We start from the raw sequence: 576,716 nt of genomic DNA, 5'->3' as shown, positions 1-576,716 counted from the left end.
CCAAGGAAAATATAAAAATCAGTGAGCCTTGCGTATGTATGGATACACACTTGAGACTCCTATAGCCTTAAGTGAGATGTGTGTTTGTGAATATCTGAAGCCATAATAAGATCCTTCAGTTATTGTGAGATGAGCTTGTACTGCAGAGCTTTAATCCAGAGTCAGATTTGGATGCAAACTCTCAAATTATGCAAATCCAAGAGTTTTCTTTTGGCTTATTACACCACTAGAAGGCTACTAGAAGGTTTCCAAAATCTGGAGGTGTTTGAGGCAAGGAGCTGCTTACTTCGATACTGGCGACATTGAAGAAGGAAGGGAGAGCTTTGTTTTTGAATGCCTGTGTACTTTCCATTTTACCTGTGACTGGAAGCAGAAATGCTGTGCCGTGCTGCAAAAACATTCTTCGCATTCAATTCCATCTCAAGATGGGATACAGCACCCCCTCAAAACACAGAGAAAAAGGCAACCACACATTTTCAACTCCCTAAAGACTTCCAGGTTCAGTTCAAGGCTTTGACAAAGACTTTGGGTCACTTCTGATTTTATCCAACTCTATTTGCCCAGCCCTAATTGCAACAGCACATCTGGAAATGCTACAGCTAAGGCCCTGCCAGTACTTTCATTATAAACCCTCCTGTTTTCAGGGTTTTGTAACTTCTCCTGAAAAAAAAAAAAAAATGCAACAGCAGTAGAGCTGAAACTTGATATAAGAAGTTCTCAGCTGGGGAGCAATTTTTTGTGTGTGTTGCAATATTTCAAGGAAATCAAATCAAACCATTTTGAAAATGAGAAAAGAATTTGTAGAAAATGGTGGGAAGGTGGAAGAGCATTTTCTTGCATTTGCTTTTTTCTTTATTTGAAGCACACAGGGCAAAAATATTGCCGCTATAAACCATTTCTCAACTCTGACCTGTGGCTTGACTTTGGATAACTCTTTCAAAGGACCACAAAGATAGCAAAGAAAAAGAAATTTTGCCCACAACACCTGCTTGGAAATGGCTCTGAGGGGCAAGAAGCATCAGTATGTCCCTATCCTTTGATGCAAGGCAATGAGAGAATGGCTGGAAACTCTGGGAGCATCCGGGACCTCTACTGCTTAATAAAGAATGTGGGCTTGCTTGGAAGTACTGCTTGACAGAGAAATCCCTAGATTAAGCTCCCTCCAGGTATGGAGAGAAGCACAGAGGTCTGTTCCCAGACAATGCTTCCTGGGTTTTACTCCAAAGCCCCTGGCTGAGTGTAGCTCTCAATCACTCACATAAAAGCAGAGCAAGGTCTGTTTGCGATAAACACTGAGTATATCCACAGGGTAAGACTAATTCTGAGGTTAAGATAAATACAAACACCTATGAGTAGGTCTCTAAGATCATATTATAGGTAACAGAGATCTATTCCACAGCGTGAAATGCCTTGGCTAGCCAAGAGAAACACACAAGGGCTGCTGAACAGGACACGGGTCCTGCTGGACCAGCAGCTGAGATACTTCACGATGGCACTACTGAGATACTGTAGGATACCTCAGGTGGCACTAGGCAGCTGAATCCCATAATACGTATATATTTACTACAAGCTGAAGCACTTACTGGACTCCATTGGTTACACTGACCACATCAACTTTGTGTCCTCTAACTACAGTGGGAACTCAGACACCTACATGTAGATACCTACAAGTATCCAGTCTCCATCCAGCATGCTGCATCAGTAACCACGTTGTCAAAGAGCACTTTTCATCACTTGGTCTCAAAAAACAGTGGAAAGGAGCACAGTATTTTGCCTGTAGACACTACCTAGACACAGCACGTGTTCAAAATACTTGAAAAAGTTATTACTGCAGCAGACCTCTGATCAATATATCAGGTTCAGCTCCACCAAAACCACGTGAACATGTATCTGAATTATTGCATTGTACCAAGTTATGGGGCAGATTCTAACCCAGGTGTCTGAAGATAAAAGTGGTATGTTATCTGCAAGTGACCCTCTCTCTCTATTGACTACCAAGATAGCGTACCTGACTAGTAGACAAGGGTCCAGCTGAATACAGTGTCTACTCCATCTCTCCATGATTGACCAGACGCACATTGACTGTAACAGAAACTTGGATATATATGAGCACTAAATTTGGGTGTCTTAGTCTGGAGCTTATTAAAGTTAGTAATTTTGTGTAGATGACTTCCAATCCTCATCTGCAGCATTCAACAGCTTCTGCAGCAGATTCAACCTCTTTCACTGCAAGCTAGACTGTGTTGCATTAGATCACATTTACATCAAATAGAGTCAACTGTGGCAGCTCAGCTGGCACATGGTAGCTTGCGAAAGCATGGTAACTTGTTTGTGTCCCTAAGCCATAACTCTTAAACCGTTCAGATGCAAACACGCAATTTGCATTCTAGCCAAATCAAAGGCAAAGACACTTAAATCCTAATGTAGACTGATGAGAACTTGATGGAAGAGGATAGTTTTTATTACAGTTTTTTGAGCCTGTCTCTCATCTATATGGAGCTGAAAGCACTCTGGAAACATACTGGGAATTGTTTTCATTACACAAACCAGCCTGGCTAAAATCAGAATCTTTTTGACATGTCTTCAGTTGGTTGAACCAAATTGGAAACTGTAGGCTTGGTGACTACAATTGCACAGGTGCAAAACTATTCACTTCTGGAATAGTAGTCACATTTCAGCTCACCTGTGATCACGAAAGATGAACTGGAAATAAGGATGGTGCAGAGAAGAGCACTGGGATCATCTAAGAAATGTGGAGCTTCATACATGAGAGAAGGGGCTTGTTTTAAGTATCAGAACAGAAGCTGAAAGATTATAAGACTATTTAAACTACAGGATGATTTTGGCATAAGGACAAATAGGTATTAACTGGCCATGAATAAATTTCAGATGGACATTAGAAGATAGTTTCAAACTGTCACAAAAGTGAGGTTTTGAAGCAGCCTTCCCATAGGAGCAGTTATGGCAAGAAATCTGACCACTTTTATGAAGGAGCACACTAAATTTATGAACAGATTATGTTACATGGGAGGCTGAAGTAACATGTGGCTGGATTTGATGATCCACAAGACTACTTTCAGGCTACTTCAGAGAAAATTTTAAAATTTAATTTTCAGATGCCCTTTATACTTTCTTTATGTAATCCTGAAAACATTCTCACTCTGCAGCTGTCTTTTTTTTTGTGTTATTTCCACCCTGAACAAATAAAGGAAGTAATTAGAAAACCACAGGAAAAGCTGATTTTGTGACATTACAGACACTAAAATGAACAGATAAGGTAAAAGAAATCAGTCCATGTGCCTCCGTGGGCTGATTAACATCCTTTGCAAGGTTTTAGTATTAGACCCTCAGGAACACCTATTTTCATTTTGTCTTACTAGAACCTGACCAATATGTGCCAGACTTACATGCTATATACAGAGAACGAGCACAAGAATTAATGCACAATTCAAAGCATGTCAGTGCTAGGCAAAGTAGCAAAGAGAAGAAATATCTGGGAAATAATCAAATGAGCTAGGTCCAGAAATGAAGGTATTATAGCTGTATTAGGCCAGGGTTGAGTCCAGGACAGCTGGCTAGCTGAGAAGCAGAGCTAGTCATCCTCAGATGAAATCCAGTTGACTTAAATCCCACTTTTGTAACAGACAACAAACCAGTCCATATATTTTCTTGGATTGCTCATTATACAGGCCCATAAGTTCATTAAATGCACCTTTCTTTCATCAGAAATTTTTCTGGACACTTAAATGTACCAGTCAAACTCTGCTGTAATCAAAGTTCTAGCCTTTCCTAAGCCTCCACCACTTTGTCTCCACCTAAGTCTTCTAGAAAGGGCTTTAAAGTCAGAAGTAGTGAGGACAATGATGTGGCAGTATGTGCCTTCCTCCTAAGAGTCTAAAAGCCGTAGAAACTTGAAGGTACTGTCTCCAGGGAAAGTAAACTCACATTTTCTACAATGTTTTGACCAGTACACCGCAAACTATTTTTTTTTCCAGTCAATTGTTGAGCAGGAGGCAGACATAAAAAAAAAAAAAGACAAGACTCTAGCGGTTAGAGAAAGAGCAGGGATGTCAGATCCTGCTCCTTGTGACATACTGTGACTGGTGTATTCCAGGACACACAGTAGTTTAGGTTCATGGAGGAAAGGGAGACTGCACTATGCCTGGCCTTGACTTTGTGATTAGGGAACCGTTGTGGGCAATGGAGAGACAAACATCCTCAAGGCTGTGTAGACCCCAGGACCAGGGTCTTGGGGAGACTGTCAGACATGATGCCATTATTATATAAAACCTGGGCACATGGCTCCTCTTCATTTTGCATTCCTCATGCAAACATGTTGGGTGGACTGGATCCTACACAGTTGCCATCCCCTATAGCTTACTCCTACTTCTTTGCACTCTCAGGGGAAGAGATACACACTTAAGTAAAATGAGTTGTCCTCTGTAGGCCTTTAGAAGTGGTTATGTCTCCCCATTAGCTATGCAGGAATTACAGACAGTTATTTCATGTACACCTCTTGGCGGCAGGTACCTGAATTTTTCATCAGGCTGAGCTGACTGAATTTTGGGCTCCATACCACCCAGGTCCTACAGGATCCTGGATCTGAGCTATTTTCTCTACATAACTAAGCAGCTCTTTCTCCACAACTAAGCAGCCAGCTGCTGCCTGTGGTGTAAACCGCTTTCAGGCTCCTTAGAGACCTCAACTCAAAGCAACAGACTGTCCTAGGCCTGAGCAGCAAGAATATTTACACCTGTTCGAAATATGAAGGAAAAGGCAACTGGCTAATTCAAAAACATGAAAAAATAGAATGGAAAAGACCATTCAGTCAGTGATTTGGCCTCTAATTATTGCTCCTCAGTTTTAGTCTGTCAGCTTTAGTACCTGAGCATTATTCAGGAACAAGATCCAGCATAGTCAAACTAAGTTGTTCCATAAACAACTCTTTCTTTTCAATCTGTCACTTTTGCCATTTTGGTCTGCTCTTGGTCACTGCGTAAGACTTTTATTTATTTAATGAAGATGTGCACCACCATTCAACACACATAGTTTTATACATTGGCTGGCAAATTGCTAAGGACCTTCATGAAATGCGAGGCACTTACAACTCACCATGTCATTTCTCATCTGCCCTCTGTTTTGCCTCCAAAAATTCCACTAGGTTTGTCAGATGTGATTTTCTGTTCCAGAAACTATCCTGATTCCTTTATATCAGCTCATATTTTTCCAGATGTTTTGTGATCTCATCCTCTACTAATGTCTCCAAGACTTTGCCTACTGTCAAAATCAAACTTTATTGCAAACCGGTAACTCCCTGATTTCACCTTAGTCCTCTTTGTATGGAATGGGTTTACATTTGCATTGTTCTTGTCCCTTAGTACTCCTTCCTGTTACAATAAGCTAGTCAGTACTCTTTAGTTGACCAGTATCCTCTTCCATCATCTCTTTCATGAGATTCAGGTGTGACCAGCTGAGCTCTACAGCTGTCTCCTCTTTCCAGTGATTTTTTTTTTAAGATTGATCCTCAAATTGCTTTGGCTTTCAGAATCTTTTGTTTTAATTTCTGGCACTGTATTTGGTTTCTTCCTGGAGACCTACTTATCACTGATGGTAGAGGACTAAGGCTGAAGTAATGATGATACATTAGCTAAGACAATCCACAGACTGACCATTGTTTATAGAGCTTTTTATGTCCAGACAAGACTGGTAGTGATAAAAGATAATGAACATCAGGTGTCTTCTTGCTGCTTTACATGCCAGTGAAAAACTGTTCAATTTACTGAAATTTTTATCTGGAATATTGGATATGGCAAATTGTTCAGAAGTTCAGTTGTCATGGTGTGATAGAGGAATATGTTAAAACAGATGAGATGATCACAACTAAGGGATACAGTAGCTGCAAATCAGCTAGTTTGTCTGCCATGAATGTGTCCAGACACCATAACGGATTTGCATTGAGACATTCCTCTTCTCATCCCAGAGATGAAAAGCCTTGGGCCAGTCCTGGGGCTAGAGGGGTGATTTGAGTCCAGGCATCTTACAGTCCTCTAGTATCCCCAAAAGATGCCACTTACTTTGGAAACATCTTGCAGAATATAGTAATAACTAAAGGCATCAGGACTAGGTAATTTCTTCAAAAACTTTTAGCATTCAACAAATTGTAAGGCCCATTTGTAATCCATCCTGTCAAATTTTGTGGACAAGGTATAATTCCATTTTAAGGTTATGTGCAGTATTAAGATGCATAGCTGTAGATATATAAAAGTTATACATGTTTGGTTTTTTTTTTTCTATAGAGAAAAAAAAATCGCACTTTAAAGCCAAAAGCAACAGTCTAGTTGCTGGGGGCTGGCCAGACTGAGGTCCTGCACAAAGCTCTTGTTTGCTCTGTCCCTTTTCTTTGACTAACTGTGGGGTTTAGTTCTTCATGGTCTCACTTTAGTGTCTTACACATGGTTCCAAAGAGGTGTAAGCTAAAGGTGGGGAGATTACCTTACAATGAGGAAGCATAAAAGTTTCTAATATTCAGGTATTCAATTTACTTCACAAAGCCTGAATTCCTCCCTCCAAGCCCTTTGTGACACATGGGTGGTTATCACTGTCTTTGTCATTGCTTTGTCCTCTCAGGAGAAGAAGAGGTATTGGGGTCATATGGAGTCTGATAATGCAGATTCAAGTCTACTTGGCCACGACTTGAACAATTCACATGGATGGAGATCCTACACCAGGGGATAGGAGATTTAAGGATCTCGACTCTTAGAGATGTAGGACTATTCTCAATTCATTGCTGCTCTGTTTTGTAGGAAATTTCCACAAGGACTTGCACAAGGGCTTTTTTTATTTGTTTATTTGTTTATATTCCTCTTCTCCTCTCCACCCAACCAGCATGAGGTTCCTAATATAGCTCTGAGGTTCCTAATATAGCTTTGACTCTCTCAGCTTCATATTCCACCTGAAAAATGGGGATAATAGCACTATCCTTTATAGGTGTGATTTAAAAAAAAAATGCACTGAGGTCTGTAAACTACCACTTAAGCTAATGGGAGATGATGGCAATTCGGTACCATAGACATAAATAACCAGCAGATGAGACCCCACAGACTTTAAGTTTTTAGTAAATTATTTGGACAGTTTAGATTATTCTACCACTCGAATCAGTGACAAAGCTTCCTTGGTTGGCAGTAGGATAAGAATTGTGTTATAGATAAGTGTCCTTGAATAAGAGCCCCATATATCTCCAAACTTCAGTCATTTTTAGCACGTGAACTATACAGAGAGTTGAAACCAGTGATAACTTCCCTTCTTGCTGAGTTTGTGCAAACATTTCCTGAAGCTTTCAATTTTACCACAATAGAAGCCTTTTAAAGCTTAAATAGGGGTAACTTGAATTATTAGCATCAGTCCCCTAGCCCAACCACAAGCATGTCTGAAGCAGCTCTTGCTGATAACACACTGGAACAACTACATTTTCCTCACACATATCCACAAAATAAGCTGCTACTCATGATTACCACCGAGTAGGAAACCACTGGGTTGCTGGGACTATTGCCCCCAAAATAACCTTTCAGTTTCTTTCCTGCATTTTTTGCCTGACCATTTCAACATACAACTCAAACAATTTCTCAGTGAAACCACAGGTCAGACACTTTGCTAACAGATATTGATGGCACCCTACTGAAGTCAGTGGCTCTCTGCAATGACTAACAGCAGCAGGTTTGGTCCTTTGCGACTGAACTACAGATGTGAGGGCTTCCTCACTTACACTTCTGGCATGCAAGAGTGGCTTTGGAAGCCAACCCATTGGTTTCACCCTCACCTTCAGCACTGCGCAGCCAAAGGGACCTCACAAGTACAGGAGCATAGACTGTAAAACAAAGATCTTGTTTCCTTCCATACATGAGCAGAGCAGTACACCATCCCAGCTGAAGCCCAGCAGCATGTTTATAACTCAGTGAACTTTATATTTCCTTACCTGCTACTGTCAACAGTTTCAAAATACATCTTTTGATCACATCTCCCCTCTTTGCTACAACAGAGAGGAGTTGTAGTTGATGTCCTCAGTCACCCCATGAATGGATAACAGTGTTGGTCTTCATTTCTCCTTCCTTCTCCCATGGAAAGTCTGCAGCTTCCAGCAGAGCTCATGTTAGCAGGTGATCTTGCATTTTGTACTGTCACCTATTTTCTGCTGATTTTTGGTTCATATCTGCCTCCACACTGACAATTCTCCTGTTTCTATCAGTGACCAGCTGTGGCATTCTCCTCCCATCTGTATACAGGCCATTAGGAAATGCTGACTAGTCCTTAAGGCACCTCACTGCTAAACTGCCTCCTGGCCCAACAGTTCCCTTTTTGGTACTCAGTTATCTCCCATTCACTTTTCCTGTCCAAATTTCCATCTTCTCCACCTAAGCTTGCATATGTTCACATAACATAATATGAAAGATGTCAATGAAGACTTGGCAGATTTCTCAGTCTAGGCTTGAGCCAAGCACAGATATCTGGTCAAGGAGCCAGCCACTGTAGATTTATATGCACCTCTGTGTCCAGGCAGCTGAGAACATCAGAACCATGTTGTAGCCACATATGTCACCCATGATTAGTCATTCGTTTTCCAGAGGTTTCCACGTATCTTCCTAGATTTGCCACAAGTTGGACACCAACATCCTGCAATGCACAGCTCCGACCTTGTTAGTCCCACATTTTATCAGCTTCCTCCATTAACAGAATAGTCAACAAAGGAGCATTCCTTCAGCTCTCACCCATCAGATCTCATTACAGGTTTTATATTTGCAACTGGCTGCCTCCAGTGGCTTTATAATGCACAGGTGAATGTGTGGTATGGATCGTCTTTCAATGATGAATGATGAGGACTAAGGCAATGAGCACCCACAGTGAAATGTCTGTGCTTTAGCTATACAAGGTCAAAGCTAAGAAGGTCCCAACTCTGTACTTAGTGCGTTAGCTGGCACTTTCCACTAAACATTTCTTCACGTCCCAAGCCCTTATTTTCTCTAGAGGTTACTTCTTTCGCATACTCACTTTGCATCACATAGTTTCCTTTATGCTTTGCTGCTATGTTGTGCCCATGCAACTTTACATTTGAAGGGGGAAGACATAAACAATTTAGGCTCACATGTCCAGAAGACCTTAGCAAGAAGTTTTCTCCCGTGGGGTCAAATGGAGGTGGTAACTGTGATTCTTTAACATGCTTTACCAAGCTCAGCTCTTGCTGTGGCAATTAGGTCACCATGCTAAATCTTTTGCAGTCATATGCAGAGGGTAGCTAAAACACACTGTGGTAAACTAGCTCGTTTCAGCCAGATCAAGCCTCATTAAACCATTAATTGCTGCTCCTGGGGATTCTTAATTAGCCACTTACATCTTCTTCTATAGCTTTGACAGGAGTTTGGATTTTGATAAGCCACTGCATATTTTTAAAAAAGTCTTATGGAAGGCTGTGCTTTGTTGTTTCCATACTACGTGAGTGGTCCTAACATCCCAAATTCCTTATGTGCTTCAGGAGAGCAAAGTGGCACTGGTTTTTGGTGGGTTTAGGACATAACTGAAGTCTTGATAACTAGGTTTTCAAAAGCAAAGTAAATGATGCCATTGTAAAGTCTTTTTCTATTTGTATACTAGGGAATGGAAAACTGTCTTTCATTTCAACTGAGAAAAATAAGAGAGGGTTTTACTTGAACATTTTACCTTTTCTTTCTTCTCCAACGGAAGAAATAAGGTGTATTTTTCAAGATTTTTCTAAAAAATATTTCCTTCTTTTTTTTTTTTTTCCAACTAGACCCTCTAATAATCATTTCTGTTATGAGCATTTCCTTTCTGTCTTAAAGAATGGTGGATAATGTTGCATTTAAAAATTTCTGGAGAACTGCTATGAAAGCAGTGGGGCTAACAGGAAGGATGGAATACATTTAAGTCTCAGCAGGACACCACATCCATGATGCAAAAAAGCAAGGAAAAACTTACCTACCACTGTAATATTTAACTTTAAGAATGGAACCACTTCAAAATGAGGAGGTCAGGTTTTTTTAAGAAATTGAAAGGCACAGCTAAAAGGATCAAATGACTGCAGTTGCTATGGAGACTTTTAAAGATGAGATACTATGATAATTTACAATATTGATCAATTAAAATTCTCCCTAAAATTTCCCCAGATTTTATCCCCTTTTAAAAGGTCAGAAATTTTTTATAAAGGAAGGAAAAAGAGAAGAGCATACAGTGTTAGGTTAAATATGAAACATTAATAAAGCAGGTCAAGAAATAATTTGAGGAACTCCATGCCAAAACCATTAAAAAATACCTCAATAGAAACATTTCAAATACTTTTCTTTGAAAATCAGCCTGCCAGAGAGTTCAAAGAAGTAACAGTTGATTCAAAGAAAAGCCAGTTCTTAGGCAAGATAAGACCACAGCAGAAAAGCTAAATACATTTTTTTGAGAGGCGGTGAGAGGTTCTTGCAACAAAACTTTCCTCTGTGGCAGATTAAGCTCGCGAACTGTGTCAGGATGAAGTGTTATTAGCAGAAATTTTAGAACAAGCCAATAAAATTTAACAGTAAGAAACAGCCAAGATCAGATGTCATTCACTCACGAGTTCTGGAAAAATTCACTCACAAAGCAGCAAACCTACCAACTGTGGTGTGGGACCTATCACTTACGTAGAACCTTGTACTAGATGAGAAGAAGACAACAACTATAAAATCATCTTTTTCTTTAAACCTCCAAACACCATCTTGGGAATGCCAGATACTATTCTAACTTCTCTTTAATGCAAATTGGTAGACATTGTATTAAATAGTAGAACTAGTAGTCAGAGATAGATCTGATATAAGGAGACAGCATCACATTTCTTACAAGTCAGGAGTCATAAGTTTATTAGAAACCTTTGAAGTAGTAAAAGGGGATGTAGAGTATGGGAATCCAGTCAGACTACCTGGACTTTTCAAAAGCTGTCAAAAAAACCTCACAGCAAAGTATTTTTGAGAAATTAACCTTTCATGGTGTAAGAGCAAGTATCTTGACATGGATTAATGGTTGAAAGGTTGGAAACAAGTTAAGGACTGAAATAAATGGCTGGCTTTAATAATGATACCCAACAGAGAGATGAGTTAAGACTTGCGCTGTTCAACTTATTTGCAGATGATCTAGGAGAAGATTGAGGTGACCAAGTAATGGTTTATCCAAGGTCATCAAAACTGAAATGTATTCATGAAAGAGAGTGACCACATAATAAAGTAACAAATGAAATGCAATGTCAATAAAAAAAGATTAGGCGCACATAGAAAAATATTTCTGAGTTATATCCAATAATGGAGTATAAATTAACTTTTACCACCTAGGAATGACATCTGAGTCATCATGGTTAGTCTCTGTAAGTCACATCTATGATACATCATGTCAGATAAAATGCATATTAGGAATTCTTAGGAAAAGAAATGCCAAAAAAGCAGAAAGATGATTACACAATTGTATATATCTACATTTGGCAACATCTTGAACATAGATTTAGTTGCTTCATTTGCATTTTCTTTTTGAGGGAGATGAGTGGTGATGAATTTTGCTACATTTGGGGCACAGGAGCCTGATGTCTGACAGGCACAAAATAGCAATGCTGACCTTTTCTCTATGGACCCCTCTTTTACTTTGGCAAACCAGAAAATGCCAAGGGATGTACCAGCTTCGGAGGTGCTCCTTTGCCATTTGCCTGGGCTCATAGGTATGACGGCTGTTATTATTATTATTTTATGAGGAAGGAATTTCATCATGTGGTTAAAATAAGAAGCCATCTGAATCTTGTTCCTTGTTTTGCCACTCCTTTAACATCAGATTTGTTTAAATTGCTCTGTGCCTTAGTTTCAGGATACAAAATGGGGAGAATATTTCTTCCCTTTTCTATGGGACTCCTAGGATGCTTGTCTAATTGCTCATTGCAAAGCTGTTGGAAGCCTGAATATTAAAAGTGCAAAGAATTAGAGGTCATTAATATTAGCTAATGCTGCCCTTGCCCCACGTAACAATTTAACTTTGAAAAGTCAAGTCTCCATAAAAGAGAAACCCTTCTTTGTACTTGGTGGGGATGGATTATGATCATTCTAGGACTCTAGCTATATTTGTTGGCATAAACTTAGAGAAGTTTCAAACAGCCAAAGTAAAAATAAATCTTATTATTGTACATTTATACTAAGCAGGGTTCACAGTTTCCTCTTTATTTTTTTTAGATTGCTATTTTGATGTTTTCCCCTGAAAAACAAATACTGGAATATAATGTTATTTTAACTTTGAAATTTATGGTCTTCCTGACAACAGGTAGTCACAGTTGCATTCTTGCAAAAGAAAACAAAATTAAAAATATAGACACAGGAAATAAAATTAATTTTAAAATATATGAAAACATTTATTCTGTGCATCAGCCCAAGTGAACAGACAAGTCTCTGACTGATACCCACCACAGACTGCAGTTTCTTGAATTGATTGATTAATAGGACAGAAATGAGGAGGTGTGAATTTATTTTGGACTTCAACAGGGTTGAAAAAGGTTTGGCACAGTTCAGCTGGGCTTAATCTGCATTTTAAAGTCTATGAACAGTGACCACCTACTGGCACCCTTCAATGTGTTAGGTCCCATAGAAAGGAAACATTTTGCACTAGACTTCATTTCAGCTAATGTTCCTGGATTCATAAAGGTACTAAAAAGGCAACAGCAATCCTATTTCAAACTAACAAAATACCCCTTTTCCCCTAGCGGGATCGAAACTCAACAGAAGAGTCAAGGAAGGAGGAGGAAAGTAGGTGGGATCGGAGAAACAATTTCTCATTGTTTGGAAGTAGATTGTTCGTGAGGGCGATGTTACCCTTATAATAAAATTAAATTCCTTTGGGGTGTTTTCACCATTAAGCGTCAAGATTTTCATTTAACTGCGTGAAAGGTAGTAAAGAAGTAATAAATAACAATTCAAATGGGAAAAAGCTGCAGAGGAGAAAAAAAAAAGTGCTAAAATGCCTAGAATTTTATCTGAGCTAAAAAAATGGAAACAGAAAGATCTCACTGTATGCTGCAGCAAGGATAATTAAAAACAAAGCCGTCTTTTAAGACAGAGCAAACATTCCCCACCATCTCTTTTTTCTGGCAAAGCCAGGAAACACCCTCTGAAGTAAAATAACCATAACAAGAAAAGACATCTTCTTGAAGAAATTTTGACTCATAGTTTACTGCTTTATAAGCAGTTCAATAGAAAGATGTTCCACGCCAAGGCAACAAGTCAAGAATCCACATTTTTAATGCTAGTTTAGTCTTCTATGTGATTATTTTTACAACATCTGCAATTAAAGACAGATTTTTCAGCTCCCTGATTGTGACCGAATAGAAAAGGGTTTGATGTGCACACACACACACACAGAGGGAAGGAAAACGCCACCTCTCCCTGTAATGGTCTTCATTAAAAACAGCTTTGCCCAGCTTCTGTTTTATTTCATTTTATTTCATTTTGAAATTTTCCTTGCCTAGTAATAGGTGGTATTTTTTAGTTCCTTACACTTCACTGGTCCAAAGGAAAAATCTGATAGTCCAAACTCCAGCGTTTTCAGTCATTTAGTCAGAAAGGGGTTGTCATGTATTCAGAGGAAGGATGGGGCTGGAGGGAAAGGAGAAAGGGAAAACTCAAAAAACTCAGAAATCACTGTTCAAACCCCAGGTCATTAACACTCACACAGCTGTTGGGGGAGTTTAATGCAGCTCCCAGAGGTACCACAGACTTGTGGTGGTAAAACCAGTCACCCTTTTGCACCTTATTGCACCTGCTGGGGAGTAAATGGCTCAAGGCACGAGTTTGCCTTTCAGGCTTGCTTAGCTGCCCACAAGCTTTTCTTACACTAATCTGCAAACTTTGTCCGTGTATTTTTCTTAGCTCTCCAGCATGATTTTGAAATAAAAGTAAGTCACTGATCAGGAAACTGCCTAGTGCGCCCTTCATTGCTTCGGCACTTGAGTTACCACAAGTTGCATCTGCCTTTGCAAATAAAAATTGCCCTTGTACAAGAAAAACCACAGAAAAAAATCCAGGAATTATTCTGTCAATTCACTATAGCATTTTTATAGGCATTGACTCGGTTCCAGGTAAAATATGACCTTACGAGAAATTATCATTACTATTGAACTACTCTCCAGGTCGAATTTTCTGTGAATCCATCTCTTTCAAGGGAGACTCTGGAGATAAATTTGTTTCCCTATGATCTAAAAGAGAGGGACCCATAAAAATCATATAGCATTGAAGGTAAATGTTCCTTCTTTCATTTCCCTTTCTGGACAAATCTGACTCTATTCAAGGGATGTGTTTATCCCAATGCTGAACTGGCATGGACAGGAGCCCGGCTTCAATCCTGTTGGAAACATCCATGTCATTTCAAGGTGATTCAAGGTGGACAAATATATGGCAGGGGCATTTGGGGCTGCCGTCCCATTTGCTTGCTAGATGGGAATACCCCAGAGGTTTGGCAGCATGTCAGGTGGGAATGAGGATTTTGGGGCTGTGCTGGGTTAGGTGGCGTGGACACAGGCAGAAAACCTCCAGTTTTGGGCTCCAGCATCCCCTGGTGCCACCAAAGAGGAGCTCATCAGGGCATTGCATTTTTATGAGCTGCCTCAGGATCTCCCAGTGCCTTTAACTTGCTGGGGTGGCCCAAACCTCAGTGTTCAAGAGTTTAGGTGTTTTTTGTTTTTTTTTTTTAAATAAACCCGAAACACCAGTTTTCCCCTTGTTCCTTTGATGCCGAAGCCTCGGAGCCGTGGGCAGCATGAAGAAGGAATGCCACGCTGCCCAAACCTTCTTCCTTGGGATGGGTTTGCTTTTATAACTTGCTAAACCATGCCCCGACGGGAACGTGGGAGGCTCCACGCCGAAGCCATCCACGTTTGCCTCTGTGTGTGTGCATGCACGTATGCGGGAAGTGCTGGAGCTCGTGGGGCTCTCCAGGACTCTTTGGAGGGAAATACAGACCTGGAGACAAAAAAGAAGGTAGCATTCATGCCCAAGCACACAGTGGGGTAAACATATTTTGTAAATGGAAGTTTGTTATTCACATTGTATGATGGGAGTTGCTGTTTACCCACCGCTGGTCGGATGCCGACGTTGCCAGAGGCTGAACGATTCAGCGGCGATCGCTTATAAATAGTGCTGACCAGAAACAGGAACAGTGAAGAGTTTTCATTAAAAAAAAAAAAAAGCCTTGAATATTTTTTTCTTTTTATTTTAAGGGAAGAGTTCAAGCTTTACATGTTTTCATTGATATTTTCTTTTTTTCTCTCTCCTCTCTACTTTCTTGTATCCCTCTTCTACTTCATTTTCTTATGTTTTGGGTTTTAATTTCAATTTTTTATTTTATTTTTATATTATTTTATGTTTTATTTTACTTTGTTTCACCACTGCAACAAGTAGCAAGGACAAGAGAAAATAGAAGAAAAAAAGAAATAAAGAAATGCAGGAAAATCTTAGCATTTGGGCATATGTTGAAATCCCAAACTCCCATTTTTTAATTAATACAAGTTTTAAATGAAAACTCCCATTTTGCCAGAGACAGATTTTTGTTATTAAAAAAAAAAATGCTTTGAGAATCCCTGATAATAATAATTTATCAGTGTTTAGGGCCCACTGGTAGATACAAAATCTAATGCCCCTTTGCCCTGGGGAGATGGAGGAGCTCAGGAAAGTTAAAACTTACCAGGAAAAAGGTAGGATAATCCCTCCATGCCGTGAACCTTTTCTGAGCACCTCCCTTAAATTCCCCACTCTGCAGATTAGCCCTGGATACTATTAAGAGAAAGAAAGAGGGCAAACGTGTCAGGAGTCTGGATTTTGCTCTTCGGCCAGTATGCACGATATGGCAGCCGTGCATGGTGATACTAGTTTGCATCCTCCTGCCGCATGCAGTCAAATCTCTCCGTCATGTAGTTCCAAGCTGAAATTAAATACTGCAAATTCCAGGTCAGGCACTCACTCTTTTTGAAAGCTAAAGTGATCGTTTCCCTGTGCCCAGTTTTGATTTCCTGAGCATAAAAGTAATGTGTGTTCTCCAAAACGTTGGCCCACACAAGCTGGGCACGTACCCACAGGTTTTGAAGGTTTCTTTTATGAATCTCATGGAGAAGTGTGGCTTCAGAAACCAGACAAAAGTCTGCCCTAAGTCAATGGGAGCTTTGCTTGTGCAAGGACTGCAGGACTAAAGTGCATAAAAGCTAGGTGGTCTTTCTTTTTGCTTTTTACAGGACGATAATCCATAGCCTTTTATGAAAATGATGGGTTTTAATTGCAAGATAATGGGCGAGTCACCACTCCCTCAGAAGGAAAGGAAAAAACATACAATGGGTGCAGGGGTTGGGAAATAAAAAGAAGGAAATCAAAGACGATATACTTAATTTTGCGAATGAGCAGTGGACGAACGCACGCCTTGATCACGGCTCCTTCCCCGCACAACCTCAGCCCTTGGGCTGGGTGCTGCGAAAGGGCCCCCTCCCTCCCAACGCACAGGACTTTTCTTTCAAATTTGGCACTAAGTACAAGGAGTGAAAGGTAATAATTTTTTTTTCCCCCCTGAATGAACAGAGCTGATTTCTCTTCCACAAGGTGGCAACATCGCTTCAGAGCTCACAGCATTCTGTAAGGCACAGAGACAGTTAGAAACTTCGTATCTTTTAAGCTATTTCAAACACGCTCTTTTGGATGATTTAAAATTAAGGGGGCAAAAAGCCATTGTTCTCATTTTGACTATTTTTGTGTTTTCTAAACATGTGATTTAAAATTATATCTACCATCTTTTGTACATTTTACTGTGTGTACTACCTGTATGATCCCGTTTGCTGCAGCTCTTTCTGTACAGCCCAGCACAGGGAAAGGTTGGTTTAATAGCCAACAGTTTTTCACTGGGTGGATGCTCACATCTAAAATCAAAGTGGCCAAAATAAGAAATATAACCAGAGCTGAGCCTTGATCTTCCGGGTTGATCAGAAACCAAATTTTTATTTAGCATTTGTAGATAGAGCTTAACTTTACTTTTAAGTAACTTTTTAAGCTAAACTTTCTGCCTCATGGACTGTCCCTTCATACCTTTCTTCTCTATGTTCCTGACTCCTATTTCTTACCCTAAACAATTATGCAGTCATTCTCCTCTCTTAAACAACACTTCTGCTTTTCACTAATGGCTGCATGGCTATTTCTTCTGTGGAAGTTGAAGGGAAATGAAAGAACCCCACCTTCCTAAAAACCTTAACTCAGCCACTCTGCTTGGCCTGCACAGTAATAAAGACATAGAAGTATGACAGATATTAAAAATAAACCACTTCAGAAAAGAATACAGATGCTGTGAAGTTAATGGCAAATGCAAGGCCCTTCATTTCCCACTCCGGATCATGCAGGCTCTGATATTGTAAAAGGTGTGAATAATTTGTTATGTGTACCTAACAGAATATCAGGCTCTGCACATCAGAATGCAAATGCTTCATGGCCGTGCTGGGCAACATCAGTGGGCAAAGAGCAGAAGAATCAGTCCAAGGATCCTACCAGCATGAAAGACTTCACCATGTTGTATCTACTTGAGCTGTGAATCCAAGTGATGTTCCTGTAACATTACAGCAACGCACACCACCTGCTTCAGCAGCGGCTTTGTCTTCTATGAGTTCTTTGATCTCGTCAGGTATGCCTGCATTAGAGCAGCCCAAGGAATGTGCAATGGCCATGCTACCCTGCTGTGGATACTCCATTCCTGCAGGGCATCTTCATGGCCAACTTTGGGATATCTGTGGAGCCAAGTGAATGTGCAACTTTGTGTTAGCTGCGTTTCTCCCAGCTGCCCTTGCAATGATGGTATCAGGCAGACTGCGGAACAGGTTTCCCCAAAATAACACAATGTCCTTTGCTACAAAGGCAAATGGGACCAATGTGCAAACAAAACTCAGGTTGCCTTCAGGCTGCCCATGAGGGCAACACGGTGTGTGGCACCGGCTCTCCAGAGCAATGTGCCAAAAATATACATAATGCACGCGGAGATGAGGTTTATTATGGATATAGGCATCATGTCTGGGAACAACTCTTCCAAAGTACACAACCAGGCATGTTTCAAAGGTCTGTTAGCAATATCAAGCCTAGTGTTGGTGAAATGTTTCTGCCTCTATGTAGATCAGTGCTGGCTGGAGCAGACTCACTGCCAATACACTCCCAAGATAACAGCTGAGTGCAGACAGTGTCTTTCATTAACCCCTCTATAATCACCAAATCTCCTGCTGGGAGTGAGGGGCTTTCTGTTGGCTTTGTCTGTCTCTGCCCAAGCCAAGCTTTTCCAGTGCTCCATGGGTAACATCCATATGTTTGTTTTTAAATGGGCCACAAGGCCCAGAGATGCTCTGATAACGGACACTCAGTTGACTTATGTAGAAATGAATAACTAGAGAGGGCGACTCAGCTCTTCTTTTTTACAACCTTAACTTTTCTGAGGAAACCTTGGGCATTGCTTTTGGTTAACAGCAGAGATTTGAGCTAGGAGTGGCGAATACAAAGCTGCTCCCGTGTTAGAAGCTGAGCAGGCTTTAACTTTTCCTTTTTCCCCCCTCCTCCCCCCTATTTTTTCCATTGTAACTCAGAGTGCATTTTTGCAAGATATCTCTGAAATTACTATTACTACATCGCAATATTAGATCAATGCAGTGGTAACACACTCCAGATTGTTATGGCATTTGCATCTTGATGCCTTCCATACTATCTTGTGGAATCTAACCTAATACCACGATTAAAATGCCTTTTCCATTTCTCTAAAGCACGCTGCCTGCTGCCATTACATAAATGTCTGCCTATCTAGGGTTTTATACTGGCACCCATCACCAGGGTATTTGGGAGTTTAATGAAAAGAACCTCTGCTCATTCAAGGGACATGAAGGTTCTTGCCAAAGCCTGGGATTAAGTTAGAGTCCGTTAGGTTTCTCTTCTCACTGACGTCATTATGAATCGGGAAAAACACTCCATTCAAGTGAGTTGCGTTGCAGCAGTGTAAAGCCACCGTGAGTTCAGAATCAAGCCCTTTCATTTTAACACCAGCCTACCTCCGTTTTCTCTGGCAGCTTTTTCCCACTCTGCAACTCAACCACTGAAAATAGCAGCCCTCAGTGTGATACATCTCCTTCTCATGGTCAAACATTAAGCTCCAGAGGGAGAAATGTTTCAGAAGTCACCCACAGGTGGGATGGGAGAGGGAAAAAAAAAATACCAAAAGGAAGAAAAAAAGAAAAGGAGACAGCTGGCCTCCCACAGACTCTGTGTCACAGTCTTTGAAAGTACCAGAAAGTACACTGGTTGCTGTGAAAAAGAAGAGTGGGGCTTCAGATATTGTGCGACCTTGGGGTGACTGCAGAATGAGAAACAGCAGCCCATCTCTTGTTGGGAGCTGCAGCCTGAGTCCTGCCCTCCTTCACACCCCTCTGAGGACTCAGAAAAGACAGACAGACGCATAGGGAGAAGTACCATCCACACCACCAGATTTTCCAAGCCTCCTCTCCAAAGGGCTGTACTCACAGTCACCTGGGAGTTGTCATCCTTACCCCATCATGAAGGCAGATGCGAGCAGCTAGCAGACCTTTGATTTCCCACTGTCCTCAGGGCTAAGAATAAACTTGCCGTGAGATTAAATGCCCAGTGGGAGCGATGCCTCAGTAGTCCAGGCATGGCATGGACAGACTTGAAAGGGGAGTCTGACACTATGTTGTTGAAGAAGCTCGCTGGTTCCCACCACGTGGAGAACCAAGGATGGGAGAAGGAAACCCTTAATGACAGCCCAACAGGTCTTAAATCTGTTTCCCACAAATGGGAAGCTATTGGCTTCAGTGGGATCCCACAACACAGTTAGCATTTAACTGTGATGTCTATGTTGGAGGTATAATCCCAAGGATTCCTGCATCGTCAATGAAGAAAAATAAATACTTTCAAGGGGCAATTTGGGTCTTAGGTGGGAAAAATGGGTTGTTCCAGAGGGATGGCATGAATCTGGGCAAGGAGAACAAGCCACTTGGGGAACCAAACTGAATTTAAAAGAGCTGTCCATTAAAATATGTCTGTGTTTGTCCACAGATGTTGAAAAAGCCCTTCCAAAGGGTCATACTATCATTCCACACAACAGCACAACAGCAATCCTGTACCATTTTCACTTTGAAGCTGAAAAAAACACCTGATTTTCAGGATTCCCTCTAGGATTTCTCCTGTCTGCTCTTCTGACATTATTAAACCTGGTCAGATCTTTTCTTGATTAAGGGAAGATTTCTGGGAGAATTTTCAGATTGAGGGATGTTTGTACATCTGGTACTTACGGCAGCAGTGCCGGCTCGTGAAAACTTGAATTGCTGATTAAACTACAGCGTGGTTTACCAAGTGGAGGTTTGTGTTAGGGCATTTGGTAGTATTCTCAGAGCGTAACAAAATGGAACAGGGCACTCCCCTGCTTTAAATGCCTGTGAAACCTGGAGTGGCACAGAATATGTTTAATTTGTTTTAGAGCAAACTGAAGCACTGGGGCTTACTTGTGCATTGAAGTTACTCCCAGGCTGGGCGCTAGTGATGAGCTCTGTCCCTGTGATACGGATGTTAGTACCAATGTCTCTTGTAGACCCATGTGAAAAGCCATGAGATCCAGTGTGAAAAACAGGCGAAAAAATCATTGCAGTGATTATAATTATTTATTACTGTTAGCTATAAAGGAAAATTAATACATCTGCATAAAATGAACTGATTTAATGAAATAGATCTGTGAAGTCCATGTGCAAGCATTGCTATGTCTCTCTTTTTTGAGATAAATGAAATTGTTTTGTTAGTTAGGAGACTTAACAAAATGCTCTCATAACCACAGTAATAATAATATCAATAATAATAATAATAATAATAATAATAATAATAATAATAATAATAGTAATAATTCTATTGCATCTGACATTAAGGAAACAACTAGCCAAATTGTCAGCAAATTCTTCTCACTGACAACCTGTGAGGAAAGCTGCTGGCTAAAGTCTTAGTGGAATTAAATCCTGGTGATATCTTGAGTCACTATGGGATGTTAACATCTTGTCCTTAGAAATTAAGCATGTAGAAGAGAGAAGCTATTCTTGGCATCACCCACAAGCTGCACGGAAGCACTTGGACACACCAGTAAGTCAAGGGCAGCGCAAGTCTAAGATATGTTGTAAATTCATTAGGCAGAGGACGAAACTGAGGCAGAGATGAGTTATGCATCGTAATCACACTGCAAATCCACAGCGCCCAGACCTGCACGTTCTCCAATACCAGCCCTTACAACACAAGCATCACTCCTCATGCACAGTAGTATTTCCAAGTAAAAGTGAGAGATCAAAAGCAAAAGACAGCCTTTCAGATATTCCATTTCATCTGTAAAGGCAAGTGTAAGAAGATTGAAATGAATTTTTTTTTTTTTTTCCCATTCGATTAACATATGTTTGTCTGTGTTTCGGTATTGTACCACATATTTATATGAAATCCTTCTGCCTGTTTTTTTTCTTGGCCTCTCACAGGCTTTCACTCATGCTAGACAACTCTGAGAAATTTGCCCACAGTACACCATCCTTGTCCATGCAACCCTGAACCAGTTCCTACCCCTCAGTCGTGTAGCATCCAAGTGCATCTTGGTTGTCTCCAAGAGGAGCAGATGCTTCTACTTTAAACAACTCCCAGACAATCCCCAATCTACTCAATGAGTTCAGGAGTGTCAGAAAGCATGTACCACTCAGATCAAAAGTGAACCCAATTACAACCATGCCACTGCCTTTTTTCCCCCTTGGGAAGGTGGAGTGAGTCACAGCAGACGATGCTCGATTCTTCTGGTTAGCTTTCAGGATTGTGGTTTCCAGTGATAAATTCAGCCCCTGGGCAATTTACTGAGGAATTACATAGTGTGGTATAGGCATCCTTCCACCAGTATTCAAGCCCCAGGATCTGATGAGGTTCAGTGCAGAGCATTCAGATTTGGTTTCTTTTTAATAACACTTACTGAACGTGAACGGCTTTAATAATCCCCAGCAGTCATTAAAAGCTTTTCATCTTCAAAGTGCTCTACATATGCTAATTAATGCTCACAACGATCCTGTGATGGTATTATTATCCCCATGTGGCAGCAAGGGAAATGGAAGCAATGAGGTTAAGTAATTTTCCTGAGGTCAGAGGGAGCTGATGATGAAGCCACAAGCAGAACACCTCATCCTCTGCTCCACTATGCATCTTCCTCCTGCAGCACTGTCATCTGGTGCCCAAAGCCCTGGCTCTGTTTTGTCTTATGTAAGCATGGGACAGGTACCAAGAAAGGGGTGAAAAATCACATTTTGCCTTGCATCCCCACAAGCTCTGGCTATGCCACCAAGCCTACATGTGTGCCAGCCTACATGCCACATTACTGATGCATAAAAAATAGCATAGGCCAATTTTCGGGATAAAATTCCTGCTGCAGCTCCATATACCAGCACAGGCCCAAGCCCTCCCTTCATGTCCCTCAGACTGAGTAGCTACAACCTCAGGCATCCCACAGCTCAACCAACCAGCAAATATCCCAAGGCTGCATCTTTCTAACCACTTTATGGACATTTTGACTACATCAGTGCTAATAACTAAACAGTGCTAGGTCCCATTCCCCACCATTGGGATCAACTGGGACAGTGTGGCCATACCTTTGCTCCAAGTCTCAACTCCCTAAGTCTCCCAAACAGGGTGACCATATCCAAAATGCCTATGGGGAGCAGTCCCTGGCCTGGGCTAACTCCCTGACCATGGAGGGAAATTGCTAATAGCACTTTTGGTCTGGGCCAAAAGTTTGCCAGAGACAATTCCAACAATTTAATGGCACAAACAACCAAATGGCAGTGCTCAGGCCAAGGCTTGATACCATTTGATTTTTCTAGTCCAGATTTATCCCCTGTGGTCAAATTACAGCTAGAGGCAGCAATGTGGATACCTTGTCCTCAAGAATTTTCAAAGACAAGCATCACTGTCTCTCAACTGACGCTATACAGAAAAAAAGAATATTGAGAGTCATGACTTACTCAGGATCATGCACTATGTCAGTGTCACAAACATGAGTATCACTTTGGTCCTCTGTCTCTAAAGTCAATACCTTATTATTTGGTCAGCTTTGCCTTTCCAAAATACAGATACCTGACCATTAACCCAAGCACACTGGCTTGTTTCACAGCCAGCCCCATCACATTGGGTTCGGCTGCCAAAGATTCACTTTTAACCCACATGATTAGGAGCTGATGAACTTCTCCTTCTATTTTCTACCCATTCAAATAAACACTGAGCTGTGTTTTATTTTTAAAATAAACAAAGGCAGGCTGGACTGAAACCATGCTAGGAATCGCCCTAATTCTGTTCCTGGCTGATCTGCTACTCATAGAAGGTTGTACTACGCTTATAGGGAGAAATGACTTATTACTATTAGAATAATAAACTCCTTCCTTTTATGCTTCAAATCAAACTGCAATCTGGTCTGTGCAGAACACGTTTCCCACTCCTCCTCATTCTCTTCTTCCTCTACCATGGGCTTCAAACACAGAATCCAGATGCAAGCTATTTTTCCCCCAGCCGAAGGATCTGACTTTTTGGCAAGCTGTGCAAGCTGTTGTGTGGGTGGTTTAAAACTTCCCTCTGGGCCTGTCATGTGGTTAGGGCTGTCTGGGTTGCTCTGAACTTCTGGACACCATTTTCCTTTGACTCACCTTTTATTCAGCGGAAGCCGGGACCAAGTGTGCCTAGCAAACGGGACTACACAGAATTGCATTTTGGAGCCAGGACTTTGACGCTTTTTTTCACTCATGTTAAGTCCTTTGGCTGGGTTCATGAGACAATACTGTCAGAAGGCAATCCCTGCAAATAGCTGTCTCCCTGACTTTGTTTTGAGCTACTTCCTACTCATTTTCTGAACAGCTATTCTGTGAAAATTCCTGCTCTGTCATGTGTTACTAGTTATGTCAGCAGCAGAGTCTATTCCGAGTCTATCAGGAAGGCCTAATCCCAGCCATCAGGGTTGCAGCACTGCCTTTCCTCTGCTGCCAAGCTGCCTTTCTTTAGATGATGTGCAAGCAGTGTTTTGCTTCTGCATCTTGAAACGTATGCAGGTACGGCCTCAGTGTTTCCAGAGCACCATGAGTAAGATAAACATGCCAGAATTTTCCCCTTTTCCTTTTTTCTAATTTAAATGAGAATAGTGTTTTGCATCTTCCTGGTTAAGAGAAGATACAACTCTGGTAAAGCAGCCACATCTGCCTGAGTCTGCAAGCAGTGTGCTCCAAGTTGAGTGAAACACCTCATTTATCTCATCTGGACTTCATTTAACATTGGCAAGCCAAAACACCAGGTAGGTCCACATCAATACCATTTCATCAAAGACCCCTGAGTGCATATTGTGTGTATGGATTCCTTAGCTGCTGTCTTCCTATCACAGCATTACAAAGACAGGCTGTACAAAACAGTCTCTCTACACTCAGGGTCATCTCCTCTTTAAGTCTAACTGCTTCTGAAAGTGGAAGAGATTATTTCTGTGTGCATAACCTTTGCTCTTTCCCAAAGAAAAACCACTGGATAACCCAGGAGTGCAATGATAGGATGAACGGCACTGCCCAGGGAAGTTGCCCTGCACCCTGAGACAGGGATGGGAATTGTGATCCAATGCAGGGTTGCAAGTGCTGATATGTTTACTATATCTATAAATGGATCACTGACTCAGCAGTGAGAGTATTACAGGCAGATGAAAGTAGGCACAGATTGTATTTCATGAAATACCTCGCCCCTACAATGTCCTGCCTCTAGACCCTCACAAACCTCTTCAGAAGTAAGCATAGGCTCTTCTGAGGGCACTTCAAGCTCTCAATTGGTTTTGGTCCAAAATGATCAGAGCTGGTCCTTGTGGTGCTTCCTATGGGGAAAAGACTTGGTTTAAAACCTCAAAACCAGAACCACAAGTGTTATATACCACCAAGGGAGCAATATCTACCTGAGCCTGCAAGCAGCATGTTTGGATAGGGTGTCCAATCCACACATTTGAAATTCATTAAGTACAATCTTGCCTGGCAGCCTCACAAAAGAGTTGAGACAGACATTATAAATATGACAATAGTGAAATGTTTAATTCCTTGAAATGGATTAGTCCCTTCATATGGAGACAGCTGATTTTCTGAGAGAGGCTGACAACATGCACTACAGAAATGAAAGAATCAAATTTACCAGATCATACAATCATTATAACATGAAGAAACATTGTAAATATGGGCAAACAGGCCATGACAAGTTATTCCTGTAACATGCAAGAGCAGGAAAAGTTATTGTGCTTTGGAGTATCTCAGAAATCAGGGAGGTCAATTCAGGACATGAAATACAGAAATGAGGAGCTTTGACTCAAGTCATATTCAAGTGAAATAGATAACTAACCTCAAATCTTTGCCCAGGGCTACTTAACTGGTGCCAAAACCATTTTTTAGAGCTCTGAAAATATTTTGATTAACTTCCCCTGGTCTTCAGAAAATACACTGATGTCTACTCTGCCTATCCATGAGCTTTGGGCTTCCAGGAAGATGGTTCTTCCCAGGGTATTTCTATGCAGTTCAGAAGCAAGGTGGGCTTCCAAGGGGATTTTTATTTCATGAAAGAGGCTTTCGTGGTTTACAGAACATTCAAACATACATCTGTATGTTAGGATTAAACTGTTCAGTGTCCAGTGCTTGCCTCCACTGGCTGCACAGCTTTCGTGTAAGAGCCCAGGCCAAAGTTTTCAGAAATAGGTTGCTCAACAGGGAGTCTGGGTTTGGAGAGCACTAAGCACACAGACATTCCCTTCATATCAGCATGACCTGGTAGATTGTGAAAGCTTATTTCAATGCCTTGTTTTGGACTTAGAAGCTTAACTGGAGGCATTCAGATTTGAAATCTGGCCTCAGCTCCTTCAGTACTTCCATTTCATCACCTATAAAATGGAGGATACCATTTCCCTACAGGTGTTTTATAAGGCTTAACTCATTCATGCGTGCAAAGTGTTGAGATACTTGAATGAGCAGCACCGTACCAGAACAATGTCTTATTTTGTGAATGTAACCTCCAAAACTTTTCACACCCTCTTAGGCCTTCCAATACTTCCTGCTTCCCACCAGGCTGGGACAACTCCTTTTAGGACACTTTTGTGCCCTATCCTGGCTGTGGAAACAGCAGGTGGTGAAAGGAACAAAAATGAATAGAGGTGGGAGGAAAAGTTATCCAAATACAGTGGAACCTCAGAAAAAGTTTCAGCCAGGGGTGGAGCAAGATTGCAGAGGGTTTTTCTTTTTTTTCACCCCCTCAAAGCTGTTTACCAGTTCCCATTGACAGCAGTGGCATCCCATTCCCTGTTGACTGTGCCACTTTACAATGTGCCTTGGAGCGAGGTGTGTTGCAAGAATAGTCATCAGGGACTGTCACCGCATCTCAGAACGTGGGGGAAGAGGGGCTGCAGAGCAGCTGAGATGATTTTGTGCCTCTGGTCCCTCCCGGAGGCACCAGGGGGAAGAGGGAGGTAGCAGCTGAGGCCCTCCTGCTGCAAGTCTCTCTAGCTGTTTTAAAGCTGCGTTAGCTGGTGGAAGGCTAAAGCAGCCAAAGGACAGATGGGGAATTTGAGAGGCACAAATATGGTTTTAATCTGGTTTGTCCTTTTTGCTTGTCTTGCACTAAATGTTTCTGGGGCACAAGAGCAGCATCCCCCTAATGCCTCCCCTTGCCCAGACAACTTCTGCTCCTTCTTTCCCTTCAAACAATGTACGAGCAAGTCCAGAGTGGGAGACAGTGAGTGAATATAAGTACTTTCCCTCACCCCCCTTCCCAGCCCTGACATAATAACAAACAGCTCTCCAAAAAGCACTTAAATTTACGAACAGTTTATAAATTCACAGACGTTGATTTATAGATGTTGGCTTGACCCAATATTAGACACTTTGGTTTCTTTTCTGTTTTCAAAGTGCTGCTGTTATGGCTTGGGTTCTGAGTGCCGTCGCACACCAGAAACAGACTCCAGGTCCTCCCCGTGGGCTTCGTTTCACCCGCAAGGACGGGCTGGGGCTGGGGCTGGGCTCCCACTCTCTTCGAGGGGCTCTTTCCCTTGCTCAGCAGGACAGCTTCCAGCTGGTTAGCAAGCCGTGATGACAGGCTTTCTAGGCAGCTTCGTTTTGGCTTCCTTGTCTGCAGGAATGGTGCATGAGGAGGAGCCTGTGCCTGTGTGTGTGGTATTCCCTGCCTACAAGCCCCCAGTAGAAGAACTGAATTAACCAGAAAAAAAAAACAAAACACCACCAACAAAAGAAAAACACCAAACCCTGCCTAGAGCCAGCATTAATTGGCTAAAAGAAATACAAACGAGCCAATTTGAACTCGAGGAATGTCAAAATTCCACCCTGAAAAACCGTGGAGCTGATGTGTCCAGGCTTGTCATCCTACGGCCACGCAGTGTGAACAGAAAACCCCACATTGCAGACCATGCCAACAGGTGAGATGAGGGTTACGGCTAACTGCTTTCCATTCTGTGGAACTTCGTGGTCACGTCTGGCTTGGAAACTCAAAATTCCTGGTAACATACAGAGCTGTGGCTTTGATGGGAGCCATGAAAGCCTGGCTGGGGGACCACAACATGTTACAGGGAAACTGCGACCAATTCCTCTACATTCACACACACACACAAATAAAAGATGTGTTATATACCAGCCACTTCCATTTGCTCTTTTTCTGCCTCTGGGCAAATCACCCAAGTTTCTCCAGCTGTGAAAAAAGAAGTGATGGTTCAGCTTGCAACCTGATCTCAGAGCTACTGAACAAGTAAAGACGATTGCCCTCTTCGGAGAGAAGGCACTGGGCTTGCAGGAAATCCTAGTGCTGGATAAAGTGTCTGCCAGAGTCAAGCAAAGGAATAGTGCACTACCTTTGGTTCCTCATGTAAACAGACATTTGCTAAAACAATGTCCCAGTGATGACCGGGTATATGAGACATCAGCCCTTAATGCCTCACACTACTGGTGAGTCTCTTTTCTAAAGCTGCACCAGCAGCCAGCAGAAGATATGCAGAGTGAGGGCACTAATAACTTTGCAGTCAGGCTTTGTAGGCTTTTCCTTGGGGTCTGCCATTTTCATAGAATGATAGAATCCTAGAATGCTTTGGGATGGAAGGGACCTTTAAAGGCCATCTAGTCCAACCCCCCTGCAATTGGCAGGGACATCTTCAACCAGATCAGGTTGCTCAGAGCCCCATCCAGCCTGGCCTTGAATGTTTCCAAGGATGGGGCACCTACCACCTCTCTGGGCAACCCATGCCAGTGTTTCACCACCCTCATCGTGAAAAATTTTTTACTTGCGTTTAGTCTAAATCTACCCTCCTTTAGTGTAAAACCATTACCCCTTGTCCTGTCCCAGCAGGCCTTGCTAAAAAGTCTGTCCCCATCTTTCTCGTAGGCCCCCTTTAAGTATTGAAAGGCTGCAATAAGGTCTCCCCGCAGCCTTCTCTTCTCCGCGCTGAACAATCCCAGCTCTTTCAGCCTTTCCTCATAGAAGAATAGAATAGAACCATAGAATCGTTTAGATTGGAAAAGACCTTTAAGATCATCAAGTCCAACCGTAAACCTAGTACTGCCAAGTCCACCACTAAACCATGTCCCTACGCACCACATCTACACGTCTTTTAAATGCCTCCAGGGATGGGGACTCAACAACTTTCCTGGGCAGCCTGTTCCAATGCTTGACAACCTTTTCAGTGAAAAAGTTTTTCCTAATGTCCATTCTAAACCTCCCCTGGTTTTTTGCCCATTTCCTCTTGTCCTATTGCTTGTTACCTGGGAGAAGAGACCGACCCCCACCTCGCTACAGCCTCCTTTCAGGTAGTTGTAGAGAGCAATAAGGTCTCCCCTGAGCCTCCTCTTCTCCAGGCTAAACAACCCCAGCTCCCTCAGTCGCTCCTCACAAGACTTGTGCTCTAGACCCTTCACCAGCTTCGTTGCCTTTCTCTGGACACGCTCCAACACCTCAATGTCCTTCTTGGAGTGAGGGGCCCAAAACTGAACACAGGATTCAAGGTGCGGCCTCACCAGTGCCGAGTACAGGGGGACGATCACTTCCCTGATCCTGCTGGCCACACTATTCCTGAGACAAGCCAGGATTCTATTGGCCCTCTTGGCCACCTGGGCACACTGCTGGCTCATGTTCCGGTGGCTGTTGACCGACACCCCCAGGTCCTTTTCTGTCGGGCAGCTTTACCCTGCTCCTTACAGTACCTCAAGCTGTTCACCTTGATAAGCATTCCCTCATTCACCCACCAACAGACGCTTTGCCATGAAGAGGAAACTCTGGTGGAGTCACTTGGAGAGGTAGTGCTGTACCATTTCATAACTTTATCTTTGAGTATGGGATCTGTATTACTTTATTTTGATTTTTTTTCTCTTACAGATCTTTTACAAAAGACTTTCACTAATAATAATTATTCCAAATGTATAAAAGCCTGGTGTTTGCCATCAAAAGAAAATTTTGCCATCAAAATAAAATTTAAATTAAGAAACCAGTCTAAATTCTTCTTTGAGAAATGCACAGGTTTTTTTAGGAATGGAATGAAAGTGATGATAATTCTTTTTTGTTTTGCTTTTAATGGAACAAAAGACTGGTTCTCACCAGGTCTTCTATATCTTAGGGACCTTTTTTCCCTTAAGAAAAAACTACTGGGGAAACTGAACAGTTAAGAACACTTCTTAAGTTAGTCCTGTACAGGCATGAGTTGTTTGCAGGCAATTCTGCCTCTGCATAGCCCTTCTCCATTGCTAATCCAGCCCTAGCTCTGTTGTAAAGACAGTCTGCCATCATGCTGCAGTTTTGTAACTGTTAACTAGAGAGTAGGCACCAGCCACCCAATGCATCTTAACTTGTGATTTAATACAGGATCTGAACTCCAGGCCACAGTTTCCTCAAGAGTCAACAGGCTTGAAACCTTCATGTTCATGGGCTTTGCCAACCAGAATTTAAATCAAATATCATCCAGCCCACCTCAGGAACAGGATGATGGATCTGTGGCCAAGACAACGGACTGGGATCCAAGAGACCTGAAGGTTAAATCCAAATGTGCCAGCTCTTTCAGACTAAATTTTAGACCTGCTTGAGCCCTGAGGAAACCAGCCATTGGGAAGCCCAGTCCTGCCTTAACATTTATTCTGTGTGGAGAAGATGGTGGATTTACTAACGGAGCAGCATCCAATTCAGCGCTCTCTGGAGATCCAGCAGACCCACAGCGAAGAGGTGCAGACACCAGCAGGCAGGGGCAGAGGGGTTCACCCCAACGCTTATTCAGGTGGTGTGCACCCATGTGCCTTCCAGAAGGAAAAAAAAATGCTTGTGAAAAAGTGCACGTAAAATAAATTACAGCAGTCCCCATTCCTAATTGAAATAACTCAGCTCTTCTTTTCATGTGTGCCTGTGTTTAAAGAGAAACCTGAAAGGCACAAGTTCACATTATGGACTAATAGCCTGGAAAATTTCAGTCTGAAAAACAAAGCTGGCTTTGAGTTACACAGGAGAGGCCTGAAAAAAGCATCTGAAACCACTAACTTCTATTTTTTCCTGCACTTTTTACAACATAATATGGCTGAACAGATTTTATTTTATTTTATTTTATTTTAAAAACTTGCTTTAAAAAAATAATCAACACAAAAATCCTCTCTCCGGCCTTCATGTGCCAAGTTTCAGCCCAGGGCCAATTTTTTACAGCTGAATTATACACCCTGAAAAATAAGGGGCTTATAATGACAACATTGAGAGTCCCCTAACTATAGTGGTATGAATGGGGAGGGAGGTATAATAAGAATGGTCCATAGTGTGTAGCAGCAGCAATAAGTGAAGGAGCCCTTACTCAGCATGAGGAATTCTATATATCTTGGAAGACTTTCATGAACCTAAACATTATTGCTAAGAAAGGAATAAACAGTTTGAACTGCTGTTGCCATTCATCCAGCGCTCACACACTGAGGAATACACAGAGTTGTTCTCTCAAAGATGGAGTGAAATATTCCAGACATAACTCTTTCTTGCTTCGGGGCTGGAGAGGATTTCAAGCCGCTGTTTGAAGGCAAGTTGGAGAAACACTCTTGTTCTGCGAGATTTTTTTTTTTTTTATAGCAATGATGATAATTGACTGCGTGCCTACAGCTCTCAGAGCTGAGTTTGTGCTCGCTGATATGAGTGGCGTCAGCTGAGGACACAAAGGATCATTATTGGCTGGGGGTGGTATCTGTAGGTGAAGTGAAACCAAACTAAGGAGGTTAGCAAAATGACGGCTTGCTTAGGGTGATTCAGTCTTGAAGGTGGACCAAATCTGGTGGCCCAGAAAAGGTATGGAAAACAGTGCCATTTTAAAAACTGCTACTTCTAAAATCAGATCATCCAGCAAGTTGGAGGCAGAAGTGGGATTCAGGCAGACACAGGAACCAGGGTGCCTATGCCATCAGAGCCTGGGCATCTCCTTTCAAACTGAGATCAAATGTCAAAATTTCCACAGGGAGCAAATCCCTTCTCTGCATCACCATTTTCCCTTCTCCCCTCTAAATACATCAGGTCAATCAAAGCATTGGGCTTCTGTCATTCCATAAATATTTCATATTACTTTCAGCACATCTATGTATGAACAGGCACACAAAATCGCACTTATAAACAGCTGTACCTACACATATCTATATATTACGCATCTCCCCATTGTATTTTTATTTTCTATTACTTCACATTTTCTGTATGAAGAATGGTATCAACATTAACAACAGAAATTTGCCATTTTCTGCAAGGAAAATTCAGTTGAAAAATTTTCAACCAGCTCAGTTGCTCTGGTCCTATTTGACCAAAGGACATGACTTTAGCAGATGATTCTCATCTGAAAGTGGGCATCTAAAACAGGTTGAAGGAATCACGTCTTAAAAATGCACTTCCATTGCTACTGATTTCCCAAGAGCCTATGCATTACTAGCTCAGCTCTACATGTCTACTTTGTAGCCACCTAACATTAAATGAGAAAATTTCCACTCCAAAATGCCTTACTATCGTGCCCATACACCAATACTGCTGCTAGCTTTCCCCTCTCCCTGATTAAAGGCCACAATTATCAGTAATTGCTGGATCAAAGGACTGATCTGGACTTCACAACATTTTCATACCAGTACAATACAATTTCAGAGTTGTCAAGACTATAATGTAGGTTAAACTTGTGTCTGTTAGTACAGAAATTAAGATTACATAAATTTTCAACCTCTCTACTATACTTCTTTCTGTATTAGTTAATGGATCATTTCTTTTTTTAATTACTTCTGTTGTAAATCAAGCCCATGAGCATAAATTGAACTTGCAAATAAGAATTTTAACAGAGAAAGTAGTTCATAATCTTAAATTCACACTACTCAAGTAAACCCAGTCTTTAATCTCTGGAACGCATCTTGGACAAACGTTTCTAGAGTAAGTGTCAAGTTTCTGGCAGTAAATTTGGAATAACAAACAAAAACCTCAGGTGAAGAAACTTTCTAAGTCCCAAAACTGCATGAGTTACAAAGTTAATGTTATTAAGAAGAATTCCTGAGCATGATATTTTTTCCATACCTGTGAAAGGACTGAAGTCTAATGAGTTTGCAAAAAGTCTGGACATGGAAATTAATAAAAATTACACATGTGTATAATCCTAAAAGTTTGGACATGGAAATTAGTAAAAATGACATTAGTGAAAAATCCTAAAAGTAACTTCCTTGAAAGAGCAGTGAAAGAGCAGCCAAGTATTTCATTCTTAATTTTGAGATTTAACAAGACACTGGAAACCTAAAAAAACAACACATCTTTCTTGAACGTTTTGGGGTTTACTTTGTGCCTTGTATCTCCCCACAAGACTGTTAAAAGAAAATAGGACCAGAGGGGGGGAAAGGAACTTTTTATGCACTATCGAAGTCTTTTTCTTTTTATTTCATATAAACAAGTACCTTCTTTTTTCATCCAGCAACATGGAGAGGTGTACCTCTGACATTATAGTCCACTGTAAAGTTATTTCAGTATAAATTATTTTGTATTTATATCTGTGCAGTAAGCAGAAGATGTGTGGCTATGAAATTATGCTATAACACTGAAAGTCTGATCTTGTAGACTTATGCTGCATTGTTCATCTTCAAAATACTGGGAACTTTTAGTGGTAGAAATTTTGGGTTGAAATTTATATTTTTAATCAAAAATATGGGGATTTTGCTTCTAAATGAAGTGGAGGGGGTCATATCTGCTTTGGCAAGATGTTCCAGGTTATATATAAAACAAAAACACTTTCAAAGCTTTTCAGTGAGGCCAAAATATTTTGCCTGAATATCTGAAAAATCTTAGGAAGATATTTTGGGGGAAGGAGACATTGTGAATGAAATCCTGAAGAATGCTTAGAAAGATGTGATGAACAGTACCCTGTCCATGTAAAGGCAAATGTCTTTGTGGAAGCTCAAGTGGAGCCCTCCGCTGCCTGCAAGGACAGTTGGGCTGCAAAGAGGCTCCATGTCTGCAAGGCAAGAGCTGCCCAAAACCTCTCACAGCTTTCTCTGTATTACTCTGTATTGCAGTCTAACAAATCCCTATTGCAATGATTTCTTCAAGCTGGTACCCAGGTCAAACTGTCCATCTTCCCCAGGCCTCCCTGAGTGATGGGTTCCCTCTAACAAGACTCCAGAAAGACAGCCAGCAGATCAAAGTCAGCTTTCATTCATCCATAGCAATAGGATGGAAAAGGGAGGTAAAATACACATAACTGAGTGTGTCAACAATGAAATGTCATTTTGCTAAAAGTCGTCCATCTGGCCTTTGTGTCACAAACACTGTTATTTTGGTTGTCCACTTTGCCCTGCTTTTTACAAGGTGCTGAACATCCAGTCCCTAAAGATCAGGTCTTCTCCAAGCCACCGCAAGTTAAGCACCCAAAGGCAGTGATCCTTTTTCACAGTCTTGGCCTCATTTTGTAGCGCTGCACGTCCACAGTAGCTCACAGGAGCTCCTCAGTTTTGTTCAGCTCCTTTTCTTTACATAAGGACTTTGACTAGTCTCCTTCCTCTCCTTCACAAGAAAAGTGATTTTTCTAACGACACAGGCTAGACAGATGACAGATTGTCAGGACACACAGCACATGTTTTCTTTAAGTGAGATTTTTATTTGTTATTTTAAGGTTATTTCCAGATCCCTGACACTTATTCCAAAAACTCAGGTAACCAAGACGGAGCTCAGAAACTGAAGTTATTCTTAGACTAATCAGCCAGTGATCTAAATCCACAACACTAATCTCATAATTTAGCATCACAAAGCTTAACCAGTCACATCTGGATAAGGTACTCCATGCTACCAGCCATATTTAGCCTCGCTGTGTTCAACACTGGGAAGTAAAACACTCAGGCTGTTTTATTTTGAGCTCACATTAGTGGGGGTTCTGGTCAATGGCAAGTTGAACGGTGTGCCCTGGCAGCCAAGAGGCCCAACCACGTCCTGGGGTGCATCAAGCACTGTATTGCCAGCTGGTCGAGGGAGGTGATTGTCCTGCTCTACTCTCCACTGGTGCAGACTCATCTTGAGTACTGTGTGCAGTTTTGGTAGTACAAAGCTACTAGAGAGTGTCCAGAGGAGAGCCACAAAGATGGTGAAGGGTTTAGAGGGGAAGCTGTACGAGGAGTGGCTGAAGGCACTTGGTCTGTTCAGCCTGGAGAAGAGGACACTGAGGGGAGACCTCATCGCGGTCTATAGCTTCCTCACAAGGGGAAGAGGAGGGGCAGGACCTGATCTCTTCTCCCTGAAGACCAATAATAGGACCTGAGGGAACAGCAAGAAGATATGCCAGGGGAGGTTTAAGTTGGACATTAGGAAAAGGTTCTTCACCCAGAGGGTGGTGGAGCACTGGAACAGGCTCCCCCGGGATGTAGTCATGCTGTCAAGCCTGACAATATTTAAGAAGCATTTGGACAACACCCTAAGATATATGGTGTGAATTTTGGGGTTGTCTTATGCAGGGACAGGAGTTGGACTCAGTGATCCTTGTAGGTCCCTTCCAACTCAGGACATTCTATGATTCTATGACTTACTTCGGTGGAGAGAAGGATAATAGTGACACTCAACAAGATAGTACTGAAGTCATAGATGCCCTAAGAGCACACAGCTCCATACAGTTTTGTAGCTCCATGCTATTTTGTACAATTTTGTAGATTACACTCATGGCTTACAACCTCTTACGCCCTGCAATGAGGTGTTAAAAGACACAACTTGTATCCAACAACCTCTGTTGGGTTCTCAGGTTCAGCAGAGCTGTGCATGACGGTGTCACCAATGGGGTCCCATGGCAGAAGAAAGGAAGCTCGTCCTTTTGATTGCACCCACTGAAGACCCTAAAAGAAACCCCTTTATACCGCCCGCTCTGTTCTTTCAACACATAATCTTGAGGGAAAACATTATTACTATTATTGTTACCATTACAGTAGAGCAAGAAGGCTGTGTTGAGACCAGGTCCCAGTTGTGCTAAGTGCTGTACAAACAAACACGTGGTGCATTCATGCTCTAGGCAGCATGACAGACAAAGGCAATATTATTATCATGCCCATGAACTGAGGCACACTGAGATTATCCAACTTGCCCAAGGTCACGCAGGAAGTAAGTGGCAGAGCTGGAAATTGAACCCAGATTTCTTGAATTGCAAGCCAGGATTTTAACCACAAGGCCATCTTTCGTCTCTCTTTTTTTTTTTTTTTTCCCTCCGATCTTTCTATTTTAGCACACTTTTGAAAAAAATTACTCTTAAAAATCCATTCGGCAATACTTTAGGTATGCTGTGGCCTCCACAACTGTATTTAGCACAATTATAGGCTAAAAGGAACTCTTGCAAATTATGTGCAAATAGATACGTCTTTATGTAAATCCAAGTTCTTGGAACATAAATCTACAGCCAAAAAAATACAAAGGTTTAAGCCAGGGAGGAATTAAGCTCCAAATTTTTTCCTCTTCGAAGGCTGGTAACTGAGGTACAACACTCCCCAGCTAAAGAAAGGAGAATACAGACTAGATGCCTGGGGAGTAGTTACGCCAGCTCTAATAAACCTATGATTTCACCTACAGAAACGTGAAGGTAGCAGACACTTGGTCATTGTTTTAGAGGACTCTGTCACATATATGACTGTTTTTATATACACGTGTATTTTCTAAACCAGTTACTACACCATGAGTGCAATACTGAATGCCAGGCAACTTTCTGATAGTGCACAACCCCACAGCAGATACAGTAGCCTGAGCATAGGAGGGTAATTTGGTGTTTGGCTACGGATGTTGTACAAGTTTAACCATCCAGGGAGATTGTCCATCTACTGAAATAAATGTGCAGGCAGAGCTAGGATCCTCTCTCCCAGGTGTGCCAAATGCCTGGTTGCTCCCAGGCCAAAATATGGCAGCTTCTTTGCTGCTGTAATCCCAGGCACAGACCAGGAGACAAACTACCACGTTGCTCGGCACAAATGCAAGAAACAGAGCCAGATTAAGCTTATTCACCACAATACACAAAGGTGATCTCTGAATCCCATGACAAAGACATCATAGCTCAGGTGAAACAAAAGAGAGCTGGGTTTCATGTTCCTGCTGCCAAGGGGAGAGTGCTCACTCTGAGTGCCACAGTCAATGCATGGTTGTGCCTTGGCTGCAGTCCTGCCTTGGATCTGCAGCTCTGGGTACCACACTAGTATTGTGTAGGCAGTTATTTATAAGGTTAAAATTAGGCACAGAACCCAAATTTTTCTTAAGGAAAGCCTCACAGATTTTGTCATGAACTTGATCGGATAGATTTGGTTAAAATGATGTAACATCTCTTCTTCCCTCCTCGAGAATTTAAAAGGGAATGAACTTCTTTCTATGGATATATTGTGCTATTCTACATAATATGGTAAAAGGAATATGAATCTATACAATTTTTCTATAAGAATAAAAGCTAGGCAAACTGTTCTGGGATGTACACTCTTTCATTTATTGTATAGCTAGAGACACAAACAGTAAACAAACAGATCTGTTCTTGAGTTTGGAGTCTAACGAGCACTGCCTAGGCACATCTATGCTATTCAGCTTTTTTTTTTTTTCTCAAACAGGACAGCCACGTCCAAACTACATATCAGGAACAGTCTCTGGCTTGTGCAAACTTCAGGAGGTGTTAGGTGTCACCTACAGGTGCCAGGGACGGCACCTGAGTCACCGCGCCTGAACCTCTGTCTCGGCAGTGTTAGATTTACTAGCTAGAAAGGAAACTTCTCCAAGACTATATTTAAATTCAATGTCTTCTACTCAAAATCCTCAAGCTTTGAGTGGAAAGGCTGGGCCCCTTAGTCCAAATACTGGCCCCCCTCAGCCTCCCAGAATGGATTCATTCATTTGTCTAAACAGAGCTGGGTATTGTTGGGGTGGCACCAAGGACAACTGGGGAGGAGAAAAACCATGAGGTTAAATGGGGTATCTATTAAGTAGAAGGCAAAGATGGAGGGGCCAATGGCTCATCCCCTGCCCAGGGCACTTTTAATGCTAGACCTATACTTGAATATACATATGCTTTTCTAGGGCATGTTGGAAACTAAATGAACAGAGGGTAAGTCTTGGGGGCAATTTTATTTCATTATCACTTGTTGGGGCCAACACCGTTGTGATCAGCACCTGTATATGCTACGGAGTGGATACACAATTACCAGCTTTCCCAGTTACATAGCCAGTTCACCTGAGCGTCATGAACCATGTTATCACTCACTACAACTACCTAAAAGGAGGCTGTAGCAAGGTGGAGGTCGGTCTCTTTTCCCAAATAACGAGCGATGAGATGAAACGGCCTCAAGTTGCCCCAGGGGAAGTTTGCATTGAATATTACGAAGAATTTCTTCACTGAAAGGGTAGTCAGGCACTGGAACAAGCTGCCCACGGAAGTGGTTGAGTCTCCATCCCTGGAGGTATTGAAAAGACATGTAGATGTAGTGCTTAGGGACATGGTTTAGTGGCGGGCTTGGCAGTGTTGGGTTAACGGTTGGACTTGATAATCTTAAAGGTCTTTTCCAACCTAAATGATTCTATGATTCCATGTTTCTGAAGGGAGAAGCACATGCTATTCTGTGCATGCTGCGCGAGGCACCTGCAAAAGGGACCAAGCAAGCAATATCCCGTTCTCTTCATAATGGGCATCATTCAGGAATGTCACCAGTGGCTTTAGTAGAGCAGTCTAACCCTGTAATATGATAACCATTGGCAGTACTTGGCCTCTGTGTGAACAGAGGAAAATGCTGCTGAGTTTCATGTCAGACTAAGCCGGCAAAAGGCAGGAGCACCAGCGGTGCTGGCTCAGCACTTCCACCAGTACTGGTGCAACTCGCTATAACTCACTCCTTCTGGGCTCTTTTTTAAAGTGCCATCTGGGACTGTGCTGCTAAGCTGTCCTCCGTACAACAACACTGTTGATAATAATAACAATATTCAGGTCTTACATAGTATTTTTCACCTTTAGATCTCAAAGTGATTTACTACGGAAGGCTTTGGAGGGCTTTAAGAACAGATTATACAGACATCTGTCAGGAATAAACCAGATTTCCTGACCCTGCCACAAAGCAGGGGAATAGTTCAATGTTCTTTCTAGTCCAGAATTTCTATGATTTACCCCCATTTTGTACAAAGAAGACTTTGACTCATGGAGTAGCAAGATGACCTCGGTGGATCACACAGCTACTGCTTTGAAGACCCCATGGCAGCCCAAGACATTACAAATGATAAAATAAAAGAAGTGAAGCTCTCCCCATCCTAACATTGTGACCAGCAGTTGTGGGTGGTCTCTGTGGAAATACGCCAGTATACCTCAGATTGGGTAATAATAAAAAGTGTTACATAGTTAACATTTCCAATGGTAGGAAACCATATGTTGCACTGAAGCCTTGAAGAAGGCCATAAATCAATGGTAAAGACAGGATTCATCCTTCACGATGGGGATGAGTAGCCCTCCATCTCCCTCCACTGACAGAGGGGAGCTGGAGCAAGTAACTAGACTAGACACTTGACTTTTTGGTTGCTGATGTTAGATGAGAGACATTGCAGCCAGCCTGGCATCAGGGAGCAGGATATTCTCATGGTTTCTTTGCAGAAAGAGAGCTCCCATGAGCACCCACGCATCTCAAAGGGCTCATTTCAAAGTCAGGCTTAAACGAGACTGGAACAACACTTTGTCTGCAGCCTCATAAACATCAGGACAGACTAAAACTGCTGTCACATAAATTAATTAGAAAAAGAGTTTATAAAAATGCATCTTGGTAATGGCAGAGTGGAGAGCATGACAGCAGCCTATGCATTGCTTGTGACAATTTTGTCAGAGTGACACCCTGATGGTCTTCAGCTGCAACTGGAATAAAAGAACCAGATCTCAGTGCACTGTGGAAAACTACACCTTCCAGGTAGGGGCAGCTGGGCTGACCTTTAGCTGCTGAGAAAGGGCCCCAGGGATCCAGTAAATTCGTAACAGTGAAGAGGCCAGTGTCGGATTTAAATGCTTATAATATTCTGCTGAAGTTTTGCTTCCTTTTTTGTAACCAAGAACTTAAGTCTTTTGCTTAACTACAGCAAAACCTGACTCTGGTTTAAGTTTATCTGGTGTCTAAAGTGGTCTCAAGTACATGACACAGCCACTGAGCCTCCTCAGGAGCAAGAGATCCAAGCACACTGGAGGTGCAAACCTGCCCTGTGGAGACTCTGCAACGCCATACATATTTAGTGACCCTCAGGGACTGGAATTTCTTTGCAAACATCAGTCTAAGAAGCAAAATCAGCAAGTGCCAAGAAAAAGAGGAGTCATCCTCAAGCCAGGCACGACCTCATGTTATTTTGCAAGGGACACGGAAAAGCGAAGAAAAATTAGAACATTCTGAACTGCAGGAATAAACTCCTCATTGTCACAGTTCACGGTTGGAGTTTAGTCATCATAAATGCACTTTCATACCTGTATTCATAGAGCAGCACCTAACAGGCCCCTGGAAGAGGCAAACAGCAGCATAGACCTTAGCTGAATGGCTGCCCCTTGCAGATGCTACAATTTTAAGAACTGTTTTATGAAATGGAAATTAATATTTTAAATTATTTTTTCTTATGAGTATTTTTATTAACTTTTAAATTTTCATTTGAATTTGCGATGCTTTCTTTTCTTGTTTTCTCATTACAGGAAATATCAAAACAAGAAATCTCAGCCTATGCAGTTCTGCAGACCCTTCCTCTAGCTTTGGAAAATTTTTTGATAGAAACATTCAGTGCTGGTGAACATTGTGTGGTTTGGTGAACTTTTAAAATTTTTTTCCAGGGAAAAATCTTCATTTGTGAAAAAAGCCCACCTTTTGTGGAAATCACATTTTGGTGGAAAATTTTGACCACCTGCAGAAATGAAAGCTGTGAACACCATGTAATTCAGGAGTCGGCTGAAGATAAAGTCAATGGACTGATTTTTAGTTTCTCATGTTTCGGAGTGAGGCAGGGATCCAGGTTCCACCATGCCAGCACGGCCGCAGGGTTGGACGCTTATCAAAGCGGTTGCCTTCGGGGCTCTCACGAGATCAGGCTTTTACTCAGTGAGAGCTCCAGGTCTTCAGAGGGAGCAGCAACACCACAGGCACAGCCTCATTTCAGCATTCACCCCAAGGAAAAACAAGAATATGGAGGGACTTAAGAATTTTAAGAAACAGCAAACACAAAACTGGTCCCGATTTTCCCCACACATGCAGGAGAAAGATGTTCAGGCATAGTTTAAAGTTTTATACCAGTTTAAAAAAAAAAAAAAACAATCCACGTGAACTTGTTCACTCATCACCCTGAATAAAAAAGGGCAAACTCTCCCCATTCCATGAAGCTATTCTTGGCCACTGTGAGCTAAAAAGCAGGGAGGGCAGTTTAAAGGGGGCAAATACAATTAATGTTCCTGCTTTTGCCATATTTCTGGGCCCAGGGGACAAATCAGGAAACTTTATGTCAGCAGGAATGTGAACAATAAAGGCAAAGTGGGTTGCATGTTAGAAAACCGTTTCACTCCCTTTTTATATTTTTTTATTTTATTTTTTTGCCCAGCAGTATGATGTGTTAACAATTTTGTTGGTTTAACAGTTCACACTTCCAGCACATTTATCCATTGGCACATGGGGGTTTTATGCATTTAACAGTTTTCTTCATTAAAGTGGGTTCCACTGTGTCTTAAAAATTGTTTTCCTTAGACTGTGTGTTTGTTATTTTATATGGTGTGACTGAAAAGCAGGCCAAAATTTTGGCCTTGGAAAATGCACGCTGCAGAGAGGAGCCCAGTGCAGGCAGCAGAATTAGCCTCCCTCAAAGCCCAGCACATATTCTTTTAAGAACTGCTGATTGCACTTTGAAGATTTCTCCCCTAATTGCTGGGAGATTCTTAATTTGTCCTGAGCTTGGGAAAACGAATTGCAGATGTATGTGCTGCAATCAAAACCCTCTCTGCGCAGGAGTTTTGCTTGCTGTTGTTGAGATGGCCTTCATCCCCTTCCGCAGCGCCCTCGAACCACCTGTTTTTTACAAAAACAGTGCCAGCATTTTAATTTTTTTTTTTATTTTGAAGGGACAGCAGGAGCTGGGGGAAGGGAGAGGGTGACGGTTATTTCTACAGAAGCGGGACTGGTTCTTAGAGGCATAAGAGACACCCAGGTGTTTTCACAGTGAGCCCTGTGCAGGGCCCTTTTGGAGCCGAACTCGATTCCTGTTTGCCAAACTACACTTTCAAGAGGTGTCAGATATCGAGAACCTGTTTCAAACGCCAAGCCAAGCAATGGAGGGGAAAAAAAAACCAAGGGGAGGGAGGAGGGGAGGAGGGGAGAAGGGGGACGTGGGGAAAAAGGAAAAGGGGAAAATGTTCCTCCTCGAAGAAAAAGGTAGTTGTTCCAACTTGGCTGTTTCTTTTTAAAATAATTAGTTAAGCAGAGCATAAAAACAGGTAAGTCTGTTCTGCATTGCTCATAGCCTTGGCAGGCCCCGTCCTTCCCTGCATTAGAGGAATTTCTGTGAACCACCGCTGCACAGGAGAAGGGAGGGGAATTGTATCATCGTGACCTAAGGCAACCCAGCTTGTAAGGTTAACCATAATTTTTTAAACTAACATGACCTCTGTTAACCCCTCCACTCCAATCTTAAAAAAAAAGAAAGAAAGGAAGAGTGAGAAACATGTTTACAAAAACACTAGAAGGAGGAAGGGGGCAAGATACCAAGAGTCTTGTTCCTTCGCTCTCCCCTCTATCCCTCCATCCATCCCTCACCTGCTCCTTTGTCCCCGAGTGTCCACACCAGTAACTGGTGTTTACTGGGTCTTGATGCAGCACGTCTAGGGACTTTGCTTTCTCTAATGAGTCACAGAATCATAAAATTAAGCCATTCTGGGAAGCCAAAAAAATTTGGTGCCATGTGTGCATTTGGGGCTTTGCAGGAATGTTCATGTCTGGATGTCTGAGTCACATGCTCTCACGGTAAACGTGATACATCCTCTTTTTAATGACACCATTGGCTTGCTTTATTTATTTTATTTCACTCTACTCATCCCTCTCTCCTTATTCTGCAGAGGAACGCAGGCCATTTCCTCCAGCTGGGATGCCAGGTTAACCCACCTCAGGCACCCTTTGCCCTTCCCTCTTCTATAGCCGTCTTAAATCAAGTAACCAAAGCCAATGCCAGGACGGCCCCGGGCCAGCTGGAGATGGCATCGGGCCACGGTATATGGTGTAGTCAGCTTTCGTGTCAACATTTGGATGCTGAGTTCATCTTAACCAGAATGTGCCAAGCTCAAAGGAATCTGAGTCTCCCTCAGAAAATACATATGCAATACGCAGCCCACACAAAGACACTGGCTCAGGGAGGAGACTTACTTATTTCTGGTCTCAAAATTTTCCCTATAGCTTACTCCCCCCTACACTCATTTCTGGTCACTCAGATACAGATGTGGTGTGGGCAAAAAGGGTGTAGGTATGATATGTAAAGACTTGACCTCATCTCCCACTGATGCACAGGCTGCAAATACTGCCTAACTGATCTTGAATACCCCGTGTTCCGTGCCCCGTCAGCTCACGCAGTAGACACAAACCTCTTTTGATTTTATATGGGACTGCAGTTAGGCCATTCTTAAAATGTCTTTTCTTTGAAACAGTTCCTTCCCTGCTTAAACAAGCATAAACAAACACTCCTGCTTATATATTTATAATTATTAAGCGTGGAAAATCTACCAATTAAGTAAAGTTAATGTAGAAAATAAGGAGCAAAGGGCCAGATTCTCAAGTGGTATGAGCTGGCAGAGGTTCAAGACTTCATTGGAAAAACAGGCCTGAACTACCATTCATCTAAAATATAGTCCAGCCTTCCATCCTAGAATGAGCTCATGTACAATTAATTGTTTATATACATATATATTTGCAGTCCTGTTTGGATGCAGTGAGCATGGGAAATACCAGATCTACCACAGACCACTCACCAGCAGATGCACTGAGCTCAGCTTTCCCCAGACCCACTGTATGGGCAGTATTTATACGGCACAGTATAAAATGGCTACCTTAGCTGTCTATTCTGGGTAGTTGTCCTTCCTAAATGGTCCCTATAGTCCGTGAGAAGACACCCTACTTCCAAGGATGAAGCTGAGCATCCAGTTTCAGCACCTGCCCTGAACAGTGCTTTCTGGAAGTAACTCCGTCTCCACTAAATAGCAAGGAGACCTGTTATCCTTATGAAGGCACTTAATTAAACAATTTAAACATATTCCACTCACCTAGCAACTACAGCCAGTGACATAAGAGGGAAGTGCACATCTGAGAGCCTGCTTTTCAGCCAAGTGGAAATAGGTTTTAGGTGTGATCTCAATATGTTGAGCTATGAGGACCCATGGGCTTCAAGGAAGGGAGGTGGATTGTAAAGGCCTTGTAAATATCGTCACTATACTTCTTCTGTATGTACTAAGATGGACCCATACTGGATGGCTGAACAATCTGAAAGCAACTGTGGTTAGACATAGAGCAGGCAGCTGGGAGAGACTTTGTCAAGTCTTAAGCTGTGTCTTGGGAATTGTCTGGGTAACAGTTGGCCTAAGCCCTGCTGGGACTCTCCTAATAATTTAGCAGTATAACTAGTCAAGCCTTAGTGAAAAGGGCTAGGCCTTAATACAGAAGTAGAGTATCAGGTCACAGCTAAAATGAACCACCTGGTAAGACAGTTCCAAGGATGGAGGTCCAGCCTGCTCATCTGTACTTGCATGTCAGCAACTCTTTTCATTGACCATGTGCTTATGATTTAATTGTCTGATTTCTGGAATAATATAAAACATTGGAGACTCATTTCCTAAACTAAGCAAGAGGAATTAAAACAGCTGATGGAGAAAGGCAAATGTTTCATGCTGAGGACCCCAGTTCCTCTAAAAAGGCATCACTGGCACATGTGTATTTGTGTAGGTCTTTCTATTCCCACCCTTCCTCCAACCTGCTTCTTCCTGTGCTAAAGCTGTTTGGAAAATACTGTAATTCTGATTGTTCACAAATTTGTAGTGTCTTGGAGTTTGAATGAATCTCTGCTGCTTTTACAAATTTGCTTTGAGTTGAAGAAACATAAACAAATTAGTAACTTTTTTCTACCTCATTCCAAGAGTTGCCATCTAAGATTCACTCACAATGTTGATTTGAGGTGGTCTTCTGCAGTGGGGAGTTGACTTCTTAACTGATGATGAATAACAAGGCATCTCCGAGGCATCTATGTTAACAGAGAAAAGAGTTTTTCAGGCCATCTATGATCCAAAAAACAAGCCAGACCCTGGCTTCAGATGCAGTTAATGGAAAGAACACTAAAGTTCAGCATCTACTTGAATATGGCTCCCTCATTTCCTCGAAAATAAAAGTTCTGCTAACGAAGTTTCACCCAGATCTACCCAGATTTGCACTGGTTTTCAATGTTTATTTTTTAGTTATTCCAAAACACTATTCACAGTCCTATCCTATAGTTTGTGGGCTCCATAAGAACTGGTGACTGAAGGAATGAAAGTGATGTGCACCAAGCAAGGGGCTGGGAGAGCTGAGAACAGAACTAGGGGTCAGATTCCCATTTTTCGGCCACGTCCCCTACCACACTGTCTTCTGCCTTCTAACTTTCTCCTAAAATTTCTACTTAATTCACATTCTTGTTTCTTGACATCATATTTTGAGAAGGTTTTCTGAGCCAGAACAGAGAGCAGTGCATGTAAGGGATTCATTTGGTCTTAAAACTATTGCTGTAATGAAAAAAAAATCTTCTTTTCCTCCCTGGCCTGGAACACCTTGAGATTACATCAGTCACAAGGGAAATGAGGAAGATTTGGGTCATCTTTCCTCATTCTCCCTTTTTCAAGTTTTCTGGCTGATGAGTCGGAGGCCTGATTTAGGTGAAGCATCCAATATGAATGGGAATATGTTGGGATTCTCATACTTATCCTCAGGCTCCAAATTGACAAGCAGAGTACTGTAATTTGTTCTAGGCCTTGATTTGGATTGGTACCGCATGCATGTGCACATTTTGTAATTTCTTTTGTTCACTAAAAGAACATAAAATAAAATTTAGGTAACTTTAAAAGTACCCAAAACGTTAACTATTCAAAACTTTAAAAGATTTTCTGAAGCTGCTGAAATGATTTTAAACTCCTAATACAATTTAAATTGGCCTCCTGTAATACTTGCAAAAGTAGGCCACAGATACCAGTAACTGGCCATCTGAAATGGTGGTCTAATTTGAGGCAGGTTTTTCTTTGCCCCAGTTTCTTCCCTGTCTTCACAGAAACATTGTAAAGACCTTAGAGTACTTTAATGTTAATGAAATATTTGGTTCCCGGTGTGATGGATACCACGGAAGGGACTATAAGAGTGTGAAGTGTTCACTCTCTGACTCTGAAATAAATAAAACCTGATGTTATACATCAGAGGAAACCAATCAGCTGCAGCAGCTGTAGCACACAGAATAATTCAGGGACAATTATATCCATCACAGAGCTTTGTTTTCCTCTATAACACCAAGCATAGAGCCTTCTACTGACCCCATCAGACTTCTTCACCCTGGCCACCCCCACCTTCTCTGGTTGCCACTCTTATCTCAAAGCCTGGAGCTCCATCCTGCTGTACTCCACACAACTTTTCTATGAGTCCTGCAAGCCCTTCTTCAGTCTCTTCCTTCATTATGTTGGCAGGATCCTCACCATCAGATTAAGGCGAATTGCTGAGGCTGCTTCCTTCCCCTGTGCTCTGTATGGTACTAGGATGGTGAGTATTTAAAGCATAGTAATTACAATCTTTCAGCTCTTCCACATGTCATGGAAATGGAGTCCATATGGGAGGTGCAACTGGTGAGGAAATCATGGTCTTCCATTGTAGCTCTGGGCTGGATTATGGTGGTCAGTGCAGAGGCACTCTGGAAAAACCAAGCACCTCAATCCTAATAAGTCTTTACTGAATAGCTGAGCAGCCCCCAAATGAGATTTTCAGACGTTTGCCAAACTTGGATGGATTTTCACCAAAACTGCCAAAGCCAAACTCTGACTTCAGGGCATTCCAATCCTCCCGTTCCAAATCTTTGCTTCACAGACAAGTCTGCTAGAGGTTCAACAAAATAGCTGTTTAGATTTTTTTTTTTTCAAGACAGCATGTCCTTTTCCTCTGACATTACTCTAGGAATATTTTTGGCTAAAATTTTGCAAAGCAGCTCTGCTTATGGAGAGAAACCAGTGATGCTATGTATACCACCAAGGGCAGGGTATCGTGTTAGATCGTGTCAATCAAACTAAACTTGGCCAATATTTACATTTGAGTTTTGTTCAGTTCATACTTCACATTGCTGGATCAAAATGCTTTAAATCTGAAATTTATCCACAGACACAAGAAAGGCTAAGGCCAGGTGTCACACTGAGACTTGGAAAATATCCAGTGGGAAGCTGTGCAGCAGACTTTCTGGGTGACGTTGGGTATATAAGACAATCCAGGTCTCTGTGTCTGCCTGTATTAAGGAGGATGTACTACTTTTTTCCTATTTCATATCTGCCTTTTCTTTTGAAATTCTAATTTCTGAAGCAGAAACTGTCTCTTTCATTCTGTTGCCCTGTGAATACAGAGTTTCCAATCCCATCTGAGGTCCCAAGATGCTGCTGTTAAAGAACTGGGAATAATAAAAATTCACACTGAATTAAGTGATGGCAGGAGGAAGCAGCCCCTATGAAAAACTAATAAAAATCAAGTTCTGATTCGTCAGAACAGAACTCCAATTTATGAAAAATGCGAAGGAAGGACATTGATCCCCCTGCACAGGAAAGGCAATTGGCAAAACCAAACAATTTCAGCTCACATTCAGCAGAAGCAAAGAAATAAATCTGCATACCCACTAATGTGATTCCTCTGAATGAACTTGAGCCCAACAGTAGCATATAGGCAGAAGCCTACATCCAAAAATAGAAACCTCTTGGAATCCACAGCTCATCTGGACAGGATTAGGGAAACGCTCCCTGAATTAGTGAGTGACATGTCAGAAAAGAATTGAACCAATTTACAGCAGTCCTGGAACGTCCCAAGCACAGTAGCTCTGAAAACAATGGGATAAGAAGGAATTCATTGTCCACTGAAGCATAAAGCAACTATTTCAGGCAACAATATCAGTGACATTAATGACTGCAACCCTATCTTTGGGTAGCTCTGAAGGCTGTTAAAAACTGTGGTTGGCCCATGGGTACAATGCTGAAATTGTACCCAACTGAAATTTTTTTCACTGATTTCACAGTTTCAGGGGAGATTAGTCAGATTTGCCTCTGACTTGTTTTTTGGTCACCCTGAAGCAGAACAATGCATAACATGTTGACAGAGAGGTTTGCTGTGGGGAAATTAGGGTTTTCTTTCAATGGGGTAGCTGGAGAGGAAAGGAGAGAGAACTGTCAATACGTCTGAGTATTTTGAGTCAAAAAGCTCCTGAAAAAGCCACTCAAATATGTTGGGGCCAATATTTAAACACTGAGATAGACCAAAGTAGCCAGTGCCTGGAAAGAATCATAGAATTTGCCCTCTTTCCAAGGCGTAATGGAAGCTCACCACCCAAATCCTAGCTGACATGAATCAGGGAAAGTGCTTGGAGAAGCAGCACCGCACAATCTGGTAGAGAAATGCTGTTATATCAGTGTTATTCTTTCAGAAATTATCTTCTGTTTAAGTCGAGCATACATGAAAAAGGTATTTTTCTTATGATATAAGTATTATTTCAACAAGGTGTTATTTGGCAGCTCTGTATCAAAATGAAATAATAAACTTCAACCCCTCTGTCCTCCAACCTCTGTCTCCAAGAGAAAGGCAAGCATCACAGCCTTGCTTTTGAAGGAAACAAAACACAAAAACACACAGGACCCACATTAGCAGCACTCAGGTCACTGGGAATGAATGTTGTGTAAATGCTTAGAACAGATGAAAATATCTGGGATATATTTGATCCCAAGTGGTAAAATAACCTTCCAGATCACACCAAGTGGCCAGCCTGGGTTCTTAAGCCTCCACCTCCATACTACTGGAGACGTTACAACCACTCTGCCTCGATCCCAATTAAAATCTGTCCAGTTTTATCTTGGTCCTTGGTATTTTTAGATTGTGTGTTCTTACCAAGAAGTCTTTGAAATAGATGTTGAACAGTTACTCCTGGCTTATGTCAAAGCAGGGAAGATTCATTCCCCTAAGAGATCCTCTTGCTCTTTTAAGCTTGTTTTGTGTAGGCTCTGGACAAGGAGCCAAATGCAGTGCGACCAAGAGTTTAGCATGATAAAGAGAATATCCAGAGTTTTCATAACGGGGATTAAGAGCAACCAGAGACTTTTTAAGGGGATAGAATTCATTTAATTAGTAAAAGGGGTGAGGGCTGACACATTTCAGATACCAAAAAGAAAACTGAAGTGCAAGGCAGCACTATGTGTGAGCCTCCACCTCAAAACGAGGGCTTGGATCCAGGTACCTACAATTGCAGTAACAATCTTCCAGACGTGGACCTACCAAGCTGCAAAATGTCATCACTAATTCCATGAGAATTTTTCTCAGACAAAAACAATCCTTCCTTAGGGAAAGAGGCTCACTCAGACATACTGAGTCATTGTCTATGTTTCCCTACCTGACAATCTGCACATTGAGTTTTTTTAACATTTAAACAAAACTTTACAGCAACTTAGAGGTTTTAAATGTATTGCATTCTTTTAATTTTTAAAAATAAAAATAGGTGGCTAAGTGGAGAAGGAAAGGCCTCTTAATTCTCCCAAAGAAGAAAAGACTGCATTGTGAGCCCAGCTTTTATTAGATACTTGAGACTCCTTGTAGAGGACAGTAGATATAGATATGCCAACTGTGCAAAGGCTTCAGCCACTGTTCCTGACTTAGAAGCCATCAGAAAACCTATATCCTACATGACTGTTTTGTTGTAGTATGGATTCTCTGATGTCTAATGCAGGATTAGTTCACATGCATCCTCAGTGCAATTGAGTTTAAAAGTCAATCAACATGAGATACAAACCCTTTGGAAACCAGGCTTAACTAGTGCAGGTACTAGTGGAGTGACTAGTCTTAATGCAAATTATTGGACAAATAGATGCAGGTTATTGTTCCTAGAAGGTTATCAGAAATTCCAAAAAAGACCATCCAGTATACAGCAGAAGAAATAACATCTTCAATCAAGCAAGATGCTTTTCAGGAATATATATTTCAATTACTGAACTCAATTACAGGGGTAAATGCCACAGCTGATCTTATACCTACTAACCCAAATACCCTTAAAATATACAAATATGACTATAAAGTCAACATAATTCCACTGAATCACTATGAGACTTTTAAGATAAACGTAAGTCTCTGATGAGCCAGATAAAGCAGCCACAGCAAACACAAAAGATCATTACAAACACATCAGAGCTTTGAGTAATCGCTTCCTCCCTAGCATGAATGAGAGGTCACTAGATATCCACACAAAAGGTGCAATGCATCATTTCTCCCATGGAAGAAAGGCAGCCACCTCAGGGCTTATGCATAACACTATTTGACAAACAGTTGAAATATTTTGAAGTATAGTGTTTCTATGCAAAAATTTCAAGAGAGATGTTTTTATCTTCTTATTCTTTGCAGTAAGCTTAGAATTCAGAGTGGGAAAAATATAACCTTCAGCAGAGACTGCAGGTTTGATACAAATGACTAGTGCAATGGATTATTTGTTACAGTTTTGCTTCATTTCCAAAGATCTTCTGTGATTAGTGGACAAACCCTCAGATGTACACTGTATGGGGAAGGTATGCCTCTTGTCAAAAAAAAAACCTTACTCTGGTATTGATTTTGAGGGGGAGATTTAGTTTCCAAGTTACAAGTACATACTTTAGTATCCCAGTCCCAGCAGGTCTTCAGCTGACCGGGCCCTACAATGCTTAGCTTGCAAAATGTGATTTTTGCTCAAAAAATGGCACTCCGGAGATGGTCTCATCTTGGGACTTTCCATGTATCCTCTGCTCTAAGATTCACATGAGCAACTGTTTGTTTTAAGATGAATCATGTCATGTTTTTATGTTTTCTGACATTTAAAAATATTTTGTTTCCGCCTGGTGGTGAAGTCAGCCACTTACTATTATTAAACGTCATGCTGTGTTATTCCCCCTTTTGGGTGATGATCTCAGTGGAGCCCTTAGCAAATCCAGCTTTACACTCTCAGATCTTACATAGATGCTACTGGTACGTCTCCCGTTTGTAACATCCCTGGTTAACAGCTGCAGTTGAAAGTCTATGCTAATATGTTGGATTTACTTGTCCTCTCTAGCTGATTCCAGCCTTGTGGTTTATGGGTTGCCTTTGTGGTCTGCTAAAGGTCAGGCCCTGGATGGCTCTAAATTTTCTTAAGTGGAATTCAAACACCACAGATGAGTATGTGTTCAAAGTAGTTCTCTTGGGTGGTATGGATTCAGATTTGGTTATTTGCGCTCAGGATTGAAGCCTCTCCTCTTCTTTGGTGCAATGATCAGACATAGGTGTCCCCACCCCTCAGTGCACTGTCCTCTACCACCTTTTGTTCAGATCCCAACTGTCTCCAAAATTTCAGGCTCATGCTAGACCCCAAGTTGCATTTCGAATTGCACACCCTCCACCCCCACCACTTCCCCAAGCTGATGCCAAGATGCTGATCCCTGCCTTTGGCTTGACTCAATAACTGTAATTCTCACTCTCTTTTTGCTGGCTTGCAGGCAGAGACTGCATCAGCCATAATTCAAAATTGTGAACAGATGACTAGATTACTTACTTGAACGGTACTCAATCATTACATCACCCTTGTACTGAAAATCACAGCACTGGCTCCCCATATGATTTTGCATCCACTTTAGGGTTTGGCTCCAGAGCTACTGGACTTACTCACTTGCTCCAGCTTACCTAAAAGAGCTGCTTGTGCCTCATAGACATCCTCAGACTCTGAGATCAGTCGGTGCCGACTTATTGATCATTCCAATGGTCTGACTAAAAACTGCTGGTGTTGAAGTCTTGGCTCCTCCAAACGCATTTTGTGGAAATCCCTGCAACTTTCATCCAAGGAGGGGAAGGGAAAGAAGGGGGAAATAAATCTGTTAAACTGCCCAAACACAAAGAGAAAACATTTTCTTTAAGCTGACAACAGCTTGGCCTCAACAAAGGAAGAGCTCAGATTTTTTTTTTCTTTCTTTCATGAAACCCTTTAGGTGTAATCTTTGCACTCAGAAATTTTCCTGACTCAGGCACTGCTGTGGCTGCTAGCCAGGGTGTAGATAAGAGCAGCGAGGAGCCACAGGACCACGACAGGCAAGTCAGCATGCCCAGCCATGCAGATAAGCCCCCAGGATGCCTGGTGTGGCTCCTGCCTCCCCATGACAGCCAGCTCCCAGCTAGGATGCTCAGACCCTCTTGGCATCTCCAGCAGAACCGAGACTCGGTGCTGGGTAGATTTTGCAGCAATCAAAACTCTGTTGGAGGTGCTGACCTTTCACCACAGCAGAGCCAGTGCTGGCTGACTTAATTTGTCCCGCTGTCTGTCAGCAGCTCTTTCGCTGCTCTTCACCCTGCGGTTGTCAGAGTGTTGGCCATGGTCCCTGCCTGCCCTTCTCACCCTTGTGATGATGTTTGGAAGTGGAGCCTAAGCTACATTAAGCAACACGTTTCCTCTCCCTTGGCGGAAAGCAGCTCAGGACAAGCTCAAGTTTGTGCAAACCATGAGTCAGGGAACCAGCAAGGGCTTTCCAGCACTGTCATTGATGCATAGCCATCCCTGCTGCAGTGACGGAGCACTGCTGCCCACTCAATACCGGGTGAAATTATCCTGTGAAATGCTATGAGTTGGGTCTTATTTCAAAAGAAGAAATATTCACATAATGAAAGCCCGCATTTATGACTAACTGGCCTCTTGCTAAGCCGGCTCACTAGCTGGGTCAAGGTCTGCATGTGCAGGCACTGAGAAAGAGACAATTTCTCTGTCTGCAAGTCAGGTCAGGTCAGTTCAGGCCAATGGGTCAGCATCTCATACGGTCATCTCTTACTGTCAGAGTCACATGCCATAAATCCTACAGCTTAAAGACCACTAAGTTCAATAGAATAAAATGAACTAAACTAAACTAAAACAAAACAAAACAAAACAAAACAAAATAAAATAAAATAAAATAACAAACATGGAACAGATTGCTTTGATGGGCAGATCTGAAAACAGTCCCCAACCTTTTCTTTCCAGATTCCCACCCCAAAAGAGGTGTCTTTCAGCTTTGTAGTTGCAGTCAAGATTTTCTCTTTAGAAAAGATTATGAAAAGTACTTCTGTACACCATCGAATTCAGGAAAGGACACTGACATGCTGAAGAAGAACGGCGTCATTGCCTGTGTGTAGCAATTCAGGCCAAACCCAGAAATTTCCTCTTGCAGTTGAGTGGTGCTGTCCTTTTGCCTAATATATTAGATGTAAAAGGAGGAACCAAGCATGCCTCCCTAGATGGAAACAGCTTCAAAGGGAAACAACATTGCAGCCGCTTCTCTCACTCAAATGCCCACCTACCATCTTTCCTGATCCCCGTGAGCAACATATGGCTGGCAGCCACGGGACATATACCCATACATCAGAGAGCTGAGGGGGAGAGCCCTCTGGCAGCAGTTCACAGGCAGGGGATGGTGTTGGCTTCCTAGTCATCATCTCACCACCCCCTGGGGACAAGGCTCAGCTGGGTCCTTGGTGGGGTCAGCCCCAGCAGCTTCATCAGCCCACCCCTTGCCTTGCTTCTTCCCAGGTGGGGTTTTGGGGCTTGCCAGCACCCTATAGCAGCATGGTATAGCTTTGGAACAAGCTGCATGTGTCTCTGGACCTGAAGGTTGTCCACTGCATTATTAGCTCTTCCCTCTTCTAAGCACTGCCACATGTCTTTTTTTATTCTCCCTTGAAGCTCATAATCACAGTAGGGCTATGGTGAAGCCTCAGGAATGGCTTCATAAGCTCAAGATGACGGACAATAAATGCCAAATGTTATTATCAAATGCAACTCATAGACACATGCTGGATTGGCAGAGGTGCTTAACTTTAGGCAGGGCCCCCAAACACGCTCTAGAGATGTTTGGCTACAAGGCTCCAACACTACTTCACACAATCCTTGCAAAAACTGCAATCTGTCTCAACTGATCCAGGGGAAGGCAGGTTTAGAGTTAACTGCTCGGGGCCTGCTGTGAGCGTTCATGTGATCCCCAGCCCATCCAGATGTAGCTCTGTTCATTCCTACTTTACAGATGGCCAGAGCAATCCACTCCCTGTCATGTGTAATGAAGGGCAGGAAGGAGAGAGGATTTTTGACATGTTTAAATATTATCCAAAACAAAGAAATTGCTCAAAAACCAGGGATGCATTTAAATAAATTAAAGCTGCCAGCAAAATCCCGTATTTGTTACAGTTCATTCCATTTCATCCTCAGAGCCATCCCTCTGCAAAACATGGCAGCTCCTGTAGTTTGGTGTCCAGATGTTCCCCGTCATACACTCTGCACTGCATCATGCTTTTTTTCCTGATGTGACTCCTCAAAAACAGTGAACTCGGATTCCAGGACAACCTGAGTACACTTTTCCATAATGAGGGGCGATTGAAAAAACACGGTTGTTGACTTGGCCAGTGAAACACGGGCCTTTTTGTTCTTCTCTTCATCACTCTCTCTCCCTCTCCTTTTTAATTCTCCAGCTGGCTAGTAATCCAGCATCATCAACATCTTTTTGCATTTTATTCCTTAAGCCATTCATATTATACACATTCCAGTTTTTAAAATACAGATTTTAGGAGTGATTTGATGTGGCTTGGAATAGCGACATGCTTACACATTTATAAAAAATTCATTAACTTGGGGGGAGGAAAAGAAAAGATTGCATCTTTTATTTTCTTTCCTTCCCTTCCCTTTTCTTAATTTCCAGCATATGAAATTATTTGCCGGTCATTTAGGAACCGCAATGTCAAAATGTGGTTGCCCCATAGGGTGGAAAAAAGACAGTTCATCCTTGCAGTTTTCAAGTCAATTGTTAAGAAGTAGCTTTGGCAAAAGCCAAAGCCAAATTGATGTTTGCGCTGTGATGTTTAAAGGCTATGTTAGCAGTTCTACTCACTGTTATTGAGAACACCTCTTCCCACAGTCCTTAAATCTGCCAAACCATAACCAAAAGATGATGCTGTACAGTGCCTTTGTTCCAACCTTGTGAAATCTCAGTCTCCAAGTTACTATGGCCAATTACTCCTGTCTCTAGGCTCGGTCATTCTTGGACCTCTGGTGAGATCAGCAAAAAAAATGCCAATTTGGAACTCTTCTCAAGAACACTGAAATATCTAATTTATCTAAACTATAAGGTGATAACTTGGTGTCCAATCTACAGAGGGATTTAAACGGCTAAACTCTCACTGAACTCAGATGGAGTTTAGGCGCTTGAAGGGGAAAACTGTAATGTAGAAGAGAGTTGCAAAGTCCTATGCTCTTATGTAAAAGTTCTGCACAATTTTCTTTTAAAATGTCATACTACATCTGTCTACCATCTCTCTCCTTGCACTAAGTTGTGCCTTATATGCAAATATGACAAAGTAGTATTTATGTTGGGTTTTTTTTTGGTTCAGAGACACTTTACAAATTGGCCACTATTTACCTTGAAACAAAAAAGCAGTTCTGCTTAGAAGCCAAAACAATGAGTTCTGTTCAAATTATAATGTATGTAGACCTCTAGCAAAGATGTGGGCCCATTTTCAGTACCAGTGGTGAAAACCCCATTCTAAGTTGCTGATTTCTACGTAAAAGCTTTTAGCAGCTTATCTTATTACCACTATATTAAGCTCTGTTCTCTCAGAACTACATACAAAGTAAGTATAAATTAGTCCTCTCCCACAGCAGAGGAAATTGCTCTGATCTTGGAAGCAATGAGTGATGGAATCTTCTGCTCGTTTCTTGATATGAAAATAATTTTTTATGTTCCAGGCTAATTCCATCTTCAGACAAAAAGCCCTAAATTCCAGATTTTGTCCTCTAGAAATATTAGAATCTGACAAATATTTTTAATTAAGAGTATTTTATTTCGTTATGACATAATTGCAAATCCCACAAGAGATTCATATTTCTATCCAGAATTATATTGAAAAGACAATCCATAGGACAAAAAAGAAATGCCATCTGACTTTTCCTGTTATTTAGTCTCTTTTATTGCATTCCCTCTATCTCGACTTGTCATGACACTGGATTCAAGGAGCAGTGAAGCAGAAATTCAACCTCATCTCATTTTGATAATATGCTGCCTACAAGTCTGGGGTACAAGCTTATGAGGAAGGGACTTAAATATGACTGCTTTCATACTAACATCAATTCAGAAGGCCAGGCAGACCATCACATTTAATAAAATACTTAAGCACATGCTTCTGTTGAGACCTCAGGATCTCTAGATCATCCTGGTCTTCAACAAGACTTTAGCACATGCTTCAGTTCTTTAACAAATAATATAGCATGGGTAAAATGTTCCTTTTTCTCCTGCCTGCATAGCAATCAAAATCAAAGGATGAAATATTACACTGTTCTGCAAGAGCTGGAACTTTCCAGATTCAGACCTGAACCAATGTTTTAAGATCTGATATACAAGAGTTTGTCTTTAAAATTACAGGGATATTGCATGGAATACAACTTGCAGTCAACCAGTATTAAAGCTGCAAAAAAGAATACAAAACAGTCCTAAAGTCTTATCCTTTTCATTTGCACACAAGTCAGGATTTTCAGCAACCAGTTAGCATTAAAGTGTATAATGTAATATCCCGTATGTGTAATGATTTCAAGCTAACCTGAACTACCAGAATCTGTCATTCACTATCTTTGAGCCCCCCAGTGTAGTGGGAAGAGTCCATTGATTTGCTTCCAGACATGATCTGTGGTTGTCTCACGCCTGTCTTAGACTGTTCACAAGATGACAGTCTAACACCATAAGATTTTAATCTTTGAACTATCAAAAATGTGGAGCTGTCGATTTTTGTTTCAGCCTAAAATTGCCTTTGAGATTTTTATTTTTCAGTCCATCCAAAGATGACTTTGAAGATCACATGAAAGGGAAACAGAAAGGACCAACTTTGATCAGGATAATACAATGAAGCTATTAAGGACTGTGGACTGGGTGAATGACTCACATGCCCTGTAGTAGCAGTAACTAATAAAAACAATTAATAATAATAAAGTCAGAGAGTCATACAGCCAGTCAGTGGCTCAGTGACCTCACATATGAGCAATCATCTACTGGATTGATATTTTGGGCTGACTGGAGTATAAAGGCTGAAAGAAGATTATCACTAGATTCTTATAATTGTTTTATGAACCCCCTGGTGAATGCAAACAGGGACTAAATAAGAGCCTTTCTTACATAAGTTGACAATTAAAGCCTTGGCAGGCCAAACAGTAGTTTCTAGTCTTTCAGCAATGAAGTTTAATGCTCAAAGCAGATCTCTTTTTTTCACTATTTTGTCATGTTTTCTCCAGCTGGTAAACATGAGTCAGGAACAAAGTCTGGGGGAGGGGAGAACTGGCTGCTAAGAAACCAATTCACTCTAAAATGGGACCTCTCCATGCACATAAATGTCAAGGCAAGCTCAGTTCATGTTAGCTGATGTTACCTCTGACTTTGCAGTGCAGCTGGTCCTGGAATGGGATGCAAACAGTCACCATCAGGCCAGCTCTGACAGCAATCAAGTAACACCCCCAATGGTGACTTTTTCCACCTGATTATCTCAGATGCTTGCAGCTGCTGGAGCCTGGACTCCATTGTGGACCACCCACCTACAGGAAAACCACCCCATCCCACCCCACCTCCCTATTTCCAACAAATAGGAGACTGGAATTGCAGTGGGAACTGCATATGCTTCCTTTTTCTTCACCTTCCTCCAAGTGAAGCACCTAAACACTGAGCTTTTCTAATATGAAGCCTTTACTAACATGGTCTTACCTCATGGCTGACCCTGCTTTGAGGACACCTCTTGAGGTCCCTTCCAACTGGAATTATTCTATGCTACTATGATATTAAGCTCATTTGGCCTGGATAGGCCTTTTGTTTTGCTGTGTTAGACTAGAGAATACAATACCCACCATGAACTCCTGACTTTCTTCCTGTAACTATTACACACCTTTCTTACAACATCATAGGAGAAATGAGCACTTAGGCAGCATCTGAAATAGAAGAAGGTGATGTCTTTGTGATATAGCCATACCACTTTAAGGGTCATCTGTTTGCCAGACAACTTAAACCTTTCTGTGTTCCCAAGGAACAGAGTCAGGCCCTTCTGAAGGTTTCAGAGAAGGAGTTTGGCTTAGGGATGGTCCCTCAGCCCTTGGAGGAGTTTTCTTTCTTCATTAACTGTAGAAGCAGTATGGAAAGACCTGTTGGCTGACTTGGGAGACTAAAGTTGGACAGGGTAAACACCCTACTTGATTAAGTGTGCTGAGATTCATTCCCAAACATTATCTGCAGGAAGGAAGAAGTGCTCAGAGGCAGCAGTGGGAGAAGGAAATGAAAAAATGTCTGAATAGGACAGCTGATGGAGGGAGGCTGTGGAAAGCTATAACAAGAAAAGATATGGGAGATACATAGATAAGAACCAGAGCTATGAGAGAGCAGATGGTGAGGTTGCTTATTTTCTTGAAGCAGGGGAAAGTTTTGGAAGATTAGCTGCTCCAGGCTCTTGAATGGTGGATGACACATTCTGGGGGAAATTTCAAGTAAGAGAAGGAAGCCTGAGACATCTCGCATTTGCTAGGCTCTCCTAGATGAAGAGGGGATCTGAGGATCTGCATCTTCTCCTGATCTGGTAAAACTCACATTTGTACCACTGTGTTAACATGAGCACCAACGCAGAGAATGGCCAAGAGGACACCTCACCTATTGGGTCAGCATCTCAAGACAAAGTCCACTGGTGGACCAGAAACATGAGAGGGACTGGGAACAACTACAGTCTACCCGGAAAAAAAAAAAGAGAGGGAACAAAACCCAGCCTCACTGGGAGAAGAGGACTGTAACAGGGCAGGTTTGACCTTTCAAGAGGGAGAGAAGACTGTCTAGGAGAGGACCAAGTCCTGCTTCTCATGCAGGTGCCAGATTAATGAAAACATCTGGTCAAGGAAGAAGGGAGTTTTAAATTCTTGCCACTCAGACAGCTCTGTCTCCAAAGGGACAGGTGGCTTTTGTGTCTGTTAATTGGGTGGAGTTGCTCTGCTCTTTTATTGGATTGAAAATGAGATGGATTAAGAGGCTTTTACCCCAGCATGCCTGTGGCACTCTTTGTCCTTCTCAGCAGGGAATGCAACTGGCTTGCAGGGAATTGGCAGGGAATGAGCATCTTTCTTGTCATTAGTTTTGTAAGCAGAACTGCAACTGATATAAACGCCCTAAGAGTGAGGCAACCTGGGGCAGAGTTACAGGAGGAAGGTGAATGCAGACACCTGCGAGGGAACTTTCCTGTTGCTCATTAATTACAGGAGCTGAAGATACTGAGTTTTTCTCTTTCACTGAATGCTGAGTTACCAAAGCAGACTGAAAAAACATTGCAAGGGCTTAGCCTGAAGCAAGTGTTGGGGCAGGAGTAAGGGAATGAAGCACACTACAAAACTAACAAGTTTATGCACCCACCATTTCATCATGTAATGTTCAAGTATTAACCAGGTACCAAAAACGCTGGTCACTTACAGCCTTTCTCCAGCTATGATCACTCCAAGAAGCATTCAGTTAAGCTGAGCCGAACAAAAACCTTCATTCATTACAACCCGGTAGGATGCAAACAACTTCACAACTTGATAATCCCTTTCAGCCCTTATTAAATCAGCAACACACTGCAGGTGGGAAGTCAGCTTGGAAAGGAGAGACAGCCCTTTACGCATTTTGCAATAAAGCATGGTTTTAGTCACCAAAAAAGGTTTCCAGGGCTTTCCCTGCCTGCCTCTCCTCCCAGGAGGCAAATTCCCAGTGTCCCGCAGCAGATTACAAGAGCATCGTGTTTGCATTATGTGGTGGTGATGATGTGTTTGTTCTTGGCACCAAGGGGCTCTGACTCCGCAGAGCTCTAGCAATGACAGTGGAAATCTTTCAAGCCTTGAGCTGGATTTGCAGCTTCCCCCTCCCCGTTGCAATTCAGGCTCACAGCACAGAACACAAGACTCTTTTGTGGGGGGGGGAAGAAAGAAACCCGCTGAGATTTGTTTTCCAACAAAAAAGAATGGATTTACAGCCCTCAGGACATGGCCCTGCTTTTCAAACACAGGCCCCAAGCAGTGATCGGATGCTCGTATCAGAAGTTAGGCATGTATAGGCTGACTTTATGTCCACATTTGTGGATTTGATGTTCCATTAATGAGCCCAACATATGGGAAAGTAGGAAAAGAACAGCCCATGGCCAGTTTTATTGACAGTGCAACTTTTCCCCAGTGCGGTGCAGCCCCTGGAGCCACCTACACAGTATTGCCAGCCCCGTCAGATGTGGCCAGATATTCTACAGTTTGATCAAAATATGGCAATTATTTTTAATTGAAGATATCATCATTTTAACATAAGCTTTTTTTTTTTTAATTTTCCCCACAAAGGTTTTCTAAGTTGATTCTACTTACTGCCTTTTAGTCTTTTCTTCCTTCCCAATTAAAAACTCTAAGAAAAATAAGCAGGTTCTTTTAAAAACTAAAGTTTAAAGGGAAATATTTCATTTGAAAAAAATCTCAAACAGGTTTTTGGTCTAAAGCCAGAATTTTTAGCGAGGGCTGGTTTTTACTTTTTTTTTTTCTAAAATAAACAAAATTTCAGATCAAATTAAAAATTTCCATTCTGGTTGAAAAGCCAGTCCTTTTCTGTTGGAAAAATACTTTGATACATTAAAAGAAAAAGCCTTTTGAAAAACACCTGACTTCTATTTAGATGAAAACTACCCAGCTGAAAAATCTCAAAGCCCCAAAGCATAAGATACTAAAGGTATGTGCAGTTTGCATTCACACTGGCAGGCTGCAATATCTTTTTCTTCCAAAATGCCTTCAGCTTTCTGTCTGTTTGCAGACTTTCCTGCATATGGATTTAAGTTTCAGGGTTCCTAATTTATATATATACATACATACATACATACATGTGTCTATGTATATATAAAAGTCACTGTGGCTTCATACCCTCAGACTGTACGTAACTGTCTCCTCTCTTGTTCCCGGCCTTGATACTTAGGCCTTATTTGTATGGGGACATTGAGAAAAGTAGCTGGAACGAATTTGCCATAAAGTATCTTGGGGCCTACAAACAACTACATATGTTTAAACTTGAATTATTTGTCATCTTAGGTCCAAAGAGGTAGCTCTGTCTGGAACAGAAGCAACTCTGTTTCTGAATTGAAAAGGCACATTTGCACACCTTGTCGTTAATGTACCATGTTTAGTAAAGTTTATGTTTCATGAGGTAAATCAGGAAACAATGACATTTCAAAGTCTACAGAGATTTGGAGAAGTGCTCGTGTGCCCCAAAACTCTTTTTCTCCCTCCTCACAACTTTATCAGCTGAAATCAGCTAATAGAAGATATTACCCTTTCCTGCAAACTTTGCAGTCACTGAGATTTTAAGGGCATTATGAAAGGATTTGGCTTTAAAGCAATTGCTTTAGCTTTCTATTACTGTTGTAGCCTGTTTTCTCCCAACCTTCAGATGTCATAAAAGAGAAGATAAAGCAAAACCACTACTCTTTTAACAGCGACAATGCAAGGTGAAACAGCTCTTATGGGTCTCCCGCATCAGGGACCTTGTCTTTCCTTTTTCACACCAACACAGGCAGGACACAGGTGTCTGTATTCCCAGTTTGCCTTTGGCCTTTTCAAACAGAGCATTTTTGAAATCATCCTTTTCTTTGTGACCATGATTCAGATGCAGACAAGGTAGGTGAGGCAGAGGCAGAAGGAATCAAGTTGGAGGCTGATGTAGGTATTGGCAGGAGTAGCTTGCCTTATGTCTGATGAGAGAGAAAAAACTAATATTGATAATACCAAGATTACCAGATAGGAAATGAAAATTGGGAAAGAATAACTAAAAGTCTACCAGCAAGTAAAAAAATTACGGGCAACTCTAGTTGCAAGACTGAGTGTCTTGCTCCAGTGTGAAGACCTCAGTGGGTTCTGCCTCTGAGAACTAAGGGCAATGCTCTTGCAGCCACCACCGTGGCCCTGCTCAGTGACAGCTCCAACACAAACTGAAATGAGATGCAGCTTCACTGAAGCTCCAGTACCTGCTGGGACGTTCCTACTTTCCTGGATCAGACCTCCCACATTTGTTCTTCATGCTAGAGGAAATAACTGGGGGTGGGGGGGTGTGTGTGTGTGCTGTTATGTCATTGACTTCTAGTTTCTCTCCCTCCATCTCTGATCTTCATGATAAGCAAAAGGGAATGAACTTTCCACTACTGCAACACCGGTGCTGAGTCATGGAGAAGTTATTCTGCTCAGAGTTTTTAGGAAGAAGCCTTTTCACGCACTTTGCTCTCACACAAAAGCAGCGTGCATAAAATGAAGACTTATAGTCCCCATCTTGTCTGAGCTGCAATGGTCAAACTGTTTCTCGAGCCCCATGGACGGCTCTCAAGCTGTGACCGAGGCTCTTCAGCTGGCATGGGAGCTGCTGTGTAATCCAGATCACTGGCTGGGGAGAAAGCAAACAGCACGGGTCGTCCTCCAGTATGCAATGATAGGATCAAACTTGTCAGTGAGCCCCTTCTCAAGCCACCCATTACTCTCAGATGTCCAAGGTCATAGAATCATAGAATCACAGAATAGTTTGAATTGGAAGGGACCTTTAAAGGTCATCTAGTCCAATGCCCCCTGCAATGATCAGGGACATCTTCAATTAGATCAGGTTGCTCAGAGCCCTGTTCAGCCTGACCTTGAATGTTTCCAGGTCTTATGGCTGTGGTTCTCCATTGTGTCGTTTTGGCATTTGGACCATGTGGGGCATCATGGTGTGAGATGATCCCCCATCAACAAGTATTGATATTAGTCTTACTCCAGCTGCTGCAGGGGAAGATTCCATGAGTAGTTCAGACTGGATGCCCACGTTTTATTTGGTTATAACTGGGTGAGGCAAGAGTCAGTTCCAGACATGGTGGTGATTCGGCTGGCATAAAATAGGGCAATGCTGACTTCTTACAGATGCTGCTCATGGTTTTTTTTAGGCTGCCTAGGAGATTATTATAAAATTAATGAATTTAGTTTTGGTTATCAGTTTGCTTGGTTTTTTTAAATTGTCTTTTTCTTGAAAATTCCATCTCCTCTGTTCTCAGCCAGCACCAGGTTTGTGCATCTGTTGCCTCAGAAAGGTTGAAGCTAACTGGATGGATGCTGAAACAAAGCTTTAGTCCTTTCTGTTTGTTCTCAGTTGGAAGAGAAGTTACATTAATATTGACAAGATTTTGTAAAAAAAACAATGCTTAGAGAATTGGGGTAGGGATTTTTTCAGCTGTTTTCTGCCTCTACTGCCTTTCTGAGGCTTTCCCCAGGGAGCTTAGGACATTTTGCCCACTGAGGTTTGAACTTCTCTTGCTGCTGTTGGGAGCCTCTCAGATGCCATTGCCCCTAGGCTCTTTGCTTAGAGCACTGAGTCAAGTTACTAGGAAAATGAAAGGCAGAGCCTGTACTTTTGCTGAATTTTAGATGACGATGGGCTGATTTTGTATCTGTATAAAACTTTTGCTCTGTTCCCCAGAAATAAATATTTAATTTTGTCAGATTGGAGGAGTACATTTATAAGTACATGCTGCACAAAAGAAGAAACAATGAAATTCAGCCATTCCTCTAATAACTTGGGGGAGAATTTCTCCCATGCATAACCAGCTTAGCAAGTCTGTCTACAAAAAATATGGTACGATTATGTTCAGTGTTTACAGCACTGCTGCATGGATCCGGAGCTGGTCAGAGCAGCAGAGAGCCCTCTTCAAATGTATTGAGCAAGGCAGATATACACCAGCCGAGGACCTGTCCTGCTTTATTCTCTTCCCCCATACAGATTTTATTGGTACGAGCTAAACCAGAGTAATTGGAAAAGGCATTTACAGTGGGAAGCAGAATGGAAAAATTCAAACTGGGGCCAACCAAGGGAGGAAAAAATCACCTGCCAATAGAATTGACACACAATGGGAATAATTGCAAGGTTGGGGAGAAAAATACATTCTCACTCTGTTCTCCACAGCATGGTATCTTCTCTTAGAGCAGAATGAGTGAATTTATTGAGGTCATTCATCCCCTGGTAATTTGGCTACTGTAATATATTTCACAAGTGAGAGGGAAACAGCCTGAGGAGACAGCATGCGAGAATCCAGAGCACTGGGGGAGGAGGTTTATCCAAATTTATAGCTGCCAGTAAGGATGTAGCTTTATAATTCACAGTCACTCTCTCTCCCCTTAGCATCGAGAAATCTGTTCTGTTAATGGCCTGCACTAAACATCCCAGTGCAAATTCAAATCTCGGTGATGCTGGTGTAAAATCCTCTGAGACTGATGGACTCAGTCTGGACTAAAACCATAACCTTCTCTATATTCAAAAGCTGTTGTGGGTGAGCTTGAGCTTTCACAGACTGTGATGCTTTCTCAGAAATACCTAGAATATGAATGGGTATGGATTAATCTAATCTGAACACGGACTAGCTCACATTTGGATGAGTTGCTCCATGTAGAGAAGCAGGTATGGAAGCAATTTAGATGACCCATTCTGCTTCTGACTCTCCCCCCAGGGCTGGCCCACACTGCAATGCTCACACCAAGGTCTGTCTCTTTTGGCTGTCTTTGCCTTCTGCTTCTCTGTGGGTCCTGAGATGGGATTTCTCTTCTCCACTTGAAACTTGGTATAAATGAATCATTGTCCTTCTATTTCTAGCTCTTGACACAAGCTGGTCTGCCATTCAACTTCCATGTGTGACAGAGGACCTTCTGCTGAAATTCTGTTTTCTCTTCAGTCCTGGGAGGAGAACCTGCCTTACTGCCACACCAGACATCGTGATGGCAAGACATTCTTGAGATTAAGAGGTGCCACCACTCCCAAGACCCAGGCCAAGGCTAACACAAATCAAATGAGCTAGGATATCTATAAAAATGTTTGAGACAATAACAAAACTGATGGCAGAGATAATAATTTTAGCAGTATTTAATGTAGGTTGCAAGAGTTCCATGGTGTCAACATGTGACATTTTCTTTGCCCCAGGTTGAGAATATTCTTTTTAAAGTTGGAGTCAATAACGGAAAAAAAATGAAGAAGATGGAAGTCTAAGCCCTACAGAGCATTCAGTCTTTGGGGTTTAGAAGACACTTGGAGCAGAAAATGAAAACGGAAGCCAATCAAGTGCACATAAATTGGATTTTGCAAAATAAACCACTCAAAGCTTTCTTGTTAAAATTATTACCAAAAAATATCACGTGAATAACACCTTCCCAGTAAATCTACTTTTTTTTTTAGTTGAAAAGGTCTACCTCTGGTATCAATTACACAGGAAGTCAGACAAAATTACCCAGTGGTGCGTTTTGGTCTTAAAATATCTAGTTATTAAAGCTTTGATTTCCAGCCTGCACATCCCTCCTGCATGGCAACCTCTGTTTGATAAGATTATAACTATTAATTAAGTCATGCTAATGAGGACAGCAAGAAAGGGTTTTCCCATCTGTCCCACTATATTTCAAATGCTGCCAATGCCAGCTCTCCCTTATATCTGCCTCCAGCTTTGCTGTCTGCTATGTTTCTTTGGTAGGGGGAGGAGGGTTTAAAGCAGCAGGTCATAAATCGCCAGACATTCTCATTTTAACAGGATGATCCCCTGTTAGAAGAGGATTTCCCCTCATCTTGTGAGTGGGAGTAATTGTTCTGCAACTCCTGGTTTCTCTTTGAAGCACGTGGGCGAGGAGCATCCTCTTTTGAAGCCCAGCTGTGTTACAGGACCAACGGCAGAGGAGGGAGATGCTCAGTGGTGATGCTGGCCTGTGGCGGGGAAGCTGCGTGGGAGAGCCCTGGCTGTCTGGTCTGTTGCTCCTCTCCTTGGACATCACCACTCCAAAAAAAAAAAAAAAAAGGAGGGGGGCAAAAAGATGGCCTGCAGTCCTTCTGGAAAGGAGATTTAATGGGACAAAAAACAAGTAAACATCTAGTCATAAAACATGTGCCTCAGTTTCCCCAAAATTTCTAGGGCAACAGCATGGTCTAATGAGCCGCTCATTGAACCAAAAACCACAAGGTCTGGCTTCATCCTGTTCCTTTCTCTGCTCTGTGATAGCAGGATAATCATTGCATTTTTCTGTTTTTCTGCCCTGTATTGCTACCCTGAGCCTGTCTGTTCAGTTTGGGTTTGAGGCTCCTTGGACCAGCTCTCATTTCTCTTTGGAAATGTGTGATGTAACTGCCAGCTCCATCAGGGCCTCTAGGTGCTGTAACACTACCAATATGTATATACAAGTTCCCTTTTTTTTTAGGTAGTCTGGTGGTCTGAGGTTTAATTCATTAATAAAAGAAACCTGAATTGCAGCAATGGCAGGGCAGCAAACCCTGTCCCTGTGGCAGGAAGCAAAGCGCACTTTTCCTTTCAAAAACAAACAAGCAAAACTGCGGAGAAAATTCTCCTCAGCAGCGTCCCTGGGCAGCGGTGGAACATTTGAGCAAGGTCTGCGGGGATTGCTGTCTCCAGGCCTGAAGGGTGGAAATGCTCTGAGGACTTTCTGCTCTATTTTTCCCTGTTCTGGCCAACTTCCTATGTATAGGACAAAAATAAGCCCTGAGTCCTCCTCCTTCCGTCCACTTCATTAGAGACATCCCTCTGTGCAATAACAAAACAGGCCCAGAGGAAGCGACACAGACCAAACTACAAGAACGATAATTTTCCTAACACAAATAAGCAGGCAGAGGAACTCATCTAAGGAAACAAGTGAGTGAAGGCAAAGCCACAGATGAGCAAACGATGGAGCCAAGAGCTATGCTTAGGCGATGCAAGCCTGCCTCCAGCACGTCTCCTGAGCCGTCACTGCCTGGGAAAGGCTGAGCGGTTGTCTCATGTGGACCTCCCTGCAAGGGGCTAACCCCACACCCCATGAGCACTCAGACCAGGAGCAATCCTCACCCCAGTTCTGGGCAATGCGACAATAGGAAGAGTCTGCTTTTACTCCATGGGGACCCGGATTGACTTAACCAGCTCTAACCATGTCTTTCACAGTGCTTCAGAAACACTGAGCAAAGCCACGAAACAGAGAAGCACAGGTTAACAGGGGGGATAGCAGAAGTCCTCCAACTCCAGAAAAACATGGCTGGGATCTGTTCACTCGATTATTTGCCATTTGGAGGCACTGAGACTGCTGTTCTTCCAAAATAACCTCGTCCCAAATGTTTATTTATCTAGAAATTCATCGTGGATATTTGCCGTGTGTTGTAGTTCTGTTTGAAAAGCTTCAATCATCAAATCAAGGAGAGGGAAAACAAAAGCAGATCTCTCAGCTGGCCGGTCCCCCACTGCAAAAAGGAAGCAAAGAAAACAAACCATTTGTGAACAGACTGGAGGCTGAATGTTTCTTGCTGTAAATGATCAGTGAATATCTCTGAACGTTAACTCAATCCAAGGAAGCCAAGATCAGTTTGTGAATGACTTGTTAAGTTAAAAAGAACCATATTCATAATAAATAGTATTTGAAATCATTCTTTCATGCACACTCCATTTTCACAAAGTCGTTTTTATAGGTAAACAGCCAAGCCCTCACTACCCAGGAAGTCAATGGCAGAGATAAGAAGGAGACTCAAGGCTATGTCTATTTTAGAAAATTAAACACGGCCGGGACCACTCTCTAGCTTGGAGGCCAACTGGCACAGAAACGCCTGCATCCATTCATTAAACTCTCCTGCTTTCCAAAACAGAGCGGCTATATCCAAGCTGCCAACTGGGAATGGTCCCTGGCTGTGCCGGTTGCCGAACTGTGCCTGGAAACTGTTTGGAGGGGATGCTAGTGAGCCGAGGCCAAAAGTGTGCAAGGGACCTGTCTGAGGATTAAAAGCAAATTAAAGCACCTGGGAATGCTCCTTTGCAATGTACAATTCTGTAGCGTAGACATTGCCTAAGATTTTGATGTCATGCCTTGAAGCAGTATCACTGGATCCATGTTATTTAGCCAGACAGCTTTGCTCCTTCATTCATATCTTGACTCCATATCTCCACTTTGGGAGGTGTGGAGAAAGTGGTTAGAGCTTGACATGTCTGAAGGCTTCAGGGCCTCTTTCACATCTGTATTTTCCTTTACCATTGTCCCCACTACCGAAAAGGGACAGCTGGGACATGAGTGTTTGCAGACAGGGGTTCAAACCTCACCTGTGCTCGAAAGCAAAATTTATAATGCTTGAAAACCACAAAAATTTAGGCACCCCTTCTGGGAATCTAAATCTGATGTCTCATCCTTGTTAGCCAGCATGTCAACAGGCAACAAAGCTCATACTTCACATTAATGGTTCTCTTAAGGAACGTTCTCTCAGTGGCACAACCACCTATTAACAGGGGAAAGAAAAGGAGGGGAATCAAAATGCTTAACATCTACACAAGCATTTCCCACAACGATCATTAAATTAAGCCATTGAAAAGCCCCTCTGGGGCTGGCCGGGGCTTCAGCACACTTTGTGAGATTCCCCGTTTCCTCCAGCTTAATGAATTATGCAAGTCAAGAGGGGCTGGACAGAAAGGTGTGAATAAGAAGCCTACTAATTCCCCACAGTAATCACCTGCAAAAGTGTTTAGGAACAACATCTATCAGGCACTAAAAAGTAAGAAAGGAGCCTACAAGAGTAAAATATCTACAGCTCTTCAGTAAGAGAAAAGGGGAGAGCTGAGCCAGGGAAGTGTCACCTTGACATGAATCTACTCCGGGCACTGAGCACACAGCAGTCATCAAATTGCTTGCTCACAGTCCCAGGGTTTCTTCTGCTCATATGGCATGCACCTGCGCTTTGCTGGAAACTCGTTTCAATGCATGTGAGAGAGTTCCAGCTTCAAAGCAAGCCTTGTGATTTTTGGTTCCTGTGGGTGAGAAGGGTATTAATAAATGTTGTATTAATAGATCATCCGCTTACAGTTCCCGTCTTAAATAAAGAAGATATTGGGTCAACCCCCTTTTCCCAGTACCTTCAGGCTTCTTGGATGTTTGCAGTGTGAGGCAAAGGCAAGACGGCAATAGCAGAAATGGATTTTGTAATCCAAATAAATAGAAACTCAGACCTTAATGCAAAGAGAGTTTGGAGACCAGTTCATAACTGAATTACAGAACATGGATGGATAATTGCTCTCTAAACTAGCTGAATCCAAGCTCAAAATTGAATATTCATCCTTGCAGTTTATGGAAGCTGTGAATCAGAGCCAAGATTTGTTACTCCTCTGGCTTGGGTTAACTCACCTCCTAAGCTGTTTCAGTAGGGTGGGAAAACTTCCTCCCTTCCTATTTTGATAAACAGGCATCTGTCCTTATCACTCTCCACATGATACCTCCAGAGGACGGGAGACAAGCAGTGTCCCAAAAACTGGATCCAGTCATGTCTCCATGGATGATATTCTCTTCTTTCTGCCATCTGCTGAAAAGCTAGTGATCGGCTTTTCCAATATCCCCCTTTTTTTATGAAGCTTTGTATGAATAGATTGAATAAGGATGGCACTGGACACTTTAACTTCATTTTATCATCCAGCCCTTATCTGCAATGCTGAACTCCTTCTGTTGATGCTGTCTTTGCTTTAAGACTCCACAGGACATTACTGTGAATGATTTTAGCGTAAATACTAGAGTTGGTCGGAAATTTTTAAACCATTTTTCATAGGAAAAACACAATTCGTAGTAACCAAAACACTACGGAAAAACACTAGTTTCAGTTAATCTCCTGATTCAAAGTATGTTGAAAAAAGAAATTACTGAAATGCCATATTGTGAAATAAAAGAAAAATTAAGGTCATTGTTTTGTGAAAATTAGACTAATGTTAAAAAAAAAAATTGAAAATTGCTAAAATAAAGTTTCATAATTACTGACATCAAATGTTTCACTTGGTGCAAATCAAACTTTAAAATATGAGTTTTAGTTTCTCAGGATTTAGGTGTTTTTTTAAATCTTGGGTGTTTGTATTTGTGTACCAGGGGGCTGTACTGCAGTATGTCAAATATGATAACAGAACAGCAAAATTATTTTCTGCCCAGCTGTAACACGGACTGACTCTAGGGCAATGCTACCAACTCTGCTTATAACTACACCTCATGGGAAAGTACAAAGAAGGCTTCAATATAAAGAAAAAATGGGCTCAGAGAAAATAAATCTGTTTAGCTGGCATGTGGCAGCACAATCAGGGCTGTCTCACATTGAGGGAAACTGCAATTGTCATAACATGCTGACTTTGGGGGCTTATTTCTGTGCCTTGCCAGGAGGTCTAGCATCTTTTGAAGTCAGCCGGCTTTCTCTAATGTAGTAAAATTCACCACTAATCACAGATACGCGTGTCCTGCTGGCATCTTTGATCTTCAACTTTTCTATCCATTTTGCTCTCTCTGTTTGTTGGTCATAATGAGTTATGGCAGCTGTATGCTACATATTGTCCAAAACTCTTTAGCCGTCCAGCACATCATGGAAAGTTCCCAGGAAAGCTCCCTAGCTGAAAAGTAACAACTCTGCAACGTAACTCTCAGCGCCATGTGCAGTAATTCATCAATAACACTTCTTCTGTAGAAACCAATGGACAGATCAGTTACAAGAGCAGAGCTGTAATGTGACCTGCCAGATAGATGGAGATCCCCATGGAGAATTCACTGACTGCACAAAAGAGAATAGAAACTCCTCTAGTGTTTCTGCAAAGAGGAAGAGCGTAGCGGTTGGATTAGTCTGGGCTGAGCATAAGTGAGTCCCACTCCACTCCGCACCAGTCTGTTGTATAACCAGAGTTCCTAGAAATAAATGAGAAACAAAATGAAATAAAATTATAAAAAAAAGCCAGCTTTCCTTTAGGAATTCCAGTGACATATTAAAAGAAATAATTTACACACGGCTGCTCCATGCCTTAGGTTTGTCTGTGCAATTAATCTTGGTGCTGTGCTAACAAGAGGCTACTTTGTAACAGGGGAGTCTAGCCAGGATACAGCCTGACATCTGCCTGAGGATCTTTCTGCAATAACACCCAGGACCCAGCTTTTGGTTTATTTGTGCATTCTCTGCCCAGTATGCATGAATATTTTGCTGAAAAATCATGTCAATACTCCCTATTTTTATTACAAGTCTTCATTTTAGAGGACTTCTCTATTTTTTTTTTTACTTTTTTTACTTTTTTACTTCGCACTGTCACATCTTGAATTTTAACAGATTTAGGCTGTGGCGTGATGTGGCTGTGATGCCCAAGCCTACTTGGTAAGGAGATACTTGCACTGATCCCAAAGTCATGATTAAGAGAGGTACTTGAGAAACGTAGGACTTCTTTCTAATACTTTTGTTCTTATGATTTCCCAGTCGTGAGGCTGAAGCCAGATATGCAGAAGGAGGTCATAGTTCACATCTTGTAAGGCATTTTGAAGGAAACAATGTTATATTAATATGGGTTAATGCAGTGTACTCACATTACAAAAGGCTTAAAAAGAAACCGAGATCTCATCTCTCCCACTTAATAACTAGCTAAAAAGATACAGAATGAAGAGTCAGTTTACGTAACAGAGGGAGGTCACATGAAGTTCCACATAGATGAGTCTTGTTCAACATATTCATAAAGTCTGGGAAACAGTGACTCATGAAATAACAGAGTTTACAGATTGATAGGATCTCATTAGGATCTCATGACACTGAGTGATACTCATTGTTGATGAGATCTCATGGCACTGAAAGAAATTCAGTGTTGAGAGATGCAAAGTAATGAATATGGGATAAAAATAACCCTAATTATGCATACGTTACACTAGACTCATAATTAGCTATGACTGTTCACAGAGGTACTGGGGTTTGTGGATAGTTCTCTGAAAACATTAATGCAGTGCTCAACAGTTATCACAAAGGCTGATAAAACACAAGGGATTATTAGGAAAAGAACAGAGAACAAACCAGAAAACCTCATTATCTCATAGTAGAAATCTGTGTTTATCCCTGTTCGTCTTGGCTAAGGCATGCCTTCTAGACGGACCTCCTTGGAAGTATACAAAACAACTGGAAATTGTGCATAGAAAGAAGTGAAGCAAATGCACTCTCTCACTGGCCAGTTCTGCCTCTCTTTTTCTGCGCTGGTTTAACAGGACAACAGGGCTCCCTGCACACAGTTCTGGACCGAAATTGGGCAGAGACACCAGAAAAAACAGGAGGTCTTAGGATGTTAACTCTGATGCCCTCCTCCCCCAACACCTCTTGTTATCAGCAGCCTTTGCAGGACACATTCCCCTGCCATGCAACATAGCCAGGTCCACCCCAAGTGTAGGTCCCACACTCAGTCACAACACTGGGGTTCACAAGGTTTGGGATTTCAGCTGACAACTTACATGACTTCTTTACTCTGTGTTAGTATTTCTGCTGTGCTGGGACCACAATATGCACCCATCACTCCACAGGACACAGCAGAAAAAGCGACAAAATTTTGTGGCTACTGGTTGTTATTTTTCAGCAGACTGCCTGGCTGGTGTAAGACCGCCACTCTCTCCCCCAAAGCTGAATAATTTCTTGAGAAAGCAGAATATTTTATAAAATGAAGAGCAGGTAAAGAATAGAATAGGATTTCAGAGCCAAAGGGTAGAGCTGCATAAAGGGGAAATGTGAGATTTAAAAAGAAAAATGTGAATGGGGAAAGTTGCTGAAAAACATTTGCCAGATGATGGAACTAGTGGAAAGCAGATAAAGACTTTCATATAAACAAAAATGTTCACAAAAATGTTCATTATTTTTCCAATGGCCTTCACAGAAATCTTTTTTTCTTATAGTAAAAATCTCCAGATTTTTCAAATTAGCACATTTCTTCCATTCTGCTCCTTGCCATGATTCTCCTTTACGCTGAATATGGTAGACACTGAGGGCTTGTTAGTGTAAAAATATCTTTAGTTAAAAATTTTGCCGACATTGGGTATAGAGAAATATTCTCTTCATCCAGTTAATCGTGTAGCTCTTGCACCCAGACAAGGAACACTGTACGCATATGTAAAACTTGCTTCCAATGAGTTCTTGCTTCCAACAAGTTTTGTGCTGGATTTGCCGTATTTCAAGGGATTTTTGGTAAATGCATCAGGACTGCATTAAAATCCAGAAGCAAAAGATGCTGCAGAAGATGTACATTCCTAAAAATCTTTAACATATGGTGAGAGAGAGAGAGAGTAGGAAAGGGGAAATATATCAGAGCACTCTATGCAATTAGGAATGAGAAAAAAATGAAAGGGATGCTTTCTCAGGGATGCTTTGAACCCTTCAGGGGTGAATGCCAAGACCAGAATTAACACTTGTGAGATCGTCTTTGGCACACTGCACTTGAAGAAGAAATGTTCAAGTGGATCTGGCATGAGTCTGGTGATGAGAAGGCTCATCAGTCCATGACATGCCCATCATCAATGAGAGCTCCCAAAGTTCACAAGTAGGCTGTTAGCTTTGTGGCCACATCCCACCAGTGGAACTGGTGCTACTGTAGGGTCCCAATCAGTGTGACCCCACTGGCAGCGCCAGGCTGACCACACAATCTTTGGGTACCATTTTCTACTCTCTGGTGCAACCTGTCCTACCAGGGCAATCCTACAGAAGTAAGGGCAGTGTGCTAAGCCATCCATCGTCTCCAGCGGAGTCATGCTTGCAGCTTGCACAGATCACTCCAGAACACATGGGACAGGTTTCTGCCTGCATTCTGCTGCTCAGAGCAGCAGAGGAATATTCAGATTAACAGAAAATTTTGCAGTCAACATATTTCAACAATGATTTTCCTCCAGGGAAGCATGTGGTCCAGTTCAGGGAAATGAGAAAGAGAGCAATTTTTTTTTCTTTAATTTTACATTTCAAGTATTAACATTTTTCTGGCTTCTTGTGCAGATCACTAACCATGCTCCCCAGTGAAAAATGTTAGCAGTTCCCACATCTCTGACTCACTTGACTGTAATACAACCTGAGGCAAAAAAGCTCTAAGTCCTGAGGTGCATTTGTACTACGGCCTCTTTTTGCTGTTCCAGTAGTATGAACTAGCCTTACTGCAGGCTTCAGTGTCAAAGCTTGCACAGTGTAAAGGGATGTGAGTGTAAATAAGATCCAGCTTTATCAATGTGTATATCATCACTGTGGGAAAGGACAGGAGAATATTGACTTTGGGTAAAAACAGCAAGACCTGTAAGGCGATAGAGGCAGAGAGGAGAATTGGGAGTAGGCAGAAATAAATCAATGCCAAAGCAGAGCTAGAACGTATATGTTCCTGAGGGCACAGGACTGAAATCCTGATTTAAGATTAGCACAATGCAATATCAGTAGAGCATAAAGAGAGTGACTTAGGGACTGGCTGATTGACAGCAGCAGAAAGGGGTCCTCACTCTATGGGGGGACCCACTGAGGCTTTGTAGGGAGAGGTCCAAGGTTTGGAACATTTCAGCATTTCTGACAGTGAGCTCTGGAAATAAATTTAGCATCACTACTAAGAAAATGCATTTAAGGATCAGTGGAGGGCTAACTAAGAGGAGAACAGGAGTATGACCAATAACTCAGTTGATAAACCAGGTCAGTTCAGGGAAAATGTTCAAAAATTGTCTGAATGTGAAAGCACGGGTTCAGGAACAAAGAATACAGACCATATTTGTAAATAGGGATCGTGTCCTGCCCCAGGTAAAGGCTTCATTAAGATACTGCCTGCAGGAATTGCAGGTGTTTTGCTCCTGGGCAGGGAGTGATGGTGAATATCATCATGGCCTCAATTTCAAATGTGGTTGGGATGGAAAGACCTACATTCCACTGAGCACCTGCAAGGAGTTATCCAGTCTGATTGCCTTTTATGCCTTGGTCTACCAGTGACATCAGGAATTTAAGCACTTTGCTCTGCTTAAGCTAAGTGCCAAGCTTTTCTACTTTCAGCATAGACACCCAGGAGGAAATGTAAGGCACAACTGCTCAGTTCTGCTCTGGGCAAGCAACAGCAGAGCATGAAAAGCTCTCAGTGAGAACTGGAGGCCTTTCTCAGCCCAAGGCTTTTAGGAAAATAATCAGTCAAAGATCCTTGTATGGATAATGGTAGGAGGAATAGATATGGATGGATATGAGGAAACGGTAGGAATTTTCACCGGGGAGGAGTGTAACCAGCAAGTGCCATAGAGACCTGTGATGGCAACAGATTCATAAATGATCTTGAAAAGGAAATTAATAGTGAGGTGGTCACATTCACTGATGACACAGTATTTCAGAACAGACAAGCTTGTCTGTGAAGAACTGCAGAACGAGTTTATTGCACTGAGAGGCCTGGTGTTAAACTAGCAGGTGAAACTGAACACAGATAAAGGCAGTGATGCGCAATGGGGAAAAAATACTCTAACTTCACACATAAAATTATGGGCTTGGACCTGGCCATTACCGTTCAGAAATGAGATCAGAAATTAACCCCGTTAGACAGCTCAGACGGCTGCTGAATTCTTAGTAACATATGAAAAAGTAAATGGAATGTTAGGAATTGTTAGGAGTAGAGAAATATTATTGCCTGACTCTGCTATAACACTAATACAAATCCATGACACACCTTCATCTTGAATAGTGTGTGCAGTTCTCAAACAGATGATAACAGATGAGAGGACGATGGCAAGCAGGATCAAAGAATATGAGGAATCTTCAAACTTCGGCAACTGAGGGGAGATTTAGACAGTTGTATAAAATGAGTGACATGGAGAAAGTGAATGGGCTTAATTGTTCCCTGTCTCTTCCAATACAAAAATGATGGAATATCAAAGTTAACAGTTGGCAAATCAAAAGAAAGAAGATGAGGTCTTTTTTTCAGAGGACATACAGCTAAGCTGTAGGACTTGCCAACAGGATTCTGTGGATGCTGAAATTCACATCAAGGAGAGATTGCACAATTTCATGGAAAAGAAATCCCATTTGCATTATGAAAAAAAAAAAGACAGCAACTTTTTGAGCCATAAATTGCTGGATTTTGGAAGAGTTACCTAGGGAAGTGTCAGTATGTGCTTAGCACAGTGTGCTCTGCTTGCTCTCTGCCTGACCATGCTCCCATCAAGAGAGGAACATTTACACTTGAGCTCCTCAATCATGGGAGATGAGTTTTAGTCCCCTCAAGCCAAGCATCCAGGTTTTCCATTTTTAAAAGGTATGCACTTTGCCCCTTAAACTGCTGTGCCAAAGGTGGGCACCAATCTCATATTTAACTGTTTTGAACTTCTCCAGCAGAGTATAGCAATCCCACTGGTTAAACCTGGCGTGGTGCCACATGTCAGAGCAGGCACTTCTGAGCATATGTGTGACTGAAGTTTTGAAGAAACTCCAAGACAAACACAGAGATGCCTTCAACATTAGACGCCACGGAACCAATCCACTTGGAGTGAATTCCACCCCAAGAGCCCAAGCTGTTGATCTCAGTGACAATGAGACTGAAAGAGATGATATGATTGTAGCACATTAATACCTCTGAGTGAAGAAATACCAGATACTAAAAGGCTCTGTAGTCAAAAATGAAAAAGCACAACAAGACCTGAAAGCCAGGGAAATTCCAATTAGAAATAAGGTACAAATTTCTAACAGTGATTGTGGTTAACCACTGGAAGAAACTACCAAGGGAAGTGGTGGATTCTCCATCTCTTAATGTCTTCAAACCAAAAGAGGATGCCTTCCTGGAAGACCTGATTTAGTGAAACACAATATATTGGGCTCAATGCAGTAGATCTGGATGCAATTCAAGGCCTTCAGATATCCCAAAACTCAGGTTAAATGATCTTATTGTCCTTTCAGGCCTTTACCTTTACCAACTTTAACTCCTGCAGGAGTCTGTTTTATGCAGAGGGACTACAGAGTGAGCTGAAGGGGCTAAGGTATGAACAGGGCTGGGTTTAGTAGCCCTTCTCTACGAAACTCCCCATAAAAATATCTCAGAGAAAGTTAAGCTTTCAAAGACCAACCTATCAAAAAGTAATCGTAATAAAACACTTTAGAACATTACACTGGCAAATCAGTTTATAGACATAGAAACACAGTTAATATTCCTCTAACGCCCATAGCTCTGGAGCCATTTGTCCCCAACACTTTTACAGCAAACCAGAGAACTGCGATTTCATGTGCCGTATTCACTTCCAAAGCAAATGGGAAAAATACAGATAGCTTATACATGGCTAGGAAACCACTTCCCACCTTTTGCTTTCAGTCCACTAACCAACACAAGTGCCTTTCCTCAAGACTGTGGTGCCACAACTCGCTGCTTCTCTCTCCTCTTAGATATTTCACAGCAGTGCTCTGTTGGGTTTTTTCCATTGCAGATGTCACCACAAAACACATAGCTACCACCTTTCAAACCATGCCAGAGCAGCACCACCTACAAGTAGCTCTTGTGCTCACCTTAGAGAAGGCTTCTCACTGTTCAGGCTAAAGGATTTACTGTAATTATATCTATGGTAAAGGTCTGTGATGAATTATGCAATCCTTGTACCTACAGATGAATCACAGTAATGGAACAGAAGGATGTGGGGGTCAGAGTCAAGCTTGGAAGTGGAAAATGCATACTCCAGTGTTTTAAAACGTTTAGGTTTATGCAGCCAAGATTTCAGAATTTCAAGTATTTTTTTAATCTTTGTTTAAGCCCAGATTTGGGGAGGGGATTGGTTTTGGTATTTAGATTATTATTTTTGCTGTAACAGGATTATTCTTTTCAGTAACTGTTAAGTCGCCACAAGCTTGTTGCCTTTTCTGTGCAGGAATCAGTTAAGCATCACAGATAGGGAAATATTATTATAACTGCTTTACAGCCCATTTTGGCCAAGAATAGGACAAGGAATGCTGACTCTCAGTCACCTGCTTTCGCAGCTAAGCTAATAAATGAGGTAGAAAGCTAATAAATGAAGGCACTGTGTCCTTAACCCTCATATAATAGTACTTATCCCATGCTTGTGTTATATGCAGGAGGTCAGAGGAGATGATCAGAGCAGTCCCTTCTGGCCACAAAGCCAATGAACCTATTTTTAAACATGAGGCAACATTCAATAACCTGCATCAGCTTTGATTAACTGTTCTGCAAGACTGAAAGCAACACAAGCAGAACTAACGTGCGCTGTGGGCAAAAAAGACGTCAAAGCACAGCTCATGGTGGCAAGGTTTTTAGTACATAAATACTGGATGAGAATCTTGGCTGTATGGTTCATGCTGACCCTTTTGGAGCAGTTCATCATGTCCCCAGACCATTTTGGCTAAGGCTCTTATAGAAAGGCAGTGACAACTGGGCACTGTAGCTTCCTTCAAGCCTTTAGCTAACCCCAGTCTCTACCTCTTAAATATATAAATACACATATACATAATCAGATAGTATATATGAGCTGCTATTAAGCAACCAACTTTTTTAAACATGCAAACAAACTTAGTATAAGCTCCATAAAACAGCTCTGCTTTTTCTGGTATTGATTTTGCTTATTTTGAAGTTAAGCGTATCCATAAATATGCTCTATGGTCCCTTGAGGTAAGTCTCATAAGGTATATTAAAAAAAAAAAAGGAGGAGGAGGAATTTTTTGGCAGCAATTACCATCTCAGATAACCTGCCTGGGGTTGGGAAAGTGTGCCAGCAATCTGCTCAGAAATAGCTTTCATTTGGGCTGTTTATTTTCATATGCTTTGTCTGACACTTTACTGCTGTGGCTGGGTACTTAACTGTCAGCTTCCATTAAACGCTTTGTCAGCTGTTCCCACTCCAGGCAGAAACCAAAATTATCGTTAATCTCCCATTATTCATTAAAGTCAACCCACTGGCAGGAAGCAAGCAGGATGACAAAGGAAATCATCCTTGTGCCAAATGGTGAGATTTCTTCAGGCTCCTTCACTCCAGTGCCCCTCCAGTTCCTTGTCCCTTCCTTCTCTTGACTGCCCCAGTCATCTGTCTTACTCACGTCAGATAAGTGCGGACTTGAGGGCAGCCGTTCCACTTTAAAGCAAAGTTGGGGGGACTGAACTCCTCTGCAGCAGCTCAAAAAATTTGAGATATTCTGAAAGAGAATGTTTGCTTCACATTAGTTTGGACTGTCAGAGCATAACCATATGGGTGAGTACCTCTTCCTGTGGCAAGATAGAGTATGAGATATACATGGGGTGCTAATAAAATAGCTTTGGGAGTATTTATTACATGATTTCTTGTTTTGCTGTTTTAGGGTGTGTGGAAGGGTTAATTTTAAAAATTATTTATAACAAGTTTTCCAAGTTCCAATATACAAAGAGGAAGAAAAAGGGTTTAAGCAATTCCAGAAAAGGCAAAACATGTCATTTCAGGTCAAGTGAAACATTTTAAGATGACCCAGACTGATCCTCCCTCTTCCAAATTTGGTCCTATCCAAACCAATGCCCCTGTCTCCCCAACACTTTAGTTCACCCTTTGAACCAGAGAATCCATTGCATATATTGCTCTAATTATAGTATGGTTTCTTTTAATAAGCAGATGTGGAACACTATAATCGTAGCCCCAGGCTACTGAAATGGTGGACTCCAGTCTGGATCTGGACCTCACATAAATTTGCCCCGTGCCTTGCCAAGGTCCCAGACATATGAAGTCTCACACATTCCTGAAGGAGATCCCATGTTTTTTACCACTCTTTGTAGTTTCACAGCAAGCAGCTGCAAGGCCCTGCCAGGACTTCCAGCCACAGAGGTGGCGTGCACCACCAAGCTGGCCCAGCACAGGTAAAACCAGCGTACAGCTCCCTGCTGACTAGCCCCTGGTAAGAATTAGCAGACCTCAATAAAATTACCCAGTGGGCCTTTATTAAAAATTGAGACCCTATTGCTCAAGATTGCAAAGTGCTTGCCTCTTGTGCAACAAAAGCCCCCCCCAAACAAAAACAAATGTTCCTCAACAGACGATCTCTATTGCTGTTCTTCTTCCCAAAGAAAAACATCCAGTCTTAACATATTTGTTCCCACTCATGCTCCTGGGATTTTCAATGAAAGTCTTGAAGCTGTCCAAGTAACCCATAAACCAGAACCCCTTTCTGATTCAAGTGTGCCCTCCTGTTCAGATTTTGGGAAATAGAATGATTAATTGATTTCCATCATTGGTCTCCCCATAAGTCACAAGCCAAGCTGCTATTTCAACTTTCCATTGACAAAGATTTCATTATAAGAAGCCATAATTTTTAACCAGTGCTGTGCAAACTTTTTAGTCTTCAACCTGAATTAGGCCCATATGTTTCAGAAAAATGCGGTGAGAGCAAGTTGGGGGGGTGAAGTGGTGAGCGGAGGGGAAAGGAGCAACTGGTCTATCTCAGTGGCTGAACAAACTTCCACCCACATCACAGCATAAAGGGGCTCTGAATTGGTCGCCTTAACCCTTATCTAAACAAAATAAATCAAAAATACAATTTTCCGATTGACGCTGAAGGATTTGCTTTCTTAGCCAAAAAGCAATTTTAAACTCCCTTGCTGAGTAAGCTCTGCCCAGATACTGAACTCCACTGAGAGCTCCTGGAGTCCAAGGTGGTATCGCTTAATTCGCCTTCTCATGTTCTGCTGCTGGGATAGAAATGCCCTCAAATAGCACCTGCCACAGGATGCAGTTGAAACCACAGCTAAGTGTTGTATGTATACCTGATGAGTGGGAGACCCTTCCTCCAGAGGGCTTGACAAGTCAGTTGAAAAGACAGGAAAAATGGGAGAAAAGCAGTGTTGCAATCCTTATTTCACAGAGTCAACCAGGCAAGATGTATTCCAGTAAATAAAATAGTGCCAAGCTACAACCTCAAGAACCTGCCAAGATCATCTACATATTGTTTAAAATGGTAGCATAGTCCATGGCCATGAGCAAGGGACTATTAATAGTAACAATTTTGTCATAGCCACCTTGTTGAACTGGCTCTAGCAGGGAGCAGGATGGACATGAAGATGCAAAGCACGTCCACCTGACCTGTTTTACTTAGCTACATAGACAGTGTCTTCAGCAGATCAGAGGCCTCATCTGCATTGTAGCTCCAAATCAGAGATCTGGAGATAGGCAGATCTGGAAACTGAGCACCACCCCCTGGCATGATAGAGAAGGTCTACTTGCACAACACTATTGCTGCATCCCAAAATGACCTCTTCCCTATCATCATGTATGCTTGAGTCCTTTGGCAATGTCAGATCTGTTGTTGCCTAATGGGATGGGAATCCACTAGGTGACGGGGCTGGGGAACAGCAAGATCACTGTGAGGATGAACCAGAGATAACAAGGTGGTATTTTAAGAAGTTAACACTAAGCTGTGTGACTGTGTGATATGGCTAAACCAAAAACTACTGGACATAGAGGTAGGAACTGATAAGACTGTTTCAGTCTCTCATTCTCTTTGCTTTGCAATATGGCCTTGGACAAATCACTGCAACTTGGTTTTGTCCCCTGCAAAACAGGGATAAGTAACATCAACCTGCCTAAAACGTTCTCTGAGATGTAAACAGAACCTGATGTACAAGTGTTAGCTAGTAACATTCTTGCAGCTTGTCATCTAGAATGCCAGGGCAGCACCTTGGCACAGCGCTGTCTCACAGGAAGGCTACAACACGCAACAGCTAGGGAATCCAAATATTACATTCCTATAACAGTTGTTTCCAGCATGACTGAACTATGGCAACTGCACAAGTCATGTTAGGATCTGGAAGAGCCAAAGGTTCATTTGAAATTTCCCCAGACAAAGAAAAATACTTAGCAGTCATTGAACACAAGCAACAATTTAATTGTCTTCTCTGCCTCTGAAAGATAAATTTAATCAGAGCTCCAGGTCTTTCCTTCTTTTATTTTCTTTCTTTCCTTTTAGCTGACCCTAGCTCAGCTGGAAACCCTGGTTCTAGCACAGATTCCTGTGCTGTGAGGAATTTGTCTCAAATCAGGTTGAATTGGTCAAACAGATGATGTTGCAATAACGTAGTGGTAGACGAAGAGTAATATCCCCATCTAACTTGTTTCCTCTCCTTGCTGAGATTTTGCAGCCTGTGCACCCAGTTCTTGTCCTAGCAGCCTGTCGTTTGTTGCCAAATCTCTAGCTATTCTCATTTCAGTTCTGTCATGGTAGTGATATATTAGATGATGTCACAAAAATGTCATCAGCTTCAGTGGCCTCAGAGTCTTTTGCATAAATTGAGGCAAGTTGGACAACAGAAGAGCAGAGAGTTTTGGTACCCTCAGGATTTCAGAGAGCGTAAAAGGTGGAGAAATAACATCCTTCACACACAGGTTTTGATAAGAAATGTCTGGCTTATGTCTTTCAGGCTTCAGAAAGAGCAGTAAATCCATATACTATTTACTTAACACAGACCCTTAAAGATGACCCGCCACTCATCTTGCTGTGACTTCAATGCCTTGTGCTCAAGCACACCATTTTTATCAGGATGACACACAGTCCTGATTAAAAGGACCAAAGAGATGAAAAATCCCCCACTCGCCTTGATAGTTGTTCCTAGTGATTAATCATCCCAACAGTTAAAAATGTGGGCCTTGTTTCTTGTCAGGATGAGTTCAGGTGCAGCTTTTGTTACCAACTTTTGTTATGTCTCTGTGTACTTGACCAGGGATCTTCAGCACTGCTATTTTATCTCTATGAAGATAATTAATCCAGCATAATCAAACCACCTCACAACCTTGCTTTTCACAAACTTAACAGACCAAGCTCTTTTAAGTCTTCCACTGCAACGCATTTTCTCTGGCCCTTAAATTATTTTTGTGTCACTTTTTGTACCTTGCCTATGCTTCTTAAAATCAAAGGCATGCCTGAAATGTGATCTCCTGTCTTGCAGCAAGGCACAAGCTGCTGCGCAGATCCATGATCTTGGGGACATTCAGCTCAAGGTGCCAGTTCACATCCCATCTCATAGTTCAGATGTGGACCTGAGGAGGAGGACATGGTTTAGTGGTGGACTTGGTAGTGATAGGTTAACAGTTGGACTCGATGATCTTAAGGGTCTTTTCCAACCCTAAAGATTCTATGATTCTATGATTCTGTGATCTGTGGTCTCCAGATCATGCTGACATAGGAATTGTGCTCAGACCAGCTTCTCCAAATTGAACTTTTCTCCAGGTTTCCCTCAGGTTTCTCTTGAATTTTAGTTCATGGGTAGTTTCATCTAAAGGCACATCTGAGCCCAGGGTTCAGAAGCCTGATCTCGGCAGACTCTGCAGTGATGTCTAAGTCTTAGGAATTGCAGTCAGTCAGTAGCAAGAGGTGAATTCAGCCAACCCTTTCAATTCTGGAGGCTGACCTTACAGGACAAATCTCCACGGAGCTGTTTTTGCATCTCCGGTGCTGGCACACAGACATGTAATGTAGTATATGCCCTTCCCTATGGGACACTCCTCCATGAGTTCATTCCTGGCTTAGTTGGAGGAGCTGGATTTTACATTATTAGGTATTGAGTTGCAACATGAAATTACCAAAAATGTAAACCATGGGAAAACATACTGTAAATCACTTATTGGCAGGTCTCTCACCTCTTTACAAGTGCACAACTGGATACATTCGAGTCTTTTGGAATTTCCAAATTAGAGCCCAGAAGACCTTCCCGAAGAAAGGTATTTTCTACTGGCACCAAAACAATTTTATCTGAGCTAAACAACAGAGTTAATGTTTCAGCATTCACACAGCCTTTTGCAGGCTACAAATCCAAACTTAATTTCACCTCCTTGTTGTACTGTAGCCCTATTATTATTACTTTTTTAATAAATGTTATTTTTCTTGTAACTCTCCTGCTTTGGATTTTCAAAAGAAATATACAGAGACCCAAGGGACTGGCAGTGAGAATGCAGAACCTTTCACCTTCAGGTGAAAACACTGATATCTTTAATGGACTTATCAGGAAGTGAATGTACCTAAACGGAGTAAACATATGTTCTTACTACTGTGACCTCCAGCTTTTCTGTCCCCACTGCTTGCTACCCTCAGCTTGTGGTGACAAAGGATGCTCTGATGTGAGGAAGGGGGGATTTTGTGGTTAAGGCACTAAACTGGGAATCAGACTTCTGTGATTTATTCCTGGCTCTGCCACAGTCTGCCTGTATGCCGGTCACTTAATCCTTCTATGCCTCAGTTTCCCAACTTTAAAATATTTTTTTTTCATTCCCTTGCCATTCTTGTCTCTGGGACAAGAAAGATCGGTCAACAGGGCCACAAAACAGTTGAGTGTAAACTGTATTACATGGTTGTGTTTGAATGTCCAAGGGATTGGGTCATGCCTTTGGTTAGCTCAGGCTTTCAGATGGGCAGGGGAGAGGCATATTTTTTGTTTCAGAATTTGTCCAAGACATGTCATCGTGCTTCATCTGTAAAGACTGGGTCACAAACTGAAGAGTAGTTCCTGAGAAAAAGGAACGTTTAGATTTAGGATCAGAAACCCTAGACTAAGGGTTCAGAAAGCAGAAGTAAATAAATAACCTGCACTCATAATATCCTTCAGATAACTGATCCCAAAATGCACCTGACTTGGGGTCCAACCCGACACCTGTTGCATGGAAGGAGTTCAGGGAGACTCTACCAAGAGCCAGCAGTCCACATGCACACAATGAGCAGTCTTGGACCCTAAACCAAAATACCTCCATCTGCAAATTTACTCACCAAGACCCAGGGCAGGTCACAGCAGGACACACAGCAACATTTACCTGAGATAAGGAGTGAAGGCGTCACCAGGAAAGCCCCCCAAAAGCCACAGCATGGCTTGCCCTTTTGTGTGCAAAGGCTGCAGCTCAGAACAGATAAGACAGAACAGATTTGTCAAATGCAACTTCTGCCATGTGTGGAGACAGGGTTTGAAACTGCCACCTAGCACAGAGCATTGAAAGTGCCCATATTGGTAATGACACTTCATAACCCATGGAAATGATAGGGAACTCCAGCCTCCCACATTTTCATTTATCTGGACATCAGTTTAATTTTTCTCTACTTCTCTTACTCTTAGAATTTGTGGAGTTGGTGGCATGCAACCTAGGTGTGAGTTCTTACATTCCTGTTTTCTACTCTCAATGTGTCAAAGATCCCTCATGAGCACGCTTTTCCTGTAGGGAGGAATTGGCTTACAGGGCATCTAGAGAGAGGGGCTGCAAAATAACAATGAACACAGCCTGCTGGAAAGAGGTGGCAAATATCCATTACCATGATCTACACCTTTCAAATCTGATCATCCCCAATAGCTACTAATTTTAAATTAGTAGATTTTTTTAAAGAAATAAGGTTATTTAAAATAAAAGGAGTTACCAGATATCTGCATAGAGCTGGTTGCTTTCTTGCTGTCGCTACGACCAGTTATTTTCTCCCTAAGCAAGAGAGACATATCTGCTGGCCTTGCAGAGAGCACATCAGGTTCCCTGGATTAGCAGGTCTTTCCATGGATAACGTGACCTGAGGCTGGTGTCTCACAGGATCTCCCAGATCACAGTACTCATTATGGAGAACGCTGCACTTTAGTGCTCCACTTGGATGATGCTCCGGGAGATAAAATACAAAGTTATCCATAAACCATCAAATGTGTCAGACCTTTCAGAATACTATTCGCTGATTCCCTCAGAAATTTATTAGCTCTACCAATATTTTCTTTCTTAGTTTTGTAAAGCAAGCTCCAAGTCAGCTAGTACTGACTATGCAGAGCCCTGAAACCACATGTTTATTTTCCTAAGTTATAAAAAGTTTATAAGGGTAGCTGGTATCCTTATGGGCCACTGTACAGTGATTTGCTACTGCATTCCACACTGATACAGAAGAGCTCTGTGTTTTATACCAGAGGGAAATCCTTGTGATACAGCTGTCCAGCAGCCAACAAGAGTACAGACACCTTCAAAAATATAACCCTGATAAAAAATGAATAGCTGAAAAGGCAGAAAACATCCCTTCTGAGGAAAATTCAGTTTGAACAGTGCGATGACCTTGGGCATCGCAAGATCTGTATTGCGATACCCCAGTGAACATAACCAACAAAGTCCTTTCATCCCAGCCATAGTTCTTTTTTTAACTACATCACCATTTCTACCTGAAAATGCTGTATGTTCACAATAATTTTTAGAAGTACTATGCAATGGCTACCTTTTCTCTTTGCAGCTAACGTCTAGCCTCAGGCTTTCAGTTTTCACAACTTCAAGTTCCTTCATTGACATGAAGAGGCTTTGGTCAATTTACACCAGAGAATGGACAGACTGTTATTCATTTGTCTCTTAAAATAGTGAGTACACAGCTGCACAACCTGAAGAATTAGGTCAATATGTTGCTATGACTGTCCTGGAAGGAGAAATTCAGAGCAAACAAGGTAGATTTCAGAAGAGAGCCTGGAATGTGTGAAGAGTTAGCAAAATTGACATAGATGCAATAGCAAAAATAAGTAATTTTGCAAATCCCTAAACCACAATGGTTGGATTAGGGCCCTCGTCATACAATTCTTGGGCATATGAACAATCCCTTTTTCACTTGAGTTCATTTCATTAGCTTCTCTCAGCTATATAAATACTCATACTCTCAGTGGGACTACTCACATCAATAAAGTTCCTCAAGCGAGCAGGGATTGCAACCCAATTTTAGTGGAACAAACCCAACCTCTGACTTTGATTGCATCCCTCACTTTTCTAAAAAAAACTTTATTTCCAGCTAGAATGAGCCCACAATCCCTGTGGAGCTTTCTTTCGCCACTTCCAAGCACAATCCCAGTTATTTGTCTTGTCAAATATGAAGGCAAACAGGACTCTTCCAATCTCCCCAACTTCACCTCCCTTCATAAAAACACTGCTGGGCCTCAAGCAGGCCAACTTGGATGTCTTTTGGAACTCCTGGGCATTGCTCTGCTTTGATTGATAGATCCCCAATGGAGTTATCATGCTCACATCAAATCCTGACATGCCTCAGCCAGCCAGCAACCCTCTAAAGTCAAAATACTGCTCAGTGCAATATCATGAGTAATGACAGTAGTATCACAGCAATAATTGCTCTGCTTTATTACTCAGCTGTAAATTGTTTTCTGATGCGGCTTTTAGCCAATGATCTTTGACACTGTTGCACAGTGTTGACTGTGATTGATTCACTTATAGTTAGTACGAATGTCATGGAAAATTGCCCCTTTACCTATCAGTTCCAATCATAATTCTGACGGAGTTCTGATTTTAAGGTTTGCTGTGCAGGAGACAGGATGGGCAGTGCTGGAGGGAGAAGTGCATTGCACTGCTAGTGGAAGACCATTGATAGCAGCAAAACAGAACATTTTTGCCCCCAGCTGGCAGCAACAACCACTGGGATCCCTAAGTACAAAGGACAGATATTGAGTTAGCTGCTTCCTGCATATTTTGCAAGCAGGTTTTTATTCAGCTCCATTCTGCACAAAGCATGGGAGGAATTTCTCTTTTGCCTCCAACTCTCTCTGTTCATCCGAGAATACACGTTAACAGCTGAACATAGCAACAAGCAGAATTGAAACCAATAAATCTGCTTAAAACCAAAACAGCATTGGATATCAAATAGGATTTCTCCAGCAACACATTTTCTTATAATTTGATGCACCTTTGAACTAGGGAAGACAGTATAGGCTGTGGGTGAGACAGAGGACCACATCCTGAAAGCAACTGAGCAACCTACTGAATCTTACAAACATTTTTACTAAAAGTACACAACATGTGTTTTTAAGCCATGCTTAAATGTATCAATTTTTCATTGTAAATTCAGCCATTTTTATCCCAAGACACAGAAAGATATGCATTTTATTATCTTTTTTTTTTTTTTTAATTTACAAAAATGCACACATATAGAAACAAATATAAACCCTCTACAAGAGCTGAAACAGTTTGGCCTGATTTTCATGACATGGCTACTGTGAATATGCTCAGGTCTCATGCGGTTCATCTCCTCCCAGCCCCCGTCCTACTACAGGGAGAACAGTTTGAGTGACACTTCTCCCCAAGGAGAGGACCCAAAAAGTTGAATTCAACACAAACCATCCCTGGCCTGGCCAAACTGTCATTTGCACTGAACACTTTCTGCTTTTCTATGAGGTATCTGAAACTTCTTAATCTAAAGAGTGGATAATAGTTTGGTTTGTAAAATCTTATCTGAAAGGGTTACACAGAAAATTGCAGAGAGAAAGGTTAAAGTAAATTGGTCTGGGAAGGATTAGATCAGAGGACACAACTATTTTAGCCTGATGCTTCAATTACTGGCTTTTTATGTCAGTATTTGTCATCTTATCCAAGAACATATAATAAAATCAGGACATCTAAACTCAGCCATTTCCTCTCAGGACTTGAAAACTCTGCTGACGTGCATTGCTTCCACAAATACCCACCAGATATGACACATATCAGGTAAAGACTATGTAGTGGGAGGCATGAACTCTTCATTTAGTGTCCTCTCTTCCCCTCAAGGTGAAAAAAAGAAGTGAGAAGACAATGAGGAAGAAGTTGAAACAAGATCAACTCCTCCCTCCTCTGCCATTATGTTCAAGGACTATAAGGTATCTCCGAAGAGCTCTACAAAGACTGTCATAGAAAATAAATACACAAAGCTATTTCTGTTCCAGTGTTACCAGCTACAAACCAGTAAATAAACTCTTACTCCTACAAAGAGAGACAGATGGCGAGACCTGGTCTCTAAGTGCAGTTGTGTTGCAGCAAGTACAGGTTGCTGCAAGTAATAGCAGGGTTTGCAAAATGTGGGAAGATAAGACTTGGTAAAGTAGAATAGGCAATGGATTAGGGGTTTTTCTGTTGTTTTTTAAGTACAGTGACAGAAACATATAAAAATGTTTTCATGGAACAAAGGGACAAGGACACCTGGAGTACTGAGAACCCTGACTCACTGATTCCCTCAACAGGACTCAAGTTCAGCATTAAAGCATTCATTTCAGTGAAAACTCCAGAGCTAGGAGTCACAGAAACCATCTGCAGGGTAAGAAAATTCTAGTAACATCCAAAACAACTTGCTCTCCAAGATCCTGTGTATGTACAGGCTTGTTGTACATGAGTATATGAATGTTAAGATTGTGTTTTCTAGGGAAAGGGAGAAACCTTTTACATTGTACTATAAATGTAGTGAAATGTAATATAATATATATAAATACGAAACCAGTCTCTGCTGCAACTTCCTTACACAGAACAGCATCTTACCATTCATACATTCAGATACATATGCAGCATATATATATATTCACATACATAAGCACACTGTATTATTTAACTTAAAGCATAAACATGTGCTTAAGAGACACAAGTCTGACAGCCCAAAGACCTAATCTTGCCATTAGCAGCCTTCCATCTCTATTACCTTGTCTCACTGGATTTCCTTCTGTGTCCCAGTGAGAATGGCTTTTGCAGCAGAACAAGCAGAAGAGCACTGAGATTTACATAAAGACCATGCTTGATGTATCAAGATGCAGCCATGCCGTCGGCCAAGGGATGGTTTTCTCATACAGGAGGAATCTCAGCTGTAATCATCAGCCTTTTCATAACAGATTGCTAGAAGTTTTTTACTTCCTTCACTTGCAATTTGTCCAGCTCAGAGATTTACATGAAAGGGCTGAATTAAATATTGAACTTCACGTGAAAGTGTGTTGCAGGATCTGGAAAACAAGAGGTATCTCTGGAGTGAAACAATTTTGCACATGGCAAAAGCACGACATCCTTTTCTCCAGCCAAAATGCCATGTATAAGAATGCCACTTAAGTGATTTGCCACTATGATATCTTGTTCTTCGTCCCATATTTACTTCAAATGCCTTTAGGACAATTAATATAAATGGTACTTTAAACATTTTAGGAAGCACTATGCTAACTAATACAGAGGTCCCATTAGTGGATTCTGCTCCACTGAGTTTCATTGTCAGTACTGAAAACTGAATTGCATTGTCAGGACTGAAATTAGATCATCAGCCTTGACTATTAGGAGTTAATAGACTGCTTGCAAGGAACAGGACAGAGTGCCAGTAGCTGTAGATAAGCAATCAAGTAATGCAGGAATAAAGTGAGAACTGGAAGTGAGACATGGGTCATCTCGAACAATTAATAGTGCAAATAATAGAAATGTTTTTCTTTAGCCACATGGATGAAAAGAGAAAAATGATAGATGAAGTAGAGCCAATATGAGGTACCTTCAGGCCTGAGAATGACTGAAGAAGTTAGGATTTTCTTTTTGTTTTCAATGAGGATGATGAAGAACATTCTTGGACCCCACAACAGCAGCAGCAGCCCAGGCTGCTGCACAACCATTGCGGGTGAAATCAAAGTCTTACCTGGGCCTTGCACCTTGCAGCTTGGCAAAAGGTTGGAGACTATAGCAAGTTTGGGATTCTGCAAGTTTTCATACAGACTTTCAATGCATTTTCATCCTTGACACAAAGGTCAGTCTGTTTGCCGGACGTCAAGCCCTTCCTGCAAAGTACAGGAGGCAAAAGAGCAATTCACATAAAGGTTGTCAGAATTTTTATGCATTTTTCTGATTTTGGCTGACATTTTCTAAAATTATCCAGCCTGAGGCAGAGACTCAGCATGAAGAATTTAAATCCAAATGGTTAAAGCTTGGCAAAGCTCTGAGCAACTGAAAACAGAGTCTTGTAATGGGAAGTGTCAGACAACCTCAATAATAGGCAACCAGCCCCGTCTGTAGTACGCGTTGTAATACACTGATGATTGATGATACCAGACTTGAAATTTCACAGTTAAGTAGCAGCAGTACTGTTAATCCTCCCTCGTGAAGAAGATCGGTGTTATAGTCCATCTGGTATGTATGTACAATGTAAGATTATGCTCCGCAAGAAACGTAAGATTATGCCCATCACAATAAAATGAATTAAGAATGGAATTCACCTTACTTTTTAAAGTAAGGAGTAAAATTTGGACATCAGTGATTGAGCTGACATTGCATACTTTGGTTCAATGACAAGTATGGGGTATGGCAGCTTCCACATATATATAAGTTACTGAGTTTTGGATTTTTTTTTCATTAAGTGAATATTTGTTACAATTGACTTCTCAGTTAATTGGGTTCAGCTTCCATCTGGACATTCCTGTGATTGAACTTCACAGGCATATATGTACCAGGACAGAACATTTCAGGTTTGAATGGAAGAGCGTCAAGAGGAACAGAATCTTAAAGGTGTGCATCTGGATATTTGTACTGGAAGTGGTTGCAGCAATATTTCAATGAAGTGAGCAGGAATAGCACCATGTAGTCACCACCAGTCTTGACCAACATGTCTTAAATTTTGTTATTCATGAAAAAGCCAGAGAGCAAAAAAGTTCATAATGATACTTGTCCAAGCAAGTACTGTGTAGGAATCTGCACTTAGCTCAGAGCTATTCCCCCAGCAGGAAAAAAGGCTACATTTGAATAAATTATTTGTGGTGAATTATTCCATTAGCTGTAGTCATCATAATTCTATCCTGATTTTTATGTAGCATACATAAGAAATTTCTCCTTTCCATATTGTATCTTCACTTAATTTGTTGTGGCTGGAAACAACAATTAAACATTGCTTTTAACGAATCTGATTGTCTGACAAACACATACCTTAGCTAATGTTTGCTAGAGAGATGCTGCAAAAAAAAGCAAAATTCACAATGAACTTGAATAATGAAAAAGATTTCCAAATTTATGCATGAACAGATCTGTGGACAAAACTAGAAATACTAGGAGTAGCACTATGCTGAGTGAGGATCATCATTGTTCGGAGTTTTGATTTGTTATTTTGTGAAATAGAAGGACTTCTTAAATTAGCATCAGTCTGCAGCAGTTTTGTTTCTGAGTTTTCTAGAGAAGGCTTGTGTGAAAGTTTAGACACAAATGACTTTGTCTTGTGCTGGCACCAGCAATGTTGGGAGAGTGTGAGAGCATTCCTGCAGCTTACGGCTACGTGACTGTGTGGGACCAGAATCAAACTCTCAAGTGCTACGAAGATCAGAGCAGCAATGTGAGGAAAAACAGACACATGGACAGAGAAAAATGAAACTCAAAAAGCTACTTCATCTCTGGAGAAGATGGTTGTATGCTTTTATCCTAGTCAATGAAACATCAAAGTAGGGAAAACTCCTAGGCACAATCAGGAAAAGAGCCGAGTGCCTCTGCAGCACCACTGGCCACTGCGGGACTCTGAAGACCCAAGCTGCTGGGAGGTGAGGCATGGAGTAACTCACCCAACTGTGCAGGTTCAGGTTGTGGGCACTCAAGTGAATCACTTCTTTTGCTTTGGTTTGTGTGGCCTTATCCCCTTCTGAGTTTTGATTGCCTACAAGCTCCATAACTCAAAGCAAAGCCGGCCAAAACCAATGTGTTTTGCCTGGTTGCAGGTTGAAATCACTCCGTTCCGCACAGTGTTCATCTGTAACCATAAACCGGCCCAGGTGCACTCAAATCTTGGCCTACATCTGTTTAAAAAAAAATTACAATTTTTTCATCACAGCAGACCCAAATGTCTGGGATTGCTACAGCCCCCCCAAACCAGATCATAATAGGTTCGTCACAAGGGGAATAATTGGAAACAGCATGTCCATTACCTTGGCACTGAGAACGGCTGCCATAGTCTGCTAGAGAGAAAGGTACAACAGGTCTGCCCTATACACACAGTTGGATGCAGTCGCAATTTGGGAAAATCTACCTCATATTACAGGGTAGAATTATCCCTAGTTTCTTCTGCACAAACCTGGATGTCTAGAAGGGAGGAATCAATCTGGTGATGACCCTTGGTTAATGCCAAGGGTTTACTCTTCCCCCCACTCTTCATTCCCACCATTCATCATTCTTCTTATGACTATGATGATAATGCCCCTGGATGAAAAATCCTATAAATTATAAAATGGTTGCAGATGTAATATACTTCTTCTATTTGGTAACATATTGACTTCACAACCTCCTTCATGAGTACTGGCTCTGTGAAACAAATCTTATGAGTAGGGGGATGGGGATTTTTATTTTTTTCAGATTTTTTTCCTTTTTTTTTTTAATTTTAGCATTAATACCAAATCATATTAGGCAAGGAAAGATGAAAAAAACATGATTGAAAACCCAGATTTTCTAGTGTGGGTGCCCAGGTGGACTCCTGAATCAATCTTTACACATGCAAATGAGCAACATATTTATCCAACGTGCTCAATGCCCATTGGTCTCAGAGGGAGTTGTGGGATGCTCTGCGTTATAAAAAAGTGAGGTGTCTTTCCTTGGGATGGATTTAGTCCCATGTGACTTTACAGGTTTATATATCAACTGTAGAATTAAATTTTAGTCATTCTGGGCTCCCTCCTGTAGTCAATAGTCAACTAAGCTATTTCAGGTATTTGCCATTATGTGGGATAGATTCCACCTTAAAACAACTCTACCTATTTGCTCTGACTATGAAGAGATTCTAGACATCCAGGTTACACATAGACATTCATCATGTCAGATGCATCCCATCATAAATAAATTTAAATATGGCTTGAAGGGCAGCATTCATCTGATCAAGTGCAGACAGCTGCAATGTTGACAACTACATTTACTCTCCTTTTGTACTCAGTTCAAAGAAACAGGTATCTTTAGGGTGCAATTCATCTAATATTAAAGCAGACAATTAAAATAGGTCAGACTGATCACTCCTTAAAAGCATCTGTTTCTCTTCACTGGCTGGAAGTCTGTGACAAGGAGCTGAGGTGTGAATGCTGGGTGGGATGAACTCTACACTAAAAGTTCACCTATAGCCTCATTTTGGCTGCAGTAAGAAAACAGAAGTAGCCAAAAGTTAGAAAGCTCATGATGTGACCAAACCTGAGCAATGTGGGACAACCAAACTTTCCAAGATTTCTTGGGAAAACACAGGTGCACGTGAACTCGCTTAGCACAAACCCCTCTACTTCTGCAGTAATATCACCTTACTCGGGGATCAGTATACAACCATTAGCTAAAGCTAATAAAATAAACTCTTATATTTTGTTAGGTAGGTAAGAATGTGTAGTCGTCATAGCCGTAACGAGGAATAAACGAATAATAGCTAATTCTGTATGATATGAATCTGAGGAAATTAATCCAGCTAGAAGTGATTAAAAATATTAAAGGCCCAAACCCTCATGGGATCATAGTATTAGGCAATTCCTTAGCAGGGTATACATCACCCAAAGCTTATGAAAATATTTTCGGAAAGAACGACAGGAAGTATTACATCACTGAAGACACAACAGCGCAGAACCCAACAAGTCAGGAAATATGATTCTGTGCCCATCTCAGCCTGGTGCCTGTGCCCTGCCTGCCTGCAACCAGACAATTTATCTCCTGTTCCTCTTCCACTCTTCACTTGACTTGCCCGGGTAGGACTGTGAGCTCCTCTCTCTCGTGTCTATCTAGAGCTGTGCTCTGTGACAGTACCCCTCATAAAAAATGTCAGACTGCAGATCAACACAGATTGACCAGCTGTCCTCCTCGGACAAAAAAATCTCAGCATGCTATTATTATCTTAGTTGGTCAAAAGATATACTAGGGACACACTGAAGGCATTTCATTTTTATACCCGTAAGAGATTCAGATTGTGGCAGGCAAATTGGTAAGGAAGCGTAAATAACCATACCACAGCTGCCAAACCCTTGTTGGTTTCTGCAACCAGACACATTCTCTGCAATGCACTGTTAATTATTTTGCCAAATTATCTTTTTACATCTTTTTTCTGAACTGTAAGTTTCTCTCGTGCTGTGTTTGAATATAGGGAACGCTGTGAGAAAGGCAGTCGTGCCTCCTTGTTGCAGCTTCATAGCCTGTGGCAGGGAGGGGGGAGCCAGAATTAAGATTTCCAGATCAGTTTCTCAAATTTAAGAGTCACTCCAGAGAGTGAGACCTCCAGTGAAGAGCCACAACCAGCTTGAATTTGAGTCCCTCAATGGAAAACACAGTCTTATAATCACAGGCTCAGATTCTAAGTAAGCCAACATCTATTATGGCCAGTGCTTCACCTTCACAGTGCAGGTTTTTTTCTGTCTCATCCACAGTTTAGACTGGAAAGGAGTTTCTGTTAGGTTTTAAAAACAAAAAAAAAATCTACAAAGATACATGACCAGGTAAGTCATGTATCACAAAAACCATAATCTCCCATCTCCTTTTCCAAATTTCCCTATTATTTCCAATTACGTCCCCTTAAGTATTCAGTCTCCTGGAGCCCTTAGGTCTCCAGATGGACTGCAGATTTTGCCATGACAAAGATATCAGACAAAGTCATGACTCAGACTCCTGATTCAGACAAGTGTGATTCCAGTGAAAATCTGGGTTCAACATTTGTCATGAAAGAAAGCAGTAAAAATTAACCCAGACTTCAATACTAGGCCTTAACGTGCCGGAGCCTCATAACTATGGGCTTGGTTTAATCACAAAATAAGTATATTTCAATACACCACTGAGAAAATTGTTTCATGTTTTTGTTAAGCAAAACGTATAGGTGGAAACAAAAAGTCAGCGAGGTTTAAATACCACCTGTTTTCTGCTCCAACATAGGACCAGCAAAGGACCAGGGCTTGAGCCGAGGCAGGGCTTTCTTGCCAGTGACAGGGATATTCTGAACTGTCACTGTTTAAAGAGTATCTAGGAAGGTGCAGATGTGCCTCAGTGGCTTGTCCACAAACTAGGAAAGATCTAGCATCAAAACTACTCTTTTAGCTTAAATAGTAGCAATGATCCTTTTTAGCACTGAGGATTGCAAGTTCAAACCCTACAAGCAGTGTAAGCGGGATAGATTAGGCACAAATTTGCACTTATTGGGTCACTTGTTCTCCCTAGATTTATAGCCGCAGCGCAAGCATTTTATATCCCCCAATGTACATTTATAGTCTGTTACCATTACCCTACCATTATTCATCATTATTTTTAACTTCAGTTTTGTCTTTTCCAAGAAGTTTCAATATTTTTAATTGATTTTTTTTTTTTTTTAATAAACATCACGGGATAAGCCTATGTATGCCATGCCTACAAGTGTGGACTTGGCAGAGGAATGAAAAGCTCCTTTGCAATTTTAGCTGTGGAGCCCCTGGAGCTTATTGCAGGCTAGTGGATGTTCTGATAAATTTGCCATTGGCATTGTGAAAGATATATATGAATGCAATGCAAAAATACAGAGGAAAGACTTTGTGTCCCACTGGAAGTTAACCAAAGATTTAATGTGTAAGATGAACTTCTAACCTTTTAGTTTTGCTCTGATTGCAGGTAGTGCCTTGACAGCTTGGTACCAATGGCTATTTCAAGGGATAAAATGTGCTTCAGCCTCAGCCTGCCTTACAAAAATTTCTTTTCAGATGCACATTCATGGTACCCAACTAAAGAAATGAAAAAGGTTTGAAAACAAACCACTTATTTTTTATGCTCTGGTGTGAAGGATCTCATGACCATCAGATTCAATCTTTATCTTTAAAGAATTTTAAATAATGTGCTTTTAGTCTGGAGCTTTTATAAAGTTTCTTATAACTCAAAAAATGAGAGATGAAGAAATGTTGAACAAAGAATATCTTTCTTTAGACCTCTATGAATGCATTGCTATTCCTCACAGGAGTACAAACACACCAATCTGTAAGCAGTAAAAAAGGTTTCATTGCAGGGTCATACAAGAAATACCCTGGGTACCAAAATCCACCTATTTTTCTTAAGTGGGGGAAAAAGAACTATAGTGAAGCAGGATGTTGCCTTTCTTTGGTTCACAATCTTCGCGTGTCTCCCATTGCCAATCCACTTTGGAGCGAAGAAACCGCTTTTAGTGTCTGGATAAATCAGAAGGTAGGGGAATAAATGATCTGAAGGCATCTCTCTTCTAGACATTATCCGGTCCTTTGGAATAATGAACCTACCCCAGATTTCAGCTCTACTGTTAAGCAAAGACTGAAGGAAAACTCATCCTCTGCAGAAGGCCAGCTCTGGACCTCAGCATTCCTTACATCCGAGCTGCAGAAGATAAGCAGACATATTGCTGCTTAGTCTCTTTGCTGGCCTTCTGCACCAAAAAAGTTTTAGTCACTGAAGCACCTATGAGCAAGTAATCACATGAAGCCTCGGATTGCCACTATTGTGGTTTAGGGCTTTTTTTTTTTTTTAAAGGAAGTAACCAGGACACCATAGAGACTTAAATGCTTGATATACTAGATTTGCTCCTAGTCAAGCCAGCTAGGAGTTAAGTTCTACTATTTTTTAGAAAATATAGTTAATTTAACTTGTTTTAACACTGACAGTAATTATTATTTTATTAATATTTATTTAAAAAAGAGTATGCTGATTTGTGCACATATTGCATATATATATTCATATCTATGTGTATGTACAAATGTGCATACCTACCTTTTTATCTTGTAGCTGTGCACACAGCTATATCGTCTTCATAAATGTAACTATATACACCTAGGGATGAACTACATACATAGAAACATATGTGTGGTATACATCACAAAGAACAATTTGGGAACTCGTCTGGTCCAGAGCCCATTTCTAAGAGGCAATTTAGGTATGTCCATGCTGTTTGGCAGACTGAAAAGTCAATGGCATTGATGTGGCTGTATTGCATCTGGTGGCCTCCAAGGATGACCCCCACCATTGCTTACCACTACCCACAAAGCCAATGAGACTCTCAAGGCCAAGCGATGGCCAAGGTATATGCAAACCAACCCTTGACTATACAAACATTATGTACCACTAAGGAAGGGATGTTACCATTGCCCATGGTATGAGTGAGAGTGCTTTTGGAAAGCTACATCCAGTTCTGCTGATCACACTTTTTTTAAAAGTGCTGATGAAATTGGAAGAGCTCACAGATTTCTGACAATTAACTTAAGTCTGGAAAATCTGTCTTGGACTAGAGGAATATAGTCTTTTATTTATTTAAGAAATGGTTAAGAAACAATTTAATTACAGGTTATATGCATAGAATATTTATGGTACTGGGATAGGGGGAGATAACTCATTTATCACTCAAAATTGACATAATTCAATGGTGGAGAAATGAGGATAAAACATAGTTGACTAAAAATAAGGTGTAAATTTTGTACTGCTGCTTAGCACTAAAATGATTTATCCAGGGATGAAGTAGTACTCTTTGAAGACCTTATGCCAAGATTAAGGTGTCTATTATCCCATGAGAAGTCATGGATGGAGGAAGAATCATAGAGTTAGAGCTAAAACTAGAGCTATATGTTTGATCAGAGGAAATTCCCATAATTCTGTCCACCAATCTTAAACCTAACACAATAAAACTTTTATCTACAGGTATGTCATCTTTTTTTGCATCTTCCACACTTTATTCTTTATCTTTTAAGTGAAAGAGAACAGCATTCTCTCTCTCTCCTTCCTCCTTTGGAGTATTTCCTTTTCATCATTTTCATTTCCTTTCAAACCAAGTTTGACACTTGCTGCTCTAACATTAATGTTGCTTTTGGCCTGCTCTCCTTCTCTAGTGTCTAGTCCCGTTATAAGAAGGGCTGAAACCCCTGTTACGGGATGCAGGCAATAAGGCTGCCAGAGAGATCTTGTGTGTTTTCCTCTTCCCCTGCAGAGCCTACGGCCAAGAGTTGGCGATAAAGATGATGCTTCGGGCCTCGAGTCTGCCACAACCCATGGAGGAGCAGTATTAAGGACTCAATTCTATAAAGCATTGGACCCCATGCCGCTTGCATACCGTACTAGATGGCAGTTTGTCTAGTAAAGAACGGAGATGGAATAAATTCTTGAGAGGTTACAGCTCTGCAGAAAACACACATAAAACCTGCACAGGGCTGTCATGGGCCAGCAGCCCTCCGAAATGATTTTTTTATCTCCATACACTGACCTTTCAGTCACTTCCCAGGGACAAATTTAGCCCTGTACCTCACTTGCTCCTATTGCTTATTTAACACACGATTGCTACCGCAAGACTCCTGCATCTCCCATCTTTTGAATAGCATCGGCATCATTGCTAAACTCAGACAACGCTAACCATATTTAAGGAATCACTGGTCTTTCTCATTAGGATCCTATAGGATTTGGTTTTCCACAACTACAGCCTCTCCATAGCCACGTTAAAAATAGGCTTGGTAATACTTTTCACATTTGTAGGCTGTCACAAACGGTTAGCAGGGAAGAAGTCATTCAAACGCACATGACTTTATAATTAAGGCACCTAACTCTTATAAAACCCATTTTTCACAGAAGCAGTGACTTTTAATAAAGTGCAGTGGAGCTGTGGGGGATTCTGTGGTTTCTGTGTGCAGGCCTTGTGCGAACATTTCGACCCTCAGCCCTGACCACAGAGACCACAGTCATCAGGAGGAATATTTATTTCCACTCCAGCACTTGTCTGGTCCGGTGGACAAGCCTCTGAGCACGCAGCCACGAGGCCGAGGGCATGGTGCCTTGCGGGAAGCTAACAGTAGTCATTTCCCTTTGCTGGGCCTCAGTTTCTCCATCCATAAAATCAGGATGATGATTTCTCCTTCTTTTGAAAGCTGCTTTGGGAGCTAGGGATGAACTGAGCAAGATGTTATTATTTTTTCAGATGGGGTCACTGAGGCATGCAGAGGTGATGGTAACACTGATGAAGTTGGAGAGAGCTGGAAATTAAGTTCAGGAATCATGAGTCCCATTCCCATGCTCGCTCCAAGGGATGAAGCTCCTTTTATTTCATGGCCTTGTGAGGAGTAGGATGCAGGAAATTAAAACCTGGAAATTAAACTGATGAAGCTCTTTTATCCAGATCAGTTGGAGGATCACACGGATGCGAGCACTCTGGCTCTCCCCATGTATGTGGTAACAACACACTCAAAGCTGGAAAACCCAGATAAAATTAAAAGAACCATTAGATAATCACTAGAAATTAAATCACCTTCACTGTAAAGGATATTAATTTCAGTTCACCTGCTGAGCGAAGTCAGGGGAAAATACCTGATTATCAGCGTGATGACAACAGGTCATTCACACTGTAAATCAGAAGAGCAGACCTTGCAACTGCTGCCCATCAGCATTCACCGATCTGTCACAGGGCCACCGGTATTGGTGTGAAGACACTACATGGTGAGAGCATGGGATTTTGGAGAGACGCGGTCCACCTCTTGCTGGTGATGCCCATCTGGCTGCAGGTTAGGGTGCCCCTCACCAGGACTCTGGCACCTCAACCCTTCTGTCGCCTGGTTCACCAACAGGTTGAATAATCCCCACTTTTAACTAATCCTTTGTCTGCTCTTGAGTATGCAAAGTGTAACTTTTGGTGTCCATTTGAACTCTTGTTGTGGGATCGCTGTGACAGGTAACAAGCCTTACTGCAAAGGAAAAACCGATAGATTCATCACTGGCACTTGCAGGCTTCTGACACTGTCTCATATTCACTTTCCTAATCAGGTGAGGGAAACATGGGTCTAGATAAAACTGCTAGAGACTGGGGACAAGGCTGTGGATATATGCACCCAGAGAGCAATTATCAATGGCTCATTGTCAAAACAGAAAGCGGTCCTGGAAATCCAGAAAACACAACCTGGGGGGACAGATTGATCGAGTTATATTTATTAGCCAAAAGAGAGAGTCTTGGTGGGATATAACTGCCTTTGAGTACAGAAAAGGCTGTTACAAAGTGCACTAGTACAATCTATCCTCACTGGTAGGATAAGAAATGTCTTTACTTTGCGGCAAAGAAAAATTCAAACCAGTTAGGGAAAAAATTTATGAGGATCAAGAACATCAGTAGATTCAAGACTGTGAAATCTCCATCCTTGGGGGTCTTTAAACACAGGCTGAATAAACTTTTGCCAGGAAAAACAAGTATAAGGGACCCTGCTTAAGATAGGCGACTCTGCTACAGGCTTTCTGTGTGCGCTTGAATGATGTCCTGAAGCCTGATGTGCTTCTGGCCAGGCTTTGTTCATCGGCATCACTTGGGTATGCGCTGCTGGTAGCTTACTGCAGCATACGGAGCTAATCCACTCCCAAGATGCCTAAAAAATATGAGCTGATTTTACGGCAGGCAAGACTGGGGCTTTTCTAGGAGATACTGTGGCTGTGCAATGCTACTGAAAGCGCAGAAGGGAAAAAAGTAGCAGTTAAGCCAAGTGCACAAGGCCGGGTCATGTGCAGACCTTAGTCTTTTCTCTGTGCTTTCCCCAAGGTCATCTCAAACCAGCTCTGGAGCAAGGACTTGTACCTAAGCTGTGTGGACACGAGGCATGAAGTGCTGGAAAACCAAGTAGCATGGTGTCAGATATTGCAACTCACCCTGTGGCTGATGCCACATTCCTGACCCAGCCCCTCGGCTTTCAGCATTTGCCATTTGAGCTGATGTGGATTTCCCAAAAAGAATGATTTTGACATTTGCTGGGCTGCAACAGGAAAGTAAGCTGGGTCTTTGGCTTACTGGGGCTGAGTGTAAAGCCCAGCAAAGTTAACAGCATTTGAGAGTGGGAAAGTAAAATCCCCCAAAGAAACACGTGGAGGGGAGGCGCCACAGAGATGGTTTGGGGGTTCTCAGCAAGGGCGTTACATGGGTGATCTTGGGGTTTTAGGAGTCATCTGGGACAGACTGAAGTCAGTCCACTGCCTTCACACACAAACACAAAACATACAAGCCACAGAGACGGAATCTCTGGCTGCTAAGTCTAATGTGTGACCAGGACTCCCGAACCTTGCACTGGCAGAGGGGAGCCCAATTAGGAGGAATATGAGCCCGTGCCTGCTCATCCCGGCGGGACGCAGGGGTGGTGCTTGCAGGAATAGGTGCTGCTTCGGGACAAGCCCAGGGAACACAGAGGAAACATTGTGGGCTCTTACATAGCTCTTGAGAGTTGTGCAGTCCACTAAATAGTGAATTCACTACAAATACAGCAGTATTAGTTATTGGGTTCACACATCACATAATAGGTATAATTCACTCTAAATTCAAAATGCAATGTAAAATAGATTTAAATATAAAATACACATAAAAATGTAATTTATTTGGTCTCTGCTTCAGTGATTATATGGTAGTAGCTGACATCTTCGGGGAAGGTGCTTTGCAGGGATTAGCAGCCAGGTGGGGTTAATAGGCCACAGCTGCACTATGATCCCTAACTCCACCCCAAATTAATGATCTTCTGAGGACATATCCTTAAATTAGAGGAAATGACAGGTTTAAATTGGCATGTGCCACACACAGTGCAGTGGCAAGCCCAACAGTTAGTATAATTTTTAATATGGCCATAGAAAACACCTTTTTATACTAATAGAATAAATCATGTTCTCAACACCTGGAGTTTACACTAGCCAATCTGTAATACCGTATTAATGCATAGCAGTTGCACATCCTGTTACAGAGCAGCAATAAAATGGTGAGGGACCCAAGGGTAAGGGCATTAGCTCTAGCTAGCAAGACTCACCGGTGGCTGTAGATCACCACTCTCCGAGTGCAGCTGATTACTTTCAGTATCACACAACAGACCATTAACTTATTTTCCTTCCTAGATGTCCATGGGCTTTTCATTTTTTTTCTTCTTTTCTGATCATGTAGACTTCAATTCAGGAAAACACTCCTATTTACAGTCTTCATTTAAGAGTGTGCTCTAATTACACCAACTATCAAGTCAGCTTCATGCCGGATGGGGCGTAGATGCTGCCCCTTCCCTTAAGGGGAACACCATGTGTTTCTGATCCTTGCAAACGCACTGATGGTGGCAAGGCAGCAAATACTTGCATCTGCAATGTAAGGGTGCTCCTGAGTAGGGTTCAAGGAGAAGTAGGTGTTTGCTAATACCTTGTTGAGAAACATGGATTACTTTCTTCCTCTCAGAGGTATTCTTCCAAGCTGCCAACAGCACCAGGCAGACCTCAGTAAACTGGTTATGTGCAGGTCCCATTTCCAAGCGGTGCTCTGAAAGCAGGAGGGCTGCTTTCTTCCTTTCTTAAATGAAAACCTGAAATTCTGATTTCAGCCATGTAGTTGGTGCTTTCATGGGGAGGTGGTTGTAGATTTACAAATAACATCAGTCAGAAAAACTCAAATATTACCTTATGTACGGTACCTTTACTGTCCAGCAACAAATCACAGGTCTGAAGAGATTAAATCAAGCCTGCTTTGATAACTATGGAGGGTTTACATAAGATCACGCTTTAAGTTTTTCGCTTTCTATTGTATAGAACATAGGAATTGTGTTCAAACCGCAGGGGAACTCTGAGCCAGTAACTGCCTTTATCAAGGCTCAGTGCATTTCTGAGGCACGAAAATATTTGGGGTTTCCAAATCAGAAGAAACAAACACTTGAGGAAGCAGCGACTCTGCTGCATTCGTCCTCATCTGTGCAAGAGGAAAACAGGTTTTGCAAAGCTGTGGTGGTCAGTTTTTAAGTCCCAGAGTTACTGCAGCTTCCAAAACGCCATCTTTTCATTTAAATTTTGGGGCCTGCAGGCTTCTCATTATTATCATTATTATTTTAAAAAGACTGGATCCACAAATTCATTCCCATGATACAGCTATAATTAATTAATGAGAGGTCTGGATGGGAGTTCGAGTCTCCAGAAGCCCATTTCAGTGCCTTCACCTTCAGCATGTCTTGGTAAGGGGGGAAAAAAGCATCTGCTTTCCTTAAAAAATAAATAAATGAATCAGTAGATGTGCCAAGCCTGATGTGATGCAAAAACAATATAATACCAAATGGAGCAGCAGGCAGCTAGGAAAGGCAGCAAACCCCTTATTTCTAGACTTGGCGTGACATCACCAATGACGCCTTTGACAAGGAAATAAACAGGAAAAGCTGAGCTGGCTGAAAGGCTGTAAGAAACAGGGAGGGAAAGGTCCATGTTTACCACATGGAAAAGGACAGACAAAGGCAGCACAGAACTGAATGTTATTTTCAACATTCCCAAAAGAGGATGAGACAGAAGAGAGGGTAAAGACACAACAACACTTAAAAAAGACTTTAAACAAGTACTTACTAGTGTTTCTTTCTGAATGGATTTAGACTCTGGTTCGCTCTGTCTGCACAAGGCAAGGAAAGAAAGCACAGCCGGGCCATGGGTATTGCTGCAGTTGAAAACTTGGACAGGTTTTGTCTGTTTTCTTATCCCCATACCAAACTTCTATCCAGCCAGAGAGTGCTCTGATGCATCTCTGAAGATAAACTTCCAAAGACCCATACTTACATTTACTGTTTCCACAATTTGACAGTTTGCCCCCTCCTGAAACACATTAAGGTTGCTGTCTTCATAGTTATATAGACATTCACTGAATTTGGTGAAACATTCAATCAGGAACGGACAGAAAGAGGGAGATTTATTGGTTCTCTAGGATCCAGTTCTGCAATCAAGATCAATATGAAGTCATTGGTAACATGACAGTTACTGGAGCACGGCAGCAGGGTCCTGCATGGTATCCATGAAAAACTGTCATTATACAAAACTTAGAGAATCTACTGCTTCTGAGCAGAACCCGTGCTTCCTATAGTTCTATAACCTTAGCGACTTGACCAGAGAGTTCACATATTGCTTTATCTGCTGGCTGTCAAATCAAAACTGGGACTGCAAGATAGTCTTGGTCGCAACGGCTTGTACTGCAGAACCCGTGCTCCATACACACAGCAAGGAGCCAGCTGCCTTCTCCCAAATCGAAAGCGTTAAAAAATGTAACCTCTGACTGGATTTCGCGGTTCCCACTTGACAAGGAATTCTTTCTACCATGACAGCAACAAGACACTGACCTGGGTGAGCAGAAAACCTACCCTTTGAGTTACGAAAGGGTATGACCCGTCCCACCAACATCAAGTAAACTCCTAAGCTCTGCACCGACAGGTTAACAGTTGCTGATCTGGAAAACGCTCAGTTGGGGTTCACTGCTCTTCCCACCTAAGCCTCAGGAGCCATCATTTAATCCAGTGGAAATAAGGCTTGACCTTATAATATGAGCACTTTTTTGAAAGAAAAAAATGATACCTTCTTTTCTGAGGTAAGTGTGTATCACTACAAGATTCAAAACGTACGAGATGACTTTTTAACTTTTTTTCCTTATATATTGCACGCAAATTGAGGGACTATCTCTGACCTTCCCAGCAAAGTTTAATAGTAATGTTTTTAGTACCCATAAATTTTTGGGTGTCACTTGCTAGTAAAAAGTTGGATAGGAAAAACAGGGGGGAATAGCCTATCCATATGAAAACAATAATCATGTAATATTTATTGTCTGGGATTGAAATGTTTCAAATATTCAAAGCAATAAAACGTCAGGAAAAGCTAGACTTCCTGACGTAAAAAGGCCATAAATTTCTTCCTTCATAAGACACAAGGAGGGGGGAAAAATCAATGTGATATTTTACACAAAAGAGAGAAAGAGAGAAAGAGAGAAAGAGAGAGAGAGAGAGAAAGAAAAAAAAATGAAAGACAGAAAGAAGGGAAGGAAGGAAGGAAGGAAGGAAGGAAGGAAGGAAGAAAGAAAGAAAAGAAGAAAAAACCCCACCACTCTTAAATCTAAGTTAAAGCAGTAGAGAGCCCCCAGAGGGCACAATCCACTTACCTTTGGGAGTCTGAAGGAAGGAAATGGCAGCCAAGAGCACAACTCATGTATTACAAAATATAAATAAATTTCAGACACAATTTAAGGGAGCAATGAGGTATCTCTGCAGTGGCCAGCTCTGACAACTCCCTTCAACATTCAAGCACTATAAAAATACCTGCTGTTGCTCTCAATGCATAAACTAGGGGCTTATTCCCAGCCTTTTGAGATCTCTCCCTCTCAAACAATATTCTCTTGGACTTAAAAAACCAAACCAAACAAACACCCTAAAAACAAAAAAACAACCCCACCTCCAGATTCAAAAATGGAGTATGGCCTTTTTCATACAGGAGGTCAAAGATGATTTTTCTAAAACTTCATGAGGCTTCACAATCTTTTAAAGATCCACAGTGTGACATTAAACTTTGTGCAAGAGAAAGATGAGTAATACAGACAGAAAAGAAACCAAAGGTTGGAATCAAATTATTTTCACAAAGTAAAAATCTGTATCTTTATAAGAATAACTCTACTTTCATTGCAGAGAGAGGGAGGTATCAAAACAGAGTCGTTTGCTTTTGGATTTGTAAAAGCAGAGCTGTTTTTTGGTATTCAGTCTTCTTGAAAAAATATGAATATATATATTCATATTTTTTAATATATATGCATATAAATAAATACATTTTCTATGCCTCTCCTGCTCACCTATGAATAAAGTTTTAATAACTGCCTCTTTAAGTGCTGCATTAATTTTGCCGTGCCTTTAGGACCACCAGAGAAACCAACTAAGATGCAAAAATCCCTTCAGAGTGTGCACCACAAATACATACCAAAGTGCAAGTAAAACAAGCCTCAACAAAATAAAAATGAACTGAGCATCATCTACAAGCCCAACTTCAACACCGTAAAAAACACATATAAAAACTAGCCGTGGCAAAAACTGGGAAGGTTTGGACTTTGGCCAAAAATTCAAAAGTTTGGCTGCTTATCCTAAATTTTATCTTCACTACCATAACATTGGGAAGACTGTGACCTGCAAGCATGGCCACACCTCCTCTCACAGTCCATAGCCAAGCCTTTCCTTCTCCTCATTTAGTTTGACAGTAGCGTACATCTGATCCCAAGGCAATGTTAATTCCCTACCTAAGCCCCATTCACAGACATGAGGATACAGTCCCCTGCTTCACAGACACCTGTCCAAAGAGGTTTAACGGGGGATTGGAGCATACAGACTAACATATTTAAACTCCAGAGTCCTGGTGGAATAATCTTCATACTGTTCCCATTAACCCGTGTGTGGATGGAGCTTTGGCCATTTCTTGGATGATTTCATTGCAGAGACAATATTCACACACTCTCTCTTCTGTCACACCAGCAGAGCAATGTGGACTAGCTTAGATAGCTACACCTGTTCAAGTACCATGAATAAAAGTAACCGACTCAGACTCTGCTCCAAAATACATTTGCCCTTAAGATGTGAAAGGCTCTTAACCCACTAGTCAAAAACAACAGCTGCAGAAAGAAAGACAGAGCTGTTTACCATCGTATTGACTCTGAAACCTGACCACATATGAGAAATAACTATTCTTAACTATTTCACTGCCAAACACGAGGACAAAGTTCTGATCACCAAAGTGTGGAAATAATCATGAAGTAACTGTCAAATAGGAAAAAATAAAAAGATTTTCTCAGCTGACATTTAGCTCAGTCCAGTCAGACCAAGGTTATTTTATTTTGTCTTACCTTGGAATATTCAGCGTTGTGGTTCTTGATCTTCCAGTGGAAGAATCTGTCATGTTTTTCCTCTTGGGCTTGTGTCTAATTTGCGCAGTAAGGAGACAAGTGGGATGCATATGAGTTTGAGGGAGACCTCAAGGTTGACCTCAACTGTTAGTTGTACAAGTTCAAGCCCTACAGAAGCCATGCATCAATTTTGCCACCATCCCAGAGAGGATGAGTAAGAGCAGCGCCTTCCATGAGGAAGCTTCCATTTCAAAGACACCCTTTCCCAGGTACTAAAGGCACCCCTTAATAATTGCTTCGGTATATTTCTGCTGCGTCTACATCAAATTCTGCTGAACAGTAAAAATTTAAGACTAGCAAAATGTTGATAACATTCCAAAACAGAGGAATATATATTATTTTAATAGTAACGTAAGGCCAAGGTGACATGGAGAACACTAGACAGATCATGTCTAATTTACTGAAATTTACTTGAAGGTACAAAAAAACCTGTGCATGCACAGCAGATTTCAGCACTGATGGTCAGCAGATACACAACGATCTGAGCAAGGGAGCCCAGGGAGAGAAGCTCAGCTGGAGCCTTGCTCCTAGAAAAGCCTTCTTTCTCCTTCCACAGCGGTGTTTCAGATTTGTTTTCACCTAGGCTTGACACAGAGTTGCTGCCATTTCATTTTCAGATCTGAAGAAATCATGTCAGTACAAGAAATGCATTAGTTTATTTGGGTTTTTTTATTTTGCAGATTAATTAAATACTTATGGAAATGAGAGCTAAACAGAACTGGTTTGAGCCAACTTGCTTTATTGACTCTTGACTATCGGAATCCCGCTATGGCTTCAGGTATCTTACACCTTCTCTTCTTCCAGGTCTAGTTATAGGCTGAACATCAGCCACCACACTTTATTAGATTCAGACCCACTTCATTTATTAAAAGTCAGCATTTTACTTTATCTTTGTGAACACCCATTGCGGCTGTTGCCCCATTTAAAAGAGGGCATTTACATTTCTTAATTGTGTTTCTCCTATTATTTCTTGCAGCTCTGATGCACTAAGCAAAGGCAGGTTGGGAGGAGATCAAGGTAAGAACACTCTGGCACTGCCAAAGTAGGATTCTTTCATGAGTAAGTCCTTCGTGGTGATTCCTGATGCAGAAATCCAGCAGAGTGTGGAGGAGGGAAAGTGTCCCACAGTCCGTGTTTTGGTGGAAATGTAACATCTATGTTTCTGCACGAGGTCACTAAGCGGCCGTGGCACATTTCAGCCGGAAGGTTTTAAAGCATTGAGTCCTGGATTGGATCCAAAATGAGTGATTGCAGTCTTCCTCCCCAAATCCCTCTTGTAGATCCAGTTGGATGCTGCTTTTGCCACTTTCTCTCCTAACCTGCGGGGCTGGGTTATGTGCTTTCTGATATACCTATCATTTTCCCTGCGGAGAGAAGATGACTCAGAGCTGAGAGTATGGATTTGGGAAATCCAGGTTTTCTGAACCATCCCAGGTTTCCCAACATGGGCCCAGTTATTTAGCCTTTCCGTGCCTCAGAAGAAACGGAGACAACACCACATTATTATTTCAAAGTGGTGCTGCAGGCATAAATACATGGAAGACTGTGAGGCACTCAGATATTACAGTAATCAAAGTCATACAAGTACCAAAGATTGACAGATCACATCTTCACAAAATCAGTAACAAAATCTGCAAAGCATCTGGATGAAGGCTAGTCCAGAAATACACAGATATTGGTATAAGACTCTTGTGCCAATATTTCTGTCTGATAGGAATTAAGATGAATTATCAATCACAAATATAGAAAAGAGCTATGAAATGTAAAATGAAACTGCATTATTATAATTTTAGTTCTTGATTTTCCTTATTTATCTTTCCAGCTCTCTTCCACTACTAATCTATCTTGTTTAGGAAAAATAGTATATAAGTATAGTGGAGCTTGATTACTGAGAATGGCTATTAATGTAGTGTCTCAGAGTGCTCTCTAGACAGTTAAAAGGCTTTTAACAGTAAAATATGAAGGTTTCCTTCAAATTTGCAGTCATTTGCCTTCTAAAAGTTTGTTTCAGTTGCCAACATTTCAGTGATTTATAGAAGTCAAAGTATCTGATTTTTGTCTCCCCACAATAGATGAGAGCTATTTTTTCTTATTATTTTGTAAAGGCAACATCATCATCTTAAGCAGAAAAAAAAAAGTTAAAAGCTACATTAAAGACACAGCTTTCAAAATAATTTTTTAAGGCATCTGGCCTTATTTAAACCATCAAATTTACATTCAATTCCTTCAGGGATGGCTCCGGTGCTTTGCGCTGGCTCTGTGCCCTCTGAATAAAGCCCTGGATTTAATGCACGCCACCACTGTGTTTTGCTAGCTGCACCGCCGCTCAGTGTAGATATATAGTAGAGGTATAAAAAGCCTAACTTTGGACAAGATGATTCACTTAGGCAAAAAAATACCCTGTAACAATGTATGTTTCAACCAGAGGTTAGGCTTGTGACTAATGTCACTATCTATTTATTCTTAAATTATTAGTAGAAGTGTTTATGTACTATGAAATGTTCTGTATGAGCTAGACGGGAAGCTATAAAACATTTTATGAGATCTACACACGGCTGATGGCAGAACGTTAATACAACGCTAAGTTTCATCTAAATTCAAGAATTGCCAGAAAAAAGTTCTTTTTCCCCCCAGTGAGATCTTCACTTGACAAAGAGAAGGGTACTCTGAAAACCCAGGGGGCCAAATTCTGCAAGGTCCTGAGTGTCTCCGGAGAAATATGGAGCACTGTCAGCTTCTCCCGATTTCCAGACAAAGGCAAGAGCCTTTTAAAGGGCTTTATTTTCTCCGAAGAAAGCCTGAGGAAGGACAGGTCAGGAAATGAGATGAAGCCCCATTAGAAATGTGCGTCGTGCCTCCCTCACCTCTGACAATTTTCAAGCTGAATTATTAATTATCCCCGTTTTGTGGATGGCTGGACTAGGGAAACCAAAAAAACCTAGGTAACAAACCACACAGCAAGGCAGACGTTGAACTGTGAGAAAATCGCATATTCCTTTAAATATTATGCAGTCTTATTCCTACTGAAATTGTTACTATTTCCCTTCTTCAGGTAACCAATAACGTGTTAAATAATCAGCATAACCTGATTCACTTACTATAAATCCTTGTTAAGAATCAAAATGATTTGCAAGTTGAAATTACACAAGCACAAAGCTATTCGTATGCAGCTATTAACTGAATCTCAAACTGGTTTTTATACATATAATAAAGAAAAAAGTTTAAGATAAAATGTGAAGCACCAGTTTAAACAAATATCTCTGCTTCTGCAGCACGTAAAGTGGTGCCAAGACACGCTCTGTACGCAGCACAAGTCTTAGTGGTCTCATTTTTGTTTGAAACAGTTAAAGAAAACTCTGGAGATGAGAAAAAAGCAATTACTTCCCAAAATAAGAATAAACTGGGTTAGTCCAAGATAGGGAGACATAACCTACCTTGTTGTACTTTAAATTCAGCTCACTGCCTTATGTAGAGAAGTGAAAGGTTATTATATGGGTTTACTGGGCAAACCCAGATTTTATAAATAATTGCCTGTCAGACTGTTCAAGATAGACAAACATACAGCAGACCAACAAAAACATGATCTGTCATATTTCTGAGAGAAATGTATGTTGAGTCTTCATTCTCTGGGACTTTAAGTAGACCAGTAAAAAATAAGTGCCAGTATTTTTCCTGCTTATGCATATTTTAAAATGTAAAATCTGGGAGAGATACAGCTACGGAAGGAATTTTGATTCCAGTACCCAGTGCCTGAAATGGTTTCTTCTGTCTATATCCCTGCAGATCGAAACCAAATACAATAAATGCTGGTGTCCTTTTAAAAAGTCTGGATGTTTACAGCAAGCATATAATTTTCCATGATTAAGGACGCCAACAAAAATAAGAGTGATGATAAAAAGAAAAGTTTAATCATATATTTCAAAAAGCACAGATGGAACATCAGAAAACTTCCCCCCCTCCCGTTTAATACACTGCATTGTACACATTACTTTTAGTCCTTTATACACAATTAATTCCAGAAAACAGAAGTGTAAGCAGGTAAAAGAAAAAAGCAGTTTATGAATGGCAGTAATATTTGATGTACAAAGTTCACTTCTACAATATTTTGGTTGCAAAGAGAAAAGACATTTTTCTGTTTATTTAAAATATATATATATATATATATATTTGAAGGTTTTGCAAGCAGGTCCAGGAAAGCAGGGCAACAAAACCACTTACAAATGACCACAAGAGCATACAGTGGGAGTAAAAGTTGAGACCTCACATACTAAGCACAAAGGAGGAGGACGGCTGCACTATATAAAAGTAATATTTTGCTGATCTCCTCTCAATCTTTTGAGTGCTTTGTCTTAATTTGAGGTTTAAGTTAGATTTCAAGCCTGGGCTAAGAGCGGCTGAAGCAGACCCCTGGGCCAAGGGGGTACCACAGGGACACGAGCAGTACATGCCTGTAAATCCTGAGGATGGGCTGAAGCATGAGCCCTTTTCTCTGGTCAAGCATCCTCGTGGTTAGCTCTATATTTGTACAGTTTTTATGGGAAGAAATGAATGTGTTTGTGAGGCCAGCAAAGGCTGGAGGAGCAGGGGACGGGAAGAAGCATAGAGGGAGGGACTGAGATTTAAAAAAATAAATCGGAAAACAAACAACATGAACTAAAATATAAAAAAGGCAAAAAAGAGCCCATTTCTTCTTCAACCAAATCCAACAGTAACACTGCTTTTGTCAACACCAGAGACAACATCTGCTTCCTGCAGCAAACGCTGAGCAAGTACATAACATTAAGCCTTTGCCTAGAACCACTGAGAGACAGTTATTTAAATACTTTAGGATATATTTTTCTGAATAGGGGCCCAATCCAGTGCCAAATCACTGCAAAGGCTTTCCTTGATTTCAGAGAGCGATGGCTCGAGCCCTAGCAGAGGAATGGAATAAAAACAGAGATGGCAATCTTGAGAATTTGGGGCTAAGCACTTAGCCTGTCCTTGGGTCTGCAAAAAGACATGTCTCTAACTGGTAAAGTACCATTTACCTGAACTTTTCTCTGAGTATCTTTGGATCTGAACTTGCTATCACTGTCACCAAAAAGCCCCTTACTGGATTAAACTGGGTTGCGCTGTCTGAACACTTAAAAATTATTTGAGAGAAATCAGTGGAGAATAGTGGAAAACAGTTTTTCTTTTTGTAAAAATCACAAGGAAAACCTACATAACCTTTATATAACCTACATAATCCTATATAACCCGGTCTATCTCTGGCCTCTTTCTGCCCCATCCTGCTTTACAAAAAAACATCCCTAGGAGACGATACAGACTTCCAAACACTTAAATAAAAATGACATTGCATTTCAGAAAGAGGCTTACAGCAGCAAGTCCCCTGCAAACTTCAGCATTGTCTGATCTGCATTCTTGTCCACCTACACACTATCCCAAACATCCTGCCATTAATTAGCTAAATGTTCCAGCTAGTAAACAAGAATAACGATTGAGGGGGCTGGAAAAAGAGACCGAGTCAGCCAGCAGATAGTCACAACAAACCAGCCCACTCACTGGTACACGGAGACATTGGAGCTTGTATTTTTTTTTCTTCCATGGAGGGGAAAAGAAAATCACCTTAATAGAACACTGCCTTTCCTGTTGCTGCAGCCACATCCATATTAGCAGGCGAGAAAAGTCATCCCGTTTCTGCGGTAGGCACTCTGTCAAAGAAAGAGAAAATCTGTAATGAATTATCACATCAACTTAAACAAGGGAAGAAGGCAGAGAGAAAGGCAAGGCTTTCTTCCTGTTTTGTAGCCTATTCTGGCTGCAATCTAATAGTGTGCTTAATCTGAACATTTCTGGTGGGGAAGCTATAAGCAACCACTTTGTCTATTAAAAAATCAGTGTGGTTAACAAGTGGTTAGTGACTCTATTTCAGGAGAGCGAGAGATATGCAAAAATGTAACATCCTATTTCGTTAATTGCCTGCAAAATAGATGGGGCCAAAAATACACTATTATGCTGAATCTGTTTGTCCTTTATAAGCATGTGTTCTCTATTCGCTATGTTCAAGCATCATTTCTAACCTATCTTAATAGTCTATAAATTACTGAATAATTACAGTTTTCCAAACCTAATTTATAGTCTGAGTCTAAAGCTATGTAAACAGACACTGGTATAATCCTCACCCTCCAAAACCAAATTAATCTTAAAGACCCTCTGGTCAATACAAAATAATTTGATAGCCCATATATTGTAACCTGGGATCAAGTGTTTCCAATGGTAAAGAAACACAAGAGTTAAATAGCATTTGAGAAGAGAATTTTAAAAGATCCTGTGACACTGTCTTACTAAAATACCTTTCATGCATTTTTAACATCTCTTTCTGAATCAATATAGGAAACTATGCCTTTTTACCCCAGACACCCTGGAAACCCTATATCTTAAGGGGGTGTTCTCAGTTTTAAAAGGTATAGTGCTTTTTTTGTGTGATATTAATGATCTTCAAAAAGGAAGGGAGTTTAAATACTTTTGCTTTATTTGGTTCACCTTCAGCAGTCATTCAGTTTTGAAAGTGAAAATATAGTCATCTACTTCACGACAGTTAGTGCTTCGTCAGATTTATTTTGTAGCTCTTAAATTCAAGCACTTAGGAACTGCCATATATAACTACTGTTTTTAGTGGCTCTACCAATTTCCTAATTAATTTCAGTGAGATCAATTTCTCCTCTCTTAAACCAGAATTAGAAGAGTATCATTAAGAGCAAAGGATAACCTCAAACAACTTTGTATATCAATAGTATTTATACTGAACTGTAAGGAAATAGTTTCAAAAACAGCAAGCGTGTATTCAGAGACATTACAGACACTGAATATGCAAAAGGAAATATGTACAAGATGTTCATTACAGCATCCTTTACATTAATACCATATTTCAATAGAGGTCTAGCAGCATATGGCATTAAAGTCAAAGAGCAGAATATTAGCTCTGGGATAGATACCAGTCATCAGACACGACAGTATCACCGCAAACAAACAAAAAAAAAAATCCAAAGACTCTATACCCAAACATGAAATGCACAATAACAGACCAGCCAATAATTTTGAAAGGATCCAATATATTCCCACAACCACAAGCAACAAGTCCAAGGGAGTTTGGATCTGCAGCTTGCCCAAACCATTATGGCTGGCACTTTGAAGTAGATGCAAAAGTAATGTTTTTAGCTCCTTGACCCTGATATTTTTACAGAGCTTTATAACCCAAGTGACAACCTTTAACATATAAACGCAAAATATTCAGGGCTATTGTGCAGTTTGCTTGAAGATAAATGAACCCGAGTATAAAGCTGGATCCACATGAAAGACAAAAGGTTGAATTTTGCGAAAGGAATTTTGGTTGCAGAGCAAAGTTGGGCTTGGCTGGGCTCACCTGGGAAATAATGAAGTTTAACATTTTCCAACATGGGCACTATTATATGGTTAGTTATATCCCTGAAAAGGTCATTTTAGAAGCAAGTTTCAGAGGAGGGAGGATAACACCTTCAGAAAGTTGGACACACCCACCAGTCTATATTTAGCAATATATTATAACTAGTGTGGCTATAGTTAGGATTGAAAACTATTTCCCACTTAACTCCCTGTTTCACATACTTTAAACTTTCTGAAACATTTGCCCTTGGGCTGAAATTTCCTCTGCTTTAATCTCTGCCTGAAGTTCAGTTTCTTTGGAAAGGACCAACAAAATTCCTCAAGCCATTTTGAAGTTCAGCAATAATGAAAACAACACATTTTTCCTTCCCAAGCCAGAGAAAGTGGTTCTGATATATGCATATTTTATTATGGAATTTAGACATAAATTGAAGCATTTTACCCAGAAACAATCTTTACCTTCAACCTCAGCTTAAAGGTAACTGTTTTGCAAATCGGCATTTCAGAGGAGGGAGTTTGATTCATCCCGTTCCATAACAAGATAACACTTCGTTCTTATTTTGATACATTACTAAATAAAGGTTAACCTCTGCGATGCTTTTATGCATAGCTGAACTATTTTACAGTCATTGTTCTGAGGTATACCACATATCTTTAAGATATATACAGCTGAATTCGTGATACTAAAAGACATATCTTTACATGCCAAGAATTGTGAAGAGAAACAGCAAGATGTTTTTTATAAAACTTGCATGTCTATGTGCCCTTGCAAGAGAGAGTATATATGTATGTGGCAGTCATTTAATGTGGTTTGATATAATGTAAAGGGTTCGGATGACACGTTTGGGTACTTTATGCCACTTTGGCAGCATCCAATTTTTTTAAAAAAAAATATGATTATTTGGCTCAGAGTTACAGATAGAGGATGATGCAGACTCTTGATGTGGGATTAAAATGGCAAGCCATAGCTGTATCCGTTTTGCTGGATACGTCTTGTATAGCCCAATGTCAGGAGATAACATAAGCCCACAGTCCCTCCTGGAGCCCTTTTGGAAAAGTGTCTACTGCATCCAAATTTTTTGTGTGCTCTCTCTCAAAATTTACTGTCTACCAGCCTGTGCTTTGATTTTTCCTGCTGTGGGTTGACTCTTTGCCATGGTTGAAGCTCTGTCAGCCTGTTACTGTACCCACTATGTGCGCGGGTGGTCAAGGGACCACATTTTAGACATGGGCAATCACCTAGCTTGGCACAAATTACACAGTTCACCTTCCTAGAATGGATTCCATGCTCTAAAAAGTTGATATAACCTTATTTAGCCAATATCTAGCTCTCACAGAAACCCTTCTTGCTCCTTGCTATCATACGACAAGATTTTGGATCCCGTTCTCTGACCTTGTTAAAGGTGAAAGGACAGATTGCTGCTATCCACAACCCGAGGCTAAGCAGGCTGGACCGAAGCGAAAGCAGAAAAACGACCTTCATCTTTCCCAGTCCACTCTTGCCACGTCCTCCCATTTAGGGGAGAGGCATGATGATTTTGCTGCTTAGTCCTCTGCTTCCCAGTCCTGACCCCAGCCCACCTAGGCACCATGTGGAGAACCTTCTCATGGCTTCTTAAGCATCCTCTATGTGCCTATAGTATAGCAACCCTACCTTGAAAACATTGCTCCTTCAAGTTATCAAAGCAGACTGGATTCCGATATAAAGATCTTCCTGGGAATGCTATCATTATTTAATAAACGAAGGTAGAGTTTTTTCCTAACAGTCTGAAAGGAGGTACAAGGAAGCAGAAAAGGTGAGCAACGTTCACTGCTGTCAGTCCTCTAAAAGCAAGATCATGTTTTGCCCTTAGTTTGGTGAAAGAAGGGAAAAATAACAGCTGAAAAAAAAGGCAATCTGGAACAAAAGGCCTTGGTCAAGTAACTCCTCAAATTTCATGAAATATTACCCACTTTCTACTCTTTTTTGGTCCCATGTCTCTCCTGTAGTGGTAGCCCGAGGTGGCGTATTATGAAGGATCACAAAGAAACGTTCTATGAAAAGGGCAGCAAAACTCCTGTCCCCACAGTAGGTCACATGAAATGAAACAGTTTACTGAAGAGTTCATAGGACCAATTTAGGGGCAGAAAATAATGTTTTTATTAACACAAGATATACTGAAGCTGTGATTTACAGAAACAAGTCACAGCCAAAAATGAAGACGTGAGTACTCCTCAATTAGGTAACATGTCAGATCAGAAAACTAAGACTTCTGAACAGGCACCTTAGCTAGAAATGGTTTCCAGTTAACGATTTACACTAGTGCATAATTTCACAGCTGTAGTATGATGAGAAAGAATAATTTTGGCAAGAGAAAGAAACAGCTGTGATTTTTGAGTGGGCTGATGTTTAATTTTTATTTGGGATAAAGTTTGGAAAGTCTAGGGTAAAACATCTCCAGCGGGCATCAGAGACACCAAAGTTTACTGGGCCAAAACCTCCACTGGATTAAGTCTGCAGTTCTGCTTACATTAAAACTAAGGTACAATGTCATACCACAGGTCTGTTGTATCACTTAGCAATGATAAGTCCTGAATCATAGGTCCTGTATAAGCAAGTTACAGAACAGCATTTTTAAAACTTAAAGTCTCCCTTTCTTGTCCTCGTGTATGTGTGTGGGCAAGTGGTTTGACTACAATGCATAAAAGTGGAATGGCAGACAGAGACATCAAAATCAAAGAGCAAGTCCTGGCTGAACTTCATTAGCAAACATAAATACAAATAGGCACATCTTGTTTGTGACATGCCACGGTCCTTTCCTCCTTTGGTAATTTTACTCTATTCTCTGATATTTGCATAAATGTAAATCGAACCATATGACTTGAACAGGCTTATGATAGGGGAATCATATGCAAAACTTTTTTTCATTAAATAAGTCTCTTCATGCAGTCTTACAACGTTACTGTGAAAATCAGGGAGGATTAGATCTCAGACAGTGAAAGCCTTTATTTAAGAACAGTGGAGGGAGCCCTGCCCTTTAAATAAGAGACATTCTTGGATCAGACACTGGCTGGCAGGATGGAAAAAAGGATGTAGCATTAACTTTCATTCCATTCCAAATAACCTGGAACCCATAAAACACAAAGATTCGCTAATTTTAAATCTGCTCCTTTTCTCCCTGTGTCTTCTTTCCATTTTAATTTGAGGAATGTTAACTTTGAAATTTCGTTAGCCCGCCATAATATCAAACAAGTCATCCTGGACAGATTCATAGCTCTTTGTACATAAAAACATGTACAGTAAAACTCCTGTGATTAAAAAGTTAGTCCTCTAATTTTTCCCAGCCTGCATAGACAAACCACATGCAAAGAAGTGTCAGCTTATTTAGAGATTAAAATAATAATTAGTTTAGGAGGCAAAGTATAAGCAACATTGTTTAAAAAAGAAAATCCATATGTTGTTTAGAATTAGTTGCTTCTGTTTAGGTCTAAATAAATTTGTGTGGATATAAACTCTCCTTATTAAAAGTGCATACATGTTACAAAAGAAATATAATGGATAATTCTCTCTCAAATTTAAAACAATAGCACTGAAGGCTCCAATTCTACAAACCCATCTTTAATCAGTAGCCAAAGCACAGATGTCTGATATTACTCAGAGGGTGAGGGAACGTTTTATGTATATAATGTCTAGTACATGGTCAATAATGAATAACAAAGCCCAAATATATATCTCTGAACACCCAGGTTTAGTAGATTACGAACTCGTATGACGCTCCAGATGATCTGCCATGCTGTATTCATGAAATCTCAGGGATTTCATTTAGGATGGGGCCAGACTGATGTGCTGAATGCATCCATTTATCCACACAGTAATGGTCCCTCTGGAAGCATAACCACATTTGTGCTTAAGCTAGTCCCTGAGGGACCGCAGTTAGGTGTAAGAAAGAAACACAAATGAAACAACTTTTTAGGCATTGGAACAGCCTGCCCAGGGAAGCGGTGCAATCACAGTCCCTGGAAGTATTCAAAAAACATGTGGATGTGGTGCTTAGGGACATGGTTTAGACGTGGACCTGGCAGTTAGGTTAACAGTTGGACTCGATGATCTCAGAGGCCCTTTCCAACCTTAATGATTCTATGATTCTATGAACTTTATTCCTCAGGTCTGTTCCCCGAGTCTTCAGCCATCCAGTGAGACACCAGCGACAGCGGCGGCTTCCACGCTGTGAGTGCCTGCCCTCCAGGAAGGGGGCCGAGATCACCAGCACGCTTTACATAGGCGATAACAAACATCAAGCACTGATAAAAGCACTGCCTCAGTAAACCACCCTTCAACAGCTTGTAACAAAATGCTTTCCAGCGAAGTCAGTTCTGGGCTTTGGTTTACCTTTTATCTGCCAACGGTACAAACTTTCTCAATAATCACATAAAACTGTAGTGCTGTGCCCAGGAACAGGAATATATCCAGGATATATCATCCAAGTCAGTTAAAGAACATAGCCTAGATCTCAGCTACCCAAGTTTTTTATTGTTGCTCTCTGCTACTGGGAATAACGACATTCCCAAGGCTGACGGAAACGTGGGATCTCTGAAAAACAAGGACCAAATGTATTTCTCAGATACCTCATGCAATACCACCAGTGGAAGGAAAACAAAATGTAGGGCTTGTACTGCTGTCCTTCAGCTCATTTGGCCAAATTCACGATGCTGCAGTTAACTATCAAATGCTGTTCTCAGGGCTGGGCTGACATTATAAGAAAGAAAAACAAGGCAAAAGGATGATGGCTTCTGTTGCAGCAAGAACTGGGGTGTGGGAGTGGGGTACCAATGTCTGCCAAAAGAAAAAAAGAACAAAATTGGTAGGGAGAGAGAGATCATTTTAAATTTCTCAGAGGGTACTGTAAACAGTGGAGAAAGAAGGAAAAAATGGAACTATAAAACAATACTTGGCAGCCAGCTTTGCAAAACAAACATATTTTTGCAAAGTTCTTCCCATCACTGCCACCAACTTTAATGGGCTTTATTTGTCTGAGAGCAAGAAACACTTTTTAATTGTCAGAGAAAAGGCAACGCTGCTTAGCACACTGACAGAAATTCCTCTCCTGAGCCCTACTTCACCTGCACGCTGCTCGGTTCACTGTCAGAGAGAGGAATTCCTTCCCCCAGGCTGCAAAACCTGTAGCTGGGCTCCATCACCACCCACCCCTGGACCAAGGGAGCAGGCTGCTTCTCCTGCGGAGCAAGCTGAAATCCAGCAAGTTATTATTGTCCTGGGACTAATGGCCCATAACTGTCTACCCGTGATATCCTACTGGCAAAGCACACAGCAGGTCTCCACGAGGCACCAGACCTTGATGGATATGACCTGTTGGACCCCAGTGTAACTGGGAAAGCTTAATCCCCCCACCGCAATGGAAATGCCGTGGTTCCTGAGTATCCCCGATCTCCTCAGGAGCATCGCAATTAGTTCATTAATAATTTTACCGCTTTACGTCAAAGTGGTCAAAACACTTTGAGTTGCTCAGAGGCCAACGTCTCCTTTTCTGATGTGCCTCAACTCGCTGCTTTAGCTGTATGGCAGCAATAATTTATGTGGGCAACTTTATTATGTCTGAGAATGAAGTTAAAGCTAGAAGCCTTGAGCCATACAAAGAAAAGACTTTAGGTATGGTTAGGTACTGAAACCTCTGGTTTATGACTCAGGGCACTGCACAGTCACAGCACTCCCATGTGAAAACACACCACTAATAATAAAAACTCCTTCAACCTGAGAGTAATTCAGCATGAAATAACCTGGATGGCTCCGTCTCTCCAAGGATGGCTCTTCTTGTCTTTTTAAGGTTTCCTTCTACTGTAGAGGCTCAGGGTTTTTTTTCTCTAGGAAGTGACAGAAGAGGTTAAATTCCCCCTCCATGTCACTACTGCTCACGAGCTCAGCATATGATTTTTAGTGAATTTATTTGGAAACAATATGGTGTGGTACAGTCGTCTGAGTAGAAGGGCAGGAGCCAGGGCTGGGCTCTGCTCCCAGCTCTGACACTTACTCGCTGTGTGGCCTCAGACAAACCACTTAATGTCTCTGTGTTTCAATTTCCCCAGCCTTTGAAACAGAAATACTATCACTCACTGAAAACCTTTTTTGAGGATTGCTTGATTACAGAGCTAATACATAGTGTTTTGAAAACACTGTATGCTATTCCATAATTATTATTTTCATTACATTATATCTTCCATTGTAATGGCTAAAATACCAGATGCACAGAAATGGATGCCGAAACTGGCAGTTACTGGATAGGAGGAACGGGTATTACTTTGAAACAAATTAAATTATTTGGGCAAAACAAGACAGTTCACCTACATTCTTTTCTTGAAACTGTTGAAATTGTAATGAAAAGGAGCATCTAATGACATTTTACAACATACTTCTCTTCCTCCACCCCCTGAAAACATCCCGTGAATGCTCTCAGCAGAGGACATAGCATCTCTATTCTCCCTTCGCATTTCACGGGGGAAATGAGAACCCAAGCAACAACGCAGGGCAGAGAGTCAGTCTGTAAACAGAGGAATTTTCTCAGGCTCCGAGGCCCTTTGCTGGTGGCGGCATTCGGGTGCGGCCACTTCTAGCCGTGCTCTTTACTGACTGATGCACTCTGTCTGCAGCGGGGCGCCTGCTCACCGGAGCGGTGGGAGGTAAGAGGAATTAAGGTAATGCATCAGTGGTTGCCAGTGGAGGAGATGGGAAGGAAAAAAAAAAAAAAAAGCAAAAGAAATATACTATTTCAATCAAAGTCTGAAATTTGTAGAAGTGGTTTTGGTCTCAATATAGAAAAAATATTTATCCAAGAAACTCCTACTCGGGTGCGAACATCCTACTTCTAGTGGGATTTTGTTTGGCAAAGTGCTGTGAAAGAGTGGAAGCTAATACAGAGCATGTCTATAAACAAATATATTTATTTAGTACAGATTGACACATTCACTAGAGTATTTCAGTGATTACACGTGTAAAACTATTTCCTATAGTGGTTTCCTTTTGTGATTCTGCTAATTTATTCAATCCACCCCATTTTCATGCATTGAATCTTATGAGCCATTTCAGCCACCCAGACTGAAATGCGCGTTTGGAGACTACATGCCTGTTTTTTCATTTCATCATCTACACATAATTATTTGGTGATATTAGGAATTCGAGCTCAAATGGAAGCCAACCAACATTTTAATAGCTTAAAAATCATACAAAATGAAGTCTGCCCTGAGGTTAATGAATAAGAGCCAAATCTTGAGGCTCTCGCTCAATTTTTACTCCTTATTCAGGCAAAAGTTGAATCAATTGTAGTTGGACTGATTAAAACCAGAAGAACATATATTTGGACCTTTCTCTCAGGTAAAACTGAATAAATTACCTAGGATTAGGCTGCAGAATGGCATCCAATCGATCTTTCACGTGTATTTCTGCAACACGCTGGAGAAAAAATCCAAGTGCTGAGGCAGTTTAACCAGTTAAAACAGTACAGTAGCAGCAGAATAAATTATTATACACTACCAGGTTTTATGACATTTATATTAGAAATAGCCCCAAATCAAAATACGTCTTCTGGTCCCTCCTGAACTTCTGAAGACCAGGATCAAATCCAAACTTAAAAAAATGGTCCACGAAGTATGAAAGCCATATGCCCTTATCCTTCAAAACTAAGCTCCATCCCTAATTTGAACTTTAACCCAGGCATACATTGATACACTTATTTGATTTTTGATGATGGGAAGCATTTTTAATTTAGGAAATTAGAGGTTATTCTTTAATTATATGCAAGCCATCCTACTCCTTATACAAAGAAAGCAATATGCATGCAAAAAATATAAAGCAGAGCAGTTAATTCCTTTGAACAGTTAACACTTTACTTCTAATTGGTGATAATCACAGGAAGATGCTCCTCCCTTAAATAATAATCTATTTTAGTATTGGCCAGCCATGTCAAAGTAATGACACATTTATCCCATTCAAGCAAGATCTAAGCATGAGGATGTGGAAAAGAAAGTAGTATGAAGAACAGATTTCTTCAGTATACGCAAAGCAAATAAGAGAAGGAAAAAATCGATAACAGGAATGATCTGGTCATCTGTGAACGATACCAGATCCCCTGACTTGGTCTGCGTGACAGTGGCCCTGCTCACTATCTCCTGACAGCCTGCAATTAGGATCTCAACGCCGAAACATGCCGAGCATATGAAGAGCTCGACTGTGGGTGGCTTCATTTGTAAATAAGCAAGTGGGGACACGTAAAGAGGGTGGTCTCCTCCTAATCACCACTCATGCTGCAGGGGCTGGTCCTGCTGCCCCAGGACCTGGGTCTCTCCCCAGCAGTTCCTAACAGCGGCTACCTGCAGGACAGACAGACAGACAGACAGACTCCTTCGTGTATTTAGACAGGGGTTCCAACGAGCACTACCAGCGCTAACGGCACATTGGCCAGCATGCGAAGACTGCTCAAAGCCTTGCAGGCTCTTGCGTAAGGCAGCCTGTACAGAAAAGAGCCCTTGGTGCACCTTCAAAGAGCTTCTGGCAAGTGCCAGATACGTTGGAAAAGCTGGTTCACAAGGCAAGACGGACTTCTAATCTCTAACGCGTGGCTCAAGTTATCCATAATCTTTCCAAACATCTTTCTGTCTATTCCTTACCTGCCTAATGTCTTGGCAAAATGGGCCATCCCAGAGATACCGGACGGTTGCTGAGAATAGCAAAATTCCAAAACGTCCTTCCTAGAATTGACTAAAAATGCCTTTTGGTCATTTCTGATTGATCGGTCTGTGGAGAGGGCAATAATATTTACTTTGCAAAGAAAACGAAATAACTAGGCGGACTCTGAACTTTCATACTATACTCCCTCTCCATACCCATTACTTGCGATAGCACACTTTACTTAAACGAAACTTATTCTGAAATGCTAGGACAGACCCATGCCATTAACAATATCTCAGCTGTCTGACCCCTCACATCAAACTCTCTCTTCTTCAGTATCATGTCTCATCTTTTTCTCTTGTATCCAGTTTTACAGAAGACATACATTTATATGCACATCTATAAAACTGATACTTGTCTGAAAACAAACTGGCCAGGCCATGAGATTCTTCTGGCTGATTGCCATTGTTCAGTCATTAAATATAGGCTTACGAACAGGGAGACGGATTACCCACTTGTAACTCCATCAAGGGCTTTTCATGATATCGCAGCCCATATTTTTTTAATAACATTGAGGAATATTTAAATCCTGTATGAAAGTTTTTTCATAAGTACTTCTTTGATGTTAGAACATTTTGATTTGTGTGCATGCTGACACCAGAACAGCTCGATTACTGCATGTTCATTTATCAAACAGTGCAGGGTCGATCCCGTTCGGATGCGTAATTATTGCATCAAATACATAACATGCGCTAATCATGCTGACAGCAACACCCCCACTTCCGATGGGTGGAAATACAAGAACAGTAAATAATTACTGTAAATGAAGAGTTAGTTAGGTCTTGTTATTGTTATTAAAGCAATAAGAGTTTGTATTAAAAAAAAGCAGAAAGGTGGTAGGGGAGTTACTGAGCCCCAAACCTAGAACACATTGCAGTTCTTGGTCTTAAAGCTAATGGGACCCAGTGGATCCGGACTTCAGCAAAGAGAGAGCGTGTTGTCTCAGTCACGTTATTTATTGTAATGGTGTAACTCCCTTTTTCTTTGTTTCTCCTCTTCCCCCCAGCAGAACGGCTGTTGGTAAGATGGGAATGTCAAATCCAGGTTTTCAGCTCTCCAGTAGCTCTGAATTTCCTGGCTTTTGTGGGCTGAAATCAGACCCTTAACGTCGCTGATGTGCATTTTGTTTTGGATAATTGACATTAATTTTTAGGTTGCATCACCGACATCAATCAGCGCTGTTCTCTGAGGACTAGAGTTAAGGGGCCACAATAAAAGGGCACAATATTGTTTCTTTTGTTTTATTTTTGGAACACTTTGACTACTCTATACTTTTCCAGTTGATGTTACATTCTTTTTGTGTGAGACAGTGTAAAACGTTACTGCCTGTCTCGTTTAAAAGAATACTTCAGTATTACGGTAAACGGCTCTAGAGGCTGGGACAGTCAACCCTGGCAAAAATTCAAGTTGATACCTTTTGTCTATGTAGCACTTTGAAGAAACTATGAAACAGCAACACATTTCTTTAGAGAGAGCTATGTTGCCCGTTACAGATGTTTTCCATATGGTAAGTGGAAGGTCGGCCCCTTCCCCCTCCACTCATCAGTGTTCTCACATCGTAGAAGGCATCTACAAAGACAACACGGCTGTAAATGATACTGCACAGAAGACTCCATCAGCACGTACTGTAAATGAACAAGCTGATTTTCATTGTACAGGGCAGGAATATGCACCATTGTAGCCCATTTATAGTGAGGATTTTGACTCCTTTGTTTCCCATTTTACGAGTGTAAAATACCCTGGGGTAAGTGGTCAAGAGAAGCCAGACCAGGCTTCAGATGCTAAGATGATGAAATGGAACAAATGGATTAAATTAGTGGAGATTACTGCAGATTATCATGCTCCATCAGCTGGTGGGTTCAAAACCTTCCCCCTCAAATCCTTATGGGTGGGAAGGAAGATTGTCTCTCACACAAGATCATGATTTTAAGGGGAGAAGAATCTGAGGCACCTCAATGGGGCTAAGACCTATTTTTTAGACACTGGTACGTAGTCATATACACAGGATCACAGGTACACCATTATAACAGATAGCCTTTGGGTGAAGAATTGATCTGTTGCCCCATATTTTGTTTTGGTCCTATCAATAGATATTAACAGCTGTAATTAAAATGGACTTAGAAGCACAGCTGGACTTTTAAGAGAGCAGAGTTGTATTTCCAACTGTTCAGCACCTGCAATGGGAATTGCATCTTCAAGAGATCTTAGCGCTCCAAAGCACCATTTTGTCATGCTTACAGTCTGGTTCAAAAGAGTTCATCACTCTAGGTGTACTCAGGATGTTTTGTTTTTCAGAAATCCCAATACTTTTTTTGGATGCCGGAGCTATTCTAACACTTGAGTCTTGAATGCAGGTGTGACTTTCTAAAGTTCCATGTGTAATGGAGGTATTTCCTCATCTCAACCACTCCTTTCCCAAAACACATAATTATCTTATCTCAAAAGCAGTAAACTTCAGAATAAAAAAGGATCCAAACAAACATGGAATTTGTGTTTAAAAAAATAATCCTTTTTTCCTGTTTCCCTACGCTTTTGGTTTTAGACAAGGCATGGAAATGCCTATGTTAGTCTATATTCAGTTTGTAACTGGACCGTTATGTTTCTTCATGCTAGCCAATATTTGTAACTTATATAGATATTAGTTTGTGTATTTTGCCATTAGTTATTATGTATTATTGCATAATAGTAATATAATCTCTAACATTTCTACAAAATAAACTCTAATGTTGAGATTTTGAAAGCCAAATAATGATCTTAGCTATTTCGCTCCTGGTCATTTCACCAGGAACTACGTGGCTAAAACTTTAAGTAGGCTCAGAAATAAATCGTAAATGATATCCACTTAAACTTTTCTTCTTTCTTCTTTGTTTTTTCATTCTTATTTCCTTCTCAGTTTTCTAAAATGTGCACCACCATTGACTCATTTCTTAGAATCTACAGGATATTCCCCAATAACTGGAAATCTTCTCATTTTCTTCTTTCAACATATTTTCCTGTTCGCCTTTTTCTGTTCCTCATGACAGCATTTTTTCCTAATTCTTTATTACCAACCCTATTCTCTTTAACCTTAATTAAATCTTTCCTTCTATTTATCTCTGCCTTTGTCCCCCAGTTCAGCTTATCCACCCCTTGCTTCCCAGACCACTCTCCCATCTTTCTGTAAGTCATCACTCTCACTCACTTTTGCCCAGCATCTCTCTCTCTCTGCTGTTTTTCTTTCCAACCTTATTTCTGCAGGTCCTTGTCTCTTACTGACATCACCTCCTCTGTAAAGAAGTGACGGGCTTCTCTGTCTTGATATAATTCCATCCAAAACTTAATTCATCCTCTCCCAACCAGCTTTTGGCTCTACAACTGTATTAGCAGCCATTGCAGAAACTATAGAAAACTGGATCTACTGCTTATGATAGCTGTAGGACAGAAGAAGAGTTTTGGCAATACCAAAGGGGGCATTGGGCATGCAAGAGAAATTCAGTGTTTGTGTACAGGAGCAGGAGGATGAGAAACGCCAGTTTGGAGTAGTCAGCAGTTGGCATCCAGGACGCAGAGCCCTCAGAAGCTTGAGGGAGTTTTCAGACTTCCCACAAGCTTAAGTTCAATCTTGGGTATTAAATATAACTGAAGTATGCAGTTTTCTTTTTTTCAGCTGTAATTATTCAGGTTGCTTAAGGAAAAGAAAGCAAGAGGGAGAGGGAAAAAAAAAAAAGGCACATGCCACCTTCATGTCAAAGAGAAGCATGCTTGTGCCTAGTCCATTGAAGAAATTGCTCCAAAACACTTCACCTTTGTGGAAATATTCCGCCTGTGAAAGGCTGGGACTTCTGCCCCAGAAATGGTGGCCTCTAGGTTAGCCCTGCTCTAAGACTGGATGAACTTGCAAGCTGTCATTTCTAGCAAGCTTCTATTTTTCCTTGATAAATTGGTGTCACTTAATTGCTGTAATATTTCCTCCCTTTGTCTTTAGCCGGGCATGAGTCAACTGAAAACGCATGACTAAGTCTCACATAGCTCTTAGCAAATGCAGAGATATTGTGGAGCAGAATGTGCTTTGGGGTGATATTTATTCCTCAAGGGGAGTTGTTGATGGGGTGAACCATTGATCCTGGCCCTCTGTAGGGGGATGAAATTCATCCATCCCCAAGGAAACAACCCTTTTTTGCTATGTTACATGTAGTACTTATGACAGGTGCTACAGAGAACAAAACTGGGGACAACAAAATATAAGCATGTCCACACTGCACAATAAAACATCTTGGCCCTGATCCGGAAGAGAATACAGCAAAGACGGCTGCTGATTCAGCTTTGGCTTTTGAAGCGATTGGCCAGGGTGCCAAATGGGGTGGTGTTTTTGTCTTGTGGGCAAATTTTAATCAGGCACCAGGCAGAGCTAACCAACTAATTACTCACAGGCCACTTGCCCAGTATGAAAAGGGAACAATTTTCAATCTTTGACAGATTGGATTTGAACAGGCAACAGAAGTGAAAGCATCTATTGTCCATTATCCAGTCTAGCCCTGAGACTTCCAATTTCTCAGTTACCATGTAGTCTGTTCAGAAAAGGTTTGTCAAGCAACAGCCTCTCTAAACAAATTACATCAAAATTCCTTACACTATGCCACATACTCAACTTGCCTTTCCAAAGAGAGCCACATAGTAAGTTTCTAACAAGGACACTGGTTATTAAAGCACTCTAGATTTTCTAGGTCAAAGAGGTGAAAGGAAAAGTCAATGCAACTGAAATAAAATATTCTATAAATCATGTGTGTTTACTTACAAATATCAAAAAGCAAGATATAAAGAGACCTGCTGCTATACTAACCAAAATTCAGCTAACTATTTTGAATTACCATCTTCTTGATGAGAGCAAGATTTAAGGTGCCAGAGTTGGCTTTTGGAACTACCCAAACAGTTCAAAACCAAACAGAGCTTAGAAGAAGCTGGATCCTTCTTTCTCTTCCCACTCCTTCCTCCAAAATGTATAAGACAGACTGGGCAAAAAAATCCTCTGGTAATGCATGTTGTTCCTTTTTGTACAATTAAAGGCCAAAAGTAGACACCTTTTTTCACATATATGCTTGCTTAGGTAACCCAGGGATCTAAATTGAGAAGTGTAAAATTTCTTAATGCATTTACAACGAGGAAGTTTTTTAAATTGCTATCTGTATCTCCTACTTCCTAGAAACATTAAGATCTGAGCTTTCTGGAAAGAACATTGTACCATTTCAGTATATTTTGAGACATGCTTTTTCACAGTGCTGCATCTTTATATTAGTAGGCAGGAAGAGAAAAACATATTTTGCTGCAGTTTTCTTCTTTAGGAGACACCCCGTATTTTTCTACTTCTCAAATGTGCTCAAAGCCATACTTACCGTGAAGACTAGAGCAGTTTATCAATTTTTCAAGGAATATGCTTTGTCAAGAATACAGTTAAAAACATCTCCCATTTCTTAATTTTCCAAGTTTTTCTCTGTAATGATGATTTTGCAGTGGTTAGTGAAACTCATTGAGAACGGGTGTATATCTAGTTAATAAAATGTTGATTTAAAGAAAAAAATAGAAGAGTCAGATTGAGGGTTTAAAATGGGTGCAAAGGAGCTGCAACCTACCTTCTAACATGGGGCATGGACCAGCCCAGTACAAGTGAAACAGTGAAGTGGAAGGCAGTGGCTAAGACCAGCCGTGGATGTTCTTGTTGAACAAAGGCTCGGAGCCGTCTCTGTTGGTGGGCTCCACGGAGCCCCAGATGTAATCCTGCCCCCACCCCACACTTCCTGGCGAAAAAAAGAAAACGGTTGGGGTGGGCTGTGGTACCACTTGCCTTCCTTCTGGGTGAATCCAGAGGAGGAAGGGATCAGGATAAATTATAGGTCCCTGCAAAAGCTCTGTGTCTTTATGATCATGCCATCTGGAAACAGTGATAACTTCACTATTAATGGAGGCGTTACTACAGAAGATCTGCCGTGTCTATTAAAACCAGCCATGCTGTGTGCTGGCTCATGACACATGTTTGCTCTAATTTCCTCCCTGACATTTCATTCCTAAAGCTGTCAATAACCCGTTAACATTCCTGGCACTGAAACTCTAAAACAAAGTCCTATTTCAGCTCTGATTTTGAATCTGAATTGTGATAAGCAATACCAAAGGCTAAGTTTACAATACACAGTTGCCCTAATCTAAATCATGCTATAGGTGACTTTTTTTTTTTTTCCTTGCTTACACAAGGCTCTTTGCATCATAAACCAGGATACAACAATGTGATATCCTAAAATTAATTTCTTAATTTGATGGCAGAACAGCAAATGTTCTTTACTGGTAACTGACAGCTCGATCCTGCAGTTTTCAATGGCCAGAAGTGTCCTGTAATCAGGGGAATTGCTCACATTCATACAGTTTAAAGCCAGAAGGGAAAATTAGATCATCTAGTCTGACCTCCTGCATACCACAGACCACAGAATTTCAGCCAGTTGCCCCTATTTTGGGCCAGTAACCAATTTAACAAAAGCATATTTTCCAGAAATTCATTTGACCTCCATTTGGAGTCATCAAGAACTAGACAATGCAGAACTTCACTTGGTAGTTTGTTCCACTGTTAATTTCCTTGTGCCTTATTTCTAACTTGAATTTCTCTGGTATTACTTTTCTACATAAATACAAGTTATACGAACATCAATTATGACGGTCTCCACAATAATGGTCACATTAATGTGAAAAGAACATGTCCAATCAGGACGTTAAGAAGCCTTTTGGCCACATGCACAGAAATATTTAAGCACCGGCTGATCCAAATAAGCCCATTACTGGATTTACTGAGATGTCTGAGTCAGGTACAAAAGGATACATCTATGGAAGCATTTTAGTTTGGATCAGGGGTGCGGTTTTGAAACAAATCTCCCATTCATCCTCACTTACTGCACATCGGTTTGCACCGTGGCATGATTTCAGAGCACACTAACTGGACTCTTTTTGGATAAAACCAAACCAAAAGATTCACTCCAACCACTAACAGGCATTCAGTCAATGGGGCCAGACTAGACCTAGGGCTAGAGTGAAAGTAAACTCCACTGAAATGCTCATCGTGAGCATGTCGGGTCAGCACCAACCATTTGTCTTCCACGCATCTGCTCCTATTTGTACTACTTGCAAAGCAGTGACAGCCTAATTCCCCCTGACTTTAAAGACCCTCGTGCCAGCAGCAGCAGAGAACAGAAAATCAAGATTTAGCAAATCATTTCAGGAGAACGGTAATTGGAGGAATTAAGTTAGCTGAACAACAGCTGGGTATTAATCCATACTCTGAAGAACAATGGCAGTGATCAGAACGTAATACAGCCAACAGAGTTCCTTTTTTCAGTCATATCCTTACATTTAGGAAATAAATATTGTAGACTAATTCATCTGGCTCAGTCAGAAAAGACCAAGTCAGAAACAAAGGACTTCTAGGAGAACTGCCAGGAAAAGATAAGGGAAGACACTGACATGGAAAAAGGACAACAAATTTGACCTAATAAATAAAAGAATTCAAGATTCAGAAATGACTATTTCATAAAATTTTAGAGACAATTAGGATAGTTGGTTTAATTCTTTGTTTCCAGTCAATGACCTTCAATATGCTCTCCAAGGGAAGAAGAATAGGCATACAACTTCAGACCTTGCATCCATTTACCCAGTTCAGAGCTGTAGGTCAATTAAGCATTTTATGCTAAAGGAGACTTAAAATGAGACATGCAATTCCACACAAGACCACGGAAGAAAGTAGTTTTTTGTGGCTGCCAGACCAGCAGTGCCATTCTCAGAAATAAGTGTTTCCGTGTGGGACAGAAACTACCAAGAAATGAGCGAAGAGCAGCAAGAAGATGGCTAGATCAACCGTCACTTCAAAATATTTTTTATTTTTGTTGAGGAAGCTTGCTGGAGAGTAGAAAGGTCAATGCATGGGTGATCATGGCAAACCAAGATTTATTACAGAGATCTTTAGGGAAGTGACTGACACAGCAGAAGTAAGAGCTACTTCAGTCTTAGTTCACCACAGTTTTCTCCATCTTTCAAATCTTATTTCCTGTAAGTATTCATTTCCAGGAGTTGAAAGGCAGAAAAGCGATCAGATTGGCCAGTATGACCTCTCCTGTATCACAATTCCTAACTATCTCATCTTTTCAGAACACAACAGTAGCATATAACTTTTACAAAGGGAAAAAGTCACTAGAAATTTCAGCATGCACTTTCAGAAGAGCACGAAGCTCACTTTAGTGTTTTCATAAAAAAAACCCATACCCTCCTCTTTTTGCTTCTAATATTTTCAGCTTTCCAAGGGACTGATTTATTTTTTATTTCTTTTGTTTTTGTGATTTCTCCTTTCTGGGATGAAGAACTAAAGTACTGAAATATTACAAAAACAATGAAAATATTTGTTCCAGCCAGGGCCAAGTACCAACATAAAACACACAAAAGCTTTGCTCTCAGCCTCCCAGCAAAGGTCTGTCAATCCAGAAGTCTGCAGAAAAGAGCAGACAGAGTTTATACTGATCTAATCCATGACTTTTTGAGATATCCAAAAACTGGAAATAGGTGCTAATTTAAAATGAGATTTTAGGTTTTGGACTCTTTGGGAATGTAACCGATATCTACAAGAACTTTTCAAAAGATAAACTTGGTCTTTGAATTCCAGATACAACGGAAAGTAGAAAGAAATTCCCAACAAAAGGGGGAATCTGAGAAGAATAACAAGGTGATTTTGAAAACCTTGTAAAGTTCCGAGAAGTCTCTTTGGTCTTTGACTCTTTGGCTGGTGATGCTGGATATATGCAAACAGTAATCAGTTCCAGGCCTGCAGTAGCAGTGCTCACTCATAATAGAATAAAATTATAGCTTACATAGGAACTCAGAATTGAGAAAATCTCTGACTATTTGGCAAAGGAAAGTATCAGGAAAGCAGAGGGGTGGAGAGGGAAAGGTTGTAAGGAATAAGAAAAGAAAATTATACTGTTCAGACAAATTACACAACATAGGAGAGAAGAGGGGCAGAAGGACAGCAACGGCAGAAGGATCACAAAGCAAGCTCAGGAATAAACGGACATGGCACAAGTCAAAGAATTTGACAACGGGTATGTTCAAGGAACCTGGTCCATATATCATTACCTGTGGAGAAACGTCTTTGCCACTGCAATTAGTTTTCACCAGCATATCAACACGTTCTCTGACGGACTGGCACAGGTACATGACAGTCTTCAAAATGAAATTCAATATACTCCTGTCCCCATTGGAAACCTCACCTTCTTACCCAGTCCCTGCTAATGTAACCAGTTGGGCCTGGAAAGATGCCATATGTGATCATCTCCGGTATTACAGCTTTCTTTGTCGATGCTGGAAATGAAACCTCAGGCATGATAATACCAAGAGTTAACACACACCAGCACTGCTATGCCAGCTCAAACCAGTTACATTTTTTCTGATTCTGTGGTGGTTTCGAGTTTTCCTTCTCTCCTTCCCCCTCCTCTGATCAAGGACACACATGGCTACCCAAAAGCAGCAAAGCCTTTCTACCAAAATTACTCTCCTTTAGTAACAAGACCACAAAAGACTGAAACACACAACACTGTCTGCCACCACCCTATTCTGGTTGATTGTCTTTTAATAGCTACAATAAAGTTGTGCAAAGGAATAATATTCCACATCCTCGACTCTCCCGGGCAGTATAGGGACAATCCCAAAGGAAAGTGTGCCTTAGCTGAATCTGCTACTTTATGAGTAAAACAGGAAGTTCAGTCCCCTTTTATTGTACCTTTTTATTTTTGAAAGGCTGCCCAAATAGTTCCAAGTTGAGTTGAAGCAAAGTTATTGATGTCAAGAAGCCAAGATCTTTCGCCATGGCTTGCTGAATGAGGAAGGAAGAAAACTGTTTGTACTCAGCTGTCCTTTGCTTCTCCAGGCTAGCTTTGAGCCAAAGAAGCAGGAAAAGGAGAAAGATGAATAAGTGAAAAGGGATAATGTTTATCTTTTAACAAAATCACAATGTTCTGCTCCTAGCTCTAGCAGCCAAGACTCGCTGTTGCATCTTTAAGACAGATAGTCTCTTCTCTGAGAGACGACAGGCTAATTATAGTGCTCCTGCCAGAGGGAACTCACACATGCAAACCATTATGTAAAATATAATTTTTTTCTTTAAGAATGCTCAAGATCATTAGACATGGTTTTTTCAATGCTAGAAAATCAAGCCAAAAATGAAAATAAACAGTTTCAAGTATTTGCAACATAATTCCCTCATGCATTTATGGAAATATAGTAAAAAGCGCCTTAAAAATGTGGTTTGACATTTCATGCTGCTCTGTTTTTCTATTTTTCCAGTTCTCAACATTTGCCCTCTTGTCCTGTATCATTTCAGTTCCGCTGCAGTTTGGAAGAGGTGATGGTGGTAGCCTTTGTCAATTCTACAGTGCTTTTCAGCCTTGTTTCAACTGATGGGTGACAGAAAGCATCACAAGGACTCGCTGTAAATGATAGAAATGCTTTATAAATTCTCTTCTGCATAAAACAAATGTAAACTCTTTGCATGCAAACACAACAGAACCATTCACTGAGATAATTACATGTGCAGCATTGCTTCCCTAACGATGTGCTTTGGTAAATTAAGGGTAAAATGATGATATACTTCATTTAACATGGCAATACCATCCCTTTTTCTGAGCTCCCCTTCCTCCAGAAGAAGGGGTTTGTTTGATACACTACCACCTTCAAGAGCAATCCTCACTTTAAGAGAAATATGGAACAAATTCACCGAGTTTGGCTATGATGATGATGTGAAATGGCTTAATCTCTGTTTTATGCAAAGAGAACTGAACTCCTGCCTGTCTAAACTAATTGGTATTTTAAAGGTTTTGTCTAGTTTATAAAGCACGGGACTATTGACAAGCCAAACACCGTGGTCTAATGGATTAAGCAAGCAACTGCATGCCACAAATTCCTGAGTTGTAATCCAGACCCTCTTGGTGCTCACCTTCTTGTTCCATAAAATTGAGATAACATTTATCTTCTACTTCATGAGGGTGTTGTGAGAGTGAGTAAATGTTTGGACAGCTCTTCAAAAGATCAGGTCCTAACCAGGCACCTGTATTTTACTGAAGTAAACTGTTTCCTCAGCTTCCCATGATGTGCTCATGGCCCCCTTCTCCAGAGCCTCTCAGATCAGTTCACGGTAACCATCCACATTCATAATAACCATCCATATGCATAAAGTTAGGCACTGATCTGGCGCTTCAGAATGATTTCACCTGTAAACTCATGATGTATATAAATTATCTCCCTACCACAGGAATAATTCAGAAAACATAAGTGCTAAGAAACTTTTAATTTATTACTGATCTTAAGCCAGAAGGATGACACCTTCCAATGCGCTGGTAATAACAGTTAATTTTAAAATTGTTATTTAATGCCTGAATTGCTTAAAAACATAACGTGGAAAAATAATTTATTTTATAGAAAATGTTTTAAGAACCACTTTCTTCTAGATACTTCAGCAATTGATGCTCTATAAAGGTTTAAAATAAAAGCTTTAAAATCCCATGCTTTATTAGATGGGCAATTCCAGAGACTCGACACACTGTATAATCCCATCAGTGGTTAGTTCTCAACAAACAAGGCACACATACGGAAAAAAGACTCTAGACCAAGGCAGGAGGCAAAAAGAGGTTAAATTGGTTACAACCAGGTTTTTTCTCAGTTTTAACTCATAAGTGATGACATAAAACCCAGAAAAAAACAGCTCCAACTTGAAAATGATTTAAATTTGCCAGCTCCAGCCATTTCTGGAAGCCAGCCAGCCTTAATTTGGATGTAGGCTTCTCAAAGTTTGCACAGCTCTAACTTTAACCTGCTGCAGCCTCAAAAGTGGACGTGGTTAAGAGACACAAAAAATATTCCACGTAATTCGACACAAGTGACAGTCTGTTCTCTCCAGGTACCCGAGCGCGGGATCAAAATGTTTTAGTTGCTTCGTTCCAGGAGAGGGTGGTGCTGTGTCTTTATGAGCAAAGCTGTCCACCTTAGAAATGCCTTCTGTACCGATCTAATGCTGCATAGGGATAATGCTCACAAGAGGGAATAGGACTTGTTTTCCAGGAGGGAATATTTTCAGAGTCAAGCTTGTAATTTGTATTTGCAAATCTCCAAATTCAACAATTTCTCAGCCTCTATAAACTTGCAGATGGAAAGATCCTGTATTTGGAATAAATAATGTCTAAGCTTCACCTTCATTACAGGTCATTTTCTGTCAGAAGAGTGCTACATCCTGACTCCTGGAATACACAGAAGCCCTTTGTAGTAAAGCTATCGCACCGGGCTGCTCCAAGTGTGCAGCTAAGGAGGGTAGCATTAATAGTACCATAGATGGATTGGGGGGAAAAAAAAAAGAGAATATCCCAACAAGCATTGATTGGGAATGCCAATAGCTCTCTCACGATTCTGCCCAAAATTCAAGGGTATTTTTTATTTTAATACATAGAAATGAACTTTTGTACTTGTTAAAAAAAAAAAAATCACAACATTGAAACATAAGTACATTTATCTTTTTACTATTTTTCCAGCCCTTTTCCCAAATCTGCTGGTTATTAAAACATTGCTGTGTAAATAAAAAAGGTTCTGCTTTATAACTTGCCTTCTCTTTTCCCTGCTTACACACACAATGTGACCATTGTTTGCTAGATTACACTCATTCTCATAGCAACAGGCTTTGATGTCACACAGCAAGTGCTATGACTTCATTATATGTATACAGAACACAGAAGGACTGTGTGAAAATATTACCAGTCTACACAATGGATATCCAGTGCCTGAATCCAAAGCCAACAGAAGCTTTGGAGCAGGTCTCTGACCATCAGGAACATATAGCAAATACAGAGACCACACTGGGGTACACAAGAATACCAGTTACAGCTATGCAGTGTTTGATCAGAGGATCTCAAAGCATGGTGTGACATCAGTGCTCCCAATGGCATTAAAGAAAACAAAAGATATTCTTACAGGAAAGCAAAATGGAAAAAAAAAATAATTTGTATTCTATTTGTCATCAGCAAGTTGACATCATCATCAACATCAACATCAACATCATCAACAACAACCCTGAGCTAAGCAGCAGTGATACCTGCAGCGTGCAATAAGACAGGGCAACCTTATATAATGCTGGAGCCTCCAAAATGAGAGATTCCGATGTTGTTCTTATTATTACTGTTATTAATAAGCATCATCTAAAAAGATGCATTAGATACTGAAGGCTGTTGAAGGGGATCTAACATGACAAGAATTGTACAGTTCTTAAAGATGACTGCATTCTCTATACTTTAATAGTTAAGAACGACTTATTTATAAACCACAATTGACCACATAAAGTTACTGAGTGGAAGGCACCTTTTTCATAGATCAAAGTGTGTGGTAGCACCATGAAGACTGTGCACGTGGCTGCTCTGAGGGCCAGGTTCAAGACTTCAGCTTTAGAGCAGCCAAAGACACTAAGACTTGACCTCAAGTTAAAACAGTCTCAGGGAATATTCCTGGACTCTCAAAAAACCCCTTTACACTTAAATTGTTTCACTAGCTCCAGGAATGCTTTTGGCACAGGGCAACTACCATTCCCCAATGCTGGGACACAGCTCAGAGGCATGCGGGGGCCAGAAACCATTCTCAGGAGGCGGTTTGGAGACGACCACCCTATTTTGGAGGATAAGAAAATTGAATAATATGGACACAGCCCATTTCATGCTTGTTAGACTCAGTGTCAGAGAGCACAGACACAGTTAATCTCCTGGTACAGACATAGCTTTATGCAGTCAACTCCCTAGGCTCCTCTGAAAACCTCAGCCCAGATAGCTGGAAAAGTGTCCTAATTGAGTAGTTAATAATTGCAGTGCTTTCTAACTAAAGAGCATGCTTTCTAACTTAAAAGCTATTATTTTAATATCCACACGAGAAATACGCTTTGTTGAGGAAGTCGAATATGAGGCAAAACAGGTATCTTTGTGTTGCCATGCAGGCTGTGTTTATATGCTGATAAGGTCTTGTTCCACTAACGAGGGGAAAAAAAATAGCCTTCACTTTCAGAAAAGCTAACTGCTTTATCTGACACAGCCTCCCAGAAAAGCAGTGTCCTTGCGCATTAGAATGGGCAGCCTGCCAGCTTGAGCTAAATTGCCTACAAGGAAGAAGACATAATATTACAGTTAATACTGGAAAACATTGTAATTTGCTTTTTGCTTGCAATTTTATCTGACAAAAACAAGGTGGTTGGGGAAAAAGAAACAACGTAAGGTGTGCCTGGCTACCGCCAACTCCTTAACCCTATCTAGTGGAAAATGCTTTGCTTGATTCAGAGGAACTATCATTGGGCCGATAAAGACAGGATCAATAAAAACTTTAGGCTGAGAAATCTGTTCATCAGGATGAGAGAGAGAACAGCCCAGGATGGCAGTTTAGAGAATGGATGAATAGTAGAAAAAGGCAGAAAGAGGGTAAACAGCGATCGCTTATTTCGTCTCTCATGCCAGAAAAGACGGGAAAAGAAATAAATAATGACATTGAATCCTATCACTGAGACAGTTTAATACAGGTATTTATATGAATACTTAGATCAGATATAGTTCTGTTATAGGAAAACCTCTTCCTGTGAAGTGTAGCTTAGAGAAACACAGTAGTGATTGTCCTGGAGTTATAGTCATTATTTATTCTTCCTTCCATTTTCTCTTGTGCAGTCTTGAACGCTATTTGTGACATTCTCTACAGGTCACTGCTATAATTATATCCCATATTTGAGTGTTTCAAAGCATATGGGGCACTTCAGGGATCCAATGCAGAGCCCAAATAACCCATTCCAACACGGCAGAGTCACAAAAGAGGAACAGCCAAAAAGAAAGGAAAAGAGAGAAAAGTCAAAGATGACGATAATGAGATCATGAAATGCAGAAGCGAATGACATTGCAAACTAGCAAGGACTTTCTGGAGCTGTTCTGGATGGGTAGGTAAATTCTCGCTTCAGCTTGTGGGAGAACATATTGAACTTTTCCATGTTTAGATTTTTTTTTTTTTTTTTTTTTAAACATGGACATCACATTACCTGGTTAAATTGTATATTTTGGGTATATGTGTAATGTACTGAATATTTTGGTTAAAGCTGTAATTCGCAACAGGCAGTGCATTTCTGGACGATTATAACATGTCTCTGGTAGTGTTTTAAGGCATGAAGCCAAAAGGCTGGATGACTTAAACTACCCGAGATGTGCAATAATCCCCCGGAAATGCTCTGGATTGTCTTACAGCTATTATACAATGTGAGATTTATATTATGCATATAAATAAGAACAGTTATGGCTGTGTATTTAGTAAGCCTTACACGAGCACAGCCTATTAGCAGCAAACCTAAATGTTCAATTCTGTCAGAAATTTCTTTCAGTTTAACAGCTGCCACCTCTATGACCCTCAATCACCTTCACCAAGATGCATAAAGGTGGCTTCATGATCAAAACTAATGAGCGCGCTTGTAGCCTGCTTGCCCTGGTTTATTTGGCTGCTTTGGATATGGTCAGCTGTGTATCCTTAAAACCGCAGCTTCCTTTAGCAGTCATGACTTTATCCTCTCCCCACTCACCGTCCACTTCTCGTCACCCCTTTAGGATCTCCCTTTAAGAGACCTATTTCTTCAGTCCTTTTCTCTGGGACCTACAGTAATTCATCCACCTTCTATTTATCTTCTACGCTATTTTTAGGTAATTTCGGTGCCGGCTTGAGCTAATGACATGTGCAACCAACAGTGCTTACATCTGCCCTCAGACTGCTCTCTCATCTCTTCTGTCGGATCCTGCCTCTCCATCGTTGTCCTTGACAGCTCCAACTAAATATTTCTCATTTTAATCCACTTCACACATCTAAAACGAGTCTTGCATTCATACACTGCTTAGCTCAATGAGGTTTCAAGTTCCAATTAAGAGCCTTGGGGTGTGATTTTAACAAACATGACAAAAAATGACAGATATCTCCAACAGTATAATGAATTTTCAAATCCATCAATTAGTTTAAACTTCTGGGTGCCGCATTTTTCTATATTTGAGTATTTGCCTTGCAAGTAAATATCTGTCTATTCATAACACTGAGTCTGATTCCCATTAAGCATACACTTGAAACGCAGTTCTTTTTCTATCTAATTCTTGAGACATAACTTGTTTAAAGGGATAGGATGTAATAACATTGCATAGAACTGCTGCTGTTAAATAAAACTTTTAAAAAACTTTAAAAATTCATACAATATAGAACAATACAGAACATACAACAGAAACAGAAAATATTCTATCTATGCAGAGTTTTCAAATACTATTAACATGAGATGGAAAAACCCCAACAGAAAAATCAACTTTTATCTTAGAATATTTTTACTAATTACTGTTATAAGCAAGATCTCTCATAGCTGCAACTGAAAGAGAGAGAAAAAATACCTTATTGTTTATTTTCCTTTTTTAATAAATCTGAGAATATTTTTGGTATAGTAAGTTCCAGCTCTTCTTTTATCCTCCATTTTTTAATCTGTATTTGTATATTTTATTCACTGAGAACAGAAAGAAAATATATTTACATAATAAAATGTGATTATAAAACTGGTAAGGAAATTCAGAGGCATAATGGATATCAAAACCACTTTTAAGATGACTAACAAGTACTGAGATATGCAACAAAAATCTGAAAATAGTATTCTGAATATAAAAATGGCATGATTTATTAATATTTTAGGCTTAATAAAACAAATATAATTTGTACTGTATCTAACAATCCTATCATTAAGCCATTACAGTGCTGTCTAACATCACCTTCTATATGAATTACAAGTAAGACATCTCAAAATCTTTTCTGCTTATTTAAGGTGCATTTGTCTCAATTAACTTTTTTCATTTTACACCATAGACATCTCTCAATCTGAGCCCACCTCCATTTATAGGCAGTGGTGAGAAATATGCTCTTTAGAAGGACGTGCATCTCTGAAAGTGCCTTCTCCTATATGCCTGCATTTGGCAAGATGAATTCCAATTTCATTGTTTTGGAAAATCTGAACTTCTTTAGTTTAACCATATAAAACTCCACAATTTATTTGATTATACACATTATTTTAATCATGTTAGCCACATAAAGTTGAGCTTTCTGAAAAAAAGACTGGCTAATCGTGAACATTTTCATCAAATGATAAATTATTACTTCCTTTAATTATCAAGCCAGTTGTCAACAAATCAGACCGTTAACTGAAACTCCTGAAACTGTAGTTCCTTTTTTTCAATGACTGCAAAGTTCAGTAAGCAACATTCTTAAAGAGACTTGCCATACAAGCAACCCTCCCCACTTACTGAAGCTTAAAGATAGGAGTTCTCGGTATGAAACAAGAGTGCACAGATCTCTTTTTACAAACAGGAGAGATTAAGTTCCCAAAGTGTAATTGTTCAGAATTTACACACCTTACAATCTGGGAAGTGAACAGTTCAGAACAGCACACACCTTTCATTCATGTGTAGGATGACAAAAACATTACATTTATAAAGTCTGAGGGTATAATGAGAATGCAGAGAACCATCCTTGTGGCTTGCTTAGACCACACAATAGTATATTCAAGCCGAGGCACTGGACTGCATCCTCTGCAAGTGCATCCTACAACACTCTGCTACCCCTAAATATTGTTGCTTTTTAAAAAGTATGGACCATTTAAATCAGCCACAGCAGTACCCTCCTCTAACACGAGCCACTGGTACAGCTGCAGCCATCTGGGTCCCTGTTGAGCAAAAGCATGTGGGTGGCCTTGGAGCCTGGTCCAGTTTAGCACACTCAACACCGCGCAATTTGGGGATGTGTTTCTGGATGAGCTATCGTGCCTTCTCAGGATAAGCAATGGACCTCACAGTGCAGAAAATGCCATCTTCAGCATTCTCCTCTGACAGTCCTAGGATTGGTATTAGTAGCATGTAGAGACCCAAAATTAATCTGGCTGTACAGCAGAGAAAAATAACTTGCAGATAGAATCTTTAATCATCATCATCATCATCATCATCTTTCTCCCACTTTTCTGGGGTAGGCAGATAGAGAAGATATATTCTATTAATGAAGCCTGGGCCTAGAAAAGTGTACAACTAAGTGTTAATGCCTTTTAGCTAGGTTTAGAAAGAAGTGACAAGCAGATAACCAAATTGGTTCTGAAATATTTAATCCAGAAAAGATATCTCAAAAAATAACCTTGAAGCCATAAACCAACTGCTTACCAAGTCTTGCTCCACTTCGTTATTATCATATTGACTCAGTGCTAAATTAAGAAATACGCCTCAGCAAGGAGCAGACCATAAGATACGTTATCAGGCTGTAATGAAGCAACAGGCATATCTAGCCACCAGGAACAACAACCTCTTATGAAACTCAGAAAAACACGTCTCAAGTTTTTAGTCTTGTAAAGGCTCACCTCTGACTGATCTTTTCTGAAGCACAAACTCCTGGTAGAAGGCCTGACTAAACTCTTTGTTGACCATGGATCCCAGGTAATGAAACCATGGTATATTTTATGCTGCCTTTATAGAATCTGCTTCATTAATGTGAATTACATCCAGGACACTCCAGTAAGTCACCTACTTGCAAGGCTTGAAAAGTAGAAAATGACAGCAAATTCAGCCTTTTGCACATTGGCTTGAATTTCAGACTTCATAAAAACCTACAGTTCTGAAAGGGGAGGATCATCTTAACTACATTTTGAGACCAGACGATGACAGACTAGCTGAGCTTCCGGTGAAGTCCTATCAACACTTTGGTGGTTGGCAGCACAGCTACTGTGATTAATTAGGCTAATTAAAACTATATGGCATGCAGGCTTCATGTGCAATTCCTAACATGGTTAGAAGGGAGGCAAATGCGTTACAGCATGATTTTAACTGTTATGGATACATCTATAAAGCCTTTTGAACGCAGGTCTTGAACCCAGAGAATGATGAGAAGACAGAAAACTTGAATTTACACAACGCCTAAACATGTTCTCAACAACACTGCAATTCACAGACTCATTGAGGCTGGAAGGCACCTCTAGAGATTGCCTAGTCCAAAATCCTGCTCAAAGTAGGATCACCTAGAGCAGGTTGCTCAGGGATGTGTCCACTTGGGCTTGGAATATCTTCAAGGATGGAGACTCCACAGCCTCTCTGCACAGCCTGTTCCCACATTTGATCACCCTCACAGTGAAAACGTTTTTTCTTTTTAAGTGCAATTTCCTGTATTTCAATCTGTGCCCATTGCCTCTTGTCCTTTCACAAGGAACCACCGAAAAAAGTCTGGCTCTGTCTTCTTCACTCCCCCCTAATCAAGTATTTATACATCTTGATAAAGTCCCCCTGAGGCTTTTCTCCTCCTGGCTGAACTGTGCCAGCTCTCTCAGTCTCTCCTCATATGAGAGATGCTCCAGTCCCCTAATCATCTTAGCGGCCCTTCACTGGACTTGCTCCAGTATGTCCATGTCTCTCTCTCACTGAGAAGCCCAGCACTGGACCCAGCACTCCAGATGGGTCTGACCAGTGCTGAGCAGAGGGGAAGGATCACCTCCCTCCATCTGCTGGCAACACCCTGCCTAATGCAGCCCAGGATGCTGTTGGCCTTCTTTGCCACAAGGGCACATTGCTGGCACATGGTCAACTTGGTGTCCACCAGGAACCCCCAGGTCCTTTTCTGCAAAGCTCCTTTTTCAGATGCTTCCCTGTGGAAAGACCCCACGTGACATGCGACAACAGAGTCCAACGTAGGTTGAAAACCTGAAGGGCATTATCATGCCACACCAACCAGGTGTCTCTAGCCCAAACAAGTAAGTGAACGGAACACGGATAAGAGAGGGCACCATGCTGCAGATTTTTCTGACAAACTCTGTCAACATAAACAGCCACAACACAACAGGATCAATATTTGCTGGCCAGTAAGAAAAGGTACCAAACTTTCTAATCCTCACAGAAAATATATGTAAGAAAAAAGAAGATGGAAAACCACCAGCATAAGAATTAGGCCAAAAGCAAAACCCTGGGCCAGATATCTGTGAACTTGTGGAAACTTCAGATGCAGAAGTGAGTGAAGCAGCATGACTCACATGTCACCCAAACTAAAACTTAAACCCAATTGCTCAAGGATTTGAAGAAAGAAGGGTTTCATAGGCAGAGCCAAGCTTGCAATGCATCAAATGGAAAATTCCTCAGAATATGGAGGAAATCGGGTTCCACAGTTCAGCACTTCCTACAAACAGAAAGCTTAAAAGTGAGGTTAAAGGCAAGTGTGTGTGGACAGAAGTCGGCAATGGTTCCACATACTCAGTGTTATATGAAATCATACACACTGAGACCAGACCTAGCAAGAAGAAAGAGTTTTCCTTCATGTCAGGATCAGGATTGTTGATATTCTATTTTGATCTTGGTAAGACACACCAAAGATGAAACTACAAATATTAGAGATTAACTTGGTTTTCCTGGTTCAAGGCTGAGTTTTCACATTGCTTATATTAAAAGTATCTTACTAATTTATCTTCATTTAAAAGGCTGCTTTATGACATTTATAGTTATTTATTTTAATGCTGCAGTGCTGAGCCCACACTCACAGCCCATGACCCTGCTTTCTAAAGTACAAGAGGAATATTAAACAAAATAATACTTCTTCCTCAGATGTTAACAATCTTCATGTAAGGGCAAAAGGTACACACAGAATAAAAAAAGCAATGGAAAGAAAAATTATTCACCAGTATGACTGATATCAGCACACTGACAACCTAATTACTGACAAGGTTTTGTAAACATTGTGGAAAAAATGAGTGTTTTGAAGAAAGTATTTGAAGGATGGTAAGATAGTTTTGTATACATTTATCACTTCTTCACATGCATGAGGGCCTCAACACGGCATAAAGATTCTTGTTTGGTTTTTGGGGTTTTTTTAGAAGCAATATAAGTGGACAAGCAATGCTGCAATAATTAGAATAAAAGGTCAGAAAAACCCTGTTTCCCCTTTGTAACAAAATAATTCTATACACAGTTTTTCCCATATACATAAATAGGTAAGGAAGGGGATGCATGTGGTATGGAAACAGGCCCCTATTAATTTGTTGCACTCCCATCATTGCCACAAAATTTGGCGTACACCTTACACACTTCTTTTTGTGACCATTAAAGGCTTTCATCAGTGGAGACATGAAGTATGAGGTTAAGCAAGTACATCTTTGACAACTGGTCTGTGAAGCTCAAATTATGGAGAAATGTGAAAATCCTTCTAGTTGTACCGTTTCCTACAGCAGTCATGGTCACCATGCTACCTGCAACAAGCAGGTGTTTGAGTCCCTCCTCCTCCTCTGCCACAAATCCACCCCAGCTGGTTAGCATGGAAGACAGAATGAGGTTTAAACTAAGAGATCATCTTGTTACCTCTCCTCGTGTGGGAATATCTGCCATTTTTCAGAAATGCAGCATACAATTGCTGATGTGATGAAGTTTAATGTTGTTTACATACACATTTTAGATCAACTTGCTGAATTTGTGTAAGAGAAGATTTTGGCAAATACAGATTAAAAATACTTGTATGTGCTCAGTATATTTAGCGTTTACATCTATTCATAAAAAAATAAAATCCATGATATTAGAAAATAATACTGAGCCAAAATGTTAATGTAGTCTCTTCCACATGCCAAAAACTTGTGTGGGTATATGCATAAAGAACGTACATACTCAGAGAGAGACACTAACATCTTGTAATGCAATATGTTTCTGTTATACACACTCCAGACTTCCTAACAGCTGCATATTTTAATATACATAAACCCATACTTGAAAAATAATAAAATGTATTAGTTTTCCACATTAGGCATTTATGACCTAATTTAGGAGAGTATTACATCTTTATAACTTTTAAAAGACCCATTTTGATAAAACATCCCCATAAACAGACTGAGAAAATCAGGGTAACAAGCATCTGTTGCTGCGTTGTTTTCTTAATGGGGTAATAAAATAATAACACATTTTTATAACTTTTCACAACAATATAAAGTATTAAAATTGAAACTGATATTGAAAAATGTTCTCATGGTCCATTTTATTTTATTTTTCCACTATGTAAAGTTACAGTACTTACCAGATTAATATTAATACATCTTAATTATGTTGACACAATGGAAATTTGCCAAAGACATTCAAAGAATGGAAATAACTTGTTATTTCCACTACTCTAATTAAGGTGGTGTATTTAGCCCATTTTATTCACAATATAAGAGTAATATGAATATTTATAAGAATGTCTAGAGATACCGCATATAGAAATGATGACCCAAATTTTCTGAGGGTTTGAAAAAAGGGTTATTCCATTGACTTTTAAAAGCAGTGCTGATTTTTTTCTAATCTACCTGTTCTAATAATGAATTATCAAAATTTTATTTCTAAAAACAAATGTCACAGTTACATAATCAATAGCTTCTTCCCCAAAACTTAGACTACATGGTTGTGATGTTTATTTTTTTAGAAAAAAATTCAGACTATGTTAGTAACACAAAACTAATGAAAAGGTATTAAAAATTGTAACTCTGAAGCGAAACTGCTATATTTAGAAAGGCAAATTACCACAAATTTTGGAAATTATTTCCTCTGCAACTACGCAGCTGAACATCAGGAATTCAAATGGGGTAAGCTGCTGACCTGCATTCAAAGTGGATTTTCACATTTACAGTTTATCGAAGCACCCACGAAGTATGATTCGTAGCTCTTAGGGATAGAAAGGACCATCTAAACTAACTTTGCTGCATAACACAGCCCACACATTTTTCTTGAATCGGCTCTCCAGATCCAATAGCTGCGGTTGAACTCGAGCATAGCTTTTACAGAAACATCTCATCTTGATTTTAAAATTTCCAGTCACGGACAATCTGTCACAATCATTGGTTGTTATTTCAGCACTTAGTTATGTTGTTAAAAATATATATGCCTTATTTCTAGTTTGAATTTTTCTAGCTTAAATGTCAAGTTGCATACTAGGACTCCTCTCACCTAACCTAGAGCTCTGCAATGTCAATATCTACACACATCACCCTGCCAAGGTAGAGAAAAAGGCACTTCCACAGCATGGTTCATTTGACCCCTCTAAAACATCTACCTTAGGAAGAGATAAATTGCAGCCCAGAAATGCTTATTTCTCTCAACTGACTATAAAGGAAATCTAGTCATTGTGCTCAGATACAGATGTTTGTTTCTAGCCAGAGGAATCCCACCCCGAATATCCTTATAACTTTAAATGCTAGGACTGAAAACCCCTAAAACATGAGATTTTTCTTCTTTAGTGGGTCCTTAAAGACCCACAACACTTTCTTCGGTTTGACAAAATCCACAGATAAAGCACTATGTGTATCTCCATGTCAGGATTTCCTATTCTTTCACAATTTCTCCTAGATCTTTGAGCCCTCTCCAATTGCTGAGGTTTTTACTAAAACATGAACACCCAAACTGGAATGATATTTTAGCTGTGCTTGCCCTGGTACAGCAGAAAACTCCTCTATGTCCTATTCTCCTGCCTGCCTGCCCAAGGACTGCATCAACCCCTTCAGCTACAGCGCTGTATTGGCCCCATCACATTCAACTGATTCCTCAAGACTCCAGGACACTCTTGCAAAATCACTACTTTGCAAGATACAGCCCCAGAGCCTGTAAACGCTGCCCATTTTCTTAATTCACAGATGAAATACTTAACATCTGGCTCTTCTGGAATGAAAATAGTTTGCTTACACTTCATTTATCAAATGGTAACTCAGTAACTCTCTGTTACTAACTTGTCCTCTTCATTACTTTACAATCCTCAATTAACTTTTTTCCAAAAATATTTGACAAGGAAACCAGACCCTAAATAAACTACGTTTGGAGAACTGGAAAGTTTAAGAGTTTGCAATGTACATTTTCCAAACCTGCAATACTCACTATGAATGCAGAGCTCCAGCCACTCTGCCTATATCTATATTATAAAATACAGCAGCATCAGGGACTTCTCAGACCAACCTGCAAAGCCTTATTGCCTTTATGTTACATTGCACTTGACTCCTGATTTCTTCTGCACCCTAACAGGGTGTCCAAAGATCCAAAGACAGAATATTATTCTGTGCGTCTGCTTCAATTCAAAGTATCTATAATGATGCTGGGGCTACCCTACCAGAATCACATCTTCATAGCATGAAATGGAGGGGTATGTCTTGAATTCAGTTGATACATGGCTTAAAAATACAGGATGGCGTTTGCACATGCAAAGCTTCCTGGCATGGTGTTAAAGTACTACACAGATGAGGATATCCAAACCCGGACAGCCTGGGTTTGTCCCTCTGGGAAAAGTTTCTCTGACTTGATATTACAATGTCAGTCTCAGTTATAACGGTGAAAGTCAGAACTTCCCAGTATCTCATGCTATTCTTGGGGTATATGTCAATAAGCACTAGAGCCAAAAGGTTGCTACTGACTACAGGCACCTGAATACTGCCACATCAGTTTAATGTGAAACACTACTTTTTTGGAAAAAGACATTATTAGAAACCTTGAACCTCAATTTCTTAAAAATAAAGTTTATGAAGTTGGGAATGAATTCTTTCCATGAAAAAATAAGAAATATAGGGGGTTGCTTCAGCACCGTAAAGGAAATTGTGCTTTGATGAATTGGGAAGTGTGTAATAAATTAGGGGAAGCAAATAATACTACGCATTGTAACCTTTGCTCACAGACATGGCAGTAAGTGTTTCTTACCCTATAATACAGACGATAAAGATTCTTGGCTGAATAATTCAGGGCTAGTTAGCTTTTCATGCCCCTCTGAGAGCTCTCATGTCAAGCTGCCAGCTCAGACTGAATGTGGATAAACTGGACTTCTTCATCTTCTGCCTATTCTAAATCCTCCATCTCTGTTCATCAAGAACCTCATCACCACCACCACCACCACCAAAGTGTATAACGTGGGTGTCATCTCTGATACTGCATGCTCTTTATGTTCACACTTGGATTGCAGCTATATTTTATCTTTTTCTTTCCAGATAACAATCCTAGGGGCAGGTAACTGCCTTCCTTACCCTTCGTCCAGATTCTGATCTTCTCACTGAGGAAGTTACAGAAACACTTCTGAACCTAGCTTTGAAAAAAAACAACATATTCTTGTTTATATCAAGTCATAAGGCTCCCGCCAAGCTCATTTCTCCTGCCCAGCACTTTGACTCTTCCTCTCAGCTGCACGCATTACAAGCTACTTTTTGCTTCCCTTGACGACTTCTCCTCATCCTGTGCAGCAGCACATCTACCGTCCAATGTCAGATTCCAACGTGGATCAGTGCCTTTGCCATCCTTTGCTGTGCACACACCAAATGTTCAAGCCAGCCCATCTTCTGCCTTATCTTTTTGGTAAGAACAAGCAAACAGCAGACTACCTTCATCACCCACTGTCACCTAATTCTTAAAACTCTTCTGTGCTATGACTCCTACAGAAAAAAAATCTGATACTAATTGGATAATTTATGTACTGAGACCACTGCCTCACAAGCTAAACACCATTTCCCTTTTACTCTCCTGTTTATCTTACCAAATCTTGTCAGTTATCTTATATATATATTGCAAAATCTATTGAGCCATCATTAACTTCTGTTTTGCATTTGTGTATTACAAATAACATACAAATACAGAGGAGTCCTGGCTGTTGACTAATGTTCTTACATTGAAAAGCATTAGTAGTAAGATTTTTTTCCCCTTTTTTAAAGTTAAATGACAATTTACTTCTGTTATGGAAGTCGAGACTCCAGAAAAAAATCCCACTTTCAGGAAAGGCCATCATGCACCTTTAAAAAAAACACAATAAAACCAGTACTCTTTTACATGTTTCAGGCTAAGCATTCAAATGACTAGTCACATCTGATAATTTGGAACTAGTTATAAAACTATGTCTCAAATTAAGACTCCTTGATCACATGAGTGGCTTTCAACATATTCTAAAGAGCCATGATTGATATCTTTTTATCAATTTGTTGAGCCATCCAGTTTCTTTGCTTTGTACCCAGTTATCTCTTTTTATCGTCTAAGTATTATCGTAGTAAATTATGGACAAAGAGGGACCTCATCTATGTAGTAAGCTATTAAATCCCAAGTTTCTTAAAGTGGCAACAAGCATCTACCTTTCTTCTGTACCATATGCTTCTTTTTTAAAAAACCTCCACGCACAATGGTGAGATTGTTTAAACTTTCTTGTTAACAGATGCAGAAAGAGCTGTATGCTTTTTCTCAGAAGCACCTAATCTGCACCCCGAATCTACACTATATCTTCTGATGGTAATTTAAGTATTGTGTCTAAACACCAATTAGAACTACAGTCTTCTTGACGGTAAATATTAATAATTTGTCCTCCTCCTTTCAAGAAAAAAAATACCCAAACCCTTCAGCACCGACAAAATTAACCTAGTGAAATTAATATGTCTCACTTCCAGGCCATTTGTACTGCAATAATTCTGCACAGAGACTGCTTGCTTCCAGCAGTTTTATCACCTTCTGCAGTAAAACTAACATATGTAGATCTCTAGAGAGTCTTATTTTTTTTTCTTGTTGTCTCAATTCTTTACCATCAAAAATGACAACCCTGTCAGCACATCACCACATTTAAAGACCGACCTGTGCCAGCACGCAGCCTGAAATGGGGCATTAGTACAATTTCTCCACGCTGGATACCAGCCTCTTCCCCACCTACCTGTTACACCAGTGTTAGCAACCCTATGCAAATATTTATTGTGTGATTTTTTTCTTATTTTTATTCTTATTCATCATCATCATTATTATTATTACTATTATCCTAGCAATATTGGAATTTAAATTATGTGAAATTAGAGGCATAAAATTCTTAGGCAGAGCTCTTAGCTGTGGAATTCATTCCAAATTGGTAAAACAGAACAGGATGTTTTTTAACCACTCAGGTATATTCCAGGTTCCATAGTCATTCAGCAACTGAAGCCTGAAGGAAACCACCTATTTGACACATGTTCTCAGGGCTTTGCAGAATAGCTTAGGGTCTTTATGAAAGACCAATACATTAAGTTTGTATCCATGTGCACATTAACTAACATAAATACTTACGGAGACACAGAAGAGCGTCTCACCAAGGAAAAATCCCTCCTCATATCCTCTCTGCTGTAACTAAGTCACATGGAGGAAAGGGTATAACTTCTATCAATAAATAACTAAAGAACTTAATCACTGAGAAGGGAACTGAATTATACAGGGTAGGATTAACTAGGAGTAAGAAGCTGTTGGTTTAAAAGAAAGAAAACCATCCTGATGATTGTGAAATTTGGTCACTGTAGAACAGTAGATACAAGAGATGTACTTGAAAGCCCTGGTTGGAGCTTAATTGTAAGCTGGACATCACAGTCACAAATATAAGTACAGTAGTACACAGCATTAAAAACATGACTGGTACCTGATTAACTTTTTTCATTTTCTATTCTGATGTTCCTTTCAAGAATTTCCCTTCATTTCATGATTTTTCTCTAGTTCTGCTAAGAATGCAATATTGACCCAGTGCTGTATCCTATTTAAGTTTAAATCCTTTAAGTATCTTCCAAAACTTTCCAGTGAGGGAAATATTACAAGGCCGGAAAAAGGATCCAGTCTTAATTACATCCCATTTTATGCTTATTGCTAGTACTTTTTAAGGACTTTTAGCTATATTCTCTTATTCTGGCACCCAACTTTACTGTCCACACAGATGCATAATTTGCGCTTCCACAGCTGAGCACTATCCGTGCTTATTTTCAGAAATGGAACACAGAAAAATAACCGAATCTCAGATTTCAGTCTACCTCTTGCTTAATCTATTCTCTCTCTCCACTAAATATATTTTGGAAACATTCTACCTTTCATCCCAGCAGCAGAAATGCCAGAATCTTGTCTTCCTCATCAAATCTACTACTGGTGCCTTTAAGGTCACCATCACTGACAAAAGAACTAGGGTAAATTAAATGTCCAGGGAAACCAAGATGCCAGGAAGAATCACTTTATGTACAATTAAAACATATTAAAGCTTTTCACATGCCAAAGACTGCTTTCTTATTACTAACATACATTTAGATATAGATATATTTATAAAGTATAAACGGATATTTCTCTGCAGCTCTGTTTACATCTCTGAAAATCCTTTCTTCTACAAGCATCTTCCTCCACCTTTTTCTCCTATTTGCAATAAATTTTTAAAAAAAATGTTGAAATAACAGATGAATCAAAACATGTATTACTAATAATACTGAAAGCCTCAATTTAGCACGCGCTTTTGTCAGACTGAAGGTATAGTTTAAAAATTAAGCAGATGATTGCTTTGCTGAATTGAGGTTTACACGACCTTGGAGTTAAAGTCAGAAAGCTGGAATAATGCAAAACCTCAAGGAAGGGAAGAAATACAGAAACCCCAAACTGAAATTCATAAAATGTGTTCAGTTGCCTCAAGCCTGGTATTTTCTTTTGATTCAGCTGCAGAAATATTTGCAAGCGCTACCAAGGGCGCAGTCAGGCTCCCTGAAATGGGTCTAGTTTGGAGAAAAGGAGAACTTAGGTGTTAAAGAGATTTTCCAGGAATCGTCTAGCAGCATTGCCTTCTGCTGCCTGAGGCATATCAGAGGGATAAGGGGAGAACGAGCATCACTGCCGCGGGGGATAGAGAGCACAGAGAACACAAACCAGAGGAAATCAAGATCATTTGTACCGCTGCTCGCTAAACAACTTTTTTTGCTGTTAGTGGTATCAACGATTTAAATGAGAACTGACACCTCACCGTGTGGGGCATGATAAATGGGTAGAAACAAAACACAAAGTCCCTGTTTAAACTTCAGAAATCTTTTGTCTTCTCCTGCGTGCAATGCCTAGCTCAACAGGTGCTCAAGTTTTAGTATTATTAGTATTTAGTATTATACTATATACTATATATATACATCATTATCATTATTATCATTATTATATGAACAAGAGAGTAGGCAACTAGAATGGAAAATAGCAGATAACAGAAGTTTTAAAAAATATTTCCATTTGGTCCTGGTGTTCCCAGATTGTTATATATTCCTTTCCAGAGGTACCCTGATAGAGATTTTACATTCTTTATTTGCAAAGTGACAAGTCAGTGATGCTAGAGATGTCCACAGGTATAGCTTCTACCCAAACTCAATACAATAGGACAAGTCTGTCAAGTGTTAGTGGCAGAAATAACATCTAAAATGCAGATCCTGTTCATGAGAAATTAAGTTCCATGCAATTTTCTTCAACCATAGATTAATTCCAACTCAAACAGTTATATTATATGATCCTAAAGTTCTCATAATGTTTCATCCAGACAGCTCCCGTCCTGTCCCACAAAGCTGCGCAGCGGTGCTGCACTTCCGCAGCTGCTGCGTTTCACATCTGAGCTGGCTCAGGCCCCGCTGTAGGTGAACTGACAAATACGAGCAGTTCTAGTTCATAAAGCACTTTTAAATCTTTCAGGGAGAAAAATATGAATGAATGCTCATTTTCAAGGGAAACCGGAAAGAATTGCACAGAATACTACTACAACAACTCATCTTGCATTATATAACGGTATAAGTACATAGTATTGTCCAAAATCTAAGAGACTCACAAGAACATGAAACCTGCAGGCAGCTGCACTATTATGCTGTGTAATGACAAGTAAGAAAAACCCCACATAGTTCTTAAGAGTTTTCAGTTTTGTCTTTAAGATTCTTCAATTATCAAGTTTCTATTTATTAACTTTTGTACCAGAACGTACATGCTACATGGATGCAACATCACTATCTTTACAAAAATTAATGTAAATTGTTGAAGATGGGCATGTTTATATAGCCACTCTTTGTGTAATATCTTGGAACACTTAATTAAGTTACCTTTTTTCCTAGTATCTGCTGTAGAATTATATTTGCACACCTTACCCTTGAAATATATAGCTATGTAGCTGTATTACGTGTTAGATTGCCTCGAATCTGTACCAGAAGTCAGATTCTCATTTATACTAAGGTCTTTTAAGTCTCTCAGGAGTCATATAAGAACATAGATTTCATTTAAAAAGTAATGTATTCTTACCCTCGGATCCTTTTACATCAGTACAACTGTGTGTAAAATGTCTCTAGCATGTATTTGAATCTGGCCATACAGTTAGAAAGGAATAATTATATAAGGCTTACAAGATGAGGAGTTGCTTTGTTTTATTTGAGAGATTCAGTGGATTGCAAACTTCATAGCTTACTTATTACCTTCGCACTAACAGAGCCAGTAAATTTATTTGCTAAATTGGGTTTTTTTTAATTATTAGATATGAAAAGTAATAAAATCTTATACTGCGAGCTCCTACTCTTAGCAAGATACACACATTTCTTTTAGTACTTCCAGTGTAACATGCTTGAACAGGCAGCGACACAATGGAGTAGCAACTCTCCACGCGGTTGTGCAAACTACATTAGCAGAGTCGTTTCGTGCCAGTATCTCCTACCTCAACAGAACCACATCTATACTGCCTGAAAGCCTCGCGCGCTGCTTGCAACAATTCATGTACTGTGTTGTGTAGTAAGACACTGATGTATGTGCAATCCAAGAATTTTAAATGTCCCCACAGGATATCAAATACTGTCCAGACCGTTTGTAAATACTTTCCCAGTGCTCTGCAGAAAATGAGCCAGTTCTTTTCAAATCTACTTAAATGACATTTTTGTCTTATCTAAAAATCTATCTTCCTGTTTAATAAAATCATCTGGGCAACTTACTGTTTCATCAGTACTGCAAGCTTATGCCTTCATTAATAAATTCTGTTTGAGTGTTAAGATTACCCCCAGTAGAGACAGCTGGGAAACTGCAATATAAAGTCAAGCAGCACATTTAATGACCAACGAACTTCTGGAAACTTAGTCCACAATGATACATCATTGTGTCAGACACTCTTAAGCAATATGCAGCTTGGTCTCCCTCTTTAGAAACATGAAACCCCCTGAAACCGCTACCACAAATTGTGAACCTTTTAAATTACTGCCAAGCCACCTGCCTTTCTCCAGGAAACTTCATAAAACTCTCCAAATTAGTAATGTCATTAAGTAAAGCTTACAGAACTGTTGTTATTCTGAAGGAGTATTAGCTGTTTAGCTTAAGGAAACCAATGGGGATTTTTATCATGGAAAGAACTGTCATGTATATTGTATAACCTATTCCAAATGAAATGCTTCAAAATATTCTTAAATATGCTATTCTTCCACATTTTAATCTTTCTGGAGAAAACCATATAACCGTATTCTCTGGATTCAACTCCTATAATGAAGAAGTTCAGTTCAGGAGAGGGTATGCGAAAGATTCTCAAACAGTTTATGCGTCTTCAGATGGTATTAAGAGCTACATAAATCAAATGTCCGATTTTGCATTTTTGAATAGCACTGGAAGAAATAGTGCTCGGATCGAAGAGGGAGCCTGATTTCCCCTGTTCATTCTCTTTTTTGAATGGTTCTACACAGAGCGGGCAAGGATGGATTATAGGAATGCCTTCTGTCGAGGAGTCGGCCAAACCTGTACCATCTCATCTTGGAGTAATTTATCCAATAAGATGATTTAGAGGACAGTTCAGTGGCACCATTTTTGGAAGGCAAAAGCAGAGGGGAAGGAATATAAATCAAAGGTGACTGGCAGGTAAAGGATATATGCAGCAATCAGCCAAACCATGTGCACACTGGCACAAATTCAACAAGATCATTTATAAAAATTTTAAGTCAGGAGTACACAAAAAGGGGGTCTGGTGCTAACTAAATCCACAGATAGATTACACGCCACTGAAATAAACACTTCCAGATGCTGGCATACAAAAACCTTTTACAGAAAGAAATGTTTTCTTTCATAAATCTGAAAGGAGGAACCTTGGGTTGGGGGTTGGGAGAGAAGGGAACAAGATTTCCAAACTGAGATTTGACTTCCTACTGGTTTTATAGAATAATAACTCATATTTTTCAAACGCACAGTGTTAACACTGTAGAATAACAAATAACTACAGACAATAGCTTGAACTATAGACAGACATCGTAAGTATATAACTGTTCAATGAAATAAAATGCTTTCTTTTTGCTTTCAAAATGAGAAAAAAACAATAAAAATGTCAATTTGATCAGAAACTGAATGTGTAACTGAAGGAAAATTTTTCAAATGCCTTTTGACATAAATACATACATTTCATTTTTGAAAACTGATTATGAATGAAATCCTGGCTTTTCAAAATCAGTGTCAATTGATTTTGAATATCAATAGGGGCAGTATATAATATACAGGACCCTAAATATCAAAGATCTTTTAATTTGGTTTCTATGTACCTAATTTCTTTTGGAAACAGCATTCAAAATTTTTTACCATTCAAGTGCTTTAGAAAAATTTAGATGTAATGTATCCACATTCTGTACATTGAAGCAATTATTGAAGATTGCATTCCAGAACTTCTTCTCACTACTGTTTTGGTCTGAAATATGCAGAAAGAAATTTCTTTCAGTTAAGAAGACTAAGTTGCAGACCAAATGTGAAGCTGAATTTTTCTTGAAGTTTAAGGCACCTAAAACAAACTTGCTTTTCATAACGTTCTGTTCTGTTTATCTCCGCAAATATCATACTGCCACACTATCCTTTGTATTTTCAAAGTTTCCCTCTTGTCTTTCCACCCCCAGAATCTGCTGTTTCAGTCTCTCACAAGCTCAGCTTTGCCACATCTTCAGCTACTATTCCACAAATTCTAGGGGAAATCAGTAGAGACGATACCATCTTTATTAAACTGACATTACTGAAGGTTTGTGATGAGCTTCAGTATTTTTCACAACAGAAATGGATTTAAGCATTTGCATAAAAGCTGAGCTCAATCAGCATCAATAACGAGCACTTTTAAAACATCAGAAGTGAAAGGTCTTGACTAAGTACACAATTTGATCGTGAAACTATTATTTACATGTACATGTAATGTATTGAAATCTACGTGAAATACCTGCATTTATTATTTAAGAACCTATAAGAGTATAGGCAGGGCTGCACAAGGCCCAAATAATCTAAGTCTCTGCCAAATAGCATTCTCTGCTGTTACATGTTCTTCGTGCAGGGAATGTCACAAGCAGTATCATAAACATGATTTTGTAAATATTCATTGTTTTATGATGCTTAGGCAATTTTATGGGACTAAAATTTTTAACAAGAGAAGGTTTAGACTAGCAAGTCTTTTCATACTGAAATGACTTGGAGCCTGAAGGAGCATTCTCCCCAAAAAGTAAATACCCAAACAAAAGTTGGTTATACCCTCGGTTCCTTCAATATGCTCCATTTACACACACATACGCTGCTGAATAATAGCCACTGTCTTCCGCAGGTCTGTGCAGGATTACAATTTACATTTATAAACTCGGTTTCTCTTTAACTAAACATCTAAACCATTTCATTTCAGAACTGGCATAAACTAGAGGGAACAAAGAATCTGTTTTGGAAACATTTTCTTATTCTTTTTGCCTGTGGTCTTCCACTGTTGTAGCTGACCACTTTGGTTTTAATTTCAGGTTAGAGGGTGCTAGCTGTATTTTTTACTAGATTTGTTCTCTCGTGGTCACAAGTACTACTTAAAAACTGTTTATGTACTACTTACAACTGTTCATACCAAGGTTTCAGGTAATCACTATATATTGATCACAGAATAAATATTTTAAAAGAATTATTTATTGTTTGTTACTCCAACTGTTAGAAAGATTATCAATTCAAATAACTTAAAATAATTTCTCTAGAGACATGCTTGTATTCCTGGTAAGAAATATCCACCTGATATTTTTGTGAACGTCTTGGCATACTAAATATTATTATCTAGAATAATATTCGGATGAATATTAGGATTATAGCCACAGGCCCAGTCAAGACTGCAGATCATTTTCGCTATGCACTTTACAAGGATAAGCTTTTTAGATTAATCTAAATCTAACGTATTATTATTATTTTACTTTTTTTTTGGCCAGTCTATAGAAAGACTGAGCTTGTTATAATTTGGTTTGGTATTGATTTTGATCCCATTTAAATCCTGAATCTTACTGAAATCAATGATGCTGCCATGTTGTAAAGTAAGTAAGAGCCAAGAATCAAGGTTTCATGAAGAAAGAGGGACATACCCAGGTTATGCTGCAAGATACGGCGATTTGCTCTTTCTCGAAATGACTTTCCACTGACTTCCCCTTGAACTCCAATACATTCCGTACACCTAGGAGAAGTAATCCTCTTACTCTCTTCATTCTAGGTCGCACTTCAATGTGTCTAATAGTTAGACCATTCATCTGAATGAACCATGAAATGATCTAAATCATGTGGTTACAGTCTCCACATAAAGGATTGCAATACCAGTATCATTGTACTTGAGATCCTGGGACAGATTGAGCTGATGTTTAAAGACTGGGCATTCAGGATTATTCTACTCCTTAACTATCTAAATGAATAATAAGAAAAAGAATGTGTGTACAAGAGTACAATTACAAACAGATGTTATAGAAAAAACATTAGAATATTCATATATACTAATTTTATATTGAAATATAAATTCATCTCTCAATATAAAAAGTCTGTTAATCCTATGTAGACAAATTTCCCATTTTTCTTGACCAAGGAAGCAAGATTTAGCCTGCAATGAATTAATACACACAAAATGTCTCACTTCCTTAACTTAAGTGCACAGAACACAGAGAAACAGATTCAGGTCCAGCACATGGAATTGCATCATCCCACATAACGAAGAGTTACATATTTCCCATTCCTGTCTTGCAAAACTATATAGCACTATTTTTTAAATCAGTGATTTATTTCTCTGCTCCCTGAAAGTCTGGACAATGCTTTAAAGCAGGCAATACTGAGTACCACCCAATAATGTTAGTAGAGAATATATGGATAAAATATATGTCTAGACTACCTTAGACGTGATACAATGCAGAAGAATCTAGAGTACACTTGCTGCTTTCCATTGTGGCTTGCACTTGGAGACAAAACCTGAATGTTCTAATTATGTTAGTCATTTTAACATAGCTATTAAGGTCAAAATAAATGCAAACGGACCATTTTCACTAGTTTAATGTTAGTTCTCATTTACCATATGATTATAAAACTTTCAAAGTGCTCTTTTTGTCCAAACCAACATCCATCAAATGCTGCTAAAGAATAAATTACACAGTTTAACTCTTCTTCCCAAAGTGCCTTATTAGGAGCACTTATCACCAAATCAGACGGAAGAGAGGGATGATCATGACGAAACAGCAAAAAAGGGAAAGATGACAGAAAATATCACTGTTCGTGCTTTACAAATACGTATTAACCATCTTAAGAAAACAGTCTTAAAAGAATATGCTTTTTTTTTACAAAATATTCTCCTTTTAAAACAGAAATAAAATCTAAATCCTATATATGGGACTGAGTTTTTCAGCAGCAAAAGATAAAACTTGTACTTACATTCAGGTTTTCTATTTTAGAAGTAACACTAGTATTTTGAAGTGTTATACAAAATAGAAGTTCTTCACATGATTTCCTTCAGAAATCTAGTCATTTTGGAAAGAAAGTATGCTTGCATCTGGCAAGTAAAACTGATGGGATTCATCTCAGTTCCATCAAAGTTCAACCAGTCAAAACCAGCAAGATTCAGTGAAACCAAAAATAAAACAAGAATCACATCAGTACAACTCAGCAAGAGCAGGGTTCTAGCATGTATGCCTCAAACTGCAGTGGAACGCAAAATCATTTTGAACATTTGAATATAGGTCAACCTAAGTCAACTCTTTCTCAAAGCTGAAAGAATGAAGCTGGCAGGAGTCCTATCAGGATGAGGATGGTGAGACACTGAAACGGGTTGTCCAGAGAAGTTGTGGATGTCCCATCGTTGGAAGTGTTCAAGGTCAGGATGGATGGGGCTCGGAGCAACCTGATCTAGTGCAAGATGTCCCTGTCCATAGCAGGAAGGTTGGACTAGATGATCTTTAAAGGTCCCTTCCAACCCAAACCTTTGTATGATTCCATGATTAACATCCTGGACTTCAGGGTGGAGAACCTAGAAACTGTGGAACCCCCACAATGGGCATAAGCTCCAAATTCCTTTTTATATATGCAGAAGCCTGGAGTCAGAGAACATCTATTATCCCATAATGCGCTTTGGTTTCCTCACTACCAGAATCAGTCAGCATGACCTGCCAGCTGGCATGCAAATCCATGAGCCACAGGTTCTAGGAGGAATTCTGTATGGCAAGTATTTCTCACAGTCAATAAGCATCCTGGGATGCATATTCAAAGAAATTTTGCTTGGTTTCTGCTCTTGCCTTTCCCTTGTCCCTCATTCTGGTGTCACAGACCTAAGATAAAATACACTGCAATTCTTTCAGAGAAAATTGCCAAACACATGAGATATTATCCCATGAATATCAAGAGAACATTTCAATGGATGTTACCAGCAAAAAGTTTGCAGTTTGAGATGTCCTTAACAAAGGTGCTATAAAAATCCAAGTGTCATCGCAATTATTACTGCTACTAGCGCTGTTCACCTCTATAATTGGTTTAATGCTTGGACATACTCATTATCTCTATTTCTGTAAAAAACATCCATCTAACAAAACTAATAGTTACCTAACAGTCTGGAAATATTTATGTATTCACTTAGAACAATTTACATTAATTCTCAGATAGTGACATGACTGGTCCTGGGCTAAACAGTCACCGCCCACTATGACTGCATTTAGGTAACACACCTCAATTCTTTTGGGAAACCTACTCCCACAAGGAAGCAAAGCATACCAGGACATGAATGAGGTAAGTGTCATCTTAGATTCATACCCAGTTAAACACTGGATGCTGAGTAGAAAATGACTCTTGGTGTATTCAGGAATAGCTCCTTCCTGAAGTACTGAGAAGCCATTACGATGCCCTGTCAAGTGGATTCTTAGCCATAACTGGTTATTTTTTTGCATTGGCTAAACTGTCACAAAAGCCTTTTGTTTCTCTCCTCCTGGAAGTCTGAATAAAACTGAGAAAAGACAGGCAGATGGGAAAATATACAACCAAAATATATGCAAATCCATTACAGAAAATTAACCTCTCCTTCGTCAAGGGCTTACTTCCAGGGATATTCACACAGTGCATGACTCCAATGACAGCGTTCTCTGTCCAGACGTACAAGCACACCTTTGAGTTTTCATGCAATAACAATGACCACTGGTATGGCCATTTCTTCAGATCTCAGTAACAGGAACTATTTGACATAGGTTCTGTTTATTTTCTAGGTAGTACAAAACCTTGATATAACTTTAGACAGAAGTCTGAGCTATTCTCTATGGTGCCTGAGGGAAAAACTGTATCAGAAGGATCTAAACCCTCCCCTGATCTCTTTAAAGCCACCAGAAGGGGTATTTAGGGATCAATCTAATAACCAACAGCCTGGAAGTTGTCAAGGGTCTGCTGTATTCAGAAAGTTAGTATTTGAACCAAAAGTGCTAAGGGATGAGTTTTCAAATTAGAAGAAAGAAATGTAACAGTCGTGTGTTACCATACACTGAAAAACCATCCATGGATGGGTGACACGGAAAGACAGCCACCAACTGCACCCCAACATTACTCATGGAAAATCTTTCACCTTTTTAAAACTACAGAATTGAGGAATGAAAAACATTAGTCACACGAGTAGAGAAAACTAAACTCCCTTCCTTTAATCGTTTGGAGCAGTAGTGTGTAAGAAATGGAACTAAGCAATGAGAACCCTAAAACTGAGAACAACCTGGTGCCCAAGCTGTGAGATGGCATATGGAAGACTGAGGTAACTTGTCTTCCTGAATCCCACATGAAGACCTGGAACATAAGGCAAGATCTCTGTCAGACAGTTTCACTAGAGAAACATATCTGAAAGGGATCCTGGATATGAACTACTGCTTTCTTGTTTACATCTAAAATGGGAAGGTTGACTTTGGAAATTCCTAGAATGGAACCAACCTATGAGATCCACTCACTCTGTCTCCTCCAATGTCAAGCTTCAATATGAGACCATGACCGATGGTGCTCAGGGAAGAAAGCCTGCCCACAGGTGAACCTCATATTGAATGCATCCATCCCAAGGTCAGTCCGCCATACATGGAAGTTTCTTGATGAAAACACCACTGTATTTTAGTATCAAGACCAGTTAGAATATTCTTGTCTGGTTTTGGTTTAAAATGCAACCATCTGCATGGGATTTTTCATACAGAGAACATTGATTTTATAGTATCTCGCAATTTTAAATGGGGAAATATTATCAGATACTTTGCAGGTACAGATTTTTTTTCATTCCTCCAGATGTACTGCTGACTTAAACTCCATCCATTTGTACAGATGATAAAGTCTTTCAAAACCCAATGTTGTTAAATCATAAACATTAAAAATGATACACAGGGAATTTCGGGGAGACTACTGAATGCATGGCAAAAAGCCAAAGAACAACTCTAGCTAAATTAAAAATAATCTCACAAACGAAAAAGAAAATGTTTGCTTTCTGCCTCATATGACTGGCTGGAATGAGATGGAAATTATTTAAAATGAAAAAATAGTCCAGAGCTGTCCATTATTTCCTACTAATTTACAGCAAGGGTAAATTCTTCTGTAAATCCTCCTTACTGCTCAATAGTCACATATCCAAGAAAATTTCAGAATAGCATAGGCCTACAAAATTAAAATAAGTTATTAAATCCCAATAACTGTACTGTGCTAAAGTTCACGTAATATTACTTTGGAAGACAGGAAAGCATTTAAAGTGATTCCTTTTTCTTTCCCCAATCTTTTCTCAACGGTCAGCACTCAAGAGCAGTAACATGGTGTTATTTTCAAAAAATTGTTGCTGAATACTTTGGTTAACTTATTTTGCCTGGTACTCCTGGTATGAGATTTCCTGTGTGTTCCTAACACATCATGTTATCTGGGATAGTTACGTACATGGTTAGGTTTGTAGGACTGATTCTACATTCTTCCTGTACAAGTATCATAAACTTATACTGGAGTAATATAGCATTTTGGCATTAGCAGACTTGCACTTCTTTCTTGTTACTATTGTAAGAATGTAGAACTATGCCTTTTACTTACAGTTCAGTCTAATTTATACATCGTAGGGACTGAATTGAACATGTATACAGCTCACATAAATGGTTGTTTCTTCAGTGAGCTGTTTTCATTCTTTTCCTTGATTGTGTAGTAGGATTGTTAACATGAATGGTAAACTGCCATCAGAAAACTTAGTGTAAAATATCTGGACATGCAGAAAAATCCTTCCTTCTTACCTAGAGCAGACCGTGAGGGCACCTATTGACTACAAATCAGACCTGATGTGAAAGAATGATCAGCAGGCTTAACAGAAATGAAAGCGATGATGCACAAATGTATATTCCTAATTTGTCAACATGACCTTTAGGTTAGTTTTAAGGATGGAAACAGCTGAAAGCATGACTTCACTGAATCTAATGACAAATACCCATTCAATATTTCTCTCTCTGCAGTTTTAAAGTATCACCACAGAATCACAAGAAGCACACTGAGTAAAGCCACCTTTCCTCCTGGTTCTGTCATCCTATGAGGTCATGCAGATACACAAAGAAACTATCGTGAAGGCAGTGGCAATAGGAGAAAGCAGAAGTCATTCAAAAGAAGTGTTGCCACAATACTGTTCAAAACGCTTAGAGATAATATTTTTAATACAACAGCGTGAGAGTCTTCAATACGAAAAGGTAGGGTCAAAGGAAGCATCAATCTACCTTCACACTTTCTGCACCTGTAAGGAACTTACAGGAAGTTTGGGGTACTTCCATTTTGGACAACTGTGATAGCAATGTTTGTCCCCAAAACTTGGCAGACCAAAATGCTTATTCTATAGTATCGCCCAAAATGCTTTTCCTGAACTTTCTCATTAAAAAAAGAAATCGTATTACAGCTCTACAAGATCTGTATGCATCTAGAAGATGACCCAAGATTCCCTCTCTCTTTCTTGGCTTGTTTAGAGGGAGCAAGATCTGCTCATCTCATTAACCATGTTGACAGTAGGTAATGTCAACAAATTAAATTGTTCAGTTAGTTGTACTATTTGGGAAGTTCACAAGATTGCAGGACATAAAGAAAAAAAACCCAAACCAGAGTATTTTATTGTATCTTGTAGTTGCAAAGAAATTTCAAACTTTGGTTAATAATTAACCAAACCACTTTTAGTGAGGGTCAAGGAAGGCAGACTTACCTCTCTGTCCTTGTTTATGTGAGCTCTTTACTTCTTTATAATAAAATTAAATATATTCTCTGCTTTCGGAAACTATCACCATGTTCTTAGCTACATCTCTTAGCAAACTTCTGCTAAAGACACTTCTCTATTTTGGACTAGAAATTCTATCCTATGCTTTACCTGATATTAATCTAGCATTTGTGAGTGGCAAAAGAGAGAGGTAAAATTATGTAAAGATAATTCATTGCAAATACGTATCAACTATCATTAATAAACCAAACATTTACTGCCATTTATAAAAGCATTGATCAGTTTTGACATCAGGAAAATTATAACTTCACGTACTCATTTACTCTTATTTTTTCCTGTTCCTCTCTTCTGAGGTCAAGTCCCACTATCTACTTGATATTTATGGTCCTCATATACTTCTAAATAATTTTTATGTCAATTAATTTCCTCCAAATACAGAATCATTTTCCTTTCCTAAAATCGCTCCAAAAATGGACAATTTCTTCCTGATTTTTAGGAGCTCAGATCTAGTTTGGTTTTTTTTCTTTCCTATAATGATTTCTTTGACATTCATTCTTTTGTAAATGTAGATATTCTGAGGTAAGCAGGGATATATGCCACATAGAACAGCAGATCAGAAGAAAACTACCCCAATTTATGACATTGGAGACAGACTACTTTCACATTTTTATCAGCTGGGAAAATTAAATGAAGAATTCGTTTGGCTGCTCTGAATAATGGATTTGCAATTTGCATAGAAAAAATTATGGCAAAACCTCATAACCCATCAGCGTTTTACCACAAGCTCAGTTCTATTACATTTTAGTGGAGGTTCAAAGTTGTTTAAAGAAACCATTCTCTTCTTTCTCCAACCGTAAATGTGTCACTTGAGAGTTCAGCTTCCAATAGGAGCAGTATCTGACACACAACTAATTTTAGAATATAAAGTGCTCCTCACCATATTGGAATACATATAATTTAAAATAACTGTAAACCTAAACTTTGCAAAAACAGAAAATTCAAGCACTAACAAAAAAGCATAATTTGTAATTGAAAGAAAATAATATTTAAAAGAAAAAAAAACTTTTTTGTCTTTCCAAAAAGAGACAGAAATTACTAAGTTTTATTTCCCAAGAGAATTATGCCACTTTTATAAAGAAAATTACAGTCACCACAAATTGCTCTCAACAATTCCAAAGCTTCTTCATTTGACCACTTGAAAATCAAAGTTCTTTAAGATTATAAATATAACTTTTTATAACTCTGTTATTACGTACTGTGAATGGGGAAAGGGGGCCAATCTTGTGGCCATAGCGTCGAATGGCCTCTCTGATGTGGCTGGGCTGGATGGCATCGCTTTGAGCCTCTATACCACAGGCTGCAGCGCTCTGCAACAGAAAAACACATAAATTGTTACTAAATCAAAAACACACAACAGACCTACAGTGCATAAAGTATGAAAATAAACCTTTATAAAATGGACCAATTTTTTTTTCCTGAGGATACACATCATTGCTTCCACATACTACATTAGAGAAAAAAAGCTATTAACAAATCAAAGAGGACTTTTACATGAACTTTGCTTAAGAGACCCAAAGAACACCACATTTGTCCTCTTAAATCTTTCACCTAGTGCTGCTGTATGTTGCAATTGAAAAGAGCAGAAAATGTTCAAACTAAAATGAAAGGGTCATATAAGTCATACTGCAATAACCACAGAAACTATTTTTAAAACATTTCAGGCTCTCATTATGATGTCAAGGGGTGGGGAAAATATTGAACAAGTACCCAAAGTGGAAAGCAATTTGACACCAAAATCACCTTGAGTAATATCAGATTGAAATTTGAAGATGAAACATGTCACATAATGGTGTTAGAAGGATGCAAAAATATTTTAATTACCTCGAATTGGAATATTTTCAAATTTCAAATGACTTTTTGGCTTAAGGACCCTAAATAGGAAAAATAATAATTCACTGCTACTGGTCCATTGATTTACAAAAATATCCCCAGGATTTTAAAAGAAAAAGTTACTCTTTTCTCCTTGCTAGTCAAACTGAAATGTTGGTTTAGGCTCCATCTAGACACAGCTGCTTGCCAGAATTCAGATGACTTATCAGAATGACGGCTGCTTGGTAATGAATTAATGAAAACAATATTAGTGAATGTACTAAGAATGACAAAAACTTAAATTATACGCTGGAATTTAATGTACACACATACACAGTCCCCTCATACATTTACACTATATACTAATGCTTTCAAACTTGGGACAGTTTTTACAAAATGTTTTATTTTCAAGAGTGCTGCGTCCACTGGAGCCCGTGTGTGTACACACAGAATTATTCATAATACGATGGCAGATTCTTCCCTTGCTGATTGACATTCATAAAGGGAATGTGAAACTCAAATATTTTCAGCTGCACTGGGCCTTCATGGGCTAAGAATAACATTCTTCACCAAGTTAACTCGTTTGTCTCAATGCCTCAGTTATATCCAGTAAATATCTAACCAAATTGGATAAGTCATGGGAACATTTCATTAAAATGGTGCACTTTTTAGAATTATATCAAAAGGCATTAAGTCAAGCACTAGGAATTGAAAATAAACTCACAAAACTAGTGAAATATAATGTATCAAAACCTACATTTCCAGCTAAATTCTTGTTCCTAGGAATAATAGAAATCAGCTACAGAAACAAAACATAATCAAATGTAATATAAAATGGAAGAGGAAAAAGCAAAAGGCTTCAGAGAGGTTTTTAGGATTCACTAAAGGCGTTCTAAATGGAATATAATAAGGGCAGAGAGAAAGTTGAATGTATTAGAGTATCTACAGCACTGACGACACTAGAAGAAGAAAATGCACCTTTTTCTATCTGTCATTGTAAAAATCACTGGTTAAACTCTGAAAAATGAGTATTTGTAGGAGAATAACAACACACATAAGAAAATCACAAATCACTCCATTGCTTTGCAGCAAAATGAGTACTGCCATCACATCTTTTCAAAAAAGCCCTAAGTGACTAATACAGTGCTTCCTATCCAGTTTATTTAATCAAATCTAGTTCCCTTGTGCTTTTAAGGTATATATCTCTCTCTCAGATAGAATACCAAGGATCTAAAACAGGAATTGTAATATTTACATTTCACACTCTGAATAAGAAATGTCCATAATGTATGCTAAGTAAACAAATATTTAGATTGAATGTAAACAACTGGCATAAAAATAAAGCAGGTCAGGCCAAGTTGTTATAGGCAAAAAAGGCAGTTGCCAAAGGCTGCTGGGAGGAGGAAAATCACAACTACCTCTTGGCCTACTTTGCTTACACTTTGACCCTCAAAACCTGTGCTAGCTGCTACTGTCAGAGAAGGGGATGATTATTTGGGATGGTGTCTAGTGCTTTGGCTGTAGAGGAGCAGTTCATCTTCGAAGCAGCAGTTGTTACCTCAACAAAATTCAGTTTGCAGGCATTACTGAGAAGCTTTAGCCTAGTTCTGATAGAAAGAACACCAAGCCACACATTTGGCCCTACAAAAACATCGGTAGTTAACATATGATATAGGTTAAAATCAATACTTAAGAAAAGACACATTATTTTCTGAAGATGTTTTGGTTTCTTCTCTTTTTTCAGGCTTGTGCACCAAATACCTTTTTTCTTTTCCTTTGTTTGGATTTGGTAGAGTCCTGTCCAATTCCACCATTCCCCAAGGCTCCTGACGGGGTTTTCCCAAGATGTTGCTGTCCTGTTGATGCTGGGGGTGTGGGTGTAGGAGGCGGTGTGTTTTCAGGAGAGTCAAGACTGGTCTTCACACTTGTAGATTGCCCTAAGAGATGTGGCTATAAAAGCAAGATGTCAAACAGCCATTATATAATCAAATCACAAAAAAAAAGTTATTGCCTTCTCAAATTTACTATTAGAAGAGATGTAATGCAGAATTAAATTTGCTCATTCTAGAGGTTACTATAACATCTGTATTGCGGCAATGCATGCAATACAGCACCTATTGCACTTGCCACTGTTGACAACTTTAATCTCCAAATCTGCAATAGAGAGAGCCTTCAATACAGAGAAGGAATTTCCACTCAAGAAAAGAGGATTTACTTATAAATATAAAGATGCTGCTAAGAATTTAACATTTGGAGCTGTAATTTAATGTCTTTCTGTCTAAATTCATAACTTCAATGTTCATAAACTCTGTAACAGAAGTCTATATCGATACCACATTCAATAACATCTACTTTGAAAGCAACAAACTACCAAATACATGTAAAAGCAAAACATAAAATGCGTTAGTATGTAAAAAAGCAAGACTTACCTCAGTAGAGTTGTGATACTGTATGAAGGTGGCAGATATGGCATGACTGAATGGGTCACCAGCTTTGGGAGTCATGTCCTGCTTAACCAAAAGGGCCAAGTCCACCAACTGGAGGGGCAAAACCAGGTAGGTTTACTGACATGGTACTTACTACAAATGCCATTGTAACAGTGAAGAGAGATAGGAGTTGTGGGTTGAGTCAGATTATTCTTAGTGTTTCTCAGTTGAAAACAAAATTATTCAGAGATATTTCAGCCTAAGGAACCTTTCTTTTCCACTTTTGTAAATATATGGAGTAATCTATCTACCCAAGAGGGCTCGTCTTGGCACTAAGGTAACGTTTTGTTTTCCAGGAAATCCTGCTTTTTAATCCAATTGTGCAATGGGGTTGAATGAGCCTCAGTGCGCTGCCAAAGGTCACATAGCAAAGTATGTGGTTTCAGTTTGGACTTGAATAAAGTTCGTGCTGGACTCCACTCTCCCCTGTAACCATTATAAAACATCTCTATTTGTTTATCAGATGGATGAATATGCTATAGTACACATCTGTCATACAGTAAATTGAAAGACAGGCAGGAATCAGGTTAGCTTGGTTAGCTGAAGCAGTGACTGCATGCTTTTGAAGGGGCTTCCAACAGAGTCATCTGAGGCTGAAGTACATCCAAGTACTAATTCATTTTGTTTAGCTAGAGTTCAATCAGTAGAGTATACTCCCTTACCTGTGCCACAGTCTCATATGCTAAATATGCCAAAATCTCCATTGCAACTGCATTTGGCTTTATTTCCATACTGCTACAATCCAACCAGTCACGAAACTTGGATGCTTTCTTTGCTGTCAGTTAAAATCATAAGGGGAAAAGGAGAAGTTAACAACAGGAAGGCCAAAATAATGCATTTTTTCCAGTCATATAAAATACTGTCAATGTGAAACAAGGAGTATGAATGTGATTTGACTGGCTAAGGAAGGAATTGTCAAAATGGAATTAGTGAGGAAAAGACTGTTATTTCATACACAACATTTTGGAGACCCATAAGCAGCATGGAGTAAAGAGAAAAACACAGTTAATCAATCACATAGGAGATTTCAGAAGAAGGAAGGGTCTACCTCAGAGGACCATAGATGGGACAAACCTGATTTTGAATATATTACTGTAAAAGAAATAATATGATTGGATCGCATCTTTGATGAATGAGAGAAAGCACTAGAAGAAAACAACACAAATCTGGGCCCAGATAAAATGATATAATTGTGTAACAACGGCGAAGACAAATGAAGAAGGAGAGAAGAACTACGAAGTCCTTGTGTTAACCATGCAGGGATTAGGTGCTGACAAGCTGGCCAAAATGATTTGTAGATGAGTTTTTAAAGTGTGCTTTGGATATGAAGAAATGAGGATAGACGTAGATCTGCAAATCATCAACATTCATATGAGAACTTCACACAGCTAATAGATGAGATCACTTAGGAGAAAGTACAGAGAAAAATATGGGACGAAGAAAGATGATATTTGCTGAGAGAGTAAAAGGAGGAACGAGAGATATCAAAGCGGAACTCAAAAAGCATCGTGGAAATTCACAGGAGAACCAAAAACTGGACAACCTTACTTAGGTCTGTGGTGGACAAGCTGATCACAGAAAGCTGTAGAGACTTGGACTGAAAGAAGCTAGTAATATAGAGGTCTTAATGAGGGCTGTTTGTGAAGACAGGACAAGCAAAATGAAGTAAACACAAGGTGGGAGAATCATTTGAAACAGTGTTTTCAAAGACAGTCTTCAACGAGGAATAAAAAGTTAAAGAGAAGTCAGGTATTCAACAGAAAACAGGCGTAAATAATGGTTATTTTTTAGGAGGGAATGAAAAAGCTACACAGGATTGCTGAGGACAGGGGGGAAAAAAAAAAAAAAACAAACCAGGAGAAAAAGTGTGAAAGTGATAGCAGGACCACAAAATGTTCCCTAGAATTTAAATTTGTAATCGTGTAGTACTTCATCTTTGATGGACCTTTTCTTTCCCCTGTCTTTAAAACTGCGCAGAAATATGTGGAGCTGTAATTATGAATGCATATTGTTAGAACATGCTTCTTGAAGTCCCTTCCAGGTTTATTCTCTTGTGACACAGTTTTCATGGGTTTATATTACAGTAAAAAGGGTTTACTACTTTAAACATAGCAATACATTCAATTTTTACTAACATATAAGAAAGTAAGCAAAAATAGCCTTTGCTGTGGCAAAATGGCCTTTAGTATGTGGTATCTAGTTGAGTTTATATTATGCAATTGAATTTGTGCATGAGTCTCTCTTGCTACTATTTTCTAAGCACTGTAATTCTCTTATTCTTTAATGACACTAAAAGTATGTATAGGCACAGTCATTTAAGAGCACTGTGAAAATACTGTTGGGATTTTTTTATAGGTCACAATCCCCTGGTCAGCAACATTCAATTTTATTTTGCAAATTTAGGATTTCTATTTGTTCTGTCTCCAGATGATAATTTTTGGGTTTTAAAGATGACTTTATCACAAACCTCTCATTTTGCTGAAGTCGCCCTAATCTGAAGTATCATTTATCTAATGGCTCACAGATGTGTGATGCCAAATTATAACTAAGCTTACAAAACATATTGAATTAGGAAAAGAAATGCTTACAAAACATGTTTTCCTACATTTGCTGACATTTGCTGATACAGAACAGTATTTCAAATGTGTCATTTATTTGCCATAAATGAGTCACTCTTCGAATTTAAAAGGAAGAACAAGATAAGGTCTCTCATTTAAAGACACCATTGTGTTCAAGTCTGCGTTGTTGGATCATGTGCTGTTTTTTCATGATTTTTACTGGCTCCTTCACCTCACTTTCTCTAACATTTGACCTAAAATCTTAGTCATCACTTAACCGCTTCTGTAATGATGTTTTGCTACATGATCAAGCCCATTAATTTACAGCTCATTATAGTTGTGGCCCACAAGTACTTCTAGTAAGTTGGTTTTCAGTGCTAGTAAAGCCCTAATTCTGTCATCATGTTATTAGTGTTGGAATGGCGTATACTGATGAATTTGGCTAACGTTGAATAAATTCCACAGCAGGAGCTTACAGCTTAAAATAGAAAAGACTCTTTAGTAAGTTCTTTGTGTCTCTGCGGATAGGGAAATAAAAGCAAAACTTGCTGCTCTTCTCTAATTTTAGATGCATTCTGAAAAATCTGCAACCATGAAACTTTACTAATATGCTGACTGTAACACCACCATGACAGACTTCAGGCAAGTACGGGTGTTTTAATCCTTTAACTCTTTACCAGTTCCATCTTTGCAGTTGGCCCCACCAGCACAGTATTTGACCATATAGAAAGCTTGGTAAATACTCAAATAAAATACTCTGCCTGACAGCCTGAAACTATGCTACATTAACTGTTCCCAGGAGTTACGTGGACAAAGAATTTAAAGTTTTATTATTGCAGATGAAACAAAACTGCTTTAAAAAAACATGAGGTTCTGCTGTGTTCTCTATTACATGAAATAATAACTGAACATCTTAATACAGAGCAGCCATTATAATACTTACAAAAACTCAGTTGCCGACTTTCACAAAATTCTGCATACTGGACCGAGTCCATCATTCGTGTTTGTCTTTCTGCTCTCTGACAAAAGAGTAAAAGTACATGATGTACCTTATTCCAACAAGAACTGCATTCCACAACAGAAATTATAGCAGCAAAGTGCCCCTGCCATAACCTTGACGTAAACCCTCCAAATAAAACATACATTGAACAAGTCAAGATGCAGAAATATTAATCACAGATTGGTTATTAGTCTCATGAGTTAAATTACCCAGAGGAGCATGTCAATTCTTTTTGTAAAAGTCTGCTTGCACACCGCTCACCTACGACAGTGACGAGGGCTGAGTTAGGAAAGGTGTTGAGCACTCTTGCCCTGACCGAGGTACACGAGGTAAACTGAAGCCCATGAGTAGCCTGCCTACGTGTTTACGGATGACCAGACAAGTAAAATGTTCTCCTGGACCGAGGCCAACGTGTTCTGCACTGAGCAGAACTCAACCTGTGTGCTTTTAAAATGGGAGCATTAGCAGTAGTGAAATGAATAATTTCCATCACATTGAGGATGTACCAGACAGAGAGGAGCACTGAAGTGCCCCTTCCCACACAGACACTCAATATACTGTAATAATTAAGTGGTAAATGTGCCTGTTTCCTTTTTTTTCACTGTTGATCTATGCTTGATTTTTTTATACTTCTGAACAGCTACAGGAGAAGAAAGGAAATGAGGCTGAATTAGAGTTCATTCAAAAAAAATGGCTTAAAATGGTCACTGCTGGATTTAAGAATGTATTTCACACAGAGTCCAGCGTAAACCAAAAGATTATATCTGAAAACAGTCAAGGTATGAAACCATAAACATTACACACACCCTCCCCTCCACATGTATACTGTGCCATAATTGAATCGTGGTTGAAGCAGCACTGAAGTTCATGGTTAGGTTTGAGCACGTGTTTTGAGTTTTGTTTACTTCAACAGAGCAGGGCTGATTTTCACAAGGTAGGGGTCTGGTCTCCAGAAGAGATTAAATCCTTCACATATCGGAGGCAGGAAGGGGTAATGAGATTAAAGAGAACTATTATCCTCTTCAGAAGCAGACAGCTTACTCAAGTCTCTCAAACAAGGGAAGTAGATTGTCTTCAACATCAAGGAAAGGAGTATAACTATCTTCCAAACAAAAACTCAATGAATAAATCATTACACCTGGTAAGAACAGAACCATGACCAAGGATACAAAGTGGTATCAGGAGTGGCTGATGGCACTGAGACTTTAATTCTGCAGTGAGTGCATACAGCTCAAGAAACCGTGCGCAAAGAAGGTAAGGTACAGGTGTGTTCACATTAAAGACAAAAACAAAGAAAGAAAACACACACACAAATTTTGCTCTGACTCCTCGAGCACTTTTACATCTGATGAAGTCAAAATTGCAGAGTTCTGTAATCAGATTTAATGGAAAACAAAAGGGCTGTTGATAAGAGTATTTGGAGACAAGCTATATAACCAGCATTTGGTCGTAGCAGTTTCTCAAATCGGAAAAAAACCCAAAAATTTTTTTAAAAAAATCAGTACTTCAAATACACAGTTTATTCCTCTATTCTCTGCCTTTTAGGTCACTCTTCTATGACAGTTCAATCTATCAATGATGATATCTTGTTGACAGTCAACACGTTCAATTTAGTTGTGAACTGAACCACTAACTGTCCAGTAACATACCCGGCTATTCCTTCTTTCTTTTCTTCTCTACCCAGTCAATCATTTCTACTGTATTTTGACTTTTAGTCACAGGATAGAAAATGTTCTACTTGAGCATTTTTCAGTCCTTCTCCCATGCATGCTGCTGGCATCTTGACTGCTTTTTGTGGAGCTGCCATTTCAGATAAGTAAAAATTTTCAGTCAATCTATTCTATCAGGACATGAAGTAAGTCTAGACTGACTTAGTATTCTTTAAAAATAATTGTCACGATACATGCCAGAACTTCAATCCTCATCTAGCATAATCATAACAGAGATCTGTTTTGCCTCTGAATTAACTCAGTGCTACTTTTGAAGACAGAAGGCACCACCAGGATAATGGAATCTGAACTTCTGCATAGCACAGGACACTTCTCACATAATACATCCTAGAAATGGCAGTCCTAGAATTTCTTGTGTAATACATATTTTAGAAAGACATCTAATTTGGGTTTAAATTTTTCACGTATTAAGAGATAATTTCTTCAGGTAATTTAAAATGATAACTTTTTATGTAACATGGTTTAAATTCTGCAATCATTTGTGTCTTTGTTTGCCAGTCAGAAATTACTAAGGCACACCCAGGTAATACTGAAATAATTTAACTTTAGGTGGGTAATCAAACAGACAGAGCTTCTCTAAAGATGACAACATTTTCTTGAAATTTTACACATGGAAACGTGCAGGCTCGCAGAACTGTTGCTTGAGATGCCCCTCCAACAACCCTCCCTCTGCAAGTCTCTAGCCCAACCTCCATCTTAAAAGAGGACTATTGCCAAAACTAGATGAAGTCAGCTATGGCTTTCTCTGCCTAAGTCTTGAAAACCTCCAAGGACAGAGATTTTACGTCTCCTCTGGGTAACCTGCTCCAGTGTTGCACTAGTCAAAAAGATTTCTAATGTCCTACCTGAACCTGCCAAGCAACAATTTGTGGTTATTGACCTTTATTCTACCCAGCACTACTAAGAAAAGTTTGGGTCTATCATTTTTATTTCTGTCCTTCAGCAGTTGTAGGCTGCTATCTAACCACCCTTTAGCCTCCTCTTCTTCAGATTAGGTAAAACTAAGTAATCTCTCAGCCTTTTCTGACAGCTCATGTGCTCCAGGGCCCTCAGCTCTCAGTAACTTTCAGCTAAATCTTTCCAGTTTCTCAGCATTTCCATGGAACTGAAGGACCCAAACCTGGATGTAGTGTTCTAGATTTGGCCCAACAGCACCAAGCAGAAGGGCATGACCACTTCCTTCACTCTGCCAGCCACATTTCTGCAAAACTGTGAGTTTTGCTTTAATATGATGAGACCAAACTGTTGAGTCATGTTCAACTTGATGTTCATTATCACCCCCCAGGTTCTTCCCAGAAGGGCTGCGACCCAGACAGTTGGTATCCAGCCTGTACTGATGCATGGAGTTACCCTGTCCCAGATCCAGAAACTCAATGAAGTTTCTGTTGGTTCAGCTCTCAAGGTTTTCAAGACCTGTCTGGACTGAAGGTCCGTCAATCAGTGTGCCAGCCACTCTGAATTTACTGTCATCAACAGATTTGCAGAATGTGCATTTTGTATCTTTGCCCACATTTTTGTCCATGTGGTTGATGAAGATATTGAACAATATGCCCCCCAGTATCAGTCCCCGGGTTGTTCAGTTTTTACCTGTTGGCACCTGTATGTCAAGCCATTGGCTACTACCCTTCATTTCCAGCAGTCCCAGGAATTTAAAACCCTTTGCAACAACAAGGAAAGCACAGGAAAGCAAAATGACATGAAATGCTAACATGAGGAGGTATGCTTCCAAGTCCTACCTGAGATGACAAAGAAAAAAGATATCTAGAAATTTGACAAGGATACTTTAACTTTTACAGGCATCCCATAATGTAATAAGGAAACTGCAAAACCAGATTAATCCCAAGAGCAGTTATGCTAAATTAAATGATTTAGCAACGGCTACTCTCAGCAAATACACTGTAAAGCTCTGAAAATGCCTACTGTCAAAGGCTAGTCAATATGTCTCACAGTATGTTCACTCTCTAAACATTGCAAGTTTCTTTATAAGAAACAAAAAAATACTAATCAAAGGTGTATTAAAAGAAAGGTGTTGCTGAGGAGTGTTTCCAGTAGGGACTTGATTTCTCTCTACAAATTGCCCACAGTAGCTGTCTAAACACTGGACATAATTTTGTTCGTGTACACTAAATGAATACTTACACTTGCTTTTTCTCTGTATGAATGTGTTTTATGCAGTAAAATTACCTCCATATCTATGAAATAAAATTGCTTTCAATTGCTTTCAATTCTCCTCTCTAAAAGAAGTCTTTCTTAAAGGTGGATTCTAGAGTGATGTTCTAAAACACTACCAAATAAAATAGCTTTTATCATAAATAACTGGACTATATTTTCTTCCCAATACACTTCAACAGAAAAACCCACATCATGGCATGGAAACTCACCATTCAAGAGATAAGGATGGCCATCCCATCAGTCCTACCAGTTTTAGAATAGTCTATAAATAGCCAGCAAATGCAGGATAAATAAACATATGGATAGCATAGGTATATCATCTTCAAGGAAACAGCGAAGCAGAAGGCAACAGCAGATCATCTTTCCCTTTCACTTCTCAAGATTATAAACAGTAATTATTTTCTCTTATATCACCCCTGCTTTGGAAAAATTTAATGTTCCCTTAGCTCTACATTTCTAAGGTATGTTTTATAAACTCAAAATGAATCAATAACATGGGATAAAAAGGGAGAAGTGTGAGTGAGCACATTACTGTGAACACAGTGTTACTCTGGGCCAAAAGAGTTTAAAGGAAACAGCATTCGGTGTTTGGGAAGTTACAGAAAGTTTGTGAAAATGCTATAACCTGTAAGTAATGCTTTCTTTTAAGTCTGCAGAATACCCACTTGCTCTTTTTCACAGTCTTTATTTTCCAACTATTTCTTCTTGAAAACAAGAAATGAGACAGGACATTTTAACTAAGAAACGACTTCGACTTCATGCAAGTGAAATTTTCCAAATTCTGTTCTGGGAAGGAGTAGCAACTTACTCCAACAGGACTGAAGTCCTCTTTCATCAGTATAAAAGCAAGTTTGCTAGGAATCTTTCCTACATGAAGAAACATTGAAAGCCCTAATGACATGCCACCTTGAAGCAATCTCAGCTTGAAACCAGATACAATAAATGACATCAATGACGCTGCTGGACTGGTTTATCAAAATAATTAAAAATATATAGTTTTTACTCCCTCTATAGTAGTACTAGTCACTCTAAGCAGTTAAGAAGCTGAGTTATGTGGCGTACAGCAGAGTTAAAATACTTTGCATGCTTTCCTTGGAACATGCTGAAGGATGCAGTAGATAGGACCTGGCACAGTAAATGTATGCTTAAGTCTTCCAAAAATGTGTTGCATTATATCTTTCTTTCAGCATGAAGAACTAAAAAGGAAGACTAAAAGGGGAAAGGAAAGAAACGGTAGAGTTGCATGTTGTCACCTACCATCCAGGGCGAAAAATCATCTTATTTTGATTCCATTTTAAAGCTTTCACACTTGACATATAAAGCTCTTTGTGTGTGGGGAAGGCAAGAGGCCAAACGTTAACTTGCTTACCAACTATTTTGTGTTTGAAGGAAATGTGCCGAGTAGCTGCTAAGCTGGAACATTTGAAAAACGTATGAAGCATGGCTGGACACCCCTGTGTTTGGCAACAATGTTAATGATGAAGATGTTGGCATCCCAAACTGCTTGCATATTCATATTGTGGCGTGATTTCCTGATTTCCTTTGCTAAAGACCTCTTCATTGTGTACCGATCACGGCTTCAAAGGAGCTAGGTGACTACCCTAGAGAAAAAAAAACTTGCCCTGCAATGGCTGATATTGCTGAAAGATTATGCCAAATAATTTTTTTGTATTGAGACTTGGGAATAACAGGGTGCTGTATGCTGTACCTGACAGCTCGTGGGTTGTAGGTCAAAAATTACCTAGATTAAAAAAAAAAAATCATTTGAGAAATAAAGCACAATGTAGCTCAATATTGAAGAGCTTATAAAATGTGCTGAAAACACATATTTAGTCTTCTGTATCTTGAAATTATCTGAGGATTATCACTATCTGAAGATTTTTGTTACATAAAGGAAAAATGTATTTACTTTTCTGAGAATCACTTGAATTGGTAAGCAAATTAAAACAGGGTTTTAAGACTAAGCATTTTCAAAGATTAAGCTTACTCAGAGTTTCAAACAGAAAATAAAAATGCCACTTGGGGAAAGATCAATAGCTTTTGTAATGTAATACTTGATTTGGCTATAAAGTACAGACATACAGGGAATTTTTATCATTTTTACCCACCTCTTATAGAACATACCATACATTCTGCACTAACCATTAATCTGAACAAGGCTGCACACCGAACTTGAGGCCTTTGATGTAATACTGGTTTTGAGTGCTCATGTGTTTAGCACAAAGTTCCCAATATTAGAAGAAAACATGAGGTCTTTTTCTGGCAGACCAAGATGATCCCAATTTTAATGTATTTTCACAGTTATAAATAGTAAAAATAATTTTGCTTTTTTCTCTACAACAATATTAACCCCAGTCCCCCCAAATAAACATAGTTTAAGACCTTAAGAAGCTTAAAAAAATCTTAACTGTTACAGAGATGCTAAGGATCTACAACTGTAAATGACATGAAAGGAAGCTGTGGATGATGACAAATAAAAATCAAAATAGACATTTTAAAGAAAACTCTACTTTTTCACTATAAAAAATTGGTGATTTTCTGTCCAGGGACTAAAGAGAGGATTCACTTACCTGAGTTAGACATCTGCAGTATCCTAATTAGTCACCTAAAGTCCCTTTAGAGTAAAAAAAGATAATAGGCACTTTTAGAGACCAACTTCATCCTGAACTAAATGTTTAAAATAGGTCAGATGAATCATATCTATGAATTTGTCTTAAGTTCATCAACTGTGGACATCAGCAATGAAGCCTTAGGGACGCTGGCTTAGGTCCACATGTCCACAGTACAGACATCCTCAGAACAGCAAGATGAATCCTACTCTGATGAGTGATGAGTGAAGAACACCATCACCAATAGGGCAACTTCCATTTTAGGGCTAAGCAAAAGCCAAGACTAAAGAATGACTCAGTAAATTTGGTTCCTGCTCTGATCTCAAAGCAATGCAAGTATATACAAAGGCAGCTTTGTACCCCGGGTGTGTGAATTCCATTCATCCTCCTCAAAGTATGTAAAATGCAATCTAACAAAGTATGTGCAGATAAGTAGGGGGAAGGGAGCTTGCAAGTCTATTTAAGATTATGTAAAAATTTCAAGGGAATTATGAAGAAAGAAAGCAAATGGAATTGCACAGACAATAACAAAATGAATCGATTAATTCCCAGCACTCATGATCTCATTGCTTAAGGAATAAATAAAACTGACCTCCTGATATTGACTCACCGCCCCTGTAATACTTTGCCTTTGAGCATATGCAAACTCTATGCGTACGGTATTTATTTCAGCCAGCTCCATATCATATCCAAATTCCTTGTCTAAATTTATTACCGCTAGTCTGAAATGTGGAGCTGGAATCTGCAAATGAAACATTTCCATTTCATAGAATACCTTTGATTTCTACAGGAAAGTATTTTTTCTGCTATATGTATAATCATGAATTTTGTAAAACTATGTGATAAATTTATGGCTATCTTCTACCAGTGCTTTCCAAAAAACATAAAATAATTTTGGATACACTATGCTACCAAACTTTAAAAGTTATGTGGGATTTTATTAATATACTAAGACGACTGATGTTCCCTCACTTTTCTGGTTAAGGACACTGAAACACCTCTCTGTGGTTTCCATCTGGCTGTACATCAAAAACTCCACATACCAGATTAATATTAGGATACCTTTATGTCTTCTGAATAGCATTCTTCTAAGCACTTATCCTGAACCTGTATCAATTCATAGATGAGCTTAATATAAACAGCTTTAGCATCTCACAAGTAAAGCTTTCGGTCATCAAACGAGGCATCCCTCATTGTCTGGGAGACAGCAGCAGCAGAACAGTTCCTTTTGCATAATGAGTTTTACATTTTTTCTCTTATTTGCAGTCAAAATCAGCCATCGCACTCTATTTCACAGTAATACAATAATTACAGAGGCTCACTTGTAAGCAAAAGGAAAACGTTGTAAGTCATGAGAAATTTTAAAAGTATTTCTTTTAGCTTTATGACTAGAGATATGGATAGATGGATAAATAAAAGGACAGACAGCTTAGAAATGTGTATTTACTTAATATTAGATTCTATGCAAATTTCTTGTAGTTATTATATTACATGTGATCTCAAAAAATCCTCAAGTAGCTCTCACCCTCATAATATTTTCCACCATTGTTATTTGCAGATAGCTTGGTTTTGAACCCAGTTTAGGTACAGCCACTTGCATCCAGGATAGGTATTTTAGCACTGAATAACTAAAGAGTTGCCTTACAAATAATCTGATTCCCTGAAACTGCACTCCTCCCATTCCACTGAAATCCCTCCCGTGCTAGGCTGATGTGCTGTTTGGTCTTGTGGTCAGAAACTCGTGGAGTGTTTTTTGCTCAAATGTTTTTTATGGTCTCGGATGAAGGCTGGCTTGGAGCGATACAGGCACAACATGCCTCGCACGCTTGCTCACCATCCTGGGTGTAGAAGAGGGCTGGAAGATCCAGTCCTGCTCCTACTGGTCCAAGTGGGGCTGTTTCAACCCAATACGTCCAGAATTATTCACTTTACAGCCGCAACTTGTTAAGCAATACATCCAGTGAAGCCAGTTGAACTGAACAGTAGGCAAATCTGGAAACAGCTAGGGACCAGCCCCCTCATTCACTGACTTTGAATGGTAAATGTAAGTAAGAGAACAAACCTAATTTAAAAAATTTGCATCTTAAAAGTCTGTCCTGTTAATAGCCAGCATCAATATACGCTTCTGAAAATACATTTGAGAGTTTTACTTATGTTAAATGAGAAATGAAGAAGGAGGATGTCCTCAAGATTATTGTTCTTACACTCTTTATGTTGAAAAGAAAGGAAAGCAAAGTGAACCCTAGGTACATACTAGTAAGCAATACCTGTGATAAAATTAATTATCCTGTAAGGCATATCTCTGTCATTCTTTGTGAATCAGGCCTGCTGACAGACACTGTGAAATGCTCTCCTGAATACTCCTCTGGAGCTCCACAGTAAAGGGAGGAGCATGAGACGACTAAGGAAAATTTTGACTAGGAGAAACCTGAAGAAGTTTTGGGCCATATGAACGATACATATTCATTTTACTCCTGTTATCTTATTGTAAATATTATAATTCTGCCTTTTCCTTACACTTAGTAAAATAGACTTGTCTTATATTCATTTCCAGTGGAACACCCAGTTCTCACAGTATCTGCCATTCTTTGGGACATCACCATCCTGCACGAGAAATTACCATTCTGCACAGGAGATTCACAAGCACTACAAGGCTACAGGCATATCCATGCAGGCATCCTTTGCAGGTGATGCTCTTTCAATCAAAGTGGAATGAAAAATGTTTATAATTAAAAACATTTTTTTCATTTATGTTGTTTCTTGAAAAAGTATTTTTTTTTTAAAAAAAAAAGCCTGACTTCCCAAATAATGGCAGAACATACATGCACAAATAAGGAATTCAAGACACAAATTTTTTGCTATATGCACAAGCAATGTGGTGTGCACTATAGCAATCCACTTCGAAGTCTGAATTCAGTCTTACAACTTATAGATCAAATCCTGGTTCTATAGTGTCCTCATCAAAGTTTCCACTAACTTCAATTGCTGTAGGATCTCACCCGACTAACACTTCTCCTAACTTAAGGTTGCACTTAGTATAGATGGTTACCACTCTCTTGTCAAAGGAAAGCAGAAAAACGGGCTCCCAAAATGGGACACAGATCCTAAAAGAGCCTTTTCTTTATCTGCTGCCACATGCAGATTAGCAATCCAATTTAGACTCTACGTATAAAGATATTTTGGAATGGAAACAGGCCAGTATGGCTCTAGAGAGGAGAACTCCAGCTGCTGCTAAGCCGGCTGGGTGCTTTCATGACATCATTACAGCGTTGTCTCTTGGGCTAGGACCCACCTCATCCAACATGGGTGTTTTAGTGTAATCTGGTCACCCTTTACAACCAATGGGGAAAGAGAGGCACTCCTATAGGCTGATCACACCCAGTCCAGGTGTGGTAAGAGAATGTGTCACCTCTGGATGTGCCCTTCTCCCTGCAGACACAGGGATGCAGATGACCGATAGCAATAGATGTCTGGCTGCCAGTTCAGAACTTCACCCTTTTGACACAGAGACACTTTGTTAATGCAAACCGGGAGAGTAAAAACTATGGGATGCACCTAGCACAAGACACTCATCTAGTTTTTGAAAGGAAGGCCACTAATTCATTAATTCACGTAAGTTAGTAACTACAAAAATGAGTAAAACAATTTAGCTCAGCCATTTTCCACAACAAATCCAAATCTGGCAACTTTTATGATGAACTTGTGTGAGAAGTGTATTCAGGAATGTCTATAAGGGAAGTGTTAAAATTAATGAATTAAAATTCATTAAAATTAAATACATGGTACTATGTGTACGTAGATGTGCTCTCCTTGCCCTGTGACTGGGGAGTGCAGTTACTTGAATTAACTTTTTCTGTTAGAAAACTTTTTTTCTGTCCACTATAATCAGAGAACAATACAGAGTGGTATTCAAAAATGTATTCTTGCTTCCTTAACACAAGAAGTGTGCATATAGACATCCCACATTCAGCTTGTGGCATTTACGCCACTGAGTCTAATTCTGTGGTTAGATTTTTATTCTTTTGGAAAAGCCTTTCTAATTTGATAATTGCAAGACATGGAACTCCAGATAAAAATCACATCCCCAAATTCAGGGAATAAGTGAGTCATACATTGAGTTAGAAGGAAATGCTTCTCTCAGAAAAACAGTGACCAGTATGCGTTACATATAATCCGCATGTGTCTTTGTAAAGACAGAGTACATTTCTCTTTAAGCTCAAAATAATTGAAAAGAGAGACGTGTGTCTCAGCCTCCCAGGCTGAATTTGGCTGCCTGCTGCCTCTTGAATAGCCCAGGCTTCCCGATCAGAAAAAGAACAGGACTTGAATATTGAAAACTCTTACCTGGATGCTGCTACTAATTTGCCACCTGAGCATGACCAAGTGCAAACAAAGGCTGAATTAATCACATTTTAAGGCTCATTTCACAACTGCTGCAAAGCTTACAGGGTTATTTGCACTGATACTAAACCAGTGCAAAGTCTGTGCGCGGTGATGCCATTATGCACGCTGGCCGTGCATACCCAGCTTGCACAGGCTGGGGGAGAAAAAAGCAAAACCAAAACTGCACAATGTGCCCAGGCATGAAGAGTAAGGAGACCCTAAAAATCACTGTCTGAATTGAAAGGCTTTGAACAAAAGCATTAGGATTTATTTTTTCAATTGGGACTTCACTCATGACACTGAGTATAGAACTTGGCCCAGTGTGAATATTTCATTAGTCAAATGTTAATGACTGTGTGACACTTGCTATTTATTTAACTATGCAAATTTTTTTATGCTGCCATTCATTATTGGTTCTTAATTTCTCCAAACATGAGCAAATTTATCCTCACAGTAGCCTGGTGAGTGTAATCTCCCCTATATACACGGGAAATAGAATCATAAAAATATTATTTTCCCAAAGGCAGTTTGCTTAATCAGCAAATGCTTCTTTTTTTTCCCTCTGCTTTCTCTTTTCTCTTTCTAATGTTAGAGAGGAAAAGGGAAATGTTAAGATTCCAGGATTTAACAAAATGATTTAGCATTTGGAATTAAGTTACTTTGAACCACCAGCTAATTTGACTAATTTGGAGCAATCTATTTAGTTAGTCCCTTACACTATGCCTATTGATAAATATACCACAAAATTATTAAGCGTTTACATAAAAACAAAGAAACATGTGCTGTCATTAATTCAAAACAATCACCACCATCCAAAAGCCACTACAGGAGTTCTCTTATTAAACATCCTCATTCCCTTCTCTGGAACAAAAAGGGAAATCTCAAAAAATATTTTTTTGAATTGCATAAAACTTTGACAATGATATTTAAAGCATTTACATTTCTTTTTGCATAAGAGCTAGAACTGAAACTTTTAGATGAAACTTTACTGATATATCAGTTAAAAGCAGAAAACTCAAAATTTTAATTTGTGAACAAAATTTGCCAGATTTTGTTAGTTTGGTTAGGATTGGAGGAATACTTCAAGACTTTCAAGGCTGAAAGCCAAAGTGAAACTAATTGACTTGTGAAAAACTATGCAAGCATATGCTGGCAGCTTTAGTATCTGAAACGTAGATGTTCTGTACTACTGAAACCACAGTTTCTACCAGCGACTTTCCAGTGAATTATATCTTAAATAATCCCAGCCATTTCATGGCAAAAAAACCAACAAAGTTGTTTTGGGGAGCCTCGTCGAATCATCATAGCTTACATTGCCTTTAACAGAAGGAACAGGTCCTACGTATCCTGGTCTCTTGCTCTGCAGCACTGATTGCCCCTCCCAGCACCCTTTACTACTAAAGACCCTTCATGCATTAATAAAAAAAATGAGGTACCATTACAATAGTTTCAATGGGATTTTTTTTTTTTTTTAATCTTCAGATGAGGGGAAGGAGAGCAAAGAGCATCTACTGTATATGGAGTTATTACCATAAGCTTTACTGATAGTTTATCCTGTTTCCTAATGAAAGCAAAAAACCCCCACCGTGTCTCTATTAAAAAGCAATCAGATTTGGTATCCTGGTGACACTTTAAAGAGCACATTATGTGGGAAAACAAAATAAACATTTACCCTGGCAAATGAAAGTGATTTTGGGTTTTGACATAGTTGGCAGGAAGGTAGAATTATATTCATGTCAAGTATGCAGAAAAGCTAATATAATATTTAAATATTTGCTTAAGTAATATAGAATTTAAAACAACACATTAGAAGAAACATTTTTTGTGAAATATTTTAAAGTTTTTTAGTATAGGACATGCCATGAAAGTAATGTGTTCGGCTGAAATTTCAGACTTCTACAGCCTTTGTTCCCCATTCCCTTCACTTGTGAAGTGCTAAAGAGTCTTCATCTTCTACTGACAAGTCTTTATTTACATTTCCAAGACAAAGGCAGTTCTTATACTGATGGTTTAAACTGATAATGAATATATGCAGCTTTCCAAAGAAACAACTCTTGAGAATCTGAATCTTACAAATATTGATATAATGAGCTAATGTTAGCACTATCTTAGCTAAATCCTACAGCACTCTTCTACTGTTCAATATTACGTGTGCAATTATTTTAAAACTCCTTTAGTTTGCAACAAGACATAATTCAGCGAAGACAGACCTTCACATCGCTCAGAAAGTATCTCAATGCTGTATGTCAATGACCTCTGAAATTCTCAACTATATTTAATAATATAGCACTAATTCATAAATTGAGCTGAATACTGGATGCTAGTTTTAGTTCCGAAATTAAGTATTTTAATGCACTGTCTAAATACGCAGATATTGGACTTTCCTTTCTGAGTATAAATCTAAATTAATATTAGCCGCACGTACCCACAAAAATAAAATTTACCAGTGTATCAGAATTATAAATGATTATGAAGTTTGAGGTACAATATTCTGAATTAGTAAGAGTATTTTAAAACATTTAATTTTAAGAAAAAGATTTGCTTAATTTTAACTCATTTGGAGAGATATGCATAATTAGAAAATATTTTGAAACATTTCTAAATTGCAATAATAATACCATAATAATTCAAAGCAACACCACCAGTCTTCATTGTAATTGTGCATTGTAGAAATGTGTCATTTTAAAATCACTTGAAAAGAATTCATTCAAATGGAACCTGGTTTTTAAATTTAATTATGCACTATTAAACTAACTGCTCAGATTTTCAGTTCTTCTAAATCACCACAGCTCCTCTGAGTCCCATCATAAGAGAGAAGTCACTGATTATTTCAAATCAGCAATTAAAAGCGATATAACGAATATTCAGACTGTAAGATGTTAACAAAAAAGGCTAGTTTGGGGAATTGGACATTCAGTCTTCTTAATTTGCAGTGCCCGATACACAAATTGTTATGCTGCATTAATAATAGCTTTTGAACATAGTATTCATGCATCCAGCCTGTTATAAATTTAATTTATTTTTTTTTATATAATTTATAATTTTTTTTATAATTTATAAATTTTTTCCTCTTACAAAAGAGGAAAACAGATAACATTTTTAAATACAGAAAGAATTCTTTTTTTTTATTCTACTTCTATTCTACAATTGGTCAAATGATTTTAAAAGGTAGAAAGCTTTGAATTTAAGAGCTTAGCAAGAGATATCCCAGAATCCTACTACCAGGATAATTTCCTGAAAAGTAAGCCATGGCTCTAATTCCTGTTCAAAATCAGGTATAAAAATATTGAATACATGCCATAGTTCAGGTTGATATTCTTATTGCTGGGTACCGACAGCCTTGTAAATTCAACCTGAAAATGAAAATAATTTAATTTTGGAAATGTCACAACTTGTTCACATTTCTAAGGATTTCTCTCATTCTGTTTAGATTTTCTTGTAGGTTCAGCCTGACTGAAATGGAAGGGTTAGGGGTTTTTTGGGAGGTGGAGGGCTGGTGAGGTTAATCAAAGATCTATGAAAGAAAAAGAAAAAGTAAAAAAAAAATCACATAGCGCTACTCACAGAATAATGGAAAAATGTCTTCAGTTCCAAATATTACACTTAACAATTTAACATAATTGGGATGCAAAGAACAATACCTTTAATAAAGGATTTTGAAGCACAGCTTTGAAGGTTGAAGTCTATTTAGTATTAAAGGTGCTTACAGTGTACCAACACTAACAACCACAGCTTGGCATCAATTCCTTGACTGCGCTGTTAGAAGTTGCTGTAGATTCCCATGCCATCATATATGCTGTGGGAGAAAATTTACTCTTCATTGGTGGTTGCTTGGCTTCCTCAGGGTTTCTGAATTTTTCTGACATTTTTAGAGTCAGATCTAGCATTTCTCAAAGATGCTAATGTCTCTTCAGCATTTTTGTCTCTTTCTTTAAAATAGAATTCAGGGTAACAAGGTTAGCAGACACAGCAGCCATCTCACTAATACATTTCTTTAACTACTGGAACTGGAAATCAGATCTCCAAGCCCAGGGGTACATCAAGAGTTAACTCCCATTTTAAGAAGAGTGTGATTAGCAGCTGGAAATCTGCCTGAGTTTAGTACATCTGAGGATGCTATTACAATTTTCAGATATAAAATAATTAGCTGATGATATGAGCTGACAGCTAATACATCTACAATAAACATAAAAAAAAGTATTTCCAAGCGGATGTAGAGTATGTGTTCCGTTTCTAAGCTGTTTGATATGGTCTGTGTAAGGAGCTAGGACTCAATACCAGATGCTGTATGTTCTACAAGCTTTTTCTGCAGATGTCTGCAGCCTGAGAAAATCAACAGTGCTTTGAATAACACTCCTAGTAAAAGCATCTTCTTGTCAGAGTCACTGTATGATATAGGATATGAATCCCACACAAGTGGATGAACTGATTTTAAATAATACCATCTGACAATGGTAGAAAAAACTCTTAGTAGGTCTGACAAAGTCCTGGAAATGGCTGGTAGCCTTGGGAAATAAAATCCAGCCCTCTGACAGAGACTACCCGTCCTTCTTTCGTTTGATCAAATGGAAAACCAAATTTAATGATTGCTTCCAAAGTTCCAGAGGCAAAGTTTCAATAGCACTTAACATTGCTACCAAGGAGTCCATATCTTTGCCCCCTACATGTACCACTCAACATAAGAATCTGGAAAAAATGTTTAAGATTTATTTGAGAATAAAATATATCCATCTTAACGTATTTTTATATTACCACTTTACGTTGCCTTCTTTCCATTGCTTTTAAAGCAATCTCTTTTAGAGCATCAAAAGTACAGTGTATGCGATACAGATACCATTATGTCAAAGAAATTCTAAAAGCCTGCCACTACCTGCATACAAAAGTGAAAAGAGCTACATCTTAAGTCATAAATCCACACATTCAACTAAGAACATTTTTTTTTGCTCAGAAATAAGCCTATGGCCCCCTACTTGATAAAGATCTTACTGAATTCACATAAATCGATTTCTAAAATTTATTCCCTACGCAAAACCAGTTTTTCTTCTAGTGATAGTATTATGGTCTTGTCTTCCTTGAAAATTTAGGTCTAGTTGCAGATGTACTTTGTCAAGGCAAAGTGGCAGCAATGCCTAATTTTTGCCATGTTAAAGTTAGCTAAATGCAAACCCCAGATTATTGAAAGGGTCAAATGCTGATCTCAAGAATATCTGTAGGATTAAACTCTGCATGTTCACTCCATGAGGATTTTATGTAAGGTAGCTATCTGAAAATGAGAACTGTTACTGTTTTTCCTGAGTATCCAAATTAAAATAACCTTTTCTGATTCATTTAATGACAGTGTATAACTGCCTAGGTATCCTCAATTTTAATCAAAGATGGTGGAGCAAATTGGAAGAAAAGAGAGGAGACAAAATTTAAAGCTTGAGGGGCAAACCATACACATGGAAACATGCTACTTTGTGTAGCGTTAATAAACTATGCCAGCTTATTACCCATGCTGTTCCATTAGGAATGTTGTGGGTCCGTTTTCTAGTGGATTGGGTAAGGATGCAGCTCCCATTTCGCAACATGTACAGCTTAATTATATTACTTTACCATTTCAACAGACACTTAAGACGCTTAAATCTTACTGCTTCTGATTCCATAGCTGCAACACATGTGTGAAGCTATCACCGAGTGCAATTTTGCATAGCAGCCAGATCATATTCTTACGGAAGAATACAGCAAGCAACATTATAGATAAAATAAACCACAATGACTGGGACAAAATGAAAGACAGAAAACCCTGTTCCTTGTATACATAAAACGTCTATTCCAGGAAATACCAGCAGTTACAGATTACAGAAAGTGCAGAAGCTGGAAAGTCCAATTATACGGTACCTAGATTTTTAAACAGTTTTTAGAAATTTGAGAGGGTTTATCATCTATGTGTTTTATAAAAGCTCTTTATTTCTACCCCGCCTGCCATTTTAATATCTGAAATAGGAAACTTCAGTGCAGAATGTTAGAATGGTAGAATAATTTACACCAGAAAAAGTTTGGGACCTTTCCAGAGATCTCTAGCTTGACTCTGCTCAAAAGAGGTCCAGTTAGATCAAGTGGCTCAGGACCTTGACCAGTCAAGTGTGGAATATCTCCAAAGTTGGAGACTTCCTCAGCTTCTCTGGCCAACCAGTTTCGATCTTTGATCAGAATTTTTTTTTCCTATTACATATCAGCCCAAATTCTGTCCTTTACCATGCACGTTCAAGCAGGATCTGGCTCCATCTCCTCCCTATCCTGCCATTAGGCAGCTGTAGACAGCAATAAAATTTCCCTTTAGCCTCCTCTTTGTCAGGCTGAACAAGCTCCAGTCTCCCAGCCTTTCGTCATGTGCCAGGTGCTCCAGCCCCCTAAACTTCTTGGTGACCCTCTGCCAGACTCGCTTCAGTATGTCAAAGTCCTTCTTGTACTTGGGAGCCCAAAATTGGACACAGATTCCAGATGCAGTCTCACAAGTGCCAAACAACGGGGAAGCATTATTTCCCTTGACCTGCTGGCTAACCTCTTGCTAACACAGCCCAGTATGTGGCTGGCCCACAAGCTGTACTGTTGCATGGGGTTATTGCATCCTACATTTGCTTTTGTTGAACTTAATGAAGTTCCCATCAGCCCATTTCTCCAGTCTATCAACAAGGTCCTTCTGAATGGCAAGCCTGCTTTCCAGAGATTTGACTGCTCTGGTGTCATGACTCAGTATTTATTTGCCATGCCATGAATTACTGCTTTTATTTCGTTTATAAGATTCAACAGCTAATCATGTCCGAGTTTAATGCATAAAGAGAAAGAAATGCTTCAAGAAAATGCAGTACAAGGGGAGGCAACTACCCTGGTTAAGAGATGTCCTATGCTCACTTTAATTCTTTGCATGTTAATTTACATGGAAAGCTGATAAAATGAAAATCACATTAACATGCATACTTTGTATTCTTCATTGTACTTGTGTTCTTATTCTTCCTCTCAGTACTAAGATGATATCTCCTCTAAAAATCTGCCATGGGATCCTATTTTAGGGATAGTCTAAGTGTCAGGTTACAAGTGTAGTCCTATCAGAATGGGCTTTGAAACCAAAAATGCTGGTATTTCTAATATACCTCTTAATTCAATAGGAAGCAATGTGTTTACTATTAGATTATCTTCACGACCTTCACCTTAGGCAACAGATCATTTGACTTTCCTGATGACATCTGAACTCTAGTGTGAATGTAGGTGGGAAGGGTTGGTCCCTGGTGGCTTTGCAAATGGGAACAAAAAATGACAACACTTGTACTTAGCAACTGGGTAGTACGTCATCAAATCTTGTGACATGCTAGCTTTTAGACTAGAACTTACTCAAAGGAAGATGATGATACATAGATAGTGACTACTGAGTGAATTAAGTGATTCTCAATTTTTTGCTTAAGTGCCTGTGGCAAAGATTCACGAAATCCTATCTGAATTCCATCAAATACCATGGGCAATAGAGAGCAGAAGCTAGCAAAGTGACCTCTGTACTTCTGAGGAGAAACACTGCACTAGTCCTGGCTAATCCTGTGGTCAGAAGGAAAAAAGCAAAACAAAACCCCAAACCAAGAACAAAAGGAGAAAAGCGAAGATTAAATATACGTAAGGAGGGAGAGAACAAATCTCTGTTTAGCACAGGCTCCAACAGTAGCTAGCCATGAAGGCTTAGGGAATAGTATAACTACAAGACAAGCTTATAATAATTATTTTCCTGAATAGTTGTACAGCACCCGGTGATCAGTGGCTCGAGTACTTCCTTAACCGAATGCAACGTCTTTGTATTCAATAGCCTTCAACAGATTTTTTTTCCCCATTATGTTGTGCAATTCAATGGATCTGAGCTCATTTTGGCCATATTTAGCTGGCGTGCAGCCTGAAAATTACTTTCAGTGCTCCTCTATATTGTCTGTATGCTACAAACTGTGGCTGGAGAGGTTAGGATGACACATAGCTTGCTCACTCTGCTATCAGAGGGCAAATGCCAATTTGAAAGAAAGGGATTCTTAGCTATTTTGTAGAAGGTATTTGCAGGGCTAACCCATGAGCCTGATTAAAACTAGGTTTTGGTTCCCAGCTGGAGTCTAATACTGAGAAAGGCATTGCTACTCCCTTAGTGAATACACAGAGTAAGGAGAGGAAAAAAGGGGCTTCTCTACTATACCTCTCATGTCTAGAAATAGCAGATAAATGAATCTTCATGTAAGTTAAGTTGGCACTGCCTTAGGTTGAGAGGCATGCATCAGCCTCCTATGGATGAAGCAGGAAAAAATCCTTTCCTTAATATTGGTTTGTGAATGTTCTCACCTGTCTTAAATCCAGGACCTTGTCTGTTAAATCTCGGAACCCTCTCTTCTGCTGTGGAAATAGAAGAACACCATCAACCCCCCTTCTATTTCATGCTATAGAGAACCTTCCTCTATTATCTTCATTAGTCAGAAGATCATAGATAACCTTCCTCTATTGTCTTCATTTGTTAGAAGATACTATTTTCTTCCACAGAAAGCTTTTTGTCATAGCAATCCTTAAATGGAAGGAGAGAGAAATTCAGGAGAGCACACTGAAGCTTTGTCAAACGTTGGCTGATGGCCCAAGGTGCTCCTGCACCATGGAGCTTTGCAGGTGGGAGTGAGAGGAGCCGGGGTTTGCGAAGCTTTCTGCCAAAAATACGGAGTCTCTGTGCTGAGGTTTCAGTCTCGCTCTTCACAATAGTGTCAGAAAATCTCTTCCTTGTAACAGGTGAGAAGTGGGAATGTCACAGAGTAATATTGTGTTAAAATTTTTATGTAATTTTCATTTGTGTCACAACTCCATGGATTTTTCTTTTGAGTTTTGTGAATCCTGTGCAAAAGAGTCTCAAAAATGCTTTTATGCAGGTGACTGATTCTTTCAGAAAAATCTTGAGATGTTAAAATTGTTCTCAGTATAGGCCTGGTTAACATCTTATGCTAAGAAATAAACTGCTGCCATTTTTCCTTCATTCAGAAAGGACTTAAGTATTAGGCCAATGGAGCTTAAAAGATTAGTAATTTGCTCCCTAAGGGTTCAAAGACCTGAAAAAATAACTTCCCCCCGCAAACATCTGAATTAAATCCTTTCTTGCAGAAAAGATTTGTCTTACCCTATCTCTACACAATCTCAGAAATACAAATCATTATCAGCACTGATTTGCTTGGTTACTTTAAAGCACGACAGCAGTTTCAGTAACCTGCTACCAATGGGACCTTTGTCAGACTTCAGCATCATTCCTTGTTCCCAGTTCTCCAAAGTTTACATAAACAATAACTGTGTTGTGAGCACCAGTATATGGTGACCAGTATATCTAAGCAACAAACATGTTAAATACAGGATTACAAATAAACACAGTTATTAAAATACACTTAGAAGGAGAATGTTTCTTCAGTCTTACATTTGGGTCCTAATCAAATGTTCTGTGGAAATACTGTTTATATGTATGTGTGTCTACTTTTAATTATAGATACAAATAATATATATATATAAAGTTTCCTTCCAAAAGTTAAGTTAAAACACAGTCATTTGGGTGTCAAAAATACAAAAAACAACAGCCCAGAACCTTCCTCTTCCTCAAAGAAAGCAAACAGTGGCAAAAAAATACTCAAAGAACTGAAAGACAGAAAAGCAAATAACACCTTGTCCTCCCAGCAAAACCGCCTGAATTTGCAGTATGAGCAACGCTCACTGAAATGCTCTAAAAACAACAGTATTTTACCAGGACTGAAGACCCAAACAAATAGCACAATTTATGTAACCATAGCAATCAGCCCCAATGGGAGAAAACCCTAATAATCTTAGATTTGTAGCAGCGTAAAAAGTCTATTGGTATTATTGGCTATTACAACAAACCTTTTCGACTTGATAGCTGTTTCCCATTCTGACGAGAATGACACAATATTTATAGACGTATAGATAATAATGAAAAACCGTTTTTGTTTATTTTCTGTTTACTTTTTACCAATTCAACCATTACCCAAGAGAAATAGTGTTTTCCCAGTATCCCAAACATTCCCAAGCAATGTGTAATCAGAGAAACCATTAATACCAGCAGGCTTATTTTTATACTGAATAATGGTTACAGACACTTTGATGCCCAGACAGCTAATTTACAGTTGAGACGCTACTAGTTGTGCTATCTTTGCACTCATCTGGAAACACTGGAGTGATGCAGTGAAATTAATTCCCTCTATATTTGGATTCCTAACTTTGGTAAGGTTATGTTTTGCAATAGTGAAAGAACATTGCCTAGAGAATAAAGGGGGTTTTTTTGATTGATGTTTCATCTACATTCTTTTTAATCTTTGCACCTATGTATATCAAAAGAAGTAGACAGTATATAGGGAGCTGGCGTTGACCTTATAGTCTATTCAAGATCATCATTACACTCTTTTTTTCATATCATCAAGGTCCCACTGCATACACAGAACTTCAGTCTCCAGAAAGAACCACCCCAGAGGCACGAGAACTACTTTTCCTAACATCTGATGAATTACACTCAAACGTGACTTAAATGTTTTTTGGGGGAAAAAAAAGCAAAGAAAAAGCATTTTTCTCTCTGATCTAAGAAATTAACTTCCCCCTGGATTGCTTCTCTTTCATTTCTTTAATTTCTTTCATTTCTGAGTACAGAAACTGGCCTAAGTTACTGGGATGTTTAAACTTTTAGTCAGGTATAGTTAAGTGAAATTCAGCCCAACTTGTAGCAATGCACCAAGCTCTCAAAGCAGCTTAAGGGGGTGGGAGAAGGAGATGCTGGGTTTTTTTGATCATTTTCCCTGTCCCAGGAATCTAATGTCCTTGGGCAGGAAATTTCCCACTCCTATTTGAGTACTTAGCCATTATAAGTCCCTTTTCAATTTCAAGACAACTTCCCCTTATTTGGCCTGGACACACAGGTGAGGTTGCAATTATTTAGTCCATACATAAATGTATCATAAGACATAAGGGTTTTAATGCTATGGCTTGTCCTTCTGTGTCCCATCACTGGGATCCCTTATCTCATTTTTTACATTGTCGAGTAAAGAATAAGGAAGCTTATTTTCTACCTCCTTTTTTTCCAAAACTTAATGACTTAAAATTTAAGGCTATAACTTCAGTTGCTGGTGTAAATGGCATAATATTAGAAAGCTGCAATTCTATATGTGGACCAGCACAAGATAGAAAGATGATAGATCTATGAGAGTGTTTTTAAAGACAGCACAAAAATGCAACAGGGATTACACTCCTATTCTCAAGTGAACTTAAGCAACCATAGGTACTTATAGGCATATATACTCCATCCCTTTGCCAGTTCCCCAAAACTCAAGCCTTTTCCACTTCTAATACTTTTTGTCTTAGTCTTTCAGCCTCCACTCCTCACATGTGGTCAGGATAGCAGCAGAATGGTCACCGACAACACAGAGAAATTCCCTGCGAGATAAATACATCCAGAGGAGAAAATACACAAACATTTGATCAGCTGACTAGCTCTACAAACTCCACTGTTTAAACTGCCTGGGTCTCCAGCAACTACAGTGGGAGATGAGACACTTAACAGAACCCCAAAACAAATTTAAACTTTTTCATTTGTAGCGAAATCTTACCCCAAGACGTATTCTTTCATAGGGTGTAGCTGTTAAAATCTAAGAAGGGTTAACACTTAAACCGTGATTCTGAAAATTAATAAATTATTAGATTTGGGCACAATATCATGAGATAACAGAAGTTACCACTCAACTAAATGTACGGGTTCTGTCCCAAAATATACCTTCGGTTGACAAGAATCTGAAATCAGTAAGAAAGTTAAAAGTAATTCTTTCTGACGAAATAGAAAAATAATTTTATCATAAAAATTATATAGCAAAAAAGATGTGCTCTGAGAAACAATGCCCTCATGCTTAGTAACATAAAACTTTTTAGTTTGTCTTCCGGCATGCAGTTTCTATTAAGTATGTGTTGTCTGTACTACAGCACTAAGCTTTCCATATGGGCTTTAAATCAAATTCCAGTGTGTTATTGATACACCCTGCATGAACAGATACTCCCTAAAGAGTAATGACCCCACACAGCACTTACACTGGCATAATTTTCGGCAGTGAAATGAGCACAGTAGTACTAAAAGGCCTCAGAGCTGTTTCTAAATCATTTCCTGCTTATTTTCTTTGTACATCTTTTCCAAATTAGTACAATGAATTTGAGTACTTCAACACCATCTTTCGGATCCTCTCTTAACAGAAGAGCCTGTATGGTTTTTTTCTGAATTATCTCACCAAATTTTAGCTGTCTCAACTAAAAGATGCCAGGTCCGTGCCCTAGCTCCAAGGGAGACAGCATGGAGCAATCTGTGTCCATGCTCCTGCTTTCCACGCCTCCCAAAGAGAGTGGCCACATCCAAACCCTGCCACGGAGAGAGCTCCCGGCCCATGCTGACTCCCAGACTCTGCCCAGGAACTGTTTGGGACAACGCTACTTGGCTCGGGTCAAAGCGTGCCCACACAAAAGTTTTAATTCAGGTGATCATATTCCAGTAGGGAGGAATCTTCTTGGTTACTGTCTAATTTACTACTATAGATGCAACTAAATGCCGGGTCTACCTTATTTCTATAATTGAAGCAGAGTGGACTTCCAGAGCATGATTTCTTGTACCCCAAGGTGCATTTACCTGTGTTTAGGTCTTTTGTCCAGACACAAATTAATTGTATCTGAACACAGACAAAATTAAGTGAGAGCAATTTAATCTTATGTGAACAAAGGATATATTCCAAACACATCTACACTTTATTGCAATCTACTGTATTTTGCACAGGCCCCACTGCATTTCTGTGAGCTTTGTACAGACTTCCCACTAAAAGAAGCATGCTAATGAGCAGTACAGGAAAAATCACATCTACAATGAAATTTCTAGAATAATAATATGTATCTGTAGTTTTAAAATACCTAACGTAATTCATGGGACAATACACCTTAAAGAACCACAAGCTTCTGCCAATCCCTTTCTGTAGGGATGTAACTTAGTTTGAACATTTCACTGGCATTTAGCCTGTTTTCAAAGTAGTGTATTCTTCTAGCGAAGTTATTTTTCCCTCCACTGTTTATTCAAACTTGCAACGCACTATGAAAGCATTATGGTAGCTACTGCAACTGAATTATTGCCATGTAACATCTGAGTGTTGGAAATAGATCCCTAAACTAGCAGTCACAGTGACAGATGAATGGTGTTTCTCTTAATCCTAGGGGAACAAAAGTGAAACAGAGCAATCACAGTGTGATGCTCTATGCATTCCTTCGTATGTCAGTTCAGATTTCTGATGGGAAGACTTCTTCCTGGTGGGGGAGGTATTGGAACTATAAAACAAATGATAAAAAATGGATATTTACACAATGAGAGAGAAGTCAGCTTTGCAGTGACATTGACTGAAGTTTTAAAATAGCTATACTTGCTTTTAATAACAAAACATGGAAAATTTGATAGTGGTTCTCATAGTAAAATTTAGCAGAACTGGAGTTACCATTCACAAAATCACCATCAAACCTGCAGCTAGTTTTACTACGGACAGGTCACCTGAGAGGTTCAGAGTAGCAACATAAGGACGCAAACACCCCAAACTGCATCTCTACCCAATCTGCAAAATAAGGAAAAATGCAAAGATTTTAAATGAGCATGCGCCTTCTTCCCACACCAATTCAGCCATATCCCACAGGAATCCTAACTCTCCCCTCTACATTATTTGTAAGAGACTGAGGAAAGCAAAATTGCAATCCACTTGCAAGTTTTTATTTCTCATTAATTCTGTCATACAACAGGCAACCGAAGGGAAAGTGAATTCCCGAGCACCATCAGCTCTGGTTATTCCAGAGCCTAACCTGTACAATAAAAAGGGGTGTTAGGTAGATCGCTGTTATGTGTGTTATTCTCAAGAGACCGTCACCTGTTATGAAGACAACTTCTATGATCCGGATAGCTCTCCTTCACATGCACAGTTCAGCTACTTCTATGAATGAGAATAGTTTATTCCATCTATAACTTCTTATAACTCTGAGGAGCAGCGTTTCACTGGTGTTTTACTGTTATCTTAGGAGGGCAAAACCCTAACTGTGATGAAGTGAGACAGAGGTGCTATTCCAGTTTTTATTTTGTTTTGATTTTGCCAATACGGTTGGCTGGTTTGCAACTAGCTGCTTTGCAACTATTTATTGCCATTATTGAAGTTTTTATAAAAAGTCATCCAATCACAATGTATCAGTAACATAATCTTCTATTATGACAAAGTAATGTGAATTTTGTTCTTAATTTCTGCCCTGTATTTTAAGAGTATTCCACTTTGTTTTCCACATTGCTATTATTACTGTTTTAGAGATATTCTCTTTGCTTCACATTAAAACCACAGAATACATCAACACATCAATACATCAATAAGTTCTATATACAATCCTAGAAGAACATCTTTTCTTCTTAATATGTCGGTGTTAGTGGGTGTTTTTAGTCAAAAGTGTAGAATTGTTTGTTCTTCTTTAGCAATGTTTGAAAGTGGCTTGTAGCTGTGCTTACTTCTCCACAGTACAACTATGGAATAGACCTCACAGAACAGCAAGCGATCTCATGAAGCCTTAGCTCTAATTTTATAAAATGTTTTAAAAGAAATGAGTATAAACAATATTTGCTTTTTGTATCATAACTGAAACCATACTACTAAACAATCATATCCTGTTTAGCCCATAATGACATCAGAAATATATGTTTATCATCTGCTCTGGACAACTTAGCATGATTCTGGCCCAAGGCAAAGTGGAACTGAAATTATTTACAGTTGTCCAAACCAAGATAACCACACATTTCTGAGGTAATTGATACCTAAAAGGAACACTGACTTTAGATCACAGCTCATGATTTAAGTATACTAATTCCTTAAAGAATGCTGTTAGAATTTTTAAAGTGTCTATTGGATTTCCTCCAAAACTTAGCATGGATTAAACAATCTACTGCACAAAGAAAATGTGATACACGAGACTAGCCCATCCACTAACAACTCTTCCTTTAGGAATGGATCACATTTCCTACTATCTTTGATTCCTTTCCACCCACCTCAAAGTGACAACAAAATCCCAAACAAAACAAAGCCAAAAATATGTTAAACATTTTGAATAGCATGACTCAAGCAATCTTTCATGTTTTGTCATTAGTTTTAAAAGCTAATAAGAAAGAAAATACATAGTACTGACTTCATACCTGTATATAATTCATGGATCTGTTCTAAAATAAGTAGATCTTGATTTTTCTTTTTTTTTTTTTTAACATGGAAAAAGATCAAGAGTTCACAAAATGTAATAAAGTAGAGCAACAGAGAGAAGAATTGCTTTATATATATATACACACACAAACACCACAGTTCATGAATTATAGTCTAGTGAGAAAAAACAAAACATGTAGTCAGATGAAAGATAAATATTTGATTACAGGAACATATTCCTTGACAGATAAACATAGAGTCAGATTTGTCCTTGTCTAGGACAGGGAACTTCATACTTCTAGCAACTTGTGTAGTTTTTAGACCAAAAAAATAATATACTGGAATTATACAGTGCTGTTACGTATTTTTGTGCATACAAGCTCAAAGGGTTTGCCTGCCTTTATGCAAAACATAACATTTTGCATAAATAAATAAGCAAAGAAAAGAAAAGAAACCTTCAGTTTCCAAAACACAAACAGTGGTTGGGAACAACTATTCTACGACACTGATTCACAGCTGGGGAGAAATGGGACCTGTTACTAGCCAAATTCTTAGACAGAAGGGATTCTTGATTAGATTTTGAGTAATTGTAATGGGGAGAAGGAAGGGGAAACAGGACTGGGAAAGTGCCAGTTCTGAAAAGGGCGCCATTAAGAAGAAAAAATGAGACTTTCAACTAGGGCAGGATAAAAATCAGGTTATTTCTTAGAATTTTCAATGAAATCCTGACAGTGAAATGAGGCCCTAATAGTCAAATATTAAATACCCAAATATTACTGAATGCATCAGCCACCTCAGCACAGAAAAGAAAATCAAACCAAAGTAATCAGCTTCTACCACTGAAAGGGTATAAAAAGCACTCTAAAAATAGCAAGTTTCCAACAGCCACATATACTATACTACTGACTAAAAAGGACGGAAATCGGCCCAAACACTAGTGTGGAATTATGAGTGTGCTCCTGGCACAGTTTTGCCCTTGACACCCAGTTGCCCACACAAGACACGAGGAGGAACTGGGCATGAACAGGGGCTACGGACTCTTCTCCATCTTCACTATGGACCAGGCTACCGAAAAGACAGGGCAGTCCTGTCCACCTACAGATAATTTAGCCACAGGGACCCAAGCTGGACCATGTTCCCTGCCTTCAGGGCCAGAGAACTGGCCCTGGCCTAGTTTATTAATTAGTATGGATACAGCCTTTGGATCTTATAAATACTTCAGAGTAAACGACATTCAAGAAGATGCTCTACTGATAGAGAGGACATAGGGTTGATAAGATCTATAAGGTGTACTTGCTATGATGTAGTATCTTGTGCCAGTATAGCTAAACCTCAGTGAAAAAGAGTAAAACTGGTATCAAAACTATCGTTCCATAGACATCCATGCTAACACAGCTACACTGCTTCTTGATCCCACCTAGCTTTGTGAGAGTGATATGGTACTGCATTCTCTAATGTAGACAGAATTTTTCATAAGTACATAGATCAGAAAATAGGACTTGAAAGCAGGATGAAGAGAAGAGCATATACAGAAGCATGTTTGCACAGAATATTTTAATTTTATCTGTAAACTGTGTTATATGAAAAGAGTCCTCAAATGCTATTGAGACAATTTTCTAACTGGAGGAATAATGAAAAAAATGATTGTGAAAAATGCACGCAAAATGTTTATAAAGAGAATCTACTTTCTACAGGCAGGAAATACAAATACATGGCAGACAGAAAGATCCATAACTACCCTTTCATAATCTTCCTTCTCAGCATGCTTGCTTAGGTATCAGGAAACATTTGAGGGAATAAGAAAAATATGGAAATAGGATTCCTTTAGACCATCTGGGTAAAAGGAAAAAACACGTAACAATGATACAACATGCAGCATGAAAAAGGCATCAGACCAGAATGCTGTATGAAATATTTCACAGTTTTCTCTGCTGGAGATGGGTATCAGTAAAAGAAAAGAATTACCTCCATTCGCTCTTGCTTGACATCATCAATCTCATCATCTTCGAACATGGCTAAGAGCTCTCCAGTCTGGTCAATGGAGTTGAGAAAGTCTTGAGCAAGCTTCTGCCGTTTGTTGGTGTTATTACTGTTGAATTTGTCTTCACAAAAGTAAGCAAAGAACAACAAACTTCAGTTATCTGGCTTCTCCAAACATCAGCTGATGTCCCTAGGAGGGACGTGTTTTAGAACCAGATGCACTGTGCAGAAAAGGCCTGTTCTTACTGTCCTCCTCATACAAGTTGTGCTACCTGACCAAAGCAATGTCACTCCTGTGCTGCAGTCGCACTGTAGTAAAAAATCACCTTTAGTATTTACTAGTATAACCTAGTGGTTTTTTGTAATCTAGAGAAACCTAGCCTACTGCTCATAGATCATTATTTCTCGCTGAAGGATCCACAGTGGGCAGAGCTGTAGAAGAAACCACACTTCTTTGGCTGTGCAAAAACCTCACTTGTACAACAGAATATATAGAGGAAATGCTCTTTCCTGAAAGCATGCAGAACATCCTCATTACCTACAGCCTAAAGCAAACCATAACACAAACACTAAGATGCAGCTCCACAGGTGATGGACCATTGCTGTACAGTAAAACCTAGGGAATCCTGGCAAGGTGATGTTCTAACAGAACAGCAGCTGTAAAGACATTAGCTTCACAAAACAAAATTAATGGCTTCAATTACCAAAGCCTGCCAGAAAATGCAGTCTTTAACTCCCAGATGAACTGTGTTTAGGAAGCATTTCATGAGCATCTAAATGGCTTACGAAAATTGTTTATTTGTTTTAAATAGTGACACAGACTTAAGTATGGAAAAAACAAAGCTGTCAGGTAGGAAGCTGTACTGCCAGATTGTTTGCACGAAACAATATACTTTCACGTGTGGTGAAAATAAAATGCCACAGGCAAACTAAATCTCAAATGAGTTGACAAAAACTTATCCACAGATTGGCTAAGTCAAAGCAAGAAGTACAATGTTTACCTAACATCAATGTGGATGCTCAGAGGAACCAAACACAAGGAATTCATTGTAAGGGGAAAAAAAAAAAAAGGCTCTGAGAAAGGAAATAAGTTAAACAGAAAAAGTTGTGTATGGACTTTGCTAGATGTTATAAAAGTATGGCAAGCTTTAGCTTTGCTATGATAAGTTTTAACTTAACTTTTTACAAAGGAAATGCTAGTTCTTCTGTTAATATAAATCAACAAAACTTTATACCAGCAAATTATATGGCAGAAATTAAGATATTTTTAATTCACAGAGCTTTTCCTTTGAATGCATTGGTTATAAAATCTGTGACTTAGAATCACAGAATCATAGAATCCTTTAGGTTGGAAAAGACCTTTAAGATCACCAAGCCGAGCCGTTAACGTGACACTACCAAGTCTACCACTAAATCATGTCCCTAAGCAACACATCTCCCTGTCTTTTAAATGCCTCCAGGGATGGGGACTCAGCCACTTCCTTGGGAAGCCTGTTCCAGTGCCTGACTGCCCTTTTGGTGAAGAAATTTTTCCTTGCTCATGGAATGGGGGAAAAAAGTATTTCCCATTCTTTAAGTTACAGATTCAAAGTATAAAATGTTAAACCACACTGAAAACAAGCCCAGGTCATATACTAGTATTCGATGACTTCGGATTATGGGATTTTTTTGTAAAACATGTCAAAACCCTTTGATAATAATTTAACAACTGTCCATTCGATTGCACACAGTAGCTGCTGCATTTAAATTACACATGCTGAAATCAATTAGCCCTTTAATCAGCACCAGTTTCTTACTTCAACAGAGTTCTGACATTAAGCAGTCTTACTTATCATTTGGATGGTGGAAGTAAATACTTACTTTTGAAGTATTTCAAATGGAAAAGCAGAGATTTTAAACCAAATTACTCTGAAGACAATACTTTTGTGCCTTTAACTATTAAGCAAGACATTAATACTTTGCATTGAGCTGTTCAGCACACCTATAAAATACCAAGCCTCCCCCAAATTAAGTAATTTTTTTCCTACCTTCAAGGAGGTCATCTTCTTCTATTCCTTTGACAATTTTAGATTTGTAGTCTCGGAAAAACATGTATTTAAGTAGCCTTCTAAGCTTCTTCTAAGAGAAAAAAAAAAACATTTATATTAATTAATATTATACAGAGTTATTTTTTATTTAGACTAACTTTGTAACACAAACATACAAATGTGTAATAATTACTCAGTAAATATAATTTTTAAAATGTTCCTAATTTTTGATTCTGCAGAAAATCCATACATAGAAGCTACATCAAAGTCAGTAGCAATTCCACATTAAATATTATTTATTTGAGCTCCTTGGTACTTTGCTTGCCAACTGTGAGACAGAAATGGGTTTGACTTTCAGAAAGCAGGCTTCTTTAGGGCACTCCAAAATCTTTGCTTAGTTTTGAAATTCAAACCTACAAATGCATCTTTTCATGAACCTTGATATCCATATTGACCACTGTTTTCAGTCTAGCCTTATGGATCGTATCAGATAAAGAAACTGCAATTGGTTTTCAGGTTTTAGTGCTTTTTAATTTTGATATGGTTTTGGTCATTAGGTTTCACTTATCAAATGAAATTAAAACAAAGGAGAGAGAAAACGAGGCGGGAAAGGGGGGAGCTAAGGAAGAATATATAATGTTGATAAAAATAGTTGATAATAATTTTTTCATAATTTTGAAATTTGAAAAAAAAAATTTAATCTTTTTAAGGAAAATAGTTTTTTTTTTAAATTATTGACTTGCTCTACTTATTATCCAGAGAAAGCGAGACCATCCCTAAATTTGGAGATTTTAGTGAGATAAAGCACACGAAAAATATTATAAGGAAATAATATTAATAATATTATAATAATATTAATTATTATAATATTAAAGGAAAAATCAAGACAGGATTTACTGACAGCCTAGGTGACAAAAACGTAAAACGGCTGCACTGTCAAATGTCACATCTACACCCTGCATAACTAGGAGGAAATTAGAATGACTGACTTTTATTAAAAGGAATATAAAGGATAAAGTTCAATATTTATACCTTTATTAAGAAATTGTTTTGAGTTCTAAGGTACAGTACCCACCCTAAAGCTACTGAAAAAATCTGTTCATAATTGAAGTTACTGGAAAAAATGAGAATTAATTAAAATGTTATGCAATTATTGTACGGTGCACAATTGCAGAGCAGCTATACTTTTAAATAAAGCTATTCATGATGATGGACTCCTTTCACACAGGTTAAGCAAACACTTTAAAACACAATAAGCAGCTTACTATGTAAAGTAAGAAAATTCTGTTTTATTACTGTACCTTATCTTTGCGCATTAAGAACAGGAGGTCTTCAGCAGAGATGACTCGAGCTCCTCTCAGCTGAGAAACTTCAGCTGCTTGCTGCAACTAAAATAAATTAATAAATTAGGATGGCTGTTTCTGTGTTAAAAAATTTATTCACTAGGGTTTGTTTTAAATAATTTCAGATAATATTTTGAATGGTAGTGCATAGCAAAATACAAGCTATGCACTAAAACACAAGCTGGGACTCTCAAAGGTGTCACTCACTCGGCTCTTGTTAGCCAAGAAGTGAATAACAATTTTCTGAAAACACTGAAAGACTTTTGACAAATCTCAAGCAAAAGTTCTTTTGTTTATATTTAAAATGATTGCTTTTAAAAAGCGCTACATCCTTTTTTTTTTTTTTTTCTTTCCTTGCACCGCACTAGCCCAGAAAAAGAACATATAATTCTCTCAGGCAATGTAAAAATGCCAAATTCTTGCCATAGCACTTTATCTGCAACTGCGGAAGGGTGGCTGATCCCTCTCAAAATTTTTTAGAATAACAAATATTAATTTTAAACAGCTTACTGAAGTAGTTTTTGAAAGAAACTCTACCCCTACTTGACTTATCATTAGTACAAACCAGACTCACATGAAGACTTTTTTAGGCATACTCTTATTTCATTTGAGAGAAAGCAAATTAATTGACAGGAAACACCGACTCTCTATTAATAAATTGGGAAAACCTCATTGAGCAGACCAGGCCATTCAGATACGAAAGAGATGGGATTGAGCAATGAATGCCACAAAAATTGATAAGAGGTGGCCAAAGGAGTGTGAAGCAAAGAACTGCCCTCACCTCCATCGTGACGGTGCCTCTAAAGGCCCCAAACTCCTCAAAGTGTGCTGTAAAGACCAAAAACCTCTTTGGAGGGGACTAAGCACATCAGCCTTGGATTCACCTTCAGCAGGTGCAGAAAATTGGGCTACTTTATACACAAATAGATCATATCAAAACCAGTACAAGATTAGAAACCAAACCTGTGCAAGCTGATGCTTATCAAATTACTGGGCTAAGGAGGTCCAACCCAAAGGCACAAGAGAAGTCTATGGGATTTGCTCCTTTCACCTCGCTAGCCTGTGGTTCTGGTGTAAGATGATGCCGTAGAGTAGGTGGGATAGAGAGGATGCTTCACAGCATGGAATACACCTTATCCTCTAAATTCAAAAACATTTTCCAGAAGGCAAGATTTAATCTTAATTCTTTGCTCTTATCCCGTTAACCAACTGACGGATGGACTGACAGTGAGCACAGGACAAGTTATCGAAAGGAGAGACACCGTAAGAAAGTCTTGATATTAAAACTCATACACACCTGTAACACGATCGATAAACAGAAATTTAATTTATTTTCAAATATCTCTATATTCTTCTTTCAGAAATGCATTAATGCACCTGAAAATAATTTAAAGAAATTCTATCCTTCATACTCACACTAGCAATGGTTTCACTCAGTATCACTGGCTGAATAAGTATATTATTAATCTGAGCTCCCATGCTGCTATGACTTGAAATAGGCCTATTCAGAAGTTAAAAAGATCAACAAAAACAGTAGCTGTTTCTAATATCCAAAGGAGGAGAGGGGGGAAAAAGATTTTCATTTTGGCAAGTGTTCAGTGGGCAAAAGATTCAGTCCATAAATCATAATACTGGACTGCATTAATTTTTTTCCACACTAATCACATGCATACAAAACGTTAACTGTATCTCGTACACACAACACAAAACATACTGCGTGAAGAGTTTCAGATTTTCCCCTTGAAACCCTCTCTTGGCCCTTGCAGTCACAGAGACCAGAGAGATTTCAGGAATTCAGAAGTCACAGTAACATAATCTTACTTGAAAAATGTAAGAATGTGAAAAACGATAGTTCTATTTTCTGGCATAAGCAAAACTGTTTCTTATTCTGATTAGTTCGAGGGCACGCAAGCCTACTTATGTTTCTAACATAAAATATAAAGAGCTGGATAAAAATAAATTTACCAAGAACGAGCCAATATTCATCTCTGGTGTAAATCTATTGCAGTTAATGGATTTATGCCAAGGCTGACTTTGGCCCCACTAAGCTTAAGAGTGTTACAAAACCTGACCTCAGCACGGTGATAACACAACACAGCTTTTCCAAGTATCATATAAAACAATGGCAGAAATATCTGACATGAAAGTATGCTGTAGTTCCCTAACACACATAGGACCGTAACTATGATCTTTAAGGTCCTTTGCAGTCCAAACCATTCTATAATTCTATAAGACATTAATTTTCTTACCATAAAATTCAGATATGTTAATTTCTACGTGTAGCTGAAATACCTCATTTTTACAAATGATAAACATGTGACAACATCATTTAAAGCAAAGACCGTGTGCAAGCTGCTTACAGGAACCTCCCAATGAAGTAAGGGAGAGTAAGGAGAGGAGGCCAAATTCACGTCCCATTTGCATCTAAGTAAATCCTGAATAACACTGCTTACTTGAATGGAGTTATTCTGGGCTAAACACAAGATCAAAATCTGGAATAATATTCTCAGCTTCTACCAAAACAATGAAAACTTTATTCTCATATTGCCTCGACTTTTGCATCTATTTTATTTTAAGGAATGAACACACAGTATTTAATTTCTTTGGCTTAAAGAAAGCAAAATACGAAAATAATTACTTCCTGTACAGTTATAAAATATGGATTATTTATCCAAACAGACCATAATGAGTTCTGCATTGGTACACATATTTACCTGGGAAACCAGGATATGCTCAGGTAAATATGTATCCAAGCAATTAAAAAAAAATTAGGTACCACACAGCCGAGGTTGGGGGGAAGATGTATTTATAGTTTTAACACACACATAATTGACTCATTCAAACCACAACATGAGTGCTTTGCTATAATTAGTATTATAACAAACTGTCTTATTTGCCTGTCCCAGAGTTACCATTAATATGCAATAAGCCCCGATTCCTTAATTTCCGGAGCTGAAGGCCTTGTTGAGTCATTACCACGGCCGCATTACATGATGAAGGGGGATTGCAGGAAGCCATACCAAAGAAACGATCCATCTCCAAGCACCCGGGCATTTATCATTCCAGAAAAGCAATTTTCAGCTATGCAACCTTGAAGTCAGGAGGTCTTTCGCTTTTGCTACAGTGGAAGCACGGGTAGGGGTTTACTTTGTGAGCAGCAAGTCTACTGCCTTTGACTCCAGATGATAGGCTGCAATAACTTTTCATATATGAGGTTACTACATGATAACAGTAGAGATATGGCAAGAATTTCCCACCATCTCCCTTCGCCAAGCCTCAGCGATATTCAGTGTCAGTCACAGAATTTGGGGCAGCAGCAGTCCCAACATACTCACTGTCTTTTCCTAATCTTTTTTAATCTTTTTATTTAGTCCACATCCCAAAATATTTTGTTTGGGATTATCTTGAAGAACGGCAAACAATCCAAATTAATTAGCTTTTTAAAGAAAAACAGGCTAAATATCCTAATACCAGCAAACAATATTTGAGACTTCGGAGTCTGAATATATTTTTTATTACAGCCAAATTATGAACCCCTAAAAGTGAAGTTTAAATAACGGAAGTGTTGAAATGACTTTAACTATAGGAGCGCAAATAGCTCTGTTAATAATTAGCAGTTTATGAAAAATAAGTGTATTTTACAATTTTTCACATTACAAAGAAGGTAGTATATACAGTCACTATATTTTCAAGTCTAAGAAGAAATGGCTGGGGAATAATATTTTAAAATGTAATCACTGGTTTAATGACTTTATGAAGTTAACTTTCTTGGCAGGATTATCTGAAGTATGTTAACAGTCACCTTACGGCTATTTTCTTTTTGCAACTTCTGCAAATTATAGATTTGTTGAAAGGAGTATTCATTCTCCTATGACAGAAGCATAGTTACTTAAATGGTACTGTCTGCCTTTTTTTTTTTTTCATAATTATTTTTTCTTCCACTACCTCCAAAGTCAACAATCACCGATACTTCTACAAAGCCGTCTTGATGGACAAACAGACAAAAAGCTGGAAAACAAACATACTATGTTGTGACATAATCCTTCCAGTTAAACTGCAGGATGGAATCGAAATGGTAATGTTTGCATGCCTTGAAACTGCTGGGAGCCAAGAATAATGCTCCAGGAGCTATGATTTTGTTTTCTTTATAGAGGAAAATTAGATCATAGTTCACCTGGCCGGATTTTTTTCTGAGGCAGGAAGGTTGTTTTGTTATTAAATATACATTAAAATGTCTTATTTTTGCATCTTTTCTAGATCAAAAGTATGCAACTATAGAAATACCCAAGAATATTCTTAATTTAGATGTAGTGCCATAAATGTATTCTAAACAGGGCATCCCAATACTTTTTTGAAGGCAATTAAATAGAAGAGGTAAAGACAGGTTTTCACAAAAATCTTTCCATAGAATATCTCACATGCTACTAATGCTGACACCTGAACCTCTAATTCTAACACACAAAGGAAAAATACAGAATTTCTTTCCACAAGTCAGCATAGGGACGTGCTTTATGCAGTTAGCACATCCTGGGAAGATGATTACATTACAGGGTCCATTAGAGCACTCTAATAGGTAACGATTTAAGTTCACCACACAAGGGTTAAACAGCATGACTAAATCGTCACAAGCTGTCTAAAACATAAAACTTTCACCTGCAGATTAAAAGACAATCAATTTTCTTCTTATTAGACATCTGTTTTCAAATCTAAGTATTTTTTACTGGAGACCATTTAATGTAACACCAGGTGATTATGTGTGACCTTGAGAAGATAAAGCTCTGTGTCACATTTTGAGGCTTTAGAGAATCATCGAATCATTAAGGTTGGAAAAGACCCTTAAGATCATCGAGTCCAACCGTAAACCTAGCACTGCCAAATCCACCACTAAACCATGTCCCTAAGCACCACGTCTACCTGTGCTTTAAATACCTCCAGGGATGGGGACTCAACTACTTCCCTGGGCAGCCTGTGCCAGTGCTTGACAACCCTTTTGGTGAAGAAATTTTTCCCAATATCCAACCTAAACTTCCCCTGGTGCAGCTTGAGGCCGTTTCCTCTCATCCTATCGCTTGTTATTTGGGAAAAGAGACCGACCCCCACCTTCCTACAACCTCCTTTCAGGTAGTTGTAGAGAGTGACAAGAGGAGCACTTTCTTGCTTGACATACAGTGAATTTCAGTCCATACAGATGCTGAGAATAAGAAAACATCAGTTCATAGCCCATAGTCCCTGGCATTTACTGAGAACTTGTTTTCAAGTACATGATTTCTTATATTTGTTAAAAAAAAAAAACCCTGCTTTTTAGTCTCTGAAGCAAGATTCACTGCTTCATCTTGCCTTCTAGCAGGTGGCAACGGCTTTTGGTTTCCACAGTTCAGCCAGCCTGAAGAGCTGGATCTGGATACAGAGAGTCTGCAGTCAGTTCCTAGTAGCTGGAGAAGAATTATCCCAGAAGCATCTCCAGCAATGAGCTGGTTACACAAGGACTCCTTCCCTTTGAAAGCACAAAGAGTACATCTACAGGTCCAACACTCAGTGATGGTTTTGACAAGCAGTTGAGAGAAATTCAAGCCCAGGTTGGATGGGACTTTGAGCAACCTGGTCTAGTGGAAGGTATCCCTGCCCATGGCAGTGGGCTTGGAACTAGAAGATTTTTAAGGTCCCTTCCAACCCAAACCACTCTGTGATTTTATAATTCTATGAAGTCCGTTCCAACAAACACAGGAGAAAACCGTCCCTTCCTCAGCTGCCTTCAGACTGAAATTGTGTGAAAGCCAGTCCTACGAACTCCAATAAACAGCCCTACATCTCAGCCTGCACATTTTTAACCATACCACTGCTATTCAAGACTCCTACAGATTAGAACGATGATGAAAAGATATCTTGTTATTATTCCCATTTGTTTAAATTGAACGTTTAGTATGGTTTTGGACATCATCATCATCTCTCTTCATTCTACTGACAAGCCACATACTTCTTTTGATTATAGAAAAGGTTGCAGGGCTTTTTTGGTTTTGATTTTTGTTTTTTAGCAACACAGTCAGTACAATCCAAATAGAAGAAATGCAACAAAAGAAGGTACATACCGACAGGGAGAGAAAACAGCAAGAGCAGCTTGCTTGAGCTGATATTCTTCATGTTACAAACAAATTCCTTCTAAACACATAAAAGAAAGGAAAAAAAATCCAGAAAATTTACACAGCCTTTAGAAAACTACAGGGACTCAGCCTGTGTAATGGAATGGGCTAACAGGAAAATGCGCCGTGTCCTGCAGCTATGGTGTACCCACGGTTTCACCCTGCTGGAAAACTGCAGCTGGAAGGGGAAGGCTTTCTACTGACCAGTGTCATAAAATTGAACATTACTAAACAACCCTAAGTTAAAGCACATACCGTTTCTTTTCAAAGAAATGTATAAAAACAACATCAGAAGAAGCTAGACTGTACTTGGCTGCCCCAGGACAACTTCAGACTGTACCCTACAATGCATCTCAGATTCCCAAACCACAGTGATACATGGGGTTATTCTGCCACAGATGTGGACACTTACCAGATTTATGTCCATCTGATCCTCAAATTTATCAAGCTCCCGCTGGATTGAAGCTCTGCCATTTGTCAGCCACCCCCCAATTTAGTATTGCCAACAAAGTTGTTGAGCATACCCTGTGTCACCCATCCAGGTTGCTGATGAAGACATATGGGCCTCGTTACTCCACTCTTTACCAATTTCTAAGAGGCTTAAGTGTTGCTCCATAGGAGAAGGGAGGGGAAAAAGTAGGGGAAGACCTTTTCTCATGTGTGGAATAATTCAATTTTCACAACGTATTGTGCGTGTTTGTTCAGCTCCTTGGATATGGTGTAGTAAAACTCCTGCAGTTCAGTAGGCAGTAGAGCAGCAAGTCCCACCATGAACTGGGATTAAGGAAAGCCGAATCCTTGTGCTCCTTATTTTTGATTTTTAGCAGGTATAAACCATAGCTGAGCCCCACATTTGTTGACACTCTGAACCATTCTTGTTTAAAACATATACAGGTACAAATAGTAGAAAAATGGTAACATTTTCAAAGCCTAGGCTGTGCTACTGAAAGTGAAGATTTGCATCTATTAGACACTGTATGTTTTTTATTTAAATTATATTGGGTAAATTAAATAAGGAAAACAAATTTCCAATGAAATGGTGAAATTAATACTGCTATTTTACAAAACATGAGCTTTAAATCAAAGTCATTTTTTTTTTTTTTTTTTTTTAGATCTCTTCCTTATAAATAATTTAAGCTCAGCTTCTTAAATTAGAGCTGCTTGTTGCATTTTCTGTCACACAGGGAAAAGAATTTAATGCATTTATGAACAATAACTATATTTGAACTTAAGCTTCAGGCATGACTTTTGTATTTTTCCTTCTTTCAATTCTAATTTCCAAATCAACGTTTCAGGTCAACGTTTTATACCTGTAATTCTTCTACTGTCCATGAAACAAAAGAAACCCTATTGCACACCTGACATTTATAGCAGGCAATACTGATGAAACGAAGTGAAATTATACCAACAACATTAAAACTATAAAGTCTCTATGTGCAGGAAAGTATTCAGACTCATTGAATTCAGTTTTAATATGGTCAAATTATTCGGTGGCTACGTAGACTTGGTTAATTCAAGATGTGGTGTAGTGCTGGAGATGGCCACTGCTGATGCTCTCTCTCAGTGCTGGTGATGGTAACAGCAGGCAAGAAAACAAGACTTGGAAACTTCTACTCTAGTTATTATTATTACAGGAGGGAAAAAATGAGCTTTAAAAATATCATCCAAGGGGAACCAATGGAGTAGTGTTCTCTAGAATGAGCAAGAGACCGTGAAAAAAGCTTTGTGAAGTGTGAACTTTGTAGATATGTAAGATTCATTAGCCAATATGAAACTGAAAAATTCCCATGGCCCAAAGCACTCCAACCTCTGCAAACACATCTCTGTACTTCTGAAGAAGATGAGTGCAGAGGCCTTCTACTGACTGTCCATGTTCTATGATTGTCTAGATATTCTAGATGCTGAGGTAAATGGTGCCATCCCACTGCAAATCACTAGCAGCCCATTTTCCCTGTATCTAAACTAAATAAATGCTGGTGTTTTGGACGAAGTTATAATAAAACTAACTACATTTGGATTCAGACTTTCACAGCGAGCTGTTTCATTTTTACAGCTGTATCACTATAGCTATTCCGAGTTGAGAATATCAGCTATAACTATTACTTCCATCTAAGTTACATCTTTGAATGCCTTTTTGGTACTAAACGTTACTTTGAAAAAATAAGAATGAGCAATCTTTTCAGCAATAAATGCATTCACCTTTCCTTTAGTAAAAAAAAAAAGGCAATTAGAAATTGCCTTTCATTAAGAACTGAAGATAATATTCTTTTCAAATATTTAGTCTATTAACTCAGATTTATTTCCTCTCCAGCAATTATTTCTATTTCTTTTCTTTCTCCAATATTACTATGGCATGCAAACCAGCAGGGGTTTACATTATACCACAGCTTCCTGTCCTTTGGTTTCAAATCCCAGAAGAAACCACCATTCAGGATTATTGTCACGCAGTTTCCAATGGTGCAAACAGAAAAAAAAAACCTGTTCTCTGTTGATTGAGAGACCATGTAACAGGTTTCTTTCTCCCATTGCTGTAGAGAGTAACATTTGTTTAAAACATGCATCCTTACATTGCTCACACAGGAAAATAATCATTGCCTTGTATTAGTTTCACCAGGACACTAAATAAATACTCCTCCTTTCCATATGACAGCAAATTGGAATCAGGCTTCACTGTTTGTCACAGGGAAAATAAGACACATATTTACCTATTCCAAGCACAGAGATAAAGTGCTTTTAGAGCAAGCCTCAGGCTAATGAAAGAACTGCAAAGCAAGTATTATTATGTAGAGCAGGCAACGATCAGTGCACTAAATAGAGAAAAGACAGGACCTTGATCCTCTGGCTGAACTGATTCTAAAGTCATAAAAAAAAAATTCTTCGAACACCTCAAAATGAAGGACAAAAAAATACTTTAAAAAATTAAATCCCGCAAAGGACATAAGCAAGACATTGCTTTGAAAGTTTTGACTAGGAGACAAAAGGAGAAAAAAAAGGATTCAGGTTCAATCAAAAATACAAAATGGCAACATTTTCCATTAGAAAGCTCTACAATTATTCACAGGTCTGAAGAGATATGCCATTATGTTCATACTTGGAAATACTATGCTAGAGGTGGAAGACACTGTAAGTTAAAAGATTTTACCTGAAACGATTCACATTGGTCTTTCTTCTTATTTTTTATTCTCACCTGCTCAAATACACATAGAATCCTAGAATCCTTTGGGATGGAAGGGACCTTTAAAGGCCATCTAGTCCATCCCCCCTGCAATGGGCAGGGACATCTACAACCAGATCAGGTTGCTCAGAGCCCCGTCCAGCCTGGCCTTGAATGTGTCCAAGGATGGGGCATCTACCACCTCTCTGGGCAACCCGTTCCAGTGTTTCACCACTCTCATCGGGACAAATTTTCTTCTTGTGTTCAGTGTTTTTCCTTGTGTTCAGTAACATATCGACCAAGTGGGAGCTTCTCAGTTTGCACGGTGACTACAACTAAATGCTACTGGATCGCTCAGATTAAACAGTGAGACAAATAATACATGTAAATAACTACTGGTTTAAATGGTTTTCGATGTCAGACAGGCCATACGGGTGTCTGGGCTTAAAGTAAATTATACTTATTATACAAATAATTTTGACAGACAGGTAAGTGTCATCTTGCAAGATGTACCCAAATTATCAGTAGAAAAAGAAAACAATAATAGGGAAAAAAAAAGGAAGTAAAAACGTTTAGTTTTAATGCTTTTTCAACTACAATATATGCATGGAGTGTACACTATGACACTAGAGAAAGTCTCAGTCTGTTCTGTAATCTTTACTCTTAGGGAAAATCATTTGTTAATGGGGACAAGGTAAAATCAGAATGTGTAATAAAATAAGAAGTCCTATGAAATTTTTCTCTCCTAGCAAGAAATCTATCTCCCGTTCCTTTCAAAATGGCTTCAAAATCCTAAATCTATAGCACCTTTCTTCCAAGAATCTTCTAATGCAAGATAACGATAAAAATAGAGGGAAATCTATGAAAACAATAGCCACAGTCCAAGGCAGACCCATCTTCATGTAAAAATGAAAAAGGAAGTCTGAATTTTTGTACATATGCATTCGTTTGCTGTATTTTCTTTTTTATTTCTATGAACTGTAATTCTGAGAGCTTCAAAAGTACAAGGTAAATTGTACAGATGATAGCATGAAGATGACAGATTTTGTCTTGGGAAGATGAAAGAAAGAAAAAAGGATGGAGCTCTTGCTCAGAGAAAGAAAAAAAAGCAACACGAAGGAGCATACGTGTAAAATCTGAACAACAGATATTTGTGTCTGAAAAACGGCCCTGATTTCCTAACTTATTTAACGTTCATTCTTTAATTAGCATTCATTTCCCAAGGACATAAGTTTGAAAAGGCTGTTTCACATTACTTTAGCACGAAGAGAAAGAATCACTTTTAAGCCATGAAAAGGCTGGGGGAAAAAAATAAACATGCCTTCTGAACATAGTTTCCTCTTTATTGCTACTGCAAAGTTATGAAATGAAATCTATTATTTAATTACACTGGATCAAGCAACAGGAAGAGAAGGGAGTGTTTGAGTCACAACATCCCTGTAAGGATAAATTATTACACTTCCTCTTGCTAAAAGACAGTTTTAATGCACTGAAGCTGTGCAAATGGTTAAAATCAAACTACTGGGAGGTAGAAAGATCTTCTTGCTAACATAAAAACCCCATAAAAAGTACTCTGAAATTCTTAACAGAAATATTGGTAACAATAGGGGAAAAAAGTAGCAACATTTCTGCCAGAACATCAATAGTTTGAAAATTATTACATTTATTCAGATTCTCCCCAGAATCTGAAGACAGCTTAAAAATTATACAATAGCTTCTGGGCCTGCTTTGTTTTATGCTTTGCATTGGAGATGTTTAGATAATCTATTATGAAAACTTCAAAATTTATCTGCTATTACTACCAAACTTCTATTAGCCATAAGGGATTTCCCTTAGCTGTGCTTCAGTAGTGTTTACTAGATCCTTCAAATTGAATGCAACTGTTGGAAAAGTTAAAGCATTTTATTTCTTAAGTATGTTCTTGGCATAAAAAAATGGGAGGACTTCAAACTATAATGAAAAGATAGGCTGAATTCTAAAATGTTGCAATAGATAACTTGGCAACTCGTACAGAGTCCACAACCGGGATACGAATGTGCAAATCCTGTGATCTTTTATATAATTTAAATTCACATTGATTTGTGTGGAGATGCTCTGAAATAACCTTTAATGGAAATACCATCTTTTCTCAAAACTAGAATACACTAAAATACGAGGGCATTTTACAGATAATTTGAACAACAATGGCAAGTATCTTTCAAGTTGTTCAGGAAAGCTACTCCTAAGCCTAAGGGCAGTATGGGAGAAAGCATTTCTTTGACAAAGCTATCTTGGGGGCAACAGAGACTAATTTCCTAGGCCCATCAGAGACTGGACTGACCTCTCAAGACTGCAGGATGGATGACATGAAGCGGGTGAGTATAAGCTATGAAGTTTTTAAAGGAAAGATGCAGAGAGGTTTTGACAGGGGAAAAAGGAAACAAGATAGAAAAAGCTGTTTGTAGAAATTTTTTGGATCAAAGATTTTCACGGTGTCCTACTAGTAATTTGGTCCACAGTCTACTTCCAAACTTCTAACACAGTCTATGAAAGCTGTCATAAAATAAGACCCTTCAGCCATGTGGTATCTCACAGAACTCCATGATTCTGCATTTTTTAAAGAGGCCTGATTTTCACTGGAAAATGTTAGGAGGCTACTTGCCCCTAATGTACCTAGAGAACCCAGACTTCACCTGCTGAATGTAGGAAACCAAGAAAACATGCCATGAATCTCATCATACATGGTGTATTTCTTATTCTTCTCTTGAAACTCAAGTTATTGGCTACTGTCAGACTTCAACGGGCTACAGGAATATTTGGTCGGATTCAGTGAATTTTTTAATATTTTACCTATCAATGCTTCACAACTAAAATTTGCACGTTCTCAAAATGGTTATGAACCAGAAAGGCTTTGGCAGACAGTCGGTCCAGAGTCAATCCAAAAAACTACCAATTGACTGAGCAAGAAGTCCGATAAAATAGAGGAAACAAGAGATTCATGTCAAGGGACAGAAGTACTTGGTCTTTTGCAAAAATCTGTGGCAATGGGCAACAGGTCCAAGCCGCGGACCTATATACATCCATCAGGAGAAGACAAATAATTTCCCCTGCCCCAAGGAGATCTCTGCTTTGGGAATCCAACTGTACAATCTTATAATTAAATGCAGCTCCGCTGAAACTGCTCATGTGTTAAGTTACTAAGGCTGAGCACAAAGCCAGGATATCCATTACTGGTACCAGAGGAGTCAGAAGAAGATAATGTCAATGATGCCAGTGGAGAGGAGGAAAACTAGTGTTGCCAGCATTTATCTTTTTCTTTTGGGAGCCACAAAGGAAAGTGTCAGCACTACAGGTCTGAGTTCAAGAGACACAGAAACATCACCAAAATCTTCGAGAGGAGAGGAGGGGCTCAGGGCAAAAAAGCAAGGATGGAAAGAGAAATCTTGATTTTCTCCAGCAAAACCATGCTGTAGATATTGGCATCTGAGCACAGCGATTCTGACCATGGTAAAGGCTGAGCCTTAGCACAATCACCAGGATTCAGATCGTTCAGCTCCTAAAAAAAGGTAGCACATATTTCTTCAAGAACAGACCTTGCTATTTCTGCATGAGGACACAGTTTAAAGGGTGTGCAAAAGGGGACATGTTGCTTTAATTATTAGAGGTATTCTCTGCAGTGTTCATGGAAATAGAGGGAAGATTATATAAGGCTAAAACGCAATTGCTAAAGCACAATTGATGAATTTCTAACAAAAAACCCCACCCCAAAAACACATGGAAAACAAATGGAAAAGTACCTTCATTCCTCAAAAATAATGGAACACTTCCATTTTTATCATGTATTTATAGGAAAGCGAACTCAGTCACAAACTGATAACTGTGTTTACCAAAAAAGAGTGAAAATAAGCATGAGTAAAATCAATACAGGTATCACAAAGACAGAAAGAAATCTCTGTTCTCAAAATTACAGAGTAGATGATGCTTTTCTAAAAGACATGAGGAAGGAGCGATGCAGAGTGAAATGTAGAGTGGATGAAGAAAAGATCAAGGCGGGGTAAGATTTAAGAAGGAACATTGACTATTGAGGGGGTTTAACAGGTCAAGAAAGTAGGAGATAAGATTACTAAGAAGAACAAATAAAACATTCTCCATTAATACAGATCACTCCCTTCTTGGGTTGCTTTTAAGGTTGATTTCTTTATTGTGGAACAGGTAGGTTACCTACGTGAATTTTACATTTTTGTTCATATGACAGTGATATCTGTTCTACATCCATTTTACAAATAAGCAAAATGAGGCACAGAGCAATTCACTGCACATGGGCAAAGACAGGACCAGGAGAAAAAATCCTCTATTTGCCTCTCTCACCAACCAAACAGCAGCACTCCTTCACTGCTAATGATTCTTCTCTAATGCAATAGGAAACATCGGCAAAATAATGCAGAAATATTAAAAAAAAACCCAAACCACAACAACCAAACCTCTTCTGAGCTTTACCTTAAGAGTTTTTTGTATCTAAACTTGTATGCACTCCTAAGCAAAAACTATAAATATTTCGCAGCGCCTAAAGCTGTGAAACGCAGAGGTGATTTAGCAGACACACAAACCATAAAAACCGTGCCCGATATATTTCTCTTCTAATTTAGAGTAAGTGGGCCAGCCTTATATCATATGTAATCATAATTCTCAGTGACATTTAAACCAAAAAAACAAGTAAACATTTAAACTAAAAACCTGCAAACCTCCATAAAGCTTTACAAATAGTATCAGTCATTTTAATATAAAGCTAAGAGACAGTAGCATAAACGATGTCAACACAGTTGCTAGTTTGCAGGTTAGACCCTGGATCTGCGACATTATAAAAGTAAATTCTTACATTCACAAAAAACACTTTTCAGTCAGTGGCTTTCTGAAGAGCAATAGGATCTGCAGCACACAGTAAAGCCATACCACTAGAGGTCAAGAAGTATAGGAATAAAGAACTGCCAAAAGTAAAGCTTAATTAGGTCTGCAAGTCCAATTAAGAAGCAAAGCAAAGGAGGCTTCAAACATAAAACAGTATGAAGAACGATAATCTGTGCAGAATGAAATAGAGACGGAAAATCTAAACACGGTTCCAAAACAGGAGAACAATTTTCACTGAGCGCTGAGAAGAACTGAGATTTTGAGCATGGGAGCAAAGGTACGACAACTCATGGAAGAGGTATATGGAAGGAAATTATTTCTAATGTACTGAATGGAGTAAAACTCAAAGATTTTAATGCACTCCAGTCATCAGCACTGGATATCTCAGATGTGAATGAACTGTAAACATAACAATGTCTGCTGGCATTAATATTCAAATAAATCAGCTAAGTTTTGGGAAGCTAAAGGGATCAAATAATTATAAGCTGCTGCCTACAAATACTTGAAGAGCAATTAGACAGATGATGGATCCAAATTCTTCTTGGTAGTGTCAGATGATATAACGAGGGGCAACAGCCTGAAATTGCAATTTAGAAGGGTCGAGTAGGATGTTAGGAAAACCTTTCTCACGGGGAGGATAGAGTAGCACTGCAGCAGGCAAGCAGGAGAGGCTCTTGAAAATTTCTCCATGGAGCTTCCAAAGCCTGAGCTGGACAAAACCATGGCTGACCAGATCTAGTACTGGTGACAGTCCTCCTTTGAGTGGGTCGGACTAGATGTCTCCAGCGGTTTGACTGTTTCGTTGCCCTCTGTATTTTGTATATTCTTATGGAGTTTTTGAGTAAAGGAAACGGTTTACTTCTGTTTGTACAGGTTCCAGCACAACAGTCACCTGCCCCTCGATTTGGAATAGGGTCCCCTATGCACTGCTACACCAAAATTAAAATTCTTATCAAAACTAGTGTGTTAACAAAGTGGAAGTGCAGAAAGCCAGTCCTAAGGACCCTGCAAAGGGCAAACACAGGCGGAGGTGAGACAAACCTCACCACATCTTTGAGCTGCTGCTACAACCGTCAACTCAGAAAGTCAGCTGTAGCCAGCTCCCCAATATCTATCCAACACGAGGAAAAGCCTGCAACAGCACTGCTGATAAGGACTAAAAGAAATAAGGTCTGCTCCTTCACACCAGCAGTCCCACTGTGCACTGCACAAGATGCAGGACAAGATCAAATTTGCTGACTCCTTCGGTAAGAATGAATAAATACATAAAAATAACGGTTTCATTCACAGCAAGTACTCTAGGCTGATGAATGGCAGTTATGTGTAAAACGAGTTGAGCAAGGTTATTGGGGTTTCTTTTGATATAACTTGAATGAAAATCAGCTTCCATGATGGTGTAAGTATTCCCAGAGTAGATTCCTTAATTATTTGCAGCCTTGGTTCATTCAGATAAATAGGCTGTGATAATACGTGTCTGAGCTTCATTTAGAAAAAAATAGTTATTCACTACAGATGTGAGTATCTCCGCTCTGCATACTTAGCCGCATACTGCAACTAATAATAAAATGCAGAGTGGTTGAGCTCATACCTCACAGTTAACTTTATAATTTCATCTAGTTAAGATTTCCCTTCTTAAAGCCCTATAAGCTAAATCTTAAAGACCTAACACAAGTTTTTACAGAATAGCTCCAGAATCAAGGCCTTTTTAATGGATTCATGTAAACAGTGATTTATAGTCCAGAGTTACTATTGTTAATAAACTTAAGAGATTTTTAGATTCTCTTTAGATATATTTCCCTTTATACCTTACAGATATAATACACTGTAATATATCAGCTAATGAATGAAGGAGGACATTTGTCTCATGAGAAGGCAGCAACATAGAGAGTGTTTCTGCTTTCTACAGACACTTGCAGTGAAATTGGTGGCAAGGACGATGGAAGTGAGACTGAGGTCCCCCACTCCAGGACAAATTTCAGGTTGTTAATAAACAGACAACACTACAAAAAAACCCATATATACTATACTGCCCTTTTCTAACAGTCTCAGAGTACTTTACAAGGAAACTCAGTAACATTACCCCCATTTTTTCTAATTTAATACCCGAGACACATCATCTAAGGTCACTTTATATTTTACTGATTCTGGGACATCATTTCAGCACATGACCCCTTCCTGAGCATGACCCACTGAAGAATACTTGTAACTTTTATCCAGTACTTGTCTTCAGAGACAAACCATATTTCAGCTATCTCCCTCCATTCATCTTCAGTCTGATCAGTATGATGGAAATCTGTGCAAATAATTCTTTAAAGCACTCTGTGATGTCCACCTTTTGCTGTGATGTCCACCTTTTGTTGTCCTACTGATAAGTTTAGTGATATCTAATGTATAGTCAGTTGATGAGCCCTGAATGTTTTGTTAAATGACATTTAAGGTCAGAAACTAGATATAAAATTATAATTTGGTATGCTGATTTCCCATAACTATCTCACAATGGATAAAAGCATCCATCTGGGTGCTTCCCATTTCTTTAACCTTCAGTCAGTTGCAGAAGTTCAGGCTTGCACAGTCAATGCGAACAAAGAGAGAATCACCAACAGAATTCACGTCCTGTGCTTCCGTGAAACGCATCATCCATATGATACTGGTTTAAGATGTACATCAGGTTGCTTAGTGAATCTGCATTTATTCTCTTGAAGACTATATTCAACAAAATCAAAGCAAGGCTAAATGATTTTTTGATGGATGACACTTAGCCCAAACACAAAGTTGAGTGTTGTAGCAATAACGGGAAATTCTTTGACATACATTATATCCAGTCCCTAGTTTGAAAATCTAGCTTAATTTCAGTGGATTTATATCCTTAAAAGACCAATGTATTTTTGCTAATAGCTTCTTATAATGAAAGGGGTTTTTAATTAAGTAGAAATAGTTGTATTCTATCAACTACAGACTAAAGCAGCGGATTTGATTGTATTAGTAACATTATCTTAGATGTAAAGTGACAAATTCCTCATCTAAATATTAATAAGCAGCTTCTAGTAATAGTGTGCTTTATCCATTCGTGCATACAACAGCATTTCTGGCTTCAGTACAGTTATGTGCACATTGATTCCTAGAAATTAAATGTATTCATTCTCAAAATTTCCTTTTGCTGCTACTTCCAGTGTGTAAATGCCAAGTCTTAAAGTAAGTCTATAAATATTACTTTCATTTTCAGGCTTCATAGTTATGTCAGAAGGAGTTTCCTGCAATACAGCAATGCACTTGAACTCACACTTACCTAGTAGAAAGTGAATCCCCTTGGTCTCAGCAGAGCTAAACACTGAAATGATTTCCTGTCCTGGTCCTCCATTTCATGTTTATTTTCTGCATCATTATTTTATGCAGGTGTTATTTCTGATAGATAGATTGCGCCCTAGTGCAAGTTCACTTTTTGTAATAGTCGTGTAGCCAGTGGTGTCTTGGAACAGCTATTTTATAATTTCATAATTTCAAGCGTGCCATTCTCTCCAGCCAACTAAATCAGAATAATAATGTGCCACACAGTTTACCTCTCTGCCAAGGAAAATAATCTAAACAGTGTTCACTTTGATGGGGAAATAGGTAATCGGAGCACTTTCTAACTATTTTTATCTATCCTCTTTTCTTTCCTACCCGTGCTCCCACCTCCCACATCAGTAGCCATTTCAATAATGAATAAGATTAAGGGAAAACTGAGTCGCACGCTTCCCTTTCACCACCGAGACCGCAATTTGAACCTGATCTAAAGTACTAAATTAAACCAGCACCTGATCTTTAGCTGCCAGCCACTTCACAAAATACCCTGTCCATAGTTTGCTGCAAGTTGACATCAGTGGCATCCCGTGCTCAGGAAAAGACGACCGCGGCGCTAATTCTCACTCGAGCCTAAGCCAGGGTTGAGGTCATTGGTGAGGAAGTGTGGGAAATGGGACTGCGCTTGCATCTCGCCTCTTGCTCTTCACGTTTCTAGCACAGTTTCCACAAAACACAGATATTAATTTTCAAAAGGTCATCTGAGTTTTACAGTATTCTTAAAATTTTCTACTATTTCCTCCACACATCTCTTCCAGTAGCACCAATGCTGGCTAGTGATCTCTATTAAAAATGATTCCATACTCCTGCTTTTTAGAGAAAATACAAAAAACCACAGCCACGTGTGACTGGATTCGTCTGACAGCTAAATTTGAATGCCTTTTCATGTTTATATATTTTTTTAATATTCTAAAACTCTTTACCTTTCAAAATGTACTGCTAAGTTTTTAAAAGCAAATTTCACTATAAATCCCTTTCTCATTTATTCTCGTTTTTCTGTAATTAGCTTTTCTTTTGCCATGTTCTATGACCAATTTCAGTTAAGAAAAATGTTTTGGTTGAGTATGTCAGAAAAATGCACTTGGTCATTTTCAAGTTAGCCAAGATGAAAAAAAATTTCTTACTTCAAAAGGCTTATAGGTTTTTTATGTACCCAAATAATATGACTTTTGAAAAAAAGTAAATCTTCAATGAAGAATCATCACAAAAAACTAATAAATGTTCAATTAAGTTAGAAATAAGCAAACTAAGTAATTAAACCAATTTAGAAAGTGTTTTTCTAAAATTTCACTTTTTCCCGTTTTACTGTTTTTGGTAAGAGGCTAGAAAACAGATGCAGAGTAAATGCTGAATAGTGTTGAGCTGAAAGCAGCAAGTATGATTTTGATCACGACACTAATATTCTCCTTGAACTACAAACTGGTCAAATGCTTCTCTAAAAATATAAAGAGAAATGACTCCTGTCATATCGAACATGGAAGCAGATGATAGTTTTGGCAACACGGACATGAAGACTAACTATCTAAAATATTATGCTGAAAAAGTGTCAAGATTTAGGTATGGCCCATAATGAAGATACAGAGAAAAAACAGGCAGAAGGCCCCAGGTCACAGGGAACATTACAGCATTAATCAGCTCTCACAGTGTAAGGGAGAGAAGATAAGGAGCTTGGTTTTGTCCTGCCTGAATTTCCGTGCGTAAAAAAGTACTTTGAGGGAAACAAGCCAAAATGCAGTCCTGGGTAAACACAGACGAGTCGAGAGTGGAGAAAGAAATATTCAAAACATCAGTGTTAAGACGATATTGAATCCTTGAAAGCAGATGAGGCTAGAAAGCCCACTGATGAAAAGGAAATGGGATAAGAACAAAAATTTGTGGGAAGCCCAAAGAAAGTAAGAAAATTCCGTTGAAAGATACATTGAATTACATAGCAGAGGGAGAGGAAGATTAGAAGAATATGGTGTTTCTCCTTAGGTTGAAAAAACCCCTCCACTTTAAAATAAGATTTAGAAATTATGTAACCCTTGTGAGAAGAATCACTTCATGGTTAGGGGACTGGAGATCAAGAGAGTCTCAAAAAACAGCTCTTCCCTCCAAACACAAGGAGAAGAGCCATATTTTCCATTGCTAATGCTTCCTAGATGTCACAGACTTGGTGCACATCATGATCAGTTGTCTTTTCTCTTTAACAATTCATGGGGTAAGAGCAAGCCCATTCATTAGAACGTGTATTTCTGATGGAAACTCCCAACCCAGTCCCCTTCTTACAGCGTTATGCTTGCCAAAGAGTTATAATATAAAGTTCCCTATTACCTTTATCTTCTGTTTGAGCTAGTACAGAGGCAAACTGTTTTGCACCTGCAACTTTTATAAGGCAGGAGTGGGATTTTAAAGGAACTGCTGAAGTGACTGAACACTTTATGTGCTCTACATACTTACATTTGCTTAACAAATCATTATCAGGCAAATTAAACTGAAGTGTGAAATATGGCACTCTGAAAAATATACTCTGAAAATATATACATATACCACTTTTGCCCACTGGTGGAAAGAATAAGGCAAGAAAATAAGAAAAGCTCTCACACCATTCCTGGGATTTTGAGCTTTAAAAGACCAGTCATAGAGATGCATAGAGCCGAAAATGGGCTCTATCAGAAAAGAAGCAGTATTTCTTAGTAAAGTAATGCCTACCTCTTTTAATCACACAGTGAGTGGGTTCAAGCACCTCCACGTCTTAATCCATTCAGGAGGACTAGACATTTTCCTAATGCTTTAGCATTACCAATTCTCTTCTCAACCATCTTCAATTCAGAATTAACTACAAAGAGAGATCTCTCTCCAGTGCACATGAATAAAAAGGCATGTAAAGCAAAATGCAAGGCTTTGGTGAATTCGTAAAGAATGGGAGAACTCCTTATACATACAAGTGTATGTATCGCAGCAGTATCTGTTTACAGCTGGGCTCACAATATTCTGGAAAATTGCAAAATCCAAGAGCTTTGCCACGAGAGTGCACAACTGCCAAACTGGAGCAGATTAGCAACTAAGCGTAGGGTATAATGAATAGGGAAAAATGAAGCCAGAAAGGTCAAATGAAGCATAAGTTGAATTTGCTACCAATTTTCTGACAAAATGCATTTTGTTTTGAAAACATTTGTTCTTCAAAACTTTCAGAGAAAACACACATAGCAGAGACTGAGACCAACCATCACTACTGAATGTCAAAACCCGCCTATGAAGCATGGGCAATCTTTCTCACTCTCTCATTCAAGGACTCCTCTTTGAATCAATATTTCCTTATTTTATTTTATGAGGAAACAAGCCTTCTTTTTTTTTTTTTAAGCACATCATACATGAACAACTGGACTCTGGTGGGATAAGGGTATGGCCCCTGCTACTCTACTTGACCAACAGACATTTAATTCTTCACAAAAAGTGAAATGGCTCACACAGGAAAAAAAAATGAAGATAATCAGGCTTTTATGCATCTCATCTAGGAGAGAGAAAGCTGGAATTAAATTTCCTTGCCTGGACGGGGCAGAAACTTGAATATCAACCTCCCATGTACGCCAGGCAACGATGCACACCACTGAACCCTGGTGCAGAGGAGGTTCTCTTCTGTATTTCAATGAAAATTTCAAGATATTTTAGTCTTATTCAAATACAGGACAGATCTCTTTTTAAGCCTTATAATAATTATTGTTCTGGAAAACTTATAAGATTTAGGCCTGATGATCACCAAGTTCCACTGGAAACATGGATGAATTCATTTCTCTTAGGTTATTTGCAGAGAAGAAATAATTTGCCTACAGTCTGCTTAGACAAAAATACCTGTTCATGACAATGCAGATACTACAGGTAATGCAATATTTTGTCTGATGAGGTTCATAAGTCAGGCCTAGAAGAAATTAAAATCTAAGTTTTTGCTGCTAATGCAATGCCATATATATGCAATGTACACACGATCAGTCACCTCTGATGTTTTTTTGCATCGTCTTTTCCCACCAAGAGTCATCAAATGCACATTCAGCAAATTTGGTACTCAAAAATAAAGACACACATAGATACGCATTTCCTGAATCCCTACATTTACCAACATGGGTTGGAAAGTTCTCAAAACCTTCCTTGGGTTCTTTGAAATTACTGCCACCTTCAATTTTATTACCTCAAGATCTTTGCCACCTCTAGTCACAGAGATCTGAATGATGAATCATTGAACCGACGGCCCAGAAAGGATTATCCGTCATCTGTTAAAATTATAGGCTACAGTGGTAAGGATGTCTGCAGTTAAGCATAAGCCTGATGTGTTTTCTATAATTTTGATTGCTTTAAAACACTTGAGATAAAGTGCAGCAGATACAGCTCACTACTTTACTGGCATTGTTTAAGGAAAAAAAATATTATTGGTAAACATTAAAAACTTATGCATTGATTCTTTAAGAATTATAAACATCTTTATTCTGCTGAATAAAATGTTGCCGTCATAAAAAGGGTTTTGCAATACCTGAGAAAAATCAGCCAACAGATGTGGTTGATTGGCCTTATGAAAAAACTGTATTTGCACATGCCCGTGGATAATTGTTTGGAATTCAGAAGCAAAATCTACAAAGTTTCCATCCGTGGCAGCCAGAGGGCTAGAAGTCGAACAGAATTTTCCCTCCAATTTCTTCTCCTAAAAGCTCTCCCCGGCAGCTGTATGTAGCACTGGGCATATGAAATAGAAATGGAATGAGTTTTTTCTTATGTTCTCAATGCCTCCCTTTTTGTCCCCTGTGCAGCCATCTGAGTGGCACATATGAAAAGACTGGTGGGAGAGACCTATTAGGTGTCTTCTCCTACCTGGATGTTTAATGATAGCACTTATGTAATTTTATTTGTGGCTTGAAAGACAGGAATATTCCTCTCTATAGACAGAGAACTGCAGCTCAGAGGCACTGGGCAATTCGTGTGCACTTACACAATCAATAAATGACAAAGCCCAGTGCAAAACTCTGGGAATTGGTTCTATCTCCATATGCACAAGACACAGCCCTGTCTCATCAGCAGAGGAACAAAAATCAGAACATCTTCAATCCTACCCGGAGTATCCTGAGGGATTATCAGAACAGGCAGTGGAAGGCCAAGGACAGAATTGTTCAAGATCTCAGCTAATTAATGAAAGGAAAAAAGATGGTCAGTTGACAAGGGAAAAGAACCATCTATTGTTCTGATGATGAAAGATGCACTTCAATAGGCAGGCAAGTTGTCTCCACCCTTCCATTATAGCTCAAATAGTTTTGTTGGTGGCTCTTTTATAAGAATTCAATTGTTCAAAGATATATATCTTCCAAGGACAAATAAAGCAATAAATCCCTACCTTAAGAATTTTAAATCTGAGAATTTTATCTTTTCATGCAGCATTTTGAGATAAAAAGCAATGTCTTTTCATCAGCCAACACTCAGTCAAGCACCTTGAGAGATCAGTCTGTCAATGAAAACAGAAATAATGAACAGGGATAATGGGAAGGAGGGAGAACATAATGGGAAAGTTCATGACAGAGGAAAAAAGGTACAAAAAACTAACTTACAGCGATGATGAAGCATAGCATATGTGCAATATCTTTACCCTGTTGAGGCCTGCACAGATTTTATTTTTAATTAAAAGCATTATTCATTTTAATTAGCAGTCATGATTTATAGGTGACGCTTTCTTCGAAAAACACATTGAGCAATGATTCTAGACTATTCAGTCCAATTTATCTGTGATATAGTTGGCATACAGTTCAGGAACAAACAGATAAAAATGCCCTGTGCATAAATAAATAAGGCAACCCCTCCACAGTTCAAGCTTATACAAAAGTCATGTACATAAACAAGATATTAATATTTTAATATTATTTTCAGTGTGACAATGAGCACAGTCATTTTGGAATTGTCATCGACATATCCCAGTTCAGTTCTAAAAGATCTGATAAACAAAATTTGTGCTTAAATTAATTCAGTTTTAACATGGCATCTTAAAAAAAAAAAAAAAAAAAAAAAGGCATCCATTGACCCATGCTGTTAAATGCAGGGTTATAATCCAAAATCAATTGTGCCTCAGCCAGCTTTCTATCAGCTGAGTCTTTTGTTTGGCAAAGACTCAACTCAAAATGAAGGGAATTCATTGGGGTGATAATTTGCTGTATGAGCACCTATAGGGTTGTTAAAATAAAGGTGCTGTGCCATATGCAGGTGTTCCAACATTCCTAAACAGTTCGTCCAGTATCCCCAATGCACTTGCAATTACAAAGTAAGCAAACTCAGCAACAGCAATTCTTCATCTAGCATTTAGTTTGGAGCCCTGTCTGGCAAACATCACCGATTCCTGCTTTAAAGCACATCCCTTCTGTTCAAATGATGATGATGTACCGTAAGGAGTTGCATTAAGGTCTCGGTCAAGTAAATTACTCCGGCTTCAAACTGTCAAGTAAACTTTGCAGCTTTGCACTTCATATAGTACAGTTTGTGATAAAGACACAGGAGCCCCAGGCTGCTGGTTTTGGCCATAAAACCACCCATTGAAGTAATCATCCAGTTCGGTATGTGATGGGGGAATATCATTTACACAGCAGAGACACACAGTTGGTGAATTGATATAGTTCCAAACCTACTGAAAATTGCTTTTCCCCACCTACTCCCAAAATCCTTCCTTCTAAACCTTCACAGGACAGGAATCTGGGACAATTTTGGTCCGAACATGCAATAACTATCTGATCACAACTTTGCCAATTGTATTTTTTAAAATAATTATCTGCTTACATTCCTGTTAGTGCTTCAGTAATCTTCCAAAATTATGAGACCATGTAAGCCAAGCTGTTGAAGGGATCTATAGTGTTTATACATGTATATAAAGATATACATATTTACATATGTATATGTGTATGTATGCATATTTATATATTTTCCACTAACACCCTTTCATCCTGATCAGCCAAAGAGGGGAACAGGATGAGGCCAATGGTGCTGTTTGTGTTTGCATGAATTTTGTGTTTTCTGCCTGCGTTGATCTTTCTGGCTGGTTGTGTGTATAATTCTATATGTAGTGTGAGTGTGCCCACGTCTATGTGTGTGAGCCCAGTGGGAATCCGGACCTGGGGACGTGCAGCTGCAGCAGCCTCACTTCTCTTGGGCTATGAGATCAGTCAACTCCAAACACCTCATGCAATAACACAGGCAAAAATATTAAGCTCTCAGTGAGCAAAAGAAATCATCATAAGACATTTTGTCTTAAGATATGGTTAAAAAAGAGCATTATTTGTTCTCAGGCATTTAATGAGCTACATTATCAGTGCTGAACCACATATTCCCAAGCAGGATAGTAAGATAAACTCTGTAAATCTCACTAGCATGGTACAACATGCCTTTTTATTTTTCAAATGATAAAACACCTCATCGCCTTTTCAGCACATAGATAAGATACCAGACACTTCTCAGTACAGATAAGGCCACTAACTGATGAAATGGAAACTGTTCATGTTACGTTGTTCTAAAAAATGTTTTTGGGCTGATCCAGTCTCCTTGAATAAAAATAACTGTATATACATACCATATTGTTTGCTCTACTTGCATTTTTTATAAACTTCGGTAAAAACATAATAAAACCAAGTACTCAAACTGGATGAAACTGCTTTGGGTAGGAGTCTGCACGTTAGAGATGAGAACTGCCCTTGGCCATTCAGCCTGCGCGGTATTTATGAGCAACACTTCATTTTCACAATCTTAGAACACTTAAAATAAACGATAATGATAACCATTTTCAAAACACTTGCTGAATTTCAAAATATTTTCCCCGAGAATAATGTCTGCCTCTCTCTGTTTTGATACATGCATCTGAGTCAGTACGTCGCATGTAACTTTGGAAAGGTAAGAATTTTCTGCTTATGATATTGAACAGTAAATCTTGACCATTAGCTTCTTAGATCTTTAAATAATATTTACTATTGTAGTACACATGGTTTTATAAGCTATTTTAGAAAGTAATTTAGAATATGAAGCAAGTATATAACCTTTTTCCAGCTCAGCTGTGAAATTATAGTTGCATTCTCACTCTAACTACATAAATAACACCTTTCTCTGTCAGTTCTGGGATGCACAAATCCTTCCTCTCCATAAAATTTGCCAACCTAATAAATACTGACCTAGAATCAGCAATTTTGGTATTTACTAGGGACTCTAACTGAATTTATAAATCAACATAATACCTAAGTGGGCAGTACTACAATCATTTTATATATTCTGTATAACTATTTCACATAATATATTTAACAGTTAGAAACATTACACATTTAGCTGGCAAGTCTCTCCTTTAGCATTTAATAAATGCCACACTTTTACATAAGAAATTGTATTTCAATCTGATGTTTATATTTTGACTGCACCTAAAATGTTCTTATTGTAGCATACTGCATCAATAAATGAACAATTATTTCTCAGTGGCATGTAAAATACATAGTGATGTCAGCAGCATTAAATTCTAGTGCCAAGTAGGGAAACAGTTAAATGTAGTTTAACTATAAAATTAATATTATACTAATTTTAATAAAAGGAAAAGATTTACCTTATTATTTTTAGTTCAGACATGCAGTCATGTGCAAGGTAATTCAATACCCACTGTATAAAATATGAACTATGAAAATGTTTTACAGATGTTTTTAATCAGCTTCCTTTGTTTAACATCAGACGCTAACCTCCAGAAGATACATACAAGCTGCACATCCTACAGGTAATGCTATCCAGATGGGATGTTTTCCCTGAACATCATGCTTAATAACATAAGGAATAAGGAATAACATAAGGAATATGCTGCGAAGAAAAAGGAACCTTGGCAAAAAATTTCTAATGTCATTTCATATTCAGTGGCACGACACATCTTTTCCAGCTTGCCTACAGTACGTCTTGTGGAAAACTCCCAAAACATACAGCATAAAAATGTCTTTAGTTCAGACAGCTTTATGTTGACTGTTCAGCTCTAGCAAATTCTAAATACAGTAGTGATATCATCTTAATTATTAACTCCTTCCTTTGGTTAAATTGTACAACTTCCCAGCTGTGAGATCTCTGGGTTATTCCTGCAGTCCTACCCCATACTGCATTTTCTCAGTCTACAGCAATTTCATCAGGAAGATGCTGTTGCAATGAGTGAAGCAAGTTTATCTTTCTTGGCAACAAGAAATGAGCTTTCCTTGCCTGGATGCTGGTTGGCAGGGAGGAATAAAACACCAAGCTTCTTAAATTCATTATTCGGTCATGAGTAAATAATAACACCAGCTCAGAGAAGAGGTAACCAGCTAGGGCATCGCAGTTAAGTGGTGAAAACGTGCCTTGTGTGTTACACCACTAGATGCATTTCCTGAACATCATTATCTCAATATCTCATTCAATAGGATCTACCTAAATAGAAAGGGAAAAGCCCCAAAATGCCCAGACAACTCCAGCGATTCTTGCAGAAATGCACCCTATAGTCCTTTGCTCTGATGACTTGAGCAAAGGAAGGAAACAAAATCTTCCTTTAACCGCTCCAGAGAGACAACTCAGGCAGAAACTATGATCTGTACAGTGTAAGGACTTAGCCCATATCCGTAAACATCTCATTGCTCCTCAAGTGGAACATGGGGGGAATTTAAGCACCTATATTTTTGCCAGGGATGTCCACTGTATTTTATGAGCTTGCCTAAGATTGTGTGTGACAGTGACAACATTTTAGTAGGACTGAAATGTTCAAGGTCTGACCTGTCACCTAACAACTCTCTCCCTTGGAGGACTTAGTCCTTTAGATACCTTCAATAAACATTGGGAGCACTGAGTTCTGCACAAAATTCAAAAGCAGGGTCACCTCAATTAGAAAATCCATATGCAGACAAAGACACTGCCTAAAATGAGTCCCTTATGGGTTGTCACCTGCGGATCAGAGCTGTCACCAAAGAGATGAGTTCAATTCCTTCCTCCAGCCAGCAAAGATCCAAAACCGACCCTCAGCCCTCAGGGCAGAGTTCGAGCCAGGAGTCATAAGCCAGGCTGTGGAAGGGAGACCTGCGCCCCTGTCCTGAGACTACACTTGCACATGAGGATTTGATATTCGTTGGATCTGAAGGAGAGGAAGAGGGAGAATGACTCTGCACACTAGTGCTGAGGGGGCTCAGTTAAGACAGGGTACCGCAAGGTTAAAACTGCTACAGCTAGAACTGCTCCTGCATGTCATTTTATGGCTGGGTACCTGAAAACACAGGAACAAGGCTGTAATTAGAGCAGCAATTACAGAGAAAACAGTGAAATCTACAGGTTTAACTTGATGGCTATAACTCATCATTACTCGTTATTTTCTCTAAAATACCTGAGCTCGTATGTTCAAGTGAACAAAAATACACACTTTTATGGAATAAATATATAAGATATTTACTTTAAGATGAAAGATTTCCATCTCACTGACAAAAAGGTGAACATAAACAATTATCTCAGGAAAACGGGTCTACCTGCGTGTCCCATCAACTCAGTCCTACCAGTACGAAGTACCATTGAATTCTGTCACCTATTTCTAAACATAAAGGAATGATAGCTGCTTGTTTCATAGGGCTAAAAGAAGGCTGTGCTCAGTAATGACAGCAGCAATGCACATAAAATACGAAGAAGCCCAAGAACGAAGATGTCACAATTCAACATACACTTCTTCACCCGGAGTACTGTGTTCAGCTCTGGGGCCTCCAGCACAAGGGCAGGGACCTGTTGGAGTGGGTCCCGAGGAGGGCCACAAAGATGATCAGGAGGCTGGAACACCTCTCCTGTGAGGACAGGCTGAGAGAGGTGGGGTTGTTCAGCCTGGAGAAGAGAAGGCTCCAGGGAGACCTTATTGAGGCCTTTCAATACTTAAAGTGAGCTTATAAGAAAGATGGGGATGGACTTTTTAGTAGGGCCTGTTGCGACAGGCTAAGGGGTAATTGTTTTAAACTAAAAGAGGATAGATTTAGATTGGACATAAACAAGACATTTTTTATGACGAGGGTGGTGAGACACTGGAACAGGTCGCCCAGAGAAGTTGTGGATGCCCCGTCATTGGAAGATCTTGATGGTCCCTTCCAACCCAAACCATTCTATGATTCTTCACTTCAGAGGTTTGCAATGGGAATTTTGGGGTAGAGTTCAGCTGGAGATTGACACCTCAAATTATGCACGTATAATGTTATGTAAGGTGTCTAAGCTCCCAAACAGGAAAGGGAGCTTGGGGGCTATTCAGGTGACTGGACAGTAGATATTTAGAGTTGAACAGTTAACTCTGCTTCAGTAGGTACTTAGATATCTATAGCAGACATATAGACGCACACATATAGACCTGAATTTAGGTACCTGAATCTAGACCTGAATCCTACCTTCTCTCTTCATTATGAAATCATGCATACCCTCTCCTGTCAACCAGGATATAAAGTATCTCATTTCAAATACATTTCCAACAGCCCATCCACCAAACACAGGTTGTAACCATCAGCCCAGGCTTGCAATGCAAAAAAACCAAAAATGAACCTGGGGTCACAGGAAAAGCCTCTGACACGAATATATTTTCAAAGAAAATGCATGTAAGAAATGTATGTAAGAAACTACATTTTCCATTAGGCAACTAGATCTTCCCAGAAAGGGTCCACAGATCACCATAAGAGAAAATGTGTTCAGGGTTTCTGCAAAAAGGCATGGATATCTACAACAAATAGACTAGAGATCATTTTTTTGAGTGCATGCAACTGCTACTCCACAGTCAGCAAAACAGACAGAAAGAGATCTGCAGTCCAGTGCTCCTGAGTTGACTCAAGCCTACCTTACAGGGTTCACATACCTTTGCAGAGCCTGGCTGGGAGCTCCAGCACACCTAACTACTAACTAGTAATAAACACTAATTAAAATGTTTCCTGCATCTGAGAACGGCAGCAGCTCTTGCATAAGAACACAGTCGTGTCTCCCATACTTATATTACTGAAGCATTTGGAAGTTTAATAAAAATCTAGATTTGAAATGGGTTGTGACAGGTTAAGATTAACATCCTCCTACTGCAATTGCTTAGAAGTAGGGAACTGGCAAGACGCAGGCTATTTTTCAACCAGACGGGCATGTTTCTACTGACAGTGACAGAAACATTTCCACAAAATAGCCTCCTGCTGTCTCCAACACTAATGAAACGCACTGCATACAGCGGCGTAACGGCAATGCATTTCCCTCAGAATATGAAATGTAAACTCTGTGTTAACCATCCTCTAGAGCTGCACCATATCTATAACTTTTGTATACCATTAAGTCTTTGTTAGATTAACTGCTGAAGGGCCTAACTGCTCATAAAAAACCACACACCCCCCAAACCCCCCTCCAAAATGTGATAAAGAAGGATTTGATATAGAAATCCAACTAGACATACCTCTTACCCATCTTTTGTGTGTACAGGGTAAAAAGGTCTGCAGGAGCTGTAGTTAGCAAATAAGAGCAAAATAACTAATTAAATCTATGAACAAGGAATATCTCATTCCTGCGCCCCAAAACAGGTGTGTATACATTTTCATGACCGCAAGTGTACATATTGTACATACAAAATGCATAATGGTGAGATGTAAACCTTTCATTAGCATGATTTTGAGCAGCTGTTTCAATCACGCACAGTCCTGCAAGACAGAGTCTTAAGTAGCTTAGACAGCTTAGTTATATTAGACCATAGTTATACCAAAACGTCACAACAAGGGCCTACTTGGAGGCATTTGAAGTCCTTAACTTGAAATTCTAACATCTTCAAAGATGTTAAATTAAACAATAAATCCCTTTTTTATTTATTTATTAATTTTTAGTATATATTTATTCAGTTCATTATTTACATCGTAGCAGCATACAACAATATGCTACTGATACTGGTGGGTCACAGGATTGAAATGTTGGCCATCACACAGTCACATAAAAAAGGACATTGTCACATAAAGTTTACAGTCCAGGATGACAGATAGCAAGTGACAGACACACACAAACATAACATGCAACGTAAATAGTAATACTCTTAGAAATTTAAGTGCTATCGACATTTTTGCAGATTTTAGAATAGATGGGAAGTTTAGCAAGAATTTGGAAGAAGGCAATATTTGCTTTTTGGAATTAAACAAAGTGCCTTTTCTTCATAACGATGCATAGAAGAAAATAAACTTTACAATACTGACTTAATTCTAATGGAGAAGATTGACATAATTTTTTTCATGGAGGTCACCAACCCATGAAAACAGAATATAGCAAAGAGTTGTGATGGACTTCAAACATGCAAACATATAGTATTGATGCAATAAGTCCACTGATTTTTTTTTTTTAAAGAAAGAACATTCATTGTTCCCCTCAAATTTAAATTGCTCAGAGTAAGTTTTCTCTATAGTGACCGTTTCAAAAACTGTCCTTATATGAAACTATGGAGAACAAATGGAGTGGGAGGAAAGCTCTCCTTAAATGAGGAAACATTCTTTATCTATGAGCAATATCAGAGGATTGCATATGCTAAGAAAAAAAATTCCATCACTAGATCAGACTACCAATAGATAAATCTAACCTTGAATCACATACTCTGTTCAGACAACGCTTTGCTGCATTTGGTATTGCATTATAATAATGTAACAGATTTAAACCTGCAAAAGGTTTAAAATAACTTTTTGTAAATAACGAAGTTCACCACTAATATGAATTAATTACCATTAAAAAATGAATAAACACAAAGTAGTCAAGCTTTTATGAGACCCTGCAGCTATAGCTGAAGCAAAAGATTTATAAAAATTAAGTTGAATTTTTGAACTACAAATAATCACTATTAAGTATTATTTTGGATTAAATGCACATGTGAAATATATGAATAATTTAATCATGAACACTGGTCAGTACCTTGAAATGAAATATTTTTCCATTAGAAAAATCATATTTCTTGAAAGAATCTATTTTGTATACAGTTACTGAGCAATAATTCACAGGTCCACGGTTAAGGTCACAGAGAGAAATAATGACATCAAAAGATGTACTCATCAGTCCTACATTATGGCACTCAGCACATGGGACACTCAGTTTTGGGTTTACATTCTCCTTGCAAGCAGAGACTTAAACACTGGTCTTTCCTCTCCACCGCTATTGTCCTACCCACCGAACCCACGGGCTAGATCAGATTCTTCTTCACCTCAGTAGATTTTTACAGATTTTTTTTTAAAAGCTTTTGGTTTTGTTCTACTGAAAAAGTAAAGCAAATTTCAAAACCTCTAAGTTTTTCAGGAAATGGAATTCTTGTTTCCCAGCCAGGCACAGTAATTATAGAGACCTCTGAACAGGACATGATCCCTGTAGTGCTTGAGCAAGAGCCTGAATCTTAGGCTTGCAGTGTTTGACTGAGTTCAAAATCAGGCATCATTTGAAGCAACTCTAACGGTAATATAACAGAAATGCCACCACCTCCTATTGTAACTGTTCCCATACACAGAGATTGGAAGGAGTTTCAAATGTATGGATAAATACTGGAAAAGGACCAAAAAGAACACAAAGGAAATTCAAGTCCTAAAAGCTATACTGAAGCAATCTGAAAGGCTTGCTTTAAACCTGTTAAAGGAAGGAAATTCACAGTTAAGACTGAAAATCCTGGCTGAAACTCCAGCCTTCAAATACATATACTGCTTTGCAGAAACAAAAAAGGGTAGGCAAACCATACAAATCAAGACCACAGTGTCAGACTGGATTTCCAGTTTTAACTATGATTTGTGACATATTAGAGAATACTTTATTTCATTCTGTTTCCATAAAGTTGTAGCTTTCAGATGGACAGGCCAAGAACAGTCAAACTAGCTGAGGGTTTATTATAGAAGCAAAATCACTACTTTACTTGAGGTAGTGAATAGATTTCTTGCTACAGATCCATAAAAAAAAAAAAAAAAAAAAAAAGAGAGAGAGAGAGAGAGAAGGAAAAAAAGGAAGCAATACTTCCAGAAGTCACAACACTAGATTTAACAGCATCGCCTTTCCCAGTATAAATTTCTTTGTAGTACTAGTACTTCCCACAGCAATATCAATCATAATATTCTGCACAAGTACTTCAAAGCAATTGCTGGTAGCTTACATCAAACTTTGATTAGACAGTTATCCATAACTCATCCAAAAATGGGACTTCATTCAATAAATAATTGCATATATATGCATCCATACACACACATGCACATACATATCCATATATATGTATATATTTAAGAGCTTTCCTGAACAAAGGCCAAAATTAGTTCAGGATCAGACACATGGCTCAGATGACCTCTTGAGGCTCCTTCCAGCATAGTTCTTCTCCAAGGTTCAGGATTGAAATTCCAGAGCAATCAGGGTAAAAATGTGTCATTAACCAAAAGGAAATGCTCAGTTTATAACTGGCGTGCCACAACCTCAGTGCATAGAGAGGCCGAGCACCAGCTTGGGTAGTGCAGACACGGACTAGGCAGACTAAGTCCTAATACAGGTGTCAAAACCATTACACAATTTTAGGCAAGTCATCGAGCTCACTTTTCACATGTGAGCAGAAATGACAGTGAAATTCAGTGTGAGGATTAACTAGTTATTATTGCAAAGTGCTTTGAAGACAACAGGTGCTAAGTAAAAACACCGAGTATTAGTGGGATGACTAATAAAAATTGTTAGTTACAAGGAGCAAGAATCAAAGGCGAAGGGGGGTACCACAGAAATCCAAGACATCTGGGGAGGAGAATCGGTGTAATAAAATGAAAACAAACCAAAACTGTGTTATTTGGCAATCCCACATGCAAACCACTTGAACTCTACACTTCTGGAGCTTATGTCATCATTGAGCCACCACCTTCCCACTTTGAGAAAGCTGCAGTTTAGAGAACTATTATTTTAAAGCATACTATAAAGGTATAACGGAGCAGCTATTCAAGAAAAAACCTATCAGATTAAGTCAAGTCAATAATCAGGACACTGTTAGAGTTGTCTTTCCCCGGAAATCAATGTATCTCCTCTAGCATTTATAAGAGGGGATGCAGAAAATCACAAATACTCCTCAAGATTTCAAGAACCTCTGGTGTATTTGGAGAATGCAAGCATATTGTGTATTAAACAAAGAAATGATACACACTTTTAAAATATCATATACAGCCCTCCATAAATCCCACAAACCCTCTCATTAATGGTTATGGTATGATTAATGTTTGTACTGGGCCATTTTAATTAGTTAAACAATTCAGAGTTCTACCTTAAAAAGCAGCTTTGTGAAACTGCAGTAGTTGCAGAATATTTTACTCCTGGGCTTGATAAAACACTAAACCAGAAACTGCTTTAAAATAACTGCCTGCCACAGCACTTTTAGCCAACTTTTGCACCTGGTGCCGAGAGAAAAAGCCAAGTGAACTTTCACTCACTTGTTGCACGTCAGCTTCAATGCGATGTCTTTCTTCTGTTGTGTTGGGGTTTCTAACTGGAAGAGACAAGTAAGCTAAACTAGCAGCCAATCAATCCCTAAATTCTAAGAACGCAATAAAATTTGATACCAATAAATCTTTTCTTTTAACAGCCAGAAGAGACTAACAAAGTTATTTGAAATTTTATCCTCTTCTGTTCTTCCAATAGGACGATTACCTGACAATCCCGTTGAATCAAACAGCAAAATTAAGAGAGACACAATTAAGCTTGTATATACATAGGAACAGGATACGCATTTATGCATATCCCTAGTAGGTCCTCCATTATTTATTAGCCTTGATGTATTTTTCTTCCTCTTACAATAAAAGTTATTACACCTTTGGATTGTCAAATAAAAATCCAATTGGCTGAGACATAGACCATCAATATAAAATATCTTTGCACAGCTTCCCTCTCAACTACAACTAGGCGACTTTTTTCAGCTCTGCCATTCATTTGTTTCATGACATTGGGCAAATCCACTTAGTCTTCTTTGTACTTTAATTTCTCATCAGTAAAGTGATCCAATTTTTTCCCGAATTTGGAATGATGATGGCAGAATGTAAGATGAAAATGGCAAATGATGTAACAACATACTCAAACATTAGAGATTATAAAAAATGTAGTTACTGAGTATTGTGAGAATGGTTGCTTGGAGCAACATCTTGTGAGTATACTGAAGTTGATATACTAGCATCAGGCTGTGTATCACTATATAAGTGCTCATCGCTCATCTCTATACATATACACTTGCATGTTTGTGATGGTGCAAAGATGCATGCATTCAGACTTCCACGTGCATGGTGATGTCCACAGAAGAAGCACTTGTCACGAGACTTTCCATTTTACCATGGATTCTTGACTGGGATGTAAAATCTGTCTCTCCCTTTCTTCTTAGTCCTGAGCTCTCCTTCATGGTGACATTAATGGCCATGTTCCACCTGTTTCATCATTACCCACCTACTTTCTCTGGCCTCATACGAGATTCAATTTGGGAGCAACACATTTGCTGATTCTCACTCCATTTGCTACTTCTTGATGGCTTCCCTGTCATCAGCACTTAATGTCCTGTAAAGCCACTTCCCAAACTCATTCTCCAAACCAGACCTTCTGCAAGCTCCAATGCATCAGCCACAGTTTCTCTTTCAAAACTCCCTGCCTCTCATTTCAATTATTCCTGTTCTCTTGCTATTGAGATTATTCCTGGCTCTCTTGCTCCTTCCACTATAAGTTTGTTTTTGTCTTTATTCTGCTTCTTTAAACAACTCCTTGCTGAATCTCAGGCTTCCTATTCTTTACTTGCAACCTGGCTTCCTCTGTCAGCTCCATAATTTTTCTGCTACAAGAGAGAATATATGCATTCCCACAAAGTTCCACCTAGTTTTTGTTCCTGAACACCTTCCTCTGTCATAAACCTCTGGCCTTTTTCCCAACTCTGATCCACCTCAGTAGATTCATCATATCCTGCCTACTTGGTTTTCAATTTTTCTTTGCTTTCTGGCACTTTTGCTCACGGCATGCAGATGTCCTCTGCTATGCTCTCTTTTAAAGAACCCATATCTCAATCCAGCCTGTCTACCCAAGTCTTTTCCCATTTCTTTCTCTCTCTTCATCTGTAAAAAAAACTTAGAACATGCAGTTTCCAGCTAATGCACAGACTTCCCCTCTTCTAACTCTGTCTTGGATCAGCTCCAACCTGACTTTTCATAAATCCCCTCCCTTGAAACTGTTCATATATGGGACACTATGTGCCTCTTCCTGGCCAGAAATCTGAGCCTCCAGTATGTCTTTATTTTCTCTGACTTTGCTGCTGCTTTTGACACTGTCACCATCTCCTTTTGCCATCAGAGAAGTTCCAATTATCCTCCTTTTTTTTGGAATTACTTCCAGGCTTTTCTCATGGGGACTCTATCACTCTCAGGTGGGAGTTATCCAACTAACCATAGATGTCTACATCTAGGCTGGTCACCCAAGGCATCCTTTGTAGTCACTAGAGACAAATCACCATTCTGGGTCCAAATTCACCTCACCCTGAAAATAAATGCCTGAAAGAAGTCAAATAAATTATATGCTACAAGTAACACTCCTCTCTGTTGTCTCTGATGATTTCTCCGATAAACACACTATGACTGATTTACAGGAATATAAACTATTGATAGGCAGCGATGCAATATAGTATCTAATATGCCATGTGCACACAGAGATGTACAATGCCTTTACGCAAGCTATAAGAAAATGGGCACTCTAAGTTGGTAGATGACATGGTGTAATTTAAGGGAAGAGTGTATGAAAACAAAGCTATCAGAGTTTGGGAATATTTATGTAAATCACAGATACAACTACTGCATGGAGTCTGCTGTACTTATTAGCTGTGTTGAAAACAATTCAGCTGAATTAGATTGACTGTAAAGCATATACTTTTTTGAGAGGATCATCTCTGTATCAATTGGTACAGAGTTCCTCAAGTTTCTCAAATTTATTTCCTTTATGTCCTCCTCGGACTGAGCCACTAATTCCATCACCTCATGCAAAAAAGTCTTGGACCAGCCACACTTCTCTTTTAAACAATTATTTTTCCTTTACTTTTGGGCCTCAATAGCACAAGAATCTACAGACTCTGCAGGTGATGAGTCTCGAAGGAAAGAAACATCTCTGGAGGGAAAGCTTCAGCCTAAAGTAGTAGAATTAAACTGTGACATCTGGCTAATACAGTTTACCAAAGTTCATGGGAAGAGAATGTTTTTCTAGCCAAATTCTGGCCTGTTAGGAAATTGGGTAAGAATCAAGGGCTTCCTCAAGAGGAGGCCATCATCTAGGTGGGTATTCAGTGAATCGTCACTGCCTCCCCGTTGTCCAAGAAGGAGAGGTAGTTAGTGTATAGGAAACTTAAAACTCATATGACTTGGGGCAGAAAGGCAGCTTTTTGGTGCGCCTACAGGAAAAGTCATGAAAAGAAAAAGGGAAGAATGATCAAAACAAGGATAAGTTTAATATGCATTTTCTCTGCCTGAATGTTTCACTTTTCTATGGAATCCATCACTAAAACACAAAAATTCATTGATACTTTTAGATAGAGCCACACAAAATTCTTAATACATTATCTTAAATGAGGAAAGATCTTCAGTTAACATAGAGCAAAATCACAGGTTAAGAGTTAGAGAGTAAATTTTACTCTGCCAGTTGTCTTTGTCAGGAACGGGTTACAGTCCATGCTTGGATTGCTCCATTTATTTGCAAGTCTGAGATAAAAGACTGTTTGTGCTAGTTTTTGTGCATGTTATTTTCTGTCCACTCAAGGACTGTGCTGCCATCAACACTCCTATCAGGTAGAACTCGTGGCTTGAAGATAAAAGAACACAGAAATAAAAAGCGTTGACATCCCCCACAATTAAATAAATACTGATCTAAGGGTTTCTGCTGTTATCACTGTTTTTGTTGGCCAGTGACACTTACAGACACAAAAGAGTTGCATTTGCCAAAACTAAAGCACTTAAATATTAAGAAAACAAATTCTGCAGCGCTTCAAGAAGTAAAATAGCTTTTGCCAAGTTTTCCAGTAGTGGTGTACTATTTGTATTTCCAAAGTAAAGTATTTTTGAATGATGGTAACACCTTTGCCTTCAGTTCTTGATTTCTTTTGAAGAAGAACAGAAATGGAAGATGTTAACAAAGGTGGAGAACTTCGGTATCAACAGTTACCTATTAATAAAAAAGTGCAGTATTAGAAACTCAAGACCTCTGAACACTAGGTGTCAGTGTAAGAAATGGAAAAATATCAAAAACCTGTTGTTTCCAATCAGGTGGATTAGCTAAGAAACCAGAACCAGCTGTGACCACATTTCCTTGTAACTGCATAACACTGTTAACAAGCCAATCTTCCTAAAAAATGTTATTCTGAAACTATCAGGTTTGCTTGAAATCAGATAAGGTGATTTAAAAACTACAATGAATTTGCTCTGTTAAACACTCTGAGATGACCTTTAAGGTTTATGAGTTAAAGACCATGCCCAATTTAACATTACTCTTTTTTCGCCACAGGTATCCATAAATCACTTTGTGTCTTTCACAACTTACAGTTTACAGTTTTTTTTGACAGAATCAATGAAAGACAAAATATCAAAAAAAACCAGCTAGTGCTGAAAGTCATAGAGGTGAGATGCCCCTCACTTCACTTAAGAAGTCCAGATTTTAAATAACTACTTTAGGAGATGACGAGTCACATCCTAGAAGTGCCCATTTATCTCCCCTGACACAAGAGATGATCTGGCATCATTATCACAGATATAGAAAAATATGTTTGTTTGCCTTTACGTTTGTTCAGGTGAATCCACTCAGGATCTCGGAGGAAAAGCCAAAGGAACGTTACCCTTCACCAGGCACTGACAGTTAACATATTTGGACAATTATTTGAAATAAAGCAAGTAAGATGATAAAAATAATAATTAGAATCCCATTGTTTATTGGATTCTGGAGCTGATATCAAAGATACACAGATGCTTTTGAAAGTTAACTTGAGGTCCATCTTCCTAATCAAATATCTGTGTGTTGCACACCACTGATAAACTTCAGATTCTTTTCATTTAATTTACTAATTGCTGCCAGAATCGGACTACTAGATGAGATGGGTCTTTGTGTGCAGGTATGGACTTTAGACACATGTTCATATACTTCTAATATTCAATTTACATCGTACAAACAAGTTATAGAAAGAATGAAACCCTGAATATCAGTTTTCCATTTGACTTCTGAAGCTTGGAATGTAATTACGATTTTTCACAGACTGAAAGATTGCTCCTTCATTTCAGCCCAGCTAAATGATTGGAGACATTTTTCAGGCTACCTCAAAAATACTCTCAGCAAAAGCCTGTTCAGTCATAAACACTTTCAATAAAGGAGACTAGAGAGTAAAACCATTGACAAAATATTGATTTACCAGAGTGCATCATATTGTGCAATAAAAATCTAATGACTACTCTTCAAGTTCTTAACTTTTTCATTTGTTCTTTTCTAAAGAGCTATCTGGAATTTTATAGGGCTCCAGCAACATAATAAGTGATACCAATATAAGCAGCCAACACACCCTGGACACAGTGCCTCTGTACACTGAATGTCTCAGCTCATCACAGCTCATCCAAGATTTCAATAGCTATTAATCTATGCTATACTCCTAACAGTATATATAAAAATGAAATAGAGGATGTTATTTGTATTTTGGAAACTCAGGCTGGGATTAGCTTATCAGTTGATTCATAAAGGCCCCAGAAGCCAAGGTAATTGAGTACATATATATTTAATAATGCCATAGATTCCAAAGCCCTCATGAGTGAAATTTCATACATACTTAATTCCTCTTGCTCAACAGCCTAAACAGGGATCTGATGTGTTAACGGTGGAAAAAACAGACTTGTATACATAGACACATACATATGCATACGTGTATAACACACATAAATCTATGTCATTGTTATTAAAGGCCAAAAGACTGATACAGAAAATCAGGAAATCCTAGGATTACAGCTGCCTGCACTACCTTCATTCTTTATATTTTATATGCAGTACAAGACAATCTTTAACCATTGATCACATTGCTTTTTCCATGCAATTTAGTCAACGGTTTGGATTTTTTTCTTCACTATTGAACACGTTGCTGTAATTATGTGGGCATAATTATCCATTTCCATCTCTTTGGTTTTTTTAGAGTTCTTAATAATAGTAACTTAGTCTTTCCACTTTTGAGATCAGTGAAGTCCATCACCACTGGATGCTGAGCAGCATCTCTGCACAACAAGGCAAAAAGGAGCAGCTCTGTCTCATAGCACGTGTTGACTCTGCAGAAAGATCCATGGGAAAGAAAACATCTGACCAAGTAACAGCTTTCTCATCTTAAGAGAAAGCACAGAGAGAGACCAGAATCCCTGACTGGACTCCTAAACTGTCTCCTGAAGTAAACGCTGTGCTTTAGAATAAATGGGTTTGAATACGGTGAACAAGTTGCAGCTAACGTTAGAGTAGAAAACTCAGGGCATCAGTTTTCATATAAATTACCAAGAAAGAAAAGGCAAGACTTCATCAAAAGTCAGACAAAAGACTTCATCGTTACCAATTAAATTTTCCCTAAAACATCTCCTTAAAAGACATTTTATAATCCTCTAATATATTACAGATGAAATGCTATCCATTTGCTTAAGTAATTTAAAGGCAAGTCCTGGCCAATCAAAAAACATTAAAAAAAGAAAAAAAAAATCTTTTTTTAACAAGAAATTGAGAAAAAAGTGTCTTGTGCCACATGTGGCACCAGTGCCTTCTCCACTCAAAAATGCCAGACACACTGTCACTGAGCTCCTTTGCTACAGAAGTAATAGCATCTAATCTCTCTAGAATGGCAGTGAATGGGTTGAGTCTATTCAAGTTTTTCCATCGTAAAGAAAAAAAAAATACTCAAAACAACAAAGCCTACTCTACTACTCTGTAAATTGAACAAAAAAGTTTTTTTTAAAAAAGAGCCCTTCCTCTTAGAGTCACACAAAAATCTTTCAAAAAATTAAACAAATCGTCCAAAATCAATTTTGAGAATGGCAACCGCAAAAATTAACGTCAAAGATACTATTTCATTCAAAAAAACCCAAACAAACAAAAAAAGAAAAAACTTACTCCTACTAATGCAATAACATAATCTAAATATTGACCACATTTAAATGATGTAAACGCACAGAGAACAATTAACAACCGCTTGCTAGATATAAAGTCCTTTCTCTTCCATCAAACATGGGAAATGCTAACAAATGCACATTCATAGACTCATAGAATCATTTAGGTTTAAGATCACCAAGCCCAACCGTTAACCCAGCACTGCCAAGTCCACCACTAAACCATGTCCCTAAGCACCGCATATCCCCGTCTTTTAAATGCCTCCAGGGATGAAGACTCAACCACTTCCCTGGGCAGCCTGTGCCAGTGCCTGACTGCCCCTTCTCTGAAGAAGTTTTTCCTAATATCCAACCTAAACTTCCCCTGGCGCAATCTGAGGCCGTTCCCTCTCGTCCTATTGCTTGTTACTTGGGAGAAGAGACCGACCCCCACCTCGCTACAACCTCCTTTCAGGTAGTTGGAGAGAGCAATAAGGTCTCCCCTCAGCCTCCTCTTCTCCAGACTAAACAACCCCAGCTCCCTCAGCCGCTCCTCACCAGACTTGTGCTCCAGACCCTTCACCAGCTTCGTTGCCCTCCTCTGGACACACTCCAGCACCTCCAGGTCCTTCTTGGAGTGAGAGGCCCAACACTGAACACAGTACTCGAGGTGCGGCCTCACCAGTGCCCAGTACAGGGGCACTATCACCTCCCTGGTCCTGCTGGCCACGCTATTCTTGATACAGGCCAGGATGCCATTGGCCTTCTTGGCCACCTGAGCACACTGCTGGCTCATGTTCAGGCGGCTGTCAAACAACACCCCCAGGTCCTTTTCTGCCAGGCAGCTCTCCAGCCACTCCTCCCCCAGCCTGTAGCATTGCATGGGGTTGTTGTGACCCAAGTGCAGGACCCGGCACTGAGCCTTGTTGAACCTCATGCAGTTGGCCCAGGCCCATCGATCCAGCCTGTCCAGGTCCCTCTTGCAGGGCCTTCCTACCCTCCAGCAGATCGACACTTCCACCCAACTTGGTGTCATCTGCAAACTGACTGAGGGTGCACTTGATCCCCTCATCCAGTTCATTGAGAAAGATATTAAACAAACAGAACTGGCCCCAGTACTGAGCCGTGGGCAACACCACTGATGACCGGCTGCCCACTGGATTTAATTCCCTTCAACACAACTCTTTGGGGCCGGCCAACCAGCCAATTTTTAACCCAGCGCAGAGTGCACTTATCCAAGCTGTGAGCAGCCAGTTTCTCCAGGAGAATGCTGTGGGAGACAGTGTCAAAGGCCTTACTAAAGTCCAAGTAGACAACATCCACAGCCTTCCCCTCATCTGCTAAATGGGTCACCTTGTCACAGGAGGTCAGGTTAGTGAAGCAGGACCTGCCTTTCATAAACCCATGTTGACTGGGCCTGATCCCCTGGTTGTCCTATACGTGCCGTGTGATGGCAGTCAAGATGATCTGCTCCGTGACCTTCCCCGGCACTGAGGTCAGGCTGACAGGTCAGTAGTTCCCCGGATCCTCCTTCCGGCCCTTACTGTAGATGGGTGTCACATTTGCTAACCTCCAGTCAACTGGGACCTCCCCGGTTAGCCAGAACTGCTGAAAGATGATGGAAAGTGCCTTGGTGAACATCTGTGCCAGCTCCCTCAGTACCCTTGGGTGGATCCCATCCAGCCCCATAGCTGGTACCCAGGGAATCTTTTATATTACAAACTTATTTTCCAGTTTGATTTCTTCCAGGGCAGGTGTGCCACGTGTTTGCTGCAAATGTATGCATGTTGTTTAATTTACTCTACAGTAGGAACAGAATGAATAGTCGAAGGATTTTTCCCAGATGGTTTTTGTGAACTCCTTTATCCCATTCATGTAAACACACAGCGTGTTCCGGTTTGCTGAGTTGTATATACACCCTATGACTTAGTACAAAGTCTGAATGTTTAGTTAGCCAGAAGATTGTTTCCATCCTGTGATTCATTAGGTCCCTATGGTACCCTCAACTTCCTTTATTTTGTACAATCACAAATTATATTAGTTTGTCTTATTTTGATAACCCCTCTAATTAATGTCCCGCACAGGAAACTTTATTACTGTTTTAAAACAGACTCATAAAACAAGGACTTTTCCTGTTACTAGGGTGGCATAAGTGACAGTTGCATATAGCTTTGGGATGAAGAGTGAACAGTGCTTCACACTGTTTGTTTTTATCAGTGGGCAATTTCTGTTAATGAACGAGCTGGTTTCAATTCTTTCTTCTTTCAAAGGAACGTCAGAAATTCTACAATTACGTATATAAAGGTTATGAGTCTAACAGTTCAAAAACACAGTAAGCAAACCTGGAACTGCAGGATTTCAGAACCGCATAGGAGTTACATACATTAAAATGACTAATCCAGTTTGTGAATGAATAACGAGTGTGATTTGGTATTAAAAAAAAACCTGTAGGAGCAGGCTGTAAAGAAATAAGAAAGCTCTATCCCTGTTTCTGTTTAAATCCTCATTTTTTCCTATTCCTTTCTTCCATTGCTGTTGTCGTTTTCTCTGGATGGGCAAGTGAAGGTAAGTTTTCCCTCCTCCTTCTTTCATTTTAAACTGCAAGAAAATGTTTAACAGCTGCAGAAATAAAGCTGGGAGGCGAAGAAAGCACACCGTGTTCATCCAGAAAATGTACAGCCCTTTGAAAATATAAAATTCATGCTGATCATGATTAAGTACTTAGCATTTCGTATCAGTAAACCTATCCTCATGCTTGGCTCTGTATTTTCATCATTCCTTTTCCTAGTTGTGGCAAATGACTACCCGATCTTTATTTAAGTCCCTATTATAAAAAGCAATTTACTCCACAGGGTGGATTTACTATGGACTTACTCAGGACTTGACATACTGCTGAATCTCTGCATCTCACTGTAAGCATTCTACCTACGAATTATTGCCACAATTTAAAATAATCTATGTATTCCAGCAGATTCTTCACCTGCTGACCTGCGTGGCTGTGCTTCAGGTGAGACCAAAGGACTGATTCTGAATTAGCTTTATTACCTGTGTAAGAGACAATTAATTTCCAACAGTAATAAACCAGAAAAAAAAAATTATCTATGTGTATACAGAAAATGTTCATATATGCATATATGTAACATGAAACATAAATCATGCTCCTACAAAGGCAGCAAGAGTGGCATGTTAACAAGTATTAGGTAGCAGCACAAGTTGTATGAAATTAAATTCTTCCATAGGAAGACAAAAGTAAGTGATCAAAAAATCCCAACAGATATCATGTACAACTTGATTTTGGGCAACTGAAGTTCCTTTAAGTTGACACTACTGCATTCTAAAAAAGCCAGCCGAGAGGGTTTGACTTAAATCATTTGACATCAAATGAAGAGATCAGAGTCCATCTTCTAGCAAACACACATTAGCTGACAGGGAGTAAACCACAACTCTATTAACATGAATTCTATCATTCATGATAGTCTCCACGATGACTTATCACACTTTGCAAAGAATTCCAGTGGAGAAAACATTTAAAGGATGCAGTCTAAGGCTGTTGCAATGAGCTGTGGCCTTCCCTCTGAGCAACCAGTCTTTCATGGACAGATAAGGTTACTTACCAGTAGGTAGGGACTTTTGGGCTCTGCTGTTTATAGGCATATTTGTATTTTTGGAGTGTATATGTGTGATTTTTCATGTCTCCTTGCTGAACTCTTTCCTACTGCTAAAAAGTCTTTCACTGGGGAAAGACAAATCTATTCTCTGCCCAGACGCCATTTGACATCTCAGAAACAAAATGTAAAGGACTGAAGTGCAGATCTAGAGCTAAATTGGATAATCAAATTCTGTGAAAGCAGGCATCAGTACTACTACTACGATATTCAGCAGGCCTAGAGAGTAAACTGCTGGTAGTTCACTCTGGTAATAAATGCCCGGTTGATACATTCCCAGCAGAAGGAAGGTAACTCATAGAATCGTAGAATCGCTAAGGCTGGAAAAGACCCTTAAGATCATCGAGTCCAACCGTTAACCTAGCACTGCCGAGTCCACCACTAAACCATGTCCCTAAGCACCATGTCTGCCTGCCTTTTAAATACCTCCAGGGATGAAGACTCAACCACTTCCCTGGGCAGCCTGTGCCAGTGCCTGACTGCCCCTTCTCTGAAGAAGTTTTTCCTAATATCCAACCTAAACCTCCCCTGGCGCAGCTTGAGGATGTTTCCTCTCATCCTATTGCTTGTTACTAGGGAGAAGAGACCGACCCCCACCTCGCTACAACCTCCTTTCAGGTAGTTGGAGAGAGCAATAAGGTCTCCCCTCAGCCTCCTCTTCTCCAGACTAAACAACCCCAGCTCCCTCAGCCGCTCCTCACAAGACTTGTGCTCCAGACCCTTCACCAGCTTCGTTGCCCTCCTCTGGACACACTCCAGCACCTCCAGGTCCTTCTTGGAGTGAGGGGCCCAACACTGAACACAGTACTCGAGGGGTGGCCTCACCAGTGCCCAGTACAGGGGCACTATCACCTCCCTGGTCCTGCTGGCCACGCTATTCTTGATACAGGCCAGGATGCCATTGGCCTTCTTGGCCACCTGAGCACACTGCTGGCTCATATTCAGCTGGCTGCCAAACAACACCCCCAGGTCCTTTTCTGCCAGGCAGCTCTCCAGCCACTCCTCCCCCAGCCTGTAGCGTTGCATGGGGTTGTTGTGACCCAAGTGCAGGACCCGGCACTGAGCCTTGTTGAATCTCATGCAGTTGGCCCAGGCCCATTGATCCAGCCTGTCCAGGTCCCTCTGCAGGGCCTTCCTACCTTCCAGCAGATCGACACTTCCACCCAACTTGGTGTCATCTGCAAACTTACCGAGGGTGCACTCGATCCCCTCGTCCAGATCATCAATGAAGATGTTGAACAGGACCGGCCCCAACACTGAGCCCTGGGGAACACCACGCGTGACCGGCCGCCAACTGGATTTGACTCCATTCACCACCACTCTCTGGGCTTGGCCGTCCAGCCAGTTTTTAACCCAGCACAGAGTGCACCCATCCAAGCCATGAGCAGCCAGCTTCTCCAGGAGAATGCTGTGGGAGACAGTGTCAAAGGCCTTACTAAAGTCCAAGTAGACAACATCCACAGCCTTCCCCTCATCCACTAAGCGAGTAACCTTGTCACAGAAGGAGATCAGTTTAGTCAAGCAGGATCTCCCTTTCATAAACCCATGCTGGCTGAGCCTGATCCCCTGGTTGTCCCGCATGTGCCATGTAATGGCACTCAAGATGATCTGTTTCATGACCTTCCCCAGCACCGAGGTCAGGCTGACAGGCTTGTAGTTCCCCGGATCCTCCTTCCCACCCTTCTTGTAGATGGGTGTCACATTTGCTAACTTCCAGTCATCTGGGACCTCCCCAATTGACCAGGACTGCTGATAAATGATGGAAAGTGATGATAAATGATGAAAAAAAATCCTTAATAGCCTTTTCGATTTAAGTAGTACATCATGATCTTATTGTCCATTAGCCTTTGAACATGATATCCGAAGGACAAACATGGAGCTATGGCCCTATCAAGAGAAGATACTAAGAGATCTTTAGTTTTTAATAGTAGTCTAATAATACTACATTTTCCTATTACCCAGCTCAGTATGACAAAATTCTGGACAGAGATGGTCAAGGTGAGGAGAGACTTTTCCTCTTTCTTAAATATTACATGAAACCATTTCCAGATGCTTTTACATCCGTGTATGTGCAAGACTTCAGCTATTTTGATGTGAAACCTCTCAATAGTAGTTTAATAACCATGAAAAATTGCTATTCCATTTCTCTTAGTTACAGCCTCTTTTTCTTGACAAAGTGCTTAATAATATTGATTTGTCCTAAAGCAGGATCTTTGAGTTCACTTTCTAAGGGTCTGAATAGATATTAATAGATTATTATACAAGATGATGTTCTAAAGCCTTCTTACTGCACATGCAAATTGTATTGGATATGATGAAAGAATGAACTAAAAGAGGCCTCGTTCCACTTCAAAAGTTAAGTAATTTAAAGGCTTGTGCCCTTCTGATTAACATCATCTTGCATTCCCTGTTGAACCTTTTTCATAGGCACAGTTTTCCTTGCACCTGACATCTACTACTTGTGCTTAACCATTAAGAACAATAGAGCCTTGACTGGAACCTCTAGTCTTAGCCCACATAAATAAATACAGCTTTAGAGGTAATATTAAGGCATCTTTCTCATTCTAGGGTGGCAGTTTTTTGGTTTTATATTGCTTCACATGCAAATAAAAAACCATTCATTATAATTACAATCCATGCAAAAAAATTTCAAACTCATGCTAGCATTCTGACACAAATTGGATGGAATTTATCTCTCAACTTTTATGCCTGTCTCCTACATATTCAAATCCCAGCAAGCCACCAACGGATCCCTTTATTAGGCAGCTGAGGAAACAAATTCCTCAAGAGATTAATCTAATCTAACTCCAAAACTAATTTTAGGATGATATGAATCATCCTCTGGAGATGCTCATTTCCTTCTATACGTTGGTATATACTTTTAGCAGAATTTAACTTAATGTAAAGCAGTGGACATATTGTTCGAAACACACTAAAAAACTTGATCATAAAATGTGATGCAGACTTAAAAAAGTCTGTTTTTCAATAATTTGACTTGTTAGTCCAGTCATCTGCTATAACAGCCAGGCCTCATGAAGTATATAGTGGTTTGAAGCAGCAACCGTATAAATCTGTCCAAACCAGACCCTGATTTAACAGAGTTCAGATCAACTTTGAAAAAAGGAAGCTGGAACTATAAACCTCTGAGATATCAAAAGTCAACTAATCAAAGGTGATCACGCTGGCAACTTATTTTTTAATTCAGAAGCTCAAACCTGGACTTAATCAACAAGCATGAGCTCTTACAAATGTTTACTATGAAAGATGTGTGCAACGCGCCAGCTTTATTGCAGGCGTAAAAGTAATTTCTACAGTTTAGCCTCATACATGTATTATGGGTAGCAAAATGGAAATGAATTTTGAGAAGAAATCATTAAATTACATAATGAGAACTGTGTAGTCCATTAACATGAGTAATACGACAAAATCCAGGTAGTAAGCAATAAATTTACATCTGCAGTCAGCTTCAATTATAAAAATAGCTTTTTTCTAGTACTGGATATATACTCACACTAAACACCTACATCTAAAGTGAAAATTTAATATAAATACATAATAACAGCTTAATAAGGATGTGCAGTTATTAAGAATGACAAATGTGCAAAAATCCCTATCAGAAGTCCGGAGCACGTAATAAGCTCCTGATTTAAGAGTTCCGGCATGTGAATGTTAGAGGTCAAAGCAATGAGCTATTAAAGATACTTTCACTTCCTCAGAAATAAAGCACTGTCTTGGGCTCAGAGGGGAAAGGTTAGAAAAGCTGTTTATCTGCCGCTCCGTTCCCATTCTTCCTTCTGTCAGGAAATCGGACATGCTCCTACACCCCACGCAGGGTTAACCCTGGGTCACGGTCATTCCCCAAGTAAGTGCCCGGCTTTGATTTAAGTGCAAAGACCACATGGCTGCAGGTTACATTTTCTCAAAACGCACGTTCTGATGTAAAGCTCAGCTCAGCTAAGCCTCCATGGGACGTAAAACACAGACTCTTCACCACATTATTGCTAAAGTGAAGCCGCAGCCATCGGTTTGCATAAATTAAAGGGGGCCATTAACAAAAAGAAAATGTTATTTTGTAGCAGTTAGAGCTAGAATAAGAACTACAAATATACGCTCGGAGCACCATGTTTAACCAGTGGGAAACCTCCGGAGAGGGGAGAGAGGTTGTCCTCTCCCCAGGAGTCGCAGGGCACGTTCAGGACAGACCAAGAGGAGCATAAAAAGCAAAGAAGCCACAGCACAAACACTCCCGGAGACTGCAAAGACAGGGATACATCGCCATGCTTCAGAGGTACAAGCAGAAAGAAACTACCCGGAGCTGGAAGGGACCCCAAAGTGTTTGCTGCCATTCAGGAAGCCACCAAACGGCTGCTGGATTAAGTACAAAGCTGAAGAAAAGCACCTGCCTGCTGGCAAACAGTGGGCAGGGGAAGGTTTATTTATATTATATTTTTATTTTAAAGTATTTTATATTATATATTATATAAATATTATATATAAAATATAAATATATTATATATACACACCTACACACACACATATTTATAATGTGTAGTCTGCCCCATTCTGAATTTTCTCAGTTCACAAAAGTTTTTCATTCTAGTTAATGTAGTAACAGAACCTAGCTTGAAACTTAAAAACCCTTCTGATTGCTGAAAGGACTCATAGAGAAAAGATCTAGGAACTTGCAGCTCAAAGCTCCAGCTGATCCAGGGACTCATCATGTGTAAATATTAGTTATAATATGTATTAGTATTATTTATATACATTAGTTCCATATAACGTGCATACCCATACATGCTGGTAATTTCATTTGAAGAATCACTATAATAAGAAAAAAACATTTGTTATGCTTCCCAAGCTACAGGTGACATGTAAGAGTATACCTTTGTGTACAAAACGTCAGATGGCAGATTTCTGCTGCAATGTAAAATACCATCATTGATTTCTTAGGAGATGGTGGTGAACTTTAATTAAAAACTATGGAGAGGTTCAAATTTAGAACTGCATCTGACAGACGAGATTCAAAACAGCCTCATTTATATAACACTTTCATTGGCTTTCAATAAGGAAAACTATTCAATATTTCTGCATTATTCTTTGATGGAAATCAAAGCATCAGATAGTAAGAATATTACAACATAAATATTAAGCAAATAATGCATTAACACAAATACTAGAACAGAAAAAAATAGCAATGAAGTCTTCAGATGACTGGCGACTTTTTTCTTTTTAACAACTTGAAGTTTTTAAACAAAACAATACCTGAGCTTTATTCCCCAGGTTAGGTGGGGCTGCAGCTATCACACAAATACAGTATATAGCCATAAGGCAAGTGCACACACTCTACCTGCAAGCCTAACAGTAGCTTCTACAGATGATTGAGGACAGAACGTCCCCCTCAGGTTCTGTGTTCTATTTGTTTCTAAAACCAGAACAACCTGTTATGAGTCATTTGATCACGAAAATTTCATGCTGTTTCCAGGAGTTTTAGAGTGAAGATTAGTTTATAAGCTATTTTCTTACCAAATTTATCAGCTGAGTGTGGACGATGTCTTCCACCAGTATTGCAGTTTCGTGGAGCGGCCTGCGAGCATCTCCTAAGGAAAACCTGAAAGAAAGGTTCATTGCAAGCTTATGAAAATGAGTTAAAAAGAAACAAAGTAGGTGGTCTCCAGAAAAAGAAAAAATATGAGTAATAATAAGAACCTTAATACACCTGTATGTACTGAAATGGATCACTCAGTGTGGTTCAAGGAATATAAACCAAAGTAATCTAGCTAAAGGGACAAAAAAGCTGCAAGAACATATACTAAAGCACATTGTAAGAAAAATCGAGGAAACAGAGGAAAATCCAGTTTGTAGGAACATTTGAAAAAAGAGCAGGCAATGCTGTAGCACGTGCACTACTAGGAGTAATGCTGTATTTGCTGCCCCCTTCGCTTAAAAAATTACCAAAAAACTATTTTAAAATGTAAAATGCTAACAGGTATTTTATCTCAAATCTAAATGGTAGTGCTAAGGTATGGAAGGAACTAATACGAATTAAAGGTAAACATTTTTATACATAATAATACGAGAGGCTCTTAAAGTCTACACTGCAAGATTAAATAACAAGAGATCGTAAAGAGATGATAGTGTTCATATAATATCACAAACGAAAGGCAAAGCCACTCCAACAGGCATCATTAAATGAGAAATTATGACAACGGGCTTTTTGCAAGGCTTTATCTTCTCTAAGAAATATCAGAAGTTGCTCTCTACGCCCGTCTTAACTGCTAGTCATTCAGCTACAGCTGGGATTGCTCCTTGGATCTGGGACGGGTGGTGGCCATCACCAGCCTACTCAAAGAGACTGTAGATGCTGCAGAAAATCTGAATGCTAGACATTCATTTGTAGCACCTCTTGACCCACTGCAGAGTCTGAGCATTCCCCATACAATGCCCCAAAAGCCCTATGAAACTACTCATCTGAAGTTGGGATGCTGTGCTTCACCTCCAGATCCAGGCAGAGTACAGGGGCACTGAATTTGAAACACCTAAGGGATCCAGGTGGGGCTGATGTTTTTTTCACTTGGCAGCTGCACTCTTTCAGACAGGCAGCTGAAGACCCAGTGAAGGTCTTTTAGTGTCCAAAATGACTGTAGGTTGCAATCAAACTCCACCCCTAATCAGTCCAGCGAGCTTAAGCCCCCCCTAAGCCCTCCCTTCATCCAGGTAGCTGAACGGCAGTCTAGAGAAAGGAAAAGGTCTCTTACTCTATGCGGCTTCTCTTCATCACATAAAGTGCAAAAAGATGCTGTTTGTTTTCGTTGACTACTGTCTGCTCTTTGCTTCCGATACCTACATTTTCAGTTCACTCTCAAATAGAAGAAATGGGGTATTCAAGTATTCTAGCTACAGTTCCTGGGTTTATATATATATATATATATATAAACCCCTCACGAATTTCTCTGTGCTACACACAACTTTGAAAAAATGTCTTAGTGTATTAACCACACTACCTATTCAAGGATGCTATAAGTAACACTGTTTCTGCCTATTTACTCAGTCATTTGTATATGCGATAAAGGATCCAAGAACATCAAAATCCTTCACTTTCTCTTGTCTCAGTTCTTTTATTTACGTAAAAAAGATGGGCACCTTTTTTTCCATGTTATGATTAACAGGATCAAGAACTGACTCAAGCATTCTCATAGTATATGTAAAATTTTGTCCTTCTACCTATGCATGAAGGACCAGAGAAATGTGACTGTGATGGGATAAAGAAGCGATAAGAGAGCTCTGGAAAAGTGGGATACTCTTCTTGCCACATCAGTTGCCTCATGTATCCACATTCCTCCCTCTCTGACAGCAAACCCCCTTCGTTTCCCAGAACTGTGGCAAACAAAAATCAGCCACAGTCATGGATAAATTACTTCAAGAAATTTGCTCGACTGACTTCCTACAACACCTGTATGTAACGCAAGGCTGGTGGACAGCTATGGTCTACAGTTGCATGGACACCTGCACATCACAGCTTTTGTGAAAGGTGAATCTCTCAATCAGAACAACCTAGCTCAGGTCTAGTAGCTGGCATTTGCCCTCCAGCATCCCAAACAGGCACAGTATTTTTGAAATAAAATTATCCATCAATGGAAGTCTCAAGAAATCAAAGGTATTCATGAAATCAGTCATTAACCATTCTAAAGGTTTACTGGTTGCTCTACCTTTGGTCCCTCTGTATCTGACTTTTGGCTATATTATTTTTAAAACTTAAAGCTGTTAATTCCAAAATGGTCTCAATGGGGCCCAGAGTTGGTTCACTGAAAAGATCTTATCATTACATGCATATCAAAATAAAAAAATGCTATTCCAGTCCTACATCATTACAGTGAAAGAAAACTCGCTATGCTTTCAAATATTTCCTCGGGGCATTTCTAAAAAAATGTCTTCTCTCCTCCTAAACCTGAGTTTTTAAAATAAGAAAAATGGTATAGTAAAACATATTCACTGTAAATGAAATAGCACAGGCTAAAAATAACACTACAGTTTCTTATAAAAATAGTGAAATTTTATTCATAAGCAAGGTTCAAATCTTCATAGGTGACTGAATATATGAATTATTTCCTTACAAAAGCATTCTTCTGTCCTGTGATAAAATAAAACAATATTTTATCTATAAACAACTAAAGAGTTACATAGTAGGGTTTTTTTTTTTCCCTTTATCTAATAATAAAATTATATCCAGTATTCTTTAAACAGCATTCAGAATTCAAATGATATTAAATTTCAGCTTGATCCATGTAAGAGCACAACAAGAACTACTCGGGCAACATCTGAGCGTAACCCACTGTACTATACTAGTCACAGCATGAGGAAATTATACACTGTATTTGTTCCCTATCATTTGCCTCTCTTGTTGAGACTATCAGCATCTTACAGAGATGGTCATGCTTTATAATGTGTTGCACAAATCTCTAAAATGAGCACAACTCAAATAACGTTTTCTCTATTATGCAGGAGTGCATATGTACATGAATTATAATGTCAGATACTTCCAAGGACTATAAGCACAGCACAGCAAACAATCTAGATCCTATTAAATATTTTACAAACTGCAAATACCTGGATTATACAGGAAACATATAAAAATAGAAATATTTATTACCATATTACACTGGAATGTAAAATAATATTACAAACATCACAGATTAAAAACAAGTGCTCATATAGGATAAAACTTCAGTATTTCTTTTTTTTCTAAAGTAAGGTGCATATGTAAATTAACAGGAAAATTTACTTTTTGTTCTAATCACACAAGGTACACAAAGCCAAACAGAATTCAGTTACCAAAACCATAACATGTTGCTCATTCTTATGTACTGGCCTTTTAATATTTAAAAGTAATTTTTTTTTCTTTCTAAGACTTAAAATGCAAAATAAAACAACTATGTAAGAGAAGAGTAAACATCTGGTTGCCAGCATCATCATCTTGAACATAAATTTATTTTGTTCAGTTTTATTACCTAGCATTCCACATACACAAATGAAAGGTTTTTGGTTTTCTTTTCCAAAGACAACAAAGTGCAAGAACAAAACTCGGGTTTTGAGGCAGGATGCTGCCTCTACGTTGAGATGCCCTCCCTGTCTGCGTCCAGAAATCTCTCTCGCAAGTAACTATCAGCTCCCTAAATGGCACGAGAAGTAGAAGAGATGCCATCAAGCAGCACATTGACCTGAGAGGAGACAGATATCAAATCTTTCTGCTCTGTTCTGATGCAAAAAGATACGTCAGAGCTGATGGTGAAACATGAAGAGGAGGGATGCAATATCAACCGCACTACTTGATTACATAGAAAATCAAGTTCCAGGCGCACCTACTTTCTTCCTCCCTCGCTTACACTCTTTCTACCTTCAAGAGCTATTTCTATCTCAGTTTACCTTCACTGTTTTCCCATGTAACTTCTGCCAACCTCTTTCCCACACACAGAAAACTAGATACTGGCATGGTGGTTTCAGCAAAAAGTAAAAACCACCACACCTACCCACAGACGCTTCCTTTTTCTTTGCAATGGATATGCGTTTTTTAAACACTAAAAAAAAAAATTTAAAGCTTCAATACTTGTTAATTGTATTTCTATAGCATTTGATAAGTTTCTTGACATCAGCTCTAGATTCTAATATGCTTATAGGACAATATTCTTTAAGATATCAGCTCTAGATTCTAATATGCTTATAGGATAATATTCTTTAAGATATCAGCTCTAGATTCTAATATGCTTATAGGATAATATTCTTTAAGATATCAAACACAACCTTTTTTTACCCCTTTCTGCTACCAGAGGTAATAATTACAAATGCACAAGCAGTTAAAGTAGTAAAATCTTCCATTTTCTTCTTCACTTTTGCCACTGTATTTCTCCATAGCAGGATAAACACTAACCTAGGAGTCAAGGGGCTCAGATTTTTGCCAAGTTGCAGAATACGAGGTAGGTTAGGAACCAAAAGAAAACCCTAAAAAAAAGGAAACCAAAATTTGGTGCCCTTGCTTCTGGGAACTGAAACTGAACTTGCTGTTTTAATATAACCTACGAATTTCATTTCACATGTGCTTTGCTTTTAACGGTTCATTAGAGAGTCTTTTAAAGAACCTTCCATTCACTACAAGTATAAATAAGTCTTCCTATGAAACATGTAAAAATTCTGTTGAAAATCGAAAAGAGCTCTTTCCCCACAGGTAAATACTGAAGAGGAAGTATATCAAAATATATCATTAGCAGTGCATCAAAACAGTAAAACGATATGGAAGACTGTCCTGATAATAGAAGCATCTACCCATTAGACATGTCATACAATAACAAAGGCTTCTTAGAAGATCCAATTTCAAAGGTTTGCCTGTTTTAAGGAAACATTTTTACAAGGGGGTGATCAACTTACCCGTATTTTCACAGGAGGATTAAAATAGTAGCATGGAGAAAGAAAAGACTGCTGCAGCTCTTTTATTGTTTACTTTTAGCTTCTATTTCTAATTTATTTAAGTTCCTGTAATGATGTTTCCAGGCTCATCAAAAGGCATAAATGTCCAAGCCACTAAATGCCTACATGAAGCATCATGGCACATTACGTGTAAGCGCACACGCACATAGTTGGCACAGGCTAAGGTACGATGGCTACTCATGGTGCAGAGACCTACATTTGTAAGAACCTCAAAATCTTGGGCAGCTACAGAAATAGATAAAGCACTTTCTTTCCTACATTTCTTGGGGTTTTAAATGCCTGCGAAAGGTATTGGGCCAGGCACAGCACAGGCTTGCTTCAAAAACCCCGATGCAGAGCTCTCCAGGTGGCCAGACCACCAGGAGAGTAGACTGCGGAGACAGAAAGCTGCTGCAATCTCCCATCCTCCACAGCCTTGCAAAGCTGTCCTGGCCAGAAAGGAAGTGTAACCAGGGCGGCTGGGAGTGCACTGAGCTAGAATAAATAGTTTCCCTTACTGGGGCTTCTATTGAGTTCATACCATAACAAAGCTGCCCCAACTCATGTGGAATTTACCACCTTGAATAAATTTGACAAATCTAGCCTAGGAAAAGTATAAAAGCAGTGAGGTAGACTGGTGGGAAATATGCTTTTTTTTCTCTTCTAGAAATCCCTAACAATTTTCCTTTTCTGTTTCTATGTGAAAGATTTGCAGCAGCACAAATGGGACCTCCAGGCTTGATGTTTTTTTATGCATCTGAAGATCTCACATAGGGCAAGCAGATACTTATTCTGTCCTCAGCACAGAGGTATTTATTTGCTTCTGCAACTGGAGTGGGACTGTGGGTCACGGGGGTCCACGTGCCTGCAGTGCCAGCAATGGGAGAGACCTGAGTGGGTGCACATTGTGTATGTGGGAGCGTAGCCGGTGAGTAGGATAAAAGGCTTGGGATCCACGTATCAAAGTGGCCATAAATCTGGGCTAGATACTGGAGAGACCAGAGGGTCTGTGAGTTGGCTCCTGGAGGAACCAGGAGATCCACATCAGCTGCTGGGGAGACCGTGGGGCCTGGGGCTTGTTCCAGAGACACATTTGCTTGTGAGTCTCTGCATGTGAGGACTGAGGCTCTCCAGCATTGAAGGACTGAGCTTGAGGCTACTGGATTCAGCAATTCCTAACTTAGGACATGTGTTGAAGTGTTAGACTCAGACTAGGTGTGTCTATGAAGGCGAATATTTGCACATGGAGAAAAACACACAATAATATACTGAGGAGACGCAAAAGAAATCAAAGGAGCTTGGAAGGTGCTCAGCTAACACATAATGGGAACCTAGAGACTAGACTTAATTGACACGTAGACAACTACTTGCTGACATCTGAACCCCGGTGTCTGTATCAGCAAGCGGATTCCCACCCTGCATTTTCATCCGACCAACCAAGCAGAATACGATCAAGATATAATTGCTCACCACATACAGAACCAGCTAATTCACTGTTACAAATCTTAAACCAGGCAAGGATCCCATAAAATCACAGAGGACAAATCAACTACTAGATATATTTGGACTGGATAATATCTGGGCTCACATCTCCTCAGTATTGTAAGAATACACAGTAAATTTCTCTTCTGACAGCTGTTTGGCCAGAACGCATTTGGATTATGCAGCATATTAATTCTCAGAGATGTTTCCTATAAGCAAGTGTCCTCCTAAATATATGAATTATTTGAGACCTGACAGCCAGGTGGTGACAAAATCAGTTTTACAGTACTGAGCACGAACATCCAGAAAACTTCCAGCAATTCAAATATCAGAAGGCCAAGGACTGCAAATCACTGAAAATCAGTAACAACAAACTTTGGAAAATCAGTAATACAATACATTAAAGTAATTCACCTTGGTGCCGTAAGAGGCTGACTCTGAAGACAAAGATAAAAACACTGAGATCTGGTCCCTTAGATGACAGAAAATTGACGTCCCAGAGAAAATACAAGAAGGATAGTAACATTTTCAAAGTCTAAAAAGCTAAAGCTAGCTCTTCTCTCTCCACTTTGTTTGCCACGGCTGTTGCTGAACAAATTAGGCAGAAGTAGAGTCTGAAAGGAAAGAGATGACTGGTGCCAAACCAGAAAATTGATTAGACATGCACAGGAGGACACATTGTATGGAGAGTGGAAGAGGAAAGAAAGAATAAAATCCAGGAGGAAGAAATTGCCCAAAGTAAAAGGATGACACCAATAGAGGAAAGAGGTATAAACAACGAGGTCTCAAAAGTATTTCTCTTTTATGTTAATATACATTATATCACAGAGAGATGATGTGGCAGATTGGTGCTCTGTAGACATCATTCCTTCCTAACACTGTCAGTGCAAAGGGACATAGAGCAAAGGGACATGAATTTAAAAATTAAGTAATCTTGTTTGCTTATTGCCTTAGCTTAATGAAAAATGGAACAATTTAAAGCACTGAGTTATGTTAACTAACCAGCATGTTCTACCAGCACTACCTGAAAAAAGCACTGGAGTTTATATTGCTATCTCTATGGTTATCTGCCCATTAGGTAACTTCCATCAAAGCCCATTTAAAAAGAAAAGGTAATCTTAATTCCAATCAGAGTTCATAGTTAATATATTTATCTGCTTGGATTAACGAAACCAAGTTTTTATGAAACAGGTTTCATATGTCACACTGAACATAGTTCTTTACCAGGATTTAGTGCAAATATGAGAGATAAGAAGTCAAACTGCAAGTTGTAGCTGTGTTAGCTTTTTCTTTAAAGTTTAGAAAAAACATGTTTAAGTTACAATAAAAACAAGCATTCAAAACCTACAGCAATTTTAATACAGAAATTACAAAAATTAGGGTTATTTTCCTAATTTTTTCTGCCAAGACCTTCAGTGGCTAAACTTGGAAGAAAATACTAGCATTTTGCAAGAAGCAATTCTTGGAGATTCCGACTGGCTTGTGCTGTTTGGTACATCAGTAATCACCCAACAGTGGTTTTAAAAAGCTTGTGTGGCAGCTTCTAAAAAATCTACCTGCATTTTACACCATCATGGCTCCAGGGCTCCTTAACTCCAATTGCTGTGCATAGGTTACACCGAGCAGATCACCCACTCTGGGCAAGACCAAGGCAAACTGCACTGCATGTACCGAGCCGTGTTTGGGAGAATTTGACCAAGCAGTCATTTGGTCTATCAGGAGAAAGGGATCAAACTGGACAGTTCATTTCTCCATGACTCTTGACTTGTTGGGAGCGTTTATCACCATCCTAACTGAATCTGTGCTTGGCACTGAGGGAAATTGTCCTAAATGTGAAGAGGAAACCAGAAATGCTGATTTAAGCAATATCACAGACTTCAGTTTGTGCAGTCCATATGCTCTATAATCAAGCAAGGTCTACACCAACATTGGCAATTACAGCTTCTCCCTAATACAGGGGTGGTGTAAACTTACAAAGAGGTTGCGCTAAGCCCATTACAGAAAAGTACTAACAAATTTAAGTGCCAAAATTACATAAAGACAAGTTGTACAGACTTTTTTACATCCTCACAGAAAGAACAGCTGAAAAAGTATACTCTGGATATTTTGAGAGTCCAGTTTACTCCAGGATAGCACTCTTCCTAGTGCTAACTTAAGAGCTGCAAGGACAAATAATGAGGTCCCCTATTCTCAGCTGCACTGAGCTACTCCGTGTAACTCTGTTCATTTTAGGATGCAACCATGCTATCGTAAAACCCAAGAAGAGATAAGTAGAAAAGCCTCATTCTGTAACAGGAAGACCCAAGAGTCAACTATGAACTATGCCTTTTAAAATGAACCTATCTAATCTGTACGGTTAGTCTTATGTCCACAATTAATGGAGAATGCAACAGGACCCACAACTCCCAATTTCAAGCAGTCCTCTCCAGAGGACACTGGAAACCATAAGGTATATGTTTATCTACATACATTATATGTAAACTGTAGGATCCGGGAGCACTCCCCTGTGCCCACAGCTGGGTACTTCCTCCTGCCTGTGACAAACTGCATGGATTTGTTCTATCAACTGCTGCAGAGTTTTACATTATTAAGCTCCCTAAGATACGTCTCAGAACAATACATAGAAAAGCCTAAATTTCCTATAGTTAATCGAGATGTGGATGCACACAGAAGTGCCTATATTTCAGGCACTAAATTCAGTGCCTTAATTCCAGTCAAAATCCTGCATTTTAACACCTTTGCCACTGACTGAAAATGGTCCCAACTGCTAACCCTGCACGTATTTAAATAAGCATCACTGACACACGACTAGAACTTGCTCGTACATATACAGCTGCACAGACTAGGTAATTTGTATATCTAAGTAGACATATAGGTAGGCATACAGATAACTGGCTATATCGTATTCAGCTAACTGGATAACAGTCATTATGTTATTTTGCATATGAAGTTGAGTTAATTGGTATTGACTTCAAAGTCTCTTTCAGCCTTGCTTCCTCTACCAGCTCTTTTCTGTCCGTCTGCCCCATCCCGTCCCATTGCTCCCGGCCTGTATCTCTATAACGCTTGAAAGTGCTATTGATACCTTCTCTAACTCCTGAAGGGAGACCATGCATTTTTCTTTCTTAGACTTATACTTTGCTAGACAATCAGTCACATTTTCTTGTCTAATAACTAAGGAATGTATCTCATTACCCTGACGATGCAAACAACAGTAAGTCCCTGCTCTCCTATGAAGCCAAGAGAAGCTATAGGAAGTTACTAAAATTAATTACCATCTACTTATTCAGCAAGTAGAGACATCCTATTCACTTGTTTAAATACTATAATATTAACTCTCAGAATTTGATTACTAAATTATTGAATCTTTACTAAAAGGAAATCAGCTTTAGGAAAATACTTTTTCCAAAATGTGTACAGCAGTGAGAATGGCAAGCGCAGGAAGAAACGGAAACGTCAGCTACAAAATGGAATTTTTTCAGTATAAAATCAAGCTGTGATGATGTCTGTAGATATTGGAAAAGCATAAACAACAAGAAGAGAAACATTACATAATACCATTTAATTATTCAAAAGTACATAGTGACAAGTAAAGGGATAAAATCTACAAAAGGAACATTTCGAGCACATTGGAAGGAAAACATCTGAAAAAAAGAGCTAAAACCCTCTGTAACCATCTCAGAAGGAACAGAAGTTTCACTGCTGGAAACACTGAAAACTAAGCTTAACCAAGAACTGGGGGGTCTTGTGATGTTAAACAAGGACACAAATCTTGATCATGTGACTTAAAATACTTAAAAACGAGATACGATCACATTCTAAAATGCTATGTCACCTGCAACTGACAGTTAATTGTTGAAACTCTGTATTTGGAGTCTGAAATAAGCCTCACTGATGCTTATAATTATTAAAATTCCAAAACCAGGAAGAGACTTCATAATTAACAATTATTTTGACCTTATTGAAAACATATTAATGCTGACTTAATGGTCTTCACTACAGATACTTCTCCATTACTATAGTGGAAAGCAACATCCAAAGGCATCAGTCAAGTTCATGGCTCCACTGCGGTAAGATCTAAACAAGGCAAGACCTTTGTAAGAGCAAATCTGTTTACCTGAAAATGGAAGTAGCTTGTTTACACCATTGAGTTTTTAAATGGTAAGGTCTGCCAGACAGCAAGACTAACAATGTCTAACATCTTGCCAAATGGAAAAGTCCAATTCTTCTCACATAAAGACAAACCCTGTCCTCAGTGACGCCACCATAAATCAAGAATAACACAAAACCCTCAGGGAATGAATTTCAGAGATGCTAAAGTCTCCCAGCTCCTTGGGAGGTCACTCTGCCTTGACTCACTAAAGTGTTTTGTTTAAGCATGAACCTTCTGCATCTTGCTCTTAGGCTGATCTTGAGTGTTTTAGTAACTTGTGGAAACCAAAAAATATCCTAAATTTTCCCTTTAGAAAGCACAACTTTTGTTAATGTTTCTTTAAATACACTATAATATATGCAGTAAGAAATCTGTGTCCAATTTTTGCCTTAATAAATTCATATTCATACCTGGAAAATTACTGTCTTTCAGGACAGAAGGGGAAAAAAAGAAGATACCACTATACCACTACTACTCCACGAATCACAGAACAGGTGAGGCTGGAAGAGACCTGTGGAGATACCCAGTCCAATTCCCCTGCTCAAATAAGTTTCCTCAGGGCTGTGTCCACTTGGGTTTTGAGTATCTCCAAGGATGGACACTCCCACAACCTCTCTGCACAGCCTGTTCCCACACATTTGACCACCCTCACAGTAAAAAAGTTTTTTCCTTATGCTTAAGTGGAATTTCCTGTATTTCAGTCTGTGCTCACTGCCTCTTGTCCTGCAACTGGCCACCACTGAAAAAAGCCTGGCTCGGTCTTCTTTACTCCCTCCCATCAGGTATTTAGACATTGATAAGATCTCCCTGAGCCTTTTCTTCTCCAGGCTGAACTGTCCCAGTTCTTGCAAGCCTCTCCTTGTATGAGAGATGCTCCAGTCCCTTAATCATCTTAGTGGCCCTTCACTGGCTTGCTCCAGTATGGCCATGTCTCTCTGGTACTGGGGAGTCCAGCAGTGGACCCAGCAATCCAGATGGGTCTCGCCAGTGCTGAGCAGAGGGGAAGGATCACCTCCCTCACCTGCTGGCAACGCCCTGGCTAATGCAGCCCAGGATGCTACCACAAGAACACATTGCTGGCACATGTCCAGCTCAGGGTCCACCAGGATCTCCTACGCCCTTCTCTGCAAACCTACTTCCCCACTTCCCAGATGGTCAGCCTCCAGCCTGTTCTGGGGTTATTCCGCCCCAGGGGCACGATGTGGGATTTCCCTTTGTGGAACTTCATGAGGTTCCCATTGGCCCATTTTTCCAGCCTGTTGAGGTCCCTCTGAATGGCAGCACACCCTTCTGGTGTATCAGTCACTCCTTCCAGTTTTGTACCATCAACAAACTTGCTGTGGGTGCACTGTGTTCCATCACCCAGGTCACTAATGAAGACATTATACAGTACTGACCCCAGGATCAACCACTGGGGTACAGCACCAGTAACTGGCCACCAGATGGACTGCATGCTGCTGATATCAACCCTTTGAATCCAGCCCTTCAGCCAGTTTTCAGTCTGTCTCACTGTCCATCCATTTATCTACTTCATTGGCTTATATACGAGGATGTCACAGGAGACAAGTGTCAAAAGCCTTGCTGAAGTCAAGGTACACAGCATTCACTGCTCTTCACCGCACCAGTTATTTCATCACAGAAGGTTATCAGGCTGGTCACGTATGATTTCCCCTTTGTAAATCCATGCTGACAACTCCAGATCACCTTCTTAGCCTTAACAGGCTCAGAAACGGTTTCTAGATGACCTGCCCAGGGATCAAGGGGAGGATGTCTGTCATTCCCCGGATCCTCTTTCTTGTCCTTCTTGGAGACAGAAATGGCATTTGCTTTCTTCCACTCCTCAGGAAGGAAATTCCCCCAGTTGCCATGACTTCTCTTCATGAGCAATATCATACATAAAATCAAAGCGGAATACTGTATATTATGCTATTGGAAGAATAAATATGTAAATTAAAGTCTGATTTCAAGCAGAAAGTGTTGTAAGATTATCCGTACTTAAACTTTTATGACTACAGTTCAGACATGAAACATGAATTCATGTATATAAATATACAACTTAGAAAATACATTTGAGTAAACTGTTTTTAAAATATTTTTCCTCCCCCATGGTCTATTACTTTATGAACTGTCAATATGCAAAATGTGGTCAATTTTGATGCAAGATGCTACACAGGTCTACTGCCAACAAACTATTTATAGGTACATATCTTTCAGGGTCAATATGTCTAAATTCCATCAAAATCTAATTTTCTAAGTTTTGCTAAAAGCTCTGCAGAATAATCTTTTTACATATGGTTTCACTGAACTAACTTGGTTACTCTTTGTAAACTGTTGTAAGTACAACAGCCATTGGCTGAGAATGAGTGTAATTTTGTAAAATAAGTAAATGCTAGAATATGGGCAGCTATGTTATATATGTGCTTTTAGAAGTCCCCCTGAAAAAAAGAGAGACTTCACCCTGGTTTGTTTGGGGTTCTTTTTTTCTCTTATACTATTGTAAACACTTTCTAACTGCTGAAAATCAGCAGATTTATCCCAACACAAAGCTGTGGCAAGAACCCTTTTCAGTACCATTGTATACTAATCAGAATACACCAAACTCTAACACTTAAGTGTCTTAAACATAAATTAATTTTACAAATCCTTGTGACTGGCAGAGGAAAAAGTTATAATTTATTCCAGTTGTGAAACATAATATGTTCCATTCGCTCATTCACAAAGGGTTTCAGTTTTTCAGGAAATAAATGAGACAACTGTCTTTCTAGACTATGCAGACTGGACTATGATCAGTCATTTCTGCTCTAGGAAAAAGTTCATCTCAACAACATACCCAAACACAAATGGAATTTAACAAAGGCAAGAGAGATGAATTTTCAGTCTGCTCTCATGAGGACAGGGCGAAAAAGTGATGAGGAGAGCAGGAAGTCAAAACATCATTGCACTGCATATATACATCGTAAGTGTTAACCAAGTGTGGAAATCCCTAGCTATTTTAAATCTAGATTAAAACCACAAGACAATTTAAACTAATCCACAAGATACAAAATATAAATGAGGATGAATGCTTTATGCTAATTTTTAGAGAAATAATATTATTCTTTTTATATTCTCCAAAATGTCAAGGCCATTTTTCATTGTTGTAAAAATGCGTATCACAACTTTATGAACGAGATCTTTGGGTGTTAAATGATGATAATTACATCCAATTCTCAAATAACACGCTTCCTTATCAGATGTCAACACATTTTACAGCACCAGTTTTTCTACTTTACTACCCTTCTTGAAGTCAGTGCCTGCAGCAGGGAAGCAACTTGTCCACAATTGATCTGCGTCAGAAAAAGTAAGAGTTGCCCCTCTACGTCTCCCATTGCCAGGTGGTAACAAGTGCTCTCCTGACAAATCAGGCTTTTCAAATTAGATTTATTTTAATAGTAAATTAGCGAACTAGATTTAATTTTAATAGTAAAACAAAACGATATGAAAAGTCCACCCATGCCTGTATAGAGCCTGTATTCTCATTATTCATCTTTGCAGTACTTGTGTCAGGTAGATGTTGCAGTGCTCACTGTAATAATAGGGAGAAATATGAAGAGCTGTCAAAAAACATGACCTATCTCAAAACTATGGAAATATCTGAGACCAAAAGAGCATTACGAATATAAGCATTTCTCACGAACGCTGTAAAACCTAACTAGGAAACTAATATTTGCAGTACTTCTAGATTTATTTTTTTTTTTAGCTATGACATATATTAACAAAACTGCTGTAAAATACTTAATTTGACTTTGGGATCACCAGCGGTCCACAGATCATAGCTTGGAAAGCTGTGCTTTAAATTAGAGTCAACAACTTAGGGGCATGGCAGTTCATGCCTTCTACAACCGCTGAAGCACCACAACCTCCCAATTACCGAACCCACTCCGAACTGTTACAGTAGTTACTCCGTGTCATCACTGAACCCGTGAGTGGAAAAGAGAAATAGAAAATATTTCTCCACAAGGCACAGATGAAATACATCCACCAAGAAAAAAAGATGCAAAACCATTAAAATATAGAATAATTCTTTTGAATAGTTGGTTTTAATTTAGGCTTAATTTCAGAGGGCACTGAACACACCAATACTCTCATTTTTTCTGAAAGTAAAATTCTGCCATAAGATACACCAATTTCACTGAAAAAGACAAAGCTTTAAAAATGTATTTTATTGCAGAAATCAAACTATGCAACCTTCTCCCTAGAGTAAGAAACTGGAAGTTCTGTGATAAAATCTTTTCTGGAAAGCCAGTGCAATTTCATATCAATGGCGCGCTCTTTTTCCTGCTTTCAAATGGATTACTTAAATGTTTTAAAATGTTATAACCCACAATAATCTGTTCCAGGCACCAACGAAAAGGAAGAAAAAAATTACAGAAGTCAAGATGTCGCCTGGAAGCACTTTATGGCAAACATTATAAAGATAACACAGAGCAGAGAAGCTCTGGTTCAATCCATTATAAATACCGCATTCTTCTTAAAATCACAAAAATGTATTTATAGTAAAGAACTCTTACAGGCTTTTTCCTCAGAAGACTTCATTTAAGTACGATTTGGCAGAATTTTTGGAACAAGAAAAGAAGAGTTTTATAAAATATTGATGTTTTACAGTCACCCTAGTCTTGATCTACTTGCTACAAAAACAAAAGCAAGGAAGATGACCACATCCGTGTCTACTAATTATACTTTAGTTTTTCATTTTGTCCAAAATGTGCTCTCTAGCAGTTATACTGAGCACAGACACTAAATTGCCACTTAGACAATTAATGCCTCATTAAAAACACAAGTTATTTTTCTCATTTTATTACTGACACAATATAGTGTTTAATGAAATATATGAGATTTAAAAAAAAAAAAAAAATCCAAAACCCAAAGGGTGGAAATACTGGCAAAAGATACTCCTGTATAACACAATCTATAGATCAAACCTCTCTTTTCCCATATGTCCCAATGACAGTACAGATAATTGCCCTCTCTTCTTTTACCCCAGGTCTCTCCCAAGACTTAGGGACGGGGGCATACACAGAAGCAATAGGCTACACTGACCCCCTTGGGCACTAAAATTATTAAATAATCACTCTGAGTGCAGAGATAATCTAAAGGAAATAAGAAACAGCTTTCTTAGATTTCTCAAAATAAGTTGTTTTCTTTTTCTTCAATGAAAAGTGGCTCAGTGGAAAGTAGGAAACAGAAGATGTGAATATCTGGACTTTAGAAAGATTTTCTCATAAGCAAATTAGGGTTGAAGCATGAGCGCTTAAAAACGTTGACTCAAAAATTTAATTTTCAAAAACATGAAAAAATATTTAGTTTACAAAGGAAAGAAACAAAATTACAAGTACCAAATATGCACTGTCTGTTTAATAATAAGACCACTAAAAAGAAGGATCCGAAGTTAGAGCGCAGCACATACAAGCAATGAGCCAAGAATAAAAGACAAAAAGAATAAAAGACAAAAAAGGGGGACAAGTGCCACTCTCGTAGGGCTCAAGAGAACACCACATGAAAGAAATGCATAGTTAATTATTTCACTTTATTGATGGTAGTTCAAAAGGGGTCAATGTAAAGGACAACTTGGCATCCATTCAAATTTGCCCTTTTTTTTAAAAAAAAAAAATAAATTGTATTTTCTGATCTTTCTCAACAAAAAAAACAGACAGACATGAGCTGTGCTCATTGAGGGGAAATGTGCATGACTTGCTATTTTTTGACAAGCATTTAGACTTGAATAATTGACAATTTGGAGAGAATTTACCATAAATTATAGTTGGATTGAATTAATATCTTAATATGAAATTATAATTTCAATTCACAAATTTCAGGCTGCTTAAGTAGGGGCAAAACCAGTAATCAAATATAAGCATTTAAAGAGAAATTTTTATTTATTTTTTTTTTTATACACAATCCACCCAGCGTTATGCCCCGTACATGAGTTAACAGAGAAAATCATTACCATGGACACTGTACTTTGCTTTCTTATCTGTATCTGCAGAACATAATGTGAAATGATACCAGGTAAAATCTTAATTCCCTTATTTATCAAAACAGATAAGCTAGACAAAATAAAAAAGCACTCCAGAGAGTCCAAAAGTCATTCTAATGAACAATTCCAATTACTTATAGCACACTTCCATAATTGTGGAAGAAAAAAATCTTGAAGAAATTAAGTACACGTGCAGCATCCTAACCAATACCGACAGATGCTCAGTGGCAAGCAGTTTTTAAAAAGAACCAAACTTCCAAAATAAGAACTAATCTCTATAGACAGAAGTCAGGAATTGCCATGCTTGAGGGAACAGTATTCAGCATCCCATCTTTCCCTTTCTCTTCCTCCTTAGGAGCCAAGGAAGGAATGGTTGGAGTCAGGGAAAGACCAAATTCTCCAAGAAAAGCTGCGGTTTCACTGAATCACACACTACAGAGGCAAAAGCAAATGTAATTTTTGGTATCAGAATGATCTGTTACAGAAGAGTAACTAACATCTCCCTTCGCGCTGCAGTTATTGAACACTTCTCATTTCCTTCCTTTCAGTTTTGGAGCCGGAGAAGAAAGAGCAAGAGCCACGCTCCGGGGTACCCCGGGTGCCACAGACGGGGCAGCCACAAAACGCCAAGGTATTCTCTTGTTTTTTTTTTTTAAAACACCCTGACTGTGCTTCTATATCCAGGCACAGTCGTCGCTTCTTAGAGCTCCAGCTTGGCATCACTCAACACACAAGCAATGGTGCTCGTGGCTGAGATTTGTGTGGTCTACGGTAAGCTCTGCTTCCTCGAAAATGTGTGGCATCATACAGAGTTTACTTAGAACCTAAGTCTCTTGGGCACACTATGTAAGTTTATTGTTTATCATTTGCTGGGGAAGTCTTCTGAGGTCAAGGTAAAAAGCAGGAGGTGATATTTGATGTAGATGTTCCAAAGCACGTTATGTGGTTGCATGGTTGCAGTGGCCCCCGGAGCACTTTGCTGGTGGTCCATGGAGATCTGGCTGGTGGAAGGTGCTGGCTTTCCCTGTTTCCAGCTGCTATATCATATTTAATGTATTTTTAGCTTCACTTAATATTTTCCTAATATTCCTTTTCCATGTAAGCAATTAGTGTGGTTACCAGGGATGGCAACAGAAGTGATATTCAGCAGCCAGTGGGAGAAGAGGTGGTCTTTACAGACATGTACGGGAGAAGATCCACAAGACAATCTCCTTATTAAGGGGTCGGGGAAACCCACCCAAGAGCCACGGTCTTAACACCTCTATGGCTCCATTCACTGGAATGAACAATTTATTTTTTTTTTCTCAGAAAATCCTGCTGACACATTCATTATTAACACTGAAGACGAAAGAACAAACAAACAAGTTGCAGTTTTTGGCCTTTGCTATGAAGTAAAAGCAGGAAGGAAAAAAAAAACATGAAGTCACATTTGCTTTCTTGATTAAGCTTACAAAAAAGACACAGACAAGCTATAAATGGGAATAAAAAAAATGTGAAATTGCTGGCCTCAGTTTTTGCAGGTTTATATATTTTTTAAAATCGTAGCTTTATAATGCAACTGGAGATTACTAGGTACAGTAGAAATGTCTGCAGAGTTAACTCACCAATCTAAAAAGCAGAAAAAATTCCTCTTGAAAAACATTTGGCCATGACCTGCTAGAATTATGCTATTTTAACATTTATTTTTTAAGAAATTGAAAAGTTTCTAGGATTCAAATAAATTTCCCAGTTAGCCTTCACTGCCTTTATCAATATTTACTTACTTTCATCGTGCCTTTGACTAATCAAAAGAGACTCATCAAATCAACTGGAGACAACTTAAAAAATATTATATGGAAAAAATATAAAATGGGGAACATTTGCTGAACAAAGAAAAGTCTCTTCTTATACTTTTTTATTTTCATTCTTATTTAATTATCCATGAAACTACACTGATTCCAATCTGCTTGTGAAGGTACAGCTGAGAGAAGTCAATCCCTAATCATGCAAGCATGCTTTTTATTCCCTTTAAGGAAAAATATACTAAATATTAGAGAAGTTACAAATTAAAGTGTTGTTTCTGAATTCTGCTAACTACTCTAACAACGATGCTTACGTACGAGTGACTCTTGTTTAGGAAAACAGTCCCTGGAGATGGGGATTTTATGTATTGAAGGGAGTCCTTGCCTCCCTCTGAAATGCAGCAGAGATTGGGCTCCTAATGTCTCCCTCCTTCTCCAGCTAAGAGAGGGGTATTTTTTACAGTTCTCAAGAGCTTTTGCTTGATGCCTCGAAAACACCAAATCCCTTATTGGCTTTAGACATCTGTAAGATTTCAGTAGAGCAGTCTCGCTGAATCACTTTCCAAGACTTTGCAACTGAGGGCCTAAACCTCAGCTTAAGAAGGATTTAAGGAGACTAAATTTGCTCATCAATGGCTGACAGAGTAAAACACAAAATTGCACAAAGCTGGATGGAAAAATCACTTCCATGTATGAGGGTTTTCCTCCCTTTTCTTCCCCAGAAGCTTAATCATCTAATGGTTACTGTTCTTCCATCACTTTGACAGGGAGCAGCAGGTAATGCTTAAAAGTGAAGCAACAAAAATAATATTAATAAGGTGGGGTGGTTTTTTTTTTTTATTTTTTTCTTTTAAACTACAATAAAAATAACCCCACTGACTCGTATATCCTGACTGGTAGGAACTTTCTCTGGCATCTGTCTGGACAGTTACAGAGTAACTACATATTTGTAGGGAGTACAAATATGTTTTTAGAACTACTTGAACATTTTCATCTCTTTTTTTCCCTCTCCCTTCCCACAAAGGCATTATCTACAAAGGTAGGTATGGTAATAACACTAGTCTTGAAACCTCAGCCCATCAAGATAGAAGGAAATACAAACTGCAGGGCAAGTTGTTTTCAGTGACATACTGTGCATTCGTGAGCCTGCCTTGTACGCTCAGGAAATTCTCATGAGTTTCCTTAATGAAAAAAAAAAAAAAAAAAAAGACTAAAAAAAGATTTGCTGTAAATATCTCGCGAGCTGTGACAAAGTACCTTATAAAATATAACTATTCATAAACAGTCTAGCCTCTGGAATTAAAACACTGACACTTTCTATTAAAAGGTGCTTAGTCACAGTTCACTAAATATTTACAACGAACCATTTATTCTCTAATTTCATTGACTTTACTGTCGTTAGCAGAAGTCAAGAAAACTCCCTGCATGTGTGTGAATGGCTTGTGTACGTAAAGCACAGCTTGCAAAGTCAATTTTACGGAGGCAGAAAGATTTTCACATTATACAAGTAGGTCTTCCTCTTCTGTAGAAAACTATTTGCTTAAACTTCAATTGGATGCAAGTATTCAAATGAATTGGAATCAGAAGGCGCAAGAGTAAAGGGACATCATACCTTACAGGATAAAAGGGAAAATGAAAAGACGCAGTTCCCCAAGTTCCCCAGCTCCTCATTTCTATCAGTAAGTTTTGCAGACCAGTCGTGGCATCCTTTCTCTGTCTTTCTAAACTCAGCCAAGGAAACAGAAGCCTAGGCAAGGAGGGGATGAATGAAAAGTGCATTATGCAACGTCGCAAACCCAACAGAAAGCAGCGTCAATATTTGAGCTATTGGTATTGACAGGCATGTCCCCAGATGAAAACAGAAGTTCTTCTGCTGTTGTTTGGGTGGGGAGGGAATGGGAGCCTTGCGGTTTTTCTTTTAAGAACCTGATTGAGATGCTGTCTAAGCAAAGGAAGCTCAAAGGGCTTTGTAGGGCAACGAGGTGCTTATAAAAATAAACAGGTCTCTGCCAAAAAATGCAGGCTTTAATACTATCAGAAAACAGACAACCTCCCACACTCAGCACTGACAATAATGTAATTTTTCTATGGGCTTGTCAAAGACAGAATACTGTAAAATGCTGTGGTTTTATGACACACACATATCTTTCCAGTGACGCTTACATTGAAACCACCTAATGGATTGATAGTAATACCTATATCTGAACGCAGCCTCCATATGGAGAAGAGTTTTCTCGTAGTTCTCAAACCTTTCCATGGTTTGATATCATTAATTTGTATGGTACTAGCAAGGTTATTGCTATCCTCTTGTTGACACCATTTCTGCCTGTTTTTCCTGTTCTGAATCTTGGTTCCCACTATTGCTGCTTTAAATTCCCCGATGCACTTAAAGGCAAAAATAGGTTTTGGGTACACGTCAAGACAACCGCAATTCCTCAGACAGAGAACGTGGATCACAAGTTGGCTGGCCTTGGACTCTAACAAGAACTCTCCCTGTCACAGTTCCTTTACCAGGACTGACAGCAAAGTTGTCAAAAAATTACTAGTGAAGATCTTGTAGGATAACAGCAGATCAACCACTAATCTATATGTATTGAAACAGAAAAATAGCTAAAAACTCAATGTCGCTTCCTAAATTTTTCAGTGGTAGTTTTGTCCTAGAGGAACCAATCCAGACGATAGGCTCAATGTTTATTAATTTACTTTTTCAGAAGATGAAATAAGGTTCACGTCTATCCTTCTTGAAGACTCTGAGAATAACTACTGTATTAAATGTACCCATATTTATTAGAAAAAAATCCTCAGCTAAAAAATCTCCACAAACAAAACCCACAGAAATGCTTGAAGACAAGCATTCTCCAATCTGTTACCAATAATCCCAGGAGTGAGGAACGCAAAAAGCGCTATTTCCAAATTAACTTTAACTGTGCCCTAGCTTGTCTTGTAAATACCCAAGAGACCTTGGCTGCATGAGCAACTGGAGATCTTCTGGTGACCATGGCACATGCAGCCTTTCCACAAGAATCCTGGAAACGAAATGCCTCAGTAGTACAAAGACAAATGGGACTCTTCCAAACCCTTTCCTCTGAAGCCAAAAAAACCCCACACCATAGATTTGTGGCCTTCATACTTACCCTTCCCCCTTTTGAGGTAACACTGATCAGACAGAAAGATCAGAAAGCTTTCCTGAAAATCAGGCACACCTTTGGCTGATAAAGGGAAAAGTTTCACAGGCTAATGGAAGTGGGTCAACTCATAGTCGCAGGGGTCATTTTCTTCAGCTCTGTGTTTAAAGACTTATTCATGTTTGACCACAAAGATCAGGCAGATGAAGAACCCGCCACTGCTTTCCTCTGTTGAACTATTCCATTGACTATCTCACTGTTAAAAAGATGCTTTGGTTTTAGTATTCATTTACCTCGCTTCATTTTCCAATCAGTATCTATCATGCATGTGGGATCGAACGCTCTGAAAATCATTAAGAGATTCACAGAATCACAGAATGATTCTATGATTCTATGATCACTTTTTCTGTGAGATTACAGACCACAACTTTCCATGTTAACAACGACCAAGCACCTTTTGACATTTTAGTTCATAAAGTACACAGTGAGAGAATAAAAGAAACTATGTGTGATTTGGAATCGTTCCTGTCACTGTTTTCACAACACCCCTCTGTTCCCAAAAGCCAGGCAGGAATATTCAGATTAAAAACCAGACGGTTCACATGAGTCCACCCACCAAATGATCAAGATCTGCTACTGTCCCTATCATTACCTTTGATTCAAAAATAAATCTCACATAATTAGTCTGATAGTTATACTTTGAGCTACTAGACTTGAAAAAAACAAACAAACAAACAAAACAAACCATAAAAAGCCAAAAACTAATAGCATGTTAAGACATTAAATATTTCAAGGATATTTCAAATAACATGACCCAATTAATGCTACAGGTTTTTAAGCATTTGCATTTTGACAGCCATTTTAACCAATACGAATGACAAACATTGCATAATGCATGATGAATACATAAGAAGTCATATAGAAGTTGTCACTAACACTGATCTTTTCATGTACACTAATGAAAAATAATACACTTAATGTATCACAGATGTCTATAACCAGTAAAATCCTGATGGTATCTTTTAGGTCTCTTACATGCTTGCGATTTCAAATTGACTCTGGATGTTACTTTTACTTACTAAAGTATCATCACAAACTGCATAGGCAATTAGCATATAATGCTTCTGAAAATACAAAGCCCTTTGTTCTAAACCACTGATAAATAACTTATCTTGGAAAAGAATCAGGTAACAATGAGTGACATAACATAGATGTTGTCATTTTATTTTTAACACGAGTTACCCAAGCTTGAAACAACAAACCCCACCTTATCCACAGCTTTATGGAAATAATTTTTTCATCATTTCTTCCAAAGCCGTAAGCAGGGCAAGTTAAACATCTAGTCTTTACTGTCCTTACATGCGATTTTAATTCTGAATTTCTTTGTATAATAAAATAAACAGAGGTACTTTCCTTGGGAAAACACTACATAGGAAATATGGTTAAATGACTTCAGATGCCTTTTCACCAACTAAAAAATGACGGGAGTACTGCTGGTGAGAATGATTAATGTGCAAGCACAATTCACATCCCTATATCTCTATCACATTCCTGTATTCCAATTAATGGAACAGCAACACAGGTAAGGACTGAAAAACCAAAGAAAAGCTTGGCAGGGATTATCATGGTGAACATGGGAAACCCACGAAATTTCACTGCAATTTTAGATGAAGAATGTTTTGAATCACCAGTTAAAGCTTTCATAAATAAGTTAAGAAAAAAAAATCATTACAGATTATGCTTCTGGTAAATAATGAAGCTGATTATGCTGGATTTAGCTGGCATAGTAAAATTCTAACAAATTCTTCCTATACTTGCTGTTTCTTCCGAACAGACTCATCTTATATTTTTCAGTTCCTTTTCCTAAATTACATCAGCTATTCTAAACACTGACAGTATCCCTTAAGTATGCCACTTAAGATACAACTGATCTGTTTGCAACCTAAGATGGATGACTTTCTACAACTAGAAAAATATACCGTGTTTGAAAATATGCCAACTCGTGTTTTAAAGAATATGACTACCACTACGACTTTAGTCCATGCATAGATAAGTCAAGAGATATTGAAAAATGTATTAACTTGCTGTGGTCATACCTATATGTTAGATGTTCATATACAGCTTGGAGAAATTGCAAGAGCGGCATTAATCTAGATTCATTTAAATGTTTTTAAAATAGACAAAATGTAGAATCACAGAAATCATCATTAGACAGATTGTTAAAAATATACTTTACTAAACTGAATACAGGGAAGGAGGAAAAAATTGCCTCAATTAATGAACTTTTGTAATTACTGTTGTGGTTTCTCGTGCTTATCAGGAGTGAAGCATGCATGAACTCCCAAATATCACAACGACCTTTACAACTAGCAAAAAGAAATCGGGTTAGATGAGGATAGAAGGGGACCGTTTAGTTCCTCTCTTGACTTGGTTTTCATCCAGCTTGTACACTCCAAAGGCCTTTAATCTCTTAACTACTGTTTCATTAGCATCTCTGCAGAGATCCAGGGTGTTTAGAATATCTGGGAGCCTTTCATGTGCTAGAGTTGAAAAGCTTCATATGAGAAACCAACAAGCCCTAGCAAAGTAAGCCTTGGCACAAAATACTTATCATTTTAAGTTTATAATATATGAGCACCTTGTTCCCATGCCTGGCACTGCAAAAAGTTGTAAAAGAACTATCTTAACTTGTTGACCGAAGCCAAAAAGAACAGATATTCAATACAGAGTGTAAATGCCTATAATTACTTCACCAGAGGAAACACACTGACAACCCACAGGCCTGAGTTCTGGTGGAGTACCAGGGAGGAACGGGCACCATTATAAAGCTTTACAGTGGCAAAGAAGATTCAGGGGAGATGTTGAAGTTCTTGTGAAACCTCTCTTAAAGTCCCCAGCGAAGAACACACTAAACAAATATGCCCTGAAGACCATTTGTGTGTGCTTGGTCCTTTCTCAGCATAGGAAGCGCCCCTTCACCCTTTCAGCTTTCTGAAGACTCCTAAGATTATTATTATTTATTTCACTTTACAACGTAACAGTTGCAAAGAAAAACCTACGTGGAGCCACATCTGATCAGCTGCAGAATTCTTGTCGCTAAACTAAATGAGTTTTAACAAGATTTTCAGGTAATGATATAACTAGGCATAAGACAACAGAGTCTGTGCCACAATCTCAGGAACTGCAGGAGAAAATTTTAGTTTGGAAAAGGAAGTGGGAAACATCGCTGGAAAGCCCTCTGTGTCCCAGCCAGGGCTACAGGCTGCAATCCCGTCACCAAAATACCCCCTTGCAATGCTGGGCCTCGGACATCGTTCTCAGAAAGCAATCAATCAGACAGCAGTCCTTGCATTGCCTCCAGTGATGAAACTTTTCAAATACCAACCTTCAGGTGAAGCAAAGCCCATCTTTTTCTTTTTTTCCTCTACCTTTCATACTTCAACCCTCCTCTTTTCCCTTTTCACCTTAAACAACATTCAGAAATTAAATCGTTTTCATCAGCATCTAGTCCACAGAAAGCAATTACATGGCATACAGTGAAAAAAACTATGAAAATGCCACTACAAATGCTCAAAAACTTTATGATCGTTAAATGGTTTACATCCAGGGATAGGACAGAGCAGCCTTTTCTTTACTACATTTAAATTCTTTCACTTCAGAACACTTAAGTAAAGAGCAAGCACTCAGGCACAGAGTAACCAGACTAAAACTGGCATCAAATATCAGACTGCTGAAATGGCAAGTGCTAGATACCTACTAAAATTTTGCCCTATAATGTCCTATATTCTGTAAAAATTTCACTAAAAATTCCACCAAGATTTTAGGCAAAGCTGTTTGAAGATGTTTAATAAGCATATTCTATTTGTACTATAACAGTTACTATTGACTAAATACTTAACATGAGACTGTTGAGAGACAACTGCCTCATATGTGGAAGAAAATAAAAAGCACATCAAACCATTAATAAGAAGTTTGTACTCATAAGACAAAAACCTTACGAAAGACCTTTCAAAATGCTTCAAAACCAAGACTTTACACTTTCCCTTATAACCTGGTCTAGAAAATTCATTTTTGGCCATTAATATCACTGACACAGAGCCTGACAATGTTGAGTTGCCATGTCACAAGAGGACAAGCCACCGAGGTCACAGGTCCAAAATGTAGGCAAGACCGTAGCGCAACTACAGGCAGCTCCAAACCGCTGCCCATTTTGCATACCCTGCCTGCTTCCCCTGCCTCTGGACGTAGCCGGCCCCAAGAAACCCACATCCTAAGCCTCAGGCTGGCAGGCACCTGGGCTGACTCTTCACACAGGATGACAAAGTGCTTTAAATTTACCAATGTCAGGTGGACATCCTAAAAATTTGTATAGTTTTTAAATAATAAAATTACTACATCCTCCCTGAGCTTTCCTGCAACGAAGGTAATGCAAAAAAATTAGCGGCTTTCCCTAACCTTTACCATCGCATTTGAAAAAAGAGGACCGTCCAGGTGGGTAAAGCATGAGTTTTGCCTACTTTTGTTCAGCCTAGATTTAATGAAGACAAATGACGACTTCGTGATGTGACTTCTCAATACACTACATGTTCTTAAGACTCAATGACACTCATCTTTTATTCTCTTCATGCAACCCTGCTCGCACAGGTGGAGGACTAGATGGCTTTGAGTGCATGCATGTTAAGAGCAAGAGGATATTTAAAAGAGGAAATATCAATGAAATCTCCTTCCATCCTTTCATCCATCAGCAAAATATACAACTAGCAGCTCTAACGAAGGATTATACATTATTCTTCGCACCTAGCCTGAAAAATGACACAACATTATCTTTCTTCTGGAAAGTTGAAAAGGTCTGCTACTGAAGTGGCTTATTTTTAACTGTTCTTTAACTTCTGAATATACTGGCTTGCTGCTGACAAGATACAAAAATTTAAAATGACTGATATAAACATGTAGCACTACATCTTCCTTCAGTTGATAATGCACAGGCAAATATGTAGTTAGAAATCTGCTTTTAATTGGTTTGATTGAAGAACTTTTGCAAATGAAGTATGTTATTAGTTCTTACTTCAAATAGTTTAAATAATAAATAGAATAGATAGAATAGAATAGAATAAACAGTTTTCACGGTGGCAAATTCTGTCAGCACTCACACATTTTACTAAAAAATATACAGTATTTTGTTAATTTTCTTGCAAAAAAAAAAAACCACAGCAAAGTGTTATGCTTTGTTATGCAGTCAAAGAATCAGATTCAAAAGCATTCAGGAAATCAAAGACAGGTTGAACTTTATTTTACTTCAGATCCTGTGGGTCAGAGAGCAAATAATAATTTAACAATGACAATTAAATGCATTGGTTTGTTTCATGTTATCAAGTAACTTTCTTACTTGGCCTACATATGTCCTTCATTTTTATATCTGCCTTCAGAGAAACTATAAAAACTTTCAAGAATAAGACTTCTGCTTGGCAGAAGTACGCACTATAGATGATCTCTCTTGCTTCCTGTCCAGCCTAATTCTTAAAAATTAGGCTGAGACATTTCATCTCTAAAATGAAGGTTTTGGAGCACATTAATCTAAGCTGGAAAATCAGAACTTACTAGGAATTGCAAATATTTGTAGAAATAAATTTGAAAAATTGCACTTAAAAAAAACCCTATTTGATGCTAAAAATGTTTTAGCTAAGTCTAAATAAAGATGAGGATTTTTTTTTTTTTAAATAATAACCTGTACAGTCCTGTTAGTGGGGAAATGAATAAAACTGATTAGAGAGGTGGGGTTTTTTATTACTATTTTTGAGCTAATTCAGTTTTCCAAACTTCCTTTCAACAAAGCTAAGTTTGCTTAGCTTCTCAATGCATGCATTTTGTAATTGTATTGATGGTTACATAAGCCTTATTTCACATCTACAATATATACCAGCATTTGTTAAGTGTCTATTAATCCTTCTTTACATGCTTCAGTCACAGTGAACCAGTTGATATGGATCTTGATATTCCAATCGGCAAAAGAAACATCACCTGGAAATACACAGATAAGTTCCATTGGTCGAAACTCAGAAAGAAATCTCTCTGCAATCACGCGTATTTCGTATTTGGGGAGGGCTGTAAGAAATAAAACAGCTGGAGAAGTTTTTTGTTGCTGTTGTTCATTTCTAGCCATCCTCTGCCTACAGCTTCCCTTGAGTTAGTCCTGATCTTGCTACCACACTTGGTGGTACAGAAGTGTCCGATCAATGTCTGATCTCTGTTTTCATAGATGTAACCTCAAAGATGCTTATTTTGAACTTACTCTGTTATACATTCATAAATATTGAGAAGTGTTCAGGATCATATGAAGGAACTAGTTAAAAGAGGTGATGTTTCTTCAAAAAAATGCCATAGATAGTTTAACCTGAATAAAGTAATTACGAGATTATAAACTCATTAAACTATTACTTTAATGAAACCATAAAGATCAGTAACACAAACACTCCTCACACCTCTGAAATACAACCTGTATCTCAGCCACATCCTGGATCGAGATGGTGCAACATCACCATACAACTGTTATTTAACAGTCTTGCTTCTTTTTAATATAACCTCCTGCTACCTTCTTCACTTGTCTTTCTGGAGAAATTGCAGATGAATAAACCATAGGGAAACTTCCAGCACATTAACACTCAACATTAATTCCCTTGGCCCTCCCGGGAAGAATGTCCTCACTGAACGGTAGCGCTGGCCAACTCATTCATTGCGAATTTACATGTTAATCTACTTCCTTATGAACTTTGTGCACAAATAAATCCAAAAGGTGTAAAACTTCTCCCCAGTCCCCAAACACAACGCTCTGGGAAGAGCCAGAATTTGCCTATTTTATATTGGCAAGCTAAAAACTCCCTAGGATCTTACTTATTCATAACTGAACATAGGGTCTGCAATTGAAGAACAAAATTAATCTTAATTACAGGCTTTTTCCTAAACGACGGTCATCAGGTGTCTGAGCTGGATTCATCTTACATCTGCCATGTATAAATATATACATCTGCATTTCTTGATAGTCTTAGGACAACATTTACAATCTTCTTCTACCTTATGCTTAGAAATGCAAAATAATGAAAAACAATTATTAAAAAAATCCCAAATTCCTGGCTGAGGTTTTCTAGCCCATGTGCTACCTGAACTCCATTCAGACAGGGCTTCCACCACCTTCCTACGAGACTCCCTACGCGCTGCATTTGCAATCTAAGTCATCAGGCAGGAAAGTGATGGAAACCAGCACAGAGCCAACGGCACAGCCCTGTGGAACCAAACCCCAGGTTTCAAATAGAGATATATATTTTAAAGCAAGAACACCAAATCCAAGTACTTAAGCCCCCTTCTTTTTTTGTTAAGTGCAGAATTAAGCTTGAATCCAGAGATACAAATCACAGTGTGGATCCATCTTTTACACACAGATCATTTTGTATCCTCTGACTCTTCTATTATCATCTATAGCCTCTAAACATCCTACATCTGTAAGAGAAAACAAAGTTCCTTGAGTTCCTTCAGTTAGTACTTTTCAGAACAGATTTAACAATCTTAATCAACTGAACATGTATTAATTTTTGCCTCAAAATCCATTTTTTCCTTGAAGTCCATGGGGTTTTTTCTCAATATTAATATGAAATTTACATGAAAACAAAAAATTGATAACATCCATCTCAATTAACCCAGTACTAAGCTTTGCTTCCCTTACCAGAAATGACCTGGTTAGCATAGACTCAGTTCTTAGTATACTTATGGTTTAATTCATTTTACATTTGTAGCATAGACCAAACGTTCAAAGCCAAAGAAAAAAAGAAAAAAAGGATAGCAAACTCACATATCCAAGTACGCACTTTCAAGTTACTCTAAAGTCAGATTCCTATAAAGAAAAGTCTTGATGTAAAGCATTTCTATAAAAATGGATGAGAACAAAATTGGTGGTTTTTGCAAAGCATAGCAGAACTGGAAACTAAAAATATTATTTTAGGTGGTGAAAACAAAACTTTTTGCATATGTAAGTGAATTACGGCGGGTTTTCCTGTTGCCTGCAATTTAGCTTCAGTAATGAAGAGCTTTTTGGGTCTTTCTGTGTTGTGTTTTTTTTTCGCTGGGGAAGAGGGGATTTTAGCATTTCTTAGAAGTCAACCGAGAGGAACGCAGCATCTGAAAAAGGTAAAAACAACTACTGATAAAATAATTTGGTTTCAACACAGAGGCTATGGAAATGCTGTTGTAGAAAACCAAGTGCAAACATGTGTCTTAATGATAAATCCTAATCCTTCATTTAATTGTTTAGTTTCCACAAACTTCCAAAGTTTAAAATACACTGTATGGAGCTTTCGAAATCAATTTAACTGAAACAGCTTATGATTGCTTCCTACAGTTTCTAAATGATGCTACAATTCATATTTTAACATTGCATGTTTGCCAATGTAGAGGAATTTTTTTTTTTTAAATCACAAGTCTTGGCAACTACTGCATTTTACTGGAAAAGTTACGTACTTAAAATAATTTTTCTCCCTTTTTTAATAAGAGTGGGAAATAGTAATGATTGTAGCTAACATTACAATCATGTTTTGTAAATTAGGAAATCACTTATTAAAGGTGAGCAATCGTTATCCTCAGTGAAGTATGGGAAAAGTACTGTGAAAGTGAATGAAATTACTTTCTCACGATCACTTAATAATAAGGAAAACAAATTCAATTGCAAGTAATATCCACTTTCCAAAACATTTTTCCTTTGCCAAACATATGCCATGCGTAAGACCAACAAGATTTTTAAAGGCCTTTTTTACACTCCTATTTTCAGCAAAACTTCCAGGAAGAGGAGGGAGAGTTTTGCCTTTAGCAAAGAACAGGGACTGGGTCCACTGAAACATCTCAGGTGGAGATAACAGTTTCAGGGGTGGCTTCAAGAAATTTGGATCCATGGCAAATACAAGCTTGTGATTGAATCAGAGTTTGTGATGGAAAATTTATCAAGGGAACAGAACAGCTCATAAGACCATCCCAATAGCTTGGTGGACAGCTAGCAATAAAACGGCACACATTTTATTATGTACTCATGAGAAACACGCTAGCAGAATGACAGAGGGGAATTTACCCTTTTTGATACAGTTGCATCTTATAAACTTAATTGAAAAGCTCTTACTGGTGCTTAAGGAAGACACAAGTACCACAGGTTCAACAAATCAAAGCGAGAGGTTCTATAAGACTTGCAAGATTTGAGCACCCTTGGTGGAAAAGTTTACATATGAAGAGCAATAAAAAGGTTGACTGAAAGTCAGAGTTCAATTTCCTTTTCTGATGAAGATACTATTTTACGGTACAGAGAGAGCCATTAAGGTCCTATAAAACAATCAATAATCAAGGTACCTTTTTGTAAACAGAGGAAATAAAAATAAATCCTAATGGTTAGCAATGATGTTCAGGAGGTATATCAAATGCCTGATTTACTACAAAGATGACATTTTCATGTACCTCAAAAATACTTTGTCACTACCAGCTTCAAGAGTTGATATTTTTTTAAAAAATTGACATTTCCAGTAATTGCCTCATTTTTAGATCCATCATCCCTGTCCATTTTTATCTCAGAGTATATTGTTGAGATTTGGTCAAACGTATCTGAAATTTTTGTTTAAAGTGACACTTTCTTGTCTAAATAAGTCTAAGTAAACTGTTCCATAGAGAACCGTGTCAACATCCAAAGCAAACCTATACTTAGAGAGACGTGCTGCTTGTACTCTCAATAACAGTGGTTGCCCAAAAACGAATCTGTGTGTCCCCAGCAGTGAGTGACCACTTCAAATTTCTAAGTGGCAATGCTTTTGTATTCAAGTTTACCTGAGCAGCAAAATCCTTACAAAGCTTAAACTGTTAACTGCCCACAGGTTAGAGCTAATCTCCCTTTTCTCCCTCTGTGTTGATGTATTTTAAAGCGGCAGTTATTAAGGCTGCTGATTTAAGTGCAGAGAAGCAAGTGTTTCCCTGGATTATTTCAGAAGTCATTGCAAGGCTTCCGAAGATTCAAGTTTTGAAGGGCATCTTCCTAAAATCTCACAGCTACTAGGAAATATTAGTTAAATAATTTCCATCCTTTTCAGAAGAGTAGAGATATAATCCGAAAAAATCAAAAGACAAAATATTGCTTGAGAGTACTTTCCTGATCGAATAGCCTGTATTCATCAAAATACAAAATTTCCCAGTTTGCCACAACTATTCTTATTGATTTTGATTGCTACAAGTGTGGCAACAAATGACTTTGTTATAGATCTTATGCACTGGTTATTTCAAGTCCATTTCTGTATCTGCAGCAAGTCCTTGCTGGAAAAGCAAAAGTCATGCAGAGCAGTGAAAGTAGCACAAATTGCATCAGTGACAGGGTAGGAAGTAAAGCCTAAAGGTCTTAGGGGAGGGTCATAAAGAAAGTGCCGGTGAGCTGTTACAGGCGCGTAACCACAGCCAGAGCGGCGCGCGAGACTCGGCTCTATGAACTGCTGACTACCCTAAAGAGCCCATGAGATTCAGAAGTTGAGAGATGTAAATTTGGAGAAATTTTTCATAATGTTTATGGTAACACTTGATTTTTAGAAATTCATAGTGTAGAGGCACATCTGTAAAGCTTGCTGCAGCTAGGAAGAATGAAAAATATCAGAGCATCAAACTCTTTGGAGTGGGAAAGAGAGGAAAGAAGGATAGAAATCTCTTGCTTGCATGCCTGATCCCAGACTGACAGCAAACCAGAATGGTTCTTCAAGCTGATCTTTATCCTCAGCCCATAATCTGCATCGCTCATCATGTATCATCATGCAGAGAACAACATGAAGAAGTCCTGAAAAAGAGCTTAAGCACTCAAAAGCTTCTTGCTTTTAACCAGCTGTCTCAGTTTATGTAATAAATCACCTCTCCCTACAAATCCTGCTTCACTTAAATCAATCTCTCAGTACTCAATGATCACTTAAGTCACCTAATTTATTTCAATCAAGGTTCTGGAATAGGCCATGATTGTGGCTAATTATTAAGGCTATTAGGGGATGGCAAAAAAAACAAATTCAGTATACAATCACAAACAATTCTTAAGACTCCTTTTACATTACTGCTGTGTAACCACTCTTTTTTTTTTTTTTTTTTTTTCTGTCCCCAATAATGTTCTGGTTAAAACCCTCAATGCAACAAAGCAGAAGAAAGGGATTCCCAGCTTGTCAGCTCTGGTGCCCAGCTCTTGCAGACGCAGTATCTGTTGCCAGAGACAGCTCCTTGAAGGAAATCCCGAGCGAGACACACTTGTTGAACGACGTGCAACATTCGCATGTCGCCAAGTGCAACCCTATCTTCTTAGCATGATCCCATGAGCCCTTATAAGTGATACGACAGGCATGAGCCATCCCCGACGTACGACGGTTCTCACAGACACACGTTGTAACTTTCTACTCTATGGTCGATACTTTTGCGAAGCCAGTCTTCTGGGACAATATTTTAGATTACAGAAGGATTAACACATTGTCTCTAATAAATATATTAGTGATAATATAACAAAACATCCTAAAGACGAGCATGAAGTTTATTTACATCACAAAGACCAATCTCAGAGGCAAAGCAAGAAAGTGATGAAACTCAATTTTTAAACAATGTGTTAAGTGTTTGCTCGCACTTCTATTTCTCTGATATGTCAAACAGTGGCCTCCACGACACATCAGCTGCATAAGCAGCCATCTATCCATCCATCCCTGTCACGTGCCCCCTTCCCTTTTGCGTGCTAGGCAAGAAACAGCGGGTGCCACATCTAATCCACCGGCAAGCCGGTACCGCACGGCTGCTGGGGGCACGTTGACCCCGCAGCTTCTGCTGGGCCAAACAAACTGCTCCCTGCCCATACACTGTGCCCGTGAGGGGGGAATTTTATATATCCGATATCTTCATCACTCAGCTAAATGTGCTTAAAATATGCCAATGATTTTAGTTGACATTAGCAAGACAGTGCAACTGCATAAACTCATCTTCTTAGCATACCATGCTAGAAGGGAAATCCTTAGTTACAACCACTGTGCATGAAAGAGAGTTTCAACACTAATAAAAGTAAATAACGCTGTCCTTTAATCACACATTGATATCTATAAGTAACAACCATCACCAGTGTTCCACGTCTCCTAATTTGTATGTAGTGCTTTTCACATACATATGAAGTTACTTGAGAGATACAGGCAAACTGTGAGGAGCACAGCTGAGAGATTTGCTCAAGATTACAAATGCCACCACCAGCAACACTGAAAAGACTTGGGTGTCCATTCTCTTGACACCCAAGCCACCGCTCCAACCACATGGCATCTCGTCTCCCACATAACAATTTCCATTGCTGGACCTCAAGGAGGTTTTTTATGTGAACTTTGGCTGGACCAAAGTACTTGTTTTAAAGAAAGCTTCTATTTTCTTCTTCTATAGTCTTGCCCTTTGTCACTACCTCATTATCTCAGAGCATGAATTACCAGTTCTTTCAAGTCTGAAGCCTGATCAACATGGGGAGCTGGGTGCAGGACCAGGACCCTGCACAACCGCACGATTTCTGCTCCTGTGCTCCGCTACCACAGCGCATGTTGTGCTTGGGGGCTTTCACCAGTGAGAAGCCTGGAGGTGGGGAGAGCTGGGCGGGGAGGTTGGTTCACTTGGGTTTTCAGAACTGAGGAAGATATGATCATATCACATCTAATCTAATCACAAATCAAGTTACAATTTGGTTTCAAAGATTAAAACAAGGCTCTGATATTAGTACAGAAACACCGCTGTATTTTAAGCCATCTCTCATTTTTGCCAGGTACTAATTTAAGCAAAGACGACTTGCTCATTATTAAAAATGATCCTAAAACTCCAATCTATGACCAAGTATCTGGCTAGAATGTACACGTAACTAAAAAGATGGGAATGGAAAAGGGATGTCTGTAGTTGCTATTTCTATGAAAAAAAGTAAGGGTGAGGTCTTTTTTTTTTTTTCCCCCTCCAAACCCTCAGGCATCGGACCACACAAAGACATTTTAACTGGTCAAAGCTCAGAAATTTAAAGAGGAAGTCCTCTGGACCAAAGAAAACAGAGCTCTTTCCAGAAGAAACTACAGTGGGTCTAACTGAGGTCCTTAAAGCCAAGACCCTTTCTAAGATGCAAGACTAAGTTGATTCTTAAATACCTTTCTGATTTTAGAGATAAGTAGTTTATTGACTTTACAGAATGCTTTATATTTCGTGAACAGGGACCAACATAATGCCCTTAAAAACCCTAAAAAACCTGTGGTTAACTGACCTACAGATTAGTATTCAGATTGTCCCACGGCTAAACACATTTCTGAACCCTACCTGTTTGAATATGACAAAAATCATACCATAAATCACAGAACAAACACACAAACAAGGTCCACTTTGAGATTTGAGATCACCAAGACTTGCCAGATCCAGAGTTAAGATTCCCTAAAAAAGAAGCAATTAACTAGATGTCTTAGGACAGAGACAAGGATTTGGGATAAGGTTTGTTTCAATATATAAAACCATTTGAACATCACTGGAATAATCAATTTTCAATCACTGCAACAATTCTTACCTTTACAAAGAGCTGACCCAGACCAAAGCAGATTAGCCGAACTATAGGATCATAATATCTCAGTGGCAATCACAGGTAGCTAAAAATTTTAAGAGTGAGTCCTAGTAGAGGGTCACTGTCAGGATCACGCATCTGGCAAGCTGCTAAATTTCTGCCTTATCCGTAACAGTGGGATAAAATCCATTTATCATAAGCATTACCTTGAACGATAACTCATATTCAAACATTAATCTAAAATATACACATCCTAGTAAGATACAAACTCTCAGTATCAGAAATCTAAATACCAGCTATGTAACTAATTGGCAATTATAATTAGGAGTAGAGTACTTCAGTTTCTACTGAGTTAGTGTAAGGCTTTCTTTTGAAGCAACGACATGATAAAACAATCAGATTTTCATGGTGTATAAGATCATCTAAACCTTGTCAAATAGAGCATAACAAAATAGGAATGCCATATCAACAAAAAAGTTATTTTGATTATGTTTATTTCCTAAGTATATTTAATTTTTTAAAATTTTCTAAACTGGGGCATATACCAATTTACTGAAAAATCCAGTTAGAATGATTTTTTAAAAAATATCAATTCACAGCTATTCTTTTCACAGTGGAGGAGCACTGCCATTTTTAAATGACATGCTTTTAACTCAAGATCCACCTTTAGTTGTCAGTCCACAGAATTCAAGAACGTCTGGATTTTGGCATTCAAGTCTGAGTACAAATTAACATAAGTCAAGCCGCAGCCAAAACACAGCTGTTCTGAAATGAATCTCCTCAAAACTTGTTTTTTGTATTTTTATATTTGACCATCTGAAAGGTCACAAAAATTGTATTAACAAAACTTCCTGAAAATGCAGCAAAAACATTTTGTGAAAACCAGCTATAAAGCTGGTACACCAAATATCTACTTGATACTAAATATGGTTTCCATTTTTGTGGGAAACGTTTCCATTATTTACGTTAATTACCATCAAGAGCGTGTTCTGGAGTCTTTTTATTATTTAATTTCCATCTGTGAATAATTTATATTATCTTTCAATGAAAAACATTCCTTATGGTTTATTTCTAACATATTGTTACAACACCTTTCCATCTGAAGTTATTAACATCTCAGTAACATATACATATGTATTTGTATACATATACACACATATATACATATATACACTTATCATCTAGTAGTTTTTAAATCTTGTGATGGATAACACATTCTTTAAATACTGAGGGCTTTTCTATTTTTAATATTTTGGGGACAATGATAAGGACTTAATGAACTAGAGTTAGGAGGTTCATTGACAAAGTGAATTCAACACAACTGTCATGTTTAAGTCTACAATATTATTTTTGGCAGCTGAGTTCTTTGACAGGCAGAAGACGCATAGAATTACAAGCACTGCCTGAAGAAAGCCGTGTAGAAAGAAATACTATTTTATCAGGACTTAGTAGCGATGTGGCTTATAAGGAGACCCTGATAGTAGGGTGAGCTACCTGACTCTACTCGCAGCTTAACACAATAATCCCTTTCTAGTTAAAACACTTTTGAACAGACACTTGCAATTGTTTTTGCCAAAGAGGTACTCAGTGAAAATTTCAAAACAGTAACTTTATCAAAGCGCTCTAACTCACATGAGAATGCACTGTATCTTCCTCTACTTCTTAAAAATAAAAAAATAAAACAATGCAACAGATCCTTTCATCTTCTACTGACAGAAAACATATTGAACACACAGTGTATTTCTTGGAACTGAGATAAAGTGCCATTCATTGTCAGAATTTAAAACTAATATTAAATTGACCTCAACTTTTACAAACTACAAGGGCATATAATTTTTTTTTAATTACAGTATTTTGTTACAGTAAGGTAATTCACAACCTCAGAAGGTAACTGTCAGTGGTATGCTTTATTTTTACTCTTTGCTGAGTGTAACCATACACACAACCATTTCAACACCATTGCTACTCACTATTTGTACAATTAAATTTGAATATGCTGTAAAAACTACTACAGATAACGTTTACTGGTGGATGCCGAAACACCACAAATAGATCATGTGTTCAGATCAATTATTTAAGTAAAACTCACATCCAAATGCAAGGATGGTCACCTGAAATCAAAGCTGAAAGGCTGGATCCAAAAGCCAACAACTCCATGCAACTCAGGACTACAAGAAAAAAGTAAATAACCCACTAGGTTGCAGGATCAGGGCAGAAAGAGCTCCCTGGAGCCAGCACAGTACCACCGCAGAACCCAACAGAACCCAACCAAGAACAGAACCCAACGGCATCGCTGAGATCGGAAGCGGAACTGTATTTCTTCTGTACATTGGAAAAAGATTTTGCAAAATTTGGAATGGTTATATGTTATATAGTTATAATTCAAGTTCTAGAAAGAGTTGAAATTTGAAAACTTGTTATAAATCAGAATTAATCTGTTTTTAAGTTTATATTAAGTAATTACAGTTAACATCCAAGAAAGCCTAGATCAAAAGCCCTAGATCAAAAACTGGCTACAACTAAAATCAAACGTAGCAATCAAATAAATTATTGAACCATGGTACACATTAGGATTTAGTTAGCAAATTCATCAGCCTCCACAAAGGAACTGCCACATTACACTGACAAGCTTATACAGAGGGTTAAACCACTTGTCATTTTGGACTCTTTCTAGGCTTATAATCTAAACTAATTGTGTAATTTAATTAATTACTTGGGTTGAGTAAAAGAAAAACTTACGCCTGCCATTTCTGAAATGTTGTGAGACAAAAATGATTAAAAGACGGGTTTTTTTTTGTAAACAAAGGAAAATTGGAATCGTTAGTTGTTTTCAGAGCACTATATCCAAAACGTAGCATGGTATTTTCTGGGGCAGAACTACCTTCCCCATTTAAATGGCAAAGAAATTAAACGCATCTATTTTAATCAAATTATTTAAAGTATTAAATGCTGCTATATCTGGAAAAACAATTTACTATACAGGACAACTTCTAGGGAACAAATAGAACTGGCATGCCAAAAACAAGCCAGAATTATAACACTGGCCTCCTACAACCTTTTATTATCTCTATAAATAAAATTAGTTAATTTCTATCTTGTATGGCATTTATAAGAAATAGTTCAGCTAGAGAGAACTGGATATATGGAATCTGATACAAGAACTGTTTAAAGTAATTCAAATATCCATACAGATAGCATGAAAATACAGGGGTGAAGGTGTTCCTCTGAGTGGCTCTATTTGTCCCAAAGTTTGATTTCCCCAGACAATACAGACGAAGGTGTGAAGACAACACAATTCTGATTTTGAAAACCCCTCTGCAGCATTCCTGAGCAGAGACACAGTTACGAGTCTGTCTTCAGACGGACTCCTACCATTCTAAAAATACTGTCCCACAGCTGTTTAAAATTTATTTTTTTAGACCATAGCACCACTGTTTGGTTGTTTCCAATTTCTGAAACCACAAATAGTAAAAGTGTACTCAGTCTACTGCAAACATAAATAGCAAATGCACGCTTCAGCACTTTTAAAAGGATATGGAAATTGGCAACAAAAATGCAGTTCATGTTGAAAATTTACGAGGGCCCTGCCATATTTCTTCAGAAATACAATCAGGTAAAAATTAGGAAGATCTCTACCAGCTGGGTGGCATTTTTGTGTTTTCTTTACTTATATTTTTTTTAACTGAAAGACTTTCATTATGCAACTTCTGGCACTTGATAAAATAGAGCATGGTACCTTTGCTAAAACCACAGTTTCTTTGGTTATGTTTAGCATTACACAAACATCTTTCACCTTAGATATCCTCTTGCATTAGCGTCTTTAATTTCAAATACTCTAAGGCACATTACTTTTTAACAAAATTATTTTAATGGCGATCAGTAAATGAGATGTACAAATTATTCTTTCCCTCCCCCAGTTTCACAGGTCATTTAAAAATAATCCAACCCTTCACAATTATACTTTCGTATATTTGGAGCTTTATGTACATATTTCTATTAAAAGCTAAAGTAGTCCAATAATATCATATTTTTACATGGATTTATTTCAAGAAACACAGCACATAATGGCAAAGTATCCTCTAGGTAAAGGTAACAGTAGACATGTTAACATATGTGATTACATTCTTTTGATGAACATCAGAAGTCTGAAAACCTGAAGGAAATGTCAATATTTTTTCGTCTGAAGTACACTTCTTGAAAGAAGTCCGGATCCCAAGAAAGTTGATGGGAGTTTAAAGTCAACGGGGCTGAGATTTCAGCCCTGGCATGTGTGAATTCAAGTGAGCTCACTAAAAAAAATATCTGTTTAGAGTGCTATTTGTGAACTATTTTATCCTGACATAAAGGCAACTAAAAGTAGAAACAGGTAATATTCCTTTTGATCAAAAGCAGCATTTTGGTGGTTTCTGTAGCAATAGACTGTTTCTATCAATGGCATACCACTGGAAACTCTAACCTCTGAGATTAACAGTCCTAAAAAGAAAAAAAATTACAGTAATCCATGAGTTCACACCAAAAAAAAAAAAAAATCTTTTAAAGTATATATATTGTATAAAGGATGGAGGGAAAAATGATTTTTTCTTTTTCTGATCATTTGCAGCTAAAAAGATAAGGTAAAAATAAATACAACTTGCTATAATTCGGGAGGAATTTCTTCTGGTACAGAGGTTACTTACTACAAGCTTTACTAACCACGCAGTTTGGAGGCGGCATGGGCATATATTTATGTTCTTTAAAACAATTCCATACACTTCTGAATTTTTGCCTGAGTAGACATTTTGTGTATTCGTAGAAACCGATTTCCTAGTAACCTTGAGCAAATTGCAGACATGTATGCATAATTTTGCCATGTACGTTATATAAAAAACGCAAACGGGAGATAAGACGATCACAGTCAGACTATGAAATACAAATTTGTCCAACAGGCCATAACACATTGGATAACAGCCACACATGTTAAATACTCTGTTAGATACACTTTTGCTGTTGACTTGATAATTTTTTTCTTTCCTATTTACTAAACCTGAAATAGCACATGTTTCTGACCGTCAGTAGGATACTGTGATTAAAACAGCCCCAGGATGATCCCACCCCCCCAAAAAAAAAAAAAAAAAATAGGAAATGGAAAAAGTGCTCTTGTACTGAACGTCCCACTGCTAATTGACCCAAATAAAAATTCCCAAGCTTGGAGTTGAAGCCTCAAGAGGAGACCAGAGCCTAGAAATAACAATGAAATCGGTATCATGAGCCTGCAAATGATCGTGGCTGCAGAAACGGGAACAGGTCACGACCTCAGGCTGGCAATCGCTGCCTGCAGAGGTGGCGGCGCGAGTTGAGCGTGACCGAATTTCCTTCATATTTTTATATGCATGTTAGGATTTCTTTTAAGAATGCACCATAGCAATTTTGTGCTCTCAGATTAGTTTATAATATACGACAGAAAAAAACCCTCAATTTAAAATGAAATCACAAATTGGCACTTATCTGTGTTATTTAGCCTAACTTGAAGATCTCTTATATAGAGAGAGCCTTACATTTTTTATTTTATTCTTTTAATGCTGATACATAGAGCTTGGCTTTTTTTTTAAAGCTATCATTAATATTTTAGAATGCAAATTACGTTCTGCAGAAATAAAGATTAAAAGAAAATAGAAAACCTTCTCTTAATTAACTAAGAATAAGCTGATGTGCAGATCACTGCATTGCTACAGAATTACCTGCAGGGACTGGGAAGTTTTTGGTTGGGGGAGCGGCGGGGACACTTGGTAATTGCTTTGCTTCAGAAACTTTGTGTTACACAGGTATTTTGCACTGGATATTATGCTTTGTGATGGAAAACCTTTCCCAACTGTTCATTAGAAGAAAAATATTAGTTTAAAATTTAAACTGTTTGCGAAGTATAATTTTAACTAGGAAAATTCCTGTTGTAAATATAGAACTGAAACACTGTGATGTGGTTAACTGCACCTGCCACCCAAAAGGGTTTTGCAATATTATGCATAGACTTTAAAGGAAAAATGACTTGAGAGAGCAAATAATGGCAAGAGTACTAATAAATGTTTGATTAAATTTATTTAAAGGAATCATTTAGTTCCTTTTTAAAAAAATACTCCATCCAGTTTACTAATATCTACACATTCAGAATTTAAGTACCTACTTTTGCACTTACATTAAGAATAATATTTAAATACATGATTTTCTTGAAGGTTGTCTTCAGGGCTAAGGCACACAAGAAATAAATTTAACATAGAATCAATGCTGTCTGCCCATCTGTTAACACGGGCTTAAAGGATAAACTACATTTGTAAACCACAACCTAATATGCTATGAAAAAAAAACCAAACAAACAAACATTTAAGATAGTAAAAGATACAACCTCAGCCCACCGAACCCAGAGAAAGAAAAATTTGATGCTTCAGACCATAATGTACTGCACTCTTACACAAGAAAATGTTCCATTCTGCAAGCTGTAGTTAAATAAATTATACACTCAATATGCATGGTGCAAAAATTTATACACCTCACGCAAAGAAATACTGAGAGAAGCAAAGTGTAGCAAGTGTCAAATCTTTATCTTAATTACAAAATGATTCTTTATAAGAAATAATATAGCAGAAGAGTTAAGAAGTAGAATGCCACTGGGAATTACCACAGAAAAATGAAAACATTTCAAGTCTGCCTTATTTCTTACTGGGAAGCAGGGAAGGAGATACGGAATAGAACCAGTACAGTAGGAGAATGAGTGTAGACGCAAGTACAAGGAGATAGGAGACAGCAGAGGCAGAGGAGAGAGAGAGCGAACAGGAAAGACATTGGCTTTTCCAGTCTATTTTCCAGGGGGCTTTCTCAATGGAAAACAAATTTATTGAACTTAAGTCTCGGGTTTTTTTTTTTTATTTCTTTAAAGGAGAAAAATATTTAATCCGATTACTTCCTTCAAATCACCCTAAACAAATCTTAAAAAAAAAAAAAAACAAAAAAACAAAAAAAACCCCAAAACCAAGAGAAATCTTCATTCCTGTAGCAATAGTCAGACATTTGGCTTCTAGAAATATGCCTGCTTAAACCAAACAGGCAGCAACAGAAATTGGTCCTTTCCCTGGATACAGTAAGTATCTGTCAGCAATATTTACAATTTAAGAAAATAAGTTGTACAGTTTTCCTTGAATACTTTTCAAAATTTCCTGAGCAGATTCTTGAGATGCAGTGGGACAGTGCTAAATCTGAAAAAGCTGAATAAATGAAATTTAAACGTTGCATTGAAGAGCTCTTTGGTGCTGAACATCGGCGTAACTTCTACACAATAAATTATTTCCTTAATTTGATGTGCTTGAACGTGCAACCCAATATTACCAGTGTTCTAACCGCTGAAATGAAAGGAAATAGCATCACTATTCTAACAACAGGCAGCGGGCAAATACTTCCTAATTTTAACAGGACCCTATCCTAAAAATTAAAAAGGTTGTCTTCACTAGAAAACTCGAATGCGGAAGAATTTAGGCTCCAGTCCTTCAAAGACATACACAGGTCTGCAACAGCAAATAACGAGAAGCCCGTTAGAATTTGCTGGCACAGCTCCAAGTGTTGAAGTTCAGCTTGCTCTTAAGGATAAAACCCTGCTAACATGTACGAGTTTGCTTAATTTGAGCCATGCGAGCACACCCACCATCTTAAAAAGGAACTACTCTTGCGCGTAACATTCGGCACATGCCAAGCCTTACGGTACAAACCCTCTGGAACAGGGTCTGTCTTCCTATCTGCATAAAGCCGCCATAAGCATGACTGGGCTCTTTGAGCGCTACCACAACACAAACAAATAAAATTACACACAAAAACTGCATTAAACGGCATTTAGAGTTGCGAAAGCCTGCATTCATAAATTGGGAAATGCCAGTCTTAAGATGGACTGCTTGTCTTAAGACGGACTGCTTGTCTTAAGACGACATGTATTTTTTTCCCCTTTCAACTAGAAGAATGCCTGCCTCTGTCCCAGCCCACTAACGGGGCCCTGGTGCCATGCCGTTATCTTCCCGGTCCCCAGGTTCTCATCTCGGTTTCATTCCCTTCATCCAGCAAAGTGTGGTCTCCTTGCCCCACCAATCCATGTCTCACCCCGTCCAGGCACTCTCCAGCTGTCGCAAATAATTGCTTATGGCAAAGAAATGATGAGAATCCAGGGTTAAGCCAAAATCCTGGGTTCTTCCCCCACATCATGGAGGGAAGTCTGTTCTGCTGCAAACAATTTACTTTGCTCCAGCAACTTAATATATAGTCTTTGCTTAAGTGTGGTCCCATTTCTCATTGAGCAGATGATTGCCCTCACTTTCTTTTAATATCCTCTCCATTTGAATTAACCAAACCATTTTCATCTCCCTCCCTGGTCCTGGGGCACCAAGAGAAGGTGTCACTTGTAGCCTTCCCGAGCTGCCAGAAAAAGCATTTGCGACACCCCCCCAGCCCTGAGCTCAAGCGTGCTCTGTAGGGATGGAACCGTGAGACCATTTCACAGCCCAGCTAAAAACCTTCCATTGAGGACATGCAGTCTCTTTTGGGGACATATTTCCATATGGGAGATTTCAATTCAAATGTTTGAAGTGTGGCAAAGCTACTGAAGCAGAGGAACCACAGCAGGTCAAGGAACCTTAAAACAGGCAACAGTGATGATCTGAGCCATACTGGCACCACGGCTGGGTTATTTATATGAACACATTTATGTATTTCTGTTCTTAGAATTACTGCTCTTTTAGATCATTTAACAGTAAATACAACAAATTTTCTAAGTAAGGTTGAATCACGTATTTCACAGTTCAGTAAGGACATGCTGGACTATCCAGCGTGAATGACAAGAAATATTTCCCAGGATGAAGCAAAACTAATGTTTGGCTAATTTTCTTATTTTTTTAATCATATACATCTTTCTACCATGCAGAGAAGCCTCCTGAAAGGAGTGCCACAGAGACACAGAATAAATGCTATAGCAGAGATACTCACTCAAGTAAGTATCTTGTTAAAAGGTTGGTAAGGTCAGCAATTTTTCTTTTTTTTTCTTTTTTTTTTTTTTTGGCTTCCTTGAGGGTGGTAGAAATTACAAAGCATATTAAATGGCTAATACAATGTGAAAGTATGGATCAGTTCCAATCAAGCAGAAGTCAGCATTAAAAAAAAAAAAAAAAAAGGACAGAAGAATGACAAAGGTATGTAATCATTTAGCTATTCTATTTCTGACTATTTTCAATAAACATCTTCAGAGAAATGCCTACATAAGGTATGCACAATATTTTGTATTTTTCAAAAATTACAACTTCAACGTTGTATGTGTTAAGTAAAATCTACTGTGGCTAAATACTAGGAACAATGTCTTCTATATTAAAATCTGCGTTCTTAACTAATCCCCTCATACATTTACTAATTTCTTATTTCTTCTCAGTTATGCTACAGTTCTTCTTTAAATAATGAAGTATGTAACACATCTCCCATTTCCCTTTCCCTGTTTGTCTCTTAAAATTCCATAAATAAAATACTTTTACCTATTAGGCTTATAAGGCATATATAAATCAGAAATTCTGCAGAACAGAGCTTTTGAACTCATATTTTCAAAGATCAGTTAAGAAATATGTTGCTCTAAGACCAAAGCCTTATTTATATGAGTTTGTGGCTTAACTGACAAGTATTTTTCTGTGACAAGTAAGGGCAGACAGTTTGTATCTTAAATACCATAATCCAGTTTTCAACCCATGTAGACGTCTGGAAGGGAACCAGTCAGTAAAGTAAATTATATTATATCCCACTGACAGTCCAAATGCAATCCATGAGTTTCATTACTTCTACCAAAGACAAAAGAAAAAATGTGGGAGAGGTGTGGGAAGGTCAAAAATATTTGCAGCTCACAACATTGCTTAATCAAAGTAAACAGACTTCTATTTTTAAAAATACAAATAGCAGTTAGTTCTTGGTTTAAATGCAAAGGTGGAATATAAGAAATAGCTTGCTACGTTTTTATGTGAGGCCATGGGCTAACTGTTTCTGTTTTACAAGCTGCCAGGAGTTTGACCTCTTTAATTTGCTGGAAGACATGGAAACAGCACCTTGAAAATTGCATTTCTTAGCTAGTATGAATATTTTCTCTCTGCATTTCTTTTACATGAGTTTATGTAGTATTTATTCACAAGCGATTTTCCAATTCTTAGATAGTGGTCTTTCACTTATGACAGACTTCATTGATCTAGAAGCCAAGATGTACCGATAATTGCAGTCAAAGCTGCAATTTAGCCTTTTTAATTCAAAACGAACATCTGAGAAGGAACATTTCTGCATGAATTAGAATCTGAAGCTAAATAGTACTTTCTTTTCTTTCAGTAACCTCCTCAGCTAACAGCCCAAACTGGACATTTACAAACTGGATTTCACCTTTACCTTAAGTGGTTCCATACAAATGAGGACAAATTCAGATTATTTTTTCTTTTTTTTTTTTGTAACAGGAATTACAAATACATTATAACTCAATCATTAGTTACATATATTTTTTTAAAATCAAACTGATCTCATGTTTATGTATACAGAATATTACTTATACTATACAAGATGCAAACAGTCCCTTCTCTCAGTTCCAAATGAGAAACCAAGCAAATATCATTTTTAATTATAACACTAGACTGAATTTTCACATGAAGCTGACATCATATTCTACAGAACAAGAAATTGGAAATGAGGCACTTGATGTGTAGCATTAATTTTTTCTCTTAATTGTACTCTTTGATTCTAGTCTAATTAACAGTATTGTATTGAAAGTTACTCATGTAACAAAAATTACAAGAATTACTAATAGTTCAAAAATTTTAGAAATAGATAATTTTTCACTGAGCTCTTAACTTTTCACCTGAAAATGCCCACACAGCCATCATTTCAGTTTCGTAGTATTCATATACGTGCATCAGTGGGAAAAAATTCCTTTGTTTTGACTGAAACTGGAAAAGGAGGAACGGGGGATATCTTCAGAGCTAGTAACTCCTATGAAAACGCTGCATGCATCGCAGCACTTTCAGCAGTTAAATTGAAATTTATTTCCCTAACACACAAAAATGTTCCGTTTTTGTGAAAATAGAAGAAACCTCTTTATAAACTTGGTAGCTACAACTGTAAAAATATTTTAAAGTTGATGCATAAGAGAACATGTTTTTATTCCATAGGCTTGTATTATGGGAAGCTTAAATACAGATTATCTCATTCAGTAACTCCCCACTTTACAGTAGTAGCAATTCATTCTAATTGCTTGGGTAGCACACTCAGGAAAAAGAGTATTTTTCCTTTTCACTGAATAATGTTTCATGTTCGGTTAAATGCAGGAAGTTACACCACCATTGGAATGCGATTGTCTGCAACTGCAGAGCTACTTCTTATGCACAGGTTTGTGTTTAGCTAAATATTAAAATGTTAGCCATTCAGCAGCACTTCTCAAAATATCTTTAACTTCTAACTAGCTAAACTAAAAAGGAATCTATCCACTACAATCAAAATAATTTTAAACCATGCACAATCATTTTTCACAGAATTTTTATCCTCCTGTATGGAGCGGATTACAGCAAATGTAATTCACACATGCTGTTTCTTATTCAGAGCAAAACACAGAATAAGGATGTGGAGAATTTCTAGCCAAATCTTCATTCAGATCCAAGATCCATGGACGCCACTGTAATTGAGAGACATTCACAACCAGATAGCTGTAGACTTCATTTTTGTTTAAAATAATACGTCTTCTACATGAGTTCCAACTAAAACATTAATGTTATTTAACTTCTAGCAAGCTGCCTTGAGCTGAACTTACAACAGATTACAGTTTCTTGTTTTAATTTTGTTCAGAAAGGACATAGCTTAAAACTGTATACTTATATTCACATGTAGATTATGTAAACGTGCTGCTTCTTTTCAGGCTACTATAAAATTATGTGTAACTAATAACATTCTTCTTTCGGAATTTGACTTGCCTGGCAGTCGACAATGGAAAACGAACTATTCCTCCCATACCTCAATATATACACTTTACTATGTAAGTTATTCGAGTTCGTCATGCACAGCCTAAAAATGCCTACTCATAACGCCTAGCCTCTCAGAAATCTGAAATGGGTAATTAACTGTCAAAGAAGCAGTTTTATTGCCTTCAGATTTTAAATAAGTTGTGATTGAGTTCCACTGTTCTGACATTCTGCATTGTATCAAGAAGAATTATTTCAAAAGCCACATTTAAAATTTTATAAAAAGAGGGGATATAGTGTTTGAATTATATCATATTAAAATGTGTAAAGTAAAAACAACCCCAGGAAATATTAGAAGATGCATAGCTACACAGTGTTTTTTACTGGGGCTCCTCACCTATATGAGAGATGCTTATTTTAATTTTTAAAACATTATCAATTTCATATTGTTTACACTGGTAGCCTACAAAGAAGAAAACCTGATTAAAGCACCAAAATAAGCTGATTTCCAAGGTGATCTTATTTTAAAATTAACTCTAAAATAACAGAGCTGCTTCCTCAGCTATTCCATACATACGCATGCGCTGCTTCTCGGCTTCACCGAAGGACACTCTGCCAAACATCTGCAGCTGACTGAAGTCACTTCAGACCTTTGATTTCTGAGTTGAAAAATTTATACAAGTCTTTACACAGTTCAGTAACCTTACAACTTTAACAAACTTTCATTACTAAGTTGTGATTGGAAAATGCCCATAAAGACAATCACATTTTAAAATTATTTCATTGGTTTATTCTGTTTCTGATTTTCCACACATAGAATCTTTATAAAATTTAATTTGCTAAATTGATTTATAGCTTCAGTTAACCATGCCACCTTTTGTATAACTTCTAAGCAACGTAACACACTTGAAACTGATGTTCAGATGCCAAAAGAAAGGGGTATCCTTTATGCAGTGACTTCAGTCCAGTTTCATTTGGCATAACAGAAGGGATCATGCCTCTCAATTCATAACAAAACCAGCCAAATACCCAAACACGGTGTTTTCATATATTCAGCTTCATATATTTCCAGGAAAATAATATTTAGACTAAATATACTCATTTCAGAAACAGAATCAACGAACAGCTTTTGACACACGCTGTCCATACAATCGCATTTCATACTTGGAAGTTTGTAAGAATAAGCTCAGGTGGCATCTATTTCCATGAGCAGAAAGGGTGAGAAGCGGTGAATGACGGAAGGATCTGCAAGTCTACATCTCTGCCTCATGACAACATGTTTAGAAAATGAAAAATAGGCTGCTTAAGTAGTATTTTTCCCAAAAATATTTTCCTGTTCTAACAAACATTATATAAAATCTCTTTACTGAATTTTAGCATTATGTCTAAGGTAGCTGTAGCTGTTACTATACTATAATCTTGGCAAATGTTCCAGCACATGTTTGAATTTGATCTATTAAAAAATTATTTCACGGGTACTTGCTGAGATAAGTTAAATGAAGTCAAATCACTGAAAATTCTACATTACTGAAACACTGAAATTCCAAAAAGTTATTCCAAAGAAGAAGCATTTTTTTCAATAACTTTCAGCTTCAAACACTTCCCTAAAATTTTCTAAATTATCACATTTTAAAAATATATAAATTCACAGTAAATAACATCTTAGAAAGCCAAGCAAAATCTTACTGTTGCTTTTCTATCTTGTAATAATCACTAGGCAACATTTCTCTCCTCAGTGAGCTACAAAGAGAAAATTGCAACTATTATATTTTTTAATTTGGATCAATATAAACACTATTCCTAATTCATCTTTGAAGTATGTTTTTATTATGAGACCAAAAAAGAAAAAATACTGTTTTTGTTATGAAGTCTCATTTAAATGCATTTAAAATAAAAACACATGAAACTCAGAAGTAGCATTTCTGAGCAAAACATTACTATTTAAATGAATAGCAAAGAATAAAACAGTACTTGAAAAAATCAGTTTCTTCTTTTGCACCTCTTAAGAGAGTTAAGCTGTAAAAATACCTATAGATATAATAAAAGAGCTAAAAATGTATTTAAAGTTATTTTCCACTGTGATCAGCGATTTTAAAAGTGAAAATAAACGACATTATCACGTGACAGGCCAGCATGAGACACGTAGCTTTAATATTGATTTGAAATAGCCATTTTCAAGGAACAGTTGAAATAACAGGGGCTAAACGTTCAATGTTTGAAGTAAGTACTGCTAGAAATGGCAAAAAAAGTGTCAATGGAAATTCAGTCACCACACAGACTCTTCATTTTCCAACATCAATATACTGAAGAGAAGGTCTCAACTTCAATACTCACATTCAAAAATTATGTTAACAGCACAGAAACCTATGCATTTTAAATTTCTATATTTGTTAAATTTGTTTTACTTTCTCTGCAGTACATTGCCCAGGCAGGAAAATAAAATTGGTAACCTCTCAGTACTTTAATTTATGATGCCACAATTCAAATCATAGCAAGATTTCTCATAGTCAGCACTGAAGTAAGATCTGTAGACACTAAATGAAACATGTATTTAAAGAGAAAAGGAAAAAAGAGATACCATGCACAAGGTAAACTTTAAAATTAAATGAAAAATACATGCCATTATAATTTAGACTAAAAGTATTAATTACAGTATGTTTGTCTATGACACACACTACCCAATGATTTTTAAATTGTAGCATCTCAGAAATTTGAGTTAACAGTAACACAGTAACTTTTAGAAGGAGCCATTACTCTAAAGAGAATTAAACTACAAAAAACTCTTTATTCTTCACAGTAGCCTCTTATACTCCAGTGTCACACTTATTCATTAAATTTATTCTATCTTTTCCTCTAACAATTTTCTGTCCTCTGATGATTCCACACCAGTAAGATAATACCGTTCCCAATCCATGGCACTGTAGATGTGTAGGACATTCAGTTGGGAAAGGGTATAAGCTGGTTCCAAACCACTTCCTTACCAAATATAAGTATATTCACTTTAAACCATAGTTGAATAAAAAGAGCTCTATGAATAGGTATCACAATTCCAGCTTTCCATAATTCCTCCATAAACTTGCATGTCATGAAGGGTCAGGTTCTCAACGTGGTACCTGCGACTTCTGGCCCTGGTGGCACCTTGGTCCAGCTCAACAGGATCAAGGCACAGAGCAACTATTAAGACCCTCTGGGGCCTGATATCCGTTCTGTGGATGCAAGTCAGACCCCTGGGATGCAAGACCCATCCAGCTGGCTGCAGTCCAGGCTGTAACTCCTCCCAGACGCCATGAGGGCATTCTGAAAAAATGGGCATTAACAACAATACAGTCCATACTACATTTAACTTTCATCTGGAATACAGGGGCAGAATTCAAGTGTCTGTCTTCCTAAACCTGTTTGTAGGTAGGAGACAGATGGGAGACAGCTGCCCACTTCGCCAGAATAGGCATTTCTGTGCATATGTTGAGGAAGTAAAGCTAGGTATGCTGCAAACTATCATACTAAATGCAATTATAGAATAACTTAGGTTGGAAGGGAGCTCTGATCATCATTCAGTTTAGTTTACTACCCCCTGTGGGAATTTATGTAAGTTATATAAAAGACTAGGTAGTCTTCAAAAGCTTACAGTCTGAGCCTTAGGTGGATTTCAGTGTCCAAATCTCAACTCAAGCTGATTAAATTTTGCCTAATACTGAGGTTATTTTTTCATTAATGCAATCCATAAGTTCACATATATTGAAATTTCCATTTTTCTGCCTCAAACATTCTTGATGAACGCCACTAATGGAAACCTACTTACTTGCACAGTCCAGTGTCTTGCCGTTGCAAATAAACATCAACCACAAAGCCAGCTGCAATCTGAAATGCTCTACCTTCATCTCCAATAGAGCATAGTAACAATTTGTATATTCCAAAATCCATCTGTCTTTACTCCTACCAGCAAATCGTACGCAATTCATTTTCCACCTGAACTCCTTAAACTTCTCTTCTGGCTTGTTCTCTTACTCACAGTTTTCCAAGTGCTGATGAAACCATTGTACATTGCTATCACTTCAAGGCATCATAGGTATTTCAACTTTTCAGCAAAAGATTTTCAAATGGTTTACCCTCACCTTCAAATTCAAATTTTCTTTACTTAACTCTCACACTGTAACTATGCTCCTGCAAAAACTTGCAACTCGTTTCCTCCTGCTCAGCACCTTCTTTCTGTCCTATTCTTTCGCCAGTATTAAACTTTTTATCGCTTCCTTCCCCCTGGCCACTCTGGACTCTCCACTTCCATGAAGACTCCTACACAATACCCTTAGGTCCAGCAAACTGTTTGTTCATGAAAATACACTTTATTTATTTTTATTTTGGAAAGTCATGTACAGATGATCCAGTAAGACTAAGAAATCGGAGTCTCCCACCCATGGAGTGTTACACTTTCTGTGAGTGGCAGGCTTACTCGGCTACGTTCTCTTTGATAGGTGACTGGATTTTTTGCAAATTAGGTCAGCTTGGACAGCAAGATTTCCAAAACAAGGTATGTCTTATTTTTTCTGAGAATGCCATAGACTATAAAGGTACAACACAAAAATTATTAGGTCTTTGTAGCTAGTCACAACAGGGAATGTGAGAGGAGCCCAGCTTCAATGGACATCATTATGCTGACAAACAGCGAACGAGAACAGTAAAAACCACCTAACACTAACCTAAAAACCACTAACACCTAACCTCTGAAAGATATTGCTGCTTACAGAGAACAATATAGATAAACTGAACTATCCTTTGGGATGTGTACTTTTATCATGCTGAAAATTCAAATACCAGGTTTATCACCTGGTTTGGGCAATTTTTACTAGTTAACTATTTAAAATGACTACATGAATGGTAGTAATAAATAATACAAAAGCTGTAAGACAGGATGCTCCGCCAAAATGATGACGGGATACAGAGACTTTTTACTTTGTTTCCTTTTCAAATTTTATTCCGTGGCTCAAAACTAATACAAAAGAATGATCCTCACCTTACCAAAGAGGTTTATATATAAAAACATCCGAACACATGTTAAACCAAAAGCCCTATATTATATCTCATAAAGAACATCCTACCATAAATTTGAAAGCGTTCATAAAAGCCAGTATATCTGTCCTCCTTTGAAAAGTGGGTAAGTCAGATACCAAACAAACGCGGTGCCCCAGACCATCCACGTCCATCCTAGTAGAGAACAGAGCATGAAGACAAGCCCGTGTCTTTTCAGGTTGCTTTTCAGACTACAGATACACGGGCAGAAAAAAAAAAAAAGGATTTAAAATACCAATCTAATCTACTGTTATACTAAATAACAGTGCAATATTTTTATGAACCCTCCTAATCACTTGAAAAGTATGGCTGATAAAAAGATGCTGCAGAAAGATGAATGAAAAACATACTGCCATACACACTACTTAACATAACTTGTTGTATTAGATTTTGCTGTACCACAATAAATTTAAGCAAGCCAAGAGCACACTATCAAAAACTTCATAAACCTGAAAATTAAACCTTTATAAACCAGAAAAATGTCAATATAATGAGAGCAATTAACTGCAGGAAGAGATTTTAAACACTAAACCTACGTATAAATGAGCAGCACGGCTCATAGTGACAGTATCTAGCCATTCAATGACCACCCACGTACAGAGATGTTTAGAAGCAAGTAACGTATTTCCTACAACAATCTCAAAACTTTCTGACCACACACAGGCTGCGTGGCAAAAAAAGAAAAATATTAAGGAAAACAGTCTAACAATTTAAACAAACAGAAGTTTATAAATGTGTTTTATTAAAAAATCCTAATTGATAACATCCAAGAGCCTGAAATATGAGTAGAAAAAGGCAACCATGAAAAAGTGACAGGAACATGAGGGGACACAAACCATTTCAATATCTTCACTGAAAGGACTGAAATGTTATCATGAAATTTAATAACAAGTGAAATTCAAATCTATAGTTATCATATGCATTCCAACTATATGTCAGGCAGATCAGCCTCAAAATACACCAGAATAACTCTACATAGACAGAAGTACTGTATGTAGAATATACAAGTTTGAAAACTTGTTACTCAAGGTGCCAAAACCAGCATCTCTAAGTATGATATTTTTTTTGTATTACAGTAACAACCTGAGGATTAAAGGGATCATAGAATCACAGAAGAGTTTGGGTTGGAAGGGACCTTTAAAGACTCATCTAGTCCAACCCCCCTGCCATAGGCAGGGACATCTACCAGATCAGGTTGCTCAGAGCCCTGTCCAACCTGGCCTTGAAAGTTTCCAAGGATGGGGCACTCACAACTTCTCTGGGCAACCTACTCCAGTGCCTCACCACCCTCATAGTGAAGAATTTCTTCCTTATTTCCAATTTAAATCTACCCTCTTTTAGTTTAAAACCATTGACCCTTGTCCTATCGCTACTGGCCCTGCTAAAAAGTCTGTCCGCATCTTCCTTGTAAGCCCCCTTTAAGTACTGAAAGGCCACAGTAAGGTCTCCCCAGAGCCTTCTCTTCTTCAGGCTGAACAACCCCAGCTCTCTCAGCCCTCAGAGGTGTTCCAGCCCTCTGACCATTTTTGTGGCCTCCTCTGGACCCGCTCCAACAGGTCCATGTCTTTTTTGTACTGGGGACCCAGAGCTGGACGCAGCACTCCAGGTGGGGTCTCATGAGTGGAGTAGAGGGGCAGAATCACCTCCCTCGCCCTGCTGGCCACGCTGCTTTTGACGCAGTCCAGGTTATGGTTGGCTTTCTGGGCTGAGCGGCTACAGCTGTAAGCGTAAGCAAGCAGAGGCAAACCATACATGGATAGCCCAAAAGGCCCACAACGTCAGTTTAAGATAAATCATAATAGGAAACAGCCATAAAAGAGAAGACAGATGGTTAGATGGAAATAGTTGGAAAACAGGCAGATTTGTTAACATCAAGGAGTAATCACCTCGTTACCTGCCTAATTACTATCAGCAGTGGCCCCAAGGCATCGCAGCTAAGGCAATGAAAGAAATTTAAATTCTCTGAGAGTTACTCTTATAAATGTCCATGCTCCTCACCTTGACTTTTTGCTGCTTTCAAGCACTTCAAATGTCATCCTGTCTTTTTCGCTGCAAAGCTCAGAACATTTCTGTTTCACAGAACACTCTGTTTCTCCACCTAAATTTCCTTTACTATGTAGAAATAAGGTTCTTGGAGAATCACAATTTCGCTGACTGTTTTAATCACACTTTATCTTCCCTCATCTGTGTGGGATGCCAAGCTTTTAATGGCCAATACTGTATCTTAATCTTTATTTCTCCAGTGTTGTTAAAATCTACTTATCACCTTAGATATAAACTTTAATATTACAGTAGCAAACAAGTAAAATTGAAGGGCAGCATGAAGATACCATAGATAATTTTCTTATACATACTATGAATAAAGAAGAGCTTTTTAGTAAGCTATAATTTTAACATACAGCATATATCCTTATTAGAATATATAATCATATTCTTCAGCTATTTTTAATGCAAAATTTTATTACAGAAGTACATGGTGCTATGGAACAAAATACATCCATATTATATATAGGATCCTATTTGTTTCCAAAGTACTATACTATACATGTACAAAAAAATACATCAATGTTGGAGTTTACTAATACTTTAACTATACCTATACACACATGACATGCTCTTTATTCAGACTTGTAATTTGAAAGTTAGGACTATATTCATTTTCTTCTCCAACTACATACATTTCCTCTAACAACATTACACTAACTATAGGTAATAGAGCATTTTAGATATATTTTAAGCACTTAAAAATGTGTTTCTAGTTTAGAAGTGTTTTTCTAATACACGGAAATGCCTTGTATTACCTGCAGTACACATTAAAATACACCAGTGATACAGTTCTGCTACTATACACCACATATCATCTTCCTGATTGGCCAAGTCCCTCATATGTAAAGATATTCCTTTTCTGTCACCATTATCTCTATGCTTGTTAGTGTTAAAAGAATTACGCTACAATGAAGCAATGAAGTAACCCCCTATTTTCCTTAATAGGAGAATGCCCCAATAAAAATATTAGAAATGCAGGTGTTACAAAAGACCTCCAAATCTCAAAAAATAGTACGAGTGTTTAGCTTTCAGCCATGAAAGTGCATGAATGTATTAAAAATTACCGGCATTTCATTTCTAATGTTTCACAGAAATGAACTTCCCATAATTCATTTCTTACTTGTAATTTCCTCAAGTCTCCCAGTGCTGACTCATTTCATTGGCTACAAAAAGCAACAGATCAAGACTATTAAGTAACGATTTTCACTCAAAGCAGGTATCTATACCCATCTACACTTTGTGGTAAACTTGCTGGAAATAAAAACTATTATTTCAGATCACTGAAATGAAGTGTTTGCTTAATTAAATATTTAATCAAAACAATCTCCAGTCTTCCTGAGTTGGCCATAGAACTTTTAACTCCTATATATCTCTATATCCTATATATATATATATATATATATATTTATATCCTCTCTCTATATATATCCTATATATCTCTATCCTATATATATCCTATATATATATCTCCTATATACATATATCTTATATATATATCTCTCTGCTCCAAACCGTTTCTGTCATGAAGAGCTACCCATTCAAAAACAAATATTAACACATAAGTCATCAGCATGATTCATTTCATGTCTTAAGGAGGAGGCCTCTTAGGAAAGAAAAATCTCTTACTTTGGGATATCTTCTCTGTCTTAAAATTCACCACGTACACGACTTGATCAAAGCGATATTTCCATCAGCAATTGACCAACATACTCAACTGTTCAGCATCGTAAGAGGAAAAACTAACAACCTCTGGTGTACTATTATCCACTTTAAATAAATTCCAGCCTTGAAACATGCAACAGCATCATAAAAATAAAAGTAGCACTCTGTATTATCTCAAACTACCGAAATGAACAGAAAGCTTGAAAGTGCTTACAGGGTGGTTTCCAAATATCCTGATGGAGACTACGTACAGGTTAGTTAAGACTTTATTGAATGCCAAAATTTAAGGAATAGGAAAATGTAAATAACTGAAATTTAGCAATGGTTTTCCAGATAATGATCCAAGAATGGAAATTTTGATTAAGCCTTTAAATACGAACATGCCAATATGTATAAAATATAATGGTCTCTAACAGCCAGTACAAAAAGAATGGAAAAACGTAATCAAGCTATGCTAAATAAAGCCTCCTGAGCAAAACAGATTTTACATCGCCTTCAAAGGGAAGCATTGCAAGAAAGGATCTTTTATTCAGATTTTTTTTCAAATAAACTACGTCTGGTTAGAAAACGAATTCAATCAAGCTTAAAGTTTTGTCATAAATTTGTAGCAACTCCTCTACAGAATAACTGCATAATATAAACATTTCTAGAAAGTGTCTGATAAGAAGTGATGATCATGAACATGAATTTTCATTCAAGTATTAAGAACACTAACCATTTATGACAAGACAACACATCCCTGGAGCATATCATTATGTATTGAAGGACTGAAGGCACCTAGTTTACATAAATGTCAATTCTTCATCTTCACTTGTGCTTTTCACCTGATATAGAGCATCAGAGTCAGTGATGTGGTAAAGATTTAGCAACCATTAATTCTTTCCTGGTTTTCCCCAGAATTTGGGACAGGCTATGCCGAACCAGTCTGTCTTTGCAAAGCAAGGAGTCCGCTGCTTTAGAAGAATTTGCTGTAGCCATGCTTGGTGACTACCTAGAGTCCATTGACAAGAAGAGAAAAACAACTAAGCACTACCAACACTGGAATAGAAACTTGGAAAAACCTCCAACATTTGGGACTGAAAGAGTAAAACGGCCAGATCAATCTGCACAAGTAGGCTTACCAGAGCTAAAGGTAGTTTTCTGAAGCTGGAAAGTGGGAGAGATGACAAATGCACCCGTGGTCAGATACAAGAATGGCAGCGTTGTTTCTTAAAAAAAATCCTATTCCCATCGTTATTCTTGGTACCTGTTTCTTGCAAAAGTTCAGTTTGGAGAACTAGAATAAATCCTTACTCTTTCCATGCTATGAGATAGTAAGAACAAGTGCATTTCACTGTTTGGCACAATACTTTTATTTAAGGTGCCAGATTTGGCAGTAGTACATAAAACAAAATTCCAGTATCTGCCTGTTTGAAGATAATTCGCAAAATCCTTTGAGAGAGGAAAGCCACGTATCAAGCTTATCAACAGTGCAACTGATACCGTAAATGGCTTCAGCAAAGGCCTGATGTCCGGGTCAGTCCCTCAGTGAGACGGTATTAATCAGCGCTAAGGAACTGCTGCAGCTTTCCAGGGCAGCGTCCTCACAAAACAGGAGCAGTAATTAGCGCCAGTTCATTCTTCACTGCACAAGGAGATAAATCAAGATTACAGAGGTAACCTTTATTGTAGTATATCCTCATTTTTAATGCTTCATTTGGCAACGCTGATGGTCTTTTAACATAGTTCATAAAATGCAATTTGCCATGCTTTTTTCCAAATAAAAATAATAAACACACATGTTAATCTCAAGGCAAACATTTACTGCATGCATGGAGTATGAGCAATTTTGGAATCTTTAGAGTCAAGAAATTATCACCTATCACTTGATTTAACATGGGAACAGGTAAAAATGAAAGGTCATTTATTACCTCTGAAGATTTGCCATGTGGATACTTGAAGGATCTACTGCTGTTTAAAACAAAGCAAAGAAATACTGAGACTCGGAACTAATCGTATTTCCAAATTCATTAACAGAGACGCCTCAGGAACCAGTTTATTCCTTTCTGTTCTGATTCACAGAATTGCCAGGTGCTATCCATGTTTTGTGCCTATCTCTTGCCTACAGGCCCGGTATTGATTTCTCACAGCCCAGTTTTTACCCTTATCCATAACTCTGTTTTATTTTTTCTCCCTTATCTTTCTTTTCTATTGCTCACCTGCCATCACATTATCCTATTTTAGGTTCCTCTTCCTCTCCTTCTTAACTATCTTCCTAGCATTTATCCGTAACATCCACTCCAGAGCTCGGTCTCTCCAAACGCACACATCACATTGCACCGTGTCCCATGCTGAGATCCATCCACCTTTGACTCCAGTTGCTCCTCAGCATCACAACCTCACCCAGCTCTTGCTTCCATGGTTCAGCACATGAGCACTGAGAAGGACTGTGCACAGCGAACACGCAGGTATTTACTATGATGATCCATGTATCTATCACCACATACTTTAATCACCACAACTGCTGTCCAAGAATGAAGACTAAAACCTGAAAAGCTTATAATGGTACAAAGCTTAGAAACCCATTACTCATAACAGTACGAAGGTCTGAAGGTCATGCAACTGGCAGTATGTCCCTCTTCTGTGGTGACTTTTATGTACCCGTTCCTACTAAAAGACAATCCATTTCAAATTGTTTTCTTGTAGGCTTTTCTGGCCTCCATACTAAATACTCTGCTGAAAAAGAAAATCCTATTATTTCACTGAAAAACTAGTGTCATCCAACAGAGGGCAGGTGATAAATGAAGGAAATTACTTTCCAGAATCTTTAAAATAAAGATTAGAGCTTACAGGACTAGATGACATTCATAAGAGGCCCTATTTCACTGCCTTAAAAATAAATAGTGGACAAAATCAGCTTACTTCACACATTATAAGCAGAAACTTCTGCTGAGAAAAATCAAACTTTTATCCTAAAGCTTCTGCTCATTGCATATACTAAACCTTTAATCCAGTCAATTAGAAAATTGCTTGATTTCACTGTCTTCTAAATTAAAATAAATGGAATTCTGTGCCATACAAGTGATTAACATTAACTTAACTTATTAAAAATTCAGCCAAATTCCATAAAGCCAACCGGTGATAAGACAGCATCTTGAGTTACATTTGGGGGAGTAGACAGGCACTGAACAACTTTACAAGGCACTGGTCAAAGGTTTTACTTTGTGGTTAGCAGCTGTACTTTTTTGTATGCACATGGGGTTTAAGGAAAAGGTTACAAAAGGTAAATTTTCTTATGCTAATTGCATTTTGAAAATAAACATTGAGCTTTAGAGCATTACAGATATTTTTGGGGAATTTATACAATAAGAAGGTAAGCAGAATATATTTTAAGTGTAAAGTATTAAGTTTTTATTCTTGGCTTACTGGCAGCGTCCTCCAATTTTTAAAAATGTGAGTCTTAAATGCTGATGTGACTTGTATAATGCAAAGTATCTACAAGACGACCCACAAACCAAGTGTAACAGTCATACTGTACTTTCTTCACATGGTCTAGAAAGACTAAGTAGCTCTCAGAGCACTTTCATCCATAGTTGTCAAGAGTATATTACCATAGACTTAGCATACTAAATGTGAGGGTTATGACCATTTCATTTTATAAAAGGAGCAATAAAGTCATGTCTACATTAACAAGTGTAGGAGGTTTTGCACTTACTCTGCTCAAAGCCAGCTGGCTGTGAGTCAGTCCTGGTTCAGAAAACACTCACCTGTATGAACACCACTATGAGTCAGTACTAGGATATTATGCCTCATAGAAAAGTGACATAACTTGATCAGGATTATACAGCTAACCAGCCACTGACACAGGACCAAAAAAAAAAAAAAAAAATCAATCAATTTTTTTGGTCCCACTCTGAAGTCCTAGCCACTTTATCTACCATACACCAAACAGACCAACTGTTGTTACTAGGCTATCTTACAGAAATAACAGATAAAACTCATTAACATTTCCAACCACTCCTCCTACCCAAAGATCAGGGAATTTTTACCACTGTTAAAAGTCATGCTCTATAAGCAGGAAAAGGAGACTTACAGAAGTAAAGGACTTGCTGCAAGCTACTACTGAAAGTTTAGATAGGTTCAAACAGCAGCTGGATAAACTCATGGAAGAACCATTCATCCAGAGCTACTAAAAACAAAGACACCTCTAGCTCAGGAAGTCTGAACTACACATAGCTAGAGGTTAGGAAAGCATCCTGTGGAAGTATCCCTGTATGTTTCCCCTTTTCTCATATTCCTTCCTTAAAATACACTGTTGGCCAGCACAGGAGATGATATAAGAGGTTAAATGAAGCTTTGGTCTGATCCTAGTACAAAGTTTAACACTCTTAGTCTGGATGCCTTGGGAATAAAGCTTTAAATTTCTAAAACCTATTATTAAGCTATAATTTTTCTCACAAGGTGTTCTTAATATAAGCTAGTTGACAGGCTATCCCATTCTTGCTAATTGGTCATGACCGTTTTATGCTATTTAGTGGTATTTCTAAACAGGATTAATTCAGTGTTTGATTTAGTTTAGTGTACCTAAGCTCACGTATCCATATGTTTTGTCTTTTTATTTGGTGTTTCCCTTGTATTCATCACATTTTTTAAATAAATGATGCAAGAATTGAAGCTAAGTTTTAAACCTGAGTTATGTACATTTTCCAAGTTTGCGGGATACATACTGTCATTGATAAAGGTAAAATTTGGAGTTCAGATTTGGATTTCATCTTCTTCCAAGAAATATTTGGGTCTCCCAGTTTACACTGGTCCATTACCAAATAAACTGAGGCAAGGAAACTGCAACCCTGGCTAAGGTTCTCCTCCCAAATGTCCTAAAACATTGCGAGTTTTGAATTATTGCATTACACATTACAACCAAACAATGTGTTTAAATCAGAGCACTGTAACAGAGCCTTCCCTTCCCCAAACAAAATTTTCATTTTATATTCATTACTTTAGCTAAATGCTTTACTGAGCATTTGAATGAAGAATCTAGTACGTTATACAAAGAAGAAAAATTGTTAAAGGTGTTTTGGAAGTAGACACAAAACTAATCAAACCTCATAAAGCAGCATCAAACACCCTTTTGTACTGTAATCCTATTTGTTAAAATGCTTTCAAACTCTCTATATGTAACACACTATAGAATCTTCCATTTATTAAATATACAAAGTTCTCTAAACACCAGCGTCAAAGTATATTATAGCTTTATCTGACAAATCAATTTGATAGCAACACCAGATTCAGCCCAGTTTCAACCCCAGCTATAGGGACATGCAGTATTACTCAACTGAGATAGGAGTATCTTACATATTTGAGTCAAAGGAATTGCTCAGTTCTTAAGTGTCGACAACTAAAAGCCTGTAGATCTAAGCAAATGGCCTTTGAGGATTACAGGTGCATCTGCTAGCTCTAAATTCCAAAATTAGGATGCTTACAGATATGAGCTTCTTTCCCATATACATGGGGAGAAAGAAAAAAAATTACTCCTTGAAGTCTATAAAACATAGAATCATAGAATCATTTAGGTTGGAAAAGACCTTTAAGATCATTGAGTCCAACCGTATGTCAGCATGTGTCAGCACATCACAACAGAGTTAGGGTTAGGACAGCCACTCCCTGAGGTCACGTGTATCTGACCCCCAGGAAAGGATTGTGGTGGGATACCGATGACTGGAAAAGGTACCAAGCTGACACCTTTCCTTCAGCGCAGGATCCCATGCATCAGCCTGGGGGCAAGGGAGAAGCAACAGACTACTCCCTGCCAACGCCCAAGATGTTGATACCAACCTGGTAGGGATGAGAGAGGTAAAGCCAGGCTGAATGAGCATCGCATTGAGAGCATGACACTTCACAGGTCTGAAAACTGTTACCGAATTAAACAAAGTGAATGAATTCCAATGCCAACAGCTCACAGTATTTGCAGACCAGTTCTGGAAAAAAGAGCTTAAACAGACTTCTTCATATTAAATACAAGAATCCCTCCAAATATTAGAAAAAAACCGTTAATAAAGGATAGGTTAGCATCCCATTGTATCAATATGGGGTTTAAAAGTGAGAAATTGAAAAATAAAACATGATTTACATTTAATCTAGCTAAAATTATTTCTCCTTACTCTCCATACTTGTGGAGCCGGTTATGCCAACTACAGCAGGAACCTGAGTCGATGTTATTGACCTCGTTTAGCCTTCCACTTGTGCTTACATGAACCTGCAAAACAGCAGCCTCTCCTCTCACAGGGCATCAACATGTCTACAATCTTAAAATTACTTTTAAAATAAGGGAAAAAAATTGAGCCATGAGACTGTTATTTCTGAGAGCACTGTTGTCTCCAAATATTAAACTGATTAGCTCCTAGAAAAAATAACTAACGATACATATAAAGCTGATGAGAAAACACCACTAAGGGTAAGGAAAAACATTTTAAGCTTCAACACATACTTGTGACCTGCTACTCTAGAATACTTTCTTTCAAAGTACCATTTTTGGAGACAAATCACAAACCAAAGCTTTAGAGCTCACGTATCAGTTAAATATTCATGTGTAACCGAGATTTTCACATTACTTTTAAAACATTGAGTAGTATAACAACACAAAAATGAAGATTAAAAAGATGGTTACTTGTTACTACACTTATTTTCACAAGAACATCACTTTCAGTTTATTAGCTGCTGTCTTCCCTTCCTGCTTATCTGCAAATCACTATTTTCCACCTCAGTTTCCTCTCCTCAAATCCTCTTCAGAAACAGAGGGAATTCCCTTACCAAGGAGAAATTCTGTAACAATAAGAGGAATAAAGATGAAGTGCTTTACAGGAATTCATAAATAAAGGTCCTTCTGTTGCTCTTGGTAGGACTACAGCTACAGGATTCCTTAGAAAAAGCAAACGCTTGAAAAAGAATAAAGGACTTGTTTCCATGGGACAGAAACTATTCCAGAACTAAACTGACTCTAAACTATTGAAGCTGTACATTCACTAACTTACCTGTGCTCTTCTCAGTCTTAACCACATTTCTTACCCTTAACTTATAATGATTTTCAGATCTGATTTTACATACAGTGCCACATTTTCTGACAGTCTTTTGAATTCAAGCATTCTCCCCACTACCCTGAATCTCTAAGGAAGCCTGCATGGATAATCCTAGCCATCAGAAACTCTTCTCACGTGTATTTCTGCATTGCTAGTTTCAACCCTAAACTCTGCAGCAAAGTGGAAAAACACCTACTATCCTTGGAATATCTTACAGCAACATAATGAGATGCTGGGCACTGCTCAAGTACACTAGTATACGTATCATCATGATCAAGGTACTTGCAGCAATAGGATCCACTGGTGTTTGCCATTTACCCTGAAGAAACTAAATACAGGCAAGAAAGCTGAATATTAAATAAACAAGGGAACCAAAATGAAAGGAAAGATAAGCATATAAATGCTACTTAGCTTTGCTCCAAAGGTTTCTCTCAATTTATGTGGTCCAAGCGACAGCTGATTAGCATCCCAAGATTTTGGGCTTGTATTTATATAGATTCATTTCTTTTCCTTCTCCCTCTGAACACCTCCTCTTCTTCTCTAACCCAAATATTTAATAATCCTTACTTCAATCAGAAAGGTATTTTAACCTTGCTTTTATCACTAGCACTCCCACGCTGGGAATGCTGTTTCTCTCTTGGCCACAATCAGCTGTGATTATCACCTGCTTAGCCAGTGAGCACAGTACTAACTGTGATTTAAATGTATGATTTATATGGAAATAAATATTGTCTTCCAAAGGATCATTTACCCCATCAGTAATTACCTAGTTTTAAATGTCACTAAAGAAGTACATAAAAATGAAACTCATCTGGCAAAAGTTTCAATGAAAATTGATACCTTATATATTACATACTAACAGTCAACAGCCTTCCTAACTAGTACTAATCCTACTTCCAGCTACTGTTAATTTCCTATATTCTCTGAGTTTCTGAGTGCAAAGAAAACCTCAAAACTTAAAGCTTTCCAGGCACACATTCATGATAGATCGTTCTAGAGAGTCACAGCTGGGGAGGAGGGGAGGGCAAGAGGAACAACGTCCTGTTTCAAGCCCCCAAAGTCAAGTTCTGTCAGAGGGATGGCTGAAAAAACTTAGGTCATCTCTTCAACACAAGAAAAAGCATTAAACAATATAAGGCAATAAAAGTGTTCATGTTCATATAATCACCGATTCTATTCTGGAGTAGTTTCTTAATCAGAACTAACTTCCAATGTAACATACGCTGCCCTTCGTTTACATTCATTTATACGAATTTGTACTTCTAGAAGGGGTGGGAAAGGACTGCTTCCAAATTAACAATAAAATTGTATAACGTTCCCTTCACATTATCTTCTTCCCAGTAACTAGGACAGAATCCAAAAAACCTTGCGGGATTTATTGTCACTTGAATCTCATCATACCTGCACAACCATAGAAAACAAAACTGCCAGTCACGAGCAATACTTAGAAGCGTTTCAGCAATTTTCTGTTTTATTTTTTATTTTAACTGTTCCACATCTAGGTACTAGACACTGCCTGACCACAAACCAGCCAAGCGCTGCAATTATTCATACTACTGGTAATAATCACGTCTGCATAGTTGCAGCATAAACCTGTAATTACACAGGCAGGATATCCCTAAGGCTTGGGAAACAGCATTAGTTTTACAATATGAATTTAACAAGTCAAAACTTATCCATGATTGAAAAAAAATTCAAGGAAAGTTTAAACCTTGCCAATTATAACTGAAAAACTAAAAAAACATCGGGACAAAAAACAGAATGCGAGGACAATGCTCACAATCTTTTTTTCAAGGACACAAGGCTAAAGAGGCATCCCATGGGATACAGTCCTGGAGAGAAGAGGGATCCAGGAGAGCTGGTTGATTTTCACAGATACCTCCTCCAAGCTCAAGAATAGTCCATCACGACGGAAATCAAGCAAAGGAGGATTGAGCCATCAAGCAAAGGAGGATGATTGATCCATTCCTTGGATGAGCAAGGAGCTCCTGACTTAACTCAAACATAAAAAAGAAGCGTAGAAGCGGTGGGAGCAGGGACAGGTGACCCAGGAGGAACAGAGAGACACTGTCCAAGCAACGGGGTTAGGAAAGCCAAAGCTCATCTGGTGACGCAATGGACATGGTCTGAAATAAAGGAAATCTCACTTAAACATAAGAAGGGGAAAAAAAAAAAAAAAGATCCTTTTACTGTGAGGGTGGTCAACCTCTGGAACAGGTTGCTGAGATGTTTATCTAGTCTCCATCCTTAGAGATATTAAAAACACAACCAGGTGCAGTTCTGAGCAACTTTTTCTAGCTGACCCTGCTTTGAACAGGCTGGTTGGACCAGATGACCTCCAGAGGTTCCTTCCAACTTCAGCTTTTCTGTGATCCCACTTAGACAAGCTATAAAAATTGTGGTGGTTTTTTCCCCCAAATAATCATTCAGTGTACTGTATATGTCCTATATATTGTGCCATAATGATTCATTTTTCAAAGTTCTCACAAATTAAGCAAGTAGCAGACAGGGTGATTAAATACCTTAATTTGTACCAACAAGGTCAAAAGTGGAATATACTTTTACTTACTAAGCCCTCTAAAGCATGGAAATTTTGTAGGAAAAAACATGACTACAGAAGAATACACTCCATTCATGCTCCTACTAGGCATAGGAAGTCGCATTTAAGAAAGTTTAAGAAAGCAGACCAGACAAAAAAATTATTCCTGCCCCAACAGACATGGGTGTTTATGTATGTACACATTGCTGGAACACAGTTTTTGCTTTAGGGATATTCTGAAAAGAGAAAGGAAGGCTTCATTCATGTAGTAATGAAAGAAGTTTCAAGAATAAGGAATAACGGAACAAAAAGGGCTAAAATAGATAAGAAATAAAAAAGGGGAACAGGTGAGGGTGACTAATACTTAAGAGCTAAGGAGCATTGATGCACATTCTCTAGATTCCTTAATAATTTATAAAATACTGCTAAATACATTATTAACCTGAAGTCTGCAGCATGGGAAGACAGAACAGATCTGACAGGCAAAGCCAGAGGCAGCAGTGCTCACAAACTCTAGCTGACCAAACAGGGCAACAAATTTCTCCTCGTTGCACGTACAAGGGGAAGATGAAGTTGATGAAGTATGGGCTGGATGAGCAGCGAGGTGGGTTGAAAGTTGTCTGAATGGCTGGGCCCAGAGGGCAGTGATCAGTGGAACAAAGTCTAGTTGGAGGCCAGTAACTAGAGGTGTACCCGAGGGATCGATACTGGGTCTGACTCTGTTCAACATCTTCCTTAATGATCACCTGGCTGACAATAAAGGCGAGCTCTTGTTACCCTGGCCCTTGGGTTATCCAACAACGAAGCCCCTGAACGGGCAGTAGGCAGATGTCGGGCATCATGTTACCTGTAGCCAAGCCTGCAGTCCTCTTCCACTTATGCAGTCAACTGGTGGTAGCAAGAGAAAATAAAACCTCAAGTTGTGTTTGAAAGCCTATTTCATGATTACGTTTTCTTTGACAGACAGTGACTTTGATTTTGTTTGTCTCTGTTCAGCTCAAACACATTTTTGTCTTTGACCAGTGAATGACCATCGCTCTGACTCAGTATGATAAAATACATGTTCCATGAGTATTTTAATTAGGTGGATTTGTGATGCACATGAACAACATTTGATCACCTTGATGGAATAAGAACTGAATCCAAGCAGCCCTTTTCAACAAGATGGAGATAAACAGACCATCAGTTGACAGCGAAAAATTGCCTAGTCAATTCGAAGATGAAACAAAAATAATCTTCATCAGCAAGACTTGCAGTACCACACTTGTCCCCAAGAAAGGTCTATTAAGCCAAGTACTTGCATATACCTGCAGTAAAAGCCATGCAATAAGAATATAGCCTTCACATATTTAAAAGGTGCTCTGATTTTTCCTGATTTTTTTCTAATGCTCTAATCCCATCAGTTAGCACCGATATTTATCAACTACCTATGTCATAAAGAGAAGAGAGGAAAAAAATACAGCATATTTGGTGTTAGCTCAGATCCAAAAAACCTACAATAACTTTACATAGCTTATCTCTGTTTAAACAGCAGCATCTTAAGGATGCTGTTACAAAGCATAGACAAACATAAAAATGTAGGAAGGTATCATTATTGCTCTAAATGACATAAGTATTATGTCTGATGGTACATAAGAGCTGTCCTTTTATCTTCATTGGATTCTCCTCCTAAATTTGCAATAATAAAGTAATATTTAAGTTGATTAAAAATACACAGTTAGTAAATTCACTATAATAATTGAAGTTTATTACATGCCCTCAAATTCCTTAAGTTCAGCAGGATCCTTTAAGAACGCTGGCATGGCTACATTGTGTTATATGCAGAAAAATACTTTCATATTTCAGAAAAAAGACATGATTAAAAAAATGTATTCCATCTTCTAAGTTGAAACAATAGTAATGATGAGAGGATTGTGAGTTTACAAAAAAAACCCACAACCCTATGAGTATTTCAGCAAAAACACATAACTTTCTCAGGGGTAACTGCTATAGCCAGTATGTCTGATATCATTTCAAGAGGTGGAAAGAAAAAATTACCCTATGTGTGATAACATGTCTTCTACCAACTGCATGTTGGAATTAACTTTTTTTTTTTAAACAAGAAATTGGTATTTGATATCTGCCTTTTTTAGTAAAAAGGTCACACTGAAAGCTAACAGATGAAAAATGAGTTCGTTTCTGTTATTTCATCAAAATTCTTCCAGCAAACAGCATTTAAAAGATCCTGAAACTATGACCCTTAAAAAAAAAAAATATCATAAAATTCCATGGAAAATCTAATGAAGTTAAGAAAGTAAACTATCTTTGACAAGATATATTTGGTTCCTGATACATACACACTTTGCAATTTCTGCTTAGAGCTCAGGTATCCAGCTTACTATAAAACAGATGGCAAGTAAATCAACACACTAGAATATGTCTAAGCTGTGCGTGATAATACGGAGACTTACATCCCAGTTCACAGCTCCTTTAAAGCACAGCTCCTGCTCAAGTCTTACCACAAGATATATTGCTTGATTAGTAGTGTAACAGGACCAAGATCAGCTAACTTCTAATGCAAGCATACAAACAAAACATTGACAAACCCTACATACCGCCACGCTGAATTTACAGGAAGATACGATGCCGTACTTCACTACGGATTTGCAGATAAATTCACACGGAGGATCTGGAACAGTATTCAAATAGTGCTTCAAAAATCAAAATGTTTCTTAAACGTTCATGAGTGTTTCAGTACCACACATGTTGCATTTATATTTAACACTATTTATAAAACCAGATCAAAAACATTTCTAAAGGAAACCAACTTCTATAAAACGGATTTTACAAGAATTTCATTCTTGCAAAATTACACGTGTAATGTACAAAAATCCTGCAAAAGAACAAATTGGTCTTAACAGACTCATTTTTGTTATAGTTTTAAAACCACTATATTGATACATGAGTAGTTTCTGTCCATAGTCCGATATTCTTCTATGCACTATAAATTGAACACAAAACTGCTGAAGAAGAAACTTCACTTGTGTTAAGATTGCATTTTTCGTATTAACCCCTCTACTTTCTATTGAGAAGTCCTCACCACCTCAGAAATCTTTAGAGATTATTGAGACAGAAATTACTATTGAACTACATGAGTTTAAAACATCTTCAGTATTGCTGGAAGCAATTATTAAGCACACAGCAGTCCTTATAATATTAGCAATATTGGTAGGTATCTATGCTACTGAGCTTAATTTTTAAAGCACTGAAGAGTTTGGAGACGTGACAGGTGCCAAAGGGACTAACAAGCTACCAAATTCTACCTGTCTACTACTTCCCAGCACTGAAAGAGCATCGCAAAATTCCTCCTTTGTTATCACTTAAGTCAATATGGAAATATTCAGGATAAAAAGATTATAAACACAAGAAACTATTGAATGATAACCACAACCTACAGGAAAAAAAAAAAAAAAAAAACACTTTAAATATACACATATAAGCTTCAAGATGCTATGCTGAACATAAAGCAACAATTTATACTAAATATAAATACATTTCAAAGCATTTCAGTAGTGATTCAGAAAATATTAAAGTAATTCACAGCTCCAGATAGGCAATTTTTTTCCTTAACTTCTCATTCTGTGAGAGGCCTGAGTGACCGTGAACATAAAAAATACTCCAGGTAAATCACATGAACAAACCTAACCAATTGCAGTTTTTCTCTACTCTAAGAAAAGCTATTTTCCCTGAAGTTTCTACATTTGATTTGTAAGTTCTTTTACAAATAACTACAGACTACTTCACGTAGCTGATCTGCAGAAATGCTGCTGCTACAGCTAGGGTACAATGGCTTTTTATGGAACTGGGCACTACCCAATTCCATAAAAACGTAGAAATAGTGGTTTAGTAGACATAAAGCCCTTCTTATTAAGATGGAAATAGCCAAACACAGTAGGCGTCTTGCAAAACTCTGTCCTAAACTCCAGAATGTGAAAATTTCTCTCCTGGGAATTTTCAAGATTTAGGCATAAGGACAAAGAAATACTTTCTGATTTAAAAAAAAAAAAATCCCACTATAATTAACCCAAAGAAAAAAAAAAAACTCGGAGCAGATTTGAGAACACCAAGGACTTTAAATAACACTGCAAATAAGGTGCTGATCCACACCTTTTAAATACTTGTGAATATGAACTTTAACCATTAAAAACTTGAAGAAAATAAAACCAAGATTTCAAAGTGGATTTTCAGAGGGCCTTAGGGTCAATATTGAGTTTTTATGGGGCCACCAAGCTCTGCCTTTGCATGTATGTGTGTGGCATGGAGGAGGGTAATAGAGAGGAATCTGTGGAACTAAATAGATTTAAGATATCTTTAAATACTTATTTATGATCTCCAACTTCTAAGAAGTTGGGATTGTTGATACAGACGGGAGAAAAATGCTGGCTTCTGAGATGGAGTGGGATGGAGCTATGATCAAAACCTTTTCAGGATAAATATAAATATTTAATACTGCCTTCCTTAAATTAGCAGTGACTACCACCATTAACTTTCTGAAAGTCATAGGGCAACAGTTAATCCAAAAAGTTTCACCTATGAATTCAGAAAACCAAAAGGAAAAATATTAACATCAACTAGCAGTACCATATTGGGGCAAAATGCAAAGATACACTTGCTTTAAAGGGAAAAGCATACTTCTTTTTCTTAGCCTGGCGGTCTTAAAACATCAAAGGTTAAAAAGTATTTCTTGGTATGTACATAACTGTCAAATATAAATCTTGGGGCTTTATACTGTTCTTTACATAAATGATTATTTTTTTCTTGCCAAATTCTGCATTTAAAATCCACTGCACGGGCCAATAGGTGTACCTGTTCTAAAGTTACTAATCCATCTGTTGCTATTGATCCAAGGGTACAGATACCACGTGTACAAACTTTTGTCATTTTTACTACGGAATTAGTATAGTTAACATTTTTGCAACATCCTGACAGTAAAGAAATAATTTGTGCCTGTGACTGTTTGGTTTATGGAAAAAAAACCAAACAAAAAAACAAAAACAAAAAAAAACCACCAAAAACCAAACAAACCATGAAGGAAAGCTAGAGTTGGAAAGGGAATTAGATGTTCTTTGCTTCATCCTGTTGAGACCTAAGAATTTCTTCTTTCCAGGTTTTCCTCCTTCCCTCAAGCATGTATTTTTCCATAATCAGTATGGTATAAAGTTAGCAGTCAACAACTAGCACCCAAAGGCTTGGCTCTCAATTAACCTGAACTTCACACAATATTGCAGAAAGAGTGCAAATTGGGAATAAAAATAATCATGTACCCTTTTCACTCCTCCTTTCAGAGTTAAATAACTTCAAATCATTGGAAAATTGCAAAAACATTCCAAAAAAGAACACCTCCAGCAAGCTTTCTTCTATGTTCAAAGACAAAAGACCACGTAGAGACTTTGTTTCAGCCCTTCATGGAAAACAAAGACGGGCTAGTCCTTGGGAAATAACGGAGTCAAGACTCCGCCACTGCCCAGGGACACATTCAAGGGAACCAGACTGTCCCCTAAGTGAATGAACTTTTGAATACATCCATCAGGCACACAGAAGTATGAAAGTGTACAAATTAGAAGAGATAAAAAGGTACTAAGTGTGAAGAAATAATAGAAGGATGAGTATCACTTTCTCCTGGTCTGCCTCTTACTTCTAAAATATCACAGGTCTTCATTCTGAAAAGTCTTAGCAGCACATTTTTTCTTTTTCTTTTCCATTCCTGTATGCAACTCTCATTCAGCAGATCATTTCCTTATAATATCCAAAAACTTATTCCATGTATTCACCTGAAGTGTTACTTGATTTTTATTCAAATCAATGGCTAACAGATATTTTGAGTATTAGATGCTACTACCAAAAGATACCATCGTTACTGTTCCCTTAGCAGTATTTATGGGCCAGTTCCTTAGCAAGCATAAGGTCATTCACTGGCAGGCAGACTAAGGGACAGATGGGCAACTCTGAAACTTTAAACTGTAAAAAAAAAATAGCAAATTTCTATCCATACACCAATTTAATTCTCTTCCAATCCCTTGATAATTAATTTTTACATACTGAAAGATTACCACAGCAGGAAAGAGTCCCTACCATAAAATGGTCCTGGTGTCAGCTGAACCTCAGCATGTTACAACAGTAACAAGCAGCCAAAATCTGCAAGGTAAGTCATGTAAATTAACCAGCAATGCAATGCAGCAAGCAGCATCTCAGAATAAAAACTCAAATGAAGAGAAGAACTCGTGTAAGATTAATTGAAGGACTGTATTTTCAGTGCAATATCCGTGGATGCAATTGCATTCTGCTAGCATTAATTACCCACACTGTTCTTAAAGGAGGTGAACATCAGTTTCACGGCAAAATTGATCTCAACAAATTTTTAGAGTTTGTCATCAGTGAAAAATTAAGTTGTAACTCAAGGACTACTCCAAATTCATTCCACTTCACAAACAGTTGTTTACAGTTTGATGGTACTTAACCAACGAAGCTATCCACAGAAAACTGTGTGTTTCAGAAATCATGCTGCTGATCCCTGGAGCAGATGAAGATGATTCACCATCTCCTTCCCCAAACTCTTCTGAGGATTTCCGACTACCTATGTCACTGTTGGTTCCAAAACTTTAGTGCTTTCCAGATTGGTCTACAGCTTGCTCCTACATTCAGACTCAAGATTAGCATTGATCTACACCTTTAACATCTTCAGGCTAGTTTTCTAAGAAAACAGATGATAAACATGTTTATATTATCATACTGTCTATCTGCCAGCCGCTCCTTAATGGCTTGCGAACCGCAAGCTCATCAACATCTTATTAAAGAGTTAAAAGACCCAAATAAAATTAAGTCCTTCTATCGTTTAGGTTAAAACAAAAAAAATCAGCAGCTAGACAGAGAACAGAGATCCAATAACAGAACTCCCAACGCTAAGGGAGGGGCAGGCATTACTCTTTATTCAGTTATTTAAATGTTTTGGTTCACCTGCCCGAACTTTGGCAGATAAATGTTAGAGATCTGTATTTACATTAACATTAATTGTCCTACATTCTCAGCAAACAAAAAATAAGCAACTCGAGATTCATTTTATCCTAAAATAGTCTATATCAACAATCTAGTAGAGGGTTCCTCCTCTTTGTCGTACATCAGAGAGCAAAATGCAGAGGTATGGCTTGTTTGTATGCAAGTTCACTTATCTAGATCCACCTCTTTTACCTCATCTTACTTCTAGACAGTAACAGGATGCAGTTTTGTTCTTCACAGATCCAAATAACTCTCTTCTGGTCCATAATCACAAATCCAAGGTGCTAGAATAAAACAAGGCCAGTGGTGCTAATACACAGTATCTACTTATACAGCCAAGAATTATCCAAACTAGAAAACAAATGACAGAGAATTATTTATTTGTGGCATTATAGAGAAATTTCAAAATAAAGGGAAAAAAAAAAAAGCCATCGCTCACAAAATATTGGAGGAGATGATGCCTGAAGATTATGTTGCTCAGGAAGCATCAGAAGAGAGCATACTTTCCAGTAGCAGAGAGAATAAAGCCATGCTTAGAGAGTCCTATTTTACCCTCCAAGGTTTTTTTTCTCTGCAACAACACTTTCTTACAGCAAGAGGCCACCTCAAAAGGTCTTCTCTAAAAGCTCAGGTTACACCTTGTTTTTGTTCTGACATTCCATTAACGTTACAGTCATTACATGCCTTTACACAAAAATGTGAGCGCATATAACTGGACGTGTCATTCTAGAATTCCTAGAATCATAGATTTGTTAAGGTTGGAAAAGACCCTTAAGATCATTGAGTCCAACCGTTAACCCAGCACTGCCAAGTCCACCACTATACCATGTCCTCATTTCCATGCTAACACAATTTCTACCTACAGACACAACCTCTCATCATGTTAACAAGAAAATATTTCAGTGAGCTAGAAACAAGGGTAATCACCTCTAGACAATGTATAACGTCTCATCCAGTTCAAATGCAGCATCAGAATGTATCCTCTCGCTTGTACAAAACACAGATGGAATAATTTAAACTAATTCTATGCCATACGCTATCTGAAGCCTACTTTCTGGTCACCAAGAAATGCATTTATTCACATGAACAAAAAAAATAAAGATTTTTTTTGACCTTCTCCAGCAATCAGAAATCTGAAAATGTTTTCTTTTCCTGCAAGAAAGTTTGATAGTACGGCAGGTGGCCAGACTAACTTATAGTATTAGTGAATGCAGCTGTGATCAAAACTTTTAAGTTTTATGGAAATTTAGAAGAGCTGAGTACAGACTTAACAGTGAATTTCATAGATACTTTAGTCACACTCTCTTTTTTGTTGCATTCCATTGCTGGGCCCTGGTTTAAAGTATGTGATGATCCCTATAAAAGAAACATTACTTAGATTTAACTACATAAAATGGATCCAGAGAATGTAAAGAAAAGCTCCCTGTATTGTAACCACAATTTGATTCCATTAAGCCCAGAAGCGATATATATGGGCATACATCAGAATAATTTATTTTGTCTTTGGAACTCCTGCACCACCTTGACCCCAAGGACCTCTCATGCAGTTCTGCTTCTCTCTTCACATTAGAGTTTCGGGAAATGATGCAACTGAGACCTCATCACATTCTGGTCTTTTTTTTGCTGAGGTATGAGTCAACATTGGCTGCTCTTAGAGCTCCCTTCTCCACTTCTCCTTTTTTATCTTCTCCTTTTGCCTTCACATTTTATTCACCTCTCTTCCCTTCCATCCAGCCTTCCTCTCCATTCTTCAATTCTTCCATCAGTTTCTCCTATTCTGTATCCTCTCTCTCACCCTGCTTCTACACAAGTCTACGCATCTGTTTCAACCTTTACCAAGGGCTACACATTGGAAGACCGGAAAAATCTGAAGCAGACGTGGTGGGTTGACCCCAGCCAGCAGCTAAGCACCCACACAGCTGCTCACCCCCTCACCGTCCCCCCAGTCCACGCTGCCCCCACAATGGGACGCCATCCCAGCACCATCCAGTACAAGACAGTAAAGTCATTTAACGTGATGTGGATTACCTAGCACCATTCAAACGATAAACAATTTGATATAGATCTCCACGTAAAGCTACATATTTCAGAGAAAAATACACACCATACCTGCAAAATGGACAACACTCTAGAAGACAACACTGAAAAGAAGTTAAGATTTAGAGCAGATATTCAATTTAATAGGAGTGCCCAGTACAGTGCGTCAAAAATGTTTAATGCGATCACCGATGTAAGAGTGGGAAGTTATTTCACCTCTCTGTGCCTCATTTGTGATACAGGTATTAAAACTGTGTGCCCAGTCCCAGGATCCAGTTTTAAAAGAAGATAAGAAAAACAAGTTATTGACTAGAAAATATATTTAAAGCAAAAGACAGAGAGAATCCAACTTGCCTAGCTTAGCAAAAAAAAAAAAAAATGAAGAGGTAACTCAATATCGTAATGAAAGTGTATTTCATGGAGGAAGACACACAGAAGAGTGGAAACAGCCAAAGTGACTGGAAATCAACACCAGACACATTCAAATCTGATTTAATACCACTACTTCCTAATTAAGTGATTGATTGATTAATTAAACAGAACATCAAGAGACATGGTAGATTCATTATCTTTTCATGTTTTAAATCCAATCTGGATTACATTTTGAAAGAAAAGTTTTAGTCAAACATTCACTAATATTTTTGGTGGACGTACTTTTTAACAGGGATAATTGATACAATAGGTTAGGCCAGATAAGCTAAAATACCCTTTTGGCCTTTAAATGCATAAACTGAAGACATGTCCAATGGCTGAGTTAGAGCATAAGGAAGCCTGAGAGATCCATGAGTTAATTAGAAGACTTTCAGTACAAATGCAATACTGAAGTTCAAGGAAGTGAAATATGGTATCGCTTGGGGAAATCAAGCTGTAGAGAGGAAATATGTATTGGGTTACCAAGAACATGCAAAGGAAGCACCTCATAAATATGGCAACTAAATGAAAAGGAGGTGGTGGTAAGGTCTGCTTTCTGTGGAGAAATAAAAAAGATGATGCAGACTGACAATGGCGAGAAGTAGGAGGACACTCCACAAGCGACGAGAACTACTGATGTGTAAAGGTACTCTGACTGTGGTCACTGTACTGGAAACACAAAGTATTTGCAAACTGGAAACAGACTGCTTAGAAATCATAAAAAAATTAGTAACCAACTTAGTAATATCTCTATTATTACATTATACATTTGATAATTTTGGCATATGTTAAGGAATATCCCATAGCTTAAGGAATAGTAATTTTTATGAATTATTTTTTCTTTAAAGAATAAGATTAAAGGGTGTTTTCATACAAATCTAAGTAAGCAACTGTTTACTTAGTTTCAGTGTCAAGCAAAACAACGAGCAAACTTAGTCAGAAAACTTGTTAGCAATACGCATATAAAGAAAGGTTTCAAAAGTTCCCACTAAATTTATTAGGAACTGGATCAGGCCCAAACTAAATCTAGCAAGAATTAAATCTAACAACTTAAATTAAACTACCTAAAAAACCCACCAGCATTTATTCTTCAAAAAGTAGTTATTCTCGTTTGTATAACTCTTAGCATTTTAAAATCTTTCTCATTTTTCAAATATTAGTGTCCATATTAAGAAACCTAAACGCATTTGGACTCATTTGCAAAAGTGCTGAGCATTTGCAATTTGCCATGAAAACAACATGAAACGCCAGAGCTCCACACCTACAAAAGTCTTACCGCATTCCTGTAGATGTCCAAATATGGATTTATCTATTGAACTTCAGGCACCCGCAACTGAAAAATGTGGCTTTTGTTTACAATTCTGTTATTACATATTAATTGTTATTGCTGTGATACTGTAATTGTAGTCATTACTTCAGCATCTCTCCTACACTATGCTATCCTAGTCAGCAGACGAAACTGTTTTCATTCATTCCAATATTTCTTTCACATGTTAATACTTTTTAAATTAAATCATTCCCCCTAAACTGACATCACAGATTTAACAGTTACTTCCTGATTAGAGAGGAGAGGAAGATGAATAACTCGGACTTTTCAGATATGTATGCGAAATTTTTCAAAGTATACCTCTTGAAGCCCACAATCCCAACAGTTAAATAATTATAAACCAGATAGGTCTTTACACAGAAGTTTTATCATATAATTATGATGCTGATCATTTAGAACTATCCAAAATGTCTCCAGCATTTTTAAACAGCTAAGCAAAGTTATTTTTAAAATCAAACATATGTGCTTTTTTCTGTTTATGTCTTCGGAAAGAACATTCTGTATAATGAAAAACATGACCAAATTTTTCACAGTACATCACTATAAAACCCTATAATTGACTTTTTGGGTTGGTTTACTCTATATCTATTTTTGTCCGTGTAGAAAACAGCAATGATGTGGCGAAAAGACTAAAATGTAGGTCCCATTGCAGGATAAGACTCCATCCTGATTAGTGAAGAAGTATCATGTTTTCCCTGGGAAACATGCCCATTTTGTAAAAGGGAATTCAGTCCACATGAACCTCCTCTTTAGAAAAAAAAAGAAGAAAAAAAAAATCAGTCCTTTTAAGCAGCACAGACTCTAGTGATTGCTCTCAGCTTTGGCTGAGAATGACTCAACAGAGCCTTTCCATTAAACAGAACGCAACTCTGCTGATTAAGTTTATTATAAGTTGTCCCAATATGAATCTCCTGCTTTTCAACAATATTCTTCAAAGCTTAGAGCTAAGATTTGCTTGTATTATTATTTTAGTTCACCCTGAAATGACAAAATGTTTAACATCAACTATTTTCTTTTTCCTAGAAGAAATAAACTTTCTAAAAACAACACAAATACAAGCAGGGTGGTGAGAATATATTCACTCTTTCAATTGGTACTGAGATGACTACGTACGTAACTCAATGCAAATGAAAGTCAACTTGAAATAGGAAGTCAGAAAAAATAAATACTTGCACGAAAAGAATTTATCATTTTAAGTATTATCCACGCACAAAAATGAATTTAGATTATGCATTTAATTTTAACTACTATTCTCACTTCTCTTTGAATGGCCTTGAAGTTCTACTATCGCAGATTACTTACATGCCCCAATCACAGAGTGTAAAGAAACTGTGCAGACACATTTCTAAAGGAGTTCACATGGCAAAGGAAAAAAAAATATCTACTTCTTTCAGAGTTAATGAAAATAAATCACATGGCATTAAACTTTGACTTAAAAGTTTGAAGAAAATACCGTTATCTTGCAAATTGTTTAACAGCAAGATATGCCTTAATTGCTCTGAGGTAAATCTTAGAGCAATTGAAGATGACATCTAAATCACAAGCTTGGGAAACAGGGAACATCAAAAAGAGAGGATAGGTTTAAGAGGAAAGGTAAGTTATTTCTTTAGCTCAGAGACTAAGTTAAACTGCAGCTGCAGTCACTAATATTGTCACTAATAGTAGATTCTCCTCAAGATTTCAAAGAATCTAGGGTCTGATCCCGAAATCCAAAGTTCCAATAAACCAGTTTAAAGTGCTGGAAGTCAGGTGTCATTTCTCTGCTAGGGCTGGAGTCTCCTTAGTGGGCTGCTCTTACAAATGCAATACCTAACAGATTATCGTCCTGCCCTGGCCAAGCCTCACTCAATTGTTTCCACAAGCAAAGATGCTGATTTACAAAAGTGAATGCAGGATCTGTTTCAAAGATGAAACCTGAGGAATGTCATATAAGACCTTAGAACTGGCTGATGGGTTGGTTTTGTTTGGTTGGTTTTTTAATTACTGAAGGAAAAAGAAAGAGGACAAAGCTTGCCCTAACAAAATAAAAAATCTTAGCTATACTTATTCGAGAAGTTTTAATAATACAAACATTATACGGAAACGAAACAGAAGTACACAGTCAATTTTAACTAAAATATAATAAAGTGATTGTACTCTAAGAAAAGTCAGCACATTTAAAAAGAAGAAAAAAAGAAAACATATCTGAGATTTAGGTCCAGCTGCACAGCCTAGAAGAGAAGCTTTGATGTCAATAACAACACTATTTTACACCGTTCACATGAAACAAAGTAAAAGTACTTTCGAGACCCGCCCCAGTGACATACACTGCGCAACAAGCACAGCAGCACACGTTTATGGCAAAGATTCTGGTGGGAACTTCAAAGTAACGGACTGCACTTCACGGTCACGTTCTCCATCAGTTTGAGTATGAAATACTTACACTATGGGTGACGCATGATGTTTCTGAGGGGGACCAAATACCTACGTTTAAATGAGTCAGTCTATGCTTCCTTCAAAAGCAGTGGAGAGAAACCTGTTATGATTCATCTGGCTGATTTTAGACACTTATTTTCAAGTGAATCACTAACTAAAATTGCTTATTTCTCCCTGCTGGCTATAGAAAGAAAGGTTATGCTTACTCTCTCAGGTGCATACGCTGACAAATGCAGACACAAAATGAATCCCTCTTGCAACAACTATTTAGCCATAAATGCACAGGAAGAGAAGATTCATGCCTGGTTAACACCAGAAATAAAATCTACTTAGTTACAACAGAAGTTTCTGCCACCAATGAGAGGTTTCACACCGAGGATGGACACGGACTTCAACAAGACCCATCCTCTGGAGTACTGTGTCCAGCTCTGGGGTCCTCAGTACAAGAAGGACGTGGACCTGTTGGAGCAGGTCCAGAGGAGGCCACTAAAATGATCAGAGGGCTGGAACACCTCTCTTATGAGGAAAGGCTGAGAGAGCTGGGGTTGTTCAGCCTGGAGAAGGGAAGGCTGCGGGGTGACCTTCTTGCAGCCTTTCAATACTTAAAGGGGGCCTACAAGAAAGATGGGGACCGACTTTTTAGCAGGGCCAATAGCGACAGGACAAGGGGTAATGGTTTTAAACTAAAGGAGGGTAGATTCAGACTGGATAGAAGGAAGAAATTTTTACAATGAGGGTGGTGAAACACTGGCATGGGTTGCCCAGAGAGGTGGTAGATGCCCCATCCTTGGACACATTCAAGGCCAGGCTGGATGGGGCTCTGAGCAACCTGATCTGGTTGTAGATGTCCCTGCCCATTGCAGGGGGGATGGACTAGATGGCCTTTAAAGGTCCCTTCCAGCCCAAAGCATTCTAGGATTCTATGGTTCTCTGTCCAGGGGATGCTGTAATGAGAACCAGCAAGGTTCAGACATACACTTCCCTGGAACCTGAAGGCAGTCTAAGCAGCCCTCAACAACAGAACCAGAAGGTCTCAGAACTAGAACTGCCCCAGTATTTTTAAAACTCTATCCAACTCTAGGGGCTTAAAATATTCTGGGTAACAGGAGGATTTGGAGGGGAAACACACTAAATCTTTCTCTTCATCCAATGGACAGATTGGACTCAATCCTGCTCTTACACAGAAGACATTCACAACAAAATCTACTGCTCTGTGGATATTTTTAATCGCTGAAAGCCGCATAGGCGTTTAAAGCAAATCTCTCGCTTGTCGATATCAAACAACTACGTGGTGGGTAAAATGCTGAATCATTCAATCAACATGAGATGTAAGTGCCATAAGTCAACAGCAGAAGGGTTACAGAACTATTCCGTGTCAGTGCAGAATCTTTTGATGATACCATCAAACCCATGAGATACTGTATCCTCACACATCACCTGCATGTCATGGCCCTGGTGGAAAGCAGAAAGACTTCATGGAGCCTCTTCACTCTCTCCGTTGAGTTCTAAAGAACAGAAATGCTTATTTCCATCCAGAATGTAGCCCAATGCTCAGATTATCCGCTAATTGAAAGAAATAATCTTCCCACAGAATGTACTTTTATGCTATAACTCATTTGCAGTTGATGATGTTGAGGATAAGTTAGCAAGACAGAAGGATAAGCAAAGGGCAGCCTTAGAAAAGACTAAATGGGAGACTCTAATATTTCCACTAACCTGCTTTACAAGTGTAACATCCACCAACATTAAGTATAGCTGCTATTTAAAAAGGGAAGATGCACTCGCCGATCTCTCAGCATCCCTCTCCAGCACTGCTTGCAGTGCTAAGAAACAAGGTTTATGCAATTGCGCTGACCAGCCATCTACCAATTTTGTCAAATTTTGCTGAAATGGGCCAATCAGCAAAGGGGTCACAGTGATAGAATAGGATAGATGTTCTGTAAAAATAAACTGTTGTGTAAAGAAAAGAGCCTTAAATCAGCTGTGATCCAGTTCCCTCGACAAATCAAAGCAGTAAAGACTAGAGCTGGAGCTTCTGGACAAGAGAAAAGTAGGACTCAAATATCAAGAAAAATAAGTTCATTGAATAATTTGTTCAATGGTTTTACAACTGAATGCTTACATGGACAACAATTATCAGTTAGTACTCAAACATGTCTTGGATCCTTCAAAGCTAGTATTTCAACATGTTTTGAAAGAAACACAACCCTCATGATCTGAGGTTTAAAATTTTATCTCGGTATTAAGGATTACAATGAGACCTTCTTGGAAAGCTGATTATCCTATATATCTCCTGCAAAGGTTCTTTCATCTTTCTCTAAAACATGTGGTGATGGCCATAATACAACACAATACCTCAAGTTAAAGTTGAATTAAAGAATTCCTAAATTCCTGTTATATATAACTTATGAAATATGCTTGTATTTCAGAAACTTAAATCACTAACTGATGGTCGGGTGCTTTTTTTCTCCCCATACGAGCAGGCTATTGCGCAGCTGTCCTCTTTCACAATTCTTATACTTTCTTCTCAGGTAACCAATTCCGGCCGCTTCTGTAGACAAAATACCGAAGTACATGAAGAAGAGTCTCAATATGGGTTTGTTTTAACAAGCCATAAATTCCTCCTGATTAAACTCTTTGTTTACATATTAACAAACCTATTTTCTTGCTACTTCTGGAAAAAAAAACCAACATATTTGTATCTGCATGATACTTATTTAAAACTACTAATGATGCCACACTTATCCCCATATTACGCTACTTGTCTTGCTCAACCCATATTCCAGGCTTTTCCAGAGATTAGCAAGTACATCTGGCTACAGTGTTTTCAGTTTTACATGCTTTCAAAGTATTCACAGTGCTACAACAATTAAGCAAGTAAAAAAATTTAACAGCATTTTGGCAAAATCAAAATGAATTTGCTATTTAAGAGAGGGTTGTGTTTGTTTTCAGTCTTATACTATTACAGTAAAATCAGACACTTAAAAGGTCCATAAAGTCTATACATCAAAATAAATGTTATTTTCCTTTTAAACAAGGAAAAAAAGATAACAATTTCACCTCAAATGTCCTCCTCAGCCACACTATAATGCCAGTCCACTTTCGCCGAATACACAAATATGCATGCATGTACTATGCATAGGCTATCCCCCGAAAGCCTGTCACACAAGGAAAATTTCATCCTACCATACAGCCCTGTAAAGTAATTTCTCAAAATACAAAAATACATTTGACAATTGCTAATCTGAATTTTCAGTGTCACTTGAAAAAAAAAAATCAACGGACCACCTTAAAAAGCTTTTGGGGGATGGGGGGCATTCACGGACAGGAGGGGGAGGAAGAGAAGTCTACAGTTAATCATGCCTTCCTACAGATACTTCATTCTAAATCTAAGAAATACAGATGGGAAAAGCATCTCAATTACCTTGTTATCACACTGATAGAGGCGTAGGCTTTTAAATAATCACATGGCGATGCAGAAACCAACGGTCAGGCCACAAAACTGCTACCTCACAAAACTCTTTAATGGATGAGAAAGAGGAAGGGGAAGTGAGAAATTTTTACCTACCACCTCTGGAAATAATCAGGATTCAAGGAAAACAGGACTGTGTTTTATGCAACCACTAAAGAACCACTTAGAATATGTGTGGTCCTTCTGTAATCCAAAAACTCAGTATCAACGCTTTTGAATAAAGTTCTGAATAAACTTCGGATGTGATGAGACACATTTGCACCAATCAGTCTTTCAAAAGGAAGTTTTGATTTACTAGTCTACTGTGTTGAAATGTTTGAAAAAGAAAACATTAAGTGTTTGAATATCGTCATCATAAATCTGCGACAATAGCAGGATAAATCAGTCCAGATGGCAGTGTGATAATATTTTGTGTTTCTAATCTATAAAAAGATGTATAAAGCTCACCCTCGGGCATATATAAAAGCATGGTTGAAATCTAAGATGATAAATGCTGGATTCAAAATTGAAATTAAAAAAACTCTCTCAAATAAGTGTTTAATAACAGATACACACATTATGATTTCAGTATATTTTGCCTATCTATCATGTTAAGAGTTATTATAAATTATCAACTACAATGTTACATTTTGAAACATGACTGGAGCTCTTTTATTATTAAGCACACCTTAAGGCTTAATTTTGTTCATACCTAAGGATGAAATGGAACCAAATTTATGCCCAAAGGGTTTCACCAAAGCATACTTTTAGGAAATAAAGTAGGATAATACTAAATACACAAGTTAATCTCTCCCAAAACTCAGTCATTTTAGATAAATTAACAGAATTTTAGTAGCCTCAATACCATGGGTATTCGCAAAGCTTTCAATTGGGCTATTTCCTTCAGCAAAGGACTACAAGATTAAGGTGCAGATTATTAAAACCAGCATTTTCTAGACTTTTTTAAGTGGTAATCCCTTTCCCATTCAAAGCCTCACTTTTATGATACATACAGCTACTAAGGGTAGTCATATAGCTTTCAATAGGCCAACTCTTCCAGAAAGACCAGGCAAAACCATTAAGAAGATCAACAACTGGAGCACAAAGTATCATCATTCAAAGAACCAGGCTTAAAAGTGTTAACAAAATAAAGATGACATTTAAATGGAGTGGGGGAGGAAATCTGAAAAACCTCAGATTGACTACCCTGATAAAACAAAACTGGAAAATACTTTGTTTTAAAAATTCACAGTGAAATAGTAACGTTTGAACGAGCAATAAATTGCAAATCAAATTAATACTACTGAGGTTATATGCTTTTGAAAATAGTTCTACAGAAGTACAGACTACTTACCTTTGTAAGCATAAGCAATTAAAGTCCTTAAGTTTCTGCATCCTGATTTTACACCGGTTATTCCTTTATACGCTAACATCAAATCTTTGAAGATGTGGTGACTTTCCCCCCCTCCATGGTAATACACTGTTACACAGTTATGTAGCACTATAATCTAGATACTGTTATCAGTCTATCCATACACAAAGCCTTCAGAATAGGGATCTGGACAGAGATCAAGTATTCGCCATAAAGGCCAGTACTGAATTCTTAGGGAAAGCCCCTACTTGGTTTTCTCTCCAACAGACCTAAAGTTTAGCCTAAGGTTATGACTAGACAATTGTGTTTTATAGCTATAGATAAACCTCACCTCCACGATCTTCTCTTATTCCTTTCTAAGCTAGTACAATTTTTGGCTTCTACAGCACCTTGTGGCAATGAATTTATGAATTCAACAATTTAATTACACACTGTTAAAAAACTACTTCCTTGTGTTCATTTTAAGCCTGCCATCTGATAATTTAATTAGGTGCCCCTAGTTTTTGTTATGAAAAAAGGGAAATAATTGTTCCCATTCACTTTCTCCACATTGCTCATAATTCTAGATTTCTATCACATTCCCCTCCCAGTTGTCTCTTTCCAGGCTTTAGCGCCCTGCCAATTTAGTTTCTCCTTGTATGGAATTCATTCAATTCTTTTCTAATTCTAGAATACTGTTTTTATAATAGGGTGAGCACAACAGCAGAACTACTAACAACACTATTTTCCTCATATATCAATTCCTTTAAAATCTAATCAATTTTTGACAACTACTAAGCTTTGAGAGCTATCCGTTGTGAATCTCTAATATCTTTTTCTATGAAAATAAACAGCACAGAGTTCATGCACATGACTTCAGGTTTATCAGCAATGGATGTCACCTATTTTATCACCCACTCAATTCTGTGAGATCCTTGGGTGGCTCTACACAATCAGCATCTGATTTCAGTACTCTGAATAACTTTGCCATTAGCAAGGCTTTTCTTGCTTCTCCAAGACCCTTGGTAGATCTCACAAGTAACTTTGCTCTAATGTGAAAATAAACTATTCCTGTCCTTAATTTCTCATCTTTTATTTATCTGGTGTCTTGTAGAAGGATCTCTTCTTTATATCCCACAACATTTCACAAAGCTACTGAGACACTGAAGCTACTAAAAAGCCACTAAGCAATATACTAAAAAGACTGAAACTACTGGGGTTCTACCAAATTCCATGCCAATGTTGCAATTACTTACACGCAGTTTTGCAGTTCCTTTTTTAGACAGGATGTTCAACAGAAATTATAAATAATTTTGTGTTGAAACAGTGTGCAGTATTGACATTTAATTGATAATCACTGATTTTAGATATTCATTCATTCTTCCAAGAAACCTTATTTTTAATCAATAGCTACAGTCAGTAAGTAAATCCTTATTTTGTGCTATATGCGGAACAAGCAATAATAAACTACATTGAATACTGTTTGAATAAATTAAGTAGCAATACTTGAAGACAATAAACATTTCTGCTCTTCACATTTTTTTTTATTCAAAGCACACAAAAAGGAGCTACATATCATGAATACAGGACACCAAAAAAGGGTAATCAACTCTCACATGACAACTGAATTTTGTGTTAAGCCATGAATGATCTAAATTGAAGTTACATAAACAGAAAACTAATGCCACTGGCAAACAGCCCCATTCTGTAACGTTCTATTTGAGAATCACTGGTTAAAGAAAAAGAGACGCTGAGCTTTGACAAAGAACGATATGGGAGATGACATCAACTTCTTTCGGCAAATGAGCTCAGCGTGCCAGCTAGCTGACAAATTAGTTTCTAAAAACCACTAACAGTAGCTTACAAAGTCACAGCTGTTATCCTGTTTTGAACAACAAAATGTTGATCTCAGTTGAAATGTCTAGTTTTACAGAAGATTTGTAAGTGCCCTGATTTTTTTTTTTTTTTAAACAAAGCAATAAGTTATACTGAGAAAAGCACAAGGGGCAGGCAATGACTGTACTCTGACTCCACGGTGATGTTTAATAGACAGGATTAAATATAACACTTGCTTATGTTCTGCACCCTGCCTAAATTTAAAAAAAAACCTCGAGTTACAGGCTCAGTAGCAACATGAATCTACAAATACGAACGTACCATAGTCACTAGCCATTTCTTTAGCTAACTCAAGCAGTTCCCAGGATATTAACTTTGACAGTGGGAGAAATGCATCAGAAAACCTGGCATCAGAAAACTTGTAGGGGATTCCATTAAGGGAGTTAAATCAATTGAAAGATGCTAATACTCTACTAAACAAGTATTCTACAATGTTGACTGGTGGCCACAGTTGAAAAAAACAATATTACTTAGAACTTCAACTATTTAAGTAGTATAAATCTTCACTTTTATGGTAAAATATCAGGCAGTCTTCTCTATTTCTCAGAGTTAACTAAAAACTCTAAAAACTAACTACAAACTCTATTAAACACAACCAAGGCAAACTCAGTCTTAATGTTGGTACTCCTATGACCTTCATCATTGGTATCTGGAGCGTGTCCAAAGAAGGGCAATGAAGCTGGTGAAGGGTCTGGAGCACAAGTCTTGTGAGGAGCGGCTGAGGGAGCTGGGGTTGTTTAGTCTGGAGAAGAGGAGGCTGAGGAGAGACCTTATTGCTCTCTCCAACTACCCGAAAGGAGGTTGTAGCGAGGTGGGGGTCGGTCTCTTCTCCCAAGTAACAAGCAATAGGACGAGAGGAAACAGCCTCAAGCTGCGCCAGGGGAGGTTTAGGTTGGATATTGGGAAAAACTTCTTCACCGAAAGGGTGGTCAGGCACTGGCACAGGCTGCCCAGGGAAGTGGTTGAGTGCCCATCCCTGGAGGTATTTAAAAGACGTGTGGACGTGGTGCTTAGGGACATGGTTTAGTGGTAGACTTGGCAGTGCTGGGTTAACGGTTGGACTCTATGATCTTAAGGGTCTTTTCCAACCTTAAGGATTCTATGATTCTATGATCTGAACATCTCTCAAATGATAGAAATTAAATTTATCAAAGTTAAAAAAAAAAAAAAGAAAAAAGAAAAAGAAAACTATCATTCCCATTTTACAGATGACAAACTGAAGGACAGAATAAGTCACCTCACTTCCTGGAGGTTCAAAGAGGAGCCTGTGGTTCAGCCCCATAGCTAAACTCACCTCTCAAGCACCAGACTACAGCCCTTTGTCACTATGGCATTCTCTCTGCCTTTTTACAGCTCTTTTACCTCCATAAAATTGCAATAACTTCAGCATAATCACTCCTGATTTATGGGAAATGAAAGGAATAATCAAGCCAAGACAGATGCATGTCAAGTTCAAGTGACTAGCTCAAGGCCAACAAAAAACCCACTGGTCAAAGCCTGGATTGAAACTTCTAAGATCCTATGTTTAGACATCTAATAAAGATCTTTATTTAATAATGCTACATAAGGCCTGTTTCTATCAACACATTTTCATATTTTGTCATCTTTAACTAAAGTAGAGATAGTATAATAATGAACTAAGTAAGACTGCAGGCATGTTAAGAGCTGAACACAACCATGCATTTTCAACAGCAAGTCTAGTCTTATTAGCTAGTCTTATTTTGGAACAGGTACTACCAACTCCCAAATTCAGACCCAGAATCAGTCTGTCTCCCTTACATACTTGTAAAACAGAAATTAACTTGTTTACCTCCTAAACAAGCATGAAGGAAGACAGAAGCAGCTAATAATTAATATCTGAAAACATAAAACACAGCAAGTTCCATTAACAAATACCCTGTTTGTTAACAAAGTGAAAAGCAGCAATACAGAAGACAAAAGAAATATTTTTCTCCTTATTTTCTTGGTTTTCTCTCTTTCCACAGAAATATGAGAATTCTGGAAAAGAAGAGTTATGCTATACAGACTTTTATACAGCCATCAAAAGAAATGCAAAAAGGGAAAAAGGTATATGCAATGTTTTAATGATCTTCCCACAGTCTCACAGAAAGAATGGGTTTGCTGTTTACAGAATTCTTTATCCTCAGTACTGAGGTACTGAGGCTTAAGCCCCTCTCCCCACCCCCATTGCACAGATCAGTAACTTGCAAATGAAAAAAAATTACATCAGAGTCCCTAAGAGGTATTTGAAATACATAACTTCTCACTGAACGCAACACACTTGAGTTTGTTAATCAAACATCTCAAAGCAAGACTGTGGTACAATGAATCCGTGCCTCTTGACAGTACATCTGCGTCCTAAACAGTGAAGCATCTTTTTGGTTTCTTGATCTGCATACAGCTTAGTTCCAACACAGCTCCTGCACATGAAATATGTCAAATGATCATCAGGAGATCAGTGTTGGCATGAAAGCTGCCAAAACAATCAAATCCTTAAAAAATTTTTTAAACAAGATACAAACTGTTGAGATGGAAACATCACCTCAGGAACCATCGGCTTACCTCCCCTTGCCCTCTTTTACACTGAAGGGGACCATGGGGAACACTGTCATCTCCTACCCGTGAGCCACCTGCAAGTTATCCAATGACCTACACACGGCCAGTGTGGTAGGAGTTGAGGCCATATGAAGATTCTGGTATTCAGGTGAAGGAGACTTGTAGCCTCAATCTATTACTTCCAGTATTGTGATGAAACCATTTGCTCTCCATGAAGCTACTCACTGGAACCTATAAAAAGCTGCATAAAGTTGATCATAAAAGTGGACATGCTGAGTTCCAAATCGTTAATTTTATGTTTGGAAAACACATACAATGAAGCTCCTCTGTGTACAAGAATAAAGAAACATCATACTAGATCAGAACAACATTCCATCTAACCACACGTCCTTTTAGGAAGTGATCAATAATCACCCATTCCTTGTTTAAACCATGGTATTTGATTTGTAGAAGTTCATATATCCATCACTGAAAAAATGAGCTGTTTAAACACAAAGATGTATAGATAAAGCTAAGCATTTTCACAAAAAGTACACCCTAGCTGTGTACTGTAGAGTGACTGAGAAGTTTGAGGTTTAATTGCTCTTTTATTTTTTTAATTTTATTCTTTCTATACCTCCACCAAACAATACATCTGATATAGAGAATAACATATTTCTCCCAAGAGTACTGTGAAGAAAAAAAATAATTAGTATTTGTTAAGTACTCTCATAGTGTGACATGTGCCACAAAAGAGCACATGGAAGTTAGTAATTCTTCTTCATAGTAGAGTTTGAATACTGTGCAGGAAAGATGGCAAACAGCCATATAATGAGCAATGAGTGATAAAAAGAAAATTACTGAATAACTAAATCTGAAATGAGCAGTATTCGTTCCACGCAAAGAATGAGTCAGGAGTTCTAGGGATGAAAAAAAAAAATGCAATCAATTAACACTGTATTATAATGCACCACATACAGTGGGGCTGTACTAAGGATCCCTGGAAGCCTTAATTCTAGCATTTCTGTGCTAGTTTCATCAACTTATTCTTCCAGCATAGAGTTTAGCCAAACTCACCTTTTTCGCAGAGGAACACAGATTTAAGAGAAAAAAAACAAACAAAAAAACCCCACACTATCAATTGGGAATAGTTCTATTAGTTCTGTTCACAAGTTCTTCAGATTTCACCTCTAAATTAACAGGCAATCTTGTAGAAAATCTTTACTATTTTAGCTGCATATCTGTCATATGTCCAATCTAGGAATAGTTACTAATGAGAGCTGAAAGGAAAGCACTCTAAGAATTAGTGTTCTGTAAAATTCATTAATTCTAAAAATGTGTCTGGGCAAAATAATGTCATGTAATGGATGTCTGACTCTTTCAGTTTATTTCAGTTATTCAAAAGGAAAAATAAGCTTGAATTACTGTAGCTCCCATACACAGATAAAACGGATATTTTCTACCCACATCAGAAAATGAGAAGATTGAATTGCATTCAGTTATGAATTGGATTTGTTCTTCAATTAAAAGAAAAGAAAAATAAATCATACTGAAGCTAAATGACAAACCAAATGCTATTCCATTGTAATTTTGTCCAAAAGACAACTAAATTTGTTATTTCTTCAACTCTTTGATCATTATGTTTAGCTTGTAAAGATGCCACTTACTACTGCAAATACTCCATTTCTGAACAGACTGGTATCATTTTTCCTGAAGCTGAAATACAAACATTCTGCTGCAGAGCTGCTTCAAACCCACCCTGGGCAAAACTGGACTTAAAAAGCAAGAAAACATTTAGATTTTCATAAAAAATAACAATAGTTTCAAAAGACTTTGAAGGAGGGACAACAATTACAAATTTTACAGAATGAGCAAGATAAAGATGGCAAAATAAAATTGCATATACTGCATATTCTGCCTTGTTCCCAAATCCCAACAGTTACCGACGTTTCTTTTTAAAATAAGAGAAGATATACTCCACCTATACAGATGTAAAGGCACAAAATGGGAAAAATAAAGGTTAGCTCCTTTTACGCCATGAGAATGAACCCCGGCTCACGAAAAGCCACACTTCCTTTAGCGCTGGGGCTTTTGGCAAAGCAGCAAACTGCCCAGAGCGCTGCTTGATCTTACAAAGAGACGTGGTAGCGCCAATCCGTACATCCCCCGAGCTCCCCAAATCCATGAATAAGCCTGGCTACAAGGACCTGCTCTGGCAGCATCACTACAGAGTAAGGAATCCAGAGGCGATGCATGTCACAGAGAACATAACTGTTATAACTGACCTCATCTACTGGATTTTGGTACAAAGTGAATGTGATAGGAATTAATCTACAATGTAGATCCCACACCCCTAAAATACAGCTTGCTTTAAAATACCAAGCTTAAAAAGTACAAAGAAATTTTATCATTCCACGCAAATATTAACCAATCGACATGCTCCTTGCTATGCAAGTATGTGAAACAGAGATTTGTTTGACTCTTGAACTAATTTTCAGAGTGATAACCTTGAGTCCCAAGTCTTTTCAGGGCCCAAACAACTAAAAAACACCACTCCAGAAGCAAAATGCTCTCATTAAAGGAATTTAGAAAATACTAGAGAACGTTTTATTTTTCAGCCTGGATTAATTTGTGACTACGCTGCCGGATTTTCCAACAAAACTGTTTTTTAGTGCTCTCGTTCCAACATACTCCTATTCCAATCACTAAGAAGGAATTTGGCCATACGCTTCCAAAAGCGACTCGGGTACCAAGTGCCATTCATTGCTACGGCCTGTCCTCACATACGTTGTAATCAGGAGGCAATACCCAATAATCTCCAGGCTGTCCACTATCATCTTTTTATGCCAAAATGCAGAACTTCATCCTGCTTAGCACCTTTGACCCCTCACAGTACACACAGCCAAGCAGCAGATCCAGAACCTGCGTTTGCTCTTGGAATGGCAGTGCAACAATTCACTCTGATTATAGGTTGGGTCTCCAAGTTAAATGCACCCTGTTCACCCAACCGGCAATACTCCGCAGAGCTCATCAGTTTGGGTGCCCACTAGACACTTCCTTCATGGGGCTAACAAGTAGACAAAGTGGTGTATCTTCTTAAAACAAATGATTATTCTTCCATCTAAACAGAACAGAAATAAATGGTTAAAGTAATAAAATATCTAAGTGTTAAAAAATAAATAACGCATACACTGTCTTATCCACACAGAACTTGCATTCAAAGCTTGCATTATTTATCTTAGAAGTTACAGGTCTGGATTCTGGCAACCAAACCACGGGGTCTCTCTCAAAAACCAGCCCTGCTTCCTCACTTTTGGGGTTGGAAGGTCAGAGAAGGAGGAGGTACGAGTGGAAGGAAAGATTGTAGTTCATTTTTACATTTTTTTTCTTCATTACCATCATTCACTTATTAAGCAGTCTGTTACTCAGAGCATGACAAAAAAAATATCTTAAAAAGAACTGACACTTGCTTATCTGAACATCAGTGAATGGACTGTCCACAAATACTGCCTGCTTTCTCCTGTAGATGTGAAAATCAATCAACCAACTCTCCAGCACAGAACACATCGTGTGTTGGAAGTTTGATACAAACATCTCCCATACTCGTCCCAGCCTCACTGAAGTGTGATTCCCTTCTATTATTCTTTAGGCATACCTATACAGGCCATTTTAAGTGCTACGTAGAGACAGTCCAATTTACTCCAAATGAGCTCAACACCACACTGAATACAGCTAGGCTGCTTCCAGTATCTAAACTGGCTATTTCGGAACAAACCGGGTTTCACATTGCCTGGGAGATCGTAGGGCAATTTTCTCCTATGTATGCTGTCACCATGAAAAGGGATGCATGGTTTTTGTTCTTCATCCCATTCAGTTTCTTCATTTCTCCTCACCTTCAGTATTCCTTCTCTGCAAAATGGGAGCCTACTATTAAAACAGAAACTCATTAAAAACTAACAAGATTTTCTTTCTAACTCTCCTCCTTCTATTTTTATTCCTTCCATTCCCCTCTCATTCTCTTTTGAACTCTCTTTCTCATGAATGATCTTCAGATCTCTTCTCCAACAAAAAAACACAATACATTTTTAATTACAACGGAAAGCTGAGACTGTTGACAAGCTGTGGAAAAGTAGTAGATCCAGGTACTAAATACTTTAAAAAAAGGATGTGGAGACATAAATGGGAGAAAGGATGAAACTACCTCATTTTACTGGTTTGTTTTTTTTTCCCCCTAAAAAATACTGTTTATAGGACTGAGGATCTCAAACTTATGTAAGCATCATAAACAGCACAGAAATATTTCAACTTGCATCCATTGCATAAGGAAACGTTATGGGGTTGGGGTTTTTTTCGAAAAATATCGAGAAGCAACTGTGATGATCAGGCATCATGCTCCAGTTCAAGCAGATAACAAGACCAGCCAATTGCACACAATATCTAACAGCCTTCATAAGTGGGGCAAGTTAATAATAAAATTAAAACCAACTACTCTCCCTTCCCCATGAAATTCTTCCAATCACTCATTTTTATTACAGGTCATTATATGGGGTTTTTCCCCTCCCTCTTTTTCATACTTTTATTAAATGGCTAGCTGCATATATTTAATTGTATACTCCTCAGGGCAGTGACTATTTCCTTAATTGTCTGTAAAGTCCACTGCTATAAACAACAGTACTATGCAATGTTAAGTAATAAAAAATGAGTAATGTTTTGCTGAGAAACAGTCGTGCATTAATTATGCAAGATAACCTGGAAAATACAGAAACAGGGGAAAAAACATGTCGTTATGAATCCATAACTTTAAAGCATCACTACCCAATGAATGGTTTATGATATTCCATTTCAGTATTACATTTAATTTCTCTTGGGGTATTTAAAAAACATCTGTTCTGAAAGTTACCGAACGGGTATTGTTTACTCAGAAATTCTACAGGGTACAACCCCCTTCTATACTGTCAGTTAAACATACAATATTTTAAATACACGTTATGGAGCCAATTGTTGAAGCAGGCACTTCGAATGCAAGGAATATTCTACACATTAAAATACACATGAAAAATACTGTCCAGGAGTTATAAATCAAATACAGATTCTAAATTCGGTATTTAATAACTGTGCAATTTAAAAAAAAACATTTCGTTTTTATTACTTATTGAACTAATTTCATGTCTTAAATCTACATTGCTGCAGATTTATACAAGCACAGAAGCTACTGAAACTGGTACAATTTTAAAACCAGAAGCAAATTTTTATTGCTGAACTATGCCCCTGAAAATGGGGTTTAATATGAAAACACTGACACCAAATCTGAAGAGCGTGAATTCTCTGCTTTAATATTTTTTAAAATCAGTTCTCTAATCTTGACTGAGGTTTGAAAGTAGCAAGTCTGTATTTTTCCAGTGTAAATGTTGTGCAAAAGCTTTACAAACATAGATCTAAATCTGCAATTGCCATTACTAAAATAAATGAAAAATCTATAAGCAGCAGTGAAACTGGCATGCAAATAAAAGAACTGTCAAGACATATATTGCCTAAAAATAAGCTTACAATAAGTATTTTAAAGACTGTGTGTGGTCTTACCCATATATTTTGGCAAGATGCACTTTCTCCAACCACAGCTAGATTCATCCAAAAGCAGTGGCACTGGAGAGTCTCTGTCTCACCTGTCAAACTTGAAGAACGTTGTTCAGCAGACCACCATGAGTCCATGGATAGGATCCACAGCACTACAGCAGCTGTTCTTGATAAGTGTTCTCTAACTATAGAGGCAAATGCTTCAAAAATGTTCTGTAAGAGGATCACCCTTAATATACGTGCATTTAAAAACAAACAGAAACAAAAATGTATCTAGAACAAGACTTTCAGGACATTTATGGCAGAGCACCATCAGTGACTTCATACATATCTCTGCCTGATATTCGGAAACACTCACTGAAGATTCAAGATGATTAAATTTACCTTAGAACTTAACTAAATTTATTTACCTCTCACAAATTATTACACTCTTCAAATTGCAGGCAATCAAATAAAACTAGAACCCTGAAATCTTCATATAATCTAGGAAGACGAACTTTCCTCTTCTCGGTTCCTTTCCCACATATGACATGGAAAATATTTTCACATCAACCTACAAATAGATTAAGTGGGAAGGAGAGGTAAAAGGCTATTTGGCTACAGTAAAGGTAAGATTCAGTGAAAATGGGATGAAGCAAGAAAAGCTGCCAGTTTTAAAACTACATAAGAGGCTATTTTGACAATCAGAAAAATCGAAGGAGAGAGCTTATCTGAATTCTGCCTATATAAAATAACTTTGACTGTTATTAAAAAGCATATAATCATTAATTTCCAGAGCGACGTGAATATTTTCTAAAAATAGGTCACTGCTTTTAACTACTGAGATCTGCTCTGGTTTAACTACTGGTAGCATTGTATCCTAGAAGCAAGAAAGGCTCTAGAGAGATTACTTTCACTTTTCCCTAGATATATTTAGTGTACTAACTAGCATAGTTAGGATATTATTTTTCTTTGGTTTTGTCAGTAGCATGTTTGAAATAAATTTTATTAAGTGGTAGTGTATGTAACATTGCATTGTGGGTAGCAGTTTCCTGCCTTAACCTAGCCACATCCTCAGCTGTTATATGAGACAAGTTTCCCATATTTTCTGCAAGTTGACTTTAAAAAAAAAGAAAAAAGAAAAAAAAAACAGACAGGAGAAAATAGCTAGAAGGTTAGGATGATCTTAAGCACCATATATTGACTGTTTAGAATGCATGCATCTATTCAAAAGGGCTTTCTCAATTACTGTACAGTCTACCAGGTATGTATTTGAGGAACACAAGAATAGTAACGCTTGTCAGAAAAAACGTTTGGGCAGCAAGAATAATCAAGATGAGACACATTTGACCATTAAGATGTAGCCCCTTATTCAAAGCCTGATCAGGGGTCAGATTATTTTGCTGGAGAATATCTTCTCTATTCTGTGAAGAAGTGAGAGAGCTGGCAGCTCAAGATGAATGAAAACAATTAGTACTTGCTATTATATGATGTACCCACTGGTTAACAGAAGATGACCATCTTTTTATTTTAAATAACAGTTCAGTTTAAGGTTTAATTTGATCTTCAGCAGCCTGATTCCCCTGTCCAGAAAACATACAACATTTGTTTACACTAGAAATGTAACAGCATTTTTTCCCCCTCTATACACTTAGTGGTCCCAGGCACTGTCTACTTCAAACTATATCTTACTTAGAAAAAGGCAGAGAACAGAAAGTCATCACAAAAAGGCAGCAGTAAAGCTCAGATGTTCAATGCTACTCCTTGCAGACGCCCACAAGTAGCATTTTAAAATGAAGGACTGCTAAAATAACCTTGCTGTTACAATTGTTCTAATTAACAGGCAGTTTCAGCTTTTGCTTTAACATATAAGTATATATGTGATATCAGCATACTTGAAGCTGTTGCAAATTAGAAGTCTACAAGATACCCAAGTCTAGCAACAAAAGTTCCATAAAAAGTATAAATATTTTAAATCAAACGGTACATTAAATATATTAGCTAAGAACCATCAGAAAACACAGTACTATCCGTCTAAAAATTATAATTACTTCTAAGTTATGAAAAACGGAGCCAGAGAGAGAGAGAGAGAGAGAGAGAATGTTGCTCTAGTGGAAACAGATACGTTAATAACACCTACAATTAATACCTGCATCTAAGGAAACTGAATTAGGGTTTTCTGTATTATAAATATCAGCATCTTGTCATAGTATATATTGTAAAACTTGTAAGTAAGTGCAATTTAACAAGTTTGTCATCATACTGCTTTAAGCAGAATATTTCTCTCTCTCCAGTTGTAGCACAGAAACAAACTTTAAGTACAAATAAACTTTCAGCAGGGTATCATACTGTTTATGCGCTGTATGAACTTTGAGTGACATAAGGCAAAATGTTTGGAAATAAAGCATGGCTTAAAAGTTTCAAAACACATTTCAAAAAAAGTGAAAGATGTAATTATCTTTTAGCGCTGCATTACAATTGACTTGAAATAAGATTTCGTTTGTCATCAAAGATCAAGCTCATCGTTTCCCCGAGAAATTCCTTAGCATAATACTTCCTTTGTAAGTGTAATTGTGACTTAAAGCATCCCCTATGGAACACATAAGTTCACTTTGATTTTTGTAGATCTACCTTTTAAACAAAAGACTGTCAAGCGTAAGTCTGCAATCAAGACACTGGTTTATACAGTGGATTTTCAGGATTCATGCATCTGCTTTATTAGGACTGCAAACTATACTGAAAGGAGCCATCAGTTTCACAGGTAGTAGGTCTGCGTAAAGTTTAGCTTTACAATGTCTCTATACTAAAAACCTAGCATTTTTTCAGTGACAGTTTCTGCAAACTACATCTAAATTACTCAGTTAAACTGTTTTTCTGCTTTTAATGGGTTTTGCCTTAATAGATGAAGACTTCATTGTAGTTGTCTTGATCTTGACAGCACAGGTGAAAAAGTACGTACAGTAAAGAAAAAAAAAAAATCTTGTAAAGGTATCATATCACAACACAGTAACAAAGTTAGAGAATAACTTTGTGTACACAAGCGAAAGCATTAAAAAGCCATTCCAGAGAAAGCCTGAGCACAGTATTCCAAAGCAATAAATTTTAAAATTCAGACTTCTGTAGGAAGTTCAGTATTCTAATATTAAAGATGTCACTAAGAATAAATTCTGGAGTTTTAAAAATCAAACAACTGCATTCATATGAATGAAAACAAGTATTTAAGATTAAGACATGAGTTACCTATTATATAAAAATACTGAATCTACCTACCATCAAATAAAAGTTGAGAAAATATCTTCAATGCATAGCTGCAGTTGAAGAAACATTGTGCTTACTGTTACGAGTTCCACAGACAACGGAGGCAGCAACCTCCAAAAGCTTCTGCTGCATCAAAAGCTGATTAAAACTGTAATGCACACGTATTTTGTTTAAATGAGAAGATTACCATTCTTTCCACCATTTTTACACCCTTAACTTTTTTCCATTGATGTTCTTAACCATACTATGAAAATATAAAGAAACAAAAGCAAGCCATCATTAGGAGAATTAAATATCACCCTTACTTTTATATGAGATGGGTGATTTGCAGAATACTCCTTTTTCATTTTAAGGTAGAATTCTACAAATTTGGCAATATCTAATAACTTTCAAAGTACTGAATTAAGAACAATGCCATTTACCTTAGAATAAATATTACAAAAGTAGTTTTTATGAACAGGGTTTTATGTTGCTTTGATAAACATATAATGACAACCAAAACATACAATCTGTAATTTTTACTGAAATCTCCTTTCCCATTTTCTCTCCATCCCCGCAAAACAGAGAACCTGCTCTCCACCCACACCTCCAGCTATTCATCTCGCATCATTCCTGGCCAATTTCTTACTGGGAAAGCTGAGGACAAAGAGGAAAATAAAAAAGGAGGGACGGCAGCTTCAGAGAGATGTATTTTATTTTACAAATAAAACTGAACAATATCTAGAAAGTGCTTTACACAATTCTTCTGCTCCCCAAAAAATAAATGACAAAAAAGAAATGAAAAATCACTCAGCTAAAGCTAGAAAATACAGTGCATCTGTCATACAATCAGGCTAATAAGGAAAGTTCTAGACGTAATGTCCAAAGAGGCAAAAAGTAAGATACTTTCTCAAAGATGTTTCCAATTTTGTTCTGAATCTGAGTGAGCAAATCAAGACTACTAATACACACTGTCTGTGCACATTATTCCTTACTACACACAGCATTTTGCAATTTATTTCAAAGCCTCTATTATAAACAAAAAAATACTGCTTTTGTTAACCCACTCCGTCCTGGTACAGTAAAGGCTTATATTACACAATCAAAGTCAAAGTTACAATATGTTAAGTATATAAAAAATATTATACACACATGCACACATATGATATTAAGTATTTAAATCTTACATATGCATCAAATTTATGTTTCATTTTAAAACTGTTAACATTAACTGGTGAATAAAGTTATTTATAGTCTCCCAAAAACTCTAAGACTGTTCTACTTCTCTTAAACACTGAAACTATAATAAGCAATTAATGTAAGCGCAATCAAAACCTCCCAGCTCTCACAGTTCATTCTGTTATGCAACGTCTCCATTAAATCCTAGCAATACCGGTATTCAAAAGCATCACTTAGACTGCAGTACACAACTAGTCATGATATCCAAATGACATATTTTGCCCCAAATATAAAAGAAACATAATTGCCCTTAATTTGCATTACATAAAACTGCCAAGTAGTTTTGAAGGCATGTAAAGCAAGGCAGACATGATTTAAGATTTGCAAAGGAATCCCCAGACTAACACTTCTGTGACAGCCAATTACAGTAAAAAACGCAACCCCAACAAGCAGTCTGCTACTAGACCTTAGGAAAGGTAAAGTTTCTTACAATGAGTTACAGATTCACAAGTATAGGAAGACAAGGAGAAAAAGTAAAACAGAAGGAATCCAGCCACCCAGCAAATACGAAGCAGACCCAAGATCGTGATACAATCCAAAGATGTAAATTATTGTAAATCATCACTGTTGTTCAGAATTTCACACAGCCACTTGTGCCAATTTTGTTCACTTTTCCACAGACACAATAATGAAGTAAGGAGAGGGAAGGGGAGGAAAAAAAAAAAAAGAAAAAAAAAGGAGGGGGGAAGAAGAGTGGGGGGAACCTGAACTGAGAGTACAAATAAAGTTCTGCTGTCCATATGCTTTAACTGTACAGAAGTTTGGGCTCTTACAGCATTTTGTACTCTCTCCAAATCCTCATGAGTCACAAAAATTAAAAAGCTATATCCTTCTGGATGCCAGGAAGGGCCTTACCACGGGCCTTTTGTCAAAATATTAAAAAAAAAAAAAAAAAAAAAAGAAAAAAAGGAAAAAAAAAAAAGGAGAGAGAAAGAAAAAGCCACAGTGTAGGCAGTCCTACTTGGAGTCCTCTGATGTCACAGCCACATGACTCGCTCGCTCCAGTAACAGTGCTTGCAAAAAAAAGGAGTTTTAAAGCTTTTGCTTTTTTGGATTGTGTGAATGCTTCATTCGCCTCACAAACAACCACAGAACCACAAGTGCGGTGCAAACTTTCTCCAGGAGGACAGCAAAGAAGTCTCTGGTTTTTAAATGGTTAATCTCCGCAGGTCACTACCAGCCACTGAGACCAACAGAGTCAGTAAGTGCTCTCTAACCACAGTCTATGCAGTAATAGTAGGTCCTTCAAATATTTGCTCATTCTCTTTTTTTTTGTTTTGTTTCCTTGCTTTTCACATGTTACCAGTGCTACACAATTTTTTGACAGGGAAAAAACCAACTATAGAGTCTATGCAATCCAGGAACACTGTAAAACTAAAACAAGGTTTGGCTATGGTTTGTGTTTTCAGTTTGAGGATCCAAGAAGTATTTACACCAGAAGGTGAAAGCTCTGCGTGAATCGAGAGGGACTATGGCATCAAACAGCCTGTTCAGTTCAGTGACACCATGTCAGCAAAACTTCTTTTGGGGTAAGTGCTGCAATATTTGAGCTTCTGTTTTCCGTTGTCGGGAGTTTTCTTACTTTTAACAACGCTGGTTAAGTTATCTAAGCATAAACTTGCTGAATGGGATGTTAGAGTGTTAAAATAGCATAGCTGGTTTGTGGGGGGAAAAAAGTCACCATAAATAACTTCTGCAGATTTACGAACAAAATCGTTAGCTGATGAGCTGAGCAAAATGAAGCTGGTGGCTTAGTCCTTAGTGTTTGACAGCAGGTGTGCTCAGCTGTCACCTGGGTCAAGCTGTAGCTACACGAATTTGGAAGAGTCTGATGGGATCTAGCACAATGTTTAATATTATCTTAGGGAAAAAGATAAAGTATTTAGTGAGTTAATCAACAACAGCACAGAATATCTTATTAAGAACTCTGGTGTAAAGCGTAACCCTTTTAGATGTATCCACCATGACTGGTTAATGAAAGATATTGTAAGAGGCTTAAATTCTATGATTTAAGACTGCTTATTCTCTAAACCCGATGAAAATGAGTAGCGTGTAGCATATAGCAGCCTGTCCTACCCATAACTGCCCTATCGTTGTTCCAGACATTTTATTTTTAAGCATATAGATCAGATGAAGTTATCAGTGTAAATCTGCAGTTCTCTAGTCTTTTGTAGCTCTCATTTCACAGCAAAGCATGTTTGAGAATATATTCATTTGTAAAAGCAAATTCTTCTCATTACACTTATTATGAACAAGGCAAAGCATTCATGCATAAAAATATTAAGCTATGAAATTTAAAAAAATACATGATTTAACATGCTGATGAATTTAAGCTTTAATTGAAAATGGGATTTAAAAAACTCTGTAGAAGAGCACTGCCAAACTTCAATATTCTGAACTGTAAACACAGATTCCTTTAAGAAATCGTATATCTATGCTGAGGTAATTATTTATATACACTGCAGACATACATGCCCATAAAAATCACAAATACACTATAAAATTGTACCTCTATCGTTGCTTACTTTGAAAAGCTTCTTCCTCTCAGACACAGTCTTAAAATCAGTACAGAGCACCTCACTGACAAAATAGTAAATAAAACCGAATATGACTTTAAGGGATTTATCTGCAAGTAAAATAAAGTTACATTTTAAAGCGTGTTGGAAAATGCTGTAGTCTAGCCATCCCTGATGAGTAGTAAGAAGTATATTCAAAATTTTTTCCAAAGCATCGTTTACTGAGACAGATCAGGAAAGCTATCTGAAAATTCTGACAGATCAAGAAAAAAATTCTGAAAACTTACAAGATTTTCTTAATGGTGTCCATCATGTTGAAACTATGCTGGGACCGTAGCTAAACCTATTTCTTTCCCTCCCCTGCCCCCCTTCTAAGAAAAATAACAATGCTAGAACCATTTTCAGTCTATACATCCCGATTAAGCTTGTATTGTAATGAACTGATGACTGGAGTTCCTTTTACCCCTCCTACTTCACACGCTTTGACTGGTTCCCAGTTAAGCACATGAATAAGCTATAAGACTGTGTGCAGGAAAAGAAATGAAGAATAGCTTCTTCCAGGGGAGAGACCAATTTAATTTAGGATCTATAGAGAGCAGAAGGAGACAACATAACCTGTGGCTGGTCATGTAGCTATAATACACCAAACGCTGAGCTGAAATGCTAACACAAAACCGGTAAGCAGCTTTTCTACTGAAACTGCTGTCTTAATGAAGCACAGCAGAAGCGCAGCCAGACCACATTATCCCAGTGTTTACAACAGGAAATACAGTTTACATGTATAGGGACTTTCTTTTGCTTTTACTTCCAAAAGAGATTAGAAGAAATTTAGTTGGCTAAAATTATCAAAACACAGAGTGCTGACTGCTTAATTCATCTACTTTTGATCATTTCTAAAGCGAGTGAGAAGTACTCTAACGTGCATAATACTTTTCCCCAAACTTCACTAAATAGGGTTGGGTACACAAATTTCACTTTGGACACAAACAATGGATGCAAGGAACCACAAAATCTCATCAAGTCTATCAATATGTAAGCAACGTATCTTAAGCTAAAAACAAAACTTAAAAAAGCCCACACTTATAAAAAGGAGACGGAGTATATTTTAAAAAGAACAAAAGCCAGAAGACCCAAGTTACTCCTGTATTTGCCGTTTCCTACCAATGGTGCAGCAGTACGTCAGAAGGCACGATCTATTCTTCCTCGCTGTACTGTCTGTATCTCCTTCTACTCCCATCTCCACTTTATTCCTTTCAGGACTGTTGAATTTAATTATGTTTCTCTTCAAGAATTAATGGATGAAACAATGACGATTAGTAATAGGGAAGGAAAACAGCGCCATGATGATTAACTCGCATGGTTACTAATCTATGCCATTAACCATATTTCTGAAAATTCTTATTTCACTTAGTTTTTGTCTATGTGTTTTTGACTTCATATGAAAGGGAAAACAAGAGTTGTGAAGAGGAAGGATCCTTTCCTAATTAATGTGAACATATATGTTCCTCCACAATTTAATACATTTGAGTTAACTAGATACTCTGTTTCATATCTGGAGTATTTCTACCTCATGCTAGCTATACACAGGTTTTGACTGCATCAAGACTATATAAACCTTCTTAAGCTTTTAAATGTAAGTGCATTCATTTCAACCAGCAAAGGATATTATATTCACATCCATATCATTTGAAGAAAAAAAAAAAAAAAGAGCCCAAAATAAACACTATGCCAGAAAAAAAATCAGCATATTTTTTAGAAAATTTGGTAAACGTTTACACAAAGTATTTCAGAGAATGAAATACTTTTGAAATGCCTCCCACAACAGTCACAATCTCAAAAAAGAAAAAAAAAAAAAAAAACAACCACATTTTCAAATATGTTCTGTGCATCTTCATAGGAGGATTTCAGTGAAGAACGTAAATCAGATCAAAATTTGGTCGATGATCAGTTATTTCACATGTAACTTCTGGAAGCTGATCGCAATACAGACATGGTCAATCTACATGAAAGTCTTCAAGTTAGCAACAAAACCTTTACTCTGCTTATATTAAAATACTCCTCAGTATCTTCCCATTTATTCTTCAAAAGAACAAACCTTTTGTAGATTTCAATTCTCAACTGCTTTACTGTTTGGTAAGGAATCTTACTTTTTATTTTAATTAAGATATTGATAAGAAAGAAACAGATCCTTTTTGATTATCTATGTATATCAAGCAGAAATTTTCTGTATGTTCCGCCTCTGTTTAACATATTCACGTTATCGTGAATGCTAAGCAAAATCTCAGCAATCACTACCCTTTGCATAAAATATAATTCGAAATACTAGGACTTTATAAAAAAAAAATACTAAAAACTATGCAAGAATGACTATTCTCATGTGCATTAAGAAAGCTGCGAGCTTCTCACTAAGGCTTTCGGTACATGAAACCCCTAAACCGTGCAGAATTGCACTACACAACTTCTAGGATTCTTAGGCAGCAAAATGCACTCATCTGTTTCATTATCTGTCTCAAATGAACTATTAATAGCCAATATTGTTTAAATCAACTACACCAATCTAAAATTCACTAAGATCGAAACGTTCCAGTTTGTTAGAACAACATCGAAGTATCTGATGGTTAAATAAACTGGGGAAGAGAAAAAAAAAACCTAACTCATTAGGGGCACTAAGATTTTATCAAACATCCAGGATTAATCTCTATTGAATAGAACCATTCACAAATCAAAACTTACTCCACTTCAATACTTTCATGCAGTGCTAATCAATTACAACCTTTTCTAGTTATTCGAAATCCATGTGCTTTTAATTTTATTCACTGGTGGTCTAAAATATAATATTCAGGCCAAGCTAAGTCATTCTGTATTGCAACTTTGCTTTTTTTCAATAAATATTCATCTAGAGGTTTTCTTAGAGCGAACTGCTCATATGAAGACTGTGGTAATATTTTTATACTGTACCTCCTTGTTGAAGCAAAAGGTTAGGGGTTACCTAAATACCTCAACTGTATATACAAAAAAAGGAAAAGGTAAGTATTCACATGAAAAATCCAAAGGGACTATATTATTTATTTTTGCATTTCCTATGATTAATGATGCACCAGTGCATACTTGAAAACTGAAGTCAAAATAGGGTAACACCTCAAATTCCTTTACAAACTGTACAAATATCAAACTTCCATGCTGTATTAACTACTCTACCAGAAATATTTAAAGGCTCTGCCACCCCACATTAAGAGCATAACAATAATACTGAAATTCCTCTCAAGCGGTGGGATTTCTTGGTCATGGTCAGACTAATATGAATCTTAAAATTGCACCTTATACCTTTATTTTTCCTGATTGCTTTTCAGAACACAGTTGTAGTTTTTATGAATAACAAGAAGCTCAGAGCAGTCTTAGGTAAATAATGAACATCTAATACTGTATCCATTTAAGTATAAAGGGAAAAATAAAGCAGTAAATAATTCTTGCAAGAGATGCTAACTATGCAGTGCAGACAGTTCAAAAGAGCAAACAGAAGCTAGATAATAACTGTGTTTAAGGACGTGTGGCGCACACCCATCAATGGGTAGCATTAATAACAACTAAGAAGAAACACTTTCCAAAACTGTAAGCTAACACAAGAAGCTGAAAATACAAGCAAAAATTGACATTCTTTTATGCCCAAATCCAGCACACTCCAGTGGAAACTAAGGCAGAGAGGGAAAGGAGGAATTATCCTGTGCTTGCCAGGCTGCAAAGGTGCTGAGCACCCACATTTCTCCTGCTTGGCTACTACAGGAGCCAACGGCAGCTGTCAGTGCTGGGTACCTCTTGAAAATTAGACCATGTGTATGTTTTACTCTATGTACCTAATAAAAATCAACATTGTGTATTGTAGGTGATGGACTTGGTTCTGAAAACGCATTAAATACACTCCATTAATAAGAATTACAATAAATTGCTATGTTTAATATGCCCTAGAGTATATAATATTTTAATTAAGGCAGCCTCAAGATAAATAGTGAGTTTAAGATGGTAAAACCTGAAGCATTTTAAGGTCTTAACTTCGGCACTGAGAGAATCCAAGTTTCATACAACCAGCTAAGAAACTGCAACGTGAAAATATTCAACTGTCATTTGAAATACAAAAAAGTTAATTTATCTTAAAGGAATAAGTACAACATTTATTCTGATAAGTGAACTCAAAAATAAATTAGTAAACTGTGCGCTATTTCAAAGAGATTTTCCTTGTAAATTTTGCCAGACTTATGAATTAACCACAGATTTTCATCCAGAGACAGCAGACACTCACAAAATGCAGAAAACCTCTACCTCCTCCACCACAGAACCCCCCCAAGAAACTACTGTTATCGACAAAATTAATTTTTGCTCACATTATATACAATAGTTTTAATTTCTATTGTATACATTTATTTCAAACTGGCTTCTAAAGTCTTATGGGCAACAGACTAAGGAGGTCTATCTTCTGCTCTCAGGTGTTTTTGTTTTTAAGTTAATAAAGCTTAAATCTAAGAGCAGGTTTCCTTACATAAACATGCTCTCTTCTACAAATAAATATAAGACCTGCCACTTAACATACTGAAAAGCACACCCTAAAGAGAATATTTTAAAGATGAGCACAAAGACAAAATAAACTCCGGTTACTATATCGTAAAACAGTTTAACACTTCCAATAAAAAAATCCATTATTCATGCATCTGTTTCCTGTATATATTTTTTATTCTGCTTGTTAGCATACTGTGTACTGTTCTAGCCTTCCTCATGTAGCTATAAGTTTCCTATTTCATGTATGAACTTGCCCCAGGAGGGAAAAAACCATAGGTTTTCTACTGACCCACTTTAACTGCTGAAATCATTTTAATCAGAGCAATTAAATTATTCTGCACAACCTACTCCTTATTAACCATTTTTATTTATAAAAATTAATTTTAGCCTAGCAAAAGATAAAAGGGAAAAAGGCTACAGTTTCCTTTAAATACACATGGTGCTTTAAAAAGTATTTTCATATTTACTGTATCCCTAACAGTTTTCTGGAAGAATATTTTTACATCTCTAATAAACTACCTTTATTTATACAGCAAAGGCTAAAAGCAGTTTCTTCTGCTGTCTGTCTCTTTTAAAAACGCCACATTCATTAAGGTCAGGCAGTTCGGGAATTAACAATAGTTTTAAGTTTTAATATGTTATAGCTAAAAACCCCGTGGCAAAAATATTTTGGCATGAATTCATTCAAATATGGTTACTGTATTTCTGATAGACACTAGCTTATTTCACATATTATATTTCATCAGACTTGCTAGCGTCTCATAATGACTTAAAATTTATTATCATTCATTTTCTTGAATAAGAAAAGTTAAAAGCTGATGACCTTACATACATTTATTTTCCCCAGAATTTATTTGAACCGTAAGTGTGCCAAACCATTGTTTACTTATCCCTCATGGTCAGATATCTTACATCTAAATCCACTCTGTGGTTTACTAAAACAGAAAGACAGAGCCACTGCCAGTTACATAATATTTTATTGTTCAGAGGAAAAGGACCCAGCCTCGATCGCAATGAAAATTCACTATAACACTAATAAGATGTGTTTGCGTCTGTATGCACGTATACGCATATATACCAACGACTGTACGCTGGGTGCAGTTCTTCTGAAAGTGGATCTGGTATAACAAATCAGAGCAGGGTGACGTTCCAAGTCATTATTAATTGTGCAACTGAATTTCTTCATCAAACGCGTTTAATATATATGGCCCTACACACTTAAGCTAAAGAGAGGATTTGTTTGGTTTTGTTGGTTTTTTGTTTTTTGTTTTTTTTTTTTTTTTTTAAGGACAAGCAATATAGACAAATAATTATGCCTAAGTATGTTCACTTCCAGATAGTGTTAATCCCCCAAAATATCTGTAATTCACTTAAATACAGATCAGAAAAGACAGAGTTAAAAAAGCATGATATTTTAGTGTATCCATGTGTGGTATTAGAACAGGGTATTCTTTCAATAAATGTTAATGAGCTGTGTATGTGCAAACATGCACGTGTATACAGTTCAAACCTCTAATTCCTACTAATCCATACTTCCAAAATTTTGAAATTCTTCAAGTAAAAAAAAAAAAAATAGTGTAAATCTAGAAAAGATCTGTATTGGTACAATATTTTCTACCCTAACAATAAAGTTATAAAAGGAAATGTGATATCACATTCAGATTTGCCAGCAGTACAAATATCCTAAGATCATTTTTGACTCCTCACCTCTCTCTGCCTATTCTGCTAATATGCAATGTAGGAACTGGCAGCAAGGGTCTTGTCTTAATATTTGTAAAGAAAAATGTCTAGTAATGCTATTACAGTGTTGTACACAAATTGTAAGCATTAGTGCTAGTTCTGAAGTAATAGATGGCAGTACTCATTTTAGAATAATTGTCAATATTTCTGAGGAAATAAGATGTTTTGGAGTAAGTCTCCTGGTAACTTCTTGTGTCTTCCCATAGTCCCATGAAGAGAGAAACTGCTTTTGGGGACATGAGACTGGCCAATCTTAACTCACCTCAACTTTCAAAGTGAAACCATACATTTTAGCCAAAGTAGTCTTATTTATTAGTAGGTCGGCTGCTGTTTTTGACACAGTGCAATATATTTCTTCTGAAAGTGATAAAAAAAAAATAAGGCACATCGTATTTACATTGAAAGAATTCTGATGTGAAATGCAGAGTTGTTCTGCCAAGAACTGATATTACTTCACAACATTATTTTTATATTAATGCTATAATACATCAGTACTTGACTATAAACACCAACCTTCATGCAGAATCAGCAAGAGTAATTTTACACAGATTAAATAGTTAGGATTCAACAAAACTGAAAAGGCATTTTAAGACATCACCAACAAAAACACCTAAACCTGAAGACTGTGTCAGAATTTATTTTAGTTTACCATGTCTCAAAAAGCCTTTTAGGTGAGCCATAATACCGAACTGCTACAGTATCTATGCCGTTGCTGCATTTTCTGTATAAATTCCACGAGTAACTGCTTTCATTCAAATGCATCATCTATTCAAGTGAGAATCCTCCACCTTTAAATAGAAAACTTTTTTTTTTTGGGGGGGGGGGCGGGGAAGCACTATATTTGCTCTTTAACACTGAAGGGACACATACGGTCTAGCCTAGTAACTCTCTATTAACAAGCGTTTGATGAATTAATGCTACTAGCTATTGTATAATACTCAAGCACAGGAGCAGCTTTGTAATAGAGTACTTGAAGTCTGCAGTATATTTACTTCCTAACACAATCTGCAGAACTTGTTTCCTGTCAGTAAAGACCACCAGTATAAATTCACATTAAGAGAGTTCATCATCTGCGTTTTTCCAATCAGTGGTATCAAAGTTTCACTCCACTGTGTTTGGTCATTTGTGGAATAACCAAGCCATAACAATGAATGGTTTATTTAAAACTGACAGGACCAGAACGCAGCAACTATTTACTTAGGCGGCGTACCTTAGTATACACCAGTAAAAATGTTCTCTTTTCCCAAAAGGATTTTCTGCATAAAGGGCATTCACTTTGCTTCCTTCCCACCCCTCTTACATCCAACTCTGTACATTCAAAACTAAGTGCTATATTTTTCTTGCTATTCAGTGTATTTTTATTTCCCCCTTTCTGATTACAAGGCATAAACAGAAACACTAAAACAAATTCAGAGGGCACACTCTTTATACTGACATTTTATTAAAGAAACCAACATTCAGAAAAAGTCTAGTCATTTGTGGATAATAAAATAACACCATCTAGGTAGCAAAAAGAATTTTAATTTAGCATCAAAGTCAAAGAAATATATCTTCCACAGCACAAATCATTTTCATACTGTAGCAAGACCAGTTTCATTCTAATGCAACACTTTGTATTGCACAGGCAAACACTAGAATAACTTCTAATTTTGCAGTATTTCAGGAAGAGGACCAAAAATCATGCTCTGTTATTCTGTATAGCAATTAATTCAGTCATGACCTCGCAATAATTTGGGGTTCTAAGCTCATTAAAGTAACATTTTAATATTACCTTTAAAAGCAAAAGCAAAATCTTAATTACAGCTGAGCCATCTAAATGCGTATTAATACATCTTAAAATAAATGAAGACTTGAGTTTGTCCAGGTACAAAGATAAATTATTATAATACTCACTAGGTACAAAACAAAGGCTTGAAAGACCATAACTTTGTTACTTCAAATTATAATATTAATTTACTAACTAATTTCAAGGCACATGTGTAGTGCACATGTGTAAAATCTCCTTGATGCAGCCAGCTTACATATACACACACACGAGCTGGAATGTTCCAATTCTGATCAAAGATGTATGTAGCCGGATGTGCGGTTAATTCACTGATCGAATTTTCACAACTGAAAAACATCTTGAAACATACAGTCCTAGTTACCAGCATGCCTGTTTTTTCTTCATCGTCAGAACTACCCTTTATCATTTTACATTTTAGGATGTATCTTAAAAATAACAAAACCTCTTTCTCACACTTAAAAAAAAAAAAAAGGAAGAAACAAAGAAAAAGATAAAGAGGCATTGGGTTTCAGATCCAGTATTCTTAAAGGGCACAGTAAGACTGAGTGAAATAAATTTAAAATACTCATACAATCTCAACTCTAATCTTAGTGACATGTTCTTACAGTAAGTTTGTGCTCCACAAAACCCATATAAAAATGTCAGAAGCGTAGATCCATAGCATATGCACGCAATGTAAGACACAAATCTGCCCTGAAACAATAATATACAGTAGCTCCTCAACATGCGTGAAACATTTTAAAATGCACTAAATCTATAAAAATAGTCCACTGTCAGACTTCACTGTCCACTGAATCAACCAGACGTATTGAATAAACACTACTTAATGGCTACTAAAATTTATCAGCTGTGTATAAAGTTTGAAGAATTTGAACTAACAATTGTCTGAAGTCTTCTACCATCACATTTAATAATCTTACTTGCTTACCAACCTGGCTAGATATAGTAAATACACATAATATAACGGCTATTCCACTTGATCAGATATGCATAAAATAAGAATAATCTAAACAAACTAATAAAGATACTGAGATGGGCAACAATTTTACTAGTCTCAACACTGATTTAAAAGACGTCTCTTTTTCTTCTTTACATACCTGGTTGTTATCAATTACTGATGTGTCTTCACCCCTTCTTGTTGCAAAACTTCCTTTAAAACTTACAGCACACACAGCACAACATTTGAGACCTATATACATAAAAATACCCTTTTTTTTCAGCAGCCCAGGAAATGTAAAGGTTTTTTTAGGCTGACGATATCTTCACATAGAAACACAGAACGCCTGCAGACAGTAAGAAGCCTTTAGTAAGCCTTTTTGCTGCACCATAATAATCTGATCCAGAAATTCAAGGGTACCTTAAACAACGGGCTACCTGTTCTAGCCATGCTTAGGAATGTGGCCAAATCATTTTTATTGATTTAACCTTTATAGGAATGCTACATATCCTCAGAGCAAAACATTTCTAATGCATTTATAATATGATATACCTCTGAGAAGTTATGAAAAAAAAAAAAAAAATCTTATGACAGATAGGCTAGCCCCCCTCCACTATTATGTTTTTTCTGATTTAGTGATCAATAGGCATTCAAGTGTTAGAATATTTTCTGAGTTTCTATGTGTCTGTATTCATAGGATGAAGTCAGAAACTGTAACACTTACAGAGGACAAGACTAGTATCTGACCTGTCTTTGTTTAAGGAATAAGAACTGGTGAACTGATAGCCAAGACTCTAAATACTCCTTTCATTCTAGAGTTACACATCAATCATGTTACCTGCAAACATATCAAGTTAAAACTTCCAGAATTTACAGTCCTTTTTGAATAAACTGAGCAGCATGCTAGTTATGTTCAGAGAGCTTACAGAAGGTGGTTTGTGTATCTCACCAGAATTCTTAAAGAAGTACTTCTCAAATTCCCTCTTCATCAGAAATCTATTTCATATGTATTTCAAATCAGTATTTCTTGATGTCAGATTCATATTCTCTTATTTTGAAGCTCAGATTTGAAAAAAATAGTGTATTTTAGTATTTGTTGTTCCTTGGAATGTTAGAAACCACACTTGAGCATTACCAGGAGTCACTTGTTTTTAGAAAGTAAACTGTTCTGAGTTGCTCATTATGGTAAACTTCTTAACAGTATAAAGCAGAAGCGAATACAGTGGCTGCAGAGTTAGTCAAACAAAAGCAAATACACTTATGTTACGAATTACATTAGTTATATTTCTTATACAGAAAATCAGGGTATGGGAGGGGTGATTTTTTTTTTTTTTAAAAGAAAAAAAAGCAAAAAACAACCGAACAGAAATAGAGAAAACCTGGTAAAGAAAATTATTCTTACTCCTCATAGCTACTAGCCTGAAATTCTAGTATGTTATTCTTCACAACAGAAAGAAGCATAGCCAGGCGTAGTTTAGGTGCTTATTTTAATAAGATTTTTATCTACATTTTTTCAGAAGACAACAGTGTCTATAAGCCACAGATATTAAGCTCTCTCTCGTCTACAAAGAAATATGTAGCAATCCTACAAAGAAAGAAAAATATTAAAACCATTCATTAGTGAGATAAGTGCCTCCCTACACATGTAACATAGTCAAGTTACAATTCATCAAAGCAATGAACTGTAATCAGAAGGTATGGCATATCAAAAATTAAATATCTGCAAATTCTCACAGATTTTTCTTTTCTCGGTAAGAGCTTGGTTTGTCTTTCAGAAAATACATCACTAATTTTGCTGCTTCTTCCACTTTTTCTGAGAAATATTCTAAAGAGGAATCTATACCCAAATATACAACATGCACGCATAACATATCCCATGATGCAATCTTACAGTTTGCCCAGCCAGATGAAACTAAGACCCTAATGTGACATGCAGCAGTGATTTTTTTTTTTTTTTTTTTTTTTTAAGGACAGCCTAGTTCTACCTTCATTCACGCTGCATATCAAGGATCTGACCAGATGAGTGCTTGCATCTATGCAAATACCAGTTTGCTTAGTACTACAGTAGGCTGAGAGCATTCAAACAATCAGTTATCACATGCAGACCGGGGACAATATCCATAAATAACTAACTAGTAACTCCAAACAAGATCCTAGAAAGATCATTGAAGCATATCAGATCATACTTACTTGCTTTTAGCTTTCGTACTTGTAGAATAAAAGTTAATGGAGCAAGAGGAGAACAAAACAAGCTATACATTTTAGAGAAAAAAAAAAAACAACCCCTTGGATGATACACATTTGAAAATCTTTGTAATGCACAGCCTGGTGCTGAGAGCTGTATCTCTCTTCCACTGTTACGTTACAGAACAGAAATTCTGTTGTCACTTGCTATTACAGTGCACCTTAAGGAAGGACCCAGGCAATACTGAAAATAGTGGAATATGTTAGAAATGTAAATTTTTACAGACAGTCATGATGGAAAAAGGCCTAGCTGAAATGCACTTACACTAATAAAACTATGTATAGTAGCACACAGGGTTTTTTTAATAACATAATAGATACATTTGTACAAGAGGATTTATTAGCATAGTTATCCTGGCAAACAATAACATCTTTTGATGCTACAGAAAAGCTGCTCTGTGCTGGAGTGTGAGAAAGGTCAGATGGTGGAAAACTAACTTCATGCCCTTAACCTGTAAACTCTTTCCTTTCCTGACTACACACAAGTGTCCTAGCAGGGGAGATCCACAGCCTTTCCAAGAACTCATGTAGGGAACCCTTTGCTCTGTTCCGATGGAACAGAACATGTGCACGTTCACCTTCAAGAGCGCTGGCCTCTGTGGCAGCTCCCTGAGTAAATCTGTCTACACAGGTCTGCCACGAAAAACTGCCTGCAGAGTTTCGGTTCATAAAGATTTTATATATACATATACACACACACATATCCATACATATATATCTGTAAAAAGCAACATACTTGACTACTCAAGTCCGCGTACTATTAGAGGAGCAACTGAGATACTTCAGGAACCCTAAAACTTGATTTCATTGTTTTGAATAAGGGAAGACAAAGTAAGGAGACAGCAAACTCCAGGAACGTATTTTGCAAGGCTGTTTTATAGGGACTCAAACAGGAAAACTGTACAGATAAGGAAAAGCTATCTTTCTGACACGTGACTGGTATTATACAACAACGAGAGGAGCACGAAAAAATACTTGTCCTTGGTGACATACACAGAGGATTAGGGTGAGGGGAGTATTACAGGTCAGGCAATGCACACATTTTGGCAACGTATAATTTGAGTAACACAGCTTGTTTTCATGGCAATTGTGGTAATTCTTCCACATTTCCCAGTGGAATAATTTTTTGGTTTAATGATTCTCACCACATTTTCTAACGGGGCAAGTACTAGGAGAATGCCATTTCACAGCCAAATATTTTGACCCTGGCAAGCTTGTCCCTTAGCACTTTACTACCCTTCTCTCACACTTCTGACCTTCTCAATCTCAGGTCTTGAAAGGAAGGAGTATAGCTCTGGCTCCATTTTCAAACACCAGTTCTTGGCCATTGGTCTTCTCTTTCAAAAGTGTTTCTATGCATCTTCACACTTGTATACGATCCTGCTCTCTCCTCTGTCTTCTAACAGAACAGGGCATAGCTCCCACAAGAAGCTGATTCCAAACTTACCTGAATGTATTATGATCATAAATCATGTTGTTCTACTTTCAAACCAACAAAAAACAACATGACCACCTGACTAAAGGTTTTTCAGCTGTCTTATTTTCACGTGGCAATGGTTATCTGGTACTCCGGGTCTCATGTAGAAGTCGGAGCCAGCTGGAAATTCTAGACATCTTAACAAGAAAACCTGTATCCTTCATTTCTTTACCAGGAATTTTGAAGATTATATTTTTGTTATACATTTGTTCAGTGCCTACCATAATAAAAATACTGATCCATAGGTATGACCCTTATATGACAGCATAAATCAATAACAATAGCAGAACTTTTATAAACAGCATCATCAGTTCAGCCTTGCTGAGCATCAGCTTGTTTTAGCCCAAAGTAAAGCTGTCTCCTTCAAGGTTAACTTATTTTGATGTATATTTGAGAAGTCTGTTCTAAAAAAGAAAAAAAAAAAAAACACACACACACACACAACTTTAAAAAGACATACTGATGACTCACATCATCAGGACTTGGTAATTTTGGTTCTTGCTGGAAAAATGCTTAGCAAATATTGTCAGCAAAATGCTCCCATTTTCTTTGCGTAAGCACATTTTAAACCTGAAAATAGCAATGCTAACAATTGTGCCATCACCAAATATAGCTGTTCCCTACTTTGGGCAGGATCCTGAAGGTATTTTCAACTAGAAAACTGGTTTTGGCTGCAACTAAAAATTCAAAAAAATTCAAAGCATTTATGATTTTAAAAACCTCACTGACCGACTTGGTTGTGTCAACAGCACCATACAGGACTCCGACTAAAAAGAGTTGATTGTTGTGTTCTTTCTCAGTCAGTTTCCTAAAAGCACAGTTTACACTGTATACAAAGTATTGTCCTGCATCTGGTCCTCATACACCAATACTCTTCACTGAAACCATTGCCACACTGAACACTGATTCTGAACAAACTGAAATAGTCAACCTGTAAACACTTGCAGAGTAGCAAGGTGAAAAGACAACCCAAATGGATTAATTAAGAACAAATAATTACTTGTCAACCTAACTGACAAATTTCATAGAAAAACTGACTTTATCAGTAAAGATAAAGAAGCAGAATCAAAGCAACCAGGCTTCAAAAAAAAAAATTGATGCTGCCTACATATTATGCAAGGGAATTTATAAACTCAGAAGAGTTAAGTGTTGCAGTACAGAATGTCACAAGCTGTACTTGATAACAATGACTCCTTATCAAAATAGAAGATACTTTAAGAGTCCCACAGAGATATGCTATGCCCAGGCTTGTTTAGGTTAATCTATTCAGCATAGATGAGACAACAGGAACCGTATTTACTGCAATTTACTATGGCATCAAGCTGGAGGAAGCTCAAACATTTGAGGAGAACATGATAGTCTTGATCAATTAGAGAAAGCTCAAAACCAACACGATTAAATTAAACAGACAAGTGTAAAAATGCAGACTTAGAGAACCAACTGTTTATTTAAAGGTGAATAACTTTCTCAAAAATGGCAACTTAGAAGAAAATCTGTACATTAAAAAGGGTCACAAACTAAACTGGTGGCAGGTGTTCAACACATTCCCACAGATGGTATCAGGCCTGCCATATACAGAAAAAGTAGGAGATGGCTTCTGCGTGTCTCACTGGTAAGAAGAGCTCAACAAGAAAACTTGGATTTTATTGGCCTTTTAGGTCTGCAAACCTATCTACACAGCTTCTAAAGTCTGTTTGTGTCTTCAGATATTTACTTACTCTTTAAATAATGAGAAAGTTCATGAAATACATCCTCCACATCCAACCTATTTTCACATTATATCCAGAGTCAATAACACTTAACAGTCGTATTCTCTCTACAATCTTGTACAACAAAAAAATTGAAGTTATCACAGACATCATTTCCCTAGAGAAACAGAGAGGTAACCATCAGAAGAGAAGTTCTGTGAAAATTACCCAACAACCTCCTTCAATGCAGAGCTTGGAGCAGATGAGACAGCCGGCTGTCAGGAAGGTTTTGGTAATACAGAATCCCGCCTCAGTGACCCAGACTAGAATAAGTGGATTCTTTTAGTTCCCTCCCAGCCCTATACCGCCCGTATTCAGTAATGGCTTTGATACATAATCATCTTTCCACAAGAAAAGGTAGGATGGAAACCTTGCAGTGACTCCACTGCTCTGAAGGATGAGCTCAGGTGCACACATTTATTCTTCAGTTGGTTATACTACCCCTGAATGAAAGGGGAATGAACAACTTCCTATTTAGTATGGGAAAAAGCATGTATACGTGCAAGTGTATAAGGCAGTGCAAATTCACATCCCGGTTTATCTATGGGGAATCTGTTCGCATGCCCAAAGCCTAGCAATAAGTTGTACCAGAAAGTATAATGGGTCTTGAGATCTCTAGATTTCAGTGAAAGGTTTTATTTATAAATAGGCCTTACTCAGCAAAACACTTTAGTACACGCACAGCTATTTGTAACTCATTCCCACCAAATTCAATGCTAATATCCAGCTCAAAATCTGAAATCATCCAACTAATCTGCTCACAGTCTGTTCTCAACATGTGAAGTATGCATGTTTCCAGTTCCCATTACTGAATTTGGTAAGTGATGCACAACTCATTTTTAATTTGCAGTTACAGCGAAGAAGTCAAATAAGAATAGGAATCACTTCACTTTTCTCCTGTTGAGAGTAAGGTTTACATTTCTGCAAGACAACTTCAGTCAAGTTTTAAAGTACACAGATGTTGACTCAGCAAACAAAAGTAAGGGGGGGGGGGGAAGAGGTGCACACCCTAACTGTAAGAACATACTGAACAGTAGAATCTTTTTTTTCCTTCTTCTTACACATTATGCATTACTAAAAGAGAAAACTAAACAAAACATTACTTGGTAGTTTTTGTCCTGCTTCGGTAACAGATAACAGCTGAACTGACAGTTTAACTAGCTAGTTAAGTCATGTTTACAGCTGGGGTTTTTTTTGTCACTGTTTGGGTTTTGGGTTTTTTTTACAGTCAGATGGCACAAATGGCTAGAGGACTCAACTAATGGGTTTCACTGCAAAGTGGTGCTGTTTTGGTTCAGATAACTTTTAAAACTCCTGCCAAAAAAAGTGTGTTTCATCTTTGGTAAAGGACTATCCCTTGTAAATTTTAACAAAGTAGCACAGATTTTTAAAAATTATAGTTTTGCAGCAAAATTGCTTTCTAGCCTTTCAACTCTAACTAGATTTGAATTTAGTCCACCTTACTTTGGCTTATAAATCTTATTACTTGAAGATAGAGGTCCTGAACAAGACTTAGAAGATGTGACTCCAATTCTTAATCTGAGACTGATCATACCAAGCCCCAAGGTTAAGAAGATACAAAACCAATCATACAGATCCCTCTACCAATAGTGTCAAAAGGTCAGAACTGAGACATATTGACAGGGTGAAAGGAAAGACTGCAGTAGCTCATCATTACCTCTTTGAGAAAACAACACACTTGGCCTTTCCATTTGGCAAAAAATAAAGATCACTCACATACGTTGTTTCATGAATTATAAGCAAGTATATTAGAAAAGCCTCAGTAATCAAATTTAAACTGCTGTACTATATGTAAAAACTAAACTGCAAAGTTTTAAAGTGTGCCAACACTCACTCATTCCTTCAGTCCAAAAAAAAAAAAAATACACCTTCTTATTTTGTTTTTTGAAGTTTAAAACTCCCTGAAAGATTTTTTTCTCCAGCTTTGGCTCTAATAGGTGCACTGCTCTTTGAATGTCTCAGCTGCACGAGCGATAGCTATGTTCCTACAGTCAGCACTAAAATATTCCTAATTTCCTTTTCTTCATCTACAATAAGAAAGAAGTGAGTCTTTCACCTACACAGAAACGGACAAACACATGAATATTACCTCTCGTGCAGTATTAAAGTAGCAGCAACTGTTCTTCATGCTTTCATCATCCCACATTTAAAGCAACAAGAGACTACCAAAACAGCAATAGCAATGACGGCTATCATCAGCTGGAGAAGATGTTAGCTTTTCAGCTTAGTGCATGTGAATTAGCGATACTAGCTACCAACACTTGTCTTCAATAGTAGATGCTTATACAAGAAACATGTGGCACACATGGAAAGCCACAAGGCAAGCTTACATGTAGCAAATAATGATACAAAAAAAGTCTAAATCCTATTTTATTTGTATTGAATGTGACAACTATCTTCACTTGTGTCTGAATGAAGGAAATGGTGTTGCCAACAGAAAAATCAGACACCCTTACAGATACCAATCAGACTAGGGAAAGCTTTATTAAAAGAGATAAAGAGAAGACAAAAGTCTCCATTAAAACTAAATGGTGTCCAGGAGTTTCTGCCAAGGGCCTCAATTCTCAACTGATAAAATAGCATTACGACTTCCCTGTTTCAAAAGGATCAATTAATATCTTTCCCTCAAACCCTATGTTGCTACATAGAGAAGTCTTTTTAAGAAAGAAATGGTCCCATATATAGTTCCTGTATCCATGTTTAAATAAGCAATTTCCAAAATTTTGGTCTATTTTTCTGGATTAATCTAAACATTAAAAAAATATCTGATAGTTTGGGCTTTTGATTTTTACCTGTCTTGAGAATTCAAAGATAAATATTGCCATCCTAACGCTGGCTCCAGAAATATACTTGACTTTGATTATTCAAATACTGCAGTGCTTTTTCAAAACTAATTCTGTAATTCATTAGAAAGAACCCCTAGAGTTTCATCTCTCCTTTTCAGCCATCCGAACCATAGCAGAACCCAACAGACAGCGAGTTGTCACTTTGAAGTCAGCACTGGGCACATAACTAGAGCAGTATGTGAAGGGTCCTACCTGGGCAGGCAGAGTGGAAGATCCTGCCAGTGCAAACTCACAGGCAGAGCTTGTTTTAACACATTTCTTTCCAAAAGAAAATCTCATTCTTGAAGGAATAAAACTGGCATTTAATAGAGAAACAGAGAATAAAGAAGTTTGCCAACTAGCCACAGAGCCTTTCTCTTGCAAGTCACCAGATATGCATCTAGTCCTGTTTAACATGTATTAAAGCTGGTTCAGTTCAGTAGATTTTCACTACATAAGGCTACTTACTTGCAATTTCAGTTCAGTAGGCATAAACAGACCTAGAAGTGCCTAGTCCACGATCAACAGCATTTCTGTAACTCTCATAATACATCCCATTCAGAGACAACCAGCATTTATACCTCTACAGTTTTTGAAGTTAATTTGTATACAGGTAAATTTAATTACATTATTTGTATTGCGTGTTTCAGCATTACAGAAAATTTGATTTCCACAACTGATCTGTTCACTATCAAAAGCAAAACTGGAATTACTGGGACATCAGCAGAGGTTTAGGACAGATAAAAACAGATAAAACAATAAATAAAAAGATAAAAATAATAATATTAAATAAATAAAACCAGATAAAACCAGTATTTTTGTGCATTAAAAACTATGACCATCTTCAAAAAGTTTACATTCCCTTCTAGTAGGTAATACAGAGAAAACTGGTTTCTCTTACATCAAAGGTTGTAATAGGAAGTCATGCTCAATTCTATGGTCTTACAGTCTTTACAAAGACAACATACGAAAGTCTTAGTCAATAATAACCCCCTTATATCAGCACACCATAACTAATATATGTTTTTTCTTCTCTAAACTTTGTAACACACACACACGCATGCATATTTACAAAAAAAAAAACGCACAACAAAAAATACCACACAATCATTTTTTATACTATCCAGCATACTACAGTGAAGTCCTCATCACTGAGACTGTAAATCAAGACAGAAAGTTATTTGGCACCCTTCACTGCTATTGACTGAACTGCCTCACCAAATTATTAGATGAAACATAACTGTAGAAGAGAGATCTGGCTGTAGCGAATCTGACAACTAGACAGTTACGCATTCATTTTAAAGCTACTAAGAGAGGAATAAAACATTAATGAACTTAGGTAGCTTTTTTTTGAGAGGTGGAGGGATGTTAAGAAAACGCATTCTCACACATCAGCCTCTACTGCATGCTAACATTTTTATTCCCATGTTTCTTCCTAGACAGCTAGACAAATAGATTAATATTAACTGAAAGTCAGGAAAATGTTACAGTTGTATACAAGCATATATATATATATATATACACACACACACACACAAAGAAATAGACAGAATTTATTTTAATTAAAATGTGTACTTTTTTTCCTAAAAAGAGGGAAGAACAGAAGGATATTTTTACATCCTTCCAAACACTTTATCAAGTCTCCAGGTTTGCTCAAACTTCTTGCTTTAAATAAAAAATTCCTTCATAGCAACCTTCAGCACTGTAACAGCTATAAATATATAAAATTTATTTATAAAATAAACTCTGGTTTTAACAGTAACACAACATGTTTTATCATAACTGAGAAGCAGGTCTGTAAAACAGTAATTCTCGATTTTTTGCAAAAGTTATCCAAAAATTAGAAACAGATAAGACAGTGTTTGGGGTTGGGGTGGGGGTGTTAACTTTAAATCGTATTTTTTCAGGGAAATATGCAGAATTACTCTGATGTCTACATTTTAGAATATAGATTTGCAGTAGCTTTGCGGTCTAGCAGAAAAAGTAGTCATAGGTATGGAGTCACATATTAAACCACATTGATACATACCTTCCATAAGGACTATATATTTTCTCCTCTTAACTTGGCTAGTGAAAGGGACTTTCCAGAAAGTCAAAATTAAATATTATTTAGTAATTTTAGATGCTGCTTAATATTAAGGTCTAGTCTCCATTTATAAGTTTTTCCAGAGTAATTACACTAGCTTAGCTATATTGGAAAAAGCAGTTTACTACTGTAGGCTATAGCAGTCAAACAAAGTAGACTATAAAATAAACACACATTTTACTCATATAGTTGCGGAGCAACCTGTCTGAAGCAGGTAGGTTGGACCAAATGACCTCCAGAAGTCCCTTCCAACCTAAATTTTTCTATGATTCCAGTCCATGATATTATTATTTAACTAGTGCAGAAATACTGCCAAACTGTTCAGAATGAGCGTGTGTGCGCACGTATGCATGTACTCATTTAAATGAAAATCTATACAATATGAACACACAGAAAAGCACAGGCCTACTGCTCAGGTTCTTGATTTCCTATGAATAACTCCGAATATAAAAACTACACAACAACTAAAAACTACAAGCTTGGTTTAGAGGGGAGCTACTTTATTTGTAGAATTAACAGGAACCTTTTCTAATACAATATAATAAAACTATTAACCTTTTTAATAGGAAAAAATAGTTTGCCATGAAATCCATTATTTGTTTTCTCCCACACTTAAAATGGCCAGTCACATTTATTTATACTTTGTGGAATTCAAATTTATTTCTGTAAAGCTTTTTTTTTTTTATCAGTGTGTACACATCAGATGTTTATGCTATCTTCCTGTACTTCACCAAAAGTACAAATAACAGTACTTAGACTTGTACTAGATATACTGAAGGCTTTACACACAAACAAGGAGTCAAATACAGACTGATTCATAATGAAGTATTACTATAGTTTCAAAATGGATAGTCATGCTTTATTTCAGGACCAAAATATACTCCTTCAAGATATTTTATCCAAATGACTCTGAATCATGGTTAAAGGAAAACAACAGGACATCTGCTAGCAATATAACACTGGTACAAAATTAAATGAGTACTTAACACACTGTCCTTTCCAGGGTCACAATACAGTCTATTAAGGGTCCATAGTATTGCATCTTATTTTTTCAGGGGGTAAGACTGTGTCATGGCTGTTGCCTTTTTAAGTACGAAAAAGACCCACTCATAAGCAAGCCAGTGCTTCTTCAGAAATACTCATTCAGTCTAGAAACGGAGGATGATTCAAAACCACAACTACTCAATTTTCTGAAGGTTGTACAAATCATGTTGGGGGAAAGGGGAGAAAAACAATCTGAGCTAAAAATAAGTAACAAAGAAACATTATCATTCAGAGAAGGGTACATTAGGTCAGAAGCTGCTGCTTTTTAACACCATAAAGTGCTTATAGCTTTCTGTTCGAAAACTGAAACAGAAAAAAAACCATCACCAAATCAGGAGAGCAAATAAGTTGTTTGCTCAGCATTTTCTGTTTAAAAAAAAATAGCTTAAAGCACAAACTACATGTTCTAGGTAGTGTTGTTTTCTTTAAAGCTAAAAAGCTCACCATTGCTAACGTATTGAGAAACCACCAATATTATTTTGTAGAATAAACACATGCCATTAGACTATTCTCCTTCTTGTCCGTTCTCCACCCACCTCCCACTTAGCCATTAGTCTTACTGACATTTCTGCCATCCAGTTATATCACAACTGCTAAATTATTATTTACTATTTCTGCAACCAAGCTAAAAGAAACAGTATGCAGTTACTTCACAGCCACGGGAAGTACGGAGGGGAGGGTGAGTTCCCTTCTAATCACTGCAGTACCTTAGTGCATCATTATAGAAGTTCCTATAGAAACACACAAAAAGATCAAATGCTAGTCTATGGGATTTAAAATCAACTTAATAATAAAAAGAGACAATAAGATTTAATATGTAGTATACTATATATATCTATTACATAAATATATATAACAAAGTCAAACGGAAGAGTAAGCACAGTAATCCAATGGAAGTTAAGAGTATGATAACACCATTTATACACTTAGTTATATTAAAAAAATTGATGGTGTTACTTATTTATAAAGTGCTAGAAGCTGTGCAAGAGAAGTTACTCCATCCATCATTATTTAGCTGGTTTATTGTAAGTCCCAGAGCCAGTGTGGGATTTGAGGATAAACTAATCACCTCACAGACCAATTTAGGGAGAACGTCATAATCTAAATTACTATGTTGAACTCACAATGATAGAGAAAAACACATAAACACATTTCTCTAACCACTAAGGGCTATCTTGTACCTCCGAAGAGACAGCCATGTACCAGGGAAGGCAGACTTCAGCATCAGTCCAGCAAAACCTGGGAAGGATTGTACAGTCTTTGTGCCTTAGAAAAAAAGAAAAAGATAAGTATTGCTGTCCGAAGCCATGGGGCAGATAGCCGAATGAGCCAGAAATAGCACCTAGATGAGAAAGATGCTCTGAGTTAGCTACCTCGGACACAGTTCAACCTGCAGAGTTTCCTTCTGCTCCTAACTCTGGTCACTTATGTACATTCTAACTGTAAATTTTCAATAAATTATCTGATGCAACTGGAAATAATTCCATGGGATGGAACGACTTCAGAAGAATGAAAAAGCCAACACTAATTATAGTGTCTATCACCCTACTGTTCTGTATGGATGAATAATGCTCTGTAACAACATTGCACACTGACACGTACTATCTGTATTGTCAAATTAAATGTGACTAAAACAAATAAATTGAGATTTTAAGTTATGCAAGCAGCTGCAGTTCAAAGACTTTAGCAGTTAAGAAAAGACACATCTGCCAGTTATAGTCATAGCTGTAGTTAAACTGGATTTTCAGGTTCAGTCTGCTAGAACTAACGTATTACAATTTATTACACTTGGGAAAAAAGTAGAAAATGCTGAACTTGATTAATGTGTTAATTTATGGCTTAATCAGTATTTGGTTACAATATATGTATGTCTTCACTTAAGTAGGACAGATCATTTCCAAATTTTAAAAACCTTTTTCTTAGGTATTAGATGATACCTTAAAGCAACTCGTCAAAACCCAAAACCAGAAAGTTTTGGGAATCTAAGCTCGGAATCCTGAAACCATATATCTTAAAATATTTAAATTCAAAACCAAAGTTCAAACACACATTCTACTTGAGAAGTTGTATGCAACTCAGAACAAATTGAGTAGAACTGTATGCATCGTAACCTTACTTAGAAGAACTCTTCTCATACTTATCAAAACTGATTTCACAAATTAACTGCAAAACCTACATTAACTTTGAAGTGGCAAGAGAAAAATACAGTGCTACTATAGCAGAAATACAAGATACACATAACCCAGACTAATGCTAAACTTCAGTTAATTTTGTTTATAGTAAAAACTGTCATCCAGAGTAACCTCTCCAGACTTTCCTCATAAAAACATCCCGCGTGTTTCTTTTGCAAGCTTTCTGAGTATGAATGTAATTTTGAAATTAGTTATGGGCATGTTCCTTCATAAGTCTGTATAGTGACTAAGGGATTTATTTGCTTTATGTAAAAGACTGCCCAGGTACTACTCCGTATGTTAATTAAGATCCTTCGTTGCCTTTTGCCCCCTTCATAAGTAGGGACAGGATACTCAACAACAACAACAAAAAAAAGAAAGAGAGAGAAGCAAGAGATAAAACAAGTGTATTTCACACATGATGTTTGATGCTAATAAGGCCAAAGTTCAGGCTGTCTTTCAAGTGCACTCTGCTACTAAGAGGTAAAATGAAACCGCAGTATTAGAAAAAGGAGGTCTAGAACAGCTACACTTTAAAATGCAGTACAGAAATGTGGTAGCCTGAAAGAATAAATTTTCAAATAGGTTCTCTAAAACTCACTCCACTTGCAGCTCTTGCATCTTTCATCACCAGTTGTGCAAACCCTATCAGGCCTCCTCAGCAAAATACCATTGTGCTAAGCACTGTAAACAGAAGAGACTCTGCCTTTAAAAGCTTAAAAATATCACATCAGCAGCAGAAAGAGCTGTAGTAACTTCTCCCTCTCTCTAATGAGTGTCCTTCCTGTACTCTGTCCTACCTATAAAAGGAAAACTTAGTTCTGCTCCTAGGTTTCTATCTCATACCACTCTTGCCTGATGTATTTAATGAGGTAGACAAAAAAAGCAACACACTCTCTGATAAACAAGTACCACATCTGCTGCCACTGCCCTTCTGTTGTCTCTCTACTAAAGGGGGAAAAAAAGTATTCTATGCATGTTTGCAGAGAAGGACTTCAGCTCAGTAGGCTAAACCGGTTATTTTTGAACAATGCAATCTCAGCACAATTCTGGGTTCAAATATGGTAAACAAGTATGGGACAGAATAGAGAAATTCTTTACAATCCCAAATTACAGTTTGGTTAACCAGAGCGCTCCCTTAGCCAGGTCCTTACTGCTGTTTTCTTCCACTATCATTCCAAAGGAACTATCCAAAGTCAGATGATTTTACTGATCAACTTCAAAGCAGAGAGGGATAAGCATACAACCAACTGAAGCCATAGGGTAACAGTCATAATAGAGTTACGCAAGTACCACCATACCTCATCATATAGCAAGATAAAATAAATTATTATTAATATTCAACTCAAGCACACGCTCATTGTGTGTTGCATGCTATATAAATTCCGGACCATTTTATTAAAAACAATCATCTAGATTGTCTATTCAGCATAACTTCCTAGTCACTATAATCATTTACTTGTTTCAAGTAGAATCCGGGTCTGCATGTGCTCTGCATTCCAAGAAACCTAAGACATATGAAAGCCAACACGAAAAACTCTTCTTCCCCTGGCATGAGGGGAAACCTCATGAGGAAGCTTGGCATAAGGGGAATGGCAGCTCTCATATTTATGCTTATATCTGCCTCACAAGGGCGAGTCAAGCATACACAATTGGGTATAATAGAAAAAAAAAATCATAAAACCACAAAATAATCAAGGCCATGGTTTAACAACTGTGAACGGGACTTACCAGCAACAAAACCCAATATCAGAAAGAGATGCAAAAAACAAACCCATTTGTGTTTTGAAGACTAGGATAACAAAATTAGATGTTTACCAAAAACCAAGTAGCAGGCTGACTGTAACAGCTAAAAAGAATGATTTCTAGCTCTTCTCCAAAATCTCAGAAAGGCAGAGAATGTCTTTTAAAAGTTATCCTATTAAATCATATAACAAAACACTTCAGGTAAAAGATGCAACAGTAAATTATGACTTGCAAACAGCACAAAATGCATATTGTGTATTTTTTTTTTAGTTAGCATGTTATCTGAATCACTCAGAGTAATTAGATTACAATTATTCTGATATTTAAAACCAGATTAACACACAAACAACAAGCCAATCTGGCAAAGGACCGCATGTTGTATGAATCACAACATTTCTTTAGTGTTACATATGGTGCTCACTGCTGAAGAAGTGCGCACCAAGTTCCCTGAACTTTCTAACTGATAAGAAAACACTATTTTAGCATACATAAGTACTGTTGTTTTCAAACAGAATTTGCATTTCTGTATTTGAAAACAAATTCAACATCTGATACTAGAAGAAATCAGCGAGATCTTCCAGGGCATTCAGTGCTGAACAAACTGTAATCCAACTCAAGTCAGCAGGGGTTATCCAAATAAATCAGTGGGAGAAAAGATTAGTTCAGACATCATACTTTTGATCATTTCATTTCCCATTCAAAAATTTAGACTGTTATTCCTCAAGATGTTGTCATCTGAGAACAGATGCGAAATCCTACAAAAATAGAAGACAGTTCTAGGAACACTAATCCCTAAAAATAATTTGATTGACCAGGTTGCAACAGACACCAATAAAGAGTAGATTTTATAAGATCACATTGTATATAGGAAAGAAAAAACAAACGTTCATACCATGCAATGTCTGTGAGTCTAAAATAAAACTATGCTCAACCTAGACACCCCAGGAGTGACCAGAGCTCTAGAACCGCTCTCCACTAGCCAGCTTGAACTGGCAAACATTACTGAAAATATTACCATGGGAATGGTCATGAAAGTTGGCTCCATTACACAGCGAAGCCCCCATGCATGGGGAATTATTACTGAAAGAGTACGCCAGTGGAAAGCCTCCATGGTCAGCAACATAGATGTTATTCTCCAGAATGTTCCATTTTATATTCCCAGAAGTATTTTGACACAAAAGTAAAAAAAGGAAATAAAAAGAAATACATATCATTGTATTAAGCTCAACAGGGAAGTCCTCCATTTGTTTTGGTTTCTTACACTCTACACACACACACAATTTTCTATCCCTTTCCTGTGGGCAATTTGCACAGCACAATCAGTAACATTAGACAGATGGAAAATACCAGGTTAATCTTAGTAAAATGAACTAACACTAGCAACACAAAGACAAAGCCTAACTCACTTTCCCTCATTTTTCTTGAGCACAATGAAATACACACCATACCCCAGCAGAACCGGCAGTCACTAGTTATCAGCTTTACAAATTTCTAAAAGCATTTTATGTTAGTTTTTGTGGTTTATTAATCTGCTTTAACAGCTTGTGAGAGAGAAAGTGAAAAAACAGGAAAAAACAGGGAGATAGAAGAGCTTTGTATCCTCTATTGCTTCCGAGTAACTACCTGTAATTGTGACACTTGTCAGCTGAAAACTAACAAAGGCAAGAACAGAACTCTGATTTTGAGTTTTCCTCAGAGCACTGCAACTTCTCCACTGACAGCAATGCCATAGATCCACAAAGTCAGTCAAAACAAGTTTCTAACTTTATTTTTCAATTATTGCAGTAGGCATTTATAAAAAGAACATAAGCAAACACAAGTGTTTTTTCCGTGCTCTGATAACTCTGAACTGAAACAAAAAAACTTGTTCAAATTTGCATTTTAGCATAAGCTACTGAGAGAAGCTTTTTCGTCACCAGAATTACCTTAGAGTTATAAGCATCTGAAAAAGAAACTTAAAAAATGGAATGCAAGTTACTCTTAACTCAAATCTATTGCTTATCGATACTCTTCTACATAGAAATGTTTCAAGATGTTGCTGGGTAGCTATAGCATTCACTATTCTTATAGCTATATATGTACCACCAAACATACACATAGGTATATATAGAAAAACATGACTGAATCATGACTTCTTCACCCGATGCAGTCTTCATTAAATTTAGGAAAGGCCTTCTCTGAGGCTTTTTACACACTGAAAGTATTCAGACAGGAATCTCATCTCTGACACGATTCTTCATCACTTTCCCAAACTGACCACTCCCAAGTTTGGGTTCTTCTTCATACCAAACTTCTTGTCCTACATTCAACATGCCTGTGCTCAATATTAATTGCTTATCCTACCACTGTTTGCTGAAGAAAGAGATGCTGAACAAACACAACTGCCAGTAGATTGGTGATGGATCATATGTAATCTTTATCTTCATGAAATATGTTAACTCAACAGAACAAAACAGCCAGCGTGTTAGCAAAACTGAAGTCGTTTGCTTAGTTTTTCCTTCCTTGATTCTTGTGATATATAGATGAGCAGTGACACAAAATGCACATACACACCAGTCCATAAAAAGAGAAGTAAAAGACAGGAGAAAAGTTACAAATATTGAGAAAGCATTCCAATACTTTAGTAACAGGGACCACACAAATATCCCAAGAGTTGGGCAGACGTGTCCAAGGACTCTCAATGAAATAAAGGTTTACGAACTAGCCCCAGTTCTTACCAAGTCTCTCATAATCTGTTTCATGTTAAAAAAGAAAGAATAGATTATAAATAATATGTTTATAAATAAAAAGGGAATACAATGTCTTTATTAAGATCACTACTGCACACTAACACGCCATTCGAGTATATTAGAGACAGGTATAAGCCACAAGCTGGAGAAAGTTGAAATAAGAACTGCACTTGAAATAAGAACTGGACAGACTTTCACTGTCTGGAAAGAAACAATAAATTAGTAGCAATACTAAATTTGATATATCAATGGATACTATTATTTTAATACTAACGACAGCAAATATAACGAATAACCAGAAAGTCTTACATAAAAAACAACAAAAACATTGTTTTCTCCACTACCTCCATCATTCAATTTATCTTTATGACCCTGTAACATCAAATTTTGATTTTTGATACAAAGTCTACCTTAAGAACTAATTATGAAACCAGGTTTAAATTTATACTCTCTCTCTCTTCAAGTTACATACAAAGGGCAGCTTTTAATGCACTTAATTCAGAATGTTACCAGACACAATCTGAATCAATAAAAACACCTTCTCAATTAACTTTAGATCGTGGTAATTAGTATTTTTGTATACTTTTTTGTAACTATAATTTAAGCGCAACTGACCTAACGTTAGCAGTTAGTTTGGAAATAGGTTGTAGATCAGCCAAATGACGCTTTGTAAACCAAACCTCTGCAAAATGCACTAGACATGCTGAAAACTTTTTTTGAATTATTAACACCTACTGCTGTAAGTTCTATGGTAACATAGTAAAATATCCAAATACAAATAAAGGATGTGGGAGTCAAAGCAAAATCTACGCAGCATCATGCTCTTTTAAATGATTATAAGATAAATATCAAATAATTCCAAGGTCTTAACAATTAAAAGCCAAACATATCCATGTAAAAGGTAGTGCACTGTAAATTGACATGCGTTTGGGTGGTCTGTGACAGTCTCATACTTTTAATTAAATCTGTATTCCTCTTAAAGTAATCAGCATATTAAGTACTACTATTAAGTGCTGTAAATTATAAGCTAATCAAAGATACCACATTCAGACTATGAGGCACTGTTATCCACAGACCTCCAGATCTCGTTACTGGGTTATAACAGAATTTGATATTCTTCTTCAAAGAGATAGTTTCTCTACATTCCTTCTGCCTTTTAAGTCCCTACAATCCAACAGCCCATTTTTTAACCTCAGCACAAACTACCAAATGCCATTCTGGACTAGCACCCAATGTCCCCATAGGACGGACTTCTCATGAGTTCATCTTCTTGCTGCACACGTTTTTTTGGTTGAGAAAGGCAGGACAAGTCAAAGTTATTCTTCATATTACTCCATATGGATGACAATCCATAGGAAACAGGCAATTCTACTCAACTTCACAATAACAAACTATGCAGAGATAGTCTCTATTTTCTTTAAGAAAGTTGTTACCTTTTTTGCACTGTAATGCTCCAGCCTTTCCTATTTCCCATGATCTTAAGATGTCAGTATGGATTTGTTATAAATTGCCTAAATGCGAGAATCTGTAACTTCCTAAATTATGTAGCTTATAAAAAATGTCAGCTTCTGTCAGAGCCTGGAAAGTTCTTTTAAAGTGGTAACTTCATTTTGCGGTCCTGGCCAAAAGAAACAGCTGTCATTTTTTCTCCACATGGTTCATCCCTGGCACTTTATCATTTCAAAAGTCTCTCTTTTTTCCAGCAAACAATAAAAATGTAACTTTCAATGTGCTCATTACATTCAAGGCCTTTCTTCAGTTCCTACCAGTTTAATGAAACTGTGAAAACTGTTACCCTAAAGCACAGAAGATCTGTTTGCATAGCTTTCAAAGTATAACTGTACCAGTTCTGAAGCAAAAGGAAAATGTCTATTTCTTCCATTTATATGGCCAACAATAACTTCTACATTCTGACAGAATCATGTGTATACTGGCGGAGAGGGTAGTTTCAAAATACTTTATCAGGAAGTCCACAATAAAATAAAATGCAGGCTCCCCAGATACTGATCCGAATTGATGCACAGGCTTCTTTGACTCCAAACTTCATGGCTGCTCTTTTGTTTTTTAAACACAGTTACAGTTATTTTCTCCACCAAGAACAACACTTATATTTTCCAGTGTAGATGACTATAATAGATGGGAACAATAACTAAACAATTCTCCTGAAGGAGAGAACTAATATTTTTCTACCTGAAAAGAACTCAATACAGCAAACCACTGGGTTTACAACAAAGCGCTCAACTACTTCAGAAGATTCAATGCACAGGAAACAGTTCATTCTCTCATTTACATTATGCTGAAAAATATTCTAGTGGAATGTATCTCATGCTTCACCTAACAACGATCTAGTAGTCTCTTAAGGACATTTAACTGAAAACAAATTGCATCTTCTACTTTTGGACAGGGAACTCTGTAGAATTTAACGGAGGCAAGTAATTCCTTTCATGTCTACTGCCCATACAGCAATTCGAATCAGAAAATGTGACATGACGTTTAAGATGAGTCTACAACATACGATGGAGCAAGCACCATCACTTAATCTGCGTAAAATCCCGTATCTCCTAAAAGTAGCAGCAAGGAGCCAGAGGAGACCGTTAGGAACAGGCTGAGTGCGAGACAGCTGGGAAAGCAGGGGGACTTGCATCGTCATGTCCGTAACTCACCGAAACAAAACAAGACAAAGGCAGTTCAAATGTGACTTAAAACACCTTTTCGCTCCTAAATGAACTCCTTCACAAGTACAAAAGAAGTAAAAACTAAGAGCGTATCAGCAAAGAGCGTATCTAGTGTGATACAGCAATACTAAAATGTTAAATAATTCCATTACACTAAAAAGCCAAATGAAGTTTTTATGCAGGTAAATAATTATTATCTGTGGAGGCTTGAAATACTTCAACTTCTTTATGGTTATGGAAGGCAACTGGCAGAAAAAAAAAATTATATATATTTATACTTATTTATAAATCTATAAATAACAATAAAGCCTTAACATTCTTCTTATCCTAATCTTCAGCTCTAACACAATGGAAAGGTGAAGGAGGAGAGTAGAACATTTCAGTTCTATCTAAAAAGCTTAACTTGCCCAAGGTAATATATTAAAAGCCACATGCCAACAAATTAATAGATATTCAACTAGTAATGACCTAAAGTGAAACGATCAAAAGGATAGTATCACTGTAACAGTCAGGATGCATCCATAATTTTAATAAATAACATTTTCCTGTTCTTACAATGTAGTTACCCATCCATGGGTCAGAGGGTGGATGCTGTAAATATTTTGCTTTTTATATAGCTGATTAAAAATTAATAAAAACAAATATGAAGCAACACTGTATAAAGCAGCTCTCAAATATTGTGTGTTTTCAATGATCTTGCCAAAGTAAAGATCAGTAGCCCAAAATTAATTCCCTGTTAAGTTTATCCTACTTTATCTCATCGTATTTTAAACAACATCCTGGACAGTCTTCCAGAGCTAAGACTAGTGAAAAGAGCCAATGATTACCACTATCTTTTGAAACCATGGATTTATGCCTCAGTACTCTGGGACTAGCTTTCTTCATTTCATTTTCAACTCTGACAAATGAACATAGGGAAAAATCCTTTAAGACACTTTTGGTTTTGGGAGATTTCATAAAGCAAAGCTCCCTTTTATGTGCAGCTGACCTCAGCAATTGGCAAATGTGCATCCTCTCCCCTCCCCATAAGTAACATTCATAATCATATATTTTTTAAAAAAATGTACAATTTAGACATGAGCCACTACAGCCAAGCTATCTGCAGCTTTAGAGGCTAGACATCTTTTAGCTCTAGGTTAAAATATTCTTTAAAGTGATTGATAAATCAGGAACATGAATAGACACAGAAACAAGCTCATTACTTCCCCCCATCCCCATCCTGACAGTACAGTGTCTTGGATACACAGAGAGAGGGGAAGAAATGCTGTATAGCGGCAGGTGAAATTTTTTGATGAATAGGTTGCTTTCCACAAAATGAAGATTTGCAGTCAGCCCAGTGTAATAGGTTACCAGTCAAGATAAAGGCTACTTCTACAGAAGGAATCCTTCTGATTCCGCAAGTATCTTTAAGACTGACAAAACCCACCTGTTTAAATAACATTCAAGGTTTTAGAAGTTGTAAACTGCAAAATCAGATAACATCACAGCTTGGAGGTGGGTTTCTAAGAGTCCACTGTTAATTTACAACAACAACAACAACAACTAATTTATCTTTTTAACAACTTTAATTTCTACCTACCAAAACCCAGTTATTTCCAACTGTTTTAATTTCTTAAATTAATACCTCTCTGTATTAGCACTGAAAGTCGGTAATACAAAATACTCATTTAAATAAGCATATATGACAACAGGAAGCTTAGCTTTCTTTGATGAAGGACTGAGAAATACAGGTCTCTAATAACTTCTAAAGTAATATTAAAAATGCATTTCTTTACTCAGCAGGGCTTTCTCTCCTTTCAATATAGTATGTGTTTTTTATTTATCTAACTCACCTCTGAATGCTTTACAAATCAGAAGTAAAATACTACAGTTCCATCACTAATACCTGCTCTTCTTTGCACCCCATCACCCTTATACACACATTCTAAGAAATCAGCTAAAAGATGCATACAAAATGTAGATAATGTAGAAAATGTAGATATACCAGATATTTTGACTGATTACTTACATCATACTTTGCAATTCAGGCGTAAAGCTTGTCGATTTTCTTCCACTGCTTGAAGAGGCAATCGTTGACATCGGGCTAGCCACAGTGCTGCTCATCTGAGTAAACAAAGAAATAACAGCACTTAGAAGACTTATATTTTATTTTAAAGAGCGCATATGTATGCTTCATACTAAATATTCAAAAGGGAAGAAAAGCTTTTTGGGGTAGACTTGAATGCAAAGACTCCGCATGCAAAAAGAAGCCTACTTGAGACACCATAGAAAACATAAGAGAGTTGATGTTTACTGTAACAAAAGTATTGGCAATGTGTGCTGTTTTTAAAAATATCATCTTGGCAAGCCATTCAGAGGTACCCTAAGAGCACCAACGGAAAAGTATTAAGATAAAAACACTGTTATTCTGGAATACGTGGTATTCATAGACACCAGTATCTTGATACCAAAAGCATACTTCTGTATTCCTGTGGTATCCTAAGCCCTAGTAAATCACATCCACACTGCCTCCACTGAGGCTAAGAGGAGTAAAGCAGCATCTCAGAAAAAGCCAGATAAAATCTGATGAGCACCAAGATCACAAGCTTCCTTTCTAAAACACCAGCTCTATGTACACATTTACTCAAGCCTTCAAAACAGAAATGAGTTAGAACGACTGGGACCTGAACATCATCATAATACTGACATGACTAAAGGTACAATCTTTATACAAAACGTTTTACAGGTTTTCTATACAAATTCCTCATTAAAAACTCCAAACCAAAACCAAGACAGTTCTACTCTTATTCTATGACTTAACTAACACATCTAACTTTCTCTTTAATAAAAGGCAAGGCAAATGCCCTTAAATAATTTCATTTTTAAAAATAACTTCATTTACTACAACACTGACAAATCAAAATTTATCTAAATTATGGAAAACTCTGCAAATATAGAATAGGGAGTTTCGTTTTTCCTTTCAAGAATTTTTTAACAAAGAACTACACACACTACGTAAGTCTCCTGATAAACAGAATATACTCCCACTATGGTTCTTCCTCTTCTAGTTTGCTGCACACTAGTAACAGTTAAGTTGTACTGCTCATTTCTTGTAGTATTAGTAGTAGCAGTAGTAATGATGATGGAAACCATACGTTAATATAGTTTGCTTTGCTGTAAGACCTCTAAAGAGACCCTACCTTTCTCCACTTTCAAATTTTACAGCTAAGATAGATTTCTTTTCTAAAAAACAATCTAAAAAAGCCAACTAAAAGTAAATGATCAGATTTATATTAAATGCCATTAAAAACATTGCAATCAATCACAAATATTATGCTTTGGTTTAAGAAAACTTGTAATACTGTAAATTCAAAGCGTAAGATACTTTCAAAAAGTAACAAAAGAATTAGTGTTTTGAAAGGCTAATGATATAACAGCATAAGGGTGAACAACAAAAATAACAAGTTCATGCATTTAGATATAAGTTTACTTTTTTAATTAATGCTTTCAAGTAGGTTTTCAGAGACTTCTGTTCATCTGCAAGCAGATTCTAATTTAGGTCCCCATCCTGCAAGCACTTATACACATGTGTAACTTTAATCACAAGTTTACTCCCACTGAAGTCTGATTTTAATCACATGAGTAGTTACACACCAGGCTTAAGTGTTGGTAGGATCCTGCCATAATCAGCAGTTACCAGAGTTATACAATCTAAACAGTCAAATTAGTGAGTTTAAAAAAAAAAAAAAAGTAAAACACCTCTATAACAGGAAGGAAGGTGACAGAGTATTTCTAGGAAAGCTCTATGGATATATGGAAGGGAGTGAAGAGGAAGCTGCAATGGTACCCAGGAACAGCCCAAAGATTTGGAAATTTATATGTGTTTTACTGTTCATTGGGATTGATTACTATTGGGACTGATTACTATTCATTTTAGTAGCTATATATTTATATCCAATATCACAGTATCAATATTTCTAAATATAAAGTAATACACTGTAAATTCTATATTTTACCCAGACCCTAGAGAAAGTAATTAGGGGAACGCGTCAGTTAATACTTTCTAAAACAGCTGTAGAAAAAATCCTGAAACATACCGATCATATGTGCTGTAAAATTTAAAAACTGAATAACATACAAAAACTTAATTTTTTTTTAAGTCTATTTTTTTTTTTCAACTAACTACATCATTTAAAGCATATGGCTTTTTTTTTTTTTTATAAATCCAGGGCAGACATTTTTGCTTTATGCATGAGGTTCTGTTCTGCTAATTTATGAAGCATTCTCCCAAAATTCCCAAAAAACATGGGACACAATTCCATAGTTGCCTCCTCACAGTGTAACCTTTGTGATTCATACATGTCCTATTTTGGAGTAAATACTTTTCACGGTTCCTGCCCTCCAAGTGGACAAGAACAGTTTAATTAAAAAAAACTTGGAGGACTGTACATCTGTATGAGTATCAACAGGTTTGAGAGCTGAAGCTTATCAGCTACTGCTTCACTAAAAACTTGGTCTTCCTATTGCAACCAAGTGATTTAACTTTCAAATCAAGCAGGTGTACAGCATTTTCTTGACATAAAAAACCAACAGCCTGTCAGCCTTCCTCAGACCCTTTACAGTAATTACTTCCACAGCCCATATTTTGTTTGATGGTTTAGATAATTAACTTCTTTACACATCAAAGTCCCATCGTCCGTATGTTCTATTTCCTTTCTTCCGGACATTAAAAAAAAAAAAAAAAATCATTCAAAAGCAGAAGCACTCTCAAATCAATTTTCTTCAATAAGTACAGCTAACATGGGACTGAAAAGCCTACTGTAATCTTCAATGGGTCAATATACTGTATTTGTTTTAGCTCCGAACCAAAATGCAGCTGTTTGCCATATTCTACAAAGTGAATTCAGATGTTCAGATTAGGTCACAGATTATTTCAACATGCCATATTTTAATCATGAACCTTAGGAAGGAGAAGATAACTTCTGATTAACACTATTTGGACTAGTAATTATGAGTTCCTGTCCAAATAGATCCAGCTTTTACAAATTCTTTTCCCATAAGTAAAATACAGCAATCAAATGTATAATAAAAATATACATTTAAAAGTATATATAATCATTAATATAAATATTTCAAAGCATCTGCTGTAATCGCAATGTCTTCTACATTAAAGAGTCACAACAGAAAACAGTACTTGTTCCATATGAATCAGCAGAATAAAGGAGTTCTCCGTTGAGGGAAACGGATTCTGTCATTTCTCATCAAGTTTAGGCCCATCCTTCTCACCCAAGAAAGATACCCGGGCAGGCTTTCATTTCACAGCCATCCTTCACATCCATATCTACTCTGAAATTACCAAGCAATACTAACTCAAACTGATGGTTGTCCAGCCAATACACCACCTGAATAACCCATCTATTTATTCAAGATCCAGTTGAGAGACATGTAAGAATTGAAGTTCTACTCTTCCTAAAACTTGAATTTAATATACAGGCTATGTATCTAGCCCATAACTGTAGAGCACCAAATCTATGAGCTATTTAATATTATTTTGGACATACATAAGCAGTCGTAAAAATATATATATATATACACACACACACACAGTCAACACCTCCGTCTTTTGAAATACTACTCAAATACTTTCACCAACCACCAATACCAAAATGTCCCATGAGGATCTAAGAGAAGGGTGCATCCAAACAGTCACTACAGAACAGTCCTCCAATGCATCCGTTCAATAGTCGATCTAAACTCGATCAGGAAGAGCAGACATTAATATTACCACAGCTTTCACTTCACAGAAAAAAAAAAAGGACATAAGTCTAAACCGAGCCAGTTTAAAACAAAAGTGGAGTCTCACAGATTCTACCTGGTATCTCTGTTAAAGGGTAAAGAAGGTGCAGCGTTACTCAAAAAAGCAGCGTCTCTGCCTAAATTTTTTACATTAAATAACACATCCGAGTAGAATTTACTGTTATGATGACTTAATTCATCAAACATACATCTAATGTGGCTACTGCATCAGTCCGCTTTTCTTGCCTTTCATAAATACATTTTGCATATAACCTGAAATCATGCAAAAATTTAAAGACTGACATATTTTCATTTATATAAACGCAAACAAAACAGGAAGGAAATAAAAGCCAAGATGACTATGAATTAACACAAAATTAAAATTAATGCTTTTGTTTTCACACACTCTGCTTCAGAGTAATTAGATTAACCAGTCTGTTGCCACTGAGTATTTTACTGCATGCATGGCCTCACCAGCAGACAAGAGAGTATAAGATAAGTCTTCTAGGACTGGAGATGTAAGAACCTAATTAACTACAGGAAATACAGATTTTTGTTAGTGCTCTTCTTTTAAAAAACAAAACCACAACCATAAACCCTGTTGAACACATGCAAGACTGGCTAAAGTGTATGCTCAAAACTATTAAAAAAAAAAAAAAACAACCCAATAACCCATAACCAAACACTAGAGTACATACATTGTTTTGCTCATCACCCACTCTCCCAGTAGCATGGAATAACTGAAATTTAAAACACTAGAGTATAAGTCCTTAAGTTCTCCTGAGCTGTTCAAGCAGGCTGGAACTAGAAATACTCTAAAGGGTCTCAGATAAGCACAATGCATGGATGGTCTAGATTTTACAACAAATTAATGATTCAAAATGTGTAATGAAACTCCTTTATCATCCTCTAACCTCTTCAGGTCCAAAAAGTCAGCTTCTTGTGTAACAATTAAGAAATGGCTTTGCTTATAGGCAATAAGATAACTTCCAGATTCCCTAAACATGGCCTCTTAAAAGACTAGCAGACAAACCAAAGGCACAAACTTTCAAGGAACAGCCAGACCAAATCCAGGATTAGAAGCAATCTGTGGGCAGGCAGTGACACAGCTGCATCAGGTCTGCACACAATAATATTGTTCAAAGCTAGGGATGCAATCTCAGCTTTCTTTCATTTTTTAATTAATTAACAAAGTATCACAAAGTGGAATGCATGCACTATTCATGCTAAGGATAACACAGTACATCTGCTACTGCTGCTTCCATTTATTACCTGATAGATTAGATGCTTATGATAGTTTTATTTTGAAGTGAGTACCAGAAAGAAATATTCATCTTATAGCTGTCAATTCACAGCCCAGCTTTCACCACCCCGACAAATAAGCATCTCATCTTTAACTGTGACACTCCTCCTTGGAATGAAACATGCTTGGAAAGCCCACACAATTATAAGGAATACAACTGAACATCACTCCCCCCTTTCCATTTATAAGGCAACTCAGTCAGTCATTCCCATTTAGAAGTTACAGAAGAAACATGCATGTCTGGTAACAAGAGTAAAACAAATTTTCACATACATGTAAGCATAGATGTTGGTCCAAGGAATAAAATGCATCTTATTGATTTTATCTTTAAAACTGTCCTGTTTCACATCCCTGGAGATAAAATAACCCTTAATGTTCATTTCTGCATCTCATAAGAAAGCACCTTTGCGCACTAATTTTACCAAGACCTTAAATGAAAGCAGTAAACAACCACAATTCTTTCCCTGCAAAGTCAGTAAGAGAGAGAAGTCACTAACCAACTACAGACTAAAGCATAACCTTCTGACTCTATTCTGCATAACAACCGCTGTATTTTACTTAAAATTACTCTGCATGTCCTCATATTTTAAGCTATTATTTGTCCGTCCATGAGTTAGACATGACAGTTATTTAAGCCTCTTCTGAAACAGACCACAGAATGGTCTGGACTACTGAAAGAATATTAATACACAGATGTAACTATTTTATTTGAGACTGAGAAACATACAGCATAATCTTACATGAGAGGTATGCCTCCACATCTGGAGATGTTTACAAACACTTCTCGTAGTTTCTAACTCAAGTCTAATCAGAGCTCTGTCCTTCCCCAGAAGTGATTTATTTATTTTTAACCAAGAAAGCAGGGAAAAATGAATTTAACATATATGCCCACCTCCCTCTGAACTGAACACACAGCACTTTTTGCAGAACTCCATGGCACGTTGGGCAGTTAATGACACTGCAAATTAAGCACCAATGACTTTTTTCTTCCTTCCTAAAAATGCTTTAGCGAAACAGTGTAAAGACCAGACAACATGTAACCAACAGCAAAGTTTCCGTAGCTTCCAGAATCTGGCTCCAAATCATAACTTAGTTTGGACTATCAATTATTTTTTCAAAATGCATTATTTTAGTAGTATTCTGAATCTTCCATACCAATTATTTAATAATTGTACAGGCTTGCAATTTAGCAACCATGACCTTCATGCGGTAACCACTGACAATTTTCAGTGAAGGAAATACATAGCATGCTTGCAAGCCTTGCGATAAAAAACAGCTTCATATCATTAGGAACTTACATACTTAACTCCAGCATGCAAAGATGAACAGACCGCAACCTGCAACTTACGCAGTATTTTGCTTTTTCTGAAGAGTAAAGCATTTCTATATGAATATGCACATGTCAAGTTAGTTCTGCCAGTATGGTTTACTGCTCATTTGCGAGCAAGCAAATCCATTAGTCATCATGGTTCCCCATCTACCTTTAGTTCCATCTAAAGTAACTTAAAATTTAAGGTTTTGCTAATGCAGTTGGATTCTCTGTAAAGCACAAGCAAGTTTACTCCCTTCTTACCATCAGCTTCAAACTATACTTTCCTAGGTATAATCTCTCTCTCTCTAGACCTTCACCTGCCTTCACCTGCTCAGCTCCTTTCAAGATGGCATTATCTTCCCAACCCATCACACCGATTACATCAATCCTCTTCCTTTCACATCACCCTGAACTGTGTTTAGTTCACTATTTGAAATACAATTAAAATCATTTCATAATATAGTTCCACCCTGACCTTAACTGAACATTCTGGCATATCAGGAATTTCATACTTTGGCCCATTGCTGCCCTCAAGTTAGGGCATCAATGTACATATTAAAAATTGCTAAGCGAGAATGACTAGCCAAATACATAGTGGAGACTATAAGAGTTTTCTCCAATTCTTATTGTTGAACTCTTCCTCTCCTTTCCGAAATCACTGCTTGCCATCATAAGTCTAAATCCTATAGAGCAGAAAATGCCTACCTCCATTGTTACTGATTTGCACAACACCTAGCACAAGGAAACTACAGGAAAAACAGCCACAGCTTTAATAGAAATTACAACCATGAAAATCAGCTCTTAAGAAGCAGGTCTAACAGTAAGTACCATTCAGGACACCAGCCTCTTTCAGAGATCTCACAGTCACAGATGGTGTCCAATAGGTTTCTGCTAAAATGTATTCTTGTTTACTTGAAAATACACATTTTTCTTAGCTACTTAAGCACATAATTTTTAAAAGCACTTAACATTGGAGAGCTGTATTGATAATTCTTATGATTTACCCGAGAGACGCTAGCAAGAGTTAGGCCAACACCCAGGTGCTCCAAATCACCTCTTCCATACAAGCTCTTGGCCTCTTTTTACCATTACTGTTACTTCTTCTGTGACAGTTTAAGGAGCTGTGTGAACTAGAAACTTTGCAGTTGACTCTGTGAATGTCTGATTGTAATCAAACCTACTTCTTCAAATGTATGCAAAATACAGGGGTAGAGAAAAGCCAAAGATTATTTACAAATAGAAATTTATTCTGCTTTAGCTTGCAAATGAACACGTACTAAGATTATTTCAAATTAATGACTACATGAACCACTAGGAACCCCAAGTATCTGAAACAGATTACTGATCTAATCCATAACGTTTTCAGTACCTTTGACATGCAGGTTTCTGAACAGCTCTGTAAGTTCTTAACCGAGTCACTCCTGCCTGGTTCCATAAGAACACAGGCCTAACTAGTTTCACTTTTCTTTACATACTTTGGATATCTACACATTTGGATATTTCACAATTGCAACAAGAGCATCAACTCAATTAGTTTCTACGGTACAGTTACACTGCTTGAGTTTGGCCTCATGCCTTAAAACACCCTTGCAGTAACGACCTAGAGAGACACTGTCTAGCTGGTCTCACTGCTTGAGGGCATCGCATCAGAACGGCAATAACATGAACAGTGTTCAGTGTTACTCTAGACTATTATATGTACGTAATTTTTAAAACACTTGTAGCTTACTAAATTACAGCTTCCTTATGCTGACAAGTTACTAATTGACTAATCAGATTTCAGACAGCTCCATTCTATGTTATTCAAAATTGAGCCCATGAGAGTAATTCAGTTGGTTATGACACTCAGAGGCTTCGCAAATAATCTAAAGGCTACTGAATCCTGTTAAACCTTAAGCAATGTTCCCAAATCCATATATTTGAAAATCACAAGTAAAATGCCAGTAAAGTATAGAAGGATTTCTTGTTTACTTGTCAGAGACATGACTGAGTTTTTCTTCCTGCCTTTTTAGCATATTCTGGTTAGACCTCAAGATTTTCTTCAGAATCATCACAGCTAAAAATTTCTTTTTCTAAATGAAACCTAATATTTTTGCACTTTCACAAGACTCACAGAGATGGGGCTTTCAGAAAAGCAGAAATAAATCCTGTTACAGTTGGAAATGCTACTTTTAACATCAGCATTCCCATCTACACAGCAATAATACACAGGACAAAAAGGAACCAAAATGAAGTAAAATTTGATTTGTATATTAGTAACATGCCAATACGAGCCTGTGCAAAGTCCATCACAGTTAACAGAAAGACTGACACTGCCTTCCATGCCACTTGGATCTGGCCAACAATGAAGATAGATATGCAAAAAGGGAGAAAGGGAGGGTGCGCTGCAACCTGCCAAGTAAGTTTGCACTGCACAGGGTGCAGTGCCTTAAGCCAAAGGGAAAGAGAGGCCTGTACCAAGAAAGAGAGCGACGTGGGAGTCGGATCAAAGCCTTCAAAAGAAAATTTAAGCATATCACCAACACTACTGCAAACCTCGGAACAGATTCACTCTTAGGAAATCAAATGTCACACAATAAGTCATTAATACTAATGCCATACATCAAACTTGGTTATCCGCAACATCAGGTTCTTACCTCCCTTTCACATACACAGTAATAAATATTTTGCATGTATATTGTGCTCTGCATTCATAGACTGCAAAGCATTCATTTGTATAATTTCTAGAAACTTATAAGCAGTTGATCTGTACATAGGACATATAAAAATACAGTTAGTAAGTGCCAAAATCACTTAAAGCCTACACAGAGAAGTATTCTTCTTGACTAGCTGTTATTCCTAGGTTTTTAGCATGTACCAGTAATTTCGGTAAGGACTAGTAATTTCTGTAAGAAATATTACAGGATTGCTATTAATAAACCATCACGTCTGTTTGTGCAAAATAAATAAAATCCACTTCCTCCAGAGAAAAATTACAAACTACTAACATTTCACAGCATCAGAGCAACAAGAACAAATCAATAACACCCAACAGTACATGGCACACTGCAGGCCAAAGCCTGGCCTCCGTCACATAATTTTAAGCCTACAACAAACAAACAAACAAAAAAGTTCTATAGACACCTTCAAGATTAGTTGCAAGACAACAAAACGAACAAGGCCGGGTCCAATGTGTGCAACAACACCACAGGCCACGAGAAAACCGACGCAAGAGCGAAACATGGCAAAAGCTGCTCGCTGCAACCTCTCAGCAGCGAGTAACCCCGGGTCTAGCACTTCAAACCCAAAAATTGCATGGTTAGGAGGCTGCAGAGCTGGGAGCGAGCTGGCAGCCGGGTACCAGGCAGCATCGCTGCCTGCGCTGAAGGCAGGGCCGCTTCCCAGCATCTTGGCTTCGATACCAGAGCGGGCGGCTTACGCGGAGGAGCCCCTTGGCAGGGCTGCTGGCCACATACCCCCGCAGCGGTTACGCTTTGCAGGCTGCTGCTCACATCTGGCCAGCGCGACCTACGGAACGCAAAACCGCGAACATGGATGGGGTTAGCAGAAGCCCCCCGCGCCCACAGGCACCCCCACCCGCCGCCCCCTCCCGCCAAGCAGCGCTTCACAGGTATCGCTGACTGGAACCCGCGAGGTTAAGATTTCTGAAGGCCCCAAAAACGAGCAGCCTTGCTAAGTTAGTTAACAGCAACACATTATCTAATTGCGTGCCCTCGCTGGTGACTCACTCAAAGGCTCACCCCCGGGGATGGATAGATGGATGAGGAGGCTGAGGTGTGCAGGGGAGGAAGGAAGGAAGGAAGGAAGGAAGGAGCAGCCTGGCTTGGTGGTGCCCAGTTCCCCCCACCCCGTGTGCAGCTATCCGAAAGGGGAAAGCGAGGGGCAGGAACTCAACCTCGTCCCTTCCCCTCCAAGCGCTGCCTGGACCGAGGCAAGAAATGAGGGGGACGAAAAACGGCGGCCTCTCTCTTCCCCCCCCCCCCCGCCCGCCGCCGCTACCACCACAGCAGCTGCGGCTCCGGCGCTGAGGCACACACGCTGCGAGGGGGGGTAAAATGGCGCCGCCCGCGGAGGGGAGGGGCCGGTTCCGCCACACACCGGCCGCGGCGCGCCGCCGCCTCCATCTGCTGTGTGGCAGCCGCGGCCTCCCAGGGCGAGGGGTGGAGCCGGGGCGGGGCGGGGCTCGCCGCCGCTTCCTCGCCGCCGCCGCCGCCGCTGCTGCCTCCGGCTCCCCTCAGCTCTTCTCAGCCCGCCGAGGGGTGGCTCGCCGCGGCCCGCCTGCCGCAGGTGCTGCCTGGCCCGGGCAGCCGCGGCCGTCCCTTTCCCCCTCAGCTTTCGGCATCGCTGGAGGGTGGTGATAAGAGGCTTCAGGGCTGCTCCGAGCGCTCAGACCCGGGAAGGGTTTGGGGAGAGGAGGCTGGATTCCCCGTAGCGGGGGGGGGATGCGCTTAGGCGGGTGCCTGGCCTCAGTGCAGGTACCAGCGCACCCTCATCTCTGCAGCTACAGCGCTGTGGAGGTGTCTGAGAACGGTACAGCCTCTTCCCCTCGCTGTGGAAAATGGCTTTCTGCGTACATTTTTGCCCTTGGAAATACTAGTGGATCCTTACTACAACATAGCAAGGAGTACTACTTCAACCATACCGAGGTGGTTAAATGCATCGAGGTGGTTAAATACCTTCCATCTATAAGCAGGGCCTGCGTTTTCCCTCAGTTTCCTGGCAATGGCAGCTTTCCTCTTCCCGTGTCCTGGCAGCTCAACAGGTTGATAGGGAAGGGCACGACTAGGCGAGCTGGAGCATTTAACAGACCTTTCCTTTCTTCTGTCAACCTTTCCTTTCTTCAACACCTCCTAATTGCAGGTTTTTGTGAATTCAGTTTGGTCATTCCACTCATCTGCCAGTACATGCGTAGGTTTGTTAGGAGACAGGCTGATTTGTACCATGGTATAAACCAGAATGAATAAATGTGACCAACAGAGGTAAATGGAGTAACTGTTAGTGCTTTCTTCACCACATGTGCAAAAATTTTGCTTTTCTTGAAGTTTTGCAGGGTGTATGACTTCCAAAGTTACGATCTATCTTTTGCTTTGCCTTTCTCAGTCCATCTTTAATTCAAATTCCTGCCTGCACACCAAACAGCATCCGTATTACTTCTACTACGATTCATTCTAAGAAACCGACAGCTTAGAGACTTTGTAGTTTTATGTACATCGTAGCATTTTATTTCTCTTTTTTTGAGGGATGAGGAAGCTCTGGCAACCACTGCAATGTTCTTAATGCTCTAGGGGCCATCAGCTTATTTGAAAGTCATCTTACTTTCTGCCTTTTTCCCTTAGCTTCTTTCTGCTACCCTTACCTTTTTTTTTCTGGCTACCATTCACTCCTCATCCTTCTTACTGCTTCATGTAAACACCCTATCAGTCCCCTCCACGTTGCCTCCTTCCCGTTCCCACCTCCCACATCAGCTTCAGAAAGATGAGGCGATCCTGCTGCTCGCTGCCGAGTGCTGCCAGCCTCTTTCCCTTCTGCTGTTGCTTACGATGATGAAAGTAAAGCCGATACCAGCCCAAGCACTGCCAGCAACAGGGCAAACCATCAAGCAGCTAAGATAATCTGGAGAATAAGGTGCTTTGTGCTGCTGATTCTTGCATGCACAGCAAAGTCTAATTAATGCTCCAGGAGGATGGCCTGGTCTGTTCCTTCCCTGTTACACATTTTAAAACACCTGGGCAACCCCAGCCAAGGCAGAGCTCTCGATAAGCATTTTCCTGGCCAAAAGGAGAATCAAAGCGTTCTGTCAAGTTATGAAAGGTACTGCAGTCGTCCTTGAGGCGACTCAGGTTTTTAGCCAAATTCTGTAATTTGCCAAAACCTTACATTAAACTGAGGAAGGCAAGGCAGCATATTGCTGACGTTTCTATGATATGTACCACGCATATCTTTACATATATCAGAATTGGTAGGACAGACTAATAGGAAAACATGGAAAACAGAGAAATTGCTATGCCAATTCCAAATGGTAATTTTAAGAAGGGAATTACTGGGATAATATGGTTGAGCGTGTCGAATGTGAATTACATAATTTCCAGGAGCTTGAGTAGAGGCAGTGTGACTTGGTCAGGTGCCTGAAAAAGCACTGACAGAACATTTTCTGACGAATTTTGTTGCCGTGCAAAACCCTTTTGCCCTCAGTGAGAGGTTACCAGTTCAAAAGTGATTGAAGTTAGTGTCCGATGATGAGCTGGGCTGATGAAAGAACGTTCCCTCTGTTGCTGCTTCTACATGTGATAACTCCTGGCAGAGTAATTGAGCAAGACAGATACTTACTGGCTATGGAATCTTAAATCTATACAAAAAAATTTACTAGAAGACAGGAGGAAAGAGGACAGGAGCACAATGTCCCTCCTAGTACTCTGCGTTATTGTTGGTAAAAGTGCAGTGGCTGCTCCCTGCTCGAGTCTGAATTCTTAGTATACTTCACAGACAGGAAAAAAAAACTGAGGAAGTTTTTCTTATGCATTATACAGAACCAAAGAAGGGCACATACAAAATTATTTTCCCTTTTCAGGTCACCTTTCAGATTGTAAGGTCATTATAAACTGTCTCAGCACTTTTGCAAACTGGAGTCTGCTCAAACCATAATGCTTACAAAGTTTCACTTTGAATAGGCCTGATTTTCTCTGTCATTTGTTTTCACTTTTTATTTCTCTGCAGAACATAAAAAGTCAGAAAAAGATTTTATTTTCCCCTATACAGCATATAATTTACATCAATCATCCCAGGAGGTCAGTACCACTGGGGTGTCATTTAAATACAATGAATATAAAGTAATGAAGCTCTTGCTGGAGTGGATGGCCACAATTCTCAGAGAAAGAGAGGGAGAGAGTTTCCAAAGCATGTGGAGAAAACACAACGGGAGACCGAGTGAATTCATCACACCACAAAAATGTCTCCATCCTGTCGACAAAGTCATTAAAGGAAAATGAACCATTGTTACTCTAGACGCTTGCATTCCTTTGGCATAATAACCTCAGTATAGAAGCATTGGTGCAAAGAGAATTTGCACACACAAGAGAAAAAAAAAAATTAATCTATTTTTTAAAAAAAAGCAAGTATCCAGATTATGTAATGAAAGAAATCCTCCATGCTCCAAAGAAGAGACGGAGCCTCTGCAGAAGCCACAACTAATACGGAACCATATGCAGTGGTACAGGGCCGTTTCTTTTCCTCCTGCCAACAAGCCAAAGTAAATGCCAACACGGGCAATTCTTTTCAGATAACCCACAAATGATGTTCTCCTTTAATTACACAGATGTTTCTACCCTTTGCTGATCCATAGCCATCCTGGCTTTTAAGATCCCTTGTTGAGATTGCCCCAGTACCATTTCCCTTTTCATATTCATTTACTTCCAATAATTTTTTTCAGTCTCCCTTAAAGCAATCTGTGAGGAATGCAGGGATTAGAAAGGTTTGCTGTGTTAAATTTTATTTAATTCTTTGGCAAAGGGTGTCCGAATAAGAGAAAGTGTCACTTGCCTACAGTAAATCATAGCATATACCAGTTTCAGAAAATAGATTGTACTTGTGTGGGTCTCCCTCAAGGAAATACCACTTTAAAGCAAACCACCATGCAACCCCTGGTAAAAATGGTAGCATTAGAAAGCTGCAGCAGAAATCCGTCCCTTTATTATAAATTATTCCATGGTAGGGCAAAGTCCTCCTTGCTGTACTAATTAAAACAGAAGCATGCTTATATCAGCTTTATTGTCAAAACCTTATAGGAACATAATACATAGAAACAGATAGATTGCATTAATTTTTTTTAATACAAAAGCACTACATAGATTTACGCTAATACGGAAAGGGAAATCTACCCTTTATTTATTTTTAGCAGCTGCACTGGAGCAGGGAGCCTGCTCAGAAATGAGCAGAGCGCTACTGAGGAAACACATGCCAGCAAACACCAAACCATACCTGTTAATTACAGCTAATACGCTCGCGTACAACAGCAAGCATGCTATTTATCCATCATTTACAGCCACTGAAGTGTAGGGAAGTGAATTGGTTTGCTGGCAAATGTCCCAATTAATTGGGCGTGCTATTTATTAGGGTGCTGATTAAAGTGTACTCTGCAATATAATAGTTGAGGATGAAGTTGCCAACTCTTATTCACTCCTGGCTCATACGGATGAAAGCAGGAGAGTAGACTAGCACAATATGAAAATAGTGACGTATTCTGTGCCAAAATGGATTTAAGGCAATTCCAATGCCTGGAAATTAAAGACCTGGAGAAACGGAATTAGGTAGCATTGTGATCTTGAAGAGAGAAGTTTGTGTTGTGTAATCCAGTTGCGACCAAGAGCTTCAATCTGTGATAGTCATTTTGTGCATGTATTAACACTCCTCTCGGGAGACACCACCATAGGCACACCCTTAAGTAAGCGGTGTACAAATGAAACAGAAAATATGATAAAAGCAGAGGTTTGTTCCTGACTGACCTGAGTCAATTCACTTGAAGAAACACTACTTAGAGGGGTCCTTTTCCCAGCCACCTCCTCCTTCTGCCTCCAGTCAACTGCCCTGACTGAGACTATAGCTGAAATAAGCCTAGTTTGTTGTACGCTATTCAAAACCATGGCTTCCACAAATGAGGTTGGGAATTTCCACACACAGTCAAGGAAATTTATGCTTATAATTGTATATATTATCTGAAGTAACGCTTGAGGTTTGATCTCAACCAAGATAACCACCAGAGCAAACCAACATCGTGATTTGTACCAGCGAAGAATTTCTTGGTCCTGGATGATTCTTAGCTTACCTTGTTAGCGCTGATGCAAGACCTGGATGGAGAGAAGGCCCAGCTGGCCGTGGTTATTAATGAACTTTTACAAATCTGCACATGCTTTTGTTCCTACCTACTTCCTACAATGGTCACGGCATTTTGGCAACGCCCTGCATTGCGCCTCTGTAGTCAGAGATATTCAAGGGCAACTTCTGTCATTAGAGAGCTCCAGCCAAAAGCCTCTTACAACAGAAATTAAGTCTTGGTGTAGAGTCTTTCTTACAAAGCTGACTGTGCCCAAAAACCACGCAGCTCTGAAAAGAGCACCCTGGCAGTATGCTAGATGTTCTGGTCACCTAAAAATGAGAGCAGGAAAGAGGAGGCAAAGCTCCAAGCTCCACTTCTCCCAAGCAAGGGACAGAGCCGACACGGGTAGCCAGAGACTCCTCTAGCTAGGGAGCAGGTAGCAGCTTTAGCTACACATTTTCCATGTGAATCTCAAGGAACTCACTGAAGCAAAACATCAAGAGAGTTTCATCACCCATGTAATCACAGTTGCCCATTACTCTTGCCCTCCCGCCTGCCACCATTTAACTGAAATCACCATACTGCACAAAATGCACAACCAAAGTAGCTTAACCCTGGCTGAACCAAAAGCATAGTGATTATTCTAATAACAGTATACATTCTGGCAACTACGGTATCAGGAGTAGGTTTCAATTTCAGGTGCAGTCACCTAAAATTAGGTGTCTACATGTGGGCTGTATTTAGGTTCCCACTATAGTCAGTAGAAACGCAGTCAACATGGTCAGTGCAGGCAAGAGACCAATTCAGTTCATCCGAAAGCAGACACCTAGGTTTGGTCATTAGACTTGCTCTCTAGAAGCCACTGACTGCGTTTACTAGGCCTGAGTTTAATTGTCTATGTCAAGTACTCTGAGCTATGTTTTCTGGCCTCCATCTGCCTTTCCAAAGAGTAAAGGGCCTCATGTAGGTCCCAACTCATATGTGCCAGCCCCATGGCGATTTCTTAGGTAGCCCAAGGCAACTGTCATGGCACTAGAGACTTAATCTTAGGCAAGTGAATTGAGCCTTAGATCACTATTGAGTATAATGGAAGCTTAAACAGCTAGCTCAAATGTAAACATATACATTGTAGATAACTAAATGTCGGTGTCTGTACCCCCAGCTCTCCTCCAGCTGTCATTTGTCCAAGGAAAATAACATGTATATATAGTTATTGTTTACTTATATTAGATATACAAATTGGAGTATTACGTTGCTTGCAGAAAATTTGCAGGTTTCTGAATCCTTTGTATCCCTAACAAAAATACATCTGGGGTCATTTTGCCATGGAAAGCAGGTGGGATCCTCAGGTTAACCATTTCCAAATGACGTGTTTAGGTTATTATGGACTCCTATCAGAAGCCTTTGAAAGATAAGTGTGAATTAACCAGAACACTGAGCTTTCCTCTGCAGAGGAAATATAAACAGAGAACATTAGTTCTTTTTGGATTGCATATTAATATAATGAAAGTTTCCAGAATCAGTCCATTCAAAACAGTAATTTCTTGAAATATAGGAATAGTGCCAGGAATTTGCATCAAATTACTCCTGGACTGCAGAATAAATAACATCAGCCACAGGTTGCTAAGGATTTAATTTCCTCAATGTCCTGAAACAAATTTGTGTTATTTGACTGTGCAGAGCAGGTAGAATGCTGAGTTTATGGTTCCCCAAAACTTTTTATCCCTTAACGTGGGTGCCCGGTGGTGGTAATCTGTGTACATTAGATATGAGATACAAATGTATCAGGGAAGCTTTTTTTTTTCCCTCTGAATAAATGTTTGAATATTTAGGGCCAAATTCCATTGCTAAACATATGAACACAGCTCTCTTTGAGTTCATTGGAATTGTGCGTGTGTATCTAAGAGCCGAACTTGGCCCTTATGTTTTAGATTTTAGCACTAAGCTTCCAGTGTAAAAAAACATGTGATCTGTAACACACAGGAAAGCAGTAAGACCTGGTTTTAAAGGAAGGGTACAATTACACATTTCTGTCTTTCTTTTGAATGAGAAGCACCGCCTTCAGCAGAGCTCCTGAGAATATTCTTACCTCTTCTCTAGACAGTCTTCCTTTTGTATAAGGTGCTCCTCCGGCAGCTTTGATCATTTCTCTAGCTGGGAAACAGAGTAGGATACGTTTTTATTTCTTTGCTACTTCTCTTCAATTTCCATTCTGCCAGTTTTGACTTAGCATCATGACAGAAAATACAGAAGCATTTTAAAATACTTTTAGACTGATGAATTAGATACATTTGTAAATTATGAACGAGTTAAGATGTTGGTTTTAAACTATAGGCAATGTGTTCAGATCAGCCAAAGGACATATCCAGTCACCCTTTCCAATGAACCAATATTACAACTGGGATCAGCTAAAGCCTTTTTACTGGGAATTGCTGCAGAGTGCTGATACAGAACTCTTGAATCCAGAGGGATTCTTTCCCTATTCTTGCTATCTTTTTTTATCGCTCTGTGACAAAGTATTTGTGAAATACCTAGATTCTTGAGTGCCCATTTTATTTATAAGGCTTATATTCACCTAACATCCAGGACCAGGAAAGACAAAGAATGACTGCATGGTACTCGTGCAATCTTGTGTGAATGCCATAGGACACACAGTCTGATAGAAACCTGTACCAATGCCAAAAAAAAAAGAAGACGCAATGCCAAAAAAAAAAAAAATTCTCCTGAGTATAAGTGCAATGATTGACCACTCTGAAATTTCTCTGGGGTTTCAAAATTCCTCAGAAATTACTTTCTCCCATCTAATATAGCTCTGGATTTTCTCATTATCAAAAAAATACTCTGACTGTTATCAAGTCTGTGAGCGTACTGAACAGTTCATATATTTTAGTGGGTTTTGTGAAAGTCAGGTTCTTTGTTGGGGATTAAAGTTTTTGAGGGATGCAAGGCTTTTGGAAGATTTCTTATGAAGTTCACTGTCTACTTTAGATTCTTTTTCTGTGGTAATATGCTAATGCTAATGGCATCCAGCACAGCAGAGAAAGATCTTGCACAGTGTTAAAGTTTTACAGATGCAATTGTAAGTGAGAGTGAGCTGCTAGCTTGCTTCAGTCTTTTTAAACTCTTGCACAGATAGATAGACAGACAGACAGATTAAACATTAATCCTTCGAAAAATGTTGTTCCATTTGCAGCCAAAATAATATTTTATGGCATTCATTGCAAAGGTCAACTAGAAGTTCTTCCATACAAAATAGCATCTTCTTTTATCAGCTTGAAAATAACTTCTGCTTCAGTTTACTTCCTTGTATACTAGCTTATTCTTTGCAGAATTTCAAAAATAAATACCATAGGAAAAGAAAACTTCTACTACAATCCACTTCTTTCATGATGCTTTCATGGAGCTAGCCAATTATTAACAAACATCTAAGCAGCAGAGATACCAGTAGAGGTCCAGTCTGGTTTGGCAAAACAGTTTTTTTTTCTTATGCTTTTTCACGTAAGAGTGCAGAAGAGCACATAGCATATGAAGGGGCTGCAAGATGCAGCGTTACGCATTATGTCATCAGCTTCACGCGATAAGAGCATTGATCACTTGCTTATAACATGGGTATTTTCTTCCACTAACTGTTCTATCAAAGTCAACTTTTCTTTAAATTAGACTGCATAATATTAAGAATCATCCAGTTTTGACAATTGCCTTGTGGCTTTGCGTACCATATTTATGTAGATGGTAAGTGACAACGTATTAAAAATCCTGTTCATCGTCTGACATCCTGCAAGTGTACGTCAGCACAGAAAGTCACAGTCCGTGCTGATGCTGCAGGCTTTGCTCTACCCCAGGTTTACTGAACTGGGCCTTTTATAGCATCGATATTTCAGTAGGTATGCACCTACCCCAGACAAATGATGTGTTTTTGACAACTGCTGTCAAAATGCCCACCCACTCTCTGCACATCTTGGAGCAGTGTTGAAAACAACTGCTCTTCCAGTGTGGCCAAAGTCAGTTGAGTTCAGCACCTATTGTAACAAATTCTTCTATACACGCCGAGCCAAATCGTGTTTGCCTTATTCAGGCAAGTTGTCCCATGAGCCCTTGACAGGCATGATTTGCTACGGTGAGCAAGGAACTTACCTGACCTTGTCCACACCAGTGAGGCAACCATTTCTACTACTACTCGAGTGGATCTGAGGGTGCAAAACTATTTCTGACACCCCTCATCAAAACCAGATCATTTTTCTAGAGAAGACAAAGCCCCAGTGACATTACATGGGGCATGTGCTGAAGTACAGTGGGGTGAGTTAAGGACGTGGCATCGTCACTCAGGAAGGCACTTACTTGTTTTAAATTCAGAATACTTTCATAGGTAGAATAGTATTTACTAAAGGTTGTATTGATAATTTCATATATGATAGTTTAAAGAAAATAAGCACACATATTGCGTGCATCTAGTAAATTAGGCAGACTTCACAGATAATAACAGCCCAGTTCACCTCTCACACTAGTGTAAATCAAGAGGGGTACCACTGAAAGCCACCAAGTTACTTGTACATGAAAAACACTAATATTTCTGAAAACATGATATACAGACACTTAATAAAGTTCCTTCTTCTCACTTAATTTTCATGGTTGCCTTAAACAGTTATGTCTCTATTGGATCCAGAGCATAAAATGGGGAGAGGAAGGGGAGCAGGGAAGGAGCGTAATGATAGGAGTACAGGATGGGCAGCCAGGAGAAGAAAATTGCCTGTCCCGTTCTCATTTATGCCGAGATACAGATCAAACAGCTTTCAGACTTACTAAACATTTTGAACATCCTGAGAGCTCTCTGTTTATTTCAGATGTGTAGAACGCCATAACTTGCCAGCAAATGTAGCTAGGCATGCAAGTGCGTGCATGAAAACAACATATTAGTTACAAGAATTATAATTGTCCTATGATTTTCTTTCTTTCTTTCCTGAATCAGAGTGAATGTGCCATAATCTAGCAAGAATCTTATGATAAGTAATGTCAGAAATGGCTTTTTTTTTTTTTCCAGAGCTGCTGACGGTCTGTTTTAGACATAACATCACCCTTTACTGTAGCCTTCCACATAAAAGCAACACAAACAGTAATGTCTCTAAGCAAGCATGAATGATTGGCTTGCAGAATCTTTACCAAAAAGGGAGTTTATTTACTCCACACAGGTCATAAATTTCCTTAGAAAAACTATCAGTGGTAATCTGCCTGTGGTGTTTAGTAAATAGAGCTTTCCTCTGATTCCCTCAGTCCATTTTCTTCAATTGTCAAAAACAGTGGAAGATGGTTTTCTCATGCCTAAAAATACAAAATATTCTAGCTCTTTAAAATGGAGTGGAAACGAAGAGCTGAAAGACTTTATATATCCTTCAGCAAGAGGGGCATTTAGACATGTGAAAGGGTAAGGAGAGCAACCCAAAGTAGCAAGTTACCTAAAGGCTTGTCTCTGCTTCTCTTACGTGAAGCAGCACCTTATTCCGGGAAGGCTCCCATTGAAATCAGTGGAACTGCAGACAGAATAAGGCTTTTCTTCCTTTCCAAGGGAAAAAAAAAAAAAAAAAAAAAAAAAAAGAAAGAGGGTGGGATCTGCCTTTTCATGTAACGGGCTTTTATCTGCTCAAAAATCACGCTAACCTCGGGGTGCCAAGCACAATGTGTTTGAAAGCATTCCAAGGATGGGAAGAGCTGCTCTATCTTCTCTACTACAAAGGGAAGCTTGGTAGTCATGAGAGCTGCTGTGGTCTTCCAAGAAAGGTTTTGCATCTGCTTCGCCCCCTCTGAGGACCTCGTACTTGTTCCTCCTGGATGCTTCCAGGTTGTGTCTTTCTTTTTAGGCTTAAACTAGAAAAACATTTGAGTGACTGACCTCACGATGAGTTTTGCCATGAAAGGACAGAAGGATTTCTACCTTGCTTTTCAATATCTATGCATTTAATAAATTATCTAAATATTTATAAGATAAACTAGAATAACAGGTTTTGGTGTTACATCACATAAGCTCCTAATACCATAATACTCCTAATATCCCCAGGTCAGAGGATCTTATTCACGTTTGAATGTCTAGTGTTAATGGTGAAGATTGTAATTACTTGCGTCCCTTCCAAGGCCTGATCAGCATTTGAAACAAATAGTTTAAAACTTATCATACTTATCATAACTGAATTATGAAGTGAGTTATGAAAGAAATGTCCAGAATTTGTACATGACTGTTTTTTTCTTTTCTATCACTTCAAAACAGACTATTTAAAAAAATCTGTAGAGAATTTTGACTTCTGAACTGAGAGTATAAGCCAGATTTCAGCCTGGAAGGAATTTTTATGGTTGAATTATAGACTTCTAAAAGACACAATTTAAAACTGAACTGCTGACAGTCATTCTGATCATATTTTATAAGCTACTATTAACTAGGAGGAGACCTTAAAGGAGGAATAGATCCCATATCTATCTGCTGAGTCTAGGGTTTCTTATCCTTTCCTCTAAAACATCTAGTGCAGCCTACTGTCAGACTGGGCTGACTACGGATCCAATCCAGTCTAGCAAGCCCAGTGCTGCTATGGAGGCTTTGCAAAACTGAGCTGCCAACTACTCCATCTGTACTGAGCACGCGCAAGGAAAACCTCAACAATTTTCAGCAACTTCTAACTCGGCCAAGTTCGGGTGGATCCTTTTGGTCAAGGGCAACAAAAGGAACTTATCTGATTTTTCTTCCTTATTCCTCTCCTCCTTAGTAAAACTTCCCATCCCGGCCCTGAAATAGATATTGGGATTCTAAGAAATTCTAAGAAATTTTAAACTGTTGTGAAACAATGTGTTTTCTCTTAATGCCGACCTTAGAAGCAGCAGAAGTATTTCTGCTGGAAGTTTCCAAAAAATTCAGCTTGAGGCAGACTGAGGATTGAAAAGCTCATCCTGAACAGTTAAAAATTGGCAACGTTATGTGAGTGAAAACAAGGTCTTATACTGGAAAGTGGTAGACAAGCTTAACTGCAGATACTGCTGGCAGCTTCACCTATAACATTTTTGCTGCCAGATCTTTGTCTTTCATTACTAGAGGGAATCATTCCTGTGATGTCTAATGTTTTGTCATCTGCTCTTATGGCTTGTTTCTGGACTGATGTTGTTGTCTCCTGTGACTTGGCTGCCAATTCCGCAGCTGTCGACTCAGGGACTGATCCCGTGTTATGCTCCACACATTTGAGGTCTTAAGACCACACCTAATTTGGGGCACACATATATTATGCTAAAATGTGACCAGGATGCTCAGCATTTTCAGGATTACATTATGTCATACTGTAAATATGATTATGTTCTTGATCCTCTGGTCTGGCCTGACTATGCTTAGTTCCTCATTCGAGTGAATTTTCAGGACAGAAAGAGCAAAAATAGACTAATTTTTATAGTTCCTCAAAGAGGTGGTTTGCTATGGCCATGATGTTTACTCTACGTTTGCCATTACCATATGCTTTCTTCTTCTATTACGCTCCAGTAGACTGCACCACCTCTCTCAGTGTTGTATGTTTTCAGCCTCTTTAGAACAAGTCTATCACTATTTGGTGTTTTTCTATTGCTCCAGCTTCAAGATTCATGTTATTAACGAAAATTATGCCTAAAAATTATTTCTACCATTCATGCTATTGAGAAGAGATTTACAACGGGAACCCTCGCCATTGCAACACTGAGACAGTAAACGCAAGAATCTGGTGGTGGTTGTGGTTGGGCGCATGTGGCTGGGCGCATGAAAAACAACCTCTCCCGCTCGAGGCTGACTTACATCTTGTAGTATCTTCTGTGTGAGCTTTATGGAGCTTGTATCTGGCCAGAGTGCACTTCATTAGTCTCTTAAAAAGCAGCATGCAAAATTTAGGGACTCTGCAAGGTTCCAAATGTATAAACCCTTTTTAATTACAAACAGTTCTACCACCCACTTTCCCCACAGTTAGTCAAGGGAACCAGTTTTCATTGAGGTCAACAGAAAAAATAACCGTGAAGTTTCTGGCTCATGCTGGTTTTATATATGCTGAAAGAAGGGAAAAAAAAAAAGAAAATTTAAGCTCTCATATTTTAGCCTTTATAGCTCTAAAACAACGTGCTGATTTTATCTGAAATCATTCAAGGTAAAAAAAATTACTTTTTCCTCATTCTGAAATCAGTTACACAGAAGTTGGGAAGAAGATTAATGGAAAAGGACAAAGTCAATCTTGCCATGAAAAAAACAGTTTTGTTCCTAACTATGAGGACCCTAACAACTTTCTACAGGTAATTTTTAGCTTGCATGTTGCAAGCAAAAAAAAAATACATATAATCTACTTGAAGGGCAAACGTTTTTTTAATCGTACTACACATTCAGGTTTTTACTGCCAGAAAACACAGGCCATAGTTTCTCTTTCAGGCACTGTTAAGATGACAAGGAGGCCCACGTTTCTTTCCTTCGCAATGATGACATGGTCATTTGCTGCTTTAAACCTCACTGAAATACATGCAGTTCCAATGGGGCATAAGAGGTTGCAGACAGGGAGGGAAACGGGAGAACCCGGCGGTAGGACTGAGACCTAGGCTTGCAGTCCATCCTTATTAGAGAAGCAAAAAATAAATCATTTAGAAAAAAAAATCAGAAGCAGGAACTGTTTACTTTGTTGTTTAAATAACGGGCGTTTCACTGCGTGCCATGGAAAAGCCGACAGTTTTTCAGTAGTGACACGGCAGGTTTCTTACCAGCTTTTAGTTTTTTTCTCCTGGTATTACTAGTACGCTTTACAGATGCAGAGCCCTGCTCATCTGTGGACTTCTGAGAATTTCACACATATTTTTCCATCTTAAAAGGTATACGGTAGTAGTTAGTACCCCATTTTAGACTGAAGGAAAACTTGCTAAAAGGCTTGTCCGAGGTCACAGAGCAAGTCAGCATCAAATCCTGAGACAGAACGCGAGAGTCGCAGCTCTCGGTCCTCGCTTCCTACTGAAAATACTGGGGGAAAAAGTAATATTCTCAAGATTTTTTTATGTAATAATTTTCTAGCCTGTCTTTCAAACCTTTATGCATATGTTTGTATCAGGGACTATAAATGCTAAAAACCAGTGCATGGTGCTGAAATATGAAATGCTTTCAACTAATTTCGGGACACAAAGAATCTTCTTTTATCTGGGCCATAAATCAATGGGGCAGGGAAACAGTAGTTAAACAAACCATAGTAGTCCCTAGTCTGACCGTGAATGCTGTAGTTACAGAACTCATTACCACATGCCTACTTAACAGACCAAATAACCTGCAAATCTAGAGTTGCTATTTGTCATACTTAAGAAAAAGCAAAGAATAGCTGGGCAAACAGTCAATTTACAACCAAAGCGAAAGTAAAGCGCTGCCAAGAGACACTGGAGCTTATCTTGCCCCTACTGAAATGAGTGGAAATTTGGGCAAAACCTTCTCTAGCATTAAGCTTACTTAAATTCACACATTTTGGCTCGATGCACATTTTCACGAGTGAATAAAAAACTTTGGGAAGGTAGGTTTTGGAAAGAGAATATTGGCAAGTCCTTAACTATAGTAATAATTGCTGACATTGCTGTAGTCGCTCTGACTAAAAATACCCAATACAATAACAAACCCAGTGAACCCATTCATTTATTCCCGTTTCACAAAGGCTATTTACATATATAGAGAAGCTCAAAATAAATTCTGTATTCATCGTATTTACAGCACATTCCAGCCCCACAAACTGGCATTGAAACGATTTATTTAGGGAACATCATCCAGGCAAAAATCTTTCAAATTTGACAATGGTTTTTCATCCTGAGCATACGACGCTTACAACAGGAGCGTGCTGGGCCTGTGTTTTATAAAGGTAACAGTAAACAAACCCAATGCTCTTTAAAACATTACCTTTTTCTCCAAAAGCAATCTAATTACGGCTGTATTCATAACATAGCTTAAAGTAAAAAAGCTAGAAGACAATCGAAATTGCAGCAAACGTAGCCGTACTAATGGGAATCGTATTTTATAAAGTGGACCTGAAGGTGTTTGGTAAGACATAATTTGCTGTGCAAGCACATTTTTTCCCTAACCTCCTACAATTCTCTAACATCTTAAAATATGACCCATTTTGCAACCAGTGCTAAAATTCTGAGAAGTTCTGAAATAAGACCCGAGGAAAGCCGAGCAGCAGGGTTGCTCTCTGTTTCAGCCAAATCCACGCCAAAGTTCCAGATTATATACATCATAACATAAATTACTATTTCTGAAAAATCCCATCCAGCTTTTATGCAGGTCCATAAACATTACTGGTACTTTTATTAATTTGTCCATAACCATTTAAATAAAATTCTAGTGCTCTGAGCTGTGATCCGTTCCAGGCTGTAGTAAGTTCCTGTGAAACGTGTAAATGTTCAGCAGAAAGATATTTTTGCACGGAGACTGAAAATCAGCTGTGCCAGATACCTGAAACTTCGTTAGGGCGTTCAGTGGAAAATTTTATTTCGACATTATAAATAACCATGGACTATTTTAAGTGACCTTACACTGGTAGCTTCCAATAACTTATTTTAGTTTATCCTAATTAAGTTTTTATTTTATTTTAGTAGGAAGAGAGGCGACTGTAAAACTTTTGGTGTGACTAATTAAAAGTGGAAGTGTATCTTCTTGTTTGAAATAAAATAAATCATGATTGTCAGGCTTATATAGTATTTGGATATAAGACAACCTCTTGCCTTCTTTCTAGCACCTTTGGAATGGCTCTGATGGAATGTATTTCCCCTCCAGCTAAAGGGGAGGAAAAGCCAAAAGAACCTATGGTCATAAGCATTTTACCAAAATAATTATGAAAAAATGTATTTTCTGTATTGCAACTGTAGCAAACCAGAGCTTCTGAATATGCCAGTCCTTCTAGGCGAGGAGTAATTGTCCTTTGGAAGTGCCTGCGGCCACTTTTGGGGAAAAGCAGATCCCTATGGTTGCCGGAGGAGCGGGGCGAGCTCAGGAGGGGTTTGCGGCGTTACCCGCAGCGATCGCATTTTCGCAAGGGGACAGAAAACTTGCACAGTCCCTGCAACACCGGGCCAGGAAAAGGAAAAAAAAAAAACAAAAGGGGGAAAAAAAGGGGGAAAAAAAAGCGCCGAGGACACAGATCCCTGGGAGGCAGTGGGTCAGGGGCTGTTACTCCCCACTTTAACCGTGGGAAAGAGCGCGGAGGGGATGAGTAAGCGCAGGGAGCGGGGCCGGGCGGGCGCGGAGGCGGCGGGCGCGGTGCGCGGAGCGAGAGCTCTCCCCTGTGACCGAACGTCAGATCCCTTCTTCTTCTTCTTCTTCTTCTTCTTCTTCTTCTTCTTCTTCTTTAAATCACAAACCGCGCTGCAGCCCGGCTGCTGCCTTTGCACGCACCTTCCCCCCGTGCAGAGCCGGGGGTTTTGCTCTCATGAGGGGGGGGGGGGGGGGGGGGGCGGGGGGGGGCAGAAATTTGGTGGGGGGGGGGTGCGCGGTGGGCAGCGCTGGAGGGCGCGGAGGGTCCGCGGGGCGCGGGAACAGCCCCGGGGGGGTCTCTTTCCTCCCCCCCCCCCGTGCCCATGTACATGGGACCACCGGGCTTTTTCGGGCAGGCAGGACAAACCTGGCTTTTCGGCTGGGTCAGGGTGCCGGACTAAAGTAAAAGCTCCGTAAAAAGGACACATCCCCCCTAACACAGACAGACAGACAGACAAACAGACACACCGCCCCGAGTCACACACAGGCGGCGAGCAAGGAGCACACACGCAGCGCCGACTTTTTACAAGAAGGTGGAAGCAGCAAGGCGAAGTAAAGCCTTAGAAATTAGAGGGAGGGTTGTGATAGGTTGTTATCTGCGCTGGGAGGCGTTTACACTTTTTTACTATTGGGTATGTAAATTGTTTTTAATAAGATCTGCCCTTTTTTTTTTTTTTTTTTTTTAAGGGAGAAAACAAACCAGACTCCCTTTACCTTAATAGTCTGAGGGGGGTTTTATAGCTTTCATTCATTCAAGGAAATGGTTTAGGCTTTAGACTACCGGAGACTTAGCAAAAAAAACCCCTTTGGCACCAGATTATTCTTACTATTATTTTTTTTGCAAACGAGATTTTTCATGCTTTTTTTTTTTTTTTTTTCCTAAACAAACAAGCCTAAAAGTGTTAATGGAAAAAAACCCGGAGAGAAGTGGAGATCGGAGACCGTCTCCTGCTCCCCCCCCTTCCCCGTCCCCGTCTCCCTCCCGTGGGTGAGAGCGACTTAAAGCAAAGTTTCTCCTCCTGGGGGGGATGCACATTGTTTTATTTATTTTGAAGGCTGCAGAAGTCTGAGGACTGAAGCACCACGTGCTGCTGACTCTCATCAGCATAATGATCGCCTTAGCCAGAGCGTCCTGTATATATAAACCACAAAAACCTAATCATTAGAAATCCCAGCCTCCAAAAACCACATTCAGGACAAAAAAACTGTGGGTTTTTTTGTTTTTTTTTTTTTTTTCCGGCTCCTTCATCTTCCCCGACCTCAACTTCTTGGGACCCAAAAGAAGTTTGTTGGGTTTTGTTGCCTTTTTTTTAAAAAAAAAAAAAAAGATTTTTCAGAAAGAAAAATAACTCAAACAAACCGACATTTTAATGATTTTTTTGCTGCTGTTGTTCATCAAGGGCGGAAAAAAAAAAGATTTTTGTTAGCCTATTCAACTCAACGGACTTGGATCCAGCAGCGACTTAATTAAAAGGACCGGACTGCACCGAGGCTGCCTTTTCCCAGAGTTTACTTGGTCATATTTTAGAAATCAGCCTAAGGAGGGGTGTTTTGGGGTGTTTGGTTTTTTTTTTATTTTCAACTATGCTCCCCGCTTTTTTTTCCCTGGCAATCCGAAAGTTCAACTTTTCTTAAGTCCTGATCCTCCCAAAGGAACCGGCTAAAGCCTCTCTTTCCACTATCACTCGTGTGACTTTCCTCCTCACCCCACCAACCCCAGTAACTTGCTTTCCACGCCGAAATCGCTTCGGGAGCGCCTTTTTTTTTTTTTTTTTTTTTTTTTTTGGCGGGGGGGAGCCACTTTTCCCAAGCCCCTTCCCGAGCTCCCGCTTCCTGAAGCCAAAGGCAATAAGCGGGGGAGCCCAGCGGCTCCTCGCCTCTGTCCCAGCGAGCCTTTTTTGTTTGCTCCTTTTCTCCTGTTTGGTTTTGTTTTGTTTTTTTTTTTTATTATTTATTTGTTTGGTCCGGAGGAGGAAGATTTCTTCGGAGGAAATCGGGACGTTCCCCTGAACACCCCCTCGCCGGGTTCGAGAGTTACGCTCCTCTTCTGGCGGCCGCCAACAGCAGCAGCCCAGGAAGCCGAACCAGCAGCGAGTTTTCCTTCTCCCCCAACAACCTTTTGAAAAATCCGAAAAGGAAAAGAGGACGGGGAGGGAGGGGAAGAAAAAGGAAAGAAATTCAAGCACTTGAGGGAAGAAGCGGTGGCTAGAAGGAGGGAAAAGAGCAGAGAGACTGTGCAAGAAGGAAGGAAGGAAGGAGGAGGAGAAGCAGCAGCGTTTTGCAGCTGGGCAGAAGCCGGGACCATGCAGTTTCCAGCCGGGCTTTGCTAAGCGGGGCAGCCCCGGACCCCACAGCCAGACTCTCTCCTCGCTGCTCCGGGCTGCAGGCGCCCCCCGCCCGGCATCGCCCCCCGCCCCGTCCATCTTTCTTTAAAAAAAAACCCAAACAAAAACAGACTGAGATTTTTTTTTTCTCGTGCGTTTAATCCGCGCCTGATTTTTTTTTTTTTTGCCTGATTTGCTCTTTTGCCCCTTATCCTCACCCCTCCACTTTTTCATTCACCCCTTTTTTCGCTATTTTTTTTTTTTTTTTTGCAACCCACACCCCCCACTACACGCCTCCTCCAGCGATCCCCCTACCGCTCCCCCCCCCGCCCCCCAATTCGCTAACTTGTGGCTGTTGTGATGCGTATTCCCGTAGATCCCAGCACCAGCCGGAGGTTCAGCCCCCCCTCCAGCAGCCTGCAGCCCGGCAAGATGAGCGAAGTCAGCCCGGTCGTAGTAGCCCAACAGCAGCAGCAGCAGCAACAGCAGCAAGAAGCGGCGGCCGCCGTGCCCAGGCTGCGCCCCCACGATAACCGCACCATGGTGGAGATCATCGCTGACCACCCCGCCGAGCTGGTCCGCACCGACAGCCCCAACTTCCTCTGCTCCGTCCTGCCCTCGCACTGGCGCTGCAACAAGACCCTCCCGGTGGCATTCAAGGTGAGACACCCCCTCCCGCAGCCGCCGCCGGCCGGGGCTGCCTCCCCCCGCGCCGTGCCGCGCCGCGCCGCGCCGCGCTTCCTCCCGCAGAGCCGCCTCTGCCCCCCCCGGCCCGCAGGGGCCTCTCTGCCCCCAGTGTCCCAAAGGGGCTTCTCTGCCCCCCCGGCCCGCAGTGCCTCCTGGCCCGCAGGGGCTTCTCTGCCCCCCCCCCTCCCCCCCCCCCCCGCAGTGCCTCCTGTGCCCTCTGTGTCCTGCGGTGCCTCCTGTGCCCCCCCGCCCCGGCCCGCAGGGGCTTCTCTGCCCGCCCCCCCCCGTCCTGCGGTGCCTCCTGTGCCCCCCCGCCCGCAGGAGCTTTTGACCACCCCGGTCCTGCAATGTCTCCTGTGCCTCCTGTGTCCTAAAGGGGGTCCTGTCCCCCCCCCGGTCCCAAAGGGGCTTCTGTGCACCCCCAGTCTGCAATGCCTCCAGGCCCGCAGGGGCTTCTGTGCCCCCCCCTCCGCCATCCTGCAATGCCTTCTGTGCCCCCCCGGCCTGCAGGGGCTTCTGTGCCCCCGGTGTCCTTCAGGGGCTCCTGTGCCCCCGGCCCGCAGGGGCTTCTCTGCCCCCCAGTCCTGCAATGCCTCCTGTACCACCCCCAAGTCTTGCAGTGGCTTCTGTATCCCGTCCCCGTCCTGCTGTGCCCCCCGTGCCCCCCGTCCTTCAGTGCTGCCCCCGTCCCGCTGTGCCCCCGCACCCCCCGCCCTGCAGAGTCTGTGTGCTCCCCCGTCCCGCTGTGCCTCCAGTCCCCCCGTCCTGCAGTCGCTTCCGTCCCCTCTGTCCTCCTGTGCCCCCTGTCCTGCGAGGCGTCCCCCCCCCCACCGCACCCCGATGCCTCCCGTGCACCCCCCGCCGTGCCTCCCCCCCCCCCCCCGGCCTGCAGCGGCTCCGGTGCCCCCCCGGCCGTGCACCCCCTGCTCCCCCGGAGCCATCCCGTTATCTCCGTCCCCGCGGGGCCCGGCAGTGCCGGCCTTTCCCCCCGCAGCCCTTGGGCACCCCGTGCCCCCCTCAGCAGCACCCCTGGAGACACCCCCTGCTCCCCACAGCCTCTCTCCCGGCTTGCCTTTTTTTAAAATAAGCCTCTGCTTTCCCTCCCTGAGGAAGGGGGGATTCACCCGTCGGCCGGAGCTCAGTGTGAGGGTGCAAAGTGAGTGCCCCCCCCCCCCCCCAACCCAGTACCTCACCCCCGGGGGTGCCCCTGCCTCCCTCCCCGCTCCCGGGGGTGGGCCTGGGGGATTCGGGGTGGCTTCGGAGCGTGCTGGGGGGGCTGGGGCCGAGGGTCAGCCTGGGGGCACAGGGCTGGGGGGGGGGGCCGGGGCATTGCCCCCCTACCCCAGAAGCAGCCCGGGCTGCGATGGGGCTGGGAAGGGGGGGACGGGGCTCCTGGGGGGGGGGTCGGGGCCCCTTCACTTCTCCTGGTGGACAAGCGAGGAAGTGTCTGGCCAGAAGACGCTCTCCTTGGCAGGGCTCGCACGTTTCAGTAATAAATACCACCCCGATCCGCACCGGGGATGCTGCTTTTAATTTTCTGTCTACATCCCCACAGCGTGCTAATGAGAGGAAAAGATTTTGTAAAAAACTGTAATAATAACAACAATAATTGCGTGCTTGAAAGCAAGACTTTTTCCTCTCCTGGCAATATTTGAAAGCATTCCCCCGCAGTTTTCTCTCCCGTGGCCTTTGGTCGGGTGTCCCGGAGCACCTGCCCGAGCGGGGTGCGGGGTCGGAGCCGGGGTGGGGTGGCCCTGCGAGAGGCTCACGGCTCCCACACCCGCTACCTGAAAAATAACGCACCTGGAAAGGGCTCAAAAGGCAGAGGAGTTTGGAAACGGTCTCACCCAGCGCGTTTCCAGAACATCGCCTTGTTCTTGCGTTTCCCGATTGCTAGCCGTGTTATCACGGCCGATTTCTCTGGCAAAAATGAGTAGAAGTGGTTAAATGAGCTGGCTTTAAAGTGACTGGTGATAGAGATGCAGCTTTGCTTTGAAAATGTGATGGGGGTGTGGATGAGGTTGACTAAGGCGCTCCGGCGTGGGGGAAGCGGCTGGGGTTGCAGAGGAGCCCTTTGCACGGGGCCTGCTTGCGCAGGTCACCAGGGTCAGACTGGGTGGAAATAGGAGGAAAATGGGGTGTCTTCTGGTTCGGTAACTCGGCGTAGCACTCAGAGGCTCTCTAGGTGTGGATCACGGGGATTCTGATTCACAGGGGCTGCGGGGTAAGGAGGAGGAGCTTTCAGAGAACCGTGATTATAATTTAATTGAGCGTTAGATTCAGTTGGTATTATAGTTACTCTTTATAGAGGGACGCGAGAGCTCTTACGTTATTGCACTCGCATTGCAGTTTTCGTTTGAACCGTCTGAGCCTTCTCCTACCTTACAGCAATTCAAAGGATGCGGTCACAGTTCATTAGAATAAGGGAAAGATCTAAACTAAATATTAAACTATTCAGAATATTATTACAATAAGAGTACTTACATGCGATAAAAGGCCAGAAAAAGGATTAGACCGTTCCCCAATCTTTTTGTGTTCATATACATATACATGTCTTCTATTTGGGCCCTCTCTTTGCATTGCTGACGGGCAGGTATAGATTTGACCGATTTACTGGTGCAGCAGGAGTACGCATTGCCCCTTGCACCCTTCCGCTGTGGGTGCCTCCGCGTTTGCACGTGCAGTATGCGGCGCATACTTTTGTAAATATGCCGAAGATATATACGCCCTTATTTACTGGTAAATTAATTTGAAACTCAGTTGAAATAATTTTGACCATTTAAAAAATTATTTCATTTTTCCAGTGTAACTTGCATGCAGCTGTCCAGTGGTTTTAGAGCAAAGAAGCTGCATGTGTCATACAGTGAAACACTTGACTGCGATATAACAGAATGGGAATTGTCTCTGAAAAGGGAAAAAAAAGACAGATTTGGGCTATAGAAATCTCGGCTAAACAGTAACTTGAAAGTAAAATAGCTCACAGACAACAAACTTTTTGGAGGTTTATTGGCAATAAATAAAATGTTGATGATAATGTTTTGAGTGGTGTGTTAAGTGTGTCATAATTCTCTCGCAGAGATCTCTAGTTAAAAAGTACTCTGGATATAGCACTGTTTTAATTTAAAAAAACAGATATAAATCATATGCAGGAGCGGAAGTATGTTATAAACAGTGCTGGGTTTGATTATAATTTTTTGAACTAATGTTGGCTTAGCATTAGATTTGAATTTTAAGCATTAATATTTACATGCGCTGGGGAGGGAGTCCGTGTTGAGTGTGCTAACTAATAAGATTGTTAACGCAAACTGGTTTTGTGGGGAAGAGTATTAGACGAGTAGCTATTAATATAGCTCTAACTATCTAGTGATATTCCAGCATAACAGAAATAGATATTGTGCACCCAGGTCCAAATCATATTCACTTCTTAATCTCAATGGCCAGCGCTACTTTATTCGAGGAGACTCGTCAGCATTTGGCCCTCTCTTTCTGTATCTGCCTGGGAGTTTTTACTGAAAGTCATCAAGACCCAAATTGCCACGTTAGATGTTACAAGTGGCTTCTGTATGATGCTGATAGTAGCGAAGAGACTTAGTGGACCTAAAGGCAGGGAAAAAAAATAGGGACGTGAAGTCTAAAACCTCTCCCCAGTAGCACCACAGTAGTTAAGGGTCTGTCAGCATTTCTACTCCAAACCCCAATTTTCAGAGTTTATAACTCAGCTGTTTTAAATAGGTTCAAGCTGAAACCTGCTGTACAAATTGTCAGCCCAGATGTATATTTTGAAACAAAAAGTAGTGCAAATCAGTTATTCTGTTTTAAGTTACAGAACATTAAAATATTTTTAATAGTATCAGATGCTCTTTTGGCAATCTCTGGAAAAGGCGTTCTCACTACGGAAGGTTTTATATTCAGAGGCTGTTTGAATTCAGTCTTTCGCAAGAAAAGTTGTTGAAGTGGTAGATATCAATGTTGGAGAGGAACTATTTAGCATGTACACTAGCTTTTTTTCCAAACAAGCATTTTACTCTGCAGAAAGTCTTAGTACCTGCTGTTGTACAGTAGTTTTGCTTCGTGCTTATAACTTCTGTCTTTAGGGTGCATACTTTGGCCAGTTCAAATCCCACCGGACCGAAACTGGGCAAACAGGTTGCCTAACCAGACGAGAATTGTGTTATGCAAAAAATACATCGTTATTTTCATCTTGTAAGAATTGGTTTGGTTTTATTTTGTGGCTTCATCTGATTTTATGTGCCTTTTTGAGCTTTAGTTAAAAAAAGAGCAAAAGCAAAGTCTATCTTTAATCACCAAAATGTGTAGGTAGTTTAATATGAAAAATGAAGATTTTGAAACAGTAGAGATATTTATGTTTGAAGAATAGGTAAGGAATGCGCACTGTGGCTACTTTTAGTCTTTAATTTTTTATGCAGTCCTTATTCATTTCACAGTGCACTTACAATCTGCTTTCTAAGAATATGTAAATAATTTTGGATTGATACATGGCATAAAATTACCGAATCAGGTGTTATGCCAACAGGCTTTCAGTAGGTGAAGTTACTTTTTAAAATTCTCAAAACGGTGTGTATTTCTCCAGGTTTCAAACTTGTTTTGCAGAGCTTTTTTCTAACCAGTGCTCTTATGTATGTGTGCAACAGTCTTCTGGTATTTCATGGCAAAAAAAGGATGAAATCAGGAAAAGAGCAGGCACTTTGCTCCTGTTGCGTAGCAGGGGAGCTTAGCATGTAATAGGACGGACTTTTATTAGCCAAAGTTTTTATTTTCACCTCCAATTTCAGTTTGGCTTTTCCTTCGGTCTTTTCCTAGCGAGACGAATAGCGATATTGCATCATACCGCATCAAAAAGCCGGTGCATGTTAGTTATGATGCCGTTCTTGATTAGGCACGATCAGCCCGGTGGCTCTGGCAGCGGCACGTGCAGGTTCGGGCTGATGCCTCAGCTGACAAATTGAACTGACATCGTCGAGTGGAAAGGGTAGGGAGGAAACCTCTGAAAAGCAACGGGGGGGCCTTTTAAGAGGTTTTGCTGCCTCGTGCCCAGGTGTTGCAAGCTGGACCCGTGTTCGGGAGGCGGGTTGAGACGGAGCCGCGATGCCGCTGCCTGCTCCGTGCTCTGGTTACCTCGAGAGAAGGAGGTGAGCTGAGGCTGCAGTCGTTTCGCTCCCTCTTCCGAGGCCCCTGGCAGACTCGCACTTCCTCCTGTGCTCTCGGCTTCTTTGCATTTCTGGAGTTAATGTGATTTTTTTTTGTTTTGTTTTGTTTTGTTTCGTGAGATATAAAAAGCATAGGTTGCAACTCCCCTGGATGCTAAAGTGCATGACAAGACTGTCCCGCGATAACGTGGTCTATCGCAAACTGGGAAGGGAGTGTTTTATAAGTAGTCTCAAGCCCCATGCTTCAGAGTTTGAGCCAATATCCATTTATTAAGGGTTAGAGTCAGCTCTATAATCTGTTCAGCAGAATATAATTTGTTATCTGATTATTATTTATTATTCCTTACACCTCACTGTGAAGCCGTCAGACCTGGTTGCTGTCAGACCCCGGGCAGTGAGCTAGTGGGACCTCAGATCTTATCCACAACAGTGGTTCCTGTGTTTTTATCTTCAGGGACGTTCATATAATTTTAAAGTAAAATCTTTGCTTGATAGACGGAGACCTCACAGTATTTTGTGGCAAAACTCAGTTTACAGTTTGGGGTGGTATTACCTGGTGTTTTATGGGAAAACAGGCACCACCAGGGTAGATCCTTTTTATTCAGCGTTTCAGCTTTGCTTGCTTCCTTCTCTTCAATATTTCTTTTTAATAAGACAAGCTATCATTTCCACTAATACAGTCTGTTTTAGATATTTTCAGAGTTTGTATACCTTTGTCATTAATTTTTATTGTTTTACAGAAACATTGTACAAGTGCACTGGGCCACATCATGCTCTCCCTATATATTCAGAACTCCTTATTCTTTCCACTTAATTAATTTTAAAGTGCAACCTGCAATTATTAGTTTCAGACATGATCATTTATGGGAAAGACATTTCAAGCAGGGCTTATGACAAAATGTAATATATATTTCAGGAGACAGAATAAATTACTCTGAATAATATAGAAAGTCATATCTGACCATGTGAACTGGTAGAAGCTGCAAGGGGACAGGCTTTGTACCTCAAGATTACTTTTTTTCAAGTTAGAGCTCAGCCATGCAGTATTTGTGAATCTCTTTTTGTTACAAATTTATTTCCAGCGTCGGTATTAGTTAACTGGGCAAAAGGAAATGATTTTCTTGATACTTTTCTGGACTTTTCTTACCCCATCTGAAGAAACGTATATTTTCTTCCTAGTAACTTAGTACTCCTATTTAACTTTATTTTTACTTTAAAAAGTCACAGTGCAGTAACACTGTAGGTGTCCCTGGTGTTTTCAAATTAGAAGAGAGGAGCTGCCTGCTCCGTGGCATTTATCTAACCAGATGTTGGAGCACTACACAACCACTGAAGCATAAAAGTGAGACTATCAGCTAGTTGAAACGTAAGGAGAAATACTTTAATATCTTCTGATCACCCGTCCTGGAATTTGAGGGAGGTATCAGCGCTAACCACACGCGACTCTTGCGAGCGCTATGAAAATTTACATGCCTGCGAGGAAATACAGCCTTTGTTTTATACTGCATCTGAAGAGTTTGAATTCCAGCCACGAAGTGCTCCATCACCGCAGCGTGTTGGGTGGAGAGCCGTGCCTGCTAATGCCCCGGTGCCACTCCTGGGACGGGTAGATGGGGATTTCTCTCTAGTTTGAAGTCTGAGGAGCTCCGGGGTCAGAGTGATGGGTGCAACCAGCAGAGAAGTAGAACCAAATCTGGGTGATATGGCTGCTAATACTGATTTCTAACTTTCCATTTCAAATGCGCTCCTGCGTATAACTTATGGATACGAGCCATGCCTCATGTTTTCTCGCTGCTCGCTGGTTGCTAAGAACAAAGTTGGCCTTCAGGAAGCATTAAACCATACACTCTACATAAGGATGTTAGATGTTTCTGAAGAAATGTAACAAAGAAGAAACTCCCTATTAGGCTATGAGAAAGGGAGACAATACAAGATGTTTCTTTGTTTGATGTGGCACTTTGTTCTGTGTTCAGCTAATACATGGCTCTTCACCACAGCGGGCTGGAGAAGCTGCCACAGAGCTTCGTAATGAGCATGGCAGCCTGCAAAGCTGGGATGGAGACACGCGTTGTCAAAGTGCGGCTTCACGAGTTGTGCTTGTCTTCCCCTTTTAACAGGTGGTGGCCTTAGGAGAAGTGCCCGATGGGACGGTGGTCACCGTCATGGCTGGAAACGATGAGAACTACTCTGCAGAGCTGCGAAACGCTTCTGCCGTGATGAAGAACCAGGTGGCCAGGTTTAATGACTTACGATTTGTGGGCAGAAGTGGAAGAGGTAGGCCACTGCATTTTACATGTCCATAATGAAGTAAAAACAATGTCTAGACGTCAAACTCACTTTGCAATGAAATACTCATCAATCTGTAAATACAACGCTGTCGGCCTTTCATTTGGAGGAATGAGTGCATGTTTTATTTGCAAACTTCAGCATTTGTGCAAACCAAGTTAAGTGTTTCTCTTAAGTTTTTCTGCCTCCTCACGTGTCCGTACGTTTTCATGAGAGACAGATTTTGAAAAATGATTCACAGAATTCACCTGCTTCCCTATTTTAATCACACAGCAAAGGTAGAAGGAAATGGGGGTGCTGGTGATCTGAGCTATGTGTAGTCAGAGTGTGTATCTCAGGCCATGGCAATGAGAGATGGAGAATTCCCTTTAGCAGTAGAGCTGCTTCTGAAGTTGTTGTAGAAGACCTATAATTAAGGAGATTTTGCATATCACATGTGCTATAGGTTATATTCTTTAAGGGCTTGCTTACATCTTTAAGGGTTTACAGCTATTGGTAGAAAGCTTTCTAGTGACTTCCCTGCCCTTTATGATCAAACTGCATATGACCTGCAAAAATAAGCCCTACTTTTCTGTTTAGTAAACTGGTTGACTTTTTATGAATTGCTGGTAAGCTTGGGCTTGAACTAAATTTAACTTTTACTTTAAATGACAGGGTAACTTTCAATTTTTTTGAAGATATAGAGTGCTGTCATTGTCTTCCAGCTGTTTAGGAGCTTCCTATAATCTGGGAACTGCACTGCACTCATAGGAAGCCCTTGTAATCATTGCAAGTTTGCAAGAATTCCTCTTTAAGAACCTTGTTAGCTGCTTTCAAATTTGAGGTAATGATTGAAAGGGTAGCTTGAAGGAAGCTGGCACTTCAGTTTTTGCTGCAGGAATCTTCAGAGGGGGCTTGTTGTATCAGCCCTTGATTCAACCTACGTATCTTTTTTTCTTTATGTATTGGAAGTAATTATTCCATTTTTAAACTAGCCCTGCACGGGGCAAAATAAAGCAATAGAAGCTGAACAACTGTGTTGGGAAATTAGCAATAAAGCTAATTTTACAGTAATATTCTTCAGAAAGCAGTTGTAATTCATCTTAAGGAAGGAAAGAGTATTTGTCCAAAAAAAATTAAACATATGACAGAGGCCTAGATAGTCTAAATCAGTCAGCACACTTTTACAATTACAAGTGCTTTGTGAAAATGATTCCATAAGCATGGCTTACAATGGCTATTTGTTATTTTAGTGAGCTGGCCAACAATTCTCTTTTTCATTTTACAACTTGAAAAGTATTGATAATAAAGAATAACTTGAAATACAGAATAACTGTCGCAAAAGTAATGCAACATAAATACGGAGTTTATTGCCCTTTTGGATAAGGTGTTACCTATCTCTTCCATTTGTCTTGCTTGCTTTAAAAAAACCAGTCTGCTTTGTTATTCTGCTGATGGATTAGGTTTGAAAGTTCTCTGGCTCCATCCCTAATGCTGCCTTACAGTAAAAGTTCAGTAGTGTATCAGTCTTTCAGTAGTGCTGAAAAAGAACTGAAATGTGATGTACTACCTCTGATCTGTGAATTTCATTTGAAACCTATGATATATACTTTTTATTAAAGCATAGGAAATGAAATAGGGGGCCTAAAGCCTCAGTAAATACGGCTACAGACCCATACAAACACAAACCTCCTAAAATTTGGTTCCAGTAGTTTAATTTATATTTGCATCTAGCAGACTTGGAATAGACTTTTTCTCTGATCAATCTGGGTAGAATCTATGGAAAAGCGATAGTGTACTTTTCAAATCCTCAACATATTTATTTAAGAGACTTCAAAGAAAAACAAAGGGTGTGCACTGTTTTACTATATTGGCTTTCTGAGTTTTGGCTAGTTTCCCAAATAGCAATTTTTATATTTAAAAAAAAAAAAAAAAAGGAAGAAAAAAGACTGACTTAACTGCTTGCAGACTTTTCACGCATGGAAGATGAAGAAAGCTTCTTTTGATGAAGTGTAATTATGTCCAAACAGAGCTGACCCCCTCCCCCTATATTTCTTATGATCTTAACGGAAGAAAGTAGGGCTTTTCCTTTGAAGCAGCCGGGACTCGGTGGAGGATCTGAAATGCTGCATTCTGCTGCCAGAGGCAGGATGGAGAAATTGGTCCAGACTTGTCTTCCAGACTTAGAACAGAGAGGGGGAGAGAGAGAGGGAGAGAAGCAGAAAGAGTTATCATTAATGATAGATTTTTAGAACTCTGCTTAAAATAGCAGGGAAAGAAAGCAGTAGTTGCAAACAGAAGTGAGAAAGTTCCTTATGTAGACAAATACCGGTAGATACAGGTCTTGAAGTAGGACAGGAAAAATAAACTAATAAAGAAATAACTTTTCAGTGGCGAGAAACTAATCCACACCTGTTCCTGACTTTAGATTTACATCTTTCTAAACAGCTTTCTCTTTGATCTCTGTATCTCTAAATTTGATTGTGAAGTCTGAATCATCAGCTTACCACTTCGCCTCCTCTCCCACGTTTTTTCTTCCTTCCCATGGCTCAATGGAGAAACTTGATTTTTATACATATTAATGTTGCTTGCCTGACAGAAGCTTCACGTTTCTGTTTGTATAATTTCTCTTAAACACCTTTTCTGGATTCATAAGAATAAGTAACCGGGGCGCTTTATGTGAATGCAGAAGTTGTTTGTATGTGGTTTTCAGGCAGTAGCTCGCTTTTACAAGCCCCGATCCACAGCTCAGAGAAGAAAGAATTCCTGTCTTCAATAAGCAAAGGATCATAACCTTAATTTTGTTGTGTCCTGATACTTTAATCACATTAGCATCTAACTGAAAAAATATGCAACACACACAAGCTGCCGAGTCTCCTTTCAAGCTAATTTCTGGGGTTTGCCTTGTGCTTCAGCATATGTCCATCTTGTCCTCCTCTGTGTCAGCTCGGCTCACATGTGTGAATAACAAAGAATGCACAGTTTAGACACACTGAAGCAATAGTGCCAGATGACTGCTTGGCTGGGGAATTTAATAAAAGAGAACTACAATTAGTCTTTAACCTCTAAAAGGGGATAGTTGAAATGACTAAGGGCAATAAAGAAAGGTGATAAAAAGTGCATTAAAGGATTTCGTAGCTGAGGAGGGATATCTGTGAAATATCTGTGGAAGGCATAAGCATCACTGAAACAGGGGACCTTAAAAATTTATTTTCTTCTTCATCCTGTAATATGTAAATCATCTCTTGAAAGCTCTGGAACCTGAGTGTGCTGGCAGGGCCGCGCGGCTCCCCGCGATGAAGTGATGTGGTGTTTACTGGGTGCGAGGGGGCTTCGTCAGTGTTACTTCATTAATGCTTCGGTTTGCTAGAATCTCAGGGAACAAAACCAGTTTCCCTTTCAAATTAGATGCTTACCTGTTCAGCTTAGGCCGGCTGAGAGGTGATAATTTAGAAGCGCTCACAGGCGAGGTCAAAACGTAGCTCTTCTAGATGTGAAGGAATGCATTTTTTTTCTGGACGCTGTATCCTGTTGAGATACATTTAGTGCAGAAAATCACACAGACGTGATTTTACAGGGTCTTACAAACAGTATATTTTGTTGGGTTAATTTTTAGTCATGATAGACTTTTATACTGATTTGGCATATAAATGGAACGGTAGGATTGGAAGGCCAAATTCTTCATTCAAAGGTATGCGGAAAATCCCTTTCGTATCTTTGTTACCAATAATATTCTACCCACTCCATATGGGTGTCTGTGATCAGAATGGCATCATCACACCATTTCACAGTCAGAACTTTTTGATGTGACAGGCTGGCGCTGAAGGAGGCCTTAAACCTGTCCCTGGTGAATTTATATATATATCTAAGCAATAGGCTGAGTTCCTACTTGGAGAGGGATAAAAAGCACGGGCCCTTTGCAGCCCTAAACAGGCAGGCGTGGAGGCACCGTGTGCTTCAGCAGGGCTGTTGCTGGGTGTCCGAAGGCTGCCTGGCACACGCTGTACGCTGGCAGGACACACAGTTTACCTCTGGAGACGGCGTGTGGGCAGGACTGGACAAAGACTGGACGTCGTACATACACCTAACTCTCCTCCTGTGATGGTCACTCTCAAAAGATTTGAGAAATAATCCCTTTCCCAATGAAACTGAGGAAAGCCACCTTCAGCCCTGCATCTCCACTGGGGCAAAATTCAGCCTCCGGAGATTTTTGCACCTTTGCCGAGCTCTTGACCTCCCCTGTAACCTGCATCTCTCGGAGAGGTGGGCAGAGCTGGCGCGCAGCTATGCCTGGAAAATCATTTTCCTCTAAATGACAGTTATATTTCCTTAAAAAAAAATCCATGTCACATTTTAGTTCGTAAAAAATATAGCCGAGACAGTTTGAAGTTGCACTCCTGATAATAAATGATGCGTGTCTCAGGCAGGTTTGGGGGATATGCAACTTGGACCTGAAAGAAAGACCAATTACTAGGTTTGACAGCCAAAGCTCTGTTCTGTATTATGCCTTATATATAAGCTGTTCTATATTAGGCTCGAAAAAACTGCATTAAGTTTGTGCTGTTACATATCGTTTAAGATTTGTGCCTTGATTGAATGCCTTCAGAGTTCAGCAAGAGGAAAAGCCCTAGCAACAAAAATGCACGTATACACACGGGGGGTGAGGGGGGGGAAAGAGAGTTTTAAGTGTCTGGTAAAGTAGCAGCTTAAATGAGCATGAAGGCCGAAGATTGCTGACTGTTTTATTGAGTCACTGTTGTACGCCCACCTTTTCCTGTCTTGAAACAGTTTTCAGTTTTGACTATCTGACATGACTAACCGTTGCATATCTAACAGATTACAACTGTCAGTGAGTCTCCCGAACGGGGGCCAGGGCCTTGTGAGAATGTGAGCTCAGACGCAGGCAGCTCCCTTTATTTATTTCTTTTTAACGTTTTCATTCAGCTAAAGGCTGCGGATGATCTTGTGCAATCTCTGCGTGAATTCACACTTTGAAAAAATAATAAAAAAAAAAAAAGCAGGCTTACGATAGCAATGTACGTGCACACAGCAGTTTCTCACCCTCACGGGAAAGTTGGGGGCTTTCTTAGTATTTCATAGATGGAATATATGTAGGGAAAAAAAGTCTGTTCCAGTAATAATGATATCATCATATTACTCCTGGTGTATGAAGGACAGGAGACACTGATTCCCTGTTAAAATGACTCCCAGGGGGAAAATATATTCTTTCCTCATCTTATTGTAGTCAAGTCAAACAAATGAAATGATAAAACCGTGTGAAGTAAATAACATGTGGCCACATTCTGCTCTCTGTCACACAGCTGCAAAACTGGAGTAAATTTTTAAATTATCTGACTTGCTTTGGATTTACACCACTTTCAATAGAGCAAAGAATTTGGCTTGTCCTCAGCACTGAATCAGTTTTGTTCTGTCATTGTATGATGACCCATTATTAAATAAGGAACATTTAGATTGTCAACACATGGACATATTCTTGACACAGAGTAAAACTGAAGGGGAGGAAAACTCCTATGGTCAGTTATGTTTTTAATTTTCACGATTGTGGTAACAACAGGGAATAATTTTAAACGTCTCTTGATTCTTTACTGAACATGCATGTGACTGTTTTCATGTTGTAATCACTCATTCCTTGTTGTTTTTTTCCCTTTGTAGGGAAGAGCTTTACTTTGACAATAACTGTCCTGACAAATCCCCCCCAAGTCGCCACATACCACAGAGCTATAAAGGTTACAGTGGATGGGCCAAGGGAGCCAAGAAGTGAGTATTATATTCTTATTTTTGCACTTACGTCTGGTTAATTTTGTTTAACAGAGACCGATAAATGAAATATATATCTGTGTCAAACATTGGTTCTTGCTCAGCAAAATATGTAAGCGCATGCTTAATTTGGAGTCTATTGGACCACACACATACTTGCATTAAACACACACTTAAGTGCTTGGCTGGATTTGGGCAATCACGAACCTGATTCTCATTCACATCAAGGTCTTGATACATTATCTGCCAGTGTAAACGAGAACTAAACCCACTGTATTTATATATAATCTGATTTAGGCATAATCGATACAATCCGGCAACATGCTGAATTCCCTAAACTCCCATAAGCTTCCGACTAAAGACATTCAGAACAAAATAGGAGACTGATCTTTCAGGATCAGTCCTAGTGCAGAGAGAAAATATATAATATAGTGCCTTTTTGTTTGCCCTTAAATTCTTTTGCCATCAGATAATTAATGCACCTGGTTAATCTCATCATACATGAAATTGGTTTTCGGCTATGGACTCATCATAGACCCCGGGGGGCCAAAGAAAGATAAAAAAACAGTATATCAACAGCGTGGTCTTTGTTTCTTATTTGTGCACAGAACATACATTTTATTTAAATCTAGTCCAGCAGATTTTCACTTAGCATGTTTACCTCATAGCAATGCACTTCCTAACTTACTAAGAATCTATTTACAATGATCACTGGCTATATTTTTATGACAGTTGTGTTTTGTCATGTTCTAACAGTTTTATGGGTAGCACTTATTTTTAGATACAGTCAAGTCTGGTTAATCCATCATGATTTATACAGCTGTCTCTGTCTAGCACATTTAGCTGGTAACCACTCTCACATCGTATGGGTATCACTGATGAGCCGGTTCTGGAGTTTTTTCTTAATCTAACTAGAACGACTCTTTCTAAATTGATTGGATTAACCAGGTATAGCTGTATTTAAATTATGTTTAGAGATTAAGAATTATTTGATAAATAACCACATTAAAAAAATCCCTGTAATGGAAGCATCTCAAATAATTATTTTGCCTTTGATCTGCACATACAAATGAGACCTTTAAGGAGCTTTCATGGAGGTTTTGTTTAAAATACCACAAAGACAGAAGAAGTAGAAAGGCAGTTAAGTGTTTCTTGTGCTAATACACGCTGCGGTGTCACCTCCTCTTACACTGAGAGATGGGAACTGAAATGCCTTCGGTGAGAACTGTCCAGGCTGTAGAGTTTCACCTTGAATAAGAGAGAAAAAAAGCAAGTAGCTATGGATAAATTTCGTTACGTAGATACTTGCGTTCCTACCTGCTCACAGCTGAGGCGTCCGTCTGTTACAGCGAGGGGATTTTTGTTCTGCCTTCTCTCCCGAGCTGAATCAGTTCCCATTTTTAATTTTCACCTGCGGCTGGTGCTCCGTGTAGGAGACACTGGGCAAACTGCGTTCATGGAGTAAAAACCAGGGAATATGTTATATATCATTTAGCCATTGCTATTTGGAGGCTGCTTCCATGTACGTATTGAGGCATCCGCAAAAGAGGAAATCTCCCAGCAGAGGACACAACCGCCATGAAAGAGCAGAGCGGGTTGAAAGGGGTGCGGAGAATAGCGTGGACTGCCCTGCGTAGCACAGAAAGGGAACCTGCTTGCATTGGGGCTAACCATTTTGGTAATAGGTGGATTAAAAGTGAGGCTGTGTTCATATAACTTAATAAGATTTCCAAGTTCTGCTGAAGTTTTTTAGTTTAGACCTGAAAGGCCTCTGTACGTGATACCTGTCTGAGCATACCTAGGAATGCTCAGTAACTTATAGCATAGATGGAGTTATTGTGTCTTTCTTTATCTTTTTTTTTTTTTTTTTTTTTTTAAGAAAGCCAAATTTGAGCTTGAATGTCCGTTTGAATATTAATATTTTGGCTAACTACTTAGTGAAGCTTTACTCTGGGGTCAGTTCGGTTCTGCAAGTTCTGTTATTGCAGCCTGATACTTTCAAGGCTATGACACCTCCAGAACAGCTAGTTAGTAAACTTGAATTTTCAGGGAAAGAGTAGCTTCAGTGAGCTGTGGGAGTTTCACTGAAGTTCTGCTTCCTTCTGAGAGCCCCTGCACTCGTGTAGATTTATTACTGTTTGGTAGTAACTGTTCAAGAAGTGTATCTGGCGTTTACGTTGCATAAGGAAAGTTAGGTGGTTGGGGGCAATAAGGAATTCAAGTCAATGAGCGGCTCAGATAGAAAATGTGTTTTTCTTAACAAACTATGTATCAGCAAATAGTGCCCTTCTCTGCCAGGATCTGTATTTCACACTTCGACATCCCAAGCATGTTATCCTAGTTTTCCTCTCTCTGGCAGCTCAACCAGAGCTGTCACATCACAAACAACTTTTTTCTTAATATACACATCTGGCGTTGGCAGTTGGACCAACTTCATAAGAGCACATGATCATCATTCATTACAAGATTAAAAAGTACCCCATGGCATCATTGATGTTTTTTAACTTTGATCTTTTGCAGTTGTGATTCATCTCAGTTATAAAACTTCCCTTTAAAGGAACACAACCGATGACTTATTAGAACCTTCATTCTAAGTAGCGTAAACATAAAATTATGCACATCTTTACAAAATGTCATTTACTTTGTTGCCAGCTTATCATTTTAAGACATGACATCATGCTTTAGATCGTGAATTTGTAAGGCTTGTTTATAGGCAAGGCACTCTGACCTTCTGTTGGCAAGTTGACTGGAGCGAGCGAAGGCTGCGTGCTTTCCAGCAGCAGTAGGAGCAGCAGCAATACCATGACAGATATCACAATCATTCAGAGCTTGACTTTGAGAGTGCTGAACAGTCACGGCACGCAGTGACTCCAGTTAGTGTTTTGGATGCTCAGCACTTCAGAAAGTCAGGTTCTTAAATGTAAGTGCCATTTAGTCGTATTAAACATGCTTGTAGAAGCTTGCTGCCTTGCCTCTCTGTTATTATTTTAAAATATTTTAATAGAGACAGTGATGTCAGGTTGCTCTGTTAGGAAAACCTGCCCATTTCTATATGAGGAAAGGTCTTCTGATGATTTCTCCTTGGAAAAGATTTATTTATTTTTAATTACCTAGTTCAGCCTATCTAGATTACCATCCGAGGACATCTACTGTGTTGCACAGTCTTTGTGCTGGATTGAGACAGCGCATTGCACTCTGAGTGACGGAGTCTAGAGACGGGGTTGTATAAGATCTTTGGGAATCATTGGGAAATCCTGCAGATTTTTTTCTTTCCTCATATCCAGGATAAAACCTCTGCCATATGCACATCTTAGCCAGCAGAGCTGCCTTCCAGCTGGGAGGGCTGAAAGAAGTTTTCTGGAGAAATAAGTTGCCATGAGGTCATAACTGACTGACAGATAGCAAGAGATTACTGTAAAGGAATTAAAAGAAGAAAAAAAACAGAACAACCCCCCCCAAACCTTTACCTAAGCCCCCCTTTAATGCCTTTGCCTTCCCTCATTACAAATACAGAAATAATGATTTGCCCTTCCGTAGTGGTACCTTTAGAATAGGAGACGTCCTCCTTTCTGGCTGCTTTTGGTAGAAACCCAGTCAGGAGGGAAATCAGGAGGAAGGAGGGAGGAGAAGTCTATGTATTTTTATATTTTGCCTGGCTTCCAAAGACTTTAGTTCGTCTCTAATTAAAGGTAGTCTCCTAAGTCACCGACCACAATTTTCTCTATCAGCTTGAATCGAAAAGTGGTTGTGAGCTTTGAACTGAAGCGTTTCGGTAGGAGAAAAACTGCCGTATTTCATTCAGCTCCTGAATATTTCTCTGCTGCTGCAGCTTGCAAGGTACACACGTGATGAAAGGTATGAGCAAACATCGCCTTTTTGTCTGTGCACGCTGCAGAAGCCAGCGAAAGCCAGCAAGAGGTTCTGCTCAGCCTTTGTATTAACTGTTTGGCCGACCTGGCTTATAAAACGCAGATAAGTGATTGAGATTTTTGAGATTCCTCGACTTAAAACCATAACAGTTTTTAGGAAGTTCTCCCTCTTTTCTTTCAAAGGCGGAGGGTGGAGGGATAAGTCTGGGGCTAGTGGAATGTGCTTTGGAGTAGAACAGCTTTAAATCTTTCAGTATTTTTTTTTTTCATTTTTTTTTCTCTTTTTTTTTTTTTTCCTTTTTTTTTCCTTTTTTTTTTTTTTGTTGACTGCCTGTCAGGAGCTGGGCTGGTGGCCAAGCAGGAAATGACACATCGAGAGGCATTTGTGTTGTGCAACATTTTGTGGAACTGATGCAAGGATACATTGTCTGTTTACGCATTCCTCTGCTAACAGCCTGCATGGCAGTAATTTTATTCAGGGACACATGGCATGCTACAGCAAGGAGCTAGATCCTTAACATCTCTTTATGCAGAATTATCACAGCAGTTAAAACACGCTGTGTGTCCCCTGTTTAGAATATTCTCTGGCCTGCCTTCAAAAACCACTCTACCAGCCCCCTTCCTTCCCAAGAATATATTGATTTGACTGTGGTTTTTTGCACTGCGGTAAATTGGGGCAGTGCAGAGAGAGAGAGTTTGCAGATCAAGAGGAGATTTTACAGGCAGGTCCCACTTTGTGCATCTACCTCAGACTGTAAATGTAGCGTCACGGTTTTTTCAAGCGATGCGTTGCACGCTGAACACGGAAGTTTGCATCTGCATGCTTCTTGGCACGGCGAGGAGGTTTTTAATTAAAGTCAATGCTAAATACCCTGAGATACGATGAGCGAGTCCTGGGTTTTCAGCCAAACCGAAGTTAAAAAATCTGTGACTTGCTCTGGTGTCTCTCAGAGTGACAAATCTCTACTGAGATCGGCTGGGTTATTCCGGATTTCTCCCAGCGTAAGTGGGAGCAGAGGAAGGCAGAGTGGGCGGTCTGGTGGTTTGCAAGTTGCTCTAAATGACTTTGTAAAGCTTAATGTTTGCGTTATAATGCTCCTTTGTAAGAAACGAGGCAAAATGTGATTATACAGCCAAAGAAATGCTCAGCATGGTTATGCTATGGGGTTTAGGTTCTTTTCTGTGACTGTCGTTGGCCTATGTGAATGAGCATGGCCACAGTCCACTTCCAGGCTGGGACCTGACCTCCTGTGCTCAGGTCCCCAGTAAGGAGCTGTAGTGTTTCTGATTTCAGTGGTACAACACCAGATCCTTTTTGCAGTGTAAAATGCAAGACATCATAGTTTCACTCACTATCATTTGCTGCTGGTTTATTTTTGCAAATGTGTAATTTCACAAAACTGTACTAGTTGGGGACCAGAGCTCCTGAGCATTCCCAGAGGCTGTAAGAAACTGGTGGGATGATTCAAGTGTTCCTCATCAAAGGTACCAGACATTATGTATGCCAGTGGTTTAGGTTTATGTTTGAGATGGGTGTGTAACCCACAAAGCAAGGCTGCTTACAGTTACCCCAGCCACGAAGCATGCCTCTGGAACAAGGGGACCAGGAGGCTGTCGGTGGGGCTAGCTGCATCCCAAGGACCAGTCAGTTCTTGTTTTTTCCCCCGTGGCTAGAGAGGGGCTGGTGCATAAAAACTCATCGTCTGAGGAATAGACTATGAGAGCAAAAATAATTTCTTCTCCAATGATCGTAACTTTTATCTGCTGGTGTAGGGCACAGGGTAAGATGAAAGCGAAACCTACCTAGTTCACTCATGGCTTGAATTCATATGCCGCAGTTCTGAAACCTCAGTGATCTACGTGGCACTGTCTGACTCTCTCTATAGGAGGACATTGCTGCCCAGGGAGGTGACAGAGTGACCATGTTACAGTGAGAGGGAAAAGACCTTTAGAAGATTATGTAAAACAAATGGGCAAGTCTGAGCATAAACCCATTCCCTAAGACGTCCTCACCAAGAGTAATGCAGTCTTGGTTTGTATTTGTCAACAGAACAGATTGTTTCTGTCCCATTGTAGAGCAACCACTGCTTCCAAACAGTCTATTCCTAGTACATTTGGCATGTAAGATTACCATCACGGTGGTTTTTTTTGATATTGCAGCTATTGCTGTTTGTATTCAAAATGTCTCTCTAAGCCACAAATAAAATCACGGCCCCTCTGCATAGTTGTGCTGCGTAGTTGTGTGATAAGAGAGTTTTGTCCTGAATAGCCTACAGTCTCCATTAAAAATACAGATGGAAAAAGGGGTTATAACGAAACGGATGAAGTCAACGGTGGAAGTGAGTTCATTCTGTATCTCCATACAGCACAGCTACGAGGAAGGGAAAAGTGAAAGCCATTTTTATAAGTCTGTGACTCTACTCCATGTAGGTACTGTGGAGGAAGAAAAGGCATTAGAGTAGCTGTTCCCAGACCATTTTGTCCCATACTTTCCTCCCAAGAGAACTCTTGTACATCTTCACTTTTGAAATGCATTTAGCTTGTTGCTACTAGTATCAGCATTTTTCTTCTCATACTTCACTGTAGCACCTCTTACACCTCTCCCTCCACTTTCCAGAGTGGGTTGGGAAGTAGGGAACAGGCAAATGTGTTAGCAAGGCACTGCATCAGAGTAGTGTAAGTAGAGTACTCATGTAGTTCTTCCTTTCTGGCAATCCCAAATTTCTTTATGAGGTTTTTGTAAAATTTATTTTTATTCTCCATGTAAACATTGTCCACTGAAACGTGGTCATCCCAGACGTGAAACACAGATGCTGATTTAACCAGACAAGGAATGCAGAAGAGGAAATGAGGAGGAATATCATACTTAATTGAAACTTCAGGGGAAGAAACTTAGCAATGATCTCATGCTGCAGTATGTTTGGGACACCGGAAGCCTTACTCTTATGAAGAACTGAGTTCCTTCATGCATGTGTCTGCTCAGATCCCCTGTTACATATCTCATCTACAGTAGACCAGCTTACTCAGCACAATAGTGGCTCACTGTTGACTGAGGGTGGCTTTCAGCTCTCCAAAAATTAGACGTGTAGGGTAGGTTTCCTCTGAAGTGAATGAAGAGACACAGGCACTTGCAGAGAGTGATTCATCCCACCTACCTTAATGCCTATCTAAGAGTGCAATGAATTGCCCTTTAGAGTGATCCGTCCCTTTCCATTGACTGTAAATGGAGGCTAGATGACTAGCCTAGGCTAGGTATCCTGTTTTAGAGATGGCCGAAATCAGATGAGATTATGAGATTTTATAGTCCTAAGGTGTCCCTAATGACTGCTGTGAAATTCAGACAACCTGAGTTAGCTCAGGTAGCGAGAGCAGTACAGTCACAGGCAACATGGAGCTTAGCATGGGTTAACCAACTGTTTGCCCAGCTTCTGCGGTGGATGCTTTGTCTTCTGTTGAACCGTGAACAGCCCATGCTACGTTTTTGACAATGTAAGGAATTGTTTAAAGCTGACTTTGAAGTGTCTATACAGCTGCCATAATGAGTGCAATACAGACCTACCTTAAAAAATGATGCTATCTACTGTGGCATCATTATCACCTCTTGCAGGATTTTGGTAGTCAAGTACTGCTCAGGTCCTACTCAGCTTGGCTTAGTGTGAACTGCTGAGATGAAAACTCAGGTTATTTAGCTGTAGGCATAGTATTCGATAAGATTCTCATGCTAACTAAAATATTGCAACTGCATAAGAAACAATATAAAGGTGGTAATACACTTTATAGGTGTTACCTATAGATGGAGAATACTGGGGAACACATTTAAAGATTTTCCTAACGCTGGGAAATACTCCGTTTCCAATGTTCCTGCTTCACATCAGAACATATTAGTTGTTCCTTCCTTATCCTAACTTAACATGCTGCCCATTCTCCTTTGGTTCTGAGATGTAATCTTTCCTACAGCGTGGGAAGGCAAACCCTTTCACCTGATTATTGCCGGCATAAATGTGTTTTGCTTCCATCACTCTGCAAACTCTTGTACGTGCATTTTATGAACTTTACTCCCACTTTATATTACCCTGCTTCTTTAGTAGCCCTGCTAATTTACATTCAGGATGCCAAACAAGTATTAATCAGGGTGCTTACAAGTGTAGAATCTGCTTCCTGCCTGTCTGTAATCCATGTGAGTAATGCCAATTAGTTGTCTGCTTCCTTAAATCTTCATACACTTTCTCATTCTTGCATTCCCGCAGTAGTAGACACGGTCTTAAATGTCACGTGCAGTTGGAGGCACTTGGCGGTGCTTTGTTTCCTTGCTCTTAGAGCTCAACAGGAAAATCATCACCTCCACAAGCAACACAGAAGTGCGCTGTGGAAGAAATGCATGAGTCCAGCTCTTGTATTTGCAGTTTAATTTGTTAGAAACAGGGATCTAGCTCATTATATTCCAGAGTATCTCTTCACATGTCATGAGACAGGTAGACTATTATATACAGCAGTTACACATCAGTGCAGCATCTTCTTGGAAAGGAGTAGGCACTTGCAGGCACTGATGTAGTACCAGGTGTGTGTTTGTTTACATAGGGTAAATCCTAGATTAGATTTGCAAAAGAAGCCCAATTTTAACTGGTTGTATTAAAAGGGATCAGAAATCCAGAGATTACCCATCGAAAAGGGATGGTACTCACAATTATTTGTTGTATTTTGAAAATTCAGACCTGTGTTTCTCAGTAGTATAGAAGCTGGAAAAGAATAGAGACCTAGAAAAACAATACACAGTAGCTGTGTGGTACAAACCACTGGTTAGGAGCACAAAGGAATACATTTTCTTTTTTTGCATGTGTACATACGTAATCAAGGACGCAGATTCAGATTCTTAGGCAACAATATACTTCAATTAATTCAATTTATCTAGTGAATTTATCAAGTGCTGTAGACATATGAAGTGCAGTAGAGTTGGTTCCGGGTTTCTAGGATACCAATTAAATTAAGAATCATTTAATTTTTCATTCCCTGGGTCTCTTACCACCATAAACTCTAGATTTGTGGGACATACTTTTTGCTTTCACACTGGACACTCTTTGACTTTGATGATCTGGGCTATGGGTTGAGTCCCACTTTTGGTCTTTTTTGATGTCTTTGAACAATTGTGTATAAACCAGCGCTGTAATAAACTTACCACCTCTGTAGACAGAAGCGTTGACTACAGAAGAGGGCTCAGTGATAGAGCTGTGAACGTAAATTATTCAGTGTTTTAATTCATCAGCTAAACAGTCAAAATGAAAATCCTTTTTGTAAAGGGACATATGGGTAAAATTTTCAGAGAGATGCAGGGTGGGTTGACTCTCCTTAACTGCAGTTGTCTAAAAGCAAGATATGGTGTCTCAATGAGTCATCTCTGGCCCGTTGCGGTCAAGAGAGAGATGTACGCATGTGTCGAAGGTGGTTTATCCCCCCTAAATATCTAGCAGTGTCAGTGTGCAGATCTCTGGAGCTGAGTGGTGGTGAGCTCTGCCTGCAGAGGGAACGTGGAGCAGCGTGGACCACAGGGCCGCAGATACCTGCATCGGCTTTAAACAAGCTACCTGGCTTAGCAGCAACTGCAGCAGCACACAGCTTTGAAATGCTTCTTTATACTCCTTTTTATTGTTCTTTAAACCTTTTAAAAAGGGGGCTTTAGTGCTTGCTTTTTCAAAAGCCACACTGAAGGGCTGCTCTCTGAAGTTTGGTACAATTTAGGATGTCGGTGAGCCTCTCCTCATTACACATAAATAGCCAGTGTGTGATCTTTTATGTTTTCCTCTTCCGTGCCTGCTTGGTTGAAACTCTCAGGCACTCAGTGCAGAAATATCCATCCTGGTTTAAAATCTTGCCTTTCCCCATGCTGATGTGCTTGTTGCTGTTCCTCTCCTAAAGGCTGTGGCCCCTACAGCTCAGCAGTAGTCTGGCTTTTATACGTGATCCTCATCAGCTTCACGGCAAAGTCAGACAGTTTAATTAGCCTTTATCTTTTGCTTTGGAAGAGTGAGCCCAGGGTATGCCTGTTAGTGCTGTGAAGAAGTCTCACGCAGCGATATTCATTGCCTGTGGTATGACACACAGTCATAAGCATCCCTGAGAATCAGGGCAGCAGAATTACAGCACATGAAGGATACTCAACTCGGTGTTTAGGTAGGGTTTGCACTTTGCATGTATGTAGACTTACTGATCTGTTACTAGTTTCACTCTTCTTGATATTTACTATTCCTGAAAGATGACAGCAAAGGAGAAACCTGATAGCAGTTGGCCTGTAGAGTCAGTCTTTATTACAGACAGCTAGGAGAGAGCAGTAAGGACTTGGTGCTCGCACAGTCCGGATACCAGTGACTGTTCTTTAGACCCAGCTCAAGGATGAAGGAAGCTTTCTGGGAAGCACGTTTACTTCTGAGTGGGATGCAAAGTACACACCTCACTAACTAGATACATGCCATGCAACATTAAGAATTAAAATGAGAACTGTTGCTCTCTGGTGACTTGGTGTAAAAGGGAATAAACTGTAGATTCAAGGTATGTAACAAGAGGATACATACACATCAGATAAATAATACGTTAACATAGAAGAAATAGACCTTTTTGATTAAAGGGCAGATACCTCTAGCTCTAAGTCTGACTTTATGCATACGCTAGAGAATAAAATTACAGTAGGAAAAGTCCATGTCTGAGCATTCAGAATTGGGAAATGCCAAGATTACAGTTATCAGTGCAGCTTTAATTCATGCTTCTCGCGTGTGTGTGACAAAAACAGTCCTTTGCTGTAAGACCATGTGCTGATTTATCCATTCAGCAATGTCCTTTGGCATGGAGCACACATGCTTACTCTTATTTTTTAGAGATCTATCTAGTGCTTTATATGTTCAAAATGCTGCTCTCGGGCTGAGTTAGTGGTGAATGGTCAGTGCTTCTGAAGAATAAATCTGAAAGTCTCATACCAGGCACTGGGAACGGTATGAACACGCAGTGAATATGATCTGTGAACACTTTGTTTTAAGCAACTTAACTATTGTCACAACAAAAAATTGTGTGGCAGGAGCATAAAATCTGTGGGCCAGCAATCAGCTACCTTTGCCAAGCTGTAATCAAAGTTTTTAGCTGATAAAATCTAAGGAATTTCCATTCTATGAAATTTTATTTTTCCAAGTTTTGTAGTTTTACCAAATCTAGCTGGATTGCCATAGAGATTCTGAAAAAAAGAAAAAAAAAGACCCAAAGACCCAACCTGCTGAGCCAAGTTTCAAATCTCCACTCCAAAATACAGCAACAAAAAAGTTCCTTCAAGAAAAGATTGCCAAAAATGTTTTTCGAGGCACTGCGTTCTCCCTGAGCTAATTCATTTCCAGGAATGTCTGAGCCATTTTGGTTGAAATTGAAGAAATGGGTTCCTTACTCATGCAAGAAAAAATGGAGTGCAAACAGTCAACGTTCAGTAAAGTTGGAAGCAACTGAAAATTGGGTCTTATAATGGGAAACGTTGGGCGACCTTAATGATAGGCAGTCCTACCAGCCCCACCTCTAACATATTTAATCTACTGTGGTATTAATTTGCACTGAAAAATAATCCATTAGCTTCAGTGGAAATCCTGCATAGAAAATTAACTCGGCATTTGGCAGCGTCTCCTCGTGGGCTGCAGCAGCTCCAGCATCAGCTTCAACAGGTCCGGTCTTTGGCTGGTGACCGACAGGCGATGAGCGAGGTGTCATGTCCAGCAGCACAGGAGAGCACGATGTGACTTCTGCCTGTGTGCTGGGGACGTGTTGGAGGAGGCAACAACCTTTGTAAAAGATGAAACGAGGGCCACCGCAGCCTGCAGGGCCTCTGGAGGCGTTGCAGGTTAGAAGGCAGCGTGCCTCCAGGCACTGGTGTTTGGCAGGACTCTCCTTCCCCACCCTTAGCCTCTTCAGAGGGGTAATTTGGCGTGTGTGTGCACTTCAACTGAATTGGCACAGTCCGCACAGACGTTGCAGGCTGTAACACACACCGGGTGTGAGCCGAGAGAGGTTTGGGCTGTAGACGGGGACTCCTCCAACGTGCCCGAGGTGTGGAGCCGGGCCTCCTCGCTGCCAGCGCTCCTGCACCTCAGAGCCCCTTTGCTGAGATAGCCAGTGTGGGCAACGGTGCTTCTGAAAAGGAGTGTTTTTAGGCAAAACCCCGCTGTGTTTAAGGACAACAACCACAGGAAATTAGCATTGAACACCATACCCCCCCAAACTCTGCCCTAAATAGCTCCCAGGGTGGCTGTGCACTGCTGCCTGAGTCCCCTTTAGCTGAGGCAAGAGGCAGCCACAGCCTGTGCCCAGGCACCATCCACACCTCAGGGTGGGCAAAATCCAGACCCAGTCTTGTTGCTGAGGTCCAGCTGGAGTCAGTGAATGTGGAGAAGGACACTTTGGGCTCTCCAGAGCCCCTGGGGAGAGTGCGAAGCCGTGTAAAATCCGGAGCAAATGACCAGTCCTTCTGCAAAAATAAGCCGGGCGTACCTGGGTGATGGGTGCATCCAGGGGCACGGTCTGTGGCGGTTTGGATATTCTGATGTCAGCCAGCGAAAAAACACTTGCTCATTGTTACCTTCTCCTTTACGTCACTCAGAGCTGCTGAAGATGTTGGGCCCATTTAAAACCTGCGGTGAGAGTTGTTTTAACAGGTTTGGAAATTGGAGGAGCTGATCAGAAGCAGGCGGTGTTGCACGTTATACTGGAGATCTGCTCTTGCATAGAAATCTGTCCCTCCACCTGTGCAAAACACTCACTCTTTTACCTGAAGCTGCCTCAAGAAATGGCGCTGCAGGGAGCGCGCTCCTTGTCGAGTTGTTTGCCATTCACTGGAACGGGGCTTGGGGATGAGCGGTCTGCTGCATGGTTTTTTATTTTAAGTTAAAACAAACTTTTCTAGAGACAGATTTGAGGGCTGGGCAAAAGGCACCTTCACAGGCAGTTTATTCCCCTCGCTACTACAACTTTGTTTAAGCTTTTCCCCATGTCTTTTACTATCCCGGTGTTCCCATCCTTGGGAGCCAAGCAGCTTGAGAGCTGAAAGAGAAGTGTTGTCAGGAGGGCGATTAAAATAGGGATTGATGCAGCTGGGAGCCAGGGTTCAGTCACCTCCCTGGGCCTCTGCGTTAGTGTTATGTCAGACACAGTAGCTTTACCATGCGTGGCGAGTTTATGCGTTTTTTTATTCTCTGGCGCTGCCAGAAAACGTTGACCCCGCAGTAGCCGCGCTGTGTAAGCAGTCAGCGGTGGAGGGCAGCGCGCTCCGCAAACCGTTTACGTTCCCTGTTTAATTTGTCACTTATGGGTCATATCTTTTTACATTTATGTTTTTAAATTAATTCAGTGTGCCCCGAGCTTCGGTTCCAGAATCCACGCTGAAAACTTCCCAACTTTACGAGTTATTAAAAAAATTCCGAAACCCCTCACTTAATTTATGTTCAGTATGCAGAACAACTTAAAGTTATGAGAAGGCTTCACATTTTTATAAGGACACGAGTTTGGGGAGAAATTAGATTTTAGGGCTCACGTGCAACATGGAACAATTGCATATACTTGGTCATCTCTTCAAAGAGGATACTGTCAAGTGAAATTTGGCCCAAAATTTAAAAGAAAAAAAAGAAAGTTTTGGCATAAAAACCAATCTGGTCAAAATAAAATGGTTTTTCCAACATAAATTCCATTAAAAGTAAAGCCAGACTCAGCAAATGCTTGAGATCTCCCATATGGACTGAAGAATAGTTTTACATTGGAGCACAATGCAGTTTTTTGGAGTGCATTTCAGACTGCTCCTGTTTTGGAAGCCTGCTCATGTCTTGTTTGAATGACGATTTAGACTGTATGTAGCAAAAAGCAATGTTAGCCTATCATCTGGAACATCAGCATAAAGGCTGTCTGTTAGAAGAAATGTTTCTTTTTAAAGAGAACAAAACACTGCTACCCTATGCCACTTTTTTTTTTTAATTTCTTTAATTCTCATGTCAGGAAGTTTTGAAGCCCAGCTCTCTGTGGCCAGATGAGTAAGGCAGGGGTGTAGGAGTACGGTTCAGTGGCTGATGCATTTGAATGTGGGTGCTCCAGGTCTGTCATCTGCCTCTGACATCTTTATGACTTTCATCCATTTGAAAGTCCCTCTAAGCAGACGTCCAAACTTCCTGACATCAGTGGAAACTGGGTACCTTTTTCGCCTTGTGTGAAATGTGAATAGTGGCACTACCCTACCTCAGGGATGACATGAATATAGGAAGATGGTGAAAATAAAGGCGTTTGTTTACCAGAGTTATGTTTATAAGGCATGTTCCCATCCAAGATATATGCCAATATGAGTCAGAAAGTCTCAGTTTCCCTTGATAAATGGAAACATCTTTATTTTTTTCACTTTATTTCATATTAGGCCATCCTCAAGATGCGAAGCAGTGGGCTTTTTTTTCTGTCCTGTTAGCTTTGAGCTCTGTATATTGCTGCTCTGTATTTGTAGTACGTATACGTAGTTGTTTCAGACCCCAATTCCTTCAACTCCTTGAAGACGTTGCAGGAGGTAAAGGTGGCTTGTAGGAGTGAGCCTCATTAAATCAGCCCTTACTCAGAGTTAAATACCCGGTGCTGCTTTCAGAGAATGGCAAGTACCAGGCTCTCCTAGTCCCTGCTTAGGAGCTTTGTGCTAGTACATCCTGGAGAGACAAAAACCAGACAAAATAGAAAGTCTGAAAAGATGAAACTCCTGGATGGATAGATATTCTTTCCACATTTCTTTTATACCACTGACTGCTGAATGATCGCAATGCGTATGCTTCATCAACCGTACGTTTTCAGACTTCGGGGAGTGAATTGGCCACTTTCGTGCAGCCGAGGGGAGGAGGCGTCACAGCCGGTGCGGTTGCCTCCGTGCACGTGTGTGTCTTGAGGGGTGGGGAGGGCAGGCATCCTTAACCAAACATTTGCAACCTGCTGTTTTAGCTGGAATAGGGAAACCAGCTTGACAAGAATGAACGGCTTCGCCAAGCGACATTGAGGGGAGGTTGGTGGGATTTTAAACAAATCTCCTTAAGCAAGCATGAAAACAAGCTATTTAGCACTCATTAATGTCTCAGGTTAAACTCTTGAATAATTTGTCATGGTTAGGCTCTTTTGGTTTCATTGGTGTTTTTCTAGTGACTAACGAGATGACAGCTACACATGCTCCTCGGTATGCCACTGTTCACAATAGGGTTTAAAGTCGTGTATTTGTTATTGATGTCATTAAAGTGATGGATTTGAGCTTGGTTTCTGAGGCAGCCGACTGGGTGGTTAGGAATAATTTCTAGCAATGGTTTTGGAGGTTGAAACCAAAGTGTGTATAAAAGGAAATGTTTCTTCTTTTAAGCAAATAATTTGAACCCAGATGAATGAAATTTAAGCAAGTGGGCATCAACTCTGACTTAATTTTGACATCGTTGTCTGGAAATCATCACCAATTAAAATATTTTTATGAGCTCGAATGTAGTATTGTCTTTCGGTGCTTATGTAAGGGAGGAACAAACTGCTTGTTTAACCCCAGCCTTGAGACTACTGGCCAGAATATAAGACTCAAGTCAGAGCCATCCGGAGCTGCAGGGAGGGCATGGGCCTTGGCAAACCTCACTTTGTGGGGGCAAGGTGATTTCCCTGTCTGAACTGAAAAATAGGTAAATTCGAGCAGATCACTTGCACCCAACAGGACGTGCAGCTCATTTGAAAATGAATCTCACCAAACACATTCGACATTTTTAAGCAAGAAGTACTGACAGAAAAGACAGGCATAGCTGTTTGTATCCACCTCTGTAGTAAGGAACATTTCTCTAGCACAGGGACTCCTGCAAAAGTCCTGCAAGTCCTTGGGCGTGCAAGGAGGACATGAGCAGCTCTGGAGCCTGGGAATCCTAGTTCAGAGTAAAAATGAATCCCTGGGTTGTTATAATCAGGTTCTTTCATGTTCTCTTCCAGACTGAATAGCTAGCAAGATAGCTCCATAATTTGTACACACACCTTTCACACCTGCACATAAAGAAAACCTTTGATGCCAAGTGCTTGATGGAACGACGAGATGAGTATGTGCGGAATTAAAAGGATACTACACACCGCGCTCAAATATTTTTATAGCTTTTTAGGCTCCACACATTTAAAATAATAATGAATACCCTGCCTGATGGGGAGGTGCAGTCTCTGTATTGCGAATTTGGCATTTTCATGAGAGCACCATTGTTTTTCGTTTTTACATTGCAAAGAGAGTTGAAATGTTGAAGACTTGAGTATAAGTATCTGTTGCCGTGTTTCCAACCACAGTCTCACTTATTCAGTGAGACAGACTTTTGACATTTAAATTTTTCTTATTGGTGTTTATTGAGTTTTTTGCATTTTCTTTTATTGTGCCTTATGCCTACATATGCATATATATATACACATAATAGTACCGCATGCTTATGAAACAGCCTATCATTAGTTTTTATTTTCCATTCCATAATTATCATCATTTGATTCTCATGCAGTAGTGTACTTCGATTATTCGGGCTCCCAACGCTGTAGACAGATGTTAAAATATTTCAACACAAACAAAGCTGTTTATATTTAACTTACAGAATCATTATAGCTTTGGTATGTACGCATGGAATTTGCCCTACTCTGAAGTGTTAACACTAGACCTGTGCACCACTTCAGTCTGAAAGAAGGTAGACCTGAAATTGCACTTAATTTCAGCCTCCAGTTGAGTCCATACCGAGAAAATTTCAGGGCTTAGGCGCGTGATCATGTTACAGGGGATGTCTGTGTTTCCACATGTCAGCTGAGCCACAGCAGCTGCCCGGTAGGTGTTCTTGGCCCCCCATAAATGTAAGTTGATTTGGTTTAGCTTAGCCCTCAATAAAAGAGGCTTAAGATAAGTAGAATCGCTGCACACTTGCCACGGGCAGAGAGCACATGCGCAGACGGTTACCGTCCAGGTCTGGGACACGGTAACCCATTCCACCCCAGGAACTGGGTGTGTATCTGTATGGTCCTGTACTGGCAATAGTCAAGCCAATTTTTAGATCATTCTCTTTTAAAAATTAGTTGTTGAATCCCTTAACATAGCTGGGTATTTTGGCTTGCATAAAAATAGTTTGCCAGTTCTCCTTTCTCAGCCCCACAAGCCCTATTGCTCACAAGACAACAGCAATGGAAACCATGTTAGTGTTGTTTTGAGGGACTCATTCAAAACAGAAATTATTTTATTTCTCAGCCTGGTTGGGGAAACACTTCTTTAGAGAGACTTTGACAGGGATTTTAGGCCCTAAATTTTACCAGTCTTGACTTTTCAGATATCCTGGGTATGGAACAGTACCTTGCTTTGTTTACCTTGAACTCTGTAATTCCCACAGTCTATAATATTTAGTATATAGCAACCAAGAGCTGATTTAAGAAATTTGCTTTTGAAATCCCCTGTGGCCTCCTTTGCTTGCTGAGTAGGGCGAAGTTGCAACACTTCTCCAGGGCATAGGCAACAAGGACGATCGTGAGCTCCGTGTGAGAAAGTGGGACTGCACCGTGAGCATGGGCAGACTATCGGTCAGGCTCAGTAAGTCGCAGCTTAGCATCGCTTTTGACTTTTGGTGTGAATGATAGCTCATTTAGTCGTTTCAACTCAAGAGTGAGTTATCTAAACTTGTACCTCCGGATTTATAACAACATATCCTTAATCTGCTCTTCCTTAACACGTTACGACCCTCCTTAGACAAGGGATTTGAGAAAGTAATGAGTTTGGTTTTTCCACTTTCTGCAGCCCCTTCAAACAGGCAGGATTTCCAGTTCCTTAACTTGCAATCCTCTGGGCCATTCCTCTACTCTGTGTCTGCAATGGTCTAGCAAGTGGTGTCTGGCCCTGTACTAACTTTTTGGTGTCCCTAATGATATTTGATTCTTATTGTATGTAGATATGGACAGTCCACGGATGTTCATAAACATGCGTGTCCATGGGAAAGCTCCCATCCTTTCCATCTGGATTGAGACAAGATTTTTGTAAGGGAGGAAAAGAGAAGAAGGTGGATCAGCTTGGGGCATTTCCCTGAGCTCCTTCGGGAGCTCAGGTCAACTTTTCTCATGGCCACATCCAGTGGAGGAAGCTGATAGCAGAACCTACCGCAAATACAGTAGGAAAGGCAGAAGGTGTCAGGGTGGAGGCATCTGCCATAAGCACCTTGGCCTCCCTGCAGGTCTTCAGGGAAATTGGGAAATTTGTAAGCCCTGTAGACCGGCATGACGCTGCTTAGGGAGGGCATGTTGCTTCGCCTTGCACATCCTCTAGTAGGAGGAATCCCGGGGGCTGGCGGACCTAAGGGCTCCCTGGGTGTCCTCTTCCAGCCACGGCTGTGCTGTCTGGGGAGGACGCCATTCCCCAGTGCTCCTCTAATCAGTATCAGTCAAAACAAGTTGGCTTAGCAGAGTCCTGCTCCAAATCGGCGGTAGCTGTGGTTGAAGATGAGTGATTAACAGCAGAGAGAGGCCAGGCATGATAACCTCGTCAGCTGGCACAGCTGCAACCTGAAGAGGCCGTGTGAACACAGCCCCGGTTGTGTCGGGCTCGGTTACCCCCCATGCTGACGGCACGTCCACGCTTCGTGATGAATAGCAGGGGCTGCGAAGTGGACAGTGACCAGGTTTCAATTAAACGTCTCACTGAGATCGGCTTCTGCTTTGGGAACGGAAAGTGAGCTCCAAAAAAGTCCGTTCCCATTAGCTGAGTGCCTAAGCAAGATTTATTTTTTAAAGCGTTATTTAAAAATTTATGGAGTTTGTTAGGCAAAAAAAATGTTAGTCTGAGTGAGCTCTACAACAGTGTCAGAAAACCCTGAAAACAGAGGCTTCTCCTAGAAATGTTGGCAGTGTACTAGCCATAAACCTGCTGCTGCAAGACCTCGTTGGTCATTTCTCCCCTAAGGGGGAGAAAATAATTGAGATCTGTTAGAGGGGAGAATGCCTCCAGGCTGTTTTAATCTGGAATTCTGCAGCCTGACTGAATGAGAAATTTTTTTTTTGCCAGTTGTTGGCTAATTCATTTCTGCATTACAGACAGTAAAAAATTGTCAAGTTGTTTGTGAGAAGTTTGGCTCGACGCATTTCTAAATGCAAGGTAGCAGAGCAGTCACTGTGAAATCCCATTTCACTTTGGCTCACAGTATTGCAATGACCTTTTTTGTTGTCTTTTGTAATTAATAACTTACTTTTCTGTCACTTCTCCATGCTGCCCATATAAATATTTCTGAAATGAGGCCTCTCATATTTGCTAACCTCATCTTTCGCTAGCGACAGTGAACACATGGGAGCAATTTGGGATGCCAGGTGTGTTTCCCCGTGTGTTCTGTCCAGCATGTCCCTCCCGTTCGTTGAAGTGCTGGTGTAGAAAAGCTCAGGTAGAAAAGAAAAGCTGTGGAAATGGTGAATTCTCTCCTGCTGCTCCGCACGTGTTGGCCAGGGTGCAACCATAGAGTAAAAGGTACCTGGCACAGCCAAGAAATAACTAACTTCTCCAGTAGCGTACCCATCTCTAAAGGCTTACAGTTCACAGAGAAGCAGAGCAGATGATTACTAAAATTGTAATTTTTGAGCATGTAGACTTAAATGTCTAGTGCTATTATAGCTAGAGCAATGAAAGGTTAGTGAATGGGAGGAGGTAAAAGCACCCGAAAATTCACGTACAGCAAATGCTAAGAGAAGGAGGGAAAAATAAGATGAATGGAAGACATCAAAGAAGAAATGTTTGCGGGTCTCTGTTAGTTTGTTTTCTGGAGGAAGCCACCAGAAAATAAGAAATAGGAAGACAAAAAAAATGGATTAGCTTTGCAAGGAATCAAACATGGAAAAAGGCAGGGAAAGAAATATGTGAATGCTATTTATTTGTGCTGCTAGCTGATAAATTGTTTCCCTCTTAGTTGCTCCATTAAAAGCCAAGGATCCAGCATGTTTTGAATGATCATATTAATCACATTTATTTAAGTTCAGTAATTTCTAAGACATGGGTCAGAGCATAACTTAGAGTGCTCTAGAACCTGTTAATAAACTGAGCAGTGCTGATGGGAAGGGAATGATGTCTAACAAGCTCATAATTTCAAGATTAATTGATGAAATGTCCCATTAAATTGTTATTTTCAGTGTTGGCTATTTCCTGCAGGCCTCAGTACAGGGCAGATAGACTCCTTTCCCTCCTTGAGAGGGTTTTGGCTCTCCGAAAGTATTACCCATTAATTTTGGAGTATTAAGAGTCACGCATTTAACACACTTTCTCCCCAGTTTGACATGGACAAGAGAGTCCAAACCTGCATATAGTTGTCAGGTAAACAGGCATCCAGTGTGTTCAGGTAAAAAAGCTTTACAGGTTCCATCTTAAAGATCTAAGATGAGTGGAAATCCCCATCAAGATAAGGAACCAACAGCCTGTGCCATTTCTGAAAAGACCAAGGGAACACTGGCGTTTTCCAAAGTTTTGCCTTCAGGGCGCGGCATAAAACTGAGGTTGTTATCATTTGTGGTCAGAGATCTCATTGGACTTTCACCAGCGCATTAATGTTGGCCCATGAATGCCAGCTGTTATAACCATACACGTAGGAGTTTTCACTGCTGCTTCATGTGATCAGCACATCTTTATATGACTGCTGAATTCCTAACTTTTGTGCAAAGTCCCCAAATTACCTGATGTTATTCATTGGCGAGGACACCAATTCTTGCTGGTCATTTGTAAAGCACTGGCACTTGTTTTTATTGCTAAGCTAAGCTTGACTTCTTATGCATAGTCATGGTCCTACCTATTGAGCAGGTCTCTATGCAGGTTTGGTCTCACTTGTCCACATCAGACTGGGAAGAAAGTATGTTAAATATATGACTTGTAATACTTCAAAATTAATGGGTAATACTTCTGGAGAGCCAAAATCTTCTTGAGGAAAAAGGTGACACTTTGGCTACATGATTTCAAAGCAGGGCTGCGTCTTGATAAACCAGGTTGCCTCTTTGAACTTTCAGTTCAACTGTCAGAAAGTTAAATCAATTTATAGAGTGAATCAGTGTTCGAGTGCAGTTTTCCTGTCTTTTTTTTTTTGGTCCTTATTTAAAACCTCAAAACCACTATGGGTAATTTCCCCAAGATCCACTTTAGACGTTTGTGGCATGTAGCATGAAGAGTAGGTGCAGCTGGCCAAACCCCGGCACTCTTATCCTTTTGAGCATTTTCCTCCTGTTTCACTGAAGAACACAAGAAAAGCTGCTGCCCCTCTCCCCACAAAACCAGATGCTAACTGGAATAGCTGTATCAGCCCAAATCTTGCTTTTCTTGAAGTAAGTGGGAGTTTCGCCATAAACTCGGAGGAGAACTGGATCTGGCCGTTTCTGCTGAGTTTAACCTCTATCTCCATTTGCCACACCTCAGTTGACAAGCAATTCTTCTGCTGAGAGACCTTATCAAGCATGCAAAACTCACAAATATTGTTTAACCACAACGATCACCACAGGAAACGTTGGCCTGAAATTTAGGTTTTATTTTGAAAACAGAAGGTTTGGGGGGAGAGAGAGCATTGTTAAATCCAGCTTGGACAAAAATATGTTTGTAGCTTTTTTTAGAGTATTACAGAAAGACAATGCCATTGCTAACGTCTTCAGTATTTCTTCACTGTGCTGAAAGGCTCAGTCGGAGCATTTTGCTCGGGCATGGGACCGAGAAAGTACTGTTGACTTAACAAACCAACCTTATTTGGTTGTATTTGTAAGGACAGCTTTGATAATGGTCAATACACTTTTACAATTTTATCAGAGGTACAATTGCTTTGTAGTAAGACGTATGGACGCCACAGCTAGGAGGGGGATCTTTCGGTACCGCGCTCCCCGGACTTGAAATGGGAGAAAATTCCCCAGGGCTTACAACGCAAAGGGATAAAGTGTGCGAGGGGAAGCAGAAAGGAGACTGCCTTGCATATGGCACCGTCAGGAGGTGAGCACAAAACCTCCGCCCCATAGCAAAGCATCCTGTGCCCGTCCTGCCTGCAGAAACCTAAGGTAGGTAGGTAGGTAGCAGACGCAGAGCCAAAGAATTGAGAACTGGATTTTACTATTTACATTACCATAATTTATCTGTAGTATAATGTTGAAATTGCCACTAGAAAAAGATTAGAAACATGTTTCCTGCTCAGTTTCCACGCTGCTCAGGCCACACACATGCAGAGCGTGCCATTAACCGTTGCAGAGCTCCCATGCCCGGCAGAGGAAGGTGCTCGTTCGGTAGCCTCAAGCTGTGCCAAGATTCGCAAACCATTAAGAAAACAACCCCATGTACCATTCGGTTGTGCCCCGTGGTTTGCTGCTGGTATATACCTGATTTCTGATCTGATCTCACAGTCCCACTTGCTTTTTTCTTTAAATTTACCTTTTTGGTCTGAAGAAATTAGCGTTTTACACTATGAAAAATCTCTCCATCCTGTGGCTAACCTTCTTCCCCTTCCCTCATGCCTTTGCTACCAGGAATTATGTCTTTCTAACACCATAGGCAGATTGGCACGCTAAAAGTATGTGTATGCTTTCTTCTGCTTTAATTGGATTTGCTAGTCTGAAATGTACTATGTTTGCTAATTCCATAAACTAGCTACTGTAACAAAAATCAGACACAGTTACAAAAAAAAAAGCCAGATTGCATTTTAGTCCAAAAGGGATATTTCCGTGCTTTAAGGGTGGTCTCCTTTCTCCCTTTAAAATACCCTTTAATCACTGTGTGTCTTGGTTAACATCCCTGTTTTTATAGGATTCCTGTAGTTTACTTTCAAAGTTGGATAGGTGATGTTTTAATACACGTTTTCTTATTTCGAGTCAAAGCGGTTTCATTTTGCCTGGATTTTTACCCGTTGTTGATTGAAAGATTGGAAGTTTTATACTGCGGTCTATCTAGTTGAGGGGAAAGATTGGCAGCCCAGGGTGGCTGTGATATAAGTTCTCAGCAAAGTCTCTGCGCTGTGCTCATAGCATAACCCAATGCTGAAATTTAAGGCTGTATTTTAATTTCCTTGTACTTAATGTGGGGCACCCATTTGTACTTAAGTCCTGTGCTATTTCAGGGTCAAATGTGGGAGGTAAAATACTTGGGTAGGAAACCTCAGCTAGGGGAGAAGTTTCCCGCTATAAAGATATGGTCAATGCTTCACTGCTCCGTATTCTGGAGGCTTCAGTCGCAGTTTTGCTGTCTACCAACCGAAGGGAATTAATGCAGCAGTCAGAGGCAAGCCTTATGCAATGCGACAGGTGCTAATCTTCCAGGAAATTCATCCTATATCCCACCCATTAAGGGAATTTTATGTAAAAATGGTTTAATGTCTCTTTAAAGGTGTCAGCAAGCATGTGAGGACCACACAGCTTGGGTTCCACTGAAAGTAATGGAGTGAAATTGTCTGCATAATTATTTTAGTTGGATTGAGAATCTGCAGTCCTCTCTTCCTTCAGGAAATAAACCTCTGTTAAAACCATATGGCAGTATTCTCAGAAGAGACGTGATTACAGGGCCACTTCTCTTTCACATCTCCAGGCAGAGTTACAGAAAGTTGTTATGTTTGTGCATAATTAATCCTTCTTTTTCCTTGTGAGCAGACACAAAAATGTCATTTTTAGCATGTGTGAGGGTGCTGGTGTGTTTGTTTGTTTGCATACACACGTAAGCTTGCTTTTCAGTGTTCAGTGCAGCAATAAATGGCGCTGCCTCTGAACAAAATTAAGACACGGAAGGAATGTGCCATCATGTGTACATACCAAAACTGCATAACAGAGAAACTCCATCAGAATGAGTTATGCTTAAGTTTAGGATAAGCAACGGTACTTTAAGAAACTACAGCCAGTGGAAATTATGTTACCTTACTTTAAATGAGGCCACTTAACTCATACGCACATGCAAAATTTAGGGACAAGAGGAAACGGCCTCAAGCTGCGCCAGGGTAGATTTAGGTTGGATATTAGGAAAAATTTCTTCACCGAAAGGGCAGTCAGGCACTGGCACAGGCTGCTCAGGGAAGTGGTTGAGTCCCCATCCCTGGAGGTATTTAAAAGACGGGTAGATGTGGTGCTTAGGGACATGGTTTAGTGGTGGGCTTGGCAGTGGTCGGTTGGACTCGATGATCTTAAAGGTATTTTCCAACCTTAGCGATTCTATGATTCTATGAAAATAAAATACAAAGGGCAGGTTTTAATTACAGTACACCTCATCCTTCTCCCTGGCATGTCATCTCCTGCCACTTTTATAGGTGAGCGTGGGCTTTCCCTCGTCTGACGTGATGGGGATGTGATACCTTTTGGCAATGCAGTGGCACTTCTGATCCCGCCGTGCTGCGGGACCGTGGTCCCGTGCCTGGGTCGGCGTGCGCAGAGCCTGGCTCCGTGTGCTCAGGATGCTCCCAGCAGCCCTCAGGAGCTGGGTACCATCCCTGCCTGGCAGCGCTGGAGGAGCTGCTCCTTACAGGAGAAGGCCTTTGGCCAGTTTTTCGTGTCGCTGTTTTTGTGAAAGCAGAGAAGGAAACATCCAAACACTAAATACGAAGGTGTGAAAACCACAGAGCTTGGTAGAGGTACAGTTATCTTAACTGTCAAGTGAGCGAGCCTTGACTTTCACTTTAAATTCAGCAGCTACAATTCTCTCTTACATCAGTTTTATACCAGTGTGCAGCCATTTATTTTAGTGAAGATTTATGCCTCAATCAACAAGAAAGCAAGAAACATTATCAAAACATTAGCAAACAGTAATATCAGCCATTCTCAAACACTATCAAGAAACTTTATCAAAGAAGAGTAAAACCGGAAAAAACACTCTTCACTGTCAAATCCGAGTGATGTGCAGGAAGCCAATTACCACCACACCTGGTGAGAGAGTGAGTGTCGGGGATAGATGTTCTGTTCAAATCATGCAGTGAAATATCAGTGTCATGGAGAAGGGAGCGTATTTTCCCTACTGTATACAAGCTATATAATTTTAAACCAATGTCTTGTCGGAAATGCTGCCAGATGCTGGGGGGTAGACTTGACAGCAGATCACCCTTGGCGGTAGTTTGGCCATCTAAGTCCATCAGGGGTTAGAAATTGGGTTCAGTCCTAGTCTAATGTTGGTCCTTTGATGAAGGGGAATTGTTAGCACGCTGAGTCTTTTGTCAAGGAAGGAATAACTTGTTTGTGCATCAAAACTGGTCAATGATGGGTACTCTGACAGCCGAGCTCCTTTTCTGCTGCCAAAAGGAGAATAATCCCACGGGCCTTGGGGGAAGCTGGAGTGAAAGGACAAGGAACAATCCGTCCTACCTGGAGAAGAGTTAAATACCAAATTTCTTCCTTTGTCGTAGTGCTGAGCTCACTGTAGACTTTTACTGAAAAAAATCACTTTTTTTTTTAAGCCTTGACTTCCGCACAGTTTGTGTTGAAGCTGGAAAAAGTTTTTCATCCCTCTTTTCTGTTATTGCCTTTTTACTTCATTTAAATTGGTTAAGACAGATGAGTTTTACTTGTAAAAAAAACCCAAGGCCACGTACCACTAAAAGATATCCAATTTCTTCAGCATCACCAGCGTTGCTTGTTTTACTTTTCTTGGACAAAAGGGGAAGAGCACTTTGTGTTCTATTTTCCATCTTTCTTTGATGGAATTAAATCAGGGTTGTGCTTAAAGAAAAAGGAAAACCCTCATATGTATGTGTTGTCCTGTAATAAACGGTGCCAATGGCTTGAGCGTGCTTTATTTTCTCTGTGGAAAAAAAAGCAAACGGTAGGGCTGAAAGGTAGACTACACAGCTTGTATCTAAAATTCCATAACCAAGGGATCAATTTTTGGCCTCGCGGACACATAACTGTAACCATTACAGTGGAAGCAGCTATATTATTCCTTAAAATGAGTCGTACGACATTAAAAACAAAGCAAATAATAAAGTTCAAATTTGTGCAAGCTGTAAAGACTTCAGGGCCAGGCTGTCTTCCACTGAAGACGGTAGCAAAGCCTCTATTCATGGTTCTGGCGGATAGCTCGGGCCCCATACAATCCCATTTTTCCAATTGTAGGTTCATACTTCTTTATCCTGCAAATTAAATGAGTATTTGCCACCCACAAAATAAAACCCAAAGAAAGAAACTTGCTTTAAATAGAATGAGTTTTTGAGATGATATTAATAGCATGGGGATGATGAGTATTTCCAGAATTTAAGTACTTTAGCGTTATTTCTGCCTGTTTTAAGAGAGCAGAATAAAATATCCTTGCCACTCTTGCATTGCAGAGATCTTTTCCACTGGTGCACTGTAGTGGGCATCCAAACTTAATGACTCACCAAAATAATAATAAAATAGTTAGAGATTATTCGAAGCAATACCAGTGACTATCCAAGGCGTTCTAATGTCTTTCCAAGCTCGAAGCATATCTATAGGTAGGGCTGTATGTACGTGCTTGTGTACATCTTTGAAAGCCATTAACTCCACAGCTGCCCGTTTGAACGACTTGTGATTTTTATAGCTAGGCATTTACAGCTTCTGTTTCTTTTATTTTCCTTTGCCAGCAGATTGCACCCACAGTGTAATGCCCAAGTGGATTTCTGTTTAGCAGTGATATAATGGAGTAGTTACAGCAGGGTGAAAGCAAAGCCTGTGAGCTATAATCTTCTCTAAAAAATGAACTTGGGGGAGGACTGTGCATCTCAGGGGACTGGTGATAAGACAGAGGTTTCCCTGTCTCATATGCTACGTCCTGTCCAGTAACCAGAAATTAATGCCCTCTGAGCTCCCCTGGTGTATAAGCAAGGGAGACTCATGAATTCAGAAACAAAAACCAGGTCCTGTTTGGACTGACCTTCTCCGCCATGCCCACTTTCTACTAAATTCAGTACTATTAGAAGCAGTAGAAGAGGTAGTTGGGGTTTCTGTGGGACAAGCTCCTGAAGAGCTCCCTGCAGAAGCAGCCGGAGCTGTTGTAGGGAGCATCTTGCCTGCGATAGCCCCAGCCTTTCCCAGGCTTTCCCCGGGTGTTCATCAGCACAGTTCGCCGCGCCGTGAATGGCATCGCCCGCTGCTTGTGTTGGCCACCCTCCAGCTCCGTCTCGCAGGCGCATCCCCCCCACCGCCCGCATTCCTGGGGATTTGTTACCTACTGGTAGCCAAACGCACAGGCAACCGGGGCAGGGGGCACGATTTATTCTCCAGGACTCTGTTTTCCTATTGTTTTTAAGTTCACGGGAGGCTCCCCATTACTAAACAAACTTTACAACTGTCGGCAAAAGGGTCAGCCCCCTGCCAGAGCCCTTCAAAAAAACATTACATTCCTTGCAGCCAAGTGCAGTTGTGTCACTCACCTCCCTCCCCTCTCTCCCCCCTGGGGCTTTCCGTAGAGGCTTCGCCCCGAGCAGGTTAAACACCTGGCTTAGGCACTGAATTAGCGACCTGCAAAGCCCGTAAAGACAGGCTTAACCTCGGCCACCGACTTTTGCATCTCATGCGCTTGCAATGCTTTGCTGAGTTTTGGGCATGATGTTATTAAACAGCCGGTGCAGGGTAGAGGCAGTCAGCCTTAGGGCTCGGGGGGTTTAACGTGAGATGAATGTATGTAGGGCTGGAGTTCCTGTAGCAAGGACGGGATTTGTGTTTGTGTAGCTCACAGCAGAATGTAGCTTTTCTTTTCCGTCCAAGGAAAAAAAAAATATCCACTGGAGGTAGTTATGAATGAAGCACTTCCAGGAGCAAATAATGCAAATAATGAGGCTGTCTTGTTGGAAAATCCCAGGATTTTATAGTCTCTCACTGCGTTGGGGAGTTCCTTACACTCTCATAGAAAACATAGGTTGTCCAAAACATTTGCTTCCAGGCTTAGTGTTTTTTTTCCCCAAGAAGTTTGTCATTTTGATGTCCCTTGTTCTTCATACTGGCATGGAGAGGAGCACATAGCTTTTAGCAGAAGGGGATGACCAGGGCTACTCTGCATGGGACCATCTCTCTTCGAGTAACCAGCAGACGCACATAAGAAAGCAACAACCAAAACCAATCACGGACTAGTAACATGTTAATGGTCTTCTGGACCTTCATCTGGGGATGCAGGAACACTCTCGACCATTGGGCATGAAATTCTAGTTTTACCTCATTGTGTCTCCTCCAAAAACTAGTGGAAACTCAGAGTCATGCTTGCTAAATTAATGGTGAAATCAATCTTGTAATATCCACTGTGAGGCAAAGAAATGACAGTTATTCTGAAGTTAGAGCCATAGGAAACTCTGGGACGGAGGGGTTAAGACCAGCGTTTCCAAACTCAGGTTCCTTGTGGTCTGGGATGCCTAAGCAGACACAGCCTGCGTTTCACTGTGCCCTTTCATGGCAGCGGGAGATGCTGAACTCTTTGCAGCATCAGGCCTACAGTTAGCCTGAGCTGCCTGACTTGATGTACTCATGTTAAAAATATTGTGTACGTGACTTAACCAAGCACAGACAATCCTAGAATCCTAGAGTCCTAGAACAGTAAGGCTAAAGGAAACCTCAGGCGACCTAGTCCATTTTTCCTCAGAGGAAGTATTATATATACTTAGATCATCACTGACATCTGTCCAAATTCTTAAATCCTCCAGTACTGTGCCTTCCACTTACTTACCAAGTCTGGGTTTTGTGTTTTTTTTTCTTTTATACTTAAAAAGGAGTTTGCTAATATCATATATTAATCTCTTAAATCTCCTCTACCTCAAGTGAAGCCAGCTTTTTCTTGTTCTGTTCTCAGCTGACACAGAGATCAATTGATTACTATTTTCTTTAGAAAACATTTTACTCTTATCATGTCCTTTCCTGCTCTTCGCTTTTCTAGACTAAACAAATGTATTTCCTTCAACTTTTCCATGTAGGTCATGCTTTCTAAATCTCTTATCGCTCCTGTTGCTCTTCTCTGGATTCTCTCTCATTTGTATCTTTCTTAGAAGGTGGTGTCCCAAACCATAAAGCAGTCCAGCTGATGTCTCACCACGTCTGAGCACAGTGTAATAGTTACCTTCTATGTCTTCTATGCAACTTAACCATTAATCTTTCCCAGAGCTGCATTTACTTCATTTTTTTTTAAAAGGCAGAATCCTATTATTGAGTCACATTCAACTTGCAACTCCCTGCTGCCCCCAGATCTTCCTCTGCGGTGCTGCTGGCTAATAGGTTTGTTGTTGCCGTGCATTGGAGCATTAGATTTCTTACTCCAAATCGTAGTACAATGCGCTTAACTTTTAATGCATGCCATTTTACTAATGACACGTCAAATATAATTTCTCCAATTCGCTAAGATCGTTTTGAATTCTGATCCCTTTCTCCAAAGTCTGGAGGACTCCTCCCTACTGGATGTCATCTCAAGATTTTATAATCGTGCTTTTTATTGCATCATCCAAGTTATTAAAGAAAATAATAAATATTAATTGGCTGCAGATGCATAAAATACCTTCCATTTCAGTATCACTAGTGATAGTCAGTGGGCAACATTGTAACACCGTTTCCCACGGCATTGTACTGGGGAAACTGGCTGCTCATGGCTTGGTTGGGCGCATTCTTCGCTGAGTAAAAAACTTGCTGGATGGCCGGGCCCAAAGAGTTGTGGTGAATGGAGTCAAATCCAGTTGGCGGCCGGTCACGCGTGGTGTTCCCCAGGGCTCAGTGTTGGGGCCGGTCCTGTTCAACATCTTCATTGATGATCTGGACGAGGGGATCGAGTGCACCCTCAGTAAGTTTGCAGATGACACCAAGTTGGGTGGAAGTGTCGATCTGCTGGAGGGTAGGAAGGCCCTACAGAGGGACCTGGACAGGCTGGATCAATGGGCCGGGGCCAACTGCATGAGATTCAACAAGGCTCAGTGCCGGGTCCTGCACTTGGGTCACAACAACCCCATGCAACGCTACAGGCTGGGGGAGGAGTGGCTGGAGAGCTGCCTGGCAGAAAAGGACCTGGGGGTGTTGTTTGGCAGCCAGCTGAATATGAGCCAGCAGTGTGCTCAGGTGGCCAAGAAGGCCAATGGCATCCTGGCCTGTATCAAGAATAGCGTGGCCAGCAGGACCAGGGAGGTGATAGTGCCCCTGTACTGGGCACTGGTGAGGCCACCCCTCGAGTACTGTGTTCAGTGTTGGGCCCCTCACTCCAAGAAGGACCTGGAGGTGCTGGAGTGTGTCCAGAGGAGGGCAATGAAGCTGGTGAAGGGTCTAGAGCACAAGTCTTGTGAGGAGCGGCTGAGGGAGCTGGGGTTGTTTAGTCTGGAGAAGAGGAGGCTGAGGGGAGACCTTATTGCTCTCTCCAACTACCTGAAAGGAGGTTGTAGCGAGGTGGGGGTCGGTCTCTTCTCCCTAGTAACAAGGGATAGGACAAGGGGAAATGGCCTCAAGCTGCGCCAGGGGAGGTTTAGGTTGGATATTGGGAAAAACTTCTTCACCGAGAGGGTGGTCAAGCGTCGGAACAGGCTGCCCAGGGAAGTGGTTGAGTCCCCATCCCTGGAGGTGTTTAAAAGATGGGTGGATGTGGTGCTTAGGGACATGGTTTAGTGGTGGACTTGGCAGTGTTAGGTGAACGGTTGGACTTGATGATCTTAAAGGTCTTTTCCAACCTAAACAATTCTATCATTCTATTAACATTGAACTCTCATCTATGCATCCCCTATGGCTGTGTTTTAGCCTTTAAATGACACTTTCTTTCCCTCAAAGGCTTGAAAGCAGAGGTTAATCCATCCCAGCTTCCACCTGAGACAGGAATGCCCCTGCTGGTGTTGGCAGATAGAGGTGGAGCATAACAAGGGGATAAAAACTGCGACTCATCTCCAGGACTGTTGGCAGGATCTTCAGGCCAACGTTTCTCCTCTTAAGCCCAGCTGCATCATTTATGTGCCGCTTTAAGGCTGTGCATCTTCAAAACTTAGGCATCCTGTAGGTGCCTGTGCAAGTGCTCTGATTACACAGAAAGTTGAATACCTTCTGCAACGTGAAAGTTGCCCCAATAAACCCACTCATTGCCAGCAGCATGAGATTTTACACACTGGAGTATATAAATAAGAGCAAAGAACAGCGTTAAGCATAATTTTTACTGGGGGAACCACCCATTCTTTATACCTTTCAGGAGGAAGAAAAGGAGACATCCATCAAACTGTCATTACAAATTTGATGCCACAGACCTAAGCTGATGGAGCTGCCAGGAATCTGTAAACCTTTTAAAGGATACGCCTGTTTTTGACATTCAAAATAAAAAATCTTTATAGATTTTTGTGGAAAACACTGGTGGGCCAGCAGCTAAATGACATTTCTCAACAGTCAGACAGACTCCACACAAACTGAATAGATGTCTAGTTTTAGAAGGACAGGTTAATTACTTTCTGTGCTATGCCCAGGAACAAATAATACTTGGCCTGTTTTACTTACTGAGTAGGAAAAGATGTTTGAGGGTGGTTGTTTTTTTTTTTTTAAAGGCTGCTGCATCCTGGCTTCTGCCTCCATATAGCCTGAGTGTAGGTGCCCTTTATATAACAATAACTTGACACTACTCAAAATACTTGGCGCTGCAAGCAGGGGAGTGGAATGCAGTAAGAACACTTTAGCAGGTCTGAGGGTGAGTAAACTCCAGTAGTTTTGGAAGGAGAGGGCAGGGTTTTCAGTATACGTCTCTCCCTTACTTGGCATTCGCAGACAATAAGAATACAAGGATTAACATAGTAGACTCCGTTTATCACACTTGGGTGGATAAAGCAATTATCTGTCTATCATGGCTGTAGTAAATTGTGCAACAGCATTAATGTGGGTGGATACGTGGATAAATGCTACTCTGCTACAGAGGGTGCTGATACACAAGATAATCCTTCAAGTCGAACTTGTAAAGACTGTTTTCTTTTGGAGTTTATATCATGTTACTCCCGCCAGTGCAGATTGAAATGGCATCTTTTTTATTTTTAACCACGTTTTCAGGTTTCTTTAGCCATCTGAATTTTATTAGTAAGGTTATTTTAGAAATATCCCACTTTAATCAAGTTTAAACAATCTGCTTAAAACCTGCCGCATGGATATAAACACAGTAGTCTTCTAACGCACCAAAACAATCTGTTGAAAGATACAGTGCAAACATGCACACATCCATCTATTATTGCTTAACCGTTGTTTCTTCCGTGCCTGAATTCCTGTTGTAACCACAGCGTTCAGCCTACAATACGCTCCCGGTTTTGGGGGTGTAAAACAAAACCAAAAATGAAAATGCACCCTATTGATGTCTAGAGAGCAGAGCAGCGTGGCGTTGGAGAGCGCTCAGACTAGATTTAAACTAAGCGCCTTAAATCTGGTTTAATGGCTGTGTTTACATCGCCCTCCCCCTTTTCATTCTTTTAAAGTAATCAGGTTCTGCAAGCGTTAAGAAAACCATCCCCTCCTGCCAGCTGGAGGGAGGCCAATTCAAGGAGATTTTTTTTTCTCTCCCCCCCTCACCCCCTTCACTTGCTATGATCTTTACTGCCAGTCGCTGCAGCAAGCAACAGAGGTTGGTGGGTTCTTTATAGGATAGCTACCTTTGCGGGGGGGAAAAAGCCTTATTCCTGAAAGATATTGCTGCGTTAGGATGAGGATGATAAAGTCAGAATGAGGAGCTCTTGCGCTTTTGCAGGACAGCCCTTGCTCTCCCTCTTTCCCCCTTCTGCTAAAAAAAAGGGGGGGAGGAGAAGGGGGAGAGCGTAACAGATACCAGCATGCAAAGGGAATTAAGGCAGCGACCGAGACTTGCGTGACAGTCTCTGTTTATATGAGTTGTCTTTAATGTCTCCGAGTGGCGATGCCAGCAATGTTTAGCCGGTTTCCTGGTACACGTGCGCACAGATTCCTTTGTGTTCATGAAGGATGGATAAAGGTGCAGGCAGAGCATCGTGGCGCAAGGGGGTCCCACCCGCTCCCTCCCCGACCCAGTTTGTGCTGATGTTCATACGGGGTGTTGCTCAGCTTTGCAGAACGAGCTTCAAGATCTAAGTCAGAAGTCAAAATCTTTTCAAAAATAAAAGAAAGAAAGAAAAAAAAACCACTACAGCAAGGTGAGACCTTGCTCATTTACTGGCGAGCCGAGGCCGTACCGCAGCAGAGGGGCAGAGCAGAGGGCAGCGTGGATCCCGCAATGCTGGCATGAGTTGAAGGGTAGGAGGGAACCGGTGCAAAAGCAATCCCACTCGAGCCCCTTCCTGCTCTGCTTGTCCTTTTTCTCAAAGCACCTTTTTGGTTTCGTTCGTTCAATCTTCCGGTTTTGCTGTTTTAACACAACTTCCCCTGTGCAGGCTTCCTGGCCAGCTCAGCCCCTGCCGCATGCCCCTCATCAGTCCCCTGTCTGCCGGAGGAGCAGCCTGGAGCCCTGCTCCGAGCAGGCATTTTTCGCCTCTCTATGTAGAGAAATTTTGGGAGCGAGAGGCTCCTTTGCAGCTGTTGCCATTTGCTGAAAATCCCTGACCTCTGGGTCTGTGTTTCAGCTGGATGCGTGCTTTTCACAGACCCCAGCTGAACTTTAAAAAGCACTGATAGCACTTTATATCCTTGAAGGCTTTGCAGCGGTTGAGTTAGAGTCATTCCCATGGGCACAAAGGGACACAGGTTACACACCCATGGGGTCGTTTCCCCTCACCCTTCCTGCCCCTTCCTCCCTTCGACCTGCTGGAAGCTCTGCCTTCGTCCCGTGCTGGGCGGGCTGCCTGCGAGATGAGCTGGGTCGACATTTGCTTTTGCTCCCAGTAAGTCAGTAGGGAGATGACCATCGACACCAGAGATGCTGTGCGGGCTTGACCTCTACGCTGATGTTCAAACCTGCCCCTGCCTCTGCTCACCCCGGGCTGGAGCCACAGCTCCGGGAAGACAGTAGCGTAACTGGTTCCCCTGGGAGCTGGATCTGGCCCATTTGGAGCTGTACCAGTAGTCTGCAGACCTTCGGGAGAGAAGGGGTCGGGAAGGAGGAGCTCAGCGGGATTTTGGCAATGGGCCACGTTAGATCTGTTGTATAGGAACTGAGCCCATCCACAGCGTACGATCCTCTGTCTTTATTTATTTCCATTTCTCTGCAGTAGTTTCAGGTACAGGGCTTACCTGCTTTGGGTAAAAAATATGTCTTTTTTAAGAACAAAAAGAGACAAAGTCTTGTTTTCTGCCTGCGTCTGAGTGACTCCTGTTGACACTAATAGGGCTCTGTGTACAGTTGGGAGAATAAGCTCTCCAGTCTAATGCAAACTGGTGCCCTCAGCTATTTAAAAAACAAACATCTTTTTTTTCTCCATTGAGTGAATTAACTGCAGTTACTGCACCTATGTAGCTCCTTGTTTTATGAACTATAAGAACCTTTCCTATGCACAGCCTATGGCCTAATTATGTAATTATGTCTCTTGGGTGGATTATATTTTTCTTCTCATAATTGTGTCTTTACCCAAGAGACTGGAAGGGTTCCAAGCTTTTCCCTTTCCTGGGTAAAAACTGTTTGGCTCTTTTGTATTTTGGGTTTTTTGTCACGAACTTTGGATTGGGTGCGTTCGGTAGGACTGGCTGGGGGGATGACAGTTTGTCACAAGATAAGGGACTCAGGAGGGACGCTTGCGACTTGCTTCAGAGATTTTCTCTTGCAAAGAGCTGACGTGCGTCTTCTGGGCTTTTGCTGATTTATGGCTGTCTTATTTTTACCTCCAGAACACAGATTGACACTGTTTTGGAGTGACATCTTGCTGCAATGATGCATTGTCTGAAATTTGCAACAGAACAATGAATATTTTTGCTTCATGCTGAATGCTCAGCGTTATTCAGTCCCTGTACACCAGCTGTTAGGAAGCCTTAAGCTCAGGTCTCAACTCCTTTGCCATAGCATAAATGTGGCTCCCTTGACTTCAGTTTTATAAGCCTGTAGCTGAATTCACAGTCAAGCCTGTATCAGTATCTCCTGGTTACATCTGATCTGTAGGACCAAATGGGATGAAATGCAGGAAGACATCTAAAGAGAATTTAAGGAGAATTTATGGTGAAATTCAGAGGATATGTAACCGATCTTTTTTGTGGTGTGAAATTGTCTTCTACAGCATGTACACAGAAATATGTCACTAGTGTGCTGGTGTTGAAAAAGACATAATCAGAGTGCTTGTCTCAAAGACATACAATGTTAGTAGGAAAAAATGTGCCCATTCTTTACCTTTTTAAAGCACTTCACCTTTGGAGAACAGTGGGAATAATAAAAACTTGGGTTCTTGGGCTCTGATGTGCTTCTCTTGAAGTCAGGGAAAGCTTGGGATGTATAGGCTGTAAATTCATAGCTTGTGAACTAGGTGATTCTTCTTCTTTCTGCCACTCCTTAGCCTGAAGGAAAGCCCCTTTTCCATTAAAGTTTTCTTCTTTTTCAGTCTCAGCACTGAACCCAGAGCCATAGAAAGCCTCGGTGACTGGCCCTGGCATTCCAAGAAGTTATATGTTGTTTGCCCTTTCCAGCTGTAGTCATTCCATGGAGTGACTCTCCAAACTTCACCAGCTGGTGCTGAGCACACTCATGACATACAGCAAACACAAACCGTGGTGGTATTTCATGTTGGGTCATCACCCTCCATTCTGCTTAGGATGTCCCAGCAAATGTGTCCCCAGCAGGTGAGAGCCCAGGTTCTTGCTTTCATGACCTTTCTGCCTTCCCTTGGCTCTTTTACAGAGACACCTGACTCCCACGATACTTCTTGTTAAGGCAAAAACAGAAAAGATAGAACTGGGCGATGACTGAAAATAGCTAACCCACTTGAGAGTGATAAAAGCATCTATTGAAAATCTGGTAACCAGATCTCCTTGGTACCAGAAAAAAAAAAAAACAACACACACACACACACAAAAAAACTGGTGGGTGGTGTACACGGTACAAAGAAAGGGAGTCCCTGAGTGTCAGCATCTGGCGAGGCCACGTGTAGCATAATCTGATTAGTTTTCAGTTCCACACCCACAAGCTGAAAGATAAAAACGCACACCCCTCCTCCCTGAGGAGGTAAAAATCTTCAAGCATCAACACCACATTTACATTCTGCAAGTCAGCCTCTTCCATGGCCCAATTTACATCTTGACTTCTCCAGCGGAGCGGTGGAAGTTCAGTGATGAGAGAGGAGCTCACGTCCCTTTCCAGTTACCACATCCAGCAGACTTAAGATTGCCTTGCTTTGATCTGGGAGACATTCCTTTGTTTAGTTTAAACTGAAATGATTTAAGTTGGAGATGAAGCCTCCTCACATCTTCTGCCATGCCTGGGATGTGATAATCGAACATGAGCTTCTATGGGCCATTTTAACACATTCTGAGGCCGTCCTGGACTGGCAAGCTGAAGCAGCAGCGCAGGCACCGTCTGGCTGGCTGCAGTTTGCACTGACTTCGTTGCACTCCCTTAGTACTATTTTCTGGTTTGGTTCACATAAAATGGCCAAAATTAGTACTGGGGTGGATTAATGGCAATGCTTTCTGTCTCCAGAAACCAGTACTCAGGTTGGTGTTTGGCTTGAAACAGCTGCGTAGCGGTGAGAGAACAGAATATTGCTCCTCATTTTGGAGCGTATAATGGATTTCCAGTATCTGACATGTTTTGGACATGACAACAGACAAATCAGAACAGCTTGTGTAGCTTTTGTCTATTAACTCTCAATTTTTCTCGCCTCTTTCCTGTCTCCTTGCCTGTGACCTGATCTATTCTAATAGCCACTGGGTCCCAACCTTATTCAGTAACTGATGGGACAGTCTCAATCTTTTTGACTGCATATTGTATCAAGGCTGCCTGTGTCCGTAACCATTTTGTCCCCCTCCAAACCCAATCCATTCCACAGAATCATCTTTGTAACAGAGCAACCGGCACTAAATGCAGTATTGCAGGCATTGGGATAGCTGCAATATTATTTTATTTTATTCTTTATGTAGCTTTTATATTGCTTTTGAATGTACTCAGTGCTGCAGCAGATCACAGATTCTCCCTGAGCTATCCACACTTGCTACCCTAATCTTTTTTCCTGAAATAAAATTACGCCTCATGACTGCGACCAAGGAATACAGCTTTTCTTAGCACACTCCCCTGGGATCAGGAATTTCTCTGTCAACGGACACATATATCAATGAGAGATGAAAAGCAGCTTGTGGAATGAGTTTTAAACATGTATCACATATTTCATTGCTGCTGCTTATGTGCTACTCAGAAGGCCTTTTTAGAGTGTTTTCAGCCTATACCTCATGGCTTCTCTGTACTTAATAGGATTTTTTTTTTTTCTGCACAGGAATCAGGGCAAGAGATTTATTTAAGTTGCCTACACTTCTTTGTGAGCACCTCCTGAATATGAAGTTTTTGTTGAGTTTCCTGCTTACTTTCAATGTGAGCACGTCTTAGCTTTTATCAAAGCATAGTAACCCATAACGTGCGAAGCTGTAATGTAATCTCATCTCACCAGGACGTTGCACTGGGCGAGTGTGGCTCCTTCTGTGGATCTCTTTGTCACAACATGACTCCGTGTTACAACCCTAAATTTTAAATGTCCAGAAGGGGAAGGCAAGTCTGCCTTCGGCCCCTTGCTGCTTTCTGGGGACTTGCAGTTCCATTGATGCCTGGGGTCTTCCAGATGTGCATATAGCTCTCTTTCCCCTACTTTTATTTTTTTTGGGGGGGGAAGTGGCAACACCCAAACCCACACATCTCTGGATCATTTCAATTCAACCAGATGTGGGAATCTTTCTTCTTACTTCTTTTTTCCCCCCTCTTTTTTTCCTTTTTTTTCTTCCTTTTTTTCCACCTGCCTACACTAAAGTGCACTGCTAACCTGCTGAATTTGGTCTTTCTGTGATAGACCTAGTTCACTATAATAATAATACACATAATTAAACTCTTTTCTAGCAAAGCTATGCACGGGCAAACAGAGCGTGATGAAAACAAAGCTGGGGGTTATCGGGCACAGGTTGGTGCAGGAGTGGTGACCTATATAACAAGTGTTCATTGAGTTATCTGAAGACAATTAAAATAGTTTGTGCACTGGTTTGTTAGTGAGTCTTTAGCAAAAAGGCACAGAGCACAGGATTTTTCTACAAAAATTCAAAATAAAATTCACTTTGGGGGTGGATTCATTCCCAGATAAAGTCAGCCCTGGCGTGTGAGGCCAGAGATAGGCCAATCATGTTTGCCTTATTTTGAGCCCTCTTGAATTTGCCAAAATGTGGTTAGGAATGAGTAGATGAAAAAAGGGGAGGGGAAGGAAATGCCTTTAAAAGACAGAGTGGAAAATAGGACTGGCAAAGGGAAAAGCAAAAACATAAAAATTGTGGAGGAAAAGATGGAGAAGGAAAAATCCCAAGAGAATACTGACTGTGTATGTGTGTGAAAGTCATTTCTTCAGATTTAGCGGCACCCAGCTTGTACAAGTTATAATTTAAATAGGTTGAAAAGATAATGCTAAAGACTACCAGGTTAGATGTTATCCTGTTAATTAAGCTGCCATTACGGAGTTGTTACAAGCCCACCAAAAATTGTTCCCCATTTAAAGTGATCGATACCTCCTGACGCGAGGAGTAGCCACCAATGTCAGCTCTAACACAGAGCAGCACCTTCTCCTTAAGGAGAAAGCTCCCACCTACCCCGTGCTTTTAGACTGAGTCATGCAGGGGGAGAAAAATCATACTTCAAAGTACAAAATAATGGGTCAACTAATTAATCTTTTTTAATTGCTAGAGAAGTTTCTCCAAAATTAAATTCCATCCAGTTTCTTCTCATCTCCCAACCCAAATCCTTCACTTCGCTATCTAGAACCATGATTTCTCTGAATCTAGTTTGGATTTAGCTGTCTAGTACTGACATTGCTTTGCCTCTATGTCGTGTAGGCACCATGGTCCCAGTTAGATGATGTGAACCCATGTACTTCAGTACTGTGGTGAAAGGTACCATTAAAAGGCATTTTTTTAAGAGTGGTAGTCTGATAGTTTAATCTCAAGATTCAGTGGCCTCATTTATGCTTTTAAAATAAATTAACCAGTGCCAGAATTGGTTCTCTGGCCCTAAGACCGATGGGACAATCTGACCGTGTCTGAAAGCTGAACTCTCATAGCCTCCAGACAGATGGCTGTGTTCACACTGCTGAGGGACAACGTGGATTATCTCAAGCCACTGGGGATCATCTGGAAGGGTCCAAGCCCAGACCCTACCAGGGACCCTTCTTGTTGTTAAAAGCATAAAAATATCCTACCCACTTACTACTTGTGCCTGTGCCCCAGCACCGCTTCCAGGGATGGAGGCAGACGTGGTTCTGGGTTGCAGCCAGGGGGTCTGGGCCCCCATTTCAGCTCTGCCAGAGGTTTTTTGTGTGACCTTGGTCGGTAACTTAGGGTAAGATTCATTCCATTTAATGTTGAGTAATGGCGAGGGTGTCTAATTAAACTAGTCATGTGTGCTCCCTCTCTGATCGGAGAAGGAAGAGAAAGCAAATTCAGAAGGTGAATCATCCTGTTTTAAGACTGGTGTCAGAGACAAATGAGATTAATTGCCCTCTGGAAGTAGCTATTTCTTTCCATTAACTGTAGAGGAAGTCTACATTAGAAGAGTTTAGACTAGATGCCTGATTTATGAATGGCTAAAGTTAAGTAAAATTAGTCCTGACCTTAATCTCTATGCATGCCTGTTTCTCCGTATGTTGAATGAGAGAAATAACACCTTCTGCGCCTCATGTTCAAAGGCGCCATTGGGTGAGGAGCATCCTATAACTACTTTGGAAGGAAATTAAACCTGGGAGCAAAAAGACAAAAATTAAAGAAGCAAAGCCTTTAGCCTTGAAACATCTCAGTGACAATATGAGCAGTACCAGTTGGGGCATCCTGTTGCTTTTGCCATTTTTCCCTTTTACACTTTGACAGCCGAGCGCCCCTAAATGAGTGCTCCCAATGGGGCCATATGGCACGAGGGCAGTTAGCCTGTTTTTGGGGAGAGAAGTAGGAGCACTGAGGAATGGTGACCATGCAAGGGAGGGTAGGACCCAGTCTTGGCCAGCAGCTTTGAAAGTTTTCCTTGTGATACTGCTCTTCTCAAATGACAATGACTATTTACTTTTTGGAAAATCTCCCAGAGAAATGAAAGCTAATGACTAACTGTGACAGAGGTAAAGAAAAAAAATAAGCGGAGAAGAAAAGCTTGCATTTTCTTCGCAAAAATCCACAACGTATAAACCAGGCATGGCGTAATTGTCCCACTTGATAACTTGTACTTACATATGAGGCTTGCTTTTGGAAAAGAAAGTTTGCCCCTTTAACTACCTAGTGTAGTTAAAGCAGCAAAAAAAAAAAAAAAGACCTTGTGTGGGTGTCCTTATAAGTGCTTATTTTGATCCAAATTGCAACATGTTACACATCTATATGGCTACAGTTGTACTCGATAAGGCTTTTACCAGCACAACCATGCCCAAAACAGAAATCACCCCACCGATGTGGCTGTGTTATCGGGGGTAGCTGAGATACCTATAAGTCCGTTAAATCTAATAACAGGTCCTTAGAGGCCATTTTGGGGTTTTTTTTGGGTGTGTTAAATTACTAAATCTTGTTATTAACGCTTTTATTTTATGATTTGCTGTTTCCAGGGCACAGACAGAAGCTTGATGACTCTAAACCTAGTTTGTTCTCTGAACGCCTCAGTGATTTAGGGCGCATTCCTCATCCCAGTATGAGAGTAGGGGTCCCGACCCAGAGCCCACGGCCCTCTCTGAACTCTGCACCAAGTCCTTTTAATCCACAAGGACAGAGTCAGATTACAGGTAAGAGACAGAACCATAGGTTTGACTTGCACAGGCAACGGTAGTAATTGCTTATGGATATTTGTGTCTCAACTGCAGTAAAACAGGCTGTTACAGAGTGAGAGATGTGTTCCAAGCAAAGCTAGGTGGGAAGTGGATTTTTCTATAGTGTTTGAAGCTGAAAATGTCTTTCTTTTTTTAAAATATCGTATTGCCATAAGTCCGAAATAGTCCAAAATAGTCAATCTGGGTAAATTAAGTAGGAATCTGGTGAAATTCTAACTGCCACATTGCTCTGCCTTTTCCTCTGTGTGTGCAATAGTACATATTAGAGTGAACGTTTTTATTCAGCGTTTTTATTTTGCACTGGTGTGGAGGGAAGCAGCCAGCATTTAATGGTCTTTCTATTGGAATAATAACACAATCATCTTCTCACACGGCGGTTTCCTTCTAGCACCAGTGCTGACCACTGTTGCAATAAACGAACTGGGTTATGGAGAAATCTCCAAAGGTTGCTTGTGAGGGTTGTATGCAACATTTATGATTGCATGCTGAGAGACAGATTTCATTGTGCTGAAAGAAATCATAAAGTACCATGTGTCACAGATTATAAAACCGAAATAAGATGTTTAACTGCAGCTATGCCAGAAGTTTGCAACAAAACTGTGAAGCCTACAAAATAAACTGAATTTGTCGTTTTTCTAAATTCAGAGCTGCTTAATTTTTTCAAAAGAGTGTCAAAACAACCTCTACCTAATTTTGGCCATTTCTACACTGAAAACTTGTGCTGACGTATTTGTGTCTGTCCAGGATGTGAAGAGGTGTTGCCCCTGAGCAATTCACTTGCTAGAACTGTTGGAGAACTTCACCTAGATGTGAGTCCATCAACAAAACTCTTGGCTCAATTTACTAGACCGGTTTAAAACTCAGTTTTGCTGCTATAGTTGCATTTATACCAGGAGATCTTTGCCAGTCTTATATACCAGTATTCCTTCACTGGTAAAGCACTCCTAGTATAGTCATAGTCTTTGAGTCAACCTAGGAAGATTTCTGGTTTCATGTTTCAAGTGGTTTTGACAAGATACCAGCTGAAACTTAGCGGTTTTAACAAAGTGTTGTGGCTTTCTTCTTCTTTCTTTTGCTTGTTTTTTAAGTTCCACTGGTTTATTAATTTGCAGCAAGAAAGAGAAGTAAGTGGGTTAATTTGAACCCAAAGCACTCAGAGAACTGAGACGAAAAAATTGTTCCCATGAGCTGTGGCAAAGTTCTCCCAGATCTAGAAGTCTAACTTTAACTAGCATAAAATATTTATAATATATTAAATATGTCGATAGTACCCATTGCAAGGTACCTGCTGCCCACCAGCTTCCCAGAGCAGGTTTTTTGGCCAGGCTTAGTGTTTTGTTAGGTGGACATGTGAAGTCAGGGCTCTTGTGTGTATCATTTTCTGGGTAAGAACTGCCAAACTAAAGCCCAATATTTTTTCTAACCTACTGTCTTCTGTCTGGCAGTGTTTGGCGATATAGTTCCTGAGAAAGCAGGGGGAAAAACTGGGGCTATAATTAGCTTTTTTCCTTCTTCCTTGTGCCTCCATAGTTTACCTATTGTGCAACACTATATCTAGGAACGAAGGAGGGTGAAATTCTTCCTGGCCCCATCTGGTGATCAGCTTATGCCCTGAAGCACGAGAACTGAGATCCCCTTGTAATTTTCTTCCTAGCTAAGTGTAACCTCATATGCTGCTCTCATTCACATAAATGCCTCCTGTAGAAAATGTTCTGCTGGGTTTGATTAATAGAGTACTTCTCTGCCTCGTTATGAATCAGCAGCAGCATTTACAGATCCGGGAGGTGAAAACTTCAGATGAGCTTTAAATAAGCCTGACTGGAAACAAAGCTGTGTGGCATTCGCTGTCTTCTCTGCAAATGTAAGAGTCAGCAGTTCAAAGTACCAGCTGAGACTTCGTCGAGAGAGGGAAGATGCGGTGCTGGTTGGGCAAAGGGAGGTGAGCCAAGCCGAGGAAGGCAGGCTGACTTTCCCATCTATTGTGGATTACGTGCTTTTCTTGCTGGATAAACTCATGGTTGTGGGATACTTTAGAATCCCAAATTGCTCTCATTTCCCCCAAAGCAGTGAGAACTCGGCTACTTATTAAAGTTTGCAGTGAATATGGGGCTGTACTGTGGTCCAATACAGTATTTGCCATGTTATTCCCCACCCGTCTCCTCAATTTAGAAGTCAAACACCCAGTCCTCAAAGGCTACTCGTTAGCTTTCTGGTAGCCCTCCCATTTAATAAGGCGATTAGCGTGAGCATGTTACATCGGTGCGAGCTCTGTGAATTGTGCTGCCTTCCCCACAAGGCTTTTTGCTGCTCTTCAGGACATTGATTGTAATCTGTAAAGCTCTACACGCTTTGATGTTCCACCAGATTGCTGGGGTGCGTTTTGCGGCCAGTCCCTCCGAGTTCTTCTGGGATGAATGGATGCTCGTTGCCGCACAAACCATGCCAACAAGAGACAAAGCTGATGCTCCAGACGAGGCACCTCTTTGATCGGGTGTTAGGTGACCATGGGAAATCGCTAAACGTCTGCCTGTTTGGTGTGGTAGTAGGGAATGAGCTGTTTGAGCTGTCCATCTCCACCGTGTTCCTTGTTGTGGGGTGATATTCAGTGGGAATTACCCACTGGCTTCTTAACATGGTCACTGGGCTGGTATGGCTTGTGTATGTATTAAAAGGAGAATAGACCTTTGTCTGAAAAACAAGGATTTTTTTTATTACCTTTTATACCTTTATTGGAATTAACCAAGCATTCCTTTAGAAATACCTTTGTTTCTTAATCTTTTTACCTAGCAATTTAGGGAAAATAATTAATTCCTAATAACTTTAACAGTAAATACTGGTTTCCTATGACAAAATCCATATTATTGCTAGTAAGCACATAAACTGGTTTTGTTTCGTTCCACTTGAGGTCTTGCATAGCTATTGCATGATTAAACAGAAATAATATTTAAAGCCTGGCTCGCCCACACCTGAGTCTGAAAGAACTCAGCATTTTGGGGTTCACTCTTACATTTCTTTTCTCTGTCTAGGTTGTGTTTATTTTCCTAGAGTATCAGAGCACAAGTTTTACAAATCACGGCACAGTCCTAAACCTACCAGAGGACCAGGCTGTGCAAGGCACAGAGTTGCCCTTATTCAACATGGCATTTTAACTAGGACTCTGCAAAAGCAACATCGAAGGGTCATTAAAAAACAAATCGTCCAATAAGCAGATGCCTTTGCTGAGGCAATGCAGATTCAATTTGAACCTCGCTTGCTGCCCGTAAATCAGGAATCCTGTCTGTTCACATTTGGATCCTGGTATATTTGCTTTTTTATTTTTTTTCCCTTTCCCTAACAGCACTCGCACAACTTGCTCACGTATCCAGTTACGTTCCCGTTCAGACACTGAGCTGTTGCATCAGTGTTTCAGTATGAAATGAGGAAAACTGTTGTTTTTCTAAAACGCAATGGGTCAGGATTAGCTTCTGTTGGCCAGGAAAAGCCATGGGCGTAATGGCAGGAATGTGGTCGGCGCGAGGACCCCGGCGGCTGGGCTGCGGGGACTGCGAAGTGGGAGTTAAGTGAGGTTTCATGCTCCATCACCACTGTGGCACCGTCTGATCTATAGGCAACCTGTGACTTTCATCACTGAAATAACAGCACTCAAAAGCAGGTCCTGTGAAATCTTTTTTTTTTTTTTTTTTCCTCTTCCCCTCCCCATGCACTTCAGGACATTACGCTTTCATTTCTCATCATTTTTAGGATTGTAGGAAGCAGACTTAAAGGCTTCAGAGCTGGCTTACCTGGAAATTAGTGAGGGGATGCCTCTCCACTGGCAGGCAGGGACTGGTTTCAGGGGCAGTGTAAACCGAGTTTGCTGGGAAGACCATGGGCAGAAAGAAACTTTGACTCACAGATGGAGGATGAGGACAGTACCAGCTGGGCCCTCCTTAATTCCCCCGTTCAGGACTTGCAGGCAATGGGCTGGATGCTGCCCTTTTGCAGAATCAGGGAGAAGGCAGAAAGCCGTGCTCATCACAGCATTGTCCTGGGCTCTGGATATGAAGCTGTGCAGCATCTGCCTCAAAGACGGGTGTCTGTTCTCCAAGACCATCAGCTGCAGGACAGGTTTGAAACAGAAACTGTGTAGCTGTTCTTAAACCAGCACTATGCACGTGCCCTGCCAGGGGTTGGCTGTGTTTTACCTGGGACCAGCAGCACTCTGAAGCACGCACCAGTTTGTAGCTGGTGTGCATCAATCTGAGAGCGCATCAGACAAAGTATGTGGTTGCCTGGAACAGGTAATTTAGAAATAGCCCAAGTAATAGGCTTACAGGGTGAATTATGCCTTCAGCTCACTGTAACATGGGATAAAAGCTACAAGACTCAGCGGATGAGGTGGTGGAGCTGGGATTTCTGCTGCCACGAACGCAAGGGTGGCTGCAGTCTGCTGTATTTTATGCAAATTGATTGCACCCTTCAGGCGACTGGCGAGTTGCCATTGTGAATCTCCATTTGGTAAAGCTTCGGTCCCTCCTATTAAAGTATTCTTTTAACTTTATTCCCCCCTCCTCCCTTTACAGTTTAGTTGCCCCACTGACATGACTTGTTCAGTTTATTTTTTTTTCTTTTAGAAATGTGACTCTTGGCGGGGTGGGAGGAGAAATGGTTTTAGAGGTTCTTCAGGCCAAAATCTGGTCTCAATTACGCCCCTGTACATTGGGGTGTAACTCCATTGGATTTGACTTCATTGATTGAAATGAGCAATCCAGATCAAGCCCTGGGCTTTTAAAGATGCCTAAGAAATAGTCAGAGAAGAGGAGGAGGTTGCGTTGTTGTTGTTGTTTTGCTGGGGGGGGGTGTGTGTTACAACAATAGTTGAGTTACTCATGCAGAAAGTCATCTTGGCTTTGTTAAGATCAGAAGTGAGGATATTTGCTTTAAGTGTTTACAAAAGATAGTGCCAGACAGCTTGGTTTTTAGTATCGGCAGTAGCACTAAAACAAGCAGCAGCATCCAGTGCTAGAGTTGATGTCTGGATTTAAATGAGAGTGGTTTTGCAAAGTGCACACGTGTGACGTTGGGGTGTTATAGACAGTACGCCGAGGAGCTGCAAGTCTGTGATCATGCTCTGGTCATGTAACTCAGCTTGGAAAATGGGAAATTGATTTTTTTTCTATAGTAAATCTGTGTGTTTCAAAATCCAGTTCCAAAGCAGTGGAAAAACTCGTTCTTCAGGGCTATTGATGGGTTTTTTCTTCTCTCTGTTGACACTTCAGAACATTTCCATTGAAGGAAGAGAAGTCAGGTTGCTGGAGAGCCAATGTCATCGTTGGGAGAACGGGTCACTGGGGGTTTTTTTCATTCTTTCTTTCTTTTTTTTTAGTTTTATACAGTGCGTCCAGTCTTAGACCGATTTTTAAAACCACTTGATGTCCATTAAGCATCAATGTCCATTGTCCATTGATTCAGTCAGTCACAGACCACAAGGGTCAAGAACCATGTATATCTCTATTTACTGACTGTAAATGTGGCAGTAAAACCTAGACACAAAATAATTTGCAATGCTCAATATTTCCTCCTTGGGCGAGGTTTACCTGGCAATGCAAATGGGATGGAGCTGTTTGTGCATTAGTTTTGACCTCACCCCTCTGACTTGTTTCAGCTGAGCCGTGCCCAGGCTTTCTTAGCATATGCACGGTATGCCCTGCTGTGAACGAATATGCTGAAAGCCGCACTTTGCTTCACACCCACGCAGGCGTAACAGAAATGTTTACAAAAGGAGAACTGCTCTAAGTAATCACTCCAAAATTTTCAAGTGCAAATGCCAACTCAGAGTAGCCCTCTGCCTCCTTTGCTGTCATTGAATTCACCCTTCCCCACAGCTGCTGTACAGGAAGGGGGGAAACTTTCTTCTAAGCTGTTCGCTGTATTTTTATATTAGCGTTTTCCCTTGGTTTTGAGGGATTCCTTTCGGGAGGAATCCACGTTTGCTCTGCCTCAGAGCTCTGGGGTTTCTCATCTGTTCTGGGCTTTTCGTGATTGGGAAGATGGGCTGTGCCTGCCAGAGCACGTGATGCTTTGGGTGATGGCGCAAAGCCCCTGGTCCACAGGGACCCGGCGGACACATGTGAGCCCTCCAGCCAGAGCAAACGGAGAAGCCGGTCTTTGGCGTAGCAGACCGAGGAAAACCTCTCACAAATCCACTCATAGTTTCATCCCTGTTGGTACGACTAAATAGGCACTCCACCCCTTCTGTGCCCAAGCGAGGAGGCGGTGACCCTCCTAAGGACATCGTTGTGTTTCCCCCACAAGCATCCGCTTGGATCTGCCCCAGAAGCACTGGCAGGCACCTCCCCGCAACACCCCTGGCTCCCTCCTTCCCCTCAGGAGCTTTGGTGTGGTGGCGTGTGGGACCAGAAGAGACCGGCTGGTTGGGCCTTGGTGGCTGAAGTCTCTGCCCCAGTGGTGTTGCAGGGAACATCTGCTGGTGGGACCAAAGGGTGCCACATGAGACCCAGCTGGACGTCCGCCTTCGAGGACTAGATGGGGCAGCTTTGGACTCTGCCTCGCGACATTTTACTCTGAGGATTGTGCAATGCCACTGAGCAGCAACGTTTACCCTGTGGGCCAGCAGATCACCTGTGACTTGGCAAGGCGAGGGCGTTTCGCTGCTCTCTCTTCACGTATCCCTTCAAACCTTGGCTGCTGTCAGTGAGCGGAGGCTGGTTTTAGGGCATTTACTCCAGGATCTGGTGAAACTCGTATCTTCAGTTTCCTAACGGGCCAAAGATAATGCTTGAAGCCAGTCAGCCCCAGGGCAAAATTCCCCACCCGGCCTTGATCATGACCTCAGCCATGTCTTCACTAACAGTCCATCCGCTCTTTTATCTTTCTCTAAAATACTTTGCATTTTAAAATCTTACAGTATTGGACTCATGAAGAGCTGAAATCAAATATTTATATAAAAAAGAAATGTGGTAATGCGGCACTGAGGTTGGGATGAGCTATAGAAGCCATGTATAAATTTAAGCTATTTGTCATAAGAATATATTATATGCTTTTGGGTCAACTGATAGTCCATCCAGGCCCATATTCTGCCTCTGACAGCTCAGTATGAGATACTGTTTTGAAAGACCACATGAGCCTTTGAAAAAACACTTTTTGCCATTCGTCCTTCTTGTGTCCACACAGGCATTCACACTTGCTGGATTAAGGATGTTTGTTAGGTGTAAAACCAAGTCTAGCATGGGTGTTCAAAGTGGTGAGGGTGCCAGAGACACTCAAGATCTCATGCCATGAGGACTGCACTATGAGAAGTGGCATGAACCTCCAGAAGGCAGCTCCTTTCCTGAGGTTTTCACCATCTTAGACCAAAATCCTGTGAAAACATCCTCTGTCGTGATTTTTTTTCCTAGCCTTTACCTGCTATATAATTTCCTTCCAGCACTGAAGCTGACCTAAAACCAAAACTTTAAGGGACTCTGTTTTGGGTTCGGAAACAGAGATTGAAAAGCTCTTGGAGTTTGAAGGAGCTCAGATTTGAGATTGTGCTCCTGACACATCATTAATTTTAAGATTGTTTTCCCAGCAAGCCTAGGCTTTCCGTTCCCAGTTGAAGATCATTTACCATTGACTGAATGGTGAATTATAGTAGTGGAATGAGGCAGAGAAATATGTCGATATCAGATATAACAACGAGCAGTCAGTCAGATTTGAACCTGCGCCAATCTATACAACCCTAGCCTTGAAATTGTTAAAACAAAGAAGTTCATTACATTTAATGATCAAGTGTCCTTCGGATTTCTGAGGAGTTTATGTTAACCACTTATATTACTCAGCTCTAATATAAATGGCAAACTCCAGGAATATCCTCTTAAAATTAAATTGGAAAGTTGTTTTTATATAAATATATCTATATAGTTATTTTGCTTCAAGGAAGTATCTGCTTTCCAGACAGCTCTTCAAACAAATCGTGTCTGAACAGAAAAAATAAACAAGGAATAGCTGAAACTACAAGGTTTTGCTGTGCTGTGTGGAAGAGCAGGGAAAGGAGTTAAAAAAAGAAAAAAAAAAGTTGAATTTCCTGAAAAAGTGCCTTTGCTTATGCCATGTGGCTATCACATTGCTGCCTACAAAGTAGGGCCTTAGCACAGTGCTCTGGTATAGCAGGTTCTCCAAATTGAGTGGACCTGATGTGCCTCACTGGAAATATTGGGGAGGATTTAGAGGGATGTGCTGCAATTTCTATGAGCCAGTTCAGAGATAGTTTTCTGTTTATCGTGCAGTGCCCAAAACAAACTTTGAGGTTGAAAGTGCTTTGTTTTTATCAATGTAAAGAAATAAAAATAATAATTTATGAGGCATTTGGTGGTATCTTTATCACCAGATATTAACTGAGAGCAAGTGGTTTATAAATCCAAACACCAGTGAGTAAAACTAGGTCTCCCTCTCTCTCACTCAGTGCAATCCACCAGTGCTTCAGCAAAAAATAAACTGTATTTATCCTTGAAACCATTTCCTCCATAGTGAACCCTAGCAAGTACATCAAAAGGCATCGTTAGCTTCCGATAGTTATTCCAAACCATTTGGTTTCATATTGTTGTAATTGAGGTGACTGTAGGTAATTGGGCCAGCATCCAAATGTGACATTTTTGGACGGATGCTGATAAGATTAATGACATTTTCCTTCTTGGATAGTATTTTCAGCACTGAAAACACTACTGTGTAATGTTTGAACTGGATAACAACTTGACAGGCATGCCAAGTGCTGACTGTAGAGTCTCTCCACCTCTGAAGTCCACTTCCTAAGCTCAGACCTGGGTCTCGTACTTAGGGTCTGTTTATATGTCTGAACCCACGAGGACTGGCAAGTCCTGGTATAACATGCTGTTAGACCTGGATGAGAGACATCGGGAATTTGCAGCACAGTTGCTAGGTCTTTTAAAACGCTGCTCACTGCTCTGTTCATATTTCCCCCATAAATTGTTATGGGGAGGGAAAAGCACAGAGTGAGACTTGAAGGGGTTGAGTCCTAGAGGAGCAGGTCACGTTTCATTGCGTTCTCATTCCTTATAGCACTGATGTGTGTATGTTCAATAATCCCACCTCTTTCAATTAGGCTGTTGATGACCTACAATTTTTCTTCCTTTTTACAAAAAATTCTTTGTTTTTTTTTCCCTAGACCCCAGGCAGGCGCAGTCATCCCCGCCATGGTCCTATGACCAGTCTTACCCATCCTACTTGAGCCAGATGACTTCACCATCCATTCACTCCACAACTCCCTTGTCCTCCACTCGAGGCACAGGACTTCCAGCCATCACTGATGTGCCCAGACGCCTCTCAGGTAAAGATCGTGTTTTGCCTAAAACAATTATGCAGATAGGAACAGGACTGGCAGCGGCTGCCTCCGTGGCCTCAGACAAATCTTAATACGAAGAGCAAAGCTCAGTTGGTGATAACAGGGTTACTGCATGGTGGGCGGGGGTCCAAGTCCCTTTTTCTCCGAGGTGCTGTGTTGCTCTGAGCATGTATCGTTTGAATGTCTCTAGTTCCATTTCAGATCAGACTATTTTTTAATTGTGAACCTGATTCTATGAACAAATTATCTCCTTTTTTTTTTTCCCCTACAAGAGGATGTTTACTTGCATGTTTTAAAGTAATTGTGATATTCTCTATTTTTTGGTGCTTTACTTTTGTGGTGTGTGTGATGTTAGGCATCCTGACAGATAGATGCCTTTATTGCTTCAATAGTTAAGGGTAAGGTTCATTCTCCCGCATTTCAATCCAGTAGCTCAAGAAAGCCTATTTCCTTAGTTAATGTGTACTTAAGATGCCTATCAGAAACTAGCTGAGTCACTTTAGGGTAAAGATTGGACAAATTGTGCTTTGGAATGATGCAGGAGAGAGGAAATACGTTTAGGAACGTAGACAAGACAGCAGCAAGGAACTGAGACTTTTTTTTTATCAAACAAATGTACATTTACATACTGTGCAATTCATCTCTAATGGTCTCAGTGATAAAACCACCTGTGTGAAGTAATCTGATTGCCCCAAAGTAAGATAGAGCCTGTCATGGCACACAGTCACCTTGTATATCTTGCCAAAAATGAGGAACCTTAGGGGAGGGAGGCTCAGTATTAAAACTCCAACCTTGCAAGTGTGGAAATATTAGCAGTGTATGCCAAAAAAGCATGTGTAATGTAAAGAAAGCTTTTATGATTCATTAATGAAAACCAAAGAATCAGTCTTATTACATCTATTTTTTGCATGTTTGCAAGATATTATTATAATCTTGGATGCTGCTGCCATACACCTGTTTGACTCGCAGCCAGGTGAATTTCTTGCTGTCGTGTTTTCCTCTTCCACCAAGCTCATAGCGCTGGAAAAGTTGATCACTCCACTGAGCTGCATCACTGACAAGCTGAACTTCAGCCAGCAGGCATGTAGGATTTGATTAGCGTAGACTCCTTGATTTCTTTCATCTTGGAGGAGGGAAGCTTTGTTTCTCAAACAGCTGCAAAAAACCTCTGTGGTCCTAGCGTGCTCTGCCTTCTCAGAGATGCCAAACATCTCCATGTGGGCCGAGGGATGGAGGGTAGTGGAGCAGGTTCTTGCGGGCTCTCCGTGCAATGCGCTGACTTCGTTCAAAAAACTTGATGGGCTTGATGCTGAGGAAATGCTTTGCTTGGCCCGAAACAGGTTCCCTTTGAGTCGGAGCCTCCTGATGGTCTGTGTTGTCAAATGGGTTATTTTTGCAATTGTGCCCCCAGCAATACCTCCAGGAGAGGCTCGGCTGGGACCGTGGCAGCTGTACCGCCGCATACTTGCCCTGCAGCCCTTGCTTGTGTGTGTGTATTCAGACGTGAGCGCCTGGCATGTGGGCACAGGCAGAATGACTAAAAGACCTGGCTGTGTGCATTATGTGGCCGGGGACTGAACTTTTCTGCTGTACTCTACAGTCGGTTGCCTTCGCGCTTCTTGCCCTTCATCTTTTGGGGGCTCGACCGATGCCTCTGCAATGCTCTTACCTTTTCCCAGAGTGGGGATCTTGCTTCCAGTTAGACTCAAGATTGAAAAAGGGGACTTGGATCTTCCACAAGTGCCAGAGGTTGTCTGCAGTGTTTGCTGATGTTCAGAAACACAGAGCGGCATTCCTGGGTGGAGGACGAGCTCCGATGCTCAGGCTGCAAGGAGGCACGTTGCAGCCCCAGCTGCAAACCCTGCGGTTCCCCTCAAGGGTTTCTACCTACCAGTGCCACAGGGAGGGAGGGCAGGATCCGATCCCTTTTGTATATAAAGTAGAGAGAGAAATGCGAGTTCAAAGCTTACAGCAACCAGTTTATCCCTCGCTCACAGAGAAATGCGAATCTCCACTCAGCTACTTGACACGTCTTTCAGAGGAGAACAGAGCTTTGATGGGGCAAAAATGACTGCTAAGAAACACTAAAAATGTTAGAAAACTTCAGGCACCTCCAGTGCATTAGGGAGAAATTAGAGTTTTACAAGGCCTTGAATAAAACCAAACTTTGCTTTCCGATACAGTGGCAGAAATCTGATTATCAAGGCTGTTAAAAGTATACAAGGTAATTTTAATGAATGCCATATTTACTGCCTGTTGCTTAACATCATGCAGGAGGAAAAATGAGTAAAACTTCCCCCTTAGGCCTTGGATGTCACACCTACAGGCACAGGACTTCCTACCTGCCACGGTTTCACATCGCCCAGCCTTTCCATGGGCCTCCAAGGCTCTGCCTAGACCACTGCTTAAGTTGTGCTCAACCAGATCTTGAAAATATACCATCTAATAAAGCAATGTGTCCTTCCAAAGAGTGGTTCCTGGTTATGTTGTCAGTGGCAGCCCTCAAAAGCTATTTTTGATGGTAATCCCGTGACCAGAACCAGATCCATGGCCAAACTGATGGTGTTCCTCCCTGTCCTGGGATGGGTACATCTCTTGGTGATGAGGACACCTGTGTTTCCATCACAGATTAGGCTGAGGATCAAAAGAGGTTTGGAGCTGTAGGAAAGGAGGTGATGGGGGACTGCCATAGCAGTTCATGCAGTTCTCTGTCCCATGGGAGAGGGGAAAAGGGCAGCAGGCTGCAACCCTGAGGAGTTATTCAGGCAGGCTGGTGTAATGTGGCTGAACTGGTCGTGTCAGTGTCTAGACTGATTTCTTTGCACAACTGAAATGTTAGCATGCATGCTGCAGACACGTGCAAATGAGTGCCCATGGCTGTCAAACTTCAGGTATTCATCTTTTATTCTCCAAATGGGGATCAGTGGTGCATTTGCAGTGTCGTACAACTAATTAATGATGTGTCACACATATTTGGGCAGTATTCAACAGCAATAGCTGAAAAGCAAAGCAAAAAAAGATTATCTGGCATCACTCATGCAACTTTTGAAGCAGTGATCTCTCTGGTGCGTAAGTCTCATGTTCATATCAAGAATAAATAAAAAACAAGCTCACAAGGCCATGCAATTGACTTACCTTATTGCACCAACTCAGTCATAAAAAGAGCAGGATTCTCCGTATTTTATTAAAATATCTGTCTGCTCAGACTTCACCAGAAGACAGTGAAAGTTGGTGGCCTAGCAGATTAATATTCTTAATTAAATAATATTGTAGTGGGAACCATGGGAATACACGAACATGGTCATTTTAGAGAGAGTTTTGCCTGAGGGACATAGTCTTATTGCATGATTCATAGTGAACGCACTCAGTCTGTGTCCTATGCATAACCAAAGTGCATGTGGGATGGGGAGCATGAGTGTCTATTATGTAATTAATGTATATGATTCATGTAAATACACATCGCAGCCATTTTACATAAAGCTTTGGGACTGATCCAGCAAGTCCTCAGCACACGCAAGGTTCAGAGCAGGGAGTACAGGTCGGGTTGTTCCTGCAGTCGCAAGAGGGCTGCTCTGCAGCAGGTGAAGGAGGTATGGGTATAGATGTCCCCAGGGTAGACACCCATATCTGAGACAGTCACCCAGAGCTCCCTTTTGAGTCACTGGGGACAAACTGGCATTTGCAGGACTTGACCAGTCTGCAGATGAGCTGTACTGGTCCCTGGCAGTGCCTTGGAAGAGCCTGTTTGTCTCCACAGGCTCTAAAGCGAGCCTAGGTGAGTAGTTCAGGTACAGGCATGTCTGATCTGATAGTCTGCCTTTGGTGAGGTGATTTAAGAGACGATTTAACTGTCCCATAAACATATCCATATCACAGCCCTGTTACACGTCAGTCCTGGTTTAACCCTGCCATGGTCTGCCTCACCCTGACCTCTGCTTGCTCTGCAATTGCAGGGTTTGAGCTTGAATTTGATTTTGTTGAGAGTACTGAGAAGGGAGGTGGAGAGACTTCTTCCCCTACGCTGTTTCTGGACCTCCTCACCCTTCTGCCTAAATGCTAGTCTCTTGCTTTTTGTTTCACCTTTGAGAGAGACTTGCAGGGTCAAGGTCTTAAGATGTTGGAAGACCTGCCCTGCAAGTGTAACATGAACACGTTCAGTGCTGGCTGTGGAAGAGCCTGTCTTACAGAACTGGGTTTGACAAATGCCCATAGGACAAAGGAGAAAATTAAAACTGAATCTAAATAGCAGAACAAATCACCAAACCTACCTTTTCCAGCCCCGGGCTCGCACTCTTTGCAGGCAGTTGTCAGTTGGGGATGCTGGCCTCGTGCCACCATGCCCAGACTCTTCCGTCCCATGCGCTGGAGTCCCCGCAGCGTGCAAGGTGGGTTCTGCTGTCTTTATATTTACTGTGTCATTGAATAGGGACATGCTGGGATAGATGAGAGACACACTGAGAGAGATGAGGGACACACTGGGCTCAGCCTCTAAACAGAAGAAGTTTGCAGCCCCATCCCTCTGAACTAAAATGGCCAGAAAGGATTATCTTTACCAATAAATTACACAGTGGTAGGGCCTGGGCTGTTAAACACCGGTATTGTTAAATTGTCAGCGAGGTTGGTTTTGAGTGGGGCTGGCCAGCACGCTCCAGAGCAGGTCCCGGCCGTGGTTTGGAAATGAGCAGTGTCCCAAACCCATTCCCATGGGCAGCTCGGAGACAGCCACCCTGTTGTGGAGACTAAAAGGATTTAATATCACAGCTGTGGCCAGACCATCCCAGCTGGGTTTAGAGCCAGAGAATGGGCCCTGATCCTGGGCTGTTTGCTAGTTCAAGTGTAGCCAAACTTTCCCATTAATTCGTCTCGCTCTGTAGATATCGCTGCATCGTTTTAGACCATCCTGGACCTTCATAGGATATTGAATTTAAGAAACTTTCCTGTTCTCCCAGCTCAGTGAGGGCTGGCAAGTAGAAATGCAACCCTGCAAATGCCAGCCATGCCCTAATCAGTGACAATACTGTTCCTTTACACAATTGAATTTTCATTCTTGTAAGCCTGCAAATCTTAAAATGAAAAACCACATATAATGGAAGCAGCTCCAGCTGAACCTCTGGATTTAGTGTTTGTATGTTAATAAGAAAGTGGCTCACAGCGATGGGCTGGTTTTCCTTGAGGTCCTGTACTGCTTGTCATCTTGGGTTTCTAACCCTGAATATGAATTACCTTGGATTTTGCTTAATGTCATGTACACACATGATCTTTATAATAAGGATTTTCCCTTTTGGGGGGGATTTGGTCTTCAAAAAATATTAACTTTAAGAAAGAAAAATTGTTTATCTTCTTCTAAGGAGCTCAGAAAACTTTACAGCCACTAAGTAAAAACTGTGGTCATGTGAAGCAGCTATTCTTGCATGCCTTAATTCCTACTAACTTCGTTAAATGTTGTGGGTAATAAGCACATTTCAGGACAGAGCCCTTAATAAGAGAAGGCATTACTGCTGTCTCCAAAATACAATTCTTTTCCTCTTTGCGTGCTCTGAGGAGCAGAGAAATGGTTAATACCGGGGCCATTGCCAGCAACGGCCTTGGTGTTAGCAGCTCCTGAAATGAATGAGCAGTTCACGCTTCAGCAATATTGTCTCAGGCTCTTGGCAAACCCAAGAAGCCAGCTCTGTTTCTGGTGCACTCACTACGCTGCGATGTTTTTCTTGGTGACTATAACAATTTTCACTCTGTCTTCTTTTTTTTTTTTTTTCAAATGGAAGCTGAGAGCCTCAAGGTTGTCTCTGTCTCCATTTCTCCTCGCTAATTTTCAATTCTTTCCCTGCAAGGTGACACTGAGTTAAGGCAAAGTAAAGAACTTCGGAGAGCTCAGGTCTTCAGAAACAGCCCACTCATTTTGCTACCCTCCCTAAACTTGTAGCTTGTCTTTTTTTTTTTTTTTAATTATTTTTCAGTGGTTCTATTTATTTTGTTTACCGCAGGTTTTCCATTTTTAGTCTCCTGCCCACTTGGTGCCACCTGGGAATCTCAGCACCTTGGCACGCCTCTGTGGTGTTTCAGTAGCAGCCTCTCTGCTGGGTAGAATCTCTCATTGGAGTAATTGTCCAGAAGATGCGTTGCGTGATCCCTACCTCAAGGATGAAAGCCAAATTTTTCTAGCGTGGGTGGCCTCAAATTAAGCACCTATACCCATATTTAGGTGGTAAAACAAGCAAGCTGATTTTCAGACGTTTGAATATTATAATGCGTGTCTTTAAGCCCTTTTCATTTACTTAAAACGGCTGTCGGGAGAGGAAATAAACAGGAAAAATGAAGACAGAAGGAAAGAGTTTTATTCCTGAAATAAGGGATTTAAAAAATACCGAAAAGAAACAAGTGGAATGTTTTTAAATGGAATAAATTTGTTGCTGATACAGGCAGGAAATAGCACACTCCAATATATGTGGATGTATAGATATATTTTTATCTGAGCTTTTTTTTGCAATGTGTTTTATATTTAGGACACATATCAAGATTTGCATCTGTTTCCAGAACTTGCTGCTAACAGTTAGTAATGATGCCAAAACATACTTTAGTTCCAGCTTGAGACCAAATGATATTCAGGGCTTTTTTTTATTACTAATTTAGGGTCTGATATTAATTAAGGAAATTTTTCCATAAGTGCCAGGCCTTTTCTGAAGAACTCATTAAAATTATATTAACTTAAACCGGAATCACAGTCTGAGCATGTTTTGTAATGATTATTCTTACTGACTCTGCTGGGTTTTGTAAACAGAATGCTAATTGTTAATGGGGCAACTGGGCGCTCGATTCCAGACTTCCAAAGGGCCAGATCCTGAGCCATTACCTAGATGTGTGCTCCAAATAAAGTCAATAAGCTCCTAACAGGAACGCTGTGGGACTGAGCTCTTTGTTTCATCCTTGTGCAAAGGCGTATGGTGATTTCTCCGTTCCTTTGGTGGAATTGCCGTTGGTTTTCTACCTAGGATGGAGTCAGCAGTGGTGGCTGGTGCAGGACCGTGTGTGTCCTGATATGGAGAGGGAATCTAGCCCCATATGTGAAGCTCTCTGGTACATATAGGATGATCAGGATCACTTATTTGGCTCCTAACTCTCTGTGGCCGTGAGTCTTCGTTGCACTGAATTTGGTTTGATTAATTGCACAAGCTGAACTTATTATATGGTTCTGTAAAATGCGGGAGAATTTGGTCCTTCTCAGACTGTGACTGTGTTTGGTATAAGATAGGTAGAAAAGTATCTTATGCCTTCCAGGACTTGTATGATTTAAAAGGCCCAGTTCTGCAAATCTTACACTAAAAAATAGAATTCAGGAGGCAAAAACTGCTGCTGGTAGAAATAGCTGGAGCTGCCTTGACTTTTGGTGAAATTTCCTCGCATTTCTGGCCATGCAGAATTTGGTCATGAAGGGAGCGTTAAAGCCTAGCAGAGCTTCACAACACCTTTTTGAAGTGGTTTAGTCATAGTTGTTGGCCCCATTTTACAGATGCCCAAATCTCCTCCCATCTCGATGGGTGTTTTAGCAGAAGAGGATCTGGTGTCATGCCAGTTTGGTTGTCAGATTTAAAAGGGCATTGATATTGGTGATACTGGGCTGATACTGGTGACTGAAAGAGAAGGTAAGAGCCGTGCAAGTGGTTCAGGTTTTCTCCTGTTGTACAAAAGAAACCAACGTAGGCAGCAAAGGAGAGGAAGATGAATGAGATAAAATGAAGGTGCACACCTTCACGTGGCTCATAAAGGATGTTATTAAGAGAGAAGGAACTATTTCATATGCGTAAAGTGAGGGTATTTGGGGACGCTAATCTGGAAATCTCTTAACATTTGCTTTCAGACTGACTCAAAAAGAGCGAGGGAAGGGATCAAAGCAGGCGATGCCTTCCCGAGCTTGGGACAGGTTCCCCATGTCGGCAAGAGTGGTGTGCGAGCGGTGCAGGGTCCCCTCGGCGGGAACCCGACCCTGCACCCACGTGGTGCTCGATTGCGCTTCTGTGTCCGAGGAGTTTTTGGGCACAGCAAGGATTTTTAGCAATGGTGGAGCTTCATCTATAAAGCTCAGGGGAGAATAATTTGATATAAGGCGCTTTCCACAGATACACATACTCATAGGTTATTAATACAGTGAAACCCATGTGATCATCAGCTTTGAACCCAGCTATAAGAATTCCCCAGATCAGCTCTCATTTGAACTTGAGGATAACCTTTGAGAAAAAAACAAACAAACAAACATGAAAACTCAGTTGGTCTTCATTTAAAAATTTCCAGGGAAGCAAACTGCACCACAGCCTTTGGTTACAGACGCTAATTAAGCTCGCTTTGGAAATGTGGGTCTTATTACTAGTCTGAATTTGTCTAACTTTAGTTTCCACTCTTTTGAACTTGCTATAACTTTGTCTGCCAGATTGCAGCACCGATTTTTATTTCTGAGGTTCGAGTGGGTTCCTGTGGCGGTGACAGATACAACAAGGAGGTGGTCACGAAAGGAGGTTGCTGCGGTGGGTCTCGGGGAGATGGCAGAAGCCACAGGGAACTGGACGTTGCGGGACGCAGAACTGGTTTGACTTGCGAGGAGGCTGGAGAGGCACCGTGCAAAAATATTTTGGTCATTGAAGTTTGCTGTGGGTTCACTGTGATCTATCAAATAGTGGAAGTTCCCTTCCCTAATCAGCCAAACTCCTACGGTATCCGCTGAAAAGCAGTTATTTTTGATTGAATTACTAGTGGGACTCTACTTTTCCAACCCACCTGAAAAAACGCACTGAGAAAACATTTTTTCACTGACTTTGTGGGCTTCTGCAATTCCTTTAGGAATTTTTCTGCTTTTATATTTGCCCAATTGTAAAGTCCCTCCCATTTTTTCTAACAAAATTAATTCCTCGCCCACTACCCTAGATGGAGATACAGGAATAGGACAACAGGATACACATTCTCCCCTAGTTTTCAGACACTGGTTAACTTTTCATTTTAAGAAATGCAGCTATAGTCACAGGGGCTTTTTCCTCCAGGTTTAGTTAGCATTTGCTCTGTCAAAAGCAAAGAGAACCTGCAGCTCGGAGCTCAGGCTGTGGCCCCGCTGGGTAGCAGACACCCAGCCGGAGCAGCCTCTTTTCTCTCCACGTTCGTAATTATTCCACAGGCAAATTCGTGAATAGAGAGTTGAAACTGCGTGAAACCCTTGGGATTACTTGGACCTGGCAATGCTCTCATTGCATGAAGAAGTTTAGTTCTGGCAAAAGAGGTATCACACGCTTAATGCAGGGGGTTTTGTGGTACTTTAAAGGTGCTTGTGGAGGAGGAGAGGAGTCACTGTGCTGTGCCTTCAGCCCTGTCTGGGCCATGTCACCTCCAGGCTTCCCAGTCGTTTTTCCCAAAGGTCTCTCTAACCACCCACTTGACCTTTTATCCTGTGGTAGCCATGAATGTTTGCCGTAATACATTATTTTGTAATATAGAAGTGCTGAGTGTAGGCAGCTGGAGAAAGCCTCCTTGGGCTCTTGTGAGAAAGAGGAGTAACCGTGCTGAGAGAAGGGGAGCACCAGCAGAGAAAAACAGCCCGAGGGGTTTAAAACAAGGATCAATTCTGAAAGCAAAATGGAGGGGTAGGGCATCTCATGTCGATCTTTCTGCCTCTTAACATCACATTTCTCTGGCGGTGAGAAGTGGAAGGTGGTATGCTTGGATTAGCAGCGGGACCCACAAAGCCTCTTTCATTTAGCTGAGATGGAAAGTCCCTACACAAGCTCTAGTGATGCCACATGTGTGGTTTCCACTCGTTATTTTTAATGGTTAACTGGGCTATCGCTGTCTGATCCATAGGCATCAGTGCTTTTTTATGCCCTTTCCTATTAAACAAGCACTGTCTAGAATTGGCAGAATATTATGAAGCTGGCAGCTAAAGGTATGTCCACCTTGCTTTCATTTATATAATTAGGCTGCACAATGGGCTTGCTTGGAAAACAGGATTGCAGCACAGGTACAGGACCAAACGTCTAAGGCACATCATTTTTAGGTGATAGATGTCTGTAAGAACACAGCTTGCTGTATTTAATTGTGTGCTGAAATTATGTTCTGCGTTGTCTTGAAAGCTGAACGTGGGATTGAAAGGAGATTTCCACAAACTGGAGATCAGTCTCCTTGCCAGTCCCCTTGACAGGGCTTCGCGTGAGGTTTTGACTTTAGCTGGAGCACCCAAGTTTGGCTCCTGCAGGCGATGCGGTTCAGTGATCGAAGTAACGGTTGTATTTCTGGATAGCTAATGGGCCTTTACCGGAATCACCGCTGACCACGCGATAGGCAGCGGCTGCTAATATTGTTTGTATTGCGGTAGCATCTGGAAGGCCAATCCTATTGTGCTAAGGACTATACAATTAAATTAAGAGGAGGGAAAAAAAGAGAGGTCAGCCTTGTCCTCTATGAATTTGCGCTCTTAAATACAGTACAACCGGTTACAAGATGTACAACAGAATACAAGGGGGAATTGAGGAAACACAAAGAGAGACAGCGAGGTGATAGCAGTGGCTGCAGCCTCGCTAGAGCCGGGTAGTGGTGAGCATGGGTCAGAAGGGAGTGCAAGGATGGTGTTTGAAGGAGGGTACTGAGATAGCTCTGTGGCTCTCCACATCCTCCCAGGCTTCAGGGGCAGCAAGAAAGAAAGCGCAAAGCTGCTCGTTACAGCTTGTAATAAGAGGCAAGCAGTGTTGGTCAGCATCATCATTGAAAAAGCTGAGTGGGGCAGAAGATCAGCCCCACCAGGTTAGACCAAAGGTCCATCCAGGACCCATCGCCTTCTCAGCATGACCAAAAGTGGCTGCTCAGTTCCCCTGGAGTGCAAAACAAGAAAATATATATCTTCCCAAGCTGTAGGGGTTTCCAAAGCTGGAGGTTTATATCCAGATCATTGTATTTAATAGCTGTTGATAGACCTCTGTAAATCTACTTACCCTTAGGTAGGTGGGAATAACCCCAGAGGAGCCGTTAGATCAATTCTTCTATTTCCTATAGGTCTGTAGTGTCGTAGTCATATAGGACTGACAGGGACCTCATGAGATCATATGATCTGTGTCCCTCTGTGCAGAAATAGGATCGAACATCTGCAGGTCATTCCTGTTAAGTGTAGCCAGCTAGTTATGTGTATTGCTGCCACTGAAAACAAACATAAAACCATGTCCCAAAGAAGGAAAAATCCCAGCCAAAAAACTTCATTGAGGTTGAAATAGATCATTTTGGTGCAGTTAAAAGATTTTTAGAAAATAAACTTAAAAACAAAGGAAGTCAAACCTAGCATTATAAAAGAATATATGAATAAATGCTTTGAGAAGTGATGGGGGCTTTATGAATACATTCAAAATATCCCCAGGCTTCTGAATGTGACTGCTGGCCATAAAGTGGGAGTCATCACTGCAGCATGGTGAATAGACCTAGAGCTGCGTAGGGTTTGTCAGCATTGACAGAGGGAAGGAATAGAGTAGAAACCTCTGTGAGAAAGACCATAAACATTTAGGTAGCCTCTAGGGCACAGATTGCAAAGGCTGGGGTCTGGACTAGGGACCGAGGACTGAAAATTAGACCTTCTGCAAAGGTAACTGGTTTACCAAATAGGAAGGATAGCAAGTGCCTCAAAAACACCAGGAGGGCTGCTGACCCAAAATCTCTGCAACATAAGCCTGAGATGAAATGGCTCATTGGAAGAGGCGTCTCGCAGAAGCTTCTCGGAGGAAGTCCCCGGGAACTGTGATGTGGATGCTGGCATGGTCGGAGGAGCCACAGAGGAATCCTGGCAGTGGGAAAAAGGCACCTCTCTTTCCCCTTTCTTCCCTCTTCCTCTCTCAAATATCTCCCTCTAAAGGGATTTTTGTTTGTTTTTGTTTTCATTTTGATTCCTGCTAAAAGCCAACCCGTGTTGTTTTTTTTTAATGGGCGAAAAGGAGCGCGGGGGAGGATCTAAGTACCACCGGAGCCTAATTAGGAGTCATCATATTAGATTCCAAAATTAGATAGGAAGCTGGGTTTAAGGGTAGTCCAAACCCAACCAGTTCCTAGTTTGGCCTGGCCCACGTAGGTGGGCCAGACTGGTTTGGAGCTGTTTTGAGGACAGGCTGGTTGCCCGTGGAGGAAAGCGTTCCAGCCACAGCGGAGCTGGAGCATGGCGCCTGGTCCTCAGCCGGGCCAGCTTCTGCTCTCACCGGTCTGCTCTGCAGATGCGCTGGAGGGGCGTTTAGTTTAAGGCAATTCTAGCTGTTGCTTTCTCAAGCAGATGAAGACAACTGAAGGCGATAATTCAGGCTGACTTTGTATGCCTCTTTTTTATTTCGGATATCAGAATTGTGTATGAAAGTTTATTTTAAGCCAAGTTCTCTTTAATCTGTCTGACTTCCACCTTTTCTGTGTCTTCACCTGTTGAAGAGCTTATAAAAATATCTGATGGGTTTTGCCTTTAATCTTTGTAACTGTACAACATCTTCCAACAAAGGATTTCATAATATTTTCCAAACTGTGCTACTGACCTTTGTCACTTGGCTAATATGAAGTATTAAAATATCCATCTTATAGCAAGCAAAATTTAGCCAGGAAAATCAAATTATATGCCCAAAGTCACAAAACAAATCAGTAGCAAGAGCCAGAAAGCGATGCATCACATTTCCCCTTTTAACAGCTTTAATGGATAAGTGAGCTTTCTGAACTAGTGAATAACATATGCTTTTTTTGCCAGTATGCAATTACCCTGTGCAATATCTCCATGATACATTTATTTTTTACCAGCCTGGTTAGAAGTTGTCCAAGCTCTCTTTTGAAATAAAGCAAATTCAGAGACTAGTCAGGTTCTCCTGTATTAACTACAGGCTTAGTTAGGCTTTGGTAGGAGCGTGCATTTCTACAGACTATGGCAAGCACAAGTCTTAACTTAATCCTCTGTTACAGAATTGTAGTATCTCACATTTACCATGAGCTGTGGCCATTCAAGTGACTGTTACTGTGGTTTATCTGAGTCGTGGTAACTTGGATTTTAAGTTTAGACCATCAATAGTGATTTGAGCTGCTAGCGGTATAGCCTAAGTTGCCATACAGCAAACAGCCTAAAGCATGTTTATGATGTGAGCTATTACAGACCAAAGTCTGTTTCTCTTTCTCATCACCAGTTTCCTGGGAGGATAAAAACCATATTCAGACTTTACACTATGGAGAAGAAGCATTTATTTAGAGTTGTTCAAAGTCGGGCTGGTTTAAGCTTCAGCTCAGCTGATGAATGGAGATGCTGTGTGGACAAGCTTATAATAGATTGAAACTTAGCTTACAGTAGTTTGCCTTAACTTAGTAAGAAACTCAGGTTGGGTCTGAAATGAATGAAAAAAAATATACGGAGGGCATTACACTGCTTTTATTAAATGAGACTGAAAATCATATATTCTTAAGGTGATACAATGCTGAATATAAAAAGGGATACGGTACCTCTAGCCCTGCATACAACCCTGATTAGCAATGTGTGTCCTGCTGAATTTAATGGCAGTTTGGTATCTAATTGGGCACTGAAGTGCCTAAATGCATGCATTGAAATCTGTGTAGGTCTTTGCACTGGTCAGTATTTTTGACTCTTGGAGAGCAGCAGGTCTAGCGAAAACAGCCCAGCGGTTGCGTGCAAAGATTTCCTCCGTCTGCCCAAAGCTCGTGGTGACTCGGGGCACGTCTGCATTGCACAGCGGCGAGTCCTGCTCTGCGGCTTGTCGAGAGCCACAGCTTTGCTCCTGCGATGCCGAGGGTCGTGGTGTCCCCGAGCTGCTCTCGCTCTGCCCCATGAGACGGGCGCAGTGGTTCGGCTGGGTGTTTACATCTCCCCGCAGGGCTCCTTCGCACCCTGAGCCTCCCGAAATTCCTGTGACTGGCGGCTCTTGAGTCACGCTGATGTGTTTGACAATTTTATCATGGCCTGACGTTACCGCTGTTCGTGTTACTTGGGGGAAATGTTATGTTCTCACTGTAAGGGAAAAAACTGGCCGTCGCTGGGTGAGTTATTTTCCACTGTTTTCACTCCAACAGCGTTATTTCGCCTGCTGCTAAAATCCTTAACCTAAGATGGAAATGCCTCCCCGGTATCTCCCCTCTCATTTCTCCGGTATCCAGAAGTTCTCCATGAGCTAAGCGCTCTCATCCCCTTCGGAGCGGCTGCTCTTGCGGGCTCCCGTGCAGCTCCCGCTCCGCACACAAGCAGCCGCTTTCAGCTGCCTCCCTGCAGGACGAGGTGTGCCTGTTTACCCTCCGGGGACACGGGGCTTCATGCCGGGGAGGAGGAAAAAAACCCAACATCATGGCCCTGGATGTGGACAGGGACCGAGACTGAAAATGTCCGTTGAAGGGAGAAGTTATTTTGGAGGGGAAAAGTGTGTTTTTAATTGTTTAGATGAGGGGGTTTTGTGTTTTATGGATGTCTGGGGGCTGGGGCTTTCTTCCTCCATGTACGATATTGTTCAGGAAAGAAAAAAAAATTGGACTAGCTACATTTGTGAATTTAAGGTTTTTTGGCCAGAAGTGTAACAATTTGTAGGGTTTGATTTTTCTCTGGAAAAAAAAAAAGGCGTTTTGAGAACAAGGCCCGGGTAACCAAAATATGTTTGTTTTTGTTTAAATCACTCAGTAGAGAAATCGTCTCTTGTCTATTGTTAAGAGAGAGGTTTAAATCAAAGGCAAATTCTACATATTCTAAAATATACAGACAACTCTTTGAAAGCAAAGCCAAGCAAAACTTTAAAAGAGACCTTCTCCTTGATGCAGAAGTTTTCAGTTTACTGTGCTGAGGCTCGAGTGGAAAGAAGCAGCCTGAGAAACAAATCGCAAATCCCCGTTTCGGCGGCGGAAGTCGGGGAGAGCATCGTATTAATAGCACACGGGATCTTTCCACAGAGCTGCTCGTCCAGGGCTTTTCCAGCAGCAGCGAGGAAAAGGCTTTGCAGTTCGTAGGGATTTTTGTGTTCGGATTTGGCTGTGCAAGGTTTAAGCGAGCTGCAGAGTGAGGGAGCAGAGGGCCTGATCCTCTCATGTTGGGTGGTCCCTCCTACCGCAAATAACCCTATTGAAAACAGAGGGACTATTTATGGAGTCATTTGTTTGTCAGGAAAAGTAGGGTTTGTAGGATACGGCCCCAATTAGCAGCCAAATTCCTGGTTATTTTCTTGTGATAAAAACGCGGCTAGCTGTCACAGAGATGCACGTAGCATCTCTTCGGTTCCCGTTTGAACTCCTGCCACTTGCTCCATGCTTCTTCCCGCTTCCTTGGCCATCCAGAAATTATTCTGGCACCACGCTAGCACAGATGAGCTGCCTGCTTCCCTCCTGCCCGGGACTGATGTGGCATGCCTTTAGGGATCGGCAGGGCTTGGGCTGTGCATTCCCCAGCTCTCGCTCACAGGTACCCATCGGTGAGGGCACCTGGGGGTTGCTCTTGACCTTCGGCTCCTGGCCGCTGGAGCACATTCGGCAGGTGATAGACACCATCTGTGTGACATTGCTGCCTAACACCCAACACATCGTCCCCACCATAAATCCTGCTTTTAATATGACCCAGGTACAGCCAACCCCATCCAGCGGATGTCCTTCCTGAATCCAGCCTCTCTCGGGAGATTTCCTTAACGAACAGTTTATCACCGAGCTGCAGTTTTTGGAAATGCTCTTAATTGCCTGCACACGTTCTGTCGCGGCGGGCGCCCTGCCTGACCCATGCGTGCTGGCGCAGGCAGGGCGACGGCCCCGCCGCCGCTGCCGCCGCTGCCGCCCCGCCGCTGCCGGCCCCGCACGAGCTTGGCGCGCCGGTGGACGCCGGGAGGGCTTTCTGGGAGCCGCGGCAGCGCCGATAGCAGCGCCGTTGTTTGGGGCAGGGAGGAGCGCTCTTGTTAGTCGTATTTTTTTGTGGCTCCTTGTTTTGGTAGCCCTAAGTCATTAGTGGTTTTTAATTTTTTTTTTCTTTATTTCCCCCTTGAAACTGAAATAAGGGCTGAAAGGGTAGATTTGTCCTTTTTTCTTTTTCTTTTTTTTTTCCCCTCTATTTTTTTCTTTTTTTTTTTTTTTTTGGCTAATCTGAGGCACGCTGCCACATCTGAAGCCACTTGGCTCATTATGGATTTCATGGAAACTGATTCCCTGAAAGTGTTTCCATATGTGTGTTCCCAATATATCCCATCCTTTTCTAAATGGGAGTACAAACTCGCACACGAGCTGGAAATGGCTTCAGGATGTGACAGAGAAGTCATATGACTGGAGTGGCACTGTGTGTGGCCCTCTCTGAAAGACACGGTGTCCTGTGTGCTGGCTCCCATCCTACAGTAGATCCAGTTTCAAAGAATATCTTCCTTCCCGGCTTCTTAAAAACTCTTAATCAAGAACCAGCAAGGAATCTTCTGTCCTCAGGAGGGACGCGTATTAGTTGAATGAGATTCGAAAGGAAAATTTGGATGGGGAGGAAAAAAAGAGGGGTTTAAAGGGTGAAATAACAGAGCGATGCCAAGGGCTTCCCCCCCCTCCCCGCCCCTGCAAAACATAGTTTCTTTGTGTCTGCTTGAGGATCAGATGGTATTTCTGAGTTGCTAGCACGCAGTGGAAAAGTACAATTCATGACAACATTGGAAACAAATATTTATACTGGATAGTTAAGGCACATTTTTCAGGAAAAAAAAAAAAAGTAATAAAGTAGGCTGCTAGCCCCAATGTATATTATCTTCCCATTCACTGGATTTGTACAGGACTCTTGTACTGACGCTCGCCGTCACCGTGCATGCGTTGCAGCTCTCAGCCCTGCGGTTTCACCCCCTTGCTGTATACAACGCCGCTGAGGTTGCTATCCAAGAAAAGCCTCAAATGTTCCTTCGGATGCGTTTCGGCTGGGGCTGGCGAAAAACAGCAGCGGCTGACATTCAGGCAAGAAACATTGGGGAAAACTGAACAGAGAGCGATACGCGCCTGTGTGCGTGTTTGTGCCATGCAGCGTTGCAGAGCTGCTAGACTAATTTTAAGGAAACGTTATTTACTCTTTGCTTCCAATGTAACGCGTAGATGGCCTGAGACTTTAAACAAGCAAGGGGGGGTTGATATACTACCAGTTCCTTTCCACCTGAATCCCCCGTGACAGCTCCAGACTAAAATCACTGAGATGAGATAGCAAAGACCAAGAAGTTAAGAGGCTCTCCATCACACCAGGTCAACGGGCATCCACGGGTGGCCGGTCACAACCTCAAGCCAAGAATGTATTTCTGTAATGTGACCATTTGTCCCCCTCCTGTGGTTCTCGTTAGAAAGGTTTATGAGTCCTGTATAAGTGAAGCTTCACAAGAGGCAACGTCTATAAATGAGACAGTGAGGACCGATGCTTTTCATAGCTCCATTTCTGCTCCCAACGGTCCATCTAGGAGGGGTTTGTTGTTGCTTTTTTCCACACGCGGGAGGAATTTCTACCCATGGATGTTCCTAAATTTAAGATGAGCTACCTGTTGAGGTGCAGCCAGCAGCCACCTGTATTTAGATGCATAGTGTCACGCAGCAAGACTTAGGTGCCTAAAGAAAATCACCTTCTTCCAGCACAGTTCATCCAGCAGAAAAGTCCTATTGAGGGAGCCGGGCAGGTAATGACGGAGCCCAGGCTGGAGAAGTGCAAAGAGACCCCGATTTTGCCGTTAAGCAATGTAACAGCTCTGCTTGGGAAACACTTTCCTTGATTTGCACGAGTGGTACTTTAATGGTCGCTGCTAATTATGTTATTTATGGGGTGTTTCTCCCAGCAAAGGGCTTAGGTGCTGTGCCATAAATTCAGTGAAAACATCTATCTGCAAATTAATCTGTGGTATTTTAGGTGCCAAAGTCCTGTTACCTAAATACCAGAAGGCACAAGCATGCAGTTTACCACGTGAACTGGGGTACCGAGGGATGGAGAGAAGAGATGCACGAGAATTAGGTTCTTGCGTGGTGTGCATGAGGCTCTGAAGGGGTTAAAGTGTTCCTTCCTCCCTCTGACTTTTGTGAGACTGCTGTGCTTAATAACGTTGCAGTTTAAATGGTCCCAACTAGGCCTTGAAGTTAACACCTTGTTGAGGTGAAGGAAAGAGGAGGGGGGGCCAGTTCACACCTTTTCTGCTGCTATTGTTTGCCAGGAGACCTGCTTGGGGTAATCTGGGGAAAAAAAAGAAAAAAAAATGTAAAATGCTTTTTTTCTTTTTTTTTTCCCCTGATTTTTTTTTCTGAATGAAAGGGAGGGGAAGGGCATTAGAAAACACACCATTTCCTATGATGAATGGTTGCAAGTATCGAGACAACACGCGCTCATCCTAAAAGTGAACCGGGGAGGGAGAAGCCCCGCGCGTTATTTCTGCGGTGCTGCAGGACCCTCGCCCTTGCACGTAGAGACATGCTGGGTGGTAGATGGGTGTGAGGAGTCCCTGAGCTCTGGCACGAAGCTGAGCACCAGCGTAGGTTTGCAGGATCAGGACCTAACGGCTACAGTAAGGAATAGGTACCCGAGGAGGGGATTTGGGATCCCTGGGAACTGCAGTCCCAGGACCCATCCTGCAGCAGCATCCAGGGGGAAGCTGGTACAGCCCTTTGGGAGAATCAAAGTCTTGCCTGGAAGGAGGCAGGAGAAGGATCGTGCTGTGTTTGATTCACTAAACACTTACCAGCAGAGGCAGGAGACAAGAATTTAACAAAATGAAGAGCCAAATAACACTCTCGGCCTGATACAGAAGGATGCTTGGGAAAAACAGAGTTCCAGCTAGCAAGTAATCACTCCGTCCCATCCAAACACATTGCAAAGAATCACGTTGAACAGATTGCAAAACTAAGTGCTCAGAAATTGGGAAATGTCAGTACTTACATTGCCTGTGCAACTTTAAATCAGCCTCATTCTGCTTATGCATTATGTTACAGATTTTAATTACAGGATCACATGATACTTTTCCCACGGGATTCCTCTCTCATTCAGTGCACAGGATGGACAGTGCTAGCTTAATGAGCAGCTCTTCAATATTTTGTTTTCTTCTTGTTCTTTGCATTTCCTCAGGCCTTGCTTATTGCAGAGCATTAAATTCTGCTCTGAAGAAGGAATTCTTAATTTCTTGATGGTCTTTGCTCTAATATTTCTGCCATAGCATTTGTATACAGTTCGTTGCAGTGCAATATTCCCAAGAAAGAAAGAACCCGCTTTAAAAAGAGTACTGAGGCTGACTCTAAGCTCTCCTGTAATTCAGTGCACCTTCTGTGTGTCACCTACATCATGCATTTTTTTCTGTCTTTAACCTTACGTTCAGACCTGAGCTCCTGTTGGCTTCAGCTGCAGCTGTGAATATTTAGTGCACATGCAAATCAGAAGCCAACGTCGTTGCCGGGCACAGAAAATGAGACAAGTAAAAATGGGATTTGGAGAGATTTCAACTGAGTCACGTAGGAACCGTGTAGCAGAAACACGTGTAAAATCCAGTTTGCTCAGCAAATAATCGGGTCTCCCTCGCCTTGTTCACTTCACCTTTCCTGATCTCTTCCAGCAGTGGATTTGGGGGATGTACAGACAACGGTCTTCTCTGTTCCTCAGCTCTGATACATCTCCATAGGTCAGCTCGTGTGCTGCCTGCAGGAGGGTTTGTGTAAAAGGAATAGCATCTTCTCCTGTAATTGAATGCTGTATCGTAGTGCGTATGGAGAAGTAACTTGAATGCTGGCATTTCCTGTCTTTCTCGCTCTTCACATGGTAACCTTAATAATATCCTTTTGTTTGTCTCTAGTTGTGTTTATAGTTTCTCAGATTTCTAAAAAAAGCAAACCCCAAGTAACCCCGCCTTCCCAAATTTTTCTTTGCAAATATCGTACAAACATCCCCATGGACCATCATTTAGCTCCTTTTACGCAAGCTTCTGCCACCCCGGTGAAGGGAGCCACCGATGGACCGATTCTCAGGACCCGCACGGGGATGGGTGGGGATGTCCCCGTGTTTCAGCAATATTTGCAGGCATTTCAAAAAATGCTGGGACTTGGGACTCGGGACTCCTGGATTTCATTCTAGTCTCTGGACAAGTGTCTTTGTAGGGGCACAGACTCTTCTGCCCATTTTTAGGCAGAATGCTTATGATTTGTTCATATTTGGCTGGATTTTCATGGCAACGTCTCTCACACAAAAGCCACTCCTATTCCAAAGTTCAAGTCCTTACTTCAAAGCGTGGAACTGCTACAGCTTTTCAAAGGAAGGCTCCTCAGAGTTTAAGATTAGTAAAACAATATATTTTTCCCAGCAGAAGAGTTTCAGCTGAAATTTTAAAAACAAACAAATGCATAAATCACAATTTAGCCTGAAACAGACGCCCAGCATGGACAATTTCAGCCAGAACATTTAAAGTCTGGCAAAGCTGTAAGAGACTGAAAATCGTCTCATCATGTGAACTGTGTGGCATACTTCATATGAGGCGATATTATCAGCTGTAAGTAATCCAAGCTGCGCATATAATTCATAGACATAGATGTTAGGTAAGGAAAAAACCAGTTTTAATAGATCAGTTAGTGCTACGTGCCAGCCTGAATCGAACTATTGAACAAAAACCCCCAAAATCTAGTATCTGCTTCAGCAAATGTCTTAACACTGAAGTTCCCCAAACACAAGTGAATCATTTAGCTACTGTAAGTATATTTAACTGTATGTAGCTGAATTTCCTTGAGACAGACTATTCAGTGACTTTCGAATACAGCACCACTTTGCTGTCTTGCATCCAGTGATTATGCATTGACTTGGTGTGCTAGAAATTTCCCTATCGATCAGACATATGCAATAAGCCAAGGGGACCTTTTTTTTGGCTAGTGACCTTGTAGCATAAAATGACAAAGCAAATTGCAATATTTGTAACTTATAAAATTATCCTATAACCCTTTCAAGTGGATGTCAGCTTGCTATACCCACAAGGAGTTAATCTATCCACAGTACATTATGATCTTTAATAATTGGAAGCGATTGGCCAAAGTGCTGTAAACCTGGCAGAAATTTGTTGCCTTATTTTCTGCAAACCACAAGCACAGCTTATTAATTGAAAAATGAACATTAACTGGCGTTAGCTGGCATCTGTAAACTGAAAAAGAGAAATGACCACGGTACGCATTCAGCTGTAAACGGTAGAGCTGCAAAGCTGCAACAGGTAAAATTGGGTTTTAAGCACGAATGCAAAACCATTTTAGTCGGCTGCTGGCAAATGCCCAAGTCTAGGGTTTTTAATGAGGCTTCTGCATCAAAATAAGTGAAACCACATGGAATTTTAATTGTTCTTATTCTAAATATGAAACACACTGGAGCAGTATTCTTGAATCTAGGATGTTAGCATATATATTGGCATATTAACATTACCACTTTTCTGTTCTAAATGTATGGCTCTCAGAAAACTTGAGTGCCAGGTGACGTTAGGGAGGAATCAACTTGGAAGATTTAAAAACAGTTTAACCTGGGCTCCTTCAGATGTAAAGGTTTTTTTTTTTTTAACTATACTCTTTTTTTTTGGTATTGTCCAGCACGGTGAGCTGATCAGACTGTGTAGGGAAAGAAGATCACTTGCTGTGCTTGTTGCCGTGTTTCTCTTTCTGGCGGCACAAAATAGTGTCTCTTCCCTTTACAGAAGTGTGGTTTCACAATCATGCGGCCACAATGTAGGGCGGAGGATCTGTGCTTCACCCATTTCATACAAGCTATCACGAGAGTGGGAATTCACAGATGCAAATTGTTTTCTTGCTCTGACGGGGGAAAAATTAGCATAAATCTTTAATCCTGCTGGGGAGAGGAATAAATAAATCATTTACTTGCACCGTCATGTTACTATATTGCTGATCGACATCGCTATTTGTGTGCACCTAGATGTACAAAGATGGGTGCCATACCGAGAAGAGTTATTTATCTTCCCAGTCCAGCAAAGAGCTAGACATATATAAATGAATATGCATCTGGTGTTTGCAAGTTAGAAGCAAAACCAACCTTAACGCAAGGAGGTAGCACAGAGAGAGGAGGAGGGTGAAAATGCATCAGTGAGATTGTATAGCAATGAGGATGGCAAGAAGCCGAATTTTAGAGGTGACCTTTTAAAAAGTTTCTGGACTCACTTAGAAAAGAGGCTTTAGAACAGGCATCCCACAAAACTTTTTCTGATCTCCAAAAATATCTTTACACAGTGGAGATACAGAAGGCTGGGAACAAATCGCAGCCTAGGGCAGGGAGTTAGAGAGACAGCAAAAGGTATTTGGGCAAAAGGGGGGTTGGAGAAGTGAGTGTGCAGGAGCCATGCAGACACAGCCATGAGTGAGATAAGAAAGGGTTATGGTTATTTGGCCTTTGGGTAAATAGGATTGTGCTTTACAAGCAACAGTAAAAACAAACAAGTGTGGATTTACTAGGGTATGCAAGGAGGTCTGTAGCCCCACATTAGAAGTGCCTATGTGTGGTGTGCACATTCCCAGTCATTTGACACAGACATGATCTCTTGGCAGCACCCATACAGATAATATTTGGATCTAGCCCTGAAAGGGAGATTGCCTTTTAATGTGTAAAACTGTGTGGATAGTTTGTTATTAAAAAAAAAAAAAACAAAATTAGTTGCAAAGAAACAAAAAATGCTGATACTCTTCTACACCCTTACACTCATACCAATTCTACCTTTGATTATAAAAACCTTGTTTAGCTTCTACCAGGGTAAACTAAGAGCAACTCTGTTCATGTTGGGAGAGTTGCAATAACAATGAAAAAAAAAGGAATATAAGCAGTAGCACATTGAAACTCAGTATTTTGAGCAGCTGGGGAAATTATGTTCTAACCTTATATTTCCAGATACGTATCAGACCTGTTCACAATATAAAGGATAGTGTTCCAAAATTACAGCTTTGAATCTGGGTGGTATCACCTCTGGCTATTGTTTGCAGTTGGGAAAGAAAGAAGTTGCATCAAGTAGTAGAGTGTTTGCTGTAAAGGTACAAGTTATATTACATTCCACGGTGCTGTGGTTGGAGGGGTTGATGATGGAGACAGACCCATTCACCCGTAGGTCACTGATTCGGTTCCAGATAAAGATAATAGTAATCACATTGTCATCAGAGTTAAAAATGGGCTTTTACTGCCCATTTAAAGCCCTGTACCCAATATCTTTTGAGACAGTGGATTATAATCCCCGGGTTTCAGGCTGCATGAGTTGGACGCTTGGCTGGCTGCGGCCCAGGTCCTTCAACCTGAACCCAAGCTGTGCCTGAGCTTTGCCCCCTGCTGCTTTTAGGTATTGTCTGATACTATATTGAAGGCGTGGGTTAAATGAGCAGGTAGAATAGGAGAAAATAGTGATCTAAATCAAAAAATGTGCCACACAAGGTGGCAGGGTCTGTTGAGTCTGTGGCTTACGGTAGCAACCACCATTGTGGGTGCTACAGGGGACCAAGGGCAGAAGGGCTGGAGGGACCTTCCTTCTACACAGCAGTGTTGGCAAGTCAGATCCAAACCCTATCTACAAGGAAAAGCGTTGCTGCGTCTTACACTGAGGATACACAGGGTGTTTCAGTGTTTAGCACGTCAGTTTGGCATCTCAAAGATGCCGTATTTTCCCTTTAGGTAAATCAGATTTGGTAGATTGGCAAAGAGATGGGTGAACCCTTGGATCTAGAGGACTGTAAAGCTGTAGAAGTGTTGGCTGGGAAGCACAGGGAGAGCCCATTTGATTTCGTTGTTTTTCCCCTTTATTTATACCCCGCTCTTTCCAGCTCTCTCTTTCTAAAAATGTACATATGTATCTACTGCATACTGGCCGATGCATTTCCCTCCCTCTTGCACTGTACTTCTACATTAGGCTTTTTCTCTTCCCCCTTGTCCCTTTTCCCACACCCTTTCTGTTTTCCACTTTTCTGGCTCTCAGCGCGAGCTTTCACCATCTTTTTCTTCTGCTCCTGTCCATCCCACAGTCTCCTAAGCAGATCACCAAGCTACTAACGTTTGCTTTCCAGTTCTGCTCCAAAACTCTGGGCATTTGATGTGGGATTAGAAATTAGGCAAAATGAGTTTACCCATCCCTGTTTTGTGTTAGACTCCAATTCACAGCGTTACCATCCAGACGTTCACAGTAGCCATAAACTGTGTGGTCTTTTTTTTTCAACCAGACTGCACAGACTACATAGGAAAACAACTTCTTTCAATGGCAAGAAGTGTGTTGGGCTTGTAATTTTCCATCGACTGCACTGAAAAGTAAAATTTACATCTTTGCTATCAGCTCAGTGGCTTTGCCCATCTTTCAGATGCGGCAAATAATATTTTTCTTCCATAGGAAGTAGCTGAGCAGATCCTCACCTAAATAAATTGATTTAAGGCAAGAAGTGGGGCTTAGTCACCCCCGGTGTAACTCCCCTGGTGTCAGTGGTGCAACTAACTCCGTGTTGCCAACTCTTGTAGTCTTATTACAAGTTGCACAGTAATTTCTGCTTTTCTCGAAACCCCAGCTCCCCACGGCATGTGCTGAGGTGGGAATCTCAGCTTTCGTGTGCAACCAGACCTGAGTTTCTCGAGAGCAAAATAGCAAAAACCCAGACACGTAACCCTCAAAGCTCAGAAACCAGAAGGCAAGTCAACTCCAAATCCACCTTTCTCTTTTTGGTTCTTTTTCAATCTCTTGATTTTTGAGATTCTTTTTTTTCCTGGCCTGACTTGTGACCTTTGAACGCTTCAGGTTGGCAATGCTGCTCCCGCCATTGGCATCAGTGGAGTTAGACCAGGGATGAGTTTGGCCCAGCGCTTGTAGAAGACAGGTGTATGAATCTGTTCCTTGCAATGTATTATTTAATATGATCTACTGTTCTCTTGGGGGCCAAAAGAAGTGGGTTTTCTTAGAAAAATAAAATTCTATCATCACTTGATACAAAAAATGGTATTTACAGAATTGTTTTCCCCCGTCTTTTGTTATAATTTTTTAGGTGCTTCAGAGCTGGGCCCATTTTCAGATCCCAGGCAGTTCACAAGCATTTCATCCCTCACTGAGAGCCGCTTCTCCAACCCACGAATGCACTATCCAGCCACCTTTACCTATACACCGCCAGTCACCTCAGGCATGTCACTGGGTATGTCCGCAACCACTCACTACCACACCTACCTACCACCACCCTACCCCGGCTCTTCCCAAAACCAAAGTGGACCTTTCCAGACCAGCAGCACTCCATATCTCTACTATGGCACTTCGTCAGGATCATACCAGTTCCCCATGGTGCCGGGAGGGGACCGCTCCCCCTCCAGGATGCTTCCTCCGTGCACCACCACGTCCAACGGCAGCACGCTGTTAAACCCTAACTTGCCCAACCAGAGTGACGGTGTGGAGGCGGATGGCAGCCACAGCAGCTCCCCAACCGTCTTGAATTCTAGTGGCAGAATGGATGAGTCCGTTTGGAGGCCGTACTGAGATTTCTTCTGTAGCCGGCCCGACCTCCGTGAGCCAAAAAAAAACCAAAAAACCAAACAAACGGTCGACTAACTACGAAGTGCCTGTTTTTTGTGTTTTTTTTTTTTTAAAAAAAATAGATTTTACCAATATGTGCAACTGTGTAGATGGGGTGATAATGGCCATAAATAACACAAAAGTTACCAACACACCACAACCCATGTTTCAGATTATGTGGATCAAAGCACATATTTTTTTTTTTTCTTGGAACCATTTTACTTTGTTTTATATTTAAAATGTACTTTTTACACACACACAAAAAAATCACCCCTCCTTTTTTTTTCTTTTTTTTTTTTTTTGGTCTAGAGTGTTGTAATAACTAGTGAGTTCTTTTGCCAATGAGGAGAGAACGGACTCCCCAGCTATCAGGAGAAACATGGTGATGCAAGGCAAAGGCTGCATTCCCTTTTATTTTTTAATTAAAAAAACGTAACCATGAACTCCAGCTACAGTTGCAATCATACAACGTATGGGACCCTCTTCACACCCGTAGTGCAATTCAACTGGCTTGTATTGGTGCACATAAAAAGGAAAGCAAAGATCGAGTTGCTTCCATTTTGCCATGATACATTCAGATGAAAACAGCTGTCCCAAAAAAACTCTGTCCGAGCCTTGCTGCAGATAACGGTTGAACTTCTCTGTGTTCATTGCTTTTTTGGTTTGGTTTTGGGTACTTAAAGAGAACGAGTCTTCAAGTTAGGGTAGACAACCCTGGGGTTTCCTTTTTGCTTTTGTATTCGTTCGTTTTGCCTTCGATTAGCCAAAAACCAAAAATAACAACCAAAACCTTTAAAAACAAAAAACAAAATGTTATTACTTATGCAAAATAAGAAAATGGCAATATATATTACTAGAGCCAAAATGGTATACATAGTATTTGTGTTCGGCTATGTTCTTTTTTATTTTTTTTTTAAATTATAAATGTGTAAAATTTGAGGTTGTTTGCTAACATGAATCATCATATAACTTTAAAAGAATATTTATAATTATTTAATGACATTTGGACCCTTTAAACGTTTCTTAATGTAATGATATATTGACTTCGGTCTCTAAAAGTGGTTTTGTTTTTTTTTTTTTTACTTATTACATTTCTGCAATGGTGTAAACCTCAAACCTTTACCCAACTCTGAAAAGCAGTTCCAGTGTGAACCAGTTTACAATGTGACTTAAAAACGACAAACCCAACCCAAATGCATCCACATCAAATGATTTTGGATGTAGGAACTTTTTATATAACTTATGAAGGAAATATTGTGCTTAAAATATTTTTATTAGCTGTCTGGTTGCCTTCAACACAGTCTTGCCTTTTAATCAGTAGTTGTGGAGACACTGGAAAAATGGTAGGAAGGATGAAATATTTTCCACCCTTCCCCTAATTTCTTCTTCTCCCAGGATTTTTCTCAGAACTTCATAATTTGAAAATATTCATATTTAAAATATTCTGTTTTGACAGCATAATTTGAATTTCGACAGGGTTTTTTTTCCCCAAAGAAAAATCAAAACCGTTTCAAAGCCCATATTTTATAAATAATGAATTGTTAATTATCTCAGAACTGGGATTAAGGGAGTACTGGTGAAACTTTTTCCCCTCCCCTTGCAATTTCAGCCCACTCGATGGAATAAAAAGGTTCAAAACTTGAGACAGAAACTGCCTGGTAGCGCATCACCGCCCATTAGCATTAAATGCTAGAGCCGTAAGGATGCTGTGTTGACTTTGAAGCTGTTGCCATATTAGAGACAAGCACAAGGGCAACAATACTCACCTCCGCAAACGCTGAAGATATAAAAAATCACCTTAAAAGCCACCCTGGGGCTCCCAGGCACAATACAGGGAGAGCAAACTGCACCCAAAACCCTTAACCAACCTGTCTGCCGCCAAACAGCGGAGGGGCCCAAATTTTGCCCAGCCCAGGGCTGCTACGGCAAATGGGGAGGTGACGCGGCATCGGCTGGATGCGGTGGGAGCTGAACCGCCCTCCCCGTGCTATCCCCATGCAGGTGATGTTAAGCCTGGTTTAGCGGGATGTTCAGCACGTGCTGGTGGAGTTTGTCGGCGCTCCCTCCTTTCCCTGCCTTAGCCATCGCCGTCCACAGCCTCCTTGGGGGGCTGCCGGCCGCCACGCCGCTCCGTGGCCGTACAGTGGCTACCTCCAAAGTATCGCAATAACTCAACAGTGGGCATAGCCATACAGAGCTGGACAACGCCATCACCGCTCGTTAATAGCGAAGCTGTTCAACGAGTTGACATTAGCATGCTACATCCCTCTGATTCGCGTGATGACGCGCTCTTAAAAAAAAAATTAAATAAAGTCTTTGCCTTCTAAAGGTTGTATACCAAGTATGCTTAAAGTATAAGTAAGACACTTTTTTTTTCTTCTAATACTTAGTTTTCCTTCAAAGATGGAAGCTGTAATTGATTCTATTTATTGTTGGTTTGTGGTAGCTTGAAGCATACCACTGTCCATTTATTTGTAACTGTAAAATACGTTTGTTAGTCTCAGCAGCACTTAAAAAGCCAGTGTCTGGTTACACATTTCAGTTTTGTTTTTTGTTTAGTAAGCAAGAGAAAAAGATGTACTGCCAGTGCAAGCTGTTTCCTATTTAATAAAAGGTACTATATTTGTACATTATTTGTTATTGCTGAGAAGGGCTTTTTAAGGTTTACTGTATGCATATTAAGTAATTTTTAGGGTGCTTTTGTGTTGAAATGTTGTTAAGAGTGGCTGCAGGCAGCAACCCAGATTTTTTTTTTTTTTTAAGACTTTGTTGTAAAATTCAAGCACTTGGTTTTTGTTTCTGGATAAATCCAGCACAGACCAGACTTTTGTTTTGCTCAGTACCGACAGGACTCTGTTTGTGTCCCCGCGGTTTTTCAACTGGACCATTAGGGACAGACGTTGAAAACGTTTTCTCCACCCGGTCGAGGCGCACGTGCCCGATCCATGCCCTCGGCTTCCCTGGCCGTGCGGGCAGGCGTCTGCCTCTGCCTGCTTGAGATAGGAAGGCAAGGATTTTCTAAGTACCTATGGACGGAGGAGCACCAGCCCCTTGACTTTCAGTAGTTCCCCGTGCTCCTGAACCCTCCTGGTGCCTTTGGAAAATCCCTCCCGGTACGTCAGGCTGGTCACAGAGGGAGTTGTACAGGCTGAGGCAGAAATGCTCATCAAAGCTGTCAGGAAATGCTTCCGAGTTCACTTGGAAATGCTCTTGAATCAGGATTTCAGACCAAAATAAACCGCAACCGGCGCTATGTAGTTCATCATATCAGATTATTTGACATTTTGTGAGGTGCCTAGCATCGACAGAAAGGAGTTTTCTCAAAGGTACGAGAGCCCTTCCCTTTGGTGAGTGGCAATCTTTGGCGCCGGTCATAGATTTAAAGATTAAAAAAAATGGCCTTTTTTCACTTTCCACCTCTCTTATTCTACCAAAGATTTACTTCCAGCACAACAGGCACGATGTCCCTTTTGTCAAATGGAGGGTTAAATCCTCCTCTCCCTCCTCCTAAGGGTAACCAGATCGGGGTCAGCGGGTTGGGACGGATGAGTAAAGCAAATTATTTAACCCACAGCATCATTCGTGTGGCGTTTATCGTTTCTTTTAAAAGACCAGCTGCTGTGTCTATCTTAGCATTGAACTTTTTTGCCAGCAGTCCCCCGAGCAAAGATTTACCGGTTTCCACAGGTACCATCTCGAGTGGGGAAAATTTTGCACTTTCACACTTAGCAAAGCGAAGCTCAGCCCCGCACCGGGCTGCAGGCGGCCAACAAGCCATGAGCAAAAGCAATAATTAAAACCTGGATCATCCATGAGCTCAAAGAAGCCCCATTCTCTGAACCCCTGAATTTCTTGTTGTTTTTAAATAGAATGCATTTCATTTTAACATTTTCTGAGAACTTTTTTAGATGTTTGTTTACTTCCATGTTTACAGATAACTCTTTGCTTTTTTTTTAATGCAGTACTTCTAAGTATATCAGCCAAAACCATACTTTTACAGTAACTTTTGTTTTAGGTAATATGAGCGACATTCCAATCTTTTTTTGTTGTTAAATATGCTTTACCAGTCTTGAATTCCGCTGGAACAAAATATTTGTAGCATTTTGTGTAAATACAAGCTTTAATTTTTTATTTTTTCAAATGCTGTCACCCAAGATTTGCTTTTCATGCACATATTGTACAAACACACTCTGCTTTATGCCACAGACGATGATTGTGGATCAGTTTACTTCAACTTCAAAGGGACTATTTGTATTGTATGTTGCAACTGTAAATTGAATTGTTTGGCATTTTCTCATGATTGTAATATTAATTTGAAGTTTGAATTTCATTTTCAATAAAATGGCTTTTTTTTTTTTTTGTTAATGTTCTTCTACGCTTCTTTTTCTTCCGCTGTCTCCTCTTAGCACCAGGCAGGGTAAAGTAAGTACACGGTAGGACACAGTGCCGGCCCTTCCGTGGGGACCCCATCGATTTCTGCAGCACTTAAGTTTTCCATTAAATATAAAAAACACATTTCTAGGCCTATGGGTGATAAAGGACACCTTCTAAATCTGATCTCAAATGTTGCTTCTTTTCCTGAGTCTGCAAGCTATCAACACCTGTGTTTCTTAGAGGAGTGCAAACTGCTCCATTCATCTTGCTAGATCGTTGACTCTGAAACCTAACAACTGACATTAGCTGGGACATTCTGGTGCTATGGTGCTGTGGGTAGAGCTTGGAGTACAGGAAAAGCTGGGAGAGATTTCCAAACTGGGGGGGAGGGATTGGGGTTTATGGTGCTTTTCCAGGATGGGGGTTGCTCTATCCCCACCTCTTCCTGGTCAGACCTGAGGAATGCAGTTACAGATAATCTTGTGATTTGCATGGCCTGAGGCAAGAATAGTTTCCAAGCAGCAAAAGATATATGGATAGGGAGGAGACTGGGGGAGGAGGCTATTTTTCCTCCAGCCTAGTGTCAGGGGTAGGAGGAGATGTAGCTAATGAAGGTGAGGTTAAGTTCACCTGAGGCTGTCTGCAGGAGGAGAGCAGAGGACAGGAGTTGTTTGCAAGCTTGTGCCTGGTTTCATAGTAAGTTCTTATCCTTTTTAGCTATTTCTTGAGTTTGCAAAAGCAAAACAGTGGCACAGAGAGGCATGAGGTTCTGATTGTTTCAAGAAACCTTTAACTCTGAAGTTTAAATGTCACTAATACTGATTTTGTGAGCTCTGTTGGCTTTACCATGGACCTATACGTTTCTTGCATGGTGGTTGAAGATTGAGATAATGTTTGGGGGTTTTCAAGAGTGCTTTCATTCCAGCCCATGATCTGAGTCCTGATTTTAGGGAAGCTTCATCCAAGAGTGAGGAAACAAGCAAACCAATCAATGCTTTGTGGTATAATTGCTATATAAATCGTTTTGGGGGGACTTAGCTACAAATGTTAGTGCTAAGACTTTCTGCTGCCCTCTGGTACACAGATTAACCCATCTCAGCTCGTCAGAGCACAGAGGGACGTTCAGTATATTCTTGCTTTCATGGTCATTTAATCCAGATGCTCATAAATGGAAATAAATAATTTTTCACCATTTTGTATGGTCAAGTGGTGGAACAGGGGCCTAGGGAGGTTGTGCCACCTCTGTTCTTGGAGATTTACAGGACCCAACTGGGTAAAGCATGGAGCAACCTGGTCTGACCCTGGAGCTGAGGCTGCCTGAGCAGAAGGTTGGGCTGGGGACCTCCCACAGTCCCCTCCAAATTATCCCGTGAGCCAGGCTAGGAGCTATCTGCTAGAGATTGTTGTCTAAGCTAAAAACTGCTTGCATGACTGTACGGATAACACATATTCAGCGAAAACCAATCTGAATAAAGAGGTTTGACGGGATGAAATTCTTACATAGGCAGGTTATTGAGGAGTTACAGTGATCCCTCTATCTTTTGTTGGTTTCTGACACATTTCTCTGGGATATCTATGGCAGACATGGTCAGCACGAGGGTTGGAAGAGCCAAACTGTCACTCTGATCCAGTATAGCAGTTCCCATCGTACATCATGCTAGGGGTGTTGCTTTTGATTTTTTGATTCATTTACCCTTTTGCAGCTTGAGAAGGTGACTCTCGTTCTCTTGCCTTAGCCAGAAAGCAACCACTCTTGAGGCAAAATGACCACCGCTGGTCAGCATGGAGGACTGCCTGATACGGAGACATGTGGAGCAGTGGGGGGAGATCCAACTCAAACTACTTGTAGGAGGTAAAATTTAAAGATGCTTCCTACAAGGGATGGTGACCGTTGTCTTCCCCATCTTTTGGTGTCAGTAAATAGCTTCTTGCTTTTGGGTTGTGAGGGTTGAACGTCAGCTCTGGATCGCTGGAGTTGGGCCTTTGCCGGTCCCACGCAGCGTGCATACGGCGGGCAGCATCTCGCGCCGCCTCTCCCTGTTGGCCTCGGTTTTAACTTTTTAATTTCCTGTGGCTGTGAGCAATACTGGAGGGGCTCGGAGCAGCCACGTGTTGGCAGCCGCAGGCCTAAATCAGCCTTTTTTCTGCCTAAAACAAGCTCTTGGGGAGAGGTGGGGGAGAGAAGGAGCAGGGTCTGACTTTATGGTTCAGCACCAAGCCCTGTGCTGGCACCAAATAAAAAATTCATCAAGCTGTTTACTGGGGAAAAGGAGGAAATAACCTCAGTTATATACCCAAGGATTCACATGTACCGTCTAGTTACCTTCTGCGTGGTCAGGAGGAAATGAATCGGTGTTTTGGGGTGGAATCCCTCCCCTGGGCGCCCGCTCACGGATGGCCAATGATCTGCCTAAGTCACAGCAGTGCTCTGCAGCACTTGGGGGGTCACGCTAAAGCGTGTATTTGGGTAGGAGAGGGCATGGTGAGGTGTGAGTGAACAGCTTTGCAGCTCAGGCACTCACCACTTGGCTGAACGCTTGCAGAGAACAGCCCAAGAGCGTTATTCGCAAGAAATATTTGTTGGATGGGTTAAAATTATAAGCAAATCAGCTAGAAACCCATGATCTTTGGGTAGGTGATGGGGATGACTGTGGCGGATAAAATACTGGGAGCAGGTTGAGCGTTTCTACTCAACATCTTGAAGAAAAGTTTTAGCACGAGCTTAAAACCAAAATTTAAATATTTATCATTCAAAAGAGCTGTCTTTGGCCTTCTGTAATTATAATCTTTTCCCTGTAGATCTACTGGTGCAATATCAGGCTGGGATGTATGGAGCTGTTCTCATGGGGTCTCTGTGATACTTGTATGGCCTTGAAGGGGGGGACATCGGCATCTGCCCCTCTGGGAATAGAAAGCTGTTGGCCCTGTAACAGATAAGGCTGTGAGATATGAGAACAAAGCCTAAACTTCCAGGAGCATCTGGTGATCTGATGCAGTGCCAATAAAGTAACTTAGCACCTCCCACATAATTTAAAATTGAAGTTCTCAGGCCTGCCCTGCTACTTTCGTGCAGATTAATTGCATATATTACTTAGGGCAGATGCAACCTCCTTTTCTAATGTTGACTGTGTTACCTAAATGACAAGTGGACTTGAGTTTCCCTCCTGCAGTTCAGGTGAGAGAAGAAAATAAAATCCCTATAGTTATATTTGTAAGAACTTGTAAAGATGAGACAAATTAGCTTTTGTTCCATAGCTGGGGCATTTCACCATCGTCTGTGATTCTCCAGGCAGCTTTGGACTCCTTTTTTTTATGCCTCAGTTTCCCTAAATATAGAACATGGAATTTACTATTTCCCTACTTTGTCAGGGTGTCCCATGGACTCAGTGTTTATAGAGAGCTTTGAACTGTTGTTGTTGTTGTTGTTGTTTAGCTCTTTTTACTACAAATCCAATGTTTGATCCCACACCATTGGATAGTGTCCTTTGAAACAGCACATTTCTAAACCACATGTTTAGAAAAATTGACCCAGTTTCCAGACTGCTGATCTGGTCAAAAAACAATGCGGAGTTAAGGCCAAGTTGTGCTGTCTCAACAGATTTACTCGGGATTTGCGGTGGGGCAGGAAGAAAAACAGAGATCGCTGCAATCCGTGGAGGCAGTCCTTGGCCGCTCCCTCCCGGCTGCTCGCTCGGGATGAGCAGCTGGAGCTCGCGGGATGTCCCAACACTTAGAGAAAAGCAAACAACCCATGTTAAAGTTGATACGCCGCAGCAGCTTGCCAGTGATTAATGTTCACCGCGAGGCCAAATTCAGATGGTGATTACGCCAGTAGAGATCAGCTGAAGTCCCTCTATTAATACCCCCACATTTTTGGACGTCAGCATTTTTCAGCCCGTAAATGTGGGTGTTATCAATGAAGGGTCACCGAAATGCTGGTTGGAAGGGGTGTCCATGTGTCTCCTGGTCCAAGGGAGGCTCCACACAGGACCACCACCACCAGATCCACTCAGCATGGCCGTGTTCAGTGTGTCTTGAAACCTTCCAAGCGTGGAGATGGAGCTGGGGCTTCAGCAGATCATCTCATCCCTGTGCTTCTCTTAACGTCCTCCCCCAACCTTCTGAAGTGCAATTAGTGTTTTTTCCCCCAGCCTCTGGGTTTAGGTTAGGGTTTGGGTTTTTCCCTGCTTCTGGGTTTGGGCACACTGGGTACAGTAAGGATTTAAAACCTTGTTGCACATCTATAGGAGTCCAGTGCTTAGTGACCTCTCCTTTCCACCCCTTCATTTGTATTCCTCCAGGCCAGGACTTTAGAGCATTATTAAAAATAAAGTCAGAGCCTAAACACCAAGACAGCCCCTCACCCCCCAGCCTGTTTACTTTTTAATTTCTGCAGTTGGAAGAAGTCGTCCATAGTAGCTGAAAATGATGCTGTTACACCCATATGCTGTGAGGTAGCTTCTCCCAGGAAGGCACGATTTTTATCCCTGCACCGGGGTGTGCGAGGCTGGTTAGCAAACGTCAGAAAATAGAAAGGAAAGGCCATGGCAGAAGGGGAAAAAAAAAAAATCAAAACCAAAAAACAAATAATCCAGACAGATCTCAGGAAACCTGTATGCAAAGGAACTTTGTCCTTTTATTGCCAGTAGTGGTGTTCTCCTAACAGAGCAGGATGTTCGCATCTTTTAATAACAGCCAGGCCAGATGCTGAAGTCTCTTCTGCAAATACTGTATAAGTGAGAAGGAGAACAGCTGATTTCTGTTAAGATGAATACACCAGGAGAATAAGCCAAAAAAAGTAGGAGAAATCTCCGGAGGTCTGTCTTTGCAACTCCGTTTGGCAGCTAGATCTCAAAGTCGAGACTGAAAATCCAATCTGTGCTTCTGTCCCTTCGCTGATCGGTCGCCGCGTGTCGAGCGGCAATTCCTGCACCGCTCAGGGGTTTGGAGCAGCACTGGTGGGGATTTCCCCCTGTACTTTAAAAAGCTGAAAAATCCACAGCCTTTGGCTTTTGTGGAGCTGTAGAAAGTACCAGTCCGTGAAGAATTTGTTTGACATGCTCCCTGCCATAGAAAATGGTTACATGCTGAGTTGGGGCCAGTGACTTAAAATGGCATCTTTGTTCCATCTTTTTTCGTACTTTCTCCTCCGCCCAGTTTTCTTTCCTTAGTCTATTTCATTTGTATGGAAGAGATTAATTCAAAGTACTAGATAGAGACAAGACTGTTGTTTTATGAGGCATTGTATTGGGCATTAAGAAAGATGCCTCTTACTCTCCTCACACTACCCTTTCAATCAACTTTTATGTTCGGCACAGAAACTGCAGTTCCCTCCAGGCGGGGATCTTTGAAATCGCAGTAAAATCACTCATGTTTGTAATGTGCTTATAGGTATTGGATGGAAAGTGTTAGAGAAAAGTAGGGTAGATGGTGACGTGATATTTCGTATTTCTGTAATGGGACAATGTCCAAGAGAAAAAAAGAACTGACTGTGCGTCATGTTCACACATTTTTCTCATATGCTGAATGGCAGTCCTCGAAAACAGTTCTTAGAAACCAGAAAAAAAACTCTTTGTGAAACGATGGGGAGAACTCATCTAATGTTTAGGGTTGCCGGCCAACGACTGCAGATAAAGATGTTTATGGACAACTTATGCAACCCTTTTCCTTGCCAGCGAGGGAAGGTTTCGTATGTGCCATTTCAAACCTCCCTGTCTCTGCCTGACCAGGAGGATCCCCCCAGTTGCTGTTTTCATAAGTTTCCAATTTTGGTCGCTCCGTTTAACAGGGTGCATGGACATTTTTTTTCTGTGCTCTGCATTTATTTATAGAAGATACTTTTTTGGGGATAGTCATGCTAAGCCTGGCATTTTGTTTATTGTGGGCTTCTGCCCTGGAGCACCTCACCAACTCCTCCATGACAGAAAATAGCAACAGATAACGTGCTGATGAGCCGCAGTGTTACCTGGATATCGTCTCTTGGATTTACTGATCCAGGTGTGTGTGGCACAGAGGGACAGACCCTGCGCCCGCTCTGTGTCGGCAGCACCAGTGTCGAAGGATGGAAAGAGGATCCTCTGCTCATGGCTGAGGGCACGTGCTCCATGCTGGGGCAATCGGCTGCTCAGACACACCTGGCTGTATCAGACTTCACCATCTGGAGAAAAGAAAAAATAGAGAGAGATAATTTAGGTCATCTGCAGTATGACAGCCTAGAGACAGGAAAACACAAACCACTGGTGCTCGAACAGACCGTGGTTCAGAGGAGATGGCACCTCCCCGAGTCTGTTCAAGTCCGGTTGGTGGGGGATCACACCCATCCCGGTGGGGCTGAGGGGTGAAACCCTGATGAAGATGGATAAATTAATGCATCCCATAAACAAAAGTCCTCTCTGAGGCGAATCTTGAAGCCCAAATCCTGGCTTTCTTCTGGAAGCAGTAGGGTCCTGAAGGCACGCCCTGTTCCAGCTTCCCCAGAAGATTTTGGACATCTAAGGTCAGCGTTCGGATCCTGCACCCGCTCTTTCTTTCTACCAAAAAGCAAAACTAAAATAAGATCCAGTTTGTTCTTTGGGGCAGTGTAGGCTTGCTGAAGTCGCTGCCAGATTTAAGGTCGCTATTGGCCCTTCGGCGTTTCAGTTACTGCTGTGTTAAAGTATTTTAATTATAAACCCTTCCTGACCCATGAGAGCTGATACAGGCTGCATGAAGGGATCCATCGCTTTCTTAAGTGTGTAGCCCGAGCCCTTTGCTGGGGCGCACAGGGCTTCTCCCATCCTGTCGTATCCTTTCGGCCCCACACTGGTGTTGCAGACCAAAATGAGGGAAATTATAGCATCCTGGCTCATGCCCCTTGAAGTGCCCTCAAGACCCATGAAAATGTGCACCCAACAGAGAAAAGGATAATACTGAATTTGCAAAGGTCTCCTGCTAGAAATGAGAATGACCACAGACCTCAGGCCTTGCAAATGAAACGTCAAGTCATTTCTTTAGTGCTGCTTTGCCACAACAACTGCAAATAAGAAATTGAACCTCAAAGACGGAAAACGTGAAGCTCAAAAACATGCACACACCCCCACATGAAACACGAGGAAGAGGGAAATCAAATTGTCAGCTGCCTCCCAGAATGAGAAGTAGTTCATTTTTAAAAATGTTTTCTTAAGTTCACTCTCTTCTCAAGTGCCCAGAAGCGATGGGTACTTAATAAAAGTTGTGTAATGCTTTAGATAGGCATTGGTGAAAATACTGAATATGAATGTGAATATGAATTTGTATTTACCACCTTGTTAAGTCAAGCGTTGCTTTTGAAATATTATCATAAATGGGTAAAAAGATATATGAGCCAGGGGAGCTGATCTTACTATGAATCCTGCAGCTCCTGGTTTCTTTGGGAAAAGTGATTGTTATTTAGTTACTTCTTTTAGCTTAAAATGCAATTATTGTTTTTCTTCCAAGGGTTTTTGGCTGCTTTACAGTTGTTGTTAAGAAATCAGTATTTCTTAGTAAAATATGTACCCATTTATTAATATTTGTGACAAGGCAAATTTCAAAGAATTGAAAAGCTGTGGTGCCATTTTTCTGGAAAAGGTCAATACCTTGCCAGTAAACACATTTCTCCTTAAGAGGTCAATACAAATCCCAGTTAAAAAGAAAAGGGGGGTTGGAGTTTTGGGATTTTTTTTTTTTCTGCCACAGATGCTATAGTTACTCACTCTATTTCGCCCTCTTTGGGTTCACAATAATGGTTTAAAAACATTATTAGCAAGATACGCAAAGGAATGACTTGCTTCAGGTAATAAATGGTAGGATTGAATCCTGCTGGTTTTCCTTTTGTAGCCAGTAAAATCCATCTTAATGTTTTCTGCAAAGATAACAGTGGGAAGCAGAGCCTTGAACGTCATTGCCGCCCACCTCGTGACTTCTTACCTGCCAGATGACACCTCACAGCTCCCAGCGAGCTCCGGGCTGGGGACAATCACTAACTCGTTCCTAAAGCTGGATCTTAATCCCTAAATTACCCTAAAAAGGTTTCACAGACTATATAAGAAGCATTATACAGACTGTTAATTCAGAAACTGAAGCTAGGTGCCAGAATGGATATCCTCCACCATGCAGATGACCAAGAGAAAAGAATTTGGCCCAAGCTGTACTCGGAGGTGATCTCCTGAAGTCAAGAGCTAATCTGCTGAGATGTAAGGATTAGGGCCGATAGTTTATAGTTTTGTTTGGTTTTTTTTTTCCCCATATATGTATTTATGCACTATAGTAGTACTTACATGATACTCAAATATTTAAAAATGGAACATAAGAAAACTCCAGCTTCCTTGCTGGGAGAAGCACCATGAAATGCACCTTTAGGCTTTGGGGGTTTTTGCTTTCTGTGCATGTGAGGGGATCGGCACCTTGTACCTGGGCGTGTTTGTGGATCTGTGTGTGTGAGCCAGGGCAAATTGGCCCTCCCAAGGAAAACAGAAGGTGAGAGAGTGCTGATGAAGAGATGGGATTTGCCTCTTGTTTTGCATGGGAAAACCTGTTCTCTTTGCAGAGCGGATTTCTGTTTCCTAGGAAAATGAAGACTTTTGGTCTCTAGATACACAGATTTGAAGGTCAACTGGGTAATTAAGTAGTGGCGATGCTGACAGTTGTTAATGTTATACTCTTCGTTGCTTGCTGCAGTGCTTTGGGATGCCCCTGTGTGCAGAACGCCAGCTAGACCATACACCCTGAGCCCAAAATACTATGTGTGGTTGGACTGGAGGTTTTCAGGTTGTTTTGAAGACTTCAGAAGATGGGGGAAGACTACTTCTCCTTTGGTCAGGGGTTTGGTCATTCCAGCTGTAATGTATCCCACTGCCCCTCTGTAAACCCCGATGTCTGATACTGCTGGTGTTGGAGATCAATTCACTGAATATCAGTGAGACAAAGCAATATCTTTGGTAGACCAACCAACACAGCTGGAAAAAATGACAAGTTCTTGGCCAAGTCATTTTTGAGACTCTAAATAAATAAAAAAAAGAAGAAACTGGGGAAAATTGCTCTAGGTTTACTGTATTTTTATAAATTATCTGAGACATAAAAGTAGAGCAGAGAGGGACTTTGCAGTGGGAGAGATGAGGGAAAAGATTAAGTGCCATAAAAGCAGTATTTCTATGGTATCCTTAATGGTTACTATCTAGTTCAATGATGAATTTCAGTTCTCAGATTCATCTTGCATTGGTCTTCTTACAGGACTTAGAGGTCATACATAGTTCATCTTTTTTTTTGTCCTCATAGCCTTGAGCAGTTGCTTTTGGGAGCTCACAGTTTATCAGTTGGTCTAATCAACTGCCTCAAAAAGCCCTCCCTCCCCAAACCTAACTGTTTCTCTTTCAACAAGTTTCCATCCTTAGACTCCAGCAGCTTGAATTTTAAGTCTGTGACTTTGTACTTGTTTCTCACTACAAAGCCTGGGCACTGAGCCCCATAATAGCAAGAACATGGCAAACTGCGTGGTCAGTGGGTTGCTTGTAGAGGTGGCAGATCTTTCACAGAGACCTTTTCCACCCCCAGCAGATAAGTCGGGGATAACTGGTGCATTGACCATTATTGACCAGTTTTTGCATGTATTTCCTGGAGTGGAAGAAATGATATATAGTCTTTTGTTCAATGCAGAAAAGCAGAGCATCCACGAAAAATGAGGTGTCCCAGGCTTTGAATCATGCTAATGGGTGTGATACGTTGTTGTGCAAATGCCTCCCGCCTGTAGCCAGCACCTCTCAGTCCCACCTGAGCGAAGTTTAGCCGCTCTCTGGGTTGGGCTAAGCCATGAGAAGGCTGGGAGATGTTGCTTTTCATATTTGATGCAAGGGAACCAAACTCTGTTTTCTTGATACTTTGACCCCCTGTTTTCTTATCAGCCATCACAGCGGTGTCACAAAGATGCTGAAGATAGCAGAGGAAAAGGGTTGAACCACATGAATCTAGTTTCATGATTTGCATTTTATTTGCTCTGACTTCGTCTGGGCTGTTGCATCCTGACTGCCTTGTTTGGCTCGTGTGTAGAAGCAACTTCTATGAATAGCTGCTCCTGCTTTGAGCTGTTCCATGAATAAGAAGGGAACTCTATGAACACGAAGCCCAGGTAGACAGAGTGATTTTGTAAGGAAGTACGTCCTTCTTTCAGTTTAAAGGTTTAACTTAGACTTTTGGGGGAGTTAACTTTAATTTTCAGCCCCCTTTGGAAGGAGGCAGAACTACTGGGATTGTGTTGTATGTGGACACAAGCGCAATGTCTGTCTGTCCATCTGCCTGTAGCTTTTCAATCAGCCAGTCCCAGTTCAGTGAAACTCAGCAATGATGTCAGAACTTCTGAATTCAAACACACTTCGTGATGATGTCTTCCCAGATAGCAGAAATGTTTCTCTCCAAGCATAGGTTTGGATGAAACCTTTATTGTGCAGCAAAGAAGACAACCGAGGCTTGCTGTACTACAGAAGACCAAGCTCCTGTACCCTTCGACAAGGCTAGTTTGCTTGTTGTGCCATGACTTCTCTGAAAATTTGTGGGAGTATTTTTATTCTTTTGATATTTTCACAGACCCTAAATTTTGGGCCTAGACTAAGGCAACAGGAGACTCAGAGACCTCCTAACAAGTTTGTTCCACCCATTCTCTTGAAGTAGCCCATTGCTTCAAACTGAACCACTGCCTACAACTGCCACTAAACATTACTGCTTCTTGCAGTAATAGGAAGGATTTAATCATGTCTATAGAATAACTTCATCCCAGGATCCAAGTGCATAATGTCTTTTTCAATGTACATTTTCGTGAAGTTTGCATCATTTTCAAAGGGTAACATAGCCATAGCTCCTGGGTGTGCCTGTATATGCATGTGCATGTGTTTTGTGTTGAAAATAGTTTCAGGAGCCTTATGAGCTCATTGCCTGGTGGTTAAATAGACTGAGGACTGGAGCAGCTCCTCAGCGTTCACAGGATGAGATGATTTCATATCTGAAATAGAGCAAAGATTGAATCTACAGTAGGCGATAGAAGCGCTCTGTAATGCCCTTTTCCTCTCCAACCATTTGTGGCTTGAGTGCACTCTTGCCATATCCCAACTCTCTTGCTGGGAGTAAACTGGACTGTGCACCATTTCCCTCTGCATCTGAACATCCTTCAAAGGAAATACAGGCTGGACAGCCCTGCTGTGCACCAGTGGGCCCCCAAACAGGACAACTGGCAGACCAGCACTGCCCAGCCCTGGTTTACAGGCTCAGCTATAGACATGCCATGTTTCCCAGTCCCTTCTTCTAAATACTGCAAGAAATTCTCTTGCATAGAAAAATAAGAGCTCATGAAAAGGCCTTGGGCTCCCAAACACTGAAATAATGTAACTCAAATGGTGGCTGTCGGCAAATGAGAGAGAAAACACATTTGCTGAAAGCCCAATAAGAGGTTTCAAGCTAATGCTTGTGGCCTCACCCTTGTGGCTCAGCGTGCACGGCCCATTGGTGCGGCGAAGCTGACATGGTGTCACTCATTGAGCTGCAGTGACACGATCGTGTGCCTGAGCCCTCCAATTCTGCAGAGCAAAGGATAAAATGTTTATCAGATTTGACCTAGATTTGGCCTTGCTTTTTAAAGGCAGGCTCGTTGCTCTGTGAATAAACTCAGGATGTTGAACATAAACATCTAAAAAATAGGAGAGGATGACTCTTCTCACTCAACCCCTAGAAACCAGAAAAGGAGAGAATTAAGATTTTAAAAGAAAAGTCCCAACAGTGTGGAAGAAAGATGGGAAGATGCTCCATTTAAAACAATTTGAATTCCCACATTCCATATCCTCGGGAAAGTGATACTCCTGGACCAGCGACGGCCGCGTTGTGCATCCATGCACACCCTGCCCTACTCCTGGGGTTACTCCTCAGATCTTCTGCAGACTTGAGCTAAAACTGGAGTCATACGCCAGCCTGAGCCCTTGATAAGAGGCAGCCACTGTAGAAACCAGAGACTTCAGCCTCTTCCAGGAACCCCGGGTGGGGTGTTTTCAGAGAAAAGGTTGAGCTCTCTCTTTCCGTCCACAAAAAACAACTAACTGTTAAACTAGGCTTGGCTACTTTCTGAAGGTCTTTGCTGTAGCCCAAACTTCTAGATAGGAAAATAATACACAGTGAGAACAGATCTTTCCTCCTGACTCTGCTAGTTGTTTGCAGAAGGCTTTTCCCTTATCAGGATTGCCTGTCTGGGTGCTGTGTGTTTGCACACTTTGGGCTTCTTTTGGCCTGTTCTTTGCGCTCCTGACATCTGCCTGGACCCCTACCCTGGCTCACTGAGCTCCTAACACACAGAGTTCATTTGCTTTAGCAAAGCTGAGCTTGTGGAAATCTAGTTTTTCCTTTCTAGCTGAGCACACGGGAGCATTCACACCTCCTGACGTTGGGCTGTGGTGTGGAAAGGAAAGCGAGATTTATGAAGCCTGGGAGAAAATAAAGTAGAAGGAGAGCAGGTGTACCAACAGTGATGTTCCCCTGGGAGGAGGCAGGAGTGCATTTCCATCTTGGTTTTGCCAGGTGTGAGTCTTTCCAGGACCTGTATCACTGACTAATTAATGCTTACACATAGCAGTCATCCCTCCAAAACCCAACCCAAGGTGGGGCTGAGGTGTTTTGGAAGAACTGCTGCAAATGGACCAGTGCTGGAGCCCAAAGAGGCAGGACAGGGGTTATCTCACCTAAATCAGGACAGACTTCCACATCTGGGCTAGTTACCCTACATTTGCTTCCTTTATAGTTGATAGAGGGAAAGTGGCACTTTGAAATGGTTTAATTGCCCACATTAGGATGAGATAAATTATACTCTAGAAGCATATTTCTTCCCCCTGATTGCAAAGGAAGCCCAGAGGCATCTGTCCTGGGATCTGGGTCATGAGGAGGTGCAAAAAACTGTGACCCTGGAGTCAACCTACCAGTAGATTTCATATACCTCATGACTGGAAAATAGTTCTGGGTGTTGAAGTCCAAATTATTTTTCAATCCTTTAAATTGATGGCTGTCCAGAAAAATAGTGAGAGCCATATTTTTGAAAGGAAAGTGTTTTTTTGTAAAAAATTGTCAGCTCCACACACTGCCTCAGCAGATATTATCAATAGTGAGAGCCTTTGAATTGGTCTTGGTGAGTGACAGGAATGAGCAAGACCCAAGACGCAAACCATTAGCTGCTGAGATTTGGGTTGAGTTTTCTAGTTTTCCTCTCAGTGGCAAACAGAAAACTGCTCCAGGAATCAAATGAAAAAGAAGGAGAAATGCAGTTTCTCCTGCATTTTGGATGGGTGGTAATCTTGCTTCTTTTGTACATAAATCAGATGCAAATTCACTAGCATTAAGCAACTGCACAAATGGTGACTGAGCTAGGGAGACAATCTGACCTCAAAAAAGCTTCAAGGCTCCTTCAGACAAACAGCCATAGACTTGGATGCTTTCCCAAAGTGTAGCTAAACATTTTGCATTTGCAAAAAAACAAGCTGGAAACCTCCCAGGAGGCTTTTCCTAAGAGGTGTCTGAACCTTCCTGCTCCAGTGGGGCTAAAATCACTCTGGGACAACTCTCGCTTATGTTGGGGCAGTTGGAGGAGAGCCGATGGCAGGTGGCAGCAGGGTACCAAACTGGGACTAAAAAGAGTCTCAGGATGGGTCTTCTGCATTTCGCTCACTTTGTTTCTGGTCCTGAGCAGAGTGAGGGAACCTAAAAAATAATGACAGAAAGATTCATGCTCTGGCAATAGCAAGAGCTGTGGCTTGGGTGCAGGTGGCAGCCAACCAAGGGCTCTGGCCAGGCTGCGTGTTTCCGTAAGCAGCGGGAAGAAGGACACCAATCAGCTGTGCAGAGTCATGCTGGATGTGGGGTAATGATAATCTATGGGCACTGCTGTCCCCAGATGCATCATGTAGTCGGCCCCTTAATGCCAAGCAGGCATTTTGTATTAGCAGGCTGTATTAGCATGGGTCTCCCCCCAACATGTGCCTTCCAGAAGGAGTTTTTTCTCCGTCTGTGCTCAGAAATGAGCGAGGGCAGTGCTGGCAGAGATGCTGGAAGGGGAAACTCTCTGATTTGGGGGAACCAGAGATCCCTCGTAGCTGGTGCTGCATCCAGGCTGCCCTTGCATTTGCTCCTACCTCCAAATGCTGTGGCCACTGATCCCCAGGCAGTCCCCACCAAAGATTAGCTTCATTTTCCTTGCACAGTTTTTTGGACTGTGTTGTCCTGATTTCTCTCTGGGCTGAGAGCTCAGCAATGGATGCCAAGGCTCTGGCTTTCCTCTCCCATCGTACACTGAGCAGTTGTCCCCTCTGTGGAAGCAGGTTGACCCCTGGGGAGCAGGTTGCTCCAAACCCCTCGCTGTGAGGTGCTGGGGCTTCACCAGGCACCCCTTTGCCAAATAAAACCATCATCAAAGTGACCCACACAGCATTTGGTCCCTATTGTGATCATAGGAATCAGGTGACAGGTAGGAGAATGACATCCCCAAGATGTCTTTGCCCGTGGCCATGGTATGCTTGATCTCTGCAGCTACGTGAACCAAATGGTGTCTGGGCTCAGGCTTTGGTCCTGAAGCCACTTGGCTTTTTTTTTTTTGTCAGAACCATAACACTAAGTACCCTTAGCCCCTAGAAGAGAACAGCCGCATCCAAAATCCCTATTCAGAGTGGTCCTTGGCTTTGCTAACAAGTGGTCTAGGCCTGGAAATGGCTTGGGAGAGTGCTACTTGACTGTGCCCATGCTAAAAATTTTGCAGTAGGGATGTGTTCTTATGCCCATTCCCGCATGCCAGGACTGTTTATTTTACTATATATAGTCATAGCATATGTGTACTTGAATATATTCTCTCTACAGCCTGGTTCAGTGTAGAGGTTTCATGTAGCATACACTATAAAAAGTTTCTTTTTCAGATTTTCATCTTGACATGAAAGTGCATTACAACATTTGCCATCAATAAAACACAATTCCTTCCATGTGAAAAGCATTACAGCCACAGTATGGTTATTGAGTGATGATACCTGGATGACGGAAATACATGAACAGGAAAGTGTACATAGGGAAACTTCAGAAATGATGCCAAGTTTTTTAAAAAAACAATGTCTGATAGCAATGCAGATGGGTTTGGAGAATTTAGTTCATTTGTACTCAAAAAAAAAAAAAAAATGGAAAGAGAGAAAGAGGCTGAGCTGAAAGCAAAATAAAAAGCTTCACAAATGAGTAACTGAGGAGACTGGCAATCCAGTGAAGACACGTGTGAAGAACAGATTTCTTGCCTCTTGGCTCAATCTTGAGCCAAGCCAGTCATGACCAGGCAACAGGGTTTTCGGGAGCTACTTCTGCTCTCAGCCTGTAGCTCATGCCCAGCGCAGCGTCCTGTGCTGGGATGCCAGGGACTGAAGGTACCGTTATCTTTGACTTTGAATCCTAGCGATAGGTCCTCCAGGTCAGGCCAGGATAGGTCCTCCAGGCCAGGAGGATAGGTCCTCCAGGATACTGGGGACCCTAAGTGGGAGATTGCCCTCTCTTATACAGTCTACACCTAAACTGAGCAGCTGACTCCAAACTTGCTGAAACAGAGGGAAAAACTCCTGTGACTTTGTAAAGAGCTTTGGATCAAGCACTTCTCCTGAAAATGTGCCAAGCCAGGATCCTTCTACTGGCTCTAAATTTGTTTTTTTATGAAAATGCCCCCATTAGCACCAAAAAAAATGCTACCTGTGTTTTGATTTTAACAAAATTTTAGCTTCGAGAAAAAAAACATGCTAATTAACTCGTTAACTGAACCCATTAAATATTAAATATCTCCAAATCTTCCTGAAAGTAACGTAAATCACCAGTGCTGGGTTCCCAAGACGCAAGGCAAGTTGCTCGGCTTTGGAATGCGTAAACATTTAGTGGAAGAAATTGCGACTTCAGAGAAAGTACAAACAAAGCAGCCTGTTTGTTTGTGTGGCTGCTTTCTCGCAGGAGAACAACCGAGAAGCATGGAAAGCCTCGAGTGTCCTCCGTGGTTCGCGTTTGTAGCTGTGATCCGAAGGGGACAGAACAAAGACTTTCCTATTTATAGCCGAGCGACCGAAAGCAAAAGCGCTCAAGTGATGAAAAGGCACAGTCTACCATTGTCAAGGCTTCTGAAAAGAGCACAAACCATGGTTTATCAAAGAGCAGGAACAAAAAGGATTTTGCTGGGTGGAAAATAAATGATGGTTTTCCATTGAATCCACCATCCCACATAATAATTTTTTTCTGGATTGGTCACACTTCATCAGAGCAGTGATTACAGACGGGGGGGAGGTAGGAGGAGAAACACGTGTCTACGTATGTGTGGAGGAAGTGCTCAGCAAAACCCACGGTCTTATTATTTCCATTTTGCAGGAAATGCCAATACTACGTGTCAGAGTCAAACTGTTACATGACATCACCAAAAGGGTAGATTTTGATTTAAGGAATAAGATAAGCTCTGCTGTTTGTGCTAACAGCTGCTTTTAACGTTTATTTAAAAAAAAAAAAAAAAAGAAATTGTATACAATAAATAAATAGGCTATTTCATCTACTATACCAGGTCTTATTTGACATCTTGCCACAGTATCAAATGACTTCATCTCTCTGCTGTGTTATATTTCCACTACTACTGAGGCATTAGGAAATCAGAGTTACCCAAATACATTATAAAGAAAAGAGCAGTTGCAGTGTGACACAAAAATCCCTTTTTTTTTTTCCTTCTCAAACAGAGTTGTTCCGAAAGAAATTCTTTTGCTTCAGGAAAGTGTCTCTTTTCGTCAAAGCCTTTTTGTCAGGGGGAAAAAAAAATGTGAACATTTATTTGAATCATAGTTTCTGATAGGAAGCTATTTTCATGGGATTTTTTTCCAGTTCTGGCTTTGCTTCTTCCTTGGGGCTTCCTGGTACTACGACAAAACTGCTGACCAACACCACCTCATCCCAGAAATCAAGACATAATGCTTCAAAATCCAATATTTATATTTATATCAAAGTAACTGGAACAAGTAAAGCCTGACCAGGACTTAGCTTATCGCTTATAGCGGCTCAATTAATATGTATCAGTGTTACAACCTGCTATGGGAACGCATCTGCTCCACCTCACCACCAACTCCTCCTCTGTAATGCAACATCGCTGTTAACTAGCCTGCGTTGGTTTCTGGCCTCGTGCGAAGGTTGTCTTAGGCATGTTACTGGGGTGTGTTACTGGGAGCTGGGAGTGCTGGAGAAGTCAGAGCTACCATTGGTGATGCTGAATTTAGGAGGCAGGCTGGGGCTTGGTCATAAGGAGGGGCCGTGTCCAGGATGGGAGCAGAGAGGCAGCAAAAGGGTCCCGCAAGTGATGGGACTTGGGCAGGAAAGAGCTGAAAAGCTTAAAATGTCCTGTTCATTGATGACCTACCTCAACAGAGCTAGGCCCACCTAACCCATTTGTGAATTTGACTTTCCAACTGGAAGATAGGACCTGCCACAGTCCCCAAAGGTATATTGTCATTGCTAACTCTGGGAGAAAGGTCATGGGACTTTTCATGGGCAAAAGAATGGGATGGGATGGGATGTTTTGGAAAACCCCAGCCAGACATCTCTAGGCAGACAATTTGAGCTAAAATTGTTGAAAAAGGTTGTTTACATTTGTGCATTTGAATATAAAAGAAAGGCAAACAACTTTCGGGGAGAGAGGGAGGAGCTGTATAAATATGTATAAATTCAGGTGAAAGAGGCAGGCCCACATTGGGGCATGCCACCTGTACAGTGGCCGATGCTGCCTCCGCTTGCACAGCTGCCAAGGCACTCGTGCAAAACCTGGTTTTCAGAGGGAATAGGATTGTGTGCAAGGCTCGGATGGAGTCGAGGTGAGATAAAAGGAGACTGCAGTCTCAAGGGATGTGACTGTCCAGACGTGCCTCCTCACAGCCCAACCATATGACAAAGCGAGAGGCAACTCTGAGAAAGCAAAGGCAACGGGTAGAGGAGCCCACTGCAGGGAGAGATGGTACCAAGTAAGGGTTTTGCTAAGATTAAAAAAACCCTCTAGCGCAGGCACGTTAAAGGAACTCAATACATTTACATGCAACAAGTGAACCAATTTAAGAGAAAATTAAGAGAAAACAGAATTCAAGCTCTCAACCTGATTTATGCTTCCTGCAATTTCATGAAAATTGGAGCAAACCAGGTTAAAATTTACCTTGTCCCTCCCTAAGTCATTTGTGCATCTGAGGTTTGTGAGAATGATGTGGACGGGATGGGTGTGAAGGATCTGGCTTGCTCTGGGTCTGGGCTGTGAGCTGGCTCGGTGCTGAGGCTCCCAAAATCAGACGGGCATGGTCAAGCTCTTTGCCACTGCCAAGGGCCGCAGTGGCCAGGACTTCAAAAAAGACTTGCTAATTCCCTCAAAGCAGACCTCAATTCTTCTGGTTTTACACCCACTCCACTCTGATCAGGTGGAGCAAGGGTGAACCTGGGCACAGGAGCAGGAGGCTCTCAGGTCCTCTAATGAAAATCACTTTTGTTTTCCTTAGATTAAGGAAGGAGGTGGGGAGAAGGGGAAAGAGGTGGTCCATCTGGGAGACAAGGGAAAGATTACATATGAGCACAAAGTCGCATTTTCTTGAAAATGTCCACGGCACAGAGCTGTGATGGGCAACGAAAAGATGACAATAAAGATGGTTATCCAAAGAAAAGGCATTTCGATGGTGAAAGCCAGTCTGAAGGGGGACATTTATACTAATAAAATAAACAGTTCAATGGACACATGATTGTCTGTTATTAGCCTGGACTTGCCCTAACAGAATTGTTAGGAGAGGCCTGGGCAAGCTTTTGGCCTGGGCTCTCCCATACAATGCCTAGCACAGCTCTGGAGCCAGCACAGGCCAGGGACCATTCCCAGTGGGCAGTTTGGATATGACCACCCTGATCTGGAGGCTAAATTGAATACTGTGGACATATCCAAGCCATGCCTGTTGGCCTTCTGTCCAAACAGTCACTGGTCCTTTTTTTTTTTTGATGTGGCCAAGCATATTGATTTTGTTATCTTTCCAAAGCTTTTAGCTGCACCCTATCATCAGCATGTCTGCATATTTCCCAGTCCGTGATGTATTTATCTTTGCAACCCATCTGGTAGGTAGGAGAGAGCTATTAACCTTATTGAAGCGAGGGGGCCGGAGGCGGAGGGAAGGCTGTCTGCGCACCAACGCACAGCGGCACAGTTGGACAAAACTGTCTCCGGGCAAGTTAACGAGGTTAAACATCGTAAAGATGTAGTATGGACCTTGAAAATGTAGTATATGCCTGTTTCTTGAATCAGCTCATAGCTTCGCAGCGTGGAAGCTGTGGTGTCACGTCTTCACTGTGGTTTTGACCCATGCTAAGCAGCGGGGATGCACCTACCCATGCTACGACCACACCGGCTCTCTGCTGGGAGCGTGGGCACACAAACAAGTTGCTGCAGGGTAAACAAGGGCGTGAGCTTTCTCCTCCACCTCTGTACCTGTGCATGCTTGTTACCCTGAGGTACCGACGGCGAGTGTCGGGTACCGACTACCCATCCCCCCTGCTATGGAAGAGCAACCTGCTCCCAGGACATCAGGGGGCAAAAAAACGCACTTGCGATGGTGGAGATGACTCAGCTGGAGGTCCTGCCGTAGCTCACCCTGTGGGAACTTGTTTATATGCTTGTACAAAGCAACTTGCCCCCAGATCACCCCAGAAGCCTGTGGCAGAGGCAAGGGTGGAACCGGTCTCTACCGAACCACCCGCCTTAACCGCTGAGCTGCCCTTTCACGCTCGTCAGTTATTAACAAGCTTATTTCTTAAGCACCAGCAGTGTGTTCATAGCTATTAAAAATATAAAGGAGCTATAAGCTTTGACCTGCCCTCTGTTCCACCCGTGTCAGATAGCCACTGAAATGAAGAGGTGTTTATTTGCCTGGAAGTGTGGAGTCTTATGTCAGCTCCCGCTGTAGGAAGTAATTTTGCTGGGGGTCCGATCCTGCTGCGGGGGAAAGGGCTGGTGCTTTTGTTTCTGTTTTACTCCAAGCGTGGTGCCTGTGCTGTCGGCATACCTGGAAAATTATCCCGCTTCTCAGCCAGCGCTGGTTCCTGGCCACCCCTGCTACACGCCAGGCTAAATTGGGAAACTAAACTCCTTTTTTTTTTCCCCGGTGTATGGCTGGCCTCCCCACCTTGCTGCTCATGAATGCCTTGCTGAGTTAGCTGTGATTTGGAAAATTAATTGACTCGGAGCCTACTGCTGAAGCAGCCTCAAACACAGAACACCCAAGACGCAGCGGTAGCAAGGTCAGAGGAGGTGGGAAATTTTGCGAGAGAGGTAGCAAGCAATGAGCAGAGCAGAATATGGGCACTGGCGGGGAAATGTAAAAGGAAACCATTCAGATCAGACACAGCCATGGAAGACAAGGCAATGGGACCTTGGGAGGCTTTGGTATTTATTCAGGGAACCAGCAATGCCTGCGGCGGGGAATGCCCCTGGTTCACTGTGGGAGGTGGGGGGTCTCAAGAGACCCCTTGCCTCTAGCCAGGACGTGCAAAGAGCACCCTAAGGACCATCTCCTGTGACTGCCGAGAGCAGCATCTTTGCTGTGTAAAGAAATCTTAAATTATGTAGTTTATCTCAGGCATGCCATCTGCTTGGGAGTCAGCCCCTCGAGATAAAAAAGGAACAAGGGCTAGGTACAGCTCCATAAGGGCTTTTCTCCTATGGCTTCAATGCTTTTGCTCTCATTTTATGAATCTTCACAGAAAAAAGAGCTCTCAGAGCGTACCTGTTGTCTGTGACACAGAGAGTATGCCAAAACTTCTGCCTGCCCTGATTTACCAAGGTTCAGCTCTTCAAAAGTAGCTGGGGAGTGAAATCCCGTGGAAATCCCTTAGTTACCGGAACACCTTTGCGGAGCCGCTCTTCAGGGTCCGTCTGTGTGTAACCCTGAGCAGGTCGTGCAAACGGGATGGTTCAGGCACACAATCGAGTGTTGGCAGCGTAATCCCTTCCCATTCACGGCCGGCTGATGGACAGGGATGATCTGTGAGCCTGCTTTCATCCGCCTCTGCTTGTGAGGCAAGGCGACACAACCTAAACCCCTGGTGAACGCGTGCTCCGTTAAATCACATTAATTCCCATTTGAGGTGGCCCAAGGGCACATGCACAGACAGTTACGGAGGCTCAGCTGACAGAGAGGCGATTTGTTAAGCCGCTGTCACTCCCGCGTGCGTTTGAACTTTCCCTGCCTGCACGACGAGGAGGATGCTGACATTTCTGAGCAGCACAGCACGAAGGAAAGGCATTTCTGGGGGTTGAGTAGCTGACATTTGTGAATGCTGGCACTCGTCTTGGTTAGCCTGTGGTGCAGACGCCAGGGGAAGCACATGATATGCAAAAGCTGGTTTCTTATCTTCAATTTCTTTGGGACCGGGAGATGGGGCTGCTATCTCAGAAGCTGCAAAATAGGATGGTGTAGTCTAATGTTGAGGCTGGGGAAAGGATACTTGCCCAATGGGAAAAAAAAAGTTCCAACAGATCTGATTTAATTACAGTTTTGTATGGCTTTGTCACCAAGCAAGTGTCAACCAGCTTGTCCTCAAAACACCTTGCCACCGTGAATGACACAACTCTCCCTCCAGGGCAGGAGTACCGAACCGACCTGCTTCGGATAACCCTGGGAATATGCGACAAAGATGGGAACAGACCTCTGCTCTCCCCAGGTCAGAGGGGCTGAGCCAGAAGGTGGTCAGGGATGGGAGCAATGAGGAAAAGCAACGTTTCCACCACTCATCACTTTGTCTGGGTCAAGTCTTCTCCTTGTTTCTCAGGTGTGAGGGAAACTGAGGCATGGGACGGGTGACGGTGTCTCAGTTGGCGATTTCTGCTGATGTTCAGCTTGCTGCTGCCCAGAAGCTTTGTGGCATGTTTTAAAGCTAAATTGTGCAAATGAGTTTGGTCATTATTATCATGCAAAAGAAAAGACCATTTGTATACAGCTACCAGATTGCTGAATCCTAGCGGCGCAAGGTCGCAGAGCAAGCCTGTGACAATGCTGGCAATCAAGCCCCGCTCCTAGACTCCCCACCTAGTTTCTATTCATTGCTTGTTTAGGGTAATGAAGAGCAGACTGAGGGAACTGGGGCTGTTTGCTTCAAGAGGCTGTTATAAAAAAAAAACCCTACTGCAATCTAATTCTGGCCTGGGCAGTGAAGAACAAGTTTCCCGAACATCTTTGCTTTACAAACTCCCCCAAATCCACAATGTTATACAGGTTCCTATTTTATATCTAGTTTTTAAAGCGATTAATATCAAGCAAATAACCATTTGATACATTTCTTGTAGCCGTCACGCCTGGGATATCCATGGCAGACCTGTCCGGTGACTCTGAAGGGGCAGGCTGGGACAAATAGCCCCTCAAACACTCAGGAGCATCATCCTCTTCGCTTTCCCAATTGATTTCTTCATAAACAGCCTATGCCAAACCTTTATGAAATTCAAGTCCGGCTTCACATTTCATTGAAAAACCTTTAAGAAAAGCCATTTTTCATACTTAAGACTTTTTCAAATCTCCTCTAACCAGTTACATTCTGCATTGTATCTTTTGAATCTGGCCATTGTCCAACAACAATCCTTAAAATCCCTTTACAGTTTTAAAGGAAAATACAAGCCCTCATTTACCACTGGATCCAGCCTGAAAATAAAAGCTTAATGCCTTGACAGGCCTGGATATTTTTTTGGGTCCTAAGTCTGATTTATGGTGGTAGCCAGCAAACCAGGCTGGTGAAATATTTGCTGCTGCTCGCAGGGATCTGGAAAAATGAAGTGTGAAGTTCTGAAGAGAGCAGGCAACAGTTCTCCAGTCACTAAACACTTCCAACGAGTTGGCAGCGGAACAGAGCTGTGGTCTGAAAGATGAACCTCAAAGGAATAGGGGAGGGGAGCAGTACTGCGCGCAGTGTCAAAATACTGCTGCAGCCTAAAGCTTTCCATACATTCCTGACATCGAGAGGAAAAGAGAAACATTTTCTTCATTATTTATTTATTCTCTTTCTCTTTTTTTTTTTTTTTTCCCCTTCCCCCTGCAGGGGTTTTACCCCAAGTAGGGAAAAAAATTAAAAGCAACAACGGGAGCATAGGAAGCTGCTTAAGCCCACCGTAAAAATGTGCCGGTTAAAAAAACCCTATATGATCCGGTTAGGGGAAAGCGTTGCTTGTGCTTTGCTTGTCACAGAGCGATCTCAATGAGCAAGGCTGTGGCGAAGCATCTCTAGCCTTTCGAAGTGCCAAAGCCCTGCGATCTGTGGGCGTGGGAGCTGCGATTTTCATTCCCATGAAAAGGGAATTTCCTAGAGGTAAAAGTGAGGTGGGGATTTTTCAGAGCGTTCTTGGAATGAATCACCCCTGCATACGTTTGCCAGGTAAAACATGTGGCTGCTTCGCTTTATTTTCTTCAAAGGAAGTTAATATTCATCCCTATCATGTAGATCATACGGAGACAGAGATAGGCTGATAAATGAGGCGTATTTCATTACTCGGGGTTTCAGTGATCTGCTTTAGCCCCTATGAATTAACTCGGTTTCCAGTGTTTGTGCTGAATAAAAGGGCCAGCATTGGGAGAGCTTACTGGGGCTGTGAAGTGGGGATGAGCCATCCCTGAAAAGCTTTCTTTGCCCGCCTGCAGCTCGGAGGGGTTGTCCCTCTCCTTCTTATCTGTGTCTTAATCCCGTCCCAACAGCTGGGCACACCATGGAATAAAAGATCCCCTCCAGCCCCCGCCTTGCCCAGCGAAGCCCACAGAGGTTCTATTGCCCCCAGGCCCAGGAGAAATGGGGTTGACTTCACCCATCAGTCGTGCTATGCACGTCCAAAGTAACCCTCCTGGCTTTGTCAGTTACTTGAAAACGACAGCGGCAAAAGCAAGGAGAATTTATTTTTCTTCACATTCATGGAAATAAGGATGGGATTATTTGTATTTGTTTGATTTTTTCCTTTAAAAAAGAAAAAAAAAAAAGGCACACTAACCATTTTGGTTTAAAGCTGTCCGGGGTCAGAAGCTGGGATGATATAACAAAGCGCTGCTTGTTTCCAAACACAAGCTTTTGGTTTGGGGAGGAACAACTGCACGTTCTGGTCGTCTTTAAAGTTGGGGAATGTTCTGCCTCTGCCACGGCGCGGACGGGGCTGGGGAGCCGCCTGGGTACCGGCCTGCAGCCTCCCGCCCCAACAGACAACGCATAGTATTATTATTATTACTATTATTTTTTTTCTTGTTGTTATGAAATGGTTCCCTTTAACAGTAGAAGCATTTACGGGACATGCTCGCAGACAAACTCATCCGTACCACAGCCGCGCAGCCCCAAACCCACACCGTCTGTCACACATAGGCACTCTGTGCCACCCACGCTCCTGCACAGCCGCTACGCAAGCAGGGCTCGACGCTCACACAGGCTCACACAAACCGAAACCGACGGTCGCCGCCATACGCCCACGCGGACGTAGCCAAAACAGGTCCCTTCAGTCTCACACGTCCTTCCCCCCACCCCCCCCACGACCTGCCAACATCCCGGCATCAAAGGGGAGAAAAGTACAACCTGAGCTGCTCTGGGTTTTGCAGTGTTTGTCTCATCCAGAAGCTGCTGGAGAGGCCAGCCCTTACACCCCTGTCTGGGTATTGGTTGCTTTTATTTCACAAGAGCTCAGAAAATGCTGAATAAATCCCGATCCCCAAAGAACAGGATCTTCTGGGTCTCTTAGCCTCCATCAACCCCTGGTTTTGCAGGACTATTAAAATCCTGGTGGTCACCCTTTGCTATTTTAGCAGCTGGAGAAAGGGGCTGTTTTTAAAGTCAGCCTTAGAAACATGACTTGTGGCAATAAAAATCCCTTCTTCTTGTTTTGTGGGGGGGAGTCCAATGAACTTTGTGCCGGGGGATGCTCATAGCGGATTCTGCAGAGCATGGGTGCAGATGAGGGATGTGGTGCAGCAATGCTGTCCTGTCTGGTGGCCACACTGGCCTTTCCTCATGATAGCCCAATGCTTTTCCAACCGGTTGACTCAGAAAGCAGTTGCTGGTGCCAATGAGCAGCAGGGCTCTGCGGTGCTGCGCTGTGCATTCTGCTGGGGTGTCTTTGAGGGAGCACCGCGAGATGTGGCAGAGGGTCTTTGATCCCATCTGAATGCATCCCGCCTGCCACCCCCTGAGGAGGCACATTGGGGCACGGCACTGCCGCGGCCCCAGGAGCACCCCAGGCTGCAGGGTGCCCCCAGCCCACCAGCACTGGCTGCCTGAAGGGTTTCTCAGGAGATCTGCTCGCTTACACATACCCAACACCAAGCCTCCCCCACACACTGGATTTCTCTTCCAGTTTTGCTTTTCTCTCCTCTCCCTGCTTCCCAGGGCTTTGGGGCCCCTTTCACCCCACCATTTACAGCTTCTGAGCTGCAGCATGGTAGTTCCCGGCTCTGGGAGGGTTTCAGCAGATGGTTCACCTCGTGGTTAGTGAGCTCCCCACAGCACCAGGGACAGGAACCCACTTCCCTCAAGGTGGCCTTGGGACCTGGCACTGATGGAGGTAGGGTGCTACCTCAGGTGACATCAAGGGGAGCCAGGTGGCTTTCTGTGCTAGACAACCTCAGCAGGCACCTAAACACCTCCAAAAGTGGGGTCCCAGGCTTCAGAAAAGCAGTGATAAGAGCTGAAAGGGTGCTGCGAGTGCCTAGGAGGCTGCACAGTGCCTCGGTGCACAGGGAACAGGGGCACATCCATCCCCGAACCAGAGGGGATTCAACCTCGAGCCATCCACTTCCCATGCCATCACGTTCCTGCAAAGCATTTCTGCAGTGCTTTATGGGCACCAAACCTATGGCGGTAACAGCCCTCTACCTCAACACATCGTTTCTGAAATTCATGTCCCAAATGGCAAAAAACCACACAAAAAATAGCTCATGTGTGTTTTAATTGTCCCTCTCCACTGGCACTATCCCAAAGAGCCTCATAAGCTTTGCAAATCAAGTTTCATTTACTTTTCCTACTGCAAAGAGGTGGCCGTCATGGAGGCAGAAAGTGGCCAAAGCTGATGAGTACTTAATGACATTACTCGTGTCCACACAAGGAAACGAAGCCTCCTACATCGAATTAAATCCGGATGGATAATTCAGATATGAAGACTATTGACTGCATTATTCAGCCTTGTAGCTCTGAATCATATTTTGGGCTAGCTGGCTTGGGGTTTTATTTTAGTTGCTTTAAATGTTGGGGTGATACTCTCTGCCTGCTGTGCTAGGATTAACCTGAATTTAGATTGGGCTCCAGAGGTTTTATGTTGATAACACCTGATGATATGATATGATATGATATGATATGATATGATATGATATGATATGATATGATATGAGTTGGCAGGGCATGCGCACAGCCCAAAAAGCCAGTCTTATCCTGGGCTGCATCAAAAGGCCAGCAGGTTGGGGGAGGTGATTCTGCCCCTCTACTCCACTCTCATGAGACGCCACCTGGAGCCCTGCGTCCAGCCCTGGAGCCTTCAGCACAGGAAAGAGATGGACCTGTTGGAGTTGGTCCAGAGGAGGGCCACAAAAATGATCAGGGGGATGGAACACCTCTGCTATGAGCAAAGGCTGAAAGAGCTGGGGTTGTTCAGCCTGGAGAAGAGAAGGCTGCGGGGTGACCTTATTGTGGCCTTTCAATACCTAAAGGGGGCCTACAAGAAAGATGGGGACAAACTTTTTAGTGGGGCCTGTAGTGATGGGACAATGGGCAATGGCTTTAAACTAAAAGAGGGTAGATTCAGACTAGATATAAGGAAGAAATTTTTTACGATGAGGGTGTGGAGACACTGGAACAGGTTGCCCAGAGAAGCTGTGGATGCCCCATCCCTGGAAGTGTTCAAGGTCAGGTTGGATGGGGCTCTGAGCAATCTGATCTAGTAGAAGATGTCCCTGCCCGTGGCAGAGGGGTTGGATTAGATGATCTTTAAGAGTCCCTTCCAGCCTATACCATTCTGTGATTCTATGATTCTATGTTAGCTCATACCATGCCTTGGTGACACAAGTGCAACCCTCCTGCTTTTTAGTAGAATTGCTCTATTCTAATTCAGTGATTAACGGTAAAAGTGTCAGCAGGGTTGGAAGAACTGCTTTGCTGTTTGTCTACCCAACACACACTGTCACAGCACACGTGATAACCTTAGTAAACCACTAAACTTTCTATGCAGAGGACCACCGAATAACATTTTTCTGATGGAGCCCTTAGAGCCAGCAGGCACACTCTGAGCTACCTGGCTCTGAGTGGATGGGAAACTAAATGCTGTGCTTGAATTTGGGGTTTTTTTGAGAAGTTTGAAGGGAACTTTTTCCTGTGAAAAGGTTGGAAAAGGTCTTTTTCCTGTAGAAAATTTCCAGTGGAAGGGCTCCTGGCCTCCCTTCATCAGGACGTCCATCCTGAGCCTCACCCCAAAGAAAGACCCTTTTGTTGAGCAGAACAATGTGGCCGCGCCGGGAAGCGGGATCAGCTCCCGCTCGCAGGGTAGGGTTTCTCTCACCTAACTTTAGCTGTCTAAAACCTAGGTGTCTAGTCTAAACCCGTCATCCAGCCTTCCGCTAACGACCCCAGGGAGATGGAGGCACCTTCTCGGGGCCGTTCACTCCGTCTTCGGGCAAAACAAATCGCTCTCGGGAGGTGACCGGCTCTCCTGTGGCTGGGGGGGGAGCCCGCGAGACGGGCTCTGCGCAGACCACTGGCTAATTAGGTGAGATGAATCCCACCCCAAGGAAATCAAGGTAGCTAATGAGTTGCTAGAGTATGTGTTTGCGGAGAGCTTGCCCGCACAAAGTGTGACCGGGCTGAGAGCTCTTTGGGTAGCTGTAAAAGATGAAGACTAAGGAGCTGAGCATTGCAAGCAAGTCTATTTTTATTATTACAGTCATACCGTGCTGCTTTGCTGATGATCGTCCACTGAATCAGCTTGTTGCATCTCATTTTACACCTAAATGGTAAGATATCAGGGAACTTTAAGATACGTGAAAAATCAGCTCATGCCTTAATCTGTTTTTTTAGGCATCATGATGATAAAAATTAAAGAATAATCCTATTTTCTTCTGAATTCCTACAGAGAGCAGGAATTCAGTATCTAATCCCAAATAAAACCCTTAAGTTTTGCCAACAGCATCAATAGGATAAAACCTCATTGCAAGTACAAAATGACTTGATCAGTTATTTTTTTAAATTTGCATCTAAAATCACATAGTCCCGCTACTTCTCGTTGAAACAGGATTAAGCACTTTAGCAGAGATCTGTTTTTTTGTTGGTTTTTTTCTTTCCTCCACAAGTGCGTGTTAATCTACCCCAATCAAACACGCTGGCCTCGGACGGATGTGTCTGCTTTCACCACGTCAGAAGCTCTGTCTTTCGAGTCCGGGGGCACGCAGGATTTAACAAGCACCTTGTCAAGCATTTGTTAGTTCTTCTAAAAGGTGATTATTGCTAAATGCACATTCTCGGTGGCTCATTAAATGCTTTCACGTGACAAATCCATGCAGCATTCTGTGTGTACAAACCCGGGGCTGTCACCGTTTAGAACAAAATGCTAAATATTTACTGGCAAGGCAAGCTACGAGTATAAATATTTATACCAAGGTACAATAAAAAAGTACTGTAAAACTGATATGTTATAAAGAATTTATGTGTTGAAACGGCCGAGGCCGTTACAAAAGATGTGCTATTTCACGATTATATTATGTGCGGAGATCACAATGTTTAGGTGTTTAATTTACTGCTATCTGGCCTTCGCCGTTCAACTCATTAATCTGTCAGGTGAAGGAGTCCTAATTATATTTCTTGTAACCTGGCAAACTACAGAGAATCGTGCTCATATGGGGAATAGATCTTGAAGATTTACTGGTCTGTTGCTAACGGTCCCACAGGGCTCAAAAATGGAGAAAGTATACACAAGAGCACAAAATGTTTATAAGGGGCATCTGTCTTCCTAATTATTGCGCTGAATGTATCCTATTGTGCTGAGATAAGAGGAGAATAAGCAACGGCTTATTTAAAAATACTCCCAGGACACTTTTGAGGAGGTCATTGATTTGGCTTTGTGCATGAGGCTGCACGCATCCTGAAATTCAACGTCTGATTGAGGTGATAAGGAGCCTGTCTCACCCTGCTGCTGTCCCCCGCTCTGCCACTGTCCCCAGCCAGCACCTTCAGCGGGATGCCTTCCAATGAGTTCCTTTTTTTCTAACTTTTACAACTATTTCGTGTTGCCACAATGCTAAAGGTTGATCGGGAGTTAATAGAGATAAGAAACGTTAGCTCAGGGTTAAAAAGTAACCTGGCATGAAAGGGTACAATCCAAATTTTGCTGTTTCTGGCTTATATGGACTGTCACGGTCCACATCTGCCCTTACAATAAAATGTCCCAACCATCCAGCCCCGAGTTGCAGTATCCTCGGGAAATACCAGTGCAACTGCCTTTTCTTATGCTAGGCATCCACTGCTGGCCACTGTCAGAGGCAAGATGTTGGACTAGATGGCTACTAGACCTGATCCAGTTATTTATATATAAGCCCTATATATATAAAAGTCATCTCCCCAGGTGAGGTACTCATGGGTAGTGTCTGCTGCAAGTTCAATAGCAAAACACAAGGCTTATAGAAAGAGGCAAAGAGAGGAAAAGGAAAGAAGTCAGGATCAGGAGGAAATCTGGACTTCTGGATTGTCACGTGTGATCTTGGACTATAACAGTGTCCTCTCCCTTGCCTTTTTTTTTTTTTTTTTTTATATATATAGTGCTTGACACTGCAGACACAGGTGCTTGTGAGCTGGTGAGATTGGCAAAATTTCAGGTGATCCTAGAAGGAGACCATACCACCTACCACAAAAGAATATAAAAAAGCCCCAACATTGAGACCTCTGGGAAATTCCTTCCTGGCCGCAGCTCTGACACGCAGTTTCACTCTGAGGAGCTCAGAGTCGTGTTTTTACGGTCAGCGATGAGCACATCGCCCTGAGAACGCAATGGAAAACAGGTGCAGCGACTTGGGCCTTCAGCAAAAGCGACCCTTTTGGGGGTGGGAAAACCTATTTCTCCTCCAATATATGGAAGTTACATGTTCACACAGCCGGTTGTAGACAGCTGTGGAAATCCCTGCCTCAAAGAATTTGCTGTCTAAATCTTTTACTATGATGTGAGTAGGAAAGTGAAAATAAGTAGTGTCTAATATACAGATTTTTTCAAAAGAGCTGTCAGTGTTAAGCCTGTGGACTAGACATTCAGCCAATATAAACTGAGGTATAGAGACACTGAATTATTCCATTTTACACCAGTGAAGAGTCTGACTATTATTCTCTATAAACTTAAAGAGTTTGATCAATGTTTTCCTCTGGCTCAACATTTGATTAATATCACGGACTAGCCCATAAAACAGACTTTGGAACCTGCAAGATGTGATCCATTTAATCAGTTTGTCAGTTTTATTTTGGAGACTTAACGGAAAAACAAAACCCTCTGCATAGCTATTGATTTAATATGCTTTGCTTTATATTCCCATGAAGGCAAATGAATAAATATATCTGATGCATAAAGTGCTGGGAGAGTGTTATCGCTATGTTCGGGAACAATTCATATGGAAGGACTGTAATATGTACTATCAGTATATTGTTAAGTCCTGTCAAATGCTAGCAGTGAAATAGATACTAAAATAACATTAATAGGAAAACAAATGCAGAAACATATGCTTACATTTACACAAACATACCTCTGGGAGCCTTCTGCATCCTGTTCGTTTTCAGAGCTATTTAAAGATACCGTTGTTCCTCCAAAACCAGTTTTTCTATCTTAGGCTGATATGAAACTGGAAATGTTAGGTTGAGGCTTATCTAAAGAAGCGTCTAGTTGGGCCCAGGTGCTCCCTATGGTTTCAGAGGGGAAGCAAGTGAACCTGCCAGACAGCAGAGAAAAGCTCTGCTAACCTAATTTGGGAGCAAACACAGCATTCCCATGAAAATGGAAAAGTTTTAAACACACTGATGTATGAAATACCCATATTGATTTAAAGGCTGAGCTGGACTCCAGTCCGGATGCCTATGATGGGATTTGCTCACCAGCTTTATATGCCATAGACATCTAGATCTCTGCTAGACCTGAGGCAGTCCATGCAGAGAAACTGGGGCCGCAGGCTTGAATCAAGTGCTGGATTTTTTAGGTGAGATGAATTGCGCTGCTGACGTGCTCGTTCCTCTCCCGGGCTGGGATGGAGAGCCCAGGAAGGTGCCTAGCTCAAGTCTAACGTGCACATTTGATCAGAGAGTGTTGCTTCTTCTAGAGGGAGGGATATGAAGAAATAAATCAAAGAGAGAAAATGGATTAAATCAGTTGGGAAGGTACAGCATACCAACACTAAAAAAAAAAACCCTACTTTTAAAAAAATTGAGCTGTGGACATTTCTTACAGTTTATTCTACCTTAACAAGGTGCTTGGGGAATGAATTTTTACACTTACATTACAAAAACAAATTTATAATTACTTTTGACATAATCCTATTAGCCTACCTAAACATAAATAAGAATTTCCATTTGGGTTCATGCTGGTTTAATGAAGTCATTAAAATAATGTAACTTTGGATGGAAATTCCTCACTCAAGATTATTGCACAAAAGCGAAATTTTTGATTACTGAAGGTAAGCCTAGCAAGTTGTGCATAAATATTGGTTCCCTTTTGTCCTGTAGCTTAATTTATTGCCTGTGTTGTCCCTGAGTTTTGTTTCGCCTCCAGACCTCGCCCGTGAGACTTGTCTTAATTTACGGGTGCCTACCAAAGCCCAGGGCAGCGCTACTGAGAGTGAAGCTGGCAGGAGTGAACAGGCTACAGGGAGTTAGCAATGCTAATTTTAGATGTCTGCAAGGTGGGCACAGCTGAGCTGGTGATCCCAGGCTGCCTGTATACTCTGTGGAAAAAAGCAATCTCTTCTGGAAGGATTTTTCTACCAAATTTAGGTATCTGCTTTAGCATAAGGTAAATTGGGCATTGCCAGCTTCTCTTCACTGTCTGAAAAAATGGTCTAGGATGACTAGGGGTAAAGATTCCACTGTAATGAGATAACATCACCACTACCATTTGTTACTATGGAATTAATAATACTACTGTTAAGGCTCGTATCTTAGTAGCATCCAGGCATTGAGCTCCAGTGATATCAGTTGGGATCTAAATAGAAATTAGATGCCAACATAATTCTGGATCTGGCCCTACGTAGCTTCTAAAACTTCAAAGATGGTATACCTTAAGATTAGAAATTATGATGTGTATTTGTAAATAACCTTGTGTAACTCTTTCTAGAGCACGCTGGAGCAAAAATCATACATAATGGTAGCCAGATCTTGCATCTTATGCCTAGTTAATTTACTTTCCTGAGTAGTCACAATGAATTCAGTGTGAATTGTTCAAATGAGAATTTGCATTCACACTAGTGCAAGTCAGCTGCAGCTAAACAGTTGCTCAAGACAGCATACGGTTTTGGTGTGTCTCAGTTTATAATCTTAATTCTGCCTTTTGCCAAAATTGTTGGGAATCAAGAAAAGAACAGTAAATTCTGTATTAGACTGCGCCTTCCCACCCTTCCTTACATTTCCTAACAGTAAGAAGAGGTCCAGGCAGCTTTCTGCATTAAAAAAAATCCAATTTCCTTTTGTTGCGCTGCTGACTGAACAGGAGGCAATCTTGCTGGCTGAACAACCTTTTCATTTCGGATGGGTAGGCTGTGCCTGGCTTCCTCGCTAGCGACAAGGATGCACTTATTGGAGGACAGCACTGGTTTTCTTCTGCCTTTTCGAAATGCTATTTTACCTTCTCTTCATGCAAATGCATGGGGCCCTTCACACCTGTATCCCACTTTGCATGATCTGAACGAAGAAGTAGACCCATGATTCCCTGCACAAAGCGTTTGCACTCTGCAAACGCTTTTGCATGGGAGAAAACCAGATCCCTGGCAGATGGTCAGCAAACGCTTCCTTTTTGCCAGTGGCTAAAATGCTGCTGTTTGTTACACCTGCGTGCTGGCCTGTTTAAACAGAGAAAAACACCAGAAAATACAGGAAACGCTTACTCATTTTGCCCAGCTCCGGTGTCTATCCTAATGCAAGCAAATACTTTTGCATCTAAATTCCATGGTGGTTTCACTCCTGAAGAGCTGTTGTTGTCCCCGTCACCGATAGCAGCACCGAGAAGCTGTAGCCATGACCTCATATTATGCAAAAACAAGACAAAAAGTTTCCCTCTGCTCTTGGCACTTGAAGTTTCAGCGTCCCAGGGCAGGCTAAGCAAGCGGCTCGCTATCTTGGCACGTTTAATCGTCAGTTAATTGTAAACAGTTGTCGGGCAGATGGAGGAGCCTCCGTCAGCAGCAAGGTTGGAGCGCGGGGTTGCTGTGCAGTGTCGCGGGGAATAAACCTCATCCACGAGTGTCTCAAAGTCTCAATTGATAGAAAGAGGAGCAAATTCTTCTCTTTTAATGGCTTTACCCCCTTGGCTGGCTTAAGTGAGAAAAAAAATGACAAAACATTTTCACATGGTTCCACCAAGTGGAAAAAGGTAATGTTCACCGTCGTGTTTGGTTAAACAGGGAGGATGTGCTTAAACCTGCAGTCATCCAGGTGTTTTCACTGCTGACACTTAGTACCCTCCAAAATACTTGATGCTGTCAGCACCTTTCACTAGAGCAGGGTTTTCTTATTGTCGCAATGCCGCATGGCAAGGAAATTCACTGTTTTCCTAGCGCAACGTCGGGGCGGGCATCATGGCTGTCATTACTCCGTGTGTGTTACGTGAGTGCAGCGGGAAGGGGAGATGGACCACAAGGAGATGCCTCGCTGGCCGGGTGGTCTGTGCTAGGGACAGGATGAAGTATGCCTTAAATCAGAAGGATCGCTTCCCCTGAGTCCCGGGCAGTGAGCAGCTATTTAATACATGAAAGCAATGCTACCATAGCTTAGGACAGAAGGTGAAATTTATTGCCCTATTAGATTAAATGACATAGGAATGTAAAGTAATTCAAATGTAAGCACACAACTGGAATTTGGGCAGCGCATCAGACTTAACACCCTTTTCTCATGAGCAGTGTCAATATCTAAAATTCTGAAAGACAACCAATTGCTCCTTTTTTAAATTACTGCTCGGCATTGTGAGCAAAGGAAATCTTTAAAGATAAAAATTATTATTTGATCATTAAGCAGTCATGCCTAATCCAACAGCACCAAGCCATCAGATGCACCATTCTGGGGTGCACAAAAGCTCCATTCAGACTCCAGAGGATGAATGTCACTTCATACATATGTGGGATGAAAATTTCCAGTGAAATGTTAGTAGTGTGGCACACCCAAAAGCTGCCAGTTTATGGGACCCGATACGATCGCAGCGCGTGATCTGCAAACAGACGGATCACCCGATATTAAGGAGCCCCCGAGCACCATGGAAGAAACAAGGGCTGGTTCAAGCAGTGCATATGTGGATTCAGGAATCTGACTCGCTGCAGGGAACTTTCATGATAAATGATCCATTTATTTGAAATTGTTGTTTTAAAATTCATTATATTCACTCTAGTCCCTGTAGTTCTGTACTCAGCAATTCTGAAGTTTTAGTTAAGAAATTGTCTCTGTTCTTGTTTGTCTGAAATAATTTTCTCTGTAGCCCATATTTTTATTATCCCCTTTTTAACCTTACACTCTGCTACCTGTCTCGCTCTTTTGCTTTTCTGTTCAGACTTGTTTATTATAACCGTAATTATAATATCTGAGCAGTGAAATATAAGTTGCCTAGATTGCTGAAACTGCTATTTTTAATTAAAAACACACAATAATTTCAATATTTTTTTCCTCCTATTTCCTCCTACGTATAGCCTATAACTTCTGTTTCCCGTAGCTGCTCAAAACTGAACTCCCAGTGCTTTGGTAAACTACTGAGCCAATTCCTTTAAAATTCATCAGTGTGTTCAACTCAGAGCTAAAGATGTGTGTATATGCAAGAAATATTTTTACTTGGTATTCTCCTTAAGTGCTTTTTGCTACCAGCTGTCCAGACAAAGTCTAGCTCCATAATTCTAATTCTACCTAATCCCACATTTCTTTATTTCACTTGGACTTGTTAAAGGATTTCTTGAGTACAAACAGGGTTTTTTGGGCACAGAAATCACTACAGGAGCAAGTTTGGATATTTCAGAGCAAAACAGCTCCTTGCTTTTTTTTGTTTCTACTGCGTTCAAAGAGACAGAATTCTGTGGCCATATTCCTTAGTTAAACAGTATTATACTCAAGAAACAGAAAAGTTTCTTCTAATAGAAACAGATCTGCAAAAGTCCAGATACTAACTAGCTAGTCAGACCAGAGCAGCCATCCTAGATTACAGGTATTGTCTTTGGATGTGATTTTCTCACTTGCTTAACCCCCATAGTTCCCACTGAATTGGTCTGCCCTTCTGGAGGCTCGTTATGCTACAGAAGAGGTTGGGACATTTCTGTGGTTTGCCGGTGAATCCACAGTTCTTACAAGTGTATCACACAGTTTGAAAAACTGTTCTACTTCATGCTTCGGGGATTAAGATAGTCTTTCATTCCTGAAGCCTCGGTAGTAATCCCTAGAAGGAGGACAGAGTTTGTACCAGCTTTGTGTGCTTCAGGACAGCTACACCTCTCCCAGTGGTACGTGATGCTGACCACTAAGGCAGGAGCGCAAGCTCGTTGGACCTCAGGTCTTTAATTCGGTGTGGCAACACTTACATTCCTGACATCAGTCTGTACATGCCACACATCTAGAAACGTACATGGGGAATATGTTGCTTTCCTAAAGAGGAAGCCTGGATGGAAAGAACCTCTCCTGCCTTTCTGCCAACCCCCCTCTCACTGTAGATGCCCAGAAATGATAGAAGTCCCCAGATAATTGCCTGTTCCAGCTCAGGATTTTTTGATATTCAGCTTTACAAGCATCCCTCATCACAGATCCCAGCAGCAAGCAGAGTGGCAATGCGCCCGCTGTGAACATCTCCTCCTTTGATTTTAGTTCATGTCTGAATATGTGATTATTTCTTACCAGAAATAATTATGTGGGAACGAACAAACAGTATCTCTCTTTAGCCGGTGACTGCTATTCCCATTGTGCATTGGCTGGTGGAGCAACTGTTGGGATAATATATAGTTCCTCCATCAAGTATGTGGTCCCTGGTAGTGCCAGACCAGAGAGCACCAGGGAAACCTCTGCTACAGGACGTGGTAGGATGCAGAGAAGGATTATGTTTCTCTCCATCTGTCCATTTGAATTCATTGATAAGGAGTGGATTTGAGAAATATCATCATCCAGCCCTTGTCCCACTTCCTTCTGCCACTAACACTTGACATTTCTTCCCTTTTGTCCTCGCCCAGAGCTAGCGACGTAATTCAAACAGAACAGCTTTAGTTGGCGAAGTCTGTTTGCCGGTGATAAATGGTGCTCATGATGGATGGCTGTGGTCTTGAAGATGATGGAGGTGAACAGCAGGGTGCTGTATGGATTTGTGCTAGCAGCAACATTATTTAATACTTTTATTAATGGTCTGGAAGGAGGTGTAACCAAGTACATTAACTAGATCTGCACATGACACTGCGCTGGAAAGAACTGTAAACCAAGTGAAGACAGAGAAATAACACTAATGGAACCAGAGGTTAGAAATATGAGCAGGAAACAGAATGAGATTCTGTCTGGAAAAAGGCAAACTAATAAACCTGGGAATAATAATCCAAAACACAGATATTTAATAGGAGGGTGAGAGATCTGAAAAAACACTGATGTTCTAAAAGAGCTACTAATGGTGGTTAAGAGTGACTAGGAAATGGTTGTACAATGTAAAATGGTGGAAAAAAGCAATTTTGGTTTGTAGAGTAAATCCAAAAGTATCTTGCCCTGGCACAAGGGCTTGTCCCTCCTTGTGCATATGACTTTCTACAGTACTTTGAGCCCTTACCTCCAAGTTTTATCTGTAAGTAGAAGCCCACAAGGAGAAAAATGTCTTTACAGCCAGCTCTTCACAGAAACACACATCTGGAGGGCATCTTCTGGACCATCCAGTCCTGCATCTGCTCATTGTGAGAGCAGTGTCGGTCCATGTCGCTCTCCTCTCCTCTCTGTTCAGCCCTTCTACAACCCTGCTAGAAGGATGAACCAGGCCTTCTCTGATGGTAATTTTGATCACTGGCGATTTCAACATCAAGAACAGAAAAATGTGAAGGAGCACAAGTTAATCCCAACAAAATTATATGAACGGGTAAGGAGTTGAAGGATGGATTTTTTTACACAGAAAAATCTAAACAAGACAATGAATGTTCAGTGGAATCATTGCTGTTCCTTTCACTCAGTGCAATTAAGTTGTAGGTACCTGTAATATTTGTGTCAATTAATTCCATGGCATAAATTGAAATCAAGAGGCAGTGCCATGTGGAAATGGGTATTTGCCAAAAGAGGGCTTAGAAACACTGTAGGACTCCTCAGGTAGGACTAAACAAACAAAGATTACTAAATATCAGGACTTCTCCTAAAATTATTTGTGCTAGATTGCTGAAGGGTCTTAAAGGTGTGTGGTCATTGCAGTCACCAATTCAACAGCATGCTGACGTGTGTGCAGACCTCAGGGGTGTGATGAAATATAAAGGTAGATGCAGCAAGCTGGACATGTGTCCCACATGTATGCACTCGAGGGCAGCCATCCCTCACCAGTGAGAGCTGTTGGCCCCGTGGGGAAGGGATGCTGCGAAAAGCGCTCGCTGGGATCTCAGGCGCAGTGTAAGCACAGGGGTCACTGCCTGCTGTTCTTGATAAATGCTTCGTGCTGGGCATTTGGTGCTCTGGAAATGGAAATGAAATTATTTAAAGCGGTAACTTGTTCTTGGTATCGATTATAAGATGGATAATATGTGTGTGCAAGAAATACAGCTGCTATCAACTGCCTCTCCGGAGGAATTCTCTGTCAGCATGAGGAGCTGAGAGTGGTACAAGCCAGGAGTTCCTGCTTTTCATAATGAAAACATATGATCATTTCTGCTCCAGGCCCTAATTAGCCGTAGAACTGGTTGTACACTCAGCCCTCAGCATTATTCCTTGGGGAAAGGTTGTCTTCTCGCGCTGGAGCCCATCTGGGTTGCTCCCAGTGAGAGGTGGGATCCATGAACTCAAATCCTCCACTTACACAAGCGCCCCTTGGACACTGTAGTATATCTCAGAGATTTTTGGTTTATTTTGTTTTGTTTTGCTTTTAAATGCTGATTATAAGCAAGCTGTGAGAATAAGAGAAAGGGTACATTTAGCTTACAAACAGCTCTCACATTCCCTCATCAATGTCCTCACCATCCTCAGAATTGAGGAAAATTAGGAAAATGACCTATTTAGCTAAACAGAACCCAAGTCTATTTTCACCCATAGGAGAGAAGCAGAAGGACCAAGCTGCAACATATATCCAAATAAATTGGTATGTGTTCATTAACTAAAGCAAAAAGTCCTTTACACACCGAGAGCCACTTACTCTCCTGTACTCCACAGTACCTCCACTGCAGGCTGGCAAATTGCTCCGACATTGTAAGAGTAAAAAAATAAACGCATGTAGCCCCAAGTATGTATCATCCACTTAGTTAGAGTGGAAATGCAACTACCTCTAGGGTGGAACAGAGAAACCACCCGTGTGAGCTTCACTGCAATCTTAGCTCTCCAGGCTGGAGCTTTTCATAGCTCTGCTCACAAACCCATCATTAAAAATTTAAGTTATAAGGAGCTATGTTAGTGTCAGGAAAACCTTTGTTAGAATATTTTCCTTCAGTCAAATCTCTTTATTCCTAGAAGTCCTCTGATACAGATATTAAACTATTTCAATGCTGTTTGTAGTAACATAATAATGCCAGGAAAAAAAAAATACGGCCACTGTATGAAACACCTGGGTATATCATATGTTACTAATTTAGATTAACCATTTCAGTCTGTTGTAAACAAGAAGGCCAGTTAGAAACAAGCAATGTAAATGGTCCAGTATTGGAGGTCAGTTGTTAAAATAATCCCCTATCCAGTTATCCCTGGATGATCTTTCAAAAAGGAAAAATATTCTAAATGAGAATGTGAAATCTAAGAGTAAAGTGAGCAGGACCTTGTATTATTCTTCTGGCATGAATAGGGAGGGTGAAGTGATTGGCAGGACTGTGTTTATAGCTCCAACATGGGAACCACTAATCCCTGTTAAATCTCCTGAGAAAGAGCCAATCCTCACAGCATCACACAGGTCAATGGAAAGTGGGAAGCTGCAGGATATGAAAATCTTGAACCATGTCCCGTTAACTAATAAAATCCTGATTTGGGCATTTTCCCCCCCCTGCAGAACTCCATTTTTGCTACTGAAAAAGGAATATATCTGAGGTACGGCTCTTTGGTTGGGGGTCTCATCCCCATCAGACCCAGGAGCACGAGTCACTTCATGCACAGTGAGATCTGCCCTGGAGCTGGGGATGTCCTGTCCCTGCTGCAGCCCATGGGAACTGGAGCAGCCTGCACCGAAGTTCTCAGAGCACTGTAGAAGGACTGTTAAGTGCATATAATTACTCATGTGAGCATGTATTTTCAGGATCAAGGCCTAGCCTTTTAGCTACTGGGCATTCCTCCTCATTAACAGCAGTGATTTTATTAAAGTAGCGTTCTGGCACCTGTTGTACCAGACATCTACAATTACCTGACCATGGCACAGTCCTATATGGGGAAAGACCCTGGTGTGCACCAGCTACCTCCCTGTCCCAACCCAGCCCAGAAGGCAGCTGGGGCTGTTCTAGCAGGTCCCCAGTATGGCAAAGTGGGGGACCAGTATGACACAGAGCACTCACTTTTCAGAATAAGAGTAGCCTAGACAGATAAAAAATCCTATCCCCAAGCTGTTGAACAGAGATGAGTGTAGAAGGTCAAGCTGAGGCACACGGAGTTCATGCTTCCTACAAAACATGAAAACAACACAAAACCTGAGTTGCTTTAGCCGTTTCTTTTAGGAAAGGTGAGCTGCACCCTGAATGTGCCTATTTCTCTTCACTGACTCTAAGCCTAAACTAGTAGCCTGGGTTCAGGCAGCTACACTGCAAATCTCCTCTGCTTTTCATTGCATTAGGATCACTGCTTGTTAGAAGAAGCACCTGAAACATCATGAACAGACAGCAAAGGCCTCAGGACAGCAACTGACGGGCCACGCTAGGACCTGAAGTGACTATCAGAGGTCTCAGGGGTTGGCTGAGAACATTAACTCAGCTCCCCTAAGCTTTGCTTAAGCAGGCCACAAACTGTCCATGCCGTGCTGTTTTTATGGAAAGGTGCCTCTCATTCATTAGCAAAAGAAGAGATGGAGAAGGGGAGAAAAGAGAGAAGTCAGGCAGTTTTCTAATGTTGGAGACCTGGAGAGTAGAGGTGACTTCCAAGGGCCCTGCAGAAGGGTCCAGCTTGACTGCGATTAGGAGCTCTACAGCGTCTCTGAGCTCGTGGCTGAACCACTGCCACAGGGGACCGTAGGGCACAGGGCTCATCCTATCTGTCTCCAAGGGCCTTAGTCTGAATTAGCTGTCTGGTCTCCTTCAGTAGTGGAGCAAGAGAAGCCGCTTTTTCTGATGCCTTCAGATTTTGGGCTCAGCTATCCTGTAGCATATTGCCCCCCTCCCCATCGATTACTGTGCATAGTGGAGAGAAGGCTCTTCATTTCTGGGGTCTAAGGATGAGGATGAGCTGGGCTCCTCTGCTTTAGGGCTTCAGAATCATTTTAAAGTTGATCACAGATATCAGTGCAGACCAGAGAATCCTACAGTGTGCTAAAATGTGAAATAATTAATGGTTGGTGGATGGATTGAACCCAGCTCCTTGCTCCTGCTGTACATCAGTGCTGTGGCCTTCCCACACCATGCAACCCAACACACATTTCAGTACATGCCCAGCTAGTAACTGTGCCCAGCACACCTTACAGCTGTAGGTGTTTTTTTTGGGGAAAAAAAAAACATGTTTGGTAATGATTAGTGTAAAAATAACCTCCAAAATTCTGTCTTACTGGTCTCTGCCTGCAATCTTCCTCCTGCCTGTGTCCAAAGCAAATCTGTTTCCCTGACCCTGGGACTTAAACAACTAATTTCCTGGAACTTGTTTGAAAATTCAGCAGCTAGCTCTGAAATAAGTATACTCACAGCTTGAAAATGGGAAAGTTCTGACCAAAATCAATTGACATTGGCTGAATGATACTGCATTGTAAGATAGCAAAATTTGGCCCTGATCAGGAGCGCAGTAGTCCATATCTCAAGGACCGCCAAAATACCCATTTCTCAAGGCAGGACTTATGTTTTCCCTAGGTTTCCAGATGTTCCAGATGACTTGCAAATCTGTTTGGCATCAGGGCACGTATACAGCCCATATATGATCCACACCCAGGTCATAGAGGTTACAGAAACCCAGGATTGATTGTCTACTGCCCCCAACAGCTGCAGGGAAAAATAACATCTGCATCGACAGCTCCGAGCAGAAACCTTGGGGAGACTGGCTGTGCTTCCTGAGAGTTTCCCTTGGCACTGTGTGACCATTGCTCGGTTTGAGATACTAAGATACTAAGGCATCAGATACTAAGAGCCCACAAACACACAGAAATAAAGCTAAGTGCAATATTTACATTTGAAAACTTGCATGTTCTTTTTCTAAAATTTCCCTTCCACTACTCAGTTTGATACGCGAGCACGGAGGAGTCACCTCTTGCTTCCCACAGAGATGACTATGTAGGGAAGGATCTTTGTAGCTTGCCATCAAAGCAGCAGACAGACAGCTGGGGAACATCCACATCTGGGTGTGCTGGTGTTTCATTGCATGTTGCATTCCATATAAATTCCATATGGAGTCAAAATCATTTTGGACTTGGTACCTCCTCCAAGCCAATGGCTTAATTAGGAGTGTTTTGTTTTGTTGTTTTCCTAAAGGAGAGCTGCAGTCCAAGTGCATTATTATGGGTTTACACATTGCTGTGCTCTTAATATCCAAGCTTTCGTTTGGCTGGAGGCTTCCTTCCCTGTCGGGGAAGGGTTGCTGTGGGAGTGTTGTAGGTTACACAATATTTTCCCAACAGAAAAGCAAAGTGCATGAGTTGGAGTCTGTTGTGATAATGCACGAGAGGAAGTCAAAAGCCAATCTGTGTGGTAAAGGGAGCCTACGAATGAGATAACACAGAGTCGCTTGTAGCATGACTATTTCAGATTGCAGCCTGATGGCAAAATCCTGTATGCCTATTAGAGCAAGAAGTGAGAAATCAGATAAAATAGAAACATTCACAAGATGTCCATTTACAGTTACAAAATGGCCACTTTGCTGACAGGAATATTCTTGGATGGATTCAAAGAGCCATCTCGTTGGATTAATTGCATTCCCTTGAGCAGCACTGAGCAGTCTGAACTGGGTGTTATACTTGCACGTAGTCAGAAGACGACTCTGCCAGAAACAATGGCAACCTGAGAAAACAAGACTGATAAAAAATGGAGAAAAATTGAATATTTTTGTTGTCCAGGTTGGAGATGGTAAAGATAGACTGTGCGGCTCTGTGTTGGTTGCGTAAAGCTGGGAAATAACTCCAACCAGTCCCAGCCTCAGCCTGCTGTATTACCCTTCTTCTCTGGAAAGTGAGGGTAACTCACTACCAGGAGAAGGTTCCTGACAGTGATTTTTAATTAGCTGGTAGAATAGTTTTTTAAAGGAATTACAATCCGTTTGCATGGACTTCTCCTATTAACTCAAAACATTGTTTTTCCCCATACAAATGCAATGAAACTGACACCAAATTCCTCCCTATTTTTGGTCTAATATTACTTATTCTAAATGGGGATATAGTAAATATTGTTAGGAAGGATTATTTACATGAACCAGCCATAACAATCAAAATTACATGTTATGAGCAGTAGAAGAAATCTTTCCCTTTTCTCTTACTCTCCCATCACCAGCATAGGAATCCTGTACCTACACACATCTTTGCCTTTGTGCTACAGTGCAGAAATGGGATGCAAGAAAGTCTTGCAAAATAAGCAAACATCCTCCACCAAAAAAGCAGTGCTGAGATATTGATTGCCTTCTCATTTAAATGTGCCATGCGCACTTTCTGCACCACACATTTACATACAACTGTCTTCACAAGAGTGGAAAATCTGACAAGTAATTTTCTGCGGGGACATAAAAATGCAGGATGGAAACCTCTAAGCCGCGTGGTCTTTAAGGAGCAGTCATCCATTCAACTGAAGCTATATTCAATATCACAGTATCTTGTTGATAGATGACATAAAACAAATTTGTTACTTAGAGAGGCATGTTGATTGGCTTCACGCTGGGCACGCATGGAGAAAGACATCTAGACTGTCTTTTATCCAGATGGAATTCCTAAGTCAATCAAATAAACATAATAATAATAAGGTTAATCTGGTCTTTACTCATTCAAGAGAGAAAAGCAGAGATGTGGATCTAATTACGTAAATATTGTAAAATCAGTTTGCATTTATCTCTTTCCACATCTCCTTGGTACAGCCCTGGTTCAGCATGCTTAACACAGTCTTTTTGGTCTGAATGATTTAATTCTGGGGCTAAAACCATTCAAGATTTGTTTGAACAAGAAAATCTTGTTTTCTTTGGAGCATCTTGAAGTAGGCATAATTACAGTGTTGCAAATTCGATGCTCTGCTTAAAGAGCTGTCAGCGTTTCCATATTAAACCTCTATTTTCGGGGGTTAACAGAATTGCCAGAGAAAGAAAAAAAAAAAGAGAAGAAAAAAAGAAGAGTGGAAAAGAAGGGTGCATTATGGCCTGAAACTTGGTGTTTAGGTTTTTAATCCAGGAGGGAGGTTTCGAAATCAAATTGTGCAAAATTAATTTACACTGTATGCTTGCAAAACTGCTCATGTCACTTTTTTCATGCTTTTTTTTTAAAAAAATCAGCCCACAATAAAGCCCACTTATTTTGCTTGCTTCTACTGTACACTGCTCTTTAAAGTTAATGTCATTTCCATACAATACCCCCAATGTACTATGCCTTAGAGGCAGCATAGATTGAATAAGTGACTTGGAGCCAGGGACTCCCAAGTTTATAATTTAGCCGCTGACTCACTGTGTGGCCTCAGGCAAGCCACGTAACTCGTATGTCCTCATCTATGGTATGGTCTCAATTTTCCATTGTGTTGCACAACATGTAAGGAGCTCTGCTCATGTTCAATAGGAGCTTAACCCGATGGTGAGTGGGTTACTGGATCCTTGTAGAAGATATGAGACTTAACACAGCTCCCACTTACCAGGTTTTGTCTATTCAGTTCAATCTGCAGGAGATCAGTCTTCACTGAGCTGGTCCAGGTGGGCATTTGGTGGAGGCATCTCCATCTGCGATTTCTCAGTTGTGGAGATCAGTCTGTCTTGGTGCTGGCACTGAAATAATGTTCTTCAAAAACTTCAGTAGAATAACTGGGAGGTTGTTTTGACTGAATGTGTAGGCTGCTTTGCACTGGACCTGCAGGAAACTCAGCTAATGTTGACCCTTTCTGTACACCTTCAGCTTTCCTCAGCTCTTTGTGTGTTTCTCCACCGTCCCTTCATGTCTGAGATTTTCCTCTACCATAAAGCTCATTTGCTTTTGCATACAGTGGAGAGTGAAACTCCTGTTATATATTATTCTGCTCACATGGAGAGGAAAACATAGACAGCTTGTGTAGACAGTGGATGAGGGAACAGAGAGACTTTTTCCTTAAGAATAGCAGCCCCTAAGAAGCAGGTCCTTCAGCATTTAGCCAGGACTGGGAAGGGACTTTTTGCAGCAAGTAGTGGCCTGGTGTAGACCTCTGTGAATGATACTGCATTTGTGGGATAATGAGACTAGAAACATAAATTTAGAAGAGACTGTTCTGATCATCACTTCCAGTCCTCCATATTGCAGGCAAATGTACACTGGTGGTGAGTTCAGATGTGTCAGCAGAACGTTTGCTACCCAGGCCACAGCACATCCCATCTCCCAGCCCCCTATAGCCATCTACAGACCTGTAATAACAGACCAAGAGTAGCAGCTAAAATGTGTCACAGGAGGAGAACAAGAAAGGCTCAGTGGGCTGCCAGTAGCCTGGGTCAAGAACAGTGCAGACATGGTGAGACTGGGCAGATCTAGAGAGATGGGGGTCGCAGCCAGCCTTCCCCTCTCTGAAGGGGCCTTTGTTACAGCCAAAGATGATCATGAAGAGCACCCTGGCTTCAAAAAACATCCCCCCTCTTCTTTATCCCCTGTCTACACAAGCTGCCAATATCTGATCACTTTTTGACCTCATGCAAACATTTCTCTTGTAGAACATCTTGCAGCACAAGCCCCACAGACTCACCACACATTTTGTGAAGAACCATGTCTTTCCTTTTCCTTTTTTTTTTTTTTTTCCCAATCTTCCACTTCATAGTTTCATGTGGTGCCTTTGTGGTCTTGTCCTGGAAGACAGCTTACCTCAAAGGGAGTTTTTCTTGATAAATTTTTAGTTTTAATAGCTAGACACTCTCCAATGTCCTTGCACTTTTTTCTATATTGCCTATGTACCAGTGCTCACGTGGTCCCAGTTTCATATCTGTGGAATGGGAATGATAGTGTACGATATCATCTAACATATATGGGATTATGAAATACAGGAAATCCCACCATGATCCAGTATTCCCTGCCAGTTAACAAAATAGTTTTATGTCTCTGAGCAGACATGTCACCAGAACAAGGATCTGGATTTGTGTCCTGCCTTTAAACATTCCTTTTCATCTTTAATTTGGATCCCAAACTGAACTGTTGGAAACTTAGAATGAGATACTTGTAGAAAAAATTTTTATTATGAATGTGGGAAATATTTTGAAATATTTTGTTTGGTTGAGCTGTTTCAACACTAAGCTGTATTTACAGTTGTTCTCCATTCACCTTACGGAAGTTGTTTTCTTCTGGTTGTTTTCTTGCTGGCTGGGCTTCCTTGTTGGAGTGAATCTCCATTGCTTCACAACAGATATGCAGATCTCAACATGTATGTGTATCTCCAGCTACAGCAGATGCATGTCAGGATGGCTTGACCTACAATAGTTCTAATTTGCTTAGACCTGACCCAAGCAATTTTCAGATCACATTGACCCCAAGTTAAATGCTTTCCTTCAGCTCTCCTGAGGGAAAATGGAAACATTTCAGGAAAATCAAGCTTTTCCTAGGGGCAACACTGTCTTTGTACAAAACAAATTTGGTATTAAAAAAGAAAAACAAACAAACAAACAAACAAACAAAAAAACCAAAAAAAATAGGCCCTACAGAGGGACCTGGACAGGCTGGATCGATGGGCCGGGGCCAACTGCATGAGGTTCAATAAGGCTCAGTGCCGGGTCCTGCACTTGGGTCACAACAACCCCATGCAACGCTACAGGCTGGGGGAGGAGTGGCTGGAGAGCTGCCCAGTGGAAAAGGACCTGGGGGTGTTGGTTGACAGCTGGCTGAACATGAGCCAGCAGTGTGCTCAGGTGGCCAAGAGGGCCAATGGCATCCTGGCCTGTATCAGGAATAGTGTGGGCAGCAGGAGCAGGGAGGTGATAGTGCCCCTGTACTGGGCATTGGTGAGGCCGCACCTGGAGTACTGTGTTCAGTTTTGGGCCCCTCACTACAAGAAGGACGTGGAAGTGCTGGAGTGTGTCCAGAGGAGGGCAACGAAGTTGGTGAAGGGTCTAGAGCACAAGTCTTGTGAGGAGCGGCTGAGGGAGCTGGGGTTGTTTAGTCTGGAGAAGAGGAGGCTGAGGGGAGACCTTATTGCTCTCTACAACTATCTGAAAGGAGGTTGTAGCGAGGTGGGGGTCGGTCTCTTCTCCCCAGTAACGAGTGATAGGACGAGAGGAAATGGCCTCAAGCTGCGTCAGGGGAGGTTTAGGTTAGATATTAGGAAAAACTTCTTCACCGAGAGGGTGGTCAAGCATTGGAACAGGCTGCCTAGGGAAGTGGTTGAGTCTTCATCCCTGGAGGTATTTAAAGAACGGATAGATACGGTGCTTGAAGACATGGTATAGATGGACTTGGCAGTGATAGGTTGATGGTTGGACTCGATGATCTTAAGGGTCTTTTCCAACCTTGACGATTCTATGATTCTATGATTCTATGAAAATGTGAAATTGCTGAGTGGCTCTAATTGCCCATTCTCTTGATTTGATGTGAATGCTGTGGAGCTAAGTGGCTATATCAGAAAGGATACCATTTCCGTACATGGGAAACAGCAATGTTTTAATTCAGCATTACGCTAATAAAGAGGTTTTTCTTCTGCCATCTAGTCAATGTTAACCAGTCTGCCAGCTAGTCTAACAAGGCGTGAGACAAGCCTCGTAAAATTAGGTTGCTTTACCAAAATAAGAGTGGGTGATAACCCTAAAAATTAATACCTATAAGGCACTGTACAGCCAGGAGGCTGGTGGAAACAAAAGCCATGCTCCCTTCTGCTGGAAAACATGTAAAATTGACACTGTGCACCAGATTTTATAGTGGTTTGTAAGATTTACAAGACATACTGCAAGTAGCACTTGCTAAACTGTACAGCTCAAGACCTCTGGAGAGAAAAATATCTGCAGGAATGGGGAAGAGCAGTGTCAGCTGTTTAGCAATGGCTCTCTGGGGTGCCTTGGTGGGGTGAATAAACGGTGATGTGGTTTGGTTGTCAAATGCACCAGTAGAGGCAGAAGGTTGGAGTGGTTTATAAATTAATTCATCTTTGGTTTGGAGGAGAAAGACTTTACTCTTATGCTTAATGCATGGATGTAATATTAAGAAGAGCTGAATGTCTATAAAGCTCAGCTATTGACTTTCTGAAGTATCAGCTAGCTGATCTGAACCTCACAAAAGTGACTGCAACATTTGTGCACTGCTCAGTGGCTTTCATTGAAGACCTCTGCAATGTCACTAGAGCTGGACAGACTTTTCAAACATGGTATTTTTTTATCTATTCCTTTTGCCAAAGCCATTTCCAAAGAGGATCCTGAACGTTCCCCTAAAGCCATTCTTGCACATAATTAAATTCAAGCTTCCTCTCCCCTGGAGAGATGGGGACACCCATGTTGCAGTGTTGCTGGCACTTTGGGTACTAGCTGGCAGAAGATACTGGTACTGGAAGAAATGATATTCCACCACCACTGCTCCATGGTTCTGCCTTTGCGTTTTGTCCAAATCCCATCAAAAAAGCATGAAGGACCAGAAGCGCTGCTGGACCAGAGCTTTGCTCATGGCTGCATGGGTGTCTCCAAGCCACCTGGCCTGCTAGGAAAAAGACGACTTTCTCTTTAATAACAGATGGTGGTAGTGAGACATGAAAATTAGGGCATATTTTCATTTGATATTGGAATATCATGAGCATCAGTTATTTTGGGAAGGAGTCCAAAAAATACTTGGAGAGAGTCTAAAACTGCAGATGAATCCGCAGGTTTATTTTATTGGGTGATTTCAGTTCTGCCAAATATTTGTAGTGTAAAGAAATCATAAAAAATGCTGGTGGTCCTCGCCTGGCGGGTACTTCTCACATATTTGAGACAGTTGTACGAACTGTGACAAGAATGTTTGATCTATTAGCTTAAAAACAAATTAGAGTCTTCAAGAGAAATAAATGAAGTATAGATGGTAGAAATACATTTCTCTTATCTTAGAGAGACCAGGAATTTTTGCCCCCAGGCTTTATTTGCATTTAATTATCACAGTTTGGATTTCCTCTACTGCATGCATGGAGGTTTAGTCTGTCTCATTCCATCCTCTGTTCTGAAATAACATTAGTACCTGTTAATGATTATCATTGTCAATTATGTATTCTGGTTACATGCACATTATAAGAAATATCAGTTTGTTTTAATAAATCTTCAAAAGGTAGCCTAAACCTGGGCCTTATCTCCTTTCTGCTTTGTAATTTATTTATTTTTACAGTTATGATATATGAAAGACACTGCATGCTCCCAGGGACTGGGAATGGGTATCTACTCAGCACTTGAATACTGAGATGACAGATAGAAAAGGTTTTATTTAATATAGCTTTCCAGATGAACCGAGAGGGTCATGTATCTCAAAGATACACAGAGATAGTGAGGAATACAGGTCTAGAAATCCAAAGACTCAGTTATATGCATAAAAGAGAGGAAACTTAGATGTACAGTGAACCCATAGGTGGTTTAGTGTGATGCATACTAAGTTGCAGAGTAGCTGATGCTCACAATTTAGCAATTATTCTTTTTCTAAATTATTTTTTGCTAAGATAATAATTTCTCTGTAGTCTTGACCTGGCAAAGGACTAATTGCCTCACTTCCCATTGGTGTATAGGGAACAAGGATAGTCCCATATAAGAAGTTTTTCAGTGCATTTTTAAGGTGAATTTTGTTTTGAGTAATGCAAACTTGATGTTTATGCTGTTTGCCCATGCAAATTTCCAGGATTATTTTCATTCTCTGGACCAGCACTGAAATGTCCACTCCAAAAAAGAACACTTTAACCAAGCATTCTTTATGTGGTCTTCAATTAATAAACAGGAATACGCCTTTCTAACCTTGTGGGTACTGATTTTTTCTGTTTGCTGCTACTGTATGTAACCTAAATGAATGGGGCATTTATATACTGTCCTTTCATCTGGGATATCAAAGCACTTTATAAATATGGACCAATTGGTCTGATGTACAACCACTGAATTGTGGCCTTCTCGGAGGTGGCATGCGGTTGACATTTTGGCTGGCAAAGCACATTTGAACATCAGAAACTGTTGGTTTTCTCAGATGGATAGGCTTGGAGGTGGGTGCGTGTGAGATTATCTGAATTCATCTCTAACACATGCCTGCCCCAACACTGGGAAGCAACACCATCACCTGCTTTCCAGCTAGGTAAAGTATGGGCTTGGCTAAGAACACGACCAAAGCATCTTCCATCACTGGATCACTAATTTTAATTCAGCCCAAGACGGTCGCTGTCAAAAATTATTACCATATGGTAAACTGGTAACTTGCCAGAAGAAAATGAGCTTGGTGGTCCCAGATTAGTTTCATATGGACAGGTGTCTACACCACAAAACCACCGTCATAACTGCTAGTAGCTGTTGGGTTTCGGAAAGGAGGTCCAGGACTGAATGGGTGATGGTAACACAAGTGATGCTTCTAGAGGTGGGATCTCGAGGCCAGAGAGGTGAGGCCATTTGTGTCTGTTGAGGTGTTCCTTGACACGTGTGACCACTTCAGTTTCCTGAGCTGTCGGCTAGCTTGTATAGTGCTCTCCATCATTGTTGTGGCAAGTGCTTTCTCTTACCTTTACACAGAAGCCCTATCCCTCCCCTGCTTCTACCCCGTTAAATGGATGCCACAAAAAATTTCAATGGGGAGTGTGTATTGAAGGTATTAAGTTCAGACCACACAAGTAGTCTTTAACGTCTTTGGTATGACTTGGAAAAACCTCCAGGAACACAGGACTGGAAGGACCTTCTGGGTCACTGATCCCAACCTCCTGCTATTGCAGGCTTTTACTTTACATAATCCTTTTGAAAAGCTGACTAATCTCCAAAAATGTGGACAATCACAGGAAACCTCGAAAGCCTTCTATGTAAAAAAGGTGTCAAATCTGTTTTGCACTTCTCTAACACCTTTCATCCAAAACTTGTAATGAGTTTTGCAAACATGGAGTTAAGAATTGCCATGCCACTGGGAGGGAAGAATTATCCTTACTGTATTTGGGAGGAAGAATTTGGGAGACAGCAAAATTATGAAGCAAATAGCAGTTCTCATTCAGACAAAGCTCTTAGTTGCTTGAAGACTCTGGCTCCAATGGAGATATCCAAATCCATACAACCAAATCAATTAGACAACCAGGAATTAAAATCAGAGTTCCTGACTCTCTTTTTATCTGCCTTTTAACCACTGAAATGTACAACAGCTCAAGATTTTCCACCTGTCAGCCACACTAGTTCTTCCAGAAGAAATAGATACTACATCCTATTTCTCATGTGAAACAAAGTTAACATCATCGTGTATCATAGTTAAGTATACTCCAGGCGGGCAGGAGATTCTGTTATAATGAGGGAAGACCATCAGAAGCATGTCATAGGGGTTTTTTTATCTGTAGAAGATACAGCCAAACCATCAAAGAGAGATGAGTTTCCTGCATTTCCACAGCATGAGAAAAATGTAGCTGAATTCATCCTCAAACACATGAAAACATTCCTTCTGTAGGAAGAATGATTCTTGGGAAATGTACTGTGTTGTATATGTCAGGGAAATGTTTTGCTTACATCTCTAAGCCAAATTCTGCTCTCAGTCCCATTGACTCTTGACTGAGTTTGACCTCTCTGATTTGCTAGCACATTTTTTAAACTTATAAGTGTAATTGATGGCAGAGTATGGCCCTGGGGCTATTTATCTATCAGCAGATCATGGTATAGTTGTAAGGAATATCAACAGCATTAGGAAGTGGAGAAACTAGTCCCCACAACCTTGAAGCACCACTGCTTAGACACTGTTTCAGGTTACTGATGCTAAGACAAGAGTACAGGTCCACCTTTGATCAACATGTCTCGTAAGATTTTCTTAAAATTTATTACTTTAGGGGCTGATCCCACTCTACTGCCTGGTGGATAAAAATCTATCCATAGATTCTACAAGACATTTAGATTGAATTTCAGGTTTGCTAAATGAATGTAATTCAGTACTGGAAGAGGGAAAGCATGCACTCCTTATCTCTTGTGCAGATGCTATATTGGCAAAAGTTAGTAAAACTGTGCTTGCAAACTTGTCCGCAAAACATTTGGAGTTGAGGGTTCCTGGGAGGAAGCGAAATCCAGGATAAAGAAGTGCAGGGGCCAAACGCTGATGAACCCAGTTGCACTGAGAAGGATCAGGCCTAAAGAATTGCAATACTTTCAGTAAGCAACTGGGAAGTTTGAAGGATTTTATTTGCCTCTATTGGTACAGGAAGGAAGGACTTTTTTTTAAGTGACTGGCTGTGGTGGATGTTTTCTCAGGCCATTGTTGTTAGAATGGCTCATTTCATACAGTATCTCTACGGGACACATGTAAGAGAGACAAAACTGTGAATTCAAGCAAAATTCAAGTGCTTTCTCACCTGTTCAGGGTAATCTGGCCTTTAATGGAACAACTCCTTGGCGAATAGGTAGTGAGGCTTTCTTGTTTTCCAAGAGTGGCTGTCCTCACGTCAGGGAGTTCGGAGTTGAAAAGAAATGACCTGCAGAGAGAGTATGAACTTTCATCATGGGCTTGCTGGGCTCTGTATAGACACTTGGCATTGCACTGGACTTTTGGTTTCCCAAAGCAGGCCTCACCATGGCTTGGGTGTTCAAAACAGCATTGCCTACTAATGCTCCCTTGGTCAGCAAGAGGGGATCTACAGCCCCCTGCCCCTCTGTGCCTGGCAGACTAACATCCTTCCATGCTACTGTAGTCCTCTAAGATCAGGTGCATTTGCTTTGTAGCGCTCCCCTGTCACTTCTGTTACAAAAATACTTTCTGTACTAACATATGGTGCATCGGCAAAGAAACTTGTATGAACTAGGACATTTCAGATGACAGTTCACATCTCACCTTTAGCTCAAGCTGCTGTGCAGGGAATACTGCGGCAGCCTGAGGAAGGGAGCTGTACTACATGGTGTGCTCAGCAGGATTGGCAGATCTTGCCCCAAAATGCTAGGCTTCACTAGCATCTGCCATGGTGTGGTTACATATTTTTAAATCACTTTAATCACTTTTGTCTTTGAGATTTTTGTTTGCTGTTTTTTTCTGTGACAGATTCTCTTTTCTTCTCCCATCAGAACCATGCTAGTCAGAGAGAGACATGGAAATTATCTTTCCTTAAGGTCAAGTTAGGGGTGCTTGAACTGGGGAGGTGTGCTCATTTGGGGGGGGTCCTAAAAATTGAGGTCTATCTCTATTCTGGAAAGCTCAACTTCAGGCAACTTTTTCACAAGTGCAGCTCCCAAAATCCCGTAGGCTCCCAGCTATGTGTATGAACACTTTACTGACTTTGGGCCTTGGGGAGCAGGGATAAATACCAAATTTAGGGTTGTCTCTCAACCCAAATTTTGAACATCCTGCAGATTGCAGTGCTTGGATTTCGTTATAAATGTCAAAATTCAGGATAATGACAATGTTGGTGTACGCGTCTCGGGTGACTCACAGCACTGCTCCACATTTGGATGTTTGATTCAAGCCCGATCTCTAATTATAATGTCACAGGGACTGGCCAAGTGCAGTACCTCCGTCTGACGTTGTATACAGTGTGTTGGACTGTGTATTTTGTTCCAAACCTCTGCTGCTATTACATTGAAAGCATTAGCTGTAGCATGAGCTATGCAGGGATGATTTGGGGTTCTTATAGTCATTTCTGAAGGCGTATCCACTTTCACACTGCCCAGAGAGACTGAGCAGCAATGTTGTCTCAAAATGGGCCCCCTGTCTCTGCGACAATATAATCAACATCTATGGAACAGATGTATAGATGGATGCAGGGGGGTTTTGTTGGGTTCTGGGGTTTTTTTTTTGCCTTGGAAGCCTTAATTCTCTCCTTTCTAAGCCAGGATCCTGCATGAGTTTTCTTGTTGACTCATATATGGACTTTCGCAGCTGCGCCTCAGCTCTTCCACATCACTGCTTCGACAGCCTGTCTCTCCTCACATTCCTGGTGGCGTCCGGGCTCCTTCTGACCTTGGTCTCCTAATAGTTCTGGGCTAGCGCAGACTACCCGACTCACAGTCCTTGTTAAAGACTACATGCCATCTTTTTACAGCTCAGTTTATTTCCATAAATTTAATCAAGCAGCCCTCCTTTTACAAGGCAGCTGACCTTTTGGTCTTTCTTCCTCTTGGTGCGCTGAAGATTCCCGATGCTGCCAGAATCCCCCTCCATCCCCTTTTTAAGGCAATCCTTTACATAAAGCAAGTGGCTCCCCCAGGAAAGAGAGAAGCTTCTTGGCATAGAGAGGAGCCTTCCCCGACAAGGTGCATGTATTATGTCCTTAGAAAACTTCCTGTTTCCATTAAAATATGTTATTGGAGATATCTGTGTATTTCTGTTAGAGATGAGTCCAAACCATGAGGCTGGATCCACACTTAGTCAAACCATGAGGTTGCTTAAAGTCGGGTGTACAGTCTCAATGTGTGCTTTTTGGCTTGAGCTGCTCTCCTGTTTGCACAGCGTAACACAAAAAGCATCACTACGCTGTTGGGAAAGCTGCTGACACAACTAAGAAACTGAGTGGTAAAGACTTGTCATCAAAATCAACAAACCTGAAGGCAAATGGGAACCTGGTGGTGTGAGTAATTGTGACCCCCTGCCCAGCCACACAGAGCAAACTTTCTCTTCTCAATAATCACCAGGTTTTATGAAAGAAAAAAATCAATTGCAGATGAAGCACAGAGCAAAATTTCCCTGCATTCCTCTTACGGGGGAAAAAGAAAAAAAATCTCCTTCTTTGGACTTAGTTTGTGTACGTCTCTGCTGTGTGCCGAGCTGCAAATGGTGGCCTCTCATTTCATTAATTGACAAACACCATCCCCTAAACATTTCCAGGCACAGTCATTTTCTTTTCTCAGGTTTACTCAGTGGTTCTTACTGAGGTTTATATTTTTCCACGCATGTGCTGAGAATAAACTTGCCTCTGCGATCTCATCTCTTGTGCTATGAGAAGTTTTGATAATGTAATTCATAAGCAACTTCATTTTCTGGGTCTTTCTCTTTTTGCAACTATCCTGGCTTTGGCTATTTACTCCTCTCTTTGCAGCAAACTGCCCTATTTCCCAAATACCACACGACTTTCTGAACGGCAGCATTTCATTCCATTTGTCTCTCTTTTTAAGGGGCTGATCTGTCTTAAAGAAATTTTTCTCATTTAAAAATAATTTTGCTGTGGTTTTGCAGTCAGCATGGTTCCCCCCCAAAAAAACAAAAAAAAAATCCCTACAGGCCTATTTCTTCTCCTTCTCTCATGATTACACTAGTGTAATGACACTGATGCCGATGGAATTATCCTGGTTTACACCAGTATGTTTGAGACCAAGGGCTGTAGGATGGGATATACTCAACACCGTCACAAAATCATATTGAGGACTGGGCCAGAAGGGTATCTCCATCTATCAAAAGGGATCTCAAAGTGCTGTTTCATCTTCAGTTTCTCAAACAAAGGAATATAATCATCCACCAGCGGGATGCAACAATCCCCAGGGTAAAATCTAGCAATACATTTAACGTGGAGAACAAAAACAGCACAACACGGCCCTTTAGGAATGTAAGCAAGGAATACAGTGTCCAGCTGAAATTAGTGTTACTATTTGCCTCGTGGAAATTGCTTGGGAAGCCCAGCCAAATTCAAGGCTCCAGTCTACTAGAGCAACCACAGTGAGGGCAGACTCTGTTCCCCAGTGCTTGCAGTCCCAGTGACAAATAGCAATCAGACCGCGGGCCAGCAAGAAGTTGAGCCAGGCAGAACTAAAATATCCCTGTTGGAGTGCAGTCCCATGAGACCAGTGTTATGTCTTACCAGAAACAAAGAGAAGAGCACATTTCCAGTCTCAAAGACTTCTCTGTCCCATTAAGGAAAACTCCAGACTACAATTAGAAAAAAAACAAGAAAAAGAGACGCAGCCACAGCGCGCCAGTTTGTATCCAAAATGCAGCCTAAAACAAGAGGGTGTGCTCCCAGGAGAAGGCTGCTAGCACCCTCTTGGGCTGGCGGCTCTGGCTACCTTGCTCAGGAGGGTGGGAATGTGACCCCGGAGAGAGACCATCCCTCCCCCAAACCCAGAGCCGCTGGGTAAATATTGACTCAGAGCGAGGAGTGGCTGAATCACTTCTCCCTGCCCTGCCAAGGTGTTTCCCTCTACCCAGCGAGTGTCCAAGCCCACCCTGCACAGCCCAAAATAGCAGACGGGAGTTGGTACCTGTGGTGATCAAAGGACACGGACTCAGACAGAAAGACAAGAGTGCCTCTGTTTGTGCAGGGCTGACATGTTTGTTTGCTCTCCGAGTGGGCGGAAGTCTCCTCCAGTTAGTTATTCAGGAGGACATGCAGTGGAAAGGGTGGATAGGTGGAGGGACAAGGAACTGGGAAGCTCCTAGTGCTGTTCCTCCATCCTTGTCATGTGCATCACACCCCAAATTCCCTGACTGCTGGTGCGCAGTTGATAAAGGTGTTGTGCCATACACAGTTAATGGTAAAACAAGGGCCTGGGTTCATGAAGTCTCTGCCCCAAGGTGCATCGAAGAAACAGTGAATTTGTGAGAAGGGGTAGGAAAAAGTCCAACTGTCTCAGTTGTCCAACTGTTGTCATAGTTGGATTCAACCGTATGGTGAAATGATCTGGATCTTATCCCTAGATAAATTCAGATCATAATCTAAGGGTATTAAAGTTAAGCACAGAGAAGACCTGGAAGCCAAGCGGTGGTGACCACTGACTGGAGCTGTGAGTGGGTGTCATGTACATTTGGGTGGCTACTGGCTAGTGTAATCCAACTGGATGTAGGGGAAGGCTGAGTTGACTGTTGCAAGCACAGGTCTGGGTTTCATTTCAAGTCTGCTACATATTTCCTAACTGGGTCACTGTGCCAGCCTGTAACACAGAAATTATATGTTCCTCCTTCACCGAGCTGTCACAAGGCTCAAGGCTTGAAGGTTTCAAAAGTGGTTGAAGGTCTCCAAGAAAAAGGGCTGTGTAAGAAAAAGCATATGCTATGGATCTCTTTATATATGCTACATTACCAAAAGCGCTGTATTTATATATTTCAAAACTGGGCACTGTGTTACATTTTCATTCCCCAGTACAAAGGCAAATACATTCCAAACAAAGCAATGTTGTTTCAACAAAGCAAGGGTTGAAATCTCTCCAGGGCTTCATTCTGTCTCATTTAGATCGGGCATAAGATCTTAAAGCAGAGTTTAGTGGTCGGCCGATCATGTTCCTCTGGGAAATGACAGAGTGGTAATTCAAAAAGGGTAGTGAAGTACAGCATTGTCTTGGTCTGCAGGACTGTTCTTCAATAAAACCAGCGGCTCACCCGGGTTACAGGAGAACATTTTTTTCCAAAGGAGCTGTGGCTCTTCATTAAACAAAAGAATTCACCTCCGGCTAGACTTGGGTGTAAAATGAAAATGTTATTGAAGACAAAATGTCTTTGTGAAGACAGCATTTCCAAGATGCCTGCCACAATTGCCTGGGCATATCTTGCAGTTGAAATGAAAGTTAGGACGAAAGGTACGTCTGCAAGGCACAGAATCCGCATTTGTTAAAAATTTTTCAGGCTTGGGAGGTGGTTTCAATTCAGGCCAGGAGCTCCGAGGAGGGGACAAACAGCCTGGGTCCTGTCTGGCCATGGGCTGGCACTCGCTCTGCAGTGAGGACCCAGATTCAATCATGAGTGAGTGGAATCTTTCAGGACTTTCCCAAAAACCTTTCCTTGGAGTAAACAAGTTCTTCCACATCTGACACAGGAGATTGGGAAAGAATCTCAGGGTATCTAAATCCAAAAAATTATGAGATATGCCTCCTCCCCTCCAACTGTCCCGACACACTTGGGAAAGTTCACAAACAGCAAAGATGCAGTAGGAACATTCAGGGAAATAATTCATGTCCAGACTGGCATAATTCGGGTGTTCAGATATGGCTGTCTCCCACTAGAATTAACTCTGTAGGAAAGATATAGCCTATGCAGTTCCTCAGTGTATGAAGACGAGAAAAAGCACCTCAGGCTGTGCAGTTTCAGGGGATTTTCGTTACAAGATTATTTTCCTAAAAATGGCACCGTACCTCTGGAGATGAAACATACGGGGAAATATATGAAAATTTAATGAATTCCATGAGTTCCTACTTTTCTCGTGTACTTAAGGCAAGATCATTCCCTTGTCATCTTCAGATCACCTAGGGGCTCTTTATTGTACAGCCAAAGTGTCCACCTTTAGCTTGATGAGCATATTTTGGCCTGCAGACTCTTAGGCAGTGCAACAGCCAAAATAATCTTGCAGAAACACTTGTGCTATGTCTAATAATGGCCTCCTACTCAGCCTTTCCCTCTTTCACCCAAACATTGCTTAACCAGGAGGGCCAACAGCCATGGATCTGCTCAAGCCAGGACAAGAGGCTTCCCGCACTCTTTTTCATCATCTCTTGCATTTAAGTACTGAGTTTCCAGAGCCTGGAAAACTGAGTTTTCCTGGTAAAAGATGAGGATTGCTGGACCATTGGTCTACTATAGTATAAAATTCTTATGTAGACTCTAAGGCTTAGCAGAAGCCTTGTGCCGGGGAGTCAGATGGTAAATACCCAAGAAAAGATATAGTCACTGTGTTTCAGTGGGAAACACTGCTGTGACAAGCCTTTGAAAGGGACAATTCCATCTAAAGCATAACATGGCAGAGGTTCAGCGTAACCCAGCCTGGATGTAGTTTGTTTCATTAATCAGTCCAAGAAGAGCCATGTGGTGTAAGCAACAGAGGCCTGTCCACTGCTGGCTGAACAATGTCCTTGCTGGATGGTCTGTAGGAACCTGAAATCTCATTGACTCATGTGTACTGAATTTCCAGACTTGACTCACTGGCTACTAAAACCATAAGATTGCATGGTGTGTCTCGTATTTTTCCTGGAAAAAAAGAGCAGGTTAATATAAATACATTTGGTTAATTAACATCTGAATCTGTTTTGAAATCTCCAGAGCATATATGTAAAGAAATTAAACTAATCTCAAACCAGCAAAGAAAAAAACCCCAAATGTCTGGAACTTCAGGATTTGTTTCTATAATGTTCCTGGTTGCTTCATCCTTTGGGCATCCTGTCTCTTCTCTTTTGTATCTCTTAGTACCTACTGAATTTCGTGTGAGCACAGGCTTGTTCTAGGGCCATGTGTGGCAGGAAGCGCTATTGAGAAAGGTACAAAGAGTAGATACACAGGCGGTTTTAGAGAAAATGCTATCTGGCTGATTAGTATCAAAAATCTGCTGTGTAAATGGAAAAACTTCCTCACACAATGCGAAACTAGCCTGAGAAATTCATTGCTATAGGAATTAATTGAGACTAAAACCTTACCAAAGAACAAGAAAAAAGAAAAGAAGAAAAAGAAAAAAGGAAAAGAAAAAAAGAAACAAGAAAAAGAAACATAGTAAAAAAAATGGATGTGATGTTTACAAGGCTAATAAGAACATAATAAGGACATTTAGAAACACAATAGTACTTATTAAAGAAAGAAAACAAGACTCTCAGAAGAATTAAACATGTTGGAAAGGCTATCTGCTTCAAGACAGGAAAAACCTTTTGGTGTAGCTAATGGCCAGATTCAACAACGTAATTAAGTACCAGCTCTATTTTTGGTTGTAGTCCATACAGTTGCAGTCCATTTTGAGCCTGATCTTAAATAAAATTTGCTAACCTGCATTGTATAAAAGGTGACCATCAACAGCGTAAATATCTATCCTGGGCCAAAAACCCGATTCATTAATGGAACATCGGGAAAATTTCCTACAACAGATCAGGGCATAACTGTTATCGAAGACTTTTTGATAGCTTCCTTTAAGGTGGCATTTACTGACCATTGACAGAAGCAAAACACAAGAAAAATGGACAAAGTGGTCTGATCAATTTTAATGCTTTCTTCTACTCACTGTTTCTTTTGGCTCTCTGGAAGCAGCTGTCAGTCTTATTCTAGTTTCAGAGGACCTAAACAGTCTCTCCAGCCACTTCTCCATCCTCAGTAAGTTGCTGGGAAGGGAGCACATGTGGGTAAAGAAGAGAAGATGTCCTTGCATGGCCATGGGGAGGGCTGGGCTGGCAGTCTCCTTAAACACAACAGATTCTCCTGCTGTGCCTCATTTCTGTGCTGCAAAGGGGAGGGAAAGAAGGCTTCCCCAAATTTAAGAAGATGCCTTAATAGAGGGGTAGGGTAAAGGAGCCATCAGAGGGCTGCGTTGGCAATGTCAGTTGATGGGGAAGATGAAAGTGGCCTTTGGTCCTGGCTCCGTTGTGGACTTCTGTCAAAGCATTTCATTTTTCATGTGTTTCAGTCTGGCCCCCATAAAGTGCAGCCAGTGTGAGACTTCTCTGTGCAGTGCTTTGAGCACAGCGGGAAAAACATGTTAGGCAATGAATATTGTCATGAGGAATTGCCTGCTGCCCAACAATATTACCTCTCTAACGTGCCTACCTCCTCTTTTCCTGTTCCCTCTCCACGCTGAGATGTCAGGGCATCCTCAGGGGCTCTTCTTTTGTAAAAATAACCGGAGCTGCTGAGCACTTCAAAAAGTCTGGCTTTGTCCCATAGGTGTCAAAGAAGGACCTCAGGTTCTTGGAAAATCTGGTCCCAAATGAATGTAAAAATGCACATTTTGTCAGGAAGTGAATAAAATCTCACTGAAATTAAGCCAGGGACAAAGATGAAAAAGCAGATGGCCCATGACAAACTGTGAGAACAAATTTGTTCGCATGACATGGGAATAAGTATGTACTCATAACAGACTATTACTCAAGAAATTTTGAAAGAGCACAACTCCACAGGAGTCATAATGTGATTAGTCACATAAAGCCCAGTCCAGCTAGGCCTGGTGTATTGTACCTGAAAGAAGAGAAACAGACCCCAAAACAGACCACAATTAAAAAAAAAAAAAAAATTCCAAAGAAATGCATGAGTTTATGAAGTCAGAAAAACTCGTAAGCAAATTGAAATCTGTAGAGTAGCTCATGGACTGTTATTAGGCTGCTTAAAAATCAAGCAGCCAGAGGAAGGAGCCTTGCTGAAGTGACTCAACCAATAAGTTTTTAATTTGGCAGCACAGAGACAAAGTAAGGGTATTTTTGGTGAAAAGTCTTGGATTCTGGGACAGACTTTGCCACATGGCCCATTACAGCATGGTTCTGGTAATCTACAATTATTTCCAAAATCCCCCCTTTTTTTTTTTTTTAATTGTGGGAGTGATGGGTGAGATTGAGTTTGAAAACTAGTGGAAAAGGGCTGATTTTGAACACCGTCATCTATTGATGTGGTCTTTCAAATTAATATTTCATGCAAGACCCCTGATTTTGAGTGGGCATTTTTAATTACATGAAATCACTTTTGTCATTAAAGATTGCCATACCTTGGTATATATGATATTTTGGGATATTTCCATGTATCCAGAGAGGAGTGGATTCCTAGGATATAAATGTGATTTGTTTTATCAAAAAAAAATAATTAACAATAAGCTTGCCTAATGTTTTTATGAATTTTCTATGCATTTCTAAACTGCTCACTCAAAAGCACATGAGTGTTCAGAGCTAGTTTAGGTTTTTACAAAGAAAAGATGTTAGACACAGTATCTAGAACCAAATTCAGATTCTGAAATTACACATATGCAAAAACCAATCCTGGAGTGCTCACACTGATGTTTTTGTTCAGACCTATTCTAATGTAGTGTCTGGTAGTCTGTTTGCCCAACGCTGTAATTTAATCCCTTCTAAACTTGATTTACAGCTCAAAACCCTGCTAAACTTGACTGCAGATGAGCAGTTGGAAGCAATGCCACTCTGTATCTGAATCAAACCTGAGCAGCGCAGGAGGGATGGCTTCAGATTCAGATCCCAAAGATGGACTTTGTCCATGCAGAAGCAGTACCGACCTCTCTTATGCAAACGTTGCTATTGGACTTTCATTTACCACAAGCTGTTAGGACTTCAGTTTCACTTCTTACCAGAAAGAGGAGGCAGGTGTATATTTAGACTTTCTTGGGAAGCAGCTGCAAAATGAAGTGGGAGTGCGTGCACGCATTCGGTCTCACAGGCACACACGCAGATGCTGCTAGCTTTAGAGCAACTTCATAAACCCGAGCACAAGGGACAGTTCACAAAGGCTTCCTGCAGGTTACTGTGTCACTGAAGGGACTGCATTACTCATTTCAACGTCTCAATATCCTTCTCATTGAAATAGGTTGTTTGTTCAGTGCTGACTCACTTGGAAGATTATCACCTTCTGAACCACCAGCTCATTTCTTGAAGCAGTCTAGGGGCCTAAGTCTACTTTCTTGCACCTTAAACAAACCTTATCTCCATGTTTTTATGCCTTCCATGGCAGTGCTACCCATTTACTATTCTGATTTGATAGGAAATTACTTGCTACGTCTATATATAAAATGAGGAATCCAGCTCATCCGACTTCAGCCATTTAGAAGTTAGGCCATCTAAGATAGTTGACTTAGTCCTACAAGAAATGCTGGAAGGGGAGGAACACGCCACAGCATGATCCTCTCACCCTTCTTAGGGACCTGATAGCTTGGGATGGCTTATCCCTGGAGGTGCTTCTTTCTCTGCTGGAGTCCGGATGACTGCCTGGCACTAGATGCCAGCTAAATGGCTAATGTTAGATAAGCTGAATCCCATGCAGTGTGCTAGCCAGTGGAAAGTCATGCCCCAGCTTTTCCCTCAAGGTTTCTCCTTCACAGACCTTTCCCTTGTCAGCTGACAAAAGACTGAAATCAGAGTTTGCAGCAATTTGGCTGCAAGGCAGATAAAATCAGTAGTCAAACAAAAGCAACTAAGATAGCCAAGACTGCCTGAAAACTTAAATGCATGCTCTTCTCATACAGATGAATGCATTTAAAATACCTTTAGTTTCCTCATTCTCACAGGGCAGCCCATTAATCTTTTGGTAACATCCATCATCATGGCCAGGCAACATACCAGGAAATCCTCTCCTGGAGGTGCTCCATGCTCTCTCTCATTGCTGTAGCACCTGGCCTAATTACAGTCCTGTGAGGTTTTAACACCCCAAGGTCCTCTCAGAGTTGGCAGCACAGAAGTACTCCCTATTACTTGCAAATAGGTAACACAAAGATGTGCAACTGCTTTCTCTTTGGGAGATCCACAGTAGATCAGGAGGGTAGTGAATGTTAGACATCCAGTATTTCTAAGCTGGGCACCCATCTTATTTTTATGCACGTGATATAGGATTTCTCTCTTAAAATGTAGGCATTTTCAGTGCATGGCATCCACATCTTAGTTATCCTACATTATACCCAGCAAAGAGATGAGAACACATACTTCTCATTCTAGCAATAAAGAAGTGATGCTAGACCTATTTAATCCACTGACTGGGAAGAAAGACTAGGGAATTAGTTAGGATGTAGATATCTATACCGTACACTGCTAAAGCTAAAGGTGACATGAATCCCATCTCAGTAAACCAGTTCTCCTAAAGGATGAGGCCATGCTCCCTATGCACTCAGTAGAAAGAAGTGACTCAGAGTCTGTTCAGAGAGATACAGCCTATGTGTCTAAGCCCTCTCTTTGGGGGCTCTCCCTCTATATACAACATAGAAAATGCAGGTGCTTTCAGGGAATTTCTTCACAAGGCACTTACAGTTCGGTCATTTAGATGAATTGGATCCCAACCCAGGTTTTCTGAGTCTTGAATTAACTTCCCTAACTAGTGAAATGTTTTCTTGTAAGATAGAAGCCTACCTTGAACAGCCAGTCTTTGCACATGGAAGTACGCTATAGTACCTTGCCATCTTCTTTAGACGGGAGGGTGCTAAATGACCATGCACAGGTGAGTTGTTATGTTTAGGGAAGGTCACTGTACTTGTCTGAGTACCTTGTCTTCAACATCTCTGTTCTCTGCAGGCATCCATCCAACCTCACTTAGCTACAGTTCTGTCTCAATACAGGTCTAACACCCCCAGGAATGAGTGTGCACCTGGATGCTCCAGTTAAGATGACTCTTTCTGCTGGGGTTGTACAAAAAAGTCAAAAAAGCAAGCACTACAGTTGTGATGACTCACAGCATTCAGATAAACCAAACAAAATTAGAGAGGAAGGAAATAAATAGAATTATACTGTTGTATATGATAAGCAACTGTAGTAGCATGCTTCATCGTGCTTAGGACTTCCATATTCCTGGGGTTTCTCAAACATGCCCTAGCAATTTTGTCCATGGATAAAAAATTATTGACCCTAGCTGACCCTGCTTTGAGCAGGGGTTTGGACTAGACAGTGTCCAGAGGTCCCTTCCAACCTCAGAGATTCTATGATTCTGCAATTTTCATCATCAGTTTGGGTCTTTCGATATTGAGCAGTTGGGTCAGATCCTGTCCAGACAAGCAGTTGCTCTGGCTGCGCATATCCAGTTGTCAGCTGTGCACATACCTGGCCATTGATCTGAGCAGTGCAACAGCTTCCACATGTCCAGGATACGCCAGGACCCCTGCACGGGTGCCCAGATGCCCACGTGGAATTTCTTAGATGGAAGTATGGGAGCCTGATCAAGCTGAGCAAGATCTGTTTAAAAGGCTGCATGGCATAAATAAATCTTAAGGGGGGAATTAGGGGGATGACAAAGCCATGGCTTCTAATAGGAAAGCCATGCTGTTTGGAAAGATTGCAGCTAAAGGAAGAGCCTTTGGTGGTCACATTTTTGTCTCTCTTTTTGTCTGTATTAGTTACTATGCCTTGTATTTTAACCCCAATTACTCTTTAACCATTTAAGAACCATTTGTGACAGTTATTTGTCACAGTGCTAAACCAGATTGCCTCAAGGTTTGTCGAGCTTCCTCTGCTATCCCATGTATGGAAAAACATCACACTTAATTTGGTTTGTTTGGCCAGTGTGGACAGGGATTAGCCACGCTATATATGGACCATAAACACTGTTCTGGTTAACACTATGGTTGAGCCAAACCTGAACCTTTCATCTCACCCTTTGCAAACTTTGGTGGTTTGGATGGAAATGGAACCTGTATTTGAACTGTGCTTTATTTTTGTTTTTGTTTTGAAAAACCAAAGCCCAATCAATAACACTTTGGAAACCCAACATCCAGCATCCTCAGCCCACCTCTAGTGAGCAGGGATCGAGCGCCTGTGTAGGCAGGGACTTTGTGTCGGGAAGAAAGCCAATACACAAAGGAAGGAAACTGTTTCAAGGAACCTGCAGTAACTTTCCATAAAGATCTCAGGGACATAAGGGCATGCTGAATTTTGTGTCATAATCCCCTCCAGCCAACATGTGTGCTTAGTTAGGGAAAACATGGTGGTCCCATGTGGAAGAAAGATGGACTTTTGTAGGCTGCATATCCAATTGGTTTGGTGTTAGAAATGACAGGGAAAAACCTTCATTTGCTTTTGACTCACAATTTCAGTTTGCTATCTGGAATACCAAACCAGCCAGTAAAGAAAACCGATTTCTCACATCAGATTTTTTAGATGCCAGAAATAATAATAGTATGGTGTTAACACCTCAGTACTTGGCTTTCTCTAGGTTGTCTTAACCTAGATAAATCTACTAATTTGTGTCTTTGTATCCACAGCAGTGCCTTAAAATTTGCACTTAATTGCAGCAGAAGTAGTTTTAAAATCCATCTGTCTTACACTGACCGTTCCTGTAGCATCTCACCAACTTCTGTATAATGTGTTCCCAATGCTAAAATAAAGATCTGTGGCATGGTATAGTAATTCCACTTATGCAAGTCTTTGAGGCTGTTGAAAGACTAACATTTCCTATTATATTTCTGGCTTCAGAATTAATGTAAAAATAGGTTCATCCTTACCATACAGTATTTACCAACTGGGCACAGTGCGTAGAGCACCTTGGCCCATAGTGTGGCTCTCCAAGTCTTTGCATATTCCCCAGAGGCTGCTCTGTCATCCTATACTGTATATGTTGAACTCAGTCCAAGCAAGCATGTTTCTAATGAATTTAGTGGCCGTTGGATGAGGTCCACTGAACTGCTTGCAAGGCAGCATAGGTGTCAGGCCGGGATGCACAGTGTGAACAATTTCTTTCTCAGTCTCTTCTTTGTTGATTTTTATAGCTGAAGCTGCTAAATATCGACAGGCAGGGATCTATGTCTAAGTTTAATTTTGTGAATTCTGTCATGCTTCCGCACAAAAAATAAAATTATTTCAGAGTTTAAGGCACCAATTAGCTCTTGCTGTTTCTGGTGCTGACCTGCCCGTTCAAACCAGAATGCTGAAAACTGGGACCCTCTATGAAGCAGTAATTAACTTTGGCTCCGGCAGCAGCCATCCAGCCCTCACATCTCCATGGGAGATCTGAGTCAGTTAGGACATTACCATCATTCCATGACTGGCCAGAAAAACACAGTAGGTAATTCACCAGCTAATGCATACGTATGAGACTTCAACCAGAAAAATGTTAAGGCCTGTCCAGAGGCTTTATGAAGAATGAGAGTGGAAGGATAATTTAGATTTGTAGTGTCAAATTGCATGTTTACCTACAGTAGGCTCTTGTCTTTGAGTATGTCTGTTCTTTTCTAGTTGGCCTACAGAGAGTATCGCTACCAGCTAGTGAAATTCCCCCTTCCATCAGAAAAGCCTAGTCCCACTGAAGTGACAGCAAGCGATAGTCTGTGTATGCAAGTACCTGTGTGAATCAAGGCTCACGATGTGTCTTCCTTGCAGACTCAGACCCTTGCACACCTGATGCTCCACCTGCTGCCACTTCACCACCAACCTCTGAAGAACCTGGACCTTTCACAGCTCCAGCATCGCACTCCTCTTCCTCTGACACTGGTACTGCATCATTTTCACCACCGTTACCTGCCAGTGTTGCAGCCTTACATCCCAAACCGCCTCCTATTCCACCATCAACATCAGCTTCTGCTGCCACTGTTCACCCTGGGCTCCCTTCTCTTCCTGCACCACCTGCCTCTACTCCATCCCTGCACCCTGGACTTTATTTGCCGGTAGTCCCGCCCAGCAGTGCCACCCACCTCATCAACTGGCTGCCCTTCCTCACTTCTGCAACACTCACCACCATTCGAGGGAAGGAGGAAGACCAGCCATCCATAAGAACAGGCTCCGTGGAAGGCATGAAGCACTGCAGCACCACACCCCCACACCCCTCCCATGATGGAAATCCCCAGGCAGCACCCATGGGAGACAGGGCTCCAGAGGCTGCTTCCTCACCACCGGCTGCCCATGCCATGCCCCCAAGCTCCGAGCAGGCGTCAGCGAACGTGAGCGACATCCTGGCAGAGCTGCGGACGATGAACAGCCATCTCTCCGTCATCGCCCAAGCCCTGACGCAGCTGGCGTCGTCACTGGCACCGCAGCAGGACGCACGTGGCACCCCACCTCCTTAGTGCTGGGCCCTGCACCGGCTCACCCTGCTCATAGGGGCTGGTGTTGGCTGGGGACAGCCCATGGTGGAGGTAGGGTGGAGGAAAGGGACCCTACCCAAACCTGCCCGTACCATCTGTGCCAGCTCGCTGTGCTCTCTGACACCGACCACGTCTCCCCAGTGGGTTTTTCTGTTTGTTTGTTTATTTGCTCCTTGTAAATGGCTGCATATATTAAAAAATAGTTTTGTGGTCTTGTTAATAAAATTGTTTATATTTCTTGCATTCCTTTCAGATGTGCTTGCTCCCCTCCTCTCACCCATTAACCACACAAGCACTGGTAAGAATCAGTGAGGTCTCGCACAGTGAATGCAGAGAATCTGAAGTGGTGAGAAGTTACCCATGACAAAATGCTCAGGGAGGTGACAAAACCCCTCTGAGCAATGTGGGGGGACACAGACAGGAAAGAACACAATAAAACTCCAAAAAATTTTCCTATTTCTCTCCATCCATGCTGCATGGCACAACTCTGTTGAAGTTGGAGCCCTTCACGGTCCACTAAATCTCAGAGTAATTGCAATTACCGACACAGGTAAGGGCTGTGATAAATTGTTCAAAATATAACACAGGGTAGTTGTCAAAGCAGTACTTGGTCTGAACAGCTACCAAACAGCCTCATCAACCTCTTGTCCTTCGAGAGAGCATGAACTGAAGGCAGCACAGCACTTAGCTGGAGTGCATCTCTTTTATTTGCCGGTGGTGCCTGGGGTTCTTCAAGGGCATAAATGGGCCAAGCTAATTTACAGCAATTAGCGGATAGATCCCAACATTTCTCCATCTTTTCCCTATTGCCAAGCTGCAGTGGCTTGCCTAAAGGTGGCATTGAAGGCGTGAAACCTCAAACAATCCTCTTTGTGGATGGGGAAAGAGCTCTTGGGCATGAATCTGGGACTCGTCCCTCTGAGATGTGTGACCTGAAGAGCAGCTGGTGAGGTACTCTTGGACGCTGCCTGGCCCGGCAGAGGCACCAGAGCTGGGAGCCGAAGTTCGGGATGTGCTTGGAGCTCTGGAAGAGCCCCAGGAAAGAGGACTCTCAGTTCTTGCAGAGCCATTTTGTGCATTTCAGCCACAGTCTGCCCATAGAGCAAATAGCCATCAGTCAAAATAAGATGTTTTCCCAAAGGTGGGCCAAGCACAGGGCCAGCAGAGGCTGAGCCAGGCTACGTGGCTGTTCTGTCTTTCATCCCAATGAATTAAAATGAAAGAAATGCTCGTGGCAAACAAGAGGAAAGAAAGGCCTCTGTGAAGTTTGGTATGATCTCGCCTTAACGTAGCTGTGCAGCCCTCAGATATCAGGATCTGAGGCCATCTCTAGGAAAAACCCAGACAAACAGACAGATTGCTAGATAAGATTAAAGAGGAAGTATTCTGTCTATTTGCAAATATTTCTGTTACAGATGAGCCTAAGCCACAAAAATTGAATGAATATACAAACTTCCCCAAAGCTCAGGTGTATTTGAATTTGAGGTTTTGGTTACTGTATATATATTTATATATAAACCTATCTATATTTTTAATTCTGTGCCTGAAAGACAAAGCAACTGCCCTGTTCGATCATGTTTTTTTTTTTTTTTCTAGGGCTGATCAGGCTCTGATGTGTTTAGCAAAAAAGGTGAAAAGAAAGACTTTTCATAGATGGCCTTCACTACCTTTTAGTTTTGTGTGTTTCAACAAAAGGAGATAAAAGGAGTGTCTTTAAAAACATTTTGTCTTTTGATTTGGCTATTGTAGTTTCCATAGACTAAAAAAGCAAGAGTAAAGAAAAAGTTTATCACTTTTCCTCCTTTCATTAGGAAATATAGGACAGGAAAGAAAGGCGAAGGCTCTCTGGTTAAAAAAAACAAAAGGAATATTTTTCATTTTTACCTATCTTTCCCTCTTTCAGTTTAACATGGTAGTAAATAAATAGCATATTCTCCCACTCTTGATACTTTTACTTGATTTATCCTGTTGTTTTCGAATAGTAACCGTTCATGGCCTACTCCTAATCTCAGCGGGGTTGAGCAAGACACAGCCGTATTCCTCTGTACAGATAACTTCAGAAAAGCCTACTGTGCAGCTCCTGATGCTTTATCAACCAAGGTTAGAGCTGGCTTCATTTAGGTGTCTAAGGGATTTGAGAACAGTTTACGTGGCATGCAAATCCAGAAAAAAACTGAAAAATTTGCCTATAGCATTGGATATTCAGCTGTGAAGGCAATGCTCTTCTTTCTCAAAGACGCCACAAATGTGATCCAGCTGGCAGGGAGGGAAAAGCGCTATTCCTGAGCTTCTTCCTAAAGGAATGAG

At 40.1% G+C, this 576,716-nt stretch overlaps 2 protein-coding genes across 11 annotated transcripts; one reads left to right on the top strand and one right to left on the bottom strand.

The window, feature by feature from the left end:
• Nucleotides 1-110,836: 110,836 nt before the first annotated feature.
• On the bottom strand, nucleotides 110,837-395,148 carry SUPT3H (SPT3 homolog, SAGA and STAGA complex component). Of its 7 annotated transcripts, none has more exons than XM_087775506.1 (13): nucleotides 395,020-395,148; nucleotides 384,743-384,837; nucleotides 252,555-252,639; nucleotides 202,736-202,822; nucleotides 201,435-201,525; nucleotides 199,393-199,529; nucleotides 171,217-171,292; nucleotides 168,378-168,490; nucleotides 167,659-167,766; nucleotides 166,991-167,179; nucleotides 164,617-164,727; nucleotides 157,254-157,342; nucleotides 110,837-112,646 (listed from the first exon to the last, which is right to left on the bottom strand). In XM_087775506.1, the coding sequence occupies exons 2-12, from the start codon at nucleotides 384,835-384,837 to the stop codon at nucleotides 157,259-157,261; spliced, it is 1,176 nt and encodes a 391-aa protein (XP_087631632.1). In that variant the 5' UTR covers nucleotides 395,020-395,148; the 3' UTR covers nucleotides 110,837-112,646; nucleotides 157,254-157,258. The 7 variants fall into 7 exon arrangements, with proteins under 7 accessions (XP_087631632.1, XP_087631635.1, XP_087631633.1 ...); XM_087775509.1 differs by having other exon boundaries at nucleotides 395,124-395,141; XM_087775507.1 differs by having other exon boundaries at nucleotides 394,853-395,111.
• Nucleotides 395,149-413,861: 18,713 nt separating this feature from the next.
• Nucleotides 413,862-574,523, top strand: RUNX2 (RUNX family transcription factor 2). Of its 4 annotated transcripts, none has more exons than XM_087775501.1 (6): nucleotides 413,862-414,165; nucleotides 421,478-421,634; nucleotides 427,299-427,403; nucleotides 467,848-468,021; nucleotides 477,230-477,391; nucleotides 573,709-574,523. In XM_087775501.1, exons 1-6 carry the CDS (start codon nucleotides 413,866-413,868, stop codon nucleotides 574,389-574,391), a joined length of 1,581 nt encoding a protein of 526 aa, XP_087631627.1. In that variant the 5' UTR covers nucleotides 413,862-413,865; the 3' UTR covers nucleotides 574,392-574,523. The 4 variants fall into 4 exon arrangements, with proteins under 4 accessions (XP_087631627.1, XP_087631630.1, XP_087631629.1 ...); XM_087775504.1 differs by lacking the exon at nucleotides 573,709-574,523 and adding an exon at nucleotides 502,358-507,209; XM_087775503.1 differs by lacking the exon at nucleotides 467,848-468,021.
• Nucleotides 574,524-576,716: the final 2,193 nt, after the last annotated feature.

This window comes from Nipponia nippon, unplaced genomic scaffold, assembly GCF_047370975.1.
Source record: "Nipponia nippon isolate SJK-2023a ecotype South Korea unplaced genomic scaffold, ASM4737097v1 scaffold_4, whole genome shotgun sequence".
In the NCBI taxonomy this organism is placed as follows: domain Eukaryota; kingdom Metazoa; phylum Chordata; class Aves; order Pelecaniformes; family Threskiornithidae; genus Nipponia; species Nipponia nippon.
Note: the sequence above shows the minus strand (reverse complement) of the source record. Positions and strands in the feature narration are given on the sequence as shown.

What these genes read in the sequence shown, in the direction of transcription:
- RUNX2 (XM_087775501.1), top strand. Translation starts at nt 413,866, where the DNA reads ATGCGTATTCCCGTAGATCCCAGCACCAGCCGGAGGTTCAGCCCCCCC. An exon ending in TGTGGGCAGAAGTGGAAGAG is followed by an intron (nt 421,635 to 427,298) that starts GTAGGCCACTGC and finishes TTCCCTTTGTAG; the next exon opens with GGAAGAGCTTTACTTTGACA. An exon ending in AGGACAGAGTCAGATTACAG is followed by an intron (nt 468,022 to 477,229) that starts GTAAGAGACAGA and finishes TTTTTTCCCTAG; the next exon opens with ACCCCAGGCAGGCGCAGTCA.
- SUPT3H (XM_087775506.1), bottom strand. Translation starts at nt 384,837, where the DNA reads ATGAGCAGCACTGTGGCTAGCCCGATGTCAACGATTGCCTCTTCAAGC. An exon ending in AAGTCGGCAACTGAGTTTTT is followed by an intron (nt 168,491 to 171,216) that starts GTAAGTATTATA and finishes TTTAACTGACAG; the next exon opens with CAAAGAAAGCATCCAAGTTT. An exon ending in CATATGAGACTGTGGCACAG is followed by an intron (nt 167,767 to 168,377) that starts GTAAGGGAGTAT and finishes TTGCCCCTCCAG; the next exon opens with TTGGTGGACTTGGCCCTTTT.